At 46.3% G+C, this 531,769-nt stretch overlaps 1 protein-coding gene and 2 long non-coding RNA genes across 3 annotated transcripts; 2 read left to right on the plus strand and 1 right to left on the minus strand.

Moving 5' to 3' along the window:
- Positions 1–30,104: 30,104 nt before the first annotated feature.
- Positions 30,105–307,440, plus strand: LOC310834348. Its single transcript, XR_014559212.1, has 3 exons — positions 30,105–30,449; positions 122,059–122,139; positions 307,200–307,440. It is a non-coding gene; the product is annotated as an uncharacterized lncRNA (long non-coding RNA).
- On the minus strand, positions 212,771–336,292 carry RTN4R (reticulon 4 receptor). The gene is made up of 2 exons (XM_083717395.1): positions 335,618–336,292; positions 212,771–214,893 (listed from the first exon to the last, which is right to left on the minus strand). Exons 1-2 carry the CDS (start codon positions 335,637–335,639, stop codon positions 213,461–213,463), a joined length of 1,455 nt encoding a protein of 484 aa, XP_083573521.1. The 5' UTR covers positions 335,640–336,292; the 3' UTR covers positions 212,771–213,460.
- Positions 336,293–362,023: 25,731 nt separating this feature from the next.
- On the plus strand, positions 362,024–372,838 carry LOC310834324. The gene is made up of 3 exons (XR_014559188.1): positions 362,024–362,819; positions 364,142–364,242; positions 372,702–372,838. It is a non-coding gene; the product is annotated as an uncharacterized lncRNA (long non-coding RNA).
- The last annotated feature ends 158,931 nt before the right edge of the window (positions 372,839–531,769 follow it).

Consider the following 531,769-nt stretch of genomic DNA (forward strand, 5'->3'; position numbering starts at 1 on the left):
TACATTATTTAGCTGCTGCTGTGGTTCATGATTTTCCTTTTTTAGTGATTTAATAAAAAGCAAACAGACATAAATCCATTTTAGAGAGGGGCTTCCCAACACCCCCCTCCCTCCAAAAAGTAATGGAGAGTCACAGGAGTCGGAAGAGGAATTAAAGCAACAATTCACGATCCTGAGCTTTTCTGCCTTTGAGAAACCCAGCAGCTGAATGAAGGCACAGTGAGATTCCTGCAAAGAGAGAATACACTTCTTTCCCTCCCCCACTTTTAAATTTAATAACTTAATTTGATGATTGGTTGCTTCATTTTTATTTTCATTTTTTGCCGCTGAACTGCACGCTTTCTATTAAATGCATAATTCAGGTGTCTCCAGACATGCAAGTCGGGGCTCATTACGTCTCAGTCAAATGAGGTGGAAATAAAACTGAGTTGTTACTTTGGAAGAAGGCGGATTGCTTAATAGATGGGAAGGATCATGCCCCATTCCAGCTTTTCCCCATGAAAGGCTTTGAAACAAACACTAATATGGTGCTGCAAATTTAAGAGGGATGGGGCAGAGGGGGCATTAGAGCAGCAGTGGGAAACATCTGGCTTGGGGGTCTAATCTGGCCTGGTGGTGTTGTTTAGTCATTTAGTCATGTCCGACTCTTTGTGATCCCATGGACCAGAGCACGCCAGGCACTCCTGTCTTCCACTGCCTCCCGCAATTTGGTCAAACTCATGTTGGTAGCTTTGAGAACACTGTCCAACCATCTCGTCCTCTGTCGTCCCCTTCTCCTTGTGCCCTCCATCTTTCCCAACATCAGGGTCTTTTCCAGGGAGTCTTCTCTTCTCATGAGGTGGCCAAAGTCTTGGAGCCTCAGCTTCACGATCTGTCCTTCCAGTGAGCACTCAGGGCTGATTTCCTTAAGAATGGAGAGGTTTTATCTTCTTGCAGTCCATGGGACTCTCAAGAGTTTCCTCCAGCACCATAATTCAAAAGCATCAATTCTTTGGCGATCAGCCTTCTTTATGGTCCAGCTCTCACTTTCATACATCACTACTGGGAAAACCATAGCTTTCACTATACTGTACGGACCTTTGTTGGCAAGGTGATGTCTCTACTTTTAAAGATGCTGTCTAGGTTTGTCATTGCTTTTCTCCCAAGAAGCAGGTGTCTTTTAATTTCGTGGCTGCTGTCACCATCTGCAGTGATCATGGAGCCCAAGAAAGTAAAATCTCTCACTGCCTCCATTTCTTCCCCTTCTATTTGCCAGGAGGTGATGGGACCAGTGGCCATGATCTTCGTTTTTTCGGTAAAGGACCTGGTAAAGGACCTCATTTGCTCCAAAGGGCATTTTTTGCTGGAGGTGCGACAGCATGGATCATTCACTTTGTAACTTCAGGGTTAGCTCAGTTGTCCATAAGTGAACAGGCCAAAGTTACTTTGCTTCGCAACTAGGGATGGGCATGATCCTTAGTGAGGTAGCATGTGCTTTGATTGGCTGTGTAACTGGGGAGGTGCTTTCTGGTGAATGTGAAGTTGAACCTAACTTTGCTCTTAGCAAGGCCTGCCCTAAAAGATAGAACCGCCCACTGTTCCTTTCGCCTCAAGTTATATGCTTTTTTTGGTTCACTTTCCTCAGTAAAATTTTATCAGGTTTTCTTGTCTCCAGATAGTGTTGAAGAGAGTATCGAAGCCTTAAGGGCCAAGGAAAGAGGTTTAGAGGATAATAATAATAATAATAATAATAATAATAATAATAATAATAATTTATTATTTATACCCCACCCATCTGGCTGGGGAAACTCTGGGCAGCTCCCAACAGAATATTAAAAACATGATAAAACATCAAACATTAAAAACTTCCTTAAACAGGGCTGACTTCAGATGTCCTCTAAAAGTCAGATAGTTGTTTATTTCCTTGACATCTGAGGGGAGGGCATTTCATAGGGCGGGCGCCACTACCAAGAAGGCCCTCTGCCTGGTTCCCTGTAACCTCACTTCTCACAGGGAGGGAACTGCCAGAAGGCCTTTGGAGCTGAATTTCAGTGTCTGGGCTGAATGATGGGTCTGGAGACGCTCCTTCAGGTATACTGGGGCCAAGGCCGTTTAGGGCTTCAAAGGTCGGCACCAGCACTTTGAATTGTGCTCGGAAACGTACTGGGAGCCAGTGTAGGTTTTTCAGGACCAGTGTTATATGGTCTCGGTGTTATAAGGCCTGAGGTTCTCTGCCGCTTACATATCAAATGCCTCTTGTGTGGCATAACATCACTTTCCTCCGTCCACTGAAAATTCCCCTGGGTTTTCAAAGAGATTCGAAGTCGTCTCCGAGGTGTGTGGAAGGGGAAGCTTTTAATGTTTAATAGACTATTGTATTTTGATATGCTGTTGAAGGCCGCCCAGAGTGGCTGGGGAAACCCAGCCAGATGGGTGGGGTATAAATAAATTATTATTATTATTATTATTATTATTATTATTATTATTATTATTATACATCTGGAGGCCTGGGATGTGTGCTCTGCTTCTGCTGGGTTCCTTCTGCTCTGATTCTCCGCCCCAGGCCTCCCTCTGATGTTGACAGGAGCCTTAACATGTCCCTCGAGATAGAATCTGCCCCTGACAGATGAAGCCCCACACAAAAAAGCCCTCTGTCATTCACTAGAGAAACCTGCTTTTCACCCTGCATTGAGTTCCTTCTCTTACGAGAGTATAAGGCACGAGAGGGGGAGCTTTAACTATATACTTGGGGATTATTTATACAGAGAGGACACATTATAAAAATAGATAGGCTCCCCACGCCTGGATCACACTGGCTTCGCGCCGGTATCAAGCTAAGTGATAAGGGGTAATGAAACTCGTGTGCTTCCCAATCGGAGGAGATAACCAGCTGCTTGGAGGCTGCCGGCTGCTCCGTTTGTCAGAGGAAGAGGGCAAGGGATGGTTTTTCTGCCTGCCGAATCCAGCCATGTTTCTCCCCATCTCGTCCCTAATCTGATCTCTCTTTGTGGGGGACACAGACAATCGACGACCCACGAGAAGGTGGTGGATTTTGGCCTTCATTTTCTTAAATGTGCTCTAAACTGCATTTGTAGCAGATTTCATCATGCTCTCCGGATGCTGCTGCTGCTGCTGCTGCTGCTGCTGCTGCTTCTTCTTCTTCTTCTTCTTCTTCTTCTTCTTCTTCTTCTTCTTCTTCTTCTTCTTCTTCTTCTTCTTCTTCTTCTTCTTCTTCTTCTTCCACCCTGTTATTGTTCCAGGCTTGCATTCCATGTTAACTTGACTCAGGGTGGACCCTGGGAAATGAACATGACTGATTTAGGCTATGGTTACCAGAGGTCCCCATTTCCCGGGAACAGTCCCCAGATTTTCAAATCTGTCCCCGGAATGTCCCCGGATTTCATTTAATGTCCCTGGAATTATATTTTAAGTGTTGTAGATTTATTAGTAGGGAATGAATGTTGTGTGATTGATTCAACAGCAAAAGACACATCATATGGGGACTTCTGGCGAGGCAAAATGGTGGCTGCCACGGCAGCGAGCAGCTCCTGAAGCCGGCCAGAGCCAACTGCACTACCAGGCTGGCTCCAGGCTGCTGAGACTGCCACTGCCTTTGCCACTGCCGAGGGGGAACTGGGGATGCCCGGCACATCAACCGCTGACTCCCCCATGACCCAAATTGAGCCAGGAACGAGAGCACCCGGCTGACTGCCCAGTGGTGCTCCGGGGCCAGGAAAACCCCAGAACCAACACAGGGAGAAGGAAGAGAGGAGAAGGAGAGGGAGAAGGAAGAGAGAGAAAGAGGAAGGAGAAAAAAGAGGGGAGCCCCAACCTTGCCGTGCCGCTGCCGTCGCTGAGGAGGAAAGGTAGGAAACAGCACCCAAGCCTATTCCACGGCGGCTAGTGCTCCAAATGAGAATGCCCCGGGCCCAGAGGAAGGCTGCGAGACAGAGGAAACCACAGAATAGAATATATTACTTCTTAATTTTTTAAAAAATTACTTTTTAAAATTAATTAATCTTTGGGAAAAAATCTGGTAACCTTAATTTAGGCCCATTCATTCCAATGGATTTACAGTGGTGCCTCGCAAGACGAAATTAATCCATTCCGTGAGGCTCTTCGTATAGCGGTTTTTTCGTCTTGCGAAGCAAGCCCATTGACAGCTTAGCGGATTAGCGCTATTAGCGGTTTAGCGGCTTTTAGCGATCAGCTGTTAAGAGGCTTATCAGCTGATAAGCGGCTTAGCGGCTTAGGAACGGGGGGGGGGAGGGAAAAAACCCCGCAGGACATTTTTGTCTTGCGAAGCAAGCCCATAGGGAAATTCATTTTGCGAAGTGCCTCCAAAACAGAAAACCCTTTCATCTAGCGGGTTTTCCGTCTTGCAAGGCGTTCGTCTTGCGGGGCACTGTATTCTGAATAGAACTGAGGCTGCATACAGTTTGTTCCGTTTCCTGAACTGTTGCTTTTTGCATCCAAGTTAAATAGGGTTGCCATATTCCAGAGAGTGAAAATTCAGACACAAAAGTTGTTGAGCTCCCCTCCCCACCTCCCACCGTCAAAGTTGTTGAGCTATTTCTGCAAAATCTACAAAAAAATCAAAGTTTGACCTGTGTGTTTTTTTTTAAGGAAACTTGCCAAATGATGTTATGCTGTACACCTGGGTTTTCTTGGACATTTTATCAATTTCCGGAAATCCCCCCCCCCCCCCCGATGCTATTTCCAGCGGCTGAATCTTCCACTTCTTAACCTGGATAACTTGTGATGGTGGGATAAGCAGCCTCATATGACCAACATGCTTAAATTTAATTAATGCACGAAGGGGTTAATGTCACAGAGTAAGCTGTCCTTCCAGGCTCAGCTAGCCCACTTCCCCTCACCTTGGGAGGAAAGTAATCAAGCCTGTTTTTGTACCTCCGTCTATTTGAGAAATTCAGCATGTAAAGATGTCTGAGCTGGTTGCTCAAAGCTCAGGCCACATGGCTCTAACAAGCCTTTGTTTGAGTTCCTATCCCAATAAGTGAGGAACTTTCACCACTGTAACTAAGCCAAGTTTTGCTGCCTGCGCAAGCTTTTCTGAATGCTGTATGGAAAAGCACACAAACCTGACCTTTGGAGAGTTGGTAAGTAAATGATTTTTAACTTACCAAGTGTATAGTCTTTTACCTACTTTGGGGGGAAAGGGAAGTTTTGGAAATTTATTATTAATTTTTAATTAAAATAAATAAATGAAGTTTTTGAACTCACAAGGGCATATTTTAAATGTCTAACAGCCTATGTCTCCATGCTTTGCGATTTTATTTTATTTTTTTATAATATTTTTTATTAGTTTTATGAAATACAGAAAAAAGAATAAAGAGCATATTATAAAAGTAGAGAAAGAAAGTTACAAATTTTCTTGTTCTTTTTTCCAAATCTACTGGACTTCCCCGCGTCCTCCCAACCCTGCATTCTCTGTGATACATAACATCAGCAATTTGTTAACTTGTTTCAATACTTGTTGTATCTTTCATTTTATCATGTTACCCAATTTCAAATGTATTATAACCCAAATCATGTACGTTTTCATTTTAACACAATAAAGTTGTTTCATTATTCTATCTCTGACTTCTTGTACCTTAGTTTCCATTTCTTTAGTTTAACATTACTGAAGCTAGAATTTCCTAAAAGGTGCGTTTTTTAACATTCATACAACTTATAATGTTTTTCCAGATAGTCCTTAAATTTTTTCCAGTCCTCCTCGATTGTTTCTTCTCCCAAGTCTCGGATTCTGCCAGTCATTTCGGCCAGTTCCATGTAGTCCATCAACTGCGTTTGCCATTCCTCCAGTGTGGGTAAATCTTGTGACTTCCAATATTTTGCAATCAGAATCCTTGCTGCTGTGGTGGCGTACATAAAAAAAGTTCTATCCTTCTTAAACACCCTCTGGTCCACCATGCCCAAGAGGAAGGCCTCTGGTTTCTTAGGTAAGGTAAATCTAAGTACCTTTTTTAGTTCATTATGAATCATTTCCCAAAAGGCCTTCACCTTCGGGCAGGTCCACCAGAGGTGAAAGAATGTCCCTTCCGCCTCTTTACATTTCCAACATTTATTATCAGACAGGTGATATATCTTAGCAAGCTTGACTGGGGTCATGTACCACCGGTATATCATTTTCATAATGTTTTCCTTCAAGGCACTACATGCCGTAAATTTCATTCCGGTGTTCCATAACCTTTCCCAATCTTCAAACATAATGTTATGCCCTAAGTCCTGCGCCCACTTTATCATTGCGGATTTGACTGTCTCATCCTGAGTATTCCATTTAAGCAGCAGGTTATACATTCTCGAAAGTAGTTTACTTTTTGGTTCTAACAGTTCTGTCTCTAGTTTCGATTTTTCCACCTGGAATCCAACCTTCTTATCTACTTTAAAGACCTCTTGAATTTGTGCATAATGCAACCAATCTCGCACCTTGTTTTTTAGTTTTTCCAAGCTCTGCAACCTCCAATTGTCTCCAATCTTTTCAATAATTTCCCCATATTTAGGCCAATTGGCTTCCATATTAGGTCTCTTACGTGCCTTGGAGTCTTACTCTCCAATAAGTCTTTATATTTTGTCCAGACCATTAAAATTGCTCTCCTGACAATGTGGTTTTTAAACAGTTTGTGCACTTTAACCTTGTCATACCACAAATATGCATGCCACCCAAAAGCACTGTCAAACCCTTCCAGATCTAGGACATCAGTGTTTTCCAGTAAGATCCAATCTTTCAACCAGCAGAAGGCTGCGGATTCATAATATAACCTCAAGTCTGGCAGGGCAAATCCCCCTCTTTCTTTCGCATCAGTTAATATCTTAAACTTTATTCGGGGCTTTTTGCCCTGCCAAACAAACTTAGAGATATCCTTCTGCCACCTTCCAAAACATTCCACCTTGTCCACGATCTGTAGGGTCTGAAACAAAAATAACATTTTTGGCAATACGTTCATCTTTATAGCTGCTATTCGGCCCAACAAGGAAAGTTTCAATCTTGACCACGTTTCCAAATCTCTTTTGATTTCTGACCAACATTTCTCGTAGTTGTCTTTAAACAGATTCAATTTTTTGGAGGTCAGATACACCCCTAGGTATTTTACTTTTTTAACCACATTTAATTCTGTTTCTTTCACGAACTCATCTGTTTCTGTAGTTGTCAAATTTTTTGCTAGAACCTTAGTTTTTTGCTTGTTCAACTTAAATCCCGCCACCCGACCAAAATCCGAAATTAATTCTAACACTCTTTTAGTACTAGAGACTGGCTCCTGCAATGTTAATACCAGGTCATCTGCAAATGCTTTCAATTTATATTGTTTCACTCCGACCTCAATTCCCTGTACCAACCGGTCCTTTCTAATCATGTTCAATAGCACCTCCAGAACTGAAATAAACAATAGGGGGGATAGGGGGCACCCCTGCCGTGTCCCTTTTTCAATTTTAAACTCCTCTGTCACCACATTGTTTACTATCAATTTCGCTTTTTGTTCTGAATATATTGCTTCTATTCCATTTTCAAACCCCCGCCCCACTCCCATCCCTTCCAAATTTTTCTTCATAAACATCCAGGAAATGTTGTCAAAGGCTTTCTCCGCATCAATAAAGATTAGCACCGCTCTAGTGTTAAGCTTTGTTTGTAAAAGTTCCAAAATATCAGTAATGTTTCTTGTGTTGCCAAACAAATGCCTACCAGGGAGAAAGCCAGCCTGGTCCTTATGGATCACTTCATTAAGCACTTTTTTAAACCTACTTGCCAAAATGTCTGCAAAAATTTTGTAATCCACATTTAGGAGTGAGATGGGGCGGTAGTTCTTAAGCTGGGTCTTTTCAGTTTCTAGTTTGGGTATCAATGTGATGAAGGCTTCTTTCCACGTTTCTGGTGCCTTCCTCCCCTCCATAATCTGGTTACAAACCTCCAACAAAGGTTGTATCAAATAGTCCTTCAGAACCTTATAGTATTTGGAGGTAAGTCCATCAGGGCCTGGAGATTTGCCTAATTGGAGGTTCTGAATGGCGCTTTCAATTTCTTGCTGTGTGATATTACTATTCAGGATTGTTCTCATTTGCGATTTTAAATCTCTCTTGGGGTTCTCTCTCCAAAATCCCTAAATTTGGATCTTGGCACCCAGCAATTCTCCTTCTATATTTATCTTTTTCAGCATGAATTGCACCAGACTCACTTGGTTTCCTAAATGGTAACCAATTGAAAGTCCCCAGAGGTGGTTGTTGAGAGGTTCAGAGTTGTGTCACAGCATGATGCGAGCAAATTCCCCTTTAAATGCATGGCTGTAGTTTTTATCGCTGCAATGCAGAAGGAATATGAATGTCCAGCCTCCCTCAGCTGGGCCCAGCAGGTGCTGGAGACAAAAATAAAAAACCCCAAACAAACAGCCTCCATTCCAAATCTCTCTGGATCCTCAGCCATTCTGGTGGCTTTAATGTTGGAGATGGACTTTGAGGCAGGTGCTTTGAGGCTACCCTATTAGCAAAAAGCAGCTGAGAGCCAGCCCAATCATCTCAACTCCTCTACTTACGAATGCTTTGTTTTGCTTTTTTGCAGGTTTCCCAATTAACCATTGTTCAGTGAAGTTGTTTTCCTGATTGCCGATCCTTCCCCCTACCAAAAAGCACACCATGAAATCTTGCAATCCACTTCAATCCACTTAGCTCTTGATCAAATATAAATCTTCTTCCCGAATATAATTAATCCAATTTGGATTAAGGGGGGATTAGCTGTGCTCTTAAGGCCTCTTTTTGATAGCTCACAATTGTTGCCTGCCATGCTCCTGTTGCTCAGCATAAGAGAGACAGAGATACAATAGGCAAATCAGAATTATACCCAAGGCTAAAGCTCTCAAATGTTCTCTTACAGGCACAAGAGCTGAGGATCATATTGGGGAACTGGCAGCTTCTCTTTCAGAGCTGTGTAGCAGGAGCGAATGAAGCGGTAGAGCATATGCTTTGCATGCTGACGGTCCCAGGTTCGAATTTGGCACCTCCAGGTAGGGCTGAAACCCTGAGGAGCTACTGCCAGTATTTGTAGGCAGTACTGAGCTAGATAAGGGACGCGGGTGAAGCTGTGGGTTAAACCACAGAGCCTAGGACTTGCCGATCAAAAGGTTGGCGGTTCGAATCCCCATGACAGGGTGAGCTCCCGTTGCTCGGCCCCTGCTCCTGCCAACCTAGCAGTTCGAAAGCACGTCAAAGTGCAAGTAGATAAATAGGTACCACTCTGGCAGGAAGGTAAACGGCATTTCCGTGCGCTGCTCTGGTTCGCCAGAGGCAGCTTAGTCATGCTGGCCACATGACCCAGAAGCTATACGCCGGCTCCCTTGGCCAATAAACTGAGATGAGCGCCGCAACCCCAGAGTCGGCCACGACTGGACCTAATGGTCAGGGATCCCTTTACCTTACTGAGCTAGATGGACCAATGTTTCATATAACTGAAGATCTGGAAGGGACCCTGAGGATGATCTAGTCCAGCTGTTCTCAATCTGCGAGTCCCCAGATGTTGTCGGACTACAACTCCCATCATCCCTGAGCTCTGGTCTTGCTAGCTAGGGGTGATGGGACTTGTAGTTCAACAACATCTAGTCCAACCCCCTTGCAGTGCAGGAATATGGAGCTGCCCCATATGGGCATCGAACTTGCAACCTTGGTGTCATCAGCACCACCCTCTAACCAACTGAGCTATCCAGCTGCTGTCGACTCAGTATAAGGCAGCTCCTGGTGTTTGTAGCTGTGGGAACAAGCTTTTTAGCCTTATTGGGAACATGCATGGTTTCTCATTAACCAGTCTCCTGACTGGCCTGAGGCTCCTTCTAATTGATTTAGAGTGCAGCTTTAACACTTTACTTTAAAAAGGGGGGAGAGAATTCAATTTACCTACTCCAACGCTAACGTATCCGTCTCGTTTCACATAGATTTTTTAAAAACAAAAACAAAACCAGTGGGTGGTTTTCTGATCCAGCAAAGAAAGATCAAGATTCCCACAAGACAATTGGTTGAAACTCCTCACCTGATAACTTGCAGGGTAGAAAGAACCTTTTCCTTTATTGCAATGCTGCGAGTGTCTGTATCGTCAATGCTATTTTTCTAGAAAAAGAGGTGCCAAAATTCACCATGAACATCTCCCTTGTTCTCTTATAATGGCATGGGAGCCCACCTGAGAGGTTCTGGAACTGAGTTCCGGCGAGTTCCGGCTGAAAAAAGCCCTGTACAGTGGTACCTCGGGTTACAGACACTTCAGGTTACATATGCTTCAGGTTACAGACTCCGCTAACCCAGAAATATTACCTCGGGTTAAGAACTTTGCTTCAGGATGAGAACAGAAATCATGCTCCGGCAGCGCAGCAGCAGCAGCAGGAGGCCCCATTAGCTAAAGTGGTGCTTCAGGTTAAGAACAGACCTCCGGAACGAATTAAGTACTTAACCCAAGGTACCATTGTATATCAGATTGTGTCTGCAGGTGGTAAAGCACCTCACACAGCAATTGACTGACCTGCAACGATTTGGCAGTTCAGCCTCTGTGAGGATAATAATAATAATATAAAAATGATGTATTTCTTATACCCCGCCCATCTGACTGGGTTGCCCTAGCCACTCGGGGCATCTTCCAACAAAATACAGCATCAAACATTAAAAGTTTCCCGAAACAGGGCTGGCTGGACTTGGAATTATAAGGGAGAGTCACATACCCTCCAACATTTCTCCGATGAAACTAGGGACGTCCCATTCCATAATGATAATTTTACTATTTATGCCCAACACATCTTACTGGGTTGCCCCAACCACTCTGGGCAGTTTCCAACATACAGTGGTACCTTGGTTCTCAAATTTAATCTGTTCCAGGAGTCCATTCAACTCCCAAAGTGGTTCAAAAACCAAGGCACAGCTTCCAATTGGCTGCAGGAGCTTTCTGCACTTAATCAGAAGCCACAGAAGCCGTGTCTTGGACATTTGGCTTCCGAAAAATGTTTGCAAACTGGAACAGTCACTTCCGGGTTTGCGGCGTTCAGGAGCCAATTTGTTCGGGAGCCAAGCCGTTCAACTACCAAAGTACCACAGTATATAAAAACATAAGGTAAAGGTAAAGGGACCCCTGACCATTTGGTCCAGTCGTGGACAACTCTGGGGTTGCGGCACTCATCTCGCTTTATTGGCCAAGGGAGCCGGCGTACAGCTTCCGGGTCATGTGGCCAGCATGACAGCCGCTTCTGGCTAACCAGAGCAACAAACAGAAACGCCGTTTACCTTCCCGCCGGAGTGGTACCTATTTATCTACTTGAACTTTGATGTGCTTTCGAACTGCTAGGTTGGCAGGAGCAGGGACTGAGCAACGGGCGCTCACCCCGTCGCCGGGATTCAAACCTCCAACCTTCTGATCAGCAAGTCCTAGGCTCTGTGGTTTAAACCACAGTGCCACCTGCGTCCCTATATAAAAATATAATGAAACATTAAACATTTTTAAAAACTTCCCTATACAGGATTACCTTAAGACTGCTTGGGGGTCAGATAACTCCATACCCTCCAACATTTCTCCAGTGAAAATAGAGATGGCCTAAGGAAAAGCGGGACATTCCAGGATCAAATCAGAAACTGGGACGGCTTCTCTAAATCAGGGACTTCCCTTGAAAGTAGGGAGATTGGAGAGTCTGCAGTCATAAGGGATTGGCTATTTAGAGGAGATAACTGAGAGAAGATTTTTTAGAAAGCAGCTCTGCAAAAGAACAACAAACCCCCAGCATTGGAACAAAGGCCATTTCAGAAAGATATTGCTGATCCTTCTGAATTTCTTCTGAGCTGCATTGAAGTCGGATCAGTCTGGGGCTGCTTTGATTGCTCTGACAGATCCAAGGCTTGATCTGATTACCTCCAGGAAAATCGCCCAACTTGCTAGAAGGCAAAGCAGATCAGATCTTTATTGTTTATATATTTAATTGCCCTAGTCTGCCACCCTTCAAGGTATACATTCTCAGGGCTGCTTACATTCATAAAACAGAACAGGGGGAAAAAATACAGTAGTTTCACAGTATTAAAACAACCGATAAAACTTGCAACTGAACACCAGAGCGAGGAGAAAATATCCGAACGAAGAGAGTGAAAATCCTGTGCTCACCCTTCCATCCCAAACTAGCAGGACTTGCCCTGTGATTCAAAGAAGTGGCTTCTTGTCTGTTGGTGACTTGTGGAGGTCAACTGGTAGCTCATCACTCCTCAGCAGGTGAGATGCATCAGCAGAATATTCAGAGCCCTAGCAGAGTCTTCAGAAAATTCCTGCTCCCGGCAGAACAGCTTTTTCCAGAGTTCCCAGTTAAGGGGGGAAACTCCTCTCCCACACAGTTCAAAGTAATACTATGTTTACTGTCTGCAGATACAATACAAAGCTAAACTCTACTATCTGCTATATACAGTTCTTCGGATCTATAGAGATACATCTTCATCTTTGGCAATCACTCACAGCCGAGTAAGATTGTCTTCCATGAGCATGGTTTTAACAAAACAAAAAAAATTCCTTCCAGTAGCACCTTAAAGACCAACTAAGTCAGTTCTTGGTATGAGCTTTCGTGTGCATGAACACTTCTTCAGATACACTGAAACAGAAGTTTCCAGACCCTTCATGGTTTTAACAGTGAGTCCGTAAGTGGCCATGGAGACCAATTCTGGATCCACAAGTCCTTCCACAGTGGGGACACATGTTTCCGGGCAGGAGTTGATCACAGTGAGGAAGGCCAAGTGTGCCTTCCTCTTAGCACATTTCTCCCTTTGGTCCTGAGTTTGAGCGTCTTCAAAACCCATGACACCTTTGTTAAAGGCTGTTCTCCAATTGGAGCACTTCCAGGCCAGTGTTTCCCAGTTGTCAGTGTTTATACTACCTTTTTTTAAGATTTGCCTTGAGAGAGTCTTTGAACCTCTTTTGTTGACCACCAGCATTACACTTTCTATTTTCTAAGTTTAAAGGCTGTTCTCCAATTGGAGCGCTCGCAGGCCAGTGTTTCCCAGTTGTCGGTGTTTATACTACATTTTTTTAGTATATACTACATTTGTGTTGAGAGAGTATTTAAACATCTTTTGCTGAACACCAGCATTACGCTTTCCATTTTTAAGTTCGAAATAGAATCGTTGCTTTGGAAGACAACAATCAGGCATCCACACAACATGACCAGTCCAACGAAGTTGATGTTGAAGAATCATTGCTTCAACACTGGTGATCTTTGCTTCTTCCAGTACACTGGAATTAGCTCACCTGTCTTCCCAAGTGATGTGTAATATTTTTCGGAGACACCGTTGATGGAATCTTTTGAGGAGTTGGAGATGGTGTTTCTAAGTGGTCCATGTTTCACAAGCATACAGTAAAGTTGGTAGTACAATAGCTTTGTAAACAAGCATCCACTAACACTATAACCATTCTAGCTGTCACTGTTGGGTAACAACCACAGCCTATTCCCCTAACACTCACGGATTCACATTCAGACCCCGACAGCAAACAGGACAGGACGCAGACATAACAGACACAATGAAAGCAATGCCCTAGAGACTATTGCACCCATCCCGACATTCCTGAACCAATGGGAGGGTGAATACACTTGACCTCTTCCCTTTTGCTGTGGTAACCCAATGGACTTGCTCTTTTATCTCTGAATACCCAGACATGGTGTGTGTGTTTCCAACTCAAGACACGAGACCAGACCCTGTGTAATTCAATTCATTGTTCACATTATGCCAACATTGTCTTCCTTCTGGTCCTCCTGCAAGAGCCGCCTCCCACCCGGACCGTAGGACAGTGAAATGTTCATTATGTATTGTTTTTAAACTTAGCTCCAGTTCTCAAAACCAATGAACCATTAGACCGGCGGTTTCAAAACCCTTTGGGGCTACTGCCCCTTAGGTTCCATAAACTCCAGTGCATCACACTCTACCCTATAAAAAAAGCATTATTCAGATTAGCAGAATAGCAGCTTGCATGACTCACTACGGAACAGAATGTGGCATAAAAAAACCAGTAACAATTAATTGCACATTTATTCAAAATCCAAACTATTTCACCAAACTGATGAACTTGATCCAGTGATTCCAGCTTTTCAAAGTTGGATAGTCATTTATATCTCCATTGCCCACTTGCCTCTTAGTGCCCCCCTAGGGAATCACATTTTGGGATCCACTGCCTTAGACCAGGGGTCAGCAAACTTTTTTCAGCAGGGGGACAGTTCACTGTCCCTCAGACTTTGTGGAGGGCCGGACTATATATTTGTTTGGGGATGGGGGAGGAGAACGGATTCCTGTGCCCTACAAATAACCCAGAGATGCATTTTAAATAAAAGGACGCATTCTACTCATGTAAAAACACGCTGATTCCCAGACCATCCGCGGGCTGGATTTAGAAGGCGATTGGGCCGGATCCAGCCCCTGAGCCTTAGTTTGCCTAGCTATGCTTTAGACTGACAAGGTGCTGGGGCTATCTAATGCAAGAGAGAGTGTGTGTCAGGAAGAGAAAGATTTATTTACTTTATCTGCTAACTGACTTCAGATACAGCTTCTAAGCTCACCGAGAGCGGTATTTATCAGCTGGAGAATGGGGGGGGGGGAATATACCAGGACAAATACATGAGCTACCTGTGGCAGATAATAATTCAATGAGCCGGGCAAGCCTACCGAGACTGGCATTTCTCATTTCATTGTTGCCGTGTTTGCAAAGGACTTCGCCCTCCCCTTGTTCCCAGTTAATTTCTCTGTTTGTTGAGATTTAGCCCTTGGTTGCCACACGGAGGAGCAGGCTTGCATTCTCTCTCTCTCTCTCTCTCTCTCTCTCTCTCTCTCTCAAGTGGAGCCAAGCTCAGCGAAAGTGGCATGTGTGAGTTGGGGGGGGGGCACAGCTCTTTTATTAAGAGCCCAAATATTGACTGATGCAGAGAGTGAAGGAGCCAAGCCACCTTCAGAGATTGCAGCACAGTGGTCTGTAGGAAGATGATACAAACACAAGCTCAGCCAATCACAGGGTATAATTTCCCACTCCCTTAACCATTAAAAAAATGCAAAACTTCCTTTTGTGGTTTTTGGCTCTTTAGTCATCGATTGCAATTCCTGTGTGGAAGCCCAGATTCACAAATTTTCTGGAAAGGGAGCAGTCTTCAGATGGTGCTAAACTGATACCCATCTACAATCTTTCTCATCCCGTCCACCCATTTTTTAAAAATATAATTTTTATTTTTTAGTTTTTTCAGTTTTATAGCCTAAATAAATACAATGGAAATACAATACAATACAGATATCTTATTTGATTTCCCTTGCCCCCTTTTGTGGTTCTTTGTGTTAAGCTTTTCTTACTGCAGCTCCTTTTTGATTCCAATTACAGTGGAACCTTGGGTGTCTAACGTACCGTATTTTTCTATGTATAAGTTGCCCCATGTATAAGACGCCTCGTATTTGGGGGGACTCAGATTTAAGAAATTTGCACTATGCACTATCCATGTATAAGATGACTCCCACTTTTTAGCATAATCTTAAAAGAAAAAAACCTGGTCTTATACACGGAAAAGTATGATAATCCGTTCTGGAAGACAAATCGACTTCTAAAACATTCGACAACTGAGGCTCAATTGCCAGTGGGCAAATTCCTTTTAAAAACTGGAGAAACACGTCTCGGAAGTCATTTGACTTCCAAGGCGCGTTCAAAAAGAGAAACATTCACTTCCGGGTTGTTGGCGTTTGGGTTCCGAATTGTTTGGCATCGGAAGCGTTTGACAACCGAGGTTCCACTGTATTATTTACTCCCTCCGTTTTATGAGTTTTAAGTTAATCCTGCTGATGGATTTAACTGTTCACAGTAATTTCCCAAATAAATGACATGCTCCCCATTCTTTGTTAAACGTTGTTTCTTCCTGATTTCTGATTCTTCTAGTAAGTATGGCCATTTCAGCATAGTCCATTCATTTTATCTTTCTCATCCCCTTTAATTATTATTATTATTATTATTATTATTATTATTATTATTATTATTATTATTTGTGATGGGATAGTGAGCTGCTTGTGCGTAAAAGCTTGATCCCTCTGGGGTTTGGCTGGTCATCCAAACCGAGGCACTAACGGAGCCCCCAAAACATGACTCCGTCAGTCGCTGGTAGAATCTGACAGTGGGCGTCTACGGAATTTACGCCAACATAAAAGCTGTTTGACGGACATGCGCCTTCGTGACTCTCTGCGTGACAGTTTCCGGCGAAGGGTGGGAGTTCCTAACGGGGGTCTTGTTACCTCTTCGCTATTCTCACTAGAAGTATCCCAGAGCCTCCCCTCCGCTGTGACTCCTGCACTCCCCCTGCTGGTTCCTTCCTCTGCTGCAGATTCTCTCCTATTCTCCTGGAGCCTGTCCACCACCTGTCCCTCCGATGGCAGTTCCCTGACATCCACCTCCCCCCCAGGGCCCCCTTCACCCCCTCCCGCCTCCTCTCCCACTGGCGGTGAGGGCGGAAAGCCCCTGAAGGAACTCTCCTCGTCGTCCGAGGATTCAAACACTTCTAGCCACGGCGTACCGTCTCTCTCCCCGTCTTCCTCTTCTTTGTCGGAGTCGGCTTCCTCACCCACCCCTGACTCTGGGAACCCTTCAAACTCTCCTTCCTCATCGGTGGTCCCAAAGTGTTCCCTTCTAAATCGTGCCACGGGTTGCGGTTTTCTTGGGAAACGCTGATGAAATGTTTCTATTAAGACCTCGTCATTGACTACCTCTGCTGGTACCCAAGTGTTTTCCGACTCTACTTCCCCCTCCCATTCTACCAGATATTCCACCTGATTCCCCTTCCACCTGGAATCAATGATTCCTGCCACGTTCATGTCGCGCTCTCTCTCTTCTATCACGGGCGTTTGGGTGGCCTCTCTCTCACGCTCCCCCCACTCACGTCCCTCTCGGTACGGCGACAGTAATGACCTGTGAAATACTGGGTGTAATTTCATGTGACTGGGCAGCCTGAGTTTGATTGCTACTGGGTTGACCTGCTGTATGACCTCAAAGGGTCCCAATCTTTTGGGTCTCAATTTCTTACTCCCGCCCTTGAACGGTAGTCCTTGGGTGGATAACCACACCCGGTCTCCGACCCTTATAGTTTCACCTTCCCTCCTATTTCTGTCTGCTTGCTTCTTATATTCTTCCTTGGCTTTCTCTAAATTAAGTTGAAGCTGACGGTGGATCGCTTCCATCTCTTCAAAAAAATATTCCGCCGCCGGCACGCTCCACCTCTCCCCTCCCTCTCCTGGGAATGCCCGGGGGTGACACCCATAATTTGCCAGAAAGGGACTCATCCCTGTGGACACGTTCTCCGCGTTGTTGTAGGCAAATTCTGCTAGAGGTAACTTATCCACCCAATCATTTTCTCTGTCTTTTACATAACACCTCAGGTATTGTTGTAAAATCCCGTTTGCCCTTTCCGCTTGCCCATTTGTTTCTGGGTGCCGGGCAGTTGAGAAATTGAGTTCTACGTGCAGTAAGCTCATAAGTTTCCTCCAGAACCTGGAAGTAAATTGTTTCCCTCTGTCGCTCAAAACCCTCAAGGGGGCGCCATGCAACCTAAAAATATGTTCTACAAACAACTTGGCGGTTTCCTCCGCTGTGACCGCATGTGAACAAGCTATAAAATGACACATCTTGGTTAATAGATCTACCACCACCATGACAGCTGTTTTGCCTTTGGATTTTGGCAAGTCCGTCATAAAATCTATGGATACTGCCTCCCATGGCCTTTCTGGCGTGGGTAAGGGTTGTAATAGCCCCGCTGGCGCCACCCTCTCTCCTTTCGCTCGCTGGCACCTGTCGCAACCCCTGACATATTCCCGTACGTCCTCCCTCACCTTGGGCCACCAAAACTCCCTGGTAACCAACCACATGGTTTTGTGCTGTCCAAAATGTCCCGCTGTGGGGCTGTCATGCAACTGCTTGAGTACTCTGCCCCTCAGTTCCCCATCGGGTATGTACAGTGCCCCTTTGTAATACAACGCCCCGTTCTTTTCTTCAAACCCCCCTGTGTTCTCCTCTGTCCTCCTGAGCTCTCTGAGTTTCTCTTGGGCGTATTCATCGTTCTCAGTACCCTCTATCAGTTCCCTCTGCCCCACCAATGCCGCCCCACACACCCAGCGGTCTTCAGGGATTACATGCCTTGTCTCAGGCGCTCCCTCCCCCTCTAAGTACTCAGGTTTCCTGGAAAGAGCATCCGCCCTCACGTTCTCGGAGCCGGGCACGTAATGAATCTCAAAGTGGAATTTGGAGAACTCCTGGGCCCATCGCACTTGTCTCTGGTTCAGCACTCGGGCTGTTCTCCAGTATTCCAGATTTTTGTGGTCAGTTCGGACTTGAACCTTGTGCTGCGCCCCAATCAGCAAGTGCCGCCATTTCCGGAATGCTTCATGAATGGCGAGCAGTTCTCGGTCGTATACTGTGTAGTTCCTCTCGGATTTGTTCAACTTCCGCGAGAAGAATGCACACGGTCTCCATTCAGACGTATCTTTTCCCGGCTGGAGAAGAACGGCCCCCACCGCTCGGTCTGACGCGTCAGTCTCCACTCTCATTGGTTGTTGTAGATCCACGTGCAAAAGTTGCTCTTCCGACGCAAACGCCTGCTTTAAACGTTCGAACGCCCGCTGCGCTTCTTCCGTCCAAACAGATTTCTTTTTGCTACTAAGACAATCCGTGATGGGCGCTGTTAAATGGGCAAAGTTTTTGATGAACTTCCTATAGAAGTTTCCAAAGCCCAGGAACCTTTGCACGTCCTTCTTGGTCTTTGGTGTTTTCCATTCCAGTACCGCTTGAACCTTGCTGGGATCCATGGCCAATCCCTTGTCAGACAACCGGTACCCCAGGAATTCCACCTCCCTGGTATGAAACTGACACTTCTCCAGTTTCACCCACAGCCGGTTTTCTCGCAGCTTGCTCAGTACCTCTCTTACATCTCGCACATGCTGCTCCTCATTCTCTGAGTACACCAGGACGTCATCTAAGAACGCTACGCAGTTCTTGTAGAGCAGTGGCCCCAGGACGTGATTCATGAATGATTGAAAGCAGGCGGAGCCCGCTTGTAATCCGAAAGGCATAACCCGGTACTCAAAAGCCCCCAAGGGGGTGAACATAGTGGTCTTCCACTCATCCCCCTTTCTCACACGTATCAAGTTATATGCCCCCCTAAGGTCCAGCTTGGTAAAATTTTTCCCTTTTCTCACCCGTGTTAGAATGTCATCAATTCTAGGCATAGGGAAAGTCACTGGTTCTGACACTGCATTTAGGGCCCTGAAATCACATACAAGCCTGGGCTTGCCCGTGTTTTTTTTGTCCACAAAGAACACTGGGCTGCCCCCCACCGCTCGTGACTCTCTGATGAAACCTCGCTTGAGGTTCTTGTCAATGAACTCCCTTAACTCCTGCATCTCACTGTCTGACATTGCATACAGCTTGCCCACTGGCAATTGTGCTCCTGGGAGTAAGTTAATTTGACAGTCAAAGGGTCTGTGCGGGGGCAGTTTATCTGCTTCTTTTTCGCTGAATACGTCAATCAAGTCAGCGTATTGTGGTGGCACCCTCCCCTTGTCCATCACTTCCATCCCTGCTAGAGTGGCCCTGGCCCCTGCCTGAGCCTCTCCCTCCTTGCAGTGTTCTAGGCAATGTGCTGATCCAAAGGAAACCACTCTCTGATGCCAGCCTACTAGCGGATCGTGTAGCGCCAGCCAGCTCATACCCAAGATAATAGGAGCTCCCCCCAAGGTGGCTACGTTAAACGCTATCAGTTCTGTGTGTCTTGCCACCCTCATTATCATTGGTACAGTCTGTTGGCTCACTTCTCCTCCCAACAGCTCCCTCCCATCAATCGTGGTAACCTGCAAAGGCTTACTTAATGGGATAGTCTGTATCTGGTGTTCAGCTGCAAACTCCTTACTCATGAAATTACAGGAACTACCTGAATCCAATAGCGCTTTTATCTTTAGTGGGTGTCCGTTTGCCAGTTCCAGCAACACCTCTATCACAAGCGCTGGTCTTGGAGGTTCCGGCGTGGGCACATTCACTACTCCCTGGCCTGGCTGCTGTGCCCTGATGTTGGCAACCAGGCGTTGGCTTTTACTTGCTCCGTGATTTCTTCTTCCTCCTTCCCCCCAACAGTTCCCGCCATCCCTTGCCATTCCTTCCTTTGCGGACAGACTCTGGCAAAGTGACCTGGCTGTTGGCAGAGATAGCATCTCTTGCCGCTCTTTCCCTCCTTCTTCCGCCCTTCACTGGTGTTTGAAACTGCGCGCGCGCGCGCTGTTCCAAGTTCCATCGGCTCTGCTGGCGGGAAAGGCTGCTCCGGAATCTCTGGAATGCGGAAGTCCTTCCAACGTTCCCCCTTTCCTTCCCGCTTTTCCATAGCTCTAGCCTCCTGGCGTGCTCCTATGGACAGTGCTGATTTAGTCAGCTGATCCATAGACTCCGCCCTAGGCGCCCGGGAAAGTTCATCTTTCACTGCCGGAGAGAGACCTTCTTCAAACAGCATTTGAATAGGTTCACTAGCAAGGTCCCACCCTAGTCTATGAATCAGCATGGTGAACTCAGTCCAGTACTCACGTACAGATCGGCTCCCCTGTTTACACGCCATTAACTGTCTGCGCACCACCCCCTGCTCGATTTCGCTGGAAAACATCAAGTCCATAGCGCGAAAAAACTTCATTGTGTCCTTTAAGATTTCATTATTGGCTGCCATCAGGGGCCGAACCCAGTCCTTCGCCTCTCCCTCTAGATGGCCAATCACGTACGCCACTCTAGAGTTCTCATCGGGGAAGTCATCAAACAGTAGATTGAGAGCATATTGCATCTCTGTCCTAAAGGCTTGATAGTTCCTGGGATCCCCCCCCAAATTTCTGCACCAATCCAGGCACCCGTCTGGCAAGTGGGGTGGTTTTCCCTTTATCCGCATCTTGAGCCCTCCTCTCCTTGAGCCTCGCCGTTTGCAGCGCCAGCTGGACCTCCAACGCCCTGTACCTTTCTTCCAGGCTTGGACCTGCTCCAGCTCCAGCTCCTGCTCCTCCGGTTCCGGCTGGTTCGCTCATGATGCCCTCTGCTTGCACAAGCTGCTTTCAAAGACTGTCAGATTGCTGTGATGGGATAGTGAGCTGCTTGTGCGTAAAAGCTTGATCCCTCTGGGGTTTGGCTGGTCATCCAAACCGAGGCACTAACGGAGCCCCCAAAACATGACTCCGTCAGTCGCTGGTAGAATCTGACAGTGGGCGTCTACGGAATTTACGCCAACATAAAAGCTGTTTGACGGACATGCGCCTTCGTGACTCTCTGCGTGACAGTTTCCGGCGAAGGGTGGGAGTTCCTAACGGGGGTCTTGTTACCTCTTCGCTATTCTCACTAGAAGTATCCCAGAGCCTCCCCTCCGCTGTGACTCCTGCACTCCCCCTGCTGGTTCCTTCCTCTGCTGCAGATTCTCTCCTATTCTCCTGGAGCCTGTCCACCACCTGTCCCTCCGATGGCAGTTCCCTGACATTATTATTTAAACCTCACCCATAGGGACGTGGGTGGCCTTGTGGGTTAAATCACAGAGCCTAGGACATGCTGATCAGAAGGTCAGCAGTTCGAATCCCCATGACGGGTTGAGCTCCCGTTGCCCGGTCCCTGCTCCTGCCAACCTAGCAGTTCGAAAGCACGTTAAAGTGCAAGTAGATAAATAGGTACCACTCTGGTGGGAAGGTAAACGGAGTTTCCATGTGCTGCTCTGCTTTGCCAGAAGCGGCTTAGTCATGCTGGCCACATGACCTGGAAGCTGTACGCCGGCACCCTTGGCCAGTAAATCGAGTCGGCCACGACTGGACCTAATGGTCAGGGGTCCATTTACCTTTACCTTTGCCTCACCCATCTGGCTGGGTTTCCCCAGCCACTCTGGGCGGCTGCCTTTGGCAGGGGTGTGTGGTTTGAGTGGCTGTGTAATTTTTTTTAAAAAAACTCATTTTGTCACACGCCCCCCAAAGTGATGACCCACCGCACCCGCTTCCTCCCACACTGGGGTTCCGCAATTGTGCCATTTCCACGCTCAGCTTCCAATCCCTGAATCCCTTTCATCAGCAGCTGCTATGAAGAGCTCCCCTCCCCCCACACTTTGCATGAGTTTCAGCTGTCACGTAATTATGTACGGTTTTTTTTTTTCATCTGTCACTTTCTCCTTCCAAAGTGACAGAGTGTCAGAGCAGGACGGAGGGGAGCCCTGGCATTCTCACCCACTGCTGGGATTAGCTGCCGATCCGTCTTCCCTCCGAGTCCCTTCCTGCCTCTGAAAAGCAAACCCCAACCCCCCGTGGGGGCGCTTGGCTGGCAACTGGCTTTGACGCAGGATGAGATTGGGAGAGATGTCGATGCGGCAATGACAGATGCCCTGCAGGGACAGATTTGCAGATCCTGTGAGGCCGAGCCAGAGAACAAGGCTGGCGTTTCGGGTGAAGAGACAATCAAAGGCTGGACTGGCATTGCTGCCAAATTCGAGGTCCTGTGGCAGAGAGTCTGTTGCGGAAGTCCCAGAACTGCCAGGACTGGTGATGGGGGGGGGGATGATGACACTTGTCTCTTCCAGGAGGATGAAAGCCTGCTTGTTAGCTTCAGAACAGATAAATGAAAGCCCTTCTTCAAGCGGTGCATAGTTAAACTATGGGAGGCAGTGGTGACCAGCAGCTGAGATAAGGTAAAGAGACCCCTGACTATTAGGTCCAGTCGTGGCCGACTCTGGGGTTGCAGCGCTCATCTCGCTTTATTGGCTGAGGGAGCCGGCGTACAGCTTCCGGGTCATGTGGCCAGCATGACTAAGCCGCTTCTGGCGAACCAGAGCAGCACACGGAAATGCCATTTACCTTCCCGCTGGAGTGGTACCTATTTATCTACTTGCACTTTGACGTGCTTTCGAACTGCTAGGTTGGCAGGAGCAGGGACCGAGCATCAGGAGCTCACCCCATCGCGGGGATTCGAACCACCAACCTTCTGATCAGCAAGTCCTAGGCTCAGTGGTTTAACCCACAGCGCCACCCGCATCCTGTAACTTTAAAAGGGGATTAGACAAATTCATGGAGGAGAGGTCTATCAACGGCTACTAGCCACAGTTGGAGGTAGCAATGCTTCAGAATGCCAGTTGCTGCAGGAGGGGAGTGTGGTCTTGTGTTCGAATCCTGATTGCGGATTTCCCACAGGCATCTGTTAAAATCTTCAGTCACTGGAAAACTAGAAGTAAAATAATAATAATAATAATAATAACATCAAGGTGTATCTTTCATGAAGTTAATGGGTATATTTTGCAAAATTACAAAGGACATGCCCTTTTTCATCTTTTTTTTAAAAAAATCCAAACTAATACTTATTATTTTTACAATCAACCAGTGTATCTTATGAAATAAATAAAATAATAAATGTTATTTTATGAAATAACCAAAATAAAGTTTGTGAAATAAAAAAGAAGAAGAAGAAGGTGGACGTGACCTAACCTGTCCAGGTAACAAATGGAAGAGTCACGCAGCACACCTCTTTTTTTGGACTCCTTCGTTTGACCAGCTTTTAGCTAGGACTGCTCTGTTAGCTCTCAGCTAGCAGAACAGTGGGATTATTCCCCCATATGGGGTAGATCCACATGTACATATTTGTAACTAAGTCTGCCTTCAGGGATTCAACTGTGAACTGATGTAAGTAAACTTCTTTGACTTTGAGAAAACAACAACAACAACAATGCTGTGTGGAAAAAGTCCTTTCTTTTATCTGTGCCAAATCTACCAACTTCAAACTACATCTGGAGGGCCTCAGGTGAGCTACCTATGTCCTAAAGGCTGCTTGTTCATTCCCTCTATCATTTGCCTTGCAGGGAAGAATGAATGGAAGGCTATCCCAGAATGTCTCAAATCAGAGGCAGCCAAATGACGATGGCGACCCTTTCCCAACATCCGACAAGGAGAAAGACGGAATGACCACAAATCCTTGATTAAACACTTATTCCGAAGAATCCGGGAGTCTCCCAAGGCTTCTTTGAGATCCCCGAATGCCTTGCCCTGGGATTTGAGGCTTTCATTCCGATCACATTGGAAGATGTTGTCAAGGTAGCGAGTGGCCTACTTACAGCAATCAAAGACTTCTCAAGATTTGCATCTTGAAACGGCAGCTGGAGAAAAAGAGTGTGTTTGTGTTTGTGAGTGAGAGAAAGCAGATTACATAACGACAGCCGGCTTTTGTTTATTTGCTTAAACTCAACCTTGCGTTGTAGTCAAGAAGAGACACGGGGGCAATTCTGATAATCCATTCCTTTTTAATAACATTCGCAGAGTGCGATGCGGTGGATTGGCACTTTGGAGACTGGCTGACAGCCTGCCTGTGGTGTTTGCTCTGAGGGAGCACTCCAGAGACCTCATCTTCACAAGCCCGCAGGCAGTGGCTAAGTAATTGAATGTCTCTGCACACTGATCCTTCATATATATATATATATATATATATATATATATATGGTGTGTTTATCTGTTCAATATTTCCTAAAAGGCTATATTTACCTGTGCACAACACAACATATTTGCATTTGAAACAAAACAAAAACAAAAACAAACACACATACACAGACACACACACACACACACACACACACACACACACACACACTAGAAAGGGGATGGAATGTGTGGGGAAATGGGTCATTTGGAAAAGTAGGAGAAAACCGTCACTGGCGAATATTTATTTTTTCATTTACTGCATTTCCATCCTGCCTCCCCCCCCCAAAAAAGAATAAAGGCGGTGCCTGTGGTTCTCCCCTCCCTCAGTTAATCCCCACAAATACCCTCCGAGATAGGTTAGGTGAGAGACAGTGACCGCCCCCCCCCCCAAGGTCACGCCGAGTGAGCTTCAAATGGCCGAGTTGGGATTTGAACCCTCAGGTCCTAGTCTGACATTCTAACCACTATACTAGGGGTAGGCAACCTAAGACCCGGGGCTGGATGCGGCCCAATTGCCTTCTAAATCTGACGGTCTGGAAATCAGCGTGTTTTTACACGAGTAGAATGTGTCCTTGTATTTAAAATACATCTTTGGATTATTTGTGGGGCATAGGAATTCATTCATTCCTCCCCCCCAAAAAAATAATCCAGCCCACCACATGGTCTGAGGGAAGGTGGACCGGCCCACAGCTGAAAAAGGTTGCTAACACCTGTGCTATATGATGCTGGCTCTGTTGTGGGCATGTAAGAAGGCGCCATTTTCCGTTCGTCCTCGCGTTCACTGCACACAGCACTGTTTCCATCCCGCTGCAGTTTGCCTTCTTCCCAAAGACCACATTCTTCATCTCGCCGTCTGCTGTGGTAAAGCGACGTGACTTACACCATGGATTCCATATATCATGTAAACTATGTAAGGAACACCCTCATGTCATTCCGTTGCATTTGGTTTATGGCAAAAGAAGCACGGCACAAATACAGGAAAGTGTAGTCAATTAGGTTGCACTGAAAGCAACAAGAATTTGTATTCGCTGGATTGATTTCCGTCCCAGGCAAAACGGAACGCAGTGTCTGCATTGCTATTTATCTTTCCCCTTCAGGTCTCTCTTTCTTGCCATCAGTGCCCCACTGTAGCATCGTGGCAAGTAACTCAATTCCCCCTTAATCTGCCTTGCCAGCTAGGGCTCCGTGCTGCATTATTCTAATGCCTCCGTGTGGCTTGTGAGAGCTCTTCCATTTATTTTCCTGTCTCATGGAGTTCTCTCCCATCCCCCCATAGCTGCCTAATGTTTTATTCGTTTTTGTGGCAGAGCCTTCTGGCTTCTTCACACCTGGCTTCCAATTTTCTCCATTTCAGCAACCCCATACACACACACACACACACACACACACACACACACACCACAATCCTCCTGACAGTGTCCTAGCAAGCATTGCTCTTGCAGAGGCAGATCTCCTCCTGGGGTTCGTTCTGTGATGCTTCACAAGGCGGGAAGAAGCTGTGTTAGGATGCCATGCTACTCCAGGGGAATATTGCAGCTGGGGAAGCATTTATTTGAGATATTTGTATACCGCTGTGTAATAAAAATATACATCAAAGTGGTTTACAACAATAAAACCGTAAAGCCATACTGTGAAAACTGATTTTAAAAGTTTTAAAACATCTATCATCTATCTATCTATCTATCTATCTATCTATCTATCTATCTATCTATCTATCATCTATCTATACACACACACACACATACAGTGTGTTTGTTTGTTAAAAAACTGTTTATGGGTACTCTCATTTTCCTACTCATAGTGAAATACTGCCCCTCAATGAGACTAAACTTAGATTCACAAAATGTTTAGGGGTATACATACCCCTGCTTCCCCCCAGAAAAAAAGCAGTGTGTGTGTGTGCGTGTGTGTACACAGTGGTACCTTGGGAAGCGAACGCGATCCATTCCGGAGCCCCGTTCATATCCTGAATAGAACGTAAGATGCAACTGCACATCTGCGTCTACGCGGGTTGCGTTTCGCCACTTCCACGCATCCGCATGAAGTCATTTTGACCGTCTGCGCTTGCACGAGCGTCGGAACCCGGAAGTAGCACACTCTGTTACTTCCGAGTCGCCGCAGAGCGCAAACCAAAAATACTTATCCTGAAGCATATTTATCCTGAGGTATGACTGCATGTGTATACGTATACATATGTGTGTGCACGCGCGCACACACTCACACACATACACACAGTGCTTTTTTCTTTAAAAGTGTTTAGTGGTACTCTCACTTTGACTTAAGAAAATCACTGGGAAAGGAAATGAAGCCGCCATTGGAGTCACAAAATGTTTAGGGGTATGTGCACTCCTGTGTCCCCCCAGAAAAAAGGACTGCACACACACACACACACACACACACACACACACACACTACCCTATAACTGCAGGTCTCGGATCAGTTCACAGAATAAAATCCAAATATAAAACCACAAAATACATAATCAAAATAAAAATAACCCCCCCAACCCCCCAATCCCATTTTAAAAGGGCACAATTAACCATTGTGGAAAGCTTTATTGCCTGCATTGGCCTGGTGGAATAGGAAAGTTTCCAGACACAGTTTAGAGGTTGACACAGAACGCACTCACTGTATCTCTATTGGCAGAGAGTTCCACAGGACTGGGCCAATGACACCAAAGGCTCGGTTTCTTGCTGCTGTCAAAGGAACCTCGCCAGTGCTATTCTTCTAGAAAAACAGGTGCTGGACTCACCAGGAACGTCTCCCTTGTTGTCTTAGAATGGCAGTTGGTGCCCATCTGAGAGGTGCCAGAGCTGAGCTCCTGTGAAAAAACAGTCCTGAGCTCGGGGAATAGCCAGGGATTCTCCTGCAGATGATCTCAGTGGTGGAGCTGGGATAGAAGGGTTCAGGAGATCCCTGAGGGATCCTGTCTGTCAGGGATTCTTGAGCTGTGATTTCTGAACTGCAGGGGATGCAACTAGATAACCTTTGCATATCCCTTCCAACTCTACAATTCTCTCTCTCTCTCTCTCTCTCTCTCTCTCTCTCTCTCTCTGAATTTAATGGAATTATAAAGTGGAGAGGAGCTAGGAAACTGGAGAGGGGCTTTCAGCACCGCACCAGATGCTATTGTGTTCATTCCATGTTAGCTTTCTTTCTTTTCTTTTCTTTTTACAATAATATTTATTATTTTCCATACATAAACGTAACAGAAGAAAGAGCCAACCATAATAAAGAAAAAAGAATGAAACGGGAAAAGGACATATAACATAAAATACATCAAATCACCACATAAACAAAAACTTAATTAATTAATCAAAATCCATCTTCATAAACATATTACATGACTTCCTCAAATCTCTTCCATCTGAGTTTCTTAGTAATTCTATATAGCAGTTTCCAATATCATTATTTCATAAAACCATATCACAGTCATAGTCCTATTTCCTAACTTTTCTTATCGTACATTTTCTTATTTATTTATTTATTTGTTTGTTTGTTTGTTTGTTTGTTTGTTTGTTTATTTAATCCCAATTTAATCCTAGGCCTAATTGATTCTTTCAAGTGATTACATATCTTTATCATTCCATGTTAGCTTCCTTAGCCAGGGTCAGGTGCCTCCCCCATCCTTGTCTTGCAGTTATCAAAAAAAAGGGCTCCTTTTTCTCCCTGGAGCAAACCCATTTGTTACCGGAGTTTCTGAATGGCAGGCCGTTACCTGCGAAGCATCGCATAATTCCGTGCTCCTATTGACATTGCTCTTTAATTAAAGACCGTGTAAATGCACCGTGTACGTAGCTCCCCATCAGATAGGATTTATGCCCCCCTGAAGGGAGGGATGCTGTGTTAAAGGAGCGGAGACTCGCTCGCGCGCGAGGTGCATTCTAAGTTTTCTCCGCTTCCAACTTCAGGGGGCCAGAGAAGATTTGCAATCTGCTCGGGCTTTGCGTCAATCAAGTTAATGGGAAACCAAGCAAAGCAACAACCCAGAGAGATAAAGAGACCACGTGGAGATCTCTAGACCTGGGCAGTGCTTCAGTGTGACACCAGGTGCTGATAGCAACGGATCTCTAAGGGACTCTACGACTTCTAAGGTCCTCAGCTGGGTGATAAGGCCATCAGTGTCCAATAGTCAAAAGGGCTATGTTCTACTTCCATTGGCAGAGTAGGAGATGTAGTGAAGGCCAGAAACTTGGATAGCTTTAAAAGAGGATAGGACAAAAATCATGGCATACATACAATTGGAACTCCCTGCTGTTGACATCAGCAGGCCCCTTCACTGTACTCTTTTCAGTTCCTGCTAAAACGGAGACATGTGAAGACCCTCCAAGTGCCCCCATTTTCCAGGGACAGTTCCCAGATTTACAGAAGCCATCCTGTTGTAAACTGTTTTCTGATTTGATCCCTGAATGTCCCACTTTTCCTTAGGACGTCCCTATTTCCATCAGAGAAATGTTGGAGGATATACTGTACATGTGTTTCAATCTGGGTTTTAGCTTATCATTGATTCTAGCTTTTATTTTGTTACGGTAAAAAATCTGAGTGCGAGACTGCTCTGCCACTCAGCTCATCGGACTAAGTCCGCGGGTCCCTGCGGAGGAAAATGAGCTCAGCTGGAGACAGGAGCAAGCTGCAGAAGATCCAAGTTTATTGCGCAACAGGTTCAAGACGAGACTGAACAGCGAGAAAGGGGTGACATAAACTTTTGAAACTTCCCTCCATGTCCCAGAATACAGTGCAAAATACATCCCAGTTACATCATGAATACATTAAAGAGAGGTTGGGTTACACAGATTACATCATGAATACATTAAGAAGAGGTTGGGTTACACAGGATTAACATATGGAGGAGGGAGGGGGAATATACAGAGCTGGAGATATGCGCAGATAAGCACATGCTGATGAGAAGACAATGGTCCATGTACTGGCATTTCCTGGAGGAAAGGCTTGGCAGAGTGATTTCACAGGATTAGGGTCTTGACACCTTGCTTGAGGGATTATGGAGGACAGGGGAGGGGTGATGGAGTCCTAGAGAAATTGAGCAAATTGGCACGTTGATTTTCTATGAATTTTATAGATTTTAGTCCCTTTTGACATTGACAATTGGAAATAAATTGATATATTGTAGCGAAGAAGAAGGTGAAGAAGACATGCCCCCCCTTCCATATCAGTTTTAATGTTTCAGATAGTTTTTTTTTTAAAAGCTGTTTTTACTAATATTTTCATTGTTCCATTCTGTTCATAAGCTGAGTTCTTGTTTGGTTTTTAACAATCAAACAGCATATAAATTTTATTAAATATTCCAGTAGTCCTATGTTGTTGTTATGTGCGCTCATGGGTTACATTGCTGGTATTATTAAAAAACCAATCTGGTTTCAATTGAAAGGACAATGTCAGGAGCAGCAGTCAAGCATAGATCAACAATATGTTATAAGGAAAAAAAACCTGTTCTTTTTCCTTTATGGGGTATTCCGGAGCCTGTATTCCTTTATGGGGTATTCCGGAGTCCTTAAGTGGGTTCCCTATCAATAGGAGAAAATAACAGAGGCCAACCAGAGAATATTGAGAAGCAAAGAGGCTAGTAAGCCTGATCTTTATTAAACTGTTACAACAGGGTCCCTACTCACCACACACAGGAGGGAGGAACAACCCAGAACAATTGTGCATAAGCCCTTATATAGACTTCTGAAATTGCCCACCCTGTAGCTCAAGACCACCACCCCAAAACATCATACATACATCACAGAAGGAGGCGGTCTACAGCAGAAATACATCACAGGAGGCGGTCTACAGCAGAAATCTTGTTTGCCAAGATATCTGACAATGGTCACTGACTGCTTTACCTGGGCAGCCTGGGCTTTCTTGTATGATGGTAAATACCTTAGTTCCTGAATCCAGGTCACAGGCTCACCCTATTCATACACAAATATGTCCTTAAGACAGGTAAGCAAAAGACAGTGGAGAGGCTTTCAAATTTCCTTCCTCCTTGCAGAGAAATATTTGAGGTCAATTTAGGATAGTCAAAATGGTTTGGGGAGAGTCAAAATGGTCTCAGGATTGGTCTCCTATTCTATTTCAGACACATAGTTTATATACTTGTGTATGTGTTTGCCATGTACATTTATGAACGTTTATTTTATATTTGGGACCTTAGAATTCTTATAACAAATAAAAAACCACGGTATCAGTAAAGTTAATTCTTTATTCAAAGAAGCTAAAACAGGGCAGGCCTAGTGATCCCAACAACTCTTCCCAGTAGGTCTTGCTCCAACAAGGCTGTTGCGAGGACTGAAGGTCCCACCTTCTCAATACTTCCTAAGACTCCCCCTTTCCAGGGTTTTCCCCAAGCAGTTGCAAACTGTCCTCTTCATTTCTCTGCATGTTCTGGGACACCAGGTTGTGGGGAGGGGAGCTAGTTGCAGCAGGAGGGGAAGACTCCCTGGCTTCTTCAGCAGCCTCCCTCATCTCTGTCTCCTGGCCCCACCTTGCTCCAGCCTCTGCTTCTGCCTCAGAGTCTGAACTGCCCTCTGCCACAGCCTCTACCTGCTCACCTGTCAGGGACCGTGCTGAGGGGGGCTGCACTGAGGAGGAATGGTGGGAGCCATCCCCTCTCCCTGCTCCTGCTCCTGAATTGGAGGACAGTATAGATTTGGAACAATGGTTTGCAGAGGGACATAGTTCAGACGGCAGTAGCTGGGAAATACTGGATGGGGAACAGCTAGGAGAGGAAAAGCTGGAAGAGAGAGGGTTAATAAATTCACAGTCGTTCGACAGCATTCCTCCAAGTTGAGAAGAGCTCAGAAAGTCTCAGGACAGAAAGCACAGAGGGTACAAGCTCAGATTACAAGACATAGGAATGACGTAGAGTGATAGGGACAGAGGAGGTGTAAGCCTTAATTGGGAGCACCGCCATTCTGGACAGACACTTGCTTTTGTCCTTCACTGTGTTTATTAGAGAAACTAACTGGTAAGAATTCCCTTTCATTTGATCTGCTCATTTACGGCCATAAGGGAGGAAGCTGATTCCCCAAAACCTGACATCGCCAAACCTGTAACCTTTTCTGCTTCCGACACCTCCTGCCAGTCTGCTCCTTCTTCTCCTTCCAACTACTCATCGTTGTCCCACCACCAATCCTCTGGCTCTGAGCTTTCTTCCCCTGGGGGTTCCGGGGGGGGGGGAGTTTCCCCAGCTGATGCCTCCCACCACTCCTCTGCATCCAGCCAGCCTATGACGAACAATGCAACCAGGTGTTCAAGTTTTAAAAGAGCTCTTTGGGACCACAAACATAAGGATAAGAGCTTGGATTTCCCCCCTGAACTTCTTTTAAAACTAGGAACATGCTGGGTCTAAGACCAATGAGATTAGGTCATCTCTGTCTGTCTCTCTGCGTGTGACATGACGATGGAGGCCAGACTCACCACTGAAGCCTATTAGCAGATGTCGAAAGAGGCAAGGAGTCTCCAGTGGTTGCCATCTCAGTAATCCTCTCTCTGATTTCAAACATGGGATCAGACACAGGTGAAAAGCAGATGCTCTTAATGCTGATCCTTCTTGGAAGGTAATCAATATGTCTGCCGACAAGGGAAAGAACAGCGTTAGATGTTGCTAACAGTGAGTTTGAGAAGAGTCACGGGGGGATATGGTTTAATGGGCAGAGATCATGGCCCTTTTGCAATTGGATCCCATTGCTGAATTAATAAATATCAGAATAGAATTAAATATGATATTCCTGGAAGGTTGGGAGTATTATTTATCTATCTTGCATTTATATCCCATTTTATTTTCTCTGAAGAGCTCACAGCAGCATACATGGTTCTCCCCCTACTTGCTTAATGCCCACGACGACCCTGTGAGGTAGGTTATGCTGAGAGGCAGTGACTGGCCCAAGCCCACTCAGTGAGCGACATGGCCAAGGGGGGTGGTGGATTTAAACCTAGGTCTCCGGATCCTAGTCCGACACTTTTAACCGCTACATCAAACTGGCTCTCTAGGGTCAGAAAGTGATAGCATCTTAAAAGATGGATAGTAGCAGGAAAAACCCAGTTCAGATTTGAGAAGCCAATTCTCCAAACACAGTGTGTCACAGAATAATGGGGGAACAGGGGGAAATGAAGAGCTTGGCTAATTTGCAGCTGAGCTCACAGGCCCTTTCCAGTTAATGTCCAGTGGATCTGTCTCCACTATCTCCACTGAACACCAGTCGCCGGGAATATCAGGTGAGAAGAGTGCTGCTCTAGTGCTCAGGTGCTGCTTGGGGTCTTCCTGATCCAGAAAGGTCTTCTTATGATCTTATCCTTAATGAAAGAGATGGAATCATTCTCAGGATTCAGGGCAGAGGGGAAAAGAGGGCTTATTTATGCAGTGCATAGCTAAACTACGAGAGCCAGTGTGGTGTAGTGATTAAGAGCAGTGGACTCGTAATCTGGTGAACCGGGTTCGCTTCCCCGCTCCTCCACATGCAGCTGCTGGGTGACCTCGGGCTAGTCACACTTCTCTCAGCCCCACTCACCTCACAGAGTGTTTGTTGTGGGGGAGGAAGGGAAAGGAGAATGTTAGCCGCTTTGAGACTCCTTCGGGTAGTGATAAAGCGGGATATCAAATCCAAAGTCGTCGTCGTCCTCCTCCTCCTCCTCTTCTTCTTCTTCTTCGAAACTTGCTCCCACAGAAAGCAGTGATGGCGACCAAAGGAGCTAACTAATAGGGGTCGCTTTGGCTTCCCCAATACAATATTTGAGTGGCCACCATCTCCCCACCCCCCCAAAAAAAGTTCAAATGGTGTGCATGCACTGCATCATGTGATCGTTTAGGTGGGGTGGGGCTTACTTGGCCCCTCAATATTTTATTCAAGTTGCCACCCCTGATGGCCACTAACCTAAATGGCTTTAAAAGAGGATGAGATAAATTAATGGAGCAAGCGATCAGTGTCTACTAACCATGATGGCTATGCTCTGTCTCCACAGTTAGAGGTGCCCATGCCAGTTGCTGGAAACCAAGGGAGGAGAGCATGCTCCTACGCATGGGTCCGGCTTGTGGGTTTCTCTCGGGCATCTGGTTGGCCAGTTTGAGAACAGGATGCTCAGCTAGTTAGGCGGCCATTGCTCTGCTTGCATCCTGATCATTGGTGAAGGAGACAAAGCGCTGAGCTTTCAAAGAGGCAGAAGTGCAGGTGCCCAGTTTCCACTCGAGAACAAAGCATACTGTAAGTGGCCTAGCCTACCTCAGAGGGTTGTTGTGAGGGCCAAACTGGGGAAGCCTGTGCATGTGTCTAAAAGAAAAAAGAAAGAAAGTTTTGCACTGTGGTCACCTTGGAGCATTATTTTCCTCACAGATCCAGTAAAGGTTCTATTAATTACTTCATTAGCCTAATGGTCTCCAATGCACTTTGGTGACTAAAGGGCCAGGACACTGTAGAAATTCTAATGCTGATGATTGATGCAAATGCCATGTGCTTCCATTACTCCTCGCTGATGCTAATTGTATGCTGGAGGTTGTTTTCCTGCGGTCTCTTCCCCCTGCCATTTACATGCCTCCCTGGATCAGATTTCCTAAGCTCATTGGATGAAAAATGTAGAATTGTAAAGTTGGAAGGGACCCACCCAAAGGGTCATCTGGTCCAACCCCCTGCTATGCAGGAATTACAGCTAAATAATCCCTGACTTGTGGCCATCCAACTTCTGCTTAAAAGCCTCCACTATGACTTTCTGAGGGAGTCCATTCCACTGTTGAACAGCTTAGCCAGAAAGCTCTTCATTTGCTTTGGCACCACCTAATGTTGGCCTCCCAGCCTACCAGTCCCAATGGTCACCACCCATTGGCATAGCTGTCAACTTTCAAATTTGAAAATAAGGGATCAGCTGCCTCAAAAATAAGGGATCAGCAGCGTCACCTGTCCCGGGGACCGTCTACGGGATATCTAACAATCCGGGATAGCAGCGGGAAGGAGTGGGAAACGGCGCTAGAATAAGGGATTTCCCCGTAAAAAAGGGAAGATTGACAGCTATGCCCATTGGACCAATTGTAAGACTCAATATAAGGTTGCTTCTTATGTTCCCATGATTCCAGAAGCCAGTTTGAAAGTTGGCAACTGCTGCTGTTGCTATGTCCGCCCTTGTATTGATGCTGCTAGAGAGTTGGAGAAAGATGATTGGCTGATCCCTGCCCCTCTTGTGATGTCACAATTGCACTGGTGCATGCAAGGATGGAAAAGCAAGGGATTGGTTCACTTGCCTCTGTTGTCATAATCACTGCCTGGGATGGGTAGTTACAGGAGATTTGAGGTGAAGGACTGCTATGCATTGTCTTCTCTTCATCAGGTAACTTATACTACATATATTTGTTCCCTGGTGTGGCATTTGCCCTCCTAGGTGTGTGACATCATACTGGGTCATAAGGAAAAGGTTAACTAAGTGTAAAATGATTAACCAATAGGAACCCAAGGGGAGGAGTTAGAGTTAGAGTTGTTAAGAAATCAGTCTGGAGTTAGAGAAGGGAGAGGGAGGATAAGTCTGTGGGTTGGGCTAGTTTGATGTGAGAGAGTGAGAGAATCTGTTAAGAGGAGTCAGTTAAACAGTTGGGATACTCAGTTAGAAGGTATTAGGAAGGTATAGGCCGGTAAAGAAACTAAGGTTAAGAAACTGACAAGAAAAATTATCTGAAACCATAAACTTGTTAATGCTTATAAAATAAACTTGTTTATTTGGTTTAATGTTAACAACTGTCTGGACTCAGTGTGTACCTGAGAGAAATGAGTTAGTGGCAACGGGGAAGCTATCACAGTGGTGGCACAGGGATCAATAGACCGTCAAACGTCCATGGACACTGTGTGATCGCCACACCTGGACTCAGGGTGTTAATGCTTTAGGTCAGTGTTTTTCAACCACTGTTCCGCAGCACACTAGTGTGCCGCGGGGTGTTGCCTGGTGTGCCGTGGGAAAAATTGAAAAATTCAAAAGATTTAAAAATAAAGTATTTTATAATTTTTCATATTTCTGTTTACTTACTATTTCATAATAAAGTAATTATAAAATACTTTCTTTTTTTTATTTGATTCCTATTTAAGAGAATTACTTTATATATAGTCAATATAGGGACAGAGTTAAATTTTTTAACATTTTCTAATGGTGGTGTGCCTCGTGATTTTTTTTCATGAAACAAATGTGCCTTTGCCCAAAAAAGGTTGAAAAACACTGCTTTAGGTCACCCAATGGTCTTCTGCTGTCATCATCAGCCAACAGAGGTAAGGCCTATCTTAATCAATCACACAATTGGTGGGTTGGGGTATACAGACCAAGAATCTGGTTTGTATCCAATATTGAAATTGTAGCACGGGAAGGATTGTGGAATGTAGATTGGAAATTTACAGTGTGTAATGTGATAAAAGAAAATTATATGAAATGATGTATGGATGGTATCTGACTTCTAGTAAATTAGCAAAAATGTATGTCGAAATCAGCTGGAAATGGAAAAAGAAGGAGGGCACCTTCTTCCACATGTGGTGGACATGTAAGTAGCAAAAGCCTTCTGGGAAATGATTTATGATGAAATGGGGGGAAATGCTAAAAATAACCTTTGTCAAAAAACCAGAAGCTTTTCTTTTAGGTATAATCGGTGAAGAGGTACCCAAAGAACAGAAAATGAACTATTTATGTACACCATAACGGGTACCAGAATAATTTATGCCCAGAGATGGAAAGAAGAAAGAGCTCCAACAAAAGAGGGCTGGCAATTAAAATTGATGGAATATGCTGAAATGGCAGAACTTACCGGAAGAATAAGAAATCAAGAACAGAGACTTTTGAACACAGAACGGGGAAGGTTTATGGATGATTTGAAGATGTAAACAACTTAAAACATTAGCAGGATTGATATAAAAAACGTGCAGGAGGAATAACGTAAAGGGAATCTAAAAGGAAAATTAGTAAACAGGTTTGGATTGGATATGCAGTGGCAAAAGATACAAAATACCAGGTAAGTAACCACAGAAAAGGGGAGAGGGGGTTGAGGAGAATGTGGTATTGTAGATTGATTGTGTAAAGATGTTTTTTGTTTAAATATTGTAAAATGACATTATGTATATATATACACACAGCTGAAGGAGTGTCTCCACCCCCATCATTCTGCCCGGACACTGAGGTCCAGCACCGAGGGCCTTCTGGCGGTTCCTTCACTGCGAGAAGCCAAGTTACAGGGAACCAGGCAGAGGGCCTTCTTGGTGGTGGCACCCGCCCTGTGGAACGCCCTCCCGCCAGATGACGAAGAGAAGAACAACTACCAGAATTTTAGAAGACATCTGAAGGCAGCCCTGTTTAGGGAAGCATTTAATGTTTAACCGACCATTGTACAGTATTTTAATATTTTGTTGGAAGCCGCCCAGAGTGGCTGGAGAAACCCAGCCAGATGGGCAGGGTATAAATTATATATATATATATATATATATGCAGGTTTTGGTGTCCACCCCAACTTTTACACGGGAAGACACCCGAGGACACCAAAACCTGCATTCCTGTACCCGTGAAAATCTACGAAAGCATATATATATATATATATATATATATATATATATATATATATATGCAGGTTTTGGTGTCCTCGGGTGTCTTCCCGTGTAAAAGTTGGGGTGTCTAGGCGACGTTTCGACGAGGTCTCACTCGTCATCTTCAGGCTGGTGCTTTCGGCTTCTTGTTACTGGAACAGAGCGGGATCTCAATGTTTGAGTTCCTATAAATACTGTAGAGGGGGTGTGGTGTCTAGCCTCCAATGTTCTGGGCAGAGAGGAAGTTCCCAGGCTAGTGTGCCTTTTCTTCTTTTGTTCCTTAATTACTTGAGAGATACCTTGAGTGATTTCTTGAGTGATATCCTGAGTACCACTTAGGTGGGTCATTAGGTGTGGATTAGTTGCTAAAGTCTTTGTGTCTTGACCTCTTGAACTTTGTGAAGAGTTTTCCTGAGAAGATGGCTGTATTGCACTTAGTTGTGCTTTGGCTTGGCTTCGTGTATAGGGGCGAGCTGTGGTTTTGTGGCTTGTGTCAGCCAGATCTGTGTAGGGATTGCAGGGGGGTGCAGCATCCGGAGGTGCCACCATGGATTGGCTACTGGATGGTGTCAGTAATTCATCTGTGGAGAGGGTCTGGGTTTGGGTCTGGTGTGGTTGATTGGTGTTGGCGTTCTGTGTGCCTCTGGATCTGGTGTCAGTTTTTGTGGGGAGGGCTAATTTCCAGATGTCTGGCAAGCGGGATGTGTCGTCACGCTTGTTCATGTTGTGAGGGTGTTTCTCTATCTCGATGGCTTCCATGATTATTCTCTTGTGGTGATGTTCCGTGTTAAAGAGCAATTTGGAATCTGCAAAATTAATTTCGTGTCCTGTTTCTTTCATGTGTTGGAAAAGAGAGGAAGTTTTTTCTTCTTTTTTGACGGCATTCTTGTGTTCTGCGATACGTGCATTTATTCGTCTGTTTGTTTGTCCAATGTACGTGGCTGGGCAGACTTTGCAGGGTATTTCATAGATCCCTTGGTTTTCCAACTGGATTTTATCCTTGGGGTTTCTGAGGATATTGGCTATTCTTTGGTTGGTGCAAAAGGCTGTTTTGATATTGTGTTTATGGAGGATTTTGCTAATTTTATCTGTAGTGCCCTTGATATAAGGAAGGAGGGCCATGCCATTGTTTTCTTCTGTGTCTTGGTTTTTGGGGGGTGTTTCCTTTTGGATTAGCTTCGTAATCCTGTTTTGCTGGTATCCATTGGCAATTAACACATTTGAGAGATTCTGTAACTCAGTTGTCAAGTGGTCTTTGTCAGCCAGGCGTTTGGTTCTGGAGATGAGAGTCTTGGCTACGGAGTTTATTTGTGCAGGGTGGTGGTGTGATTGTGCATGTAAGTAGTGGTTGGTGTGTGTTTTTTTCTGGTAGATAGTGTGTCCTAGGGAGCCATCAGGTTTTTTGTAGATTAGGACGTCAAGGAAGGGAAGTTGGTTGTTGGCTTCTATTTCCATAGTGAATTGTATTTTGGGGTGTAAGTTGTTGAGATGTGTGAGGAAGCTATCCAGTTTTTCCTTCCCGTGTGGCCAAATTACAAAGGTGTCGTCAACATATCTGAGCCAAAGTTTGGGTTTGTGTTCTGACTTGTCTAAAGCATTGGTTTCAAAGTGTTCCATGTACAGGTTTGCGATGACCGGTGAGAGGGGTGATCCCATAGGTGCTCCTTCTATCTGTTTGTATCTTTGTCCATTGTGGATGAAGTACGTGTTGGTTAGGCAGTGGTTGGTCAGGTCCAAGATGTATTCGGGGGGATTGTATTTGTTTTGAATAGCTGTCAAGGCTTCATTAATGGGCACTTGTGTGAAGAGAGATACAACATCGAAGCTCACAAGTAGGTCATTAGGATGTAGGTTTTGCTTCTTTATTGTTTCTATGAACTGGAAGGAGTTTGGTACGTGTGAAGAGATGGATTCTGCATAGGGCTGAAGTTGCTTGGCGAGAAATTTAGCAAACCACCCAGAAGCAATTTACACAAAGAAGAACAGAAAGCACTCACCAACCTGAGGAAAGACAACAACATAATCATTCTCCCAGCAGACAAAGGTAATGCCACAGTGGTGATGAACACATCGGACTACCAAGCAAAACTATCAAAGCTACTCCAAGATCCTGCCTACAAACCTATAAAAACAGATCCCACCACCTATCTGGAAAAAACCACCAAATCCAAAATAAAAGCCTCTCCTATCAGTGAAGAAATCCAGCTAAGAATCATCCCCAGAGAAAAATCATCCAGATGCCCCAAACTCTACGGCCTCCCCAAGATACACAAAGAAGGAACACCACTCAGACCAATAGTCAGCTCCATAGGCTCACCTCTACAAAATCTCGCTAAATTTCTCGCCAAGCAACTTCAGCCCTATGCAGAATCCATCTCTTCACACGTACCAAACTCCTTCCAGTTCATAGAAACAATAAAGAAGCAAAACCTACATCCTAATGACCTACTTGTGAGCTTCGATGTTGTATCTCTCTTCACACAAGTGCCCATTAATGAAGCCTTGACAGCTATTCAAAACAAATACAATCCCCCCGAATACATCTTGGACCTGACCAACCACTGCCTAACCAACACGTACTTCATCCACAATGGACAAAGATACAAACAGATAGAAGGAGCACCTATGGGATCACCCCTCTCACCGGTCATCGCAAACCTGTACATGGAACACTTTGAAACCAATGCTTTAGACAAGTCAGAACACAAACCCAAACTTTGGCTCAGATATGTTGACGACACCTTTGTAATTTGGCCACACGGGAAGGAAAAACTGGATAGCTTCCTCACACATCTCAACAACTTACACCCCAAAATACAATTCACTATGGAAATAGAAGCCAACAACCAACTTCCCTTCCTTGACGTCCTAATCTACAAAAAACCTGATGGCTCCCTAGGACACACTATCTACCAGAAAAAAACACACACCAACCGCTACTTACATGCACAATCACACCACCACCCTGCACAAATAAACTCCGTAGCCAAGACTCTCATCTCCAGAACCAAACGCCTGGCTGACAAAGACCACTTGACAACTGAGTTACAGAATCTCTCAAATGTGTTAATTGCCAATGGATACCAGCAAAACAGGATTACGAAGCTAATCCAAAAGGAAACACCCCCCAAAAACCAAGACACAGAAGAAAACAATGGCATGGCCCTCCTTCCTTATATCAAGGGCACTACAGATAAAATTAGCAAAATCCTCCATAAACACAATATCAAAACAGCCTTTTGCACCAACCAAAAAATAGCCAATATCCTCAGAAACCCCAAGGATAAAATCCAGTTGGAAAACCAAGGGATCTATGAAATACCCTGCAAAGTCTGCCCAGCCACGTACATTGGACAAACAAACAGACGAATAAATGCACGTATCGCAGAACACAAGAATGCCGTCAAAAAAGAAGAAAAAACTTCCTCTCTTTTCCAACACATGAAAGAAACAGGACACGAAATTAATTTTGCAGATTCCAAATTGCTCTTTAACACGGAACATCACCACAAGAGAATAATCATGGAAGCCATCGAGATAGAGAAACACCCTCACAACATGAACAAGCGTGACGACACATCCCGCTTGCCAGACATCTGGAAATTAGCCCTCCCCACAAAAACTGACACCAGATCCAGAGGCACACAGAACGCCAACACCAATCAACCACACCAGACCCAAACCCAGACCCTCTCCACAGATGAATTACTGACACCATCCAGTAGCCAATCCATGGTGGCACCTCCGGATGCTGCACCCCCCTGCAATCCCTACACAGATCTGGCTGACACAAGCCACAAAACCACAGCTCGCCCCTATACACGAAGCCAAGCCAAAGCACAACTAAGTGCAATACAGCCATCTTCTCAGGAAAACTCTTCACAAAGTTCAAGAGGTCAAGACACAAAGACTTTAGCAACTAATCCACACCTAATGACCCACCTAAGTGGTACTCAGGATATCACTCAAGAAATCACTCAAGGTATCTCTCAAGTAATTAAGGAACAAAAGAAGAAAAGGCACACTAGCCTGGGAACTTCCTCTCTGCCCAGAACATTGGAGGCTAGACACCACACCCCCTCTACAGTATTTATAGGAACTCAAACATTGAGATCCCGCTCTGTTCCAGTAACAAGAAGCCGAAAGCACCAGCCTGAAGATGACGAGTGAGACCTCGTCGAAACGTCGCCTAGACACCCCAACTTTTACACGGGAAGACACCCGAGGACACCAAAACCTGCATTCCTGTACCCGTGAAAATCTACGAAAGCAAATATATATATATATATATATATATATGGAATCTGGGTTGGATCAAGCTAAGTTCTGCTCAAAGGATGCCTATTTAGAGCACTCCTAGGAGGCTCCCAAGCCTTCTAGAGCACAATATACACACTTCCAGATTTAACGCTAAATACATTACTTCTGGTAAATGAGCCGCCATAGCTATTAGAGGGTCATGAAAATTTGCATCCTGGGCTTTTTAGACTCATCTACCCAAGTACTATCTGAAACCAAAGGGGCGCATGGGTTGCCAGGTGTGATATCCCCCCCCCCCGCTCTCCTACCCAACTAAAGGTGTTCTTCCTCTTTTGTAAATCATCTCTGAAAGAAAAATAAAAACAAAACAGTCATCCTGGTTCCCCTGACCTTTCTCCTGTGCTCAGCAGGGCAGATCAATAAATTTCACAAGTGCTGAGCCAGGGGGAAGGAAAGGCCATAGCCAAGGCTTCCCACTCTAATGAGATGGGTGTCCTTTCGTGTGCCAATGCTGCCCAGAGAATCAGTTTGTTGTTTGTTCTGAGCGCCATACTTGTTAGCATTGGGGAATCGGCTGGATTTGAAGCAGTTTAACCTTTTGAGAGTTTTGACTAGGCTGGGCCTTTGCAGGAGTGGAGACAGGTATATCAAGGTGATGGCGTTCGTATTGATCAGGCAGGAGAGGTGGTTGGTCATTTTTCATCCCAAATGCAATGCACATGGTGCTAATAGGCGTTCTAAAATCTTTATCACAGGCGGTATCTGTCTTGGATTTGAGATGGTTTTGTATATGTTTGCAGCTGTACACTGTTTTTATTGCTGTGATTGTTCTTATTGTAGGTTGTTTTTATGCAGTGCTTTTTTTCTGGGGTTTTCAAAGGTACACAGAACTGGCACTTTTCTTCTTAGAAGAAAAGCACTGGTTAAAAATGTGGCACTTACTGCAACGACAACATGGTGAGTACCGGCATATTTTTTCCTCTCCCTCCCCCCCCCCATTATTATTTTTATTAGTTATCCAAATTATTGCAAATCAAACCAAATCACTTAAATTTAATACAATTTCTTTTTTTAAAAAGCCAGGTTTCCTGCTCCTGTTGCAAACATATGTCAATCATTTCCTCCTGTAGCCGCATCAGGTCTTCTTTAATATCCATTTGATCATTCACTTGTTCTTAGTCCATTCTTACAGCTCAGGCTCATTTTTTTCCTAGAAGGAAAGTACTGATGGTGTGAGCAGGAGCAAAGTTCTGCTTTGAAGCGGGGAGCAGAGTTGGGAGCTAATGTGTGTGCAGGGAGAAGGTTGAGAGTGAAGCAGGGGTGGTTGTTTTTCCCCAGCCAGAGCTCATCAGAACTCAGTTCTGGCAACCTGAGAGGTGGACGCCATTGCCATTATAAGAGAACAAGTGAGGCGTACACGGTGAGTTCCAGCACATCTTTTTTTCCAAAAAATAGCACGGCTTTTATGTATGCAATTGTTTTATCTGCTTCTATAGATGCTGTTGTTTTTGCCCATGGAGTTTTCTTGGCAGGGATACTGGAGTGGCTTGCCGGTTCCTGCTCCAGGTGCATCACGTTTAGTCAAAACTCTCCACTACGACCTGTCCATCTTGGGTGGCCCTGCACGGCATAGCTCATAGCTTCTCTGAGTTATTCAAGCCCCTTCGCCACAACAAGGCAGTGATCCATGAGAAGAGAAGACTCCTTGGAAAAGACCCTGATGTTGGGAAAGATGGAGGGCACAAGGAGAAGTGGATGACAGAGGACAAGATGGTTGGACAGTGTTCTCGAAGCTACTAACATGAGTCTGATCAAGGTCCATGGGGTCACAAAGAGTTGGACACGACTAAACGGCTAAACGACTAAACGACAACAACATAGATGCTGTTACATTGCAAATCACTTTGGGTGACATCAGGTGCTTGGGAGCAGAGAAAGACTCAGCTGCAAAGGAACAAACAGAAGAGTTGACTGTGAGTTGTTCTGTGCAAGAAGGACCCACCGTCAGTGTTGATGGGCACTTAAAGCAAGCCCCATGGAAGTTGTACATTTTCAGATAGGGCTTGAATTTAAGCCACACACACACACACACACACAACTTTTTAAATTAAATTTTCTAATTTACATTTCCAAATATTCATTTAAACAACCTTAAATCAGTGACTTCCCTTCTCCTTTTTCCGTGGTTCATCGTGACTATCAAACGTCCCTGCATATTTTACAAGAACCAAACCATTCAGTATACCATTGTTACATCCATCAAAACCTATTTACACCGATGAATTTGTCTTAATGCTACCAGCCTTTTTAAATGAACACAATTTTCACCCATATATTCAGTAAACATCTTCCAGTCTTCTTTAAACATATGTTCTTCTTCTTTTCTTATTCTATATGTTAAATCTGCAAGTTGCACGTATTCCATCAGTTTAGGTTGCCATTCTTCTTTGGCTGGGACCTCTCCATTTTGGGGCTGATAAGACACGGGCCGCAGTAGTAGTATACATAAATAGTCAAAGCTGACTGTCAGTTGTTCCTTGCAAGCAGGACCCCTCCACTATCAGCGTTGATCAGCACTTAAAGTGAGCCCCATGGAAGTTGTTCATTTTCAGACAGGGTAAGAATTCAAGCCACACTTAAGAACATAAGAAAAGCATGATGGATGAGGCCAATGGCTGATCTAGTCCAGCATTCTGTTCTCAAAGCAGCCACCCAGGTACCTGTGGGAAGCCTGAAAGAGGGACCCAAGCACAAGAGCAACTTTCCTCTCCTGCAGATCCCAGCAGCTGGTACAGTGGTACCTCGGGTTAAGAACTTAATTCGTTCCGGAGGTCCGTACTTAACCTGAAACTGTTCTTAACCTGAAGCACCACTTTAGCTAATGGGGCCTCCTGCTGCCACTGCCACTGCCGCCGGAGCACGATTTCTGTTCTCATCCTGAAGCAAAGTTCTTAACCCGAGGTAATATTTCTGGGTTAGCGGAGTCTGTAACCTGAAGCGTCTGTAACCTGAAGCGTCTGTAACCTGTGGTACCACTGCATTCAAAAGCACTGCTGCCCCCATCTATGGAGGTATCGTATAACCATCACGGCATGCGGCCATTGAGAGCCCTCTCTTCCATGTGGGCTGTTGAAGGCTACTAACCACACATGCCACACCTGCATACAGAACTTTGCACCCCAGCTTTTCAAGGCAGATTTGCCAACAGTAAAAGTTAGATGCATATTATAAATGCACCCTTATCTAGCCCTGATTTATGTCCCTCCCAGTCTATCCCTGATTGTGTTATGATCCTATAAGGATGCACCTTTACATTGATATTTCTTTAAAAAAAATTCATCCTGGGGAAAATATCAGGTCTTTTTGCAGATACGCAGCAATAGACATGGCCTACCCTGCCACAACAAAAGCGCCCCCCCCCCGCATTGCCCTGCATATAATTTCTGCCCAAATCTCAGAGGAACAAGGCAAATCCCTCCTCATAGGCCTCCTCTGATTGCTTTTCATTTCTATGTTGCCCGCGGCTGACAAAATCTATATTCGCTCACTCTGGGATATTGATTTGGTGAAATATGGGGGCTGCCTTTTGCAAAGAAGGGACTTTCAAGACTGGAAGAAGCAGGAGTGGGAAACCCAGAGTTTATGCAACGTTTTGCAATTTGGGCACCATTTAACCTTCTTTTCCGCCTGCATCTAGTAAAGGTTCTATTAAGCCATTAGCCTAATGGCCTCTAATAATAATAATAATAATAATAATAATAATAATAATAATAATAATAATATACCACCCATCTGGGCAGCTCCCAACAGAACACTAAAAACAGAATAAAACTTCATGTGGGAATGTTCAGGGATGCAGGAGAGGATATATTGTGAGATTATATCCTAATCCAACTTGTGCTAACAAGTTCCCAAAATATCAGCAGAGTTTATGACATTTCCCTTTAAGTTCACAATGGTAACGTCTGCACAGGTTCGCTAGAACCTCTATAATAATTACTCTGGTAATTTTCCCTTTGTTCCCTCTTAAAATACAAGACACGACACAGTCTTTATAAAAGTATAAAAGAGTTTACTCACGTTCTGTTCACAATATGATCCCAGAAGGCAGACAGGCTTAAAAAGGTAAAATACACTCAGAATCTATCTTATAGGAAGATAGTCCTGTCCTCTCTTGGCTGAGAGCCAAGAGGGCATGTTGCTCCTTCAGAAGATGAAGATGAGAGAGAGAGAGAGAGAGAGAGAGAGAGAGAGAGAGAGAGAGAGAGAGATGGCTGCCTGCCCTGTGCTTTTATCATTACCTGAACAGGTGAGGCCACACCCACCTCTGGTCACATGCGGAGGAAGTCTGCTTGCTGGACTGACATCCCTCCCCATGTCCTAACATGTACACTCTAGGAATGTGGTCATTGACTGCTCCTGTGTTTTATATCCCACACTTCAAACATTAAAAACTTCCCTAAAGGCACTTGGATGACTAAGAGGCCAAATTGGTGCAAACTCTGCATAGTTTCATTCTTCCATCTGGTGCTAAGTGTATTGCCGACCCTCTTGGACACCAGAGGTTGCCTGAATACATGGTACAGAGGCGAAGGAAAGCTGAGTGTCGTCGGACATGCACTCTGGACTTTAAGAAGGCTGATTTCAAAGAGCTTAAGGAATTACTGGGTAAGATTCCATGGTCAGAAATACTGAAAGAGAAGGGAGTCCACGGTGGATGGGTGTTTCTTAAAGTTGAAATACTGAAGGCACAAACATGATTCCAACAAGAAAGAAAAGTGGGAGGCATCTAAAGAAACTTGCCTGGCTGCATAAGGAGCATGCATATGATCTGAAACTTAAGAAGGGCATGCATAAGAAATGTAATTGGGTGACAGAGAAGGCGGAACTGCAGAACCTCCAAGTGTCCCTATTTTCCAGGGACAGTCACAGATTTACAGAAGCCATCCCGGTTTCTGATTTGTTAGCAGAATGTCCCTCTTTTCCATAGGATGTCCCTATTTGGAGGAGGAGGAGGAGGAGGAGGAGGAGGAGGAGAAGAAGAAGTAGTTATCACTACCCTAAGGAGTCTCAAAGCGGCCAACAATCTCCTTTCCCTTCCTCCCCCCACAACAAACACCCAGTGTATCTGAAGAAGTATGCATGCACACGAAAGCTCATACCAATAACAAACTTACTTGGTCTCTAAGGTGCTACTGGAAGGATTTTTTATTATTTTTTATTTTGTTTCGCCTGTGAGGTGAATGAGGCTGAGAGACTTCAGAGAAGTGTGACGGGCCCAAGGTCACCCAGCAGCTGCATGTGGAGGAGCGGGGAAGCGAACCCAGTTCACCAGATTACAAGTCCATTGCTCTTAATCACTACACCACATTTCTCTCAGAGAAATGTTGGAGGGTATGGAGTTATGTGACCCCCGAGCCAAGGAGATAAGTAACTATATAACCTTTAGAAGACATCTGAAGGCAGCCCTGTATAGGGAAGAGATTTTTTTTATTGTTTAATGTTTTATTATGTTTTAGGATATGTTGGTAGCCACCCAGAGTGGCTGGGGCAGCCCAGTTTAGATGGGTGGGGTATAATAATGAAATTCTTATTCTTATTCTTATTACAGTGGTACCTAGGGTTACAAATGCTTTGGGTTACAAACGCTTCAGGTTACAGACTCCACTAACCCGGAAGTAGTACCTCGCGTTCAGAATTTTACCTCAGGATGAGAAGTCGCGCGGTGACCCAACATGGGTTTCTCTAAAACAAATGGTGCTGGATGAATCTCACTACAGTGGTACCTCGGGTTACAGACACTTCAGGTTACAGACTCCACTAACCCAGAAATAGTACCTCAGGTTAAGAACTTTGCTTCAGGATGAGAACAGAAATCGAGCGATGGTGGCGTGGTGGCAGCAGGAGGCCCCATTATCTAAAGTGGTACCTCAGGTTAAGAACAGTTTCAGGTTAAGAACGGACCTCCAGAATGAATTAAGTGCTTAACCTGAGGTACCACTGTACTTCTTTTTGGATAGAGTTACATGCTTGGTGGATCAGGAGAATGCTGTGATGTAATGTATCCTGATTTCAGTAAGGCTTTTGACAAAATCCCCCATTATATTCTTGTGGGAAAGCTGATAAAATGAGGTCTGGATGAGATAAAGTTGATCAGGTCAGTGGCCCATCTAGCCCAGCTTCCTGTTCTCACAATGGCCAACCAGATGCCTGTGGGAAACCTGTGGGGAACATCCAAGTCGGTGGCCATCCCTTTCTCCTGTGGAAGTGAGTTCCATAGTTTAACTGTGTGCTTCGTGAAGAAGGATTTTCTTTTATCTGTCCCAAATCTTCCAACATTAAGCTTCATTGGATGCCCACTAGTGTAATGTGAGAGAGGGAGGAAAAGCATTTCCCAAGCCACTTTCTCGAAGCCATGCATATCATGGAACCCACCCTGATTTCACACACCAAATCACAGCTTGAGCCTTGTTCCCTTTACAGGTTGTTGAAAATGATACTCAGAGAACGTTAGAAGTGCAAAAGTGGGGATCATTCCGTTTGTAACCTACAAGGTTAAGTCTGTCCTCAGTTTTAGTCAACAACTGAAGAGATGGGATGGAGTTGTTGCTTAACAACAAGGCAGAGTAGCATGGTTTCTGGTGTTGTGTAGTTTTGTGGGAGTTTTCCTCTGTAGAGTTGGTTGAATGCCTCCCTTATATGTACAAGGCCCCAAGGAAGGAAGGAAGGAAGGAAGGAAGGAAGGAAGGAAGGAAGACAAAAAAAAGCCCTATCCGTTCATTTCTTCTCAGATTATACGCTGTGTTTTGTTCCATTTTTCCTCAGTGAAGTGTTATTGGTCCTTTTCTACCTGGACTCCCTCAGCATTATTTAAAGGATTTTGCTAACAGAGAAGAATCCTTTATCTGCTCTTCTGTACCCTGATTCAGAAGACGACAGTGGAGCATTTTAGTATGCTGACTGCCTCCCCTCATGTGAATATAGAAGTGTGCAATTGTGGCCTTGGGGTGGGGGCTGTTTCATCTATATTTTTAAAGCCACATTCATTTCATTTTAACTGCATTTGCTTTAACTTACTTTTCTTCACTGATTTCAATGGAGACCCCTCCTGTCGCTTGGTACCTGAACCTTTGGGGTTTTCGATTCAAAATGGCACAAGACGTAATAGGCTTTGTGCTACTTGCTTGGGGTATCCCATATGCAATATTTCAGGCAGACTGGGAAACACAAACACACACACAAACACAGAAAATGAATGTGCCCACATTTGGTTTTGTTGTTTGTTTTACATTTTTAAAGAAATCGTTTTAATTCATTTAAGAATGAATCCTGCACGTTCCTCTTGTGAAACATTTTCAGATGGCATAACTGATCTGGTTGGGCACGGTCTTTATATTATTATTATTATTATTATTATTATTATTATTATTATTATTAACATTTCTGTCCCATCTTTCCTCTAAGGAGCTCAGGGTGCCATACATGGTTTTCCTCCATTTTATAATCACAGCAAACCTACAAAGCAGGCTAGGCCACAAGACTGTGACTGGCCCAAGGTCATGTTGTGAGCTTCCCACGGCCAAATGGGGATTTGAACCCTGGCCTTTCCTAGTTCAATATTCTAGCCACTATACCACACTCTCTGTAAAGGAATTGCAACTCAAAACAGGTCCAGCAATGTTTACTGTGCCAATAAATTGAGAAAGAAGGTGGGAGAGTGTTCAGACCCCTTCATCTCTGTACCCACGCCCCTTGGTATATAAAAAAGCAAAAAAGCAAAACAAAAACCCCATTTTTATATACATGAAAGTGGCTAATATAAGATCAACAAAGTTATCTGCTTCAATTGCATCTCATTTACTGCTTTGTCCCTTAAATTCCCAGTAGGTCTGTGGAGATCTTCTCCTGTAGTGTAAGCTCAGAAGATCTCTCAGGCCTGCTCTGCAGTTTCTCAGAGGAGTAAGGCCTTCAACATGACTGCCGCTGTTTCGTGGAACAGCCTTCCTGTCAATATGTGACAGGCATCTGCTATCTGCACTGTCTGGAAACAGTGGACGATGTTTTCAATCCAGCAGATTTTCCTGGCTCGATGAATAGGTTTCTACCATGAGCACCTATCCATATTATTCATATATAATATTGTTAGCTATTTTTCTCATGCAGAGTGATGCTGTGGTTTCACCCTCAAAGCCCTATTGATGATGTAGGCTTGACACACGAGACTTTGAAGATGACTCTTTAGTTGCAGGATGGCAACTATTAACAAGCAGTATCATACATATATATGAAGTCCAGTGTGATGCGTTGCACTCTCTTGAGCCCAAGAGAGGTTCTTTTTGCTTATGAAACTCCTTTGAAGCACTCCATGAATTATAGCTTATCTGTCCTCACCAACTCCTCCTGGCAGCATGTTCTTGGAGTCTCCACACAATGTGAAACAGACAGCCAACCTACAACTCCCATACAGGCTCATTTTTAAAGGGAGAACAAATTATTGACACGGCAATGATTCAGCATTTGAGTCAACAACTTCGGCCAAAAGAAAGCTCAACAACTTTTGTTCCCAGATTTTCACTTTTTGAAATATGGCAACCCTGCAATATTATATTACATAGGTTTTCCTTTACCCAGTACAATTTATTCTTTGTAAAATGCATCTTCTAACAAATGCAGTACAAATACAAATATGCTTTCCATGTTATGTCTAACTATTTAAAAGTGGGTTTTTTAAAAAAAGACCTTCTTGTCCATTGCCTTTGAGGGGTGTGGGCCAGGCCCCATCTGCCTCTGCTGCCACCTGTATACCCTCCAACATTTCTCTTATAAAAATAGGGATGTAGCGTCTCCACCCCCATCGTTCTGCCCGGAGACTGAGATCCAGTGCCGATGGCCTTCTGGTGGTTCCCTCACTGCGAGAAGCCAAGTTACAGGGAACCAGGCAGAGGGCCTTCTTGGTGGTGGCGCTCACCCTGTGGAACATTCTCCCACCAGATGTCAAGGAAATAAACAACTATCTGCAAGAACCTTTATTGAACTAACAGAACTGGATAACTGGGGCAAAGCAACTGCTTACATACATTTCTGGAGGCCTAGGCCACTCCCACTCCCAACATGATTGGCTGTCTAAACTTCCAAGCTGCAAATCATAACTCAGAGTTTAAGGGCCAATGGCAGAGGCCCAAATACTGAAATGTTCTGTGATTGGACATCATGTATAGAACCAGAACACAGGGGCTCAGAATCCTTAGTCCAGACTCAAGCTCAGGCAAACACAGATCACTGAATACATAACAGAAGCTGCAGAGGAATTCCTGAGCTAGCGTATGCAAAACAACCTGGTCAAACTAGGACCATTAAGCAAAACAGGGCCATTAAGAGCCATTGGCAATGCAAGAGAACGGTCCTTCCCCCTGGCCCTCAGGTGTGAACAGAGACTGGGGGGTTGGAAGGTTGCCAGGGTGGCTGGATGTGAGGTGAGAGGAAAAGAGGGGGGGGGTTAGCAGGGTGTTCTGGGAAGAAGAAGGACTGGACTCCATCTTGGGCAGGTAGGCTGAGAGAGGTTCCTTGGACTCTAGGGCTGCACTTCTGTGGGGGACAAGCCCTTCTTGAAATGACCATGTACAGAAAGTACAGAAAGAATGAAATTTTTTAAAAGAGTATTTGAAAAATTATTGTAATACTAATAATCTCCTGGCAGAAATCGAATGAGTCTTGTAAAATAAAAAGTATAGATAACAACTCCTTTTTTGATAAGAGCAAAGAAGACAAATGGTAATTTGAAACTGTGTGTAAAACAATAATAGGAACAACGATACAATGAGTCTCATTGGAAGTCAAATTTATTTCCCCCCATTTTTTCTTTATTTTTTATTCCTTCTCTCTTTTACTCCTTCTCTCTTTTCTTTTCTTTTCTTTTCTTCTCTTCTCTCCTTTTCTCTCTTTCTCTTTCTTTCTTCTTTGTTATGTAAAACAGAAAAGGTTTAAAAATATATGGAATGTTGATCCAGTCATTGTGATGTTTTGTAATGCTATGTATTATTAAGGATGGTGGAATGTAGTGAATAGTGAATTGTTGTGTTAGTTATTGTTTGAATGTTAAATAAAGGCTTTTTAAAATAAAGAAAAAGAAATGACCATGCTACAAGATCTGGACTCCCTCCATGCAGACTGATGTTGTAAATAGATAAACCGTATTTCTTAAAGCTATGAGAGTCTCTGCCGTGTCTCAGTTCTCCAAAGGACCGCAAACCCTGGAACCCCCTGAGATCTTGTGATTGCTCGGCAGAGCGTGGGAATGGCACACAGAATTATCCCCAAGTGGGTGCACCTTTGGGGGCAAAGAAAATCTTGGATATCTTTCTCAATCAGTAGATCATGAGACACTTAATCCAGGTCGTGGGTTTGAGCCCCAACATTGGATAAAAGATTCTTGCATTGCAGGGGGTTGGTCTACATGACCCTCGTGGTCCCTTCCAATTCTACGATTCTTAAAAAATCTATTTCGCTGTAGCTTATTGGCTAAAGAAAAAGTGCAAGTTTCAGGGCAGCACACAACTGCCATAACCAAAAATAGCTTTGTTAGATCAATGGTTGGAAAAGCCTCCAGTCCCCATTGTGTCTTGGGTAGTACTGGGCATGGGGACGGATGGCCAGGACTGCAATCAGCCAGAGTACGCGATTGCCGCTCGCAAGTAATGTCACAAGTGGCTAAGTGTTGCCTCTAGGAGAAAACAATGGTGTATGGCTTGGAAAGCTCTCTGTGTGCATCATGGGCAGAGCTGGTAACTGCTTCCCATCTGTTCTGCGACAGATCTAATACCGTTGGGGGCATCTGGGAGATTTTAGTTTTGTTTTCCAGAAACCAAAACAAGACAGATTGGGAAGCATGGAGGGAATATATTTTTATGATTTGTGTGTGTATGTGTGTGTTTAAAGAGAATCATATTCAGCACTGTGCTGTCCAGAAGGTAGTGAACAGTATTCTGGCTCAGCCTATGACCCAAATGACCCCCTTTGGCACTGAGCTCTGATCAGGGTGATGTCTGCCACAATCGCAGTCAGAGAAGAGATAATTGTGGGGTGGGGGAATGGCACATGGGCATGTGATCCTCGTTTTGGACTATTGCGATGGTCAGTGCTTTTTTCTGGGGGTACACAGGGGTATGCATACCCCTAAACGCATACCCTTTCCCTTTCCCTGCCCCCTTCTCAGAACTGCATTGAGTGAGGTGCTTTTATTCAGTTCCTGGGCATCTTAGGTACATAGGAAGCTTTCATGTATGGAACAACATCCGCCCGGATGTTATTGGCCCAGAGATGGAAAGAAGACAAGGTCCTTACCAGAAAGGAATGGCAAACCAAGTTGATGGACTATGCCGAAATGGCAAAACTGACTGGAAAACTCAGCAATCAAGAGGATTTTTTTTTAATAAAAGAATTGGGGGAAAAAATTATAAGTTATTTAGAAGATCACTGTAAGCAGATGGAAACATTGGCAGGATTTTGATATCACTCGTAGTGTAACAATTATCATAGGTAATATGGAAAGTTAAGAGTATGGAAGAATATGCAGTTTTAAGTGTTAAAAATGGGACCCCATGGAGGAGGTGGGGGGAAGTCCCAAGATCCAGAGGAATCTCTGTATATTTGAATTTTTATAACTTTGTATTTGTAAAACCAAATAAAAATGATTTTCAAAAAAAAAAAAAAAAAGGTACATAGGAAGCTGCCTTAAACATGTGCTTGGTCTATCTAGCTCAACATTGCCCACACTGACAGAAGAAGAAGAAGAAGAAGAAGAAGAAGAAGAAGAAGAAGAAGAAGAGTAGTAGTAGTAGTAGTTTGGACTTGATATCCCGCCTTTCACTCCCCTTAAGGAGTCTCAAAGCGGCTAACCATCTCCTTTCCCTTCCTCCCCCACAACAAACACACTCTGTGAGGTGAGTGAGGCTGAGAGACTTCAGAGAAGTGTGACTAGCCCAAGGTCACCCAGCAGCTGCAGGTGGAGGAGCAGAGACGCGAACCCGGTTCACCAGATTACGAGTCCACCGCTCTTAACCACTACACCATGACTGGCAGCATCTCTCCTGGATTTTAAACAGGGTTCTCTCTCTTCCCACTTGGAGATGCTTAAGACTGAACCTGGGACCTTCTGTAGCCCAGGCAAGATGCTCTAGCTGCTAATCTACAATCCTTCCTGTATATTATGGGTCTATTGCAGATCTTGTATATCCACAATTATTTTATTTGCTGCTATTCCTTCTCACCCGCTGCACACGCACAAAGGAAGGTGTCAGGAGTTCATGTTTCTTTATTTGAGTCTGAATTGGATTATTTTCATCCTGAGAAGGAGCTGAGAGAAGAGTCTGTTTTAAAAAAGAAATAATTGGGGGAGGGCAGAGGGAAGGGGGATGTTTTCTGAATTGTAACCGCTATCCGAGTTTGGGAATTGAAGCATTGTGTAAAAAGAAGACGGTGTTTAAACTTCACTTTGAAAGGAAGGTAATTGAAACTAGTGTTGACTGTCATGTTGGTTTCAGATTCAAGGACTGTGACAGAGATCAGAAGAGCCTCCTTTTTTCTGAATGCAAATTGACTTTATTGCAAAGAACTCTTTTAGGCAGAATTTTGATCCCCTTTAGAAATAGCAAGTGCTTTAGTTTAGTGGTTCCTTAGGTTTCCAGTTGATCTCTCATGATTCATTGTTTTTTGAGAAAGATTTCGGGGTCTGTGTGTATGGTTCTAGAGCTGCTACTGGATTTTCTCCTAAAGGTTCCAGCCTCCCAATTTGGGAAATTTCAATACAGTGGTACCTCGGGTTACATACGTTTCAGGTTACACACTCCGCTAACTCAGAAATAGTGCTTCAGGTTAAGAACTTTGCTTCAGGATAAGAACAGAAATTGGGCTCCGGCGGCGCGGCGGCAGCAGGAGGCCCCATTAGCTAAACTGGTGCTTCAGGTTAAGAACAGTTTCAGGTTAAGAATGGACCTCCGGAACGAATTAAGTACTTAACCCGAGGTACCACTGTATAAGCAGAAGAAAATGACATGTGACAGTTACTATCAGTGGCTGCTACCCATGATGGCTCTGCTCTGTTCTCACGGTCGGAGGCAGTGATGCTACTGAATACCAGTTGCTGGAAGCCATCAGAGGGGAGAGGGCTCTTGTGTTTTGAGTTTTGTGCAGACATCTGCTTGACCACTGTAAGGACAGGATGCTGGACCAGATGGGTCACTGGCCTGATCCAGCAGGCTCTTCTTACGCTCTTACAAGTTGATCCTGCAAGAGGGTTCATGGTGCCATCCATCCATGCCCATCCCCAGGACACTCCATTTCTGTCATCCAGTTTACCATTTTAATTTTTTTTTCCAGCTGTCACTCAGCATTCTGTGGCAACTGAGCATGCTCAACCCTCACTAAGCTCCTTTGCTCCCTTTTAAAAAAGTTTTATGTATGCCTAGCATGGACTATGATGTTCTTCTTTGGTGAACATTCATAGCTGGGGTCAGCAAACTTTTTCAGCAGGGGGCCAGTCCCTCAGACCTTATGGGGGACCGGACTATATTTTGAAAAAAAATATATATGAATGAATTCCTATGCCCCACAAATAACCCAGAGATGCATTTTAAATGAAAACACACATTCTGCTCATGTAAAAACACCAGGCAGGTCCCACAAATAACCGAGAGATGCATTTTAAATAAAAGGACACATTCTACTCATTCCTCCTCAGTCCAGCCCTGACTCACGGTGAAGATTTGCCAAATGTGCATTCCTCTTAGCTTGTTTCTGTCTTTTGTCCTCAGTTTGTGCTTCTTCAAAGTGCGTGATGTATTTGGTAGAGGCTATTCTCCAATACTTGCCAACAAAGGTTCGTATAGTAAAAGCTATGGTTTTCCCAGTAGTGAAGTATGGAAGTGAGAGCTGGACCATAAAGAAGGCTGATCACCAAAGAATTGATGCTTTTGAATTATGGTGCTGGAGGAGACTCTTGAGAGTCCCATGGACTGCAAGAAGATCAAACCTCTCCATACTGAAGGAAATCAACCCTGAGTGCTCACTGGAAGGACAGATTGTGAAGCTGAGGCTCCAGTACTTTGGCCACCTCATGAGAAGAGAAGACTCCCTGGAGAAGACCCTGATGTTGGGAAAGATGGAGGGCACAAGGAGAAGGGGGCGACAGAGGACAAGATGGTTGGATAGTGTTTTCAAGGTTACCTGCATGAGTTTGACCAAACTGCGGGAGGCAGTGGAGGACAGAGGTGCCTGGTGTTCTCTGGTCCATGGGGTCACGAAGAGTCGGACACGACTAAACGACTAAACAACAACAACAAATTCTCCAATTGGAGCACTCGCAGGCCAGTGTTTTCCAGTTGTCAGTGTTTATACTACATTTTTGAAAGATTTGCTGTGAGATAGTCTTTAAACCTCTTTGGGTGGAGTATGTATGCTCGTATGGACTAGCATTGGATACCATCCTTTTGCTCCAAGGGAAGGCAAAGCTAACTGGATCAGGCACGTCTATCCTCTGCTAATTTCAATGCACCTACTCCTGAGTATATCTTAGTTGGATAGAACCTAAAGCACAGGTGTATGATCATAGGTATAAAATGCAGAGCAAATGTGGAAGAGGTATGAGGTGAGGAAAGATAATGGCATCTGTATTTCATTTAAAAACTGTAAGATGAAGCAGCTGGGAATGGATCAAGGAGCTGTTTCAAGTTGTTGAAAATGCATGTTCACTCTTGATGCGATGCCTGTCTCTTTTTCTACTTCTAGCCCCCCACCCCGAGTGTAGAAACAGTTGCAGGAGAATTTTTCTCAATATTCCATACGAAAGAAGCAAGATAAATTAGCAGTGGGAAGGTGTCTTGGCTCCCAGCTGCTCAGGAACAAAGACTGGACAAGGAGCTCTTTCCAAAGGCTTTACTGCTTAGATTTACTGCGGTACCTATGCAGATGGTTGGCTTAAGACACTTCAGGCAACACACACTGCTGATCATGAATACAGCTACAACAAAGGCAGGTACCATTTTGTGAAAAATAAAATAAAATCGCAACACTGAGCAGGGGCAAGAAATGGACTCAGATTCCCCAACTGAAATCAGGCAAAGCCTGCTTTAGTGTTTTAACTTTTGTATGTATAAAAGTATGGGTTCTCTTCATTTTACTGTTTTGTCTTTTGTAAACCGCTTTGAGGTTGTTGTTTTTTTTTTTTACAATCAAACGGTCTATAAATGTTATGAGATAATAACTAAACTAGTGCTGACACGGATATTATTGTCCATATACACACCTCTACTAAATACAACCCCCAGATAACCTCCCTGATTTCTCATCTCTTTGAATCCAGGTGCATTTCGGAGGGAATCAAACTAGGCAACTAGGATCTTGAAGGGATCCCAAGGGTCATGTAGTCCAGCCCCCTACAATGCAGCAATGAATCGCAGTTAAAGATTCTCTGGCAGGCGGCCACCAAATCTGTTTAAAAGCCTCCAATGAAGAAGAGTCCACCACCTTTCGAGGTAAAGGTACAGGGACCCCTGACTGTTAGGTCCAGTCGTGAATGACTCTGGGGTTGCTTTACTGGCTGAGGGAGCCCGTGTTTGTCCGCAGACAGTTTTTCCGGGTCATGTGGCCAGCTTGACTAAGCCGCTTCTGGCAAACCAGAGCAGCACACGGAAACACCGTTTACCTTCCCGCTGGAGCGGTATCTCTTTATCTACTTGCACTTTGACGTGCTTTCAAACTGCTAGGTGGGCAGGAGCAGGGACCGAGCAATGGGAGCTCACTCCATCGCAGGGATTCGAACCGCCAACCTTCTGAACGGCAAGCTCTAGGCTCTGTGGTTTAGACCACAGCGCCACCCGCGTCCCTTAACTTTCAAGGTAGTCCATTTCATTATTGAACAACTCTTACCACCAGAAAGTTCTTAATGTTTAGTCAGAATCCATGGGTTTGGGTCCTAAACCCTGGAGCAGCAAAAAACAAGTATGCTCCAGGCTTCCATGCGGCAACCCTTCATATATTTGAATATGGCTACTGTATCACCTATCAGTCACCTCTTCTCCATGCTAAACACAGCCAACTCCCTCAACCATTCCTCACAAGGCTTGGTTTCCAGACACTTGAGCATCTTGCTCACCCTTCTCTACACATGTTCCAGCTTGTTGATATTCTTGTTAAAGTGTGGTTCCCATGGCTGGACACAGGACTCTGACCAAGGCAGAATAGAGTGGTACAGTGCTACCTTGGTTCTCAAATGCCTTGGTACTCAAACAACTTGGAACCCAAACACTGCAAACTGTAAGTGTTCTGGTTTGCGAACTTTTTCGGAAGCTGAACGTGCTCCATTTTGAGTGCCATGCTTCCATTTTGAGTGTCTGAAGTCTGTCTGTTTTTGCTATTTATTTTGCGTTTTTGTTTTTGCGGCTTTTTTGTTTTGTTTTTGTGACTGTGTGGAACCCAGTTCAGCTACTGATTTATTGATTGTGTGACTGCAGTACATTGTTTATTGCTTTCATTTCATGGATCATTGGTTTCGTTAGATAGTAAAATTCATGCTAAATTGCTGTTTTAGTGGTTGTTTTTAAAATTCTGGAATGGATTAATCTGTTTTGCATTACTTTCTATGGGAAAGTGCACCTTGGTTTTGGAATGCTTTGGTTTTGGAACAAACTTCCGGAACGGATTAAGTGTGAGAACCAAAGTACCACTGTACTATTGTTTCCTTTGATATGGCCACTAGATTTTCATCGATGCAGCCTAGAATTGCATTAGCTTTTCTGCTGCTGCATCACACTGCTGACTTGCAGGTTAAGACCCCCTAGATCTCTTTCACAGGTACTGCTGTCCAGCCAGGTGTCCCCCATATTATATTTGTGCACCTGATAATTCCTGCCTAAGTGTAGACCCTTAAAGGGACCCCTGACCATTAGGTCCAGTCGTGACCAACTCTGGGGTTGCAGCGCTCATCTCGCTTTATTGGCTGAGGGAGCCGGCATACAGCTTCTGGGTCATGTGGCCAGCATGACTGAGCCACTTCTGGAGAACCAGAGCAGTGCACGGAAACACCGTTTACCTTCCCACCGGAACGGTACCTATTTATCTTCTTGCACTTTGATGTGCTTTCAAGCTGCTAGGTTGGCAGGAGCAGGCACCGAGCAATGGGAGCTCACCCCGTTGCGGGGATTCGAACCACCGACCTTCTGATTGGCAAGTCCTAGGCTCTGTGGTTTAACCCACAGCACCACCTGCGTCCCTTGTGTAGACCCTTACATTCTATAAAAACAGCAGCCAACTTGTTTACAACTTTTTCTCCTCTTCAAGTCCCAGCAGCTCCCAGTCTTCGCTCTAAGCCTCGATGCCCCTAGCCATCATAAGCTCTCTCTGTCTCCCCAACTGTTTTCCATGTTTGCAACGCACGTGTCCAGTTCCTGGCTCCAGCACGCCCCAGACAGCTCGTGGCTGTGTTCCTGAACTCTGCTGCCTTGCCATCAGCCTGCAGGCACACCGAGTGAATAAATAACTTGCCCCCGTCCTCATTGATCGGCCTGGCAGGATGGGGAATGGAGCGCAAAAGCAGCGCTCGGGTTTCCCATTGATTTTTCCGTGGGATGTGCAGTCCTTGACCTGTCGGCAGTGCGCGGCGGAGAGCTCTCCATTAACAAAGCCCCCCGGATATATTTTTCACCCGCTTCTGCCGTGCATCTTTATTACCCAGAGAGGTTTGTGTTTTACATGATGGCCTGTTAGGCTGGGAATAATTAAACCACAGATGGATGTTTGCTGTTTGTCTCGGAAAGTTGAGTCTTGTAGCTGGAGCACCTGCATATGGATTGCTTGGGGTTTTCAGGAGCGGGGATTAGCTAGTTCTCGAGTGCTTAGCTACAGCTTCTCATTATTGGTATGGAGTGTCTCTGCCTCTGGTTCATTTGTTCCTAGCACCTGGAATCATTGCCTGGGATGTGGAGAAATTTGGTCTGGTTTGCGTTTCAAGGTAAACCTGCCTCATTTGACAGATGCAAGAGTTCCTGGACCAGGAAAGGAGTGGAGGGAGGCACCAGCTGTAGAACCCCCAAAGGAACCCCCAGGGGAAGAAGGTTTAGAGACTGTGGTGGTGGGTGGGATGGTAATGAGTGGTCAGTGGGAGAAGACTGGGGGTGGGCAGCTGTCAGAAGCTGGAGGAGCAACAGGGTTTAGTGAGCAGGAGGAGTCTGTGTCAGAGAGCAGTGCAGACTCTGAGGCTGAAGGACAGGAGGCATCAAGGGGCTGCAGAAGAATCCGGAATTTTCCCCTCCTGTTGTGACCAGCTCCCCTCCCCACTCGTCTCCAAGGGCATACGGAGAAATGAAAAGAGCAGAACAGACCCGTGATTTGTTATTGGCCCAGAGATGGAAAGAAGATGAAGTCCCTACCAGAGAAGAATGGCAGATTAAATTGATGGATTGTGCCGAAATGGCTCAAATGACTGGAAGAATCAGAAATCAGGAAGACCAAAATTTTAATAAGGAATGGGGGAATATATAATATATCTTAAAGACCACTGTAAACAGCTAAAATTGTTAGTAGGTTTGGAATAACACTTGCTGTTTAATGGTGAATTTTGGACACAATGGAGATTTTAATCTGAAAAACCGAAGAGAGAGAGAGCTCAGAACAGAGATTAGTTGTGTGCAGACATAGTCTGAGACCGCATAGAGGAAACCAGGGTGAGGAGGAGCCTTAAAGAAGGGCAGAAAGGACCTTCAGTCCCCACAGTTGTGTCATTGAGGCAAGACCTCCTAGGAAGAGTAGCTGAGACAACTAGGCCCAAGCTGTGGTTTGTTTACTTGACTAAAGATTTGGCTTCACTGGCCTCAGAGATTTATTGCTTTTTGTTGTTGACCTACACCTGACTTAAGCCCTGACAATTGGCAACTTCAAGACTGGATTACTGCAACGTGCTTTATGCAGAGCTTCCTTTGCACTTGCTCTGGAAACTGCAAGTAGTGCAAGGATGCTGCAGAACAATTGATGACAGGAGCGAGGCCTTGTTAGCATATGACACCTGTGCTCAGAGATCTGCACTGGCTACTGATTTGCTACTAGGCTGAGTTCAAGGTGTTGCAATTAGTATATAAAGCCCTTAACAACTTGGGATCAATTTACCTTGCCCCATAAATGCCCACTTGACTGAGGAACTGGTACTGTTGCAGGTGCCATGTCTTCTTCTTCTTCTTATTTTCTTCTTTGGCGATCACTCGTAGCTGAGTAAGATTGTCTTCCATGAACACGGTCTTAACAGTGAGTCCATAAGTGACTGTGGAGGCCAGTTCTGGATCCACTAGTCCTTCCACAGGGGGGGACATAGGTTTCCGGGTGGGAGTTGATCACGGTGAGGGTTTGCCAAACGTGCCTTCCTCTTAGCATGTTTCTCCCTTTCATCCTGAGGTTGAGCATCTTCAAAGTCTATGACATCTTTAGTAAAGGCTGTTCTCCAATTGGAGCACTCGCAGGCCAGTGTTTCCCAGTTGTCGGTGTTTATACTACATTTTTAAAGATTTGCCTTGAGAGAGACTTTGAACCTCTTTTGTTGACCACCAGCGTTACACTTTCCATTTTTTAAGTTTGGAATAGAGTAGTTGTTTTGGAAGACGATAATTAGGCATCCGAACAACATGACCAGTCCAACAAAGTTAATGTTGAAGAATCATCGCTTCAACACTGGAGATCTTTGCTTCTTTCAGTACACTGGCATTAGTTCGCCTGTTGCAGGTGCCATGTATTACCCATTTCACATTTATAAGAAATAAATATTTTAGTGCGGCAACACCCACACTTTAGAACTCCCTACCTGTTGACATCAGGCAGGCACCTTTCCTGTACTCATTTGGGTGCTTGCTAAAAACCTAGTAGGTTCACTTTTAAATGTGAACTGAAATTCCTTCCCATCAGTACAAGCTGTTCCTGTTTTTTGGGGGGGTTATGTCCCAAGGCACTGCTCATGTCAGTGAAAGCGTTTATCATTGAAAAAGCCTGCAGACACCCCGTTCTGCCCCTGTTCTGCATCTACCCCACCCCCGTTGCACCCTTTTAGTGATGTTCCAGTAATGCCTTTATGATGTTTTTGGGTCACATCCAGGTTCCGCACAATGTGCGCATACACTGTTGTGCACATATTGAATGTAAATGGGGGGGGCTGCTTGTACTATTTTCTGAAGCTCCCCAATTCTGAACTTTTGAGGGACCCACTATTCAGTTCTCAGGACAGATAAAAGAAAGGCCTTCTTCATGCTGTGCAGAGTTAAGGTAAAAACGCATGTGGCGCTGTGGTCTAAACCACTGAGCCTCATGGGCTAGCCATTTAGAAGGTCGGCAGTTTGAATCCGTGCGACAGGATGAGCTCCCATTGCTCTGTCCCAGCTCCTGCCAACCTAGCAGCTCAAAAGCACACCAGTGCAAGCAGATAAATAGGTATTGCTGCGACGGGAAGGTAAACGGTGTTTCTGTGCGCTCTGGTTTCCGTCATGGTGTTCCGTTGTGCCAGAAGCGGTTTAGTCCTGCTGGCCACATGGCCCGGAAAGCTGTCTGTGGACAAACACTGGCTCCCTCGGCCTGAAAGTGAGATGAGCACCGCAACCCCATAGTCACCTTTGACTGGACTTAAACATCCAGAAGTCCTTTACCTTTTACCTGCAGAGTTAAACTCTGCAACTCACTCCCACAGGAAGCAGTGAGGACCACCAACTCAGACTGCTTTCAAAGAGGATTGGACCAATTCATGGAGGAGAAGGCTTTTGAAGGCTGCTAGCCATGATGGCTGTGGTCAGAGGCAGTAATGCCTCTGAATCCCAGTTGCTGGAAGCCATAGGAGGGGAGAGAAAGCTCTTGTGCTGAGGTCCTGCTTGTGGGTTTCCCGGAAGAGGTATCTGGTTAGCCACTGTGAGAACAGGATGCTGGACCAGTTCCAGCTGGGCTCTTCTTAACTTTATTACATCCTTGTGCCTTTGTTGTGTTTCCCCCTCCTCTCCCTGCCTTCAAAGAAGGTAGGACAGAACAGCTGTGTTTAGCTGCATGCCTCCTGCAGTTCTCCTGGAGCTCAGCAAATATTAGTGCAGCGAGACACATTCCTTGCATTACAATTTTCTGCTTGCCGAATATGCTCTCCATTTCGCTTCTTTCTTTCTTTCTTTTTTTACTATGATATTTTATTTTTATCGCCCTCCATATGATCTGTTTGTTTGCATTAAGTCGATGCGAAGTTTTCGTAATCTGATTAGGGGCGAGTGGGGCTCGGAGGGAGGCCGTAAAACAGCTGAGCGTGCCGGCGATATTACCTGCGTCTCCTCGGCTCCGGCTGGGGCTAGCTGGGCTCTGTGCCAGATGCATACATCGCGGGGACTTCTTGTTCCCACCAGCAAGAAATCTCATGCCAAGCCCACAAGCCACAAGGAGCTCCAAAGGCATAGACTCGTATTAATTTAATGGCCGTATCTATCAATTTTAGCACCGGTGAATGATGGACTGATTTGTGCCTGATGGGGCTGTTCCTTGGGAAGTTGCATGCCATTAGGTAGTTAAAGCAGATCTGGCCCTGCGGCAGATGCTACAAATCACTCGTTCTACATTTGTGAGAAACCGATCCTTTTTGTACCTTTGGAACTCCCTGCCTATTGAAATCAGGCAGGCACCTTCGCTGTGCTCTCTCCGGTGCCTGATAAAAACATTTCACTTTAGGCAAAGCCCTAGCCAGACATGTAGAGTGCGGGCAGGTATTTTAATCTCTACACAGCACAAAATTGAGTGGTGGAACTTGCTCTCCTAGAAGGCAGAGAGATGGCCACAAACTTTGATGGCTTTAAAAGAGGACGAGACAAATTCCTGGAGGAGGAGACGGTTATTGATGGCTGCTAGCCATGATGGATATGGTCTGCCTCCATATCTGGAGGTAGTAATGAGAGTTTGTGGAAACTGCAGGAGGGGAGAACAATAACAACAACAATAACAACAACAATAAAATTTATTTATACCCCGCCCTCCCCAGCCAGAGCTGGGCTCAGGGTGGCTAACACCAATACAATTTCAGTAAAAACATAATAAGAAAAAATATATATTAAAATGCAGGTTAAAATGCCATTTAAAATGCAGCCTCATTTTAAAAGTCAAAACCATGAAGGGGAGGGAAACATAAGGGTCAGACTGAGTCCAAACCAAAGGCCAGGCGGAACAGCTCTGTCTTGCAGGCCCTGCGGAAAGATGTCAAGTCCCGCAGGGCCCTAGTCTCTTGTGACAGAGCGTTCCACCAAGTTTGGGCCAGTACTGAAAAGGCCTTGGCTCTAGTTGAGACCAACCTAACCACCTTGTGACTTGGAACCTCCAAAATACTGTCATTTGTGGACCTTAAGGTCCTCCACGAGGCATACCAGGAGAGGCGGCCCCGTAGTTACATGGGTCCCAGGCTGCACAGAGCTTTAAAGGTCAAAACCAGCACCTTAAATCTGACTCTGTACTCCACCGGGAGCCAGTGCAGTTGGTAAAGCACTGGATGAATGTGATCCCATGGCAAAGACCCCGTAAGGAGCCTCACCGCGGCATTCTGCACCTGCTGGAGTTTCTGGGTCAGCTTCAAGGGCAGCCCGGCATAGAGCGAGTTACAATAATCAAGCCTGGAGGTGACCATCACATGTTCTTGTTTTTGAGTCCTGCTTGCTCTTTCTTTTGGCGGCATCTGGGTGGCTGCTGTAAGAATAGGATGTTGAGCTAGACAGGCATTGGCCTGATTCATCAGGCTCTCTTGATGTTCTTCCTAGCTTTAGTTGCTTCTGCCTATTGTTGGCTCTGGCCAAGGGTGCCAACTTGAATAAGATATTGTGGGAGGAGGCAGGTAAGCCCCGCCCCCACATAATTGATCACATGACATGGTGTGCACACACCATTTGAATGGCAATACCCATCAACTTGGGGGGGGGGAAGCTCCCTCAAATATTTTATTAGGGGCCCGAAGGGACCTTGGCCCCTAGGAGTTAGCTCTTGTGGCTCTGGCTCCCCATCCTTCTTGCCTCTGCCTTCTACCCCACCAGTCCCAGCGGGCACTGAGCATCACCACTTAAAAATGAGGGTTGAATGAAAATTTCCCTCTATCCCTGTGACTAGCCCACAAGATCTCAGGTCCCCAGTTGTGACTTCTACAAAAATGTAATTAAGGCTATGCCAGACAGGTTCACCCCTCATTTCACTCCACTTAGAAGAACGCCGGCAAGTTGTCGAGGAAATCTACTTTCTCTAATTGGCCAGGAGGCGGGCGGGAATTTAAGTTCTTAGAGGCAGGAGGTAAATAATTAAAATCTGCAACAAAAGCCCACATTTGCTTTACATCTCCTTTGGGGTTTTGCCCATCTCCCCTCAGCTACATGCGTTTGAATTGGCTTAATGGCTCTTAGCGGAACTGAAGCAAAACTCCTGGACTCCACTCAGTGGTGGCTCCCAACCTGTGGAAGGTCCTTCTATCAGATGTCAAGGAAATAAACAACTATCTTACCTTTAGAAGACATCTGAAGGCAGCCCTGTTTAGGGAAGTTTTTAATGTTTGATGTTTTCTTCTGTTTTCAGTCTGTTGGGAGCCACCCACAGTGGCTGGGGTAACCCTGCTGGATGGGTGGGGTATAAATAAATTATTATTACTATTATTATTTCACAGACCCAATCCCCAGTGGTGTAGCGAGCATTGCCAGTGCCCGGGGCTGCACAGTGCAGGTAGGTGGGAGGGAAATGGATGGAGTACACATGCACTTTCAACTTTCAAACGCAGTCGTGCAGAAGATTGCAGCTGCAGAGATAAGAAAAGAAGAGTCGTTCCGTTGTCTGGAGAGGTCACTTCCTGGTTCGCATGGAAATTTTGCGCCCCTAACAATTTTGTGGCAACTTCCCCTCTGTCCCCCATGCCGCTGTCCATCCCCTGGTAATTTTTTCAGATGTGAGAAAGATGACATGGAATGTGTGTGTATGGAATCATTTCGGTTTAGGGGCCTCGGGGGTGTTTGTTTGTGCATATGGGGAAAACATTAGGACCATAGGGAGCTGTCTCCTAGGAAGGAAGGCCCTTGCTCCATCTAGTCAGTATTGCCCACACTGACTGGCAGCAACTCTCCAGGATTTATGGCAGAGGGTGTTCCCAGGCCCAGCTGGAGATCCTGCAGGGGACTGAACCTGGGACCTTCTGCATGCAAAGCATATGCTCTGTCACTGAATGTGGCCCTTCACTTGAACAGGAACCCAGGAATGAACCTAGCACATGAACCTAGGATGCTGCCTCATACTGAGTCAGGCCACTGGTCCACCTAGCTCAGTGTTGTCTACACTGACTGGCAGCTGCTCTCCAAGGTTTCCAGTAGGGGATGCCCTATGTGCAGATGCCAGGGATTGAACCTGCAACCTTCTGCATGCAAAGCAGTTGCTCTGCCACTGAGCCACAGAGCTTCCCTGGTTCTGCCTTTCAACTTGTCGCTCCATGCCTATGAGAAAACCAGCTGCCACGATAGCCGTATGCAATCCTCTCCCCCCCTTTTTAAACCAGAGGGTCATTTTTATTTTATTTTCACCCTCTGAAGTTTTCATTTCCTTAATTGGAAATAGGCAGGTGAAGAACTAAATAACTTGGTTTCACAGTCCCCGGCAATTGCTAAATTGCAGGGGAAGTTAATCTTCAGCGAGATTACTACATATTCACCAAGTAATAAGTTTCCCTCTGAAGCAACAGGGCTTTTTCAGCCTTTATCGTTGGCAATAAATGCGCTATTAGAAGCCAGAAATGATATTGGAGGTTCTTTCCCAGAGGGCTCTCCTGGGGGTATTTTTGAGAGGCAAAATATCCTACAGGCTATTTTTGCAAAATACATAGGGCTGATTTAAAAACATCAGCCGGCCAACTGAAACCTCAGATTCTGAATTTGCAGTAATGGAGATCTAAAGGAGAGTAAGCCAGTGGACGGTCATTGCAGGGTTCACTTTTACAGTAGAGCAGGGGTAGCCATTGGGTGTCCCCCAGATGTTAAAGACTACAACTCCCTTAAGCCTCAGCTAGAACGAACAACATCTTACAGCATCAACAGCATCAACAACAACGACAGCATCTTAAAAAGCAGAGACATCACCTTGCCAACAAAGGTCCATATAGTTAAAGCTATGGTTTTCCCAGTAGTGATGTATGGAAGTGAGAGCCTCCTGCTGCCGCTGCACCGCCGCTGCACAATTTCTGTTCTCATCCTGAAGCAACGTTCTTAACCTGAGGTAATATTTCTGGGTTAGCGGAGTCTGTAACCTGAAGTGAATGTAACCTGAAGCGTATGTAACCCGAGGTACCACTGTACATTAAATAAACGCATGAATATACTTCTTCATTCAGCACATAGTTGAACTATGCAACTCAGTCCTGCAGGAGGCAGTTATAGCCACCAAGCTAAAAAAGGTAAAGGGACCATTAGGTCCAGTCGTGGCCGACTCTGGGGTTGCGGCGCTTTGATGTGCTTTCGAACTGCTAGGTGGGCAAGAGCTGAGACTGAACAATGGGAGCTCACTCCATTGCAGGGATTCGAACCACCAACCTTCTGATTGGCAAGCCACAGCACCACCACTGATCGGCAAGCCACAGCACCACCCGGGTCCCTTATATACTTCCATATTGTCATACTATTATGTTTCTTCTTGTTTATAAATAAAATTGCAAATGTTTATTTAAATCCTGCCAATGACTATGTTTTTTTTGTTTTTTTTTGTTTCTGCAAGTATGATGTAAAGGGTTCCCATTCTTTTTCAAATTCACTACAGAGGTACCTCGGGTTAAGAATTTAATTCGTTCTGGAGGTCTGTTCTTAACCTTAACTGTTCTTAACCTGAAGCACCACTTTAGCTAATGGGGCCTCCCACTGCTGCTGCGCAATTTCTGTTCTCATCCTGAAGCAAAGTTCTTAACCCGAGGTACTATTTCTGGGTTAGCAGAGTCTGTAACCTGAAGCGTTTGTAACCTGAGGTACCACTGTATTGTCTTTTTCACGTAATCTGTCTGTTAACTTTGCCAGCTCTGCATAGTTCATCAGATTCTCTTGCCACTGTTTCTTTGGATGTGAGGGCAATCTGGCTGTGACATCTGCCACTCCATTGATCGTCAGGGTTGAATTGGCTGGTCTGGCTGGTTTGGCGGGTGTCCCCTTCGTCCCTCACCCCTCCATGTGCATCCCTCCCGAAGCTGCGCGCTCGGTGGAAGAGGACGACCATCCCATATAGAAGGAGTGTACCGTTCTTCGGTCAAGGGTATATGATAGCTGCGCTTCCCTGCTAGAACCTTCAAACAAGCCCAACCACCTGTTTTAACACGATTGGCCCTGCTTCAGATGTTACTTTTGTGTTTTTTGTGTGTCAAGAATTCCCTGTGGTCTGGGAAATGATATATAATGAATTGAAAAGGATGTTTAAAATGACGTTTGTAAAAACAACAACAACAACAAAATACCCAGAAGCTTTTCTTTCGGGAATTATAGGGACAGAACTATCTAAACTGTATAGAAACTTATTCATGTATGCGACTACAGTGGCAAGAATGTTCCTTGCCCCAAAATGGACAGAAGCAGAAGCCCCAGCAAAGGCAGAGTGGATACAAAAACGTACGGAATATGCAGAAATGGTGAAATGGGGAAACTTACCGGAAGAATAAGAAATCAAGATAACAAACTTTTTATAAAAGAGTGGAAATGCTCTGTGGAATATTTACAGATAAATTGTAAACAGAAAAGAACATTTGCAGGATTATTGTAATAACCTGCAGTTTTATAAGCGTATGTATTTAAAATAGATGAATAAATGAGCAAATTAAGTTAATTTGGATATGCAGAAGATATTAAAAATAAATATGAGAAACCGCAGGAAGAGGGGGAAGGAATTCAAGTTTTGAAATGTTAAAATGATTGGAAAATTAGTGAAATGTATAAACCTGAAAAGCATATAATTTTATTTTATTTTTAAGAAAAGAATTCACTGTGGTCTCAAAAACTCCTTTCTCCCTTCATGGGACTCCCCCCCCCCCCCCCGCTTCCTAGGTAATGTTGCTGATGGTATTTATTATCAGTTACTTGCATTTTTGTACTCCAGTGCCTCAGAGCGACTCACATAGCAAAAATACAATAACAAAGATATAAAAATCAGGTTTAAGCAGCGGTAAGCAAAGACTGAAATGCTAAAATTGTGCTGGTCAGGACCACACTAGGCTTCAGAGGGCCGCTGTTCCTCCTACTTCTGACACCACTTGCAGGAGCAGTGGTCCAGCAGGCTGATCTTACGTGCTAATAAGGAGCATCTGCTTTGCATGCAGAAGGTTCCATGTTCAAACACCAGCATCTCCAAGTAGGGCTGGGAGAGACCAGACACTCCCAAGTGTCTCAGTTTTCTAGGGACAGTCCTGGATTTACAGAAGCCATCCCAGTTTCTGATTTGATCCCGGAATGTCCCGCTTTACCTTAAAAAGTTTTTTTAAAAAAGGTAAAGTACCCCTGACAGTTAAGTCCAGTCACAGACAACTCTGTGGTTGCGGCGCTCATCTCACTTTACTGGCTGAGGGAGCCAGCATTTGTCCACAGACAGTTTTTCTGGGTCATGTGGCCAGCATGACTAAGCCGCTTCTGGTGAAACCAGAGCAGCGCACAGAAACGCTGTTTACCTTCCCGCCGGAGTCGTACCTATTTATCTACTTGCATTTTTGGTGTGCTTTCGAACTACTAGGTTTGCAGGAGCTGGGACCGGGTAGCAATGGGAGCTCACCCCGTTGCAGGGGTTCGAACCGCTGACCTTCTGATCAGCAAGCCCAATTAGGACATCTGGTGCTGTGGGTTAAACCACAGAGCCTAGAACTTGCCGATCGGAAGGTCGGTGGTTCGAATCCCCGCGATGGGGTGAGCTCCCATTGCTCAGTCCCTGCTCCTGCCAACCTAGGAGTTTGAAAGCACATCAAAGTGCAAGTAGATAAATAGGTACCGCTCTGGCGGGAAGGTAAACGGTGTTTCCGTGTGCTGCTCTGGTTCATCAGAAGTGGCTTAGACATGCTGGCCACATGACCCGGAAGCTGTACGCCGGCTCCCTCGGCCGATAAAGCGAGATGAGCGCCGCAACCCCAGAGTCGGCCACGACTGGACATAACGGTCAGGGGTCCCTTTACCTTTATTTTCATTGGAGAAATGTTGGAGGGTATGAGAGACTCCTCACCTGAAATCCTTAGAGAACCACTGCTAGGCAACACTGTGAGCCAGTGTGGTGTAGTGGTTAAGAGCAGTAGACTCGTAATCTGGTGAACTGGGTTTGTGTCTCCGCTCCTCCACATGCAGCTGCTGGGTGACCTTGGGCTAGTCACACTTCTCTGAAGTCTCTCAGCCCCACTCACCTCACAGAGTGTTTGATGTGGGGGAGAAAGGGAAAGGAGATTGTTAGCCGCTTTGAGACTCCTTCTGGTAGTGATAAAGCGGGATATCAAATCCAAACTCTTCTTCTTCTTCTGAACTGTTTAGATCATTGGCCTGACCCATTTGCTGGAAACTGCAGGAAAGGAAAATGCTTTTGTGTTCGAATCCTGCTTGCAGGTTTCCCATTGGGGCATCTGCTTGGCCACTGTGAGAACAGGACGCTGGATTATGTGGGCAGTTGTTCTGACCCAAGAGGCTCGTCTTACATTCTTATGGACTCCTATCCAACTGTTTTCAACATCTTCTATAGTCTTCCCCAGGTGGAAATCCAACTAGTTCGCCGTTACACCGAACTGCATTTCCATGGCTGGCATTAAGCACATGTTTATAAAAAGCACACTTAGCATAAATGTGCAGGCTGGCCCCGGGTGGATACTTGGTTTGAAGGAGAAGTGTGCCTCCTGTTGACTACTTAGGAGCTCATTGAAAGGCTGAGAGGATCATTTAGCACTTTCCGCATCTCAGACAAAGGCTTAAGAGCCTCGGGGGAATGGGACATCAGTGCTCTTCGGCTGTCTCACGGGAAGAATCCTGACTCTGCAATTTCTCACTGGGGAGACCTGTTTTCAATGGAGGAATTGTGAAATATACTCGGAGTCGAGAGCGGATTTCATGCTCTTTATTCAGCTCATAGTGGTGAGGAGGAATGGAAGTTCCCCCAGAATGTCTGCTTTATATACATTATTTACACAATGGGCCCCACGTGATTGGCTAATTCCGGGATTCACCTGTAGGCCAATCTGGTTGCGGATTCACTTCCACCTGGAGCTGGATTGGGTGGCTCCTGTGGACCAATCAGACTGCTGCATTCTGAATCCTATTGTTCTAGGACCAATCAGACTGCTGCCTTTTGGATCCTATTCAACTCAGTACATAACAGATTGCATGGCGATCGAAAGGGAAACTGTCTTGGAAACCAGGAGTGCTCAGAAAGTGCTTCCTCCAAGGAAACAGAAGGATTAATTAATTTTCTGTTCCATCCTCCATTTGAGGACCACAGGAGTTTTGCAATATCAAAGCACAAAAACGCATAACATAGTAAGAAACAAAAACAACACCCTCCCACCCCCCACAGTTTAAAAAGGCCATAGCATAGATCGTTTAATTAGCCAAAGGCCTGGGAGAAGAAGAATACTTTTGCCTGGCACCTAAAGATATATAGTGAAGGCACCAGGCGAGCCTCCCTGGGGAGAGCATTCCACAAACGGGAAGCCACTGCAGAGAAGGCCCTGTCCTTGTGTTGCCACTATCTGGACCTCTCGCAGAGAAGGCACACAAAGAAAGGCCTCAGATAATGACTGCAGGGTCCGGGTTGGTTCATATGGGGAGAGGTGGTCCTTGAGATACTGTGGTCCTGAGGTATTTAAGGCTTTATAGGTCAAAACCAGCACTTTGAGTTGTGCCTGGAAACTAATTGGCAGCCAGTGCAGTCAGACCAGGAATGGTATTTTATTCTCAAAATATAGGTAACAGACAGATAAGAGAAATGACTTCTCCATGCAGTGTATAAACTATGGAACTCCCCGTCACAAGTGGCAGCAATGGCCACCACCTTGGATGGCTTTAACGGAGGATTAGACAAATTTGTGGAGGAGATGTCTAACAAAGGCAACTAGGCATGGTGGCTCGGCTCTGCTGCCTCAGCTGGAGGCAGCAGTGTTTCTGAATACCAGTTGCTAGAAAGTGCAGAAGGGGAGAGTGCTCTTCTGCTTGAGTCCTGCTTGCTGTTTTCCCACATGCATCTGGTTGGCCACAGTGACCTGGCTCCCTTTCCTCCCCCCCCCCCCCGACAGCCACTGATCACTCCGGGACCATCCAACCCAACTTGCACTAAAAAAAGGTAAAGGTAAAGGACCCCTGGACAGCTAAGTCCAGTCAAAGGCAACTATGGGGTTGCAGTGTTTATCTCACTTTCAGGCCGAGGGAGCCGGTGTTTGCCCACAGACAGCTTTCTGGGTCATGTGGCCAGCAGGACTAAACAGCTTCTGGCGCAACGGAAGACCGTGACGGAAACCAGAGTGCACAGAAATGCCGTTTACCTTCCCGCTGCAGTGGTACCTTTTTATTTTATTTTATTTTTTGAAAATACTAAAAGTGCATTTACTTCCCCTTTTAAACTTCTATTCTGGTTACAATATATTACTATTCTATAAGAATCTATTACAGTGGTACCTCGAGTTAAGTACTTAATTCGTTCCGGAGGTCCGTTCTTAACCTGAAACTGTTCTTAACCTGAAGCACCACTTTAGCTAATGGGGCCTCCTGCTGGTGCTGCGCCACTGGAGCACAATTACTGTTCTCATCCTTGAAGCAAAGTTCGTAACCCGAGGTGCTATTTCTGGGTTAGTGGAGTCTGTAACCTGAAGCGTATGTAACCCGAGGTACCACTGCATATCCTTTGCTGTCCCATATATTATTTTATTTCCCAAATTCAACCTAACCCTCCCCTCCTCCCCACTGCTTCCCTTCACCTGTGTGAGATCTTCCCTTCATAATATTTTTTCTAGTTGCTTTGATAAAATAGAGTAACATGAAAACTGTTAAATTATAATTACTACTTTTGTCCTTACACGCTTAACAATTGCTTATTAAGAGTTCTGCTTTAACACCATATTTCTTCATGTATTCCCCTATGCATTCCCATTCTGTATAGAATTTTTCATTGGAGCAGCCCCTGATTGATGCAGTCACTTTTGCCATCTCGGCGAGTTCACCGATGCAGTGGTACCTATTTATCTACTTGCATGGGCATGCTTTCAAACTGCTAGGTTGGCAGGAGCTGGGACAGAGCAAAGGGAACTCACGCCGTTGCGGGGATTCGAACCGCCAACCTTCTGATCGGCAAGCCAAGAGGCTCAGTGGTTTAGACCACAGCGCCACGCGCATCCCAACTTGCAGTGATCCTTGCCTGTGTGTACCTGATTCATCTGAGACCCAATGCTCTCCAGATCTGAACAACCTGGCTCAGGATTCAAGCCTTGGATGAATCCAGTGCATAGCCCTAGGAAACCGTCCGACAGAGCTACCATTCAGAGGGGTTCTTTCAAAGCCATCCAAGGCCCCTTGCCACCACATCCGTGCTCCTCTGGCTATTGATAGGCATCCATCTCTCCACCCCGTGCAAGAAATGAATGCTGCTGCCAAGGAAGACTTGGTGTTTTATCTGCCAAGTGGATAAAAGCACACATGGAGGCTGCAGGCCACAAAGCCAGGCACAGCACTGAATCGCCAGAAGCTAAACATTTGATGCCTTCTTTTCTTAAGCCACCTACCTGTTTGCACCCATGGTGAGAGAAGATGGATGGAAAGGCTTGGAAATAACGCCAGAGGGGAGGAAAGCCACTTTTATCCCTTTAGAGCGAGAGCCCCTTGTTGTTCTCTTTGGTGAGGACACAAGGGCTGCCTGGAAGAGGCAGGCTGGCAAGCTGTTGCAGATACCATCAATCTGTTGAACTGGTGCTGGGTGCTGTGGCAAAGGCTCACAAAACCACATGGGCTTACACTGGAGCAACAATCCTGGACTCCCAGCTGTCACTCTCATTGAAGAGAAAACCAAAGTGTTCAGTTCTAAATGATTTGCCAAACGTCTGATTTGGGCAGAGAGGAAACAATCTTCCCTGGGATATTATTCAGCCTTGCATGCATTGTTTCCTAAGAGGCATCCAGAAGTAATTTGCAATATAATAAAAACATATCTAAAACGATATCCTGTATATTTGGGGAAAGCCGTTCACACTCTATGCATTTTCTCAAACACCTTTTACAATACACTGCATGATTGTTCCCAAGATCAAGGAAGAAGTTTTTTTAAAAATCTGTTTGGATACAGGAGGGCATTTTGAATCAAGAGGGAGGGCTAGACCATGCAAAACTGCACCGATTTATTGGTTTTCTAGAATTTCCGAGCCGTGCCGGGCTCAAGGCTTCTGGCTGCATATATAAAACCTTTAAAATAAAATACATTCAAACATACACAATTTAAAATAAGAATGGAACACAGAGAAAATCTAGTCCAATCCAAGTTGAACAGGATAAAGAGTTCCATTTGGAAGCCCTGCTAGAAAGGGGGAAAAAATGTTAAGATTCTATGTAAAAAACAAAACCCCACATATCTAATAGCCTTAATCAACCTGGTGTCATCCAGATGTTTTTGTCCTCAACTCCCATAAATTCCAGACAACAGTCCCAGCATCATATGAGTGCTAGTTGGGGCTGATGTAGTTAACGTGATTGATGAAAGTTAATGTGTAACACGAAAGCAGTCACAATCAGCAATGTGTACCATCTGCAATAATTCCTTCAGGACCCAACTGAATGCTTCAGGAAGCAACTCGCCTTGGTTCAGCTGGAGAGGCCCTTTTTGTTTCACTTGTCCCTACCCCCACCCCAATATACTATTTTTAAAAGGGGGAAGCCTTTAGCTTGTGCTGAGTTTTGGCAGAAATGGATAGAATTTGTAGGCTGATTAGTCTCTTCACAGTGAATCAAGCATTTTAGGGACATAAGGGACATCACATTTATCTTAGGGATATACTGTACTTTTCTGTGTATTAGATGAGGGTTTTTTACCCCAAAAGAAAGTAAAAAATGGGGGAGTCGTCTTATACATGGGTAGTGCAGAGGGGGGACGGGCAATTGGTTGCATCTGTGAGCAGGATCTAGCGATTGGGTGGGTGAATGGTGTCTGCTGCAAGGGCTGCTTTAGATAGGCTGCTGCTTTGTCAAATGGGTGGGTTATTAGCAGATGCAGCATTAGCAGATTGGCTGCCGCATCGTCATTTTGGCTTGCGCTGCTTGCGATTGTTAGCGTTTGCCAGTTGGGTGAGTGATATGTGGTTCGGCATTCCCCCCCAAAATTGTTCAACAACCATGGGCATCCCTCCCCCCCAAAAAAGCTCAACAGCTCCATGCCATCTCCCCCCCGTTTTCTTAAATTTGAGCCCCTACAAACATCTTATACATGGGGGCGCCTTATAGATGGGAAAGTACGGTAGCTTGGCTTTCAGCTGAAGCTTGTCTGCAGCATTCCTGCAGTGTTTGGATTGCTGAGGCCTGGGAAAGTGCTTCAGGAATGCCTGGTGCAACTCATGCAGGCACATATAAACCCTGCTTCACCTCTGAGAAACCTCACCTGGACTCGGGATGTGGGATTCATCCAATTACAAAGCACATCCCCAGTGAAAAGGGGCACCCAATATCCACAAACTCTGGATCTCTGAACACCTGTAGCTTTCCAGTCAATCAAAAACCTCTGACTGTCTAGATCTTTATTATTATTATTATTATTATTATTATTATTATTATTATTATTGCTGGGTTCCCATTTAAAATGCCTAAATGAATTCATTCTGGGAGTATCCTGCAACTCATTGCTGTTCCAGATATCTAAAAATAACATTAAATCTTTGAACTGGAAAGCCTTGGGGAAACTGCTTAAGAAGACTGTGAGACAAAACACACCCAGTTAAGATAATGATTCCACTTGTAGGGTTTGTTCTTTACAGATGATGCTTGTAAATTGTGGGTGGTTGACCCCCCCTCACCCCCCAGTTCAGGACCTGACCTAACCCCCCCCCCCCAATATCTTCTGGCCCTCAAGACCTCACTGATTTGAGGGCAGGAGGGAAAGGGGAAAAAAGTAGACATAGCACTGGAGTGGGTGGAGCCCAATACCCTGATAGGGATGGAAAATGCCCCCTTTCTGGTCATTAGACCGATCATTTATTGAGTGTGCAAAAAGTCGCTCCCCAGCTGATTTTCCTGGTTCAGCTGGGTGTGTCTGAAAAGGCTGAGAAAAGAGCAACCAAGTATTCAGTGCTGTTGTGCTCGGATCCTCAACCAGAGCCAGGGCTTTTTCGGCTGTGGCCCCGATCTGGTGGAACACTCTGTCACAAGAGACTAGGGCCCTGCGGGACTTGACATCTTTCCGCAGGGCCTGCAAGACAGAGCTGTTCCACCAGGCCTGTGGCCAAGGCACAGTCTTGGTGATCCTCATAGAACTCTGGCCCAGTGGCTGCCATTTGATTTTGAATTGATTTTAGAATATTGATTTTAGAATGCTGTGTTACTTTTATTGCTGTTAGCTGCTCTGAGTCCGGCTCTGGCTGGGGAAGGCTGGATATAAATAAATTATTATTATTATTATTATTATTATTATTATTATTATTATCATCATCATCATCATCATCATCATCATCATCATCATCCTGATCCTGCTTGCAGGTTTCCCATAGGCATCTGGCTGGCAACTATGAGAACAAAATGTTGGATTGGATGGTCCATTTGCCTGAACCAGCAGCATCTTCTGATGTTCTGGTGTGAACTACTCTTCACTTTTATGTCCCACCTCCTGCTTTGCGGCAATGATCTTCCTGCTGCTCAGATTAATTCAAATGTCCCCCCACCTTATTAAATGGGGTGTGTGTGTGTGTGTGTATTGCTGATGATGTCTGGTTCTTCCAATGTGATCTGTAGCAGGGTTGCAGCACAAAATTGATCCAAACTGAGACTAAGAGGAGCTATTTAGATGCCCATGGCTGAGTTGGTTGAGCAGAAAAGGTTATGCTTTTGACTTGATTGTGAGTCAGAGATGCTACACCTTCTCCTCACCCTCTTTTCTTCTTCTTTTTTTACAAAAAAGCCAGACAGTCAGGCAGGATAAAGGACTACTCTCTTCCTCTTTTCCTCCCCAGGATACACTCACGGTTCTGAATCCCAACTAGGGAAGCAAACTCTGCAGGGATTCTAATTAGAAAGGAGCTTTCGGAAGGGAAACGAAAACGTACAGCTTTGTTTTCCAGCTTCTTATTTGTTTAGACTGTGCCACGGCTCTTTGTGGCTTTGTTCATGCGTCAGCAGAAATATGTATCTAATATCATGAAAAGCATGCTGCCTCTCTACCGTACAGTGGGGGGGGGAGGTGGATATGGCGCCATTTTATTTATTTATTTTTGAGACATCCTTTGGTTCCCTTGGTTTTGCAAAGCGGGCTCCTGGAGTGGCTTGCAAAATGCCATTGATAAAGACTTTGACCTGCAACTTTCCATTGGTGGTGGGTGGGCAAGCAGGTTTGGAACGCGCACAACACAAAAGGAAAAGGGGAGTGGGAGGGAGAAGGAAAAAAGAAATGAAGAAATAGGACCAGAGTTTGCAGGCTCTTGCAGTGATCAGCTGGAATGGGAAATATTGCAGGGAGAGGAGTCAAAGGCTTCCAGCCTTTTAACAGACCCAATGGAGAAGCCCCACAGCTCCATCTCTTGCCTTCTCCTTGTGGGAATGTTATGGGGTGCAGGAGAGGATATATTGACTAATTATATCCTTATCCAACTTGTGCTAACAAGTTCCCAAAATATCAGCAGAGTTTATACACATTCCCCTTTAAGTTTGCAATGGTAACGCTTGCACAGGTTCGCTAGAACCTCTATAATAATTACTCTGGTAATTTCCCCTTTTGTTCCCTCTTAAAATACAAGACACGACACAGTCTTCATAAAAGTATAAAAGAGTTTACTCACGTTCTGTTCACAATGTGATCCCAGAAGGCAGACAGCTTTAAAAAGGTTACATACATTCAGAATATATCTTGTAGGAAGATAGTCCTGTCCTCTCTTGGCTGAGAGCCAAGAGGGCATGTTGCTCCTTCAGAAGATGAAGATGAGAGAGAGATATGGCTGCCTACCCTGTGCTTTTATCATTTACCTGCACAGGTGAGGCCACACCCACCTCTGGTCACATGCGGAGGAAGTCCGTCCCCAGGAAGTTTACCTGCTTGCTGGACAGACATCCCTCCCCATGTTCTAACATGTACACTCTAGGAATGTTGTCATTGACTGCTCCTGTGTTTTACATCCCACACTCCTGTGGACGGATGCAGTGGTTTCCGTGGATGGCAACCTAAGGCTATATCATGGATAATCAAAAAAGGTAACGGTAAAGGACTCCTGGACGGTTAAGTCCAGTCAAAGGTTACTATGGGGTAAGAAGAAGAAGAAGAAGAGTTTGGATTTGATACCCCACTTTATCACTACCCTAAGGAGTCTCAAGGGACGCAGGTGGCGCTGTGGGTTAAACCACAGAGCCTAGGACTTGCCGATCAGAAGGTCGCGGTTTGAATCCCTGCAATGGGGTGAGCTCCCGTTGCTCGGTCCCTGCTTCTGCCAACCTAGCAGTTCGAAAGCACGTCAAAGTGCAAGTAGATAAATAGGTACCACTCTGGCAGGAAGATAAACGGCTTTTCCGTGTGCTGCTCTGGTTCGCCAGAAGCGGCTTAGTCATGCTGGCCACATGACCCGGAAGCTGTACGCTGGCTCCCTCGGCCAGTAAAGCGAGATGAGTGCCGCAACCGCAGAGTTGGTCACAACTGGACCTAATGGTCAGGGGTCCCTTTACCTTTACCTCTTCCTATAGAGTGTGGTCTTTGCTGGTTTTCCTTTGTTTGAGCAGTATTTGGAGTGGGAGACCCTAATTGGTCCAGGAGTTCTCTTTATCTTCTACTTCACAGTGTTGGGAGTTCGCTGTTTGGAGTGGCGTTTTAAGGAGTCTCAAAGCGGCTAACCATCTCCTTTCCCTTCCTCCCCCACAACAAACACTCTGTGAGGTGAGTGGGGCTGAGAGACTTCAGAGAAGTGTGACTAGCCCAAGGTCACCCAGCAGCTGTATGTGGAGGAGCGGGGAAGCGAACCCGGTTCCCCAGATTATGAGTCCACCGCTCTTAACCACTACACCACACTGGCTCATGCTCGAGATGCTGACTGCCTCTCCCTCCAAGCCGCAGCCAATAACGTTAACGAGGAAATCGGGAGGTGGTATTTTCCACCATAAATCAGTGAAAAAATCCACGTACTCGGGAGTAACTGGATTGTGCAGTCGAATATAGCTTTCATTATTTTTTTTTACTGCTCCCTCACCCTTGCCGCCCACCAGTTATCTCATCATTTTATCAGGGTGGATTAATTTGTTACCAGCAAATAACACTCGTATAATGAAAGCAGGTGGGCATTTTGTACTGTCAGATTTAAGCAGATGGCCCTCTCCACTCCCAACATCCCCTACATCTTCGAGGCAGATCATCTTGGGAGGGCGTTGGGAGATCCTGTTGTGCCCCGGTGTATCTGAAGTTGGATTAATATTTCTCTGTAATCTCATTCATTCATTGAAGGAAACGTCTGTCTTCCTCTCTCCTCCCTTCTGCAAACTATCGAAGAACATTAATAAATCCCCCTCGGTTGGCAGTTAATGAAAGTCTTTGTAGCTTAATTTAGCAGCAGCGGGCTGCTGGCTGGAGGTTTTGAAGGTAGCAAGTTCAAATCCAACAGGAGTTGGATTCATATATTAAAAATTCCCCTGATCTCCCATTCGTCACATTAGAACTTCACTTCATTACCTTGATCATCTTCAACCATGCGACGCTTAGGAACATTATTCAAAGTGCAAAAGGGGAGCTGCCACAGAGGCTCGTTCTTTCAATTCTTCGCCTGGAGAACATGCCTTGGACCAGAACAAGCCGGTCAATGTGGCAAAATTGATTTGAAGCGACGCCCCTATCCCCCCCCCCCGCAACATGTTCCTTAACATTTTGGTAATGTGCAAAAAGGTAGAAGTATGGCTTTTGGTGCTGGTTGCTGGTGATTGCAGGTGAGGAGAGTTAATGTTCCCACAGTTGTCAACCAGGTGCCTATTTTGAGAAACCTTCAAGCAGGACTCAAGCACAAGAGCAGTACCCTCGCCTTCAGCACGTGTTCCAGCTTGTCAACATCCTTCCTAAATTGTGGGGCCCAGAATTGAAAAGTTTTCCAGCTGTGGTCTGACCAAAGCAGAATAGAGCAGTGCTGTTACTTCCCTGGATTGGGACACTATACTTCTGCTGATGCAGCCAAGAATAGCGTTAGCTTTTTTTGCTGCTGCATCGCACTGTTGAGTCATGTTGAGCTTAGTGGTCCACTAAGATGCCTAGATCTGTTTCACATGTACTACTAGTAGTTGGATTTTTAAAAAAACACACAACCCCCCCCCCCACACATATAATTTTTCTTAAATTTTCTGTTTTACAATTTAAAATACTTGTTTTACATCCTTAAGACGTGGCTTCCCTTCTTCTCTTTCCATGGTTCATTTTACATATCATAAATCCCTGCATATTTTACAAAAAAACTATACCATTTAGTATTCCATTATTGCATCCATCAAAACTTGTTTACACAGTTGAATTTATCTTCATGTTGCCAGTGTTTTCAGCTGTACACAGTTATTTCCCTTATATTCAATAAATGTTTTCTAATCTTCTTTAAACATATGTTCTTCTTGTTCTCTTATTCTATATGTTAAGTCTGCAAGCTGTGCATATTCTGTCAACTTAAGTTGCCATTCTTCTTTAGTTGGAACCTCGCTTGGTTTCCATTTTGGGGCTAACGAAACACTGGCCACAGTAATAGCATACATAAATAACCTTTTTTGACATCTGGGAAATTCAGTCTGAATTATCCCCAAGAGAAAGGACTCTGGGTTGTTGTTGTTCTTTTTTTTTGGGGGGGGGGATTTCTTTTAAACATTTTTTTCAATTCATTATGAATCATTTCCCAATACTCTTTTACCCTTTTACAAGTCCACCACACATGGAAGAACGTTCCTTCCACCTCTTTGCAGCACTTATCTGATCCAGTCTTATACTTTATTTATCATTTTCAATTTTATAAATCAACACACATCGAACAATCCATATATTATAGTAATTATATATTATATAATTATATATATAGATTATATATTATAGTAACATGACCCTCATGATCTCTTCTGACTCGTTCTATGAATCTAAAAAGCATCTTTAACTTCACTTTCCTTCCCAGACTAGAGGCCAAATTAAACCAAACAAAAACGCCACTCCAAACAGCGAACTCCCAACACTGTGAAGTAGAAGAAAAAGAGGACTCCTGGACCAATTAGGGTCTCCCACTCCAAATAATGCTCAAACAAAGGAAAACCAGCAAAGACCACACTCTATAGGAAGAGGTAAAGGTAAAGGGACCCCTGACCATTAGGTCCAGTCGTGGCCGACTCTGGGGTTGCGGTGCTCATCTCATTTTATTGGCCGAGGGAGCCGGCGTACAGCTTCCGGGTCATGTGGCCAGCATGACTAAGCCACTTCTGGCGAACCAGAGCAGTGCACGGAAATGCCGTTTACCTTCCTGCCAGAGCGGTACCTATTTATCTACTTGCACTTTGTCGTGCTTTCGAACTGCTAGGTTGGCAGGAGCAGGGACCGAGCAACGGGAGCTCACCCCGTCGCGGGGATTTGAACCACCGACCTTCTGGTCGGCAAGTCCTAGGCTCTGTGGTTTAACCCACAGTGCCACCCACGTCCCTCTAGGAATGTCTTCTCTAGGAGCGTCTTCTCTAGGAAGAGAGGATGCTGCAAAGAGGAGGAGGAACAGTTTGGGAAGGAGCCAATTTATAAACTGAGTCATCCCCAACCAGCATTGGCCCAAGCATCCCTGTGCTCCTCTCAGCTCCTCCCTGGTCCAAACCACTTGTGTCGTCTCGCTGGGGGTGCTGGAGTGTGGCAAACTCACCCCCACCCTAGAGTGGGAATGGTCTTCTCTAATTCTGCTCCCAGCCTCCTTCAAATTACCATGAGATCCACCGGCCCAAGGAAGATGTGCTTTCCGAGCCAGAAGTTTATATCTCCGTGCACAAGCGCGGCCACTTTCAGCCAAGTTGGGCTTGTTTGTTTGTTTCTGAGGTTTCACCTCTGTAGTTTACAGGCATGTTCATCTTTGGAAGGAGAAGAATACATAACCGCAGGTGCTTATTGACTGGGGCGCTATTGAGTTACAAATAGACTCAGCCGAGCCTTTGACTGAAGAATATATATAGGGGGAAGGTGCTGAATTATTGATAAGAGCTGCGGTGGAACGGAGGAGTCGGGAATGTAGCCTCCTCGGCAGCTCAGGCACATCAAATGGATCGGCAGAGCCGCAGCTGGTTTTACACACACGCAAGCCAGCCTGGCACCCCCTCCCCTCCCCCACACGCCCCCGGTTGCAAACCGATTCCAGTTTCTGCACGGAGCCTCGCTATTAATTACCGGGAAAGCTGCCATTAAGCAAACCTCAGCCAATCGTTCGTATTAATTAAGTCGGTGCAATCCTCTGCATGAATTTCCACGATAGCTGGAGCAGCAGTGGTGGAAGAGAAGCACCCTTTTGCTGTTTTTGTGGGGTGACGCCCACACATGTTGCATCATGCGCTGCTGCAATGTGCTGTTGCGCTTGATCCGGAAGCTGCGGTTAGTTGCGGAATCCTGCGGCACAGTTGCTGACGGAAAGGAGAGCCTGTCAGCATATGCTCAGAGATCAGCACTGGTTGCCGATTTTCTGCCGGGTCAAATTCAAGGATCCCAGCTGTGAGCCCTGCAGGATCAGGCCAAAGGCCCATCTAGCCCAGTTCTCATGGGGTTACATGTCCTAATAATATAGACTGAGTGCCACAGATTTCTCCTCAGTACTGGAGAAGAGTACCCAGCATAGCTAACCTGCAGAATTTGGGCCGCACAGTGTCATTACAGCTACCAACTTGGATGTTTTTAAAAGTGGATTAGACAAACTCAAGGAGGGCAAGGCCATTAAGGAAAAGATAAAGGACCCCTGGAAGGTTAAGTCCAGTCAAAGGTGACTATGGGGTTGCGGCACTCATCTCACTTTCAGGCTGAGGGAACCGGCGTTTGTCCACAGAGAGCTTTCTGGGTCATGTGGCCAGCATGACTAAACCACTTCTGGTGCAACAGGACACCGTGACAGAAACCAGATCGCACGGAAATGCCGTTTACCTTTCCACCACAGTGGTACCTATTTATCTACTTGCACTGGGGTGCTTTCAAACTGCTAGGTTGGCAGGAGCTGGGACAGAGCAATGGCAGCTCACCCCATTGTGTGGATATGAACCGCCAACCTTCTGATCGGCAAGCCTGAGAGGCTCAGTGGTTTTGACCACAGCGCCACCTGCATCCCTTTGCAAGGCCATTAGTGACTACTAGCCACAATTCTATCTCCACTGTCAGAAGCTGTACGGCTCTAAATACCAGTTGCAGATCCTCCAAGTATCTCTATTTTCCAGGGACAGTCTGGGATTTACAGAAGCTGTCCCGGTTTCTGGTTTGATCCCGGAAAGTCCCACTTTTCCTATTTTCATCAGATATTGGGGGGTCCAGTTATATGACCCTTGAGCCATCTGAAGGCAGCCCTGTATATGGAAGGGGTTTTTTAAAATGTTTAATGCTTTATTAGGTTTTTATATCTGTTGGAATCTGCCCAGAGTGCCTGGAGCAACCTAGTCAGTTAGGCAGGATATTATTAATAGTAGTGGTAGTATTGAATGGGACGCAGGTGGCGCTGTGGGTTAAAGCCTCAGCGCCTAGGACTTGCCGATCAAAAGGTCGGCGGTTCGAATCCCTGCGGCGGGGTGCGCTCCCGCTGCTCGGTCCCAGCGCCTGCCAACCTAGCAGTTCGAAAGCACCTCCGGGTGCAAGTAGATAAATAGGGACCGCTTACCAGCGGGAAGGTAAACGGCGTTTCCGTGTGCGGCTCTGGCTCGCCAGAGCAGCGATGTCACGCTGGCCACGTGACCCGGAAGTGTCTCCGGACAGCGCTGGCCCCTGGCCTCTTAAGTGAGATGGGCGCACAACCCCAGAGTCTGGCAAGACTGGCCCGTACGGGCAGGGGTACCTTTACCTTTACCTTAGTATTGAATAGGGCATCCCTATTTTCGTTGGAGAAATGTTGAAGGGTATGCAGTTGTAGGTGGTGCTGGAGGAGACTCTTGAGAGTCCCATGGACTGCAAGAAGATCAAACCTCTCCATTCTGAAGGAAATCAGCCCTGAGTGCTCACTGGAAGGACAGATCCTGAAGCTGAGGCTCCAATACTTTGGCCACCTCATGAGAAGAGAAGACTCCCTGGAAAAGACCCTGATGTCGGGAAAGATGGAGGGCACAAGGTGTAGGGGACGACAGAGGACAAGATGGTTGGACAGTGTTCTCGAAGCTACCAGCATGAGTCTGACCAAACTGCAGGAGGCAGTGGAAGACAGGAGTGCCTGGCGTGCTCTGGTCCAGGGGGTCACAAAGAGCCGGACACGACTAAATGACTAAACAACAACAACAAGCAGTTGTAGGAGAGAGTGTTCTTGTGCTCAGGTCCTGCTTGAGGGGAATCCCATTGGGGCATCTGGCTGGTCACCATGGGAACAGGATGATGGACCAGATGTGCTGTTGGCCTGATCCAGCAGAGCTCTTATGTTCTTATATTCCTGGAAGTACAGCAGTTCTGGCTTCTGGGTTGTGTTAATGAAAATGGGTTCCAGGAAGGAATAGGAAGCATCTTAAAAACACCTCTGTGTTTAGCAGAAAAAAGAGAAATCTCTCCAGTGGGGGACCTTTTAACAAGGAAAACCGTGGAGTTTGTCGATGCCAGCACCATAAACAAACAAGCAATAAATAGAGAATTGCTTCTGAAATTACTTGGAAGGGCCGAGTATTGAATCTGATCTTTTTTTTTATCGTTTGTGGAATGGGATCCCTGTTTTATGTATCCTTTCCCATTGATGGGATTTGAATGTTTTTTGTGATTCAGTGTGAGGGAGCGGGGGGACAAACCACCACCCATCAGCCATCCATAGCTGTCAACATTTCCCTTTTCTTGCAAGGAACCCTATTCTGAACAAGGGAATTTCCCTTTAAAAAAGGGAAATATTGACAGCTATGCAGCCATCTGACTGCTCTGTGCGAAGGTCTGAGTTTGAAATAGGGATGGCTGAATATAAATCAGAATTCACTTGCTTGATGAAACTTCTCCGAACAAATTAACACCTGAAGAGAGCCCTGCTGGATCAAATCAATGGCCCATTTAGTTCAGCATCCAATGGCGAACCAGATGCCCCCCAGGATTGAAGAAGAAGAAGAAGAGTTTGGATTTGATATCTCGCCTTATCACTACTCAAAGGAGTCTCAAAGCGGCTAACCTTCTCCTTTCCCTCCCTCCCCCACAACAAACACTCTGTGAGGTGAGTGGGGCTGAAAGACTTCAAAGAAGTGTGACTGGCCCAAGGTCACCCAGCAGCTGCAGGTGGAGGAGCGGAGACGCGAACCCGGTTCACCAGATTACCAGACTACCGCTCTTAACCCCTACACCAGACTGGCTCTTTCCTCCTGTGGTTTCCAGCATTGGGGACCTCCAGTTGTGGATGGCAAAGACCCATCAGCTCTCTCCTCCATGAATTTGTCTGATCCTCTTTTCAAGCTATACATTGGTGGTCATCACTGCCTCCTGTGGGAGTAAGTTCCGCAGTTTAAACACGTGCTGCACACCCTGAAAATGATCTCTTTCAGCTTCTGCCTTCTGGAAGAAGGTACAGGGTTATAAAGACTAGGACTAGATGCCTGAGAAACAGTTTCTATCCAAATGCGATTTTGGTTTTAAACACAGTGTAAGGAGTTTCTAGGGAAGCGGGTGGCACTGTGGGTTAAACCACAGAGCTTAGGACTTGCCGATCAGAAGGTCGGCGGTTCGAATCCCCGCGACGGGGTGAGCTCCCATTGCTTGGTCCCAGCTCCTGCCAACCTAGCAGTTCGAAAGCACGTCAAAGTGCAAGTAGATAAATAGGTACCGCTCCAGTGGTAAGGTAAATGGCGTTTCCGTGCGCTGCTCTGGTTTGCCAGATGCAGCTTAGTCATGACCTGGAAGCTGTACGCCGGCTCCCTCGGCCAATAAAGTGAGATGAGCACTGCAACCCCAGAGTCGGTCACAACTGGACCTAATGGTCAGGGGTCCCTTTACCTTTAAGGAGTCTCTATGGGAGTATATTGTATTTAAAAATGGGGTATCAGAGTTTTTAGGGGGTTAACCAGGTTGGGATAGCAGGCTTGTTGGTTTTTGAATGTCTTATGTAGATTTTTCAATTTTGTTGTTGAGTATGGGACAATGACAATAAAGATTATCATATCATATCATCGTATCGTATCGTATTGTATCGTAAGAAGCACTGTCTTTTATCTGTCCTGAATTTTCCAACACTCAGCTTCATTGAATGTCTATGTTTCTAAATCTTGAAAATAGATTAAAATTGTGGGCAGTCCCCCTCCAAGGCTATGTGAGATTCTTTCTGCAACTTCATGCCAGTCACATTTCTTGACATCTCTCGGGATGATGTCACATTAACTCACCTTGCTCCCGATGCATTCTGAGAAATGTGGCTGGTGGAAAGGGGTGCAAGGGTCTCCTCCCCTTCCCACCAGCTATCCTTCCCGGTAAAAATCTATCAAAGGAAGAAGCAGCCCCATCTGGAGAAATTTCATACAAGAGAGAGAGAGCAGAAAATCAGCAACATTTTGCCCCAATGGATAATGTTTCAGTAGAAAATGAGGGAAGTGATTTCAAACCAGCTTTGTTGTTCTGGGGAAGTATGCCTCTGAATTTCATTTGGTGGGGATCACAGGTTGAGCGAGCACAGCTGTGCTGATGTCCAGCTTGCAGGCGTCTCACATCTTGCATCTGGTTGGACAGTGTGAGACTAGGATGCTGGATTAGATGAGCCATGGACCTGATCCAGCAGCCAGGGTCTTGCTATGTTCTTACGTCTTTATTACAAAAAAAAATACTCAATGCATAGGACCAAGGAGCGAAGCAGGACTCTTAGATGTCCTTGATGTTTCATATGTGTGTTAAAACATCCACCCGCACCAGCTGGCACCCTTATAGAGGATGACCCGACTCAAAGAAATCCCCCAATAGGAGAGGAAACCCAGTTTTTCCAACCTGGTGCCCTCCAGATGTGTCAGACTACCACTACCATCAGCCTGAGTGGTTGGGGGGTGATAGGAGCTATAGTTCAAAACATCTGGAGGCCACCAGGTTGGAGGGGAAAGGCTGAGAAAGTGATGGGAAATGAAGAGAGGAAAGATATGATGTGTTCCCCTCCAGCATTTCCCACAGATGAGATACAGTATGTGACACTCTTGCTAGCTTGTAGTGCTCCTGTTCCCAGCCATGGATCACTGCTCGTGCAACCTCCCTCTCTGCTAGAAACTGTTTGCTAAAAGCTATTCTCTGACGGCTCTACATTTCATTCATTAACTCTGCAGCAAGATCTCTGTGCAAGATTTTGGAGGGGTGTGACTACACCCACTGTAGTAGTTTTATTTTTTAAAAAAAATACCTAAGTCTACCATTTTCCATTTGGAAAGTTGCCTTGTTTGTTGTTATTCCTCTGTATCAAAATGACCCAGACCGTTTTTTCAACAGATGCATGTTGTGTGAAGTTGTCCATTGTGAAATTCCAGGCTCTCATTACCTGCTTGTGAGTAGAGGCTCCTGGGCACACAGGAACCTCTACATCAGGCATGGCCAAACCTGGCCCTCCAGCTGTTTGGGGACTACAACTCCCACCATGCCTAGCTAACAGGACCAGTGGTCAGGGATGATGGGAATTGTAGTCTCCAAACAGCTGGAGGGCTAAGTTTGGCCATGCCTGCTCTACATGCTAGCAGGCATTCATGCATTGGGATTTTACTGCAGCCAACTCTATGCCACACATGACATAAAGGAGTAGGAGCACTGGAGGAGAAGGGGGTTAGAGGCACAATCCCACTCTTTCACCAACACAGCAAGGATCTACATGCTCTTCTGTCTTGAGCAACGGCCTCAACAGTACAAAGGCAAGGCTTCAGTGGTACCTTGGACAGCTCCATGCAGGGTTCAAGCTGGAGATTCCATAGCAGTAGAGCTTAGATGTTGCTTCAGCATCAACCACTGAAACTTAGATAGGAGCTGTAGCTCTGTCTTGAGTAGCACCCTGGACAGCTCCATGCAGAATTTGGGAAAGTTGTATTATTTTGGAAGGGGCATGGCTGTGACTATCATGAAGGGTTCTGAATTTGCTGCTACATTTCCTGCTCTCCTGACAAAGAGGTTCATGTTAGCATCTTGTTCTTTATTCTCCTACTCTAAGGTGGTGGTGGTGGTGGTAGGTGGCGAAGCCCCACTGTTCTCACACCTTGCCGTTCTCTCAAATTCAGTGTGCGCAGCAGACCTTGACAATTACAGCAGCTTGTGAGCGTCAAGACAAGACTTTGGGGACTCCTTATTCCCACTCCCCTCCCCTTGATATTGCAGGAGGAGGATGCGTAGATAATATTTGATCACTGAGGAAAACGTGCTCCATTTAATGAAAGGTCGGGCTGGAATAAACTGCCGTAATTTAAAAAGCCCCAGGCTCTTGGAACTTAATGCTGTAGAAGTGATGAGCTACGACGTGGCATGATGTATTTACCATGGCTTCCTAAAGTGGAGTCTTGCTAATAGGAAACCACCTCCTTTTCAGCACTGAAGTTCAAGGCAGTTCAATGCACCTGTTCCAAAAGAGCAATTTGGGGCTGGTGGAGAGTGCTATGCAGCTTGCTTTCAGATACCCCTTTTTTTAGATACCTTACTTTTCTCAAAGAAAGGTGTTTTATTTTAAATAATAATAATAATAATAATAATAATAATAATAATAATAATAATTTATTATTTATACCCTGCCCATCTGGCTGAGTTTCCCCAGCCACTCTGGGCGGCTCCCAGTCAAGTATTAAAAACAATACAGCGTTAAATATAAAAAAACTTCCCTGAACAGGGCTGCCTTCAGATGTCTTTTAAAAATAGGATAGCTACTTATTTCCTTCACATCTGAAGGGAGGGCATTCCACAGGGCGCTGCCACTACCGAGAAGGCCCTCTGCCTGGTTCCCTGTAACCTTACTTCTTGCAACGAGGGAACCACCAGAAGGCCCTCAGCGCTGGACCTCAGTGTCCGGGCAGAATGCTGGGGGTGGAGATGTTTCTTCAGGTATACAGGACCAAGGCCGTTTAGGGTTTTAAAGGTCAGCACCAACACTTTGAATTGTTTTGCTTTTTTGCTACTGCTATGGATGGCAAATAAATCTGACAAGGGCTCATATTTACGGAGCAGGAGTTGACATCACATTTCACACCACTCTGCAAGTTTTCCTTTAAGGAAAGAAAATGCACCCCCAAAATTTAGAAACATTTCACAAACTGCACACCTTTGTGTGCATTTTATCCTAAAATATTCCTTGCAGCTTAAGATGGATTGTGGTACTTTTTGTTTGAGTCAAGAAATGTAACAAAAGCTTTCAGTGAAACCTCACTGAAGACTTTTGGGTGTGTGTGTATGTGACAAAAAAGTGGTATACAGTAATGCAGAGTGAGATAAATAATAGCATGTGTTGAGGATTGTTTTCTGAGAATGAAGTACATATACACAGGATTGCTCCGTTAGTGATGGAAAGAAATTTGTGTTCTTTGAGGTTTTCCAGAAGTTGAGAAGTGCATTTTGCCATGGAATCGCTCCCTTCATCCCACGGCTAGGCAGGAATTTTATAATAAAATTGATGCCAGCTAGTATTTAGGGCTTTCCAGTATTATGGAGCACATGAGCTTGGGCAAAGCACATATGTCTGCCTTTTGCATCCAAAATCCAAGAGAGAGAACAGTCAACTGCCAAATAGCTCTTTTGTATAAAACCCAGATAATGTTTTCTGTTGGTTTATGAATCAAATGGAAGGGGTGCTTTAAAAAACACACACGAACAACCAACGATGTGGCTTGACTAAGACCTCATTCACACCATACTTTTAAATCACCACGATGCCATGGTTACAGCTTCCCCCAAAGAATCCTGGGAAGTGTTGAATCATAGACTTGTAGAATTGGAAGGGGTTAGAAGGGTCATCTGATGAAATTGCTGCAATGAATATTGCCCCATATCTATTATTTCTTGGTTTATATACTACTTAATGCTGTTGTAGTCCAAAATGGCTGTGCTGGCTGGGACTCATGGAAGATGGTAATAATAATAATAATAATAATTATTATTATTATTATTATTATTATTATTATTATTATTATTATTTATTTATTTATACCCCTCCACTCTGGGTGACTTCCAGCAGAATATTAAAATACAGTGGTACCTCGGGTTAAGAACTTAATTTGTTCTGGAGGTCCGTTCTTAACCTGAAGCACCACTTTAGCTAATGGGGCCTGCTGCTACTATGCTGCTACTGCGTGATTTCTGTTCTCATCCTGAAGCAAAGTTCTTAACCCGAGGTACTATTTCTGGGTTAGGGAAGTCTGTAACCTGAAGCGTCTGTAACCCAAGGTACCACTGTACAATGATTCATCAAATATTAAAAGCTTCCCTAAACAGGGCTGTCTTCAGATGTCTTCTAAAAGTCCAATAGTTGTTTCCTTCTTTGACATCTGATGAGAGAGCTTTCCACAGGGTGGGTGCCACTACCGAGAAGGCCCTCTGCCTGGTCCCCTGTAACTTTGCTTCTTACAGTGAAGGAACCGCCAGAAGGCCCTTGGTGCTGGACCTCAGTGTTCGGGCTGGACGATGAGGGTGGAGACGCTCCTTCAGGTATACTGGACCGAGGCCGTTTAGGGCCTTAAAGGTCAGCACCAACACCTTGAATTGTGCCCAGAAACGTACTGGGAGCCAATGTAGGTCTTTCAGGACTGGTGTTATGTGGTCTCGGTGCCCACTCCCAGTCACCAGTCTAGCTGCCAAAACATCTGGAGGGCCCGAGATTGCCAAATCCTTGGAGAAGGAGTCAGTTCCAGGGACCACAAGGGCAAAGTTGTTCCCATGCTCTTGGGTGGGCTCTCATTATTCAAAGAGATGCCAATCCCTTTTTGCTTTTTCAGTCCATGCAGAATTCTGTTTTGGGGTCTTTCCTTTGTTCCTTCCCTCCCTCCCCTCTTACACCCTTCTGGGGAAATATATTAAGGAACTTAATATTATTTGAAAAAGCTGATCACTGGAATATGGCTCCCTTCCCCTGGGTCCCATTGAAGCTGGATTGCTGCATTAGCTTTCCCTTTGCCTGGGCCCAGCTGAACGCCTGCCTTCCTGCTCAACCTGCTCCCTCGCTGCAGCACAATTTCTAGCCCCCACCCCCCAGTTTTTCTGCTTGCTTTATTTAGGCTTCCCTTGAAAGTTTCCTTTCTCCTTCAGAGCTCAGCCACTGCAGCTCTCCAAATAGTGCAGATGCAGACCTGACATCAGGCCAGAACTTGTCCTTTGGCTTTCGTCCGTCCGTTCGTTTTGTGGGCTTAGGGGGTGTCACTTTGGGCGATGCCTTCAGTCTCTGCCAATTCTTAGGTCCTGTGCTCAGGGAAGGTTAGACTCTAATAGAAGATTCTGTAGCTGAACTCGTCAAGACAAGTTTCTTTGTAAGACAATGACCGTAGCTGGCCCCTTAAGTGTCTTCATCAGCATCCCAAAAGAAGCACCCAGGTTGCGAGGGCTGCAGCTAAGTGATGTTGCCCTTTCAGCTAATGGGTGAGCCTTCCCTCCACCCCATCACCAGACCAGTGTGGTGTCTGTCAGCTGAGCTGGAAGCAGACTGGAAGCTGGAGATGCAGAGACATGCTTCCTCTGTGCTGGATCCAAAACAGTGACTGGGGCGAAGCAATATCTTTTGGAGTGTTACGTAAGCTCCAAGTATCTTGATTTCCCAGGTACAGTCCCAGAATTATGAAAGCCATCCCGGCTTCTGATTTGATCCCGGAATGTCCCTATTCCCTATATTTTACAATCAGGATACATGTGTATTCGGGGGGGTGGGGTGGGGGGGGCGCTGCGGTCTAAACCACTGAGCCTCTTGGGCTTGCCAATCAGGAGGTCGGCAGTTTGAATCCCCGTGACAATGTGAGCTCCCATTGCTCGGTCCCTGCTCCTGCCAACCTACCAGTTCAAAAGCACCCCCAAAAGTGCAAGGAGATAAATAGGTACCACTCTGGCAGGAAGGTAAACAGCGTTTCTGTGCGCTGCTCTGGTTTTGGTGTTCCATTCCACCAGAAGCAGCTTAGTCATTCTGGCCACATGACCCGGGAAAACTGTCTGCGGACAAACGCTGGCTCCCTCGGCCTGTAAAGCAATATGAGCGCCGCAACCCCAGAGTTGTTCGCGACTGGACTTAACTGTCAGGAATCCTTTACCTTTACCTTTTTACATGTCTATTCATTTTATGAAATAAATAAATAAAATAAGATAAAGGACACGTGACCTGACACACTTCTGAGGAACTCCCTGCGCCTAGTCTGAAGCGCCCTGCATTCCACGGATACCCAGGATGTGATTTTCTGAACGTGCCACCAGGAGGAGCCCAAGCAGCAGACCAGCCTGGAGAGATGTTCTTACGAACGCCGTTCATTTTTGTTCTTTTGCCTGTCGGTGGGGAAGGTGTGTGTGAGGTGTGTGTGTGTGGAATTTGGACCTTGTAAAGTGTGAGGGCTGAAAACGCAAACACCTGCTTGCCAATCTGTTGCTATTCGGCAACAACCAAAATACTAAACAATGCCTCTGAGCGGAGATGCGTTCCACTCGAAGGCCCCCTTGCTGCTGTCGAGGAGGCAGCCGGCGCACAAATTGGCGAGGGAGAAATGCCTTCCTGAGGATGATAAAGCTCTTTAATATGAGCAAGAAATTCAACTCATTTGTCTTGTCCTCTACAGCTTTTGTTAACGGGCTGGGAAGGCTTCGCTGAAGAGTCACCGGGCAGAGGTCTCTGTTGGGCCAATGGGGCTGATATTTCCCCCATCAGCCTCCCTCAAGCACGTGCCATCCAGATATTTTGGACTACAACTCCCATCAGCCCCATCCAGTTTGGACCACAACTCCCATCAGCCCATAAACATTACCAAAGAAACTATTTTTCCCCCATTTGTGCTCCCCATTTCTGGAATGCTCTCCCCAAGGAGCTTCAGCTGTCGCCTTCATTGAGAGCCAGTGTGGTGCAGTGGTTAAGAGTGGTCATCTCATAATCTGGGGAACTGGATTCACGTCTCCACTCCTCTACATGCAGCTGCTGGGTGACCTTGGGCCAGGCACACTTCTCTGAAGTCTCTCAGCCCCACTCACCTCACAGAGTGTTTGTTGTGGGGGAGGAAGGGAAAGGAGAATGTTAGCCACTTTGGGACTCCTTCGGGTAGTGATAAAGCGGGATATCAAATCCAAACTCTTCTTCTTCTTCATTATACACCTTTAGGCGGCAGGCAAAAATGTTCCTCTTTAACCAGGCCTTTGGCTGATTGACAGCCAATGCCCTTTCAAAATGTGTGTGTGAGGATGCTATTGGGTTGTTTTTGTTTTTATTCTGATTATGGTTTTTTGTGTTTTCATATTGTGACTTTATCCTTTGAACCGCCCTGAGACCTATGGGTACAGGGCGGTATACAAAAGTAGTTGTTATTATTGTTATTATTATTATTAGTAGTAGTAGTATTTTGCTGTCCAAAACTAATGTTACTGAGTATTTTTGATGATACCAGTGTAGCTACATTGTCAAAAGAATTGGCCTTATATATTATCTCGGCAGCTGGAATAGCAATTGCAACTCAACGGAAAACAGCGCAAGATATTACACTGGGTGCTTAGTACCATTCACTCTGGAATATAGCTATAATGGAGAAAATTACACAGAATCTGAGATTTCGACAAAGACTAGAATCTCCAACACTTTCTATATGATTTGGCATTCCTCCATTACACCTACAGCAGAAACATCATTTTCAAGAACAGCTCCTCACCAGCATGGCAAATTGGGAGCTCCACCTGATGACCAAATAACCCTAGTATTCCTTCTTTATGTGAAAACAGCTTTTATGCTCGCTTTTTCCTTTCATGCCTTGGACTTCACTATTTCAACCCATGAGTCACTGTGCTTCTCCTCCGTGCCTATTTTATAGTTTTGCTTTACCTCTTTTAATTTCCGTCTTCTTTTATAAGCATTCTCTCTGTTCTAGAAACATTATAAAATGAAAGAATCTTTATATTTAAAAGCTCCCACTAGCCTTAGAGAGCACGGCCCTTTGAAACTATGTTAGTCTCAACCAGTGGTGAGGGATGATGGGAGTGTAAACCAAGAATTTCCAGGGATGGAAAGAAGATAAAGTCCATACCAGAGAAGAATGGCAGATTAAGTTGATGGATTAAAATGACCGGAAGAATCAGAAATCAGGGAGACCGAAATTTTGATAAGGTATGGGGAAAATTTATAATTCATCTTAAAAACCACTGTAAAGAGCTAAAATCGTTAGTAGGATTGGAATAACACTTGTAGTTTAATGGAGAATTTTGGACATAATAGAGATGTAAATGAACTAGATTATCATAAAAGATGCAGGAGGAAATGATTAAGAATAGGACCCACAAAGGGGAGGAGGGAAGTCCAGGAGATTCTTTGGAATCTTGTTTTTAGGTTGTATGTTGGAGATATCTCTATATCTATATCATCTATATCTATATCTATATCATCTATATCTAATCTAGCTATCATCTATCTATATCTATCTATCTATCTATCTATCTATCTATCTATCTATCTATCATCTATCTATCTATCATCATCTATCATCATCTATCTATCTATCTATCTATCTATCTATCTATCTATCATCTATCTATCTATCTATCATCTATCATCTATCTATCTATCTCTATCTATCAACTATCTATCTATCTATCTATCTGTCTGTCTGTCTGTCTGTCTGTCTGTCTCTCTATCTATCTATCTATCTATCTATCTATCTATCTATCTATCTATCATCTATCTCAAAAAATTCCTTCCAGTAGCACCTTAAAGACCAACTAAGTCAGTTCTTGGTATGAAAGCTCATACCAAGAACTGACTTAGTTGGTCTTTAAGGTGCTACTGGAAGGAATTTTTTTTGTTTTGACTATGGCAGACCAACACGGCTACCTATCTGTAACTGTCATCTATCTATCTATCATCTATCTATCTATCTATCTATCTATCTATCTATCTATCTATCTATCTAGATCTGGACCTTCAACCCCTTTTCCAGCCCCAGGGTTACCACAGCCCAAAATCTGGCCTGTTTTTTACGTCCTTCAACAGACCAACAGGATCACCCTGCCACAGAAAGGACACTATAGATGAAAAAGTTTCAGAAAAGCCAAAATAATCAAAGAGGTGAAGTGATTCCCCTATGAGGAAAGGGTGCAGCTAGTGCCAGATTTACGTATAAGCTAAACAAGCTATAGTTTAGGGCCCCACTCTCTTGGGGGCCCCAAAAAAATTCAAAGGGGAAAAAACCTGGATGTATTTTGATAAAATGCATATTTTGTTATGTGCAAATGGCTTTTTAGATACCTGTTAGGTCCATAAATTACCATATAGCATATTGTTGTTGTTTAGTCGTTTAGTCGTGTCCGACTCTTCGTGACCCCATGGACCAGAGCACGCCAGGCACTCCTGTCTTCCACTGCCTCCCGCAGTTTTGTCAAACTCATGCTGGTAGCTTCGAGAACACTATCCAACCATCTCGTCCTCTGTCGTCCCTTCTCCTTGTGCCCTCCATCTTTCCCAAAATCAGGGTCTTTTCCAGGGAGTCTTCTCTTCTCATGAGGTGGCCAAAGTATTGGAGTCTCAGCTTCAGGATCTGTCCATCCAGTGAGCACTCAGGGCTGATTTCCTTCAGAATGGAGAGGTTTGATCTTCTTGCAGTCCATGGGACTCTCAAGAGTCTCCTCCAGCACCATAATTCAAAAGCATAAATTCTTTGGTGATCAGCCTTCTTTATGGTCCAGTTCTCACTTCCGTACATCACTACTGGGAAAACCATAGCTTTAACCATACAGACCTTTGTTGGCAAGGTGATGTCTCTGCTTTTTAAGATGCTGTCTAAGTTTGTCATTGCTTTTCAGTATCCCTGCCAAGAAAACTTCATGGACAAAGACAACAGGCATATAGCATATATTCAACACAAAAAACAGCAGCAATTTGTTGTTGACAAAGGACAGCTAGACATATAAGGGACCCCATTGCCTTCAGTAGCTTAGGGCCTCATTTTTTTTTATAATAATTTTTATTGGTTTTTTAACAAAAAGACAAACAAAACACAAAACAAAAACATATGAAAAACATTTAAAACATGACTTCCCCATACCTCCCTTTCACTGCATCCTTGTTTTACAACTCTTTAGCAACCCTTCAGTCAATTTCTCTAGTAGTTTTCTTTAAATTTCCTTAATGTTAATGTTTACAGCTGTAATTCTCTATTTCTTACCCCCAGACATCTTATCAGTCCTCAATTTTACAACAATTTTTAAGATATATTTTAAATTTCTTCCAGTCCTCTTCCACTGTCTCTTTCCCCTGGTCACGGATTCTGCCGGTCATCTCTGCCAGTCCCATAAAGTCAATCACCTTTGTCTGCCATTCTTCCAGAGTAGGTAGTTCTTGCATCTTCCAATACTTTGCCAACAGGATCCTTGCTGCTGTGGTCGCATACATAAAAACGTCCTATCCTTCCTTGGCACCAACTGGCCGACCATGCCCAAGAGAAAAGCCTCCGGTTTCTTTATAAATGTCCACTTAAGGACTTTTTAAATTTCATTATAGATCATTTCCCAGGCTTTAATCTTTGGGCAGGTCCACCAAAGATGATAGAAGGTACCTTCAGACTCATTACATTTCCAACATTTATTATTGGGCAAATGGTAGATTTTTGCAAGCTTGACTGGGGTCATGTACCACCTATAGATCATTTTCATTATGTTCTCTTTTAAGGCACTACATGCCGTAAACTTAATGCCGGTGGTCCATAACTGTTCCCAGTCAGCAAACATAATGTCATGACCGATATCCTGTGCCCATTTAATCATAGCTGATTTAACCGTTTCCTTCTGTGTATTCCATTTCAACAGCAAGTTATACATTCTAGATAGATTCTTAGTATTGGGTTCTAGCAGTTCTGTTTCTAACTTTGACCTCTCCTTCTGAAATCCTAATTTCCTGTCCTGCTTAAATGTCTCATTTATCTGATAGTAATGTAACCAATCTCGAACTTTAAACTTTAGCTTCTCATGACTCTGGAGTTTAAACTTTTCACCATCTTGTTCTAGGATTTCACAATATTTTGGCCAGTTAGGTTCCATGTTTAATTTTTTCACCGCCTTGGCTTCCATTGGTGACAGCCACCTAGGGGTTTTACTTTCCAACAAATCTTTATATCGAATCCAGACATTATACAAAGCTTTCCTAATAATATGGTTTTTAAAGCCTTTATGTACCTTTACCTTGTCATACCATAGATATGCATGCCAACCAAAGTTATTATCATACCCTTCTAAGTCCAAAATGTCTGTGTCTTCAAGGAGTAGCCAGTGTTTCAACCAGCAAAAAGCCGCTGATTCATAATAGAGTCTTAAGTCCGGCAGGGCAAAACCCCCTCTATCTCTTGCATCAGTTAAGATCTTACATTTTATTCTGGGCTTTTTGCCCTGCCAGACAAATTTAGATATATCTTTCTGCCACCTCTTGAAGCAATCCATCTTGTCTAAAATCTGTAAGGTCTGAAATAAAAATAACATTCTAGGCAATACGTTCATCTTGATAACAGCAATTCGGCCTAACAAGGAAAGTCTCAGCCTAGACCATATTTCTAGATCTTTCTTAACTTCTGTCCAACATTTTTCATAATTGTCTTTAAATAAGTTCACATTCTTAGATGTTAAATTCACCCCTAGGTATTTCACTTAGGGCCTCATTAAACCTAAATCTGGCCCTGGGTGCAGTGTTTGGGAATTCTTAGTTTAAAGACAAATAAGAGGTGAAATGAGTGAAGCTTATAGAATGATGAATGGCATGGAAACAACGGACAGAGAGAAGCTTTCCTCCCTCTCTTATAACACTAGGACTCATGGACATCCAATGAAGCTGAACATGCAAAGATTCGGGCCAGGCAAACGAAAGTCCTTCTTAATGCAGTGCATAGTTAATCTGTGGAACTCACTGCCACAGGAGGCAGTGAGGGCCACCAACTTGGATGGCTTTATAAGAGGGCCGGACAAATGCATGGAGTAGGCTACTAGCCACAATGGATATGTTCTACCTTCACAGACAGTGGCAGTCAATGCTTCTGAGTTCCAGCCGTTGAAAAACTCAGAAGGGGAGATGGCCTTTGTGTTTGAATCCTGCTTGCTGGTTTCCCACAGGCATCTGGCCGACAACTGTGAGGACAGGATGATGGCCCATTGTTCTTAGGGAGGGTTGTAATCCCTCTAGAATTTATAATGCAAGAGAGAGAGAGAAGAAAGAGACCTGTGGGTGGGGGCAGGTTCCAAGCAGGTTGGTTAATGAATGAGCAGACATGAAATTAATAACGACTCCAAAATACTTGAAATCCTGAGCTGCATTTAAAAACCTGCTGCTCTTGATGAATCATGAGCAGGAAAGGAAAGGGCAATTTAAGGAGGAAGAGCCTTCTCCGTAGGCATGCATAACTGTAGACACGCAGAAGATCCCAAGTTAAATCCGCAGTATCTCCAGTAGGGCTGGGAAAATATTCTCCCTTAAAGCCTGCAGAGCTGATCCCAGCCTGTGCAGGCAATACTGAACTAGATGGAACAATGGTCTCAGAGGAAAACAGCTTCCTAAGCGATACATCATGGCGTTGAAAAGAAAGGAACGCTAGTTCCGCAAGGCACCAGGGGGAAGTTGCTGCCAGCACCCGGTGCAGGGAGGAAGGAGGGAGCCCTCCCTGCCTGCCTGGCCAGAGAAGGAAGGAAAGTGTCAGGGGCCTAGGAGGAATGGTGGGGGCCACCCCCCTTCTCCTGAACCTTCCCAAGAACAGGAGGATAGTATAGATTTAGAACAGTGGTTTGTAGAAGGGCATAGTTCAGAGACTGCAGAGGGGAGAAGCTGGGAAATATTGGGACAGGAACAGCAGGAAGAAGAAACACAGAGGGAGAGGCTGCTGACAGACTCAGTGTCTTTAGACAGCATTCTTGTCCCCGCTTCTCCCAGGACCAGGCGGGCATTAAGAGAAGTAGAACAGAAAGCTCAGAGGCAGAAAGCCCAGATCAGCCGATGCAGGGGTGACGTAGGAGAAGGGAGACACAGCGGGCTGGGCTTTACTCTGAGCAATGCCATCGTTGAATAAGGACTACATTCCTTGCTCTCTCTCTGTGAATACTGAATAAATTACGTGGTAAGGACTCTTCATGTTTATCTTCGTGTTTATTCCCTGAACTTTGACAGAAAGGCTCTAGTCGGCAGGCAAGCCCTGACCTACAATATATTGCTGGGTCAAAATGCCATTGTGATCTGGCCCTCAAACCGGTTCTGGACGATTTATTGACACATCACCCAGGCCTAGAGTGGGCCTTGGATGTATGAACATGACAGGCACATTGAGGCCCAGATGTCCAATATTCACTCGATGTGTCTGCCTGGCTAGAGGGCATCCTTTCCCCAGCACTGCTGCAGGCCAGGCCTGGAAAAGCTGACTGAAGAGCTCTCAGCCCAACACACATGCTGGGACGCGGGTAGTGCTGTGGTCTAAACTACTGAGCCTCTTGGGCTTGCCATTCAGAAGGCTGGCAGTTCGAATCCGCACGGCGGGGTGAGCTCCCTGTTAAGTTGTGGGTAAACATATCAGATGACACAGCGATTCTTCAGACAGCTCTTGTTTATTCACAGGCCAGAACAGAACAGAACAGAACAGAACAGAACAGAACAGAAGGGTTCAGCCAACCTGCTTATATAGAGCTCAACTACAAAGCAACAGCAACAACTTTCTGTAACTATCCAATCACTGAATGTCACTTTCAATTCCTTATTTGCATATGCAGACCTGAGTGAAAACTATCTACAGTATCCCCCTGCTGGCCCAGGGTGAGAACTTCAGTACATAACACTCCCATTGCTCTGTCCCAGCTCCTGCCAACCTAGCAGTTCGAAAGCACACCAGTGCAAGTAGATACCTGCGGTGGGAAGGTAAACAGCATATCCGTGCGCTTTGGTTTCCATCACAGTGTCCCGTTGCGCCAGAAGCTGTTTAGTCATGCTGGCCACATGACCCAGAAAGCTGTCTGTGGCCAAACGCCGGCTCCCTCGGCCTGAAAGCAAGATGAGCACCGCAACCCCATAATCACTTTTGACTGGACTTTTTTTTCCTTTTTTTACTTGAGCCCAGCAGTGCCTCAGGTATCATCTCAATCCTTTATTAAATCCTCTCATCTGTCCAGACTAAATGCCAATTGAACAAATTAAAGAACACCACTGCAGTCAGTCAGTCAACCCTCAACAGCATGAAGTAGGTGAATAAGAGATTACCCCGATCCAATATGGACCTTCCCCCCCAAAAAATCTTACTCAGCCCCCTGTAAAGGATGAGAGGGGTGCCAGAGGAAGAAGAGTGAAGATTGGCATGAAGGGGACTGAAATAACTTTTTCTCTGCCTTTGCCCCATTGGGCAAAATGCCCCACATGTTCCTCAAAGCTCCTCCTCTCTTTTTTTTCAAGGGAGTAGGAATGTGAAAAAATTCACTTTCCCTGAAAAAGGGGAAATTGCAATGCTGTAGGAGACAAATCTCCACCTGACCCCTTCCAGCGCTTTTCCTTTCGTCGTTGTTGCTGCCAAGAGATTGCTTTCAAGTCAGACATCAATTGTGGGCCTTCGTCCTCAGCGTAACTGTGGGCAACCGGCCCTTTGAGAGAGGGTCTCCGGCTCCCTGCAGAGCCCAGGAATCTCTCCTATGATGGGTGGCACCAATTTATAACAACAATGTCGGCCCTTCAATTTGTTCGGGGAAGAGGATGGCTGTGCTGTGCCAGGCATGGCGCCAGAGGAGAAATCTCTTTGAGGACTTTTCCAACACCTGTGCGCTGGGGCCTCCAACCAGCCTCCTTCCGCTACAAAGAGGAAGAAAGGGGCTTCTGATGCCTGATGTTTATCACGGAGCTGGCCCCTGTCCAAAGGGGAATTAGATGTGTTTGTGTGTGTGACAAATGCCTTTGAAATGGCAGCTGGGGGAGATGCAGCAATGAAGGAGGGTGGTGATGCAGGAGGAGGATAATGGATGCAGAGTAGCTTGTTTGAAAAACAAGGGGAGGGGGTGTGCCCTTCTGAAATGGCACACGCAGCAGGCTGGCAAGGATGAGAGAGATCGCCGAGTTGGGAGGAAGCCCACAAGTCGCCTTGGTGACTCAGACCCTTCCTGGCTCCTGGTGGGAACCACTGGCACAGAGCTGCAATTATGCAAAAGTCTAAGTGGACTAAGTGAAAGGAGAGATTCCCCCTGCCTGTGGGGTGGTGGCAGCGGGGACTTAAAAAGAAAAAGGAAATGCCAGGGGGTTGTTTTTGTTATCTTATTGCCTTCCACACATATGGCTCAAAGTGATGGACAAAATGCAATAGAAACTGCTCAAAGCAGCAAGCGGCAGATTTGTGTGTGTGTGTGTGTGTGTGTGTGTGTGCTTTTAAAGAAACAAGTAGATAGCTATGGCAGAGACCCATTCATTCAGCTGGGAAAGCTTGACAGAACCCAAAAAAGAAAAGGAAAAAAGTCTTTGGTTGTTTCTGGAAGGTGCCAACAGGGGGCACCTGTTGTGTCTTGGCAGGCCCCATTCTGCCACCGGAGGCTCCCAGGATCAGCGGTAAGACACCGTTGTGGCCTGCTAGGCAGATGCTGAATAAGCACCCCCTGTATTTTATGTCCCTTGTACATGGTGTGAGGGTGCTGGCTGTAGTCAGTTCTTATGGCATTCTGCTCCCTCTTCCTTCTGCTGCTCCCACATTCCCTTTGTGACATTCAATGTGACAGGCTACTGCACCATGGAGTTCCACTCTTTCTTTCTTTCTTTCTTTCTTTCTTTCTTTCTTTCTTTCTTTTCTCCACACCGAGTGAGCAGTGTTAGTGGTCCACCATTGTAAATAGCTTCATTTGGTTTTATTTGGTTACTTTCAGCGGCTAGGTGTGGGGTTGGGAGAAGGAGTATTCAGTTAGGTGGCATCCTTAGGCAGTGGTTTAGACCACAGCGCCACTCTTGGGATTGCCGATCAGAAGGTCGGTGGTTCGAATCCCGATGACATGGTGAGCTCCTGTTGGTCTGTCCCAGCTCCTGCCAACCTAGCACTTCAAAAGCATGCCACTGCAGGTAGATAAATAGGTACCACTGCAGCGGGAAGGTAAACAGCATTTCCGTGCAATCTGGTTTCCATCACGGTGTTCTGTTGCACCAGAAGTGGTTTCGTCATGCTGGCCACACGACCCGGAAATCTGTCTGTGGACAAACACCAGCTCCCTTGGCCTGAAAGCGAGATAAGCACTGCAACCCTATAGTTACCTTTGACTGGACTTAAACGTCCAGTGGTCCTTTACCTCATCCACCTGGAACTTTGAGACCCTGAGAGGTAATGATGCTGGAAAGGCCTCTATACCTTCAAGGTGAGACCTAGGATAAGGGATAGGAGGTACTTATGCCTTGCCTCCATTTTTTCAGGGAGGGCTGGATCTGCAGGCTTGTTCCTAAGGTTCAGCTTATTCCCACATATTCGGTTTGTTTGGTTTAAACATAGATAAACAACGGAACTCACTCCCACAGGTGGCAGTGAAAGCCACCAACTTAGATGGCTTTAAAATAGGATTAGACAAATACATGGAGTTGGGTATCATTGGCTACTGACCATGAAAGCTTTGCTGTGCTGGCCCATCTGGCCTATCCCACAAGTGTCCAAGAAAACTGGGATATCCCATTTTTTCCTTGCAAGATGACAGCGGCCATTTTGGGTGCTGTGATATCACATGCTGTTGTGCTGTGATTTCACCCCTGGAAAAGCTTTGGGAGGGGGGCACAATCTTGCATCATGCCCAATATGTGCATTTTGGGGCGCTGTGCCCGAAAAAGCACTTTTTTTGGGGGGGGGAAATCACATGAGATCATTGCATCCAAAATGGCCACTGTCCTCTCTCACAAGAAAAAATGGGAAGATGGTGTCCCGGAAAATGACACCCCAATTTTTGCCTTTGATGTGTTGGTGAGCATGAGTTAGACACAGCAATGAAGAAGAAGAGTTTGGATTTGATATCCCGCTTTATCACTACCCGAAGGAGTCTCAAAGCGGCTAACATTCTCCTTTCCCTTCCTCCCCCACAACAAACACTCTGTGAGGTGAGTGAGGCTGAGAGACTTCAGAGAAGTGTGACTGGCCCAAGGTCACCCAGCAGCTGCATGTGGAGGAGCAGGGAAGCGAACCCAGTTCCCCAGATTACGAGTCCACCGCTCTTAACCACTCCACCATGCTGGCTTTCTTGGTAATGCTTCTGAATACGCATTGCTGGAAACCTCAGGAGGGGACAATGCTGTTGTGTTCAGTTCCTGCTTGCAGGTTTTGCAACAGGCATCTTGTTGGCCACTGTGATAACAGGATGTTGGAGTAGACGGGACCCCATTGGCCTGGTCCAAGAGGCTCTTCTAATGTTTTTAAACTGACTGTGTCTGATTCACTATTTGGCCATCAGGTCACAAGGAAGCTATTCCACACAACAGGGGCAGCCACACAGAAGGCCCTGCTCCTCTCAGTAATTGCAGAGCAGGCTGATTGAGATCTCTGGAATTTCCCAGGAGAAACTCTCCCGCTGTCTGAGCATTTAATTCCAAATAAACAGATGGCAGTGAACAGTTCGTGACTAGCACTATCAAAGAGCGTGAGGATGGCTGATAGGATCAGCTCATGTCATTTCCCTGATGTGTGTCCTGAGAACGGATCGATGAGGTTTACCAGACACCTGGGAATCCCTTGTTATCTCAGGATAACAGCCCCGGGATAACAACCTCTGAAGTTTTGATGCTCCGTGCAAGTCAATCAATACTATGAGCAAAGCTTTGGGGAGGCTCACACAACCCTCCCTCCCTGTTCTTTCCCACCTCCTCTTTTTCCTCCTAGGCAACTGAGGGGTGATTGACTACACTGAGAGTAAGGAGCTCCGGGATCTGTTACCTGCATGACATGCATTTAATCTCTTTGCGGTTCGCTCAGCGTGGGTCAGCAGCCTTAATGGGATCCAGCTGCGGCACTTCTAATAATTTCCCTCAGCTGGAGTGCTTCAATGACTATGTTTAAAAACAGAGGGCTGTTTGCCTCCCGCTTCCTTCCTAAAAAAAACCACACCAAAAAACAAATATACTGTAGGGGAACCTAATCGAAGGGTAGAGTCTATATATCACATATATAGCTCTAAATATCAGTCTCTGCTGTTGCTGCTGACTTTCCCAGCTTCTTTGGGCTGGGAGTAGGGAGGGGGCAGGAGAATTTCAATTCCGTTCACCTTTAAAGGCAACGATACCTCATCCACACTTTCTGAAACAATGCAAGGACTGAAACACAGCCCACCTTTGAGATCCGCGCATGTCCCCAGATTTTGCAGCATGGCTCACTGAGCAAGTAATGCAGAGAAAGATCCATAGACTATGGTGGAGTAAACATAAAAGCACACATCTATGTGAAAATAGCATACAAGTGCATTATTATTCAGAGAAAAAGTAAGTAAGATACAACATGATAGAAGTTTATAAAAGGAACAGAAAAGTCTATGTATGCGACAACAGCCGCGTGGGTGTTACTAGCCCAAAGATGGAAAGAAGACAAAGTCCCTAACAGAGAGGAATGGCAAACCAAACTGATGGACTATACCCCAAAACTGGCTGGAAAGCTGAGGAACCAAGATAACAAAAACCTTAAGAAAGAATGGGAAATTTTTAAAATTTATTTAGGAGACCACTATAAGCAGATGAAAAGATTAGCAGGATTTTAATAACACTTGTAATGGAACAATTTACTGTGGACAATATGGGCAGATACAAAATATGGACTATGAAACAATATGCAGTTGAAAATGATGACAATAAGACCCAAGGAGGGGATGGGGGAAAGGCTAGAGATTCAGAGAAATCTCTAAATGTGGATATTTATTTGGTATTATTATAATTTTACACTTGTAAAATCAAATAAAAATTATTCTAAAAAGAATTGAACAGAAGCTTATAAAATTTGCAAGGCATGGAGGGATAGAGAAAAGTTTTTCTCCATCTATAGAAAAGCTAGAATTCATGGATATCCAAGGAAGCAGAATTTTGGAAGTTTCAGGACAGAAACTTCTGTCTGTGTTGTTGTTTGTTGTGTGACATATTTTGTGTTTTCTGTTTATTTTTTTATGTCGTAAACTGCCCTGTATTCTTTGGATGAAGGGCAATATATACAGTGGTACCTCGGGTTAAGAACTTAATTCATTCCGGAGGTCCGTTCTTAACCTGAAACTGTTCTTAACCTGAAGCACCACTTTAGCTAATGGGGCCTCCTGCTGCCGCTGCACCGACGCTGCACGATTTCTGTTCTCATCCTGAAGCAAAGTTCTTAACCCGAGGTAATATTTCTGGGTTAGCGGAGTCTGTAACCTAAAGTGAATGTAACCTGAAGCGTATGTAACCCGAGGTACCACTGTACATTAAATAAATGCATGAATATACTTCTTCATTCAGCAACTCAGTCCTGCAGGAGGCAGTTATAGCCACCAAGCTAGATGGCTTTAAAAGAGGATTAGACAAACTCAGAGAGGAGAGGGCTATCAATCGTTACTAGCCATGATGGTTATGCTCTGCCTCCATGGATAGAGGCCGTAATGCTTCTGAATACCTCATCCTGCCAACTACAGGAAGGCAGCAGGCACTTAAGCATGGTAGTTAAAGGAAAGGACCCCTGAATGGTGTGGGGTGTGGCGTTCATCTCTGCTTTCATGCCAAGGGAGCAGGCGTTTGTCCACAGACAGCTTTCCGGGTCATGTGGCTAGAATGACTCAACACCATGATGAGTGCCAGAGCGCACGGAAACACTGTTTACCTCTCTGCCGCAGCGGTACCTATTTATCTGCTTGCACTGGTGTGCTTTCAAACTGCTAGGTTGGCAGGAGCTGGAACAGAGCAAGGATTGATCACCCAGTCGCAGGGATTCAAACCGCCGACCTTCTGATCTGCAAGCCCAAGAGGCTCAGTGGTTTAGACCACATCGCCACCACTTACAGGTTTCCCACAGACATTTGGATGGCCGCTGTGAGAACAGGATGCTGAATTAGCTGGGCCATTGTCCTGATCCAGCAGGCTCTTTTTATGTAGTAATAATAATAATAATAATAATAATAATAATAATAATAATAATAATTTATTGTTTATACCATGCCCATCTGGCTGGGTTTCCCCAGCCACTCTGGGCGGCTTTCAACAGAGCATTAAAAAATAAAACTTCAAACATTAAAAACTTCCCTAAACAAGGCTGCCTTCAGATGTCTTCTAAAAGTCAGATAGTTGCTTATTTCCTTGACATCTGATGGGAGGGCGTTCCACAGGGTTGGAGCCACTACCAAGAAGGCCCTCTGCCTGGTTCCCTGTAACCTCACTTCTCGCAGGGAGGGAACCACCAGAAGGCCCTCAGAGCTGGACCTCAGTATCCGGGCAGAACGCTGGGGGTGGAGACACTCCTTCGGGTATACTGGGCCGAGGCAGTTCTTATGGAAGCTGGAATGTAAGAGGTCAGGAACAGATTTGGAATATGGAGGTGTAAGAATGGAGCTCACATTCAGGGTGAATGCTGCTTGGTTGCTGGTGGAAATTACTCTAGTAAAATTTGGATTTTCACAGCTTTTTGGATCCCACCCCCGCCTTCAATATTCCACAATTGTAAGACCAGCTGTGCTCACAAATAGCTATCTTTGCTTGGCGATCCCTGGACTCACACTTCTTGCTTCCATGTTGGTACCAAAGACCTCCTTCTGTCGTAAATCGGGTCCTACGCTTCCAGAGGAAATGGGCAATAAAGGGTTTATTTCTTCCCAATAAATGCTTGCTAGGTGATGCCATCAATTATTCACATCCTCGCACGGTGGAGATGTACACTTTAATAAAATGCAGAAAGGTTTTTAATTTTTCAGAGCAATAAAGACAATTGATTTTCTGACTCTCATGATGAATAGATGGATTTTAATGTCTCCCGGTTGAAGTGTTTTGCATTGTTTTAAGTATATATCTCAATACACACAAACAAACAAAACACACACGATTTGAAATATAGAGATTGGCGTCTTAAAGGTGCTCACTTGGAATCAAGCTCCCAGTGGCCCTTACTGTGCGGAATGGGAATAAAATGTGCGGAATGGGGATAAATCCTCTGAATTTGAAATTCTTTTTTTCTTCCCTTTCACAGAGGCCTCAGCATTAGCCCTTCCGTTACACGAATTGTGCCGCCTTAGTCATCTTTATTTGCTCCGTGTTTTCATAAACATTTACAAAATATTAATAATGTACAAAATCTATTTCATATCAATGGTAACGGCGAGGCGCCAGTGTCATAAATATGCAGCATAAGTAACAAGGAGGCCTGCAAGCTTGGAGATGGCATGTTATCTCACTTGCATTTAGAGTATCTATCTACACATGGATAGATTTTATGTCCCAGTAAACTAGGAGAGACAGAATGGACTACCGTGGAAGGAGGTGGACTCTCTTTCATTGGAGCTTTTTAGGCAGAGGATGGATGGCTATCTGTCAGGGAATCTTTACCAGTGTTTCCTTCATTGCAGGAAGTCTGACTATATGACCCTTAGAGTCCCATCACTCCATCCTATGATTGTATGAGATATGCTTACCACAAATTAAGAACTATGATGAATGGGGCTTACTTCCAGGAAGGGGCACATGGCAGGCATAGGCAAACTCGGCCCTCCAGATGTTTTGGGACTACAACTCCCATCGTCCCTAGCTAACAGGACCAGTGGTCAGGGATGATGGGAATTGTAGCCTCAAAACATCTGTAGGGCCGAGTTTGCCTATGCCTGTGCTATGGTCTAAACCACTGAGCCTCTTGGGCCTGCTGATCGGAAGGACGGTGGTTCAAATCCCCGCAACAGGGTGAGCTCTCATTGCTCTGTCCCAGCTCTCAGAGGTGTAGGAAGGGGTGTGTGGTCTGCCCTGGGTGTCATGACTGTGGGGGGTTTGGCCTTACTAAACATCTTCCAAGACAATAATGCCCACTCACACCACAAAGAACTCATAACCCACCTACTTTCAGCAGCCAGAAGCATCATAGCCAGACACTGGAGAGACCTGTCAGGAGTAAGCATGGACCAATGGTACCAAATAGTATGGGAAACAGCCCTACTAGAAAAATTAACCAATAAACTGAAACTGACATGGGGACAAATAGAAGAAGACGCCTTCACCCCGGTATGGCTGCCCTTTATCACATACACAACCCAAGAAGACAATGACAGCAATCCACCAACGGCATTCAAATCAATATGGCTAACCTGATCGAAAACACCCACCCACCCCACTCACACATGAAAATAAAGATCGCCACAGCCAACCACAAACTAACAAGGCCAACCCCAACCTGTCTCACCACCAAAGGAACACAAGTGAACAGCAGAGCACCTGCACAAGCAATGCTGACACCAAACCCTACATATAGTAAGTAAAATAAAAACATCACCACCCAACCCCACCCCCACCCATCTTCCCCCCCCTCCACCTCTTTCCGCCTTTTCTTCCCAATGTCTCAACAAATGAAACTGATTTGTAAAAATGTTACATAGGAAAAAAGATATACAAGAGAGAGACAATGCACACACTTTAGTAAATCAAGAAAATCTTTAATAAAGAAATATTTTTTTAAAAAAAATGATTGAGGGGGGGTGACAAAATGGCAGGCGAGTGGGTGGCATACCTTGCTCCCGGTGGCAGAAGCTCTTCTGTCCCGGCAGCAGAGAGCAGCCCTCCTCAGTCGTGGCAAGGAGCACCAGGCCGCAGCAGGTCTGTTGCTGGGTCATGTCTGACCCGGCTGCAGAGAGCAGAAGCAGAATGAGCAGCAGCTTCCCTGCCCCTCTCCTACCCTGAACTGTGGCACATGGGAGGGCAGCCTCCGCAGCCTGCGCCCCTCGGGAACATGCCCGCCCTGGGCAGTGTGGGCATATGCTCTGCCGCTGCCAGCTCCTGTCAACCTAGCAGTTCCAAAGCACACCAGTGCAAGTAGATAAATAGGTACCACTGCGGCGGGAAGGTAAACGGCATTTCCGTGCACTTTGGTTTCCTTCACGGCGTCCCATTGCGCCAGAAGCGGTTTAGTCCTGCTGGCCACGTGACCCGGAAAGCTGTCTGTGGACAAACGCCGGCTCCCTCGGCCTGAAAGCAAGATGAGCGCTGCAACCCCACAGTCGCCTTTGACTGGGCTTAACCATCCAGGGGTCCTTTCCCTTTTGCTTCCAGGAACGTGTGTACAGAGCTACAGTCTTACAGAAGCAGGAGCCTGTTTTAGATGAGAACCTAGGAATTCCAATTAACATTTGTAAAAAAAAGCCTGAAGCATTTTTGTTAGGGATTGTAGGAAAAGACCTGCCAAGGAAATTGAAGAACATATTCATGTATGCGACAACAGCGTCAAGAGTCTTAATAGCACAAGGATGGAAGAACGCAGAAATCCAGACAAAAGATCTGTGGCAAGGGAAGCTGATGGACTATGTGGAACTGGCGAAACTGACGCATAAATTACGCGACAAGGACAACTGTGATTTTAAAGAAGAATGGGACCCTTTTACAATTTAAAGAAACAACAAAATGACCTGATCTCCTTGGCAGGTTTTGAATAAACAAACACAAATTTATTATTGGTAACACAGAGACAGATTAATTAAGGATCATTACAATTTTATAATATGCAGAGAATAACATGTGCTCAAAAACTAGAGGGAGGAGCTGAGGGAAGTCCGGGAGGGGATGGGAGGGTGGTTCTTCTCAGGGAGGGGGAGGGAAATTTATGGGGTGGGAAATGAGGACGATATGTTTTTGACAAATTGCTGTGCTGAAATGTTTAATAATTTTTTTTAAAAAAATAAAAATAGATGAGAACCTACGAAGAGCCTGGGTGGTCAATGTTATGCCTATCAGTGTGGTTGCTCAAGAGCGATCAGGCAAGATCTCTTCAAAAGCTTTATTATTGGTGCAAAAACCTTTACAATGCAGAACGCCTCTATTCCATGTCTTGCTCACTCACTAGCAGAATCTGAGAGTGGGCGGTCCTTAAACTTTCCCCACCAAAGTAGTTTCTTGACCCCCAGCCTACGCCTCCCCTCTCTGCGCGAAAGCCTACTGCGCAAGGAAGGCTTGGGTAAAGGGGGACCTCCCTCCTCCCCGCTTTGCTCAGGCAAGGTGTCCTGGCACCACCTTGCATCCTCCGAGCCCTGCAGCTCTTCCCCACTAGAGGCGTGGCTTCCTTCCTCCGCTGAGGAAGTGCTGCTTCCCACAATTTTCAGAGGCTCTCTGTAATCCACCTGCCTTTTCCTCTCTCGCCCCTGAGCCGATGGCAGTTCCCTGACAGTCAATCAGGCCAGTGGCCCATCTAGTCCAGCATCCTGTTCTCACACTGACCAACCAGATGTCTACAGAACATGAGCACCATGGCAATCTCCCTTGTTCTCATTCCCAACAACTGATATTCAGAGCCATGCTGCTTTCGGTAGTGGATGTAGAACACATGGTAGCCATAATGACCAGTAGCCATTGAAAAGTTTCTCCACGAGTTTGTCTCATCCCCTTTTAAAGTTGTCAAAAATTGGTGGTGATCCCGATGTCTCCTGGAACCAAATTTAGCTATGCATTGTGTGAAGGAGTTCTTCCTTTTTGGCTGTCCTGAGTCTTCCCGTATTCAGCTTCTTTGGGTAAGTTTAGGGATAGGTTTTGCCAGACAAAGGGATGCAGGGGGGTGGGCAGGTTAACGATAAATCCTTCTTCACAAGGAACTCTGGGAATTGTAGCTCTGTCAGAGGAATAGAAATCTCTTAATGACTCTCAGCACCAGTGCTTTTTTAAAGGAAGAAAAACTGCCGGTACTCTAACCATCCAATTTAGCTATCCAGGCTGATCACCAGGATCAGTAAGTTCCACACTTCTTACATTTGAAAAAAAAAAGGCGTCAGTACTGTGTAACCTTGAGTACCCCAGAAAAAAGCACTGCTTAACCAACTACAACTCACAGAATTCTGTAGAGGAAACCGTAACAGGTTGAAGTGGTATAACTTTGAGGCTGGATTACTGTAATGCAATCTATGTGGGGCTGCCCTTGAGTCTGGTTCGGAAGCTCCAGGTGGTGCAGATTTAGGGGACTAGACTGCTGAAAGGAGGTTCTGGTCAAGAACATACAAGGGAAAGTAAGGTTGGTCTATAACAAAAATGATGTTGTTGTTGTTTAGTCGTTTAGTCGTGTCCCATGGACCAGAGCACCACAGGCACTCCTGTCTTCCACTGCCTCCCGCAGTTTGGTCAAACTCATGCTGGTAGCTTCAAGAACACTGTCCAACCATCTCGTCCTCTGTCGTCCCCTTCTCCTTGTGCCCTCCATCTTTCGCAACATCAGGGTCTTTTCCAGGGAGTCTTCTCTTCTCATGAGGTGGCCAAAGTATTGGCGCCTCAGCTTCAGGATCTGTCCTTCCAGTGAGCGCTCAGGGCTGATTTCCTTCAGAATGGATAGGTTTGATCTTCTTGCAGTCCATGGATACCTCGTGTGAATTGATTTGGGAGGCCTATGACTTGGCCCAAGATAAAAATGATACCCTGTGCGAATTGATTTGGGAAGCTTTGATGGTGATGGAGATTAAGCAGGAAGGGCAGGATAAGGGGATGAGAGGCTACCATATGTGGTGGCAATGTAAAATTATGAAGAAAACCTGGGAAGTGAGACATAAAGATTTGAAGAAAATGTTGACTTTTGTTTTTTAAAAAAATTGAAGCTATGATTCTGGAAGGTACAGGACTTAATGGATTTACCATGTAAAAGATGTTGTTCCTGCATCTGAGAACAGAGGCCAGGCCAAGACCAGCCCATCCCTATAGAAGGAAGAAGTCACCGCCAAAGAAGATGAAGGAGATTGACAAAACAAACTAATGAACTATACTGGAAGCACCAGACAATTTCTGCCCCCCTTCCCCTGAAATAAAAAAATTAAGGTCATATATATACCGACTCTGCTTACTGGTGGTTAATCCTTCCCAGACTTCAAGTGGACGGGCTGAAGCCAGATAGTCAGTTAGGACCAATGCCTAAGCCAATACCGCTCATCACCTGTAACCGATAAAGTTGTGGCCACATTTAGCCCATTAACCTTAAATAATTGTGTCATGCGTCTTTATTTCCACTGGGTGGGGGGCGGGAACTCACCACACAAATTGTTATACATGGAAAAATCAATAAATATTATTTTCAAAAAAAATGTATGTAGGGATGTAGAGTCTGTAGCCTTAATTGGAAGCACCACCATTCCTAGAGGGAGATGTTCATTATCCCTCGCTGTAATTATTAAAGAATTCTAACTCTTAAGAATAATAATAATAAATAATAATTTATTATTTGTACCCTGCTCATCTGGCTGTGTTTCTGTAGCCACTCTGGGCGGCTTCCACAAAGACCAAAAATACACTAATATGTCATACATTAAAAACCTCCCTGAACATGACTGTCTTAAGATGTCTTCTGAATGTCAGGTAGTTGTTTATCTCTTTGACATCTGATGGGAGGGTGTTCCACAGGGCGGGCGCCACTACCGAGAAGGCCCTCTGCCTGGTTCCCTGTAGCTTTGCTTCTCACGATGAGGGAACCGCCAGAAGGCCCTTGGCACTGGACCTCAGCGTCCAGGCAGAACGATGGGGGTGGAGATGCTCCTTCAGATATACTGGACCGAGGCCGTTTAGGGCTTTAAAGGTCAACACCAACACTTTGAATTGTGCTCGGAAACGTACTGGGAGCCAATGTAGGTTTCAAGACTGGTGTTATGTGGTCTCGGCGGCTGTCCCCAGTCACCAGTCTAGCTGCCGCATTCTGGATTAGTTGTAGTTTCCGGGTCACCTTCAAAGGTAGCCCCACGTAGAGCGCATTGCAGTAGTCCAAGCGGGAGATAACTAGAGCATGCACCACTCTGGTGAGACAGTCCGCAGGCAGGTAGGGTCTCAGCCTGCGTACCAGGTGGAGCTGATAAACAGCTGCCCTGGACACAGACTTGACCTGTGCCTCCATGGACAGCTGTGAGTCCAAAATGACTCCCAGGCTGCGTACCTGGTCCTTCAGGGGCACAATTACCCCATTCAGAACCAGGGAGTCATCCACAACCGCCCGCCCCCTGTCCCCCAAAAACAGTACTTCTGTCTTGTCAGGATTCAACCTCAATCCATTAGCCACCAGAGAAGTCTGACAGAGAACCAGGTACACCACCTTGAGCTCCTTGGAGGAAGAAGTGGCCTAAAACATGCAACAAATGAATGAATGGTGTGTGTGTGAGAGTAGCGCTTGATGAACAACCCAACTGGACAGGTCCCTGCCAAGGCATTTCTAAAGGAAGGATTTGTGCCAGCCGCTCCACGTTACCTCCATCCAAAGTGTTGGGGAGTGATATAGAGAAGCAGATTTACTGACATTTAAAGGCTGCCTGAGCTGACGGTCTTGTAGCCGAGGAGCGAAGGGCTGTCAGAGTGGCAAGGCGAAGATATACAGGTTTGCTCTTTCGCCGAGCCTCCGGGGAATGGCCAGCTAATGAACTAGATGATTAAGAACTTCCACCTGTCTCGGGAACAGGGAGCAGCTAGGAAAATATATACCTGGATGGGAGCAGCTAGCTGGGAAGGAGAGAAGCTAAATATTAGTTGGCCCAAGGCTGGCAAACGTCTTCTTTTCCCAGTGCAGAGATAGCAGTGCATTCCGAGCCAGTGAATAGACTCCACTCTCCAATTAGAAGGGTACCAAATTACTCTTGGTGGGGGGGAGAGAACTATATCTTAGATTATAGCTCAGAGGTAGAACATCTTCATATGTCGAAGATCCCTGTGTGAATCAGCATCAGTACCTCCAGGTCCAGACCCCACCTAAAATCCTGGAGAGCCTCAATCCTCTGTGTAGGCAGTATGGGGCTAGATGGACCAATGTCTGACACAGGATAAGGTCGCTGGGGGGGTGTCTGAACCCGTGAAGAAGGTCCTGGGCTCAGTCTCCAACATCTCCCAGTAGGGCTGGGAGACAACCCTGCCTGAAACGCTGGAAAGCTGCTGCCAGTCAGTGTAGACAATACTAAGCTTGGAGGACCAATGGTCTGTCTCTGTGTAAGGCAGCTTCCAATGGGAACCTTACTCACTTCTCCCCTATCTTATTCAGCATCGTTGGGAACATAGGAAGCTGTCTTACACAGTCAGGCTGTTGGTCTGCCTAGCTCAAGATTGTCCACACTGGGGGGGTGAACTTTGGACCTTTTGATTGCAAATAATGTGTTCTGTCACTGAGCACTAGATCAGCTGTTTATGGACTACAAATCCTATCATCCCTGACCATTGGTTCTGCTAGCTAGGGATGATGGGAGCTGTAGTCCAAAAACAGCTAGAGACCCTAGTTTGGGAAACACAGCTCTAAGAAGATCTGGTGCTCAACTGAGGTTGGGTGGAAGCAGTGGCGTAGCGTGGGGGTGCAGGGGGGCCAGCCACACCGGGCGCAACATCTGGGGGTTAGGGTTAGGGGGCGCAAATCCACGGGTTAGGGGGTGCAAATTACTTGCCTTGCCCCGGGTGCTGACAACCCACGCTACGCCACTGGGTGGAAGGAAGAATGAAGAAGGAAGAGAAGGAGAAATATCCTTGTTGGTCTACATTACCCACTCCCAAGACTCCATCTGTGCCCAGAGGAGTCTTAAATGGGCAGTTCTCTGTTATGGAGTCTTGTGCTCTGCTGCTTCTCCACTAGCTGGTTCCTCAGCAGAGTCCTAGTTCACAGGGTGCAGTCTCCAATAGCCTCAGTTCAAGGAATAATGACTCAGAAGCCTCTGATTGACAAGCTGCAGTCTCCATATGGATCTCGGTCCTGGGTCTGGTTCCAGCACACAGACACACAGTTCAGCATCATGACACCCGGCCAATTTGGCCCGCAGGAGTCACTGGAGTTTTCTTGGCACGATGGCAGAGCCAAGTGTGTGCATCAATGGCTTGTGAGCATCAAAGCATTATACATGCTCTCTCGCCCCCCTCTCTCTGTGTGCATGAAATAGCGGTGGCCTAATTTTATATCATGGCTGGCTCTGCACCGTCTTGTAGACTAACCAAATCAATGTCCATTGAGGAACGCCGGACACTTGCTAATATTCTGAGTGGTCTGCAAAGCAGGAGCTAAATTACATTTGTTTTCCAATCTCAAGCTGTCTTGCAGCTTCCTAAAGGCATGATGTCTTTGAAATTGGGCTTCTAAAGTACTTCACAGGCTGGTGGGGGAAGCTAATTTGGGAGTGGGAAGATGAGCCGGTTAATTGATTGGAAATGTCATTGCCTTGTGAAGGTGTCCCCCCCCCTCCCACCGCCCGCCGCATAGAAATTAAGATGAATGCTGTGTATACTTGATGTCGAATGAGGCCATTTAATCTAATACCTAGACATTAGGGCATTGTTTGAGAAAGGAGTCAGAGTCTGTGCATGTGCGTATGTGATATGACACTGAGCCCGAGCTGAATGAAATAACCAAGTTTGAGATGTCAAAATCATTATCCAGGAAGTGTCCTTTCAAGTGCAGCTATTTAAACTGCAGCCAGATAATATCAAGGCTGGGGAGGGGGGAGAGGAATCAAAGGAGGAGCAAAGGATGTCAGTGTTAAGGTCCCTTCATTGGGACAAATGTAAGCTTACACCATGGCTAAGCAACACTGGGTGACCCACCATAATTGCATCCTCTCATTATCCTCAGTAAACAATGTCAGGGGAAGGGAGGGGAGGAAGGAATTTATATAATGAGGTATAAGAGCAAGGTGGGGAGATACACACAGAGGGAGAGAGAAAAGCTGCTACTACTACTACTATTAATTAATTGCCCTTATTCATAATAAAGGGACGCGGGTGGCGCTGTGTTCTAAACCACTGAGCCTAGGGCTTGCCGATCGGAAGGTTGGCGGTTCGAATCCCTGCGACAGGGTGAGCTCCCGTTGCTCGGTCCCTGCTCCTGCCAACCTAGCAGTTCAAAAGCATGTCAAAGTGCAAGTAGATAAATAGGTACTGCTCCAGCGGGAAGGTAAACGGCGTTTCTGTGCGCTGCTCTGGTTTTCCCAGAAGCGGCTTAGTCATGCTGGCCACATGACCCGGAAAAACTGTCTGCGAACAAACATTGTCTCCCTCGGCATGAAAGCAAGATGAGCATTGCAACCCCAGAGTTGTTCGCGACTGGACTTAACTGTCAGAGTCCTTTACCTTTATCTTTATTCCTAATGTTCCAGGGTAGGTTGCGACATTAAAATACAATGCAGTGGTACCTTGGTTCTCAAACTAAATCCGTTCTGGAAGTCCGTTCCAAAACCAAAGTGTTCCAAAACCAAGGCACACTTTCCCGTAGAAAGTAATGCAAAATGGATTAATCCGTTCCAGACTTTTAAAAACAACCCCTAAAACTGCAATTTAACATGAATTTTACTATCTAACGAGACCATTGATCCATGAAATCAAAGCAATAAACAATGTATTGCAGTCACACAATCAATCAGTCAGTAGCTGGACTGGGTTCCACACAGTCACAAAAACAAAACAAAAAAGTCGCAAAAACAAAAACGCAAAATAAGTAGCAAAAACAAACAGACCTCAGCATAACACTCAAAACGGAAGCGTGGCACTCAAAATGGAGCACGTTCGGCTTCTGAAAAAAGTTCACAAACCAGAACACTTACTTCCGGGTTTGCAGTGTTTGGGTTCCAAGTTGCTTGAGTACCAAGGCGTTTGAGAACCAAGGTACCACTCTATCAAAAACAATTGAAAACATCTTAACATAAAAATAAGATGGTCCTAAAAACACACACCTCAAGCATCAAAGGGCTGGGGGAAAGAGGTTCATTCATTGGAAGCTGGAAGGTGCCAGACACACCTCTTTGGGGAGGGAGTTCTACAAGTTTGGGGCTGCCACAGAGAAGGCCCTTTCCTGGGATACCTCAGCCCACAGCCTCTGAGGGTGGAGGAACTACTAAGAGGAACTACCTCTTTTGCCAATATCTGCAGGGGCTTAGCGTGAGAGTGTCAGGCTCCAGAGAATCCAACCCCCCACAGTAGGTTGCCAGGTACGGATAAGACAAGGAAAAGTTATTGCCAACCTCTTTTTATTCAATATTCACAGAGAAAGGCTTAGAAATGCAGCCTCTTGGTATACCTGAAGGAGCGTCTCCACCCCCATTGTTCTGCTCGGATGCTGAGGTCCAGCTCCGAGAGCCTTCTGGCAGTTCCCTCATTGCGAGAAGCAAAGCTACAGGGAACCAGGCAGAAGGTCTTTTCAGTAGTGGCGCCCACCTTGTGGAACACCCTCCCATCAAATGTCAAAGAGATAAACAACTACCTAACATCTGAAGGCAGTCCTGTTCAGGGAAGTTTTTAATGTGTGACATTTTAATGTATTTTTCATCTTTGTTGGAAGCCGCCCATAGTGGCTGGGCAAACCCAGCCAGATGAGCGGGGTACAAATAAATTATTATTATTATTATTATTATTATTATTATTATTATTATTATTATTGGTGTTGCTCCGAGTGAGTCTCATGCATCATCACTACTGGTGCTGAGAAGGGCCCTCTGCCTCTGAGCTCTCTGCTCTCCTACTTTCAAGGCTTGCTGAGTTCTGGGAGAGGGGGTAGTCTGGAATGCTTTCTAAGACACTGTGTCCATCAGCTGTCTCCCTTCTGGTGCTTCTTCTCCCTTCTCTCCAGGGGCGCCGACTTATAAAAAATATTGGGGGGGCCCATACCGGGGTCCTGCCCCGGGAAGTTTTCCAAGAGCCGCTCCTGGCCCGTTGCTGCTGCTGCCGCCCGCCTCGTGGCCCCCTCGCCAGCTGAGTGAGGGAGAGAGACTGAGAAGGAGAGAGATGCGTGGTGGGCAAGGCAAGTGCCCGCCGCGCCTCGCCTCCCACCGCCCCTCCTGCCGGCCGCCCCCTCCCCTCCCTTCCTCCCCGCGCGCGCTCGCTCGCCCTCCTCACCCCAGCTCTTGGCCGTTCGCCCCAGGAACTCGCCGCTGTTGGCGGTTGTAGATGAACCTCCGCCACTCGGCCATAGACTGGCTGAAGGGCTTCTTCTCCTCCTTGGCCATAGCGAGAGAGAGAGAGAGGCTGGAAAGAGAGAGGGAGCTCGGCGGTTCGCGGGCGGCGGTTTTTCCCCTGCCGAAACAACAGCGGCTCCTCAGAACCGCTAAGTAACTCTCCCTCAGGCGCCCGGCGGGAGAGCAGAAGAGAGGAAAAGGAAAGAGGGGCTGGGCCAGTCGCACGCACCGAGCAAAACTACTCGCGCCGCCTCTTTTACTACCATAATTATTTGTTTTAACTCATTACTGAATGTATTTTAAAAGGTAACTATCGTCAAACAAGGAAAATAAAAAATACCAACATAATTTTGTGATTTTACAAAGCATAATATAACTAATAATTTTCTTAAATTATTGGGGGGGCAGAGCCCCCCCAAACGAATTTTTGAGGGAGCTCTGGCCCCCTCAGGCCCCATGGAGTCGGCGCCTATGCTTCTCTCTCATTATTTCCCAGCTCCCCCCCCCCATCTGCCTCTGATCTGTGATCTCCCTCAACCCCCTGTTGTAATTCTGAACTGTCTTCTTCTCTGGAAGGATCAGGCTGGGGAGACGGTTTGCACCATTCCTCCTCTGCCCAGTCCCTGACATTGGGGTGCCAAGGGGCCCATTGCCCTGGGCACAGCGTTTTTGAGGGGGTGCAAACCAGGTGCCCCCATGCAGGTGACCTGAGTGCAGCGCAACCTGGTGATCCTCTCCGCCCACCAAGGGCTGCATCAGCCAGCCGGCCAGCCGGACTCTGCAAAAATAAAGGGGAAGGCTATACAGTGGTACCTCGGGTTAAGAACTTAATTCATTCCGGAGGTCCGTTCTTAACCTGAAACTGTTCTTAACCTGAAGCACCACTTTAGCTAATGGGGCCTCCCGCTGCTGCCGCGTGATTTCTGTTCTCATCCTGAAGCAAAGTTCTTAACCCGAGGTACTATTTCTGGGTTAACGGAGTCTGTAACCTGAAGCATCTGTAACCCGAGGTACCACTGTACCTGCTATTCAGACTGGCTTCCCACCCCCAATGCAATCTTTTCAATCCCCTTCAAAACAATCCATGGGAAAGTAGGATGAGACTGAGATGTCAGCAACCCTTGTGAAGGTCACTGCTCTAACAATGAGCTGAAGACAGCAGCTTTGGCGAAGAGGCAATCCCCCCCCCCCCTCTAACTCAAGTGATGAGCTACGGCTGAATCTTGCATCATCTCACTTTCCCCCTTTATGTCCAATGGATCACAGTGCAGTGATGACTGATGGCTACTGAGGAACAAGCAGCATTTGGAATAGTTTATGGATTTATATGAGGGACGCGGGTGGCGCTGTGGGTAAAACCTCAGTGCCTAGGATCGTCTGGTCGGCGGTTTGAATCCCTGTGGCGGGGTGAGCTTCCATCGTTCGGTCCCAGCTCCTGCCCACCTAGCAGTTCAAAAGCACCCCTAAGTGCAAGTAGATAAATAGGTACCGCTTTATAGCGAGAAGGTAAATGGCGTTTCCGTGTGCTGCACTGGTGCTGGCTCACCAGAGCAGCTTCGTCACACTGGCCACGTGACCCGGAAGTGTCCTCGGACAGCGCTGGCTCCCGGCCTCTTAAGTGAGATGAGCGCACAACCCTAGAGTCGGACACGACTGGCCCGTACGGGCAGGGGTACCTTTACCTATGGATTTATATGAAAAGCTTTCCCTCCCTCCTGCACTCTCTCTCACACAAAAACATATATAATCTCTAAAACGATGGTCGCTATTTGGGCGAGGGGAAAAGAGGGCGGTCCCTGGGCGTGCCTGGCCTTAAGTAGCCCAGGCCGCGCCTCCCCTCGCCCGCCGATTGCAGGCACGCCCAGGGATTCCCCAACTCTCGCGGGGGGCGAGGGAAGCCCCCGCGAATGTGGGAGTGTCCTGCCCACAACACCCTCTCCTCTTCATGCTCGGAAAGGGCTTTGTCATAATAAGAGAACTAATGGTCAAGGATGGAAGAACGATGAAATATATTCAGAGTCGAGAGTGGATTTCATGCTCTTTATTCAGCCCATAGTTGTGAGGAGGAATGAAAGTTTCCCCAAAGTATCTGCTTTATATACATTATTTACACAATGGGCTGCACGTGATTGGCTAATTCCAGAATTCTCCTGTAGGCCAATCAGGTTGTGGATTCACTTCCATCTGGAGCTGGATTGGGTGGCTCCTGCAGACCAATCATACTGCTGCATTGTTCTAGGGCCAATCAGACTGCTGCATTCTGAATCCTATTGTTCTAGGACCAATCAGACTGCTGCATTTTGGATCCTATTCAACTCAGTACATAACAAGGAAACCCCAACTAAAGAAGTATGGCAAGAGAAACTGATGGACTATGCAGAATTGGCAAAACTGGCACATAAACTACGGGACAAGGATAACTGTGATTTTAAAGATGAATGGGAACCTTTTACAAAGTACTTAAAGAAACAACAAAGTGAACTGGACTCCTTGGCAGGCTTTGAATAAACACTCACAAACTTTTTATTGACAAAAATTAGTCATACAAACTAAGGATCTATACAGTTTTGTAACATGCAGAGAATAATATTTGTAGATAAACCAGAGGGAGGAGCTGAGGGAAGTCGGAGGGGGAGGGCGGGTTACTTTATAGGGAGGGAGGGGGAGGGGAAATAGGGGGGGAATTAAGGATGACATGCTTTATGATAAAATGTTTTGTTGAAATTCCTAATAAAAAAATATTAAAATAAAATAAGAGAACTCATGGTGAGTTCCAGCACCTCTTTTTCTAGGGAAATAGCACTAGTTAAACTGGTTAGACAAATTCATTGAGTTTAAGGCTTTGTTGTTGTTGTTTAGTCGTTTAGTCATGTCTGACTCTTCGTGACCCCATGGACCAGAGCACTCCAGGCACTCCTGTCTTCCACTGCCTCCCGCAGTTTGGTCAAACGCATGCTGGTAGCTTCGAGAACACTGTCCAACCATCTCGTCCTCTGTCATCCCCTTCTCCTTGTGCCCCCCATCTTTCCCAACATCAGGGTCTTTTCCAGGGAGTCTTCTCTTCTCATGAGGTGGCCAAAGCATTGGAGCCTCAGCTTCAGGATCTGTCCTTCCAGTGAGCACTCAGGGCTGATTCCCTTCAGAATGGAGAGGTCTTGCAGTTCATGGGACTCTCAAGAGTCTCCTCCAGCACCATAATTCAAAAGCATCAATTCTTCGGCGATCAGCCTTCTTTATGGTCCAGCTCTCACTTCCGTACATCACTACTGGGAAAACCATAGCTTTAACTATATGGACCTTTGTTGGCAAGGTGATGTCTCTGCTTTTTTAGATGCTGTTTAGGTTTGTCATTACTTTTCTCCCAAGAAGCAGGCGTCTTTTAATTTCGTGACTGCTGTCACCGTCTGCAGTGATCACGGAGCTCAAGAAAGTAAAATCTCTCACTGCCTCCATTTCTTCCCCTTCTATGTGCCAGGAGGTGATAGGACCAGTGGCCATGATGGCTATTAGCCACAGGAGCTACATTCTGTCTTCAGTGTCAAAAGGAATATGCCTCTGAGTGCCAGTTTCTGGGAACTGCAGGAGAGGATAGCACGGCTGTTGTGCTTGTGGGCTTCCAATTTGGGGCATAGGGTTGGCCACTGTGAGAACAGGATGCTGACCTATATGTGCCCCCCTTTGGCCTGATCCAGCAGGGCCCCCGGAATGTTCTTAGGGGTTCCATCCAATGCCAGAGACCTGGATAAATTTCTCTCTGTAATTCCTCAAGTCTTCTTGTGTTGGGCTTGATGTTTGTGTTATAAGAAAAAAACTGCTCCTTTCCCCTTATGGGGTATCCAAGAGCCTGTATAGAGTCCTTAAGTGGGTTCGCTATCAGTAGGAGAAAATAGCAGAGGCCAACCAGAGAATATTGAGAAGCAAAGCGGCTAGTAAGCCTGATCTTTATTAAACTGTTGCAATAAGGTCCCCACTCACCACACGCAGGAGGGAGGAGAGAGCCCTGAACAATAGTGTGCAAGCCCTTATATAGACTTTTGAAATTGCCCACCCTGTAGCTTACGACCACCCCCAAAACATCATACATACATCACAGAAGGAGGTGGTCTACAGCAGAAATACATCACAGGAGGCGGTCTACAGCAGAAATCCTGTTGCCAAGATACCTGACAATGGTCCCTGATTGCTTTACCTGGGCAGCCTGGTCTTTCTTGTGTGATGGTGAATACTTTAGTTCCTGAATCCAGGCCACAGGCTCACCCTATTCATGCACAAATATGCCCTTGACAGGATTTGTAAACAAAAAGACAAAGGGAAGGCTTTCCCCATTTCCTCCCTCCTTGCAGAGAAATATATTGAGGTCAACTGGGGAGAGTCAAAATGGTTTCAGGATTGCTCTCCTGTACTATTTCAGACATGTGGTTTATATACTTATGTATGTGTTTGCCTTGTACATTTATGAACATTTGTTTTATACCTGGGACCTTAGAATTCTTATAACATTTGCATTTGCCAGCTTTTTGGTGGCACCTCTGAAATAGACCCTTGAACCTCTGTGTGTGGGGTGCTGAATAGAGAAGAGCTGGTTAATCAGCACCCTTTGAGCCCTCAAACGCCCCTTAATTGGTTTCATGAGGCCTGGGATTCGAGATTGGCTCTGTGGCTTGATCAGAGGAAACAGAGTCTGAGCTAGTGGGTCTGGGTCCAGGTGGTGGATATTAGTGCTCAAGTTTATTTGCTTGGAAAAGATAATTGCATTGCATCGATACCAGCTGGGGAAGAGCAGGCCCAGTTAACATAACAAACATTTGAAACCTGGAACGCCTCCCATAACAGCTTTTTGCGGTTACTTGCAGCACCGAGTGAAGTTGGCAGGGAGTCTTTTGCACCGAGCCATCTCAGGTTGCTTTGGTTGCTTTCTTTCTCTTCCCTCCCTCCCTCCCTCCCCCTCCCCGCACTTTGTGGGATGACTTCATGTCTGGCCCTGAAGCCCGGGATGGTGCCTGACTAATTGCTCAATGGCAGGAAAGGTGGTGGTCAGCTGCCCAGCCGGTAACATGATAAATAGCTGGATGGGGGAGAGTGGAAAACAAGGGAAAAGAGCAAATTTACTGCTTCAGAATGGGGCAGAGTACAGAGAAGTCTTGATTTGCCCAATGAATGGGTTAATAATAATAATAATAATAATAATAATAATAATAATAATAATTTATTTATACCCCGCCACTCTGGGCGGCTTCCAACAAAACACTAAAATACAATAACCTATTAAGCATTAAAAGCTTCCATAAACAGGGCTGCCTTTCTAAAAGTTTGGTAGTTATTTTTCTCTTTGACATCTGGTAGGAGGGCGTTTCAGAGGGCGGGCGCCACTACTGAGAAGGCCCTCTGCCTGGTTCCCTGTAACCTGGCTTCTTGCAGCGAGGGAACCACTAGAAGGCCCTCAGTGCCGGACCTCAGTGTCCAGGCAGAACAATGGAGGTGGAGATGCTTCTCCAGGAATACTGGACCAAGGCCGTTTAGGGCTTTAAAGGTCAGCACCAACACTTTGATTTGTGCTCGGAAACGTACTGGGAGCCAGTGTAGGTCTTTCAAGACTGGTGTTATATGGTCTCAGCGGCCGCTCCCAGTCACCAGTCTAGCTGCTGCATTCTGGATTAATTGTAATTTTCGGGTCACCTTCAAAGGTAGCCCCACATAGAGCGCATTGCAGTAGTCCAAGCGAGAGATAACCAGAGCATGCACCACTCTGGTGAGACAGTCCGCGGGCAGGTAGGGTCTCAGCCATCATACCAGATGGAGCTGATAAACAGCAGCCCTGGACACAGAATTGACCTGCGCCTCCATGGACAGCTGTGAGTCCAGAATGACTCCTAGGCTGCGCACTTGGTCCTTCAGGGGCACAGTTACCCCATTTAGGACCAGGGAGACTTCCATACCTGCCTGCCTCCTATCCCCCCAAAACAGCACTTCTGTCTTGTCAGGATTCAACCTCAATCTGTTAGCTGCCATCCATCCTCCAACCAGTTAAGATTTATTAAGAACATAAAAGGGGCTTGTTGGATCAGGCCGATGGCCAACTGGATTCCTATGGGAAGCCTGCGAGTGGGACATGAGCACAACCACATTCTTTCCGACTGGTATTCAGAGACATTTACTGCCTTTGATAGTGGAGGAAGAACACAGCCATAGACAGGGCTGTAAATCTTAACAGGAGTTCTTCTGTTAGGGGTTAAGGATATATTGCAGCAGGTTGCTGCAGAATCCAGTTTATCTTAAATGCTTGCAGACAAAGAGGGGGAAGCCCTCTCCCCTCGTGTCCCATTTGTGACATGTTTGTATCCAAGAGGCTATATGGAGCAACTGGACATTGGATACTTAGGGGTGAGGGGAACACTCAACTCAGTTTGCATTGACAGGTGAACCTGCTTAGTTCACACTTTGCGGGGGGGGGGGGGATGCACAAGCCAAAACACAACCATTCTTTGAATGGGCACTTCTCCAAGTTCCGCAGTGCAGTTCTCCGGGCAGGTAATGTGTATAAAAAGGCATACACTGGGATAAAGTGTGAATGTGGTGGGGTGGTAGGAGCAAAAATGTGTTATGTTAAGGAACATTGCTCGGCAAAAATATGAGTGCTTGGGGAAAATTGCACTAGAATGAGGATGAATTTTTGTGAGGAATTTGAAAACAACAGTAATCACAAATGGATGTGGAAATGTGACAAAATGAACTTGCAATGTGGGGGATGAGAAATGGAGAGGAAGTGGGGAGGGAGAGAAAGAGAGAATGAAATTGATAGGTTCTGTTTTTCCTAGGGATGCTCGATGGACCTCTGAAACTGACATTCACCTCTCACTGGGAATGCTAGATGGACCTCAGAAACCAACTGATTCACCCCTCCCCAGGGATGCTAGATGGAGCTCTGAAATTGGCAGATTCACCCCTCCCTAGGGATGCTAGATGGAGCTCTGAAATTGACAGATTCACCCCTCCCCAGGGATGCTAGATGGAGCTCTGAAATTGGCAGATTCACCCCTCCCCAGGGATGCTAGATGGAGCTCTGAAATTGACAGATTTACCCCTCCCTAGGGATGCTAGATGGAGCTCTGAAATTGGCAGATTCACCCCTCCCCAGGGATGCTAGATGGAACTCTGAAATTGACAGATTCACCCCTCCCCAGGGATGCTAAATGGAGCTCTGAAATTGGCAGATTCACCCCTCCCCAGGGATGTTAGATGGAACTCTGAAATTGACAGATTCACCCCTCCCCAGGGATGCTAGATGGAGCTCTGAAATTGGCAGATTCACCCCTCCCCAGGGATGCTAGATGGAGCTCTGAAATTGACAGATTTACCCCTCCCTAGGGATGCTAGATGGAGCTCTGAAATTGACAGATTCACCCCTCCCCAGGGATGCTAGATGGAACTCTGAAATTGACAGATTCACCCCTCCCCAGGGATGCTAAATGGAGCTCTGAAATTGGCAGATTCACCCCTCCCCAGGGATGCTAGATGGAACTCTGAAATTGACAGATTCACCCCTCCCCAGGGATGCTAGATGGAGCTCTGAAATTGGCAGATTCACCCTTCCCCAGGGATGCTTGATGGAGCTCTGAAATTGACAGATTTACCCCTCCCTAGGGATGCTAGATGGAGCTCTGAAATTGACAGATTCACCCCTCCCCAGGGATGCTAGATGGAACTCTGAAATTGACAGATTCACCCCTCCCCAGGGATGCTAAATGGAGCTCTGAAATTGGCAGATTCACCCCTCCCCAGGGATGTTAGATGGAACTCTGAAATTGACAGATTCACCCCTCCCCAGGGATGCTAGATGGAGCTCTGAAATTGGCAGATTCACCCCTCCCCAGGGATGCTAGATGGAGCTCTGAAATTGACAGATTTACCCCTCCCTATGGATGCTAGATGGAGCTCTGAAATTGACAGATTCACCCCTCCCCAGGGATGCTAGATGGAACTCTGAAATTGACAGATTCACCCCTCCCCAGGGATGCTAAATGGAGCTCTGAAATTGGCAGATTCACCCCTCCCCAGGGATGCTAGATGGAACTCTGAAATTGACAGATTCACCCCTCCCCAGGGATGCTAGATGGAGCTCTGAAATTGACAGATTCACCCCTCCCCAGGGATGCTAGATGGAGCTCTGAAATTGACAGATTTACCCCTCCCTAGGGATGCTAGATGGAGCTCTGAAATTGACAGATTCACCCCTCCCCAGGGATGCTAGATGGAACTCTGAAATTGACAGATTCACCCCTCCCCAGGGATGCTAAATGGAGCTCTGAAATTGACAGATTCACCCCTCCCCAGGGATGCGAGAGGGAGCTCTGAAATTGACAGATTCACCCCTCCCTAGGGATGCTAGATGGAGCTCTGAAAATAGACAGAGTCACCCCTTTCTAGGGATGCTAGTCAGGGGTCAACAAGCTTTTTCAGCAGGAGGCCAGTCCACTGGCCCTCAGACCTTATGGGGGGCCAGACTACAGGTATATATATATATATATATATATATATATGCAGGTTTTGGTGTCCTCGGGTGTCTTCCCGTGTAAAAGTTGGGGTGTCTAGGCGACGTTTCGACGAGGTCTCACTCGTCATCTTCAGGCTGGTGCTTTCGGCTTCTTGTTACTGGAACAGAGCGGGATCTCAATGTTTGAGTTCCTATAAATACTGTAGAGGGGGTGTGGTGTCTAGCCTCCAATGTTCTGGGCAGAGAGGAAGTTCCCAGGCTAGTGTGCCTTTTCTTCTTTTGTTCCTTAATTACTTGAGAGATACCTTGAGTGATTTCTTGAGTGATATCCTGAGTACCACTTAGGTGGGTCATTAGGTGTGGATTAGTTGCTAAAGTCTTTGTGTCTTGACCTCTTGAACTTTGTGAAGAGTTTTCCTGAGAAGATGGCTGTATTGCACTTAGTTGTGCTTTGGCTTGGCTTCGTGTATAGGGGCGAGCTGTGGTTTTGTGGCTTGTGTCAGCCAGATCTGTGTAGGGATTGCAGGGGGGTGCAGCATCCGGAGGTGCCACCATGGATTGGCTACTGGATGGTGTCAGTAATTCATCTGTGGAGAGGGTCTGGGTTTGGGTCTGGTGTGGTTGATTGGTGTTGGCGTTCTGTGTGCCTCTGGATCTGGTGTCAGTTTTTGTGGGGAGGGCTAATTTCCAGAAGTCTGGCAAGCGGGATGTGTCGTCACGCTTGTTCATGTTGTGAGGGTGTTTCTCTATCTCGATGGCTTCCATGATTATTCTCTTGTGGTGATGTTCCGTGTTAAAGAGCAATTTGGAATCTGCAAAATTAATTTCGTGTCCTGTTTCTTTCATGTGTTGGAAAAGAGAGGAAGTTTTTTCTTCTTTTTTGACGGCATTCTTGTGTTCTGCGATACGTGCATTTATTCGTCTGTTTGTTTGTCCAATGTACGTGGCTGGGCAGACTTTGCAGGGTATTTCATAGATCCCTTGGTTTTCCAACTGGATTTTATCCTTGGGGTTTCTGAGGATATTGGCTATTTTTTGGTTGGTGCAAAAGGCTGTTTTGATATTGTGTTTATGGAGGATTTTGCTAATTTTATCTGTAGTGCCCTTGATATAAGGAAGGAGGGCCATGCCATTGTTTTCTTCTGTGTCTTGGTTTTTGGGGGGTGTTTCCTTTTGGATTAGCTTCGTAATCCTGTTTTGCTGGTATCCATTGGCAATTAACACATTTGAGAGATTCTGTAACTCAGTTGTCAAGTGGTCTTTGTCAGCCAGGCGTTTGGTTCTGGAGATGAGAGTCTTGGCTACGGAGTTTATTTGTGCAGGGTGGTGGTGTGATTGTGCATGTAAGTAGCGGTTGGTGTGTGTTTTTTTCTGGTAGATAGTGTGTCCTAGGGAGCCATCAGGTTTTTTGTAGATTAGGACGTCAAGGAAGGGAAGTTGGTTGTTGGCTTCTATTTCCATAGTGAATTGTATTTTGGGGTGTAAGTTGTTGAGATGTGTGAGGAAGCTATCCAGTTTTTCCTTCCCGTGTGGCCAAATTTGTTCCAGTAACAAGAAGCCGAAAGCACCAGCCTGAAGATGACGAGTGAGACCTCGTCGAAACGTCACCTAGACACCCCAACTTTTACACGGGAAGACACCCGAGGACACCAAAACCTGCATTCCTGTACCCGTGAAAATCTACGAAAGCAAATATATATATATATATATATATATATTGGGGGGGATGAACAAATTCCTATGCCCTACGAATAACCCAGAGATGCATTTTAAATAAAAGGACACATTTTACTCATGTAAAAACACGCTGATTCGACTTCCGGGTTGACGCGATCAGTCTAATGGCGGATTCCCTCCGAGCTCCGGAGGGAATCGGCTCCGCTGAAGATGGGTCTTGCCGCGCCGGCGACGCGGGGACCCTCAGAAACCACAGGTGCTGATACCTGTGGACTTGGTGACTCAGTGGGCACCTTAAGCGCCCTCCTCGACAATCGAAGAGCCTTTTTAAAGGCTGCGGAGAGGGTATGAGGAGTGGCGTGGTGCTGGGAGTAGACCGCTACTTCAGTGGAGCGAAGCCGCAAGCCATTGCCGGAGAGCGTCAACTTTCTTCCCGATATTTGGACTGGAAACAAATACCCCATGAGTAGAAGGAAATTTGGACTTTAAAAGAAATTGATACCTTTAATTTGGAACGAACGGGGGGATGTGCTAAAGGGAAGTCCGCACCCCCCTACATACAGATAATTTGAAGCAAGGAGCGAAAAACTAAGATCGGGAAAAAAACCTCGTGTTCTTTGAGACTGACAAGAGATTCCATTAATTTGTAAGAATAAGCTTTTATTTCTTTTTAAGTTGTGCTGGAGGGAGGAGGTGAATTTTGAAAATTTTGTGCACCCCCCCCCCCGGATCTGGGAGCGTCCCGCATGAACCTAGCGTGAAAGAACAGGAGTTTGACAGCTGTCAATCGAGCTGTCAAACGGTTGGATAAAGATAAGAACTGTATTACTTTATATCTCTCTGGTTTAAAGGTGCTACATTTAACTAGAAGTGGTTGGAAACAAAGTAAATAACAGGGTAAAAGACTGTTGGCAAAGAACTCTGAATAACGGCAATCCCCCTAGGGGGAACCAGTGACATTACAATGGCTGCAGAAGGAAAATTACTAGCAGAAATAGAAAGAGCCTTTTTTCTCGTGGGAACCTTGCAAGAGCAGGCTATGGTTATGGACAAACAACTCACGACCTTGATCTCTAAAACAAGCAATCCTGCTGATGGAAATAAGGATTTGACTCTGAAAGATTCTGCAGCTGAACCAGAAAAGACATCTTTGGAGCTGGTGGAAAAGGAGGTCGGAGGGGGAAAAGTACAGATAAAAAATTTTGAACAGAAATTTAAGCGGTCAGGAAACAAAGAAGAAGCTTTTTGGATTATAAACTATGAAAAGACGAGACAGAGGAGAAAAGCAAAGGAGGAAGTCGCCGGATACTATGGAACATTGGAAGTTAAAAGAGCAAAGAAACATAACTGGGACTTCCTCCTCTTTTCTGGCCTTTATGATTTTGAATTTGGGGGATCTTTTGCAGAACTTTGGCAGCAAGTTTCTTCAATTAGGTTTGAGCTGAGAGAAGATGAACTGACTGCGACAGACATCCCTCGAGATCTGAAGACCAACAAAAAGGACTACCAACAGAATAGACAGAGAGAGACTGAAAGAGACTTAAAGGCCTCTGATGTGAGGAATCCGGGCTAGGAGTTTCATGGGAGGACAGTTATTTGGGAAGGGGCAGATACCTGGGCAGGGAGGGAGGGGGAAAACAGAATCTAGAATTTTTTTATGACTTTGGGGTTTTGTAATTTTGATTTATATTTTAATATAAAAAAGGGGAAATTTATGGTATAAGAACCTTGATCGATCTTAGAAAAAGAATCTAATGTATATAAGAGAATGGGACAATAAAATTGGGCCTAACAAAAAGAATTAAGTTTAAATATAACAAGAATAGGTTAAGGAGAGAAATAAGAACTTGCTGAATTAAATATGGAAATTGGGATGTATGGGGGTGGGTGGGGGGAAGTCAGGGAAAGAGGGTTATGAATTATGAAAGTAAGGATATGAAAGCATTTATGTGTGTTTTTTGTCTGTGTCTTTATAAAATGTGAAAATCCAATAAAAAAATTATTAAAAAAAAAACACGCTGATTCCTGGGCCATCCACGGGCCAGATTTAGAAGGCAATTGGGCCAGATCCGGCCCCCCGGGCCTTAGTTTGCCTACCCATGTGCTAGATGGACCTCTGGATAATCTGCCCATCCCTAGGATGCTAGCCTGCCCTGTTAGCCTGCCCAGCCATGCAAGCTCCTTGCTCCTCCTTCAAGGCGGTTGCTTCAGTGACTTCCTGGCCACCAGGGAACGGAGCAGCAGCCACTTTGTCATACATCAAAAACCGTGTTGCTGATTCCCTGAGAGCTGCCTGCAATTGTTTCCTAAACAGCCAAACAAATGGAGACCCAGAGCCTTCATTATCTATTCATCAGGCACCTCACCTCGCCCCACGCCAGCTGCCTTTCTGAGCCCACATGCTATTTTCCTTTATTGCAAAATACCAAGATGAAATGCTTTCCTCCTGATTGGCCTTAATTCATCCCCAGCCATCGAAGAAAAGCAGCCCGCGAGCGGGGGAATGGTATCCCTACTGCGCACAGTCATCTCGGGCATGTAACACGCTGCTCCATTAGCCTAAATGGGTTAGCAATGTTGTGCTAACAACGCGGTCTCTGCTGGCTCTCGTGAATGCTTATCAGGGCATCTCTGAGCCCCCGGCAGTTTCCTATGCCAGCCTCGAGTGGATGCAGGAACAGAAGAAGGTGAGGCTGGTGCGATGCAGTGCCAAGGATAAGCAGGGACCAGATGTTGGGATTCAGATCTCATCTTTCCACCCACTGACATCTCCAGCTTGGTTGGTCCCCGGGGCACATTCCCTCCTAGGGGTTTAAAATAACAGGCAGCGACTCGCCTCCACTGTCCTGTCCCATTGACAGGCCCGCTGAATGAATTCCCTGGTCTGGGATTCAGTTTCTGGGAGGGAAATTGCTGGAGATAGAACAGGGACTTCATGCGGAAGCTGGAGGTGAAATATTTATTTGTTGGTTTTAAATCTGATCTCTGTTTGCTTGTGCCTGTTTTTTTAGTACTATGACATTGCAAAGCAAAAGGGAGCTAGACATTACCCTGGAAGAATGGTCATGGGAGGACGTCAGATGCTGTGGTCCATCTAGCTCAGAGCTACACTGACTGGCAGCAGCTCTTCAGGGTTTCAGGCAGGGAATCTTTCTCACCTTTACCTGGAGATGCTGGAAATTGAGCTTGGAAACTTCTGCATGCAAAGCAGAGGCTCTAACACTGAGCTCTGACTCCCCCCCCCCCCATGAATTAATTAAGATTCTAGTCCTCATGCTAAAAAAATTCCAAAGTGCTCTGAAAACAAGGGAGAAAAATGGCCATTAGCCATGATGGCTTTCCTTTGCCTCCATGTCTTGAAGCAGTAGTACTTCTGAATCACAGTTGCTGGAAACCACAGCAGGGTAGAGCGCTATTGGTCCTGCTTGTAGGTTTCCTACAGTCATCTGGTTGGCCACTGTGAGAACAGGATGTTGGGCTAGATAGGCCCCCATCCGTCTGTTCCACCAAGTTCTTCTTATGTTCTTATGACTAGGCTTGCCATATGTCAGGACAATTCCTGACATGTCCTGGGTTTGGGATGTAAAAATGGCATCGGGGGAACCCCCCCCCCCCTATTTACAGTAACATATCCAACATACTGTCAGGAGCTCGTCCTACACTCGAGTAGGACCCTGGCAGAGACACATGCCTGACTGGCATGTTCTCTCCCTCCTGGTCGATCGTTCGGAAGCTTCAAAAGCTTTCTTCTGCCCGAACATCACAGCGACCGATGCTAACAGACATCGGCACACTTAGGGATCCGAAGAATGTTCGCAGTTTGCGTAACAGACCTCAGCAACTCAGCATTTTGGCTAATCTACTTTATTTACATATAAACACACATGGAGCACTGCAACATTGCTCCCTCTCTCTCTAGCATCAGACAGCAGAGAGAAAGAACAAAGGACAATAGTCCCACTTCACAGAACACAGTAACACAAACATCCTGTCTCCATCACTTCCCACTCTGTGGAGTCAAAACATATATCGTCATGTGATAGACAACAATCCCATGTCTGCAAACACGAAGCAGGAATTCTAACACATACAACGTAAAAACAAGATTCCAAGGAATCTCTTGGACTTCCCTCCTCCCCTTTGTGGGTCTTATTGTTAATCATTTCCTCCTGCATCTTTTATGATGATCCAAATCTTTTACCTCCCCATTGTGTTCAAAATTCACCATTAAACTACATGTGATATTCCAATCCTACTAACAATTTTATCTGTTTACAATGGTTTTTAAGATAAGTTATAAATTTTCCCCATTCCTTATTTAAATTTTGGTCTTCCTGATTTCTGATTCTTCTGCTCATTTTAGCCATTTTGGCATAATCCATCAACTTGATCTGCCTTTCTTCTCAGGTAGGGACCTTATCTACTTTCCATCTCTGGGCCAATAACATTCGTGCAGCCATGATTACATACATAAAGAGTCTTTTCTGCTCCCTTGGGATTTTGGCACCTAGAATTCCTAAAAGGAAGGCTTGGAGGGGTATAGAAAAGGTTATTTTAAACATTTTTTTCCAACTCTTTATATATCATTTCCCAAAATTCTTTTACTACCTTACATTTCCACCACGTATGATAAAAGGTGGGGGGGATTTTGCTGAATCAGCAAAATGTCAGGGAAAACCCAGATGTATGGCAACATGATGGAAAATGCAGCAAAAACAGCCCCCCAAAGCACAAAAAGCTCAAGAATTTTTGAGGTTTCCTTTAAAAAGCTCAACAATTTGGGGGTCTTCCTAAAAAAAACCTCTCAACAACTTTGCAGGTGTCAGGAATTTTACTTTTTAAATATGGCAACCCTGCTTGCGTGGCAATTCCCGCCCCCTCCCACAGATGGAATAAATAAAGACGCCGGACACAAGAATTTAGGTTAATGGGCGAAAATGGCCACAACTTTATTGATTACAGGTAAGAGCGGTATTGGCTTTAGGCATTGGCCCTATCAGACTATCCAGTATAACCGGGAAGGGTTAAGCACCAACAGGGGGAGCCCCCGATATGCACATCCCTAGGCGCTCCCCAAGGGGTTACCGCTGGGAGCGCGCTTTAGGCCCTAGCCTCCGTAGGTTTCGGACGAGGTGACGCCCCCCGAGTCCTTTAACGAACTACCCTTCAACATTTGGGAGAGGTGATGGCGTTCCTCCCCCCCAACCCATTTGCATAACAATGCCCCTGCCAATGCCTAACCGCCCAAACCAAGGGTGTTGTTACGTTTTGCTACGATGTAGGCAAAAAAACCAAGTGGCTTCCAAAATACAGCCAATTAGCCAAATGGAAAAACTCCTACCAGGCCCCTTGCGGCGACCAGCCGAAGCCCATAGCAAAGTCCAAATGCAAACCTAAAGGGTGGGTGGGTGGGTGGGAAACCGCAGCTGCTGAAAAGGAAGAAAAGGGGCGAGCCAGGGCTGCCCTGACCTTAAATGACCCTCTAGTAAGCCCACCCTCACTGCCAGCCGATTGGCTGGTGCAGTGATAGATGAATATTGATGAACCAGGGAATCCCCGAGCCAGCCCCGCGAGAATGTAGATGGGGCATGAGCCCGCAACACCCCCCTCCTTATGTTGGGAGTGGCTTTATGATGACAGTATGCAGTGCCTTGAGCAATCCATTGATGCATCTACTGTAGCTCCATAAGGTCTACCTAGTTAGATGAATTCATGGAGGATCAAGCTACCAGTCGTGATGGCTGTGCTCTGCTTTTAATCTGTGAGGCAGCAATGCTTCTGAATGCCATTTGCTGGAAACTACTAGAGGGGAGTAGGTGACGCAAGAGGGGAGTCGGGACGTGGGTGGTGCTCTGGGTTAAACCACAGAGCCTAGGACTTGCCGATCAGAAGGTTGGCGGTTCGAATCTCCGCGACAGGGTGAGCTCCCATTGCTTGGTCCCTGCTCCAGCCAACCTAGCAGTTCGAAAGCACGTCAAAGTGCAAGTAGATAAAGAGGGACCGCTCAGGCAGGAAGGTAAACGGCATTTCTGGTTCACCAGAAGTGGCTTAGTCCTGCTGGCCACATGACCCGGAAGCTGTATGCTGGCTCCCTCGGCCAGTAAAGTGAGATGAGCGCCGCAACCCCAGAGTCAGCCATGACTGGACCTAATGGTCAGGGGTCCCTTTACCTTTACCTTACTAGAGGGGAGAGAGAGCTCTTGGGCTCAGGTCCTTCCTTCTGTGCATCTGGGTGGCCATTGTGAGAACAGGATTCTGGACCAGATGAATCTAGCTGGATCCAGCAGGACTGTTCTTAGGTTCTTGTAAAGCCTCTTTTACATCAGAAGGAAACTTCAGAGAAACGGGCAGGCCGATTTCTGGCACAGCACTAACCCAGTGTCCGTTCCGTCATTTGCCTAATGCAAACCTCGGTCATTTACATAAAGAAATGACGGGATTTGATTGGGTTCGAGAGGGGAATGAATAATCCTATCAGTGCAGCAGCCCTTGGGTTATTTATTTTGGTATTAAACCCAATTTGTTTTATGCTATGCTCACATTTCCATTATGCCTGCGATTTTTATGCCTTTTCAGGGCCCAGCTGTAGTTGCCATCTGCACAGCCATAACGGATTGTGCATGTTCTCTGTGCAACATCCTCCACACTGACTACAGAGATGTGGATGCTGTACATTCTCTGCTGATTAGCGTCGGCCTGAGTGGTGGGAAATCTCATGCTCATCTCCTCCATGCATGAGTGGTGAAGAACAAAGGTCAGCTTCCTTACTACAGCCAGCTCATGTTGGCCACCAGAGGCTTGTTTATGTATGCATAATTCCTGCAGGACCAAGTGATGATTTGCTCATGTACCTGGGCCATTATTTACATGAAAGTGGTAAAGGTGCATCTCCAACTCCATCATTCAGCCCGGACACTGAGGTCCAGCTCTGAGGGCCTTCTGGCAGTTCCCTCATTGTGAGAAGTGAAGTTGCAGGGAACCAGGCAGAGGGTCTTCATGGTAGTGGTGCCTGGAACTTCCTCTCATCAGATGTAAAACCGGTAAACAACTATTGGACTGTTAGAAGACATCTGAAGGCAGCCCTGTTCAGGGGAATGTTGGTGGGGAATGTCTCTAGACTGGAGGTGCCTCATCAACAGCAGAGCTAAGGAACCTTTGGCTTTCCAGATGTCACTGAACTACATTTCCCATCAGCCCCAGCAAACATGGCTCAATGGCTAGGGATGATGGGAGTTGTAGTCCAGCAACATCAGGAGGGTCACAAGTTCCCCAGACCTGTCAAAGGTGCTTCTGGCCACTGAAGCTACCTGGGCTTCCAGTGACAGTAACCCCCAAACTGTGAGCCTGCTCCTTCAGCAAGTAGCGCTACGCCATCAAGGCAAGCGATTGACCAATTTCATGGACATGGGAACAACTCACCCTCAGTGCCCCTGCCTTGCCATCATTCAGGATAACAGACCCACCTAGCAGAACTGGCTCTTCAGGTCAGCCTGTGTTGTGTCATCAGATGCCCAGCTTTGACGTTCAGGGACGGTATCGCTCCTTGAGCAGCCATTCCAGAAAAAAAAAGGCTGGTTGAGATTCAGCTTCTTCTTTTCACTCCAGTCTCCTCGCCTTGAGCAGCCGAGAAAGGCTGGCAATAGTTCAGCAAAAGGCCAAGCAGACAAGCTTGCAATTCAGGGACAGAGGCATCGATGCATCTCAGAAATAAAACCAGTTTAAAAAAACCAAGAGCAAGCGGATGCGGCCCCGTCTCCCTGCAGCCCCGGGCTAAGCCGACAACCCCTCCATCTCGAACGGATTTATTTAACATTACACAAAGATCATCCTTCTTCATTATTGATCCCTGCTCTTGCCTGGAAGACGCAGGAACTTGGTTAGTCAGTCGGCACCTGACATGAGGTTGTGCGCTGGCACCAGGTGGGCTTGACAGCTTGATGCCTCCTTGACGCAGCTATAAAGGTGGACGCTGTCTGGTCATGACTTTGCCATCTGCAGGCGCCAGCTCTAAATTGGCCTAATCAGGGTCATGCAGCTCTCTGGCAGAGCATCTGCTTTGCAGGCAGAAGGTCCCTGGTTCAATCCGCACCATCACCCAGTCAGGATGGGAAAGACCTGCCTGGAATCCCAGAGAGCTGTTGCCAGTCAGTGTAGACAATGCCGAGTTAGATAGACCAATGGACTGACTCAGAGTAAGGCAGCTTCCTATGTTCACAAGGGTTTGGCACTGGTAGCTGCTGTATTGCTGAAAAGCTCTGACAAATGTAGGAGCAGAGGTTGTGCTAGACTGAGTTGAGGCCAGTGGTCCACCTAGCTCAGTATCTGTCAGGGACCGTGCTGAGGAGGGCTGCACTGAGGAGGAATGGTGGGAGCTTCCCCCTGCTCCTGCTCCAAATCCTGAATCTTCCCAGGAGCAGGAAGACAATATAGATTTGGAACAGTGGTTTGCAGAGGGGCATAGCTCAGAAGGCAGAAGCTGGGAAATACTGGATGGGGAACAGCTAGGAGAAGAAACACTGGGGAGAGAGGGTTAACAGATCACTGTCTCTGGAAAGCAATCCTCCGCTCTCCCCAAGGTCAAGAAGAGCTCAGAAAGTGGCAGAACAGAAAGCACACCAAGCACAGAGGGTATAAGCTCAGATTACAAGATGTAGAAGTGATGTAGATTAATAGGGACATAAGGGGGGTAATCCTTAATTGGGAGCACTGCCATTCTAGGAGTAGTATTCTTTGTCCTCTCGCTGTGATTATTAAAGTTTCTAACTGGTAAGAAGACTCATTTTCCTTTGTTCTGCTTATCTACTGCCTGGCAGTATCATTCATAGTCACTGGCACCAGCTCACCAGGTTCCACAGTGAGGGACATTATGGGATTCAACCAGGGGTTTCTGCATGCAAATAAGATGATCTACCACTGAGCTAAAGCTCTTCAGTTACTTCAAGGCTTGGAATGGAGAACTCTGTGGGCTTTTTTAGTCTCAGGTGATCCAGTACAAAAAATATATAAAAAAGTAAGATGAGCCCATCTAGTGCAGCATTCAATATAGAATTGGAGAGTTGGAAGGGACTTCAAGGGTCCTCTTGTTCAACCTCCTGCAATGCAGGAATCTCAGCTAAAGAATCCCTGACTTAGGGCCAGCCAACTTCTGCTTGAAAACCACAAATGAAGTAGAGTCCACCATTTTTCAGGATAACCCATTCCACTGTCAAACAGCTCTTTCCCTCGGAAAGTTCTTCCTAATGCTTAGTCGGAAGCTCTTTTCTTCTCATTTAGATCCATTTGTTTGGGTCTGACTGGAACAGCAGAAAACAAGCTTGCTCCATAGTCTATGTGACAATATTTGAAAATGGCTATAATGGCACTCTCGGTCTTCACATTCCAGTACTGACACAGCTAGGAGTAGTAGCTATGGATGCAGTAAGTCTTGATACCCATGAGCCACAGTGGAAATGTGTCCTCTCCTGTCATGACTCCTGGTTGTTTAATGGCAGAATATGACTTTGCAGCTATCAGTTTCACACTAGGTCATGTGTTGCAAAATTCAGAGAAGGATGGAAACCAACAGAAAACTGTCTGGATCCGTGTATTCGTCCAAAGAGTGAGAATCAGGTCAGTTTGCTTTAAAAATGCAGGCCAGATGGCTTCCTTCTGCATCCCTAACCCAGATGTGTGAATGTGATATGACACCTGGCAGGAATTTTCCCCTAAGTACAGACACAGTAGAGTCAGTTCACACATTCAGCTGGTGATAGACATCAAGTCTACTGTTCGTTCTCAAATGGTGAGAAAAATCAAGTGTTGAGCATGAAGGTGTGAATCAGGAACAGATGTCTTCCTGGAGCACTATACGAACTTTGTATTCAGAGTAGCTTTTGGTGGCCAGGCAGAGGATGAAGAAGGGCAAAACTGGGTCAGTCTATTTGGGAACCTTGTGATCTGGGCACCAGAGTTGAAGAAGGACATTGACAACCTGGAACTTGACAGACTCATAAGAACATAAAATGAGCTTGCTGGATCATGCTAGTGGCTCATCTAGTCCAGCATCCTGGTCTCACAGTGGCCAACTAGATGCCTGTGAGGAACCAGTGAGCAGAACATGAGCACATAGGCATTCTTCCCTCCTATGGCTTTCAGCAGAAGAAGACTAGCCTCTGAACATGGAGGCAGAGCATAGCTGTCATGGCTAATAGCCATCAATAGCCCTCCTCCTCTATGAATTTGTCCAATCCTCTTTTAAAGCTATCCAGGTTGGTGGACATCAATACCTCCAGTGGGAACGAATCCCAGAGTTTTACTATGTGCTGTATGAACTATGTGTTTCATGGTTTGGGGTTTGGCCAAAGCTGTTGCACAGCCCTGGTTATTCTCATCTCACTCCCTGGCCCCAAGCCCTGGGAGGGGTCAGAATAGAGATCAAATGCAATAAATAAGAAATGGTTGCAGGAGAAGGGAACGCTTTCATATATTTGAAAAGACTTTGTCACATTCCTTCGCTCTGTTCCGCCTGCTCAATTTTTCTCCAGGCTAAACATGCCCAGGACCTTCAATCTTTCATCAGGTCGTGACTCAGCCGTAATCCAAAGTCTGCAAAAGTCTCTGAAGAGTAACACTCTCACAGACACACACAGAGAGACACCAAGTTCTCTTCAGAGTTCTGTTTGTTTTCCTTATGAGTTTCATGCCTGGTTTATACTTGAATGCTCAACCAAAATAAGTCCATATTTTTTCTAGCTTTCTTTGGCTGCTTCTTCATTGATTTTGTATCTTTTTTCGTTTTACCTCTGAGTTTTCTGCATAGTTACAACTGCTGTCAAAGAGATATAGGACAGGTATAGATTGTCTCCTATGCCTCTCCATACCTCAGCCTTCTACAACAGAAGTGGGGAACCTCAGGCCCGGAAGCCAAATATGCCCCAAGCTTCTCTTTCTGGCCCTCAGGACTCTCCTCAGCTCACACGCTCTCCCCAACCACATCAACTGACAGATAAAAGAGAGTCGTGTAGTTAAGCTATGGAACTCATGCCCACAGGAGGAAGTGATGGCCACCAACTTGGGGCTTTTAAAATAGGATTGGACTAATTTCTGGAGGAGGCTATCAAAAAGGGATGCGGGTGGCACTGTGGGTTAAACCACAGAGCCTAGGACTTGCTGATCGGAAGGTCGGTGGTTTGAATCCCTGCGACAGGGTTTGCTCCTGTTGCTCGGTCCCTGCTCCTGCCAACCTAGCAGTTTGAAAGCATGTCAAAGTGCAAGTAGATAAACAGGTACTGCTCCGGCAGGAAGGTAAACGGCGTTTCCATGCGCTTCTCTGGTTCGCTGGATGCGGCTTAGTCCTGCTGGCCACATGACCCGGAAGTTGTACGCCGGCTCCCTCGGCCAATAAAGCGAGATGAGCGCCGCAACCCCAGAGTCGGCCACGACTGGACCTAATGGTCAGGGGTCCCTTTACCTTTATGATTGCTATGCTCTTCCTCCACCATCTTCAGTAATGCCTCTGAATCTCAGTTGCTGGAAACTTCAGAAGAGGAGAATGCTGTTGTGCTCATGTCCAATTTGCAGCTTTGGCCACTGTGAGAACAGGATGCTGGACTAAATGGGCCGCTGGCCTGATCCTGCAGGCATTTTCTTATGTTCTTGGAGCCATCCAAGTGGGTGGTCGTTACTAAGCTGGCTGCACATTTTCTGCCTGGCTGCCAGGATTGTAAACCTCTTTGATTGATCATTTGTTTTTCAATTTATATAAAATGTTATGAGATGAAAATGAAAGCAAAGGTTGGACAACAGGCCAATCTCTACAGAGAGCCTTCTGCCACCTGCTATGCTGCCCCCTTGCCTAAGTGAGGTCTTCCTTGGAGGCAAAACTTTCACTGGTGGTATTGAGGTGGGTGTTTCTCATGGTAACCTCCATTGCTCCATGCGCCCAGCTGATTTATAAGGTGATCGCAAGGCTGTTTGCCCATCTCTTATGTGTCAAGAGTGCTGGGTTCTTTTAAAGCAGAACCCAGGCGGTGAAGGTCCTGTGTGAGTGTCTGGAGGTGGTTGGAGGATGGATGGCAGCTAACAGATTGAGGTTGAATCCTGACAAGACAGAAGTACTGTTTGGGGGGGACAGGAGGCGAGCGGGTGTGGAGGACTCCCTGGTCCTGAATGGGGTACAGTATATCTGTGCCCCTGAAGGACAAGGTGCACAGCCTGGGAGTCATTTTAGACTCACAGCTGTCCATGGAGGCACAGGTGAATTCTGTGTCCAGGGCAGCTGTTTACCAGCTCCATCTGGTACACAAGCTGAGACCCTATCTGCCCACAGACTGCCTCGCCAGAGTAGTGCATGCTCTGGTTATCTCCTGCTTGGACTACTGCAATGCGCTCTATGTGGGGCTACCTTTGAAGGTGACCTGGAAACTACAACTAATCTAGAATGTGGCATCTAGACTGGTGACTGGGAGTGGCTGCTGAAACCACATAACACCGGTCTTGAAAGACCTACATTGGCTCCCAGTATGTTTCCGAGCACAATTCAAAGTGTTGGTGCTGACCTTTAAAGCCCTAAATGGCCTCAGTCCAGTATATCTGAAAGAGAGTCTCCACCCCCATCGTTTTACTCGGACACTGAGGTTCAGTGCTGAGGGCCTTCTGGCGGTTCCCTCACTGCAAGAAGCCAAATTACAGGGAACCAGCAGAGCACCTCCTCGGTAGTGGCGCCCTCCCTGTGGAACACCCTCCCACCAGATGTCAAAGAGAACAACAAGTATCAAACTTTTAGAAGACATCTGAAGGCAGCCCTGTTTAGGGAAGCTTTTAATGTTTGATGTATTACTGTATTTTAATATTTGGTTGGAAGCCACCCAGAGTGGCAGCGGAAGCCCACCTAGATGGGCGGGGTATAAATAATAAATTATTATTATTATTATTATTATTATTATTATTATTATTATTGCAGAAAAGTTCCAACAATGGGCATAAACAATCTGCATAAAGCTTGCAGATTTAGTCCTTTTGGCCTCCCTGTGTCGACAATTGTATAAAGAAATATGCATACTTCGACTGGGTTGCGAAAGGTCTCTTTGTAGGGCCAAGGTGACTTAATGGTCAGAATATTGGACTAGACCCTGGGAGTTCTGGATTCAATCTCTCTCTCAGTTGTGGAGTTCACCAGAAGACCTTGGTCCACCCACAACCTCCCAGTCTAACCTACCTCACAGGGTTGTTGTGGGCATAAAATGGTCGAGGCAACAATTTTTATGTAGTCTGGGGAAAACTATCAATTACACAAACAACAAGGCATGTGGTGAAACAGTACCTACGGTCTGCAGCACAGTTTGGCACATATTTTTATATATTTTTTCTTTTTTCCTTTTGCTTTTATATAAACTCCTTACCTGCTGCTGATACAATATAGCCTGGCAATGGATGTTACTGTACATTATTATTAAAATTGTGATGGCTTTAGCATGTACACTTTTTGTTGGTGTATCCGCTCACGATTCTCTGTTGTTGTTTCATTTTCCATTTCCCTTTTCTGTGATTGTGTAATTATTGTGTGTTGTATGTTTCCCTGAACTCCTTGGAGGGAAGGTGGAATGTAAACAGAGATGATGATGATGCTATTCTTACCAACATTACTAATAAGGATAATGTTGCAGCTTGCACACTCTCCTCTGAAAAACACCCCTCTTATTGTCCCACACTTCACGCTTCCACAAACATGTGAAAATATTTTCACTTTCTGCTGAATTGCTCAGAGATACTTCCTGAGAGAACTCAAGCTGTTGCCTGGTGGGTTTGTAATCCATCAGCAATTAGAACAGTAGGTGGTAATTATGCAAATACAATGCAGGATTGCCTTCCTACATGCAACAAGGGCTTACAGTGGGAAAGGCTGCAACCTTTGCCCTCCTGGCATACGTACTACCTAGAAAGACCAGGCGTTCTGTAGAGTGAGCTCATTCACAGGTAGAAAAGATGTAGTGGGAGAGGGCAGGGAGGTCGAGGAAGGCAGGGAATGGGCCTGATCGCTCCTCATTAGTTAAAACAATCAGGAAAGTGTCTCCGGTGTGCTTTTAATTAATAATTAACGAGGCAGCTCCTCAAAGTTGAAATATTCATGGCTGGGAGAAAGATTCAGGTTTGTTTAGGGAAAGGACGGCAAGGAGGGAACGTCCCCGCCGCACACTTAACTTGATTACTCGAGCGCTTTTTTGCACTTCCGTTAATACCTGCAAGTTTAATCTCCAAAAGTTGTAAGGGTCTGGCTTTTTTCTTCTTCTTTTCTAAGCATGAGAACTTGGGTAAATGAACTCCATTTGGCACTGAAAAATTCATTGTGGACATTCCGGTTAACATGGCTGTTTGATGTTAATATTTGGTTTTTCTTCTTCCCGCCCTACTCCACCAGGGATCCTGGGCTCTCATTAAATGCTATCTTATCCCATCTCAAGCAGATTAAGACACAAATGGGATTCAGTGTGTCGGTGCTAAGTGGAAAGGTATGGTCTTTTTACGTGGCAAGGATTCAGCCAGTGTGGGTACACAACACAGGATGGCAACCAGGGCCGGATTTAGGTTTGATGAGGCCCTAAGCTACTGAAGGTAATGGGGCCCTTTATACGCCCAGCTGTCCTTTGTCAGCAACAAATTGTCACTGTTTTTTGTGTTGAATATATGCTATATGGTAATTTATGGACCTAATAGGTATCTAAACCTTTATTGGCATCACTTACCTTCCTGCCGGAATAGTACCTATTTATCTACTTGCACTTGACGTGCTTTCAAACTGCTAGGTTGGCAGGAGCTGGGACTGAGCAACAGGAGCTCACTCCATCGAGGGGATTCGAACCGCTGACCTTCTGATCGGCAAGCCCTAGGCTCTGTGGTTTAGACCACAGTGCCACCCGCGTCCCTTCATGAGAACTTAGGTTTGAGTAAAAATGCTTAGGTTTGAAGTGTAAGGCTGCACAGTCTTTCCCCAGTTACCTGGGAGCAAGTTCCATTGAATACAATGGGACTTACTTCTCAGTAGACAGTGTGAGGCTCCATTTACAATAAAGGAAAGCCACTTCTGCCCTGCAGAGGAGGTGGGATTGTGGGCGTCACGGCCCCACCACGCACACGGTGGCTGGAACCCAGCCCCCGTGTGATTGGGAGAATCCCCAGCCGTGTCACCCCCTGGCCAGCCAATCAGCTGGCTTTAGGGGCGTGGCCCGCCCGATTTAAATGCAGGCGCGGCCGGGGATCTCCCTTTTTTCCTGCAAAGCAGCTGTTCCTGCTTCCTAAAAAATTGCTGGCTGCTGAAGCTTTGCAATGAAATAATTTCAAAATTATAGGAAAGGTTTCATATGCCAACTTCACCATTTCCTTCATTTGGAAATGCAATTTTCAGTATAAACAGGACTTTGTTTTGGCATCTACACAAACACCACTTTTAATTGTTCTCCAAGACGTGGAAGGGAGGAGTAAGGGAAAGTGAGACATTCTGGTATCAAATCAGAAACCAGGGCAGGAACCATAATTCTGGGACTGTTCCTAGAAAATAGGGACACTTAGAGGGTATGAGATCAGAGTAACCTGAAAGGCAATGACTGTCAATATGCAAAATTTCCTGTAAAATAAAATAAGGCTGCATTAGTTTTGCTGAGGATGTAGCATTGCTTATCACCTCTCCCCCGCCTGCCCCAGCCTTGCTCCTTTGCAGCCTGAGAATGATCAATGCAAAGTCCAAACCAGAGGAGATGCAGAAGATTCTATCGATTCGGCAAGGAGTCACTCACTACAAATCTTTCAAATTCCAGTGCAGAATAAAGACTAAATATATAACACCGTGGCAATCGAAGTTTTTGAGTAGAAAAATGTTCAACGTGACCTTGTTGGTGTGCAGATCCTTGAGGATCAAACCTGTAGGAATGTAAATTCAGATGTCTGGTTGCAGAATGCATTTATTTATCACATTTATATCCTGCCTTTTCCGCTGAGGAACTCAAGGTGGCGTACATGAATTCTTTTCCTCCTCATTTAATCCCCTGTGAGGTAGGTTAGGCTGAGAGCTGGGACACCGGAGTTCTAGTCCCCACTCTGCCACGAAGCTCACTGGGTGTGACCTTGGGCCAATCGCTGCCTCTGAGACTAGCCTTATGGTCTTCAAACAAAAACATCTTGGAGGTCCTGGGCCACAGAGAGGTTAGGCTGGCCTCAACCAGAGCCAGGGCTTTTTCGGCTGTGGCTCCGATCTGGTGGAACACTCTGTCACAAGACACTAGGGCCCTGTGGGACTTGACATCTTTACGCAGGGCCTGCAAGACAGAGCTGTTCCACCAGGCCTTTGGCCAATGCACAGTCTGGTAATCCTCACAGAACTTCTAGCCCAATGGTTGCCATTAATTTGATTGGAATTAATTTTATAATGAAATGATTTTAGAATGTTTTATCATTTTACTGTTGTTAGCCGCTCTGAGCCCGGCTTCGGCTGGGGAGGGCAGGATATTAATTAAATTTATTATTTTTATTATTAGCCTACCTAACAGGGTGGTTGTAAGGATAAAATGGGGAGTGAAGAGAGAAACATGTATACCACATCTCACTTCTTGCAGGAAAAAGGTGTGGGGGTGTGTGTGATACAGTAAGTAAATAGAAACAAAACAAAAAAAGTGTTTATCCAGAGAAATTTGCGCTAAAATGCTGATGAATTTTCATGAGAACCTGCTTTTAAGAAAAACAGATGGCAAAATGCTGCAAAAATGGGGAGAATTGTATTTAGGATTTGGGGGGGAGTGAAATTCAGAGATCTGAAATGGACGGATGCTTTCCATCCCTATCTGTACCCTTCTACACATTGCAAGGTAAGGTAAAAAGAAGAAGAAGGTAAAAGACCCCTGGGCAGTTAAGTCCAGTCAAAGGTGACTATGGGGTTCTGGCACTCATCTCACTTTCAGGCTGAGGGAGCCGGCGTTTGTCCACAGGCAGCTTTCCGGGTCATGTGGCCAGCAGGACAAAACCCCTTCTGGTGCAACGGGACACCGTGATGGAAACCAGAGCGCACAGAAACGTCGTTTACCTTCCCACTGCAGGTATCTACTTGCACTGGTGTGCTTTCGAACTGCTAGGTTGGCAGGAGCTGGGACAGAGCAATGGGAGTGTTATGTACTGAAGTTCTCACCCTGGGCCAGCAGGGGGATACTGTAGATCATTTTCACTCAGGTCTGCATATGCAAATAAGGAATTGAAAGTGACATTCAGTGATTGGATAGTTACAGAAAGAGTGGTACCTATTTATCTACTTGCATTGGTGTTCTTGCGAACTGCTAGGTTGGCAGGAGCTGGGACACCAGGCAGAACTCCCATCCATCAGTCATTCTTTCCTGGCCTGAGCTGTGCATCTCTCTTAAGATGAGGAGGCCTCTCATCCCAGCATTGTGCAAAACGTTTAGCCCCTCTCCTGGAGATGAGCTGCCTTTTTTCTCAGTGTACCTCCTGCCTCCAATATTTCAGCCAGATAATGCACAAGAAGCACTCTGAACAATTGAAAGCACTATGCAAATGGCAAGACACGCAGTGTGTGAATTTTGCAGAGTTCTCTCCATTTCCATTTTGTATCTTTCCTTCCTGCGTGGTAACAATGTGCATACAAAAGATGGGATCGATGGGACTGCAGGTATAGGATGGCATACAAATACCTTCTGGAGCTTCGTTCTATGCAGCTGCATGTGTGCCTCTGTGCATTCATCAAAACAGACTCCACGCACTGCAACTTAATGCAATTGTACATATGGTCATGGAAGACGTTTTATCAGGTGCACATCAGTACATGAGTGGAGAGATGCAAAAGGTCTAAAACAGGTGTGAGCAAACTTTTTCAGCAGGGGGCTGGTCCACTGTCCCTCAGACCTTGTGGGGGGCCAGACTATATTTTTTGTGGAAAATTGAACGATTTTCGTCCCGCCCACAAAGATGCTTCACTTTACCTGTCCCAGCTGTTGTCCCAACAGCTGCAGTTGGGCATCTCCAGCCAGCCAGGCGCCATGGTAGGGTAGGAGGCTGTGTTGGCCAGTGAAGACAGAAGCAGCAGCCCCCTCGGAGGAGCTGCGAATGGAGGTAGGGGAACTGGGGCGTCGCTGGAGCTTTTACCCACCATCTCCTGCTGCTGCTGCTTCCTGAGAGGCACAGCGGAGAAGAAGACAGAGCCGTCCACCAACCCGCAAACGGCAGCCCCGGCCACCGTAAGGACCTGCCTGAATACCATGGGAGGAATGAAGGAGGCAGGCAGGCGGCAACGAAGAAAGAGCGCAAGGAAGCAGTGAGGAAAAGGGGTGCAGAGAAGAAAGGAAGGGCGGACTGAAGGAGAGGGAGGAGGAGCAGGAGGAAAACGCAGAAGCAGCTGGCAGCCGGTGTCACACGCCACCTTCACAGTGCCGCCTTGCTGAGGCGGGCAGGTGGGTGAGCCGACTCCCGCCATCGATGGTGCCCGGTGTGGGACAAGGTTGATCCATCCCTGAGGAGTAAAGTGCTGCTGTGTGAGGGAGAGAGAGGGAGAGGGAAAGAACACACACTGACGATCCACACAGTGATTCCTGGACCATCCATGGACTGGATCTAGAAGGCAGTTGGGCCTGATCCGGCCCGCGGGACTTAGTTTGCCGACCCATGGTCTAAATGCTCTAAAACATGTATGCTCCCATTCTGGAATTACCCGTTGAAGATTCTCCTAGTTGCACTGGAATTAGGAAGTAGAAAGTAGCACAGAAATTAAAGTGTGTGTTTTAGTGGCGGCATGTACCCGGTGTCCCAGCTCTCATCTGTATAGCTCTCCGTATTGGGTCTGTCGGGCCCAGTCTGCATGCTTTGGGAGACTCATCTGTGTGGGTGAAGCATGCCTAGAAATAATGTCTCTGAATCAAAGGACAATTGCCTTGCATGTGCTCCTGGTACTGGCTTTGAACCGGGGAAGGTTGCAGGGGCTTGGCATATGGCAGTTTCCTTTGTTCCTATATTAGAGTGAGAGACATAGGCTAGCCCAAAGTCACCCAGTGAACTTTATGGCTGAGTGTGGATTTCAACCCTAGTCTCCTGGGCCCTGGTCAAACGCTCTAACCACTACACCATCACTGTTGTTCTTATGAAGTTTCACCACAAACATGCTCTTTAGGAACTGAGGCAGCATAAATCTGGACCTCTAATGAGTCCAGAGGGGAAAGTCAATCGGTGTAAACGAGAGCTTTCCAAACCGTGTGTCATGACACGTTAGTGTATCAGCTGTAGTGTGTAGGTGTGCCGTGCTAATGCTCCCCGCATTCTTCCCACTAGGGCTGGAAAGGGAGTAGGCAGCCCGCCCGTTTGCTAGTAAAATGGAATTACTGTGTCGTGAAATAATGCACGTCTAAAAAGTGTGTACCAACATGAAAAGTTTGGAAAGCTCTGGGGTAGACAGCACTGAGCTAGATGGGCCAATGGGCCTGACTTAGCATATAGAGGATTCCTCTGTTCCTTCAAGACATCACCTTTGGAGATTCCTCCCCTATATATCTAGCAACACTTGAAATGAACAATGGAAATGATTGCTTGAGTCCCACCTGTTCCAAAATGTTCTTGAATCTGGCTATATGCACAGAAGTTGGGAGACCCGTTTAACCACTCTCTTTTTATCAGATCTTCTTCTTCCTCCTCCATCCAGTATATCCTGGGATATATGCCTCTTCTCTCCATCACTTTCTGATGTTTGCTTCCTGCATCCACATAAGCCCTGATCACCCACCCCATAGCACAGGGGTCCATCCCTTTGGTCTTTTCAGATTGCATGGGCTCCCTACTAACACTGCTTTACTCCATCATCCTGAGCTGCCTCTTGCCACATGTCCTTCAGTTGTCCATTTAAAATTCATGGCCTTTCCCACTACATCCATAACTCTCTTTATTATTAGTAACTTTTCTATCTATTCACAATATTCTTAACATTGAGGGTTCCATGGCATGTTGTGTGATTCTTATTTCGTTCATGTTTCTCTGTGTTCAGTTCTTTGCTCCATAACACAACAAAGGTAATATTCACATGTTGATAACTTTAGCTTTCATGTCTAAGAATTTTTTTTAATTTTCATTTTTCTTTATAAAGCTGACTTTTTCAAAGGCCAACCATAATTGTTCTAGTCTTTATTTCTTCTCTTTATTTCCATTGTTTGATTTTCTCTTCCTGGTATGACTTTTTTTTTGTCCTAAACAGATGTATCTTTCATCTTGCTCTATTACTTTACTGTCTAATTATATATCATTCCCCTTGCTAAACATCACCTTAGTCTTTGCTAAATCCATCTTCATTCCTACCTTTCTTGATTCTTTAATTCTTCTAGCATTTCTTGTGGTTTTGGTCGACCCTCAGCTATTGCAATCATACTTACAACGTGAAAAACACAGCAAACCCCGTATCGCATGGAACATTGCTCATAAAGTTTATTAACATTTTGTTGCCTGGTGTCTCATAAAACTCAGAGTGATGAGGCATTAAGAAACAAATGACGGCAATAAGCCCAACAATTTCTTGCTCCATACTGTGTCATTGGATTAGCTTTGCAACAGTGGGAGGGACGGTTTCTTTTAATTTTTTTTAAAAAATTATTCAACAGCATCTAAAATTACTGCTGAGTAATTTATACTCAGCCTCCATTAGAAATCAGTCCACCTGCCCCAGTAAGATTAATTTGTCAGGCGGATTCTGGCCTTTTTCCCTCTTGGTTGTTAACGATTTTCAAGTTGTTGTGGCTCTTTCACGAGTCAATTGATTAACTGGGATTATGTGACCATCAAACAAAATAAGCGAGAGGTGAATTGCTATCTAACAAAGCAGCTGGAAGGGAGGCACAGCTGCTGGCAAAGCAGTTCAGAGGCTGGATGCAGATGCAAAGCAGATCCTTGGCCAGGGTATGGCGAGAGCATGGTGGCAAGGCAGGCAAGTGGGTCCTTCAGCACCATGGAGAGCTCCAAGTGAACCGGCTTGTTCCATCATGTTTTACATGGCTTAGCCATGTAAAATATGAATTTCAGTGGCTTATTATACTCAACTCAAATAGAAGGTGAAGGAAGGACTGTCGCTCATTGGGTGGAGCATCCACTTTGCACACAGAAGGTTCCAGGTTCAGTTCCTGGCTTCTCCAGGTAAGACTGGGAGAATGACCGTTCCCCACATCAAATGGGGGGAGGGCTTTTGCGTGGTACCGCACAGCCCCCCGGATCCCAGTGCAACTCCTGATAGTTCGGGCTGACTTCATCCTCCCCAGGCTGGATACCTGGAGGTCTCCGCCTACCTCAGCCAATTGCCCAATTCCACTAGGGGATTGGCTAGGTAAGGGGAGGGACTGTCCTGCTCACACAACGGAAGGTGAATCTTACCTGCGAAGTGGCAGTTGGCTCCAGAGCTTCTCCCACCCTCCCCTCCCTCAGTTACGTCTTCTTTTGCAGGTTAACCTCTTCTCCGCAGGTACGCAGGTGCTGCTACATCAGGGTCGCTGCTGAAGGGCCGGAAAGGAATTTTCCTGCATTGGCAGGTTTCGCCTTTCCCGTAGCAATACGTCACAAATTTGGCGGTTTCAGGCCTTGGGTGGAATCCTTTAGTCTATCTTCCTAAATGGGTGTGTGTGAAGCTGTGACCCATGCCCCCTTTGCGGCATCAATACAAGGGTTCCCCATTAAAGGGGCCATATGCCGAGAGGTGAAGCTGTGACCCATGTCCCCTTGTCATTGCTCTCTCCTCCAATGGCAGAGAAACAGGGGGCAGGCTCTCTGTTTGAACATATGTTCTCCAGAGCCAGCCCAATCCCCACACATTCTGGATACCCTTAAGTCTCCCAGATCCCCGGCTGGGGACTGGGAAGGATAAACGCCCAATGCCTGACCCAAGGTCTACCTACACCTGAAGCTTAATAAAGTTGTGGCCAATTTTAATCCCATAGCACGTTGTCTTGAGTCATTATTCTGCTCGGGGGTCGCCTGGGGTTGGGGGGGTCCCTGTCTGTCCACGCAAAGACCCCTGCCCCAAACCCTGAAGAGACACTTCTGGTCAGTATAGGTAATACTGAGTTAGGTGGGCCAATGGTCTGACTCTCTATAAAGCAACTTCTTGTGTAAGGTTTATGGCCCTGAAATTTCTTCTCCGGCTTAGAGTTCTATCTGAGCCAAAGAAAACTTTGTTGTTCCTCCCTATCAGTAGCTCTGGGGAAACTCAAATTCCCAGAGCTCTTTACAGCCATAGAAACAAGCCGGACATTGTGAAGAAGGGAAGAGACCTCCTTTCTGCTACTGTCATTGGACGAGCAAGCTAGGCAAACAGCTTAGGTGGAAGGAAGGAGGAAGGTTTAGAGCTCTCCAAATGTTGCTGGAACTTTCATCAGCCCCAGCTGGCATGGGCTGTGATGGGGGATTATGGGAAATGCAGTCCAACAATATTTTTGAGGGGGGCACAAATTTCCCATCTCTGGTTTTGGAGGTAGGTGGGAGGGAAGCAGTTTGGAAGGTCACTAGAGGGCCTAGGGAAGAGATCACATCTCAAAGCATTCCCCATAACATCATCAATACCTATCAGGGGGTTGGACTAGGTGACCCTTTGACCCCTTCCAGCTCTACTTTTCTGCGATTCTATTATCAAGGTTGTGACAACTCCAGTTTGGCTCAGTAAGAGGGTCAAGGATAACTTCAGCTCAAGTCCACGTCCCCCCTGACCTCCGACCCCAATTCCAAACCTCATGGCATGAGTTCACCCCATCACTACTTAAAATTTTGTTGTCAAATATAGGTAAGGGCAGACATATACACTGCTTAATGGCCGAAGTGCCTTCTAAGCAGTTTACAGGTATAAAACCATTTTTTTAAAAACAGCGATGCTCTTAATTAAAATACACAGCAGAATAGTTCTATCAAAACCTTAAAATAAACCCCTGCAATTAAAAAGTGTAATAAAAACAAGCCAATTCAGACAGCAAAGCAATTACTACATAAGAAAAGCCTGCGAGTGACCAGCTTCCTGTTGTCACAGTGGCCAACTAGATGCCCATTATGGGAAACCCGTAAGCAGGATATGAGCAAAAGAGCCCCCCCCCCCCCGTGATTTCCAGCTGCTGGTATTCAGAAAGCTACTTCGGCCCTTCAGAGGAGGTGGAGCCCAGCCTCCACACTATTGGGGGGAATCCCTGGCCACGTCACACCCTGGCCAGCCAATTGGCTGGCTCTGGGGGCGGGGCCGGCCCTATTTAACAGAGGCGCGGCCAGGGATCTCCCTCTCTTGCCGCCTCTTGCTGCTCCGGTTTCCCACCCTCCCGCCCTTTAAGGTTTCGTTCCTTGACCTTGCTATGGACCTTGGTTGGTCACTGTTAAGGGGCCTGGTAGGAATTTTTTCCACTTGGCAAATTGGCACCAACCACTTGGTTTTTCACCTACCTCATAGCAAATCGTCACAACTTTCTTGGTTATTGGCAGTTAGGCATTGGTATTGGTATTGGTATTGTAATGTAGATGGAAGAGGGGAGGAAGCGCCATCACCTTCCCCGCATATTGAAGGGTAGTCTGATAAAGGATTCTGAGGGGTGTGGCCCTGTTCGAAGCCTATGGAGGTGAGGGCCCAAGGCACGCCCCCTATTGGTGACCCTGGGGGAGTTCCTAGTTGATGTACATCAGCAGGACTCCCCCTACTGGTGGTTAACCCTTCCTAGACTTCAAGCAGACAGGCTGAAGCCGGATATAGTTGGTTAGGACCAATGCCTAAGCCAATACCGCTCATCACCTGTAACCAATAAAGTTGTGGCCTTATTTAGCCCATTAACCTTAATAGTTGTGTCACGTGTCTTTATTTCCACGGGGGGGGGGGGGACTCGGCATGCAAACATGACTGCCTCAGACTGTGGAAACAGAGCATAACCATCATGGCTAGTAACCTCTCTTCCACGAATTCATCTAATTGTGCTGATCCCGGGGGAGGCTACCGTGAGGCGTGGTCAGAGTCCGGTCCTGGGTCGAGGGTCTGGAGACTGTCCATCAAGGGTGAAGCGGGGTCCAAAGCAAGAAGCTGGGCGTGGACGGGAATTCTGGAAGAACAGGTCTGGCTGCTGGCAGAAACAGGTTTCCAGTGATGTTGCTCCCGCAACCTGGGACTGGGCTGACTGGCCTTTATTTCCTCTGAGGCCAGGGGTGGTCCCGGCCCACAGGTGACCTGCCTCTCCTGGCCTTAAGGCGAGCACTCCTCCTGAGAGAACTTAGTTCCCTCCGCCTCTCTGCCCTGAGCCGCTGCAGCTCAGGAGAGGCTGGAGGGTTATTGGACCCAGGGGCAGCTTCACCTTCCCCTGACAGGGCTGGGAGAGGCGCACCTGCGGGCAATGGGCCCTCAATCACCTCCGGAGCCAGAGTGGATACATCTGGTGTCTGCTCCTGAGGATCCGGCACAGGTGCAGGCCCTTCAGATTCAAGCCCCTGCTCCGGCTCAGCCGGCCTTGGAGGCGGGGACTCCTGTGCAGGCTGGGACTCCTTAGGTTCAGATTCTGAATCAGATTCCCAGGCCATCACACTAATCCTCTTTAAGTCATCCAAGTTGATGACCGTCTCTGCCTCCTGTGGGAGTGAGTTCCACAGTTTAACTATGTGCTGCATGAAGTGCTCCCCCAGCCCCCGTCCTGAATCTTCCAGGAGACCTCCGGGTATAGTATGGTCTATAAATTCGATAAATAATAATTCCAACATTCAGTTTCACTGGATGTCCACGAGCTCTAGCGTTAGGAGGGACAGAGAACAAATTTTCTCCATCCACTTTCTCCATGTCATGCACAATTTTGTAAAACAGATACAACAGCATTTAAAGCAGGAGGTTCAGGTCGGGAGATCAGGGGAAAGCTTGTCTAAACAGATGCGTCTTTAAGAGCCAGCGGCATGCCAATACTGATTGGCGTCTCTCAAATTTCAGCAGGGAATATTGGTTTCAAAATCAGTTAAAATATAAATGCTATTCCTTTGCCCAAAGCAGTCTTCTTAAGAGCTGGTGCCCTCCAGATGTTTCGAACAGCTGCTAGGAGCTGTTGTAAAAACATCTGGAGGGGACCAGGTTTGGGAAGGCTGTCCTAAAGAATGGGGACGAGTAGAGGGTGCATTGATGATGCCTTGTTAACAGATCCCTAACTTGACTCCCAACTCCTGAGAAGAGGGAATTATTATTAAATTACTTTGTATCTAGTTCAGATGGACCCTAATTTTGATCCCCCAAAACTTTAGTAAAACTCACAGAGTTTCCTTTTCTGAGAGGGAAATATGAAAGTAAACCCCTCACATTGCTGAATCAAGCAGCTGTCTGGTGTTTGTCCAATTGCCCAATTTAATTCAACTTGATTTAAGTTGCCAGTTTGAATCAGGAAGAGGAAAACCTTCAATTTAACCTGTCAATTGTAATCATGTTGTCAATTTGTACACATACCCTTAAGGACATGCTGCTATTGGATGAAGGAACTGTTAAAAGCAAGATGGATAGACTTTTTGCAGTACATACAGGGTTAACTATATGTGTTTATTTTGGCAACGGTGTGCTTCTAAAGATGTCTATTTGCTTTCTTAATACCTATGGCTAAATTTGGGGAAGAAATAGTAAGGAAAAGGATCATCTACACTGCAGGTATGGAATATGTTGGCAGTGGCGTAGCGTGGGTTGTCAGCACCCGGGGCAAGGCAAGTAATTTGCGCCCCCTAACCCGTGGATTTGCGCCCCTTAACCCTAACCCCCAGATGTTGCACCCGCTCGCCACGTTTCTGGCGCGGCCAAAGAGTAGACGGCAATCCACCTGTCTGCCTCTTGCCGCCTACCACTTCAGGAGGGCGTCAGGACGCGAAGCCATCGGAGGCGCCTCTGGTCACTCCCCCTGCAGGGAGAGTCAAGCAGGACCCCGCGCACCCCGCCCCCTAAAGCCTTTCCACGCTCGGTAAGGTTGGCCAGAGCAGCGCCCCCGCTCCACCCCCCCCTCCCCAACGCCGGACACGTTTCCCTTCTCCAAAGAGGCAGCTCCCTGCCACCTTCTTGGCCAGATCTTCGCCCGCCTCCAACATCTGGCATAGCCATGACTCTCTGATCGTACGTCTCTCCACCCCCGCCGCAGGCACGCAGAGTGCGCCGCCCCTGATCCCCAATTTTGGCCTAAGCTGAAAAGGGCACATTGGATCACCCCTTGTCCTGGGGCCCAGCTGAGCCCCTGGGTGCCCCCACTGCCGTCGGCGGGATGAAGCCTTTGGAGAAATTTCCGAAGAAGCAGGGGTCTCACTTGGCAGCCCGGGCTGGCCCCGGGAGTTGTGGGCAGCTGCCTCGCAGGCAAAGCGTCTCCAAGATCCTGCTGCCCGGATTCCTCAAGGAGCCCCCCCGAGGAGCCCCCTGAAGGAGGCACGGACACTGCTGGCGATGGGCGATGGCTGGAGCTGCGGTCCCCCCCCCCCGATTCCTCTCTGCGCTCCCCAACGTCCGGGTGGAGATTCTTCCCTCCCCACCTCTGCGCCCAGCAAAGCGAGGCGCGTGCCCTTGGCCCCCGCCGGGCTTTCCCCAAGCCGACGAAGCGTCCCGGCTTGCTTGCAATCTGAATCTCTCCTGTTTCCTCCGCCAGCCCGCAGCCTCTGCCTCGTCTCCTTCGCCTTTGCCACTCCGTGCGCCCTGCGCGCGCGCGCCCTATTCGCCAGGCTGCTGCTGCCGCTGCAAACGGGAGTGAGCCAGGTAGGGGCAGAGAGCTGCGAGTGCGCCCCCCCAAATGTTACGCCCGGTGAGGCTGGCACCCCCTGCACCCCCCACGCTACGCCACTGTATGTTGGCTCTCAAATTCCAATATGTCCTTCCAGTTGCATCAGATCATGCTTCCTGATGAAACATAGAAATGATTCCCAAGCTCTCTGCCTGTTCCTATACATAAGGAGTGCCTATTTCTGGTTACAAATGGTCTGTCTGGTTCCCTGTCACCTCACCTCTGGTAGGGAGGAAACTGCCAGAAGGCCCTTGGAGGTGGACCTCAGTGTCCGGGCTGAACGATGGGGGTGGAGACGCTCCCTCAGGTATACTGGGCTGAGGCCCGTTTAGGGCTTTAAAGGTCAGCACCAACACTTTGAATTCTGCTCAGAAATGTACTGGGAGCCAATGTAGGTCTTTCAGGACCGGTGTTATATGGTCTCAGCAGCCATATACTGATATATCACAATGCCTGAAATAAGGATGGAGCTCTGTGGAGGCATTGGCTGGCTTCACGGTTTTCCTCACGTTGTGATTTTTGCATAGCGCAAACACACACACACACACACACACACACACACACATCATGATTTGTGATATATTGCCAGCTCAAAAATTATGAACCCAATATAATGATACAGACTTCAATCCAGTTTTGGAAGATATATCGCCCAGCCCTAACACACATGATGGTTCGAAATATATTTCCAGGTCAAAAATTATGAAACTGATACCATGATATGGACTTCAAACCGGTTTTGGACGATATATCGCCCAGCCCTACTTACAACCACTCATTGTCTCTGGCATCACCTGCTGTTGGTTTCTCTGGTTTCTGCCCTACCAGTCCCAAAGAACAACAGCCAACCTTGGGTATGGTAGATTCCTATGTTCCTATTTAAGACACTTACAGAGATGATAAGGAAGATGGGAAGGATAATATAAGCAGGTAGTTCCTTCCCACTTTAGTTTTGATGGTACTTAATCATAGGTTCATTTTGTCCCATTTTTGTGTAGATTTCAGAGAAATAGGATGGAGAATAACAATGCCAGAAAAAATTGTTTGGCGTCTATTTTTTTAAAAAAGACTGGGTGATGTACAAAAGACAGGAAAGAACAGTTGCTTCCTGGGTTTCTCAAGGGCAGGATTAGGTGGCCTCTTGAACTGATCTTCAATACTTATTCACACAGCGCATAGTTAAAGTATGGATTCTACTGTCATGGGAGGGAGGGGCTGACACTAACCTGAATGGCTTTAAAAGGTAAAGGTAAAGGGTAAAGGGACCCCTGACCATTAGGTCCAGTTGTGACTGACTGGGGTTGCAGTGCTCATCTCGGTTTATTGGCTGAGAGAGCCGGCATACAGCTTCTGGGTCATGTGGCCAGCATGACTAGCCACTTCTGGCTAACCAGAGCAGCACACAGAAACGCCATTTACCTTCCTGCCAGAGCAGTACCTATTTATCTACTTGCACTTTGACGTGCTTTTGAACTGCTAGGTTGGCAGGAGCGATTCGAACCGCCAAACTTCTGATCGGCAAGCCCAAGAGGCTCTGTAGTTTAACCCACAGCACCACCCATGTCCCAGTTTTAAAAGAGGATTGGAAAAATTCATGAAGGAGAAGGCTACTAGTCACAAGGGCTCTGCTGCCATGGTTGGAGGCAGTGATGCTTCTGAATGCCAGATTCTAGAAACCACGGGAGGGGAGAATTGCTCTTGTGCTTGGGCCTTGCTTGAAAGTTTCCTACAGGCATCTGGTTGGCCAGTGTGAGAACAGGAAGCTGGACTAGACAGGCCACTGGCTGGATCCAGCAGAGCTCTTCTCATGCTCTTATCAAAATTCTTATGCTCATTTCTAATTTGTGCAGCTGGAAGATGGCAAAGCCAGGCTGAGAAGTCTCACTGGAGCAAAACCGCAGGATTATACAAGCTAGCCATTTTGCTCCGTTCCCTCGGGAGCCGTAGGATTTAAAAGTGCATATAAAAGAAGCTATTCAGAGAGGCAATCCAGAAGAGCGATTATGCAATATGTATATTATACGCCAGTGAAAGTGTGCAGAGCTCCTCCAGACAGCCAAGGCAAGAACAAAAAAATAAAAATAAAAATGCCTGCTTACTTACCTTGAGGCGTCTTTCTCAGAAAAGGGGATGACCTGTATTGCAATGTACAAAGGGATTTTGTCGTGGTCGAGTGGCAGGTTGCAGAGCTGGGAATTCCCCATAGAGAAATTTTGCTTACAATCAAAATAGTCTTAACTTCCTTCAGAGTTCCTAGGGACATAAACATGTATGCATCTTTGTTTGAAGTATTTTAAAGCAACCCCCCCCCCTTTTTAGTTACCTTCTTGCAATCCTGGAATTGCAGACTCGAAGGGTCACCCACTTCAACCCCCTGGATCACGGCTAATCACAAGGCGACATCTACTGCAATGCACTGTGTGTGGGGCTGCCCTTGAAGCCGGTCCAGAAGCTGTGGCTGGTGCAAAATGAGACATCTGGACTGCTGACTGGGCCAGGATGTCACCGGCATGTTACCCCACTGGGCTATTTTCAAGGTGGTGGTTCTGGTGTTGGGACCAGAATACCTGAAAGATCATCCCACCCATCAGATACCCATCAGATCTCTACAATCTGCAGGAGAGGGCCTCCTGTAGATTCTATCTTATCCAGAGCTCCATTCTCAGAGGCTCCTTCCAACTCTGCTATTCTGCAATTCCCAACAACTGGTGCATACTGTCTCCAACAGTAGAGGTAAAACATGCAGTAGCTACTACCTAAGGTTGCCACCTTTGGTTGGGCAAAATATAGGACAGGTTGGGGAAAATAAAGGACCAACGGTGGGGGGTTCCCCATACTCTGCCTCCCACCTCTCTCACCACCCAAGCCCCACTTTCCTCCATGACTCACATAGACGGGCAGGGGCCAGAGATAGATGGCTGGTTCCCATAGGCAGCTTGAGCCACAGATCCAGCCTCTCGCCTATGCTGGCATCAGAAAAGACTCAAGTATGGAAGAAGGAGCAGGGAGGAGGGAGGAGGAGAGTGCAAACTGGGTGTCAGGAATGAGCCAGCTCCTAGCGAAGGTTTGCAGCCAACTGCAGAAAGCAGGCAGGAACAGAGAAGTTTTGATGTTAGTCAGGCAGGGAAGAGCCGACAGCTGAAGACTTCAGCTCTTCCTGGTCTCGATGGGCAGGCTGATAAGGCAGTAGCTGAGAGCAGGCTAGAACACAGCCAAAGCTTGCCGGAAGCACAACCAGGAGTGAGCAAACTCAGAGACAGCCTCTCAGAACAGGAAGAGTTTGGAGCTGATCCACTAAGTCCGAAGAGTCAGCGAATGGGAGGGCTGCTAGATAGGAAGCAAAACAAGAGACGTAAGGGTCATAAGTTCAGTATCTTCTGTCAACGCCGGAAGGATTCTTCAGAAGGGTCATCTTGAGTAATGATGCCGGAGGCTTTATTAGAGCCTTCCGGAGCTATTTGTTTGTTTTTGCAATAAATCCTACTTTTCAATTATCTATGCATACTGCGTTATCAAGCTGGAAACCTGGACTCCTGACATCGGGGTAGCAGAGGGAGCCAAGCGGCTGTGGGCTCACACCATGCTAGACAGTGGCTGAGGAGGAGCATCAGCAAGAGGGAAAGAAGGAGGGGTTGGGGGAGAAAGAGGAGGTTACTCTTTCCCTCTTCTCTCTGTTGCTGCTTGCGCCAGTTGGGCTCCTCATCAGCTGAACCAATAGTGATGCAACTGCCATTTTGGGGCCACCAGAGCTCAAATATGGGTAAAAAGGCATGTTTGAAGTCCAAACAGGACAGAGAACAGTTTCGTACAAAAACGGGGTGATCCCGTTTTCCTAGGGACGAATGGCAACCCTACTAGTACCAGTCAGATGCATTTTCAGTCCTTACAGTTAGGAAATGAAGGTAACAGCCAGCTGGCTAGCTCAGTTGAATGAATGAATGAATGAATGAATGAATGAATGAATGAATGTATCTTTATTTGCATCAGCCACCAGCCATAGCAATAAAACAAACACAATACTGTATACAGAGGATAAAGGTAAAAAGTCAATTATATAGAATACATTTTGGGAGTTTGGGTCAATAGTCAAATAAAGGATCTTATTATAATTGCCCCGGCTAAAAACCTTGCAACCTTTGCTGTCCCCTACTCATCTTGATCTGCCAAGAGAAAGGACACTGTGGCAGTGGTTGGGCGACCCAGAATGGACAATAATAGAAGAGTGGAGGGCAAGATCAGTTGGTTGAGCATCAGACTCTTAAACTCAGGTTTGTGGGTTTGAGCCCCACGTGGGGCAAAAGATTCCTGCAATGCAGGGGGTTGGAGTAGATGACACTTAGGATCTCTTCCAACTTGACAGTTCTATGATCCTCTGTGGTTCATGGCTAGCATCTGGTATTCAGAGATGCACTAAATTTCAACAACAACAAAAAAAGAGAGGCCTTGATTTAGACATTACGCCTGTCATGCCCCAGCCTCTGAATTCACTCTAGGCAAAATTCAGCAGCTGCTCACTCTCACACAATGTGGGACCATTGACACTCTGTTGCCCCCGCTCCCCCCGATATTGTATGTGAAGCTGTGAGGCTTGTGAGCGTCTTTGACAGTGAAGAGCTGAAGGCCCAAATAAAATCTGATCTGATTAGGCTTGAATCAATACAGCTGGTCTGTGTCGCAGCAACGGGCAAAGGGGATGTGGATCCTCTGCTAGGCTGCCACCGCCCTCCCCTTCTTTGCAAGGCTGAGCCGATGCTGAGAGCCGGACCTCACCAATTCATTTGGTGCCATTGCCAGAAGAGAACAATTTAGCCTGTTTGCATGCCTGGCGCACGTACACCCTTATTTCGTCTGAGTTCCCAAAGACCGGCTCCTTGTCTGCCTCGTAAAGGTAAAGGGACCCCTGACCATTAGGTCCAGTCGTGACCGACTCTGGGGTTGCGGCGCTCATCTCACCTTATTGGCCGAGGGAGTCAGCGTACAGCTTCCGGGTCATGTGGCCATCATGACTAAGCCACTTCTGGCGAACCAGAGCAGCGCATGGAAACGCCGTTTACCTTCCCACTGGAGCGGTACCTATTTATCTACTTGCACTTTGACGTGCTTTCTAACTGCTAGGTTGGCAGGAGCAGGGACCGAGCAATGGGAGCTCACCCCATTGTGGGGATTCGAACTGCCGACCTTCTGATCGGCAAGTCCTAGGCTCTGTGGTTTAACCCACAGAGTCTGCCTTGTAGCCTGAAGCTATTCTACTCTCCCTTGATGTTCTCCAGGTGAAAATAGGGGCATCCCAGTTCCCACATGAGAACATAAGGACATAATCAAAGCCTGCAGGATCAGGCCAGTGGCCCATCTGGTTCAGCATCCTGTTCTCACAGTGATGTCTGCATTGCAGAAGGTTAGACTACAGAGCCCTTGTGGCCCGAATATAAGCCGCACCTTTAAAATGCCCCCCCGGGGGGGGGGATAAAAAAAGATAATACAGTGGTACTTCGGCGGTTACATACGCTTCAGGTTACATACGCTTCAGGTTACACTCTGCTAACTCAGAAATAGTGCTTCAGGTTAAGAACTTTGCTTCAGGATGAGAACAGAAATCATGCTCCAGTGGCGCGGCAGCATCAGGAGGCTCCATTGAGAGCCAGTGTGGTGTAGTGGTTAAGAGCGGTGGTCTTGTAATCTGGGGAACCGGGTTCGCGTCTCCGCTCCTCCACATGCAGCTGCTGGGTGACCTTGGGCCAGTCACACTTCTCTGAAGTCTCTCAGCCCCACTCACCTCACAGAGTGTTTGTTGTGGGGGAGGAAGGGAAAGGAGAATGTTAGCCGCTTTGAGACTCCTGAAGGGGAGTGAAAGGCGGGATATCAAATCCAAACTCTTCTTCTTCTTAGCTAAAGTGGTGCGTCAGGTTAAGAACAGTTTCAGGTTAAGAACGGACCTCCGGAACGAATTAAGTATTTAACCCGAGGTATCACTGTACCTGAATATAAGCCGCTCCCTTAAAATTCCACAGGCACTCACACCTCTTCTGTTTTACCATATGTCTGTTTCAGCAGCGATATTGTAAAAAAGCCAAATTTTGTAAGGTCGCGAATTTAACCCGCGCTTTAACTTTTCACGGTCGGAATTTTGAAAAAAAAAAAAAAAAAGTGTGGCTTATATTCGGGCCAATATTGGTAGCAAGGCTTTCTAGACATGTAGACATTCACATATTTTGTTCTCTTTTGACTGTTCATTTTAATTATTTTAATTGTCGTGGGTTTTTAAACAAATATTTCTTATCAACAGCCGAGCTGTTTTTGCTACAATCGCGAGGTATATAAATTTTGTGAAATAAAATAAATAATACTGTCCCTGCGATAATGCTCAAGGAAGGAGCAAAGGTGGAGCCAGTGAGGAATGTGGTCTGGAGAGAAATGGTGGCTGCTGGAGGTTCTGGGGGCCACACAGAGAGGTATGGGGGGCCGTATTTCCTTCCTCTGGTCCTGAGGCCCCCCCCCCAAAAAAAGTCTGGACTCTGTTCTCCACTAGTTTCTGACACTGGACCTGTTAGTAACCTGACCTAGGGATGGATGGATGGATCTACCTATTCCAAGTCTGTGTCAATTTCACGTTTCATTCATCAGTCTGTTCTCTCTCACTTCAACATGAATCCCTCCCCCCTAAAAAAAAAAAATCAATACAAAAATCCATATTTAAATCCATAATTAAACAAACACATTTCACCCCGATGCCCATGTCCCTATATACATTTCATCCTACAATATTCATGTTTTAAATGTGTTTTGGTACTTGTCCAGAGCAGACCCATTGAGATGAATTAACATGGCAAATAAAACATCATGCATTTCAAGGCCTCTGCTCTGAGTAGGGCTAGTATCGGAGGCAGCCCTAAACTTCTAGAGACTTCACGTGTGTGTGTGTGTGTGTGTGTGTGTGTGCATTTGAAGAACATTTAAGATAAAATAAAACAAAGCTTCTGCCAAATCTACCCCAAAGGCAAAATCAGGACAGCTTTTTCTCTCTTCTTCTTTGCCGGGGCTGATAAAACAAAGCAAAACAAAACTTGTCTCTTGAAAACCAAAAATTGAAGTGATTTCCCAAGCGCATCACTCCTAGCAAGGAACAATGGCAGGCAGTTGTGGCTGGCATTAAATCAGCATTCTTCAGAGCCTTCCTGAGTGTTTCACGGTTCCCAAGATGACCACGAAGAAGCTTATATGCTTTGCCTTCTCCTGCCTCCTGGCGAGAGACAACAGCCATCTTTCTCTTCCACCAGCAACCATCTGCTTCCTTCTATTAATGAATGAGGCAGCATCCTTGATGCGTCAGGTGAGCTCAGCATCCCTTGAATCCACAGTGCTTCCCCTCCACCTTTCCTTGTTTTGCCATATGCCTGGAGTATGGCATGAATGAGGAAGCCAGCCAGAGGGGCGGGAGAGAAGGAGAGATAATATCCTATCAAGGAAGTCTTAGAGATTCCATTCACGTATTCCTTTTCTTCCTTTGCCCTCTCCGAACCATATTAGTTGAGAAATATGCTACGCTCTGAGGTTAAGACCACATCCAGACCATAGGTTTAAAGTACTTCGATACCTCTTTATGCACTCATTAAAAAGGTAAAGGTAAAGGACCCCTGTCAGTTAAGTCCAGTCATGAACGACTCTGGGGTTGCGGCACTCATCTCTCTTTACTGGCCAAGGGAGCCGACGTTTTGCCCGCAGACAGTTTTTCTGGGTCATGTGGCCAGCATAACTAAGCTGCTTTTGACGAAACCAGAGCAGAGCACGGAAATGCCATTTACCTTCCCGCCAGAATGGTACGTATTTATCTACTTGCACTTTGACGTGCTTTCGAACTGCGAGGTTGGTAGGAGCTGGGACCGAGCAATGGGAGCTCACCCCATTGTGGGGATTCGAACCACCAACCTTCTGATCAGCAAGCCCTAGGATCTGTGGTTTAGACCACAGCGCCACCCGTGTCCCCATTGCTTCCCCTCAAATATTCCTGGGAACTGTAGTTTTGCCTCCACGGAACTACAATTCCCAGCACCCTTAGACCTTCCCAGGATTCTTTGGAAGAAGTTAAACGTGTTTTAAATGCCTGGTATGACCTCAGAGAGGAAGCGGGGAGTCCATCAAGCTGCACACTGTATGTTGAAAGTGCTACGATACCACTTTAAACAGTTGTGCCTTCCCCCAAAGAATTCTGGGAGCTGTAGTTCATTAAGGGTGCTGAGACACCTCCACTCCTTTCCCAGAATGGTTTATTTATATTGTTATGAGTTGGGGGCTGTATTCCTGAGCCTCCTTCTAATTCCTGGATCCAGCATAGATTCAATTCCTGAAATGGCCAGAGTAGTTTCCTGGTGAGGTAATAGCCCTCTAAGTATGGGTCATTAAGATAACAAAGGAAGTGGCTCTATGTCAGAAAACAAATGGGTCCCCCCCTTCAATTTGCTGGTAGAAAGACAAAGTCCAGAGTTGAGGGAGTTGAGGTATGTGCTTTTTAGTTTCTTTGTATTTTATTTGCTTTAAATTGGGGTAAGTTGCCTTGAGTCCCAATCTGGGGAAAAGATGGGATATTAATAACAATAATATTTCCACATCTGCATATCTGCATATAAATATATCATTTGGAAATCATTGCACACGTCTCCAACCTCTTTCTATTTACTTCTAATGTAATCTCATCTATGTCATTTATTTTGTACAACAGATTGCTTCGTTTGAAGAGTTTGAGAGGTTTTTTTAAAAAAAAACTTCCCACCCTTGTCTGCTCCAAGATTATTATTTTTAAAAGTGTGGATCAACAGAATCAGCCCATTTCGAGGCAGAGCTGATAAAGTGATCAATAATGGGGCAGACACTTTAGAAATGTACCAATAAATCATTGTGCATTGTATTGGGCGGGAAGCCAGAGCGGATATATTCACATCAGGAAAGGGTCAGGGGAATGAATACTTTCTATCCAAAGTCTGGGTGGCTGGGAAAACCCAGCCAGATGGGTGGGGTATAAATAATCAATTATCATTAAATTATTATTATGAGGAATCTGACAAATGCATCTTGTTTGTACAGATGGACAATTACCAGGTGCCATCACTATCTTGTTTTTGACATCCGCTGAAAACTTCAACTTCTTCTTCTTCTTCTTCTTCTTCTTCTTCTTCTTCTTCTTCTTCTTATTATTATTATTATTTTGGGAAGCCTACCTAAGAAGCAGGGTTGTAGCTCAGTGGTAGAGCACACAGAGAGCCTAGGGCTTGCTGATCAGAAGGTCGGTGGTTCGAATCCCCACGACGGGGTGAGCTCCCGTTGCTCAGACCCTGCTCCTGCCAACCTAGCAGTTCGAAAGCACGTCAAAGTACAAGTAGATAAATAGGTACCGCTCCGGTGGGAAGGTAAACGGCGTTTCTGTGCGCTGCTCTGGTTTGCCAGAAGCGGCTTAGTCATGCTGGCCACATGACCCGGAAGCTGTATGCCGGCTCTCTTGGCCAATAAAGTGAGATGAGCGCCGCAACCCCAGAGTCGGTCACGACTGGACCTAATGGTCAGGGGTCCCTTTACCTTTACCTTTACCTAAGAAGCAGGGTTGAAGCTCAGTAGTAGAGCATCTGTCTCGTGTGCAAAAGGTCCCAGGTTTAGTCCCTGCCATTTCCAGGCAGGGCTGAAACCCTGGAGAGGGTACATTGCTAGTCACAGTGTACGAAACACTTTGCTGGATGAACTGTTGCTCTGATTGAGTATGAATACCAGTTGCTGGAAACCACAGAAGTGAAGAACACAGTGGTGTGGGATGGGCGAGGCAGAGGGGTGGCGGCCCCGGGCACAAAATTCTGTGAGGGGCGCAACCAGTCACCCCCACGACAGGCTTCCTTGTGTGGCTGAGCTCCTGTCACTTCCTGCAGTGGGACAAACTGCACCTGGGCCAGGCTTTTGGGGCTGGGGCAGCACCTCCTTCTCCTTGTGACTAGTGAAGGGACGGCCACCCATCATTGTTCCCGGACACTGAGGTCCAGTTCTGAGATCCTTCTGGGGAATCCCTCCCTGCAAGAAGTGAGGTTACAGGGAACCAGGCAGAGGGCCTTCTCGGTGGTGGCGCCCATTAATTTTATTCCTTCCTTCTAATGCAGGGTGCACAGGCATTGTTATGCGACAGGAAGATGACTTGGTGCTTGCAGGCATCACTGGTGCTTCTGGTGGTACTGCACTCTCATTGGCTCCCAGTACATTTCCAAGCACAATTCAAAGTGTTGGTGCTGACCTTTAAAGCCCTAAATGGCCTCAGCCCTGTATACCTGAAGGAGTGCCTCCACCCCCATCGTTCAGCCCAGACACTGAGGTCCAGCTCCAAGGGCCTTCTGGCGGTTCCCTCACTGTGAGAAGCCAAGTTACAGGGAACAAGGCAGAGGGCCTTCTCAGTGGTGGCGCCCGCCCTGTGGAATGCCCTCCCATCAGATGTCAAGGAAAGAAACAACTACAGTGGTACCTCGGGTTAAGTACTTAATTTGTTCTGGATGTTCGTTCTTAACCTGAAACTGTTCTTAACCTGAAGCACCACTTTAGCTAATGGGGCCTCCCGCTGCCGCCGCGACAGCAGAGCACAGTTTGTGTTCTCATCCTGAAGCAAAGTTCTTAACCCGAGGTACTATTTCTGGGTTAGTGGAGTCTATAACCTGAAGCGTATGTAACCCCGAGGTACCACTGTATCTGACTTTTAGAAGACATCTGAAGGCAGCCCTGTTTAGGGAAGACTTTAATGTTTGATGTTTTATTGTGTTTTTAATATCCGGTTGGAAGCCACCCAGAGTGGCTTGGGAGGCTCGGCAGATGGGCAGGGTATAAGTAATAAATTATTATTATTATTATTATTATTATTATTATTATTATTATTACATCATGAGATGTTGGTGCAGGAGAAAAGAACATAAGAGCCTTCTGGGTGAGTCCAGTGACCCATCTATTCCAGTATCCTGTTCTCACAGCTGCCAACCCACAAGCAGGATTCGAACACAAGAGCACTCTCCCCTCCTGCAGTTTCCAGCAACTGGTGTTCAGAAGCATTGCTGCCTCCAGCTGTGGAGGAAAAGCATAGCTATCAGTAGCCTCCTGTTCCTCTGATCCTCTTTTAAAGCCATATAGGCTGGTAGTTACTGAAGAAGATGAAGAAGAGGAGGAGGAGGAGGAGTTTGGATTTGATATCCCGCTTTATCACTACCCGAAGGAGTCTCAAAGCGGCTAACATTCTCCTTTCCCTTCCTCCCCCACAACAAACACTCTGTGAGGTGAGTGGGGCTGAGAGACTTCAGAGAAGTGTGACTGGCCCAAGGTCACCCAGCAGCTGCATGTGGAGGAGTAGGGACGCGAACTCGGTTCCCCAGATTACGAATCTACTGATCTTAACCACTACACCACACTGGCTCTTCTGCTTCCTGTGGGAGTGAGTTCCACAGTTTAACATGCAGCACGGTTAATTGTGAGCGCTGCAACCAAGATCAAAGGCGTAGCCATCTGAACGACTGTTCCACCGTATGGAATCTCAGACCCAATCGTGAATATTGCAGCGAGGCAAAAGGATTTAGCCATGGCAGCATTACGGAGCGTATCAAAAAACAAAATGCCCAATTCCTGTTGTCTTTGAGATAGGGCAGAAACAAGAAGGAACGCCTAGCCAGATGCTCAGATCTCGCAACGACTTCCCCAATTACCGCAGGCCAACCGTCACAAGCCCTGGCAGAAACTACAGAGGGCAACTTCTAAACCAGGCAGGAGGAACGACTCAAGCTGAGGCGACTGTAGGATCAAAACTTCATTTTCCACAGAGATTCGAGCTTGAATCGGCCTTAAGTGAGGCTTTGGGACTGCGCTTTTCTAAGTCGTTTGATGTGTGTTTATTGTGGATTGGGTGCTTATCTCCACTTAGCACACCTAAACCATCTGCACCGAGACACTTGTTCATCAGTGTTCCATGTGTAAAAGTTGAATCGCAGCATTACTCGGGGTTTGCTTCGTGAACTGAGCATGATGAATCCCGGGCAATCGTCTCTAAAGGAACAGCTTGATATGTACAAAATCCAGATCAGCTGCTAGCCAATCTCCATGTTCCAATATGTACTTTGCAATATGATCCCACGTTGGGGGAAAGGAAATCTTCAGGAAGTTGTGGTTGTGCCGTTCTGCAAAATTTATCCCATTCTTTTTTTTCCCCCACCCACGCGGAAGCATTCTCCATCGATTAATAGGAATATAAAATACACCAGAACTTTATGAAAAGAGAGAGAATGTTTTAGAACTTAAGAAGAACCTGCAAGGAAGGCTATGAAAAGAACTATTAGTTAATGATAATTTAAAGTAATAGAGAAATTAAGAAATGCAGAATAAGTGATAAAGAATGGAAAATCTTCAGTTGTTGACGGAAGTCTAAAATATTGTATAAGAAATTATGTTAAATGATTGCTGGAAATAATATGTTAAAATTAATAAAAATGTATAAGAATAATAAGAAGAACCTCCTGAATCAGGCCAGTGACTTACCTGGGCAAGAATCCTGTCCTCACAGAGGTCAACCAGATGCCTGTAGGAGTCCATGGGGTCACGAAGAGTTGGACACGATTAAACAACTAAACAACATCAGGCATTCAAAAACCAACAAGCCAGCTATCCCAGCCTGGTTAACCCCCTAAAAACTCTGATACCCCATAATTAAATACAATATACTCCCACAGAGACTACCTTACACTGCATTTAAAACCAAAATCACATTTGGATAAAAACTGTTTCTCAGGCAGCTAGTCCTCGTCTTTATAACCCTGTACCTTCTTCCAGAAGGCAGAAGCTGAAAGAGATCATTTCTGGGGTGTGTACTATCCTGCACTATCTCTGCAGCTTTCTTATGACACCCAGAAGCATACGTTCAGTCCTGTGGTGCCAGTGGAGGGACATGGCACTGGGAGTGGGATAAGGGGACAATACTTTCCCACGATCAGCTGCGATCTACCAGGATTAACCAGGCGATCTACCTATTGATCGTGATCAAACGGTTGGACATCACTGCTATAGAGGGTTGCCTTCAGACGGCTTGAGGGTCAGATAACTCCATACCTTCCAACATTTCTCCAATGGAAATAGGGACATTCTAAGGAAAAGTGGGACATTCTGGGATCAAATCAGAAACCGGGACTGCTTCAGTAAATCCAGGACTGTCCCTGGAAAATAGGGGCACTTGAAGGGTCCGCTGTGGTGTCATTGAATGGTGTCCTTCAACTGTGATAATGCCTGGGTGGGAGGACAGAGGGTGAGGGCATGGAAACATCCATCTTTTGCCTGGCTGGAATGCAGAACTACTGAACAAAGATCATGCCCCTTGCTCAGCCCACTTTTGCCCCCAGCCGTGCCCATCCCTCGCATGCGGCCCCCAGAAAATTGCCTCTGAGGGGATATGGCCTTTGGGCTGAACGTATTCCACGCTCCTGGCTTCTCTGACTGGCATTGCTTGTTTGGAGGTGACCCTGTGGACTCCTAATCCCCTTCTCCTCCAGCCTCAGCACACCGAGTCCTTTCTCTTTTTTCTAGTAATAGCTCTTCATATAGTCTGGCAGTTTCTCAAAGGCCGCAGTGCATGCCTTGGCATGTCAATGAGTTGCAACTTCTGCAGTCCAGAGAGGACTTTGAAGGGAAAGAAGGGGGAGCTCATGAAAAATCAGCAATCAATGTCTGGCCCAAGGGAGGCAGCTGGAGCTTAGGAAATGCATCACTCAAATATTAACTTTGCTTCCACTCAGGGCAGCGGAGCAGACTTTATCCGATTAGAAGTGAAATCCTTCTTTCTTTCTTTCTTTCCTTCCTTCCTTCCTTCCTTCCTTCCTTCCTTCCTTCCTTCCTTCTTTCTTTCTTTCTTTCTTTCTTTCTTTCTTCCCTTCCTTCCTTCCTTTTTTAATTCATGAAAATCTAAATCCCTCCACACTTCCCCCCCTCATCCCAAATTGTGCTGTCACAAAACCTTTTTTTAATACATTTTAAATTAAATCCACTATAGCAGATAATACTCCTCGTATTACAACAGGTTGAAAGCCGCACAATGTATTATTACAAAACATTACAAAAAAACACACACAAACACCATTTCCGCATAAAACTATTAGGTTGGTTTATATGTACTCTTTTACAATGAGTTAATTTAACCATTGTGCTGTAGATCAGATTTCCCCCCCAAAACCATCCACATATATTAGGAGATATAGTTTTTAGCTTTCATAATCTTTTTCATTAGTTACAAGGTTAAATGCTATTTCTCGGTCATTTTCCGGGATAACGTCTTTCAGAGAGTCAAGTAAATGGAACATTTTTAAAAGAAAAATTGATTTTAAAAGAAAGAAAGGTAGAGACGATGAATTGATGTTACAAAACATTCAAAGCAAATACAGTCTTTCAGTATTGTGCATGGTCCTATCCGGCTGCATAAAAGGAGGGAAAAAAGAGAATTAAAAAGTATAGAGCATTTATTTGTTTATTAAACTTAGTCTCCGCGATGCCTGACCCAAGGCCATGTAACTCAAAGTGACTTATGACAATGAATATATAACATATACATTGAAATCAGCATAAAAAACAAACCATAGCAAGATCTAAAACTTGTTCATATTTTTTAAAAACATCCTACCTACTGAAAGAGGCCACAGAATAATTAAAAACCCAAGGCTCGGTTCATGAATTGGTTTAAACAGAAACAAAGGGGAAACAGGATAGAACAGAATTAACAAATAACATTCAACATCTAAATGCCCTTATCATTGTGCTTAGATTAAGTATGAGTAATAGTCATGTATCTCTTATGTTAACAATGAAACAATACCAAGTGCTGGTATATTGATGAATGTAGAAGGGGGATCCAAAGTGAAGGTAATAATTTATGTTTACATTTAAATTTAGATCAGTCACATTGAGCCAAATGCTGATTGTGGGAGGGGAGGGTTTGTTCGTTTTATGGAATACTGGCATATGTTATTAAATTAAACCAAGCAGGGTAAAGCCATCTTTCGTTGTTTGCCATGTGTCAACTGTAGCTTGTTAATCTCTCAAGGAGGGCTGTTTCCCAAACAGTTTTGTACCAATTGTTTATCGTTGTGCCACAAAGGTCTGGTTATGTTGCATCTCGCCGCTTGCAATAAATGCCTTATTAGTTCTTTATTATGTAAATCCAGATTGCTGTTTTGAAAATATATTTAATCAATCTAATTCTGGTTTGACTTCCCATTGTGGTTTTGTTATTTTGTTAATTCCTCAGGATATTGAATTCCAGAAAGGCTGGATTTCTGCACGTTCCCATCACATGTGGAGATATGTACCAGGTGTAAGGCAATGTGGTGAGGCAACAAGGTGGATCCTTGCCAGCTTCCTAGGGATTACTGTAAGTACCACCTATATATGAGTTTTAGGGTTAATTCTCTGTTATTGCTGAAATAGACTTACTTACTTTTTTAGGGGTCAAAGTCTGCTCCATTGACCTGGGTCAAGCTCATAGTCAAACCGCATCCCCATCACATGAACCCACCGATGCACTGAATATAATTTTATAGATTGTGGATGCTATACTTGGTCCTTCTATGGATACTGCAAGCCTTTCAAATGGGGCTAGTGGTCTTGTGGCTGCCTCATTTGGCAATCGAGTTAGCCAAAATAAAAAAGTGTGGATTTGGTGCAGCGGCAGCAAAAGGCTTTGTAAGTTTCCTGGTTTAGACTATAATTCTTAGTCTGACCGTGGTGTTTTCCTGTTATAAAAGTCGTATAACTGCTACAGACCTTTCACCCTCCATCCAGCAACATCAAATTGTCAAATTGTCAGAAAGTGTTGTGAAATTGTGGGTGGAAGACGTCATTCCCTTTTGAGATGCTGGGCAGTGTGTGGACAGAAATCAAGACCCCCTGCTTGAAATTTCACCTTTCTTAATTGACGGTTTTATTGCATATGCTATATTCTTTGTAAACCACTTAGTGGTGTCATTTGCAAAAAAGCGGTACACAGATTTTGCTTGATTTTTGCTAAAGGCATTTCACAATGGTCCAATCTCAGCCCCCTCCCTGTTTGCAGGATGTGTTTTTACATTGTGATTTTATGTTATGACCTCCCTGAGACCTGTGGGTATAGGGCGGTATGCAAATTTAATAAACAACAGCAGCAGCAGCAACAACAACAGACAGTGATTCCCTCCCACACCATTGGTGGAATCGCCAAAGCATCACTGGCTGTTCATCTCCTTTTGCCCCTCAATGCTCCTAAAGAGAATCAGCTAAAATGGAGGGGGGGAGGGAGGGAAACATCAAAAGGGAGCTTCCCAGCCTCATGCGCTCTTGAAAACCCTGAGCTCAGCAGCTGCGGCAGATGGAAGAGGGAGTTATTAAATATGCATCACAAGGTAGCACTAAGCTGTCCTCTAATTAAACAGGAGTCATTTCCTCCTAGGCTGCCCCCAGAAGCTGGATCTTGCAGCATGATAGATGGCAAACAGAGGGGTTCCCCTTGGGAGCTTCTGAAGGTTACTAAGTCTTGCTTCAGAGGGAGATTCGGCCATTTCCAACTAGGGCTGTTGACACACATACACTGATCTGATGTCATAGAATTGTAGAGCTGGAATGGAGTGTATGGGGTGTTTATGCTCCATCTGGGGTAGGTTGTCCACCTTTGGTCCCCACCCTGCACTCAGCTCTCAGCTGTGAGGCCTCCTAGAAAATGCTAGCATGTGATAGCAGCCACACACCTGGGAATGGCTTTGACTGGCTGGCTAAACCAGGTGAAGGTAGCTGATGGGTCTCAAACCCTTGGTGAGTTAGGGATGTCCCCTGTTTGAGAAGACAGAGTTAGGCGGGTTGAGCAGGCAAGACCAAGAGTGGGTCCAATGGTCAAGAAGGCGGTTTCTGCAAGTGCTGCAGAGGGAAGCGATGGGAAGATGGAGCTCGTCAACCTGGGAAGGTAGAAGAAGAAGAAGAGTTTGCATTTGATATCCCGCTTTATCACTACCCTAAGGAGTCTCAAAGCAGTTAACATTCTCCTTTCCCTTCCACCCCCACAACAAACACTCTGTGAGGTGAGTGAGGCTGAGAGACTTCAGAGAAGTGTGACTAGCCCAAGGTCACCCAGCAGCTGCATGTGGAGGAGCGGGGAAGCGAACCCAGTTCACCAGACTACGAGTCCACCGCTCTTAACCACTACACCACACTAGATGGTAGCCCATCTAGGAGATGGAAAACTCTGATCCTAAACTTCCACTGCCTTGTGGAATATCTTTGGGAGAAGAAAAGGCTAAGGAGTAAACCCTACACAAATCTAGACTGGAGTCCCTAAAACTGTTGGAAGACGTTTTGTACGCCTCTCTCCTGCAACACCTGCAGCTAGCAAGTGCCAAACCTATTACTCTGCTTTCCTTTAGACCACATCAGCAAGACCAAGTCGGGGTGGTCTTGATGTCTGGGCAGCCCAGGACCTCCATACACACAATACAGGGGTGTGGGTGTGTGTCACTCTGGTTCTGCTAATGGAGTGGTTTGACTTCACCCCCCAGAAGTGAATTCCATTGTCTCTCGAGACAGCGAGACAGGAGCTTTCCCCCTTTCCCCCAAAAAAGCTCAACAACTCTGGTCAATCCAGAGTAGTCTCTTGGAAGTTGGACTAGATTACTTAAGAGGTCCCTTCCAACTGTACAATTCTTTGGTTCTATGAAAAACAGCTGTTCTTCAAAATCCGCAACTCTGAATTTTGCAGTGCTGTTCTCCAGTCAATTCATATTCAACAGTTGCAAATTCTAGGGTAAAGGATTCATTAAAAGAAAATGCATTTCAATTTGCTTTCCAAAAGGTTAAGTTATGAAAGCTGGCCTTCATACATTTGTAATTTGTTTTTTTACAAATTCATTCTCTTTCTACCCTTAATTCCATTCAGATTTTTGAATTTAAAGCACAGGGGGAGTTTGAAAATTGGTTGTGGGGCATTAAAAAGAAATTCATTTTCAGGTCTGGTCATAATCCAGCTCTGTGCACACATTTCTCCCGGGTTAATTCCAGAGACCATCAGCCTCTGAAACAGCCTGGACTGTTTCCGCTCTCTTCCTTTCGCAAGCTTTCCCCTTTGCCATCCAAACGCTCTTCTTCCCCTAGTGATCCCTCTCCACCTTTCAAAATCTGCATATTATGCAAATGAAAGAAGCTTTGCCTTTAGATCACCCATGAAAATCTGCCAACTCCAGCACACCTCCAGAGCTTTATGAAAACTGTTTTGGATGCACTGATGCTAAATAATTATTTTTAATCATAAACCAGCGAGATCTGCTTGGAGCTTCAAACTGATGTACTTTTGGTGCCAGGTAAAGATTTGCCTCTCCACCCCACCAAGGCTTTTCAATAGACTGAGATGGAGTTGTTTTGTTACCAAGCTGTTGTCAAACCTTCTTGTGGCTGTTACAGGATGGGGCGTTGGTTGCTTTTAGAGTGGTATCTTGGTTCTCAAATGCCTTGGTACTAAAAACAACTTGGAACCCAAACTCTGCAAACCCAAAAGTAAGTGTTCCAGTTTGTGAACTGTTTTGGGAAGCCAAACGTGCTCTGTTTTGAGTGTTACACTTCCAATTTGAGTGCCACACTTCCGTTTTGAATGTTACGCTGAGGTCTGTCTGGTTTTGCTATTTATTTTGCATTTTTGTGGCTTTTTTGTTTTGCTTTTGTGACTGTGGAACTCAGTTCAGCTACTGACTGATTGTGTGACTGCAGTACATTTTTTATTGCTCTCATTTTATGGATCAATGGTCTTGTTAGATAGTAAAATTCATGTTAAATTGCTGTTTTAGGGGTTGTTTTTAAAGTCTGGAATGGATTAATCCATTTTGCATTACTTTCTATGGGAAAGCGCGCCTTGGTTTTGGAACGCTTTGGTTTTGAAATGGACTTCTGGAACGGATTAAGTTTGAGAACCAAGGTACCACTGTAATGGTTTTTATTAAGTTTCTTAAACATGTTTTAAGTTGCTTAGAGGCCTTTGGATAAAAAGTCACTAAAAAGAGACAGTGTAGTGGATAGCTCAGTTAGTTAGGGTGAAGGAGTGGATGATGATGTTGATGATAAGAAGAAGAAGAATACTTAGATCTGGAAATATTGCAGATGCTCTCAGTATGGAGCCAAGAGGCTTAAGGTTTTAAATATAAAAAATTGGATGTGTGTGTGTGTGTGTGTGTGTGTGTGTGTGTATAAAACTCAAGTCATCAAAACTGGAACGGTTCCCTGATGTCTTGTTTGCCATCTCCCTTTTGGCTGATTCTGCTTTGAATGACAATAAAGTGTTTTGAAGGAACCAGGAATGAAACAGACATTATTTTGCTTCTTCTGTGCTTTTTTTTGGGGGGGGGGTGTTAGGGGAGGGACATTGGAATTAATGCAAACACCTCAGCAGACAATTGTCTGTATAATTCATTGGTCTCTTGCAAGACTTCTGAGCCCTGGAGTCGTTTCTAGGGCACATCATATTTCCACGGGAACGGAATTTTTTCATTTTAAAAGAGAGGCATGACGTTGGAATCCTTGAGCGATTGATCCAGCAGTTAAATGCTAAAGCTTTATTGTGTGGCATGTAAAGAGGACTGGGAAGGATGCAATTTCCCAGCTTTTTTTTCTGGAAGGGGGGAAGACACTTGATTTGTATGACTCTCACCATTTGATTGGGCAATCATAGAATTGTAGAGTTGGAAGGGGACACCCAAGAGTCATCTAGTCCAACCCCCTGCAATGCCGGAATCACTGCCAATTACAAGGTGACTTCTACTGCAATGTGCTCTATGAATGCCATGGCTTCAGGGAAGCCAGTCCCCTCCCTCACGGCTGGCAGCCAGAAATGGGAAAACATGACGTTCTTACCATGGTATTTTATTCAATATTCACAGAGAGAGGCGGATGGTGACACCTCCCAGGTAATGGCGTTGCTCCAAGTCCCACCCCCTCCATCCCTCCTATTCTACATCATCCCTGCATCAGTTAATCTGTGCTTTCTGTCCCTGAGCTTTCTGCTCTACTACTCTCAATGCACGTCAGGTCCTGGGAGAAGGGGGGTGGGTCAGGAATGCTGTCTAAAGACACTGAGTCTGTCAGCTGTCTCTCTCCTGTTGCTGCTTCTTCCAATATTTCCCAGTTTCTCCCCTCTGCAGCCTCCGAACTATGACCTTTGGTGTCATGAATGAGCCAGCTCCCAGTGATGGTTTGCAGCCAGCTCCCAGTGAAGGTTTGCAACCAGCTGAAGAAAGCAGCCAGGAACAGAGAGGGTTAACTGCCAGGCAAGATGAGCATCGGCTAGTGCCAACTCCCCTGCCCCTTGGAATGCCGCTTCATAAGGGAATGGCTGAGAGTGGGCCAGAACCCAGCTCTTGAGACGTGAAAACTGGTGCAAACAGAGAAGGAAGCAGTTTGTCAGAACCGGAAGAGATTGGAGCTGAGCCAGTCACTCCTAAGAGTAGGCTAAGGGGAGGGCTGTTAGACCAGAAACAAAGCAAGAGGCACAAAGTGAAAAAGTTCAATATCTTCTGTAACCGGAAGGTGTCTTCAGAAGGGTCATCTTGACTGATGATGGCGGAGGCTGTGTTAAGATGTCCAGAGCTATCTGTTCATTTTGACAATAAAGCATCTTTTTAAATTAACTATGCTCACTGTATTATCAAGCTGGGAACTGGACTCCTGACATTCTGCAAACCACTGTTATAAATCTGTACTGTCTCCCTCTTCTCGGGAAGAGCAGCAGGAGGGGAGTGTACTCCACCTCAGATCAGTCCCTGACAATGAGGGGCTGCCCTTGTGGTTTGTGCAAAATATCACTGTTTTGTACTGAAGTTCTCACCCTGGGCCAGCAGGGGGATACTGTAGATAGTTATGCAAATGAAGGATCGAAAGTGACGTTCAGTGATTGGGTAGTTTTAGAAAGTTGTTACAGTAACGTGGTACTGGAGCTCTATATAAGCAGGCTGACTGAGCCCTTCAGTTCAGTTCTGTCCTGGCCTGTGAATAAACAAGAGCTGTTTGAAGAAATCACTGTGTTGTCTGATATGTTCACCCACAACTTAACAATCACCTACTTGTTAGCTATTGGTGTACATTCAATGTGCTGGTTCTGGTCTATAAAGCCCCCTGAAGCCTGGGTCCAGGATACCTGAAGGATTATCTCACCCCTTATATATCCAGCCGATCATTGTGTGCTTTGCAGGTGAAGGCCTTTTGCAGTTACCATCTTATCACGAGCTCTGTTCCATATAGAAACTGGGCCTTTAGTATGACACCCTTTGGAATCTCTTTGCACAGTCTCCTTTGTAAGTCTTGGGATCAACTCTTTCTTTTTTCCTTTATTTTAAAGCTCAATATGGGACTAGAATCAACAGCTTCCATTCCTGGATTTCACTCTGTGCTTCATTTCCTGTCCTCTTTCATTCCAGTTCATCTCTGAGAATTTCTAAAATTAATTTTGGAATTGGTTCATCTGCTTATTGCTGCAGCGTCTGAGTTGCTTTCCATAATCCTAATGACATGCAAATACCACAAAGAAGAATAAGAGGGAGAAAAGGTTGTGGAATTGTGATGCGATTGTAGGTGTGATACGGTGGCTTTGGCAGAATGCCTCCAAATAACAGTTTATTTATTTTACAAAATTTGTATACCGCTTACAAAGTTGAAAAACAAATGTCTGAGCAGTTTATAAGGGACAATCTAAACCAGTCATTTCAAAAATACAAATAAAAGCAAACATTTAATGTCCTAAAATCCAACTCTTCTGGACATCAATCATACAAGAAATAGGCCAGTATTAGAAGTCACCCCAGAACTGGCCCTACTAAACATCTTCCAAGACAATAATGCCCACTCACAACACAAAGAGCTCATAGCCCACCTACTCTCAGCAGCTAGAAGCATCATAGCCAGACACTGGAGAGACCTGTCAGGAGTAAGCATGGACCAATGGTATCAAATAGTATGGGAAACAGCTGGATTAGAAAAACTAACCAACAAACTGAAACTGACACGGGGACTAATACAAGATGCCTTCACCCCGGTATGGTTCCCCTTTATCACATACACAACCCAACAAGACAACAACAAGAACCCGCCAACAGCATTCGAATCAATCTGGCTAACCTGATCCAAACACACACACCCCACTCACACACGAAAACAAATTTCACTACAGTCTATCAAAGAAAACCAACCCCCAACCTCTCTCACCACCAAAGAAATATAGTGGCACCTCGGGTTACAAACTTAATTCATTCCAGAGGTCCGTTCTTAACCCGAAACCGTTCTTAACCTGAGGGGCCTCCCACTGCTGCCTCGCCACCACCACACAATTTCCGTTGTCATCCTGGGGCAAAGTTCGCAACCCAGAGCAACTACTTCCGGGTTAGCGGAGTTTGTAGCCCAAAGTGTTTGTAACCCAAAGCGTTTGTAACCCGAGATACCACTGTACAAGTGAATAGCAAAGAGAACCCACACAAGTGATGCTGACACAAAACCCCACACATATGCTATGTAGAATAGAAGCATTGCCACCCAACCCCACCCCACTCACCATTCCCCTCTCCACCTCTTTCCCCCTTTTATTCCTAATGGAACACTATTGTCTCAACAAATGAAGCTGTAGAAAACATAACTTGAAAAAAGAAACATTGCACACACATTTGTAAACCAAGAAATCTTTAATGAAAATGTATTTTTTTTAAAAGCAAACATTAAAAACAAGTTAACATGTGTGTGTGTATTCAGCAATCTTAAAACTACTATACACAATAATCGAGATTCCTGCATTGCAGAGGATTGGACCCAGGTCCCTTCCAACTCTACAATTCTATGATTGCATATGAGTGGGTGGGCTTGCTAAAGGGGTGGGGTGTTTTTAAGCTGCTGCCAAAAGCAACACAGTTCCCTGCCTAATATTAAATGGGCAAGGAGTTCCAACGAACAGGTGGTACCACACTGAAAGATCAATGCATACAGGACTGCACTGTAATTTTCCACAGATGCTATTTGCTTTGTAGAGTTTTGAAGGATACCAATGGATGCAAAGGTGAACCAACACATATAATTTCATAAACTGTGTCCGTGACCACTTTCTGGGATGTTTCCGCCCTTACAACATTTTCACCAAACATATAAGAAATCACATTCGGAATTAGGGGTCAGCTGACAATCAGGCCATCTAATGATCAGTATTATTTGCTGCTCCCAAGTTATAATAAAAGTATGTTGTCCAAAGTGTGGTACTGCCAGAAATGTCTGTTTCCTGCAAACTCCTGAGGAAGGTGACCATGTGAATGAGTGAGGCAGTGGAAGTCATCAAATGGAGCATTATCAAAAGCCAGGAGGGATGCAAGGAGATCTCTGCTTTGTTGCACACAAATAAAAGGGGAAGATGAGATGAGCAGACACAAAATAAGATGGTTAAAAAATAAAAGGTGGGGTAGGAAAAAAAGATAATTCAAGAGAGCAGGGGTGTCCTGCTGGGCAGATTGCCATCTCACCAAAGAAGTCTCAAGACAAACAAAAATATGGGCAACAGGTTATATTTATGAAAACATAATTACTAGAGGACCTGCCAATCAACAGAACAGGAACCGAATTAGCCTGATCAAACAAGCTCAGGCAAGTGAGCTTTAAAATAGGAACATCTAATCACTCCAATTTTCTGAGCCGGTTTCCAGCTGCATGCTGTCGTCATACAGCAAGGTTTGATAAAACTACCCTCACTTGTATGCCCCTTCGGCATATGAACGCCACCCAGCATTCACATGAGGGAAAGGATGGTGTAAGAAAGCCTATGAACAACCTATGATTGATAGAACAGTGCTATTTTTCTAGAAAACTATGTGCCAGAAGTCACTATGAACACCTCCCTTGCTCTCTTATACAGTGGTACCTTGGTTCTCAAACACCTTGGTACTCAAATGCCTTGGTTCTCAAACGCCAAAAACCCGGAAATAAGTGTTCCAGTTTTCAAATGTTTTTCGGAAGCTGAACCTCCAATGCGGCTGTTGGCTATTGTTTCTAGGGCGCCTGCACCAATCAGAAGCTGCGCCTTGGTTTTCAAACATTTCGGAAGTCAAACGGACTTCCAGAACTGATTAAGTTTGGCGCTTTTGTTTTTGCTCTTTATTTTGCACTTTTGTTTTTGAGGCTTTTTTGGTTCATTTGTTTTTGTGACTGGGTGGAACTACTGATTGATTGATTGATTGATTGATTGATTGTGTGACTGTGGAAATGGATAAAAGCCCCTCCATCCAAACAATGACCATCATCAGTGCAGGTAAGGGGGGGGAGTTTTTTTAATGTTTATCATCTACAAAACTGTATTTTTTATTTTATAGTACAGTACATTGATTATTGCTTTCATTTTATGGATCAATCGCTTCGTTCAATAGTAAAATTCATGTTAAATTGCTGTTTGAGTGTTGTTTTTAAAAGTCTGGAATGGATGAATCCATTTTGCATTACTTTCTATAGGAAAGCACGCCTTGGTTTTGGAACGTTTTGGTTTTGGAATGGACTTCCGAAACGGATTAAGTTTGAGAACCAAGGTACCATTGTAATGGCGATGGCAACCACCTGAGAGGTGTCAGAACTAAGTTCCGGCAAGTTCCGGCTGAAAAAAAGCCCCGATTGACACTAAGTTGATGATCGGTGTCTAAACAGCCTTTTTCTAGCAGAATTATTTGGGCAAATGGCTTCCGGCCAACCCTAAAATGTACAAATATAGGATCCTATAAAAATTATAGCTGGTGAGCTCAGAGAAAAATGTGGACTGAATAGGCAACTATAACTCACAGGGACAGGGTCAGCAACTTCACAAAAAATAATGGCGCAACAAGTAGAAATCCGAGACAATGTTACGAATGGGGAACATATGTCAGCATGCCAAAAACCAGTGAAATATTCTGTGCCTTTGCAACGCCGTCTCTTCTCTGTATTTTCTCTCCTGCTACAGAGAGGTGAAGAGGAACATACATTTCTGCATACGGACAGAAGTTTTATGGTGAACAGTAAATTAGTCAGGCTGGTGGGAAAAGAAATGGAAGCTTTCAGGCCCTAAATTAGTTTATAGTTGATGCAAGCTGTAGAGGGAAGATGATAGACATCATTTGCAACAGCAAGTCAATTAAGAATCCGAGGAGGATCGGATCCCGGCATGATAGTTAGTTATTTGAAAGGCACAGAGATAAATAAAAGTATGCACAAAGATTGGGATGCAGATGATGTAAAATCAGAAGGACATATAGGAGGGCAGATCCCAGTTTTTCTGAAGCAAGAGCCCTGAGAAAGCTTGGTCGCATTAGAATCAGAGAATTGTAGAGCTGGAAGATACCCCAAGGTCATCTAGTCCAGCCCCCTGAAATTCAGGAATCACGGCCAAAGAATCCCTGACAGTCCTCCAATGTCCATTTAAAAACCTCCACTGTAGAAGAGTCCACCACCTTCTGAAGTCTGTTCCACTGTCAATTGGCTCTTAATGTCAGGAGGTTTTACCTAACGTTTAGTTGGAATCTCGTTTCTGGCCATTTGAATCCATTGGTTCCAGATATCCTACACTCTAGAACAGCAGAAAACAAGCTAGCTCCATCTTCCATGGAGGCAGATGGAGATCTTGGAAGGCAGCTATCATATCAACTTTCAGTCTTGTCTTCTCCAGGCAAAACAGACCCAACTCCCCAATGAAGATTCTGATGGAGATGATGTAAGATCAGAGGGACATATTGGGTGGCAGATTCCAATTCTGCTCCAGGAAGAGCCCTAAGAAATTTTGGTGACATGAATGTCAGACCTGTGGGTGACAATATCTCTCAGGCTTCGGTGAATCGGCTTGGAGGTCCCAGGCCTCAAGGAGGTTAGACTGGCCTCAACCAGAGCCAGGGCCTTTTCAGCCCTGACCCCAGTCTGGTGGAACGCTCTGTCGCAAGAAACCAGGGCCCTGTGGGACTTGACACAAGGCCTGCAAGGCGGAGCTGTTCTGCCAGACCTTTGTTTGGGGTCTAGTCTGACCCCCCTCTTTCTACAAGACCTTGCATATAAGTGGCCTCTCTAACTCTTCTCACTGGCTCATACAAATAGCTGAGCCTGGTGAGCACTTAATGTTCCCAACCCCTATAGTTATAAATTGTGGGTTGCCATCTGATTTATTCTAATTTATTCTGATTTTAAGCTGTATTTCAGTCGACTGCTGGATTTTATGTTTTAATGTGTTATATACTTTGATGTTAGCCACCCTGAGCCTGGTTTGGCCGGGGAGGGCGGGATATAAATAAATTATTATTATTATTATTATTATTATTATTATTATTATTATTATTATTCCCCCATGGCCGTAAATGAGCAGATAAAATGAAAGGGAATTCTTACCAGTTAGTTTCTTTAATAAACACAGCTACAGACAAAAAAAAAAGCATCTAACCAGAATGGCGGTGCTGCCAATTAAGGTCACCCCCTCCATCCCTATTAATCCACGTCACTCCTACGTCTTGCAATCTGAGATTGTAGCCTCTGTGCTTTCTGTTCTGACACTTTCTGAGCTCTCCTGGACTTTGGGGGAGGGGGGTGGATACATTCCAGAGACTGTGAATCTGTTAACTCCCTCTCTTCTACTGTTTCTTCTCCTAGGTGCTCCCCATCCAGTATTTTCCAGCTTCTGCCTTCTGAACTATGCCCCTCTGCAAACCATTGTTCCAAATATATACTGTCCTCCAGCTCCTGGGAGGTTTCAGGATCAGGAGGAGAGGGGTGGCTCCCATCATTCCTCAGCACGATCCCTGACAATATCTGACTGTAGACCCTGAGTGTTACTTCTTTGGCTTAGGGCTCGTGCTTCCCCTTCCACTGGCACACTGACCTTAGGGTTGCCATACGTCTGGAATTTCCCCAGACATATCCAGAATCCCACATTCGGAAGCAGTTTCTGGGCGGAAATCAGTAAAATGTCCAAGAAAATCCACACGTATGGAAATCCATGTCAGCAGTGTCGTTTTGGGTGATTATAAAAAAAACAACAACAAAAAAACCCCACCTGTTCAAATTTTCTCTGTTTGAAATATGGCAACCCTAGCTGACTTGGAGGGCTGAACTAAAGGAATTAGCCAAACTGACGGGAAGAATTTGGGATCAGGATGATCAGAGATTCCAAGAAAATTAGAACAAATTTATTGTATATTTAAAAGACAGTACAAATTTAAGGACACTAGCAGGACTGAAGTAACTCCTACTTCCTACTGGAGAGCCAGTGTGGTGTAGTGGTTAAGAGCGATAGACTCACAATCTGGGGAACCGGGTTCGCGTCTCCGCTCCTCCACATGCAGCTGCTGGGTGACTTTGGGCCAGTCACACTTCTTTGAAGTCTCTCAGCCCCACTCACCTCACAGTTTGTTGTGGGGGAGGAAGGGAAAGGAGAATGTTAGCCGCTTTGAGACTCCTTCGGGTAGTGATAAAGCGGGATATCAAATCCAAACTCTCTCTCTCTATATATATATATATAATGTAAATGGGGGGGGGAGTGAAAAGATAAAATACATGAATGGACTTGATATGGGATACCAACTGAAGGGAGGGAGGGAAGTCACAAGCTCGGCAGAGCTAAAATGGCTGTGTGTTGATTAAAGTGTTGTATGAAAGACTATGTAAAGAAAACAATAAAAACTTCCTGAAAAAAAGGTTATATTATGAGAACATTCAGTAGAATATCTGGGACTGGCAATGAGGGCAATGGGGTGGCCCAAACAGGACTCTCTGTTTCATATAATATCAGAATCCTGGATTACGCAACAAAGCTGACTGAAAGAGAATTAGGCAAGTTCCTGAAGGATAAGGCTTTCAATGCTACTAGCCACAATGCTTATCCTCTGCTTCCCTGGTCAGAGGCAGTAATGCTTCTGAATTTCACTTGTTCTGGTTTGCCCCCATGAGAACAGGATGCTGGACTAGATGGGCCATGGGCCTGATCCAGCAGGTTCTACTCAAAGAATTCAAGAATCTCAAAGAATTCAAAATTCTTAAAGTCGCAGCGCAGTTCTCCAGCCAAGCAATGTTTACGAAAATGCATATACTATTGTGTGTATTTAAATGCATATATTGAATTGAATTGAATTATTATTTCGGTCACAGACCAGTTCCAGCCCACATACAATATCAAGGAAGTCATAAAACACGATAGGGATACATTTGAATTTGCAATTAGGTATAACAGGGACACTACGGATATAGCAACAGTTAAAAAATATATGAATTAAAACTTAGTCACTAACCTATAACCTAAAATCATCATTTAAGGCCTTAATCATTATGATAGCACAGCTTGTTCCCTAAGTTTTATGGCAATCACACAGAATTTGGCTCCCCTTAACGTGACCTCAGGATCCTTGTCCTCTACCAGGGATTTTAGACAATGCATATATTAGCGAAAATAATGTACAGGTGGGAATGCATTCTATTGAGGGAAATGGCTTTGCAAAAATCTGCAGAACAGGGGAAAATGCACATAAAAACATGCATGGTAGGGGAAATTCGTGCAGATGAATTTTATTCTGGATTTTCTTTTATTTTTTTAAAAAAACAAGCCAGAAAACCAGGATGTGTGAATGGAAATAGAAATGCAGGGAAATGAATTGAAGATTGGAAAGATGATGGACAAATTTTGGCCATCCCCATTTGCAGGTTTCTGGGGTCAATTCGTCAGCGGAAGCTTTCATTCTCGCCCCTTAAGAGGGCAGTTTCCGCAGTTCAAGAATGACAAAGACCCTTAGCTTTATTAAATCCCGTTTTAAACATCTCATTGATGCAATTGAAATTTCAGCAAGATGGATTCCGCCGTCCCCCCCTCCCTACGCACACATCTCTTTTCTGCATGCCTCTAACAAGTTTTGTGTGTGTGTGTGTGTGTGTGTGCTGTTTTCTGCATACCTTTTTAAGCAGAAACCGCAGGGCCTGGCTCTCCCCAGAGAGCAGACCTAGCCAGTTCCTTTCTTTCCCTAACAAGCAGAAGGATGCTATGTTGACTGCAGGCAGTGCATCAGAAATTGTAATTCTGCTCTTCTCCAGCCTACGGGGAATTCTCTTCCCACTCACAGAAAGCCAGGCAAAAGGTGGGGGGGGGGAGAGAAAGAAAAGGGGGGGGGATAGAAGGACCTCCCCACCACCACAGCCCCCGCACTCAAAGCACAGAAAGGCCTGTGGAGACCAGGGAATCGGACGCCTCCAGAATCTGCTGTCCGCCCCCGCCTTTCTCCAGCCTCCCTGGGAGGCGGCGGAACTGCCTTATTCGGTAGCGGCAGAGAGGCGGAATCTTGACACACTTGGAAGAGGCGAGGAAGTTTATTTTGAGGGTTACAGCCAGGGTGTGAAATTTCTAATCGCATTTCCACAGCGGCGCGGGCGAGGACCTCGCTTGGAGTGCTAATTGATTCGGCAGGAGCGGCGTTCCATCACTCCATCTCCAGCCTCCCTCCCCATCTCTCGTGTTCTGCTTAGCCGCACAGAGAGAGCGTGCGGGCCACCCGTAGAAATTCAGAGGCGATAATGCGCACAGATGCGTGGCGGCCTAGGATCCCTGGTTCCCCAAATTGAAAGCAAAAACCAGGTATTTGGACCGGGTCCAGTAGCAGAGGAAAGGGATGGAGATCTGCTCCCAACCATACAAATCCTCAGAGAATTCTCAGAGGTGGAACCAACACCCTTTCTCCCTCTGAGAGTTGCCTAGAAAACTCTAGTGTGTGAGAAAGTTCATTTCATGGCAACCCGGAGAGATTCTGACAATCACTGTTGAGTGGTAAGCATGATAAAGATGTACAAAATTATGCATGATTAATTTGTCTCATTGCTTACAGCCATCTAGGTTGCCAGACATCACTGCCTTCTGTGGGCGCACGTTCTATATAGTTTAACTCTGTGCTGCAGGAAGAAGGACTTTTTAAAATATCTGTTCTGAATCTTCCAGCACAGAAAGAGCCCTGGGAAAATTTGGTGACATGAATGTCAGACCTGTGAGTGACAATATCTGGCTGTAGACCTGGGATTATGTGATCTTCAGCCCAGGGGTCCCGCTTCCCCTTTCACTGGGACATGGGGCTGAGAGGGAGGGGTGAATTAAAAAAAAATTATTCTGTGAACCTTCTGCTGAAAATGGAGGGCAGGGACTTTTCTTTCTCTGTCCCGAATCTTCCAACATTCAGTTTCACTGGATGTCCACAACCGTACAACCTGCATAGAATTTACCAATCCTGGTGGGAAACGATCTTCCAGCAGCTCCGAGTAACCTCTGCGGAGCCCCGGGCTGCAGCCTGAGTGAGACGGCAGCCTCACACCCCGGTGCAGCAAACAGCATTTGTACCCATTAATACAGCGCATTAGGGGAAGCTTCTCCATCTATTTATGAGAACAAAAATCAATCTGGGGCATATTGCAGAGAGACAATGTCTGCCTGCTGTGTGCACAAGGTGGAAAGGCGAGTCACCTGCTCCCTCTAACATGGGCAATCAGGGGAGGAGGACTGGAAGCAATTGCCTGGGCTGCCAAATTAAGATGCTGGGGTTTTGCTGGTGGTGGTGGTGGGGGGGAGAGAACGAAGTAGAAGGAGCCAATTGTGGACTGAGCCTGTCCAAGCTGGGAGGAGATGGCTTGTCATTGCCAAGGCTGCCCATCTATTTTTAATAGGGAAAGGATTGCTCCAAAGATTGAAATGTGAAGGAGCAGCCATCTCTGAAAGCCTCAACTACTGCTTTGTCAATCGCTCCAGTGTGTTTGCAGGATGGGGGAAGAGGCGATTTTCCCAGAGAAGCAAGAGCGAGAAGATGCCTCTGTTGTGGCTTTGTCATAATTTTTATTCCATTAATTCAATATATGCTTTTAATAGGGTAGGGTGGGGGGGCATGGGTGGCGCTGTGGGTTAAACCACAGAGCTTAGGACTTGCCAATCAGAAGGTCGGCGGTTCGAATCCCCGCGACAGGGTGAGCTCCCATTGCTCGGTCCCTGCTCCTGCCCACCTAGCAGTTCAAAAACACGTCAAAGTGCAAGTAGTTAAATAGGTACCACTCCAGCGGGAAGGTAAACGGCGTTTCCGTGCACTGCTCTGGTTCTCCAGAAGCGGCTTAGTCATTCTGGCCACATGACCCTGAAGCTGTACACCGGCTCCCTCGGCCAATAAAGCGAGATGAGTGCCAATGAGTCAGTCACGACTGGACCTAATGGTCAGGGGTCCCTTTACCTTTAGGGTAGGGTAGGGTAGGGGGCATTAGGGATGAGTTCATGCAACTGAGGCAGGGAGTTAGCCTGCAAAGGTTTGGGAACCACTGATATAGCGCTGTCTCTTTTTTTGAGAATTTAAATGCTAGATTAAAAATTATTACTTCATTGAGAAGGGGATTGGAAGAAAAACACTGGGGCCTAATTTGAATAGTAGAGTGCCTGGTATCTGGTGGGCAATCTCATCCTTTATTTCCACACTGTGGCTGCTGACCAAATCACCTGTCAGGAGAGTTATGAGATTCACTTGAGGGTCAGATGCCTTGCCAATCCCAGCAGGTATTTAAGAGGCCTTCACCCTGGCCAGCCCTTCACCTGTTGTAGTGTTGTTCTTAGGGGAAAAAACAGGTCTCCTCCCCCCCAACTGTTATCTAGGGGCAGCAGTGGGAGAACCGGGAAGCAGAGCTCACTCCATTGGCTCTGCTGCAACAGGCCAGACCCATCTGGTCTCCTTTCCCCACAATGGCCATTGGGGGGGACAGCCATTCCATCAGGCCACCTCAGTGGGAGTGATAAGAAGCAGAATTCATTTCATCACCTTGGCTGCAACAGACACATCCTGCCCCTGAACAAGGCCAGCTGGTCATTATGGAAACAACAGTTTAGGAATTGGTGCCTGAGCTTTGATTACTTTCCTCTTCCCTCCGTGTCCCTTTTCCCTCGTGCGTCGTGTGCTTTTAGATTGTAAACCTGCATGTAAGGACTTTCTTGTTTTGATTGTGTGTTAACCACTCTGGGAGCCTTTTTGGCTGAAGAGCAGAGCACAGATGCACTCAATAAATAAACAACACATTGCAGAATGTATCAAAAATGCTCAGAATACCCAGCTAGCAGACAAGTAGATCATTCATGATAGCACAACCATCTGTGAGGGCAGCATTCTTCTCTTTTCCTAGATCCATCTTCTGTTTTCCTCCTCTCTTCCTCCTTCACGTGGGGATGGGAGAGATATATATAAATTTCTTTTGCATTCTACTGAAGTAAATGAGGAGAAATACAGTGGTTGACTCATGACAGGGCCTTTTCAGTGTTGGTTCCCTGTCTGCAGAATGCCCTCCATGGCAAGGTGTCTTTTGCATTACTGACTTCCGGGAGGCAATGAAAAACATCACAGTTTAACCCAGGCATTTGATGGCTGAAGGACACAAAGAAGCCAAGAAGAGACTGCCAGATCCAGCCAATGGCCCATCTAGTCCAGCATCATGTTCTCACAGTGGCCACCCAGATGCACCAATGGGAAACCCTCAAATAGGACCCAAGCACAAGAGCACTCTCCTCTCTTGTGGTATTCAGAAGCATCACTGCTTCTGACTGTGGAGGCAGAGAAAAGGTAAAAGGTAAAGGAAGTGAATTCCAGTCAAAGACGAATATGGGGTTGTGACGCTCATCTTGCTTTCAGGCCGAGGGAGCCGGCATTTGTCCACAGACAGTTTTCTGGGTCATGTGGCCACCAGGACTAAACCGCTTCTTGCACAACGGAACACCGAGATGGAAACCAGAGTGTACGGAAACACCGTTTACCTTCCTGCCACAGCAGTACCTATTTATCTACTTGCACTGGTGTGCTTTCGAACTGCTGGGTTGGCAGGAGCTGGGACAGAGCAACAGGAGCTCACCCTGTCACGGGGATTCGAACTGCCGACCTTCCGATCGGAAGCCCATGAGGCTCAGTGGTCAGCCATTGTGTCTAGTAGCCACTGATAGCCTTAACTTTCATGAGATTGTCAAGTTCTCTTCTTAAGCCATCCAAGTTGGTGGCTTTCACTGCTCCATGTGGCCCCTGCCCCTACCTGCCAAGAATATCCCAATCTAGCGTGGTGTGATGGCCCTGGAATGAAATGTCTGCTGTGCGCTACGGCCTTCTAAGCCCAAATAGAACCTGAGTGCATCTTAGTCTGAGCAGCATTTTAAATGAAAACAAACCCCAGAAATACTCGTCCCTCAGCTTCTGAAATCCTGGAGTGATGGATTGGAATACTCAGCAGCCAAAGTCCTGCCAAAGCAAAGGTTCTCAGGGCAGTATTCACTTCACTCCCCATTACACATGCACTATAAATTTAAGGCTACATTTAACAGTTCAGCTAGCAATGAAAATTATTCCCCAGAAGCAGCAGGGAGAAGCCTGATGGAGACAAGAGCAATGCAGGAACTGTGCATGGTTCAATTTCTCTCTTTTGCCACCCCCTAACCTCCTTCATTATCGGGGGTTAGGGGGGTGGAGGAGACTCTGTATGAATGACACAAGGGGCATTGCATCTTATTTACTAAAGGGTTGGCCAGCATTTCAGAAATAATCTCTCTGCTTTGCTTTCTTTAATTAAGCTAATCCTGTTTAAACAAATCGGCTTGCTTAGGGCTGGGGGAAGTTGGGGGGTGGAAGGGGCTAGGGAGAAAGTGCTAAATGGAGCCGTTCATTTCCGCTCGCCTGCTACTTAGTCACATTAAAAGCCCTCAGCACCACTCTAGCGAAACCCTCTCTGCCATTTAATACTTCATCAGAGCTCCGATGAAGCATGGGAGGGCTTGGTTTCCTTTTCTGACTCTCTGGGAACATAGGAAAATGACTTAACATAAGAATATCAGAAGAGCCCTGATGGATCAGGACAGTGGCTTGCCTAGGCTAGTGTCCTCTACTCACAGTGGCCAAGCAGATGTCCATGAGAGACCCTCAAGAACAGGGGTCAGCAACCTTTTTCAGCAGGGGGCTGGACCACTGTCCCTCAGACTTTGTGGGGGACCAGACTATATTTTTTGGGGGGAAATGAACGAATCCCTATGCCCCACAAATAACCCAGAGGTGCATTTTAAATAAAGGACACATTCTACTCATGTAAAAACATGCTGATTCCCAGACCATGTGTGGGCGATTGGGCTGGATCTGGCCCCCGGGCCTTAGTTTGCCTATCCCTGCTCAAGAAAGCCATTTCCGACCTGGGAGGAGAGGGGGTTGCGGGCAGGATCCCTCCCACATCACACACGCGGGAGCTGGCCCTTGCCCCCGCGTGAACAGGGAATCCCCGGGCGTGTCGGCGACCCGGTCCGCCAATCAGCGGGCCGGGGAGGCGTGGCCTAGCCTATTTAGGCCGGGCGCGCCCGGGGACCGCCCTCTTTGCTCCTTTCCAGCCAAGCGGTTTTCCCATCCCACCCCACCTTTAGGTTTAGCTAGCTTTGACCTTGCTATGGACTTCGGTTGGTCGCTGCAAGGGGCCTGGTAGGAATTTTTCCACTTCGAGCCTTTTGGTTTTTTCACCTACCTCGTAGCAAACGTCACAACTTACGCGGTATTGGCGGTTAGGCATTGGCAGGGGTCAATTGTTATGCGAATGAAGGGGGGGAAGGAAGCGCCATCACCTTCCCCAAAAGGAAAGGCTAGTCCGGTAGAGGACTCCGGTGGGCATTGCCTTGTCCGAAACCTAGGGAGGTAAGGGCCCCCGAGCGGTGACACCCATGGGATCCTAGTTGGCGTACTTCAACAGGACTCCCACAGCTTGTGGATAACCCTTCCCGGTCCCCATGCCGGGTAGTCAATAGGAGCCAATGCCTAAGGCCAATACCTTCCAATTTTGTAATCAATAAAGTTGTGGCCTTTTTATGCCCATTAACCTTAAATACTGTGCCCAGTGTCTCCATTTCACATGGGGGAGGGGACTTGCCACGCAAAGACCTGAGCACAAGAGCCATCTTCCCTCCTGTAGTTTCCAGCAACTGGTATCTATTCTGAGGATGGGCCAGCTAGACCAAGGTAAAAAAGGTAAGGTAAAAGACCCCTGGAGTTAAGTCCAGTCAAAGGTGACTATGGGGTTGTGGTGCTCATCTCGCTTTGAGGCCGAGGGAGCTGGCGTTTGTCCATAGACAGCTTTCCAAGTCGTGTGGCCAGCAGGACTAAACCACTTCTGGCACAACGGAACACTGTGACGGAAACCAGAGTGCACGGAAATGCCGTTTACCTTCCTGCTGCAGCGGTACCTATTTATCTACTTGAAATGGTGTGCTTTTGAACTGCTAGGTTGGCAGGAGCTGGGACAGAACAATGGGAGCTCACCCCGTTGCGGGGATTTGAACCGCCAAACTTCCGATTGTTAAGCCCAAGAGGCTCAGTGGTTTAGACCACAGCGCCACCAATGACCCATCTTGTTCAGCATGCTGCTGGCTAACCAGATGCCTGTGAGAAGCCCACAAGCAGGATGTGGGCACAAGAGCACTCTGCCCACCTGCAGTTCCCAGAAACTGGTATTCAGCGGAAGAACATAGGAGGAAGAACATAACCATCATGCCTAGTACTACTGAGCTATGGCCATTCATGGACAGGAACATTGGAAGCTGAGTTATACAGAGTCAGACCATTTGTCCATCAATATTATTATTATTATTATTATTATTATTATTATTATTATCCTGCCCATCTGGCTGGGTTTTCCCAGCTACTCTGGGCGGCTTACAGCATATCTAAAATGATAATGATAATAATGATGATGATGATGATTATCATCATTTAGCTCAGTATTGTCTACATCAGTGTTTCCCAAACTTGGGTCTCCAGGTGTTTTTGGACTACAATTCCCATCATCCCTGACCACTGGTCCTACTAGCTAGGGATGATGGGAGTTGTAGTCCAAAAACACCTGGAGACCCAAGTTTGGGAAACACTGGTCTACACTGACTACCAACAGCTTTTTTTGTGGGGGGGGGGGGTAGGCAGGGAATACCCCCAGCTTTACGTGGAGATGCCAGGGATTGGCTCTCGGGTAATATTTAGACTTTTCCCACACACTTCCCTGGCATAAGTCTCATTGAACTTGATGAACCTCACTTTCTTTGGGGAACAGAAAGCAAATGTTGTGGACTTCTGGAAATCTGAGCTGGAGATGACGTAGGATGGATCCACAGCAACTTCGTCACCTCAGCGACCTAAGAACTGGGACTTAGGAGCCGAGATGTGGCTATGCCTGAGTGGAAACTGCTGTACTGGAAGATCCATGAAAGGTTATGCTCACAGCAGCGGCATTCAAGGAGAAACGGGGGCGAAGAGACACTTCTAATATTCAGCGCCTGCTCCAGTTCTCGCTAGGATGAAATACAAGCAGTCTGAGAAAAAGCCACCGGGCTGGGGGAAGCCTTGTTATTTATCGGGGCCAATTCTCAATTAGGCTTGTTGTAAGGATGATCTAATCAGATCTGAACCTGACCAGAAGCTGTTGATCATTTGTTGTTTATGATTTCCCCGAGACCTCTGGGCAAGTGTAACTTAATTATTTCTGAATGGAGGCACCGAGGGCCAACGAGACATTTGCTATCCAGGTCGCTATTGCCACTAAATTAGTGCACCGTAATTAAAGCCGCCAACAAAGCATAAAAGCGCAGGCAATGCATGCTTAGCACAGCGGAGATAATCGCTCTCACGGGCACATGGGCTGCAGACCAGGTTTTGCAGACCCTCTGAGAAATTTAAGTCAGCAAGTAGCGGCCTGGAGGGTGATAATTTGGCACTGAAGCATCATGGTCTCAATGACTACTAGGTGTGATGGCTATGTTCTACCTCCACTGTACATAGGAATATAGAATGCTGCCTTATACTGAGTCAGACCATTGGTCCACCTATCTCAGCATTGCCTACACTGACTGGCAGCAACTTTCCAGAGATTCATGATGTCTTTAAAAGTGGATTGGATAAATTTGTGGAGGAAAAGGCTATCAATGGCTACTAACCATGATGGTTATGCTCTGCCTCTATGGTCAGTCCCTGGCAGCCAAAGGAGCAGAGAGTGTTCTTGGGTTCAGATCCTGTTTTTCTCCCAGTCATCTGGTTGGCAACTGTTGAGAATGGGATGTTGGATTGCATGGGCCATGGGCCCGATCCAGAAGATTCTTCTGATGTCTCTATGTCATTTGGACATGGCTAACTTAGTGCAGTAGGGACGTGGGTGGCACTGTGGTCAAAACCACAGAGCCTAGGGCTTGCTGATCAGAAGGTTGGCGGTTCAAATCCCTGCGACAGAGTGAGCTCCCATTGCTCGCTCCCTGCTCCTGCCAACCTAGCAGTTTGAAAGCACGTCAAAGTGCAAGTAGATAAATAGGTACCATTCCAGTGGGAAGGTAAACAGGGTTTCCGTGTGCTGTTCCGGTTCACCAGAAGCAGCTTAGTCATGCTGGCCACATGACCCGGAAGCTGTCTGCAGACAAACACGGGTTTCCTCAGCCAGTAAAGCAAGATGAGTGCTGCAACCCCAGAGTCGTCCGTGACTGAACTTAACAGTCAGGGGTCCCTTTAACTCAGTGCAACTAATTTTAGCAGGCTACTCAGATACAGCCTATTGACTATCAGCAGCTGTCAAGGGGCTGTTAGGAGGGCAGGTTCATCTACAGGGCAGGAAAAGGACTCCTAGAGTGCAATCAGCATTTGTTGACAAAGGTAAAAAAAACAACCCAACATAACAGAGTTCCTCAAAGCTAATCTGGCCTAGTTGAAGATGTTGATGGAACTGGTGTCTGGCCCCTTTCCTTCTCTAGCCCTCTCCCTCTGGACTCTTCCTAAGCAGCTGTAAATTCTGGCGACGGGGAGGGATCCCCCTCTGGGACGGTCTGACCCATTGCTCAGCAACATGCAAGGTTCTTCATGATCTGGGTGTCAGTGGAGGAGGAGAGCTGACCGAAGAGGGGCTGTCCAGCTGCCGGGCAATTGAAGGAGCGTCTGGCTCCTCTCTGTCTGTGCTCACACTGTGACCCTTGGCACCCAGCTCTCTCCTTCTGATCCCCTGTGTTCACTCACTTCTGCTTCTATCACCTCCAGTGAGAGCCAGTGTGGTGTAGTGGTTAAGAGCGGTAGACTCGTAATCTGGGGAACCAGGTTCGATTCCCCACTCCCCCACATGTAGCTGCTGGGTGACCTTGGGCTAGTTATACTTCTCTGAAGTCTCTCAGCCTCACTCACCTCACTGAGTGTTTGTTGTGGGGGAGGAAGGGAAAGGAGAATGTTAGCCGCTTTGAGACTCCTTCGGGTAGTGATAAAGCGGGATATCAAATCCAAATTCTTCTTCTTCTTCTCCCAGCTTGTCCCTTCTGCAGACTGGTCCCTCGTGTCTCACTACCACTGGCCTGGGTCTCCTACCTCTGTGTTATTCTTGGGGGTTCTTGGGCAGGCAGTGTCCACCACTCTTCCTCATCCAGCCAGTCCCTGACATTGGCTCTCTAAAGTTTTTGGCACAGAGCCTTCCCTCCCTCCCCTGCGCCCGACCTGGAGATGTCATTGGAGATTAAACCCAGGACCTTCTGCATCCAAAGCAGATGTTCTGCCACTGAGCCATGGCCCTCCAGTACTCTTTGAGTTGTCCTGCCATTGATTGAGATGGGCTGAGCAAAGCCCTGGGCCCATTCCATCTTTGGGAAATGTGTGAGCTTTAGTCACCTATTGCACTCAGCACCCACCATAATTCAAGAACAGTGCACCTTATCCCTGCAGTGTTTTGGACAGGAAAGACGTTAGCGTAATTTAAACCGACCGTTGCCCCACCTCTGCCCCGCAAATACCAAAATCTCTAATTCGGAGAATAAATTGATGCTTCATAATACGTCCTTGGTACCAATAAAGCAAATAAATACTGCTCCCAAAGACCACATTAACTGCTGGGATTCGTTCTGGCGTGCAGATAAACCCTTTGCAATCAAGCATGGAGAGGCATAATACCCATCCATAACACACTTGGCCTTCCGCACTGTTTTATCTGTGCTGTGATAGATTTCCGCGCCGTGTGCAATTCATCCGGCGCATCTCAGCATTAGCGAGGAAGCTATTTCAGCAGGTATTAGATTAATCACTGCTCATTGGCAGACTGGCTCTGCTGGATGCTTTTCTTGTTTCTCGTGAAACACTGGGTGACTTTTAGAAAGAAACCGAGAACTGTTGGTACAGACCTCCGCCTGCCAATGCCATGACAAGCGCTCCTTTACAAAATGCTCAGCATAGATTCCATTGTGGCAGTCAGCGTGGAAGAACTCAGATGCTGCTCGTAGGAGATGAATGAATTAATGACGGGCTGTAGCTCAGTGGTAAAGCATCTGTTTTGCATGCAGAAGGTCCCAGGTTCAATCCTCAGCAACTCCAGGCAGGACTGAGCACAACTCCTTCCTGAAATCTTGGAGAGCCTCTGCCTCTTGTTGTTGTTGTTGCTGTTTAGTCATGTCCGACTCTTTGTGACCCCATGGACCAGAGCACGCCAGGCACTCCTGTCTTCCACTGCCTCCCGCAGTTTGGTTAAACTCATGCTGGTAGCTTTGAGAACGGAGAGGTTTGATCTTCTTGCAGTCCCTGGGACTCTCAAGAGTCTCCTCCAGCACGATCAGCCTTCTTTATGGTCCAGCTCTCACTTCCATACACCACTACTGGGAAAACCATAGCTTTAATTATACGGACCTTTGTTGGCAAGGTGATGTCTCTGCTTTTTAAGATGCTGTCACTGCCGGTCAGTGCAGGCAATAATGAGTGGCATAGACCAGTGGTCTACTTGGCAGCTTCCTATCTTCCTACTTAGAAAGGGCCATAGGTCAGGGCAATGGTAGGGCAATGACTTTGCATGTAGAAGGCCACAGGTTTGATACCCATCATCTCCAGGTAGGGCTAGGAATGTATCCTGTCTTTCTGTCAGAGGTAGTCAATACCCCGGAATATCAGTTGCCAAGAATCCCAAGTCAAGGGAAGTGATGTTGTGCTCAGGACACAGAAGCTCAGCTGGGTAGATGTAACACAAAGAATAAAGGAATAGGGTGCCTCTGGAAATATGTAGGCTTCCCAGAGGCAGTAATGGCCACTGTGATGGACTGGCTGGGGGAGTTTTTGCAGTCAAACCTAGCTACCCTAACAATGTATATCTATGCTAGTTAGTATGTGAAGGGGTTAAGGGCCACAGAGTTCTAAATTACTAGAGTAGACTCTGAGATGTCACATCCCCTCTTCTCCAAGGAGGGAGAGTGGAAGGGTTGCTTTCTGTCCCCCTCCCCCCCACCCTTCTGTTTGATTCATGTAAGCTGAACAGGCGCATGAGTCTGGAGCTCCATGCCTAGACTAACATATTTTGCAACCAAGAAAACCTTGTGTGTTGCTTTTGCTGTAGCATGAATGAGATTACTGTAAGTAAAGCATTTAAACCTACTAAGTTTTGTGGTCTATTCACTCATGGAAGTCAGTATCGCAGGAGAAGGATGCACCTCAACCATGGAGGGCATTCCACAAACAGGGGACCACCACTGAGAAGGCTCTGTCATGAGTCAACCACCATATTTCATCGTTTACTATTGTAGAATGGGCCATTAGCCTGATCCAGCAGGTTTTTCTGATGTTCTTAGCTTTGCTTTATTTAAAACTGGTTGGAACAGTTATACAGCACAGGCTTTCCATGAGGAAGGTCCCATGGTTGATCCCCGGCGTCTATCCTAGGGATGGGAAAGAGCTTCATTTTTAAACCCTGAAGAGGTGTTGCCAATCATTGCTGTTAATACTGAGCTAGATGGGCCAATGGTGTGAGGCAGCTTCCTCCATTCTTCAAATATTCAAACCAAGCAGGACCTTCACATTTCGCTTTTGGGAAAAATATGTGGCTGTAACTTCAGAGTTCCTAAAAGCTGTGAGACAATCCCCCCCCCCCCCAGCCAATGCATTTCTTTCCCACAAAAGTGCAATTCTATTTTAGACCTGACAGACAAAGATGAATTGATCAGTGAATCATTAGTGAATGCTGGCTTGCCAGTAATCTTTACTCGAACACATTCATTTTGTGCAAACGCAGGACAGTCCGAACAAGTAACATATATACTCAGTGCTTTTAAAAGGCTAATTTCCCAGAGGTAAAATCAATCAAAGGCTTTGCCTGAAGGGTGGGTGGGAGAGGGGGAACCCAGGCAGCGAAAGGTAAACAGCAGCCTGGTGTTGTTTAACAAGGGTTCGGATAGGTGATCGACAGCGACAGCAGCAAAGAAATGAAGATATTTTCCAGCACTGCAAATAGCAGAAAATGAACACACTTTCTTGTGGAAACAGAGAGATTGTAAAGGCAGTTAATAAACAAGCCAATTACATTTTGCAGGTTTGCAGTGATGTCACACCAGCGTGCGGAGGGCCACAGGGGCAGTTGCCCTGGGTGCAAATTTCAACATATAGTGCTGCCTCAATACAGCTGCTCGCTTTCGTCACTGGGCTCCATTGCAAATGGCTTCTCCATGCAAATCAGGAAGTGACCTTTCCAGACAATGGAACAACTCTTCTTTCTTATCTTTGCAGTTATGATCTCCTGGGTGATATGGACATGGTTAAGCAGTTGAATGCACATGCATGGTCTATCTGAAACCAAATGGGGTGCAATGGTTGCTGAATGAATTTTTGTTTTTTTTAGCTCTCTTACCCCACTATATGAAATTCGCACCCACAGGAGGCAGTGATGGCCACCAACCTAAAAGGTAAAGGGACCCCTGACCATTAGGTCCAGTTGCGAGCGACTCTGGGGTTGCGGCGCTCATCTTGCTTTATTGGCCGAGGGAGGCGGCGTACAGCTTCCGGGTCATGTGACCAGCATGACTAAGCCACTTCTGGCGAACCAGAGCAGCACACGGAAATGCTGTTTACCTTCCTGCTGGAGCAGTACCTATTTATCTACTTGCACTTTTGTGCTTTCAAACTGCTAGGTTGGCAGGAGCAGGGACTGAGCAACGGGAGCTCACCCCATCGCAGAGATTTGAACCGCTGACCTTCTGATCGGCAAACCCTAGGCTCTGTGGTTTAACCCACAGTGCTACCCGCGTCCCTAAGGCCACCAACCTAGATGGCTTTAAAAGAGGATTAGACAGATTCATGGAAGAGAGAACCATTGATGGCTACTGGCTCTGCTCTGCTTCAGAACCCCAGTAGGGGAAAGGGTTCTTGTGCTCAAATCTTGCTTGTTGGCTTCCCAAAGGATTTCTGCTTAGAGCCAACAGTTCTCAACCTGTGGGCCCCCAGATGTTGTTGGACTACAACTCCCATCATCCCTGAGCTCTGGCCTTGCTAGCTAGGGGTGATGGGAGTTGTAGTTCAACAACATCTGGGGACCCATAGGTTGAGAAAGGCTGGCTTAGACAATGTGAGAACACAATGCTGGACTAGGTGGGCCATTGGCCTGATCCAGAAGGCTCTTTTGATGTCCTTATGAGCAGCCAAAGTGACTTGCCATTTATTTGCCTGTGCATAAGAAGCATACAATCCCAAGGGGCATATATCTGCCCAGAGGCTGATAATGCTCAGCTATGTATCACCAAATTCAGCAGAGCATATACAATGACTCACCCAGAACTAAGGCGAGAGGCTTGACATTTCTGGCCTGGTTCCTGCTTCTTACTTCTCCAGCACTCAGTGTTGCTGAGTAAGGATTGCTAGCTTCATTTCCTGGGAAAGGGGAAGCCATCACTTCAGGCACTGAGGTGCTTGGTTCCCTGGATGCCCTAATGGCTTGTAAGCAGTGCACACAAAGAGGGTGAAGGGTGCTTGGCAGAAAGGTGGCTATGAAAAAAAAAGAAGGAGCAAATTTTATACAACACTCTGATCCTGAATTTGCACTGCACTGCAGCTTGCAGGAAAATTAAAAACACAGGGGGCACGGGTTGAAGAAGTCACCCCGCAACATGATGAGGACTGTGCTCCCTGATTGGCTGGTGGAGTACTGTGCTCCCTGATTGGCTGGTGGAGCATGCTTGACAATCCTATCATTGCCTTCTCCTCAGCTGGCTCTTGGTTGAAATTCTCATGGCCGGAGGAGAGAACAGGAAGCCCTCATTCCAACAGCATTCAGTGCTGTATCAACAAAGCTTCCACTTAACAACCCAAAATGGATTATTTTCTGCCTGGCACAATTAGCCGCCCTGGCATTCAACTGGTATCCAAAGAGGGATTTGGCCCAGTCACTGGGAAAACCTTCCATTTTCCCATGTTGCTGCCAATGTAACCTAAGCCAAGGCCTCCATTATCCACCCTTCCTGTCCTTTCTTGAGCCAGGCTGTCTCCACCCTCACCACATTGTTGTCCAATGTGGCTTTTACAGGGTGTTGGCAATTCTTACCCTCCTCGCTGCTTGCAACAGGAAACTGTCCTCCAAAATCAGCATTTAGACAAGGCAATGGTTTGCATCAGAGGGAGGCAGATCTTCCTTCCCTTGCAACATGCTGCTAATCATTTGCTTAGTCCGAAGAAAGTCGCACTGGTTTCAGTGGGGTACTTCCTACCAGTTCAGCGTACTTAGGATCATCCCCACCCCACAACTTTATAGATGGGACTGGCAGCAAAAGTCATCCCATAATTGCATCCTGCTAAGGTCTATCTTGCAACAGGTAAGGGGAGGCCCTTTCCCATCATGACAATGAGTTGGGAGAGGCAGCTCCCCTTTGAAATAAATCAAGCAGTAAAGGTTGGATCTTTAGGGGAGATGGGACAGCCAGCCCCCAACTGCCTGACTTCAAACTTAACAACCAGCTCAGAGCAGGTGGTCCTGCTTCCCAGCTTCCTCCTCCTCCTCCTCCTCCTGAGTCTCAGTCTTGCCCCTTACAGAACTCAACAGAGAAGAGGATGGCGAGAAACCTAGACTTAGTTGGCTCTGCCTGTCATTGGCTCTGGCATCATGTACTGTTGGATTCCTTGCAATAATTGTTTGGAAGATTCAGGACGGATAAAAGAAAGTACTTCTTCACACAGTGCATAGTTAAACTAAGAAACTTAGTCCCACAGGGTAAAGGTAAAGGACCTCTGGACGGTTAAGTCCAGTCAAAGACAGCTATGGGGTGCAGCACTCACCTCGCTTTCAGGCCAAGGGAGCTGGTGTTTGTCCACAGACAGCTTTCCAGATCATGTGGCCAGCAGGACTAAACCACTTCTGGCACAACGGAACACAGTGACGGAAACCAGAGCACATGGAAACGCCGTTTACTTTCCCACTGCAGTGGTACCTATTAATCTACTTGCACTGGTGTGCTTTTGAGCTGCTAGGTTGGCAGGAGCTTGGACAGAGCAATGGGAGCTCACCCCGTCACAGGGATTCGAACCGCCAACCTTCTGATCAGCAAGCCCATGAGGCTCAGCGGTTTAGGCCACAGTGCCACCCGCATCCCTTTCTCACATGATGGTCATCAACATGGATGGCTTCAAAAGAGGATTGGACAAATTTTTGGAGAAGGCTAACTGTTGCTACCTCTATCAGAGGAAGTACTATTTCTGAATACAGTGATACATACAGGTTAAGTACTTAATTCATTCCAGAGGTCCGTTCTTAACCTGAAACTGTTCTTAACCTGAAGCACCACTTTAGCTAATGGGGCCTCCTGCTGCTGTCGTGCCGCCGGAGCACGATTTCTGTTCTCATCCTGAAGCAAAGTTCTTAACCCGAGGTAATATTTTTGGGTTAGCAGAGTCTGTAACATGAAGCGTATGTAACCCGAGGTACCACTGTGCTAGATGCTGGGAGCCACAGGAGGGGAAAGTTTTCTTGTGCTCAAATCCTACTTATGGGATTGGTTGGCCACTGGTGGCTACTGAGAGAACAGGATGCAGGGTCCATTGGCTTCATCCAGCAGACTCTTCTTATCTTCTTTTTCACCAGTCTCAATGGTCACCAGCAACTACTGAAGTCGAGCCTGCATTTTGCTAAGTTTTTGTCCTATACTTCATCCAGCAGACTCTTCTTATCTTCTTTTTCACCAGTCTCAATGGTCACCAGCAACTACTGAAGTCGAGCCTGCATTTTGCTAAGTTTTTGTCCAATGACTTTTTTATTCACCCAGCCAATTGCTAGCTCTTAATAGCCTCCCTCTGCCCCAAACTGGCCGGTTTCCCTGCAAATATTTGTATCTTGTTGCATATCAGTGTGTTGTCTGTATGAAAAACATAGCTGTGTGCTCTGAACTGCCTTGGTGTCATCAACGAAGGGCAGCCTAGGGAAGGTGTAAATAAATAATCTGATGTCCAGGACTTGGGCTAAAAATAAATGTAACTAAAAATTGCTTTGTTTCCCCTCTCCTTCCTCCCAGTAACCTCAAGGTGATTTGGTGCCTGATAGGGCAAATTGGAAGTGAAAGAAACTAATTCAGGGATGGCTGCTCAGAACTGGTTTCTTTCTACTTAATGCATTTCACATTGACTGAAACAGGCAGGACCCATATTTCCCTACCAACACCACTTACTACAAAACAGAGGCTCATCCCTAAGAATGTTCATTGTTTGACTGTTACCTATTCCAAAATAGACTGAAGTAAAGATTTCCAATCAGGCAGATGCTCTACCACAGACCTATGGCCATCTATATAAACATGAAGTTAAGAAGTTGCCTTTTGGTCTGTCTAGCTCAGTATTGTTTGCACTGACTGATTGAACCAGAGACCTTCTGCATGCTGTGCAGGAGCTTTCCTTTCCCCTAGGACCAAATAGATATGCTTACTCTGTTCAATGAACATTCCTATTTTCGTCAGAGAAATGTTGGAGGGTATGGAGTTATACGACCCCTGAGCCAAGGAGATAAGTATCTACACAACCTTTAGAAGGAATCTGACTTCCTGAAAAGGGAAGGTTTTCTGAAGGAGCGTCTCCACCTCCATTGTTCAGCCCGGACACTGAGGTCCAGCTCCGAGGGCCTTCTGGCGGTTCCCTCCCTGCAAGAAGTGAGGTTACAGGGAACCAGGCAGAGGGCCTTCTCAGTAGTGGCGCCTGCCCTGTGGAACGCCTTCCCATCAGATGTCAAAGAGAAGAACAACTATCAGACTTTTAGAAGACATCTGAAGGCAGCCCTCTTTAGGGAAGTTTTTAATGTTTGATGTTTGATCGTGTTTTTAATATTCTGTTGGGAGCTGCCCAGAGTGGCTGGGGAAATCCAGCCAGATGGGCAGGGTATAAATATAATAAATTGTTGTTGTTGTTGTTGTTGTTGTTGTTATTTGTTTAATTAGGTTTTTTATATATGCTGAAAGCCACCCAGAGTGGCTGGGACAACCCAGACAGATGAGTGGGGTATAATAATAATAATAATAATAATAATAATAATAATAATAATAATTCATTGGATAAATGTTGGAAGGTATGTGGGTCATCAAAAGGTTTGCTCAGAGTATCCTCATTTAAATGACTGGACCTAAGTTAGCCATGCTCATCTATATCAATTGGTCTGCTCTGAGTATGGATATTAACTCCATTTCTGAAACTCTCTCCCCAATAAACATCTAAATCTTCTATTGATGCTCCCATGGTTTGGAAGATAGATCAAGGCCCAAGGGACCAGAAAGTAGAGCAGACAAGAGTCCCTTAAGGAATCAAGAGCCAGGTGAGGCTGGCAGAGCTGGTGAATTAATGATGTCAGGAACACGGACCTATAAGAAAAGATCTGTTTGTAGGAGAGAAAGCCACTCCCGACCTAAAGAGGGGGTGGGGTTGCGGTCACGCGCCCCACCTACTTCTCGCGGGGCTGGGGCCAGTCCCGTGAGTTGCGGGGATTCCCTTAGCATTAATATTCATCACCCACAGCGTCAGCCAATCAGCTGGCGCTGGGGGAGGGCCCACCAGGGAGCATTTAGGGTCGGGGCAGCCCTGGCTGGCCCCTTTTCTCTCTTACAGCTGCTGCGGTTTCCCACCCACCCTCTAGGTTTGCTTTCTGACTTTGCTATGGGCTTCGGCTGGTCGCCGCAAGGGGCCTGGTAGGAGTTTTTCCATTTGGCTAATTGGCTGTATTTTGAAGCCACTTGGTTTTTTCGCCTACCTCGTAGCAAAACGTCACAACTCCTTGGTTTTGGCGGTTAAGCATTGGCAGGGGGTATTGTTATGCAAATGAAGGCGGGGGGGGGGGAGGAGCGCCATCAGCTTCCCCGAATCTTGAAGGGTAGTTCGTTAAAGGACTCCGGGGGGCGTCGCCTCGTCCGAAACCTACGGAGGCTAGGGCCTAAAGCGCGCTCCCGAGCGGTAACCCCTTGGGGAGCACCTACGGATGTGCATCTCGGGGGCTCCCCCTGTTGGTGCTTAACCCTTCCCAGTTAGTCCAGATAGTCTGTTAGGGCCAATGCCTAAAGCCAATACCGCTCTTACCTGTAATCAATAAAGTTGTGGCCATTTTCGCCCATTAACCTAAATTCTTGTGTCCGGTGTCTTTATTTACTCCATCTGTGGGAGGGGGCAGGTATCGCCACGCAAGTGGTGCTTCTGATGGGACCATGGCCCAAAGCCATCTCCCGCCTCCGCCCACTGTAATGTGGAATATTTAGTTTCACCATCTTAAAAACTCATGTAAACATTGGAGAAAATGGAGTGGAAAGAGTGTTTGTGATCTCTTGTTCATTACTGCGGCTTCCTCCCCCTCCCCAACCCATCTGACTTCAGAAGCCTCCCCTCATTGCTATGCATCAAGAGCTTCTGCCTTCCAGGTAATCTGGTGTTAATTCTGTGCTCTGATGGTGGAGGAAAGAACAGAGTGAGGGAAGAAGAGAGAGAGAGGGGGAGAGAGAGAAGCTCTAATGAACTAGTAAAAATGACTGATGCAGGTTTCCTTGTCAGGCAGCTGAGCGGCTGTTTGTCAAGAAACAACAAAAATGTCACGGGGATTTGTAAGCAATTGTAACCATTACATAAAAAGCACTTTGACTAAAAATCACATCAGATAGCTTCCGCAAGTTGCCACCGCTCTAAGTGTGTTAATATAACCACTGGCTCTGCCTGACATTTCTCCAAACAACTTATAAATATTCTGTGGGAGGGGCTGGCAGTCGCTTCTGGTCTGGAGGGGAATGGCTGGAACGGGCAGAAGGGTTGGGTCTATAGAAGGTGGTGGAGAAGTTTACCCAGCACCACAACATCAGGATCCTCTTCTCCCTGCATGGCAGGCATTGGATTACATGGTCCTCTGGATCCCTTTGTTGTTGTTGTTGTTGTTGTGTTGTCGTTTAGTCGTGTCCGACTCTTCGTGACCCCATGGACCAGAGCATGCTAGGCACTCCTGTCTTCCACTGCCTCCCGCAGTTTGGTCAGACTCATATTGGTAGCTTCGAGAACACTGTCCAACCATCTCATCCTCTGTCTAGTGTGATCTAGTGTGATGAAAGAGGGAGAAATACTTCTCTCCGTCTACTTCCTCCATGCCAAATCTGCAAGAGGCCTCTTCTGTTGTGTGAACAAACCCTTCCCCATTTCCTGCACCGATCGCCAATTATTTCGGTGGCCTCTGTGCTCTTCTCTCATGAAGGAGGGAGAACTCTCTGTGCCCATCAGAAATCGACAAGCCTCATCAGCGCCAGGGGATCTGTTATGCTCTGATGGCCAAGCGGATGAGTTTTTCTGCCCTGGCTGCCAGCACCAAGCTGTGAAGAATTCACTGGCACCTCAGTTTTTAGCATCGTAGGGCCAAGATCCGTTGCAGGACACAGCTGCATCATAACCTCCTGGCTCCTCACCAGGTGGCATGGGCATTGTTTACGCAAGCTCTGCATCTGGCGCTTACTCCTCTGCGATGCAGAGCTGTCTGGGCACAGCTGGTGCATTTATTCAGCTGGCAATCCTTGGACCCTGTTAGCCTTCCCCCTCAACGTGGTGGCAGGGGGCTTCCTGTGCTGAAGCAGCCCAGCTTATATCCAGCACACGTCCAGCTGAGGCATTTGTTGAGAAGCATCCATGTTATCATGGCAAGTAAACCCAGGATTGCTTCTGAATACCAGTTGCTGGAAGCCACGGAAGAGGTTAGTGCCCTAGTGCTTGAATCCTGCAGACATCTGGTTGGCCACTGTGAGAACAGGATGCTGAACTAGCTAGGTCATTGGCCGGATCCATTAATACTACTACTAATAATAATAATTTATATTGCCGAATAATTGATGCTTTTGAATTATTGTGCTGGAGGAGACTCTTGAGAGTCCCATGGACTGCAAGAAGATCAAACCTCTCCATTCTTAAGGAAACCAGCCCTGAGTGCTCACTGGAAGGAAAGATCGTGAAGCTGAGGCTCCAGTACTTTGGCCACCTTGAGAAGAGAAGACTCCCTGGAAAAGACCCTGATGTTGGGGAAGATGGAGGGCACAAGGAGAAGGGGACGGCAGAGGATGAGATGGTTGGACAGTGTTCTCGAAGCTACCAGCATGAGTTTGACCAAATTGCGGGAGGCAGTGGAAGACAGGAGTGCCTGGCGTGCTCTGGTCCATGGGGTCACGAAGAGTCGGACACAACTAAACAACTAAACAACAACAATTATTTATACCCCCCCCCCCATCTAGCTGGGCTTCCCCAGCCACTCTGGGCAGCTTCCAACCAAATATTAAAATACAGTAATACATCACACAATAAAAGCTTCCCTAAACAGGGCTGTCTTCAGATGTCTTCTAAAAGTTTGGTAGTTGTTGTTTGTGACATCTGTTGTTCTTTGACATCTGGTGGGAGGGCATTCCACAGGGTGGGTGCCACTACCGAGAAGGCCTTCTGCCTGGTTCCCTGTAACCTGGCTTCTCGCAGTGAGGGAACTGCCAGAAGGCCCTCGGCTCTGGACCTCAGGGTCCGGGTAGAACGATAGGGGTGGAGACGCTCCTTCAGATATACAGCAAGCTCTTCTTATGTTCTTATGGAAACTGCAGGAGAGGAGAATGCTCATCTAGTACGGCATCCTGTTCTCAGTGGCCAACCAGATGCCCCAATGGAAAGCCCACAAGCTGAACCCAAGCACATGAGTACTCTCCCCCCTGTGGTCTCCAGCAACAGGTATTCAGAAGCATTAATAACATAAGTACAGCCTGCCTAATCATCCCACTGGCTCACCTAGTCTAGCTTCCTGTTCTCACCATGTCTAGGCCAAGAGAATAGGGCAGTTCCTGACACAGTGATCTGACTCCATACAGAGGGACTGGTGGACTGCTGCAGTCAACTCTCTGGAGGGTGAATCATAAGAACATAAGAAGTACATACTGGATCATCCTGGCCCATCTAGTCCAGCATCCTGTCATTACGATGGCCAACCAGATGCATGTAGGAATCCTGGTACAGGATTCAAGCTCAAGGGCAAATCAAATTATCTACTACTGAGCTATCTACTACTGAGCTATTTTCAGCCTTTGTCAAACCCAGCCTGGAGTCCTGTGCCCAGTTCTGGGTAACACAGTTTAAGAGCAATATTGACAAGCTTGAACATGTACAGAGGAGGATGTCCAAAACGGTGAAGCATCTGGAAACCAAGTCTTGTGAGGAACGGTTGAGGGAGCTGGGTATGTTTAGCCTGCAAAGGAGAAGACCGAGAGTTCATATGATAGCCATCTTCAAATATCTGAAGGGCTGGATGATGGAAGATGAAGCAAACTTCGTTTCCTGCTGTAGCAGAGTATAGAACCCAAACCTATGGATTCAAATGACAAGAAGGGAAATTCTGACTCAACAGGAAGAAGTTCCTGATGGTAAGAGCCACTTGACTGGAATCAACCACCTTGGGACCACTGAAGTCTCCCTTACTTGGCTGCTTCTGCAGTGGTGGCAAAGTGAGAGGTGTGCTCTTCCATTTCTGTCACCCGAGGCAGCTGCCTCACCCAGCTTCATGTGTGGGCCAGCTCTGAAATGAGGCAACATTTCAATGGGAGGTGGAAATGTTTTCACATTTTTCTTACATAGTCTCCCCCTCTAACTATCTTAGCGTTTGAGGGAGAGTCCATTCCCTTTCCCACTTTATCTAGAGCAAATTCCCTGCTGTCAATCCACCAGATGTCTCGCCCAGATGGGAAGCAGATGGCCCAAACAGCAGGGGGCGGGGGTGTTCGCATGACCTGCATGGAGGAGCATATGTTGAGGTTGTTCACCTTTGGGCTTGTTGATTGATGATGGACACAAACCACCTTTTGCTTGGAGGACACAAAAGCTCCTGGGAATATATATCAAGCAGACAGGCAAGCAAGCTGGGGTTTGGTGGGAGGTGGACATTAGCAGCTGTTCCTTTTCTGGTTTCAGAATTATGATGGGCCATGGTGCTTCCTGGCAGGTTGCAGAGCCGATATCTGGATTTCCAGAGCGGTGGAGGACATCTCATGGAGAAGGTATCAGAGATGCTTCCAAAGATCTCCTCATACAGATGTCTCCCCGGGTTCTGAATGATCTGGTCCCAAAGTGAAACTGATGCACTCAAAGGCCACCCCTCTTCATTTATTTATTTTTAACTCAATTTCTGAATTTTGTACACTGTGCTGTGGATGCCATAACTTCTGTCCTGGATCTTAAGGAAATACTTTATACCAAAGGAAAGCGAAGGGGCCGTAGCTCAGTGGCAAAGCATCTGCCTTGCATGCAAAAGCCAGTGTAGTGTAGTGTAGTGGTTAGAGTATTGAACTAGGAACTGGGAGACCCAGGTTCAGATAATTTCTGTATCAGTTTTCCTTAAAAAAAAAAATCAGCACAAAAGTCCATATGCAATTTTTTGCACATTTCTCCTAACATACACATTTGAGCACATAATGTTGCCTAATATATGCATGTTTGCAAGTAAATAAGCTCAGACCCCTTGAAAGGACCCAGAGCTCCCAATGGGGTCTGGGTAGAGTGAATGAACATGCCTGTTCCAGCAGGGGAACACAGAGAGAGTCAAAAATGAACAGGTCTGAACCGTCTGCTCACCAGCTGGCAGAGGCACCAGGTTGCCCTCAAGCTTGGAGAGCTGTAGTGTGCATCACACACATATGACATCACACGCGCAGCACTTGCGTGTGATGTCACACGTGTGACACATGTTATGTGATGTCATACGCATCTCCCAACACCGTGAAGGCTGGTGCAGCCTTCTGTGATGTCGTGCTGGGCTCCTCATCGCTCGGGGGCTGGGCCACCTTCAAGTAAATATTGAGGGGGCTGCAGACCACCTAGAGTTGGGGTGCCTGTCTGCTGTTGAGGATTCCATTCTGCTTAGTTGGGCTGTGTGTGTGTGTTCGCTAGGTGGCAAGTGGAAGATCCAGACCTGCTGCCTGCAGGGGTCTGTTGGGCCAAAGCGTTCCCTGCCATTCGACATTAGCCCCTGCCCAATTGATTCAGGGCCAGATCCAGCCTGGATGTTAAGAACACAGGAAGAGCCTGCTGGATCCAGCCAATGGCCTAGCTAGTTCAGCATCCTGTTCTCACAGTGGCCAACCAGATGTCTGTGGGAAATCCACAAGCAGGACTTGAGCACAACTCCTCGCTTCTTCCATACCCTCCAACATTTCTCTAATGAAAATAGGGACATCCTGTTGTTGTTGTTGCTATGATGATGATGGTGATGATGACTATTGCCAGGGGTGATTTGGGGCCCTGGATAGGGTTAGGCTGTGCCCAGCACTAGCACACAACTCTTTTCCTTCCACATCCCTCAAAGTGAACCATCCCTCAGATATATGAGACCAAGTACAGGAGAGGGAAGAAAGGTGCATTTGTGTGCTCTGTGAATGCATGTGAGAATGCATGTGAACCATTATGGGGGGCCAGTACCCACCCAGAGGGCTGGCCAACTCCCCAAGCAACTCCAAAAGAAAGTTAGGCACCACTGCTTTGGGGGAGGTGTTTTGTTATATATCTTTTAACGTTCGAATGTATTAGAGTGTGTGGTTTCCCCTCACTAACTTCTAAGATGGTATGCAGTTCATTCTACTGCCTTGGGACTTCATTACCACATTGCTTCCTCCTTCTGCCTTGTCTGTAGAGCCAGCCTTAAATAGCTTTCTGGGAGCATCACAGATCTGCTGCCTCAGAGTCAGCATTTACCAGTCAGCAACTTCTGCAACTCAGTGAAGGTTGCTAAGAGTTCCCAGACCCACTTCCTAATTAGCAGAGAAGCAGGCGGCTGGAGGAAGTGTTTGCTTATGAATCGCACTCCGCTGGGCTGATGTTCCAGTGGACATCCCATAGCATATTACAAAGAGAGGCAGTGTGGTGTAGTGTTTAGTGGACTGGAAGAAGCAAAGATCACCAGTGTTGAAGTAATGATTCTTCAACATGAACTTTGTTGGACTGGCCATGTTGTGTGGATTCCTGATTACAGTCTTCCAAAGCAACTACAGTGGTACCTCGGGTTACAGACACTTCAGGTTAGAGACTCCGCTAATCCAGAAATAGTACCTTGGGTTAAGAACTTTGCTTCAGGATGAGAACAGAAATCGTGTGGCGGCAGCACGGCGGGAGGCCCCATTAGCTAAAGTGGTACCTCAGGTTAAGAACAGTTTCAGGTTAAAAACGGACCTCCAGAATGAATTAAGTTCTTAACCCGAGGTACCACTGTACTCTATTCTGAATTTATAAATGGTAAGTGCAATGCTGGTGATCAACAAAAGAGGTTCAAAAACTCTCTCAAGGTAAATCTAAACAAATGTAGTATAAACACTGGCAACTGGGAAAACACTGGCCTGCGAGCTCTCCAATTGGAGAACAGCCTTTACCAAAGGTGTCATGGACTTTGAAGATGCTTGAACTCAGGATAAAAGGGAGAAATGTGCTAAGAGGAAGGCACACTTGGCAAACCCTCACCGTGATCAACTCCTGCCCAGAAACCTATGCTCCCACTGTGGAAGGACTTGTGGATTCACAATTGGCCTCCACAGTTACTTACGGACTCACTGTTAAAACTGTGTTTATGGAAGTCAGTGTGGTGTAGTGGTTAAGAACAGTGGATTTGTAATCTGGGGAACCAGGTTCACTTCCCTGCTCCTCCACATGCAGCTGCTGGGTTACCTTGGGCCAGTCACACTTCTCTGAAGTCTCTCAGCCCCACTCACCTCACAGAGTGTTTGTTGTGGGGGAGGAAGAGAAAGGAGATGGTTAGCTGCTTTGAGACTCCTTCGGGTAGTGCTAAAGCGGGATATCAAATCCAAACTCTTCTTCTTCTTCTTCTTACTTGGCTACAAGTGATCGCCAAAGAAGAAAGAAGAAGAAGAGTGTCAGAGTCAGACCTGGGAGATCAGGGTTCAAATAGCCACTCGGCCATGATGCTCACTGGCTGACTTTAGGCCAGTCACTCGCTCCTCATGTAAGCTACCTCACAGGGTTGTTGTAAGGGTTAAACAAGGGGGGGGGGACCATGTACAATACCTTGAGCTCCTTGGAGGAGAGGTGGAAAAACAAACAAACTGGATAGATTATTTCCACCTCACATCCTATGCAGTAAGTCATGTTCAATGCTACTTTACATCTTCTATCTGCATATTTTGGTTCTTCTGAAGCTCACCTAAATATCAGTAGTTTTCCTCTTGAGTAGATGCTTCCAGGAAGCAGAAACAGCCCTGCAAAGGTCAGGAATGAGAGGTGCTGCTTAGGGATAGGAGAGGAATCTGATTTGGTTTCCATTTTAACACACCTTTAACCGATTCATGCTTCCAGAAACTTTCTGATAACAGGAACGTTGCTTACCCTTTGAAATTCACACTTCATTGAATTTTGTGATGTGGTTCTCTGCCCAAAAAAAGTATGCACAATAATGCATATCTCTGGTAAAAAAAAAAATTGCATACATGACATAAAACAGAAATGCATTGTTTCAGGGACAAATGCGGCCCATAATATGATATACTAGAGAAATACTGTTCAGAGATGTCAGAAGCTTCCCCTGCCATAAATCAGAGCAGGGCCTTTGCTGTGGCTGCCCCTGTTCCGTGGAATAGCATTCCTGTTGGGGTACAGAAGGCCCCTTCTGCCAACACTTTCTGCACAAAGTTGAAAACATTTTTGTTTCGATGGGCTTTCCCAGCTGGTTGAAAAGGTCTATGCCATCAGTTTCTACTTTGTATGTAAAAATCAGCAAGTCAACTGTTTTCTGTGTTGTGGATGACTCTTTTTAAGCTGTTTTTTTAAAGGTATAAATCACCTTGAGAGCCATGTGGAGGGCAACAAAAAGGTAAATGGATGTGTATGTGTGTGAGAGAAGAGGGGTGGTGTAGTGGTTAGAACCTAGGGGATCAGGGTTCAAATCCTTGTTTGACCCCAATGCTAAGATACTATCAAGAATGTACAATTTGCTGTTGAAATGGAACACTGAGGAAGAAACAGTAAAATCTGCAATGATAAAATGGGCACAAGATATAGGATATAATATCATGTTTGCTGACTGGGAGAAGTTGTGGACCACCGGGATTAAATTCACGGCATGTAATGCCCTAAGAGAGAATATTATGAAAATGATGTATAGGTGGTACATGACCCCAGTCAAGCTTGCAAAAATATATCACTTGCCCGATAATAAATGTTGGAAATGTAAAGAAATTGAAGGTACATTCTTTCACCTTTGGTGGACGTGCCCAAGGATCAAGGCTTTCTGGGAGATGATCTATAATGAACTGAAGAGGGTACTTAAGTACACTTTCCCCAAGAAACCAGAGGCCTTTCTCCTGGGCATAGTCGGCCAATGGGTGTCAAAGAAGGATAGAACTTTCTTTATGTACGCTACAGCAGCAGCAAGAATACTGATTGCAAAGCATTGGAAGACACAAGACCTACCCACTCTGGAAGAATGGCAGATGCAAGTAATGGACTACATGGAAATGGCAGAAATGACTGGCAGAATCCGAGACCAGGGAGAAGAGTTGGTGGAAGAAGATTGGAGGAAATTTAAAATTTATCTACAGAAACATTGTAAAATTTTTGAATGTTAATGGCATTGAAATGAACTGAAGGGGTTCTAGCAACAAGGTAAAAAATAAGATTGGATTAACAATAGATAAATTAAATTGGATATGAATTTGCTGAACTAACTTTCAAAAGGGATACAAAAAAGGGAGATGTGAGGAAGTCAGGAAAATAAGTGAATCAAAGATGAGGAGTTAAAAAGAGGGATTTTTGTGTTGTTTTTTAGTTAATGTGTTCTTTTTTTCTAAATTAAATCTTTGTACTTTTGTATTCTATAATTCTATATTTTTGTGTATGTGTTTTTTTCTTTTTTCTGTTTCCTGTTACTCTCAAAACTTAATAAAATATCATTTTTAAAAAAAACAAATCCTTGTTTGACAATGCAGCTCATTGTGTGATCCTTGGCCCAGCCACTACCTCTCTCAGAGTTGTTGTGGGGATTAAACGAGGAAGGGCAAGGAACCATGTATGCCATCTTGATCTTGAAGGGGAAAAGGGAATGTAAATGCAATAGTTAGATTCCCAAATGCCGATAGATTTCTCTGATGATTTTTTTAAAAAAAGATAAATAAATAAATCACAAACTGATACAGATGCATGGAGGATGCAAGACTGAAAAAGTGGCAGAAACCAGATCTGACAGCTTCATCGATCTCTGGTTTCCGTACACACTATCACTGTTACCTCTGCCATGAATATAACCAGCGGAGAAGGCAATGACCTAAGAGGAATGTAGTTGTCTGTTGTCTGCATGATGCTCCAATCTAGTTTGGCCTGTTTCCAGTCAGGTGTGTGTGTGTGTGTGTGTGTGTGTGTGTGTTCACAGAAGCAATTTTGCAACATCTCTGCAGCAGCGGAGCTTGGGTCATCCACTCCATAGCTGTGTTGGCTGGAGCTGATGGGAGCTGTAGTCCATCTGGATGGCAGCAGGTTGACTTAGCAGTGGAAATATCCAAGAAACTTTTTAAGAACAGAATAAGTGCCTGCTGAATCAGGTCAAAGAAGGGGCCCATCTAGTCCAGCATCTCATGTCCAGCCCATAGCTGTCAACTTACAGATTTGAAAATAAGGGACCAGCAGCCTCGAAAATAAGGGATCAGCAGCCAAAATAAGGGATTTTCCAAGCACAGGTATGTTCAACTTCTGAGCCCCTCCAAGCCAAAGGCAGAAAGCCCAGCAAGCAGGCAAACGAAGCCTCAAGCAGTGGTTCCCACAGCGCAGCAACCCAGCAAAGGGGATGCAGCAAGGAAAACCACCGTCACTTCTCCGCTGGGAAGCGCTGAGCAAAGGTGAGTCCCCAGGCAACGCAGCCGATTTGATCGGCACAAGGCATGCAAGCTCCACCTCCCAGGCATTCTTAGACTCCTTATTGGGTGAGCAACGCAGCCAAGAAACACAGTTTGAGCCTCCCTCCTCCCTGGCCAGCAGGGAGGGAGGGAGAGGAGCTGCTTCCTTTGAAACCAGGGAAATTTAAGGGACATCATCAATAAGGGACAGCAGCGGGACACTGCGCTGGGATAAGGGAGTTTCCCGCCAAATAAGGGACGGTTGACAGCTATGGTCCAGCCAGATGCTTGTAGGAAAACCCACAAGCACAGGACCTGAACACAAAAGCTCTCTCGTGTGGCTTCCAGAAACGGGCATTCAGAAGCGTCGCTGCCTCCAATATGTTCAGACTCCAAAGGTGATTAGCTCTTCTGCGAAAGCTGCAAATCCTAGCGCGTCAACTCTGCATATTTTGACACGAGAAAATCCCCCAGACCTGCCAAAAGACGTGACTCAGCTACACAACACATGCGTATATAAATATTCAGCAGATAGCACACTGAACACACACCTCTTCCCAATTTCCCCTTTTTCCCCAACAACTCCTGTCAATCCTCAAGGTTTCATTCTTATTTTCTGCTCTCCTGGCTTGGCTTGGGGCCTGGTTTATACATCCTTTTTCTATTCTGGGCTATCTGAAATATGTATGATGCTAGGAGAGACTGCGGGGAGCTTGTGAGAGGAGGGGAACCGTACCATTAATGCAATGGGTTTCGTGCGATGAAATCCTTTGTTGCTGCCTATTAGAGATTGCATAATGGCAAGCTCCATGCCTTATTCATCACCTCCCTTCCAGCTGACAGCCCGCCTCAGGTGGTGACTGCAAGAGCTAAAATCCAAAAAAGGAAGAGCCCAGGATTGACATACGTGAGACATTTGTCTGTTTGCACATCTCTCTGTGTGCAGAGGACACCGTAAAGGGGGCAAAAAAAGAAAAGAAAACCTTTATTTCATATCTTTTTTGTCATTGTTGAACTTGTACACAAGTAAAATAAAATGCATATCTTATATATATATATATATAATTTATATATATACTGCAGTCTCGAGGGGATGAAAAGGGATGCATTCTTTAACAAATGCCCCTGTAAACATGGCGGAATAATGAAGGTGGAAAGATGGTTAAATTGCAGGAATCGGAAACGCAGGAGCAGCAATGAAATCGTTGCGTCACCTCTTTAAATGGTAGGCGGGTACCGGTACTTGCAACATCATTCAAGGACTGTTTCAAATTACAAGTAACACTTTGGAAAACATTTTGAAAATGGCGTATTTGCATCTTTTATTTTTTTTCTATTTTATTTCATTTTTTTCCATAGGTAAATCTTTCTCTCTCTCTTTTTCCTTTTTAACCATCAACTGTGGCTATAGACTCTCGTGGGCAAGTGCAGTTCCAAGGACGAAATAATAATAATAATTAAAAATTAAAACACATAAATTTCAGGAGGAACAAATAAATTATGTACAACGTTTTGTTTTTTATAAAGGCATCCTGTTAACTCGTAGTGTAACCAAGTTTTGTTTTTGTTTTTGTATTTCCCGCCCCTCTGGGCTTAACTTTCTTCTTGTTTGTGGAAGTGATTTTTTTTTAATGGTTTTATTTTTTTTATGCAAAAGTCCTGCGATTAAAGTATCACTCCTCGAGGAAAGGGGTGGGAGGGCAACAAGAGACATGTTACTGTCGTTTCAACAGGACCAGAATAGACTCCACATCAACAGAGAGATCGATAGGCTGGGGATTAGCCGTGAGGTGGTACTTTGCGTGGGCTGAGCCATGCGACAATGTGACCTGGATTTGTTCTTTTTCGAACACCCCTGTCTCTTTTTGGTTGGGACTGTCGAAGGTTCGATGGGGCCTAGGAACTCAGGTTTCAAATTGGTCAGTGGAGGGTCCACTACACTGGGGAAGGTCCCAAAGGGGGAGTCGTTGATCTGTTTGTTGCTGCTGTTTTTTGAGGGGTCCGTCTCCGCCTGGGGCTTAGTTTTGGCGATGTTTTCCTTATCCTTGAGGGGGTTGTTGGAGGAGGCCCGGCTGCTGTGGGAAGACGGGCCTGCCTTGGCTTTGGCTTCATAAATAAAAGACTTATCCATCTCCGGCTGGCAGCATTTCCGCCCGCCATCGTGGGGGCTTAGAGGAGGGTCGGCCGTTGGCAATTTGCCAGTCCTGGTCTTAGTGCTAAAGACGCTCGTTCTGATCTGGTTGAAAGAGTCGACGCATCCCTCCAGGTCAGCGCTCTGCAGCCGTTTGAGGTCCCTCCCTGCCAGGTGAGCAGGCAGGTGGCACTCGAGTTCCGAAGAAGACCCTTTGAACTGCTTGAACCAATCCCAGAGCGACCGGGCTTGGCAGTCGCAAACCCATTGGTTGCCATTCAAGCGGAGATACTGGAGGGAGACCAAGGGAGCCATCGTCTCTCCCGTCAGCACCGTCAGGTTGTTATTAAAAAGGTACAAGGTCATCACTTTGCCCAGGTCGTGGAAAGCCCTGCGGTGGATCACACTGACCCGGTTCTGGTGCAAGAGGAGCCGGTCCAGGTTGATCAACCCCCGGAACACGTTTTCCGACAAACTTTTTATTCTGTTCCCATGCAAAAACAGATAGGTGAGGTTAGCAAGATCCAGAAAGGTGTCGTCCAGGAGGTTCTGCAGGCTGTTGTCCTGAAGGTAGAGATACTGCAGAGAGAATAGCCCCCGGAAGAGCCCCGTGGAGAGCTCCAGGAGGCCACAACGGTCAAGGTGCAAGGTATGGAGGTGGACAAGGCCTTGGAAGGTGGAAGGGTTGATGGACCTCAGGTTGGTGTTGTCGCTGAGGTCCAGCTCCTCCAACTTGTCGAGCCCGTAAAAAGCCCCGGGTTCGATCAGGCTGAGGTTGTTGGAATGGATCCAGAGGATGGACATGTTCCGGCAGGAGGTGAAGCTGGTGGAGCGGATCATGGTGATCTTGTTGCTGTGGAGGAAGATACGCTGAGTCTGGATGGGGATTTCGGTGGGGATGGCTCCAAGTCCTTGCTGTTGGCAGCTGATGGTGATCTTGGGTTCGCTGTAGCATACGCAAGCCCCTGGGCAGGATTCCGCTTCCGATGGGAAGTTCAAGCACAGCACCAAAATTAGCAGTTTGCTTCCTGGAGGGACAGCCATAAGGGAGGGGGGGGAGAAGAAGAGAGAATGATATGCAAATTAGATCATTAGCACCTTCTTTTCCAGCATCCCCTACATTAGCTCAAAATGCACCTTTGGATAATTCATTAACTGCACAACCTTGGCAAACGTGCATGACCTTGATGAAAACATAGGCATTGCTTTTGTTCCACCAGCCTGAGAATCAGCTCAAGGAATGGAAGGAATAAGGCTTAGCAGAGGAGCTCATTGTACCTTTTCCCTTGCCCCCCAGTCCTAGCCGGATTTGGGTCAAAAGTAGATTTGGGGCAGCGGGGAGAAAGAACGATGAGAAAGAAAAGCAGTTCAGGTAGGCCGCATCCACACCATAGCAGTATCATACCGCTTTAAACATTCATGGCTTCCAACAAGGAATCTTGGCAGCTGTAGTTTGTTATGGGTGCTGAGAGACATTAGGAGATCTCCATTCCCCCCACCACTACCAAGAACTATAGTTCTCAGAGCTATTTAACCATCAATCTTTCTTCCCCGGGAACTCTGGAAACCGTAGTTTGGTAAGGTGAGATATAAGTTAACTAAAAGCAGCTAAAAGCACAAACACAGCCAACACGTTTAAAAATAGATTATAACACTAAGAAGTGGACACTCCTGGGAAACATCCCATGACACAACAAAAAGGTCTTCAATTGTTCCTGGAAAGTGCAGATAGTGGCCACCTGTTGTATCTCAACAGCAGTGTTATTCTGTGAAATAGGGGCAGTCACACTGAAGACCCTGCTCCTCTGAGTTACTGCAGAGGGGACTTCTGAGATCTTTGGAACTGACAGGAGGAACTCTCCCACAGACAGCAGTGATCTACTGGGTGCATAAGAGATAAGGTGGCATCTCAACATTAGATTAGTTTACCTGCGAGGTCACCTTACCTCTCACATACCCACTCAGCCACTTCACACCAATACAGGATTCACATGGAAGAACTTGGTCTTTTAGTGTGGCAGTGTCCACACTCTGGAACTCCCTGCCTATTGATATCAGTCACCTTTGTTGCATTCTTTTCAGCACCTGCTAAAACCATTTTTGTTTAGACTAGCCTACCCAGATAACTAGAATATCTCAAATGCTGATGTGTGATTTAATCTTTTCTTTTTGTTTATAGCTGGGTTAATAATAATAATAATAATAATAATAATAATAATAATAATGTTTCAAATTGTTGTTAACTGTTTTATTGTTTTATCCTATTCACTTTGAGGTTTCTTTGTTTGTTTACAATCAAGCAGGGCATAAATTTTATGAAATAGATAGATCCCATTATATGTATTTTACTGGCAAATGCATTGAAAAGTGCGGGTTTACATATAATTATTTTTAAGTGCATATTTTATTTTATGTAGAACTGGCACTGTTGCAGGTGCCATGCTGTATCTATTCTGCATCTATAAGAAATTGATATTTTAGTGTGGCGTCATCCACACTTTGAAACGCCCTGAGTCTTCGCTGTACTCTTTTCAGCCCACGTTAAAAACGTTTTTGTTCAAACAAGCCTACTCAGATTCTAGAACGCTGGAGTGTTTTTAGTTTATTATTGCTTTTATTTTTATTTTATTTTTATTTAAAAAATGCTTCAGTTGTTTTTACTAATAACTTCATTCCTTCCTTCTTTTTGTAAACTGCTTCAGTAAACTGCTGCAATCAGGTGGGATATGAATATTGCGAAACAAACAGACACATTGAATGCAAAAAGTGTCTGCAAAATGTGTACCAAAAGCCTATGGCAGGACGTAATGCAGGGTGCAACAGACTATTGACTGACAGTGAAATTGTAGGTGGGGTAAGGGCACAGCTCAACTCGTGCCCTCCTTTTTGGCAGACAGCTCTGCAGCAGGTGTGACTTTCACCTTGGCTTGGTGTGACCCATATCTCCAGATGCCTGTCCAATTTGTCCAGCTCTCTCTCTCTCTCTCTCTCTCTCTCTCTCTCTCTCTCTCTCTCGTTGCCTCAGCTGACCCGGCTCTCTCAACTCGGTGACTGAGCTGTGACTTTGCATTAAAGCATAATGAGGCATCAGAATGCATGAGAATCCTTCACAAAGGAGGATGACTCTTTTCCCGAAGAAACGCAAGGATGACTCTTTTCCCGAAGTCACGAGAAAGGGGTCCTGAGGCTTGGACTTCCCCAGATGATGCGATGGGCTGCTGGACAATTCCTCCAAATGGAGGGAGTGCAGGTCAAATCTGACAGGGATTCTTGGTGCCTCTTCAAAATGTGGATGGACCAGATTGGCAGAAATAATTCATAATGATGTGGGTTTTTTAATATATATATATATATATATATATATATATATATATATATATATATGATTTCTTGGTTTATTTTCAAGCTACGTTTTTCTACAAATCAGTTTCATTTGCTGTGAGACATTAATGTTACATTAGGAAGAAAAGGGGGAAAGAGGTGGAGGGGGGAATGGTGAGTGGGGTGGGAATGCTTCTATTCTACTTAGTGTATGTGTGGGGTTTTGTGTCAGCGTCACTTGTGTGGGTTCTCTTTACTATTTGCTTGTATTCCTTTAGCAGTGAAAGAGGTTGGGGTTAGTTTAGGGTGTGGTTGTTTGTTTGTGATTGGCTGTGGTGAAATTTGTTTTCATGTGGGAGTAGTGTGTGTGTGTGTGTGTGTGTGTGTGTGTGTGTTTGGATCAGGTTAGCCAGATTGATTCGAATACTGTCAGTGGGTTCTTGTTATTGTCTTGTTGGGCTGTATATGTGATAAAGAGGAACCATACCGGGGTGAAGGCGGCGTCTTCTATTTGTCCCCGTGTCAGTTTCAGTTTGTTGGTTAGTTTTTCTAATAAGGCTGTTTCCCATACTATTTGATACCATTGGTCTATGCTTACTCCTGAAAGGTCTCTTCAGTGTCTGGCTATGATGCTTCTGGCTGCTGAGAGTAGGTGGGCTATGAGCTCTTTGTGTTGTGAGTGGGCATTATTGTCTTGGAAGATGGTTAGTAGGGCCAGTTCTGGGGTAACTTCTAAAACTTGCTCAGTTATTTTGCATATTTCTTGTATGATTGATGTCCAGAAGAGTTGGATTTTAGGACATTCCCACCACATGTGGAGGTATGTGCCTGTGGAGGTGCATCCTCTCCAGCATTTTGATAAGGTTCCTGGACATATTAGTGTTAGTTTCCATGGTGTTAGGATGAGGGCAAATCTTTGTCTAAAATGGTTTGTTTTAATTATGCATTAGGTACTGTGTACTACAAGGGACACGGGTGGAGCTGTAGGTTAAACCACAGAGCCTAGGACTTGCTGATCAGAAGGTTGGCGGTTTGAATCCCTGCAGCAGGGTGAGCTCCCGTTGCTCTGTCCCAGCTCCTGCCAACCTAGCAGTTCAAAAGCACGCCAAAGTGCAAGTAGATAAAGTAGATAAGTAGATAAGTAGGTACCGCTCCGGTGGGAAGGTAAATAGCATTTCCGTGTGTTGCTCTGGTTCGCCAGAAGCAGCTTAGTCATGCTTGCCACCTGACCTGGAAGCTGTATGCTGGCTCCCTCAGCCAATAAAGTGAGATGAGCGCCGCAACCCCAGAGTCAGCCATGACTTGACCTAATGGTCAGGGGTCCCTTTACCTTTACTGTGTACTACAGTTTAGGGGAAGAGTTGAAGATTAGGAGAAGAACCATAGTTCAGTGGCCCTTGGAGTTGGACATCAGTTTCTGGGCTGAACAATGCGGGTGGAGACGCTCCTTCAGGTATACTGGGCTGAGGCCATTTAGGGCTTTCAAGGTCAGCACTAACACTTTGAATTGTGCTCGGAAATGTACTGGGAGCCAATGAGAGCACAGTACCACCAGAAGCACCAGTGATGCCTACAAGCACCAACTCATCTCCCCTTTACCTTTACTGTGTACTACAGTTTAGGGGAAGAGTTGAAGATTAGGAGAAGAACCATAGTTCCGTGATGGAGTGTCTACTTTGTCCCTGGTTCAACCCCCAGTAGCATGACCAGGTAGGGGTGGGAGTATCCCTGGCCTGAAATGTTGGAGAGCTGCTGCCCACCAGTGTACACTAAGGATGCTGCTTGCCTCCAGTTCCCATCATCCCCAGCCAACAAGAGCAATTGCTATAGAAGATGAGAGCTGAGATCCAAGAACTTCTGAAGGGCCACAGGTTCCCTGCCCCTGGTGGAGGCAGTGCTGAGCTGGATCAACTCATTTTCCCCGGCACTACCTGTTGATTCCCCTGAGATGTCCCTTTGCAGAGTAGGACAGACATCATTATCACCTCCATCACTGTGGACTTCTTGCATGAAAGAGAAAATGAACTTGTAATAGCTGGATTTGAAGTTTGAAGAAAAATACTGGTTTATAGAAGATAGAATGGCTGGATCTCTGCTGGACAGTGAGCCGGAAGTCATTTTATTCTTCTTTATCTTCCTCCCCCCTCCCCCGAAAAGCAATGACAAACCTAGACAGCATCTTAAAAAGCAGAGACATCACCTTGCCAACAAAGATCCGTATAGTTAAAGCTATGGTTTTCCCAGTAGTGATGTATGGAGGTGAGAGCTGGACCATAAAGAAGACTGGTCGTCGAAGAATTGATGCTTTTGAATTATGGTGCTGGAGGAGACTCTTGAGAGTCCCATGGGCTGCAAGAAGATCAAACCTCTCCATTCTTAAGGAAATCAGCTCTGAGTGCTCACTGGAAGGACAGATCCTGAAGCTGAGGCTCCAATACTTTGGCCACCTCATGAGAAGAGAAGACTCCCTGGAAAAGACCCTGATGTTGGGAAAGATGAAGGGCACAAGGAGAAGGGGACGCCAGAGGACGAGATGGTTGGACAGTGTTCTCAAAGCTACCAGCATGAGTTTGACTAAACTGCGGGAGGCAGTGGAAGACAGAAGTGCCTGGCGTGCTCTGGTCCATGGGGTCACGAAGAGTCGGACACGACTAAACGAATAAACAACAACAACAAAAATCTCCCCCCCCCTCACACAAACACACTCTTTCTCCTCTCCTCTTTCTTTTCTTTCTCCTCTCCTCTCTGCCCCTCTCCTCTCCCTTTCTTTAGGTTTCCCTTTTTCTTGTCTTTACTCCTTCCTGCCTTTGTTCTAGACTAAGTAGCTGTTAGCATATTGTAAAAAGTCACTTTGCAACGGACATGCATTTTTGCATATCTCTGAATAAGGATCAATAAATAAATTTCCAAAACAAAAAAGACGTCGCCAGTCATCATGATCATTGGCATTCTCATCATCCTCTGCTGCTTTGGTTCCTAGGTGATGATTTCCTCCTTGGTCCATCCTCGGGGATGGTTAAGTGGGTGCCAGGCCAAGCAGGCAGCAGAGCCTATAGCTTACATAGCCCCACAAACCCCATCCACAGGCCAGCTGGCCTGCAAGCATATTGTCTACCCATATATAGCAGGGCTGGGGAACAATTCTCAGCCTCAGGCCCACATCCCCTCCTGGGCCACCATCCAAGGGCAAGAAGCCATAGCCTCCAACATTCTTCTGATGAAAATTGGGACAGTGCAGCACCAAAAGACACAATGTTATCAATAATAATTTATTATTTATCCCCCACCCATTGGGCTGGGTTTCCCCAACCACTCTGGGCGGCTCCCAACAGAATATTAAAAACACAATCAAACATCAAACTTTAAAAACTTCCCTAAACAGGGCTGCCTTCAGATGTCTTCTAAAAGTCAGATAGTTATTTATTTCTTTGACATCTGATGGGAGGGCGTTCCACAGGGCGGGTGCCACTACTGAGAAGGCCCTCTGCCTGATTCCCTGTAACCTCACTTCTCGCAGAGAGGGAACCGCCAGAAGGCCCTTGGAGTTGGACATCAGTTTCTGGGCTGAACAATGCGGGTGGAGACGCTCCTTCAGGTATACTGGGCCGAGACCATTTAGGGCTTTCAAGGTCAGCAAAAACACTTTGAATTGTGCTCGGAAATGTACTGGGAGCCAATGAGAGCACAATACCACCAGAAGCACCAGTGATGCCTACAAGCACCAACTCATCTTCCTATCGCATACCAATGCTTATGCACCCTGCATCAGAAGAAAGGAATAAAATTAATGGTTTCATCCTATTTTACCCACATATCATCCCTGAGTAGGAGAGATGGTGACTGGCCCAAAGTCACCAGAGTCCACTTCAAGGCTCAACAAGGACTGTGCTTTCGTAATCTCTTCCTGACCCACCAAGCCCACTCCTCCTCCTGGATCTCAACCCCAAGCACGCCAACTGTTGCGAGATGGAGTGTGCCAGAGAAATACTCTTGCATGCTATGGAGAGCAGGGCAGAAACCGGGCTATAAATCTCAATCAATAACTTATTATTGCTTGCTAGGTCGATACTATAGATATGGCTTGAATGTTTTATTGGGGGAATGAGAATGGTGCCAGGGGGGTGATAACCATGAAGAAGGGAGATTCTCTCTTTGGGGTAATCAAAAGCTGGAAACCTAAACCGGAACTGCAATCTTGTCATCATAACTCACTTGGTGCACTTAATAAAACTGCCAGAATCCGAAGCATCTATGTGCTTCCATACACTTCCATATCAGATATCAGGGGAGAGCTGGCACCTGCCTGGAACGCATGCCTAATCTGTCCCAGATATTATTAGCTTCTGCACAGCCCCCATGAGGCTCTGGGTTAGGGATTTGCCTGGTGACATCTGCTGGCTGGCTCACCATCTTTTTTTGACACATCACCACCCATCGAATGGGATAAAATAACACAAGGCACATCACGTCCCTGCTGGGAGTGTATCACACTGGGAGGCATCCCTGGGGAAATTAAAGCATTGCAGGCACCGCTCTCTGCCCAGTACTATTTCTTACTGGGTGAGAGAGCCAGCAGAAGGAGATATATATATATATATATATATATGCAGGTTTTGGTGTCCTCGGGTGTCTTCCCGTGTAAAAGTTGGGGTGTCTAGGCGACGTTTCGACGAGGTCTCACTCGTCATCTTCAGGCTGGTGCTTTCGGCTTCTTGTTACTGGAACAGAGCGGGATCTCAATGTTTGAGTTCCTATAAATACTGTAGAGGGGGTGTGGTGTCTAGCCTCCAATGTTCTGGGCAGAGAGGAAGTTCCCAGGCTAGTGTGCCTTTTCTTCTTTTGTTCCTTAATTACTTGAGAGATACCTTGAGTGATTTCTTGAGTGATATCCTGAGTACCACTTAGGTGGGTCATTAGGTGTGGATTAGTTGCTAAAGTCTTTGTGTCTTGACCTCTTGAACTTTGTGAAGAGTTTTCCTGAGAAGATGGCTGTATTGCACTTAGTTGTGCTTTGGCTTGGCTTCGTGTATAGGGGCGAGCTGTGGTTTTGTGGCTTGTGTCAGCCAGATCTGTGTAGGGATTGCAGGGGGGTGCAGCATCCGGAGGTGCCACCATGGATTGGCTACTGGATGGTGTCAGTAATTCATCTGTGGAGAGGGTCTGGGTTTGGGTCTGGTGTGGTTGATTGGTGTTGGCGTTCTGTGTGCCTCTGGATCTGGTGTCAGTTTTTGTGGGGAGGGCTAATTTCCAGATGTCTGGCAAGCGGGATGTGTCGTCACGCTTGTTCATGTTGTGAGGGTGTTTCTCTATCTCGCCCCTATACACGAAGCCAAGCCAAAGCACAACTAAGTGCAATACAGCCATCTTCTCAAGAAAACTCTTCACAAAGTTCAAGAGGTCAAGACACAAAGACTTTAGCAACTAATCCACACCTAATGACCCACCTAAGTGGTACTCAGGATATCACTCAAGAAATCACTCAAGGTATCTCTCAAGTAATTAAGGAACAAAAGAAGAAAAGGCACACTAGCCTGGGAACTTCCTCTCTGCCCAGAACATTGGAGGCTAGACACCACACCCCCTCTACAGTATTTATAGGAACTCAAACATTGAGATCCCGCTCTGTTCCAGTAACAAGAAGCCGAAAGCACCAGCCTGAAGATGACGAGTGAGACCTCGTCGAAACGTCGCCTAGACACCCCAACTTTTACACGGGAAGACACCCGAGGACACCAAAACCTGCATTCCTGTACCCGTGAAAATCTACGAAAGCATATATATATATATATATATATATGAATGAACATTCTGGAGCTAGATGGCTGCTGATCATGTATCAAGTGGGTGAGGTGCAGTAGGGATTTGGAGGTGTTCCACACTTCCTCATACTTCTGCGTTGTGAGGGCAGCAAGTCAGGGGCATAGCGTGGTGAGGGCCATAGCCCTGGGCACCGGTCCAGGGCTGGACTGAGGAGGAATGGTGAGGACTGCCCCAACCTTCTCCTAAACCATCCCGAGAACAGGAGGACAGTATAGATTTAGAACAGTGGTTTGCAGAAGGTCACAGTTCAGAGGCTGCAGAGGGGAGAAGCTGGGAAGAGGAACAGCAGGAACAAGAAACACCAGGGGAGAGGCAGCTGACAAACTCAGTGTCTTTGGAAAGCATTCCTGATCAACTCCCCTTTGCCAGGACCAGGCATGCATTGAGGGTGGTAGAACAGAAAGCTCAGGGGCAGAAAGCGCAGATCAGCCAACGCAGGGGTGACGTAGAATAGGAGAGATGGATGGGGTGAAACTTTACTCATTATCCTACGCCATTATCCTAGGTAGACTGCATTCCTTCATCTCTCTCTGTGCATAGTGAATACATTCCTTGGTAAGAACTGCTTTTTGGTTTGTCTGCTTCTTGGCTGCCACCATGGAAGGGATTGGATTCCCTGAACCCAGTCCCCTCATTGAATGGCTACCCAGACAGTGCTGGAGGGATGCACCCGCCCAGGGCTGTGTCGGCCGGCCGGGCTCCCCCCTGCATGGGTGGGTGGGTGGGCAGGTGGGCAGGCAATGCAGCAGGGTCCTGAGAACCTTCCATGCCCCCCTACCCAGTAGTTGGGGTTGGGCAAACACAGCAGGTTTTGTTTACCCTCCACACCCCTGGTCCTGGTCCTGCCTGGTGTTTGTACACATATGCCCGGGGTACCAGCAAAGGACGCAACGCTTCTGCCCCAAGCTCCACCTGACGCTGCCCATCCGTGGGGCTTCAGCTCAGCCAATTCTATCTATTCTATCTCAAACATGAAAATAAGATGGTCAAGGAAATGGAGAAACTCCCTTATGGAGGTTGCAGCATTCACCCCTACGGAAGTTGCAGCATTTGGAACTTTCTAGTTTAGAGAAAAGGTGGGTGAGAGGCAGCATGGTTGAAATTTATGCAATTATGCATGGCATGGATAAAGCAGAAAGAGAGAATTTTTCCTCCTTTTATGACACTAGGGGCATCCAGTGAAGATTAACATAGATTCAGGCCAGAAAGTCCTTCTACATGCAGTGCAGAGTTAAACTGTGGAACTCTGTCCCACAAGGTGCAATGATGGCCACCAACTTGGATGGTTTTAAACGAGGGTTTGACAAATTATTGAGGCTATTGATGGCTGTTGACCACATTGACTATAATCTGTGTCCATGGTTGGAGGCAGTGACGCTGCTGAATACCAGTTGCTAGAAACCCTGAGAATGGTATGAGTGTGTGTGTGCGCGCTCTTGTGCTCAGGTTCTGCCTGTGGGCTTCCCATTTCATAGAATCATAGAATAGTAGAGTTGGAAGGGACCCTGAGTGTCATCTGCTCCAAAGCCCTGGAATGCAGGAATTTGTCCAACATAGGGTTCAAACCCACGACCCTGAGATTAACAGTCTCATGCTCTACCAATTGAGCTATCCCTAAGGGACAAAACATTACGCCGACAAAGCTGGGGTTTCTGTGCTTGAGTCCTGCTTGCTGGCTTTGGAGCTTCTGTTTCGCCACTCTGAGAACAGGATACTGGACTAGCAAGAATATTATTGGCCCAAAAATGGAAGCAAGAAGAATTACCGACGATTGAAGAATGGAGGATGAAGTTAATGGACTATGCAGAATTAGATAAACTAATAGGAAGAATTCGAAACCGGTGGGACCAGAAATTCACAGAAGACTGGAGTAAATTTACGGACTATTTGAAAAGTATTTGTGAAGATCAGACGACGTTTGTAGCTTTGCAAGAAGTTCTATGAGGAGTATCATTGGAAGTATTGCAAAAATAGATAGGGGGAGGATAATTTGTTAAGAGACTTAAAGGCAGTACAAAGTCAAGAAATGTATAAGTAGATAAAATGGTGGATTATCAGAGGTGCTGATGGAAGTAAAAAAAAAAGATTGTATAAGTGATAAGTTTCGTGGTACATTTTATAATTGATATGTTAAAATCAATAAAAATTATTTATTTTAAAAAAGAGAGAGAGAGGATACTGGACTAGATGGGCCATTAGCCTGAACCAGCAGACTCTTCTTACATTAGTTTGTTTTTACCAACTTTGCCCACGCACAACTCCAGAAAAAAAATGTTTGCAGCGCCCTGCCCACTCCACCTCCTCCAAAAAGGCTCGTGAAATTGGCAAAACGACTCAGCCCTGGCTACACAGACATGGATCCTAAAGAACCCAATCACAAGCCCTTTCAACATCTAACACACACCACCTTCATGCTGCTGAAACTCGACGTTTATTTTCCCCATGGCCTCCGAGGCAAAGTGGAGAGCAGCGGGCCGCAAGTGTTTCAAAGCAAACCGGATCGCCTTTTATCCCTCCCTGCAGAGACAAAGGCAAGAGAAGGCTGTTTGACTCAGCAAAAGTCTTTGAGCTGCCTATGAGCCCCTTTACGTCCAAGGCAGGAGAGAATTCTAATGATTATTGATCCGGCTGCATTATCATACCCCCGAATCAATAGATTCGAGAGGCAAGCAGTTGTTGGGGTGGGGGGAGTGAGGAGAAGGCCAAGCCTTGGCAAGCGGAAGAAAATTGCATTTTGCTTGGGCCTCTGAAAAGAAAAGGAGAAGAAGAAAAAAACCGGAGCATCTATTAGTGGTCTCCAGAGTCTTTTCCTTCTAATTGCCGTGTCTGACAATGTGATCGCGCTGGGACCAGCGGAAAGGCAGATAATGGACCCGCTCTAATTGCTTCCCTGTTCTCTGAGTCATCCAACACTTTGGAGATGGCAAAAGGGTCGTGCCAACGTTTTTGACTGGAGGAGGAAACTAGCTTTTAAGAAGGCCACGGGAGAGGCAAACACCCGATTCAAAGCCCATCTCAGCAAGAGAACAGATGTTATCAGGATGGTCAAGTGCTTGTTTTTCTACAGAGGTGCTTTTGACCTGAGAGACACCCTGAACGTTTTGATCGTGGTTCTGCTGAGAGATGGCCCTTGTTTGAGGGGGGAAAGGGCTTTTACGGATAAGGAGGAATGAGGAAGAGGGCAAAGGGGAGCTGATGGCTAGTCAATAGGAATGGAGAGGGGCGTCTGACAGAGAATATTGAGCTAAGTGGGTTAAACCACAGAGCCTAGGACTTGCCGATCAGAAGGTCGGCGGTTCGAATCCCCGCGACGGGGTGAGCTCCCGTTGCTCAGTCCCTGCTCCTGCCAACCTAGCAGTTTGAAAGCACGTCAAAGTGCAAGTAGATAAATAGGTACCACTCTGGCGGGAAGGTAAACGGCATTTCCGTGCACTGCTCTGGTTCGCCAGAAGCGGCTTAGTCATGCTGGCCACATGACCTGGAAGCTGCTGGCCAATAAAGCGAGATGAGCGCCGCAACCCTAGAGTCGGTCACGACTGGACCTAATGGTCAGGGGTCCCTTTACCCTTTACTTTAAGGCCAGTAAGGCAGTGTCGAGTCAAAGGTAATAGGGCTTTTTTTCAGCCGGAACGCACAGAAATCAGCTCTCAGGTTGGCTCCATTGCCAGTACAGTCATACTTTGGAAGTCAAATGGAATCTGTTCCGGAAGTCCATTCGACTTTCAAAACGTTCAGGAACCAAGGCGCAGCTTCCGATTGGCTGCATGAAGCTCCTGCAGCCAATCGGAAACCGCGGAAGCCACGATGGACATTCGGGTTCCGAAGAACGTTTGCAAACCAGAACACTCATTTTGCAGCGTTCGGGAGCCAAAACGTTTGACTCACAAGGCTTTTGACTTCCGAGGTACGACTGTACAGTGGTACCTCGGGTTACAGATGCTTCACATTACAGACGCTTCAGGTTACAGACTCCGCTAACCCAGAAATAGTACCTCGGGTTAAGAACTTTGCTTCAGGATGAGAACAGAAATCGTGTGGCGGTGGTGCGGTGGCAGCGGGAGGCCCCATTAGCTAAAGTGGTACCTCAGGTTAAGAACAGTTTCAGGTTAAGAACGGACCTCCAGAATGAATTAAGTTCTTAACCCGAGGTACCACTGTATAAGAGAACAAGGGAGGCATTCATGTTGAGTTCCAGCACCTCTTTTTCTAGAAAAATGGCACCAGTAACTCTTACCTGACTTGCATTCAGAGTCATAGATTAGATCCAGTGAGTTAATAAGAACATAGGAAGATCCTGCTGGAAGACAGTGGACCATCTGTTCCAGCATCCTCACAATGAACCAACCAGAAGCCCCAATGGGAAGCCAGCAAACAGGACCCAAGCACAAAAACACTCTCCCCTCCTTTGGCTTCCAGCAACTGGTATTCAGAAACATAGTCTCTGACTGCGGAGGTGGAGCGTAGCCATCGTGGCTAATAGCCATCTATGGCCTTTTCTCTCCTCCAGGTATTTGTCTAATCCTCTTTTGAAGGGATCTGAGTTGGTGGCCCTCACTGCCTCTTGTGGGAGTGAGTTCCAGAGTTTAACTAGACACTTCATGGAGAAGTCCTTTCTTTTGTCTGTTCTGAATCTTCCATGTGAACTTCAATTGGCTGAAGCAGTTGGCAAGGCTGCCATGGAATGATGCAGGAAGGAAGGCAAACTCAACCAAACTTATTGGACTAACAAGGAGGACAGGGAGGGGGGAAAATTGAGATTAATTACACTTTTTGCATATGGATGTTGGAGAAACTGCCAAAATCTTGTCATGCCTGAAGCCTATAATCAAACTGGGGAAAAGGAGACGTCAAAAGAGAACACACTGACTGCCAAATTCATGGGGAAATGGCCACAGCTCAGTGACAGAACATCTGCTTTGCATGCAGAAGGTCTCAGGTCTAGTCTCCAGATAGGGCTGAGAATGGTAGTGAATGAATAAACGAACAAACGAACAAATGAGCAGGGCTGTGAGGATTGACTATGGCACCTTAAAGACTTCCATTTTTTGTGGAAGAATAAGCTTTAGTGAACTACAGTCTATCAGATGCACAAATCATTGTCATCCTGAGCTACGTGTGGTTGGAGCAGGAACAGAGGAAAATGGGAAGATGCCTTTGTTGTTGTTGTTTAGTCGTTTAGTCGTGTCCGACTCTTCATGACCCCATGGACCAGAGCATGCCAGGCACTCCTGTCTTCCACTGCCTCCCGCAGTTTGGTCAAACTCATGCTGGTAGCTTCGAGAACACTGTCCAACCATCTCATCCTCTGTCGTCCCCTTCTCCTTGTGCCCCCCATCTTCCCCAACATCAGGGTCTTTTCCAGGGAGTCTTCTCTTCTCATGAGGTGGCCAAAGTATTGGAGCCTCAGCTTCAGGATCTGTCCTTCCAGTGAGCACTCAGGGCTGATTTCCTTAAGAATGGATAGGTTTGATCTTCTTGCAGTCCATGGGACTCTCAAGAGTCTCCTCCAGCACCATAGTTCAAAAGCATCAATTCTTCAGCGATCAGCCTTCTTTATGGTTCAGCTCTCACTTCCATACATCACTACTGGGAAAACCATAGCTTTTACTATACGGACCTTTGTTGAAGATGCCTTATACTGAGTTAAACCCATGGTCCATCCAGCTCAGTATTGTCCACACGGACTGGCAGCAACTCTTCAAGGTTTCAGGTGTGGAGTCTCTCCCAGCCCTGCCTGGAGATGCCATTTTGGGACCTTCTGCATGCAAGACAGATGCTCTACTACCAGCTATGGTCCTTCACCGTTGGTCCACCTAGCTCAATATTGTTTACACTGACTGTCAGCTGTTCTCCAAGGTTCAGGCAGGGGTCATAGCTGGAGGTGCTGTGAATTGAACAGAGGACACTCTGAGCACAAAGCTCTAATCATTGCACTGTGGCCTCCTTCTTCCCCTAAAAATAATGTAAGGTTCTAGTCTTCATTGTTCTGAATCCTGTGAACTGCCCCGAGACTTACGGGTATACAGAGGTATATAAATTTAATAATAATAATAATAATAATAATAATAATAATAATAATGGACTAAAAAAAGATAGGAACAGGGGAATCTGCCCTGTGCTGTGTCAGCCCATCAGCCCACCTGCACTGACTGGCAGCAGTTCTCCAGGGGTTTGGGTGGAAATACTTTCCAAGCCCTACTTGCAGATGCCCAGGGCCAGATTTAGGTTTGGTGAGGCCCTAAGCTACTGAAGGTAATGAGGTCCTTTATATGTCCAGCTGTCCTTTGTCAACAACCAATTACCACTGTTTTTTGTGTTGAATATATGCTATATGGTAATTTATGGACCTAATAGGTATCTAAAGACATTTGCACATAACAAAATATGCATTTTATCAAAGTAATTGTTGAATTGAAATACATTCCATGCAGAATGTAAGCACCCTATATATAATGAGCAAACCAGTGATATTTTAGGGGGCAGGCGAGAAGGTGGGGCCCATTACTTTCATCATAGGAGCCTACACAACACAAAACACTGTTGCTGTATGTAGGTTTTATTTTATTTGGGTTTTTTTGTCTTATATTTTGGAAATGTACATCCAGGGTTTTTTCTTTTAAATTTTTGTGGGGGCCCCAAGTGATTGGGCCCCATGTTATAGCTTGTTTAAGGTAAAGGGACCCCTGACCATTAGGTCCAGTTGTGACCGACTCTGGGGTTCCAGTGCTCATCTCACTTTATTGGCCAAGGGAGCCGGTGTACAGCTTCCAGGTCATGTGGCCAGCATGACTAAGCCGCTTCTGGCAAACCAGAGCAGCGCATGGAAACGCCGTTTACCTTCCCGCTGCAGTGGTACCTATTTATCTACTTGCACTTTGACGTGCTTTCCAACTGCTAGGTTGGCAGGAGCAGGGACCGAGCAATGGGAGCTCACCCCGTCGCGGGGATTCGAACCGCCGACCTTCTGATCAGCAAGCTCTAGGCTCTGTGGTTTAACCCACAGTGCCACCTGCATCCCATAGCTTGTTTAGCTTATATGTAAATCTAGTACTGCAGATGCCAAATATTGAACCCAAGGCCTTGTTCATGCAGGACAGATGCTCTGTCACTGAGTTTTGTCCCTGCTTTGGGAAAATATGAACTGTGAGATCAGAAAGGAAAGAAAGAAACTGTGAGAAAAGAAAGAATCTGTGAGATCAGAAAGAAAAGAAAGGCAGAAAGGTATACAAACAACACACACATATTCTGCACGAGAAACCAAGGTTTGGCAGTCTGACTATATGACTACCAGTTATAATTCATTTACTTTACTCGTGCTATATAATGGTGCTGTATAAACAACCCCTAAGCATCTCCATTAACCCTTTGCCTTGCTAAGCAGGCATGGGACATACACACACCGCAAGTTTAATCCGGGCTGCTATTGCAGTGCAGAGGAAAGTTATTTGACTGGATCATTGCCTTAATGAGGCTGAAGCAAGAGTTTGCTTAGCCTGATTGTTTAAATCTTTAACAAACCACCCAAATAGGATTATGGGCTTTGTTAATAACCCAGATCCATCATCCTCAAACATTCCGTTAGCAAAACAATAGAAACCAGTGGAATGGATCTAGACTGAAGTTTGAGCAAATATTTTACCATGTTGTTAAAGGGAAATGGGGGAGGGAAAAGGAACAGAAAAACATAATTTTATAGGTGCAGCAGAACCTGGTTGAAAGAGAACAGAATGGACGTCATGTGGTTCTGGGCAACTGCAGATTTCATCAAGGATTTGGCTACAGTTCTATTATCAATTATTGTCTTTGCATCCCACTTTTTTCTCCAAGATTGCATGCGTGGTCCTCTCCCTCTCCCAATTTAATCCCCACAACAACCCTGTGAGGTAGGTTAGGCTGAGAGGCAGTAACTGGCTCCAAAGTTCACCCCGTGAGCTTCATGACCACGTGAGGAATAGAACCTTGGTCTCCCAGATCCTAGTCTGAGCGACTAACCACAACATCACACTATCTCTAAGGATCCTATGTAAGAAAGACAGTGTGACATAGCGGTAAGAGTTCTGGACTAGGACCTGGGAGACACCAGGGTTCAAAACTTCATGTGGTTGTGAAGCTCGCTGGGTGACCTTGGGTCAGTCACTCTCAGCCCAACCTACCTCACAGGGTTGTTGTGAGGACAAAAAGGGGAGAAGGAGAACAATGCATGTCCCCTTGAGCTCCTTGGAAGAAAAGGTGTGATAGAAATTTTAAAAAATGCAATACATAAATAATAAAACTAACCACGACTCAGCAAATCCACTAGAATCAATGGAACTAACTGCATCCATTTCATTCATTTCAATGGGTATACCATACCAACGTTGCCTACAGCACTACGGGACACGGGTGGCACTGTGGTCTAAACCACCGAGCCTCTTGGGCTTTCCTATCAGAAGGTTGTGGTTCGAATCCACGCTACAGGGTGAGCTCCCATTGCTCTGTCCCAGCTCCTGCCAACCTAGCAGTTTGAAAGCATGCCAGTGCAAGTAGATAAATGGGTACCGCTGCAGCAGGAAGGTAAATGGCATTTCCATGCGATCTGGTTTCCATCACGGAGACCTGTTCTGCCAGAAGTGGTTTAGTCATGCTTGACCACATGACCCGGAAAGTTGTCTGTGGACAAATGCTGGCTCCCTTGGCCTGAAAGTGAGGTGAGCACCGGCCACTTCCGGAGGCGGCGCAAAATAGCAATGGCGGTCCTCTTTACCTGGTGAAGAGGGGCTCCGCGAAAAAGGGTCGTCCGCTACGGCAAAGCGGAGACCCGTTAAGAAAAACTGCAGGCAGAGCGAGCTTGCGGCCGTGGGACTCGGCGGGCGCCCAAAGGCCCCCCCGGAAACGAAGAAGGGGCTCCGTAAGGGGCTCCGGAACGCGAAAGGGGGAGCGGCGCTGTGAGTTCATCGCTCTTTTCGTGGATGCAAAGCCGCGCTGCTGCTGCTGATGAGCGCCGACCTTTCTTCTTGAAAACATCAAAATTGGCTGTTACATACCCGTGAGTAAGGGGAGCTAAACATCGGAAATTTTGGGAATTTGGTTGAAATTCGGCTGAAAACGGGAGGCGAGTAACAGGAAGTCCGTCTCCCGACCCTGCTAACCAGATTAAAGCAATTGCGCAGAAGAGTGCTGAAGCGCTGAAAGGGGACTGTCAAAGTAAAACGAGGGTGTATTTGACAGACTTTGTAGTGAAAAGACAAGCAGGAAATTTTTGTAAAGGCTGTGGATTTTATCTTTGGGACCTTCTTCCTAATTTTGAGTTAAGTGGAGTTAAAAGAGACAACCCAGCGATCGGGCTGTCAGTGTGCAAAGGAGAGCTGTCAAACTGCTGATACTGTTATTGGAGCTTAATTGATACATAGATTGAGACATTAACGTTAAAACATTGTTGCTGGGACCTTTCTTGACACCTTGTGGCTTCTTTTTAAGTCAAGGAAAGCCTGTGGAAACTTCCTTTTGTGCTCTGGAACTATCAAAGACTTAACATAGGGAATATAAGAACTTCAATGGCAGACAAGAGTTCTCTCCTTCCTTGAAACTTTGAAATACCCCCACCTAGAGGATTGTGGAGATATAGAGGCCTGGGAACTGTACTTTATTGTGACTCTCTGTGGTTAAATTGTTTACATTCTGGACTTTGTCTAACTTATGAAACAAAAGAAAATTTGACCTTGAACAGAGGCAGGTGTGGAATGAGTGGTACAGGGAGAACAAGAGCAGCTAAAGCTAAAGAGAAAGAAAAGAAACCAGGGCAACTTGTACAAACAACCCTATCTCATCAACGAAGATCATCCGTTCCAACTGTGCTAACAGCACAGGAGGTGGAATTTGAAGAGCCTGCTGCAGAGCCTGCTGCAGAAGATATGGCAACTGGAGGATCTGAAATAGTCCTGAAGCAAATCTTGGAACAACTTGGAATTTTAAATCAAAAAGTGGACAATCAATCATCAAAAATTGACCAAGCTACATCCTCTATCACTAAATTATCTGAGCAAGTTTCCCATCATACCCAGGCAATTGAAAAATTACAAGGGGCAACCACTGAAAATTATAAGCTTGCGGTGGAAGCTTGTCAAAAAGCAGAACAGGCGAACAAAAAGGTTGATGAGATTAGGGGGGAAGTAAGGCCTCTGAAAAGACAGGTAGGGGAACAACAAGCCTACCTGTCATTGGTTGAATTGAAAAGTAAAGAAAATAATCTCAGATTAAGGGCTATCCCAGAATTGGAGGAGGGAAACTTACAGGGATTTTTGACACTTTTGTTCTCCAAATTCTGGGTGACAGAGGAAGATAAGGATTTTAAAATTGTGACTGCCTTTAGACTGGGAAAATTGATAAAGAAGGACAAGTCCAGAGACTGTTTGGTTATTTTGAGATCGAGAGAGGAAAGAGATAAGATACTAGGCCTACATTTTAAAAAACCCTTGGAGATAGAAGGAAAAAAGGCTGAAATTTACAGAGACATACCTAAACACCTTTTGGACCTTAGGACTACTTATACAGATTTGACCAAACTGTTGAGATATAACACAATCCCTTATAGGTGGGAGTTTCCGCAAGGACTATCTTTTACTTACAAAGGAAGGAAAGTAAGAATTAAAACACCGGAGGACCAACAGAAGTTCTTACACGACCACGAGGAGGACCTCCAGAAAGGAGCTGCAGCTTTTTGGCCTCCACCACCACCGGGACCATCTCCAAAGCCTACACCGTCTGGATCTGGACCAACATTACTACCTCCGGGATCGGGGGGAAGCCTAGACACCCCATTGTAGACCCACCATTGTAGACCTACCAATTAGACCAGGATGTCGCTGCAGCTTCTTAGTTGGAATATAAATGGCGGAAATTCTCCGGAAAAAAGAAGAAAAGTATTTCATATATTGAAAAAAGAACATTTGGACATTATTTGCCTGCAAGAAACGCATGTGACAAGGCTCCACAGAAAAGTGTTAATTAATAAAAGACTAGGCCAAGAATTTATCTCTTCGGATAAAGTGAAGAAAAGAGGTGTGGTGATATACGCAAAGGAGAGCCTGTCACCGAAATTCTTATTTAAAGATGAACATGGCAGAATTTTGGTGATTGAAATTCAGACACAAGGAGAAAAATTTCTGATATTAGGAATTTACGCCCCAAATGAAGGAAAATCGGAATTTTTCAAGAAGCTGCATGAGATTATGCTGGACTACTTAGACTATAACAACATCATTATGATGGGTGACATGAATGGGGTTGTGTCTGTAAATATGGATAAGTCGCAAAGTGCTAACAGATGGCAGACTACCTAAAACTTTTTTTGAAATGACTGACAATGTGGACTTGATTGACATATGGAGGGTTAAGAACCCCCTAGGAAAAGAAGGGACTTTCTTTTCTGAAGCTCATCTGACATGGACACGAATCGACCAAATATGGATAACTAGAGGACTGGCACCCAAGACTAGAAAGGTGGAAATCTGCCCAAAAACCTGCTCCGACCATAATGCTTTGAAAATGGAATTGAGACTAAATACAACCGGATCCTTCAGATGGAAAATGAATGACACCTTATTAAGGGACGAGAAAATTGTTAAGAAGGCCCAAAAAACTTTGAAGGACTATTTTGAAATAAATTTAAATACTACTGTGGAAAAAAGAATAATCTGGGACGCAAGTAAAGCAGTCATGAGAGGGTTTCTAATACAACAAAATACGATCAAGAAAAAATTCTGGAATGAAAAGAAGGAGAAGATATTGGAAAAAATAAGAGATGGAGAGAAAAAATTAAGATCTAGGCCAAAGTCGAAGGAGGTGCTGAGAGAAGTGAAATTTTTCCAAGCACAATATTTGAAATTGATAAACCAAGAGGTGGAATGGAAAATTAAACAAATGAAACAAAGATCCTTTGAATCAGCAAATAAGTGTGGGAAACTGCTAGCATGGCAGTTGAAAAAGAGACAAAAACTTAATACTGTTACAAATCTAGAAATTGATGGGAGAATGGTTCAGAAACCCGAGGAAATTAGAAAGTGCTTCCAGAGATATTTCAAAGAACTTTATTCACAAGGGCCACAGAAAGATTCAGAGGTGGACCAATTTCTTAAAACCAATGGATTACAGAAAATACCTCAGGAAATGAGAACAACCCTGAATAGTAACATTACACAGCAAGAAATTGAAAGTGCCATTCAGAACCTACAACTAGGCAAATCTCCAGGCCCCGACGGACTTACCTCCAAATACTATAAGGTTTTGAAAGACTATTTGATACAGCCTTTGTTGGAGGTTTGTAACCAGATTATGGAGGGGAGGAAGGCACCGGAAACGTGGAAAGAAGCCTTCATCACATTGATACCCAAACTAGAAACTGAAAAGACTCAGCTGAAGAACTACCGCCCCATCTCACTCCTAAATGTGGATTACAAAATTTTTGCAGATATTTTGGCAAGTAGGTTTAAAAAAGTGCTTAATGAAGTGATCCATAAAGACCAGGCTGGCTTTCTCCATGGTAGGCATTTGTTTGGCAACACAAGAAACATCATCGATATTTTGGAACTTCTACAAACAAAATTAAACACTAGAGCGGTGTTAATCTTTATTGATGCGGAGAAAGCCTTCGACAATATTTCCTGGATGTTTATGAAGAAAAACTTGGAAGGGATGGGAGTGGGGCGGGGGTTTGAAAATGGAATAGAAGCAATATACTCAGAACAAAAAGCGAAATTGATAGTAAACAATGTGGTGACAGAGGAGTTTAAAATTGAAAAAGGGACACGGCAGGGGTGCCCCCTATCCCCCCTATTGTTTATTTCAGTTCTGGAGGTGCTATTGAACATGATTAGAAAGGACCGGTTGGTACAGGGAATTGAGGTCGGAGTGAAACAATATAAATTGAAAGCATTTGCAGATGACCTGGTATTAACATTGCAGGAGCCTGTCTCTAGTACTAAAAGAGTGTTAGAATTAATTTCGGACTTTGGTCGGGTGGCGGGATTTAAGCTGAACAAACAAAAAACAAAGGTTATAGCAAAAAATTTGACAAGTACAGAAACAGATGAGTTTGTGAAAGAAACAGAATTAAATGTGGTTAAAAAAGTAAAATATCTAGGGGTGTATCTGACCTCTAAAAAATTGAATCTGTTTAAGGACAACTACGAGAAATGTTGGTTAGAAATCAAAAGAGATTTGGAAACATGGTCAAGATTGAAACTTTCCTTGTTGGGCCGAATAGCAGCTATAAAGATGAATGTATTGCCAAAAATGTTATTTTTGTTTCAGACCCTACAGGTCGTGGACAAGGTGGAATGCTTTGGAAAGTGGCAGAGGGATATTTCTAAGTTTGTTTGGCAGGGCAAAAAGCCCCGAATAAAGTTTAAGATATTAACTGATGCGAAAGAAAGAGGGGGATTTGCCCTGCCAGACTTGAGGTTATATTACGAAGCTGCAGCCTTCTGCTGGTTGAAAGATTGGATTTTACTGGAAAACACTGATGTCCTAGATCTGGAAGGGTTTGACAATGCTTTTGGGTGGCATGCATATTTGTGGTATGACAAGGTTAAAGTGCACAAATTGTTTAAAAACCACATTGTCAGGAGAGCAATTTTAATGGTCTGGACAAAATATAAAGACTTATTGGAGAGTAAGACTCCGAGGTGGCTCTCACCGGTGGAGGCCAAGGCACGTAAGAGACCTAATATGGAAGCCAATTGGCCTAAATATGGGAAAATTATTGAAAAGATTGGAGACAATTGGAGGCTGCAGAGCTTGGAAAAACTAAAAAACAAGGTGCGAGATTGGTTGCATTATGCACAAATTCAAGAGGTTTTTAAAGTAGACAAGAAGGTTGGATTCCAGGTGGAAAAATCGAAACTAGAGACAGAATTGTTAGAACCAAAAAGTAAACTACTTTCGAGAATGTATAACCTGTTGCTTAAATGGAATACTCAGGATGAGACAGTCAAATCCGCCATGATAAAATGGGCGCAGGATTTGGGGCATAACATCATGTTCGAAGACTGGGAAAGGTTATGGAACACTGGAATGAAATTTACGGCATGTAGTGCCTTGAAGGAAAACATTATGAAAATGATATACCGGTGGTACATGACCCCAGTCAAGCTTGCTAAGATATATCACCTGTCTGATAATAGATGCTGGAAATGTAAAGAGGCGGAAGGGACATTCTTTCACCTCTGGTGGACATGCCCGAAAGTGAAGGCCTTCTGGGAAATGATTCATAATGAATTAAAAAAGGTACTGAGATTTACCTTACCTAAGAAACCAGAGGCCTTCCTTCTGGGCATGGTGGACCGGAGAGTGTTTAAGAAGGACAGAACTTTTTTTATGTATGCCACTACAGCAGCAAGGATTCTGATTGCAAAATACTGGAAGACACAAGATTTACCCACACTGGAGGAATGGCACACGCAGTTGATGGATTATATGGAACTGGCTGAAATGACTGGCAGAATCCGAGACTGGGGAGAAGAAACATTCAAGGAAGATTGGAGAAAATTTAAAGACTATTTGGAAAAACATTATAAGTTGTATGAATGTTAAAAAATGCACCTTTTAGGAAATTCTATCTTCAGTAATGTTAAATTCAAGAAATGGAAATTAAGGTACAAGGAGTCAGAGATAGAATAATGAAACAACTTTATTGTGTTAAAATGAAAATGTACATGATTTGGGTTATAATACATTTGAAATTGGGCAACATGATAAAAAGGAAGATACAATAAGTATTGAAATAAGTTAACAAATTGCAGACGTTATGTATCACAGAGAATGCAGGGTTGGGAGGATGTGGGGAAGTCCAACAGATTTGGAAAAAAGGGTAAGAAAAATTTGTAACTTTTCTTTTTGGCTTTTATAATACGTTCTTTATTCCTTTTTCTGTACTTTATAAAACTAATAAAAAATATTATAAAAAAAAATGAAAGTGAGGTGAGCACCACAACCCCATAGTCGCCTTTGACTGGACTTAACTGTAGCCCCTGAGACCTACTTAATCAAATCCCAGTGTTTGCATGGAATCTGATTTCGTTCAATTTGATTTAGATAAATTACACCATTCTCGATTTGAATTCATGAAAGATGGCGAATTACTGGAGATGGTGGGTTGACAGCGATGAACATGCACCGCAGTGCAAATTTCTGTGTGTGTAATCAGAGATTCAATTATGCACAACCGCCCCTGAGCTTTAACTCTGCTTGCTAACAGGGACCTCTTTCTGAAGGAAGGAATAATCTGAAGAAATAATGTCTCTGTCCCAAGACGTAGGAAAAGTGCTCCTTTAATTCCGCCTACACCAGTGAAAACAGGCTGACCTTATCAGGCATTTACCCTGATCCACAGGAAAAAACACTGACAACTGGGAAACAATGGCCTCTGAGTGCTCCAGTTAGAAAATAAAGGTAAAGGTAAAGGTACCCCTGCCCGTACGGGCCAGTCTTGACAGACTCTGGGGTTGTGCGCCCATCTCACTCAAGAGGCCAGGGGCCAGCGCTGTCCGGAGACACTTCCGGGTCACGTGGCCAGCGTGACAAAGCTGCACCTGGCGAGCCAGAGCCGCACACGGAAACGCCGTTTACCTTCCCGCTGGTAAGCGGTGCCTATTTATCTACTTGCACCCGGAGGTGCTTTCGAACTGCTAGGTTGGCAGGCGCTGGGACCGAGCAGCGGGAGCGCACCCCGCCGCAGGGTTTCGAACCGCCGACCTTTCAATCGGCAAGTCCTAGGCGATGAGGCTTTAACCCACAGCGCCACCTGCGTCCCTATAGTTAGAAAATAGCCTTTACCAAAAGTGTCATGGGCTTTGAAGACGCTCAAACTCAGAATGAAAGGGAGAAACGAGCTAAGAGGAAGGCACGCTTGGCAAATCTACACCATGATCACCTCCCACCCGGAAACCTATGTCCCCACTGTGGAAGGATGTGTGGATCCAGAACTGGCCTCCACAGTCACTTACAGACTCACTGTTAAAACCGTGTTTACGGAAGACAATCTTACTCAGCTACAAGTGGTCGCCAAAGAAGAAGACACAGGAAGGGATGGCTTGAGAAGAGGAACTCATGGAGAAGACTATTTATGGCTACTGGCCATGATCACCATGTTCTGCCTCCAAGGTCAGAGGCAGCAATGCTTCTGAATACCAGCTGCTAGAAGCCACAGGACGTCCTGCTTGAGTGTTTCCCCAAAGAGGCATCTGATTGGCTCCTCTGAGGATGCTCATCCAGCATCAGGGACATGCCCAGCAGAGAGGAATCTCCAGAGGAAGAGGAATTGGCTGCACTTGAGTCTCCAAGAAGTAGGAGGCAGAGCAAGTGATTAGAGCAGAGGCAGGGGAGGACGGGGTGTATATCTGGCCTTGGGAGGGGTCAGAAGCCAGTCAAGTCAACTGACTCTGATGGTGAAGGATGAGTTGTGGAAGCCTGGACTGCTGTAAGCCTGTTACTGCGAAATAAACCTCAGCTACTTAAACTGCCAGCGTTCCGTGTCTTGTGTGGGAGAAGCGCTAAACCTGACATCCAGGAAGGCTCTTCTTATGCTCAATATGGTATTTAAAGCATTTATGCTTTGAAACGCTATGCCTTCCTAGAACATTTGATTGGATGTGGTGCCATGGTTGACACTGCTAGTTTTGCCCATTAAACTCAACACCTCTTTGGAGAGCTGAATTTATATGCCTAGCTGACAGCTCTGCTTTACGTGGGTCTATGCAGACTATTAATAAGTGACAGCCCACTGTGTAATTCCTTATCAATTAAACCCCACATCAGATCTGACTCCCCCACATCCCCCTTGGTCAATGGAAGCCTAAGCAGATAGTCCCATCTCATCTAGACTGCTCAGAGCACTAGAACATAATGAAAGGGACCTGCGTACATTTTCAAAAGCGGCGTTTGTCGAGGTGTGAATCTTTTCTCTTTCTCTTTTTGTGCTTTCTGTGCATCTTGGTTTCTGAAGTTCAGTTCATCACATTCTGTGCAGTCCTTAGTCCTTGATCTTTGATTGACTGGGTAAGAAGGAGAGCAGAAGGCTGGAAGGCAACCCCTGCTGGGCAAGAAAGATGGCTTGGCCACTGGTCTTTTTAAATACTCAGATACAAGAGTGATGCAAAAACAAACTGTAGAAATTTACCAGCGTTCAATAAACAGCACTGCGCAACCTTAGCAACTGAATAGGAAAAACCCTTGCCCCATTTTCCTGCACACCCTATGCTCTCACTATGAAAGAGTCTTCTCTGAAGGAGCGTCTCCAAACCCCATTGTTCAGCCCAGACACTGAGATCCTGCTCTGAGGGTCTTCTGGCGGTTACCTCAAAGCAAGAAGTAAAGCTACAGGGAACCAGGCAGAGGGCCTTCTTGGCAGTGGTGCCCTCCCGGTGAAACACCCTCCCATCAGATGTCAAACAGATAAACAACTACAGTGGTACCTTGGTTTTCAAACATAATCTGTTCCAGAAGACCGTTCGAGTTCTGAAACGTTTGAAAACCAAAAACTCAAGGCCTCAGCGGAAGCTGTGTGGCATGTTCGACTTCTGAGACGTGTTCAAAAACCGAAGCATTTACTTCTGGGTTTACTGCATTCGAAAACCAAAATGTTCATCAACGGAGACGTTAAAAAACTGAGGTACTACTGTATTTGACTTTTGGGAGACACCTAAAGCAGCCCTGTTCAGGGAAGTTTTAAATAGTTGATGCTTTATTTTGTTTTTAATATTTTGTTGCAAGCTGCCCTGAGTGGCTGGGTCAACCCTGCCAGATGGGCATTATTATTATTATTACTACAGTGGAACCTCAATTTTTGAGTGTCTCAGAGGCCGAACATTTCAGAAGCCGAACGCCAAAAACCCAGAAGTAATCACTTCCATTTTCGACCACACCTCAGAAGTTGAACGGCTTCCACTGCGTGTTTTTCTTTTTTCTCAATGGATTTTGCTGACCACACATTGCTCCTCAGTTTTCGAACGTTTTGGAAGTCAAATGGTCTTCCGGAACGGATTTCGTTTGAAAACCGAGGTTTCACATTATTATTATTATTATTATTATTATTATTATTATTATTATACCATCAAGCTTCTTGAAAAGAAAAGGTGGAATATATAATAAAATAATAATAAACACCCACTGTAACATTGAAAGCTGTCCCTTTCCACTGTCCTCTCTTTTCATTGGGGGGTGGGGGTGGCTTACATTGGGTTAGAAAGCAACCTATTTTCTCATGACTCCTGCCCGCCATGTTAACATTACTGCCTAAGTGCAAAGAGAACTCAGAAATGCTTTTAAACTTTTCCAATTTGGGACCAAGGAGTTCAAAGCAACGTCCACCCTTCCCTTGGTGGTTCTGCAGAGCCTCCCACAAGCAAGATGATGGAACAGTCATGAACTGTCTGCCATACCTTGACAACAAAGCAAACCCTGAAATTAGCACATCCATCTAGCGATGGACTGATGGCTTGAATTAACTCTGCATTTAGGACAGACTGATGTTTTCTCCCTCAAAGTTCACAGGAAGTGATAGGAATATTTAGAGGGAATATTTAGAGGGCTCTCTTTTCCCCACTCTGCTCTTGAAATGTTAGATCATGAATCGTGTGGGTCTTCGCTGAATCCCAAACATCTCGTCTTAGCATTTATTAGAGAGTTATGTAATGGTGTCCTGGTTTCGGTATCCTTTGTGATTTTCTGCTCCGTACCTAGGGACAAATGAATCAGCCTATTTCCATTCTCTGTCAGTTTTTGCATGCAGTCCATCATAAGTCTGTTCTGCCCTGGGTTTTGTGAATTCATTAAAAGAAACGCATGGGGGGAAATGTACATTTAAACTGTTTTCATTTTCTACACATTTTGGGTGCATTCATCCCCTGAAATGTGCATTTTAATATGGTTCACAGTTACATTATTAGATGTAGTACTAGCAACAGCAATGTTTCAATTTATTTATATACCATTCTTCAGCCCAATGACCCCCCTCTAAAGTGGTGAAAAGCATATCAAAGGAATGAAATATATACCGGAGTACAATAAAATGCCCTAAATCAATTTGCAAGCAAAAGCGTATGAGAGAATAAATTGACACACATAGGAAAGCCAAAGGAAAGCTTCACAAACTAAAGGGGTACTTTCACCAAATCTATATCCCACATTCTTCGGGACTAGAAACCTGAACAATGATAAATATCGAAAACAAAAACGCCTATCCCAGTTAGAAGAATGAAGGGTACTCTCACCAGCTCCATTTTAATGATCCAATGCACAATGCATTTTAACATCACACACATACGAAATTTTGGGACTCTGAATTGCAAAATTCAAAGGAGTGTGACTCTGGCTGCATTCTGATCCCACTCCACACAAATTTGGAGCAGGGTCTTCAGAGTAGGTGCCCCTGTCCACACTGTCTGCACTTTCCGTAAATACATTTTTTTTTTTAATTGCATGGACTTTCCCAGCTGGATAAATGGGTATTCTTTTAAAAATTATCTGTTTTTATTCTCTGTGTTGCTTTTGAATGTTTCCACTGAATTTTGTACAAGCTGGTGCCAAACGTATTGTTCTGCTTTCCTTTGGACCACATCAGCGAGGCTTGGGGGGGGGGGAGTCTTGTCTTCTGGGCAGCCCAGGACCTCCATACACACCACCCAGGCTTGTGCCCTGGGGAGGTCACTTTGGTTCTGCTTGTTGTGATATTCCGTTCCACCTTAAGAACAGTCGTGTGGAATTGTTGTATGTCACATGTCTGTTGACACTGCAGCACAGCTTGCTGGGAACTTCCGTTTGTGTATAGCTTGTGTATAGCTTTTGCTTTTAGCTGTCTTGCTTTGGACACAAAGGAGATCAGACATGTTTCCTTTTGTTCTGCTGTATGCTGAATAAGGGATGCAGGTGGCGCTGTGGGTTAAACCACAGAGCCTAGGACTTGCCGATCAGAAGGTTGGCGGTTTGAATCCCCGCAACGGGGTGAGCTCCCGTTGCTCGGTCCCTGCTCCTGCCAACCTAGCAGTTCGGAAGCACGTCAAAGTGCAAGTAGATAAACAGGTACCGCTGCGGCGGGAAGGTAAATGGCATTTCCGTGCGCTGCTCTGGTTTGCCAGAAGTGGCTTAGTCATGCTGGCCACATGACCCGGAAGCTGTACGCTGGCTCCCTCGACCAATAAAGAGAGATGAGCACCGCCACCCCAGAGTCGGTCACGACTAGACCTAATGGTCAGGGGTCCCTTTACCTTTACCTATGCTGAATGAACTGCTTGTAAATATGCTCACTCAGCCTCTCCAGCCACTTCTATTGCGTAGTGTTTACTCTGCTGAGTAGCGTGCCCTAGCTTCCAAAGCTCGGGTCGCAGATGCTGCACCAAGGACTGGAGATCACCTGGCACACCAGCTGGAGCCAGCTGGGGACCAGCCAATTGCCCCCATTTCCTTGGTTGCATGCCAACACTGCTAACCCAGCAGTTTGACTTCACCCCTGGAGGCACACTGCATTGTCTCTCGAAACAGACGGATGCCAACAACTACCTTGAGCCATGTGTGTGGAAGGCGATTAATAAATAACAAGAATAGGTAAAGGTAAAGGGACCCCTGACCATTAGGTCCAGTTGTGACTGACTCTGGGGTTGTGGCGCTCATCTCACTTTATTGGCCGAGGGAGCCAGCGTACAGCTTCCAGGTCATGTGGCCAGCATGACTAAACCACTTCTGGCGAACCAGAGCAGCGCACGGAAACGCCATTTACCTTCCCGCCGGAGTGGTACCTATTTATCTACTTGCACTTTGGCGTGCTTTCGAACTGCTAGGTTGGCAGGAGCAGGGACCGAGCAACAGGAGCTCACCCCGTCGCAAGGACCACCGACCTTCTGATCGGTAAGCCCTAGCCTCTGTGGTTTAACCCACAGCGCCACCCGCGTCCAACAAGAATAATGTAAGTCATAACAATAAAAGAAGAGTCTGTCTGGATCAGGCCAATGGTCCATCTAGTCCAGCAGCCCGTTCTCACAGTGGCCAATGAGATGCCCCAATGGGAAACCTTAAACAGGACTGGTGCATGAAATCACTCTCCTCTCCTGTGGTTTCCAGCAACTGGTATTCACAAGTATTACTGCCTCTGATTCTCTCGTCCAGGACTAGTAAATTGCATCAGTCAATTGCCAAACGACTTTCTCTCCCGTCCCAAGCTGCTTATGTAATGATGCTAAGAGTTGAAGGCGCCTGATGCGTCATCCAGCAACATTATTTTTGGCACTGGTTTGTTTTTGTGTGCTCTCCTACCGATGGCACGGGATCACCAAGCCATCTTCCTTATGCAAGTCATCGCTGATGGGACTCGAGAATCCCACCGAGGAACTAATTACCCAACTTGCCATTCCAGGCACGGACAGAACTGGGAGGGCTGGAGTGGATGTCTTCCCCACGTTCTCCCGGAAGTCTGTTCTCCTGCTGCCATGCAGGGGGATCTGTTTTTAATGAGAGCTAATCAAGAGGCTTCTCCTCACAGAGCCCATCAAAAGCAAACCTGCTTTGCTGGCTGCTGATAAAATCATTAATGGCTCGGCATCATCAAAAGGATGGAATTGGAATCTGTGTGTGTGTGTGGATGTGAAGGACGTGTGCCATCAGCTCTCCTTCTTTAAGAAGTTGGCTGGCAAATACCTGCAGATATTTTGAGGATCCAGCAGTTGCATGGCAAGTTCCCGCCTCCCACCAGAAGAAATAAAGACACGAGACACTAATTAAGGCTAATGGGGAAAAATTGGCCACAACTTTATTGGTTACAGGTGATGAGCGGTATTGGCTTAGGCGTTGGTCATAATCAACTATCCGGCTTCAGACCGTCTGTCTGAGAGGCCGGGAAGGGTTAACACCAGCAGGGGGAGCCCTGCTGATGCACAACAACTAGGCAGTCCCCCCGGGGTCACCGCTCAGGGGCATGCCTTGGGCCCTGGCCTCCATAGGCTTCAGATGTGGCCACACACCCCAGAGCCCTTTACCGGACTACCCTTCGCAACCGGGGGAGGTGATGGCACTCCTCCTCCCCATTCATCTACATAACAATACCCCAACCAATGCCTAACTGCCAAACCTTGGAAGTTGTGACGATTTGCTACGAGGTAGGCGAAAAAACCAAATGGCCGGTGCCAATTTGCCAAGTGGAAAAATTCCTACCAGGCCCCTTAACGGCGACCAACTGAAGTCCATAACAAGGTCAAAGGAGAAACCTAAAGGGAGGGTGGGTGGGAAATTCCCCAACTGATCGGTGGCAAAGAGGAAGCTCCTCTGCCGTGCTTGCCTTAAATGCAGCAAGCCACGCCCCCTGAGCCAGCCAATAGGCTGGCCAGGGGATGACGCGGCAGAGGATTCCCCCTGTACGTGCAGAGCTGGGAGCCAGCCTCCGCGCAGGTCTTGGGGGCGGGAAGCCCGCAACACAACCTCCTCCCTAGGGTCGGAAGTGGCATTCTCACCTCCCAACAGATCTGAATTGTTCTCCATCTCCATAGCTGTGAGAAGCTGGAGGGAGCTCAAAATCTGGAAGGAGGAATTTTGATTGACTGATTGCATTTATAAGCCACCCTTTCCTCCAACAAACTCAAGGCAGTGTACATAGCTGGATGTCCTATGGTTCTGGGCAACTGAAGATTTCATCAATAATTTGTCAAAGGTTCTGATTATTATTTACTAATTGGATTGAAATCCCACTTTTTCTCCCAAGAAGCTCAAGGTCATGTACATAGTTCTGCCCCTCCTCACTTAATCCCCACAAGAACCCTGTGGGGTAGGTTACGCTGAGAAACATTGACTTGCCCCAAGGTCACACCCAGGGAGCTTCATGGCCGAGTGGGAATTTGAACCCTGGTCTCCCAGCTCTTACTGAAATGCTCTATCCAGTGTGCTTTAGTCATTAAATAAAGAGAATAAGAATATAAGATTTTGGCCACATCAGGCCAGCAGCCTAGCATCCCAACCAGGTGTTTTTATGAGAAGTCAGGAGGCAGAAACCTTTCAATCTGAATCAGAGGTTAGGCCTCAATGTTCAGGAATTTTTATCCTAGGCCTCTCCCTTCTTTCTGTCAGACATCAAATATGAAATCTCGTCAGCTGCCAAGGACTAAATGCCTTTGCGTAATCAGCTCTCAAGGACTGTCAAATATTAAAACACCATTAGATGTCAAACATAAAACACTGTCAAACATTAAAATCAAATATCAGAATGCCGCGTGGATATTTGCCACTACTCCAGGCATTCACAAATGACATGGGCAACATATGAAATCAACATTCCTGGAGGGGGGTCTCTAAGGGCATGTGAGGTTCATCTCGGCCATTTCCCAGTGAAATTGACTGCCACCCAAAGTGGTTGGAACTGGCCCTCGCACAGGGCTGGATGTGTTTGCCATAAGAACATGTAAAAACACAGGAAAAGTCCAGCTGGATCAGGCCAAAGGCTCAACTGGTTTGGTAAAGGTAAGGGACCCCTGGACAGTTAAGTCCAGTCAAAGGCGACTATGGGGTTGCTGCACTCATCTCGCTTTCAGGCCAAGGGAGCTGGCGTTTGTCCACAGACAGCTTTCTGGGTCATGTGACCAGCATGACTAAACCGCTTCTGGTGCAACGGGACACCGTGACGGAAGCCAGAGTGCACAAAAATGCCGTTTACCTTCCTACCACAGTGGTACCTATTTATCTACTTGCACTGGTGTGCTTTTGAACTGCTAGGTTGGCAGGAGCTGAGACAGAGCAATGGGAGCTAACCCCGTTGGGGGATCTGAACTACCAACCTTCCAATCAGCAAGCCCAAGAGGCTCAGTGGTTTAGACCACAGTGCCACCCGCATCCCACTGGTTGAGTATCCTGGTCTCACAGCGGCTCAGAAGATACCCCCAAGGGAAGCCTACAAGCAGATTGCAAGTGGCAGAGAAACTCTCCCATACCCTCACACGCATAGGAAACAACTCCTAGGGGCTGTGGGGCATTCGCCCCCCCATAAAATATTTGAGGGGGCTGCCCCCCTTCCAGTGGATGGGCATTGCCATTCAAATGTTATGCATGCACTGCATCATGTGATCAATTGTGTAGGGCAGGGCTTACCTGCCCTCACAATATTTTATTTACGGTAAGTTGGCACCCCTGCCCCAACATTTCTGCAATGAAAATCAGGACACTCCATTCTACACCAGGAAGCATTTGATCTCCCACACCACGCTGACGTCATATGCGCATCCACATCGGTCACCTTGAGCCATTTACAACATCTCTGCCTAACCTACCTCGCAGGATTGTGGTAAAGGAAAAAATGTGTGAGGGAAGGGATCATGTACAACACTTTCAACAGATACATGGCATTAAATAAAATTTTAGCTGCAAGCTGCATTGAGTCAGGGGGGAAAGGCAGGCAATAATCATAATCATAATGGAAACAGAGAGAATGATCAGAAACATACCAGAGAGTCAATCCTATTGAACTCAGTGGGACTTAGTTCTGAGTAAAAAATGCTTAGGATTGCCGTGTAAGGCTGCACAGTCTAGTTACCTGGGAGTAAGCTCCATTGACTACAGTGGGAGAATATGCATGTGTGTAACTAATTCATAAAGAAAACATCAGACCTGTTCACAACAACTGTACATAAAATCAAACAATAAAGACCCTATAAAGAGGGATAAAATCAGAACTCAGCTAACTATTGTGGAAAGATGTGTTCTTTATTGCCTGCATAAGCCTGGTGGAATAGAAAAGTTCTCAATGGCATTTCTGAATGCGTTTTGAGACAGAAGGTGCCTGTTGGATCCATAATGGCAGAGTATTCACATGCCTGGGTTGATAACACTAAAGACTCAGGGAACGAGCAGCAACTCTCCTGCAGGTGATCTCAGTGATCTAGCTGGGATACAGGGGTTCAGGCAACCCCTGAAGTTCCCTAGCCCTAAGTAGTTCAGAGCTTTGTAAATTAATGCAAGGGTCTTGATCCCGGCTCAGTTGTAGATGTGTAGTCAGTGCAGCTGTTTTAACAAGGGTGTCGCAAGGGTGTTTTCAGCCAGATGTCCCCATTAGTAATCTGGCCACTTCCGAACCAGGTCCGAGGGCAACCCCACATAGAGAGTACTTTAGATACTGTGGGGTTGGGGAACCTGCAACCTCCCAGATGTTGCTGAACTGCAACTTCCATCATCTCTGACCATTGGTCTTTACTGACTAGAGCTGACAGGAGTTTGGCCACCTCTGGAGGGCCACAGAGCTCTGCTCTCACATCTTGCTTCAGAAAGTGCTCACTGGCTGGGTTTCCCTGAATGAACTTCTCCCTTGTCCCTCTGGTTAGATAACCTTGCGCTGCTAATGAATTTGAAGAGGGCACTTGTAGAAGCAGGGACATCAGGTCCATTACGATGAAGAGGATAAAGCCTACTCTGCAGCCTGTTATATAACTTAGGCTAATCCCTGGAAGTTTTCAGCTCTTGTTTCCACATGCTCCAGTTGAAATTTGCTATAAAAATGGGGCAAGAAAGAGGACGAGATGATGCAAGAGAATGGAGAAGGATGGCAAAGGACAGGAGATCATTCCCCCCCCCCTTTTTTAAAAATCAAGTTTCAGAGTCATTTATACAGCTTTCACACATAAGACTTAAGAACAAATGAAGAGACTTGTTGGATCAGGCCAGTGACATGTCTAGTCCTGCCACCTATTCCCACAGGGGCCAACCAGATTGCTTAGGAATGATATAGAGGTTGAAAGATACCTGCTGTAACCATTGGCAAAGAAGGAGGGGGAACCTCCCCAGATCCGTTTGGTGTTCAGTGTTGGTGATACGCTGTTTGATGGCTGATTTGGCCTAATCAAAACCCATTCCTGAGGAAGTGTCTCCACCCCCATCGTTCTTCCCGGACATTGAGGTCCAGTGCCGAGGGCCTTCTGGCGGTTCCCTTGCTGTGAAAATCCAAGTTACAGGGAACCAGGCAGAAGGCCTTCTCGGTAGTGGCACCCGCCCTGTGGAACGCCCTCCCACCAGATGTCAAAGAGAAAAACAGCTACCAGACTTTTAGAAGACATCTGAAGGCAGCCCTGTTTAGGGAAGCTTTTAATGTTTAATAGGTTATTGTATTTAAATATTCTGTTGTAAGCTACCCAGAGTGGGGGGGGGGAATAAATAAATTATTATTATTATTATTATTATTATTATTATTATTATTATTATTAGCAAAGGCTCAATGGGAAAGCCCAGAGCTGTAATTTTAGTCCGAACTGCCTATACAATGCAGATTGAAACTCATCCTTAAGAATAAAGGGAGCGAGCCCAGTAGGAAAAAAAACAATAATCTTAGCCAATAGTTGAGTATGGACATCCATGCTATGGTGTCTATGCTCAAAAAAATCTGCCTCCAGCCTCAAAATGGCGTTTGAAGCTAGTCATTGACTGTAATAAGATGACTTGATTTGACAGTGGCCAACCAGATGTCCTGATGGGAAACCCTCAAGCAGGAATTGTCCTCAAGAGCACTCTCCCCTCCTGTGGCTTCCAGCAGCTGGTATTCAGAAGCAACATTGCCTCTGACCATGGAAACACCCTCTCACTGAGCTGGAGCCCTCTCCAAAACTGATGCAGGAGATGCTTTGCCTCTAAGGCATGAGGAGGAGGGGGAATAACTGAGACCTCACTGACTCACCCGTGGGGTTATTAAGGTGCTTAGGACTCCAAACAACAGATGGAAAGCAACAGTTTGAAGAAGGTGAACATACAGTCTAAGATGCCTTGATGGTCAACCAGTAACTAATGATACGCTCAGCCTCCTTCCTGACCATTCTAATTGTCAGAATTCAGGTCATGAAACATATACCTCCTGTACACCAAGGCAAACTGCTCGTGGATGGAATTTGGGTGTCCAAAAGCACCTTTCCTCACATTCTTGAAGTACTGACGGATCTAAGAACATAAAAAGAGCTCCGTTGGATGACATTTTTCACTCCATCTCCCATCAGCTCCAGTCAGCACAGCCAATGACTAGGGATGATGGGAGTTGTGGGTGAATGAGTTCTGGAGGGAAGGTTGACTACAGCTGTATTTTGTGATTTAATACGAATGAAGTGCATTGGCCGAAGCAGCCTTTGTTTAGCTCAGAAGACAAATATTGAAGAGCCAGTGTGGTATAGTGGCTAAGGTGTTGGACTAGGGATCTGGGAGATAAAGGTAAAGTTAAAGGGACCCCTGACCATTAGGTCCAGTCATGGCCAACTCTGGGGTTGCAGCGCTCATCTCGCTTTATTGGACGAGGAAGCCGGCGTACAGCTTCCGGGTCATGTGGCCAGAATGACTAAGCCGCATCTGGCGAACCAGAGCAGCACACGGAAACGCCGTTTACCATCCCGCCGGAGCGGTACCTATTTATCTACTTGCACCATGACATGCTTTCGAACTGCTAGGTTGGTAGGAGCTGGGACCGAGCAATGGGAACTCATGCCGTCGCGGGGATTCGAACCGCCGACTTTCTGATCGGCAAGTCCTAGGCTCTGTGGTTTAAGACCAGGGTTCAAATCCCCACTCAGCCATGAAGCTCAATGGGTGTGACCGTCTCAGTCTAACCGACTTCACAGGGTTGTTGTGAGGATAAAATGGGGGGGGGGCGAGGTCTCTGTACACCTTGAGCTCCTTGGATGAAAGGTAGGATATAAATGTTAAAAAATGAACAAATTAAATAAATAAAAAGAACTAACAAGCATCTTTTTTATTTTCTTTCAAAACTGGTGGTTCCCATCTGGAAGGAGAATGATTATTTGTGTTTTAGGGTCTTTTCCCAAAGCTAGGGGGTTGGATGGTGGTTTGGGGTCCAGTAGAGCCCCACATTTTAATGACTAGAGTTTACCCTTTCTTCCGATCTTTGGTGAGCATACCCAATTTCATGGCCCAACAATATAATTTCACCCCCTCTATGCTTGCGCACACATCACAATTATTCAGGAAATGCAAAAAGCGCAGAGGAGGGTGCTTCTGAAATTAATTACTTTCCAACTCATTTGCTCAAGAGCTACACTGGGAGCCTGTGAAGAATTACAACCTTAATTAGGGAGTAAACGACCCCTAACTCATAACAATGGTCTCCTGGCTTGGGGAGCCATTTGCTAACAATAATGAAATGCATCCAGCTTTATTGCAAAACCCAACAATGGAAGGTGGAGGCTCACAGTACCTTGAAATTAGCTCCGGCATGGGGGTTACGGTGAGCAAAAGAGCTTTTCCCATATCTATCTTGGTTTAAGCCAGTCACTGGACAATACCCATCTGATCTCTGGATGCCCACAATTACAACCAACCTCAGAAGAAACTCGGGCAGCAAAAAATGACCCACTGAAGCTGCCTCTGGTCCACCCAGCTCAGTACTTCCTACACTGACTGACAGCAGCTCTCCAGAGTTTCTGGCAGGAAGTATTTCCCAGCCCTGCCTGGAGATGCTCCTTGGGGATTGGACCTGAGACCTGCATGCAAAACAGATTGTCAGGAACTGGCTGGATGAGGAGGAGAGATGGAAGCCGCCTGGCCAAGAGCCCCCCAGGGAAAGCACAGAGGGAGAGGATTTGGATCCTGGTGGTGGGAAACTGACTACATCCCAGGGGAGGGGAAGAGCTGGGAAGCTCTGGGATCTTGGAGGGTGATGAAGAGGAGGAATCAGGCAGGTTCCCCAGCACAGGGCAGAGATGGGAATCAGACTTAGCAGCTCTACCACACAGCCACCCTGACAGCTTCTCTGCTGGTAGCCTGCAAGCCCCATTCCTAATAATAATAATAATAATAATAATAATAATAATAATAATTATTTATACCCCACCTATCTGACTGGGTTTCCCCAGCCACTCTGGGTGGCTCCCAACAAAATATAAAAAACATGATAAAACATCAGACATTTAGAACATCCTGATACAGGGCTGCCTTTGGATGTCTTCTAAAAGTCAGATACTTGTTTATTTCCTTGACATATGACAGGAGGGAATTCCACAGGCGGGCACCACTACCGAGAAGACCCTCTGCCCAGTTCCCTGTAACCTCACTTCTCATAGGGAGGGAACCGCCAGAAGGCCCTTGGCACTGGACCTCAGTGTTTGGGCAGAACGATGGAGATGCTCCTTCAGGTATACTGGGCCAAAGCTGTTTAGGGCTTTAAAGGTCAGCACCAGAACAAGGCGTCTCCCATGTTTCTGAGCAGAGAGCAAGGCAGACACAGAGAGGGTCCCTTGGGGTTCACCATAGACAGAAGGAGGGGCCTGACACAGAGGGATAGGGAGGGGAGGAGATACAAGCCAGTCTGGGCAACTGCTTCATCTAGACAGGTGCAAGCAACCCTTACAAGTCTCTGTGTGTTCTCTGTTCTCCTTAATAAAGTAACTAATAGTAAGTTAGCTGGTGTTCACACTGTCTTTCTCTTATCTGTGTACAACCTGTTCTCCTTGTTGGTTCCCTGACAGAGATGCTCTGCCACTGAGCTACAGCCCTTCTGCAAGGTTTGTGACCAAAGCCAATGAAACAAGCAGTTGTGACACAGGTGAAGCTTATATAAGCTTACTCAAGGATCTCTTGGGTGGCAACCTGTGTTGGAAGCTACACCACAAAACTATTCAGATGAATCAGTCCCTGCTATGGGGAACTGATGATTTTTAAAACTCGTCCTTGTCCCTTTGGAAGGAATAGGGGACCCTTCTAATTCACCATAAGCACTTAAGAAGAGGGTGCTGGATCAGGCCATCTAGTCCAGCATCCTGTTCTCACAGTGGCCAGCCAGATGCCCATAGAACCCTGCCATCAGGACACAAGCACAAGACCATTTTCTCCTCCTGCGGTTTCCTGCAACTGGCATATTAAGTATTACTGCCTCTGACTATGGAGGCAAAGCTGGGGAGCCAACTTGAATAAAATATTGGGGGAGCAGGTAAGCCCTACCCTGCATAATCACATGACTTGGCACACACACACACACACAATTTGAATGGGAATTCTCCTTAACTTTTTTTGAGGGTGGGGGCACCACCGTCTAATTGCCAGGCTTTGGGGAATCCCACGGTGGCAGTCAAGAAGCAGAGAAACGATAAAAGTTCTTACCATGCAATTTATTCAATAATTCACAGAAAGCAACGAAGGAAAGCAGTCTCCCCTAAATAATGGTGTTGCTTCAAGTAAAGTCCCACCCCCCTATGCCTCCCCTATTCTACGTCACCCCTGCACTGGCTGATCTGTACTTTCTGCCTCTGAGCTCTCTGTTCTACTACTCTCAAGGCTCACCTGGTTCTGGGAAAGGGGGGGTCAGGAATGCTTTTCAAGGACACTGTCAGCTGTCTCTCCCCTGGTGTGTCTTCTTCCTGCTGTTCCTCTCCCAATATTTCCCAGCTTCTCCCCTCTGCAGCCTCTGAACTATGCCCTTCTGCAAACCACTGCTCTAAATTTATACTGTCCTCCTGTTCTTGGGAAGGTTCAGGAGAAAGAGGGGCGGTCCCCACCATTCCTCCTCAGTCCAGATCCTGACACTAATATTTTTTAGGGCAGGGGGCTGAAGGGACCTCAGCCCCTAGGAGATGGCTCCTAAGAGGCAGAGCGAAGACATGGTGGGAGGTAGCATTCTCCTCCAAATTTATCCCATCCTCTTTTAACGCTATCCAAATTCATGGCCATTGTTCTCCTCCAAATTTATCCCATCCTCTTTTAACGCTATCCAAATTTGTAGCCATCGTTTCCTCCTGTGAGAATGGGTCCCATAGTTTTAACTATGAGCTACCACCTGCTGATGTGTCCCTAGCAGGCCAATTCTTGGCCATGCTGACCTCTGACGAATGATAGTGCTCTGTGAAAAAAAGTTGGCCCCAGGCGCCTAGCAATAATGCAGCAAGCTGGTTCGAGCATCATGTACAGCAGGGATGCCCAACAGGTTGATCACAATCTACTGGTGAATCCCTGTGAGGTTTTGGTTGATCGTGGTCGATCGCTGGGCCGCTTGGCCCGGCCTGCCTTCCATTGTTGGAGAATGGAAGATGGAGTTTAAAAACCAAGGCCATTTCTGCCCCCCCCCCCCAGTGATCCTTTGGTGAGTTGCTGTTTCTCCTTGACTCCAAAATAATGTAAAAACGTTGCACACACACACCCCAAAGCTAAGCAACTTATGCCTCCCAAAACGGGGCTTTTCCCCTTCTCCCAAAAAGCACAACAACTTTGACCTGAACCCCAATAAAATGGAGGTAGATGACTGCCAGTTTTTAATTCTGTGAGTAGATCACAATCTCTTGGAAGTTGGCAACCCCTGATGTACAGATATGCACATTTATGCATAGCATCCGCAATCCGAAGAGAGGGAGAACTGCAATTTTTAAACAGAGTGGAAGAGCTGCGTTTCTTAAAACTCCCACACCACACCGTTTCTGATGGAGAGAAACTACGGGCAAGCTTTTTCATTTCACAGTGGGATAAAAAAACAACAGGTCCCCCTTAGGGCAATTGAGATAGCTCTGAGGGCAGGCTGTGACACAGAGGCACTAATTGGCCAACCCTGCTTTATGGGACAGCCACCTGCCTTAGGTGATACTCACCCCTGCCTTACACTAGAGGAGCCCAGAACATCACCTTCCCGGGCTGCACCTCTCTTTCACCCCAGCAGCCTATACAGCCTATTCATTCTTTATTGGGGGGATTAGGAAGGCGTTTGTGGTTTCTTTTACTTTTTTTATTTTGCAGAATTCTCAGCTCCTCTGAGTCTAATTTCCTGCCCTATAAATAATACAGCAGTGATAGCAGCAGGCAGCACTTCAAAGCAGAGGATTCTTTTGGTGCCCCTCACGTGGGGAAGCAGCGATGCCGAAGTTTTCCTCCAATAACGCCTCCACCCCCCCCCCCTTTCTGATGCCACTGGGCTGTTTCTCACCATCATCTGATTAAACGGGCATGTTAGAAGGATGGAAACTGGAGAGGAAAGCATTGCTGAGGCAGGTGAGATTGCACCTTTTGATAACTGCGACTCAGGGGAGCCCAGGGGAATAAGGGCCATTGTCCCTCTCTCCCCCACCCACAATAAACGAAGCATTGCGTATAAAAACACTAGCCTCCAGCAGAATTATTAGATGAGCAAGACAGCATTCCCATGCCCCACAAATATAAAAGTTACTGTCTAGGGACACGTGTGATTCACTGCCTTCACTAGTGTGTTCTTGTATAATAATAATAATAATAATAATAATAATAATAATAATAATAATAATTTTATCTATATCCCACCCTCCCCAGCCAAAGCCGGGCTCAGAGTGGCTAACAACAGTAAAATGATACAACATTCTAAAATCATTTCATTATAAAATCAGGTTAATGGCAACCATTGGGCTAGAGTTCAGTGAGGATTGCCAAAGGAGGGGATCAGGCTGTGCCTTGGCCAAAGGCCTGGTGGAACAGCTCTGTCTTGCAGGCCCTGCAGAAAGATGTCAAGTCCCGCAGGGCCCTAGTCTCTTGTGACAGAGCGTTCCACCAGATTGGAGCCACAGCCGAAAAAGCCCTGGCTCTAGTTGAGGCCAGCCTAACTTCTCTGTGGCCTGGGACCTCCAAGATGTTTTTGTTTGAAGACCGTAAGGTCCTCCGTGGGACATACCAGGAGAGGCGGTCCCGTAGGTACAAGGGTCCTAGGCCGTATAGGGCTTTAAAAGTTAAAACCAGCACCTTAAACCTGATCCTGTACTCCACCGGGAGCCAGTGCTGCTCTTTCCTCTTTCCTGCAGTTCCTTAAATTTATTTTTAATATTTTCTGCATATCCAAATTAACTGAACTTGATCATTTCTACATTATACTTTAAATATATACTCTTAGGAAACTGCAGGTCATTGCAATAACCCTGCCAATGTTCTTTTTGGTTCACAATTTGTTTGTAAATATTCAATAAACCATTTCCGTTCTTTTATAAATAGGTTGTTATCTTGATTTCTTATTCTTCCGGTAAGTTTCATCATTTCTGCATATTCCATAAGTTTTTGTATCCATTCTTCTTTCGCTGAGACTTCTTCTTCTTTCCATTTTTGGGCTAGTAACATTCTTGCCACTGTAGTCGCATACGTGAATAAATTCCTGTACAGTTTGGGTAGTTCTGTCCATATAAGTCCCAAAAGGAACCACATTACTGCCCAGGCTTGTGCCCGGGGAAGGTCACTTTGGTCCTGCTAACACAGCAGTTAGCAGGGCTCCCTATTGTCTCTCGAGACAAACAGATGCCAACAAATCAGTACAGCAGCAACAGTTTAAAACATAAGGAATATTTAACTACAAATCTTCACACGAACACTGTCATCACCAGCTGTTCAGTTCATGTAGACATCGCTACATTCACATTTCTAAACCAACTTTCTCCTGTACTGAGTGTCAGCCTAAGACTGAGCAGCCTAAATCTTATTTATTTATTGCAGTTGTATCCTTCTTTTTTCTCCAGCAAGCTCAAAGTGGTGCACATGGTTCTCCTTTCTCATTTAATCCTCACAACAACCCTGCGAGGTAGATAAGGCTGAGGGGCAGTGATTGGCCCAGAGTCACTCAGTGAGCTTCATGGCTGGTCCGCTCCACCTTCCCTGGCACTCAGTTATACTCACCTCCCTTCCAACAACGTTTGGGCAGATGTTTTCAAAAGACAACAACACTGCACAAAAATCTGCTTTGAAATGGTGCACACTTTGCATGCATTTTGAACAAACTTTTAAATTTATTAATTTATTTTTAGCAATTTAATTCATATCCCACTTTTCTCTCCTTGTTTTTATTTGGATCTAAACCACTGACTTGGATCTATCTGGGAACATGTGCAGAGGGAGGCGACCAAGATGATACAGGGTCTGGAAATGGAGTCTTAAGAGGAATGGTTGATGGAGCTGGGGATGTTGAGTATGAAGAAGCCTGAAAGGTGATATGAGAGCCATCTTCAAATTGGGGTCCATGCAACACTGGTGTTAGAAGTGGGATAGTGTTTCCTGGAAAAGAATGTGTGAACCCTTCCATCCTATGCTCAGGTTGTACCTATGTGCAAATGAAACCATATGTCATTAGGACACCTGAGTCTCTGCTGACCTTCATGCCAAGAAAACTGAACCCTGGGTAAGTGTGGGATCCCCTGAAGTCTCTTGCTCCATGGAGATTAGGGCGTGTGCAGCAGTATCAGATATCATGCTCCAACTCCTTGGCTTCCAGATGTTCACTTCCAAATCTTGGTTGACAATCCTGAGTAGTGTTTGGTGTGTGTGTGGGTGTGTGGGTGTGTAGCTGAGATTGATTTTTGCATGTGTACATTGCTGCAGATTGATTCCATTGTTTGGCAGAAGATGATGGCGAAAGATTAGCAGGCAAGCTTCAAAGGCGGTTGGCACAGTGCATTCTGGGTAAGCGCATTCTAATTAGGCCTCCTCATTTGTCTGCGTCCTCATTGGTATGTGTTTACCCAGAGTGACCTTCAGGAAGCTCAAAGGGGGGAAATGTATACTGCTGATTATGAGTGGCAGGGTTAAGGAAGGCCCCATTATTCTCTGTCTCATTGCAGGAGACGGACATTAGCAGGCACCTTTAGAAAGACGAAATCCCTCATCAATCATGGATTAGGTTTCGGCAGCCTCACTCGGAGTTCTTGCTTGCACTTCCTCTGAGTTTACCGCATTTGAACTCTTGACAAATAAGTACACATGAAGGGGGGTGAGTTTCATTTGGATTGCATAAATCATCAGTTTCGGGTTGCAAAGGCTGTTCTCTTTTTTTTGCTAAATTGATTTTCATGCTTTTCATGCCAAAAATATTGCCATACCAAAGGTCACCAAACTTTTAGGCGGACAGAGAACTCTTCTGCATGATACATTTAAAACAGCATCATGCTGAAGTGTCACGGGGCATGGGGACTATTCTTCCGGGGTCCCAGTGAGTTCAAATACAGCCACATTTACATCATATTTAAAGCACGACTGGAGGGGGTGGGGTTGCTTTCTCGGCGTGTGGGCTGGTGCCTCACTCCGCCTGTCACATGACTCTCTGTTGGAGAGGTTGGAGGATTCTATGACCTCAGAAGGTGGTGGACTCTCATTCAAGATTTTTTTAAACATTGAAATAAAAAAGTTAAGGTCTTATAAAAATAATAAATGTTCATGAATGTACCAATCTAGCACGTACATAGAAATGGGGACCACATGTCTGGCGCAGCACAGGAAGACCACCCTGAAACCATTTTGACTCCCAAACTGACCAAATGTTTTCTCTGCAAGGAGGGAGGGGGTGAGGGAACCTTCCCATTGTCTCAGGAATTGGGTACTCACCATCTCAAAGCAATGGCCAGACTACCAGGAAAAGCAATCAGATAAAGCATTATCAGATAACCTGGCAGACAGGAAAAACAAAATCATTCAAATTTTGTTGTAGACCACCTTATCTGTGATGTAGTTCAAGAACTAAGCTGTTCAAAAACCAAGGTACGGCTGTACATAATAAAACATTAAACATTAAACATTAAAAAAAAATCCCTATACAGTGGTACCTCAGGTTAAGTACTTAATTCGTTCCAGAGGTCCGCTCTTAACCTGAAACTGTTCTTAACCTGAAGCACCACTTTAGCTAATGGGGCCTCCTGCTGCTGCCGCGCCGCCAGAGCACGATTTCTGTTCTCATCCTGAAGCAAAGTTCTTAAACTGAAGCACTATTTCTGGGTTAGTGGATTCTGTAACTGAAGCATATGTAACCTGAAGTGTATGTAACCTGAGGTACCACTGTACAGGATTGCCTTCAGACAATTCGGGAGTCAGATAACTCCATATCCTCTAACATTTCTCCAATGAAAATACAGTGGTACCTCTGGTTGTGAACGGGAACCGTTCTGGAGGTCCAGCTGGATCCTGAGGTTTCCGCAACCCAAGGATCACTGTTCTGCGCATGCGCACACGGTGAAACCCAGTCCAATACTTCCAGGTTTGCCACTTTCGTAACGTGAAGTTTACGTAACCAGAGGGTTATGTAAGCCGAGGTGCTACTGTAGCGACATCTTAAGGAAAAGTGGGGCATTCTGGGATCAAATCAGAAACCAGGACGACATCCCTGGAGAACAGGGGCGCTTGGAGGGTCTGCCATTGCAACCCTGTTTGAGATAGCAATAATGCTTTTTTTCCACTCCCAGATTGGAAATGCAGGCCTGTGGATAACACCTCTAATGGAAATGCAATGTGGGAATCGGCTTTCAACAGAAGCACTCTGAACTACTCGCTGGTTCATGTGCAAAACCATGCTAGCCCCAGTGGTGTGTTTGCATTGCACAGGGTGTGTGTGTGTGAGACAGCTTTCCATTCAGCCTGTCAGAACCTGCTCGCGATGAGGAATGCTAAGGCCTTCAAAGTCCACAGTGTTCCCGTGGCAGGCGTGGGCGGTTGCTTTAAACTTTGGAAGGCTGATGTTTTATTTAAACACAAAGGCCCAGAATTCCAGCTCGTTTCGGAAAAATAAAAAAACCTTTCTGTGCAAAAGATGGCTGTATTCATATCTCTACATCTATCAATGCAGGTACAGATACAGGCTCCATTTCAGACCCTCCAAGTACCCCTATTTTGCAGGGACGCCCCCTGATTTTAGAGAAGCGGTCCCAGTTTCTAATTTGATCCCGGAATGTCCTGCTTTTCCTTAGGATGTCCCTGTTTTCATTGGTGAAATATTGGCGAGTTTGTAATTATCAAACCCCCGAGCTTCTCTGAAGGCAATCCTATATGGGCAAGGTGTGGGTTTTAAAAAAATGTTTAATGATTTATTATGTTTTTATGTATCTTGGAAGCTATCCAGAGTGGTTGGGGCAACCCAGTCAGATGTTTGGGGTATAAATAATCAAATTATCATTATGGAACGGGACGTCCCTATTTCCATCAGGGAAATATTGGAGTGTATGCCACTTGCACTCTTATTAAAGCTCTCTTCAAACAGGCATGGCTTCCCCCCAAGAATTCAGGGGGCTGTAGTATGTCAAGGGTGCTAAGAGGAGTGCATTCCTCTCCCAGAGCTTCAATTCTCAATAGGGCTTTAACAGTCAATTCGCCTTCAGTGAAATCAGGCCATTGTACCTCTGTGCAGCTGCAGAGCATATGCCCGCGCTGCCCAGGGTGGGCACGCTCCCGGAGGGGTGGCGCACAGGGTGCCCTCCAAGGCACGGGATAGATGCTTGGGTGCCAGAGCATTGCACGCGCCCTGCAGCCAGGGCTGAAGCAAGCCACCCATGGCGGGCATTCGGCACGCCGCCTGCCCACGACCCCAAAGCCTCCCCCAAGCTGTCAAAATGAAGGGGGGAGGGGAGAATTCCGCTGACAAAGTGGCACAGCTCCCCCCCCCATTACCCCGATGACTCGCCGGCGAGTCGCCGGCGGGTGGCACACTGAATGTCCCCCCCCTCGGGTATGACACCCAGGGTGGACCACCCCCCTTCCTGCGCCCCTGCCTCTATGAGGGAAATAAAGGGTCTCCTAACCATTCTCGGGATGCGGGCAGCACTGTGGGTTAAACCACAGAGCCTAGGGCTTGCTGATCAGAAGGTCGGCGGTTTGAATCCCCGCGATGGGGTGAGCTCCCATTGCTCGGTCCCTGCTCCTGCCAACTTAGCAGTTGGAAAGCACGTCAAAGTGCAAGTAGATAAATAGGTACCGCTCCAGTGGGAAGGTAAACGGCGTTTCCATGCACTGCTCTGGTTTGCCAGAAGCAGCTTAGTCTGCTGGCCACAAGACCTGGAAGCTGTCTGTGGACAAACGCCGGCTCCCTCAGCCAATAAAGTGAGATGAGTGCCGCAACCCCAGAGTGAGCCACGACTGGACCTAATGGTCAGGGGTCCCTTTACGTTTACCTTTTAACCATTCTCAGCACCTTCAACAGATAAATGGAATGAAAAAAAAATTTAGTTGCAAGCTGCCTTGAGTCCCTGTCAGGGACAAAAGTGGGTAGTAGGAAGAAGAAGAAGAAGAAGAAGAAGAAGAAGAAGAAGAAGAAGAAGAAGAAGAAGAAGAAGAAGAAGAAGAAGAAGAAACTGTGTGAATGTTCAGGAACACAACAGAGAGTAAATCCTATTGAACTCAGTGGGACTTACTTCTGAGTAAACATGCTTAGGGTTGCAGGATAATGCTGCCCAGTCTTTACCCAGTTACCTGGGTGTAAGCTCCGTTGAATACAGTGTGTAAAGGCTTGCAGTGTACAGCTCAGTTTACAATAAAGGAATAAACACTCCATGTGTTTCCTTTAAAAAATAATAATTGCTGGCTGCTGAAGCATTGCAATTAAAGAATTTAAAGTGGGTTGGTTACGTTTTCATTTAAAATTATAGGAAGGGCTTTGTATGTCGGCTTCACCGTTTCCTTCATTTGGCACAGGTATTTTATTTTCAGTATAAACAGGACTCCCTTTTTGCATCTACACACACACACACACACACACACAACACACCAAAGGCTTCTATTTCAAAAAAGGACTGAAAGGGGAGATGTCAGATCTTTGCACCACTTTTCATTGTTCTCCAAGATGTGGAGGGGAGGTGAAAGGACAACCAGGACATTCTGGGATCAAATCAGAAACTGGGATGGCTTCTGTAATTCCAGGACTGTCCCTCAAAAATCGGAACACTTAGAGGGTATGGTCCAGTCATGGTGCTGGGCTGGGCAGAGAGGGTTTCAACCTTTCCACCAGTCCAGTGCTACAATCAAGCTGAAAATTATGCAGATATAGATAAATATATATTACACAAATTCACTTCCTTTTATGTCCCCTCACCACCCACCGCCGGTGATTCTATTAATTCCATCTCCAATGTGTTTTATCTGCAGGAGTGCCGTGAAATCCTCAAGTGCAAACACAGGCTTTTTAATTTCATTTTGGGATCGCGGATGGAAACAAATTTATTAACTAAAGTCAAGTAAACAATGATCCAACCTCTCCTTTGTTATTAGTATTCTCTGTTTCTTTGTGTTCCTCTCCTGGGAGCCTGAACAGAAGGGCTGCAGGAGGGGGAGGGCGGGTAGCAGTTTGTACTTGGGTAGAAAGATGCACCATTCAAGGATGCTTTGAGGAGCCAAGTGGGACTCTTTCATGACAGGTACAAAGATTTTGTTTTTTAAAGGCATCTGCAGTCATCAGTTGGGACGCAGGTGGCGCTGTGGGTTAAAGCCTCAGCGCCTAGGACTTGCCGATCGAAAGGTCGGCGGTTCGAATCCCTGCGGCGGGGTGCGCTCCCGCTGCTCGGTCCCAGCGCCTGCCAACCTAGCAGTTCGAAAGCACCCCCGGGTGCAAGTAGATAAATAGGGACCGCTTACCAGCGGGAAGGTAAACGGCGTTTCCGTGTGCAGCTCTGGCTCGCCAGAGCAGCGATGTCACGCTGGCCACGTGACCCGGAAGTGTCTCCGGACAGCGCTGGCCCCTGGCCTCTTAAGTGAGATGGGCGCACAACCCCAGAGTCTGTCAAGACTGGCCCGTACGGGCAGGGGTACCTTTACCTTTACCTTTTGCAGTCATCAGTTACCGAAAAAGGATAGAAACAATATTTGCAGTCCAGAGTATGTGTTATTAAAAACATAAGAGATGGCTGGATCAGGCCAATGAACCTTCTAGCCCAGCGTCCTGTTCTCACAGTGGCCAACCAGGTGCCCATGGGAAATACTCCAGTGTCAAATATGGGAGTTCCAGTGGCTCACCAATAAGAATTAATGAGCATTTAGTAGATTTATAGTCTTTTCATTACAGTGGTACCTCCAGTTACACACACTTCAGGTTACAGATGCTTCAGGTTACAGACTCCGCTAACCCAGAAATAGTGCTTCAGGTTAGGAACCTTGCTTCAGGATGAGAACAGAAATCGTGCTCTGGCGGCGCGGCCGCAGCTGGACGCCCCATTAGCTAAAGTGGTGCTTCAGGTTAAAAACAGTTTCAGGTTAAGTACGGACCTTCGGAACAAATTAAGTGCTTAACCCGAGGTACCACTGTACAGCATTCTGTTATAAGCACAAACAGGCAACTCTCTGCAAGGATCTTAGTTGCCTACTCTGACTCCTCCTTGCAATTTCCACAGCAAGGAGCACGCCAAACAGAAGTCTACCCCCCACGTTTTCTTTGTTCTCTGACATGCTCAGACCTCCAAGTTCAGGGGGAGGGAGGGGATTCCCACACACACACACACACTTGATTGATGTATCGCCCAGCTGCTCCCTCCCTTCTGGTTGCTTAGCTACTATCTCAAAGCTGGGCAGCTCCTCTCTCAACTGTGCAGCTTCTGTATCTGCCTATCTCCTTGCTTCTGCAAACACTGGAAGCAAAGGGGGACGTGAATATTCCCCCTCCTCTTCTGTTAGGATCCGATCTTCCAGCAAATGCATTCCCCAGTCGTCCAATTCAGACCAGCCCCTGACTTCCAACAGGATTTGAGTGCGTGAACCACCTTCCGCACTCCCACAGTTTCCAGAAACTGCTATTCAGAAACATCGCTGCCTCAACTACACAGAGCAGAGCAGAACCCGAATTACGGATCAAAATTGATTAACTAAAAATAACAATCAAAAACTGTTTTTTGAAGTGCAAACATACAATGCAAGTCTTGTGGCCTGTGGTTAGCTCCAACGTACACCTTTGACCTCAACTGTGAAGGGCCTTCACTCTTTTGCCCTTGAATGCCCAGGATATGGGCCAGCCAGCTTATCTACCAGCCTGAGCAACTTCGTTCTCCAAATCCCCCCCATGCCCAGCTGATGGGTCGTGCCTTCAAATGGCATCGCAGCCTTGGACCATCTCAGGGAGAACTGCTGGTCAGCAAAAGCCTGGCATGGTGAGGAGACCAGCTTCATTCCCAGACCAGAGAAAAGGGGACTGCGTTGCTGACCCCTATTAATAATGCAGTTCCTCAACCCATCACCCACTGCCCAGCAGAGCACCAAAAAAATGCTGATTTGTCACTTGGACATATTTTATTTTTCTTTGCAGTGCAATGGAATATTTCTGCAAAACGTTGAATACACACACACACACGAGCAAATGGTTGAGTCAGCAGGGTGGGGATTTCCTCCAGAAGAATGAAAGAGGTGGAATTTGAAGAAGCAAATAGAGGACAAATCCAGCCCCAAAGACACTCAGGTGCTTCTCCCCCATTGCCATCTAACCTGCATAAATGTCAATGAATTAACATGTGTAAATCAATAATAGTTCCTGCCCCACCCCTTCCCAGCTGGGAAGGGTGCCAGTCACTCTCCCATTTTCTAATTATTGCAATGGCAGACTTTTTAAAGCATTAAAAATGTAAGTGCATAAGAAGAGCCCAGCTGGTTCTAGTCTAGCATCCTGTTTTTACAGTGGCCAGTAAAGAGACAGGATGAGGCAAACTTATCTAGCATGGATTAGTGCTGTGCCAGAATATGTCCTCCATTTTCTTGAAGTTGCCTTCCTCTGTAAAAGGGGTTTCTGCTTTTCCAGACCCAGGGTACTAAAGAAATCCTTTAGGCTATCAGTTGGTGAAAGGTTTCAAGCTTATGTTATCACTGAAAGCGGTAGCTGAGAGTGATGTGTGTTTCCTTCCTTCCTTCCTTCCTTCCTTCCTTCCTTCCTTCCTTCCACACTGCTCCAGAGTTCTGCATCCTGCCCAGCTACCCATGCTTCCGAATGAAAAAAAGCCCCCTGGAGGAGTTAAATCACAATGGGGGTTAATTGAAGTATGGGCACCCAGGGAGGCTGCAGAGAACACTAGTTGTATAATTTGTAGAAAGAAAGGGCTCTCAGAAACACCCATCGGCAAGACCATAGAAGAAGAAAATCCCAATGTCTTTTCCTGGGGGTTAACTGAAATGTGGGCAACTGGGGAGGCTGCAAAGAGGTGATTTGTTTACACCTCCACCGCAGCAGCCAGGACGACTGCAGATTAGGTAAAACTTTTGCCACCAGCTCCCTACTCTGCTTCTGACGCTGCTCTCCTTGAAAGAAAAGGAGAGGTGCCAAACCATCCCTGGAGGACTCTGGCCCCACCCATTCCTGATTGACAGTTGCTGGCCTTGACATCAGAATTCTGGGTGGGGTGGGAAGATTAAATCAGCATCAGCTGCATCAATCAGAATCTCTAGGTTGATGCCAATGATTTGGGGGCTAGGGAGGAGGGTCAGTGTTGAGTTTTTATTGTTATCGGTTAGTTAGTGGGTGGGAGCATTAGGATCATAGAACTGCAGAGTTGGAAGGAACCATGAACGCAATGTAGTCCAACCCCCTGCAATGCAAGAATCTTTTGCCCAATAAGGGGCTGGAACCTTTGACTTGAAGATTAAGAGTCTCATGCTCCACCGACTGAGCTATACGCAGACAAATACAAAATCTTTCCAGGGGGCACCTGTATTACTTTCTCACTGAATTGTTTGTTTACCATTACTTTTTATTATTGTTATGGGGGAGCTGGTGGGGTGTGTTTTTTTTTCGTTTCCCCAATATGTTGCACAAAATATCAATGTGATCTCTCCCAACGGCCCTTCAATGTTATACTGCTATATTCAATTGAAGTTGCTTGGAGAGCCTTTCGGTGGCAGGTGACGGGTAAGTTCAGCAAAGGAATAAACAATAGACTTGTAGACTTGGAAGGAACCCCCAAAGGTCATCCAGTCCAACATTCTGCAATGCAGGAATCACAACTGAAAGAATTCCTGGCAGGTGGCCATCCAACCTCTGTTTGAAAGCCTCTGATGAAGCAAAGTCCACCACTGCCAGGAGTGAGTGTCAGGTCAACAATAATTCACATAGCGTCAGTGAAGTTAACACTTTAGTCAAGGGAACAAGGTTGACTCGGGAGGCCAGGCCTAGTGAGCACAGCAACTTGTCCCAGTAGATCTTTTCCCCCATGGTGCCTCCCACCACTCCTCTGTGTCTAGCCAGGCCATGACAACCACCTTCTAAGGGAGTCCATTCCCCTGCTGGACAGTCTTACTGTCAGAAAGTTCTTCCTAAAATTGAGTCAGAATCTCCTATCTTGCAAATACAGTGGTACCTTGGTTCTCAAACTTAATTTGTTCCGGAAGTCCGTTCGACTCCCGAAACATTCAAAAACCAAGGCCTGGCTTCCTGCAGCCAAACGGAAGCTGCATTGTTCGGCTTCCGAAAAAACATTAAAAAACCAGAACACTTACTTCCGGGCTTTTGGGGTGCGGGACCCAATTTGTTCATCAACTAAGCCATTCAAGAACCAAGGTTCCACTATAAAAGGACACCCAGAAATACCCCGTGGCCACCTCAGATGTAAAGCAGGAACAACAAGAAATGAAAATTTCTGCCCTTCAATCATTCTCAGATTCAATTCCTTTTTGTCAGTAATTGACAGAGAATGGTTGGCTCGGGTGAGGAACAACTGATATTTTTTTTAATTTTTGGCAAAGCACTAGTGTAGATGGTTGTGGTTTCTTTTAAAAAAGAAGACCCCATGGACATGCCCATCAAGAACAATTAATCATTCATGCTAGCTGAATGAAACAGCCATATTTCTAATGATGTACAGGAAGTGGACAGGGAAATGTTATTCTCCCTATTTCATAACACTGGACCTCATGGATATTCAGCCCTGGAAACCACAGGGCAAGGGGCTTATACCCTGGGTTTGTACCCTGCTCCTTGGGGGCATCTTATGCTAGGCTAGATGGCCACTGGGCTAATCAAGTTCTTATGTCCTTATGGCAGGTTTACTATGGGGACAAACAGCAGGAACTGGCTATTGCTCTGATGCCCTGCAAACTTCCCTTGCAATCTTCAAAGGCTTGCCCCTGAGGAAACAGGTTGCCTGACAGGACATTGGTACAATCTAAGAAAGGAATTCTTATTCTAAAAGATTGTAATCTTATGCATGAGTCTCCAAGTCATCTTGAGCTACTGTCAAATCCTCCATTTTCAACATTCTGTTTACACTTCACTTCTTGCAAATAACAAGGCACATTCCCCCCCCCCCCACTGCAATGCCAGTGTTTGCCATTCTGCAGCTCCCCTAGCAATAGCCAGCAAGAGAGAAAGCAGCGGCTGACGCCTGTCCTGTGATACTCAGCACAAATCATTTCGCGGTGCAATCACTCAGCAAGCCCAGGGACAGCCGAGACAGATCAAGGGCTCGGTGCTGATGAACTGGGCTGGCGTTGCACATGCCTGACAAGCTCAGCTTCTGGTGTGGCCGGTGCTTACTCTGAAATAAACAAACGATGGCAAGGAAATAGGCTGCTGAAATGACCTGAAGATTGAAATTGATCTCCCTTGCCCTGTCCGTTGAATAGAAAGAATCAATAGCGCTGGGATGGAGAGCTGACTAGTTTGTTGTTGATGCTTGAAGCATCGGTATATCCGACCTCCGTACTCACAAAGGTAGAAAGAACATAAGAAGAGCTTGCTGGATCAGGCCAGTGGCCCATCTAGTCTAGCCTCCTGTTCTCCCAGAGGCCTGTGGGAAACCCACAAGCAGGATCCCAGCACAAGTGCCCTCTCCCCTCCTGTGGCTTCCAGCAACTGGTATTCAGAAGCATTATGACCGTGGAGGCAGAGCACTGCCACCATGGCTGGTAACCATCAATAGCTTCCTCCTCCACGAATTTGTCTATCCTCTTTTAAAGCCATCCAAATCTGCAGCCATCACAGCCTCCCATTGGGGTGAGTTCCATAGCTTAGCTGGCTGTCATCCATGCTTGCGTTCTTCAGGTGTGCATCTAAAACTGTAAAGCATGAATGAGTACATCCCCTGCTGATAAACACCCGACTCCTAGGTTTATCAATGTTGATGGGAGTAGATGAGGCTCCCTTCAGATTGCTCATTTGGTTGGCATTTCGAAAGGTGCAGAAGGAGCTAGTCCTTTTACAGGCTCTTGAGGTGGGTTAGAAGAATCTTACACAAAAAGGAACTGTCATCTGGTTGGCCCGTGGCTGTGCAGGGGTGGGATCCATATTAGAGCAACATTTTCTTTAGGCCAACCAAAATGTCACAAATGATTCTCTTGCGGCTCAGGGCTGTAGCTCAGTGGTAGAACATCTCCTTAATTCCCAAAGGAAGTGTTTCCATACTTGAAACCCTGGAGAGCTGCTGTCAGTTAGTGTAAACAATATAGTGTAGGTGAACCAATGGTCTAAGTCAGCAGAAGGCTGTCTCCTATGTACCTGGTTGGAAGGATTAACAGAGGACAGTCCTCTGGTTGAAGGTGTCCTCTGGTTGAAGGTCCAAAGATCAGGCACCCTACAAAGATGCCAATCAACTCTTAGTACCTGGACTGCAGACCTGAGCAGGTACCACAGAGTCAGCTAGCCATAACCCTCTCCACTATGGTGACCTGCATTGTATTCCTGTTTCAATCATGGCTGGGGAACTCTGCAGCCTTCCAGATGTTCTGCGGACTGACAACTTCCTGAATGTTGGCTGTGATAAAAAAAGAAAGTGATGGATAGCTCAGTTGGCAGAACAAGAAATTCTAAATTTCAGGGCTGTGGGTTCAAGCTCCATGTTAGGCAAAAGATTCCTGCCTGGCAGCCACTTGGACAAGATGAACATTGTGGTCAGCTTCCAAATCCGTAATTATATGACCCTATGAGTCACAGTCCATCCCGGATTTAAATTGTGGTGTTTCTTTCTACACTTGCATTTATGCATGTGCAATTTTTATACAGTGGTACCTCAGGTTAGGTACTTAATTCATTCTGGAGGTCCGTACTTAACCTGAAACTGTTCTTAACCTGAAGCACCACTTTAGCTAATGGGGCCTCCTGCTGCTGCTGTGCTGCCGGAGCCCGATTTCTGTTCTCATCCTGAAGCAAAGTTCTTAACCTGAAGCACTATTTCTGGGTTAGCAGAGTCTGTAACCTGAAGCGTATGCAACCTTAAGCGTATGTAACCTGAAGTACCACTGTACTGATCTCCACTATCTTTTCATAATAATAAAGAAGCAACCTTGGCTGATGTCCTATCTCTAGAAACCAAAAAATGGTTGTTGACAGTCTCCATCCTTAGGCAAAAGGCACTGCCTTGGTACATTGAAAACAGGACTAAACAGAAACCGGGCAGTTTTCTGTATCAGCAATGGTGCCAATTAATTTTAGGTGGCATGCCAGGTAAAAATAAAAATAATAATTACAAGGTTAATACACCTATAGCAGAAGGAAATATGATTGGGGGCAGGGGCAAAAGTCTGTCAGCTAACTCTGAAGGGTGTAAAATTAGAAGGGATAACTTTTCTCTCCTCTTTGATGATGATTTTCAAAGGCAATTCCTTTTCTCATTAATTGATGGGGAGCAGCTGAACTGGCAGCTATTAAATCACCAGAGCAGGGACTTGTCTATCTGTCATAACACTGGCACTCATGGATCGTCAGTGCAGCTGAATGTTGGAAGACTCAGGACAGGTAAAAGAAAGGAATTCTCAGTGCCGGAACTTGGAGTCTCAAATTCCAGGGGTAGTCTGTGCAACGTCAAAATTTGGCGCTCCTCCACCTCTCATGCTGCATTGTAAATCATGGTTGTGGCACCCCCAGTGGCACACCGAGGCTCTGCACCCAGTGCAACCAAGCTGGTTGCGCTCCCCTAAATCTGCCTGTGGACTTATTCACCCAGTGCATAGTTAAACTATGGAACTTTCTCCCAGAGGGAGCAGCAGTGACTACCAGCTTGGATGGCTTTAAAAGGGGATTGAACAAATTCATGGAGGAGAGGGTTATCGATGGCTGCTACAGCTGGAAGCGGTAATCTTTCTGAATGCCAGTTGCTAAAAAGCAAAGGTGGTGTCAGGAACGTGGTTCACCAGAGCGCAGGGGAAGAGTCAGACTCAGAAATTGAGCTAAGTGTGTGTGAGAGAGAGACTCTGCAGATGAGAGCTGGCTGACAGAGCCGAAGAGGGGCAGTTCGACCCCCCTTCCCGAAGAACACACTGGTAGCTGTCAAGAAGCGGGAGAGTTGGGAGGCAGCCAGAGCATTGCTAGGCAATCAGCAGATAAGCAGAGGACTGTGTCAAGAGTAAGGGGGGAGGGAGGAGGCCAGCCTCTCAGTCCCCGTTCTAGGAGACTGGATAAGATCAGAAGACAGGGGAAGGGCAAGAAGGGAGGGCAGGAATTTGGCATCCTTCCTGCTGTGAAAGGGACAGAAATTCAGGTTTACCAACTATCGTCAATGCGAGCAGGCAAGAAGCTGTGCTCTGGATGTGTGTGTGTGTGGTGGTGGTGTTGTTTTGTAAATAAACATACATAAAACTGCTGGAGAGTCATTACTTCTTTTCGGGGCTTGTTTGCCTACCTCAGATCATTACAGGTGGGGATTTTTTGCTCTTGTGTTCAGATCCTGCTTGTGGACTTTTCATGGGTATCTGGTTGGCCAGTACGAGAACAGGATGCTGGGCAAGAGGAGCCATTGGCCTGATCCAGCAGGCTCTCCCTGTCTTCCTTTATTTAGGAGGCTCTGCAGTTCGGTGCACATTGATGGCAGTGTAAGCAAATGAATAAGAAGCGTGACATGGTTTTAGCGTCCCAAGAGGGTCATGCCCACGTCTTCAGCGATCCTAATAAAAATGAGCCAAGGTCATTCTGCGGTAAGGATGCTGAGGAGGGAGGCTGAAGAGTACTTGGTCCATCAGTTTTAACAGGGTGTGGGGGTGTGGGGGGGGGAGGTACATTTTCCATTTCATGAACCACCAGCTCTCATTTCTCCAGCCCCCCTCCCTTTGCTGCCTGAGCAGGTTTCACACCAGTAATCGCTTATTAGAAAATGTGATGTCCAGCAAAGCAACACGGCTGAGTCACCATCGTCTGGCTGAGCAGTGGCAATGAGCCAGTTAGCATTAAACTCCCTCCTAACACTCCTGAGCCCGCAGTGTGACATGAAGTGGGTGATGGTCATTTCACGCCAAGGCCGGTGGTTCGCATCCAAGCTGCAACATCCTCTTCGCGCTGGCTAAGCGGCTGGAATGTGGCAATTAGGATTTTTCTGTTCCTGAATAGGGACGTCAGGGACTTCTGGTGGAAATGGGAACAGAAATGGCCAAGATCAGCTTATTCATCTCATATTTGGAACAGAAATTAATCCAGCAAGTACGCTGTTTCCAGGAACTCTTCTCGTTGTGAGGCTTTTGTGGGTGAGCTGAGAGTTTGTGTGAAGCTTGGGTGGGAACCACAAGTGGCGGGTTGCACCTGACATTGGGGGGGGGGGGCTGACATCACACCCATGAGGCATGTGACGTCACATATGTTGTACATTGTGCAACCTAAAATTGATTTTTATATACAGTGGTACCTCAGTTTTCGCATGTCTTGGAAGCCGAACGTTTCAATTTTTGAATGCCTAAAACCTGGAAGTAAATACTTCTGTTTTCGAATGTGTTGGACGGCTTCCACTGAGGGTTTTTTGTGTGTTTTTTTGCAATTTTCTCCATTGACTTTGCAGACCGCCCTTTGTGCCCCGGTTGTCAAATGTTTCGGAAGTCAAACGGTTTTCTGGAACGGATTACGTTCGACAACCGAGGTACCACTGTATTAGTAACTTTGTATTGATATTACATTTTTATATGTACAGTAACTGTGTATTTTTGTAATATTTCAAGTTGTTCTCTATTGCTTCCAATTTTTTTGTACTCTGCTACAAGACATTTGTAATATATTAAGCTGTACAGTGGTACCTCAGGTTACAGACACTTCAGGTTACAGATGCTTCAGGTTACAGACTCCGCTAACCTGGAAGTAGTACCTCAGGTTAAGAACTTTGCTTCAGGATGAGAACAGAAATTGTGCGGTGGCAGCACGGTGGCAGCAGGAGGCCCCATTAACTAAAGTGGTACCTCAGGTTAAGAACAGTTTCAGGTTAAGAACGGACCTCCGGAACGAATTACGTTCTTAACCCAAGGTACCACTGTATAGGATTTAAATATAATCATTCAAACAACAATCACTCAAACTGGGGAGGCATCTTCTTGCAAAGGAGCTAAGGAAACTGCTTCATACATTGATCCATAGGAGCCAACTCCTAGGGACTGAGGTTCCTTCGACTGCCCCCCAATAAAATATTTAAGGGTTTCGGGGCCCCCAAAGCTGATTGTCATTGCCATTCAAACGGTGTGTGTGCACTGCATCATGTGACTGATTATGAGGGCCAGGGTCTAATTGCTCCCCCCAATATTTTATTCCAGTTGGCACCCCTGCATTGATCCATCTAGCTACGGATTGTCTACACTAGGAATGGAGGAGCTTCAGAACATGGGTAGGCAAACTAAGTCCCGGGGGCCAAATCTGGCCCAATCGCCTTCTAAATCCGGCCTGCGGACAGTCCGGGAATCAGCATGTTTTTACATGAGTAGAATGTGTCCTTTTATTTAAAATGCATCTCTGGGTAATTTGTGTAGGAATTCGCTCATTTCCCCCCCCCAAAAAAAAACCCTGTATAGTCAGGCCCCCCACAAGGTCTGAGGGACAGTGGACCGGCCCCCTGCTGAAAAAGTTTGCTGACCCCTGCTTTAGACAAATTCATGAACGAGAAGGCTATTTATTGCTACTAATCCTGTGCTTTGCCTCCTAAGTCAGAGGCAACAATGCTTTTGAATACGAGTTGCTGTCTAACCCAAGTATGGGGAAGCTTTAGACAAATTCATGGAGGAGAAGGCTATCAATTGCTACCAGCCATGAACTCTGTGTTCCACCTCCACCGTCAGAGACAGTGATGCTTCTCAATACCAGTTGCTGGAAGCCACAGGAGGGGAGAGGGCTGTTCTGCTTGGGTCCTACTTGAGGGTTTGCCACAGGCATCTGGTTGGCCACCATGAGAACAGGATGCTGGACTAGATGGGCCTCCTTTGCCCTGACCCAGTAGGCTCTAGTTGTGTGTGTGTTTTTTGACCCTCTGGATGTTGCTGAACTCCCATCAGCCCAAGCAAGTGTAGCCAATGACCAGGGATGATGCAAGCTGTAGGTCACCAACATCTGGAGAACCAAAGGTTCCACACAACTGATCTATGCTGGTTGATAGTGGCTCTGCAGGGTTTCAGGCAGGAGACCTCCCCATCACCCCTCCCTGGATTGAACCTGGGACCTTCTACAGGCAAATCGATCCCAGACCACGGAGACCCTGAACATAAGGAATTTGGAAGATACTCCAAAGCTATTTCAGATGAGGTCATGCCACTGTATAGCTTCAAAATAATAGAATCTCAGCCTGCAGAATAGCTTTCTACAGTTACCCTTGAACTTCGTGAGAGCAAGATGCCGGGCTATAAATGGGCCATTGGCCTGATCCAGCCACAGGGGCTCTCCTTGCATGCTTCAATACTTGCTGCCTGCTGTAGAAAACAGCATCCTGCTCCACCCTGCCAGGCCAGCTCCCTCCCAAGCTCGCTGACGGCGCGCATCTGACTGTCGCAATAAATTTGGAGCTCTTAATTATTGATCAGTTAGCATGCAAAGGGAGGATCTCGTGGTGAGCCGGAGGAAGGTGGGAGGCAGCCGTGCCCGTGCGGATCTTTCCTTGGGAGGGAATAAATAAATAAATAAATAAATAAATAAATAAATAAATAAATATTTGGATGGGTGGCCGAACGGCATGAATTTTTGAAGAGACCTTCTTGCGACCGCTCAGGCTATTCTTATGCTAAGCTGCCCGCCTGCCCTGACCCCCTGCCTTCCCTTCTTGGCAGCTATTTCGGGGGGTGGGTTGTCGCTCCAGGGTGAGAAGGGGGAAATTCTCCCAGCGAAAAGAAAGAGGACACACACAAACACGCCATTGGTTGCAAGCTTCTGCCAGCCCGAGCCGCTACACCGCCCGAATCCGCTTGCCGGTTTCCTCAGAGAGCTGGTATGAATATTCACGAGGGAATTTGAATTTCACAGCTTAGCACGGAACAAGTAACCAAAGGAGCATTTCGTTTTGATCAGCGTTTTGCTCTCAAGTTCATTATTGTATGTTTGGAAGCAGATGGGGGTGGGAGTTGTAGCAAAGGCTACTAGATGAGCAGGGGTGCCAACTTGAATAAAATATTGGGGGGGCAGGTAAGCCCTGCCCCACATAATCAATCACATGACACGGTGCATGCACACTCTTTGAAAGGCAGTGCCCATCAACCTGGGGGGGGGCTGCTGGCCCCCTCATATATTTTATTGGGGAGGCTGAAGCCCCCATGGCCCTTAGGATTTGGCTCCTATGGAGATTCTGTGCCCCCTGAAAATTCTCACTGTTTTACCAGGGGGCTGAATTTGTCTTTCTTTGCTCCCATTCATGGGGCCAGAGGTTTTTTTCAGGGGGAATTTCATGGAACTCAGTTCTGGCACCTCAAAGATGGACGCCATTGCCATTCTAAGAGAAAGAGGGAGGCTTTCATGGTGAGCTCCAGCACCTCTTTTTCTGGAAAGATAGCACTGCGCGGGACCCAAAACTCATTGCTTTGCCATAAGAAGGAAGGATTTTATTTTATTTTATTGATTTATTTATATCCCACCTCTACTCCAAGGAACTCACACACTTCTCCCTCCCCCTTCGTATTATCCTCACAACAACCTTGTGAGGTAGGTTAGGCTGTGAGGCAGGGACTGGCCAGTGGGCCTCATATGGCTGAATGGGGATTTGAATCCTTGTCTCCAAGGTCCTAGTCCAGCACTCTAACCACTACACCACACTGGCTATCAATACAGTCAGGTAAAGGAGGAGTGGAGAAACTATGGTCTTCCAGCTGAATATTTGTACTTTTGTCCATTTAGTATTTATTTTTCCTGATTTGAACTATAAAATGGTGGTTTTCTTGTGTCAAAATGAAAGTACCCCTAAACCTTTTTTTTAAGAAAAAAAGCACTGTGTGTGTGTGTGTGTGTGTGTGTGTGTATACACACACACATACATACACACACAAATATTATTATGAAGGCTGTGCATTTATTTAATTGGACAGGAGAATGGATTACCTCAGAAGTTGGTGGATTATCTTGCCAATTAATTTTTATTAATTTTAGAAGGTGGTAGATACTCATTTATTAGAGACTTTTATACAGAGGTTGGGTGACCGGCCATCAGGGAATTTTTAACTATGATTCCTGACTTGCAAGGGGGTTGGACTAAAATACTCTAGTTCTACATTTCTATGATTCCCTGCTCTTTGCATCTTAAAATAAACCATCACTAAAATGGGGGGGGGGGCTGTGAGAAATCTAATGAAGTTGCAGAGGTGAAGCAAGGCTGGGGCGCCATCACTCTGCCCTGGTTTCGGCTGTCGGCCCCTTGTAAAAAGTGACATATGGCTCCCCCGATCCATATACACTGCAAAAAGGAATTTATTTCACTGTAAAAAAGAAATGTTCCAGGAGAATCGGTAAACGGCGTTCCTGGGAACAGCCAGCCTGCAGCCATATAGAGTCGTTTGCACAAACAATTGCTTTCTCCTTTCCCCCCTCCCCAGAAGGCCTCCATTCATCTCTGTTCACCTCCGTGGTCATCCTGGACTCGGAAGAGAGAATCAGAGCTTGAAGAGCTCACCAAATAAGGCTGGAAAAGACTCAGTGCCTTCTGCCAGTCAAGCGGGTCCAAACAGGTTAGATGACCAGACTCACGAGCCAACAGAAGAACACAAGAAGCTGCTATGTTTATTAAATTTATATCCCTTTCTTCCAGGGGCGGCCTCAGGCATTTTGGCACCTGAGGCAACACACCCTGTTGCTACTACCACAATGGGGGCACAGACTTTGAAGGAGCCGCCCTGCCAGGCAGGGAGGAAATCCTTCCTGGGTCTCCCACCCTCCCACCGTACTACAGGACTTTCCATCACACCTCCTTTCAGGAGAAGGCAGTGCAAAGCCCCCCCACACACACACCTACCTCCAGGCAGTGGGAGATCCCCACCCAGCCAGCAGCAAAGCTAGGTGGCAGAACACCTCCCCTCTCACTGGGCAGCAGGGGAGGCATTCTGCAGAGCTTTGCCACCAGGACCTCTCTGTCAAGAGTCCAGGTTCCCAGCTTGATAATACAGTGAGTGTAGGTCATTAAGAAGGAGGATTTATTACAAAAACAAACAGATAGCTCTGGACGGCTCTGACAAAGCCTCCAGCATCATTAGTCAAGATGACCCTTCTGAAGACTCCTTCTGTCGTTGACAGAAGATATGGAACTTATGACTCTTACGTCTCTTGTTTTGCTTCCTATCTAGCAGCCCTCCCATTCGCCAACTCTTTGGTCTTAGTGGATCAGCTCCAACCTCTTCCTGTTCTGAGAGGCTGAGTCTATTCGTGCTTAAGAAAATGCAAGGCAAAAGGTAAGTGTGGATAAGCCCTTAGTCTACACTGACTGGGGGTGGATCACTCCCATTCCTACCTGGAGATGCTGGTGGTTGAACTGGGACCCTTCTGCAAGCACAGCAGATGTCCTTCCACCAGCCTACAGGCCTACCCTGGAAAATAAGTTCAGATTCTCGTCCAAAAAGAGAGAGCTGAGTTAAGCAGCTAGCTGCCTTATACGGAGTTAGACCTACTGAGGTCTATCTAGCTCAGTACTGTTGACATGACTGTCAGTGGCTTTCCGGGGGTTCAAAGAGGAGCCTCTCCAGCCCTATCTGCAAATACAAGGGATTGAATTTGGGACTTTTTTCCAGGCAATCTGAACTACGGATCTCCTTAACTCGTCTCATACAAAGTCAGAACATTGTTTCATCTAGCTAAATATTGTCTACATTAACTTGCAGCAGCTCTCCAGGGTTTGGGATGGGGTCTCTCCTGCCTGGAACTGCTGAGTTTTAAACCCAGGATATTCTGCACAAAAAGAAGGTGCTCTGTCACTGAGCTACCTTCCCAAAAGAGCCAAGGTGTACGAGAGAAGATGAGTCAAGCGGGACTCTCTCCCACCCCCTCCACTTTAAATATGACAAAAACCTCCTTTGTGAGCGGGTGATAAGCCGGGTGTAAGATTGATGTTCTGGTGGGCCCAATGGAGAGGGAGAGAATCTCATTTGCTGGCAAGAAGTCAGAATAAGTGGAGATAAAATGGAGTTTGGATTGTTCAGGCCCATAAATTGCTTTTTCTGATTTTGCACGGAGTGATTCTGGGAACATTCTGCTGTTACTGCATCAGCTACAGTGTGCCGGGTGCTTCATAGTAGAGTAAATGCAAATCTCCTTTCCTCTAGGGCTGATTGAGCTAGGAAGTTACTCATACAGCTGGAACAGATTTGCTCCAGAAATTCCTCTTTTAAAAAAAGTCACCCTCTCTAAATTTTGGACACAGATTCCTCCAAATATTATCTGGAGAGATGGTAATTTGGAGCCTGGATTTTAGACATTGAGATTCAGACTGCAAAATGTTAACGATGTGTTGAGAAATCTCATCCTGGATTGAGTCTGTAGCTAAAACACTTTTTTGTAAATGACCTGTCAGGGTTATCACCTTGCTATCATCATTCTGGGATACAAACCCAGTAACCATTACACATGTGTCTGACCAAGTGAACATGAGTCCATGAAAGCTTGTGCTGCAGAAAATCTATTCATTATCGTCAGCAGTGTAGTGGCAAATTCAGAAGTGCAGTTTCCCTTTATAACAGTCAAAGTCATGCCCCCTCACAGTTGCACCCCTTTGAAGATTATACAGCACTCTGAGACTATAATATAATCTCAGAGTGTTGTATAATCTTCAAAGGGGTGTAACTGCGAGGGGGCATGTCTTTTTACAAATAAAATTAATATACAAACTTAATAATTAGGGATGCATTGCAAGGATCTCAGGTTTTTCTTTTCAGCTAGATCTACCATTTTCTGTGCACCTACGTGGGCAAATGATCTAGAGAGCTTTAATACCTTCTTTTGGAGTGACTGAGACTGTGTTTTCCATGAAGTTCCTTGAAATTGCACACCATTCTCTTGAAATGGAAGCACCTTGTTTTTTCAGGGTTCTTAAATGCTTAGATTTGGAGCATTGTTGTTGTTTAGTCATGTCCGACCGTTCATGACCCCATGGACCAGAGCACGCCAGGCACTCCTGTCTTCCACTACTTCCTGCAGTTTGGTCAAACGCATGCTGGTAGCTTCGAGAACACTGTCCAACCATCTCATCCTCTGTCGTCCCCTTCTCCTTGTGCCCTCCATCTTTCCCAACATCAGGGTCTTTTCCAGGGAGTCTTCTCTTCTCATGTGGTGGCCAAAGTATTGGAGTCTCAGCTTCAGGATCTGTCCTTCCAGTGAGCACTGAGGGCTGATTTCCTTCAGAATTGATAGGTTTGATCTTCTTGCAGTCCATGGGACTCTCAAGAGTCTCCTCCAGCACCAGAATTCAAAAGCATCAATTCTCCGGCGATCAGCCTTCTTTATGTTCCAGCTCTCACTTCCATACATCACTACTGGGAAAACCATAGCTTTAACTATATGGACCTTTGTTGGCAAGGTGATGTCTCTGCTGACACTTGTTGGAGCATATAGTACAAAAATTTCTTAATGTTATTATCCCCATGTGCCTTCTCTGGAGTGACCCTAGGAGCCAATCCTCAGTGGTTAACTCACCACCATTCACTCTGACTGGTTCCAGTCAGCACCGAGGGCAAGAAGATTTCTTCTCTGTGGTTAAAAAGCACCCTTTTCATGTTGGTTGGCCAGGATGCTGGAGACAGAAATAGGAATCCTGCTGCAGAAATAGGAATGAGTCTCTGCCCCTACCAGGGCCGGATCTAGGTTTGATGAGGCTCTAAGCTACTGAAGGTAATGGGGGCCTTTATATGTCCAGTTGTCCTTCATCAACAATAAATTGTCACTGGTTTTTTTGTGTGTTGACTATATGCTATATGGTAATTTATGGACCTAATAGGTATCTAAAGCCCTTTGTACATGTTGCCATGCAACCAGTCCATGCAGAATGTAAAAAGGTAAAGGTACCCCTGACCATTAGGTCCAGTCATGACCGACTCTGGGGTTGTGCGCTCATTTCACTCTAGAGGCCGAGGGAGCTGGCGTTTCTCCGCAGACAGCTTCCGGGTCATGTGGCCAGCATGACAAAGCCGCCTCTGGCGAACCAGAGTAGCGCACGGAAATGCCGTTTACCTTCCCGCCGGTGTGGTACCTATTTATCTACTTGCACTTTGACGTGCTTTCGAACTGCTAGGTTGGCAGGAGCAGGGACCGAGCAACGGGAGCTCACCCCGTCATCCCCAAACCCATCCCCAAACCGCTGACCTTCTGATCGGCAAGTCCTGGGCTCTGTGGTTTAACCCACAGTGCCACCTGCGGCCATGCAGAATGTAGGCACCCTATATATAGAAATGAGCAAACCAGTGATATTTTAGGGAGCAGACTAGCAGGCGGGGCCCATTACTTACATCATAGGGGCCTACACAACACAAAACACTGTTGCCATATGTAGCTTTAATTTTATTTGTTTTTTATCTTATACTTTGGAAATGTACATCCAGTTTTCCCCCTTTATTTTTTGGGGGGCCCCAAGAGAGTGGGGCCCTAAGCTATAGCTTGTTTAGCTTATATGTGAATCCGGCACTGGTCCTTGGCCCCGTGACCCAGGACCACTACAGCACCAGTTGTCTCCACAATGCCGCCAGACACTCTTTGTGCTTTTGACACATTCTAAGTGCTTTAAAAAGCATTTTTTTCCAACCACCCTGAGATCCTAACTGATGTGAAGTGGCTTAAAAAGTCAAATAAATATATAAATCAATACACTTTCCCTTTGCAGTTTAATCCTGGATATATCCAAGAGCTGGTCTTGGTTCATTGCTGGGAAGCTTCTACTCCCTCCCCCCAAACCCCTCCCCCCCTTATATATCAAAATCTGCAACAGCGGCGCTTTGTGTGTTGAGAGCAATAGATTCACAAACATGCTTTGCTTGCCCTTGCCAGCATTGTGTCTTCATTATACATTTCTGATAAACACTGAATGGTGAAAACGAAGAAGAAAATGGGGTCTGAGACAACTGTCTGAGCCTTGGGCTGCAGGTACCTCATGAAACGGTCTCCTGCTGCCAGGGATTAAGGGACTCATTGAGCATGAACCTACATTCCCAAGCCCACTTGGAAAAGAGCAGGTTCAATTCCCTATGTATCTGCCTGGAGCTTTAAAAAAAATAAATTGATATATTTGGCACCCAGACTCACGCAAGCATCATGTGAGGAAAACAACTTTATGCACTACAGAAAGAATAGAACGCCTCTCTGCAGGTCTGCTAGGCAAACTTTCACACAGAAATAAGAAGATAAGGAGAAATTTGCGCTGAAATGTTGACATGTTTTTATGAGGACATGGGGGGTGCGGGTTTAAAAATGAGGAAATGTGGCAAATTGAATTTAAGACTGGGAAAAGGAGAGAGAATGAAAGCAACAGGTTCATTCATCCCTGATCCAGATGGGCTGCCCATTGAAAGGGAAACAGAGAATGGAACCGCAGCTGCCTTCTGAGAGGCATGTGGATGGGCAGATGTAGGCATTGTTGCTCTGCACGGCATTCCGTTCAATGGGGTGCACATTGGATTAGATAAGGAACCATCAGTCCAGTTGCCACTGCAACAGAGAAGGCTCCCCTCTTCCTCCTCACCTCCCCACCCCGTCTTCCCAAGCTGATTGGGGTGAAGAAAACTATGAACACACACAATGGATCAAACGGTGAAAAGTAAGAGTTTTTCATTAACATTTCCACACTCGGCAAATGACAATTTTCAGGAAAGAAGAAGACGCATCTGACGAATCTTTGGCTCATGCTTGTTCACCCAGATTGTCATTTTTACTGAAGGTGTTTGTATAGAAGAGAAAATTAAACTGGGTTGGTGGGTGTGTTGGAGAAAGTGGGGAGGGAGGGAGCATGTGAACATAGCATGAAACATAGGGCATCGTCTTTGGAGTGAAAAACGAAGCATTACAACTATACAAGTTGTCCTTATCAGTTGCCTCAACAACATAAGGTATTTTTAAAAAATAAAATAAAAAAGTTAAAATATTTAGGGTTCTGTTCGACGGAGTCATACTCAAAGTAGACCCAGTGAAAACAAGTTGAAAGTTAAACAGACAACCAGACTGAAGTCATGCAACTAAGAATGATTCAACTTTGCTTCTTTAAGTTCATTGATTGCAAAGGGTATGGATTGAATGGATGCAGCTTTTTCATCGCATTGCACAAATCAAAATGGCATGCAAAGGACTTCCCAAGTTACCTCTCATCCAGGCACTGAACAGAGCCGGACCTGCTTAGCTTCAGCAATCTGGCTAATAACAATAATGTTATTGTTTATATGTTGCTCATCTGACTGGGTTGGCCCAGCCACTCTGGTCCTCTCCCAACAAAATGTTGAAAACAAAACCGAACATCAACCATTAAGAGCTTCCCAAGAGCTTCCGGTGTCTTCTAAAAGTCATATAGTTGTTTATCTGTTTGACATCTGATGGGAGGTTGTTCCACAGGAAGGGTGCCAGTACCAAAAAGGCCCTCTGCCTAGTTCCCCTGTAACTTCACTTCTCAAAGTGAGGGAAGCACCAGACAGCCCTCAGAGCTGGATCTCAGTGTCGGGACAACGGGGGTGGAGACGCTCCTTTAGATATACAGGGCTGAAGCTGTATAGGGCTTTGAAGGTCAGCACCAACACTTTGAATTGTGCTCAAAGTCAATGTAGATCCCCTCACATCATGCTCTGGGACCAGTTGCCTTGAGAACACACTACAGTGGGCCATGACCAGGCACCTTGTCTTCTAAGGCATTCCGTTAAAGTGCTGCCCTTCACCAAAGCAAAACCTAAAGCAAATTCTGAGGTGCCGTTTCAGGAAGCCTTCCCCAACCTTTCTGCTGTTTCGGATTGAAATTCCCAACAGCACCATCCAGCAAGGCCATTTTGGGCTACAGCCCTTATCACGCCTAGCCAACATGCTGACATGTTGGAGCTGAAGTCCAAAACAGCTGCAAGTCCCCAAGTAGGAGGTGGTTGGTCTGTGGCATTTCACGTGGTGCCACGAGACTACCAGTAAGATCAATGGGACTGGGACCAACCACAAGAACATCTAAGCATCACTTGCTTGCCCAAAGTGAGGCACATGCTCTTCTGCTTTCTTCCAGCCTCTTCTCCTTTTTGTCATTCTCACCACCTGAGCCACATAGCTCAACAGAGAGACAGGCAACGATGCTGGGCATTTTTCGGGATGGGGCTGTCCTCCCATGCATTTCGCTATGGCAAGTTAAGAAGGTGCTGCATTAAGAAGCTTTAAGAGCATTAGCATCAATCAGCAGCATTAGCCATGTGGTCAAACCACTAAGATGTTGGTTTGCTGGAGTGAAAAGATAAGCCGACTCTCCACCATGGATCTTTCTCTTATCTGGACTTAAACCATAATCTACTTAAGTCCATTGATCTCAGGAGGTGTATTGCAGGGAGATTCAAGTCTGGGTCCTCACTAGCCAAAGTGCAAAATGTACCCTTACATCCAGGTGGGAAAGGCTGCTGTCTCCCTGAGACAACTTTGGAAGAGCTTTGCTGAAAAGTGCATGATTAAGCACGAGCCAAAAAACACTGTCAGTGGTGCTGAAGAACAGCTCCTTTCCTTGGCAACTACCCAGAACTCCTTGTGAAACTCTGATTCCGTTTCCCAAAGCCCTCCTCTGCCCTTCCTCTCTGCTGCCTTCATTTATCCTCAGTGATATTGTCACAGTTCATGGTGATACCATCAGGCTACCAAATCTGACAAACTGTGTTGCATCTTGTGTCTGTATTTAGAATAATAGAATCATAGCTGGAAGGGTGATCTGGTCCAACCCCCCTGCAATGCAGGAATCACAGCTAAAAAATCCCTGACAGATGGCCACCCTGTTAGGGGCTCGGCCTACACTCAAGTAGGACCCTAGCAGAGACACATTCCCGACTGGCATGTTCCCTCCCTCCTGGTCGATTGTTCGGGAACTTCAAAAGCTTTCTTCAGCCCGAACATCACAGCGACCGATGCTAACAGACATCGGCACACTTAGGGATCCACAGAGTTTGGTCAGTTTTGTAGCAGACCTCAGCAACTCAGCATTTTGGCTAATCTACTTTATTTACATATAAATACACATGGAGCACTGCAACACGGCTCCCTCTCTCTCTAGCATCAGAAAGCAAAAAAGCAAAAGGACAACAGTAACACAAACATCCTGTCTCCATCACGTCCCACTCTGTGGAGTCAAAACATATACCGTCATGTGATAGACAAAAATCCCATGACTGCAATCATGGAGCAGGAATTCTAACACATCCAACCTCTCTTTAGAAACTTCCAATGAAAGAAGGTCCATCACTTTCCAAGGGAGGCTGGTCCACTGTTGAACTGCTCTACAAGTCTATGATTTTATTGATTGCAGGGGTGGCCACGTTCTAAGGGAAGAGCCTTTTGGACTGACCCCACCCACCTAGACTAACCATTGCATCCTATTGGCCAGGGAGGAATATATAAAGTGCTTTCTGTATTATGATGTACCAGTAACACAACTGTTCCAAGATGCTGTAAAAGAAAGACGGACTCGCCCTTCCTTCTATAGTCAAAAGCCTTTAACCAAAGCTTTTGCACTAACTGTCTTAAAAGAAGATATAAATGACACATACAAAGAGCGGGGGGAGCCCTCCTAAACCCTGATCTTCAAAATGAACCAGACCACTATGCTGGAAATTACACCAAAGAGGATTTAATTTGCTTTTTGATCTGCTGCCTGAAAGGCTCGCTCTATCAGAGGAAGTCTCTTCATAATTTATTCACAAGTAAGCGCATTTAAAAGTCTGTCTGAAGTCCTCACAGTAGTGCAGGGTGGGAGAATTATTTTTATTTAAAAGGGGTGGGTGGGTGGGTGGAGGAAGAGACCATAAAGAGATTCATGGTTCAATTTCCCAAAGAATCGGAGATCCACTTAAACCACTGCAGAGATGGCTTTAAGAAATACTTTCCAGGTGTTTCTCATTGGAAACAGATCCCTTTGAGAAGAATCACTCTTCCCAAAGGGAACAGCTATTATAGTTAGCTATGGTTTGTCCTCTGTCAATATCGGTCCCACTGAGTTCAATGATACTCCTAGACAAACAGGGTTAGGATTGCAGCTTCTAGGATGTGCAATCCTAACCAGGTCTACTCTCAAGTAAATACTAGATGTGTCTTTGGCTTGATTTAGGAGGGCTCTTCCTATGATCACAGAAACCCATGAGATTTCACCAAATTCTCTCTCTCCCCTTTGATCATTTTTGAATGCAATTTATTTTCTGATTAACTGATGGTGAATTGTTTAAAAGAAAATGCAGGATAACATTTTCAACACAGCACAGCATTACTTTTTAACTGGAGACACCATGGATTTAAACACAGGACATTATGGATGCAAACCATACTGTTATAGGTTTGCGGGGGTCAGTTTGGATGATACGCATGGATCCCTGTCCAAGCCTATGATCTTGTTTCTGTGAGGTTAGAATCTAATAAGGGGAGACCTGCTGAACCAGACAAGCCAATTCCTTTGTTAAGGTAATAGCCTTGGCTGGCCAGTTAAATACCACAATTTGCATATCTAAAAAGGTTGCCATGGAGACAAATGGGTGGGCCCTTTCCGACCTCACCTGGCTGAATGCCACATCATTCTAGAAAGGAGAAAATAGGTCACGGGATGCTGTGTGTGAGATAGAGTTTTGGCTGATTCATTCCCTCTAACATGTCCAGGAGAAAAACTGGGAGTGCATTTACTGGGCCGCACTCCTGGGTGAGTCAAGTGACCTGTTTGAGAATATTGAACCCCCAAACACACGTTTTGGGTCTCCATGTTCTCACACAAGATCACGATCTTTCACGTTTTTGGGCTTCGTGCTCTCACGGGACTATTTAGGTTTTATCCGGACAATTGAACAGTATGCTGATGCTGGAAGCTGGAGACACAGAAACATGTCTTGCTCTGTGCCAGACCCAAAACTATTGCTTGGGGATCTATGTGATATATAAAAGGATGTCACATAGAGGAGGGAGAAAGGTTGTTTTCTGCTGCTCCAGAGAAGCGGACACGGAGCAATGGATTCAAACTACAAGAAAGAAGATTCCACCTAAACATTAGGAAGAACTTCCTGACAGTAAGAGCTGTTCGACAGTGGAATTTGCTGCCAAGGAGTGTGGTGGAGTCTCCTTCTTTGGAGGTCCTTAAGCAGAGGCTTGACAACCATATATCAGGAGTGCTCTGATGGTGTTTCCTGCTTGGCAGGGGGTTGGACTCGATGGCCCTTGTGGTCTCTTCCAACTCTATGATTCTATGATTCTATGATTCTATCTCCCTTGAAACCCAATGGAGAGGGAATATCTGTTGGAATGGTAATGCGGTGAGCCTCTCCATTCTCTGCTCAGGGTGTATATGTGTGGCAATAAAACCATAAATCCTAAAGACACCACAGTCTCCATTGACCTTCATTCCAATGAAACCAAACCCTGGATAAACCCTGAAGACTCTTGCAGCACAAATATCAGGGTACATGCAGCCATTTGCTCTAATGCTAAGATATGGGCTCACACAAGACGGGGATGGAGTGAGGCATTAAGTTCAACACCCTGCCTCACCTTGTGGTAATTCCTGATGCCCCAAAGGAATTCAAGAGCTTGGGGGACCCCCTCATAAACACACATGCTCAAAACCAGTGCCATAAGGGAGCCTTCCAAATAAAAATGACCCTTCATCCTTTAAGCAGCCTCCAGAACTCTCTCCAGGTCACATGCTCCCTTCATCTTACTGGTCCTGCTTTGGAACATGTGTATTGGTCTGGTTGGAATATTGTTCTTGAACCTGGTCAATATTCTAGCCAGTTTACTTGGGTGCAGGAGGGTACATCAAGCTTACTGTAGAAAGGTAAGCTTTACATTTATTGCTCCACCCAGTTTAGTCTCTGGTCGTGCCACCCACGGGCATGTCACCACCATAAGCTTGCCAAGAAGGGAACATGACCCTTGGGCAGAGAAAGAGACCCACCATCTCTCCTTAGCACATCCATCCTACCCTATCTTGAAGCCCAACTGCTGGAGAAACATTCCTGCAGCATCATCCACCCACACACATTTACATGTCGCGCACTTGGCACAGAAACAGAATCAAACTCTCTGGAAATGCTGTCCCCTAGGCTCACCTCAACATCTCTTTGCCCCTTGGCTCACCCTCTGCTGCCGCCACCTCCACCCCCGCAAGCTATTGCTCTGGCAAAAGCAACCTTTGCAAGCAGATTGATTGAGCCAAGTGATCCTCTAAGCAGGCGCTTTGCCTTGAAGAAGGAACGCAAACTGGCAACGGGACATTTAAGGTTCCTTGTAGCCGAGCACTTCATCTAGTTTATATTTACAGCGTAATGGCTTTTCAGCCTCACTAACTTCCATTTCCAACAAAGAGACTTCTACTGTACTGCCCTCAGCTTAAGTGCTAACTACAGCTTCACGTTAATAAATATTTTAGACCTGGGGAACTTTAAACTGCGGCGGCTCCATGCCAGCTGTCTGCAGCCCCCGACGAGAGGGAGGGAGGGAGGAAAAGGGTTTGAATGTGCAAGAACAAAAGAACATCAAAAGAGTCCTTCATAAGAATAATGGACCATCGAGTCCAGCATCCCATCCTCACAGTGGCAAATGGGGCTGGGGGATATATCAATACATCATCCCAAACTGGTTTGAAGTCAATAGTGTGATATTGGTTTTGTAATTTTTGACCTGGCAATATATTGTGAATCATGGTGTGTGTGTGTGTGTGTGTGTGTGTGTGTGTGTGTGTGTGTGTGTGTGTGTTATCACAATGTGGGGGAAACTGTGAAGGCAGCTAAGGCAGTCCCTGTTAAATCTGCCAGGTCACCTCTCCTCTGCGTACTGGAGAGGACATAACCATGAAGCCAGCCAATGCCTCTACATAGTTCCATCTTTATTTCAGACATTGTGATATATCAGTATATCTGGTTATATGTATATCTGTCAGGGACTGGGCAGAGGAGGAATGATGGAGGCTGCCTCCCAGCCTGACCCTTCCAGAGAAGAAGGAGACAGTTCAGAATTACAACAAGGGTTTGAGGGAGGTCACAGCTCAGAGGAAGATGAGGGGGAGAGTTGGGAAATAATGGGAGAGGAGGAGGAGGCAGAGCTAGAGCAGCTGGCTGACACATTATCACTAGAAAGCATTCCAGACCCACCATCTCCCAGAACCCGGCGAGCCTTAAAAATAGGAGAGCAAAGAGCTCGGAGACAGATGACCCTACTGTTGAGGAAGTGGGAGAGAAGAGGGAATGGAGATTTACTCGGGACAAGGCCATTATTCCAAAAGGCTGCATTCCCAAGCCTCTCTGTGTAAATATTGAATAAAAAGTAGATGATAAGGACTTCTCCTTGTCTTATCCATTCCTGGCAACCTGCCGTGGGGGTTAGAACCTCTATAGCCTGACAATATCACAGTGTTGAAAACCAGATACAATGGTACCTTGGTTCTCAAACGCCTTGGTACTCAAACAACTTGGAACCCAAACACTGCAAACCAAGATGTAAGTGTTCCAGTTTGCGAACTTTTTTCAGAAGCCGAAAGTGATTCATTTTGAGTGTTACACTCCCGTTTTGAGCGCTACACTTCAGTTTTGAGGGTTACTCTGAGGTCTGTCTGTTTTTGCTATTTATTTTGCGTTTTTGTTTTTGCAGCTTTTTTGTTTTGTCTTTGTGACTGTGTGGAATCCAGTTTAGCTGCTCATTGTTTGATTGTGTGACTATAGTACATGGTTTGTTGCTTTCATTTTATGGATCAGTGGTCCTGTTAGATAGTAACATTCATGTTAAATTGCTGTTTTGGGGGTTGTTTTTAAAAGTATGGAACAAGTTAATCCATTTTGCATTACTTTCTATGGGAAAGCCCGCCTTGGTTTTGGAATGCTTTGGTTTTGGAACGGACTTCTGGAACGGATTAAGTTTGAGAACCAAGGTACCACTGTATTGCCTTGTCCTAATGGCCAACCAGAGGCCTGTGGAGGAAGTTCAAGTAGGCTTTGAGCCTTCTCCCATCCTATGGTTTTCAGCAGCATAGTCATTGAAAGCCCATGAATTTGTCCGATCCTTTTTTTAAAAAAAAATAATATTTATTAAAGTTTCAAAAAAGTTACAAAAATAAGAAAAAAGAAGCAAAAAATACAAAATACAGAAAAGTAAAAACAATTAAAAACAAATCAATCTTTCCATGTCTTGTCTTTCATTTACTTGTTTCCCTGACCTCCTCACACCTCCCTTTTTTGTATTCTAGTTCAATTAGTTATTTCAGCAAATCCTTTCCATTTTTGCTTTTATCTTAATAATTAATCTTAATATATTATAACTTTACATTCTCACCTTTTACATACTCCTTTGTAACATTACTGCTAAAACCACATAACTTCATTCCAGCATCCTTCTAACATTCCTTAATTTTACAATGTTTCTGTAGATAGTCTTTAAATTTCTTCCAATCTTCTTCTACCGACTCTTCTCCCTGGTCTCGGATTCTGCCAGTCATTTCCGCCAGTTCCATGTACTCCATCACCTTCATCTGCCATTCTTCCCGGGTGGGTAGATCTTGTGTCTTCCAATACTTTGCAATGAGTATTCTTGCTGCTGTCGTGGCATGTCCGATCCTTTTTTAAAGCCATCCAGTTTGTTGGCCATCACTGCCTGCTGGGGGAGCGAGTTCCGTACATCAACTATGCGTTGCATGAAGAAGGACTTTCTTTTATCTCTCCTGAATCTTGCAATCGTCCAAATGAATGGTTAGGCTACCATGCTGTGTGCGTCAGGTGAAGAGCTGGGGAAGAATATTTGCATTCATTGACAGCATCAGGCCAAGGACTTCTTCCCTTGCAATACACAAGAGCAGGATGAACATATCCACATCGAAGGTGGAGGAAGCCACAAATCCATCAGAGAAGTGGGTTAGCTCCACTTGCCATTGTCTGCCTGGTCTGTGCTGTGGGAAGAATGGGCCTCTCTAAAAGAATATGCTGCCAATGGCATTGTATGGAGAAATTTAAAAAGCCTTGTTTGTAGGGAAATTGTGGGGGGGGGAATGGGGGGAGAGATCCACTTGACTTGAAGAATCGCAAGACAAAAAAACCACCCTCCACTCTCTCAAATAAGTGTCCCCTTCTGTTGCACGTGACATTACCTTGCAAAAGGGATATGCAGAAGAACAGGATTTTCAGATGGCTTTGATTTCCTCGCAAACTGCAAACCCTATTCATTAAGAGGGAAGTTTGGCATTCATTAGAAGGTGCATTAAAAAGCCTTTGTGATCTTGCTAGCCTCAAGAATTAGACCTCAGAGGGCAATAAAAAAAGAAGAGAGAGAATGTTTTTATTGAATATCCTAATAGATACACATGGGTTTCATTTTTATTTTTTTTTACAAAATATATTATTTGCCTCCAAATAATTTGCCTCCAAAGAGGCACGGCGGGGGCGGGGAGATAAAAATGGGTCGCTCCTTTCCACAAGCTGTGTGAGCAAGGAGGGTTCAAACCTTGGAAATTACTAGCAATACAGCTGGCCAATGGAAAGAATAATAGAATCATTGAATTGTAGAGTTGGAAGGGACCCCAAGGGTCATCTAGTCCAGCCCCCTTCAACGCAGGAATCTTTCGTGCATTGTAGGGCTCAAACCCATGACCCTGAGATTAAAAGTCTCATGCTCTAGCAACTGAGCTATTTGTCCAGATAAGAGTGAGAGGTGAGCCTAGGGAGAGACATCAAGAACAGTGAAAGCTGGGAGCATCATTGACTTCCCCATCTTTGCTTAACCCAAAGGTAGGGAACCTGTGGCCCAGCACATCTTGCTAGACCAGAATTCTCATCATCCATAACCACTGGCCACGCTATCTGGGACTGATGGGATTTGGAGTCAATCAGCATGTGGAGAGCTACAGGTTCTTCATCTCTGTCCTAGGTGAATATTGCACATTTAATATGTGATCCCTGATTGGCTGGGACAGGAGTCTAGGACAGGGCTGGAAAACCAGAGCCCTTCACCGATGTTGATGGACTACAACTCCTATCATCCTGGAACATTGTCCAGTCTCTCTGGGTCAGTCTGGAAGACCATAGAATCCGCACTCATGCCTTAACCTGTTCAGGAAAAGCAGAAGGTCAAATGGCCTCACAGGTGCCCCTTCCCCACCCCAGAGCTTTTTCCCTAGAGATTTTTCATGAAGTCATAAGAAGAGCCTGCCTTTCATCAACTCCAACACCATTTGCTCTTGTGTTCCTTCTCTTCTTCCTTACCAGCCCCAATGGACAGCAGCCATCACTGGGATAGGATGAAGACGTTAGTGCAGGGTGCTGCAGCACAATTGCTTATGGGAGTGAGGCCCTGTCAGCATACAACACTGGTGCTTAGAGATATGCACTGGTTCCCGATTTGCTACCAGGCCAAGTTCAAGATGTTACTATTCGTATTAGGGAGAGGGAGGGTGGTGCTGTGGTCTAAACCACTGAGCCTCTTGGGCTTGCCGATCGGAAGGTCGGCAATTCGAATGGGGTGAGCTCCCATTGCTCTGTCCCAGCTCCTGCCAACCTAGCAGTTTGAAAGCACACCAGTGCAAGTAGATAAATAGGTACCGTTGCAGCAGGAAGATAAACAACATTTCCGTGCTCTCTGGCTTCCATCACGGTGTCCCGTTGTGCCAGAAGCGGTTCAGTCATGCTGGCCACATGACCCAGAAAGCTGTCTGAGGACAAACGCCGGCTCCCTCAACCTGAAAGCAAGATGAGCGCCGCCACCCCATAGTCGCCTTTGACTGGATTTAACCATCCAGGGGTCCTTTACCTTTACCTACTACAGTGGTACCTCAGGTTACATACACTTCAGGTTACATATGCTTCAGGTTACAGACTCCGCTAACCCAGAAATAGTACCTCAGGTTAAGAACTTTGCTTCGGGATGAGAACAGAAATCTTGCTCCGGCGGTGCGGCAGCAGCAGGAGGCCCCATTAGCTAAAGTGGTGCTTCAGGTTAAGAACAGTTTCAGGTGAAGAATGGGCCTCCGGAACGAATTAAGTACTTAACCCAAGGCACCACTGTATTAGTACATAAAGGCCTTAACAGCTTGGAACCAGTTTGCCTACAAGATCGCCTTACCCCATATAAACACCCGAACAACTGCTTCAGTCAATGGAACTGGCACCTCCACAGGTTCCACATAGTACCCATTTTGCATTTGTAACTACTCCATCTTTGAGTATGGGAGCAACTACACTTCGGAACTCCCTGCCTATTGATACCAGGCAAGAGCCTTCGCTGTGGTCGTTTGGCACCCGCTAAAAACAGTTTAGAAAGTTGGTGAGAGTTTTAATCAGTTTTTAAGTTTTCAAGTGCCTTAAATTAATGTTGTTAATTTTTTTCTTATTGATAATTTTATCATTTCAGCAAACCACTCTGAGGGGGGCTTTTTTTTTTAATAGCCAAGTGGCATATAGATTGTACAAAATAAAATGAATGAATGAATGAAGAGGCATAGAGCCCTGACATCTCCATGGAAATTCTAGCCAACGCTCTTCTTCATCTTGATTTCCTTCCCTACCGATGTGAGGAAGATTGATCTGCTTGCAAAATTACCCTCATTCTAAGTTCTTGTGCACAATCACACACACACCCCCCACAAGAAAAAAAAAATGACGAAAGGAGACTGCAGAGCTGAGAGAGACCCAGAATGGTATTTTGGGGAGATGGGATTCACGGGAAATTGCGGCATGCCAAAGGTTTAGTGATGAATCAGGAGACATGCAGACAGGAATGGAGATAAAGTTTAAGGTGTGGAGCCCATTTGATTGCTGGGCTTCAAACAGGCAGCAGCTGGCTTCAGAAATGTCTCACCTGGACCAGCGCTTAACAGGGAAATCTTGAGCATGCCGGTTTTACAAATGGGGCATTCAAAGGGTAATTGGACCTCTGCGCTTTTTTTTGAGCCAGCATCCGGATGGAGCAGAAGGAGGACACATCAGGAATAACAAGGAGGCTGATCACTGGGAGATCCACTTTGAGACAGCAATCGAGCAAAAGGCAACATAATGGCAAGACAAGCCCAGCCATCAGCAGAACAAGAGGAAATCAGAGACGGCTGCAGCAGGGCAAGTTTGGCTTTGTGAGACATATTCAGACCAATGGTGTGGATAGACGTTCTGCTCCTGGCACATTGAGAAGAAACCAGATCATCCCCCCTCCAAAAAAAAAAAAGTGGACATTTGTGAAATAATCCAAGCTCCAAATTGGTTCACCCCTACCCGCTCCCTTCAGCCTTGCCTATTTGTGATTAGAAAATCCCAGGAGTTGTCACTCATGTCCTTCTCACCACAGCCACCAGCAGGCTTGAGCTGACATAAATTGGAGCGAGACCAAAGGAAATGAGAAGTGGTTAAGACGAGGCATGTTTCAACAACCGTCCAAAGTGTCACATTTTCAGGGGAAGCTGAACAAGAAGCAGCTCATAATGCATCTGTGACTCACCCACCCAGCGAGGGCTTCATGAATGCCAGATCTTCACCTGAAGTAAACATCTTCCTTGGTTGAGAATGATTGTTGTTTAGTCGTTTAGTCATGTCCAGCTCTTCGTGACCCCATGGACCAGAGCACGCCAGGCACTCCTGTCTTTCACTGCCTCCCGCAGTTTGGTCAAACTCATGCTGGTAGCTTCGAGAACACTGTCCAACCATCTCGTCCTCTGTCGTCCCCTTCTCCTTGTGCCCTCCATCTTCCCAACGTCTTTTCCAGGGAGTCTTCTCTTCTCATGAGGTGGCCAAAGTATTGGAGCCTCAGCTTCAGGATCTGTCCTTCCAGTGAGCACTCAGGGCTGATTTCCTTAAGAATGGATAGGTTTGATCTTCTTGCAGTCCATGGGACTCTCAAGAGTCTCCTCCAGCTCTATACAATCTGGGGTGCTCTGGGGAAAAAGCCCTGGCTTGCTATTGGCAATCGGTGGCCTGTGGCTATCCGGGTTCAAGGCTGTTGCTTTAATTCACATAGCCCTAAACAACATGGGCACAAAGTAACGACGGGTATGCTCTGACTCCACAATTGAAGGCAGTGATGTTTCGTGCTCAGATGTTGCCTGATGTTTTCCCACAGGCCTTTGGTTGGCTGCTGTGAGAGCAGGATGCTGGACGAGACGGGCCATTGGCCTCATCCAGCAGCCTCTTCTTAACATTCTTATACTATATGCTTCTTCTAGGAAGCCAACAAGCAAGACCTAAGTGCAACTGTCTGCAAAACTAGCATTCAGAGGCAATACTGCCTCCATCAGTGAAGGCAGAGCGCAGCCATCATAGCCAGTAGCCACTGATAGCCTTCTCCTTCATGAATCTGTCTAATCCTCTCATAAAGCCATCCAAGTTGATGGCCATTGCTGCCTTTTGTGGGAGCGAGTTCCAACCAGATGCCTCTTCTGGGAAGTCCTGCAAGCAAGAACTGAGTTATAATAACACAGCCACCTCAGAAGTTGAACAGAATCCATTCCAGAAGTCCATTCGACTTCCAAAATGTTCAGAAATGTACCTTCCGATTGGCTGCAGGAAGCTCCTGCAGCCAATCAGAAGCTGAGGAAGCCTCATTGGACATTCAGGTTCCAAAGAATGTTTGCAAACCGGAACACTCATTTCCGTGTTTTCGGCGTTCAGGAGCCAAAACATTCAACTCGCAAGGCGTTCGACTTCCGAGATAATGACTGTAATAATATTTTTTAACATTTATATCCCACCCATCTTGCTGGGTTCCCCCAGCCACAACATATATAAAAACACAACAAAGCACCAAACATTTAAAAAACAAGATATTCTATACAAGCAACAAACAAACCAATACACCAATAGAAACCAATAATTACAACAACAACAGCCAGTTTACAGTTATACCCAAATTAAAATAACCGCCAACCCCAACTAAACATTTAACCAACATCAACAGGACTTTCCCCCTTCTCATTCCCGGCAACCAACTCAATGTTCACATTTCTTTAGATGCTGATATGAGCTGGTAGTGAACTGATCGTCATCTAAATAGAATCAGGTGGGAAAGGATTTCTTAAACCTTTCCCTCCTGCTGCTTCACTCCCCCGAAACTGCTATTTGCATTTGGGGGAAAACAAGAGTTTCTCTCCCAAAGCTTCAGAAGAAGCATGATTCTTAAGGCTGCAATGAGGCGAGGAAAAAATGAAGAAAGTTCCCTTTTTGTACCTTCCATTTCCCCCAATAATCACCATCCCTTCCAGGGGTATAGTATTTACACTTAAAAATAAACAAACAAATCTCATTTGGCTCTGAGTCTACAGCACACAGGCAGCATAGCAAATGGAAGAAAAATCCCATTCATGAGGCATGAGCTCATTTGCCGCTGACAAATAGGTGTGTGTCCCTGAGAAACTGGGTCACCAATGACAGGCGACAGGCCTGCCTTTCGTACCTGAGATGCATGACTCCCTCTGGGGTTTATTTTCGTCCACCCTGCAGTTTCCGTCCAGGAGAGCAGGGAGTTTCGCTGAAGATTATGACCAGTTAAGCAGGGGGAGAGCCTTTGGGTCTTCTTAAGTCACCTCAACATCTGCTAGATTAGCTAGCAAGGTCTTGGGTCTCTTCGATAACCCTCATAATATCACCATAGCTGTGCTAAATTCAGTGCAAGGCTGTCTGGGAAATGTGGGGATTAAGAGAAGAATTCATCAGCAGTGACTTCTCTGTTTCTCGTTTTTCTATTCTAAAGTTCAAGTCATTCCTGCATTTAGTTTGCACCTTAAAATAATAATTAAAAAATCCACACGATAATTCACGTGTGATCAACTCCCGTCCGGAAACCAATGTCCCCACTGTAGAAGGATGTGTGGATCCAGAATTGGCCTCCACAGTCACTTACGGACTCATTGTTAAAACCTTTTTTATGGAAGACAATCTTACTTGGCTACGAGTGATCGCCAAAGGTACATTTTTGCACTTTTGTGCACACCCCCCCTTGTTTGCATATTTTGGGGCTGGTGAGCTGCCTCACAAAATTCAGAGAAGTGTGACTCTTGAAGGACAGTGGCCTTCCTTTTTGGTAGCCAGAATGGCAAATTAGATGGATCCCCTTTAAAATGCAAATGGAAACAATTCCTAGGAGGTGGAATTGGTGTGTGAGAATGAAAGAAGTTCAGCTACTCCCCCCCCCCACTGAACAAACATTTTGCAACTCTTACACACACACACACAATACAGACACTAGGAGCTGCTGCCCATGCTCTGTCTGCTTGCCAACTCTACCCACCCGCCCATCCTTTTGACAACTCCCTTCCCCCACATCTGGCCAGACCTCCTCTATTTACACTTTCCCCATACTTCATAGCTCATCCCATGCCCCATAACCTCTTAATGGAGGGAGGAGGAATTTCAGAGAGCGGTTTTCAGAAGCAACCTCTCTCCCTCTGTTAAGCCTCATGGCGGCTACATTCAACCAAGAGGGCCTAGCACTACACTGAGTGGTCTGGTGACCTTAACAACCAAGAGCATCTTTGTTGTCATCCTGTTGGGCTGGGTATGTAACAAACTGGGGTGAAGGCGTCCTCTTTCGTTTCTCCCCGTGCTAGTTTCAGTTTGTTGGTTAGTTTTTTTCCAGTAGGGCTGCTTCCCATATGGCTTGGTACCAGTGGTCCATGTTCATTCCTGACCCGTCCCTCCAGTGTCTAGTTATACCCATCGATATGGCTAACTTGACCCTAAAACTGGTACACCCTCAAACACGCAAACAAAACTCACTGAAGTCAGGTGAAGGCAACCAAACAGGTCCTGCAATCTCTGTCACTGCCAACAAAAACAAATAAATTAGGGTTGCCATATTTTGAAGAGCTGAAAAGAGGACGCATTTGCCGACTTCTACTTTTAACTATGGATCACTATAATGACTCTACCTGTCATATGTCCTGGAAAAAGAGGACAAATGGCCACCCTAAACATGACTAGAAATAGAACCTACCCACGTGAAACTGACACAAAAACCTTACACATATAATATGTAAAAGAATGAAAGTTTACTAAGGTAAAGGTAAAGGACCCCTGGACAGTTAAGTCCAGTCAAAGGCGACTATGGGGTTGCGGTGCTCATCTCGCTTTCAGGTTGAGGGAGCCAGTGTTTGTCTACAGACAGCTTTCCAAGTCATGTGGCCAGCAGGACTAAACCGCTTCTGGCACAACAGAACACCATGACAAAGACCAGAGCACATGGAAACACCATTTACCTTCCTGCTGCAGCACTATTTATTTATCTACTTGCACTGGCATGCTTTCAAACTGCTAGGTTGGCAGGAGCTGGGACAGAGCGACGGGAGCTCACCCCATTGCGGGGATTCGAACCACCGACCTCCTGATCGGCAAGCCCAAGAAGCTCAGTAGTTTAGACCAAAGCGCCACCCATGTCTTATCTCTCCCCCGCTTCTCCCCCAACCTTACACTGTCTGTAACATCAGTGTCTCGCAGGGCTGCCATCTCAACCTCAGGATTGTGGGTGCCAGCCGCCACAACACAGACATGTGACGCCACAACACAGACATGTGACGTTGCATGTCCATGTTGTGGTGGCCAGCGGCGGTAGCTCCTCTTCCTCCTCCTCTCTTCAGACAGCGAGGCACCCTTTTCCAGGGGGAAGGTCTCAGACTCGGAGGCAGAGAGACTCCACGTCTGAGCCCAACCTCCCAGGAGGATAACGGAACTGAACTGCTTCTCTCTCTGAGGCAGCGCACAGCTGCCTGCTGGCTTGTCTCCTTGATTTTGTGGGTGCCCAGCCCCCACAATGATATTATTGTGGGTGCTGAAGCACCCACAGCCCCCTGGAGTTGACTCCTATGGTGGATTATGTTAAATATGTGAGATGTAATCCACTGGGAGCAGTCAAATATAACATTCCTTGTTTTCCTAGAGGGGACATGCAAGGGAATGCTTGGTCCAGCCAGTCAAAACTTCCTGTTCCTCCTGGCCTGGAGCATCCTTCCTTTGCATGTGACTAGTGGGTGGGCGTGACCTTTCCAGACCTGGTAAAAGGGCAATGCATGCTGCCACTCTCTTTCTTTCCATCTTCCTTTCATCCTATGAACTGCTGGCTGCCAGCCAAGCAGTCCCTCAGGTCATCTCCCTTATGGGGTCAACCTGTTTTTATACTTTTTTTATTTTAAGCCTACAGCCTGCCTTCAGGGATCACACTGTGCTCTGCCTGATCGTGAGTAAACTTTCTTTTCATTGCTTATGAATAAGACTGTGGTGTCTTTATTCTTTTAGGAGGGATTCAAGGGGTCTTACCCAGAAAACATGTGAACACATTTCAATCTGGACAAGCCAGATTGAATTGCATATTGTCTTAAGAAACTCACACGAGTTCGCAACTAGTTTTCTGCTGTGTAAAGGGGAATGTAAACTCTGCTAAGTGAAGGAACTTGCTAGCGCAAGTTAGGAAGGATATTAATAAACAATATTGTTAAGTTGTGGGTAAACATATCAGACAACACAGCGATTCTTCAAACGGCTCTTGTTTATTCACAGGCCAGAACAGAACTGAACTGAAGGGTTCAGCCAGCCTGCCTATATAGAGCTCCAGTACAACGCAACTGTAACCATTTTCTGTAACTATCCAATCACTGAACGTCAATCCCTTATTTGCATATGTGGACTTGAGTGAAAACTATCTGCAGTATCCCCCTGCTGGCCCAGCGTGAGAACTTCAGTACATAACAAATATAATAATAATTTATTGTTTGTACCCTGCCCATCTGGATGGGTTTCCCCAGCCACTCTGGGCAGCTTCCAACAAAGATTAAAAATACATCAAAATGTCACACATTAAAAACTTCCCTCTCCTGCCACCCGGAACATTCACACAGAATATAACCAATTTGTAGAAAGGACTCTATGAACTGAGACGCTTTATGTACTTTTGCAACCCAAGAAAATATGCAATAAAAACAATTCAACAACAACAACCCCATGTGTCTTTAGGTGAAGAGGTAATCTGTACCCTGCGTTTGAGAAAGTGCAAGGTCACTGCACCCACTTTGGGTCACACCCTACAGCAGCATGGTGGTTGTCCAAGAATGAATTTGTCCCTTGGGCTGAAATGATTCAGGTTGTCCACACCTGCTGTACTCCTTGCTCCACAACCACAAGAAGAGCAGAATCCTGAGAACCTCTGCCAAGAGATAAGATGCTGCTGAAGCCTGACCTCCTCCTCATCCTCCTGCTGCCCTGACAGAGCATGTACCTGTCATGGAAGAAGAAGTTTTGGCTCTAGCAAAATCCGCCATACTGATCAAAACGCCCTGGGAATTATGCAGAAAGTAACCTTTTAGTTTATTGCTCCTGTTTCCATTTTGGAAATGTCCTTCAAAATGCCAGGCAGTGATTGGATTGCACCCTCCCCTCCTAAGAATGTGTTTTGTGGGTTTTTTTTAAGGTAGATATAAACTGCAGTCTGAAAGCACACTCCTTTCCAACATCATTTTCTTGGTATTTTTTTAATTATAGCAAATCATTATCATTCATCTGATGCAAGGTTCTGTTTCCTTCTCTGTGTGTGGACATACCCTGCTTTTTATACTGTTTATATTTTTTACACACACACACACACACACACACACACACACACACCACCCTTAGAACAAAGTTCTCAGGGCAACTTACAGTGGGGAAGAAAAAAATGAATTAATATTCAGTGAAGCTCTCTGAATTCTGGAGATTGTCCCAGACACTCTGCAATGGCCCAGATCACAGTCTTCCTATTTCCCCGACTATTTCAGTTGGGCTGGTATAGACATATTAACCTCCCACAATTTAAAAAATAAACTATTTATGATTTTCAATTTTCTGCATTTCACTAATTTTACAACCATTTTAACATTCCAAAACTCGACTTCCTTCCCCCTCTTTCTGGGGTTCCCCCTCTTTCTGTGGTTTTATTACATAATTTCTGCATTTTCCTAATTAACTTTACCTAATCATTTATTCATCTACATTAAATGTATATTCTTATAAAACTGCAGGTTATTACAATAATCCTGCCAAAGTTCTTATCCGTTTGCAGTTTGTTTGTAAATATCCAACAAACCATTTCCATTCTTTTGTAGAAAGTTAGTTATTTTGATTTTTTATTTCTCCGGTAAGTTTTGCCATTTCTGCATGTTCCGTAAGTTCTTGTATCCGTTCCTCTTCCATCGGGACTTCCCCACTTTTCTTTGCTAGTGGGTTGTGTCCCATGTTAACCAGTGCCAGGGGAGGGTGCAATTTTGCTTTTCCAATTTGGACAACAAATTGTGTTGGGGTTTGGATGCAGCAGACATAGGGAGCTGCTTTGTATTGAGCGAGACCATTGGGTCCACCTGACTCAGTGTTTTCCACACCTGGGGTAACCAAGGTGATACCCTCCAGATTTTATTTTATTTTTGCTGTATTTAATAACAACAACAACAACAACAACAACAACAACAACAACAACAACAATAATAATAATAATAATAATAATAATTTACTTATACCCTGCCTCCCCAGCCAGAGCCAGGCTCACGGCAGCTAACACCAGTAAAATTACAATTAAAAAAAAACACAATTTATAATACAGGTTAAAATATAATTTAAAATGCAGCCTCATTTTAATAGTAGCCCATAGATCAAAACCATAAGGGGAGGGAAACATAAGGGTCAGACTGAGTCCAAACCAAAGGCCAGGCGGAACAGCTCTGTCTTGCAGGCCCTGCAGAAAGATGTCAAGTCCCGCAGGGCCCTAGTCTCTTGTGACAGAGCATTCCACCAAGTCGGAGCCAGTACTGAAAAGGCCCTGGCCCTAGTTGAGACCAATCTAACCACCTTGCGACTTGGAACCTCCAAGGTGTTGTCATTTGTGGACCTTAAAGTCCTCCGCGAGGCATACCAGGAGAGGCGGTCCCGTAGGTACGTAGGTCCTAGGCCGCATAGGGCTTTAAAGGTCAAAACCAGCACCTTAAACCTGACCCTGTAAAGCTCCCATCGTCTCTGACCATTGGCGGAGGGGCTTATGGGCACTGTGGTCCAACAAACTCTGGCGAGGCTGGGATTGAAGGGCACTTGGCTGCTGCCTTTGTCTCACACCTCCCTCCCAGTCCCAAGCCAATTTGAGAGGCTGCGGTGATCCAAGGGCCACATTGTGTGTGTGTGTGTTGTCTGCTGACACCAGCAGCGAGGGCTGGGTGCCGACAAACTACTCTGCACTGCTATGTTCTGCCTCTACTGACAGAGGCAGGATGCCCCACATCCCAGTCACTGGGCATCACAGGTGGGCAGAGTGCTGTTGTGCTCAGGTCCAGCTTGCAGACTTCCCACAGGCATCTGGTCGGCCACTGGTGAAGCAGAATGCTTCACTAGATGGGCCTTTGCCTGATCCAGCAAGCTCATCTTACATTACCACATTGGCTACCCATGGTCTACAGCAATGGGACATCCCCAGCACCTACCAGAAGGTGCCAGGATTTGAACACTTCTGCGTGCAAAGCTCATGCCTATCAGGGACCGTGCAGAGGAGGGCTGCACTGAGGAGGAAGGGTGGGAGCTGCCCCGCCCCCTGCTCCTAATCAGGATCTTGAATCTTCCCACTAGCAGGAGGACAGTATAGATTTGGAACAATGGTTTGCAGAGGGGCATAGTTCAGAAGGCAGAAGCTGGGAACTACAGTGGTACCTCGGGTTAAGAACTTAATTCGTTCTGGACTCCGTTCTTAACCTGAAACTGTTCTTAACCTGAGATACCACTTTAGCTAATGGGGCCTCCCGCTGCCGCACTGCTGCTGCGCGATTTCTGTTCTCATCCTGAAGCAAAGTTCTTAACCTGAAGTACTATTTATGGGTTAGCGTAACCTGAAGCGTCTGTAACCCGAGGTACCACTGAACTGGATGGGGAACAGTTAGCAGAAGAAACACTAGAAGAGAGAGGGTTAACAGATTCATAATCTCTAAACAGCATTCTTCCTCCCCCCCCCCCCCATCCCTAAGGACAGGGAGAGCTCAGAGAGTGTTAGAACAGAAAGCACAGAGGGTACAAGCTCATATTACAAGGCGCAGGAGTGACGTACATTCATAGGGATAGAGGAGGGTTAGCCTTAATTGGGAGGACCGCCATTAATTAAGGGTTAGCCTTAATTGGGAGGACCGCCATTCTAGGGTTACAAATTCTTTTGTCTCTAGCTGTGTTTATTAAAGAAACTAACGGTATGACCTTCCTTTCATTTGATCTGCTTATTGACTGACACGGAGAAGGAAGCCGATTCCTGAAGCCTGACAATACCCTCCAACATTTCTCCAATGAAAATAGGGACGTCCCATTCCATCATGATAATTTTACTATTTATACACCACACACATCTGACTGGATTGCCCCAGCCACTCTGGGCAGGTTCCAACATATATAAAAACATAATAAAACATTAAACATTTTTAAAAACTTCCCTCTACAGGATTGCCTTCAGATGGCTCAGGGCTCAGATAACTCCATACCCTCCAACATTTCTTTGATGAAAATAGGGACATCCTAAGGAAAAGGGACGCGGGTGGCGCTGTGGGTTAAACCACAGAACTTGCCGATCAGAAGGTCGGCGGTTCGAATCCCCGTGACGGGGTGAGCTCCCGTTCCTCAGTCCCTGCTCCTGCCAACCTAGGAGTTCAAAAGCACGTCAAAGTGCAAGTAGATAAATAGGTACCGCTCCGGCGGGAAGGTAAACGGCGTTTCCATGCGCTGCTCTGGTTCACCAGAAGTGGCTTAGTCATGCTGGCCACATGACCCGAAAGCTGTACACCGGCTCCCTTGGCCAATAAAGCGAGATGAGCGCTGCAACCCCAGAGTTGTCCGCAACTGGACCTAATGGTCAGGGGTCCCTTTACCTTGAAGGAAAAGTGGGACATTCCGGGATCAAATCAGAAACAGGGATGGCTTCTCTAAATCAGGGACGTCCCTGGAAAATAGGGACACCTGGAGGGTCTAATAAGCTGGTGCTGTACCACTGAAGCATTGTCCTCTGCTTAGGGGCTTAGGAATGTGCCTTATGATCAGCTCAATCCCCTCTCTAGTTCACCATTGTCTATACTGACAGGTAGTTTCTCTCCACTTTCAGACTGGGGACATTCCCAGTCCTACCTGGAGCTGTGACCTTCTACATGCAAAGCAGATGCTCCACCACTGGGCTACGGGTCCTGAGCGTTCTGCACAGCTTTGAACTGCAGCGCCTGCTCCCAGGGGGTGTGGAAAGGGCAGCTGCAAGAGCTCTTCGCAGGATGTCATCGTTCCCATCGGAGGCCAATTAGGAGACCGCTTAAGACCTCCTTAATCTCTTGCCACTCCCTCATAACTGCAGATAAAACCTATTATAAGCCCATCACAAGCCACAGTAGCAATCACCTTAATTAATTAGCACTCAGAGCTGATCTATGCCAGCCTCTGACTGCTGGGTGATATAACCAGAGGTGGGGGGGGGGGGAGTGGCAGCCAGGTGGCTTCTATTATTCTGAAGCCCCGGGCAAATCTTAGAGCTGCCAACTGTGCCACTCTAAGCCACGGACACAGACATGCAAACCAGTCTGATTCCAGGGCTCACTCATTAACCCATTTTATCCCATTTCCATCTTAATTTCTGTGATTTGAATTTAAGTAGATATTTCCCCTCAAAATACACACACACACACACACACACACACACACATATATATATATATATATATATATATATATATATATATATAACATTTATATCCCAACGTTTTTCTCCAAAAAGCTCAGTGACATGTCTTGGTTCACTCTCCTCCTCCTCAATTAATTCTCACAACAAGCCTGTGAGGTAGGTTAGGCTGAGAGGCAATGACTGGCCCAAAGTCGCCCAGTGAGCTTCATGGCTGAGTGGGGATTTGAACCCTGGTCTCTTGGGTTCTAGCCCAACACTCTAACCACTACACCACACTGGCTCTTATTGTCCTACTTTTTGTGGAACCAAGTACCACTTCAGGATGCTTTCATAAGAGGGAAAGGGGGCATCATCCCTCTGAGAATCTACAGAACTTCAACTCCACAATCATTTCTGAGTGCAGATGGATGAATCTCTTAACTATGGTTTCTTTCGGTTGTTCCCGCAATCCTAAACTCAGGAAGAAGAAATACTGAACCACAAGTTTCGTTGGAAAAATTGTAGCAATGCCATGTGCTTTTATTGACTTCTCCTTATTGCTGTTCAAATACAGGTTGGGGTCCACTAAATTCTCTGGTAGCTCAGTTGGTAGAGCATGAGACCCTGAATCTCAGGGTTGTGGGTTTGAGTCCCATATTGGGCAAAAGATTCCCACATTGCAGGGGGTTGGACTAGATGATCCTCAGGGTCCCTTCCAACTCTATAATTCTATGAAATTCTACTTATAGACACATACCTAATTTAGCCATTCCCATTCATTTCAGTGGGTCAACACTTGACTAGCTTATCACGAACATTCAATGAGGCTGAATGTTGGAAGGTTCGGGACAGACAAAGGAAGCACTTCACAGAGAGCCTGGTTAACCTGTGGAACTCACCCCCACTGGACACCAACTAGGATGGCTTTAAAAGAGGATTGGACCAACTTCAAGCTATTGATGGCGACTAGCTATGATCTACATCCCTGATCAGAGGCTATGTGCTTTGTGAAGACAAATCTGGGGGGGGGGGGTTCAATTCAGTGTGGATTTAAATTCAAAACAAGAAAAGTGGGACCCAGCAATTAGGCGTTTGGCAAACAGTAGGCTAAGGTGGATAACATTCTCCACACAACACAGCAGGCAGCAACAAACGCAGCAGCAGGAGCCAGGAAGGGGGGACACCAGGCAATTTCTGCAGCAAATAACGTTTGCTAAACTGAGCTAATGATATGGGTATATCTCAACTTCTCCTGAGTCTCTAGGTAAGCTGATCACCTCCGTGCCTGAGCTTGCCTAGCAGCAAGGGGGAAATAGCTCTGTGCAAAGGCGAGCTGCTCTGGCTGTGTAAGGAAAGGGCATCAAGAGGCAGAATGCTGATGTCGAAGGCTACAGCCAACAGGAATGGGAAGGATTTAAATCTGCATTTAGAAGGAGGAGGAGGAGGAGGAGGAGGAGGAGGGGGAGGAGGAGGAGGTGGGGGAGGAGGAGGAGGAGGAGGAGGAGGAGGAGAAGAAGAAGAAGAAGAAGAAGAAGAAGAAGAAGAAGAAGAAGAAGAGAGTTTGGATTTGATATCCCGCTTTATCACTACCCAAAGGAGTCTCAAAGCGGCTAACATTCTCCTTTCCCTTCCTCCCCCACAACAAACACTCTGTGAGGTGAGTGGGGCAGAGAGACTTCAGAGAAGTGTGACTGGCCCAAGGTCACCCAGCAGCTTCATGTGGAGGAGCGGGAAGCGAACCCGGTTCACCAGATTACGAGACTACCGCTCTTAACCACTACACTACGCTGGCTCAAGAAGAAGAACTTCAAAACATTTTGCAGTTGGGCATCCAAGTTCAATGGCAGATTTTAATGCATAAAGTCGTGTGCATCGTTCCATGGACAAATCCACCCACAGCAGATGTCAGACACGGCCTAGCCATCACCCAATGCAAAACATCCAAAGAATTGCCTTTTGTTTCAGATGGAACATTAAGTCAGTTCCACACAGCTTTGTGGAATAACAATGTCAAGAACGTCAATCAGGTGATTTTCGTTTGGGTCTAACAGTGATAGAAGAGGTGTCAAAAGGTTGGAAAGTCAAGGATATAAAACAGCCTTCTCCAACTGGGTGCCCTCTGGAAGGTTTGGTCCATTTCCCCACTCTTTTTGCCACCGCTGCCAGAATCAAGTGGGGTCTTGGAGCACCAGGAAAACAATTGCTTGTGGGCCAGAACAGGCCCTTTACCTTTGTGTTTGTGGCCCTTAAAGCAAATGAGTCCATTGCTGTATCCTCTGTCTTAAATGCCACAGCCATGACGGCTGTGCTCTGCCCCCATTGGGGGTGATTGGCGTGGTGATCAGTGTCCAGGGGGGCGATTGGCACCCAGAAGGGTGGCGCGGTGATCCGCCATGGGGGGATTTTGTCACAATGGGATGACACCCATTTGCCCCTGCAAATACATGTTGGAAATGGAAGGAATAAGAAGGCATCTTTTATCATATGTGGTGGACATGTACAGTAAGGTAGTAAAAGAATTATGGGAGATGATATAGAATGAACTGGGGGGGGGATGTTCAAAATAACCTTTTCTTTAAAAAAAAAACCAAAGCTTTTCTTTTCAGAATTCTAGGTGCCAAAATTCCAACGGATCAGAAAAGACTATTTATGTATGTGACCACTGCTGCTCAGATGTTACTAGCCCAGAGATGGAAAGAACATAGAGTCGCTACCAGAAAAGAGTGGCAAACTGGAAGAATCAGAAATCAGGAAGACCAAAATGTTAATAAGGAATGGGGGAAATATATAATTTACCTTAAAACCATTGTAAACAGTAGGATTGGAATGACACATGTAGTTTAATGTTGAATTTTGGGTACAATGGAGACACCAATCCAGAGCTTTCCCAACCTCTCCTGATTCAGAGATTAATCCAGATCTAAAAGATTTGAATTAATAAACAAGATGCAGGAGGGAAAGGTTAAGATAAGGACCCACAATGGTTGTTTGATAATTGTTTGTAAATTTTTTAAAATCTGAAAAACTCAATAATTTTGTTTAAAGAAAATGGCACAATCTTGACCCAAATTTGCACTGACCATGATGGCGCTTCTCCTCCAGAAATGGATTCAACTGGGTGTGTGATGAGAGTAGCAGGACAAAGCTGTCCTTCCCATTTTGCCTCAAGTGGCAAAAAGGGATGAGCCGCTCCTGACTGCAAACATGCAGAATTCTCCAATATCCCCAATTTGGCCATGCAGATGTTGAATGCTGAAAGTCAACAGTGTGTGGCTTTGGCGCTGCTGTTCCTCTCCACCTCTCAAAATGATCCTCCAGCAGGCTTTAGACTTGTTTGCATCATGTGGTGGCTTGTTTGTTTTTATCAGACACCAAGCGTCATCTCTCAAATGTCAAATGCTGCCATGTGTTAAATATTGCATGTCCTCGATGCAACGCCATCAAGGGACTAAATGCTTGATGCGCCAGCCCTCCACTGCGGGCAAATATGAAATGCCGTTGCACGTCAGCAACCCCTGCCAAGTATAAATGCCACGAAATCTACTCTGCTACAACCGACTCCATTAAATCTTGCTCTGCTTCTCCAGAACATCTGAATCAGGAGAGGTTGTGAAAGCTCTGGATTGGTGTCTGAATGCAGTGAAGCTCTAGATGTGGGCCAATAAACTGTGCTTGGATCCTGCAAAGATGGAGGCTCTTTGGGTGGGTGATTCCCATGTTTGGGAGACGGGAAAGTTACCTGTTCTGGATGGGGTACCTGAAGGAGCGTCTCCACCCCCATCGTTCATCCTGGACACTGAGATCCAGCACCAAGGGCCTTCTGGCGGTTCCCTCATTGCGAGAAGTGAGGTTACAGGGAACCAGGCAGAGGGCCTTCTCGGTAGTGGCACCCGCCCTGTGGAACGTCCTCCTATCAGATGTGAAGGAAATAAGCAGCTATCTTATCTTTAAAAGACATCTGAAGGCAGCCCAGTATAGGGAAGTTTTTTAAATATTTAATGCTGTATTGTTTTTAACATTCTATTGGGATGTTGTTGTTGTTGTTATTATTATTGGGTTGCACTGCCTCTGAAGGAGCAAGGGCATAGGTTGGAGTGTTCTCCTGCCTTTTACCACCTTCACCTCATTTTCCAGCTACAGCCGTTCCTGCACTAAGATAGCCTGACCACTGTAGCCCATTTATTGTTAACCTCGAGGATGGATTACTGCAATGCGCTCTATGTGGGGCTGCCCTTGGGCCTGATTTGGAAGCTCCAGCTGGTGCAGAATGTGGCAACCAGAAATTTGATGGGGGCATCTTGCTGAGAACCCAGGATACCATTATTAAAACAGCTGCACTGGCTCCCCACCTACTGCTCAGCCAGGTTCAAGTTCCTTGTGTTAATTTACAAACCCCCACATTTATATCCCAGCTTGATCACTGAGATCACCTGCAGAAGCACCATTTGTAATTCCAGAGTTGGTGAGGCTCACTTAACAGCAACAAGAGAGCTTTCGTGTCATCAAGCCCAATATTGCGGACTGCTTTGTGTCAATAGATATTCAGCAGGAACCTTCTGTTTTGATTTTTAAATGCCTGCCGAAAACATTTCTATTCTGCCAAGCCTGTGCAGGCAATTAAGAGTACAGTGGTACCTCGGGTTACATACGCTTCAGGTTACATATGCTTCAGGTTACACACTCCGCTAACCCAGAAATAGTGCTTCAGGTTAAGAAATTTGCTTCAGGATAAGATCAGAAATCGTGCTCCAGGGGTGCAGTGGCAGCAGGAGGCCCCATTAGCTAAAGTGGTGCTTCAGGTTAAGAACTGTTTCAGGTAAAGTACAGACCTCCGGAACGAATTAAGTACTTAACCCGAGGTACCACTGTACATCCTTCCACAATGGTGCATGGATGCCTGTTTTTAACTTTTTTAAATAAGATTTTTCTTGTACTGTTTTTTCTTGTTGTAAACTGACTGTGTATGTATGTGTTTATGACATAGCAGTAACTAATACAGTCATACCTTGGATCCCAAACACCTTGGTACTCAGATGTTTTGGCTCCAGAATGCCGCAAACCTGGAAGTGAGTGTTCCGATTTGCAAACGTTCTTTGGAACCCAAAAGTCCGACAAGGCTTCCACAGCTTCCGATTGGCTGCAGGAGCTTTCTGCAGCCAACTGGAAACCACGCTTTGGTTTCTGAACATTTTGAAGTCGACCGGACTTCCAGAATGGATTCCATTCGACTTCCAAGGTACGACTGTATGTTATTTATTTTCCTTTCTGGTTCTAACCACAGAACCATTCCACACACAAACCTGGTTCGTGGATTTTGAAACCATGAAACCACTAAGAGAGTCTGTGTACTGGTCCAGTAAATGCTTCCGCTGCGCAACCAGCAACAGTTCTCTTTGCAGAGTATTAATTAAGTCCAGTGCAGAGATTCTTGTTGCAGTACAAGCTTCAGAGTCTCAGTAGCAAAGAAATAACAACACAGGGAAGCCTGTCTTTCCAAAGACAGGTTTATTGCAGACAGATAACAGAAACACCTCCGGAGCTTTCAGACATTTTTGCTTCACGCCCCGCAGGCAGAGAAAACAAACACTCTTTATATACTGAGCAACTTAACAACTTAACGAGCTTGACTACTTAAAGTCACATGACATTGCTAACTTGCCAGCGTCTTAGGTTTCACACCCTAACACCCCCTCTCGCTGGCAATACAAAAAACAAAATTACTTCAGACCCATTTCTTCACAAAAGTTTTCATGCCGCTGAAACCCAAGCGGTTTTGTAAAACCATCAGCTTGATTTTCATGACTGGGACAGTAATTTAATTTAACAATTCCTGCTTTTACCGTTTGACAAACATTTTGAAAGCGGATATCCAAATGTTTTGTACGACCTTTAAACTGCCCATTTTGTGCTAACTTAAGACACGGTTGATTATCACCCCATACAGTGATTGGAGTGATGGTATTTTCATACATCTCTTGTGCCAAGCATTTGTAAAATTCTAGATCTCTACATAACTCAGATAAGGCACAGAACTCAGCTTCTGTTGACGACAAAGCAATCAGGTTCTGTTTCTTGGATCTCCACCCAATCAGAGAGTTACCAAATTTTTTTACACAGCCAGACACTGATTTTCTATCCTTTAAATTTCCCCAATCACTATCTGCCCAACAACTAATCTGTGCTTGTCCTTCAGCAGATAATTCAAGGCAAAAATCTTTGGTGTATTGTAAATATCTTAACACTCTTTGAATTCCTTTCCATGCATTTACACTAGGTTTTGAAGCTTCTCTGCTGAGTAAGTTAACAGCGTAAGCAATATCTGGTCTACTCCATTGCGAAAGATGAAGTAAGCTTCCCAGTGCTGACTGAAAGATTTCAGCACGCTTGAATTCAGCACTATCCTTGAACTCATTGTCTTTTACAAAACCCATTTCCATTGGTGTTCTAACACCTGCACACTCTGTCATGCCAAACTTTTTCAACATTTGCAATATCTTGCCTTTTTGATTCAGTAGAAAACTGCCATTTTTGGTCCTATCTATCTGAACACCAAGATAGACCTTTACATCACCAAGATTCTTAACTTTGAAGTGTTTATTTAACTCTTTGGCTAGTTTTTTTACTTGTTCTTGTGTCTTTGAAGTATAAATCAGGTCATCTACATAAACAAGCAAAGATTCTTGAGCATCTCCTGAACCTCTGAAATATAAGCAATTGTCAGCCTTGCTCCTGCTAAAACCAATGCCTACCAAAACGTCATTCAAACACTCATTCCAATTATGAGCAGATTGCTTGAGTCCATAAATAGATTTATGTAGTTTCCATACCTGATTTGATTTACCAACTTTCAACCCTGGCGGTAGCTCCATATAGAGCTCTTCAGCCAAGTCTGAATGAAGATAAGCTGTAGAGACATCAAATTGATTCACTTTGAACCCTTTCTGAGCAGCAACTGCTAATAGTGCCCGTAGGGTTTCACTCCTTGAGGTGGGTGCATAGACTTTGGAATAATGTAACCCCTTTCTTTGCGTAAAACCTCGAGCTACAAGCCTTGCTTTGTACTCTGGTTTCCCCATCGCTGTTGTCTTTATCCTGTACACCCACCTACAACTTACTGCCTTGGTACCTTCTGGCAGTTTGGTGATGGAAAACACACCCAGTTCTTTCATAGAATTCAACTCTTTTTGCATGGCCTCACGCCACCTACTGGCCTCCTCCTGGGGTAATTGCTCAACCTCCTCAAAACTTTCAGGTTCGCAATTTGCCAAACCAGCCCAAACACTAATAGCTTGGTACCTTTCAGGAGGTATACCTTTGTTGGCACGCTTGGAACGCCTTAACAGTTCCTGTGATGTTCCTTCAGTTTCCCCCTCTGACCCAGAATCACTAGTCGTCACCTGTTTGTCACTAGTAGTTGAAGAACTTTCTGATTCTGACTTTACACTCTCTTGCTGTACAGGTGAACTTTTAGAGCTAGAAGATTCTGACTTTACACGTCTCTCTTGCTGTACAGGTGAACTAGAAGAGCTAGAAGATTCTGACTTTACAGACTTGGGTGAACTAAACGATTTCTCACCCTTGTCCTCAGACTCAAATTCCTCAGCCTGTTCTGGAACTAATACCTGCCCTGGGGCCTGAGTTTCATTGTTACTGTTCACCACGTCAAATAGTATGTCAGGATTTCCATGAATTTTATTCCAACCATCCTGTTCACAAAATTCCGCACTTCTGCTGATTGTGATTTTCGTTTGATTGGCTTCTACATTCACAAATCTCCAACCTTTTGTGTTTGCTTGATAACCACAGAAAAGCATTTCTTTAGATCTAGGATCGCCTTTCCTACGTTGTGCCCTAGGCACCAGCACATAAGCACGACATCCAAAAACTCTTAGATGATCAATTTTTGGTTTTTTCCCAAATAGCATGAAGTAAGGAGTGTTGCCTACTGTGCTATTGTACACTCTGTTAAAAGTATAATTCGCATACAGTGCAGCCTCAGCCCAAAACTGCTGTGGAAGTCCAGAATCAAACAGCAAAGCAGCAATGGCTTCCTGTAATGTTCGAAATTTTCTTTCAGCAACTGCATTCTCCTGTGGTGAATAGGGATTGGTAAGTCTATGAACTATACCTTTCCTTTTTAACCACGTCTCCAGCGTGTGGTTCACATATTCCCCACCACGATCTGATTGTATTTTACGCACCCTGGTGTCAAATTTACATTCGACTTCTTCAATCCAATCCATCAGGATGGAAGCTGCTTGCGATTTTTCTTTCAGAAAGAAAACCCAACTAGCCCTTGAAAAATCATCCACCAAAATTTGCATAAATCTCGCACCTCCAAGCGATTTGACTGGCATAGGGCCACACACGTCTGTGTGCACAAGTTCAAAGGGTTTCTTGCTTACTCTGTCAGATCTAGGATAGTTACATGTCTTAACCTTAGCATGTTTACAAGCACAACAATCCAGAAAATTTGGACAGGGTTTAATGTTACACTCCTCAGCTAAATCTGGCATCTTGCTTACATACTTAAAGCATATATGAGCTAACCTTCTGTGTAGTAGATGTGCACAACCTGTATGAGGAGCCTTATTTACACACTTAGCTTGCACTTCACCTGTTGAACATCTACCTGCTGCTAACTGCTCTTCATCCAAAACAAAAAGCCCATCCTCACAGGGAATTTTAACTAGCTCCTTCCCCTGTTTCGAAATGGTGCACACATCATTTTCAAACTCAACCTTAAAACCACTTTTTACCAGGCATGACACACTCAAAAGTCCATTCTTCATTCCTGGAAGAACAAAAACAGGAAGGTTAGTTTGCAAACAATTAACATAAATTGTGCCTTTAAGGCTCATTTCTCGTTTACTATTGTCTGCTATAGTCACAGTTTTTGCAACTGGCAATGTCTTGCAGTTCTTCAAGCTGCCACTAGATGTCGCTGGAACTAAACTGTGACTGGCTCCACTGTCAATTATCCACTTCAAGGTTTGTTGGCTCCTTTTAGGACTCTGTTGTGCTGCCATTGCAGATAGTCCCTTATCAGCACCTGCTCCCCCTCTGGATCGTTGATTCTTGTAGCTCTCACTTCGTCTTCCCCTGTAGCTCCGGAAACTGACCTTGGACTGTTGAAATTCCTGTTGCTTTTCAGGACACTTTGCTATCAAATGAAACCTGCTGCCACATCGAAAACATGACTTGCTGGCAATAGCAGACACTTGTGAGGCTTCCTTACAGCTCTGCCTGCTAGTTCCCCCACGCTCTATGGTGGCTCTATGGTGAATTCGCCTAAGAGCTTCCCAAATTTCAAATGCAGACCTTAAATTTTCCACATGAGGTAATTGGGAATCGTCTATCGATACCATCAACATGCATCTAGCTTTAGTGTCCATTTTATCATGTTCCCTGTTCTGAGCATGTGCAGCAGCCTCTTGCTCTGCTGTGGCATCTGCTGCAACAGCCACAAACGGCTTTCGCCTCTGGACATAGTCAGCCCACACTTCTTTGGCTTCCAACCAGACTTGAGCCCTCTTAGACCACTGCACGTAATTAGCAGAGTTCAACTTTGTAAAGGGAACCTGGAAATTTTCCACTGCCATTCTTGGGGTCTGCTGCTACTCCCTCTGTGTGCCCTTGCTTCTCTTTCCCCTTGGGATTTGTTTTACTCACTTTTCAGACGCCTCCAGCCTCCTCTGAAGCCTTTTAAACTTTTTTCCCTCCGTCTCTTCACTAGCAACCTACCACCGTCCTCTGTTTTTATTAACAAAACAAAAACACAACGGGAGGTCAAGCTAGCCTTTTGCAGCTAATGAAGCTGTAAATCTTCACTTACGCAGCTCTCTCAACTTTCTGCAGCCTCTCAGTTCCTTTAAGAGCTGGATTTACGACCAAGCCGGTCTTCTCTCATCCGAAAGCTGCTTTCACTTTCTCTGCACACAATACAGCTGTAGAAACGAAGAAGGATCCATAACCTAAGAGAGTCTGTGTACTGGTCCAGTAAACGCTTCCACTGCGCAACCAGCAACAGTTCTCTTTGCAGAGTATTAATTAAGTCCAGTGCAGAGATTCTTGTTGCAGTACAAGCTTCAGAGTCTCAGTAGCAAAGAAATAACAACACAGGGAAGCCTGTCTTTCCAAAGACAGGTTTATTGCAGACAGATAACAGAAACACCTCCGGAGCTTTCAGACATTTTTGCTTCACGCCCCGCAGGCAGAGAAAACAAACACTCTTTATATACTGAGCAACTTAACAACTTAACGAGCTTGACTACTTAAAGTCACATGACATTGCTAACTTGCCAGCGTCTTAGGTTTCACACCCTAACAACCACACCATGGTCCTAACGTGAGCAGGGTTATCTGCTTGCAATTTTTGAAAAGGCCTCGGATGGGGTGTGGAATAGGCGCATGGATGGAGACAGGGTTAGGTCTAGCAGCTCAGAGGTTGGAACCCAGCGGATAAGATGTGCACACAATGGGGGGAGGAAATTAACCCTCTCCTGGGCTCAAAAGAGAGCTTGCATGGTGTAATGGGGTTTGGGGTTGCTTGTGCGTAAGGCGCAAACTGCTCCAAGCTGTGTAGTTTGGTTAAAACTTTCCCCTGGCTGGACAGCCAGTACTCCGTGACTGTCTCAATCACTGGCAGAATCCATCAGTGGGCGTTTCCTGAATTTCTTCCAACATAAAAGTTCTTTGACACTAAGTCGCCACCTAGCTTCTCTGCGCGGAAGCTTTCTGCGCAGAATGGGCATCCCAAGGGGAGGTCTTGTGCTCTCCCCGCTGGTCTCACTGGAAGAGTTCTGGAGCCTTCCCTCCGAAGCTCCCTCAGCCTCCCCTTTCTCCCTGGCGTCACGTCTATTTCCTTCCCCAGCGGAAGCTCTCCCTCTCTCCTTGCTGGTTCCCTCTCCAGCGTCATTAGGGAGCCTTACCACCACCCTTGGCTCCGATGGCAGTTCCCTGACACATGGTGTAGAGGTTAGAGCAGCTAGGTGAAACCTGGGCCCATCCTGGTTTTGAACTCCCAGAAGCTCCAGCCAGAAACATCAATGGTCAGGGGTGATGAGAGTTGTAGTCCCAACATCTGGAGGCCAAATATTTCTCCCCACTCCTAGATAAGAAAACCAGATTTAAATCCATGCACAATCCTGAACTAAGGACTGCTTGGTTAGTGTTGCCTCATGGCAGGGCCCTTTCAGTGGTGGCTCCCAATCTGTTGAATGTGCCCCCTGGTGGACACATTCCTGGCCTGTCTCCATCTTTATTCAGGAGGCATTCGGAAACATCCCTGTTTCCCCAGATGCATTTGGCGACTGAGGAATACTGCTCCCGACAAGCTTGAGATGGGAGGGTGTTTCTAATTCTAATTGCTTTTGGAATGTTTCGAGCCTGCTTTGGAATGTTACTTTTTCTTTGGTTTTAGATCATTGCTGCCTTGGGCTCCTTGGAAGGAAGAAAGGGAGGGAGGGAGGGAGGGAGGGAGGGAGGGAGGGAGGGATATAAACCCGATAAAAAAAAAAAAACTAAAAGGAAGCTCCTCCCTGAATGAAAAGCCATCATTGCTGAATAGAGCCCACCTTGAAGACCTGTTGTGAAAATCCCAGAGGGGAAAGGATTCTACCTGGAGCTCCATATGGGAGAGCCAGAATATAAATGTAACCAATAAAAAAGCTGGTTTATTTAGTGAAATACTGAAAAAAGATCAAATATCCATTGGCTGACAAACAATACTCTTGGCTAGCCCCTTCTCCCTCAGCCCCCCTAAAAGGCCATGCTAGGCCTAGGGCCTGGGGCCATTTTTTTGCTGCTTAAAACACAGTAGCAAAGGGTCTCCCTGCATGGCCTTTTGCAGAGGGAGAAGGAGAGAGAGAGAGAGAGAGAAAGCAAAGAGAAGCTTCTCCGGCGAGCAGGAGGGGCAGTTCTGGGTCTAAACCACAGTTACAGGGCTAATGGAGATTTTACAAGGACGCAGAATCAGGGAGTGATGAATTATTGAGGTTGCAGCAGACGGCATCCTCCACAGGGCTTTCCATTAATGCGAGGGGAGGGGATGTCACTTGGACCGCAGCAGAGAAGCAGCTCTGCTGGGGCTCCAGAGTTGAGAATCCTGGGCTTTAGAGGGCATGCACAGTGGGCAAAGTGGAGGGGGGTGATGAGCACCTTCTTTCTGAATTGGAAGGTGCCCACCCCTTGACTGGATTAAGATCCAGACTGCCTGACCCCATCTCCAGATTGAGCACAGCCAGGCCTGACAGCTAAGTGGGGTAATCATGGCGAGAGATGCCCTCCTCTCCCCACATCAGCTGGGCCTTGTCAGGGGTGATGGATGGAGCCAGCCACTAATAAGCCCTCTCCATATTTGTTTCCTCATTTGCAAGCAGTGCCTTGCTGTGGTTTCCCACAATCCATCATTCTTTGCGTGGCCGGGCGCTGTAATAACAATTATTTATGCTCCCACTATTGTCAGAGAGATTAGCGATGAAGGCAGGGAGAGAGAGAAAGAGAGCAGGAGAGGGGAAGGGGCTGCGTTTGATCAGTCGATGTGACCCAACCCTCCTCCGCCTCTTCTTCCTCCATCACCAGCAGCCCATGCACAAAGTAATACCCCAAAAGATTCAGGATGAAAGCACATTCTGGATACTGTGTACAATACAGGGAGCTGGCATGTTGTTGCACTACAACTCCCATTAGCCTCAGCCACTGCCCAGAATTCTTTGCGGGAAACCATGACTGTTTAAATTGGTATTATTCAATTGAATAAAAACCTCCAAGGAAGGAGAGTCCACAACCTCCTGAGGGAGACAGTTCCACTGTTGGACAGCTCTGATGTTTAGCCAGAATCTCCTTCCTTGTAACTTGAAATTGTTGGTTCAAATCCTACCTTCCAGAGCAAGAGAAAACAATCTTGCTCCATCTTTCATGAGACAGCCCTTGAGATAGTTGAAGATGGCTATCACATCTCCTCTCAGTCTCCTCTTTTCCAGACTAAACACACCCAACTCCTTCAACCGTTCATCATAAGGCTTGGTTTCCAAGTCCTTGATCATCTTGGTTGCCCTCTTCTGCACATGTTCCAGCTTGTCAACATCCTTCCCAGAACTGGACACAGACCAGGCCTCACCAAGGCATATATATGCATATACAGTGGACGCTTGGGCTGCGAATGTGATCCGTGCGGGATGCACATTCGCACCCCACAGCATTCGCAACCTGCGTCTGCATGTCTGCGCACGCACGGGTTGAGATTCGGCGCTTCTGCCGAAACCCGGAAGTAACCCGTTCCGGTACTTCCGGGTTTCAGTGGTCCGCAGCCCAAAAAATCACAACCTGAAGCAGCTGTAACCCGAGGTATGACTCTGTGTGTGTGTGTGTGTGTGTGTGTTTCTCCACTCAAGTCTCTGGTTTGAAACATTTCCAGACTTTGACCCTTCCTTGCCTCGGAAAGAATAGAGAGACAATAGTGTATGTGTGTGTGTTTTTTCCTCCCGTTCATTTTCTCTCTTTCAATAAACCCAAGCAAAGGTCTCAGCAGCATTCAATACAAACATCTTCAATGCGATAAACAGCACCAGGAAGGGGAGGGGGGGAACCATACAAAAAAACACAGATGTTTGTATGCAGTGCAAATAGACTCGTTGAGCGGTAAATAAAAGCTCGTGGAGCAACTCCCATCTGACAAGGCGGACGGGGCCGCTCTTGAACAGTTTGGAGGCAGGAGCGACAGGAGTGTTCAGCGCAGATGGGCTAATGTGTCTCCTCTGAAGTGAAAGGGACAGACAGCCCTCTAGTGTAAAGACAGAGGCAGGAGTGTTTTGCCTTGGCTTGGAAAGTGCTGTCACTCAGCAGCAGCAAGGAGGAAGGACAGAAGGCGTGGGGAGGCATCTCTGCAACCAAGCACAGCTATGCCAGACTTGGCTGAGAGATCAAAGGCATGTGTCTTCCTTTACGGTTCCTAATTAATGAGTTACAATTAGGATACTCTCACCCTCTCCCACACACATCTATGTATGTGTCCCAGGGGATGAAGAGGGCTGATACCCAGAAAAGCAAGAGATGCCCTTCCTAGCAAAAAGGGATGTGGGTGGCGCTGTGGACTAAACCACTGAGCCTCTTGGGTTTGCCAATCAGAAGGTTGGCGGTTCGAATCCCCACGATGGAGTGAGCTCCAGTTGCTCTGTCCCAGATTCTGCCAACCTAGCAGTTTGAAAGCATGCCAGTGCAAGTAGATAAATAGGTACCGCTGCAGCAGGAAGGTAAGCGGTGCTTCCGTGCGCTCTGGTTTCTGTCACAGTGTCCTGTTGCGCCAAAAGTGATTTAGTCATGCTGGCCACATGACCCAGAAAACTGTCTCTGGACAAACGCCCTCGGCCTGAAAGCGAGATGCGTGCGCAATCCCATAGTCACCTTTGACTGGACTTAACCATCCAGGGATCCTTTACCTGACCTTCCTAGCCCTTCTAGAGCCCTATATGCACTGCACATTGAAAGCAGCATGGACTTTCAAGGAAGCTGAATGTCAGTGGACTCATAGAACTCGTAGTTAAGCTATGTACCTCACTCCCACAAGCAGCAGAAATGGCCACAAGCTTGGATGGTTTCAGGACTAGACAAACGGACCGAGGACAAGAGTCTCAATGGCTACTAGCCACAAGGGCTATATATGCCAGTTGCTGGGACTCGCAAGCAGGAATAGTGCTCTCACACTTTGTGGTGTGGCATTGGTTACTGCCAGGTGGGGTGAGGCGCCAGGCCAGACACTGACAGAGCGACCCCAACCCCACAAAGCGGAGCCATGTTGAGCCACCTGTCTGGCCATGTGGGGGGAGCCCAGCTGGGCGACATGCCCTTGGCAGGCAGAGAGGAGCAACAAGCCAGACCCTGCTGGGTGTGGGAATGTTCAGGGAGGCAGGAGAGGATATACCGTATTTTTCGCTCCATAAGACGCACCTGACCATAAGACGCAACTAGTTTTTAGAGGAGGAAAGCAAGGGGGGGAAATATTCTGAACGAAACAGTGGATGTATGATTTTTGTAGTTCATGCTGTGGCCACAGACATGTGATTTGACGGTGCGTTTGGGGTAGCCCAAAGCAAAAATCCTGAGAATCCATGTGGATCTGTGCTTTGTAACCAAGTTTTTGCGCCATTGCATGATCTGCTTTTCGCCCCTGGGCAATTTGGCTCCAGGGACCATGCATTCGCTCCATAAGACGCATAGACATTTCCCCTTACTTTTTAGGAAGGAAAAAGTGTGTCTTATGAAGCGAAAAATACGGTATTGTTTAGTTAGCAAGTCCCTTTCCTTAGCAGAGTGCATTCCCCTTTTAAGCACACAGTGGTTAGCTTGATGCAAGCTTGTTTAAGCTTCTCAACACAGTGGTACCTCTGGTTGCGAACAGGATCCGTTCTGGAGGCCCGTTCGCAACATGAAAAGAATGCAACCTGCAGCGGCGCATCTGCGCAGGTTCAATTCGCCGCTTCTGTGCATGCGCATGATGTCATTTTGCGCTTCTGTGCATGCGCGAGCAGCGAAACCCGGAAGTAACCCTTTCTGGTACTTCCAGGTTGCTGTGGGATGTAACCTGAAAGAACGTAACATGAGGCATCTGTAACATGAGGTATGACTGTATAGGATTCCGGGTAGCCCCCTTTTCTCCCCCTTAAAAAATAGACACGACACAATCTTGTGTAAAGTATATGAAAAGAAGTTTACAGTGGTACCTCGGGTTACAGACGCTTCAGGTTACAGACTCCACTAACCCAGAAATAGTACCTCAGGTTAAGAACTTTACTTCAGGATGAGAACAGAAATCGTACTCCGGCGACTGTGTGGTGGCAGCAGGAGGCCCCATTAGCTAAAGTGGTACCTCAGGTTAAGAACAGTTTCAGGTTAAGAATGGACCTCCAGAACAAATTAAGTTCTTAACCCGAGGTACCACTGTACTCACACATTCAGTTCACAGATGGATCCTTGAAGGCAGACTTATGTTACAAAGTATATACATGTGGAACTACCCCATATAGGAGCTAGTCCCAGTGACTGCAGACAGGCAGTCACTGCTGCTCACACAGCAAAAGCAAAATGGAGAAGAGAGAGAGTGGCGCCTGCCTTGCCCCTTTAGGTACCTGGGCAGGTAAGGTCACGCCCACCTCTAGTCACATGCAGAGGAAGTTTGTCCCAGCTCAGAAGGAAACAGGAAATTTTCTACTGACTAGAGCAAACATCCCCTTTCATGTCCACTCTAGGAATGTTGTGTTTGACTGCTATCTATGTGTCACATCCCACACTGAGGTTCACCACACTATGCCCCCTGGCACCCCCCACACTATGCCCCCGCTCACACTGAGGTCTTTCTTGATAAGCCGCACCAACAGGTTAAAGAACAGTTTCTACCCGTGGGCCATGAGGCTGCTGAATGGAAGACAGCAACATTGCAGCTGACGTTGGGGTTGGTGTAACAAGGACTGAGAGATTGTGGGTGGGGTGCTTGTTTAATCTCACTGTAAACAAGTGGTACAGTAACAATAAAGTATTTCTTCTATTTCTTCTTCTATTCTTGCAGGTCTCCCACTGGTTGGCCCCTCTGCAGACACAATACTGGCTTTATGGGTCAGGATCTTCATATGTCCTTATTTTTTTATGTATGCAAACAGTGATAGACAGCAGCGGGTGGCAATAAACAGGGAGCATACGCTCGCTCATCTGCTTGCAAAGCCACATTTGCTAATTCAGTGGGGCACACAGGAATTTCATGATAAAAGACATGTGTATCCATCTGTATCTCAGAAGCATATACCTGTGTGTAAGTATCTCACCTTGCTGAACCAGGGTGACGGTTCACACACAGAGAGAGACGCCCAAACTCTCATTGATTTAACCGTACCATTTATTATACACTGCCTTCTGTCACTCACAATTACAAAAAACACAGAAAGCTAAAGACAAACAAAAGGTAACAGTGAAAAGTAGAATTGGAAGCAATCCTGAACTTAAACAATATAAAAACACAAGTATATTAAAATAAGCACAGCATCACAATATTAAAAGCCCTTTCCTTAAAGAGCAGTCAGTTCCCAAAGGCCTGTTGGAATCAAACAGTCTTTACTGGCTGGCATAAGGACAACAAGGAGGGAGCCGGTCTACCTGCTCTAGGAAGGGAGTTCCAAAGCCTGGGAGCAACCACCAAGAAGCCCCTGTTCCGCGTCCCCACCAAGCATGCCTGTGAGAGTGCTGGGACCAAGAGAGGGGCCTCCCTTGAAGATCTCAGAGCCTGGGCAGGTTTGTAGGGAGGATAGGGTCCTTCAGATAGCCTGGGCCTAAGCTGTGTAGGGCTTGCAGCCAGGAGCCAGTGGAGCTGTTGTAACAAAGGAGTTGGATGTGCCCTATAACCAGCCCCAGTTAACAGACTGACTGCAGCTCTTAGGCCAGTTGACGTTTCTGAACAATCAAACATTGCCCCATGTGGAGCATGTTAAAGGTAAAGGTAGAGGACCCCTGACCATTAAGTCCAGTCGCGAACAACTCTGGGGTTGCGGCGCTCATCTCGCTTTACAGGCTGAGGGAGCCAGTGTTTGTCCACTTCCACAGACAGTTTTTCCGGGTCATGTCTTGTGAAACCAGAGCAGCACATGGAAATGGCATTTACCTTCCCGCCAGAGCAGTACCTATTAATCTACTTGCACTTTCATGTGCTTTCAACCTGCTAGGTTGGCAGGAGCAGGGACCAAGCAACAGGAGCTCATCCCGTTGTGGGGATTCGAACCGCCGACCTTCCGATCGGCAAGACCTAGGCTCAGTGGTTTAGAACACAGTGCCACCCACGTGTTACATGAATGTAACTAAGGCATGTGTCACTGTGGCCAGTGCAGACATCTCCAAGAACAGAGTTAGTTGGCACACTAGCTTTGCCTTCGTACCCTCCAGCATTTCTCTGATGAAAATAGGGACGTCCTATTCAATAATAGTAATAGTAATTGTTGTTGTTGTTTTATTTATACCTCGCCCATCTGACTGGGTTGCCCCAGCCACCATGGGTGGCTTCCAACATATATAAAAACGTAATAAAATATTAAACATTAAATAACTTCCCCATACAGGGCTGCCTTCAGATGTCTTCTAAAAGTTGCATAATTACTAATCTCCTTGGCTCAGGGGTCGCATAACTCCGTACCCTCCAACATTTCTCTGATGAAAATAGGGATGTCCTAAGGAAAAGTGGGACATTCCGGGATCAAATCAGAAACTGGGACGGCATCTGTAAATCCGGGACTGTCCCCGGAAAATAGGGACCCTTTGAGGGTCTGTACCTGTGCAAATGCACTGCTGGTGAGCACAGAAACCTGGGCATCCATGCTCAGGGCTGAATCCAGGAGCATATCCACAGTCTGAACTCTTGGAAAAGCACATAAAACAATATCAATTTGGAGTGTTTCAAAGCAACATACAAATTTAACAGCCCCCCAAAATCAGCTGCCACATAAATGCACAGGGCAGCGTGTCACAGACCTTAAATATCTGACGGGAAATGCGCCGAGTTTAAATGCTTCTCTGCAAATCTGGCTTGCAAAGAAAAACCCTGTTGCTTTGATGTGGGAAAAGCACCTCGCCTCACACGAATCCATCATATTTACTCACTGTTTTAGTGCTAAGTACACAGCTGAACTCCCGGCAAACGTGAAATGGCTCCTGCAAGAGAGCTCAGTCTCCATATGGTTCCACTGTTGCTCTTCAAAGCAACTTCATTATTTCCAATGCAGAACAGCCCCCAAGGCGGGGGAGGCATTGTGTCTCAACTCCTGGACCTAGAGATGCTTGAGCACCTGCTCCCAAAGGGCCTTAAACCTTGACAAGTATGCCAAGCGAGCGCACATTCAGAGTAGCTGTTCTTCACATTCTCCAAGTGAGCATGTCTGTGATGGCCTGGGATTCAGACTCGGAGGCTGAACCTGAGGGATCCCAGCCTGCACAGGATTCCCCGCCTCCAGAACCAGCTGAGCCAGGGCTGGGGCTTGAGCCTGAAGGGTCCTCACCTGTGCTGGATCTTCAGGTGCAGGCATCAGCTGAGGCTGCTCTGGCTTCTGAGGTGATGGAGGGCCCATTGCCTGCAGGTCTGCTTGCACCCTGCCCTGCTCTTCTGCCAGAGTTCCTGACCTCACCCGACTCCCTGCCTTGGACCCAGCTTCAGCTCTGACGGACTGCTTCCATACTGCACCCTCGACCTCGGACTGGACTCGGACCTCGCCGCATGGTTAACACTCGGGACCAGCACAATGTCCAAATTACTGGCCAGATCAGAAGGTAGAGTGGGGTGATCACCTCAGAAGAGCCTGCTGGACCTCAGTGGCCCATCTAGTCCAGCATCCTGTTCCCACAGCGGCCAAAGTGATGCCTCAATGGGAAACTGTGGGATGTGATCCATGAGAGGCAGTCAAGTACAACATTCCTTGTAATGCTAGAGAAGACATGCGAGGGAATGTTTGGCCCAACCAGTCTAAACTTCTTCCTGGCTGGAGCATCCTTCCTTTTGCATGTGACAGAAGGTGGGTGTGACCCAACCTGTCCAGAAAACAAAAAGGACGAGTCACACAGCAACCTTCCTCTTTGTGACTCCCTTCTTCGTTTGACCAGTTTTTAGCTAGGACTGCTCTGCTAGCTCTCAGCTAGCAGAAGCACTGGGATTATTCCCCCATATGGGGTAGATTCACTTGTACATATTTGTAACTAAGTCTGCTTTCAGGAATCCAACTGTGAACTGATATAAGTAAACTTATTTTATTGACTTTGAATAAGATTGTGGCATCTTTACTCTTTTAAAAGGGGTGCAAGGGAACTTACCAGGAATGTACAATTCAATCTGAGACAATTCAACCTTGCCTTGTACTGAATCAGACCATCAGTCCACCTAGCTCAGTACTGTCTGCACTGAATGGCAGCAGCGGCTTTCCAGACAGGGTTGCAGGCAGGGGACCTTCCCAGCTTTACCTGGTCAACCTGGGGCTTTCTGAGCAGTGTTCAAAATGAGCCAGGTGCCAGGCACATTTTGCACCTGGCTTTCGACCACTTGCAACCAAGTGAAGGTGCCTGGGTACCAGGATGGCACCTGACATCTCCACCATCTGGGGATCATTTGATCTGGATCAGTTGTTGTTGTTGTCGTTACACCACCCATCTGGCTAGGTTTCCCCAGCCACTCTGTGCAGCTCCCAACAGAATATTAAAAACACAATAAAACAACATTAGAAACATCCCTAAACAGGGCTGCCTTCAGATGTCTTCTAAAAGTCAGATAGTTGTTTATTTCCTTGACATCTGATGGGAGGGCTTTCCACAGTGTGGGTGCCACTACCGAAAAGGCCCTCTGCCTGGTTCCCTGTAACCTCACTTCTCACAGTGAGGGAACAGCCAGAAGGCCCTCCGAGTTGGACCTCAGTGTCTGGGCAGAACAATGGGGGTGGAGACACTCTTTCAGGTATACTGGGCCAAGGCTATTTAGGACTTTAAAGGTCAGCACCAACACTTTGAATTGTGCTCGGAAACATACTCGGAAATGTATTATTATTATTATTATTATTATTATTATTATTATTATACCGTCCCAGGATCAAGTAACTTTTCTTCAAGTTCTCAAAGCTCTTAACCTAGTTCAAGAGTGCCATCTGAAATAACCAGATGTTTAACTGAGAATCAATCAGTTGAAAAGAGCTGTCTGGCCCCCAAAAAGCAACTAGACATTCCGTTTTGGTGACTTCGACTTTGGTTTAAAGAGCCTTTTGGTGCCTACCTTATTTATCTGCATTTCTAACACTGCTTCTGAGCTGAGCAGCTCTTCCTTGCAACAACTTTTTCAGGCTGGGGGTGAGTGGAGCCATTGCACCAAATTTGCATGACCTGAAGGGAGACAGAGTTGCATAGCCTCACTGCAACCCTTTAAACCAGCCTTGTAGGCAGTTTTGTTGTTGTTTTTTAAGCGGGGGGGGGGGGCTGTTAAAACCAGATTATGCACCTTAAAGAGAAAATTGGAGATTTGATCTTGTTAAGAGAGAGACAAGTATGCAGGGTTAGCAATATCTCTGTTGCAAGAGGCTGCAAGGACAATGCAAATATATGGGGGTGGTGTGTGTTTTTCCCTTTCCCCTTTCCTCTTCTTTTTCAGCTGCACCTCAGAATCAGCAGAAGACAGGAGCTGACTTAATTAGGTGTACTCTCTCCTTTCCCCCTGGACTTGAAATGCTTTCTCTTGCCATCACCTTCATTAAGATCTTCCTCTGGCAGCCAAGCTCTCCCCTTTGATGCTTCTGGCGAAGGGAGGGGGGTATTTATCTAGGAGGTAGGAAGGAACATCAACAGCTCTTGCCTTGGGCCAAAGGAGCTGCCTGGCTGTGGCCGAGGCAGGTGCTGGAGGGTGCATAGAAATATGTTCTCCGAGATGTTCACAGAGCCATTCCCAAGACCACCTCAGGCACTTTGAAGGCTGCAGCCGCCTACGCACCATACACTGAAAGCACATGGCTTCCCCCAGAAAATGCTGGGAGCTGTAGTTTGTTAAGGAGTGCTGGGAATCCCAGCTCCACATGGGGTGAACTACAATTCCCAGAATTCTTTGAGGGACACCGTGCCATTATCAACTTTCAGGAAGAATGTGGAAGCATTCCTCTCTTGCAGGCAAGAATAGTGAAGAATGCTGCTCCTGGGTTTTTAAAAAACTGTAACATGACTGGCCCCCAAATTCACACCCAATGAGCTTCATGGCTGGGTGGGAATTTGATTCCTGGTCTTCCAGGTCCTAGAAGGTAAAGGGACCCCGACCGTTAGGTCCAGTCGTGACCGACTCTGGGGTTGCAGCGCTCATCTCGCTTTATTGGCTGAGGGAGTCGGCGTAGAGCTTCCAGGTCATGTGGCCAGCATGACTAAGCCAATTCTGGCAAACCAGAGCAGCACACGGAAACGCCGTTTACCTTCCCGCCGGAGCGGTACCTATTTATCTACTTGCACTTTGACGTGCTTTCGAACTGCTAGGTTGGCAGGAGCAGGAACCGAGCAACGGGAGCTCACCCTGTCGCGGGGACTCAAACCACCGACCTTCTGATCGGCAAGTCCTAGGCTCTGTGGTTTAACCCACAGAACCCAGACAACAACCCTGCAGGGAAGGTCAGGATGAGAGGCAGCAGCTGAGCCAAGGTCACACCCCAGTCAGCTAAGTATGTATTTGAACCCTGGTTTCTCCCAGGTCCCAGTCTGACACTCTAAACACTACACCGCCACTGGCTCTCGTGACCATTTCACATGACCGTCTAATGAATTTACATAGAATTAATATGCAGGCACAGCCACTCACTTCATTTTAAAATCAGGATTAGGTATATTTACATAGGACCACTCTACCAGCAGTAACTGGTCATGATAGGTAATAAAGCTTTCATGTACAAGAGCAGTATACCTCTGAATTTCAGGTGCAAGGGAACAAACAACAGGGGCAGGCCAGCACTTGCATGCTTTTCTTCTGGGGCTCCCAAATCATCAACTTTGGGAACAGAACACTGGAATGTTCTGCATGGTCTATTCCAGTAGGACATTTTTTTCTGTTCAAAAATGAGAAACAAATCCCTCTGGAATGGGAGCGTTCAAAGGGAGCTGTCCATGGTCAGGTTTTTTGCAGCAGACTTCAGGCTTGATCAGAGATGGAGAAATATGTTTCAGTTCAACATTTAAAACCAAAGAACACAGGACCCAAAATCCTTCAAAATGTGCCCTGATCCAAATTTTGAAATGCAGTCCTCTAAGCCACCAATGTTTACACATACAAAAATAATGCATATGTTGAGTGAAAGTGGGCATAAAAATGAAGATATTTGTGAAAATAACATACAAAAATGCATTATTAGGAAAAATTGGGGACATTAGTCAAAAGAGCGTGCCAAAAAAAAAAAAAGATGGTGATATCCCCATTAAAACACTGAGGATTTTCTTTAAAAAGAAAATGTGCAATTGCTTCATTTATTTTATTTTATGTATATATTTATTTATTGAATTTATATACCGCCCTATACCCGGAGGTCTCAGGGTGGTTCACAGAAAAGATCACAATATCAGAAATGTGGAGAACCAAATGTAAGATTGGCAAAATGAGAGCCTGAGATAAATGAAATAAATAGGACCTTCCACTCCTAGTCTTGACTGATCTCCCTTGTTTCATTTGGCTTTGATACTAGAACTTTGACATCCATCAGCCAAAGTCTGATGCAAAATGATGGTGCTGAGGGTGCAGAGAGCTTCTGTGCCCTCAGAATGAAGAGGCAGATTGCCCTGGAGGCCAGATAAATGTTTCTCAGCTCTGATCTCACACAAATCCACTCAAGATACTCACTTCAATCTTTCTTCATTCTGATAACCTAGTTTAGCAGAGGAAGGAAGCAGGCCATTTGCTGTAGTATATAGGTTGTCGACCTTGAGGCTGGATTACTGCAATGTGCTCTTTGTGGGGCTGCCCTTGGGCTTGGTTCAGAAGCTCCACCTGGTGCAGAATGAGGCAGCTAGACTGCTGGTGGGAACATGTGACACCATTGATAAAAGAGGCAGGTTCAAGGTCCTTGTATTAAGCCCTGAGTGACTTAGGTCCAAGGTACCTCAGGGATCACCTGAGCCCTTATATCCCAGCTCAACCACTGAGATCATCTGCAGGAGCATTGCTGGTCATTCTCAGAGTTTGTGAGGCTCCTTTGACAACAATAAAAGACCAAGTCTTTAGTGTCATGCGGAACTCTCTGCCACTAGAGACTAAGCAGGCACCTTCTGTTCCAACTTTTACATGCCTGCTGAAAATTCTTCTTTTTTACCAGGCAAGGCATACACAGGCAATTAAGAACACACCCTTCCAAAGTGGTTAATTGACGTCTGTTTTTAACTCTTTTTTTGGTAGTTTTTAATGTTTTATTGTGTTTTTACAGTGGTACCTCAGAAGTTGAATGGAATCTGTTCTGGAAGTCCGTTCAACTTCCAAAACGTTCGGAAACCAAGGTGCAGCTTCTGATTGGGTGCAGGCAGCTCCTGCAACCAATCAGAAGCCACAGAAGCCACTTCAGACGTTCAGGTTCCAAATAATGTTTGCAAACCAGAACACTCACTTCCGGGTTTGCGGCATTTGGGAGCCAAAACATTCAACTCGCAAGGCATTCGTGAACCAAGGTATGACTGTATCCTTACACCACAGTATACAAATATTTTCATAAATAAATGCCACTCAAAGTCAAAAACCCTTGCTGATCTATTGCAAACCATGTGTCAACCTACTAGATCTGCAATCCATTGTTTTATTTTCAACATCTGCATGCGACTCTATAACAGGGACGTTCAAATGTGCAGCAAACCCTGGACAGCTGCTGCTTGTCATTCCAAAGCTTATCAAGCTTACCTTAATCCCCAAATGCTGCTTGTTATAGCAGCCATCCCAGACTCAGTGCCCTCCAGATGTTTTGGAGCATGACATGAATCAGCCCCAGTCAGCATGGCCAGTGCTCAGGGATGTTGGGAGTTGTAGTCCAAAACCTGGAGGCTGCCAGGTTTAGGAAGGCTGGGCTCATTCCAGAAGTCCCTGTGTGGTTTCCCCAAGTTACTGCAAACTACAGTGTTCCCAAGCTACAGCATTCCCTCACCGCAAAGCAACAACAACAACTTAAAAATCCTGCTTGCCCTTGCATCTAGTCCAACCTCCTGCAATGCAGGAATCATGTCCCTGAAAGATGGCCGTAAGATTGTTGTGGGAATAGAAAGGGGACCTTGAGAACCTTGTACACTGCCTCAAGCTCTTGGGAAGAAAGATGGGATATAAATGTAATGAAATCAGTAAGGAAAATGCACCATGTAGAGTGGTACCTCTGGACACAAACGGGATCCATTCTGGAGCCCCGTTCGCATCCTGAAGCAAACGCAACCCGCATCTGCACATCTGCGCATATGCAGGTCGCGATTCGGTGCTTCCATGCATGTGCGTGATGTCATTTTGAGTGTCTGCGCATGCGCGAGTGGCGAAACCCGGAAGTAACACACTCCATTACTTCCAGGTCACCACGGAGTCTAACCTGAAAATGCTCAACCTGAAGCACATTTAACCCGAGGTATGACGGATAGGTGTGCCAGGCTTGTATAAGCCTCTAAAGTAAGTTTCCTGGTAATTCCCCTTTTATTCCCTCACAAAAAGATAGACACTACACAGTCTTGCATAAAAGTATAAAAGAGTTTACTCACACACATTCTGTTCACAAATGGATCCCAGAAGGCAGACTTAAGTTATAAAGTATATGCATGTGGAATCTATCCCATAAGGAGATAATTCCTTTGTCCTCTCTTGGCTGGAAGCATCTCAGACAAAGCAGATGTTGCCTCTTCGAGGAATGGAGTCAGAGAGAGATATATGGCTGCCTCTTCTGTGCTATTTTGTTACCTGCACAGGTGAGGCCATGCCCACCTTTGGTCACATGCAGAGGAAGTTTGTCCCAGCCCAAGAGGAAGCAGGAAGTTCTGACTGGCTGGTCCAGACATCCCCTTTTTACGTCCACTCTAGGAATGTTATATTTGACTGCTCTGTATTTCACATCCGACACATATGACCTTTGGTCAGCCACTACATCTGGCTGAGAGCCACTGGGTCCAAGAGGGTGGATCAGGCCAAGTGTCCAAACGCCACTCCTCCAGCAACAAACACAGTCAGTTAAAGCACTTCCGTTCTCCCTTTCAGTCCACAGAGGACGCTCAAGGTGGTTTCACAATGCATAAAACATGAAATGCAACAAAACGCACAGCACCACTCAGGATAATCAGCAATTCTTAAGAGAAAAAGCCAGCAGAGGGATTCAACAAAGGATCAACTTCAGTGTTGGCTGCACTGACCGGCAGTGACACTCTAGGGTTTCAGAGACGAAGTCTCTCCCATCCTGACCTGCATGCAAGGCTGATGCTTCTAACAGTAAGCTATGATCCTTCATGGCTTGGTCAGGTGTGGCACAGTGTTAGAAACTCAGATATAGGTAAAAAGGGTAAAGGGCCCCTGGATGGTTAAGTCCAGTCAAAGGCAACTATGGGGTTGCAGCACTCATCTCACTTTCAGGCCAAGGGAGCCGGCGTTTGTCCACAGACAGCTTTCCGGGTCATGTGGCCAGCGGGACTAAACCGCTTCTGGTACAACGGAACACTGTGACAGAAACCAGAGTGCACGGAAATGCTGTTTACCTTCCTGCCGGAGTGGTACCTATTTATCTACTTGCACTGGTGTGCTTTTAAACAGCTAGGTTGGCAGGAGCAGGGATTAAGCAACAGGAGCTCACCCCGTCGTGGGGATTTGAACCGCTGACCTTCTGATTGGCAAGCCCAAGAAGCTCAGTCATTTAGATCACAGCGCTACCCACTAATCACCAAAATGCACCTTCAACCTGGGCTTTGGTCGCTACAATGCAATGTCTAGGTGTCATTTTTCCACCAACAGGTTTATTATGTTATTATTATTAATTCCATTTCTACACCGCTTTATATTTTAAAGAAAAAAATCTCAAAGTGGTTTACAACACATTAACACGTTGAATAAAACAATCCAGAATAAAACAAATTCAAGCTTAAAGGAAAATATTTCAGATCCTTCTCCTTTTGCTTTCCCCATATTTATTTACCTGCTTATACAGCTGCCTCTTGGCAGAAATACTCTAGGAAAGCAGTGTGGTGTAGTGGTTACAGTGTTGGACTAGGACCTGGGAGTTCAGGGTTCAAATTCCCACTCAGTCATGAAGCTCACTGGGTGACCTTGGGCCAATCACAACCTCACAGGGCCATTGTAGGGATTAACTGAGGAGCGGGGGGGGGGGGGGAAGGTTGAACTATGTAGCCTTTGAAGCAAAAGGTGGGATATAAGTGCAATAAATAAGCTGTTCTGCTTGCCTGCATAAGAAAACTGGAGGGGCCAGCCAGGTGAGATGTCAATCACCAGTGTGGCCTCCAGAGATCTCAACATGGTCACAACTGGACCCATGCCAGTCACAAAACGTGCCTGGCGCCTGGCTAATTTCTAACACTGGTGGGAGAAAGGGCAACTGGCAAAGGGTTTTAATATTTGTATCATTCTGAAAAGTCACTTTGAGTCACTCTTTGCGGAAAAGTTACTGATCATAAGTAATAATACTGCCAATAATACTCTAGTATTATTAGCAGTATTATTACTTATGATCAGTAACTATACTATACTGCTAATAATACTCTAGCAACAATAAAACTATACTATACTGCTAATAATACTCTAGCAACAATAAAACTCTAGCAATACTAATACAGTACTGTACTGCTAATAATACTCTAGCAACATCTGGCAGGCCACTGGTTCCCCATCCTTGGCCTGTAGGTTTTCTTCTCAGTTCCCAATCTCACCAGAGGGGATCTGTAGAAGAATATATTCCTTTAGGAGAAGCCACAGAGTGAACAGATGTTCTGTTTGACAGAGCCTCACATCTGGGGTGTGATCACCATCTTGCAGAATGCATGGCTTGCTGAATGTCAGAAAACCTCTGTAGGCTCCCATCTGAAACTGTAGCTCAGCAGCCAACCTTTTCTCCCCAGTGTTTTTTCCTTTCTTGCTTGCTACTGTATATTTAAAAACAAAAACAAAAACAGCCAATAGAGACTAGACACAAGCCCACACTCTCCAGAGCAGCAGAACATCTGGGCAGGTTGATAGTGCAACCATTCACGAGAACTACCTTTTCTCTCCAAAGAAGTCAGTCTCCCCCCCCCAAAAAAAAAATTCACTTGCAGGAGAAGGGAGGAGGTAGTTGGAATGAAATAGTGGGATATCACCACAGCAGTTATAGCTGATGACCTGAAACAGCGGCTCTCAAACTTTTTGGGTTGCCCTTGGTCCCATGAAATCATGCCCAGTGCCCCCTACTTCACCCCATAAAAACCATTACAGTGGTACCTTGGTTCTCAAACTTAATCCATTCTGGAAGTCTGTTCCAAAACCAAAGCGTTCCAAAACCAAGGCACGCTTTCCCATAGAAAGTAATGCAAAACGGATTAATTCATTCCAGACTTTTAAAAACAGTCCCTAAAAGAGCAATTTAACATGAATTTTACTTTCTAACGAGACCACTGATCCATAAAATGAAAGCAATAAACAATGTACTGCAGTCACACACACAATCAATCAGTCAGTAGCTGAACTGGGTTCCACACAGTCACGAAAACAAAACAAAACGCAAAATAAATAGCAAAAACAGACAGACCTCGGGGTAAAGCTCAAAACAGAAGTGTGGCCCTCAAAACGGAACACGATCAGCTTCCAAAAAAAATTCGCAAACCCGAACACTTACTTTCAGGCCGGGTTTGCAGTGTTTGCGTTCCAGGTTGTTTGAGTACCAAGGCGTTTGAGAACCAAGGTACCACTGTATTCAGAATAGCAGTTTGCACAACCCGCTAAGGGAGATAATAACACAATAAAATTCAAAACAGTAACAATTAATTGCACATTTAATCAAAATCCAATTAAAACGACTTCTTCAACGAAGCCAACAAAATTTATGAACTTGATCCAGCGGTACCAGCTTTTCAAAGTCTGATAGTCGTTTATATCTCCAGCATCCCCCTGCTACCCATTTTCCTCTTAGCACCCCCTAATCCATCACTTCCAGGCGGAAGTAGCCCCCACTTTGGGAACCACTGATCTAAGACGCAGGGGTCTGTTTCAAACCTTGATCATCTTTCCCCTTTGTATTGTCTCTCTCTCTCTCTCTCTCTCTCTCTCTCTCTCTCTCTCTCTCTCTCCTTTCTTTCTCTCTTATTTATTTCCACAGCCCCTTTCCATTAAAATGTTAATTTTGGCTCTGGAAAAGTTAGAGGTAATGAGAGCACAACAGCAGCATCAAAACCAGTTGCAGGAAGCAACAACAGATCAAGTACAGTAGCAAGGGGCCTTCAAGTGCTTATGTATAAGTCACCTCCCCAAAATAACCCATTCCCCACCTGTAAAAAGCATGCTGTGTCGTAAATCTAAACATCCAAATGAAGGAGCTTCACACGCAAACACAGAAAAGAAATCAAATCTGGAGGAAGGGAAAGTACGTAGTATTGCAACAAATCATTCACACTGGATGATCATAAACAGGAGAAAGGCCTGATTCTGCTGGCAGGAATCAATCAGAAGAGTTCAAGGTGTATTTCCCTAAGGAGGGAGTCCCAAAAAGGCAGTGTGATTTAGTGGTTAGAGTGTCGGACTAAGACCTTGGAGACCACAGTTCGCATTCCCATGCAGCCAGTAAGCTCACTAGGTGTGATCTTGGGCAAGTCACTGCCCCTCTCAGCCTAACCTACCTCGAAGGGTTGTTGTGCAGATTAAAAAGAGAAAGAGAGAGAGCCATGTACGCTGCCTCCTTCGACAAAAAGTTAGGAGATAAATGCAATAAATGCTTTTGCACCAGCTATTGAGACAGCTGTGAACCTTTTTGCCCCCCATTACAGTGCATTTTTATTTAACTGCTGTGGTTAATACCACACATTGCTACAGTACACCTGAAATAAAGGCATGACACAGGAGAAAGCACACCTGCAGTAAAACAAAACTTATTTCGTATAATAATTGATTCTGTACTTTTTACTACTTTGTAAATTTTTGTTCTGCTACTAATTGGGGGAAGGCAACAAGGTTCCACCTGGAACTGCCCCCACACAAGGATGTTGTAGCTCCTGCAGGGAACAGAAACCTCTTCGTGCATTTTATTAAACGAATCCTCAGGAGAATGAATTCTGTGCTCTTCTTTCAAGCTCTAGTGGAATATAGGTGTCAGCACAGCCCTGTTTGCGTCTCTGGTTCTCCTTCAGGGGCGATTTAACAAGAGTGCCAACAAGGGCCTTTTAATCCTGTAAAATGAGCCAGTCAGGACAATCTCCCCTCCCCCCCCCCCATTAAATCAACACATATCAAGTACTGCTGGTGGGAACATACAGAAGGGCCTGTGGAACTCTCTGCTTGACGTTAACCCTCTGGCTCCCCCTGTGGTGACTTTTCATCACTGCTTCAAAAACTTTTTGATGTATTCTTTTCTGGGGGGGGGGGGGAGAGATCATTTATATGAGAATTGAATATAACAACAACATTGACCACATTTTCCTGTTCCATTATATATGGAGAGAGGGAGTTTAGTCCAGGGGTTCAAATCCTTGTTCAGCTATGAAACTCACTGGAAGGCCCTGGGTCAGTCCCTGTCTTTCAGCCCAACCAACTTCACAGAGTTGTTGTAGGGATAAAATGAAGAGGAAGAGGACCACCTTGAGCTCCTCGAAGGAATGGTGAGATATAAATGTGATTGGTAAATAAATAGTGTCACGGTTCTTTCTTGGCTTCTGAGCACTGCGAGACCCATCAAAACGAAACTCATGGGCAGCTTGGTAGCTCATGTTCATTTCAGTGGAGCTCGTCTAGGCAAACGTGCCGCAAATGCTGCCTTGTGGTCCCCATTGTGCCACCATTCCAGGCATCCAAAACCTGCCCCCTGTGGCCAGCCGCCGCCTCTCCTCTGGGTTCCGGGCAGTGCTGCCTCTGCAGCCATCTGATCCCCACGGAGCACAGGTATTTGAGCAAACCTGGAACAAGACCTCATCTCCCGATTACATCGGGGGGCATCATTACCCAGTGGAACGAAAGCGACGCCTAACCTACAGAACATGATTTCCTCACTTTGCATGTAATTTCACACACAAAGCCTTAATCCAGTTTAGCGCCTTGATTCCCCCCCCCCCTTTTTTTTAAAAAAAAATGAAGCTGAGCAGAGGAGCAATTAGCTAGTGATGTTTTGAGCCAGCCCTGCTCAACAGTGACACCCCACTCCCTTTTTCCTTCCTCACCCCACCATTTTTCCCAGGACCATCACTGTGGAGATCAGATCTGCAGGGGCTGGAGGAGGGTGAGATGCCATAATCCCCTCTTTTTCCCCCATTCATCCTTTTCCTCCTAACAAAGAGCTTTGGTGCCTTTTGAGGGTGGAGAACATTCCCCACCCCCAAGAAAAGAATAATTCATGCCCCCTGGAAGGTATTGTACATAGGAATCTGCCTTATCCTGAATCAGGTCATTGGTCCAGCTAGCAGTGGCCGCCCAGGATTTCAGACAGGGGATAATCTCAGACCCAACCTGGAGATGCCTTGGGGCCAATTGAACCTTCCATATGCGTAAGAGGCACTCCCACCACTGAGCTACAAACGTAGAAAGCCGCCTTAAACAGAGCTAGGCCATCTAGCTCAGTATTCCCAACACTGACTGGCAGCAGCTCTCCGGGGTTTCAAGCAGGGGACGTTCCTAGCCCTATCTGGAGATGGTGGATATTGGACCTGAGACCTCCTGGGTGCAAAACAGGCAATTCCACCACCAAACACACCTTAAACAGAATCAGATCATAGATCCAACACTGACTGGCAGCAGCTCTCCGGGGTTTCAGACAGGGGGCATTCATTCCCAGTCCTGAGGATTGAACCCAAAACCTGTATGCAAAGCAGGTGTTCTAAGGACCAAATATATATCGTTTTAGTTACGAGATATCCCGGAGGTGACACACACAACCCATTATAAATGCACTCTACCATTAACAGCTCTGTCTAATCAGGTTGCTCTTGCCTAGATGGAATGTCACGTTATCCCTGCGGTGTTCAGACAAGCTCTGGGAAACTTTGGCCAACTCCATGGAGCTTGCAGCGCAGCTTTCTCCTGCCAGGGAAGGAAATGCTGCTAAAATACTTGATGCTCTGGGTGGCGGTGGCAATACTCCTAAAATGGCCATGGGGTCTTTTCCACTAACACCTCCCCATCATAAAGTTCCCCCTTTTCGACACAGGAAAGGAGCGAAAGATTGCCTCCCGCATCCACACGCCGAGGAAATGTACCGCGGGGGGGGGGGGCACGCGGAGGGACCACTGCCCGCCCCCGTCTTTCCACGCTGGCCAGGCAAGAGCGCCTCTGCAGACACCTGCTGGAGCCGCAGACCGTAAGGGCCTCTGGGGGGCGCTCTTGAGAAGCCCATGAAAGATACGGGGCCCGACCTAAACCAAGCCCCTTCAAGCGGGAGAAGGAGGTGGGATCTGAACTGGCAAGCCAGGAACACGGAACTTCTGCATCTCCAAAGCTATTTTTGAGGGGGGTAAAATGCTAACCCTTTCCTCTCTCTCCACCTGGGGGAGTTGTTGTTTCTCTGACAGCCAAGCTGCCCCAAACTGGCGACTAGCAAAAAGAGCTATTTTGGACACACACGCTAAACAGCATTTCCTTTCATTGGAGGCCTTTGACTGCACCCCATGCCATCTATTCCACCTCTCCTCAACCTGCTTTGGGGTCCGAGTTGAAAATGATTGAGATGGAGTTCTTTCTCCCCGACAGACACATTTTCCCCGGCAGACACTCCCCCCTGCAATAGCACAAAAGCCTGGCATGTAGGAGGGAAGACAGAAAGACGATGATAATAATGCCCCGCTCCGCGCGCTCAAATCCAGGCGCAACGCGCCGTCCGGTCTACATTCCTTGTAAACGCGCCAGCGTCGAACTAGATTCTCCTCTACACACAAACACACGTCCAGGGAGGAATTCTGCGCCAAGCGGGGCGGGGGAAGGGGGGGGAGAAGCTAAGGTCCTTCAAGGGCGGGGTAGGTCCCGCGAGCACCCTCCCCCCCGCAAAGAAAAGACACAAACACACCGTCTGTCCTCTCCGGACTTTCAGCAGGCGATGGCAAGTCTCCGTAGCCTGCCTCTTTGAAAAGGGCGCAGTTGGCAAACGCTTCCCCCCGACGCCCTTCGCCTTAAGTTAGACGGCTCCCCCCTCCCTCGAAGTTGGCCCCCGCCGTCCCCCCTCCTTCCCAGAGCTTCCACGGCCCGCGACAGACAAAGTTGCCTCCTCGGAACTTCTCCCTGCGCCGCGCGCAAAGGAAACCCCGACGGCCACACTCTTTCATCTCCCCTCTCCAGCCCATATTTGTGCGTGTCCCCACCTAAAAAAATTTTTTCCCCTTTGTGTCTCTTCCTCCGGGCCGTCACTTACCTTCAGCGATCGCCCTCTTCATTTTAGGGGCTCGGGAAAGGCACGGCTCGGAGGGCAACGGGGGGACGCAGCGGCAAATCCTTCCCAAAAGAAACGCAGCGGAGCCTCATGCAAACTTCCACCCGGGCGCGGGCACGACGACAGGGATGCTGCTGCTGCCTTTACCGGCGACAAGCCCGATGCCCGCCTGGCTCATCGGGCTAGCGAGGCAGAGCGCTCCTGCGGCCGGAGGAGCCAGCATCCAGGCAGAAGGGACTGAGGGAGGAGACGCCCCGCGCGCTGTGGCTCACACCAACGCGCCGGCGGCTGCGACGCAGAAAAAAAGAGGCAGGCGCTGGTTCCACCGAGCGCGTCCGCCCTGCTTTGCCTCGGCTCCGCTTCTGCTGGTCTTGCCCTCCCGGCGTCAGGGTGGGGAGGAGCGGGTAGTTGTTTTTTGTATGGCGAGGCTTTCCCAGCTGGGAAAGGGCGCGCGATCCGGGGCTCGGAGAAGGAGGGACGGCGGCGCTGGCGAGGCTGGTTTCGGCTGCTCCGGCGGGGGGACTGAAAGGTGATGAATGTTTTATGGGATCATGTGGTTTGACGTGAGAGGAATCGGCCTAGATCGGATTTACTGGATGGAGGAGGTAGAGGGAGAGGGAGGAGGGAGGGGCCGCCGCCGCGCGCTCCGGCGAGGGGGGCGCACGCGGAGCGCGTTTGGGAGTCCTGCAGAAAAACGGGGAGCGCTTGGCCGGAGCGGGCTTGGCTGTGGCTAGACGTCGCTCTCCACCACCACCAGGGGCTTGCCTGCGGGGACACGAGGGGGACAGCGGCACCTGGCCCCCACCCACCCACAATACACGCGCGAGATGTATGGGTCCCGGGAGCCTCTCTCCAAAGAGAAATCACTTCGGACTTGTTCGGAGGCGTGTTTGAAGATAGGAGAGTGCGAGGAAGACCCTTCAGGACTATGACAGGGCCCCGTTCGGGCTGGAAAGGGGTTCGGAACTGATGGAAGGTGCGGAGGGGGGGGGGTGACAGAAGAGAAGACTGCAGCAGCGATGTTTCTCCCGGCCCGGGTCTGTCCGCGGCAGCACGCTGGCCTAGGCGACGAGGCTGGCAGCTCATTCCTGGAGGGACGGTGCCACCTATAGGACGCCGAGGAGAGAATCCGGACTGACTGTGCAGGGGGGCGGGGGCGCGTCGGAGTGCGGGCGCACCTCTCCCTTCTGCTTCAGAGAATAGACATCTCATTCTTGCCTGTGAAGCGAGACTCCGTCCTGGGAGGCATTGAGCACACTCCACGCCCACCCGAAGACATTCCCACACCCGCATTTCCCAATGGTTCTTACCCTGGATATCTGACTCTCTCGAATATCGGTTCCTCACACTTCTGGGACAGGGTGACGCATCCCTCATCACCCCCCTCAGCGCTTGACACGCGTGAGACCCATTTTGAGAAGGGGTGGGGGTGGAGTAAACAGAAGGAAATTGGTTGTGTCCTCAGACACACAAACACATACACAGTCCCCCCTCGCGTGCCTTATGCTTGATATTCAAGCTCTAATCCATATTAGTGATTTGTTGGGACAACAAAACCAGCAGCTTGAAATGGAAGTTAATCTAGATTAATCTGCTCTGAAAGGGGACCGGGACTTTCGCTCTTAACTCTCTGTGTCTTAATGTCCTCTTATCGCACCACACTGATTTGAAAGACTACACAGCGAGTTTTTTTTTTACCTGCTCTAATTCACCTCTTGGGAATACAGGAGCTTGAGGCAAAAAGTCCCGACTTAAAGGGGACCTTCCTCTGATACGATGGTGGCTGGTGCCCATTGGTTGTGGTAGGGCAGAAGACAAGGAGCCCAACATTAGGGGGAGCCAGAGAGCATAAGAGACGGGACAAACAACAAAGGTGGGGCCAGTGTCAATAATAGGTGGGGGCAGCTATTTCTAATTTTGTCCCCATCCTCCCCATTGCTGAGTTCTACAAGGGCCACACTGAGCCTGAGGAGGAGGAGGAAGAGGAAGTTGGTGGGCAGTTCTTCCACTCCCCCAAGACTGTAGGCAACTAAGAAGCAGCACTGTAGTGCTGCAGAGTCATGGGAAGTCAAAGCCCTGTGATTATTTTTACAGCAGGATCCCCGTATCCTTTGAGGAAAAGGTTCGCTATAAATGCAGTCAATCAGTTATAAGATATCAATGTGCATAGGGTCACCTCCTGAAGCTTGCATACTCCTGCCCCACAGGGTAAACTTTGGATCACACAAACACCCATGACACCCACCCCCTTTCAGATGCTTTGGCATGCTGCCCAGTCCAAAGGATCTTTTCCATGCAAGCTGCTCTCAAGATCGATGCCCCCATGCCACTGACTGCCAAGACCTGCAAATAAGAAGGTGGGGCCTTTGAAGCCTCCTGCTGCTGGTAGGGATGCCTGGGGTGAGGTGGCTTGGATCACAGCATCAACACTCCAACAGATCTTGCTTCTTCCATTCATCACAGCTTTTGTTCTATCACGGAGCAAACATGTCTCTGTGTCTCCAGCTTCCAGCCTGATTCCAGCTCAGCTCAGTTCACACACACACTGATGGCTATTGTTCTCCAAGAGAGCTAGACGATTGGGATGGTGGGAAGGCTCACCTATTAGCCCAAAGGGCACCATTACGTAGCTGCAGCTCTTGTAACCTGGCTGCTTCTTTGGGGATGCTGATGAGGACACCTTAGTGGCCAGCTAAGGTCACTGCGTCACAAGGAACCTTGTCTATTTCAGCAAGCTCCTCTTGATTCTCAAGCTCACTGGGTATCCAAAGAACTGGAAGACTGACACACACACACACCCCAACCCACAACAATAGCACAAACATAACATGCATTCAAATCCAAGACAGATGCCAGCTGGGATGAATATTTCAGAAGGCTTGTTGAAAGAGGAACGTCTTGAGCAGTTACTGAAATGCCAATAGAAGCAATGCCCACCCCCCAATATGCAGTGGGAGGATGTTTCAGAAAGCAGTTACCACCTTACTAAAAGACTGATTCCAACATCATACAGAGCAGACTTCCTGAGAGGATGATCTCTGCGAGATACTGTCTCCTGCAGAATACAGTGTTCAATTGGGCATATCCTTATTGGGGTGAAATTTAGGTATCCTGGATGATATTGGGCTTTGTACAGCAAACACAACACCTTGAACTTTACCTGGTAGCTATTTGGCAGTCAAGGCAATTGCTTTAGCGACTCCATATGTGTTGGCCATTTTCTGTCCCAGCTGCAGCATCTGGGCAGCCCCCCCCCCCCACTGAATACCAGAAGAGCGTGCTGGATCAGGCCAACAACCATCTAGTTCAGCATCCTGTTCTCATAATGGCCACCCAGATCCCTGCAGGAAATCCAGAAGCAGGATCCCAGCACAAGAGCATTCTCCCTGTCATTTTCAACTGTGGAGGCAGAGGCTTGACATCTTGGCTAGTAGTCATTGATAGTCCTCCAGGAATTTGTCTAATCACCTTGTAAAGCCATCTAGGTTGGTGGCTATTACTGCCTCCTGCAGAGGCAATTTCCATAGCAATTTCTATGCCCTGCATAATAAATAATAATATATTTTGTAGAAGTCCTTCCTTTAATCTGTCCTGAATCTTCCAGCCTTCAGCTTCACTGAAGGTCCAAGTGGGAGATAAACTTAGAGCATAAAGCTCATTATTCTCCACTAAACTAATACATCATTAAAAAGCTCAAATTTTCAATGAACTGATTTTCTTCCCCAACTCACGCTACGTTATCAAAAGAAATTGGTCACGTAAGCAGTGTGTCCCAAACTCTCAGAAGCCACTCATCGATGGAGGGCAGATTAATCTTTTTCCCATCTAAAACTCCAAACCATACAAGCCACAATCAATAAACGAACCATTGTTTCTCAGTCTTCAAGCAAAGCCATACGTCTGACATCGTGAAATAAAAGGACTCTTGGATCTAGCGGCTGTGTATGCCCTGAAATGCTTTTGATTTCATTTACAACAGAAACACTGTTGCTTGTGAGTTGAGAACATGACCGAAATATGTGATATATATATTTGCTCTAAGGGAACGAACATCTCCAGCAATCATCCTTCACCGCGTGTGGATTCTGTTCCACCTGAACGATGCTAAATATCAACTGAGCAGAATTTTCATGGAGGAAAAGGCTATAAATGGCTACTAGCCCTGATGGCTGTGCTCTGCCTCCATGGCCAGAGACAGGAAGGCTCCTGAATCCCAATTACTAGAAGCCACAGGAGGAGAGATGGCTGGTGCTCATGCACCACTTCTGTGTTTCCCAGAAGAGCCATTTGATTGGCCACTGTGAGATCTCAGGATGCTGGACCAGATGGACCACTGGCCTGATCCTGCAGGACGCTTCATATGTTCTCCATTTTAGAAGGGAAAGAAGCTTTCCTAAAAATTCATACACAGGTTGTTCCATGTACGGATGCACATTTTGATATCAAGTACATTCACCTCCTCCTCCATTTAAATCAATTCCCTGATTATCCTGGTGTGCATTTTTGACCATCTCCATGCCATCAAATATTTAATATATCCAGATCAAAACGTATTTGCTTGATCATACAAACAGAAATGGTACTGGGAACAAAATTTTGATGTTCATAACTCATGCCAAACTTTTAAATGCTGAAATATTGTGAGGGATGGTGTGGCCTCGTTCATTTCATTTCATTTCTGAGTCGCTTCCGTGAGGATTGGGGACCAGGAAGCAACTCCAGTCTTTTGTGTTTGACCCGGGCTGTGGAGCCTGGAAGGTCTCAGATAACATCAGGTTGGTGCAGTCTGAGAATGACAGACTGATGGATGGCAGATCACCACACAACCAATTCCACAGAGCTCTTTTTCAGTTTGAAAGAGAGCAAACTTCTCTCTGATCCTGATGAGCTTTGGTGCCGTAATTATAGGCTCATCCCTCCCTAATTCTTAATTATAGTATGGCAGAGCCTTCTGCTTAGAATCAAGAGTCCTGATTGAAGGCTACGTAGCTGCTCTCTTTGGGTAGCACTGTGATGGAGAAAGGTCTCAGAGAGAGGAACAGAAAGGAAGGTTGTGACTTTGCTCCTGCCCAACACATCGAGAGGGAGGTGCTTACTTGAAAGTAGGAAAGAGACCTTTATTTAAGCTGGCTGTTGGTGGCAAGAACATGAGAGGAACCTTCTGGCCCAGACACCCTCAAAATCCCCCCCAATGAGCCTCCCCCCACTGCCATACCTGCCAACTGCTGCTGCTCCTCTGCTTCACTACTGCTGCCACCTGCCTCTTTTCCAATGAGTGCCCTCTCTTGCCCTCTTTTCTGATGACAAATTTCCTTCTTTTGGAGGGAAGAGACATGTTAAACAGCCACCTGCGTCCAGTGATTTGAAGCTAGCTCTCCTTTCCTGGCGTGTGGGGGATGTCATCTCTCTTGACCTGGAAAAAACACCACCAGCTCAGGACCTTGTTGTCCTGGAAAAAACACCACCAGCTCAGGCATTGAACTGGGCTTCCAGAGCCCGCCATCACCAGCTGGAGCCCTTTGTGTGCTGCATCTCATGTCTGCAGTGTGACGGCACATCCGGCGCTCAACCCAGCACCACTTCTTATTTGGATCCAGATAATATTGTGTTTGATGACAACGCTTTGCGTTTAGCTTCCTCCAGCAGATGCACAAGCTGTTCCTGTCGACATGGCAAGAGGGAGGGTTCCGTTTCTCTTTTGGAAGATGGACAAGCTAGCCAAACTGCAGACCCAGACCCAGGGCAAGAAAGGCAAGTGCTGGTGGTGCTGTCAGACCTGTTGGCTGCTATGGTGAAGACATGGAGACCCAAAGACCTTGGTTTCCCAGGAAGGTAAAGGTAAAGGACCCTGGACAGTAAAGTCCAGTCAAAGGCGACTGTGGGATTGCACCACTCATCTGAAGGAGCGTCTCCTCCCCCATCGTTTTGCCCGGACACTGAGGTCCAGCACAAAGGGCTCCCTCACTGTGAGAAGCCAAGTTACAGGGAACCAGGCTATAATGGTTATGGGTGGGTTACTCGTGCGTAAATTGCTCCCCAGTTCAGTTAGATCGTTTGCTTAGCCATGTTTAGGGTTAGAGCTCCCCCTCCGTGACCTGTTAGTCACTTGCAGAATCCGTCAGTGGGCGTCTCTTGAACCTCTTCCAGCATAAGAGCTGTTTGACCCCAAGTCTCCTCCTATGTTCCCTGCACAGAACGCGTCTGCGCAAGTAAGGGGACGGCAAGGGCATGCCTGCGCTCTCTCCGCTGGTTTCGGTTGAAGGGTCTTGGAGCCCTGACACCGATTCCTCCATCTCCCTCTCCTCTCTATTGGTGTCACGCTGAATTCCTTCCCCCCGACTGGTTCCCTCCCCGGCATCGCTCTGGAGCCCTGCCTCCGCTTTTCTCTCTCTTCTCTGACACAGGCAGAGGGCCTTCTCAGTGATGGCGCCCTCCCTGTGGAACACCCTCCCACCAGATGTCAAAGAGAACAACAACTACCAGATTTTTAGAAGACATCTGAAGGCAGCCCTGTTTAGGGAAGCTTTTAATGTTTGATGCATTACTGTGTTTTAATATTTTGTTGGAAGCTGCCCAGAGTGGCTGGGGAAGCCCAGCCAGATGGGCGGGGTATAAATATATTAATATTATTATTATTATTATTATTATTATTATTATTATTATTATTATTATGCTTTCAGGCCGAGGGAGCTGGTGTTGGTCCACAGACAGCTTTCTGGGTCATGTGGCCAGCATGACTAAACCGCTTCTGGCATAACGGCACACCATGATGGAAATCAGAGCATACGGAAATGTCGTTTACCTTCTTGCCACAGCAGTACCTATTGATCTATTTGCACTGGTGTGTTTTCGAACTGCTAGTTTGGCAGGAGCTGGAACAGAGCAACGGGAGCTCACTCTGTTGCGGGGATTCAAACTGCTGACCTTCTGATCACCCAGGCCAAGAGGCTCAGTGGTTTAGACCACAATCATGAGAGTAATGCTGCCAGATGGTTAGTCAAGCTATCAATGGTGATTAGCTAGGATTGCTGTGTTCTGGTTCCACAACTGTAGACAGCAATGCATCTGAATCCCAGTTGCTGGAAACCACAGGAGAGGAGAGCACTCTTGTGTTCCACTCCTGCCTGTGAGTTTCCCATTGAGGCATCTGGTTGGCCCCTGTGAGGATGCTGGACTAGATGTTTGGAAGCTGTGGCTGGATGGTTACGTGGGAGCCGGTTGAAGCTAAATCCTTCGAAGACAGAGGTCCTGTGGGTGGAACGGGACGATATGGGATTGGGGGGGGGCAACTCCCATCTCTTGCGGGGGTGCAATTAGTGCCAGTACTGTCCGTTAAGAGTTTGGGTGTAATCTTTGACACCTCCCTCTCTATGGAGGTGCAGATTGCAGCTATAACTAAGGCAGCATTTTTCCATCTCCGCCAAGCTAAGCAGTTGGCTCCTTACCTCTCTCGCCCTGACCTAGCCACTGTGATCCACGCGACGGTCACCTCCAGACTGGATTATTGTAACGCGCTCTACGTGGGGCTGCCCTTGAGACTGACCCAGAAACTCCAGCGGGTGCAGAATGCTGCAGCGAGACTCCTTATGGGGTCTTCGCTGTGAGATCACATTCACCCGGTGCTATACCAGCTGCCCTGGCTCCTGGTGGAGTACAGGATCAGGTTTAAGGTGCTGGTTTTAACCTTTAAAGCCCTATACGGCCTAGGACCCTCGTACCTACGGGACCGCCTCTCCTGGTATGCCCCTCAGACAAACTTACGGTCTGCAAATAAAAACATCTTGAAGGTCCCAGGCCACAGAGAAGTTAGGCTGGCCTCAACTAGAGCCAGGGCTTTTTCGGCTGTGGCTCCGATCTGGTGGAACACTCTGTCACAAGAGACTAGGGCCCTGCGGGACTTGACATCTTTCCGCAGGGCCTGCAAGACAGAGCTGTTCCACCAGGCCTTTGGCCAGGGCCTGACTCCCTCCCTCGGCAATCTTTGCGGAGCTCTGGCCCAATGGTTGCCAGTGGCTTGATCTGAATTAATTTTATAATGAATGGTTTTAGAGTGATGTTTGTGCTGTACTTTTGTACTGTTTTATTGTTGTTAGCCACCCTGAGCCCGGCTTCGGCTGGGGAGGGTGGGATATAAATAAAATTTATTATTATTATAGGCCATTGGCCTGATCCAGCAGGGATTTTATGAGCAGGATAGGAGACCACCAACAGGCTGGCAAGGTGGTGAAGGGAATAGATCAGCCTTTCCCAACCTGGCACCCTCCAGGCAGGGGCACCATCTAGGGAGGCCGTCCTCAAAGTTCTGTGACATCTGGATGGGCACCTAGGACCCCAACGTCACTGTGGAAGTGCAGCCACAGTGGCTCATAGCAGCTCCTTTTCAACCTCCTGCCATGGAGGGGAAGCAGTCTCTGGCCCATGGCAGCAGCAGGAGGAAGAGGAGGAGGAGGAGGAGGAGGAGGAGGAGGAGGTGGTGTTGCCACAGCTGGCCATGGAATTGAGCTGCTGTGTGATGATGTCATGAGAGCCAGTGTGGTGTAGCGGTTAAGAGCGGTAGACTCGTAATCTGGTGAACCGGGTTCACTTCTCCGCTCCTCCACATGCAGCTGCTGGGTGACCTTGGGCTAGTCACACTTCTCTGAAGTCTCTCAGCCTCACTCACCTCACAGGGTGTTTGTTGTGGGGGAAGAAGGGAAAGGAGAATGTTAGCCGCCTTGAGACTCCTTCAGGGAGTGATAAAACAGGATATCAAATCCAAACTCTTCATCAGGCACACTGTTGTGACATCACATGCAACATCAGCCTCCTCAATCTCCTACCTGTTAGGCAGCAAAGGAATCAACCCCCACAGCAGGTTGCCAGGAACGGATAAGATTGGAATGGAGAGTCTTTACCATCTGCTTTTATTCAATATTTACAGAGACAGGCTCAGGAATGCAGCCTCTTAGAATAATGGCATTGTCCTGAGTAAATCTCCACCCCCCTTCTCTCCCAGTTCCTCATTCGTCATCTCTTCTACGGGTGGCGCTGAGGGCCCTTTGCTTCTGAGCCCTTTGCTCTCCTACTTTTAAGACTCGCCAGGTTCTGAGAGAAGGTGGGTCTGGAAAGCTTTCTAGTGATAACGTGTCAGCCAGCTGCTCCAGCTCTGCTTCCTCCTCCTCTCCCATTATTTCCCAGGTTTCCTCCTCATCTTCCTCTGAGCTGTGATCTCCCTCAACCCCCTGATGTAATTCTGAACTGTCTTCTTCTCTGGAAGGGTCAGGCTGGGGTGGTGGTCTCCACCATTCCTCCTCTGCCCAGTCCCTGACAGGCAGGAGGAGGAGGAAGAAGAAGAGAGGGGTGCTGGCACAGCAGGCCATGGAAATCGAACTGCTGTGTGTTGCCCAGTTATGGCATCATGACATCAGACACGTTATTGTGATGTCACATGCAACATTGGCATCCTCAATCTCCTACCCGGGTCGGCATGCCTGCCTCCAGGTGTTCTGGACCAGCTGTGCTGCCTGGGTCTGATGTTGGGATGAGCAAATCTGTCAATTTCAGCCTCTCTCTGTTTCTCATTATTCCTATCTTAAGTTCAGTTCTCCACATATTCATAGCAGTTTGGCATTGTTCTTTAAAAAGAAAAGATCCCCATGAAAAACCATTGGCATTTTGGTGGGCCTCTGCATATTTTTGCAAAGTAATTCCACAAAGCAATATGCAGCATTGCCTAATAGACACATTTTTTTATTTTTATTTTGCAATTTTCCTAAATATAATGCATTCGTCTGCGTTATCTTCACATGTTTTTATGCACCGTTTTCTCTCGAAAATGCATTTTTGGACACATTGGTTGGCTTTAAATGCAATCGGAATCTAGACATCTGGAACATGGGACGTCCCAAATTTTTATTTTTTTATTTACAATTGGAATACTGTATATAATTGGTGTATTGCTATTATGGTAATTTGGATTGATTTGATTTGATTTGTCATTAATTGGAAGATTGTTATTGAAAATGAATAAAATTTTAACAAACAAAAAAATGCAATCAGAATCAAACTTGTGTATTAAGTAAAGATAATGTACAAAAATGCATCCTATCGGGGGGGGGGGGATAATTTTGCAAAGAAATGTGTCCATTAGGCAATATTGCATATAAACCTGTGTATATATATATTTAATACATTTTTATTAATTTTAACATACAAATTATAAAACATACCACACAAATTATTACAAATACACTTTTTTTGGACTTCCATCAGCACCTCCGATGATCTTCCGTCTTAACCTCTTTTTATGCATTACTTAATTTTATATTGTCTTTACCTCTCTTAACTTATTATCTCCCCTTTTCCATTTTTACAATATTTCCAACAATACTCCTCACAGAACTTCTTGCAAACCTATAAATGTGGTCTGATCATCACAAATACTTTTCAAATAGTTCGTAAATTTACTCCAGTCTTCGGTAAATTTCTGGTCCCGCTGGTTTCGGATCCTTCCTGTTAATTTGTCTAATTCTGCATAGTCCATCAACTTCATCCTCCATTCTTCAATCATTGGCAATTCTTCTTGCTTCCATTTCTGGGCTAATAGTATTCTAGCTGCTGTTACTGCATATAAAAAAAAGCTTACATTCTTTTCTATTTATATCACTTCCCACCATTCCCAATAGAAATGCTTCTGGTTTCTTTGTAAATGTATATTTCAACATTTTTTTCAACTCGTTATATATCATCTCCCAAAAACATTTCACCTTTTTACATTCCCACCACATATGATAGAATGTTCCCTCTTTTTCTTTACATTTCCAAGATTTATCGCTAGATTTATACATTTTCACTAGCTTAACAGGAGTGATATACCATCTATACATCATTTCCATCACAATTTCTTTTAATGCATTACATGCAGTAAACTTTAAACCTTCTTTCCATAATTTCCCCCAATCACTCAGTTGTATATTATATCCAAAATCTTTAGCCCAATGAATCATATTAGGTGACATCATCTGATGAATGCTTATGAGGACTTTTAAAAAACCACAAACCTTTGCCAAAATGTGGTGAATTAAACTTTAGGGTGGAGATATGAGAAGCTCAGAAAAACTGAAATTCACTGAGGCCATATCCATATCAGACATTTAAGGTACAGTGGTACCTCAGGTTACAGACGCTTCAGGTTACAGGCACTTCAGGTTACAGACTCCACTAATCCAGAAATAGTACCTCAGGTTAAGAACTTTGCTTCAGGATGAGAACAGAAATCGCGCGGTGGCAGCAGGTGGCCCCATTAGCTAAAGTGGTGCTTCAGGTTAAGAACAGTTTCAGGTTAAGAACAGACCTACAGAACGAATTAAGTTCTTAACCTGAGTTACCACTGTATTATTGCAGCAGTTTAAACTGGCAGGGCTTCCCCCAAAGAATTCTGGGAACTGTAGTGTGTTAAGGAGTTGTTAAAAGACCCCCCTTTTCTGCTCCCAGTTACAATTCCCAGTGTTTTTGTTGTTTATATCCACCTTTTCCAGTACCGGAACTCAAGGCGGCTTACCCAAATGAAACCAGCATGAAAAGCAAAAATGACGCTGCCGACATCGGATGCCATATGTCCAGATTTCTCTGACATTTTTTTGCCGATTTTCTCCAGGACACTGCTTTCGGATGCAATATTCTGGATATGTCCAGGAAATTCTGGACATATGGCAGCCCTAAATTAGATGACGCTCAGGGTCCCTTCCAACTCTATGATTCTATGAGTCTCTATGAGTCTCTCTGCTGCTGAGCCAGGGCCCTTCCCTGGTTAAGTGTCCTTTGCCAGATTTGAGAGTCCTAGCAGATACCCAACCGTCCCACTTTCTGGAGCCAGCCCTGCTGTGAGTTAACCCACAAAAACGTCAAGGTTTCCCAGAGATTAAACATAGCTAATCTGGTATGGCACATCACAGCTTTTGCCTGGGAAGAGAGAATGGGCCTAACCATAAGCAGCACCTAGCTGGGGAGACGACGACAGCCAGCCCCGAGATATGAATAAGTGCTAATTGAATTCTGAGATCTGGGCAGAGGAGGGGGGCCAGGACCTGCACGCAGAGCGGGGGGCTTCTCTACTCTGAGGCTCAGCCAATGACGGCATCCACCGGAAAGATGCAGATTTTTAATATTATTATTTTTTAAAGCTAGCTTTGGAAGGCAAACAGATTTTTTGGTTGGGAGGTGAAAAGATGTGAGGGCCCAGAAATAGAAGAAAGGGGTAGGCGGAGTGTTGAGTGCCTGCTGTCATCAAAGGAAAGTATAGGGCACTTTTTTGGGGGGGGGGAGAGAGAGAGGGTGGCCAACCTTGCATGCAGATGCGACACAAAGCCCAGCCTGGTGGGACAATCAGAGCATGCTCCTTTGGCCCCAGAAGAGAGGGACGAGGGAAGACACACTGCTTGTGCATCACTGAAGAAAAGGCATTGTGAGATATATATATATATATATATATATATATATATATATATATATATATATATATGTACTGAGCAGAGAGGCACAGGATGTGACTGGATCTACAAAGGAGGCACATGAAAGCTGCAGAGAAGGTACCAAACTGGACTGTGCAAAGTGGGTCCTATAGACAGGCCAGGGTTGAGTTGGAAATGCAGGTATGAAATGCTAAGAGGAAGCCAGGCTTGGGTTTTGCTGAAACTGCACTGTGGTTGTACAGTGGTACCTCGGTTTAAGAACTTTGCTTCAAGATGAGAACAGAAATCACGCGGCGCCAGCAGAAGTCCCCATTAGCTAAAGTGGTGCTTCAGGTTAAGAACAGTTTCAGGTTTAGAATGGACCTCCAGAACGAATTAAGTACGTAACCAGAGGTACCACTGTATATGATGCGTTCCCCCTCCCCCCACCCCCGTGCACCTGCCAGTTCAGCCTGGGCTGTTAGGCAGAATGGGGCAATAGCTTGACAATCTCAGCCAGCCCCTCCTGTAGGGATGTGTATAGATGCTAGGAGGGTGTATATGCTAGGAGGGAGTTTGTGACTTCAGCAAAGTGCATCCCTTTGCAGCTTAAAAGGGAATCTTAGATAGACTGGTTTTAGTCTTTTCATTTAAGTAGTCCAGGATGCTCTAAGGCAGACTGGATTCTCCTGGTATTTCCCCCTTTTCTCCCCCATAAAACAACAACCACACAGACAATCTTGCAAAAAGGTAAAAACTGCATTTACTCCCTTGGAATACTCATTGAAGATGAACAGATACAGCAGCTTTGTTCAGGCAGTCTTAAAATAGTAATTCAGTTACAAAGACATACTTAAGTCAAGCTTAAAATGGAGTTGCAGCTCAGGCTTAGCCATTTGTTTCTTCTCAACAAATTTCTTGGTGATGAGATGAAGTGGTCAGAGTGAGGAGAGGCAAAAAAAGAGGATGTATCCAGGCAGGTAAGAGAATATATATATAGCTATGCCCTCCCCCTGTCAGAGCACAGTTGGAGTGACTCTCAGAGCTCTCTCTAGCAAAGTTACAGGGAAACTCTGTGAGTTTCAGCTCCCATCATGTGCCTATCTAGCAAACATGCTGCTTCTTCTTCTTTGGCAATCGCTCGTAGCTGAGTGAGATTGTCTTCCATAAACACAGTTTTAAAAGTGAGTCTGCAAGTGACTGTGGAGGCCAATTCTGGATCCACACGTCCTTCCACAGTGGGGACATAGGTTTCCGGGTGGGAGTTGATCACAGTGTGCCTTCCTCTTAGCACATTTCTCCCTTGTGTCCCTTGAGTTCGAGTCTTCAAAGCCCATGACACCTTTGGTAAAGGCTGTTCTCCAATTGGAGCGCTCGCAGGCCAGTGTTTCCCAGATGTCAGTGTTTATACTACATTTATTAAGATTTGACTTGAGAGAGTCTTTGAACCTCTTTTGTTGATCACCAGCATTACGCTTTCCATTTTTAAGTTCGGAACAGAGAAGTTGTGCTGGAAGACGATAATCAGGCATCTGCACAACATGACCAGTCCAACAAAGTTGATGTTGAAGAATCATTGCTTCGACACTGGGGATCTTTGCTTCTTCCAGTACACTGGTATTTGTTGGTTTGACTGCACTGTCAATATCCCACACCTCCACCTGACTGCCTTCTTGCTTACAGCCAGGGGACAGCGCTGCTGCACTCAGCTCCCATTGGGGCATCCAGTTACCTGCTGTGAGGACAGGATGCCGGACTAAATGGGCCATTGATGTGGTCCTGCATGTTCTTCTGGCGTTCTTAATGCTTCTGGAAAACACAGGTGGGGAAAGTGCTCCTGTGTTCGAGTCCTGCTTGCTGGCTTCCCATTGGTGCATCTGGGTGGCCACTGGGAGAACAGGATGCTGGACTAGGTGATCCACTGGCCTGATCGTGCATGCTCTTCTTATGTTCCTAGATCCTTCCATTCCTACTCACCAACACCAGCAAATCTGCCCCTGGAAGGCAAAATAGGCCCAGCTCCCACCAACAGAGCCAGCCATTCCAGAAATCCCACTTCCTGCTGGAAAAAAATAATAACTTACATTTGCCTAATGCTTTGTCAAACTGCCCCGGATCTCAGATTGACGCTATCAGGTTTATAAAATGGCATCAGCTTCAGACGGTGAGATATTGACGTGTTGCCTGTATTCATAGCTCCATAAAACTATTTTACAGTGATATAATAACCCTAAATATGGCCTGTATTGGCAAGTGTGGATTTGCAACTGGGGGTGCTTTATCCATGATGAAATACATACCACCACCACCCCATTCCTACCCACCCCCCAGGCATCGATACAGGATTCTTGATGGAGTCAAGTAAACAGCCACTTTCCTTCAATAATCCTCTCTCTGCTGTGGGTCGCAAACACATCAATATAGATCCATTGCCGTCTCTCTAGAATGAGGCATAAATTGGGGGGGGGGCAGTTTTCCCTTGAGAAAGAGAGTTTTCTTATTAGAACAGTGGAAAGCAAGATCTAGGGTGTTTGCTAACAAGTTTCATAATCTGCAAGGCTAATGACAGCTTCACGCCTCCCCCAGAAACCTTTGCAGGGATGATTTGCATCTCTGGGCCAGAAAGGGGGGCTGGAGAAAGGAGAGGGCAATGGTTTTTGTTGTTGCTCATCCTGATCCCGTTGATGTAGTGGAAGGAGGGGCACACCTAGCATATGCTTCAGGGTTGACAGAGGTTCTGAAGAAGAGAGTTACTGGGGTTTGCAAGAGGGAAGTGTGACTTTCTGCTGGGCTCCCTGGTGGATTGGCAGAGCAAAGAAATTCATCTGCCCTTGCTTTGCTGCTCATCAGGGCTAAAAGCCAGATCTAGCATCAGCAGCTGATGATGACCTGCCTAGTCTGCACCCTCTAAAATATTGGTGCTTACCTAGTCTCTCCCCCCCCCAACTCTAAAAATTCATGCTCCTGCTGTTTGGAGGTTAAGAACATAGGAAGAGTCTGATGGGTCAGGCCAAACAGATGCCCCAAAGAGAAGCTCACGAACACGATCTGGGTGCAACAGCAATGCTCTCCCCATTTGTAATAATAATAATAATAATAATAATAATAATAATAATAACAACAACAACAACAACAACAATTTATTATTTATACCCTGTCCATGTGGCTGGGTTCCCCCAGCCATTCTGGGCAGCTTCCAACAAAATATTAAAACACAGTGGTCTGTTAAACATTAAAAGCTTCCCTAAAGAGGGCTGCCTTCAGATGTCATCTAAAAGTCTGGTAGTTGTTCTTCTCTTTGACATCTGGTGGGAGGGCGTTCCACAGGGCGGGTGCCACTACCGAGAAGGCCCTCTGCCTAGTTCCCTGTAACCTCACTTCTTGCAGTGAGGGAACCGCCAGAAGAACCTCAGCGCTGGACCTCAGTGTCCGGGCTGAGTGATGGGGGTGGAGACACTCCTCCAGGTATACTGGGCTGAGGCCGTTTAGGGCTTTAAATGTCAGCACCAACACTTTGAATTGTGCTTGGAAATGTACTGGGAGCCAATGTACTCAGCGGCATTTTCTGCCTCTTAATAGTGGGGGTAGATCATAGTCATCATGGTTAGTAACCATTGATGCAGTCTAGCATCCTCTCCCCTTTTTAAAAAAGGACTAGGCAAATTCATGAAGGACAAAGCTACCAGTGACTACTAGCCAGGATAGCTCTGCGCTGCTTCCACCGTGCTACAATTTCTGGAGCTCCCCAGAGAGAGTGTTTGATTGTTAAGCCACCCTGATAATTGTAGCTCTGTCAGGGGAAATGGGGTGGGCGGGCAATCTCTTAACAACTCTCAGCACCCTCAACAAACTCCAGCTCCCAGGAAAGCTGTGACAGTTTAAAGGGATGCGGGTGGCACTGTGGTCTAAACCACTGAGCCTCTTGGGCTTGCTGATCAGAAGGTTGGCAGTTCGAATCCTCACTATGGGGTGAACTCCCGTTGCTCTGTCCCAGCTCTTGTCAACCTAGCAGTTTGAAAGCATGCCAGTGCAAGTAGGTGCCGTTGTGGCGGGAAGGTAAACGGCATTTCCATGCGCTCTGGTTTCCGTTGCGGTCTCCCATCGCACCAGAAGCGGTTTAATCATGCTGGCCACATGACCCAGAAAACTGTCTGTGGACAAACACCAGCTCCCTTTGACTGGACTTAACAATCCAGGGGTCCTTTACCTTTTTACCTATGACAGTTTAAAGTGGTATAAAACTGCTTTAAATGTACAGTGGTACCTCAAGTTAAGAACTTAATTCATTCTGGAGGTCCGTTCTGAACCTGAAACTGTTCTTAACCTGAAGCACCACTTTACCTAATGGGGCCTCCTGCTGCTGCCGCGCCACTGGAGCACGATTTCTGTTCTCATCCTGAAGCAAAGTTCTTAACCCGAGGTATTGTTTATGGGTTAGCAGAGTCCGTAACCTGAAGCATCTGTAACCTGAGGTACCACTGTATAATAGATGGGACCTACGGATTTTGGAAATTTGAATGAGAGAATTTCGTATTAAACCCCATTTTGCATTAAATTGCTCACTGGATTGAATTTTACTGCTTGTTTGTTGCATTTATATCCCACCTTTTTCTTCACAGAGCTCAAGGTGGCATACATGGTTCCCCCCCTCCTCATTTCATCTCCACAAAAGTCCTCTGAGGTAGGTTGGTCAGAGAGTGAGTGTCCGGCCCAAGGTCACCCAGTGAGCTTCTTGCCTGTGTGGAGATTTGAACCCTGGTCTCCCAGATCGCACTCTAAGCACTACATCCCAGTGACTTTCCTGCAGGGGTGCCAACTTGAATAAAGGATGGGGGGGGAGGTAAGCAACCACCCCACGTAATCAATCACATGACACGACACACACACACCATTTGAATGGCAATGCCCATCAACATTTGGGGGGGGCACTCCCTTCTCTGCTTTTCCACATCTGTACTATAGCTTCAAGATTCCTACTCGCGACTATCTTTTCAGCATGGCTGTAAGCTGTGTTGGCTAAAAAATATTTGTGACGATAAGGCTCGTTTTTCAGGCATGATGGATTCCTGTAAGCTTTGTTGAGTCAACAATAGCGAGAGCTGAAGCCTTTGGAAAAAAAGATTGATACCTGGCAAATAGAAGCTGGAGTGCATTTAATTCTGTTTAGCTATAAGCCTTCATGCACACACATGACCGCGGATCCTCTTTGCAAAGGTCACTGCGATATAGAATGGCCATCATCTGTAACAAAGCTGCTTAACCATTGAAAACTTGTTGCATCCAAAGCAAATGTTTGAAAGAAGAGGAAAGCAGAAAGCGGCATATATGCGTTGGGAGTGGGGTGCGGGGCATGCTCAGATCATGGGATCAGATCCAGCATCCTCTACATGCTAGCAGTAAGAGCCCTTGTACTAGGGAGTGTCAGAGCTGAAAGGTTGAGCAACAAAGGAATCCAGCGCAACAGTTGTACAACAGCTGATTTATTTGGAGCCTATTGTTATGCAGAGTGTGCAAACTGTGCTTTGTGTATTTGGTTAGAGAGCAGACTTTACCTGTTGCAATCACACACAGAGAGGGATGCATGTAGAATAAGAAAATAACAACATTGTTTATTATAGGAAGTAATGTAACTTGGATGGAAAATGTGTTTGGTTCAAAGCCAACTAACTAATCCAGAGAAGAGAAAAGCATTATGTACGCTACAGCAGCAGCAAGAATACTCATTGCAAAGCATTGGAAGACACAAGACCTACCCACCTTGGAAGAATGGCAGATGCAAGTAATGGACTACATGGAATTGGCGGAAATGACTGGCAGAATCAGAGACCAGGGAGAAGAGTTGGTGGAAGAAGACTGGAAGAAATTTAAAATCTATCTACAGAAACACTGTAAAATTATTGAATGTTAATGACGTTGGAATGAAACGAAGTGGTTCTAGTAATAAGGTAAAACAAGAATATGCAAGAGTGGATTGATATTAGATGAAAATTTGAAGTTATAATATGTGAGGTTAAATAATTAAGGGTAAATTAAGAGGGTATGAATTTGCTGAACAAATTTTTAAATGGAATACAAAAAAAGGAGGTGTGAGGAAGTCATGAAAACGAGTAAATGAGTAGTAAGATATCAGAAAGAGGGATTTTTATTTTTTATTTTTATGCTTAATTTTGGTTTTTATATTTTTATTGTATCTTTTTTTACTGTTTTGTAACCCTTTTCTTGTTAACAATTTAATAAATATTATTATAAAAAAAGAGAAAAGCAGCAATGCTTGCTCAGTTGTTCTCAGAGGTTAGAGGCAAGCAGTGGCATAGCATGGAGGGGACAGAGGCAGTTGTCCCAGGCGCAACATTCTTAGGGGTACAAAATTTCAACACATGGTGCTGCTTCAATACAGCTGCACACTTTTGTTGCTGGGCTTTGTTGAAAATGGCTTCTTCATGTGAACCAGGAAGAGACATCTCCAGACAACAGAACGATTCTCCTTTTCTTATCTCAGTAGCTGCGATCTCCCAGGTGACACACACACTGTTAGGAAGTTGAATGCGCACGAATACTCCGTCCGTTTCCCTCCCTCCGCACGGCCTCAGGTGCTGGCAACCCACGCTATGCCACTGGAGCCAAGGCAACCTCTCATCTTGAGGTCTGAGAGAGAAGTGTGAGGAGGAGGAAGTTCTAAGCAGGATGCAACCTAAGGCATATCAGTCTAAACTGTGAAGGGAGGTCACATAGAGGTCCGTTGCATAAAAATCTTCAGTAAAGGACTTGTGTTTTCTCCTGTGCAACAAGGTTCCACCAGGTTCAAGGTTCAACAAGGTTCCACCACGGCAGAAAGTCTGCCATGAAGCGAGAGCTTTGTGGCTCATTGAGTATCTGAACCCTGGACTCCCAGCTGCTTGCCCAATTCCCTAACCATTATGGCTACCAGCTCCCATCAGCCCCAACCAGCACAGCTTTGTGGGACAAGGATTTCTGCCTGGAATCTGAAAGAGCCACTGCCTATTTGTGAAGATGATGCTAGACAAGATGGACCAAGGGGCTTAGCTAGGAGTAACTCAGGGTGAGTGCCTCTGCCTTGCATGCAGAAAGTACCAGGTTCAATCCCCAGCCACTCTGTGGCTCAAACCCTAGAGAGGTGCTGCCAATCAGTGTGGACAGGACTGAGTTAGATGATCCAGTGGTCTGACTCAGTTATAAGGAATCTTTCTGTGATAGGCCAAGGGATGCAACTCAGTAGTAGAGCATCTGCTTTGTATGTAGAAAGTTGCAGGTTCAATCCCCAATGGCACTCCAGGGATGGTTGAGAGCCCTGCTTAAACTCTGCCAAGCCGCTGCCAGTCAGTGTGGACAATATTTAGATGGACCAATAGTTTGACCCAGTATAATGCAGCTTCCCATGCTCCTAATGTACTCAACTCTTCCAACTGTTCATTTGAATACTTTGTCTCCAGATCTCTCATCATTCTGGTGGCTTTTCTCTGGGCACGATCCTGCGACATCCTTCTTTAAATGTGGCGGTCAGAGCTGGCTGAAACAGAGAGAGCAGAGTTTGGCCGCTCCAAAAGCAGGTGAGAGAACGAGGGATAAACAGGTGGAATGACTCTACTCCAGCCAGATCCATGGCAATTCATCTTCATTCCTGCTATTAAGCGGAATGTCACTTCCAATCCACCAGAGCTCACAGCTCAGGTGTCAAAGTCTTTGGAGACATCCAGGTGACACTCCAGAAATTGAGGCACTGCTGTTCCTTCTATCTTCTCAGAGCAGCCGTTTAGTTAGATCAATTTGCAGCTGATATTTGCAAAACATCTCTCCCTCTCCCTCTCCACCCCCCACCCCCGCTCTCTCACTCACACACTTGTTTTCCTAGGAGAAAAGAGTGTCTCCTTCTATGAGAGAAGCAGAATAACTTTTCTGATCAAAGAAAGAACTGATCATTTTGAGGAGGCTTTGCTCCAAACAGGCTCCCTGGCTGGCAAAAATAATAACTTGTCATGCGTCAACTTTTGCAAGATCATTTGGTATGGAAGCTTCAGTAGTGGAGAGACATCCTTCTCAGGCTGGAATCAGAACCATGGGAAAGCTCCACTGGTATTCAAAGACCCCTTTCTGGATCATAGATCATAAAATTGTAGAGTTGGAAGGGACCCTGAGGAACATCTAGTTCAGGAATATGGAGCTATCCCATATACTATCCCATACAATGCAACCTTGGCATTATCAGCAGTGTGTTCTAACCAACTGAGAAGTTTCTGGTGGTTTTATTTACCTCTAAAAAGGAAGCCTCTAGCTCTTTGTCTTATGGAAATTGTGTCAGCATCATCAGAGCATCTGAAGAGCCTGGCTGGATCAGGTCTGTGGCCCCTCTAGTCCAGCATCCTGTTCTCACAGTGGCCAATCAGATGCCCCAATGGGAAGCCCTACAAGCAGGACCCAAGCACAAGAGCACTCTTCACTCCTGAGCTTTCCAGCAACTGGTATTCAGAAGCATCACTGCCTCCAACTACATGGACCATTAGCCTGATCTAGCAGGCTCTTCAAAAGGTTCTGATGCTTAGGCTTGCCAAAAAGCCTCACTTTGCCTCCCGTGGGAAGCTTTCTTCAGGTATCATTGTGACGCCAGTAGGTGGGTGGGAGGGAAGCATTTTCAGAAGCTGTTTTTAGATGCCACTGAGATGCCCACAAGTGCAGCATAATGGCCACAACCTCCTTTTGTCATCTGCCTCCAGCATTTGATATTCTGCCTCTGAAGACAGGAAGTGCCATTTATCAATTGAGTTGGTGCTCATAGCTGTCATTTCTGCCCTCCTCCGCCGTGCATTGGTCTAACTCTGCTTGGAAAGTCATCTCAACCAGATGGCCATGGCAGAAGCAGAGAAGTCCATGTGTAAATTATGGTGGGGAGAGAGGTCTTCTGTTTTTCCAATTGACTGAACTGAGTCACAGGTAGGTGCCTTTTGCTGAGTCAGACTATTTGGTTCATCTAGCTCAGCTGGTTAGAGCGTGGTGCTGAAAATGCCAAGGTTGTGGATTCAATCCCCATATGAGCCAGCTGCATATTCTTGCATTGCAGAGGATTGGATTAGATGACCCTTGGGATCCCTTCAAACTACAGAATTCTATGATTCTCCCTCCAAAGACTGTCAGCATCCCATTCAACCCGTATCCTGGAAAGTCCACACTCCACATGCAGTTTGATGCTTAGCATATCTGGGTAGGGCTGGGAGAGACTCCCTGCCTGAAAACCTGCTGCCAGCCAGTGTAGCCAACACTGAGTTAGATGACCTGGCACAGTATAAGTCAGATTCCTGTGTTCCAAACTTGTGGATCCCCGGTGGATCCTGGAGATATGTCAGCTCTGGCCTCCATGAAAGCCTAGCTATTTCCCCCTTACATTTACAAAATGCCACTTTGATATAAAGACTCGAGCCATTAACCGAATCGATCGAGCTAATTTATAACCACAGAATCTCTGTGCCCGTTCCATGAGATGGCAGTAAATTTAAGGTTTGGGGCTTGGCAATCAATAACCAGGAGAGAAGCGGACCAAAGTTTTGCACCACACCCAAAGGAGAATCAAAGACGCTGCCGTCTTTGGACTGGTGTTAACGCACAGCTGCCAAGCCAAAAATACATCCCCACCCCACCAAAAAAGCACAATGTAAGGCAAATTGAGGGGGAAGATCTGGTCCCTCTGAGCTGCTTGATCAATCGTGACAAAATGAGGTGATGGGATGGACTGGACCAATTCATGCAGCAGGTATGAGAATCCATTTGGCTGTGCTGAAGCAGAGCGTGATAGAAATTGTAGATCTCAGCACAGCATGCCAGGGAAAGAGATGGTGGGAAGTCCAGTTGCGTCAATGGAAGCCCTTCTGGTCATGTAATTATTTTGCTGGATACTGCCAAGCTTGTTAGCCCACATCTGGCTCATCATAAACTCCAGACAACCATTCACCAAGCTGATGCCCTCCAGATGTTTTGGACTTTAACATACCCTCCAACATTTCCCCGATGAAAATAGAGTTGTCCTAAGGAAAAGCGGGACATTCTGAGATCAAATCAAAATCCAGGGCTGCCCCTGGAAAACAGGGACACTTGGAGAGTCTGCTATAATTCCCATCAGCCCCAGTGTCATATACATGATTGCTGACAGGAGTTGCCATATAACACCTTTGCTGAATAAAGTGGTACCTTGGGTTACATATGCTTCAGGTTACATACGCTTCAGGTTACAGACTCCGCTAACCCAGAAATGGTACCTCGGGTTAAGAACTTTGCTTCAGGATGAGAACAGAAATCATGCTCTGGCAGCGTGGCGGCAGCAGGAGGCCCCATTAGCTAAAGTGGTGCTTCAGGTTAAGAACAGTTTCAGGTTAAGAACAGACCTCCAGAACAAATTAAGTTCTTAACCCGAGGTACCACTGTACTTGCTATTTGCTACCAGGCCAAGTTCAAGCTGTTACTATTAGTGTAAAGGTAAAGGTAAAGGTACCCCTGCCGGACAGGGCCAGTCGTGACCGACTCTAGAGTTGCGCGCTCATCTCGCTCAAGAGACCAGGAGCTGGCGCTGCCCGAAGACACTTCTGGGTCACGTGGCCAGCGTGACGAAGCTGCATCTGGTGAGCCAGCACCAGCGCCGCACACGGAAACGCCATTTACCTTCCCCCTATAAAGCGGTCCCTATTTATCTACTTGCACTTAGGGGTGCTTTCGAACTGCTAGGTTGGCAGGAGCTGGGACCGAACAATGGGAGCTCACCCCGCTGCGGGGATTCGAACCACCAACCTTACGATCAGCAAGTCCTAGGCACTGAGGTTTTACCCACAGCGCCACCCGCGTCCCTTTACTATTAGTGTACACAACCCTTAATAATTTGGAAGCAGTTTACCTGTGAAATTGCCTTACCCACTCAATCACTTTGACCGGTGGAAGTGGCACTCTTACAGGTGCCACCTATTACTCCTGCAGTTGTAAGAAACTGGCATTTTAGAGCGATAGCACCCAAACGTTGGAACTCCCTGCCTATTGACATCAGATGGGAGACTTTGCTGCATTCTGGGGATTCGAACCCGAGTCTCTCCCAGGCCCTAGTATGAATAAGAAGGAAGCCATATTTGGACGGTTCTGGTGTGTGTACTGAACAGGTCTGGACATTGCTGCCATCCTTCCCCAGCATGAACCTCATGCCCAGCTGAGAGCAATACCCCAGTTCTGAGAATGATGCTTTGCCAGCCTGCTGGTTCTTCCACTGCTGGCCAGAATCCCAAGCAGGCATCTCGGCTCAGCTCCTCTTTGCCAGGAAAGAGCCTGACAAGTCATCTGTACTTGTTAGAACAGTGCCAGGGAGAGACTTTTTTTAATGGCACTTTCCAGGGGAGAGGCGTAATGAATATATTACCCCAGATGCCAGTTTTATTTCCAGTAGTTAACTGAGCCAGGAGTGAATTATGCCCGCCCAAATACCATTCAAAAGCCATAAAATTGCAGGAAATAACCTTTGTGTTGGAGGCTAATTGAACTAATATTAATTGAAACGGGCTTCCTGATGGGAGCCCCCTGCTCCTCTGCAACTGCACTTTGGGGATTTGCCTGACCCAGAAGGAAGTGGCTAACAGGGCAGGGTTAGCAGGGTCAGAGGAGGAGACCAGAGATGGACAAAGAGCTTCCTCTCCCTCTTCTCAGAATGCCAAGCAACTCTGGAGAGCACAGGAAGCATAAGTTTAGCTAATGCATGGCTCAGAAGGAGAGCTACCATTAGACAGAGAGGCACGGCACAGAGTTAACCTGTGGAACTTGCATCCACTGGATATAGTGTTGGCCACTGACTTGGAGGAGTTTGAAACAGGATTGGAGAATTTTGTGGAGGGCAAAGGCTATCAGTGGCTACTGGCTCCTAGGGCTTTGTTCCACCTCCACTGTCAGAGGCTTCTGAATACCGGTTGCTGGAAACTGCAGGAGGGGAGAGGGCTCCAGGGCCTGGGTCCTGCTTGAAGGTTTCCCACAGGCATCTGGTTGGCCCCTGTGAGAACAGGATTCTGGGCTGGATGGGCCATTAGGCTCTCCTTAGCTTCTGAATGCTTCTGAATACCAGTTGCTGGAAATGGGACAAAGGGAGAGTGCTCTTGGGCTCAGGTCCCACTGGCAGGCTTCCCATAGGGACATCTGGCTGGGCAGCAAGAGAAAGGGTGTTAGGTGATAGATTAGATTAGAAAAGGGTGTTAGATTAGATATATAGATAGAAAGATAGATGATAGATTAGATAGATAGATAGATAGATAGATAGATAGATAGATAGATGATAGATAGATAGATAGATAGATAGATAGATAGATAGATAGATAGATAGATAGATAGATAGAGATAGATAGATAGATAGATATAGATAGATAGATAGATAGATAGATAGATAGATAGATAGATAGATGATAGATAGATAGATGATAGATAGATAGATAGATGATAGATAGATAGATAGATAGATAGATAGATAGATAGATAGATGATAGATAGATAGATAGATAGATAGATAGATAGATAGATGATAGATAGATAGATAGATAGATAGATAGATAGATAGATAGATAGATGATAGATAGATGATAGATAGATGATAGATCAAGTGATCAGGCTTTGAAAGTGATAGAACAGAAAGCACAGAGGCAACAAGCTCAGATTACCCAACCTAGGAGTGACATGGGTTAATGGGGACACAGGGGTGAACCTTAACTGGGAGCAACGCCATTTTTAGAGAGGCATGCATTCCTTTGTCTCTCGCTGTGATAATTAACGAACTTATCTGGTAAGAATGCTCCTTTTGTTTGATCTGCTTATTTACTGCCCCCGGGGGAGGGATCCGATTCCCCAAAGCCTGGCAACAAGTCATTCAAGGACGCATCTCAGCTGGGAAAATCGTTGAAGGAGCATATTTAGCAAGGCCAGTAAAGGATGTGGTGTGGCTAGAAAGGGGATGTCCTGGGAAGAATCCTGAGACAAGGAGAAGTGTAGACAGACACAATTGGCTCCTGGGCCTGAACTTCCTCCACCTGCCAAATTGTCTTTACCCCATATACATTCACTTGACCACTTCGATCTGAGGAACTGGCACTATTCAATGTGCCGCACAGTACTCATTCCACATTTGTAAGAAATCAATTGCTTCATGCGGCAGCACCTACACTTTGGAACTCCCTACCTATTGATATCTGGGCAGGCATCTTCACTGTGGTCTTTTTGGCACCTGCTAAAAACATGTTTGCTTAGACAAGCCTACCCTGATATATAGAATTCTGACATGTGTTTTAATCTGTTTTTAGTTTATTACTGATTTAAATTATTATTATTAATAATAATAATAATAATAATAATAATAATAATAATAATAACTGTTTTTAACAGTGTTCACAGATAATCTTATTGTCCTGTTCTTTTTGCAATCTGCTTTGAGGGTTTTGGTTTTTTAAAAAAACAATTAAGTGGTCACTACAGTGGTATGGTACCTCTGGTTACAGACGCTTCAGGTTACAGACTCCACTAACCCAGAAATAGTACCTCAGGTTAAGAACTTTGCTTCAGGATGAGAACAGAAATCATGCGGCAGCAGAAGGAGGCCCCATTAGCTAAAGTGGTACCTCAGGTTAAGAAAAGTTACAGGTTAAGAACGGACCTCCATAACGAATTAAGTTCTTAACCCGAGGTACCACTGTATATTGTACGATCTATAAACTGATCTATAAACAAACCTTGAAATAGCAGACAGACAGACAGAACCAGGAGCCAGGCTTAAAACCAAAGTGCTGCATTTAAAATTTTACATCGCAGGCAATTTGCACAGTTAGGGGGACCTAACCAGGAGCAGGAGAGAGGGAGAGAGGGAGGGAAGGAGGGAGAGAAGCCTTTTGTGGCTTTGCTCAGAGAACTTGAAAGGGAGGCCGACAAGCCGATGAAATAATGAACTTTATTTGATTTTATTTTCACATTTTGGACCTGGAAGGGGAAAAAAAGAAAAAGCCCAGCGAGACAATGCGGACTTAGAATCAAAGCCAGCTGACCTTCGCTTGATGACCCTGCAGGGGGAAAAATGAGCTCAAAATAAAATGGAGAGAAAGCAGAACCGTCTCCTGGCTTATTGTATTCGTTTCATATTTCCCAGGGGCATCAGCTGAAGCTGTTAACAAGTGGCTCACAAATGAATCCATTCCCCTTTCATCTTTTTTTTTTTTTTTTGTCTCTTTGCCTGTCCCTCCAACCTCAGCGTTAATATAGATTTCCCTGCTGCTAGATCCCCTGCTAGCTCCTCTCTGAGTCAGCCTCTCTGCAAGGACTGTGTCATTTATTTCCTCATTTCCTAGCACTTCTCTCTCTTTTATCCCCTTGCTCTTCCACCACAGCTCCCAGGAGCACTACAATTCCTGAATCTGCACACTCATTTCTGAAACACTCTGCTTTCCTTTCCTTAGCCTAAACTGAATCTCCCCACCAGTTTGTTGGGGGCTCCTTCCTAAAGAGATGAGAATCTGTCCATCGGGGGAAATGGAGCCAGATTCCTGCTAGGCCTTTTCTATTCATCCCCTCCTCGACTCTTGGCTTCCCCCTGTTGGGAGCATAAGACTCAGGACACAGATTGCATTTGCAGGCCACCACCGGTGCCAAGGCAATTCTCGGAAGGACACGGCAATAAAGAGGAAGAAAGGAAAATATCTCATTTGCTCCAAAGTTCCTTCGAAGCCGGGCTCCAGCACACCTCATTTGGCAAGGTGAGAATCTCCCAAATCCTCTTCTGGTCTTTGCTAGCAGCAAAGAATAAAAGTGTGGGGCTTTGCTTTAATAGAGTTTCGTGTTTATGGGATGAGATCAGCCAGGAGCTGTGCCCGGGAATAAATAAGTCCCCAAGGCACAAAAGTCAGCAGCAAAAATCTGCTCTGGGTGGGGAAGGAAGGAGGGAGAGGCGATTCTGTGATAACCTGAAAGTTATCTGCTGAGAAGGAGGCCAACTGTGCTTAAGGGGTTCCAGAACCTACATGGGTTTTCAGGGAATAAACGCACAGAGCAATCATTTCAGTGGATTTTCAGAGACGTAAAATGGAGCCATCTCCCATTATTGATGCTAAAACAGGGGGTGAAGATTCAGAGGCCTGAGGGCCCTTGAGAAGCTTCCCAGGCTATCCCTTCTCATCAGCCAAACATCCCTCCCCTTCACCCTCTCCTTGAGTGTTTAGTCCTGGCTAGAAAGTGCTTGCCTGGTTGGAGGAGAGAGAGGGGTTTGTGGGTGTAAAATTGTACAAAAGTAAAATCTATATCTAATACTCTACCCCCAGAGGTTTCCAAATGTCAGGGACTGGGCAGAGCAGGAATGGTGGAGACCGCCTCCCCAGCCTGACCCTTCCAGAGAAGAAGGAGACCGTTCAGAATTACAACAGGGCTTTGAGGGAGGTCACAGCTCAGAGGCAGTTGAGGGGGAAAGCTGGGAAATAATGGGAGAGGAGGAGGAGGAAGAAGCACCAGAAGGGAGACAGCTGATGGACACAGTGTCTTTAGAAAGCATTCCAGACCCCCCTTCTCCCAGAACTCGGTGAGCCTTGAAAGTAGTAGAGTGAAGGTCTCAGAAGCAAAGGGCCCTCAGCACCACCCGTAGGGGACAAGGTGACAAATGAGGAAGTGGGAGAAAAAGGGGCGGAGAGTCACTCAGGACAACGCCGTTATTCCAAGAAGCTGAATTCCCAAGCCTCTCTCTGTGAATATTGAATAAAAAGCATATGGTAAGGACTTTTCCTTGTCATATCCATTCCTGGAAACCTGCCATGGGGGTTGACTCCTCGGCTGCCTGACACCAAATTTATTTGGCCTACCCCTCCCTTTGGGGAGAGGGCACTCAGCGCACACCCACACCCCAGGAAATCTACCTTCTTTAAGCAAACAAACCAAAAGATGCAGCGACAAATTCTTTTATGTACCTATATTTCTACCTACATCCTACAACATGGTAAAGAAAATGTGGTTGTAAATATGACACCTTGGAGCTTGAAATTGTAAAATTATTTATTGAAGTAAACCATAGTCACATTCACATTACACACAGGGTTTGCCCAAGCACAGGAAAACAATCTCACCTCCAGCGTGACTGCCAGATCCCAGGAAGACATTGTCGCTGTCCCGCAACGGCACCCGACCTGCTGGGAAGTGTCATTACACAACAGATGAAACATGTATGAATGGCTTTTCGAATTTTTCTCCTCTTCTTTCTTTATGCTTCCACTGCCCCCTTATTTTTATTCAATGCCCCTCAATTGCACCAGAGGCTACCACTGTCCTCCTGGATCCTTCCAGCGCCTCCCAGGGGGTGGTATTGCTCACTTTGGGAAACACCGCTCTACCCACTCTTTTCCAATGATGACATGTGGCCCCTGGAATGTTGCTCAGAAGGGAAAGCAGCTACTATACTGAGTTCAAGACATACTCCACTCGACCCTCCTTGGATAATGAGCCCAAAGCTGCAGAGGTTATAAATTCAAGGCTTATTTAAGCACCACAGACAGAGGGCAGAGCCTACAGTACAACAGGTCTTACCTGCTCAGACATCTCCAGCTCTCTACTACAGCAACATTTTCCCTGTGTTGCCTAAGAAGGAACCAGCCAGGCCTGATTGAATGGGGAGCTCTCCAAGGTGCTGATCTGATTTCCTGAAACTATGAGTCTGGGGTGGGAAACCTGTGGCCCTCCAGATGTTACTGTACTACAACTCCTCTGATCATTGGCTGCACTGACTAGGCTGGAGTCCACTGACATCTGGACAACCACAGGTTCAAGCTATAGCGTGGTGATACCTGACTTGGAATTACCTACTGACCCCTTCTAGCTTCCAGCTGCCCCTAAGGAAAGTGCTGGGCACTTTGTGAAATATTTTTTAACTCTGTCCTTTTTTTGGTGTCTATATTTATGCTGCATGGGGGAGGTTTTTGTGGGGTCCCTGAAGCAGCTCAAAGCAGTATGGAACAAAATCAATAAAAAGTTTGAAAACAAATGATTTACTTTAAAAAGATAAAAGGCAGGTACCATAAGAGCAGAAGAGAGAAGAGCCTGCTCCATCACGACAATGGCCCATTTTAACCCAGCTTCCTGCTCTCACAGTGACCACCCAGATCACTCAGACCTTCAAGCAGGAACCAAGCCGAAGACCCCTCTCCCCTCCTGCAATTTCCAGCAACTGGTATTCAGAAGCATTGCTGTCATCAACTGTGGAGGCAGAGCATAGCCACTCTGGCTAGTAGCCGTCAATAGCCCTCTCTTCCATGAATTTGTCTATTCCTTATTTGAAAGCCATCTGCATGGGTGGCTATCTCGGCCTCCTGTGGGAGGGAGTTGCCTACCATGGACTACAATGGTACCTCAGGTTACAGGCGCTTCAGGTTACAGACGCTTCAGGTTACAGACTCCACTAACCCAGAAATAGTACCTTTGCTTCGGGATAAGAACAGAAATCGTGCGCCGGCAGTGAGAGGCCCCATTAGCTTCCTTTTATCTTGCCCAAATCTTCATAAACTTCCTTTTATCTTGCCCAAATCTTCCTACATTCAGTGCCATTGGATGACCACAAGCTTGAGTGTCACCAGAGAGGGACACAAACATTTATCAATCCACAGGCATCGGGTGGAGTAGCTACATCAGAAGCAAGTAGCCAGGGATCCCCTCTGAAGCTCTGGAAGGGCATCAGATGCAACTACAGTGGTACCTTGGGTTACATACGCTTCAGGTTACAGACTCCGCTAACCCAGAAATATTACCTCAGGTTAAGAACTTTGCTTCAGGATGAGAACAGAAATCGTGCAGCGGCGGTGCAACAGCAGGAGGAGGCCCCATTAGCTAAAGTGGTGCTTCAGGTTAAGAACAGTTTCAGGTTAAGAACAGACCTCCGGAACAAATTAAGTGCTTAACCCAAGGTACCACTGTATCTGGGAATTGCCGTCAAATCCGCCTCCCCATCATTTTATTCCTCTCCTCCTTAAGGAGGAACCTTCATCAAGTCAGCACTGGTGCCAAGGGAGGCATAAATAGGATCGCTATCTCCCCCTCATTCATAAAAGACTGGAATCCCTGCCTGTTAACAAGTGCTGTGTAATGAAGGGCAAGCAATGGTGACCTCTTGGAGACTAAATGAGGCCCACTTAGCATCCGCATCACTCCCTGGACGTCCATTCGGATTCTCTATTACCGAACTGACTAGGCCTGACACAGGCTCCTCCGTTCTGCTTCCTATCCAGGGATCGCGTGAGTAGCTTAAGAGCTGAGTTTACCCTCGGAAAGAGTGTTTGCTTATTATCAACAAAGCGCAGCGCTCGAGGTTGCAAATCCCATTTGGGCCACGGGGGCCATAACAAGGCCCAGTTTAAAAGCGGGCCTTTAAGCAGTTTAAAAGCGAGAGAAAATGTAGCTGTGCAAAGCTGATTGAGACTGGCGTCCCGTTTAAAGTGGATTGCCAGCCAATCCCAGCATCAGCCAAGGGGTTCCTGGCCTGATGGCAGACCGGGCCTGGTCAGCAGCCAATTCAGTTTAAATGTGGCAGCGGTCACAGGGAGCCAGAACACAAACAAGGCTTTTAGAAAAATGCTCAGCAGTGCCGTTGTTAAATCAAGCCTTCTACAGATGCAGAGGCATAATCAAGCTAGCCATGTTCTCTTTGAGCAATGGTGAGGAACCTCCAGCCCAGGGGCCAAATGCAGCCCCCAGGCCTCTCGATCTGGCCCTTGTGATTTCCCCCAGGCCATGCCCCCCACTGGCCCTCCATTCCCAGACCCTCCAAGTGTACCTATTTTCCAGGGACAGTCCTGGATTTACAGAAGCCATCCCAGTTTCTGACATGATCCTGGAGTGTCCTGCTTTCCCTTAGGGTGTCCCTGTTTTCACTGGAGAGGGCTTGGAGGGTATGTTGCACCTTACTTTCCCCCCTTTTTTGCCTTAAATGTTTTTGCCCCTCTGAAAGTCACCAATCTAGATGGCTTTAAAAGAGGATTTGATAAATGCATGGAGGAAAGGACTATAGATGGCTCATAGCCTTGATGGTTACTGTCTGCCTCCACAGTTGGAGGCAGCATTGCCCTTGAGTACCAGTTGCTGAAAACCACAGGAGGGGAGAGGGCTCTTGTGCTCAAATCCTGCTTGCATGTTTCCCACAGGTAGTGGGCATCTGATTGGCCACTGTGAGAACGGGATGCTGGACTCCCTTTGGCCTGATACAGCAGGCTCCTATTGTGTTCTTATGATGCTGCTGTTCTCCTATTGTGTGTCAGGCTTCGGGGAACCCGATCCCTCCCACGGTGGCAGCCAAGGAGCAGACAAACAAGAAGAGCTCATACCAAGTCTTTTATTCAGTATTCACAGAGAGAGAGAAAACATAGAAATGCCGTCTCTCTTAGATAAATGGCGTTGCTCTGTGTAAAGTCCCACCCCCTCCATCTCTCCTATTATACGTCATCCCTGCATCAGCTGATCTGTGTTTTCTGCCTCTGAGCTTTCTGTTCTACTACTCTCAATGCATGCCGGGTCCTGGGAAAGGGGGGTGGGTCAGGAATGCTTTGCAAAGACACTGAGTCTGTCAGTTGTCTCTCCTCCTGTGTTTCTTCTTCCTGCTGTTCCTCTCCCAATATTTCCCAGCTTCTCCCCTCTGCAGCCTCTGAACTATGTCCTTCTGCAAACCACTGTTCTAAATCTATACTGTCCTCCTGTTCTCGGGAAGGTTCAGGAAAAGGGGGGGCGGTCCACACCATTCGTCCTAAGTCCAGTCCCTGACATTGTGTTATTATGTTCTCACCTGTAGTCCGAGGTGGTGTGCCTCTGAATTCCTGTTGCTGGGAATCAGAAACAGGGAGAATGCTGCTGCTAAACTCAAGCCCTGTTTGTGGGCCTCCTGTTGTGGCATCTGATTGGCCACCGAGAGAACAGGAGTCTGGACCAGATCAGCTTTTGGCTTGATCCAACCACTGACCTCTTCTTCTTTTTAAAATTGTTTTTTATTGAAGGTTTTCTTGGGTTACAAAAATACACGCATCGTCTCTATTTTCAGATCATAAAGTCCTTTCTACAGATCAGTTATATTCAATGTAAGACTTTATGGTTGTGTACGGTATAGGGTTGGGGGAGAAGAGAGTAGGGGGGTAGTAAACTTTCATTCTTTCATAGTGTATGTGCGAGGTTTTTGTGTCAGCATCATGTGGGTCAGTTCTCTTTCTACTCATTTATTAGCTTTCATTGGCAGTGAGAGAGGTTGAGGGGGTCCAGGGCCTGGGTGGCTGCCTTCAGCTGACTGCACTGAGCTTTGTTTATGTGTGAGAGGGGTTGTCAGGTCAAGATAGCAATATTTATTTGTATGCCGTTGGTGGGTTCTCGTTGTTGTCTTGTGGGGCTGTATGTATAATAAAGAGGAGCCACACTGGGGTGAAGGCATCCTCTTTTATTTGTCCCTATCTTAGTTTCTGTTTATTGCTAAGCTTTTCTAGTCAGGACATTTCCCATACAATTTGGTACCAGTGGTCCATGTTCACGCCTAACAGGTCTTCCCAATGTCTGGCTATGATGCTGCCACTGGGCACTTCTCATGTTCTGAACCTACTGTATTTTTTGCCCCATAAGAGACACACTTTTTTCTTCCTAAAAAGTAAGGGGAAATGTCTGTGTGTCTTATGGAGCGAATGTGTGGTCCCTGGAGCCGAATTGCCCGGGGCAAAAAGCTGATCATGCTTTTTAAAAAAAATAAAAAAGAGGTTGTTTGCTGATCGGGGAGAAAGATAAGGGATGCTAGAGATAAAGGAGGCTGCCTGGGAGTGGGGAGTTAAAGACAGCAAACTTACAAAGCGGGGAAACAGGAAGACTAAAGCAATAAAGAGAGAAATTAGAAGAAAAGGAGGAGCAAAAAACTGCTCCAGCTAAGGAAAAGACACTAAGGCAAACAAGAGGGAAGGGAGTGTTGAAAGGAAACGGCTGATTGGTGGGATCGAAAGAGAGATAAGGGACGCTAGCGGAGACTGCCTGGGAGGGGGGAGGTAAAAGCCCATGGATCCTCAGAATTTTTACATTGGGTCACCCCAAATTCACCATCAGATCACATAGCATGTCCATGGCTACAGCCTGCACCCAAAAAATCACGCACCCACTGTTGCGTGGGGCCACAATGGTGCAAAAATGCCTGGTGCTGAAAGGGGTTTCAGACTTACCTCTTTTTATTCCTTCCTCTGCCCCATGGAAAAATCTCTCACACTGTTCCTTGTTCTTTCCAGATGTTCTTATTTCAAAGCATCCAGGAATCCCAATGCTCCAGATTGTGAAATCTAGGAGCGCCTGATTTCTTTGAGATGACTGACATAGATGGGGGGGGCAGGAATGGTGGTGGATGCCTCTCCTTCCAGATATGCAAACACCTGGATGGGCTCCCTGCCCATTTGCAAGGAGCCTGCCTGATGGTTTCATCTTTTCTTTGCTTTCTATCCATGAAACCAGCTGGCACCTTGTTTTTCCTGTTAATGAGCCTGCACCGGAGGAGGGGGAAAGGGACTTGATCCCTACCAGGTTTTCAAGTCCTCCCCCCCACACACCTCCATTTCTCAAGTAGAGCTGAACTCCTTCTTTGTCCTTGCCTCAGCTTCTAAATCTGGAAATGACTGAAGCTGCAAAGCACTCCCAAAATAAATCTTGTCAAAATCTGAGCTCTGACACCCTCTCCCCACCGCTACCCCACACCAAAGGGTGAGATTTCTCACACCCAAACCAAGACTCAATGTATTAAAAGACAGGTGAGGGTATTTGAGGCTGCCTCAAAACCCCATCCTTTGATCCACGAGCCCTAGATTTGTTTGAGAGCTGACTCCAGTGACTCATGGAGACATACATCATCTGCAAAAGGGAGCGGGTGGCGCTGTGGTCTAAATCACTGAGCCTCTTGGGCTTGCTGATTGGAAGGTTAGCGGTTCAAATCCCTGCAACAGGGTGAGCTCCCATTGCTCTGTCCCAGCTTCTGCCAACCGAGCAGTTCAAAAGCATGCCAGCACAAGTAGATAAATAGGTACCACTGCAGCGGGAAGGTAAACAGCGTTTCCGTGCGCTCTGGTTTCTGTCATGGTGTTCCGTTTTGCCAGAAGTGGGTTAGTCATGCAGGCCACATGACCTGGAAAGCTGTCTGTGAACAAACACTGGCTCCCTCGGTCTGAAAGCAAGATGAGCGCCACACCCCATAGTAGCCTTTGACAAGACTTAACCATCCAGGGGTCCTTTACCTTTGCCTTACATATGCTACATCCTGTGTATCAGGGTAGAGAACCCTTTTCTGCCTGAGGGCTATATCCCCTTGGGTTGGGGGCACATAGCTGCAGTGGTGGGCAGGGCCAGTGGCAAAGTGGCCAGAGCAAGTAATGTGAATTGTACCTTTCTATAATAAGCCAGTTTCTACACACACTTCCGTCTCTGTCCTCCATCCAGACAAGCAAGAGGCAGGAACAGAGTTTAAGGGTGCATTCCACCCAGGCAAAAAACATTCAAGGAAGGTGTGAATCAGGACCAGTGATGGATGTGGACCAGGGAGAGAGGGTCTGGCCATGCAAAATTTATGCAGTCCAGATAGAGAATCCTGGAGGGCCACATTTGACTCCGGGTCTGAGTACCCGTACTCCTGCTGTATGTCCGCTTAGGTGTGGTGTTCTGCAGACCAGTGTCCCCTTGCCCGTATTAGAATTCCTGATCCATGATTGCAGTCATGGGATTTTTGTCTATCACATGACGGTATATGTTTTGACTCCACAGAGTGGGAAGTGATGGAGACAGGATGTTTGTGTTACTGTGTTCCGTGAAGTGGGACTATTGTCTTTTGTTCTTTTTCTCTTTGCTGTCTGATGCTAGAGAGAGAGGGAGCCATGTTGCAGTGCTCCGTGTGTGTTTATATATAAATAAAGTAGATTAGCCAAAATGCTGAGTTGCTGAGGTCTGTTACACAACTGCGCAAATTCTGCAGATCCCTAAGTGTGTCAGTGTCGCTTGGCATCGGTAGCTGTGATGTTCGGGCTGAAGAAAGCTTATGAAGCTCCCAAACGATCGACCAGAATGGAGGGAACATGCCAGTTGGCTGAACTCCTGACAGCCCAGCCCCGGTGCAACCCAACAGAGGATGGCTGCTTGAAAGAGTTTCTGGTTGTCAGGGAGCCAAACAGTCCTCCTCGCTGTCCTCATAGCAATCATCACAGCTTTTGGTGGTTTAGGCAGTGGGTAAGCCTCAGTTTTCTTTGGAGGGCAGGTTGTAGCCTCTGCCTGCCCCTCGAAAGGTAAGGGGTGTCCCATTAAGGGATCCAGGAGGAGATGTTTCTGTCTGGATGCCCAGGCAGGGGCTAAGGCCATAGCACTTCTCAAGGTGGCAATCCTATTTGATGTAAGTCATAGGACCTCCTCACTTCAGGGTTGACCAGAAAAGAAATGCTTCCAAGCTGAATATCAATGGCTATACCCAATGCTCATGCCAAACCTCTAACATCTGTAATAAATAAAGTTGTGGCCTTATTTGATCCAAAGTATTTTGTCCTGTCTCTTTCTTCCCCATAAAGTCAGGGCAGCAGGATGCAACGCCTGGGCATGCAAATGCTTAGCTGCAGGCATCTCCTCCCCAGCCCTGCCTATGCTGAAAATAAAGTCTCAACTACCTCATTAGGTAGGAGTGTCAAATGAATTATCATCATTACTTGTAGAGCACCTACGATCTAAGTGCTGTCCCTGTTATAAAGCAGGAGTAGTCTGAGGATAAATGCCAGGTGTTTTGGATTGCTGCTCCCATCAGCCCCAGCCAGCATGGTCCATGATCATAGCTGATGGGAGTTGTAGTCCAAAATATCTGGAAAGTACAAGGTTAGCTACTACGGCTGCCTCTGCTCATGTTGCTTGCCAATCTTACAAAGTGAAGTGTGACGACTCCCTTACAATTGATATTATATAATAAGCTAAGGCAATCCTCAAGGGTCACGGGTGGCGCTGTGGTCTAAACCACAGAGCCTAGGGCTTGCCAATCAGAAGGTCGGTGGTTCGAATCCTCGCAACAGGGTGAGCTCCCGTTGTTTGGTCCCAGCTCCTGCCCACCTAGCAGTTCGAAAGCACATCAAGTGCAAGTAGATAAATAGGTAGCACTCCGGCAGGAAGGTAAATGGCGTTTCCGTGTGCTGCTCTGGTTCGCCAGAAGCAGCTTAGTCATGCTGTTCACATGACCCAGAAAACTGTTTGCAGACAAACGTTGGCTCCCTCTACCTGTAAAGCGAGATGAACGCACAACCCCAGAGTCATCCATGACTGGACCTAATGGTCAGGGGTATCTTTACCTTTTAAGGCAGTCCTCAGCTCACAATCTAATAGACATGATACAAAAGCATAAAGGCCAACTGAGGGGGTTAAGTTGCTCTCCCCCTTGACATGATGATCATCTTAGGATACAGGGAGTGCAGCCTCCCAGCAACCCTAAGTTGCCTGCTTCTCTCTTAGCCCAACCTAGGGATGCTGGAGATTGAACCGGGGCAGACTCCCTTCTCAATATAAGCAGCCACCTTATGCCAAGTCAGCCCACTGGTCCATTGAGCTCAGTGTGGCCTACACTGACTGGCAGCACTTTCTGGTGTTTCAGGCAGGAGACTCTCCCTCCCCCAACACACCTGGAGATGCTGGGAATGTTTTGCACGGCAGATGTTATGGTCCATTATTTTGACTGGCAGTCTCCGGAGAGAATCCTTTTGAACAGAAACAGAGAGAGCGAGAAATCTCTAGAGGAAAAATGACTGCCAGCATCTCTCCAGGGTTTCACAGAAAGGAGACATTCCCAGACCCACCTAGGATCTTCTCTACCAAAAGTCCATCCGTTTTGTACACTACTTGTGAGGGCCTAGAGCAGCCTAGTGGCATGTATAGGTATGCATATATAGCTGGTCACAGTATGTAAAGTTAAAAAGGCAATGAAAACAAATTTAAGAAAGAAACCACACACAAAAATGATCCTATGAAACGGCAACGCTGAAGCTCAATCATGAACCGGATATGCGGTGATTTGGGGGTACCAAGGAGGAGGATGGCTGCTTTTTCACCTGGGCTTTGATCAGCATCTAAGCTGAGTCACAGTATGGAGGGGAGGGGGAGGAAGGAAGGAGGGCGTTTTTCCCCTGAAAGGGCAGTGACAAAAGAGATCCTGGGAAGGCTTCATCAATACTATTCTCCTTTGAGCTTTTTATTATTTTGCTCAAAAGGCCCTTTCTTCTGAGTACAGAGAGAAAGCCCTTGTGGCAGTGGGGAGAAAGTACGGGAGGGGCGGTAGAGAGAGAGAAAGGAAGAAGGAAATGGAAAACGTCCAGGCCCATCCTCCACATTAGCGAAAAGTCCAAAAGGGATGGATGCCAGTACTAAAGATAACAGCATCCTCATTCTGGGTATGTGACCCCTGGAGTGAAACTGGGCAGCCTCTAATGGCTGGCACCACACTAGAGTTCTGTGACCTTGAAAGGAAGCATTTAACCAGGGCTCACAATCTAATGGGCACCTCTCTGGCCTTAATTGCTTAATTAATACTCTGGGCACAGGCGTTTGGAAGGCGGCAGGTGTGGTGGGGGGAGTCACGCTGCCCGAGCGATGCTCCCGCACATTAGCATTCAACTTGGCTCTCCGCGGCGAGGGAAGAGCGAAGAGGGGTGCCAAAGGAATGCAATTAGTGGGACGTTCGGCCAAATGTTGCTTTTGCATGGAAGCGCCCAATGCCGTCCCGAAAGCGGGGTGCAGCCAAGCGTGCCGGCCTGGCACAGGCCCCAGGCTGGCAAGGTGTCCATGCCAGCCATTGTGGACGGATCAAACGAGATACTCCGGCTGAGTGCGACACTACCACCTCTCCCCTCATCCCCTTCTGGACCCATTTGCTGCTGGTGTATAGCTTCACTGCTGCCTGGAGGGGCTCTTGATGAATGGATGGAGGTTGGGGAGGAGAGGACACCTGCCCCCTTGCCCTCCTCATCTCTGGATCACCTCCCAGTTGGGTCCGTTGAGCCCCGGAATGGGTACCAGCATGGAGTTGTTTGCTTAGAGAGCAAAGAGGAAGCCATCAATCCTAACTACCAGGCTAAGAAAAACATGCCATTGGCTCACAATGAAATTGGCCCAGCCACAGCGGTGGGAAGCTGTGTTTGCAAGCCTCGGAAACAAGGGTGGCTGCTAGCCATGATGACTAGGCTCTGCCTCCATGTTTGTCAGAGGCAGGAATGCTTCTGAATGCCAGTGGATGTGAACTGCAGGTGGGCAAGAGTGCTGTTGAGCTCAGGTTCTGCTTGCTGGTTTCCCATTGGGGCATCTGGTTGGCCACTGTGAGAACAGCATGCTGGGCTAGATGGGCCATTGGTTGGATCCAGCAGGTTCATGTTACATTCTAATGGCAGAACATCTGCCAGTATTTCCTTTAAAAAAATATTTATTTGGTTTTTCAAATTAAAATTTTACAGAGATATATCAAACATAAAAACATGATTCCAAGGAATCTCCTGGTCTTCCATCCTCCTCCCGCATCTTTTATGGTAATCCAAATCCTTTACGTCTCCATTGTGTCCAGAATTCAGCCTTAAACTACAAGTGATATCCCAATCCTACTAACGATTTTAACTGTTTACAATGGTCTTGAAGATAAGTTATAAATTTTCCCCAGGTAGGGCTGACAGAGGATCCTTATCTGAAATCTGAGAAAACCACTGCTAGTAGTAAACAATACAGAGCTGGATGGACCATTGATCTAATGAATACCAGTTGCAAAAAGCCACAGGGGGGGATTCTTCTCCTTGGGTCCTGATTACAGGTTTCCCACAGTCATCAGGTTGGTCACTGTGAGAGCAGGACTCATCTTCCTTCTTATGAGGACAGGGTGCACTGCCTGAAGCCTTTGGATTCTTGCAAGTCCAAACTGGGAAGACTCTTAAGGATCATATCTTGCAAACGTACCAATGGAGCTACCATTGATCCATCTAGATGGGGATTGTCTAAACCAGGTATGGGGAAGCTTTAGACAAATTCATGGAGGAGAAGGCTATCAATTGCTACTAGTCATGAACTCTGTGTTCCACCTCCACTGTCAGAGGCAGTGATGCTTCTGAATACCAGTTGCTGGAAGCCACAGGAGGGGAGAGGGCTGTTCTGCTTGGGTCCTACTTGAGGGTTTGCACAGGCAGCTGGTTGGCCACCATGAAAACAGGATGTTGGACTAGATGGGCCTCCTTTGCCCTGACCCAGTAGGCTCTACCTGTGTGTGTTTTGTGACCCTCTGGATGTTGCCGAACTCCAACTCCTATTAGCCCAAGCAAGTGTAGCCAATGACCAGGGATGATGCAAGCTGTAGGTCACCAACATCTGGAGAACCAAAGGTTCCACACAAAGGTTCCACCAGTTCCACACACCGGTTGACAGTGGCTCTGCAGGGTTTCAGGCAGGGGGCCTCCCCTGTCAGCCCTCCCTGGACTGAACCTGGGACCTTCTACATGGAAATAGATCCGAGACCACAGTGACCCTGAACATAAGGAATTTGGAAGATATTCCAAAGCTATTTCAGATAAGGCCATGCCACTGTATAACTTCAAATAATAGACTCTCAGCCTGCAGAATAGCTTTCTACAGTTATCCAGCAGCACATGAGGCAGTATAGTGTAGTTGTTAGAGTGTCGGTCTAGGACCTGGGAGACCAGCGTTCAAATCCCCAGTCAGCCATGAAGCTTACTGGGTGGGCCAGTCACTGCCTCTCAGCCTAACCTACCTCACAGGGTTGTTGTGGGGTTGAAATGAGGAGGAGGAGAACAACGTACACCACCTAGAAGTCCTTGGAGAAGAAGGTGGGATATAAATGCAATAAATAATATTTGTGATGCCATTCCAATCACTGAGCTATTTGATCCTGGGTGGGACTAACTGGATTTATTAAAAGAGGAAAATATGGCTGGATATTTGTCCAATCTTTTTAAGGGTTTTCCCAACCCAGCCAAAATGTCCAGTTTTCCCACCCTCAGAAAAGGAACTAGTTCTTAATCAATGCAGCCCAAGTCCAAGTATTCCTCCCACATGCATTCTGGGAGATATGCAGATAACTCAGGTAGCTTTTGTGGCCCCATTGGCTGATTGCAAAGAAGGAAGATAGGGGGGAGAATAGGTCAATCCATGCCCGAATGAGGCTCTCATCAGGCATCGCCTTGCAGCAGCCAAGTTGCTGTCTGTCTCCTTTTGAAATGTCTAGGAGCGATTTTGGCTCTCGCTAAGTAAACTGGGTCTTATTCCCACTCCTGGCAAAGAAGCAGCAGCTGCAGCTGCTGTTGAGGAAGGAAACTGCTTCAGACAATGAATAATGGGCTCTGTTTTTCTGGAAAACCTGAAAGTGGAGACTGCCAATCTCAGGAAGTGTCTTCCGGAGAAAGGGGAACCCAGGGCTATTTTTTCCACCCTTGTTTCAAAGCGCCTGAAACAGAGTTGCTCTGTGTAGTGATACCTTTCTAAGGTTTCTTAAAAGGTGCAGCTTAGAGAGCTGGTCAAGCCTAGCTGGAAGGAAGCAGCGGAAGCTGCCATGTGCTCAATCAGTGGTCCATCTAGCTCAATGCTGTCTACACTGACTGGCAGCAGCTTTCAGGTAGGAGACTCTTCCAGCCCTACCTGGAGATGCCAGGGGTTGAAGCTGGGAGCTAAGATTCTAGAACTCATGGTTCTAAATAAAGGGATGATTTAAATGAGGAGCTACTTTATACCACGTCTGACTGTTGGACAATTTAGCTGAGTATTGTCCACAATGACTGGCAGCAGCTCTCCAGGGTTTGAGGCAGGGGTTTCTACCTGGAAAAGCTTGGACACAGTTGTCCAGGTGGGGTCTGATCAAGGCAGAACAGAGAAGAAGAAGAAGAAGAAGAAGAAGAAGAAGAAGAAGAAGAAGAAGAAGAAGAAAGAGTTTGGATTTGATATCCCGCCTTTCACTCCCCTTCAGGAGTCTCAAAGCGGCTAACATTCTCCTTTCCCTTCCTCCCCCACAACAAACACTCTGTGAGGTGAGTGGGGCTGAGAGACTTCAGAGAAGTGGGACTGGCCCAAGGTCACCCAGCAGCTGCAGGTGGAGGAGCGGAGACACGAACCCGGTTCCCCAGATTGCGAGACTACCGCTCTTAACCACAACACCACGCTGGCTCTCTGAGTGGTCCTATGACTTCAATTTCCCTTGATCTGGGCACTATACCTCTGTTGATGCAGCCTAGAATAGCATTAGCTTTTTTCCCTTTTCTGCTAACTCATGTTAAGCCTGTGGTCTGCTAAGACCCCTAGATCCTTTTCTTAGGCCCTGATGTCAAGCCAAGTGTCCCCCACCCTATATTTGTGCATCTGATTACTCCTGCCTATTCCAAGTAATCCCTAGTTCACTAAAACCTACACTTCCTTTGTCCCTTCAGCTGGGCTGGCCAACTTTCTCAGTGGCAGCCCCTAAATGGTTAGATCCCACCGAAGTGTGTCTGGCATCACTGCATGGCTTCCATCACATTTATTTGTCTATTGCATTATGTCCCACCTGTTCTCCAAGGAGCTCAACAGTGGCGCGCAGTGAAATTTTTGTAGGGGAACGGGGCCAGAGGTGCCAGCTTGGGAGGACAGGGGGGAGGACATCACACATGTGGCACCATGACGTCATGCTCATGAATATCGTGCCTCCCTCACTAAGCAGGGCATTGTGAAAATATTGTAGATACTAGGAGAGGATATATTGATTTAATAGTATTCTACCTAACTCACAGGGACACGGGTGGCGCTGTGGGTTAAACCACAGAGCCTAGGACTTGCCAATCAGAAGGTTGGTGGTTTGAATCCCCGTGACGGGGTGAGCTCCCGTTGCTCGGTCCCAGCTCCTGCCAACCTAGCAGTTCGAAAGCACGTCAAAGTGCAAGTAGATAAATAGGTACCGCTCCAGCGGGAAGGTAAACTGTGTTTCCATGCGCTGCTCTGGTTCACCAGAAGTGGCTTACTCATGCTGGCCACATGACCCGGAAGCTGGCCGGCTCCCTCGGCCAATAAAGTGAGATGAGCGCCGCAACCCCAGAGTCAGTCACGACTGGACTTAATGGTCAGGGGTCCCTTTACCTTTACCTAACTCATGCTTGTGAGTCAGCAGCAGAGTGACATTCCCCAATATATAACAGGAAGCTAGTTGGTAGATTCATTTGAATCTCTTGATGTAAGCAATCCAATCTGGCTTTGTTCAAAGTGGGTTTTGTTCCTGGTAAGTCCCCTTTTTATCTCTCCTAAAAAAGAATAAGGACACAAGAAGCTTCTTTTAAAAGTAACAAGAAGTTTACTCACATTCAGTTCACAGTTGGATCCCTGAAGGCAGGCTTTAGCTTGCAGTTACAGACAGTGTAGCTTATATCCTTGTAAGGATGGGCCCATGTGTTGCTGGCATAGAGCCAGCAGTGCAGTCCAAGAGAAGAAAGGGCATCAAAAGAGGGAAGGTGGCTGCGTGACTAGACCTTTTGTGGGGTCTCCAAGGGTCACACCCACCTACCTGGTCATATGCAGGGGGAGGATGCTCCAGACCAGGTATAACAGGAAGTTCAACTGGCTGGATCAACATCCCCCTGTCTGTGTCCACTCTAGGCAAACAGGAAGTGTTGCACTTGACTGCTTGTGTTACATCCCACAGGCAGAAGCTTCCCGGGCTATGGGAAGGAAGTGCCAGGCCTCTGACAGAATGTTGGAGCCCTCCTGCCTCCTTTCCAAAGCCAGACCAGCTTTGGGAAATTGGCAGAAGGGCTCTTGGACCACATCGGAGCATTGTGCCTCCATCCCCAAGCAGAAGCTTCCTGGGCTTTGAGAAGGAGGTGTCACGGTCTGGGTTACAGGCAGTTGGAGTCCTGGCTTGGTACGTCGGGACCGGGGTAGAGATTGGGAAGCAGGAATCAGCAGTCCAGGGGTCAGGAAGCCAAGAGTCCATGAATCAGGAAACCAGGAGTCAGGAAGTCAAGGGTCAGGAAGCCAAGGGTCCAGGAGTCAGGAAGCCAAAGCACAGCTAGGTGAGTAGCATGTTGCTGTGGCAAAGAGCCAGTGAGAATTGCTGGTCTTATACAATCTACCCACCCCCAGCCCTTGCCACCAGGTGCTCCAAGTCTTCTGTGAAGTCTCACCTGTGCAGCCACGCCTTGCCCTTCCAGGCCAAACTCAGGAAGGCCCCAGTCCTGCGAGGCCCTACCAGTCACAGTGCCTGGCTCCTGCACACACTCCTGACAATGGGCACCAGGCTTTCATACTCTAAGACTCTAATTGATCGGGAACATTTAGGGGACTAGCCTAGTCCACTGACCGCATGCCACTGAGCTCAAGATGTGTGGCATACTTAGCAATTGCTCTGCACTCTTTCAATGGGTGGTTAAATTTAACCAGCTCCTCCATTACAAAGCACGGCTGAGTGAATGAAGCTGGTTGCTGCCAGGCAGTGAGGGGGCTTGGGGAACAAATGCGGGGGAGGGCGCGTGGGCGGGGGAATTACCCAGATAATAGATCAGTTGTGTATAAAATAGTTGCTATGAAATTAGTTCTAATTGGCTTCAACTGCTCCATTAATTGGACCGGAGTGTTCATTATCTGTACTCCTAGCACTTGGCTTAGAGCCCTTAAAGCTCCCTGAGCAGCTTCATGTCATGAATGGGGGTCTCTCTGGATTCAGCCAGTGCTACAAACAAGCAATCAATCAATCAATCAATCAATCAATCTATAGTGACTCCTCCCCTTCACTTTAACAGAGCTCTGTTATTGACCCAAAAGAATGATGTCCAACATGCTTTCTTTGTTGCCCCCGATCTGGATGGCATGAGAGGAGATGTGAGGTCCCTCGCTGCTCTGGTATGTTTGCAGGTAAACATGCTGGCATCAGTGGAGTTCTCCTGAATGCAATTCACCAATTCAGTCAGAAGCTGCGCATCAGAAACTCTTGCGCCATCATCAATTTGTCAGCCCCCTTCATCCCAGAGTGAAACCTTGTTTCTCACTGGGAAGGACAGGAGTGAGACCCTCTCAGTGTATATAACACCTGTGCTCAGAGAGTTGCAGCGGTTGCGAATTTGCTATTGGGCAAATTGTTGTTGCTATTAGTATATGAAGCCCTTAACAACTTGGGACCAGTTGACCTGTGAGATCAACTTACTCCACATATGCCTGTCAGGAGCTCATCCTACACTAGAGTAGGACCCTGGCAGAGACACATGCCTGACTGGCATGTTCTCTCCCTCCTGGTCGATCGTTCAGGAGCTTCAAAAGCTTTCTTCAGCCCAAACATCACAGCGACCAATGCCAACAGACACCGGCACACTTAGGAATCTGCAGTCTTCGCAGCTTGCATAACAACCTCAGCAACTCAGCATTTTGGCTAATCTACTTTATTTACATATAAACACACATGGAGCACTGCAACATGGCTCCCTCTCTCTCTAGCATCAGACAGTAAAGAGAAAAAACAAAGGATAATAGCCCCACTTCATGGAACACAGTAACACAAACACCCTGTCTCCATCACTTCCCACTTTGTGGAGTCAAAACATATACCGTCATGTGATAGACAAAAATCCCATGGCTGCAATCATGGAGCAGGAATTCTAACAATGCCCTCTTGACCACTTCAGTCTGCAAAATGACCATTCTCACAGGTACCACGTAAGACTTTGGCTTCCCCACAACTGTCATTACTGAATATGTGGGTGGGCAGTATGAAACCTTGTCACACTGAAGAGCTTTTGACATGGGTGTTGCAGCTAGGATTTATATAGGCCAGCAATGAAAAACCTTGAAAAATATGCTATTCTCTGTGTGGCATAAGAACTTATGGACTTTGCCTGTTGTGGGGAAAATTACACATAAACTGTCACCAGGGGGATGGAGGATTAATAATATTAATAATAATAATAATAATAATAATAATAATAATAATAATAATAATAATAATAATTTATTTATACCCCGTCCATCTGGCTGGGTTTTCCCAGCCACTCCAGAACCCTTTTGTGTCATCTGGTGAGATTTTATTTCCTAAGCTCTGGATTTAAGACAATCCAACATTCACCATCCATCCCAGGTATGGGATGTCTTAATTAATATTGGTGGGTCACCATTTCTTTCTCTTATTGTTTTGCATATAGTATGGCGTAATACTCTGATACTACACTTTGTGGCTGTTAGTAATGGTAAAATAAATAAAGAACCAGACATTACAGCAGGGATAGAGAGCCTGTGTCCCCCACCTGGATGTTGTTTGGCGACCAGCCCTATTGGCCACTGAAATGCCAAAGTCTGTGTCATAGATGATGCAAGGGACAATGCTGAAAGCTGAGCAATGAATCTGAGCATTGGCTTCCTCCAGGAGGAAAGTGATGGTTGTCAGAACCTCAGAGACCTGATCACTGAATTAGGTTTGAAGGGGGAGGAGGAGAGTGATTCACTGGTGGATCTGATTGCACTGAGCTAGGGGGATGCAGAGCCATCTTTGAAGTGACTTTTGGAGGGCCGGGTCCTGCATCAAAGCATTCCTGATGATTCACATTAGCTTCCAGAATAACACACATCATCTCTCCTCATTGCGGAGCAGGTGGGAGTTGATCAAAGAGACATTCTTTGAGAAGACAAAATTAAATCTCGTTAATGGGGAGGTCAAGCAGTATGGAAAGTTTCAATTTTGACTGCCCGTCAACATGCAAACATTTTCCCTCAACCAACCGAGCCACTGTATTTGTTTCTTGGTGGGTTGAAGGAGAAAGAGAGCTGCTCTTGGGAGGCAAAGTCCAGCCTGGGCCAAGATGGAATAGACCCTTTCAGGTTCCCCTTCAATCCTCTCAGATCTTTCATCCGAATAGGAACATCCAAGTGCAGACAAGAGCCACTGGCGACCTCAGGATGTGGGGAGAGCTTGAGAAATGGTGTGAATCCCGCGTGAGGTCTATTCATCCTTCCTTGGAAATTCCTGAGGAAGAAGGAATCCCCAAACAGGTTTCAGTATGCCTCTCGGGGAGAGGAGATGGGTTAAGTCATGAAATGACCTCATTGCCGCAAAGCCCTAAACTTGGCAAAAGAGCTGAGCTCCCGACATTTTTTGTGCATTCCTCTGCTCGGGTATTTGTGAACAGATTATCACTGATTGGATTTGTCTGTTTAAATTTTCCAGGTTGATGGTTCTTAGCAAAACAAGCCCATGAGGAAACAACCCAATAGGCATCACAAATACAAACCAGCTAACCAAGCTTCAAATAGAGACGCGACTGATAAATGGATTGTTCACACACATCGGGTTGCATTTCCCTGCAATTCAGGGTATTACGACCCAGAGGGACAACGGAAGTCATATACAATTTGATCTTCAGTCTTTTTCTTTTTTTTCAGAAAGAAAGGTGGGGGAACTCCACTCTCTTTGTTTTTGGCCTCCTGTGGCTGCTTCCTGAGAAAAGAATCTATATGTCTATATTTATATCTACAGGCATCTAATGTCCAAATCAAGGGAAGTAATAGCACCACTCTGTTCTGCCTTGGTCAGACCACGCTTGGAATACTATGTCCAGTTCTGGGCACCGCAGTTTAAGAAGGATATTGACAAGCTGGGACATGTGTAGAAGTGGGTCACCAAGATATTCCAGAGTCAAACAGCTCTTACCATTAGAAAGTTCTTCCTAATGTTTAGTTGGAACATCCTTGCTTGTCATTTGAATCCATTGGTTCAGGTCCTGCCCTCCAGAAAAACAATCTTGCTCCACCTTCCATGTGACAGCCCTTCAGCTCTTGGATGATGGCTGCTATATCACCTCTCAGTCTTCTCTTCCCTGGGCATAACACACCCAACTCCCTCACTCTGCTCCCCGTTGCCTGCCTGCTTATTTACACCCAGTCCAGGGGGTGGTCCTGTCTGTCAACTTTGTCCTTGTCCTCCTTCCTCTCAGTGTTGCCCTTGTAAAACTCACCAGGGGGAAGGAGAATGGGGAGAAACCCAGAAGGAGTAGGTTCTGCTTAACATTGGCTCTGGTGCCACATACATGGGCCTGGCATACTCATGAGGCAGGATAGGACAGCTGCCTCGGTCAGCAGAATCCACAGAGGCAGCAGATCTGGCCTTCAAGGTGTGCTGGGCTCAGGGATAACCCTTGAAACGCAGTCCAGGACCAGTCCAGAATCTGGAGGTTCCGCTAGGAGTCAGTCCAACAGGGCCAACGAAGGAAACCAGGCAAGGACAGGTTCAGGATCTCAGGCAGGATCTGACCTACAGCAATGTTGCTCCCGCAACCTGGGGCGGGGTCCGTCAGCCTTCTATCTTTGTTGGGGTAACGGCCAGTCCTGATCCCCCGGCAACTCACCTCCCTGTTTCACCCGAAGGCAAGCACTCCTCCTGCGAGTACTCAGGTCTCTCCTTCTGTCAGACCTTAGTCTCTGCAGCTCAGGAGACGTCGGTGGGTTACTAGACCCACGGGCCACCTCAGCCTCCCCTGACCCAACTGGTAGTGGAGCAGCTGTAAGTGATGGCCCAGCTGAAGGCAACGAGTCAGGCCCCTGACTCGGCCCAGCTGGTGCTTGTTGCAGGGGAACCTGTGCAGACTGGGACTCTTCAGGATCAGGCCCCAGACTTGGTTCAGATGATGCCTGAGGCAAAGGATCCGGTGCAGACTGAGTCTCCTCTGGTTCTGAGTCTGAGCCTGAGTCCCAGGCCATCACACAAGGAATGCATCTCCTGCTGCTGCTGTGATGCTAGCTACAGCTGCTGTGATGCTCCTTGGAAGCTGGATCTGCCACACCTTAGCTGCCTCCCCTGTGCCACCTCTACAGCTGCCTCGTGGTGAATAGGAGACACTGTTGGTCTCCTCCCACCCTTGCTCCCATTGTAGATCTTTATTTCCCACTTGTTCCTGATGTAGCTCTTCACTCACCACTTTTCTCCCAGTGGGACGGGAGGAGGCACCATTTTATGCTTTGCCTCAGGTACCAAAATGTATTGGGCTGGCCCAGCACCTTCTGTTCGCTCCTTACCTTCCACCCTACTAGCTCCAGTGGGCACCAGCCAGCACTGAGAAGTGTGAGGGGAACCAACAGCATAGGTGGCATTCTGCCACCATCCATGGCTTTTCTGCTAACCTAGCCCAAGTTGTAACATTTGCCTCCAAGCCTAAGCATTGGATACATGATAATTTCAGTGCAGCCGGTCACAGAAAACATCTGGAATCCCTGTTGAGAAGCAGGTTGTGCCCCTATGCCAGCTTCATTTTGCAGATCGCCGCAGCGATGGGCACTTTATTTTTATCTTTGTTTTTCCATAGCCCTCTGGGAATAATTGGTGACAACTCTGTCCTTCTGCAGATCAATACGCCAACTCTCCCCTTGAAAGAGAGCAAGCTGAGTGCCGAGTTTGGCTCTCTTCTGGCAAATGAAAAGGCAGGAGAGGGGATTTGCTCAACGTGCAAAAGTGTCAGGGCAATTTGTCACAGGCCACAGGAGTGAAATGGATAGGGAGAGAGACGCTTGATCTAGTCAACTCAAGTCAATGCCTGCAAAGCCATCTCCAGCAGGGCTTTCCCGACAGAAGGGGGTGTTGAAAAATCAAGGGGGTGCGAGGAAAGGATATAGCATTTGGGTTTGGTTTGCTGAGATGGGAACATAGGCGCCATCTCCCCAGGGTCATGGGTGCCCAAGCTCCCACAAAATCTTAAATGAAGGGGCTGGGCCCCACAAAGCGCAGCAGCAACCATGCCTACATGCCTTTCAGCATGTCCGCAAGACATCACCATGCCTCACTATGTACACGAGTGACTTCAGCCCGCCACAGGAGCATGGTGACAGCACACACACACACCAGGGGGCGTGATGACATCATGTGCACCCTGCAGCATCCACACATCCCCAGTGATGGCACATGGCCCCGGGCACCCACAGTTGCAGGGTCAAGCCAGAACTGCTTGTTGGGAACAATTGAGTGGTGCATGATAAAGCACAGAGTGGAACCTCAGATCTTATCTCCCATGAATTTGCATCAGGCCAATGGCCCATGTAACCCAGCATCCTGATCCCACAGTGGCCATTCAGATGCCTGTGGGAAACCTGCAAGTGGTTTGCAGGAGAAACCTCCTGTGGTTTCTAGCACATGGTTTTCAGAAGTATATCTCCACATTATGCATCATTTTATATGCCTCTATCTTGTCTCTTCCTACTCAACTTTTCTCTATCCCCAAATGTCATAACCTTTCCTCATAGAGGAGCTGCTGATGGGTTTTCTGTAGGAACCTGCTGTTCAAGATCTGCAGACCAAAGTAGGAATTTCTTGATGGAATGGTTGAATCTGTCAATTTCAGGCTCTCTCGGTTTCTTATCTTTTCCATTCTTAAATACAGTTCTGCATCAGTTTGCAAACTTTTTTTTATATAAGCCATCATGACTGTTACCCAAACATACACATTTTCCTGTATATGATTATTATGCTTTGCCTCCATTGTTGGAGGCAGAAAAACTTCTGGGAACTGCAGAAGGGGAGAAGAGTCTTGTGCTCAGATCCTGCTTGTGGGGTTTCCATCGGAACATCTGGTTGGCCACTGTGAGACTGGGATGCTGGACTAGATCGGCCACTGGCCTGATCCAACAAGCTCTTCTTATATTTGTACACCAATCTGGTGTAATCTCACCAATCTCAGTCTCAGTGTTGGCCCTTGTGGAACTCATCAGGGAGGAGGAAGGGGTCAAAACAAGAATTAGTTGGTGAGGCACTGCTCCATTGTGTGGGAATGTTTAGGAAGGTAAAGGTAAAGGGACCCCTGACCATTAGGTCCGGTCGTGGCCGACTCTGGGGTTGCGGCACTTATTTCGCTTTACTGCCCAAGGGAGCCGGCGTATAGCTTCTGGGTCATGTGGCCAGCATGACTAAGCCACTTCTGATGAACCAGAGCAGTGCATGGAAATGCCATTTACCTTCCCACTGGAGTGGTACTTATTTATCTACTTGCACTTTGATGTGCTTTTGAACTGCTAGGTTGGCAGGAGCAGGGACCGAGCAATAGGAGCTCACCCCTTTGTGGGGATTTGAACTGCTGACCTTCTGATCAGCAAGCCCTAGGCTCTGTGGTTTAACCCACAGTACCACCTGAGTCCCTTTTAGGAAGGTAAAGGTAAAGGGACCCCTGACCGTTAGGTCCAGTCGTAACCGACTCGGGTTGCGGCGCTCATCTCGCTTTATTGGCCGTGGGAGCCGGTGTACAACTTCCGGGTCATGTGGCCAGCATGACTAAGCTGCTTCTGGCGAACCAGAGCAGAGCACGGAAACGCCGTTTACCTTCCCGCTGGAGCGGTACCTATTTATCTATTTGCGCTTTGATGTGCTTTCAAACTGCTAGGTTGGCAGGAGCAGGGGCCGAGCAATGGGAGCTCACCCCGTCACACGGATTTGAACCACCGACCTTCTGATCAGCAAGCCCTGGGCTTTGTGGTTTAACCCACAGCACCACCTGCATCCCTTTTAGGAAGGTAGGTGAGGATATATTGTTTTGGTATGATCCCTCCTCACTCATGTTAGTGAGCAAACAGCAGAGCACATTCCCTTGCAGCTTGTAGGAAACTGTTGATGAACTGGTTCCAGTCTTTCTATTAAGCGATTCAGGATGCTTTTGTGCAAACTGGATTCTTCCTGGTAATTTCCCCTTTATTTCCCCTCTTAAAATAATAATAACACAACAGTCTTCTTCAGAAGAAGAAAGTTTTACTCACATTCAATTCACGGTAGTAATCTGAAGGCAGGCTTCATCTTGTGGTCCCAGTTACATTTGCAGGGTAAAACATGTAGAGAAAAGAGGTCTGACCTAAATCTCAGGCTTATAACATGTGGGCTCCATCCTTTTGTAAAGCATGAGCCATGTGCTGGTTAAGAGCCAGGAGCTGAAGAGATCCAGAAGGAGAAAATGGAGAAAAGGGGAAGATGGCTGCATGCCCTGCCTTTTTATTTGGGTTAGCTAGGGTCATGCACATCTACCTGATCCCACTAAGAGGGAAGTGGCTCCCAACCGGCATGACAGGAAGTCCTCCCCACATCACCCTGCGTGTCCATTCTAGGGAAACAGGGAATATTGTACTTGACTGCTCTAGCAATACATCCCACACATTGGCCCTAACTGATTAGCCTCCACTGACTGGTATACAGTGGTACCTTGGTTCTCAAACTTAATCCGTTCTGGAAGCCTGTTCCAAAACCAAAGCGTTCCAAAACCAAAGCGTGCTTTCCCATAGAAAGTAATGCAAAACGGATCAATCCATTCCAGACTCTTAAAAACAACCCCTATAACAGCAATTTAACATGAATTTTACTAACGCATAGGTAGGCAAACTAAGGCCTGGGGGCCGGATCCAGCCCAATTGCCTTCCAAATCCTCAGTGTAACATTAAAAATGGAGCAGGTTCGGCTTCCAGAAAAAGTTCACAAACCGGAACACTTACTTCCAGGTTTGCAGTGTTTGAGTTCCAAGTTGTTTGAGTACCAAGTCACCACTGTATTAGATTCTGCTTTAACGGATCACATTGCACTGAAGAGGTGTGCCGCATTGCTCACAGCTGCATGTTCTTACGGAAGCTCACCAGCATATTAAACCAACATTTGCTTAGCTGTATCAGTGTCAGTATTCCGACCCGCAAGCTTTGTCTTTCCGAGTACCTGATGCTCAAAGCTTTCATTTCTTGAGCAGCGGTAGAGGAAGACGCACAGGACAGCGAACAGAGGAGGCTCCTGCTGCGAGGAAAATAGAGCAATATGTGGTTGCTGGCATTTGTGTTGCAGTGTAGAAGCTGAAATGGATGCACAGGCATGACACTCGGCACCTGTCACATATCTGCAGGCATGAAACTACGCAAATAACCCTCCTCATCTGAGCATCGCACAATGGATCGCCTTCACCAGAATGGTGGGCATATGGAACGGAATCTGAAATGCCAAGCATCATATATGCCAGCCGGGGCGGGCATGGGTGGGTGGGATTCGGCTCAGTTTGCATTTTAATGCAAAGTCTAGCTAATTTTTGCAGTTCTGGAAACAATAGGAAAGCAGGAATGTGTATCTCCTTTGAAGTCTGACACTGCTCTGGACTCTGCGATGCAGTTCTCCAGGTGAATAAAGGTAAAGGTAAAGAGACCCCTGACCCATTAGATCCAGTTGTGGCCGACTCTGGGGTTGCGGCGCTCATCTCGCTTTATTGGCCGAGGGAGCCGGCGTACAGCTTCTGGGTCATGTGGCCAGCATAAATAAGCCGCTTCTGGAGAACCAGAGCAGCGCACGGAAACGCCGTTTACCTTCCCGCCGGAGTGGTACCTATTTATCTACTTGCACTTTGATGTGCTTTCAAACTGCTAGGTTGGCAGGAGCAGGGACTGAGCAACGGGAGCTTACCCTGTTGCGGGGATTCGAACCGCTAACCTTCTGATTGGGAAGCCCTAGGCTCTGTGGTTTAACCCACAGCGCCACCCACGTCCCTTCTCTGGGTGAATAATGTGTACCAACTAATAATACTAATACTAATAATACTACTACTAATAATAATAATAATAATAATAATAATAATAATAATAATTTATTTATACCCCGCCCATCTGGCTGGGTTTCCCCAGCCACTCTGGGCAGCTTCCAACTGAATATTAAAAACAGCATCAGACATTGAAAACTTCCCTAAACAGGGAAATAAGAGTTTGTAGATGTGCATATATAAGTGAAAATAGCATACAAAAATGGATTATCTCATGGAAAAAATGCTGGCAAAAATGAGGCAAAATTGCTTACATTAGGACTTAAGAAGAGCTTGCTGGATCAGGCCCATCTAGTCCAGCATCCCATCAGCCGCTTTCTATGAAGCAGCTCCTCTACGAGGAAAGGTTACGACATTTGGGAATAGTTAACCTAGAGAAAAGGGATGCGGGTGGCGCTGTGGGTTAAACCACAGAGCCTAGGACTTGCCAATCAGAAGGTTGGTGGTTCGAATCCCCGCGACGGGGTGAGCTCCCATTGCTCGGTCCCTGCTCCTCCCAACCTAGCAGTTCGAAAGCACATCAAAGTGCAAGTAGATAAATACACCGGCAGGAAGGTAAACGGCGTTTCCATGTGCTGCTCTGGTTCGCCAGAAGCGGCTTAGTCTTGCTGGCCACATGACCCGGAAGCTGTACACCGGCTCCCTCGGCCAATAAAGTGAGATGAGCGCCACAACCCCAGAGTTGGTCACAACTGGAAACATTGAGAAACCTAGAGAAACATTGAGTAAAAGACATGGTAAAAATGATCTGTAATGTGAAGATGTCTGTTAGGGAAAAGTTTTTCTCCCTCTCTCATTGTGCTAGAACTTGTGGACGTCCAATGAAGCTGAATGTTGGAAGATTTAAGACAGATTAAAAGGAAGGGCCTTTTCATGCAAAACAAGGTTAAACTATGGAACTGGAGGAGGCACTGAAGGCCACCAACTGGGTGGCTTGGAGTGAGGATTAAACATAATCATGGAGGAGAGGGCCATTGATGGCTGCTGACCAAGAGGGCTGTGCTCTGCCTTCACAGTTGAAAACAGCAAAACCTCTGAAAACCAGTTGCTAGAAACCTGTTCTCACAGTGACCAATCAGATGCCCCAAGCAGGACTTGAGCATAACAGCATGTCAGGGATTGGCTGGATGAGGAGGAGCGGTGGAAGCCACCTGACCAAGAGCCTCGCCCCCCCCCCATGAAAGTACAGAGGGAGAGGACTTGGATCCTGGTGATGGGGAAATGGCCACACCCCAAAGGAGGGGGGAAGCTGGGAAGTGCTGGAGGCTGGGAGCTTGAAGGATGATGAAGAGGAAGAAACAGGCAGGTGCCACAGCACAAGGTGAAGACAGAACTCAGACCTGGCAGCTCCACCACAGAGCATAGCTGTCAACTTTTCCCTTTTCTTGCGAGGAATCCTATTCGGAATAAGGGAATTTCCCTTAAAATAAGGGAACAGCTGACAGCTATGCCACAGAGTATGATTACCAGATTTTTTTTCCAAGGAATCCGGGGACACTTTCTTTTTCTCTTTCCTTTTTCTATTTTTGAATCCCATGCTTTATTATTTTAGGAAAGGGTTGACCAGAGTTCTTGACCTTTTGGGGGGGGGACCCCAAAGTTGGCGGGCCCGCATCTCGACACAAGGCAGGCGGAGAAGCCCATCTACAAACACACAAATGCAAAAAAAAAAAAAAAAGAGGTGGGGGGTGGAAAGAGATTGAGTAAAGGCGCTTGCTGGTCTTGGGAAAACACGCATTAAAACACACACACAAGGCAGCTGAGCGGCTCAGAGCCCATTGAAGCACCGCAGGCTCTTCTGTTATGGGCGGCTCTGCGTGAGTTTGGGGTGAGCATTGAGGAAAGAAGCTCTCTGGCTTGTGCCTCAGTTTAAATAGCCCCCCCTCCCCACCAGCCAGCGGATTGGCTGGCTGGAACTATGACATGGCCGGGACCTCTAGTGCTGCCCACTGCTATGGTGCCCACCCTGTTGCCTCACCGGAAGTCCCCAGGCATAAATCCGGGGACATTAATTAAAATCCGGGGACATTCCAGGGACAGATTTTGTCTGGGGACAGATTGGTGAATCTGGGGACTGTCCCTGGGAACCAGGGACGTCTGGTAACCCTACCACAGAGCCACCCTGACAGCATCTCTGCTGACAGTCTGCAAGCCTTTCCCTTCCCCGAATGAGGCTTCTATTGCATGCTGCTGAGCAGAGAGCCAGGCAGACACAGAGAGGGTCCCTTGGGGCTCACCGTAGACAGAGGGAGGGGCCTGACACAGAGGGATAGGAAGTGGAGAGGGAATTTCAAGCCAGCCCAGGCAACCACTTCATCTAGACAGGAGCAACCCTGAGAAGTCTCTGTGTGTTCTCTGTTCTGATTCCTTCAAAAAGGAAATAACTGTAGGTTTCCAAGTGTTTCACTCTCTGTGAACATCCTGTTCTCCTTGTCGGCTTCCTGACACAGCACTACTCCCAGAAAATGCTACTCACTGCCTCTGACAGTGGAGGTAGAACATTGTCATCATGGCTAGCAGTTATGGATCCAGTCCTGCACCCTGTTCTGCTCAAAACAGGATCAGACAAATTTGTGAAGAAGGATAACACTCTCAATGGCTACTAGCCATGATGGCTAGGCTCTGCTCACATGGTTGGAGACAGCACTGCCTCTGAATCCTACTTGCTGGAAACCGCAGGAAGGGAGAGTGCTGGGGTCCTGGTCGTGCATGTTCCACAATGGGCATCATCTGTTTGGCAACTGTGAGAAAAGGATGCTGGACCAGATAAACCATTGGCTTGAACCAGCAGCATATTCTTAGGTCCTTATGGTCATCTTCCATCCATGCAACCTGGTTCAATGACACTTCCCAACCAGAAAAGGCACTCACAGAGGGTGCAACTGGCTTCTGCAACTGTTTAGGGTTGACATAAAGGTAAAGGGACCCCTGACCATTAGGTCCAGACTCTGGGGTTGCGGCGCTCATCTCGCTTTATTTGCCCTAGGAGAAAATGCTACTGCTGCATAAAGGCAAAATTCACATTTGTTGCTCTGTCCACTTTTACCTCTGGCCCTGCCCACAACTCACACTCAGCTTTGGAAGGTTGCCCAGAATGTGTCCAGAATGGAATGTGTCCCTTGGGCTCAAAAATGTCTCCTAGCCCCAATGCATACCCTCCAACATTCTGTGATGAAAATAGAGATGACCTATTCAATAATAATAATAATAATAATAATAATACCCCACCCATCTGATTGGGTTGCCCCAGCCACTCTGGGCTGGTTCCACCACATATAAAAACATAATAAAATATTAAACATTTAAAAACTTCCCTATACAGGGTACCTTCAGATGGCTGGTCAGTTGGATAACTCCATACCCTCAACATGAAAATAGGGACATCCTAAGGAAAAGCTACAGTTAGAACGGGATACGGAGCAACTGATTGGTTCAAAATTGGGAAAGGAATACAACAAGGCTGTATATTGTCTCCCTGCTTATTTAACTTATATGCAGAATTCATCATGCGCAAGGCTGGACTGGATGAATCCCAAGCCGGAATTAAGGTTGCCGGAAGAAATATCAACAACCTCAGATATGCAGATGACACAACTTTGATGGCAGAAAGTGAGGAGGAATTAAAGAACCTCTTAATGAGGGTGAAAGAGGAGAGCACAAAATAAGGTCTGATGTTCAACATAAACAAACAAACAAACAAAACTCCTGGCAAATAAAAGGGGGAAGAAATGGAGGCAGTGAGAGATTTTACTTTCTTGGGCTCCATGATCACTGCAGATGGTGACAGAAGTCACGAAATTAAAAGACGCCTGCTTCTTGGGAGAAAAGCGATGACAAACCTAGACAGCATCTTAAAAAGCAGAGACATCACCTTGCCGACAAAGGTCCGTATAGTAAAAGCTATGGTTTTCCCAGTAGTGATGTGTGGAAGTGAGAGCTGAACCATAAAGAAGGCTGAAGAATTGATGCTTTTGAGTTATGGTGCTGGAGGAGACTCTTGAGAGTCCCATGGACTGCAAGAAGATCAAACCTATCCATTCTTAAAGAAATCAGCCCTGAGTGCTCACTGGAAGGACAGATTGTGAAGCTGAGGCTCCAATACTTTGGCCACCTCATGAGAAGAAAAGACTCCCTGGAGAAGACCCTGATGTTGGGAAAGATGGAGGGCACAAGGAGAAGGGGACGACAGAGGACGAGATGGTTGGATAGTGTTCTCAAAGCTACCAGCATGAGTTTGACCAAAGTGCGGGAGGCAGTGGAAGACAGGAGTGCCTGGCGTGCTCTGGTCCAGGGGGTCATGAAGATTTGGACACAACTAAATGACTCAATGACTAAACGACTAAACAACAACAACAACAAGCAAAAGCAGGACATTCTAGGATTAAATCAGAAACTGCGACAGCTTCTGTAAATCCAGGACTGTTCCTGGAAAATAGGGGCACTTGGGGGGGCTGCTAATGTACATTAACCCCTTTTGAATTTGGAGCTCTTTGCAGCCACCGATTTCCTTGTTCTGCACCTGACTTTGCATGGCATCAAGTGCTAGGCAGATGCCTGATATCACATGGTGACAGTTTGGTTTGCTAAAGAGCCTTTTGGGCCAAATGGAAAGGTTAGGCACGACTCATTAGGCAAACGGGTCAGAGTCTCCCCCTGCTTCTCTGCAGAATCTGACCTACAGTGCAGCATGAAAATGCATGGAGACTGATCTTTGTCTTGATTTGGATCAGCTTAAGAACATAGGAAGAGGCTGCTGGATCAGGTCAAGGGCTCATCAAGTCCAGCATCCTGTTCTCACAGTGGTCACCTAGGAAGTCCTAAGGCAGAAGCCCAGAACAAGTGCTCCCTCCCCTCCTGTGATTTCCAGCAACTGGTATTCAGAAATATTGCTGCCTTGGACTGGGTTCTAGTCTTCCCTTCAAGGTTCTAGTCCTCTTCAAAAAAAAACAACAACTGTTCAAATGATAAATCAACACTCTTCACCATTGGATTTCTGCTTAGGGTTCAATGCACCAGGATGTTTTAATTAACTGTCGCTCACTCCTCCGGAGGGCCAGATCATGTGCTTTCCTGCCAGCTCGAGGCTTTTGGTGATGCAGTATTGGGCCAGGAGTACTTAAGAAGCCCTTTAAATCTTCTGTGTTTCACTGCTTCGATGTTAATTACAACCCAGGCTTTTAAATAAAGGCCTCTGGCCTATTTTCCATAGAAATCACTCAGAATACATATTAGGCAACTATGGAATAAGGGGGGGAAATGGTAACAGTAGAATAAAATGAAATCCAAAGAGAATCAGAAATCCTTGACATTTACTAAGTGAAAATGGTTCCTTTTTGCCCTCCTGAGTGGTTTAAAAGTCCTTCCTAGGGAGGAGAAACCTGTTGATAAATGGCAAAAATATGTTCTTTCTATTGTTTGGGAAGGAAGGTTAATGTGCAGAGGAAAGGGATTGTCGCTGCCTATGTTCCCTCTCTTTCTGGCTACAGCGAGTGCTCAGAGCAGCAGTCACTAGGAGGCTCTGTACACAGCCCTCACCTCCCATCAAACAGGACCCCTAAGATTTCTATTCAACTAGTACAGGTGCAGGGAACTAGATGTTGCCAAACCACAACTCCCATCAGACCCAGCAAGCATGGTCAAGGGCCAGAGAGGATAGGAGTTGCCGTTCAGCAACATCTGGAGGACCAAGCATTCCCCACGACTGAGCTAGGGTTTTGGTGCTGCAACCTGTACCACTGAATATATGAAGAGCCACTGAGAAGCCCAGCAGCAATCCTCTAGCAGGAGCTGAGCACAAGAGCACATTCCCCTCCTGTCGATTCCAGCAACTGTAGGGTTGCCATATTTCAAAAAGTGAAAATGGGGCACAAAAGTACGTTGTTGAGCTTTTTGGGCTGCCATATGTCTGGATTTCACGGACATGTCAGCAATTTCCACTCGGACACAGCTTCCAACTGCAGCAATCCAGCTATGTCTGGTTAATTCTGGATGTATGTCAACCCTAAGGGACGCGGGTGGCGCTGTGGGTTAAACCACAGAGCCTAGGGCTTGCCGATCAGAAGGTTGGCGGTTCAAATCCCCGTGATGGGGTGAGCTCCAGTTGCTCGGTCCCTGCTCCTGCCAACCTAGCAGTTCGAAAGCACGTCAAAGTGCAAGTAGATAAATAGGTACCACTCCGGTGGTAAGGTAAATGGCGTTTCCGTGCGCTGCTCTGGTTTGCCAGATGCAGCTTAGTCATGACCCGGAAGCTGTACGCCGGCTCCCTCAGCCAATAAAGCGAGATGAGCGCCACAACCCCAGAGTCAGCCACGACTGGACCTAATGATCAGGGGGCCCTTTACCTTTACCTTTATGTGATGGCTATGTTTGAGCACTGGCATACTGTAATGTAACAAACCACTGTTTAAGAAGGATATCGATGAACTGGAATGCATGCAGAGGAGGGTGACCAAGATGATCTGGAAAACAAGCCTTATGAGGAACGGTTGATGGTCCTAGTCTGACCTCTAACGACCATACCAGGCTCTCCAGTTTGAAGACATATCCCAGCCAGGCAAAGACCTTCAAGCAGAGTGCAAAGCAGAGCCAAAGGAGGGTGTGGTCTGGGGAGAGTGGCTTGGGGGAGAGCACCAAGGACCCACCTTGCCCTCAGGCCTGAGGTTGCCCAGGGTAGTCTCAGGGATGTAGCTTCATTTTGCTCCCAGAGTTCTCTGCCTCCTTCCCTGCTGCTCCTGCTGTCCCAGGATTAATCAGGGCTATTGCCTCACCCCGCAGCTGCCATTCCTCCCCTACCAACAGCACCATCCCCCTCCCCACCTTCTTTGCCATCCTCCCTTCCTGCAATCATTAATTCTGATCTGCATCTGCCGGTCACATTGATCCTGACCTTTCTTTGTTGGGGGCTCCCTGCCAACATCAAGGAGGAGCTGCCCCAATTAAGACCAGGAAAAAGCAGCGTGAGGGGCAGGTGCTGGTGGCGTCCTGGCGCCTGGCACCTGCTGAGCTCAGGGCTTCAGATGAGCTCACCTGGATGCCAATGGATGCACATGTCCTCACCCCCTCGCTTGCTGCAGAGCAGTGCGTGTCTTTGGGGGAGGCTACAGTGGAGATTGGGCTACCAAAGTGGACAAAATGCAAAAACCAAAGTGAGAAGTGGCTCTGAGCTGCTAGGAAGAGGATCTGATGTTAGAACTTGCTGGCAACAGAGAATGTGAAATGATCATTTTTTTCATGGAAATAGGCCAGATTTGCATTGGGTTTGGCCCAGGCAGATTTATTTATTTATTGTTTTGTTTATTTTTTTCTTATCTTTTACTTTTTTTCCTTGTCTTTTTTTCTTTTTTTAGAAAAACACCTTTGTGTGACCAGGCAGCAACAGCCCCAGCCCCCAGGGATCATAAGGAAGGAATAAAGACTCTGACAACATTATATGGAATTAAAATTAGACCACAACTTTATTAAAATTCCGAACATAGGAAGACCTTGGCTTAGGCCTTGAGCGTGTACCCCTCCCAGCCCCCCAGCCAGGGGGGAACTGGGGCTCATCAGGGTAAAAGGCGGTGGGCTTTCCTTCATTGGAGGTTTTTAAACAGAGTTTGGATGGCCATCTGACAGGGGTTGGACTAAATAACCCTTGGGGACCCTTCAAATTGTACACTCCTATGATTCTGTGGTTCTGCTCATAGGCTGGTTATCACAGCCTGACTCCAGCTGCTGATCTCATGCCTTTGGCATCTGAGCACAGGCAACTACTCAGGTTGGAGGGTCCCAACAGACACCTCAGCTTGGAAATGCAAACCTTGGAGCTGTCTCTTTTCCCTGTTTCTTCTTTCCGCATTCATTGACGCTTCAATACATTTGGCATCTCTGTGAAATTGTACTTTGCCAACTGCCTTGAGAGCTCAGCTGGGGCCATAAGATACATTATACATTTAATTTAACTAATAATAATAACAATATTAATAACACAGAGACACCTGCACACCGTGAGAGCCTTCCAAATTGCTGATTGGAATAGGGTCCCAGGGATTCAGCTGGAGTCTCGTTCAGCATAAGGCCTGCGGATCATGAGGTCTCATTCATGGATGAATGAAATTCGCTGGAAGTCTTCTAGTGAGAAAGAAGGGGCAATGTTTTTCAGGAATATGTTGAGCTCAGGCAAGGGCTCTGTGGGTGGCCAGTCATTCATGGATCACCCATCTGTAGCCAGGACAGCTAAGGATCCGATTAGACACACAAGCTTTGGGTTCCCCTGAGCGATTAGCCTAGCCTGCTCAATACAGCTAACACAACTTGGCTAGCAAATACACACACACTTTCCGCTAAGTCAGTCCTGAGCTTGGCCCATGTAGGGATGCGGGTGGCGCTGTGGGTTAAACCACAGAGCCTAGGACTTGCCAATCAGAAGGTTGGCGGTTCGAATCCCTGTGATGGGGTGAGCTCCCATTGCTCTTTCCCTGCTCCTGCCAACCTAGCAGTTTGAAAGCACGTCAAAGTGCAAGTAGATAAATAGGTACCGCTCCAGCGGGAAGGTAAATGGCGTTTCCGTGCGCTGCTCTGGTTCACCAGAAGCGGCTTAGTCATGCTGGCCACATGACCCGGAAGCTGTACGCCAGCTCCCTCAGCCAATAAAGCGAGATGAGCGCAGCAACCCCAGAGTCGGCCACAACTGGATCTAATGGTCAGGGGTTCCTTTACCTTTACTTTTAGGCCAGTGTCAGGAGATGCTGAAATTCCTCTCTTTCTGCCCCATGTGGCAGGTGACTGAACTGCAGGCAGTGGAGAACTTTCCAGATTAGCTCCGCCCTCTCAGGCTTTTGGATCCTCCTAGGTTGGGCGGAGTATAATTAAATGACTTCCTTTCATAAAAGTGGTGCTTCAGGTAAAGAACAGTTTCAGGTTAAGAACGGACCTCCAAAACGAATTAAGTACTTAACCTGAGGTACCACTGTACTAGGATTTATGGATGATTATAACTGAGGTTCTACGCTATGATACCTTTGGTAAAGGCTGTTCTCCAACTGGAGTCTAGTATTTGTACATGTGTGTGTTTTAACACAAGGGCTGAATGCATGAGTTGAAGTAATTCGGAAGCTGCCTTATACTGAGTCAGACCAGACATGCCAGCGGTCAATGGGGCCTGAAGCAAAACTGGACAGAGTAACAGATGTGAATTCTACCTTTTTGCACAATGGGCTATTCTCCACACAGACACCTCTCTCTCCTCTATTGGGGCAAGCAAGAGGCATGATCAGAGGTGTTCAAGCTGGAACGTGTTTGACCAAGACGATCAAGAACCTAGAAAACAAGGCTTATGAAGAGCTGTTGAAGGAGCCTGGAAAAGAGGAGACCGAGAGGAAATAATGCTAGACATCTTCAAATATCTCAAGGGCTGTCGCATGGAAGATGGAGCAGGTTTGTTTTCTGTTGCTCCAGAGGGTAGGACATGAATTACAAGAAAGGAGATTCTGACTAAAGATCAAGAAGAACTTTCTGACAGGAAGAGCTGTTCGACAGTAGAATGGTCTCCCTTGAGGGGTTCTAGATTCTCCTTTCTTGGAGATTTTTAAGCAGAAGTTGGATGGCCATCTGTCATGGATGCTTTAGCTGAGATTCCTGCATTGCAGGAGCCTGGACTAGATGACACTTGGAAACCCTTCCAACTCTACAGTTCTACGATTCTATGACACATCATGATCAGGCAAAAACACTCAAGAAGGTTGCAAAATAAGGCTAATGAGGGGTGTGGCTGGGGAGAGGGGCTGTGGCCTGGGGACAGCCCTGAGGGACAGATGGAGAGGTCCCTCCCTCCTCTTTCTATACAGTGCATAATGATTTGGGAGGGGGTAGAAGAAGGAACTGAATGAATGCTGAAGGGGATTTGACTTCTCACCTTGGCAGCCTTCCTCACTGGAAAGTTTTTTTTCCTAGGTGCCGAAAGGATGGCTGCAGGAGCCAGAGTGACACCCAGTTACCAAATTGCTAAAGTCTCAGTTCCATGCTTCACACAGCTTGTAAAGAAGGAGGGTGTGATTTTTCACACCATTAGCAGAAACATCTTAGCACCACATGTTCAAATGGCTGTGTACATAGAGCTTGCCTGGAAGACCTCGCACTTCCATTGAGGGTGGATTTGAAAACTGGAGAGGGTGAGAACCTCTTGGAGACTAAGGGAAATGTTGTGCATCAGCCAACCAAACGGTTATTAGCTGTGCACCCCAGGTTTTCACAGTTGAATTTATTTTTATCTTTACTGTCTCTGGGCCCTAAAGCTTAGGTAAATGAAGGACATTCCTGCAGTAATGCATGTAGACTCTAGTTTTCTAGAATCCCTTGTCCCCCCTACTGTGTTCTACAGAGGCAATAGACTAAGGAGGAGAAAGCTGACAGGCAGGGTCACACTTTGGACTGGTTGTAACCATAGCATCCTTTTCTAAATGCTCACCAACCAACTGACATCTGTTCTAGGACCTTTCCTGATATCAATGTCAAGCTCACCGATCTTTAGTTACCTGGGTCTTCTTTTTCCCCCTTTTTGAAGATGGAGACAACATTTGCCCACCTCCAGTCTTCAGGGATCTCGCCTGTTCTCCAGGAATTCACAAAGATTATATCTTTTCTTTTCTTTTTTTCCAAAAATGTTATTAATTTTCCAAATTTATAACAAACATATCAACAAATATAAAAAGAAAACATCAAAAAACAAACAAACATAGATCTTGACTGTAATGATTCCTCTTTTGTTAACATTGTTGGGTGACTTCCTTGAATCCCCCTGGCTGAGTTTCCATTTATATCATTGTAGCAGTTTTCCAAAACTATTTTCACATAAAATTTACTTAGTCAATTAACATCTTTCTTTCTTTTCATTTTAACTTTAAACATATTATTCTATAACATCCCATATTTAAATCCTAGGCCAATCTGATACTTGCAAGTAATTCTATTTAGGTTATCTTAGCATATTTAGCTAAATAGTCTTTAAATTTCTTCCATTCCTCCTGGTACTCCTCCTCCTTCTGGTCACGGACTCTTCCGGTCAGGTCGGCTAGCTCCCAAAAGTCCATCATCTTCATCTGCCATTCCTCCACTGTTGGTACATCTTGTAATTTCCAATTTTTGGCCAACAAAAGGAATTCACAAAGATTATAGACAGAGGCTCTGAGATTCCATGCACAAGTTCATTTAGTACCCTTTGATGCTGTTCACCACACCCTGTACCTTCGAATTCCTTAAAACTAGCTAGGCATTCTCTTACCTCCTCTTTTCCTATCTTGGGCTTCTTGCATTGTTTATTCTGTTATCACCAGTTTGGACACTGCTTTCCTTTTGGGTGAAGACAGCGGCAAAGTAGGTGTTGAGCAGTTCTGCCTTCTCTCTGTCAATAGCATTTCTCCATCTTCTTGCTTGCTACTTGCTTTTTCTTCCTCTTTCTTTAAACATAGGTAAAGAAACTTTTTAAATGTTATTTTTATCCTCTCCCGCAAGACCGAGTTCATTCAAAATAATTATTTTGTTCATTTTAAATCTGGATGTTTTGTTTTTTTTATTTTGTTGTAATTGGAAACTTTTAATAAATATTATTTAAAAAAAAACAAAATAATTATTTTGTTAAGGTAATGGCTGACCAGTTAAGCACTACTATTTACATATCCAAAGTGTTTGCTCTGTTGCCATAGAGACAAATGGGTGGGGCACCACAGTCTCCATTAACATTCATTCTGATGATTCAGATGGGACACGGGTGGCGCTGTGGGTAAAACCTCAGCGCCTAGGACTTGCCGATCACATGGTCGGCGGTTTGAATCCCCGCGGTGGGGTGCGCTCCCGTTGTTCAGTCCCCAGCGCCTGCCAATCTAGCAGTTCGAAAGCACCCCCGGGTGCAAGTAGATAAATAGGGACCGCTTACCAGCGGGAAGGTAAACGGCGTTCCGTGTGCTGCGCTGGCTTGCCAGATGCAGCTTGTCACGCTGGCCACGTGACCCGGAGGTGTCTGCGGATAGCGCTGGCTCCCGGCCTATAGAGTGATATGAGCGCACAACCCTAGAGTCTGGCAAGACTGGCCCATACGGGCAGGGGTACCTTTACCTTTTACCTGATGATTCAGAACCCTGGGTAAACACAGAGTCTCTTGCTAGTCAGACATTGGGCTGCATTCAACAGTAAAAAACCTTGATCAACCCCCACCCTTTCCTTGTCATCTTTAAAGGTAAAGGGACCCCTGACCATCAGGTCCAGTCGTGGCCGACTCTGGGGTTGCGGCGCTCATCTCGCTTTATTGGCTGAGGGAGCAGGCGTACAGCTTCTGGGTCATGTGGCCAGCATGACTAAGCCACTTCTGGTGAACCAGAGCAGCGCATGGAAACACCGTTTACTTCCCGCCGGAGTGGTGCTTTCGTGCTTTCGAACTGCTAGGTTGGCAGGAGCAGGGATCGAGCAACGGGAGCTCACCCCGTCATGGGGATTCGAACCGCCGACCTTCTGATTCGCTAGTCCTAGGCTCTGTGTTTTAACCCACAATGCCACCCACATCCCTTTGTCATCTTTAAAGGTAAAGGTACCCCTGCCCGTACGGGCCAGTCTTGACAGACTCTAGGGTTGTGCGCCCATCTCACTTAAGAGGCCTGGGGCCAGCGCTGTCCGGAGACATTTCCGGGTCACGTGGCCAGCGTGACAAAGCTGCACCTGGCGAGCCAGCACAGCACACGGAAACACCGTTTACCTTCCCGCCAGTAAGCAGTCCCTATTTATCTACTTGCACCCAGGGGTGCTTTCGAACTGCTAGGTTGGCAGGCGCTGGGACCGAGCAGCGGGAGCGCACCCCGCCGCGGGGATTCGAACCGCCAACCTTTCAATCGGCAAGCCCTAGGCGCTGAGGCTTTTACCCACAGCACCACCCGCGTCCTATTGTCATCTTTACCACCCCAAAACCCCCCCCCTATTTTTTGCTTTTCTGTGGAGTGACGAGAAGCAAAAGGCAAGAGTATCGCACATGTTATTTCCTAGCTCTTTGTCGGAAGCTCTGTCACTCACAGACACCACAGCCTCCAACACTCTGCATCAAGTAATTGTCTTATGATAACAGGTGCGACCTGAATTATACTGATTTGGAGAACAACTTCATTTCCCCTCTGAGTTTAGTGGGATGGTGGAGGACACAGCGCTAACCTGAGAGAAGGTGTAAAGAATCATTAAGATGTGATCATGTTGTGGCTGTCCGGATATACTCCGACTTCATTTAGAGAAAGCCTATCAGACTGAAGCAAGCCCTTACAGCTTTTTGAGCGGTGAGCTGGCTCGGCTAATGGGAATGAGAGAAGAGAGTGTCATCCAAAACACAGGGCAACTGTGAGAAGTGAGCTGATGTCTCCAAAACACAATCAAGGAATACCTTCTGTCCCTCCATGAGAACAGAAGAATCTGTTCTGCTGGATCAATGGTCCAGCTAGTCCAGCTGCTGAACAATGACCCAACTATTGCAGTATCCTATCCTCAAAGTGGCCAGCTAGATACCTGTGGGAAACCTGAAAGCACAAGAGCACTGTCCCCTTCTGAGGTTTCCAGCATCTGGTATTCAGAGGCATTGCTGCTTCCATCTGTGGAGGCAGACCATAGCCATCATGGTTGGTAGCCATTGATACCCCTCTCCTCCATAAATTCCTCCAATCTTCTTTAAAAGCCATATAGGTTGATGACCATCTCTGCCTCCTGTGGGAGTGAGTTCCACAGTTGTGCTGCATGAAGAAGTACTTTATCTGTCCTGAATCTTCCAACATTTGGCTTTGATGGATGTCTACAAGTTCTAGTGTTATGGGGCGACGGGACTTTTCTCCATCTACTTTCTCCATGTCACACATCGTTTTAGAAGCTTCTGGTTTGCACTTAGGCCAGAGAGGCAGACCCTGAGGGTGGTCCAGATGTTTCTGGACAACAGCCTGCATCACTTTTAACTCTTGGCCATGCTGGCTGAGCCTGATGAGAATTGTAATATAACAACATCTGGAGGGCCAGCAGGCTCCCTACCTGTCAGGGCCTGAGCCGAGGAGGAATGGTGGAGACCGCCTCCCCAGCCTGACCTTTCCAGAGAAGAGGTAGACAGTTCAGAATTACAGCAGGGGTTTGACGGAGGTCACAGCTCAGAGGCAGATGTGGAGGGAAGTTGGGAAATAATGGGAAAGGAGGAAGAAGAAGCACTGGGGGTGGGGACAGCTGATGGACACAGTGTCTTTAGAAAGCATTCCAGACCCCCCCTCCCAGAACCCGGTGAGCACTGACAGTAGGAGAGCAGTTGGCTCAGAGGCAGAGGGCCCTTCTCAGCACCCGTAATGATGGTGCATGAGACTCACTCGGAGCAACACCATTATTCCAGGAGGCTGCATTTCTAAGCCTCTCTCTGTGAATATTGAATAAAAAGTGGATAGTAAGAAACATTCCTTGTCTCTGTGCTTTCCTGGGGCCAATGACGGAGCTTCATGCTCTGGCACCGGGGGCGGAGAGCAGGCGGGGGTGGGGCGTGCCATCCGCAGGAGCAGGGCTTGCGTCCTGGGGGCAGGGTGCGCTGCCTGCGGGTGTGGGGTGCCCAGCACGGGGGGGTTGCCACAATTGCACCCTTGGGATCATGCTGCTGGGGGCGGTGCGCTCCCCCCCCCCCGCCACACTCCTCTTCCTCCACCAGTGCCTGAGGCAAGTGGCTGTGGCAAGTGGCATCCGCCTGACACTACCAGGGATTAACCCTTGCCTGAATGCAGCATTCCCCAGCCTGATGCCCTCCTGATGTTTTGGTGGGAACAAGAGCAGCCTGTTGGGAACAAGTGCTTTTTTTGAAATGAGAAGCCCCCCACATCCCCAAGTAGGGTTGGGGATGTGACACCCTGAAGAGCTGCTGCCAGACAGTGTAGACAGTACTGATCTAAATGGACCAATGGTCTGACTTGGTATAAGGCTGATTCCCACGTTCTCCTCCTGAACCAGAGAATAGCTATTGGAGTGGAAGGGGAATGTGCTCAGAATGCAGACTCAAGCCAGGAGCGTGACAAATTCATATTCCAAAACTGGTGTGCACAAGGTTCGGCACATTCCTCAATCCATGTTAATATATGTGAAATATTTGCCTCCTCCAAATGCTCCATAAAAATGCTGAATATGTGTGTTGCAATAAAAGTAACAGGAACCTAACAGCCATGGGAAGAGAACCTTGTGGTTGGCAGAAGACCTCAGGAGGATTCTCTCAGCATTCTCGTCACCATTTGTCTGAGCGGCTGACCTGCCAGCATCGGAGAGGTGCCGGAACAGGAAGATCCCCCAGGCATTAAGTGAGATCAAAGAGCTTTGCGCTAATGCTCGATGCAGCTGATGTGCTAATCTCGTTATCTAATCCAACCGATCCCTCCCTAATCTATTTGTATTAAGGCAGAAGGTGGGGATGGAGCAAGCTCAAGCTGGGCCTCCGTTGCTGTTTTTAACTGCCCTCTGGGAGCAACCAAGTGAGAACATCTGAAAAGAGCATCCCTGTTCAGAAACTCCGGAGGATAGATGCAAATGGTAGGCATTGTTTGTCATTAGTCGATGGCAGCCGTCCTTCCTGGCAAGGCTTGGGATGGGCTGAGCTGCAGCAGCCACACTCCACCCCATTTCAGTTTAGCTGGCACTCAGTCATAGATCCGTTCTGTCCCATTTGGTGAGGAGTTTGTTGAACAAATGGGCCAGAATTTGGCATTTCAATGATATGCAATTTGCACACATTTTTTCTGTAAAACCTGCAATTTCCAATGTGTTTCCCTATTGCTACATAGAATCATAGAAGTGTAGAGTTGGGTGGGGGAGCCTCAAAGCACATCTAGTCCAACCTCCTGCAATGCAAGAAGCTCAGCTAAAGAATCCCTAACAGATGGCTACCCAAACTCTGTTTAAAAACCTCCAGTGAGGGAGAATCCATCACTTTCTGAGGGAGTCCTTCTGCTATCGAACATCTCCTACACTCAGAATGTTCTGCCTAATGTTTACTCTGAGTCTCCTTTGTTGTCATTTGAATGCGTTGATTCAGGTCCTACCCGCTGGAGCAGCTGAAAACAAGCTTGTTCCATCTTCCATATGACAATGCTTCAGATATTTGAAGACAGCTTTCTTATTACCTCTCAGTCCTCTCCCTTCCATACTAAAATATACTGTACCCAGATCTCTTAATCCAGAACACTGATCAGCTTGGTTGCCCTCCTTCGCATCCATTCCAGCTGGCCCTTATCACTTTTAAACTGTGGTGCCCAGAACTGGACCGAGGACTCCAGGTGAGGTCTGACCAAGGTAGTGCTGTTACTTCCCTTGAACATGCATACATTGTATGCACTTTTTATGTAAAATATTCATTGCTCTATAATGACAAAGTGTGTTCCAAACCCGGCAACAAACAAAATTCGAAAGAAAGTCTCAAGTGCTGTGAGAAAAGTGGGAGTCCTTTGGGCAGGAGAAGATGACTTCCTGCAGGAAGCACTAATGTCCACCAACTTGGATGGCTCTGAAAGTTGTTGCTGTTGCTGGCATCTGTTTTTCTCAAGGCGGAATGTCCTTCCAGGGGTGAAGTCAAACTGCTGTATTAGCAGGACCAAAGTGACTTCCCCAGGGTGCAAGACTGGCCAGTGTGTATTGTGGTCCTGGGCTGCCCAGATAACAACACCCCCCTCTTTGGCCTCCAAAGGAAAGCAGAGCAATACATTCGGCACCAGCTTGGCTGCAAGAATTGCCAGAAGGAGGCATACAAGACACCATCCAACTGTCTTAGGGACTCCACTCTGGATTTATATAGGATTTACTCCTTAGCCTTTTCTTCTTCTGGAGATATCCTGCAAGGCAGCAGGGTTTTAGGATCAGAGTTTTCCTTCTCCTAAATGGGCTACCTTCCCAGGTGGATGCGCCCCATCTGCTCCTCACTTCTTGGACAAATTCGTGGAAGGGAAGGCTATCAATAGCTACTAGCGACAATGGCTCTGCTCTGCCTCTGCAGCTGGAGGCAGCAATTCTCCTGAATACCAGTTGCTGAAAACCACAGGAGGGGAGAGTTGCTCTTGTGCTCGAATCCTGCTTACGGGTTTCTTAGAAATGTCATCTGGTTGGCCATAGTAAGAACATGATGCTCCACTGCCCTGATCCAGCAGCCTCTTCTGGGATGACTTTTTGAAAAATTTGAGGACCAGCTTCATCATAGCCCTAATTTTTGCTAAAACTTAGGACAGAATTCTTGGTACAAGGCTCACTGTCACTACCATCACCAGGTAAATACGGAGGAATGGGAAGAGGCAGTTGTGGGCTGGCCTCTAAGGGATGTGGGAGGCTCTCAGGAGAGGGTTGGGAGAAGACACTTGGGTCTTGTCATGCCTCAAACATCATAATGGGTCCAGAAATAATGCACCTTACTTTTTTCTGAAGTGTGTAGAAATATTTTGTCTGAGCTAAGGCCAGAGCAGATGAGATGGAGCGGGGCTCACCCATCATTAATAACTGGGCCTCATTCACCCAATGGGAGAAAATGCATTCAACAGGTGGCAGGTGTCAAGACACTGAGCTTTGATTGGCAGGCTCCCCCACTTGGTTAATGAACATTGTCTCATTCACGGCACTTAAGTGGGCTGCCAGCTGACAGTTTTAATCCTCAGTAAGTCCTCCACATGCTCGCCTTTGTCTTCTTCAGCCTTCAAAAATGTATCCGCGTGGAAATCTATTTTTATAGGTGCCGAAAGCAGGGGCCTCGCTCTGCGGATTGCAGCTTCCCAAGAGAGCCCTGTGTGACTAACTCCCAAGGGATGCAAACTCTCTCCTGCCCTCATTGAGCCAGAGAGGGATGAGTCACTGCAAACTCTCAAAAAGAGATCTAAGGAAATCTAATGCAGGACATTGTGGGGGTGGGAGAGGGGGATGTTTGCCAATGAAGGCAGGAAGTGGAGAATCCACCGATATTTTGGAAAGCTCCCTGTCCTTCAAGAACCATGAAAAATAACAGCAAAAATACTGGGAATGAGCTAGAGAGAACCTAGACAAAAATAGAATATGTATCTTATTCTAGGTTCTGGTCATCTTTTTTTCTCTGTCCACCAGGGGCCTTCAAAAAGACTTCCATCCAGCTCTCTGTCCAACTAATGGACAAATCCATCCATCTTTATTTGACACAGCTCAGATACTGTATGTCTGGAGACACGGTGGGAGAAATGGTAGGGGTCTGCAGACCCACCAAATGCTGCCAGACTACAGCTCCACTATGCAGGCATTAGCAAGTGGTGGTGGAGGGTGTTTTTCTGAAAAACAGCTAAGCACAGCAGCAGGCATGATTATTTTGCACCTGGTAAGTTGGCAACCCTCCTTGCCTCCCTATCCAGGCAGGCACTGATCGAGACCACCAGCAGCAGGACTGTCTTGAACGTTTTTGCACCCTTCCCATTCCATGTAGGGTTTCCTCCTCTTCTTTTTAAACCAGGCCCTACACTTCTGCTCTTAATATTATTCATTCATTCATTCATTCATTCATTCATTCATTCATTCATTCATTGCCTTTATCTCCCACCTCTTTCCCCAAGGAGCTCTAGGTAGCACACAACTTTCTCTCCCCCTCATTTAATCCCCACAACAACCCTGTAAGGTAGGCTTAGGCTGAGAGGTAGTGACGGCCTGCTCTCTCCCAGTTCCAATCTGAACACTATAACCACCACCCCACACCATCTATCATTGACTTGTCTTATCTCCACATCGTATTATCAGTGCCAGATTACCAAAGAGGCAGAGTAGGCCCTGGCCCATGGGTCCCACACCTTTTAGGGGCCCCACAACAATGGATCAAAATAAGATTCGTTTGATCTTGAAACTGGTTTATTAAAATTGTTGGTTGGTAAAATCAATGAGATAATTTGTGAGGAGGGGTCCCAAAATTTCAACCGCTTTGGGACCTCTGCAGGGTTTAATCCAGCACTGCACACGATGCTTCACTCTGTGATTTCCATGCATCGGTGAGCATTATGTGCACAGGAGCACTCCCGGCGGTTCTTTTCCTCATCAGCTGGCAAACCCAGCTGACAAAGGGGTCTTGCTGGTCGCATTCTGGCTTTGTTCCGCTCTTTGAAAAATGAAAAGTGTGTCTCAATTTCCATTTTATCCTCCCCATCTCCCTCCCCCACCGTTGGTTTCATTGGTGTAGCAGGAAATCCTCCGCTCCGACCGCGAGACTATTCCCCAGATAATCCCTACAATCGCAGCTAAACAAACCTCCTCTTCAGCAATCTGTGGAGAGACACTCTCCTATATAAAAACCCAGCCTTCAGAGGATGAAAACTCCTTTGGTCTTCATTCCCAGGAACACGAGAGGGATCACAATTTCTACCGCAGACCTCGGTTCAGACTTTTAATTAGCAACTCAAACATGTGTTCTCGGCTCTTTTAAGCTGCGCTGGGGAGGCTCAGATGAAGCTTTCTCTGTTCCTCGCTGGCGTCGCTGCATGACATGAAGGGGGAGAGATGACTTGGTGATTCAGCAGCGCTTTCAGAAGAGATTGCCCTTCCACCGCTTGATCCAGCAGCTTTGGCTGGGCCAGAGAGGAAGGGTGATGCACACCAAGGACAGAAAGGGGCCAAGGCTTTGGGAAAGGGGGAGCTGTTTCCAATCCCTTCCCAGCTTCATTCCATTTCTGAGTCAGATATATGTAGTGGGAAGCGTCTGGAAAACAAGATTAGGTCCATCATCTAGGACAACATTCTGTTCTCACAGTGGTTCAAGCAGATGCCTCTGGAAAGCTCATAAATGCACAGAGGAATCCTGTTACCTAATCCTTAGTATTGTATCCTCCTAACTGGTGGTGGGCTTCAGGGCACTAGGAAAACAATAAAGTAGATCCCACAAGCCAGAAGTCGGTACATCCCTGTGCTAAACCATCTTGAAAAGAGAGAGTTTAAGTCTTAAAGGAATTAAGAGAAATCTCAAGGGAGCAGAAAAGACTATTTATGTAGGCGACCACGGCTGCACAGACGTTATTGACTAAGAGATGGAAAGAAGATAAAGTCCCTACCAAAGAAGAATGGCAGGTCAAGTTGATGGATTATGCCGAAATGGCTAAAATGACCGGAAGAATCAGAACTCAGGAAGACCAGAATTTTAATAAGGAATGGGGGAAATGTATAACTTATCTTCAAGACCATTGTTAAACAGTTAAACTCGTTAGTAGGATTGGAATATCTCTTATAGTTTAAGGCTGAATTCTGGACACAATGGAGATGTAAAGGATTTGGATTACCATAAAAGATGCGGGAGGAAGTTATTAATAATAGGACCCACAAAAGGGAGGGTGGAAGTCCAGGAGATTCCTTGGTATCTTGTTTTTTTGATTTGCGTTTGATGTATCTCTGTACAATTTTAATTTGAAAAACCAAATACGTAAATAAATTTTATAAGAGTTTTATGTATGGAGGGGTACCAAGGTAATAAGATAAATAATTCAATAAGCTTCTACCTGCACTTTGACCAGCGTTACTGTGACTCCAGTCATAGCACCATGGGTTTACAAGAGCTTTAAATGAGGATTGGACAAATTTGTGGAGGACAAGGCTATCCATGGCCACTAGCCACAATGGCTATGTTCTGCCTCTATTGTCAGAGACAGTAATGTTTCTGAATACCAGTTGCCTTAGGAGAGGAGAGCACTTTTGTGTTCAGGTCTTGTTAACGAGCTTCCCTCAGGTATCTGGTTGGCTGCTGTGAGAACCCGGTGCTTGCCTAGATGGACCATTGGTCTTCTTATGTTCTTAACAGGTGGCTAGGGCTGATGGGAGTTGTAGTTCAAAGCATCTGGAGGGGACTAGATACTTCACTGTGATTCGTTTCTCCTCAATGCATGATGCAAGTTAATCAGCAACACATTTCGTTGCAGCCGGGCAGAAATACATATCAATCTGAACAAAACATGTTTACTAGGAAGAAATGGGAAAACAATTTGTCATATTCAGCTGACATTTTGAAATGACACTATGGTTTTTTTGTTTTGGGACTATTTTGGACTGTTTTTTGGTTTAAAAATACGCAAATAGGGCATTGTAAGGCAAAACGTTTCCTTGAAGTAATAATATAATATTCAATCACCAAACATTATTTCTTTTTTCTAAAGAAAAAGGCACGAATTGCTTAATTTGATTTTCTTCACCACAAACCTTCTACACAACAGAGCAGGGGTAGGCAACCTAAGCGGCCCATGGGGGTCATTTAACCAGCCCACCAGCCATCCCATCCCCAAACCGAATTGCCTGCTTGGTGAGTCCCCACACGCAGCGCAGAGCGGGGACTTGCTTCCGTGGTGCCAGAAATCGTATCTGCACATGCACAGATGCCGAAAATCATGTCTGCGCAGATGCAGACACCGGAAATCGTGGGTGCGCACACTCATGTGCGCTCACACACACGTGCTATCCAGCCCACAGAGGGATCTCTGCTGGTATGAACCAGCCCAGGTGAGGTAAACCTTGCTGACCCCTGCAACAGAGGCTACACCTTCACGTCTTCTCTGAGAAATCCACTTGGATTGTTCGATTCAGGATTCCAGAGGAATGCAGTCTTTGCCCTTCCCAGTTTGAACTGATCTTATCTTTTAGACCAAGATAATAATAATAATAATAATAATAATAATAATAATAATAATAATAATAATTTATTATTTGTACCCCACCCATCTGGCTGGGTTTCCCCAGCCACTCTGGGCGGCTTCCAACAAAGATGGAAAAATACACTAAAATGTCACATATTAAAAACTTCCCTGAACAGGGCTGCCTTCAGATGCCTTCTGAATGTCAGGTAGTTGTTTATCTCTTTGACATCTGATGGGAGGGCGTTCCACAGGGCGGGCACCACTACCAAGAAGGCCCTCTGCCTGGTTCCCTGTAACCTGGCCTCTCGCAGTGAGGGAACCGCCAGAAGGCCCTCGGAGCTGAACCTCCGTGTCCGGGCAAAACGATGGGGGAGGAGACACTCCTTCAGATATACTGGACCGAGGCCGTTTAGGGCTTTAAAGGTCAGCACCAACACTTTGAATTGTGCTCGGAAACGTACTGGCAGCCAATGTAGGTCTTTCAAGACCGGTGTTATATCGTCTCGGCAGCCGCTCCCAGTCACCAGTCTAGCTGCCGCATTCTGGATTAGTTGTAGTTTCCGGGTCACCTTCAAAGGTAGCCCCACATAGAGCGCATTGTAGTAGTCCAAGTGGGAGATAACCAGAGCATGCACCACTCTGGCGAGGCAGTCCGCAGGCAGATAGGGTCTCAGCCTACGTACCAGATGGAGCTGGTAAACAGCTGCCCTGGATACAGATTTGACCTGTGCCTCCATGGACAGCTGTGAGTCCAAAATGACTCCCAGGCTGTGCACCTGGTCCTTCAGGGGCACAGTTACCCCATTCAGGACCAGGGAATCCTCCACACCTGCCCGCCTCCTGTCCCCCCAAAACAGTACTTCTGTCTTGTCAGGATTCAACCTCAATCTGTTAGCCGCCATCCATCCTTCAACCACCTCCAGATACTCACACAGGACCTTCACCGCCTTCACTGGTTCTGATTTAAAAGAGAGGTAGAGCTGGGTATCATCCGCATACTGATGAACACCCAGCCCAAACCTCCTGATGATCTCTCCCAGTGGCTGCATGTAAATGTTGAAAAGCATGGGGGAGAGGACAGAACCCTGAGGCACCCCACAAGTGAGAGCTCAGGGGTCTGAACACTCATCCCCCCCCCACCACCACTTTCTGAACACGACCCAGGAGGAAGGAGCAGAACCACTGTATGACAGTGCCCCCAGCTCCCAGCCCCTCTAGACGGTCCAGAAGGATGTTATGGTCGATGGTATCAAACGCCACTGAGAGATCCAGCAGAACTAGGAAACAGCTCTCACCTTTGTCCCTAGCCCGTCAGAGATCATCAACCAGTGCGACCAAGGCAGTTTCAGTCCCATGATGAGGCCTGAATCCCGACTGGAAGGGATCCAAATGGTCCGCTTCTCCCAGGCGTGCCTGGAGTTGTTCAGCAACCCCTCGCTCAATCACCTTGCCCAAGAATGGAAGATTTGAGACTGGGCGATAGTTGGCCATCATGGCCACATCCACAGATGGTTTTTTAAGAAGCGGTTTAAAAACCGCCTCTTTCAGTGGGTCTGGGAAGGCTCCCTCACAGAGGGAAGCATTCACCACCCCACGAAGCCCATCGCCCAGTCCTTCCCGGCTAGCTTTTATAAGCCAGGATGGGCAAGGATCCAGGAGACCGGTGGTTGGCTTCACTCACCCAAGCAGCCTGTCCACATCCTTGGAGGTAACAGATTGGAATTGATCCCACTCAACTTGACTAGACAGAACTCTAGCACTCTTCCGCCCCGGCCCTGCTCCCACGGTGGAGTCTACTTCTTCCCGATTCTGAATGATTTTATCTGCAAATTAGGATTAAGATGCAAATTAGGACTTAGTTACTCACCAGCTTTCACACATTCCAAATGTTCCACTGCAATTCTTGGCTCAGAAAAGATACAAAAATTCCTTTTGAAATAGGCACCACACACACACACAATTTAAATGTGCTTTTTCATTAATAAAGAAATGGGACAGAAACAACTTATGGGTGAACACATGCAAAAGTCACAAACAGTGGTACAGTTGTACCTTGGTTCTCAAACAGAATGCATTCTGGGAGTCCATTCAACTCCCGGTACTGTTTGGAAACTAAAGTGTGGCTTCTGATTGGCTGAAGGAGCGTCCTGCAGCCAACCGGAAGCTGTGGAAGCTGTGCCGGACATTTGGCTTCTGAAAATCATTCGAAAACCAGAACACTCACTTCCTGTTTTTTATCGTTCAGGAGCCGAAACGTACAAGTTCCAAGGCATTCGGCAACCAAGGTACGACTGTATTTAAATAATAAAAGTCTATTGACCCAAGCACAAGAGCACTCTCCTCGCCTGTGGTTTGCTGAAACTGGGATTCAGAAACATTGTTGTCTCCAACCACAGAGGCAGAGCACAGGCCTCATGCCTAGCAGCAATCAATAATCCTCTCCTCCACATATTTGTCTAAACCAGTTTTAAAACCATCCAAGTTGGTGGCCATTACTGCCTCCTGTGGAAGTGAGTTCCATAATTTAACTGTGTGAAGAAGGTGGTGGTGACAGCTGCAATATTATTATGGATGCCCATTCATTTCACTTTTGAATTATGGTGCTGCAGGAGACTCTTGAGAGTCCCATGGACTGCAAGAAGATCAAACCGATCCATTCTTAAGGAAACCAGCCCTGAGGGCTCACTGGAAGGACAGATCCTGAAGCTGAGGCTCCAATACTTTGGCCACCTCATGAGAAGAGAAGACTCCCTGGAAAAGACCCTGATGCTGGGAAAGATGGAGGGCCCAAGGAGAAGGGGACGACAGAGGATGAGATGGTTGGACAGTGTTCTCAAAGCTACCAGCATGAGTCTGACCAAACTGTGGGAGGCAGTCAGGGGCGCCGACTTATAAAAAATATTGGGGGGCCCATACCGGGGTCCTCGCCACAAGATCCTGGCTGCGGGGCGCAATTCGGGAGGGCTCGGCTGGCCGGGCCCAGGCCCGCGGGGCTCCTCCGCGCTCCCCTCCCCCGGCCGGGTGGCGCCTGCAAACGCTGCGGGTTCCGCTGCACCTCCGTCTCTCTTTCCACTGGTAGCGAGAGCGGGTGGGAGGAGGCCACCCGGGAGCCGGAACCGGGCACCAAATAAGGAGAGCGGGGCGGGCCTGGATCCTGGCCTTGTTTGGCGCTTCCCCTCGGCCGGCGGCCCAGCCAAACCCACGGCGGCGGCGAGGCGATGCCCGCGCAGGGGGGCGCCCACCCCTCGGCCCCCGCCCGGCGCTGCCGCCCCAGCACCTGCCCGCTCCTCCCAAGGGGCCTCCTCTCCCTCCCGCCTCTTCGCAGCAGTAATATAATTTTCTTAAATTATTGGGGGGCAGAGCCCCCCCAAACGAATTTTTGAGGGGGCTCGGGCCCCCTCAGGCCCCATGGAGTCGGCGCCTATGGAGGCAGTGGAAGACAGGAGTGCCTGGCGTGCTCTGGTCCATGGGGTCACAAAGAGTCGGACACGACTAAATGACTAAACAACAATTCATTTCACAAATGTACTCAGAGAATTCTAGTCTGGAGCTCTGCATGCATGTCATTACCTGAAATGGCTTGTGATATTTCCCATTCAAAATCAGGAAAGAAGAGTTCTGAATGATGGCTGTGCGCTGCATGCATAATTGTGAATCATGTTCCACAGTCAAAAGCACAGGGACAAGTATAAATTGTGAAGGATTCCAGAGGGGGTAGCCCTATTCTTCTGTTGCTGCAGGGGGGGGGGGGGAAATAACTGTGTAACTTGTGCCACCGTAAAGGCTAACAGATTTATTACAGCAGGCGCTTCTGGTGCAATAAATCGGCTGGTCTTTAATGTTCCACAATGTTCTTCTGTTGTTGTTGTTGTTTCTTGTGTAAACTGAGTAATAGATAAAAAATGGATCTTAGAATCATAGAACTGTAGAGTTGAAAGGGACCCTGAGAATCATCTAGTCCAACCCCCTGCAATGCAGGAGTAACAACTAAAGTATACCTGACAAGTGGCCATCCAAACTCCGTTTAAAAACCTCAGACTAAGGGGAATCTCTTAGCGTGCTCTGCTGCCTGGTGTGCTCTGGTCCATGGGATCACGAAGAGTCGGACACAACTAAACAATTAAACAACAACAACAAGGGAAATCCACCAGCTTCTACTTTTTATTTTATACATTTTCTTTGATTTTTGAAATTAAAACTTACATTCATAATCAAAAATATAAACAAAGGTTTGCCTGAATCTTTGGAGTTCCCTCCACGGGTTCCGTTACTAATCCTTTTCCACTGCATATTTTAAGTCACTCCCATTTTTAACTCTCCATTGTGTCCCTAATTCATGTTACATTACAAGTGTCATTAAAGTCTCGCTGAAAAGTTTGATTGTTTACAGTGGTCTCGAAGGTATACTATAAATTTTCCCCATCCTTTATTGAAATTTTAGTCTTCCTGGTTTCTGATTTTCCTGGGCATTTTTGCCATCCCTGCATAGTCCATTAGCTTGGTCTGCCATTCAGAATCCACCACCTTCTGAGGGAGTCAATTTGGCTGAAATCTGAAGATGTGTCCATGCATACGAAAGCTTATACCCAGAACAAACTTAGTTGGTCTCTAAGGTGCTACTGGACAATTTTTTAATTTATTTTGACTGCGTCAGACCAACACAGCTACCTATTTGAATCCATTTCCCTGTTAGACAGCCCTCACCGTCAGAAAGTTCTTCCTGCTTGAATCATACCCAAATCTCTCAACTGTTCCTCATAAGGCTTGGCTTCCAGACCGTTGGTTATCTTGGTCACCGTCCTCTGCATACAATCAAGTTTGTCAATATCTTTCTTTAATAATAATAATAATAATAATAATAATAATAATAATAATAATAATAATTTATTTGTACCCCGCCCATCTGGTTGGGTTTCCCCAGCCACTCTGGGCGGCTTCCAACAAAGATAAAAAGATACACTGAAATGTCACATATTAAAAACTTCCCTGAACAGGGCTGCCTTCAGATGTCTTCTGAATGTCAGGTAGATGTTTATCTATGTGGGCATTCCACAGGGCGGGCACCACTACCGAGAAGGCCCTCTGCCTGGTTCCCTGTAACTTGGCCTCTCGCAGTGAGGGAACCGCCAGAAGGCCCTCGGAGCTGGGCCTCAGTGTCCGGGCAGAACGATGGGGGAGGAGACGCTCCTTCAGATATACTGGACCGAGGCCATTTAGGGCTTTAAAGGTCAGCACCAACACTTTGAATTGTGCTCGGAAACGTACTGGGAGCCAATGTAGGTCTTTCAAGACCGATGTTATATGGTCTCGGCGGCCGCTCCCAGTCACCAGTCTAGCTGCCGCATTCTGGATTAGTTGTAGTTTCCGGGTCACCTTCAAAGGTAGCCCCACGTAGAGCGCATTGCAGTAGTCCAAGGGGGAGATTACCAGTGCATGTACCACTGTGGTGAGACAGTCTGCAGGCAGATAGGGTCTCAGCCTACGTACCAGATGTGCTCAGACCTGGACAGGTGGGGTCTGTCCAAGGATGGTAAATAATGGTTGAAAGGAAGGCATTTTGAGTACTTTTGCAACAAGATAGGGCAAGAAGCTTCATCCCCTCCCGATCAGTAAAATTATCACACAGCCTCCTTTCCTACACACCAACACACAGACATCCAGGTCACCCTGAGAGGCAGCAGAAAGTCAAGGGATCTCAACATGCAACTAGTTAGGGCCCAGCCTCATTTGGGCTGCACCTCCCCCTGCTACAATTCACCAGCCAGAAAATACAAGCATTGGGTTATTATCTGGATTTCTGCCTGTGCCCATGTGCTTAGACTGAATAAATGGCAATTAAGCGCAGTGCCGACATCGTTCTGTTTGTCTCTGATCTTGCAAATGTTCAAGTCAATAGCCGTCCACCTGATTAAAAAATATTGCACTTGCGTCCTTGCATAGCTAATTATGATTATGGGGAGTTGCTAGCTTTTTCTCTCCCCTCCCCCTCTGCCAGGTGGCTCAGTATACAAGCATTGTGCCATTGGATGGAGAAACTTGTATGAATCACAGTTGCATAGGAGAACAGACAATTCATGAAGGATACGGCTAGCATTGGCTACTGGCTGCAATGGCTATGCTCTGCATCTACAAAAAGAAGCAGCAAAGCTTCTGAATGCAGGGGAGGAGAGTGCCCTTGTGCTCAGGTCCTGCTTGCCAGTTTCATGCAGGAATATGGGTGGCCACCATTAGAACAGGTTGTCATTGGTCTGATCCAGCAGGGCTCTTATTATGTACTTGGTATTTCGCTTCCTGGATGTCATGTTTCATTTGTGAAAGGAAAAGCAGACAAAGTAAATGTGGACAGGTGTCTAGTCCTCATGAAATTGTGCTCGGAAGCAGGTGAGTGATATCTTGTGAATTATCAGAAATGCTTATCCCAATGAACTTATTATTATTACAGGAAAAAATGCTTTTATTTTTACTGAATGAGGTTCCCAGTACTAGAGACAGAACAGGAGGAGTAAGGAAAATGTTGTGTGAGGGAAAACACTGGAGGTGTTTTAAGCTTTTATGCAATCAGCAGCACTGGTGGTTGACTACCCAAGCCTTGGGGGCAAAGGAAAGAGTATCCATAACCCAGCACGACCCCAGGGCACATAGCTCAGTATGGTAGATCATCGATTTTGCATGCAGGAGATTCCTCTGATGGCCTGGGACTCGGGCTCGGACTCTGAACCAGAGGAGTCTCAGTCCGCACCAGATCCTTTGTCTCAGGTGGCATCTGAACCAAGTCTGGGGCCTGATTCTGAAGAGCCCCAGTCTGCACAGGTTCCCCTGCAACAAGCATCAGCTGAGCCGAGTCAGGGGCCTGAGCCTGCCCTGGCTCCAAATGTGGGGATTACCTTGTTGCCTTCAGCTGGGCCATCACTTACAGCTGCTCCACTACCAGTTGGCTTAGGAGAGGCTGAGGCGGCCTCTGGGTCTAGTAACCCACCGACATCTCCCGAGCTGCAGAGACTAAGCTCTGAGAGAATGAGAGACCTGAGTACTCGCAGGAGGAGTGCTCGCCTTCGGGTGAGGCAGGGAGGTGAGTCACTGAGGGATCAGGACCAGCCATTACCCTGACAAAGATAAAAGGCTGTTGGACCCCGCCCCAGGTTATGGGAGCAACATTGCTGTTTGTTAGAACCTGCCTGAGACCCTGTGCCTGACCTTGCCTGGTGTCCTGCCTCATATCCTGCCTCGGCCCTTTTGGACTGATTCCTCATGGAACCCTTGTATTCGGGACCAGACCTGGACCGCGTTGCTCAGGTTACTCCTGGGCCCAGCACAGTTCCAGGTTGAATTCCTCGCATCTTCAGGTAGGGTCAGAGAAGATTCCCTGCCTGAAACCCTGCAGAACCACATTGGCAGTCAAAATAGGCAGCTAGATGGACCAGTAGCCCGGTCCAGTATTAACAACATGCCTAAGCTATAGCCCTGTATAAGCTTTAGTCTGAGATTCTCTGTTGCCAAAGTGATGGCCGGAGAACTGGGTCGCCTTTCTGGAGCCCCTCAGCCAATGATGGCAGGCAGGAGAAACATCCAATCAGGAGAGAGTGATAATGATAAAGGTAGAATTCAACAGTTTAACTAGCAGATAGGGCCTGGCTAGGGAAGTAGCTACTGTAGGTGTGCCTAGGGGTCTGTGAGGCAGCCTGTTTAATTGCCTTGGGGCAAAGGACTTAATGGGCTAGTGGAGTTTTACAGGCAGAGTAAAAGTGGACAGCCATTCTAGAAGGGAGGAAATAGTTTTAAGAGAATCAGTTCTGTTGCACAGAATTATGAGTAGAGCTTTTGTTTAAACCTGAAATGGCACTTCTAACAAAAAATAAGTACTGTGCATTTAATGGTGAAACTGTCAAGCTTTATCCTTCATTGAGTGTTTGTTGATAAAAATACAATTTTCATTTCCATCATGCCTCAGCTTTAATGTATTCTTAGTTCAGTGAGTAAGTTGTCACAGGAACCCCAATATGAAGAGTCACTGCTGCAGGTTTATACTATATATTGCCATATTCCACCTCCTTCCCCTTATGGCGGTGGATGTATTTGCCAAAACCTCCTCCCCTGCAAGAAATAGGGTTGCCATATTTTGAAGAGCAAAAAAGAGGACACCATGACGGCCATTCAAGGCAAATAAATGCAATTTGTCTCAAATTTTACCCCTGGAAAAGAGGATGTGTCCTGGAAAAAGAGGACACTTGGCAACCCTACGCAGGGGTAATGCAAATAACCACATGGGAAGACTTGCCCTATAGGGGAGAATGGGAGAATGGGCTATTTAATCCCCCTCCACACCATCCTCTCCCCTCTTCTGATTGAGATGCCCACCCTGAGCAGGATTTGGGGGAGGGGTTTGACACTAATGGATCTGTTTCATATTTTTTTCACCTACTTCACAATGTTGGATGTTGTCTGTGTGACCAGAGTGGTGTTTGTTGGAATTGCCACAACTAATATCAGAGCCAGAGTGGCATTTGGGCTTGTCAGATGCATCGGGGTGCAGTGGCGTAGCGTGGGGGGTGCAGGGGGGGCCAGCCGCACCGGGCACAACATCTGGGGGGTGCGCGCTCGCGCTCGCAGCTCTCTGCCCCTACTAAAATCCACAGGTTAGGGGGCGCAAATTACTTGCCTTGCCCCGGGTGCTGACAACCCACGCTACGCCACTTTTGGGGTGAATGCTGACCCACTGGGCCACAGTGTGCATGTCTGGTTCATATACCCAAGAAGCACAATGAGGGGGGAGGCATTTCCTCAGGACTTGCTGTGTGATCACAGCATATGACTGCCAGCTGACACAGGAGATGGGAGAGTTGAAATTATCTCATCAATCCACCTCATCTCCTGGACCTCATTGGTTTTGGTTCATTTGGTCAAACTATTCAGATTGTGGATTCCATTATATTTTAATAAATACAACCCGTTGCCCATCTTTCTTGTATTGAGTCGTCTTGGATGTGTTGACCATTAGACTTTGAAAAACTGCTATCACTGGATCAAGTTCATCATTTTGGTGGAGTTAATTAAGCTGGACACTTTTTACTGGATTTTAAATAAATGTGCAATTAATGGACACTGTTTGGAATTTTATTGTGCTATTATTCTCTTTCTTAGTGGGTTCTGCAAACCGCAGTTCTGAACAATGCTTTTGTAGGGAGGGTGGGTAGAGCAGGGAACATGGAGTAGGGGACGGTTTATGGAACCAAAAGAGGAGTGGCCCAAAAAAACTTTGGGAACCACTGGTCTAGGGTTTTCTATTCATGAAGCAATATTTGTTTTTGAGTTTTATTTATTTATTAATGTTCTTACGTTATATTGGTAAACATTATCATATTACACCACAAGGCTTATTATAATATAATTTTCAGCATGTATACAAAGTTTATATGCCTAAAGAAAACAAACCAGGACAAAAAACTATTCCAAAATCATATTTGCACCAACACTTTGGACTTCCTGCCTATCCCGTTGTATATTTCTTTTTTACAAACGAATGTACTCTTATTATTGTATATTTCTTTACATTTTATCTAATACATTCCTATATCAATATGTACCCTTGGTCTTATTTCTCAATTCGGTCTCTCTCCAACGTCAATCGAATGCTAGCATAGATAGTGAACCTTTACTGTATTTTTGAACATATATCTTATATCTATCCCACTTCTCCATAAATTTTTGTATCAAAACAAAAATCAAAACATGAAGCAATATTTGAGTCTGCTCCCCAGTGATTCTCCAGCCCGGCTTCCACTTAGAGCTGTCCAGGGTCCTGTTTTGAACTGCAAGTCTTGCTGGAACCATGATGCTGTTCTGACCACACTTCCTTTTGTGCTGTGGTTTCTAGGCAGAGATCCATGATTTGTGGGCACTGGTCTGAGTGGGCTGTGGGCTTTTCGGTGTGCCGCTTGTGGGATATTTACAAACAGTCAAACCAACGGTGCATGTTTGCTAGATAGGCACATGAAAGGAGCTGAAGCTCACAGAGTTTTCCTGTAACTTTGCTAGAGAGAACTCTGGGAAAAACACTCCCACTCTGCTCTGACAGGGGGAGAGCATAGCTATATATATTCTCTTACCTGCCTGGACACATCCTCTGTTTTGCCTCTCTTCACTCTGACCTCTTCCACCTCATCACCAAGCCAGAAACGTAAGAAACAAATTGCTAAGCCTGAGCTGCAGCTCAGACTCCATTTTAAGCTAGACCTAAGTATGCCTTTGTAACTGAATTACCATATTTATTATTAAGATTGGATTGTAACTGGATTGAATTTGGAAGCAGAATTAAAGGGAACTATTAAACCTTGAAATCTAGCACACGGGGGGGGGAGGGGACCTAAATTGTGTAATTGGTTATATGATTGATTGGTATTTGAATTAGTATTGTAATTTGGTATTGATATAAGGAGGCTTACATTGGATTTTTGTAATTGAAAACTATATATAGTTTAAGACTGCCTGCACAAAGCTGCTGTATCTGATACTCTTCAACAAGTATTCCAAGTGAGTAAATTTTGCTTTTAGCTTTTACAAGACTGTTTGGGTGACTGTTGTTTTAAGGCGGAGAAAAGAGGGAAATACCAGGAGAATCCAGTTTGCCTTGAAGCATCCCAGATTACTTAAACAAAAAGGCTAAAACTAGCCACTCTATGCTTCCCTTTTAAGCTGGGATGACACTGTGCTGAACTTACAAACTTACAAACATGAGGAAGGAAGAATAATATCTAATAAATATATCTTCTCCTAGCATCTATACATATCCCTACACCACTTTCCCTGGGAAACCACGCTGTTTAATCAGAACAAACGTCAATCGGGTATTCCTATGGATTGATGCTTGTTCTGATTCAGCAGTAAGCAGTGGGGTTTCCCAGCGAATGCGGCAGAATCAAAACAGCCTGCCTGGACCTATGCCTATCAATGATTTCTGTGCCTAGAAACCATGACACAAATGGAGGTGTGGGTGAGTCCTTGGTGGAATGGAATGCTAAGGAACATGGCTGGCCTTGTAGCTCCTGGACACCTCCATTGGGCAATGAGCCAATATGATGTAGTCCAGGGGTCAGCAAACTTTTTCAGCTGTGGGCCAGTCCACCCTCCCTCAGACCATGTGGTGGGCTGGACTATATTGAGGGGGGGTGAACAAATTCCTATACCCCACAAATAACCCAGAGATGCATTTTAAATGAAAGCACACATTCTACTCATGTAAAAACACACTGATTCCCAAACCGTCTGCTGGCTGTGTCAGGAGTTTGGCCTACACTCGAGTAGGACCCTAGCAGAGACACATTCCCGACTGGCATGTTCCCTCCCTCCTGGTCGATTGTTCGGGAACTTCAAAAGCTTTCTTCAGCCCAAACATCACAGCGACTGATGCTAACAGACATCGGCACACTTAGGGATCCACAGAGTTTGGTCAGTTGTGTAGCAGACCTCAGCAACTCAGCATTTTGGCTACTATACTTTATTTACATATAAACACAGACGGAGCACTGCAGCATGGCTCCCTCTCTCTCTAGCATCAGACAGCAAAGAGAAAAAGGACAAAGGACAAAAGTCCCACTTCACGGAACACAGTAACACAAACATCCTGTTTCTGTCACTTCCCACTCTGTGAAGTCAAAACATACACCATCATGTGATAGACAAAAATCCCATGACTGCAGTCATAGGTCAGGAATTCTAACAGGCTGGATTTAGAAGGCGATTGGGCTGCATCCAGCCCCTGGGTCTTAGGTTGCCTACGCCTGATGTAGTCATTAGAGCATCAGACTAGGATCACAGTTCAAATCCTCACTCATCCACAAAGCTCCCTGGGTGACCTTGGGCCAGCCATTGTCTCTAAGCCTTAACCGACTTCACAGGGTTATTGTGATGATAAAATGGGGGCAGGGAGAGCTCCTTGGAGCAGAGGTTGGCTATAACTGTAATAGAAAATAAAGTGGTTGTGTATATGAGGAGGATAGAAGTGAATCCCTCCTCCCATATGAGGGTTCCGATGAAGACTTGAGAAATTCAAGGCTCTGGAATTTGTATTCCCAATCAATCATCTGGCAACCCCGTAGGAAATGCTCATCTGGTAAATTCTTCATGTTTGTGAAAAGCAGCAGTAAATCCTGCTCAGAGCAAACTTTTAATTCTCCTGCCAGCTGAGCTGGGCTGATCTTGCCTTTCAGCCAAGTTTTCCTGCGTTCAGCAGCAAGTGCTCAGATTGGTCTTCTGGGCCCACAGAGGGAAAACCTTCTGAAGGACTTCATCTGTACTTGGTGGGGTGTCGGGAGGAATCTGGTGGCTTTGTAGCAAGCAGTGTGTGTGTGTGTGTGTGTGTGTGTGTGAGAGAGAGAGAGAGAGAGAGAGAGAGAGAGAGAGAGAGAGATGCATATTTCCAGCACTATTTTCATTATATTTTACAGAATAGCAAATGTAAGCACACCCAAAAAAATTCAACATATAAAGCATCTATCATATTCAAAATCAAAATCTCTCTCTCCCTAATTATGGCTGTGTAATTCCATCCACATAGATTTACATCAAAACTGCAATAAATCACTTTAAACAGATACATAAATAAGTATCTTAGGTTTTTTTCCATGAGATCTGTGTGACTATGATACATATTAATCGTTTATTATATCAGCAGCAAAAAAGGGGGAGTCAAATAATTCCAAATTAACATTTTTTCCCCATTTAGCTGACAAAAGGGAATCAGGCCTTTTCAAACGACTCTTTCCTCCCTGTCTTCCACCGTTTATTGTCATTAACTATGCAAGATTTACCTTCTTGAACCTTTCTCCTTCAGTGGGATTTTAAGCAGATTGACATGTTAAAGCGAGTAACATTCTGTCTTCTCTTTTAAAAAAATCCAGCTGAATGAGTATCATTTTGTAATATATATTTTTGAGACTAATATGAGATGAAAAGCCTTTATCTCTATAGCAAGGGTGGGGGAACTAGGGCTGAATGTGGTCAACCAGAGCTCTCTATAAGGCCCCTTAAATGTATGGAAATTTTACCTTTGTACAGTAGGTTAGTTTCCACACCCCTCGATCCTCATCCATGGGGTCAAGAGGTATGATGAGAGTTCAAGGGCATATCCCAGCCAGGCAAACATAATGAAGGGGGGTATGAAGCAAGGTCTGTGAGGGTTGTGGGCTGAAGAGAGGAAGTGTGGCCCAGAAAGTGTTCCAAGGGCCAGTCAGAGAGGCTCCAAGGGCTATATCTGCTCACCGGGTTGAGGTTCCTCACTCCCTGACATAAGGGGAGCATGAGTGCAATCCACACTTGCCCTGCCATTGCATCCCCTGATATCCCCCTCATTCACACATGATTTCTAACAATCCATAATCAATGTTTTAGCAGGCAACCTACAAGAGGACTGCTTATTGCATATCTTCTCCCCCTGTGCATGGAGGGCAATGGGACCAGGCAGTGGAGGTGGTAGTAGGAACTTAAGAACAAAAGATGATCCTGCTGGTTGTGACCAATGGCCCATCTAGTCCAGCATCCTGTTCTCACAATGGCCAACCAGGGGCTCCAATGGGAAGCCCATAAGCAGGACCTGAACACAAAATCAGCTTCCTCCCCACTTGTGGTTCCCAGCCACTGGCATTCAGAGGCAGGCTGCCTCCAATCATCTGGTCCAACCCCCTGAAATGCAGGAATCTCAGCTAAAGCATCCATGGCAGGTGGCCATCCAACTTCTGCTTAAAAACCTCCAAGGAAGGAGAGTCCACAACCTCCCAAGGGAGACCGTTCCACTGTCGAACAGCTCTTACTCTCAGAAGGTTCTTCCTGATGTTTAGTCAGAATCTCCTTTCTCTGAACTTGGATCCATTGGTTCCAGTCCTACCCAGCAGGAGAAAACAAACTTGCTCCATCTTCCATGTGACAACCGTTGAGATATTTGAAGGTGGTAGAACATAGCCATGCTGGAGAGTTTGTGACGTCTTAGCATAGAGAAAAGGCAAGTAAGAGGTGTCAGATAGAAGTTGTGGACATCCAATGAAGCAGACCATTGGGAGATTCAGGACAGATAACAGGAAGTCCTTCTCCATCTAGCACAGAGCCTAAACTATGGAACTTAGTCCCACAGAAGCCGCTGATGGCCACCAACTTGGATGGCTTTAAAAGAAGACTGGGGAAATTCATTGAGGATTTGGCCACTGTGAGAACAAGATGCTGGACTAGATGGGCCATTGGCCTGATCCAGCAGGCTCTATATTCTTATGCTAGTAGTTCAGCCACCAAGTACATGAGGGAAGAGCTTTCTGGATCCTCTGTACATGCCATAATAAATTTTCAAGTACAATCAAATATGTAATCGCGGTGTGAGAACTTACAGCTTGAATAAGACTCTGTTTTATATTCTGAACCAGGTAACTAGCAAGTTCAGCACTTGGAAGTCACTTCATGTCCTGAGAGATGGCATCTCATTGCCTCTTGCACTCAGCCAACATCTCCTTGAACACTGGTTTTGCCCTGATTCTCTCAGCCTTGTCGACCGCACAGTCCCTCACACTTCAAGAGAAAAGGCTCCTCTTGACAATGCACCTCAGCAGCTAGGAGAAGCCAATTATCCAAAGAGACAAACTGCCCAGAGATAATTGGGAGTGTGGGGTTTTTAACTGATAAGAGTGTCAGCCAAGCTCATGCAGATGCTTTTAGATGTGTCTTGCCACATCACCAGAACAACTCATGTTTAGCAGGTACATTAACATGTCAAATCCAGACAGGTCCCAAAGCACCAGAACCAAATTAGAAGCTGTGGAATGTCCAACTCCCTCAATAGACACTCTGAGCTGAAATAGTTTGCTCAACCTTATGAGTTTATCTCGGCACCAAACCACAAGATGTGGACTGAGATTACTGGCAGCCAAATATTACACATGCACAGCAACTGTAACAGGGAAATCAAGAGGTGAAACTCAAATGTTGAGTGTACTTGGCCCACATACATTGATATTATTATTATTATTATTATTATCATTATCATTATCATTATTATCATTATCATTATCATTATCATCATCATCATTATCATTGTTAATTTAAAAACTTGTCCTAAATTTGGGGAGGAAGGGGAAGAGTATGGCGACTGTCTCAGGCAGCAGCAGTAGTATAGTGGCAAGTTCAGAAGTGTGGGGTTCCTGCATGATAATCACAGCTATACCCCTTGTAAGATTATACCATAATATTTTAATTATGGTGGTACCTTGGTTTAAGAACAGCTTAGCTTATGAACAACTTGGATTAAGAATGCTGCAAATCTGGAAGTAGGTGTTTCGGTTTGTGAACTTGGCCTTGGAAGCAGAACATGTTCCGCTTCCCGTTGAGTGTGTTCCATTTGTAAATTGAGTCCCCTGCTGCTATGGGAAAGCACGCCTTACTTTAAGAACCCTTTGGTTTAAGAACGGACTTCCAGAACGAATTAAGTTCGTAAACCAAGGTACCACTGTATACAATAATAATAATTAGGGATGCATTTCAGCAATCAATGCAGATCTCCATGTGTTGCCTTTTGGCCAGATCTACTATTTCTTGTGCATGTTCACAGGCAAATGATTTGGAGAGCTGCAATACCTACTTTCAGAGAGGCTAACGTTCTGTTTTTCCATTGTAGGTAACAGAACTTGCACCCCATTCCCTTGATGTTTTCAGCATTCCTAAATGCTTAGCTTTGGCACACACAGAACAACTCCTAATTGTTCCTCCCATATACCTTCCCCAGACTGACCCTAAGAGCCAATCCTCAGTGGCTTTCACTCTGTTGGCTCCATTCAGCACAAAGAGCACAAGTACTTCTCAGCAGCTAAAAGGTTCCCTTTCCATGCTTCCTGGGTGGATCCTAGGACACTGGAGACAGGTACCCTGCTGCAGCAATAGTAATGGGTCTTCAGCAACTCCCCTCCTGTGACTCCAGGCCATTGCAGATGTTAGAGGTGCCATGCTAACATAAGAACAGGAGCAGAGCCTGCCGAATCAGGCCAATAACCCATCTAGTCCAGCATCTGTCAGGCTTCAGGGAATTGGCTTCCTCCCCCCATGACAGTAGATAAGCAGAACAAAAGAAAATGAGTCTTCTTACCATTAGAAACTTTAATAATCACAGCAAGAGAACAAAGAACACATCACTTAGAAATGGCGGTGCTCCCAGTTAAGTTCCTTCCCCTTTCTGTCCCTATTAAACCACATCACTCCTACACCTTGTAATCTGAGCTTGGAGCCACTGGGTTTTCTGTTCTGACACTTTCTGAGCTTTCCGGGACTTTGGGGAAGGGAGGTGGATACTGTCCAGAGTCTGTGAATCTGTTAGTTCTCTCTCTTCCAGTGTTTCTTCTCCTAGCTGTTCCCCATCCAGTATTTCCCAACTTCTGCCTTCTGAACTATGCCCCTCTGCAAACCACTGTTCCAAATCTATACTGTCCCTCTGCTCCTGGGAAAATTCAGAATCAGAGGGAGGGAGTGGCTCCCACCATTCTTCCTCAGTGCAGCCCTCCTCAGCAACGGTCCCTAACAGCATCCTGTTCTCACAGTGGCCAACCAGATGCCTCTTCTGGGAAACTAGCCAGCAGGATTTGAGCACAAGGGCACTCTCCCCTCCTGTGGCTTCCAGCAACTGGTATTCAGAAGCATTGCACCCTCTAATTGCAGAGGCAGAGCACAGCCATAATGGCCAGCAGCTATCGATAGTCCTCTCCTCCATGCTCCAGCAGGTACCCTTACATTCATTGCCCTGCCCACTTTTACCTCTAGCCCCAATCACTACTATTAGCATGTGGGCCACAGAATGTTGCCAAGCAGGGAATGTAGCCACCAGGCTGAGAAAGGTTCCCCAACGCCACCTTTGAGGAAGGATCTGTTCAAGTTAAACTTATAGGATTTATTCATAGCTCACCACCTGACTGTAGTACAGACTTTCATTCAATTTATTCAGTTCTGTGTCTTCTTTTAATCAAATTGCTGCATCTCGCTTTATCATTTTACCCAATTTCATGGAGTAAAGGTGTTGATCCTGGGGTGTTTTTTTTCCCCTTCCCCATGCCTGTTGTGGCTGTTCCCTGGGAGATGAAATGGCATCATCAGAAATAATAACAGCTGTTGACAGCGGCTGGGCATCTTCACCAATATTAACTGTGTGGCTGCTGGTGTAGCAACCTGCATTGTAAACTCACTCACGCTCAGTATGATAAAATGTTTGTATTGTCGAATTTAATAGCTAAGGAGCTGTTGTTCTTTTCTTAACTGAGCATATGTTTATTTTATGATGTATTTGCAAATAAATTAAGAAGTCTTCTGCTATCATTTGTAAATACAACATATGGAAAGAGCTGACATGGAGGAATAAATCAGGAAGATGGAACTATGGAGCAGGAAGGGGTCATTGCTCAGTGGGTAGAGCATCTGCATTGCATGCAGAAAGTCCCAGGTTCAATCACCCGGGCAGGGCTGGGAGAGACTTCCTGCCTCAAACCCTGGAGAGCTGCTGCCAGTCAGTGTCAACAATATTGAGCTATATGGACCCAATTTTCTGACACAATAGAAGGCAGCTATTAACAACAACAACAACAACACAAAAATATATTATTTGTACCCTGCCCATCTGGCAGGGTTTCCTCAGCCATTCTGGGTGGCTCCCAACAGAATATTAAAAACACAATAAAACATCAACCATTAAAAACTTCCCTAAACAGGGCTGCCTTCAGATGTCTTCTAAAAGTCAGATAGTTGTTTATTTCCTTCACATTTGATGGCAGGGCATTCCACAGGGCGGGCGCCACTCCCAGGAAGGCCCTCTGCCTGGTTCCTTGTAGCTTTGCTTCTCGCAGGTATACTGCGGCGAGGACATTTAGGGCTTTAAAGGTCAGCACCAACACTTTGAATTGTGCTCGGAAACATACTGGGAGCCAATGTAGCTCTCTCAGGACCAGTGTTATATGGTCTCGGCAGCCAGTCCCAGTCACCAGTCTAGTTGCCACATGATCTCCTACCCTTGACTTTCATTTTCAAGTTTCAAGCTAATTTCTTTATGTCACTTGATCTTAGCCAAAAGGCTGAGAAGCGATTCTTTATGTCAATGTCCCTGAACACACAAGCCACGGAAATTGCTCAGCAAATAATATACAGCGGTACCTCGGGTTACATACGCTTCAGGTTACAGACTCCGCTAACCCAGAAATAGTGCTTCAGGTTAAGAACTTTGCTTCAGGATGAGAACAGAAATCATCCTCCGGTGGCACGGCAGCAGCAGGAGGCCCCATTAGCTAAAGTGATGCTTCAGGTTAAGAACAGTTTCAGGTTAAGTACGGACCTCCAGAACGAATTAAGTACTTAACCCGAGGTACCACTGTAATTGTTGCACTGCTTAGCTAATTGTGAGAGAAGGGCCCCTGTTTTGCATACAGAAGGTCCCAGGACAGCAGACCCTTGTCTGAAGCTGTGGAGAGCTGCCACCACTCAATGCAGACAATACTGAGATAGATGGAACGATGGTCTTGATGCAATATACTGTAGTGAAGTCTCTAGCTCTGTGGTCGTGCATCTGCTTGGATACAGAAAGTCCCAGGTTCAACCTCAGCATCACCAGGTAGGGCTGGGGAATATCCCCTCCTTGAAACCCTGGAGAGCAGCTGCCAGTCAGTGTAGACAATGCTGAGCTAGATGGACCAGTGATCTGACTCAGTATAAGGCAGCTTTCTTTGTTTAAAAGTGCATGCTGTGTGCACAGTATGCCCTCTCCCAAGGATTGGACCTTGGGGTTACTGTATCCACAGTCCCCAAAAAGTTAACCTCTACCACTATAAGGTGAGATCAGTTTTATGTCGCCTTAACTGCCAGGGCTTCCCCTAAAGCATTTTGGGAACTGCAGTTTTGACAAAGGTGCTGACAATTGTAGAGTCCTCTGCCCCCACTTTGCCCACTTGCAAACTGATAACTGCCTTTAGGTAAACATCCATCAGTCCACAAGCAGTTGATAAAATTCACAATCCCTTTTCCCAACACCTCTAGACCCCACCCTCCTCCTCCCCCAGCACAAACCCTGCCCCACACTAGCGCAAAAAGAGGCTGAGGAATGATGAGAATTTTGCATTGATTGCCATTTTATTAGCATATAAACCCCTAGACTCTAGGAACATATAGATTTGGATGTTTTGTACAATCAAAAGGAGAACTTGTCTCCTAGGAAATAACACTATTTCATTATTTTTGTAAACGACCTTGGTCAGGGGAGTTTGAATGGCAGGAAATATGCTCTGATTTCTCTCTCACACTCTCTGTCGTTTGGCCTTGTGAAGAACTTGCTGGGAAGTTCCCACAAAAGGGAAGCTCACGGAAGGTTTTTCCACAAGACAACTGAGCATCCTTTTATGGGGGGGGGGGCTCAGCAGCTCATTCCATCCCCTTTTCATTTCAGTTGTAGGTCCATTCCATCCTGTCACATGACAGTAGGTTCCCGTTCCATTCTGCCGTACACATTTTGTGCACACTTTGTACACAAAATGCACTTTTCAATGCATTTATCCATAAAAAATGCATTTTTGATGCACTGTTTATTCTGCGTGTGGTGTGTGGGTGTGTTGCACACTGGAAATGCTTTGCAAAATCAAGTCCACAAACAGGTTTGGGAGCATTGGTCCAGATGAGGTCCCCCCCCCCACACACAAACATTCCAAAGGAGTGAGCAAGCTTTCAGATTTCTTTGCAAAATATTGACCAATCTTTCAGGTTCTCTAGAATACTTCCTCAAGGTAGAGCAACTGGTGATGGCTGCTTCATGAGCGGCAGAAGGAAGGGGATCCGCCCTGTTCTGCTGGGGGCCTGGATCCCTTGGAGTAGGTTGGAATAAATATCAACCGATTCCATTTCAGGCAAGGCAATTCAGCACTCTGGACAGCTCCCAGCTGGCCCTGATAAGTGAGTTTGGGAAGACCTAAAGAGGCTGATCTTTCAAGGACTCTGTGTTGATTACTTCTGCGTGGTGGTGGAACAGGGTGAGGTGGCAGGGAAATCATCTTCAGATCCCAAGAATGATACATCCTCAGACCTGGTGAACATAGAGTGGGATGCTAAGGATTCCCCTTGGAGTGGATCTACTGGTGAATTATCATCCTCAGGTTGAACCCTAAAGCAGGAGACATGAAAGCTATGGTGGCAGTCAGCAGCAATACTCCAAGCAGGTACAGGTAGCTGAATACTGCCATTTTTATTTCCCACTATGCTCTGACATGATGCTATGTTGGGGTTATTATGGGAAATTAAAGGGTCCTGCTTGGAGCATGGGGCCAGGCAAGAGTCCTGCTAGCTGATTGGGGCCCTGGCAGATGCCCAAGGCAGCCATTCTTAAACCTCAGGCCTTGTTATACCCCACATGCTTTCACTGGGAACACAACCAGGGCAGTAGGCATCTCCGACCGCCATCACAGCATCCACTTTCCCTGAAGTTCACTCCTCCATCTTATTGAAGATTTAATCATATATTTTATTTATGACCTGAATCAATTCCACACATAAATAATCATTTGTTCCCAAAATTACTCATTTACAATTTCAATGCCTTTGAAATTCACATATATCCATTTTCAATCTTTACTATTAAGTTATCCATAATATTAATTGTCCTTCTTTCTTACCTCTTGCCCTCGAATAATTTGAGGAGCTCTGCATCTAATTGACTCACAATAAATACTCCAGTTATTTCTTAATTGCTCATTAATGTAATCCAATTCATTATGCCTAATACAAGGCCTTACTTCTTATTCTTAAAAAAAAATGAAATCCAAACAATGAATTTTAATACGTTTTCCTCCTCTCTCACTATTCTTCATCCAGTTAACTTTACAAATTTAATTAGAGTCCAACACTTAATTTCCCAATCCATCACTTGTTCTACCTCTCCTTGGGCTACTAAAATTTTTGCTGCTATCAGTAAATAATATTATAATTCCTTCTCTGAGTCTGATCTAATTCCTTCCACATACCCCCAATAAAATTCAGCATCGAACAGAACCTCCATCTTCAACCAAGCATTTTTGATACGACATTCTACGGAATATGCACCATGTCAGCTTTTTGATGTTTGCAACACTAACCTTCTGCATTACCTGCTGGATAAATCTGTTTAAGCTGCCATGGAGTGTTCCCCTTTCCATGAGACCTGGCAGTGTGGAAGCTTTAAGTGGACCCTAAAAGGTTGCAAGGGACACGGGTGGCACTGTGGGTTAAACCACAGATCCTAGGGCTTGCCGATCAGAAGGTCGGCGATTCAAATCCCCGTGACGGGGTGAGCTCCCGTTGTTCGGTCCCTGCTCCTGCCAACCTAGCAGTTCGAAAGCACGTCAAAGTGCAAGTACATAAATAGGTACCACTCCAGCGGGAAGGTAAACGGCGTTTCCGTGTGCTGCTCTGGTTCGCCAGAAGCGGCTTAGTCGTGCTGGCCACATGACCCAGAAGCTGTATGCCGGCTCCCTCAGCCAATAAAGCAAGATGAGCGCCGCAACCCCAGAGTCGGTCACGACTGGACCTAATGGTCAGGGGTCCCTTTACCTTTACCTTTAAAAGGTTGCAGAGTGTCCTGGGCTCCAATACCCATGGGAATTGTCTATTCCCAAGGCTCCTAAGGCTTCACTAGGTCAGAGACTCCTAAAACTGTCCCCAGTCCTCATTGTCACACTGCATGCTTTCAATGCTCTTCCAATGCTTCACACAATGACCTTAATGTTCTTGTAGGGGGAATGGGAGCAGGGAAGGAATTCCTTCAAGGAACAGGCATTTACAGCTAGACATCTGCTTCAAATGAAACTGAAGGCTTCAGGTCCCCAACTGCAGAAATTAATCAAATGTTGAATTTCACCATCTACACTTGTGTTGTGGTGGTGCGGGAAAGCTCTGCTTCAAATCTTGCTTCAGGCTACAGCCCTATGCACACATACCTGATGGTAAATCCCACTGATCACAGTGGTCTTCCTTCAGTGTAAACGGGGGCATTGTCACTCTGCCAACTGCGAACCTCCCACAAGCAAGCCGGCTTTCTCTCAGTCTCCCAGGCGCAGTTTGGGGAGGGTAATGGCAGCCCGCGTTGCATAGTTATTGCAAGGTTATTGCACAGTGGCAGAATATGGGAAGTGCTTTGGACACCCTCAAGCACCGTAGCAATGTCAAAGACTTATTATTCCTCCTTTGGTAGGAAAGGCAGGATATAAATTATTTTTATTATTCACACTGTATGTTTTGAATGCAACCCTGGGCTTCTGCAGAGGGTAAGAACTTAAGAAGAGGCAATGGCCCATCTAGTCCAGCATCCTGTTCTCACAGCAGCCACCCAGATACCTGTGGGAAGCCCACAAGCAGCACCTCTCCCTTCCTGTGGTTTCCAGAAACTGGTATTCAGAAGAATTACAGGGGCAGTGCAGGGCCATGACTGGTGACTGGGAGTGGCCGCCGAGACCATATAACACCGGTCCTGAAAGACGTACATTGGCTCCCAGTACGTTCCTGAGCACAATTCAAAGTGTTGTGCTGACCTTTAAAGCCCTAAATGGCCTCGGTCCAGTATACCTGAGAAACATCTCCACCCCCATTGTTCAGCCCGGACATTGAGGTCCAGCTCCAAGGGCCTACTGACAGTTCCCTTACTGTGAGAAGCAAGGTTACAGGGAACCAGGCAGAGGGCCTTCTCGGTGGTGGCGCCCTCCCTGTGGAATGCCCTCCCACCAGATGTCAAGGAAATAAACAACTATCTGACTTTTAGAAGACATCTGAAGGGAGCCCTGTATAGGGAAGTTTTTAATGTTTGCTGTTTTATCGCTTTTTTATTCTGTTGGGAGCCTCTTGGAGTGATTGGGGAAACCCAGCCAGATGAGCAGGGTATAAATAATAATTTTTTATTACTATTATGGCCAGTAGCAAGGAGGGGTGATAATTCTGCACTGAGGAGGGGATCCCTACGGAAAAGGAGCCCTTGACTCCACCTCGCTCCCTCCCTCCCCTCTCCAAGTGAGTAAGCATGCCTTTATTAATTAAAGGCTTGCTTGAGGATGATAAATGCTTCGCCTTTATTGTAAAACAGGCATCAATTTTTAATCAGCACCAATTAGCAGCAGATTTTGGAGCAGGATTCTCCGTTTCCCACTCCCTCTCTGCAGCCTGTCAGGATGGTTTTTAAGTGGATGTGTTCAGATGACATCATAGAGCAGGGGCAGGGAACCCTTTTCGTCAGTCTTCAGGGAGCCATGCGCCAATGGTGAATGGGGCCAAGAGCAAACTGAGGGAAGCCACAGTGTGACACTAACCATTGTACCACAGGTTGCATCCCAGCCTGCAAAAGCCAGAAATCTTACACATGTATTTCTCCACTCAGGCAATCAAGAGGCATTAGCAGAGTCCAAGGATGCATCCCAGTGAGGCAAATGCATTCGTAGAGGTTCTTCAAAGAGAATGTCCAAGTACCTGTAAGTACAAAGCTGTTCCATTGTGTGCCCATCTATTTTGACATCTGTGTATTGATGAGTGATGGCCAAATATCATATACAGTAGTACCTTGTTTCTCGAACTTAATCCATTCCTGGAGTCCGTTCGACTCCCGAAACCATTTTAAAACCAAGGCACAGATTCCAATTGGCTGAAGGAGCTTCCTTCACTGAAGTGGAAGCTGCATTGGACATTCAGCTTCTGAAAAATGTTTGCAAACAGGAACACTTACTTCTGGGTTTGTGGCATTCAGGAGCCAATTTGCTCGACAACTAAGCTGTTTGAGAACCAAGGTACCACTGTACTTGGATTAGTTTATCCTGGTCAACGCCACCCTATTGACAGCATCAGCTGCTCCCTCTTGTCCTTCACCTCAGGCAGCAAAATGTCTTCTTCTCTCTGCCTGTCAAGCAGATGCTGTCACACATGCTAAACTGAGGCACATCGTTCATATACCACAGGGAGCCCAATAACCTACAGGTGGGAGAATCGGCCACCTTTGGACCCATTTCACAGAAGTGGTGTGGTCGATGGGGTGGGGTGGGGGAAAAGAGATGTGATGAGCGAGAAACAGGGTGCAAGAAAGAGGGGGAATGGGTGGTCAAGATGGAGATAGAAAGGGGGTGCAAGAAAGAGATAGAGAAATAGGGTGTGTGCACACAGCACACACACAAAGAGACACACACAAACACCTCATACCTTCCTCCCTTATCAAGCAATTCTCCATCCCGCTGACTCCTCGAAATTATCCAAGGTGGATTTCTTGAGGATCCCACCTGCACTGTTTGAAATCATGCAGTAGGGGGCGCCCCAGAGCAGGCCTCTGCTGCCTATATCGCCACAGTCAGTGATGTGGCCCATGTAAATTCTGATTAGCTTTATTTAAGAAGAACATTTAAAGGCATGCTCTGTCAGTGAAAGCTCTCCCCTCCTCCTCCTCCTCCTCCTCCTCTTCCCCACCCTCCCCAATTCATTTACCAGTCTCCACAGTGGCTGTTCCCTCATCAGCAGCACGTCTAGGCTCTAATGGATGAACTGTACCCAGCTCAGAAAGCCCCAAACACTACTTATAGCCACGAAATTAATTGCTTGCCTCCTGGCTGCCTATATGTTGTTATATGAATGTTTTTATTCTCAGAGTCCCCCCGAAGGCCTGTATAAGTATTCCGCTCATAAATACAATTATAGTCTAGCTCTTGTTAGAAGGAGCCATATATTATGGGATGCCCGTAGTCTCATCGCTGCACTCCCAGAGTCATAGCATGCTTCCATAAATCAAAGGTAGGGGGGAACAAGGTCACCTTTAAGATAAACCCAATTTGTGGGGTGGGGAGGAAAGAGGGGGGGTTAATGGAAATGATCGTTTGGCTCCTCAAGGAAGCCATTTTTGGTTTGGTGCCAATGGAACACAGGAAGCAACTGTGAGGTCATTTCTCCATCTAGTTCAGTATTGTTTGCACTGACTGGCAGGGGTTTCTCTGGGGTTTCAGAAGAGACCATTCCCAGCCTTACTGCATGCAAGACAGATGCTCTGCCACTGAATTATGGCCCCACACTTCTGCTAGAAACCTGCCTTATACAGAGTCAGACCATTAGTTCATCTAACTCAGGGGTCAGCAAACTTTTTCAGGAGGGGGCCGGTCCACGGTCCCTCAGACCTTTTGGGGGGACTGGACCCATCCTCTCCCAAAAGCACCCCCTCCCAAAAGGACCTCCCTCTCCAGAAAGCACCCCCCAAAGGACCCCCCCCATTGCCACTCACACCAATGACGACACCTCTTCGGCAGCGTTGTCATTGTCCTCTGCCTCCGCGCCGCCACCACTTCCTCCTGCTCGGCTCTTGGCTATACACAGCCGTCTCAGAGGGAAGGAAGGGGCATTGCCCAGAGGCGTCCGCGACTTTGGATTGGCTGCGTGCCAGCATCCCAGAGGTCAGTCCCCATGCGGCGAGGCTTCCACACCGTATCGGTTTTGCAGTATCGGTTTAGCGCTGGGACTGACCAAGCGGGCAGTAGGGTCCGCAGGCCTGATTTACGAGCCTGGTGGGCTGCATCCTGCCCACGCACCATAGTTTGCTGACCCCTGATCTAACTCAATCTGAAGCCGTGCCAGTGTTGACACCCGTCCAGAGGCGTCCACGGCTTCGGATTGGCTGCAGAAGCTTCCTGCAGCCAATCTGAAGCCGTGCCAGAGTCCCAGAAGTCAGTCCCCATGCGGCGAAGCCTCCGCGCCGTATCGGTTTAGCGCTGGGACTGACCGAGTGGGCTGCAGGGTCCACAGGCTGGATTTACGACCCCGGTGGGCTGCATCCGACCCACACACCATAGTTTGCCGACTCCTGATGTAACTCAATATTATCTGCACTCACTGGCAACAGCTCTCCGTGACTTCAGGCATGGCCCTTTCCTAAGGGCTGCAGGTTGGGGAACAGGACATTCAGGAGGGAATATGGGAAACTGTCTTATATGTAGGCAAACCACTGGTCCATCAAGCCCAGTATTGTCTGCACTGACTGACAGTGGTGTGCAATGTTGCCAGTTTCTACAAACAGGCAAAATAATAGATGGGGGAGGTAGCCCCCCGACAGCTCCAAAAATATACAGATTCTCCCCCACCACCATCTTTGCATTCAGTCCATGGGCCTTGCAGTTTCTCCAGAATCACTCAATTGATTTATAACCCAATAATCCACCCCCTTTGTTAGGCCAGCCATACAGCCATTCATCATTCTCTGTGCAACAATAGTGGATTGTTACTTTTCACCCCACCCCACCCCTGTCAAATCCATTAGTACATGAGTTGAAAGGATTATGGGATGGGCAGGGCTAGATTTAGATGAAGAGAGGCCCTAGGCTACTCCACTTGTGAGGCCCCTCCCTCCCCATCACCCACCCTCACAACTAGAAGAAAATGAAAGAGTGTTATAAACAAAATTGAGTGAAGCCAAGGATGATGACGGGTATTTAAAATTCTGCAATTCACAATTTCTCCTCTAAAGGACGTAAGATATTATTGTTACATACCAAGGTGCTTTTAAATAACGCATAAAATTAACACTGAAAAACTTTTGCAATAACTGAACTTTGTAAACCTTTTGTGGAATAAGCATTCTTTTTTAGGAAAATGAAGTTTTTAATGTTATTCTTAAAAAACCCAAAAGCCTGGCCAGGGCGAAGGCCTCTTAAATACCTGCTGGGATTGACAAGGCATCTGACCCTCACCTGAATCTCATAACTCTCCTGACAGGTGATTTGGTCTGCAGCTACAGTGTGGAAATAAAGAAGGAGATTGCCCACCAGATACCAGACACTCTACTATTCAAATTAGGCCCCAGTGTTTTTGTTACAATCCCCTTCTCAATTAAGTAATCAATTTTAATCTAGAATTTAGATTTTCAAAACTTTCTTATTTGTTCATTCGAGCAAGCAAACTACTGCTCTCGCTTCATTACAAACAGTATTTCTACCTGCAACACACCTGAGCAAACCTGCTCCTCTTCCTTTCACAGATATTTTGTTTCCATTTGCAACTGTAGCTGCCTCTGATTAGTTATCATTTAAATGATGGGCGTAATTTCTACAATTCAGCATCACCAAAGAGTTGGGAAAAAACAGCCACAAGCATCAGAGCGACTTCCTGGGCAATTGCAGAGTTTCTCCCCCATCCACATTCCCTTGACCAGCCTTTCTCAAGCTCTTTTGGACTACAACTCCCATCAGCCCCAGCCACCAGGGCCAATAATCAGGGGAAATGGGAGTTTCAGTCCATCAACATCTGCAGGACAACAGGTTCTCAATTCCTGAGCTGATTTGTTGCTGGGATTCTTGCAAACAATGCAGAGCTTGGTGGACCTGGATCTGTTCTGATCCAGATCAGGAGGAGACATCACTCCATGATGGAGCATCTGAATGTCTGCTGCCGAAACCCCTGAAGAGCCACTGGCAGTCGGTGTAGATGTTGCAGGATGAAGTCAGCATACAGCAGCTTCCATTCACATTTTATTGTGATTCTACCTAATCTGTATTTCCTGAAACAATATATGAATGGAAACAGCCATCCTTCGAAATTCAGAATTCTCCAAAATTTGCAATGCAGTTCTCCAAAATGTATGGTGTTATGGGTTTGGGGGTCAGTCTGGATGGCATCCAGCGATCCCTTCCAAACCTATGATCCTGTGTGTGAGATGTTAAAAGCTTTAAGAGGGAACCTGCAGAAGCAGTCCACTTACTTTGTAAGATAATGGCCTCAGCTGGCCAGTCAAGTGCTGCCATTTAAATATCCAAAAAAGTTGCCATGTTGCCATAGAGACAAATGAATGGGCCTTTAACCACCTGAGCTGGCTGGATGCCACCTCATCCTGGGAAAGAGAATAATAAGCTGAGGAGTTAGTTTTGGTGTGAGAGTTTTGGCTGAAGTTTCAAGGTTTGTCTTGCCCTATAGTAAAGGTAAAGGGACCCCTGACCATTAGGTCCAGTCGTGACCGACTCTGGGGTTGCAGCGCTCATCTCGCTTTATTGGCCGAGGGAGCCAGCATACAGCTTCCAGGTCATGTGGCCAGCATGACTAAGCCGCTTCTGGCAAACCAGAGCAGTGCACAGAAACACTATTTACCATCCCGCTGGAGCGGTACCTATTTATCTACTTGCACTTTGATGTGCTTTTGAACTGCTAGCTTGGCAGGAGCAGGGACCGAGCAACGGGAGTTCACCCCGTTGTGAGGATTAAAACCTCCAGCCTTCCAATCAGCAAGTCCTAGGCTCTGTGGTTTAACCCACAGCACCACCCGCATCCCTTGTCTTGCCCTATGCTGGACCCCAAATTACGGCTTGGGGATTTCCCTGAAAACCTAATGAGGAGGCAAGGTCTGTTGTGGTGTAAATGCTTTGAGCTCCTCTAGGCTCAGGTTGCATAGATGAGTGAATAAAACCAGACATCCTAAAGACACCACAGTCTCCACTAACTTTCATCAGGAAACTGTTTCCTGGGTAACCCCAGGAACTTCTGGAGTCTCTCGCCCCATGGAGATTGAAGTGCATGCAACAGAGAGATCCAGTGTGGTGTGGTGGTTAGAGATTTAGACTAAGACTTGGAAGACCAGGGTTCAAATCCCCAGTTGGTCATGAAGCTCATTGGGTGTGACCTTGGGCCAGTCACTTCCTCCCAGCCTAACCCACCTTGAAGGGTTGTTCTGAGGATGAAACAAGGATAGGAAGACCCAATGTACAGCACCTTGAGCTCCTTGGTGGAAAAGGTGGGATAGAAAAGCAATAAAACAACAACAATCTATTTGGGCATACCAAAATGTCTTAAATTGTGGGGAATGGCTTGCAAGAATGTGCACATGAGGCCAAATTGCCTACTAAAAATGTGTATATAAGGAGACATGTCCACTAAACTGCAGGTGAATTTTCATGAATCAGAAGAGAGTCCAAAACCAGCTCCTTGTACAAAGAGGACAGAGGCATCGCTGAGTTCTAGAGGTCACCTTCCATCTTGGGTGGAGCAGTTGCTTCAGAAGGTCTCCCTGGATGGGGGATTCCTAATCTCAGCTTTTCCATATCCTGGATGAGAGCAAGGAATCTTACTCCTGGGCCCCAACACTGGGTTATTTTCTGCTCATTTGGATTTTTCCTATGGAGGGGTGCTGCCCACAGAGCCCAGTTGTTGATAAAGGACGAGCTTATCAGTCACAACTGATAAGTCATCTGATCTGTTATCGTTTTTTTATTCGGGCGCCCACATCATTCAGCTGTGTGGGTGCCAAACAGCTTTGCCAGGCAACTTCAGAGAGAGAGGAGCGCCTGCATTTGCATATGCTTAGTTCCCTGTCCTTGATGTCTTTTGTTTGTTACCTTCATCTCTTCTGATGTATCAGGACGTTGTTCTGTCTCCCGACGTGCTTCATGTCGGAGACGGAAGCTTGTTGCTATCTCTGCTCTGCATGCTGAAATGATTGTCCAAACAAACAGAATGGGAGAAGGTTGAGAATGCTCTAGGAATTCAAGCTGTGCAAAATCCATGTTGGATCAGCCCAACTCAGCCTTATACTGAATGTAGCCCTTAGTCCCTCAAGTTCAGCCTTGTCTACACTGGCTGGTGTAGGGTTTCAGACAGGGGTCTATCTTAAGCCCAGACCATCCAAGTGTCCCTATTTTCCAGGAACAGTCCCGGATTTACAGAAGTCATCCTGGTTTCTGATGTGATACCAGAATGTCCCACTTTTCCTTGGGACATCCCTATTTCCATCATGGAAATGTTGGAGGGTATGTTAAGGTAAAGGTAAAGGGACCCCTGACCATTAGGTCCAGTCGTGGTTGCAGCACTCATCTCACTTTATTGGCCGAGGGAGCCGGCGTACAGCTTCCAGGTCATGTGGCCAGCTTGACTAAGCCACTTCTAGAGAACCAGAGCAGCGCACGGAAACACTGTTTACCTTCCCGCCGGAGCGGTACCTATTTATCTACTTGCACTTTGATGTGCTTTTGAACTGCTAGATAGGCAGGAGCTGGGACTGAGCAACGGGAGCTCACCCCATTGCGGGGATTCGAACTGCCGACCTTCTGATCAGCAATTCCTAGGCTCTGTGGTTTAACCCACAGCGCCACCCGCGTCCCAGTGAGGTATGGTCCCAGAGGGTATGGTAAAGGTAAAGGTAAAGGTACCCCTGCCCGTACGGGCCAGTCTTGACAGACTCTGTGGTTGTGCGCCCATCTCACTTAAGAGGCCAGGGGCCAGCGCTGTCCGGAGACACTTCCGGGTCACGTGGCCAGCGTGACATCGCTGCTCTGGCGAGCCAGAGCCGCACACGGAAACGCCGTTTACCTTCCCGCTGGTAAGCGGTCCCTATTTATCTACTTGCACCCGGAGGTGCTTTCGAACTGCTAGGTTGGCAGGCGCTGGGACCGAGCAGCGGGAGCGCACCCCGCCGCAGGGATTCGAACCGCCGACCTTTCGATCGGCAAGTCCTAGGCGCTGAGGCTTTAACCCACAGCGCCACCTGCATCCCAAGAGGGTATGGTAGGACATCCCTATTTTCATCGGAGGGTATGGAGTTATGCGACCCCCAAGCCAAGAAGATAAGTGACTATACAACTTTGAAAAGATATCTGAAGGGAAGTTTTTAATGTTTAATGTTTTATTATGTTTTTATATGTGTTGGAAGCCACCCAGAGTGGCTGGGGCAACCCAGTCAGACAGGAGGAGCATGTTGTTGTTGTTGTGGTTGTTGTTGTTGTGGTTGTTGTTGTTGTTGTTATCAGCAGCAGCATCCTTATGGAATTGGGCGTCCCCATTTTCATCAGAGAAATGTTGGAGGGTATGTAAGCCTTCCTTGTAGAGGCCGGGGGCTGAACCTTCTGCATGCAAATCAGATGCTCTACCTTTGAGATCTGCCTATTGAATTTGGGGCAATCTGAGTCAGATCTAGCCTATCTAGCTCAGAGAGACCTACGTTGACTGTCAGCAGCTCTCCCGCATTTCAGACAAGGGACATTTCCAGCCGTACCTGGAGATGTTGAAAATTGAACCTCAGTCCTTCTGCATGCAAGGCAGGTGCTCTTCAGTTGAGCTCCAGCCCTTCACCTAAAAATAAATTAATATTCTAGTCTCTCTGTGTGAGTGTGTTTAATAGAGTTGAGTTAAATAGGAAGCTGTCTTATACTATCCATCCAGCTCAGTGCTGTTTATGCTGACAAACTATGGCTGTTCAGGATTTCATAGACTCATAGAAGTGTAGAGTTGGAAGGGACCCTGAGGTTCATCTAGTCCAACCCCCTGCAATGCAGAAATATGAAACTGCCCCATACAGAGATCGAACCTGCAACCTTGGCGTTATCAGCACCACACTATAACCAACTGAGCTATCCACTATTGCAAAAGTTATTTGGTGTTGGGGAGTCTTTTCCCAGCCCTGCTTGGAGCTGCCCTGCTTTGAACCCAAGACCTACATGCAAAGCAGATACTCTACCATGAAGCTACAGTCCCTTCTCTCAAACCCCTGACCATACACCAAATCAGGATTCCTCATCTTCCGTGGGTCTATTTCTGTGTAAGTTGTTTGCAGCAAAAGAGCTACTGCAACCCCGGAAAGGCATTATGTCTTAAGGGGAAGGAAGAAAGGAAAAGTGGGAGATGGATCACAGGAAAACTTTTGTGGAACAAAACCCATTTTTTTCCACCAGCATGGGCTCTCTAAACTAGACCTAGGGTGCTCAGGATGTTCTGGACTCATCCAGCAGCTTCGGCAATTAGGTCTATCCCACCTATAGAGCTCCGAATTGGACAAGCAGCATCATGGCTGCCAGTCGCTTCGATGGGCACAAGCTCTTTTAATTAGCAGCAGCTCCTCACTGATAATTACTTTTGGGAACTGCTCCAGGCGACCACAGCAGCGCAGTCCTTGGAGAGCGAATCGTGCCTCCTCCTCCTTCTCATTTGCAGCCATGCTAAGCAACAGCACTCTGGCTGATCATAACACATCCTCACTGGAATAACTCCACCCAGAAAAGAATGTGTCCCTTCCCTCTTCTCCAGTCCTAAGATCCGGTACATTTTCCCATTCAGAGACAGAGTCCTATCAACCGTGCTCCCAGTTTTCTTGTATTACATGCAGGGCCAAATTTAGGTTTGATGAGGCCCTAAGCTACTGAAGGTAATGGGGCTCTTTATAAGTCCAGCTGTCCTTTGTCATCAACAAATTGTCACTGTTTTGTTGTTTGAATATATGCTATATGGTAATTTATGGACCTAATAGGTATCTAAAGCCCTTTGCACATGTTGCCATGCAGCCAGTCCATGCAGAATGTAGGCACCCTATATATAAAGGCAAAGGGACCCCTAACCATTAGGACCAGTTGCAAACGACTATGGGGTTGTGGCGCTCATCTCACTTACTGGCCAAGGGAGCCGGTGTACAGCTTCCGGGTCATGTGACCAGCATGACTAAGCCGCTTCTGGCAAACCAGAGCAGTACACGGAAACACGATTTACCTTCCTGCTGGAGCAGCACCTGTTTATCTACTTGCACTTTGACATGCTTTCGAACTGCTAGGTTGGCAGGAGCAGGGACCGAGCAACGGGAGCTCACCCCATCGTGGGGATTCGAACTGCCGACCTTCTGATCAGCAAGTCCTAGGCTCTGTGATTTAGACCAGTCCATGCAGAAGGTAGACACCCTATATATAGAAATGAGCAAACCAATGATATTTTAGGGAGCAGGTTAGCAGCCCATTACTTACATCATAGGAGCCTACACAGCACAAAACACTCTTGCTATATGTGGGTTTTATTTTATTTGTTTTTTTTATTTTGTATTTTAGAAATGTACATCCAGGTTTTTTTCCTTTACATTTTTTTTTGGGGGGGGGGGCAATAGAGTGGGGCCCTAAGCTGTAGCTTGTTTAACTTATACGTAAATCCGGCACTGCTTACATGACTTCAGCAGCCAATTATCCCTGGTGGGAAAACCATAGCTCAATGCTAGAGCACAGCTGTATGAAAATAAAAGGTCCCAGGTTTCAAAATCTATCAGCCTCATCATAGCCCAAAGGATATCAGGGTTAGGAATGAACAAATCCATCCCTTTCAGTTTTTCCTTGTGGTTTTCCCCCGTCTTAATATCAACTCCACATTTCTGTGTTATATTGTATTTCTTTAAAAAGTAGAGACCCTTTTTGGACTATCTGAGGAAATGTTATAGTCAGATGAAATTGCAGGCAGGACTGGAAATTTAAGAAAAGGAATGGGAATGATAAATGAATGTAATGTAGGATAAGCGTTACAGAAAAAAGCATTAGAGTTTAAGGCAGAAGATAAAGGATTTGAACAAAAACATCGTGGAAGTAAGGATGGGAGCTCAAAACGTTAAGGGGATATTGTACTGAAATGGAATTAAATTTGTTAAATTGTATGAAAATCAATAAAAAAAATATTATGGGGCTGGGGAAGTCAGCAGGGGGAGGGGGTTTCATTTCCCTACATATTCCTCCTCATGTGCAGAGGACATAGATGGAGAAGGTTGTCAGTGTTTAGCAGCCATGATGGCTTTGCTCTTCCTCCACAGTAAGGGGCAGTAATGCTTCTGAATACCAATTGCTGGAAACCAGATGAGGGGAGACTGCTCCTGTGCTCAGGTCCCACTTGAGAACTTCCCATTGGGACATCTGGTTGGCCACTGTGAGAACAGGATGCTGGAATAGATGGACCATGAAGTTGCATCATCCTCTTTTAAAGCCATCCAAGTTGGCCACCATTACTGCCTTCCGTGCAAGCAAGTTCCCTATTTAGCTCTGCACTGCATCTCCCAACATTCAGCTTTTTTGGATGCCAATGGGCTCTAGTGTTTTAGGTGAAAACAGTGCATAATGGTATAGATGTCTACTCTTACTAGCCTTTTCTCTAAGCTGAAATTTGCTGTGCCTGATTGGAGCTGTGCTACCGATTAATTGGACAGTACAGTGGTACCTCGGGTTACAGAAGCTTCAGGTTACAGACTCCGCTAACCCAGAAATAGTACCCTCGGGTTAAGAACTTTGCTTCAGGATGAGAACAGAAATCGTGTGGTGGCGGCACAGCAGCAGCGGGAGGCCCCATTAGCTAAAGTGGTACCTCAGGTTAAGAACAGTTTCAGGTTAAGAACGGACCTCCAGAACAAATTAAGTTCTTAACCCAAGGTACCACTGTACCCGATTGGGGAAAGCCAGTCAAGAATCTCATGTTGCCAGTCAGCCGTACAGAGAAAACTCCGATGTTTCCCAGTCCTTAGGAAAACATCCAGAGATGGCAAAAGCTGGTCTGCGGCTATTGGATCCCTGCTGAGACTTCAGCCATTGGGAAGCCTGCGTGTTGGGCAGCAACACCTCCCGCATATCGAATGCATATTAGCTGAATGTGCAAATAGAGAGCCTAATAAATAGAGCAAGATCAGCTTGCGCAGGTGATGAGGGATGGCATACAGAACACAAATAATCACCTTGGAACAGAATGTCTAATCAGTTCAGTGTGGAATGAGACCCGAAGGGAGCGGAGGACGTATGGGTCCCAGCCGAGGTGCTTACTTTATGGTGGAACACAGATGGAAAGTGACAGTCAGTTACTTTCAAAATAGCTCTCTACAAAATTTCTGGAGAATCACAGAACAAGTCAATTTGGAGGGCACCCCAAGGGTTGTCTAGTCCAACCCCCTGCAATGCTAGAATCAAAGCTAAAGAATCCCTGGCGGCTGCAATAGGAATAGGTAAAGGTAAAGGGACCCCTGACCATTAGGTCCAGTCGCGGACAACTCTGGGGTTGAAAGGCACTCTTTGCCATCCTATGCTGCCCTGGCCTTGGGTCCTTTAGGGTGCGCTTTAGCACTGGCAGGCAAACTGGGGTGAATGCCAACCTAGCAGGGCCACTGCATGCTTGTCAGCCCCTAAGGTTTGCTTAATCTTCATGCCCAGCAGTGGGGAGGAAGCTGATCCCTCCCACCTTAATAAATTTCTCTGTCTAGACTGCATTTGGCTAATTATGCTTATTTGGTTGTCTGCAGATCCTCCGTGTTTTTATGTTTTAAAAAAATAAGAACCTTTTCCACCACAGTTATGGTTTCTTGAGTCTTCTTGAAAGGTGGGCTGGCAATTGGTATCCTCACTTGAAATAAGAAATTGGTATCCCCTTCTGCTTCTCTGGGGGTCTCCCTGCTGCTTGGGAAATAGCTGTAACCTCAATCAGCGAGTCTGTGTGGTGCTCCTGGAAGAGTGGCTCGGGGTCAGACCTTCTGTGCATACTAGCTGAGGAGAGGAAGGAGAAAAAAATCATGACAAAGCAAAAAGTATCCTGAATCCCACGGGGTCTCTAGACAGGCTCATTAGCAACACAGAGTCATTGCCTCCCTCCCTCCTTCTCTGTGTTTCCAGGTCATAGTTCCCCCACTGCTCTTTTTCACTTGTGCAAATTAAAACCCCTTTGAACATGAGCACTCCATGCTACTGGGGTTTCTAGCTGAGAGGGAAATGACAGGATAGTGGAGCGACAGCAGAGGACTCTGCCGCATGACCGCTGGCATTTCCAGCTAAGCCGAGGGCGGAGGGCTTGAATGCAGGAAAGAATATCCAAGCTGGAGAAACGGCCAGGGTATGGGAAAAAACAGCTCAAGATTAAAACATGCCCGTGAATCATCCGAGACCTTGCACTGCAGGAAGTGGAGCTTTTAAGGCTCTTTTTGCTTTGAAATGTTGTTTCACAGTTCAGATGGCTCTGCCATGCATTACAAATGGTAACTCACATGCCTCCTGGACCATGCCCCATTCTTGGTGTCTGGCCAATCCTCTCGTACCCTAGACTGTGCTGGAGACTCACTCAGGTCAAGTGATTTGGCTGTTCTAGGTTGTATGAGGAGAGTGCTGAGCTGATCTCTGCTCATGAGGTGACCCTGGAGATCCCATATTGAAGACACAGAGCATAGAAAGCTGCCAATTGCTGAGTTGGGCCATTGGTCTGTCTGGTTCAATGTTGTCCACACTGACTAGCAGTGGCTCTTCAGGGTTTCAGGCAGAGAGACTTTCCTGGTATAAGAAATAAATTATTATTACTATTATTATTATTATTATTATTATTATTATTTGGAGACGCCATCAGAATTTGAACTCTGGTTCCATTTGCATGTAAAACAGGTTTGGTACCACAGAACTATGGTAGAGAGAATAGGTTGGCTAATTGGTATGTTAAATATTGGTTTACTTACAAACTCTCCAAAGATCAGAAAAGTTGCACAGGCAGTAAAACTTAGCTTAGTTACAAAGTGGTGAAAGTTCCTAGGAACTCAAGAGTGGCTAGTGAGCATCATGCAGTTGAGCTGGAGCAACCACCTCAAACCAGCTTCCTATGTTCCAGAGGAGACTGCTTCAATTTAGCAGCTTTACTAACAGCAGCAGTTTTCATTCCCTGCAGTGAAACTGCACTGTGCCTGGAGTGCATTCAACCCACCACCGCTTCCTCGAAAATTAAATACAAAAACACACACAGCTCTAATATTTTAAAAAAAGCTAGTTAATGGGACTATCCAGAGAGAATTCTGGGTATGCGATTGTACCAAAGTTGACCCTTCTGTCCTTGAAACGTAGGACTTGTTCTTAAGCATGAGCAGGAGATCGTGGAAGACCAGACCTTGCAGAAGGACCTTTGTAGCCAGATGGCTCATTGATGGAACTCCTGGGCTTCAAAAGCCCTACTTTGTTGCTGTCAGAGATCAGATCGGCTGCATTTTCGAAGGCACAGGAAGCCTGCATCTTCAAGACATTATTTAAAATTCAGTCCATCTCAAATATCCCTAACGATGCTCCCCACAATATATCTTAATTTGATGTCAGTCATAAAAGTTCAGCTTTTTAGCATTGGTGGCAGCAGGCCAAGGGCCCCCCTCCCAATATGCAGATGAATCCCCCCCCCTCCATGTCATTTCATATCCTTTGGCTGTTAAGGTGTCACTTTTGCCATATAGTTAATAAATTGGGCCTTTTTACGGCTCCGAGGTTGATAAGCATGCACCTAATTTCCATGTATGTTGCAATCTATATGTTGCTAGGGGTTTTAACAAGCTGTTGTCCATAGCAACGGCGACAAAGCAATCATAAATTCAGGAAGCATTCGGGAAGATCGACAATGGTTTTTTAAAAATCATTTTATAACAATACAGGAGCCATTAATCACTCCAGTGGTTTGCCCCGTGCTTGGCACGATTGTTTCAAATGCCCCCAGAGAGGGGAGGAGGGGAGGAGGGGAGGAGGAGAAAAAATTTACAGCACAGCATCCCTTCCTGAAATTCCTGCAGAATATCAGAATCTGGGTGTTCTGGGAAGCTCCCCTTCCCCCTTAAACTTTGATTTCTTCCAAACTCCACCTGATTTCAATAGTGATTCTCAGTTACACAAGATGTGGGTTGGTGGCATTCTGCCAAAATATTGTTGTGGAATTCCTCCCTCTGCAGAGGTGAGTCTGGCACCTTCATTACAGAGGTGCTGAAGATGTACCTCTTTACTCGGGCTTTTGACACTTGAGATGTATATTTTTAGACTCCACTGTATTTCTGTACAGTGGTACCTTGGTTCTCGAACTTAATCCATTCTGGGAGTCCGCTCGACTCCTGAAACGGTTCTAAAACCAAGGTGCAGCTTCCGATTGGCTGCAGGAGCTTCCTGCACCTCATCAGAAGCCACAGAAGATGTGTCAGATGTTCGGCTTCTGAAAAACGTTCATAAACCGGAACACTCACTTTTGGGTTTGCGGTGTTTGGGAGCCAATTTGTTCGGGAGCCAAGCCATTTGACTACCAAGGTACTACTGTAATTCTAAGTTGTTTTAAACTGTTTTGATATTGTGTTTTCACTGCTGTAACCAGCCTTGGGACCTTGAGGCGAGGAGCAGGTAATAAATTGCAGCAGCAGCAACAACAATAATTATGTCCTGGACTGAAGACAGCTCCCCACCCCTGGCTTAGGGATTCTGCAAACAGGATGAAAGTTCCATCTGATGCAGAACACTCTGCTGGCTACCCAGGAGAAACAGAATTTGATCCCTGACACTTCCAGTAAGTCCAGGGATCCAGACTCTTCAAATGAGGACCTGGGATCTGCCACCACCCCATCGCCTCTGCAGCCACCCAAGGACCCCTCATTCATCTCAATGCTCCCAGCAGAAAAGACAGAGGTTGTGTTTGTGCCCCTGCCAAGGAAGGTGGGAAGGAGAATTAGCTTTCCTGAAAAGGAAACTTTGACACATTCCTAATTATAAAAGCTACCTACAGCCTGCGAAAACCCAGCACTGGTCTGAATTCCTATCCATCTCCCTGCACCACGTTAAGCAAAGTGTATCGTTTCAGTTTTAATTGGTTTCTCCCCAACATTGTGGCATTGTGAAAGGCGACAGTGGCAGGGATTACATTGCGATCTGACAGCAGTCGAGTGGCAGGCTATCCTGGAGGAGAGGAAAGGGAAACTCAGAGGTCAAAATCAGAATGGTAATGAGGATTCCGTTATTTCATAAACTGCCGGTATCTTCCCTGCTCCCTCCTCCAACCAAGGGTTGATCTTCTGCTGTCACTGGTTCATTAACGCAAAGGCTGGTCTGTACCCTGTATCCACAGGATGACGCAACAAGTGTTGCAAGAGGCTTCTTATGAGAGGCCTCCATCTGTCACTGAGATGCAACTCCACTGGCAGTTGGCCTTGGTGTAGCTCATTATTTTGGCTCCTCGCAGCCAACTGCACTGTGGCAGAGTCACCTTGCAGCTAAGATGCAGGAAGGAGCTTGTCGTGCTGATCAATAGTGCAATAGCTTGCCAAAAGAGGGCTCTTGGCACAATGCCTCCTGGGGGAAACAAGGTAAAGAAGGGAGGAGGACAGCCACAAGGGTTCCCGAGCCAGGAGGAGGAGCACAAAGCCAAGAGTGGAGAGTTGTGACGGCCCACTACCCCTAGCAGTCAAGCCAATGGAGACTAATAATGCTCCTCGGAGAGGTAAGAGCAGCAGCAGGAAGGTCAGCGATAATGAAAGACTCCTTTTGCACATCTGGTGTGCAGACTATACACCAATTAAACATCAGGCCATTCAATGCATGTCTGACATTTCCAGTCTTGAGTTCCTGGTTAACATTCATAAGAACAGAAGAAAGAGCTGTCCAGAGTGCTGAAACCAGCAGCTGGTTGTGGCTCCTTTGTTACTGTGTCCCGTGAGTTCCGTCTACAGGCAGATATAGCTGGGTGGAAGAAGAGCCTTAACAGCATGAGAAGAGCTGCAGGATCAGGCCAGTTGCCCATCCAGTCCAGCATCCTGTTCGCACACTGGCCAACCATATGCACTTGTGAAACCCACAAGCTGGACCCCAGCATAACAGCACTCTGTGGTTTCCAGTAGTTGGTATGTAAAGGCATTACTGCCTCTGACCGTGGAGAGAATAAACACTGTGGCTAGTAGCAACTGATAGCCTTTACCTCCATGAATTTGCCCAATCCTCATTTGAAGCCATCTGAGTTAGTGGTCATCACTTCCTCCTGTGGGAGTGAGTTCCATAGTTTAACTCTGTGTGCTGCATGAAGAAGTCCTTTCTTTCATCTGTCTTGAATCTTCCAACCTTCAGCTTCATTAAATGGCCATAGGTTCTAGTGTTTTAATTGTTGTAACCCACCCTGGGACCTTATGATGAAGGTCAGGTATTATTATTATTATTATTATTATTATTATTATTATTAAGCACTTCAATAGATGATTCTTTAATACTACTGGCAACATCTACAACTGGTTCACAAAGAGCTACACATTTTTCTTTCTTCCCATTACCTGCTTCTGCACCTTTCTGTATTTTATTTTGTTTTCTGGAAAATTGAGCAGCATGATTCTCTAGGCTACAATTTCAGCTTCCCCCCTAGTCAAATGTTGCAGCCTAATTGCTCTACTAGGAAATATCCATCCGTTCCTGGTTCTGGATCCCAATTTCCCTCTGAGAGGCCCTGAACCCAGTTGAAAAGCATGACAGCATCAAACTAAACTGGATGTTGCCCTCAGTGCCTCATGTACTCATACCCTTTCAGAAAAGGGGGGAGTGGAAGAGATCCTCTACATTTTTTGCAAAAAATTATGGGGGATTACAGATGAGTTTTTCAACATTTCAATGCCCAGAAGCGAAGTCACTGCTTTGTTCTTGTGTGTTTGGTGAACTGCCCTCTAACTTATTCTGAAATACTATGGCTAGCTTGAAATGTAGTGATTCCTATGGGGCAGTAAAGATAAACTCCATTTACTAAAGAGTGCAGTAATTCACATCTAATACCTGTAATTGAACAACGCAGGGTTGTTTCGGGGTTTTGGATAATTGATTTGCCTAGTAATTACTATTAACAAGTAATTCAATTGCTCAGTGTAAAAATAATGCCAAGTGACTAATTTACTTAGTGTACAATTTCTCCACATTAAAGCTAAACTCCGGATGGGTCAGGCACTAATTTGCTCCATGTGTGTGCAGTACAGACGCTTTCAAAATTCAAACCTTTTGGAATCCTCATAAGAACTGACCTGACCCACCTCTTGGGCTGATGTGCAGATCTGAACAAGGTCAGGTTCAAGTCCTGCTTGTGGGCTTCCCATTGGGGCACCTGGTTGGCCACTGCAAGAATCAGATGCTGGACTAGATGGGCCATTGGCCTGATCCAGCAGGCTCACCTTGCGTTCTTATTTTGTGCAGATCAAAATGCTGCAATGCAATCCTTGGCACAAATATAAAAACATCAAAAGAGCCTGGATCGGGCCCAGTGTGGCCAACCAGATGCTGGTCCAGAGGGTAGAACTCAAAATTGCAAGAAAGGAGATTGTGATTTAACATTAGGGGGAACTTTCTGGCAGTAGGAGTTGCCACGTCTTGCTTTAAATAGTGCAGGCCATGCCCCCAGAGCTAGCCGATTGGCTGGCCAGGAGCTAACACAGCCGGGAATCCCCCCAATCATGCGGGGGCTGTCCAGCCGCCGTGCGCCTGGTGGGGCCATGATGCCCGCAATGCCACCTCCTCTGAAGGGCGGAAGTGGCTTTGTGATTCCTGCATTCCTGCAAGGTCCAAGCCTACAATTCTATGGTTCTATGGCAATGGGAAGCTTGCAAGCAGAACCTGAGGGCCCTGCCCTATGCTTGAAGTAGTTTTGGTGGAATGCAACCTTGAACTCTGATCATGTTCAGGATGGAGTATAAAGAGAGATGCATGAATTCATTAGAAACTAACCTCTTGTGCAAAGGGGAGGGGGAATACATTTCTTGCTCCACCCACTTTAGGCTCTGGGCCTGACCCACCACCAGCATGTGAGTCCCCAGAAGGCATTGTGGTCCTTGGGAGTGCCCTACTGCTCTAGGACAAGGTGGCCTAATTTCACATGACCTTTTGCCTAATTAAAATAGTTCAGCTCTCAGTTCAGATCTCAGGTAAGAAGGGGTTGTCCTTCCCCACACTCTTGCAGCCTACTCAACATCCTACTCAACAGGGAGAAATTATTATTATTATTTGTTGTTGTTGTTATTGTTATTGTTATTATATTTATATCCCGCCCTCTCCAGCCCAAGCCAGGCTCAGAGCAGCTAACATTATATAGGTAAGATAATGCATAAAAACTAGTGATCAATAAATTAAGATACATCCCACAATTAATTAAAACAAATTAAAATTAAAACTGGACAAGTGTCAATCTTCAGGTTAAAATTGAAGTCGCGGGTGGCACTGTGGGTTAAACCACAGAGCCTAGGACTTGCCGATCAGAAGGTCGGTGGTTCGAATCCCCGTGACGGGGTGAGCTTCCATTGCTTAGTCCCTGCTCCTGCCAACCTAGCAGTTCGAAAGCACATCAAAGTCAAGTAGATAAATAGGTACTACTCCAGTGGGAAGGTAAACGGCGTTTCCGTGCGCTGCTCTGGTTTGCCAGAAGTGGCTTAGTCATGCTGGCCACATGACCCGGAAGCTGTATGCCGGCTCCCTCGGCCAATAAAGCGAGATGATTGCCGCAACCCCACAGTCGGTCATGACTGGACCTAATGGTCAGGGGTCCCTTTACCTTTACCAACTGTTACCACTAGGAAATGGAGGGGGGGAGATGGAGAGAATATCCTGGTGTCCTTGACCCACCCACTACCAGTCCCAGACACATTAGTCCTGAGGTAATGAGGTCCTTGGCTATGGAGGGTGGGGAGATTTGGTATGAGTTACATTTTAATGCAAACCTGTCTGATTTGCACTTCCCAAAAGCAATGCAGGAACCCAAACGTGGCTTATCCTTCAAAATCGGCATTTCTCTAAATTTTGCAGTACCGCTTGCTCATCTTAAAAAGCATAGGAGAGGGAGCGGATGTTAGAGATAAGTGTATATAAAATTCATCTATATGAAGCTGCATCATATTAAGGGGAAATTGCCTGCCAAAATGTGTCTATATTAGACCAAATGGCATTAAAAAGCTGTGTAGTAAGAGAAATGAAAGCTCAAATGCTGACCAATTCTCATGAGGCCTTTTTAATTTTATTTTTAAAAAATTGCCAACTTAGGCAGGGATGTTGCAAACTGAATTTAAGATTAGAAAATGTGAAACTGAGACAAACCAAAATTGACAGATTAATCCATCCCTTGCCTTGGCAGACAAAATGTTGTTCACCCCTGTCCTAAGGCAAGTGATATCCAGAGGTACATTGTATTGGAAGCTGGCGGTACCGTTTCACTCCCACAACTAATCACCGTTGATTAGTTGATTAGCCTTATCCATTGTTAATCTACTTAATCTCCTTTTAAAGCAGTCTGTGCCTGTGGCTGTTATTACGATCTTTTGGAAGCAAATTCCTTGAGTTCATTCCATGCTTCAATTGCAGCAGACGATCTCTCCACACACTTGCTCCTTTGGGTTTCTATATGGCAATTAAAAATTGCACCAAAATCGGGGGTGGAATATTAATTCTTGAAATGGGCCACCCTAGGTGGCATGCAAATCTATGCAAATTACATCCCCGCCGCATGCAAATGAAGTGACCTTCGTCGGAATCCTCGGCTCAGGGGATGGGAGTTGACGTGTGCTTTAGGAAATTCCCAGGAAGTTGCTTTGCCAATCAAGCTCGCTTTCTGAGAATAAAAGCTGAAAGGTGCCCCCCAAGGAATTGCAGTGTTAGAAATTCATTGCAAAGAACCTGCTTTTCTCCTGTCAAACATTTCCTCCTACACGGGAGCTCCCAGCCTGCCTGATGCTGCCAGATTTATTTATTTATTTGTTTTGCGGCGCGGGGCTGGCGCGAGCGGACTCCACAATGAGAATACTCTAAGCAAGAAAAGAAAGGGACCGTTCATTAAGTACCAAGAATGAAAACTAATTAAAGAAACGAAGCCGAGCTTGCAGCATTCCTGGCAGGATCAGGAGAGGCAGAATGGATGTCCCCATGTCAATTATCAGCAATTGCACGGAGCAGGGAGATAATGGGCCTGAAAACTGTTCACCTGCTAAGTGAGCCCGACAGAGAAAGGCGGGCATGTTTCCTGTTTTCGCGTCGGGAGGAAAAGCCATGCATTTGCTTGCGTGGAAACAAACAGAGCGTCTCAATCCAATCTATGAATATCAAATTAAGTTTGATAGCTCACCCCTTTCCCATTGGCCCCAGAGGGTCAGATGAAATGTCTAGTGTACAGATCAAGGGAAGCCACAATACTGCTGTGTTCTGCCTTGCTTAGACTCCATCTGGAATTCCTGTGTCCTGGAAACCAAGCCTTGTGAGGAATAGCTGAGGGTGTTCAGTATACCTGGAGGAGAAGATTGAGAGGTTACCTAATAGCCATCTTCCAATATCTGAAGAACTGCCACATGGCAGATGGATAGGACTGCAATACATCCAGTCATCAGCGGGATTTAAAAGGCGGAATTGATGTGGGGGGGGGGGGGCAAGCCAATCGCTAAATCACTTTTGGTTTCTTTTGCGTACTTTTGCTCAAAAACCTTGGGACTACAGATGGGAAGGCCTGGAAAAAAACAGAAAAATGGAGGGGCGCCAGGTTTCCCCCCATTTTTTTTTCTAAAGCCGGTTTTTCCCAGAAAAATTGAAAAAAACAGTTTGCTATACTGTAGTTTGAATATTCCACACATATTTTTTTTTCAATTTTTCAAGAAAAAAACAGCTTTGGAGAAAAAACGGCAGGGGTGGGGACCACCTGGTTTTCCCCAATTTTTCTGGGTTTTTTCCCAGGCCTTCCCATCTCTACTTGGGACTTTGGGGGGTTTCCTTAAAAAAGCTCAACCACTTTCCTGGTTTTTACTTTCTGAAATACTTTCTAGCAGCGCTACAGATAGAGGAAGCTTGTTTTCTGCTGCTTCACACCCAAACCAATGGATTCAAATGACAAGAAGGGGGATTTTGATTAAACATTAGGAAGAACTTCCTTAGTGTAGGACATGTTTGATAGTGGAATAGACAACCTCAGAATGTGGTTCTGTGATTCTATTATCTTCCTGACCCCTGGAGTTCTGCTGGCAGACACAAGCATCCTAGGGGCAAACAGAGGAACTCCTGGATATCCAATGAAGCTTAATGTTGAAAGTTTCAGGACAGATAAAGGGAAGGACTTCTTCACTCCATGCCTAGTTTGAATTATGGTGCCGGAGGAGACTCTTGAAAGTCCCATGGACTGCAAGAAGATCAAACCTTTCCATTCTTAAGGAAATCAGCCCTGAGTGCTCACTGGATGGACAGATCCTGAAGCTGAGGCTCCAATACTTTGGCCACCTCATGAGAAGATTCCCTGGAAAAGACCCTGATGTTGGGAAAGATGGAGGGCACAAGGAGAAGGGGACAACAGAGGACGAGATGGTTGGACAGTATTCTCGAAGCTACCAGCATGGGTTTGACCAAACTGCGGGAGGCAGTGGAAGACAGAGGTGCCTGACGTGCTCGACACGACTAAACGACTAAACAACAACAAAAGTTTATGAGACTCATTCCTACAGAAGACAGTGATGGCCACCAACTTAAAGGTAAAGGGACCCCTGACCATTAGGTCCATTCGTGGCCAACTCTGGGGTTGCAGCGCTCATCTCACTTTATTGGCCGAGGGAGCCGGCGTACAGCTTCTGGGTCATGTGGCCAGCATGACTAAGCTGCTTCTGGCGAACCAGAGCAGCACACAGAAACGCCGTTTACCTTCCCGCCAGAGTGGTACCTATTTATCTACTTGCACTTTGACGTGCTTTCGAATTGCTAAGTTGGCAGGTGCAGGGACCAAGCAACGGGAGCTCACCCCATCATGGGAATTCAAACTGCCGACCTTCTGATCGGCAAGTCCTAGGCTCTGTGGTTTGACCCACAGTGCCACCCATGTCCCTGGCCACCAACTTAGATGGCTTTAAAAGAGGATTGAACAAGTTCATGGAGGAGAAGACTACCCACGGCTATGAACCCTGATGGATATGTTATACCACCACTCCAGGAGGCAGTAATGCTTATGAGTACCAGTTGCTGGGACCACAGGAAGGAAGAGAGCTCCTGTGCTCAGGTCCTGCTTCTAGGCTTCTCACAGGAGCATCTGGGAGTCCACTGGGAGAACAGGATGCTGTATTGGATAAGTCATTGGCCCATAGCTGTCAATGTTTCCCCCTTTTTAAGGGAAATTCCCTTATTCCGAGTAGGATTCCTCACAAGAAAAGGGAAAAGTTGACAGCTATGCATTGGCCTGGTCCAGCAGGCTCCTCTGATGTTCTTATCACCATCTCAGCTTTGAGTCTTGGGGGACATGTGCTCTTTGCAGAACAAGCCTCCCCAGACTTGTGGAATGTAGGTGTATGGCAGGCATCCCCAACCTTCCCCAGCCTTCCAGATGTTTTGGACTACAATTCCCATCATTCCCTGACCACTGGTCCTGTTAGCTAGGGATCATGAGAGTTGTACGCCAAAACATCTGGAGGGCCGCAGGTTGGGGATGCCTGGTGTATGGTTTCATCTGATTTTAGTTTATTGCTGATTTAATCCTTTGATTGTTTCAAAGAGTTGTTTTTACTGAGAAATTTATTGCTTTTTTGCACTTAATTTATTTATTATTAATGTTTGAAATACATATATGAAATCTTTACATATTGATACACATACATCATATTCGTAAATTCACATTTTCACATTTCATTATGTGCCAACATTTATCCATTTCTTATTTCTTGCCCTGTGTCTTCCCTCTGATACCTTACATCTCCAACACAGATTTGATGTTAGTTTATAAATTTTAGCCAGTTTTACAGGGGTTAAATACCACCTGTAAAACACCTTCATAATGTTTTCTTTGATAGTAATGCATGCGGTGAAATTAATATCTGATTTCCAAAGTTTTTCCCAATGATCTAACTGCTGTAATCTCTTTGTAAACTGCTCTGTGGCTTGCTTCCCCTCCCACCCACCCCCCCCCAAAAAAACATGTGGTATATAAATTTTATGAAATCACATCAATAAATAATGCCTCTTTAAACATATGGCATGGATGTGGCCTCCAATAATTTGAGATAAATTGCTCGTCAGTGTGTCGTTCCACCTTTCTCCTGCCTCTGCAGTCCACCCTGCCCGACCTGTTGCTATTGATTCTACCCCTCGCTCTGAGAGGGTGGGCCAAAGCCAGAAATTGCCCGTTGCCTCTTGGACTACAGAACCTCTTCCTGAAGAGCTCCAGGCTAGATATCTAATTAATGTTGAACGAGAGGCTCTGAGCTGACAGAGTTGGACGGCATCCCTCTTCACTTACTGCATTTACAATGCACCTCTGTTTCTCGTACGGGGTTTGGATCACGCCGCTGCAGCAGGAGCGGTATTGTATGTCTCCTTCACCCATCGCTAGAAACACACACTGGGCCCTTTTGTGTTGATGCAAGGAACCGGCAAAGGATGGGGGGTTTTTTTGAACTGCAGATGGTAATTAAACACAATAATCTCCAAACCTCTCTACACCCCCCTCCCCGGCGGGCCAGATCCTTTTATTGTGGAAACTGTGTGTTTGAAACAGCCCTTGTTTTGAAAGACAATTGAGTTTTTCAATTAATAACTGCAGGGCCCTGGAAGCTGGAGCTATTCCATGTGCTCTGAAGCATCCACTCAGACTGCTTGCCACTCCAAAGGAGGGGTGTGGAATGGATGAAGCTTCCAGGAGATTCAGGCTGCCTTCCAGAACTTTCATTACAATATCAACTAGGCTTGTTACTATTATCACTATCAACTCGTGAGCAAAATGCCCATCATTGTGGCAGGGACTATGTGTGTTTCATAACATTGGAACTGGTGGGCATCCAATGCAGCTGAATGTTGGAAGATTCAGCACAGAGAAAAGAAAGGACCTTTCATGCAGTGCAGAGTTAAACTGTGGAACTCACTCCCTCAGGAGGCAAGGAACTATATGGCTTTAAAAGAGGATTGGACAAATTCGAGGAGAGGAAGACTGGTGACTACTAGCTATGGTGGCAATGCATTGTCTCTACAGCTGTGTTGCTTCTGAATACCAATTTTGGGAAATCAAAATCAGAGAGAGCTGCTGTTTCTGAGCACAATTCAGAGTGTTGGTGCTGACCTTTAAAGCCCTAAACGGCCTTGGCCCAATATACCTGAAGGAGCGTCTCCACCCCCATCGTTCTGCCTGGGCACTGAGGTCCAGCTCCCAGGGCCTTCTGGTGGTTCCCTCTCTGTGAGAAGCCAAGTTACAGGGAACCAGGCAGAGGGCCTTCTCGGTAGTGGCGCCGTCCCTGTGGAATGCCCTCCCACCAGATGTCAAAGAGATAAACAACTACCAGACTTTTAGAAGACATCTGAAGGCAGCCCTGTTTAGGGAAGCTTTTAATATTTAATAGACTATTGTATTTTAATATTCTGTTGGAAGCTGCCCAGAGTGGCTGGGAAAACCCATCCAGATGGGCAGGGTATAAATAATAAGTTATTGTTGTTGTTGTTATTGTTATTGTTATTGACTTCGTAGAAGAGGCATGTCACAGAAGACCACAAGAAGGTCCCATCTAGGCCAGCATCCTGTTCTCACAATGGCCAACCAGATACCTGTGGGAAACCCAAGCACAAGAGTCCTCTTCTCTGGTGTGGTTTCCAGCAACTTGTTTTCAGAAGCATCGCTGCCTCCAACTGTGACAGCAGAGCCTAGCTATAATGGTTGGCAGAGCCTGCAAGTGTCCCCATTTTCCAGGGACAGTCTCGGATTTACAGAAGCCATCCCGGTTGTGATTTGATCCCAGAATGTCCCACCTTTCCTTAGGACACCCCTATTTTCATCAGAGAAATGTTGGAGGGTATGAAGTTATGTGACACCCCCGAGCCAAGGAGTGAAGTAATTATGCAAACTTTAGAAGACATCTGATGACAGCTCAGTATAGGGAAGGTTTTTTTTAAAAAAAATGTTTAATGTTTTATTATGTTTCTATATATGTTGGTTGCCTAGAGTGGCCGGGGCAACCCAGTCAGATGGGCAGGGTATAAATAATAAAATGATGGTGATGATGGAATAGGACGTCCCTATTTTAATCAGAGAAATGTTGGAGGGTATGGACTGGCAGCCATTCATAGCCTTCTCCTGCGTGAATTAGTCCAATCTTCTTTTGAAGCCATCCAAATTGGTGACCATTGCTAGCGGCAATCTTCTGGTTGGCATGCTTGCCAAGAGAAGTAGTGCTAGAAAAATGCAACCTGTGCTGCTGTTAGAAGTAGTATGACTCATGCAACACGTTGGCGCTTAATATGCACAAAACAGTAATTATACATTCTTTATCAACCTTCTGAGAAAAATACAAAACATTAAACAAAGCACAGAGACTTGCGAACTACCCAACCTAAGATGAACTTACAGGGGCGCCGACTTATAACAAATATTGGGGGGGCGGGGGCCCATACCGACTTATAAAAAATATCGGGGGGGCCCAAGACCTCCAAACCGCTGCTGCTGGGGGAACGAAAGGGGCGAGCCCCGGGCTGCCCCGACCTTAAGTGAACCTGTGAGGGCCCGCCCTTTGCGGCAGCCGATTGGCTGCCGCCGTGGGCGGTGAATATTAATGAGCTAGGGGGAATCCCTGCTTCTCGCGGGGCTGACGCCAGCCCCGCGAGATTGTTGATGGGTCGAGAGCCCGCAACCCCACCCCCTCTCTAGATCGGGAGCGGCTTTGTTTTAACTCATTACTGAATGTATTTTAAAAGGTAACTATTGTCAAACAAGGAAAATAAAAAATACCAACATAATTTTGTGATTTTACAAAGCATAATATAACTAATAATTTTCTTAAATTATTGGGGGGGCAGAGCCCCCCCAAATGAATTTTTGAGGGGGCTCGGGCCCCCTCAGGCCCCATGGAGTCGGCGCCTATGTGAACTTATAATGTCTGGTTTCAATAGATTTTTCAAATGCTTAACTCAGTCTTTTAGATAAGTTCATGAAGATACCAACAAAAGGTAATGTCAGGGAACTGCCATCGGTTCAGGAGGGAGAGAGGAAAAGCCGGATGGATTACAGAGAGCCCCCAAAGATTGTGGAAAGCAGCTCCTCCTCAGCGGGGGAGAGTAACCACGCCTCCAGTGGAGAGGAGCTGCAGGGCTTGGAGGAGGCGAGGCAGTGCCAGGACACCTTGCCTGGGCAAAGCGGGGAGGGGAGAGGCCCTCCGTTACCCACGCCCTCCCTGCGCAGTAAGGTTTCGCGCCGAGAGGGGAGGCGCAGACTGGGTGTCAAGAAATTACTTTGCTGGGGAAAGTTTAAGCCCCGCCCACTCACGGATTCTGCCAGTGAATGAGCCAGCCACAGGAGAGTGGCGCTCTAGACAGATAAAATTTATTTTGCATCAAAAGCAAGGCTTCACAGCCGAGCAGGGAGGTATTTGCCTGCTTGCTCTTGAGCAACCCCTTGGAACCCTTACAGGTAAGCTCAGTGTTATTAACAATACCGAGAGATCCTAGTAGAGTTGTAGATAGATGTTAATGGAGTTGTAGACGACAGGGTGCCAGCGTTTTGCAGCTGTTTCGCCCTGGCAGTCCAAGTAATCAAAAGGCTTACTTACATATATTGGCTAAGCAAATCAGTCTCTTAAGCTTAAGCCAAGATTGAATATCAATATACGTATCAAGACTTTGAGATTAGCCCACAGAAGAAGCCCGGAAAACTACCTTGGGAGTGTGCTACCTGCAAGCCCCAGTAAAAGGGCCCATCAGGGGTGAACAGCGGCCTCTTGATTACTTGATTATATTAATCGCCAACGTGCTGCCAAGGGAAGTAGGGCTTTTACTTTTTGAAATGTGACAACCCTATGAGAACAGAATGCTGGTCTAGGCAGCCCTGTGGCCTGATCCAGCAAAGAGACTCTGCAGTGTTCTTATGAGTTGCACATTCATCAGGAATAGGCAGGGCACCCAGCTCCAGGACATGTGCTGCTCTCAGGAATGTGAAACAGAGCGAGTCTGAAAGCATCCCAAACTAGGTTGCTCAGTGTCCCCTAGTAAAAGGATAACCTCCCCGTGAAACATACACGGGCACCCATTATAAACACCCAAAGCAAGGCAGAGGCACAAGCGATAAAGAGCCCAGGGATCATAAAAAGGCGTCCCAGACAAGCTTGATTGCTTTTTTAGAACAAATAAAATACAATCTCGTAATTATAATGAGCGGATGAAGGTGACTCAGTAGCTGTAATCTATTTGGATTTTATTTCGGGCTTTGGAAATAAGTGCCTCATGAAACCATACAAGAAGGGGAAGGGGAATTAATTTCAAAGGCCTGGGAGGGGGAAAGCATGGCTTGGAAAGATATGCAGCCTAGCTCAGAGTCCTGATTTGTAGGGGCCGTGCTCAATTTCTGAAATGTTTGTTTTTCACAAGGAGCAGGGACCGTTTTGGAGGATGTGGTGCTTCCTTCAGAAAAACAAGTGCTACCCAAAATTCACTTTAGTAGGATCATGCCAAATGCACATTAAGGCCACGTTTGCACCATACATTTAAAGTGTTTCGATACTGCTTGAAATGGTCATGGCTGCCTCCAAAGAATTCTGGGACCTGTAGTCTGTAGTGTAAAGGGTCTGAGAGTTGTTAGGACACACGCACACACACCAGTCCCTTCCCAGACTACAAATCCCAGAGTTCCCTGGGAAGAATAATTGGTTGCTAGACCACTCTAGGAATTGTAACTCTGGGAGAGGAACAGGTAGATCTTAAACATTAGTCTAGGGCCTCGTTCATATCACAAATTTAAAGCACTGTGATACCGCCTTACAAGCAATCATGGCTTCCATCAAAGAAGTCCATTAGCTGTGGTTTGTTAAGGGTTGTTAGCCACAAAATTAAAAGACGCCTGCTTCTTGGGAGAAAAGCAATGACAAACCTAGACAGCACCTTAAAAAGCAGAGACATCACCTTGCCAACAAAGGTCCGTATACTTAAAGCTATGGTTTTCCCATTAGTGATGTATGGAAGTGAGAGCTGGACCATAAAGAAGGCTGATCGCCGAAGAATTGATGCTTTTGAATTATCTTGAGAGTCCCATGGACTGCAAGAAGATCAAACCTCTCCATTCTGAAGGAAATCAGCCCTGAGTGCTCACTGGAAGGACAGATCATGAAGCTGAGGCTCCGATACTTTGGCTACCTCATGAGAAGAGAAGACTCCCTGGGAAAGACCCTGATGTTGGGAAAGATGGAGGGCACAAGGAGAAGGGGAAGACAGAGGACGAGGTGGTTGGACAGTGTTCTTGAAGCTAACAGCATGAGTTTGACCAAACTGTGGAAGGTAGTGGAAGACAGGAGTGCCTGGCATGCTCTGGTCCGTGGCGTCACGAAGAGTCGGACACGACTAAACGACTAAACAACAACAAAAATGGTTGTTAGAAGACCCCCTTATAAGTCAACCTATCCCCACCTAAGATTGACCCCTAATACTCACCTGCTTGCCCACCACTCCTCCCCAGGGCCAACCTACCTGACTCTTCTTCTTGGGGTGTAGGAAATATTTCCCCACACACACCACAGTGGGAGTGGGATTGTCTGGTGGAGAAAGGAGCCTTCTAGGACTTGGCCAACTCTTCCATTCAGAGCACAGGGAAATGCTTGAGCTTGGGAGGACAGTGTGTGTGTGTGTGTGTGTGTGTGTGTGTGTGTGTGTGTGAGCTCCCACAACCAGCTCATTGAAAGAAGACACTCCTGTTATCTGACAGCTCTCATCAGATACAAAGTGATGCAAATGTGTTGCTTTAAAGTGACAACCTCATTGCTTTTGCATCAAGTGCAGGGGGGCAGCATCGCCCATTCTGTGGACTGAGCCAACACAGGCTGGGCAGAAGTTACATGGCTCCTTAAAATAAATAAAAACACTGGCCTTCCTTTATCTTTATTAACAACCGGGAGTTTTGCAACTGCTCCGATGAACTGTCATGAGTACTACTAAATTTGAATGTGTTGTGGATGTTAATGGGGGCACACAGAAATGCATGGAGAAGCATGGGAAGCATGGGGGGGCAGCTTCACTCTACATTTAAAGTTGTATCATACCATTTTAAACAGTCATGGTTGCCCCAAAAGCCTCCTGGTAACTCTAGTCTGTTGAGGGTACTGAGAGTTGCTGGGAGACAACCCTGCTTCCCTCACAGAGCTACTATACCCAGAGTTCCCTGGGAAGTGGGTATTGACTGAAAAGCACTCTGGGAATTGTAGTGCTGTGAGGGAAATGAGGGAATCTCCTAAGAACTCTCAGCACCCTTAACAACATACCCCCCCCCAACATTTCTCCAATGAAAATAGGGATGTCCAATTCTATTGTTGTTGTTGTTGTTGTTTGCTGCCCATTAAAACTTAAAAAACTTCTCTATACAGGATCGCCTTCAGATGTGTTCTGAAGATTGTATAGTTACTTATCTCCTTAGCTCGGGGGGTTGCATAACTCCATTTGTTGTTGTTTAGTCGTTTAGTCGTGTCCGACTCTTCGTGACCCCATGGACCAGAGCACGCCAGGCACTCCTGTCTTCCACTGCCTCCTGCAGTTTGGTCAAACTCATGTTGGTAGCTTCGAGAACACTATCCAACCATCTCGTCCACTGTCATCCCCTTCTCCTTGTGCCCTCCATCTTTCCCAACATCAGGGTCTTTTCCACGGAGTCTTCTCTTCTCATGAGGTGGCCAAAGTATTGGAGCCCCAGCTTCACAATCTGTCCTTCCAATGAGCACTCAGGGCTGATCTCCTTAAGAATGGATACGTTTGATCTTCTTGCAGTCCATGGAACTCTCAAGAGTCTCCTCCATTCTCTGATGAAAATAGGGACATCCTAAAGAAAAGTGGGACATTCTGGGATCAAATCAGAAACCAGGACGGCTTCTGTAAATCCAGGACTGTCCCTGGAAAATAAGGACACTTGGAGGGTCTGTAACAAGTTACAATTCCCAGGAGTCTTTGGGGGAAGCTATGACTGCTTAAAGTGTTATGATGCTGCATTAGATAAACATGGAGCAGATGGGAGCCTTGCTTCACAACACTGCCTGGACCTTTGACCCACTTCCGAAAACTGGAACCAGCCCAGTTTATATTTAAATCACTATATTTTTGAAAAGTGACCTCTTTGCTCCTCAATTAGAACTCGGCAGAAGCCTGCAATTAGTGTGTCTGAGAAGAACTTCAACAAAACAACAAAAATTCAGCTCAGGGCAAGAGGAGATCTGGAGAGACCAGAAGTCCTGAGAGCCCGTCCACCCAAAACCTGGTACTTTCTGTTGACTCCAAACACACATTTGCCCCAGATTATTGGCAGTGGCATGGCCTTCAGCGATGGCACCATGGGAGGCGATGGCCTCCTTTCCAGGGCTTTTCACACTTGTTCCAGTTGCTAGGGAAACTGTCTCTTTTTTCTTTTTCTCTCTCTCTCTCTTTGACTTGAAGAGGTTCAAATGGAGAGAAGAGTTGTGCAGCGCTTGCCAGCAGGATGACAGATGATGAAAAATGGTTTTGCAAGCTCTTCTGGGAACGTGCCCATTCCACAGCGAGAGAGAAGCAAGGCAAAAGGAGCCGGTCTCAGAAAATTCAGGAGCAGGCCAATTTGCCAATGTATTTGGCTTGGCCAACCAAAATTGGATGACCCAATGATTCGTGAAGCAGAGGGGTATCAGTGGCTATTAAGCACAGTGGCTATGCCTCTGAGTACCATTTGCTGGAAACCACAGGAGGGGATTGTGTCCTTGTGTCCTGACCCAGCAGACTCCTCTTATGCTCTTATTTCGATTTCGGAGGCAACCATGCACATTTATCCACTCGATAAGCATTTGCACACAAAGCTGCACATACAAAACACAGGCACGTGCTCTCACAAGCATGGGACTCGGTTGCAAAGACTCCTCTGTGTGGGCTTCAGATTTTAATATAGAGTCTCGGAGCTCTTTGCCTTCCCCCAGCGGCACAGATTTCCAAGGGCACATTTCCTTTCACGAGGCTGGTTTCCTTGAGTGGAGAAAGCGTTGGCAGTTTCAAGTGTTTTTTCTGAAAAACCTGTTTGGTTACAAATTAAAGCATGGGGGAGCAAGCAGACACCTGGACAAGTCTGCAAAGCACCAGCAGACTGCACACACACACACATCCACCACCCCACAAGCAAACAGCATGCAGCTTTTTTAAGTCGCATCATTCCAGTCCTCTGCAAAAAAAACCCAACCCACCAACTTCTGTCTCCTGAGCTGCCTGCATTCTAGCTGCTGAAAACAGTTCCACTCCTGCTCCCATAAGTACATAAGAAGAAGCTACCTTTGCAGGTGACCCGGAAACTACAACTAATCCAGAATGCGGCAGCTAGACTAGTGACTGGAAACAGCTGCTGAGACCACATAACACCGGTCTTGAAAGACCTACATTGGCTCCCAGTGTGTTTCTGAGCACAATTCAAAGTGTTGGTGCTGACGTTTAAAGCCCTAAATGGCCTCGGCCCAGTATACCTGAAGGAGCATCTCTACCCCCATTGTTCAGCCCACACAGTGGTGTCCAGCTTCAAGGGCCTTCTGGAGGTTCCCTCCCTGTGAGAAGTGAAGTTACAGGAAACCAGGCAGAGGGCCTTCTCAGTAGTGGCGCCCACCCTGTAGAACACCCTCCCATCAGATGTCAAAGAAATAAACAATTATTTGACATTTAGAAGACATCTGAAGGCAGCCCTGTTTAGGCAAGTTTTTAATGACTGATGTTTTAATGTATTTTTAATCTTTTGTTGGAAGCTGTCCAGAGTGGCTGGGGAAACCCAGCCAGATGGGCAGGGTTTCCCCAGCCACTCTGGACAGCTTCCAACAAAAGATTAAAAATACATTATACCCCAGCCAGATGGGCAGGGTATAATTTATTATTATTATTATTATTATTATTATTATTATTATTATTATTATGCTGATGACCCATCTTGTCCAGCATCCTGTTTTCACAGTGACCAACCAGATGGGGAACCCATCTGAAGGACCCAAGCAGAAGAGCACTCTCCCCTTCTGTGATATCCAGCAACTGGCATTCATTCCTCTAACTGTGGAGGCCAAGCATAGCCATCCACCATGCCTAGCCATCATTGATGGTCTTCTCCTCCATGCATCTGTCCATTTGTAAACCGCTTTGATTATTTTTTAATGAAATAGTGGTCTATACATATTTCAATAAAAGCAAATAAATAAATCCTCTTTTTAAGCCATCCAAGTTGGCAGTTATCTCTGCCTCCTGTGGAATGAGTTCCATGGTTTAACTATGTGCTATTCAGATACTGGCAGTCTTGCTTGTCAAAACCTGGCATGGAATCTGTAGTCATTGAGAGCCTATTTCTCCAGAAATCTGTCCAGTCTTCGCTTAAAGCAGGCATGTCTAAAGTCTGGCCTAGGGGCCACTTGTGGCCCCCAGACTGGTTTCAAACAGGCCCCCAGGAAATTTCAAAAAAGCAATCTCTTACGGCCCCCGAGCACCTGCCCACCAAAGCCAGTTACTTTTGAGGGCTCGTCACGAGCTCTCCATTAGGGAGTCCTCAGCTGCATCACCCCTTGGGTCGACCAATCTGATCAGCCGGGGGGGGTGGCTAAATAAATAAGTACTACAGTACACGTTCGGGACATTGATGCTGCAGCGATGGCAGTGGCGGTGGCAGAGGGGCGGCCGTCGCCTTGATCCAATGCCAGATTTATGTATAGGCTAAGTAGGCTGAAGCCTAGGGCCTCTAAATCTAGGGGGCCTCATCAGCCTGCCCTCTCTTCAGTCCCGCAGTCTCCCCTCTCCCAAAATTGTAAATCCAAGACTTCATGCAAGGGCAGGACAACTCAGGCCCAGCAACCATGAGACTCAGGGCTAGCCAATGGGGCCCAGTTTGAAGCAGTGGGGCGCAACTTGAATTTGTTTACCTAAGAGCCACCAATAGGGAGCTCTAGAATCTGGCAGCTAACCAACTGGGTACTACCAAACAGTGACCCCCATTGCTGAAAGCAGGTAACCAGCAGGGAACGCTTCAGTTCAGCCTTTGCACTGTTGACTGAACACCCCCTGCTGTGCAGATAATGGAGAAAGCTCATAAATTGTATCCCTTCTGGCATTCTGGCCAACTCTATTACGCTGGTGTAAGCCCTGATGCACTAGAAGCCCAGAATAGCAGCAAATAAAATCCTCTCATACATCAGCGACTGATAAGACTTGTCAGCTAGTGAAAAGGCCCTGCTCCATGTAGCTCCTGCCCTGTCATTTGATAGGGTGCCCACTTGCCCTCCTTTTTGATATGGAATGCTCTCTATTGGAGTTTCTAGTTCCAGTACAAAGATCATAAGAAGGGAGAGCAGGGACTTTGAAGTTCCCAACAGCTGTTAATCAAGCAAGCAAGCACACAGGTCACCTTTGGCATAGTCAGGACACCTATGTCCTGGCCAGACCTGCACCCAATCTTGTTTTGGACAATCTTGTTTTTCCCCAGTAACCAAAATTATATTATCAACATATACAAGCAGAAAAGTTGTTTTCCTTCATTTGCAAGGAATCGTACAAAACAAAGTGGCACTAAAAAAGAAAGTTCCAGGGTGACAACAGAAAGCAAACTAAAAATGCTTTTGCATTCATCAAAACTATCCAGCAATATCAAGTTATAGGAAAACTGGTGCTATTAACAGTAATTATTTTAGTTGGTTAATTGGTTCGGCAACTTCCATGCACATGACGTGTGGTGCTAATTATTTCCCCCATGAGTTAAATGATAACTAATTAGAGGCAGCTACAAGAGAGCTATGAGATTCAGGTGACGGTCAGGTGCCTTGTCAATCCCAGCAGATATGTAAGATGACGACACAGCCTACCCAGGCCTAGTAGTTATTTTCACTTACAAATCCTCATTGGATGTCCTGAGTCCCAGATAAGCAGGTGAGCTGTGCCCAATAGCTGGAAGCTACTAGCAACCAAATACTTCTAGCTGAAGCATGGAAAAACTAGAGGCAGGTTTCATTAAGTAACCCAGAAGTTGGTTTTTCTCCAGGTTTGTCCTTTTAGAGCAAGGGCAGGAACCATCAGGCTCGCAGGATAACCCAGTTATCCTTCTTCCCATGACAATGCCACCCAGCTGTTCTTCATCCAGTTGGGATCCAGTTTTTGTTACCAGTTTTCCTTGGATATGAAATACGTATTTTGCTTAAGTACATCACATCAATGGAGAGCACACCAGTGCCTGGTTTGAATGCTCAGTGTACAAAAGACACTGTTTTGCATCTCATTCAGGGATGTGCTGTGATGATCACTGGCAGAGGACTTCAATCAGAAAGCACATCAATTAATCTGGGTTTATCGACTAGCCTGCTTTGAGTTGCTGCTCTTTCATTCTTGTCTTCCCCCCCCTCCCTTTTTTGTCTGCCATGTTAGATCTTGCTTTATTTTCGAAGAAGAAGAAGAAGAATTTCAGTTTTACCCCAGATTTCCCCCAATGAGTTTGGGACAGCCTATGTTCTCCTATGCTTTTATCTTTACGACACTCAAGCCCAAGAGCACTCTCCCCTCCTGTGGTTTCCAGCAACTGGTCTTTAGAAGTATTACTGACCATGGAGGCGGAGCATAGACATTGTGGCTAGTAGCCATTGATAGCTTTCTCCTCCATGAATTTGTCCAATTCTCTTTTAAAGCCATTCAGGTTTGTGGCCACCACCGCCTCCTGAAGGATAGAGTTCCACTTTTTAACTACGCACTGCAGAAATTAGAACCTGCCAAATTCAAATTCAATGAATTTTTTCCAATTTTACGTAGAGTTCAGCACATTTTCAGTTCATGGGAAAAGGACCCCCACTGATGATCTTAACACAAGGGGGTCTGTGGCGAAAGAAGGGGTCTTTTGGAAATTTGAGGCCTGAGCTGTTTAGGATAATAATAATAATAATAATAATAATAATAATAATAATAATACTACAGTGGTTCCTCGAATTACAGACGCTTCAGGTTACAGACTCCACTAACCCAGAAATAGTACCTCGGGTTAAGAACTTTGCTTCAGGATGAGAACAGAAACCGTGCGGCGGTGGCGCGGCAGCAGTGGGAGGCCCCATTAGCTAAAGTGGTGCTTCAGGTTAAGAACAGTTTCAGGTTAAGAACAGACCTCCAGAATGAATTAGGTTCTTAACCCAAGGTACCACTGTAACAACAACAACGTTTGTTTGTTTGTTTGTTTGTTTGTTTGTTTGTTTGTTTGTTTGTATGCCATCTATCTGACTGGGTTGCCCCAGCCACTCTGGGCAGCTTCCAACAAATTAAAACACAGCAAGACAGCAGACATTAAAAGCCTCCCTATATGTGTTAAACACTAACATGAGGCTCTTCAATTGGACCTCAAAATGAACAGGCAGCCAAAGTGGTTGTTTTAAAACAGGGCTTAAAGGTAAAGGGACCCCCTGACTGTTAGGTCCAGTCACGGACAACTCTGGGGTTGTGGCGCTCATCTTGCTTTACTGGCCGAGGGAGCCGACGTTTGTCTGCAGACAGTTTTCCAGGTCATGTGGCCAGCATGACTAAGCCGCTTCTGGTGAACCAGAGCAGCGCACGGAAACCCGTTTACCTTCCCACCAGAGCGGTACCTATTTATCTACTTGCACTTTGACGTGCTTTCAAACTGCTAGGTTTGCAGGAGCAGGGACCGAGCAATGGGAGCTCGCCCCGTCGCGGGGATTCAAACCACCGACCTTCTAATCGGCATGTCCTAGGCTCTGTGGTTTAGACAGGGTTTATGTAACCACTAAATGGAACCCAGGCCTAGAAGCTGTCTGCTGTATTTTGGACCAGTTGATTCTTCCAAGTCAAGAGCAGCCCCACAGGGAGTGTGTCTGCCATGTTGCATAAACAAAGCTGCTAGATGACAAACTTTTTAAAAATGTTTGACACTTTTCTTGTGTCTATTCTCCCTTGACTGTCTTACATGTTTGTCCCATTCATTGACAGCATCAGGAGTAATTATACCATTTCCACCTCCTTCCCCTCCCCCTAAAAAAAATGCTCACAAAACAGCAAACAAATGAAAACGCAGGTACAACAAAAACAACCGTAAACATCTTAAACAGATTTCATTACAATAACATTTAAATCCACATTAGCAAGCTGGCAAGAAGCTTACAATTAAATGTCCTCAATAAATGGGGACTTTCATAAACAGGAATGATCACATGCAAAAATATCCATTTAGCTGAACGTATGCTTTGCTATGATCGGTTGAAGGGAAATGCATTAATATCAAGATGAAGCAATTTAAATCAATCACATTTAGATTCTTTCAAAGCATCAGCATATTCTTGAAAAGACAGAGGTGCATGAAAACAATTGTGCTTTTGGAGACTGCACCCATATGTCATAAGATCATAGAACTGGAGAGTTGGAAGGGAACCCTATGGTCATCTAGTCCAACCCTCTGCAATGCAGGCATCACTGCTAAGGAATCCCTGACACATGGCCATCCAACCTCTGTTTAAAAACGTCCAATGGACAAAGTCTACTACTTTCCAAAGTAGTCCACTATTTCACCTTTGAACAGCTCTGACCATCAGAAAGTTCTTTACTCAGAGTTTACTCAGGTTTCTTTTCTTGTTATTTGATTCCACTGGTTCAGGCCCTACTCTCTGGAGCAGCGTAGGGACATGGGTGGCGCTGTGGTCTAAACCACTGAGCCTCTTGGACTCACCGATCAGAAGGTTGGCAGTTCGAATCCCCACGATGGGGTGAACTCCCATTGCTCTGTGCCAACTCCTGCCAACCTAGCAGTTCAAAAGCACACCAGTGCAAGTAGATAAATAGGTACAGCTGTGGCAGGAAGGTAAACGGTGTTTCCTTGCATTCTGGTTTCCGTCACAGTGTTTCGTTGCACCAGAAGCAGCTTAGTCATGCTGGTTACATGACCCAGAAAGCTGTCTGTGGACAAATGCCGGCTCCCTCGGCCTGAAAGTGAAATGAGTACTGCAACCCCATAGTCGCCTTTGACTGGACTTAACCATCCAGTTGCTCGTTTATAGCGCATTCAAATTGCTGTTTCTTTACTAATGTAGCGGAGTCCTCTGTCTTCTGGCCTTTAAAAATTCTAAGGTTATCCATCTTAACCTAGTATTTGGATCAGCCAGTGATACGTGTTGTAGGTGTAACACTTCAAATATGTCATATATTCTCACAAAGGTGCACCTGATTCTCTCCGACAACCAGATGCCAACGGCTTTGATGGCTTTAACAGATGACTAGACAAATTCATTGAGTGAGGACAAAAGTTATCAATGGTTACTAGCTACGATAACTATGCTCTGCTTCCATGGCTGGAGGCAGTAACGCTTCTGAATAATAATAATAATAATAATAATAATAATAATAATAATAATAATTTATTATTTATACCCCGCCCATCTGGCTGGGTTTCCCCAGCCACTTGGGGTGGCTTCCAACAAAACACTAAAATACAGTAACCTATTAAACATTAAAAGTTTCCCTAAACAGGGCTGCCTTCAGATGTCTTCTAAAAGTTTGGTAGTTATTTTTCTCTTTGACATCTGGTGGGAGGGCGTCCCACAGGGCGGACGCCACTACCGAGAAGGCCCTCTGCCTGGTTCCCTGTAACTTGGCTTCTTGCAGTGAGGGAACCACCAGAAGGCCGTCGGCGCTGGACCTCAGTGTCCGGCCAGAACGATGGAGGTGAAGACGCTCCTTCAGGTATACTGGACCGAGGCCATTTAGGGCTTTAAAGGTCAGCACCAACACTTTGAATTGTGCTCGGAAACGTACTGGGAGCCAATGTAGGTCTTTCAAGACCGGTGTTATATGGTCTCAGCGGCCCTTCCTAGTCACCAGTCTAGCTGCCGCATTCTGGATTAGTTGTAGTTTCCAGGTCACCTTCAAAGGTAGCCCCACATAGAGCGCATTGCAGTAGTCCAAGTGGGAGATAACTAGAGCATGCACCACTCTGGCGAGATAGTCCGTGGGCAGGTAGGGTCTCAACCTGTGTACCAGATGGAGCTGATAAACAGCTGCCCTGGACACAGACTTGACCTGTGCCTCCATGGACAGCTGTGAGTCCAGAATGACTCCCAGGCTGCGCACCTGGTCCTTCAGCAAACGGAATCCCAGTTTGCTGGAAGCCACAGGAGAGGAGAGTGCTGTTGTGCTCAGGTCCTGCTTGAGGTTTTCCCACAGGCATCTGGCTAGTGACTCCCAAACCAGGATGCTGGCCTAGATGGGCCATTGGCTGGATCCAGCAGGCTCTCCTGAGGTTCTTATGAATGCAGCCCTCAGGCTGAAAAAGGTTCCTCACCCCAGCTGGCTGACACTTCTATCTTGCCACTGTTCAAAACATGAGGAAGTACTTTTGTTCCAGCCCAGGAAGGTGAATTTTATTCTCTTATTCTGAACACTACCATAAGCCTCTCTGCCACCTCTTAGCCAACTGAACAAGGCTCTTTTGTCTTCAGAGCCACCTGAGATGAACTGTTCTTGGAGAGAACTCATTGAATCAGCTTCGCGTTGGGCCTGTTCCAACATGACAAGTTTTGCATCTCCAACCAGCTTGTGTTATTATTTTTCAATTTTGCAAACAGACTCCATCAACCTGTGTCGTGTTTGTCTCCCATTAGGAGGGTTTGCCGATGACTCACAGAGCACGATGCCTCTAAGTCACTCCTTTCAGCTTTCTCATACGGTGGCTCACCGCCCAGGAGATGGCGGCTTTCCAGGATTATTGGCTCGGCAATTTGCAGAAGCGGTTCCTACGAGCAACAGAACTAATGAATAAATCAATAGAGTTCGGCAAGGAATGAATTAGCCGGTGACTGAAAAAGCAAGGGTTGACTTGGTGGGGCCCAATCATCACCTGTTTTTGAGTGATGATCCTGGGCTTCCAGGTCAGAAGGTCTACGAGTTGCTGCAGGAAGGGAGAGTGCTATTGTTTTCCAGTGGGACATCTGATTGGCCAGGATGCTGTTCTAGATGAGCCATTGGCTTGATCCAGTAGGCTCTTCTTATGTTCTTAAGCATGCCACTAAACTTTGTCCAGAGCAAAAAATTGAATTTAGAGGCCAGGGAAGCCATCAGAGGAATTTAAAGGGAAGCAGGTGAGACACAAATAAATAAGACCAGCAAAAGATGCTAGTTATGAAGGATTGTCAGGTGTGCGTGCAGGAGCCAGGCCCTGTGACCAATAGGACTTTGCAGTACTGGGGCCTTCCTAAGTTTGTTCTGAAGAGGCAAGGTGAGGCTGATTGGTAACTCACAGCACCTGGGGGCAAGAGCTGGGAAGGGATATAAGGTCAGCTTTTCCCTTCGGCTCCTTGCCACAGCAACACGTCCCCTGCCTTGCTTCTTGATCCTCGGGCCCCTGACTTTGTGACTCCTTGCTTCCTGACCCTCGGACCCCTGACTTCATGACTCCTTGCTCCTTGATCCTTGGACCTCTGACTTTGTGACTCCTTGCTCCTTGATCCTCAGACCCTTGATTTTGTGACTCCTTGCTTCTTGATCCTCGGACCCCTGACTTCGTGACTCCTTGCTCCATGATCCTGGGACCCCTGACTTTGTGACTCCTTGCTCCTTGATCCTCGGACCCTTGAATTTGTGACTCCTTGCTTCTTGATCCTCGGACCCCTGACTTCGTGACTCCTTGCTTCCTGACCCTCGGACCCTTGGCTTCTTGACTCCCAGCTTTCTGACCCTTGGACTCCTGGCTTCCTGACTCCTGGCTCCTGGACCCTCATTCCTGCTCCTACCCTGCCATCTTGCCCCCGGTCCTGATGTCCCCTGCCAGGACTTCGATCGCCCGTGAACTGGGCCATGACAAGGGTGCACATCAGATTCAGATGAACCCCAAACGCCAAACGAAAGTGAGTTGCTTCAGAAAGATCTGAAGCAAAGCAGGATCTTTCAAGAGACCCCAGCTGATTTGGGAGCTATCAGGGTGGTTTTAGACTCTTTGAAGATTAGGACATTGGGAGGGGAGACATGGCAAAGATGCACCTTTGTGGAAAGGGATTTTCACAGTTTAGGGGCTGCCACTGAGAAAATTACCTCTTTCCTGTGCCAACGTTTCCCTGCACTTCTGAGGGTTGTGGAACTGCCAATAGAGCCTCCTCTACCTATCTTAACATTCAGTGGGGATGGAAGGGGTTTTTGCAGATGTTCAGGGCCCAAGTCATTCAGGGCTTTCAAACACTAATGTAAGCACCTTGAATTTAGCATAGGAATGCACGTAATAAGAATCTATTTCATGAATTATAATGAACCAAGCACATAAACAAGCAAATAACCCCCTTCCCAGGAACAACAATAACCCAAACTCTGTCTATACACCACTTGCGGTCTTGGACAGTGCAGGCCGGTCCGCAAGGGCAAATGAGATACTGCCCCACCAAATTCAGTCTGCTTTGCCTACACACATATAACCTCCGGTTATAAAACCTCCAGTGCTGACTGAGCCAAGGGGGCAGGTTCATCATCATATCCCTGGTCAACTTTCTCCTCTGGATTTTTGAAAATTCAGTACCTTAGACTTGTGGGCACCTTCGGATCACTTTGATTTCGTCAGCTGTCAAACATCTGAACTGCCAAATGCACTCATGAATCGCTAAGCACTGCAGCATGCGAGGTATCAAATAAAGCCAAACTGGAATCGCTGCAGCATCCTGACTCTGAAAACACTGTCAGATATGAAATACGATTGCACGAAAGCTGTCAAACACATTAATATCATACAATTCCAGCAGCCAAATATTTTCAAATACCAAGTGCTGAAATCAAATAAAGATGAATATCAAATAGTAGAAGCAAACATCCTTGGGTGGAGTGGGTTCCCCGGGGGTCAGATACCACTATCAAATATTCAGCAGACATTCAGAGCGTATCCAGTAAATGTTTGAGACTGACATTGCCAGGGGAGAATTTGGAGAGCCATAGTGCATTTCTGCTGTAATGGCAATGCATGGCTTTGCATTGCCAGGAACTGAAATCTTCATTGGGCCTCCATGAAGTCACTTTGCCAACAGTATGTCAAGGTTTCTGTGAGTTTGGATGTACCTGAGACTGGAAGCATTAAGACCCCAGATCCATCTTTCTGTATGCAGAAAAGGGCAACCAAAAGGTGATGGAGTGACTCCCCTCTGAAGGAAGGCCAAAATGGTGCTGGCATAGTTCAGTTGGTAGAGCATGACACTCAGGGTTGTGATTTCGAGCCCCATGTTGGGCAAAAGATTCCTGCATTGTAGGGGTTGGACTAAATGACCCTCATGGTCTCTTCCAACTCTGCAATTCTATTATTCTATGAACATGATGGAAGTGTATGAAATTAGGCAGGGCATGGAGAAAGTAGATAGAGGAAAGCTCTTTTCTTCCTCTCTCCTAACACTGGTGGACATCCAATGAAGATGAATGTTGGAAGATTCAGGAAATAATAATAATAATAATAATAATAATAATAATAATAATAATAATACCCCTCCCATTTGGCTGGGATTTTCCAGCCACTCTGGGTGGCTCCCAACAGAATATTAATAATAAAAGCGATAAAAGATCAAACATTAAAAACTTCCCTAAACAGGACTGCCTTTAGATGTCTTCTAAAAGTCAAATAGCTGTTTATTTCCTTGACATTTGATGGGAGGCGTTCCACAGGGAGGGTGCCACTACCGAGAAGGCCCTCTGCCTGGTTCCCTGTAACCTCGCTTCTCACAGTGAGGGACCTCCGTGTCCGGGCTGAACAATGGGGGTGGAGACGCTCCTGCAGGTATAAGATAAAGGAAATCATCATCACCATCATTTTATTATCTGTACCCCACCCATCTAGCCCAGGGAAGCTTAGACCATGACATATTTCTCAATCCATGAGGACAGAATCATAGAATTACCGAGTTGGACGGGACCCCAAGGGTCATGTAGTCGAACCCCCCATAATACAGGAACCACAGCTGAGGAATCCCTGACAGATGGTCATCCAAACTCTGTTAAAAAACTTCCAATGAGGGAGAGTCCACCATCTTCCAAGGTCATCCATTGCTCTGTCCAACAGCTCTTGCCATCAGTACAATACCGTATTTTTCGCTCTATAAGACGCACCAGACCACAAGACGCACCTAGTTTTTGGAGGAAGAAAACAAGAAAAAAAATATTCTGAATCTCAGAAGCCAGAACAGCAAGAGGGCTCACTGCGCAGTGAAAGCAGCAATCTCTCTTGCTGTTCTGGCTTCTGGGATAGCTGCACAGCCTGCATTCGCTCCATAAGACGCGCACACATTTCCCCTTACTTTTTAGGAGGGAAAAAGTGAGTCTTATAGAGCAAAAAATACAGTATTTAGTGGGAATCTCCTTTCTTGCAATTTGAATCCGTTGGAAATGTTACACTCTAAGGGGCATCATCAGGCCAATTCAGGCTCCTCCTTCCACTACCTCACCCCAATTATACTTTTAAAAACTGAAACTCAACTTTCTACGACTCCTGGAGATTTTTGACCATCAGGTCAATCTCCATGGGCTGCTGGCGGGGGTGGTGAATGAAGGCCATTGAAAATGTTGTCCCTTCCTAACACTTTGCACTTATGCATACCTCAGGGTGCATGTGAGCATGCTCAAACGCTTCCCTCTTGCATCTCAGTGGCCTTCTTTCATCTCCATCCTTGTCGGCATGCATCCCCTGAGTTTGCCATTAGCAGGAATGCCGTTGATGACCACCCGTTGGATTTCATGCACAGATAATAAATTACTTTTCTGCAAGCGGCCCCCTTCCGCCTTTTGTATGATTTCTCAGCTGATTAAACCCTCACAGCTGTTAATCTGATGAGTTGTCAGCAAAGAGGGGGAGGTGTGTTGACTGTGAGCTCTGCTCTATGTAATGATTTCAAGAAAAGCTGGAAATAGCAGTTTGAGAACAGGAGGACTGTCCCTGGAAACAGCCTGCCCCACGTACAACAACAACAACAACCTTTTTCTTTGAGTCTGAGTCTTAGGTATTGCCAGTAGAGGCTGGCCCATTAGGGCAAATGGGGCACTGCCCCACCAACCAACCCCACCATCATGGACTGGTTGGACACAGAGGAAGGGTGAGGGAAACCAGCTGGAGAAACACCAAAGGAAGAAGACTCAGAGCCCACGGAGTGGTGGTGGGACACCGATGAGTAGCCAGAGGGAAAAGACTGGGAAAGGGAGGTGTCAGAAGCAGAAGAGGTAATAGGACTTAGTGAACTGGGAGTCTGGGGCAGAGAGACTTCTGGAATCAGAGGCAGAAGATGAAGCAGAAGAGCGGAAGGAAGGAGGCCAAGAGGCAGACATGAGTGAGGCTGGTGGAAGGTCATGGGTGTCTCCCGCTCCTGCGGTGATAAGTTCCCCTCCCACCTTGTCCAACAGAACCAGAAGAGGCATGAAGAGGGTGGATGAGATGTTAACTGTATGCAGGTGCAGTCTCTGGTTGCTTAGGAGAAGCCCTGGAGAGGAAGGGACTTAGATGGCTATGAGGAGGCAGGGACTTTCAGTCTCAGCATGGACTGCAAGGCGATCAAACCTCTCCATTCTGAAGGAAATCAGCCCTGAGTGCTCACTGGAAGGATAGATCCTGAAGCTCCAATACTTTGGCCACCTCATGAGAAGAGAAGACTCCCTGGAAAAGACCCTGATGTTGGGAAAGACTGGGGACACAAGGAGAAGGGGACGACAGAGGATGAGATGGTTGGACAGTGTTCTCGAAGCTACCAACATGAGTCTGACCAAACTGCAGGAGGCAGTGGAAGACAGGAGTGTCTGGCATGCTCTGGTCCATGGGGTCACAAAGAGTTGGACACGACTAAACAACTAAACAACAAAACAAAGACCTGCTCTGCTCATCAGGCCTGGCACTCAACCAAGTCTGTGGAGATCATGTTTTTTTCTAATAAAGAGTTAACTCCAACTATGAATTGTGTAATTACTGACCTGCATGCTTCTGTAACACCCACCGGGCTACCTTCCTACTCGTAAGTCCAGGGGATGGCACTACCTATCAGGTTTCTCCTCCTCCTGCTTCTTAGTGTCCCTGTCCCTGTTGTCCCGAACTCAGCAGGGAAGAGTTTGTGCATAAAACTAGTGAGTCAGCTCCACTTGTCATTGGCTTTGGCTCCACCTACGGTTGGCCTCCTGCTTTGCACCCCAACTGCTACCACTGGCCATTCCATCTCAGTGTTGGCTTAGTCCCTTTCTCCATATTGCATCTGGAGGTGAAAGCAAGCAGGTACAATCTGCATCAGCAGGGATTCCCAAACTGTGATCCATGAGCTTCATTCCGGTGGTCTGTGGCATATCTGTTATTAAAATTCATATTTAATTAAGATTTTAAATTAAGAACATCAGCACATTGTCCAGCAACCTGTTCTCACAGTGGCAAATCAGATGCCCATAGGAAACCCACAAACAGGACCTCAGCACCAAAACATTCCCCTCTATGCCCACTTGACCACTTTGATCTGTGCAACTGACCACATATTACCTGTTCCACATTTGTAAGCACTCAATCTTTTAGTACACTATGGAACTCCCTGCCTATTGATATCAGGCAGGCCCTTTCACTCTACACATCTTGGTACCTGCGGAAAACATTCTTGCTTAGGCAAAGCTGAGCCAGACTTGTAGAACGTTGGCATGTGTTTTAACCTGTTTTTAGTCTCTTGTCATTTAAACTTCTTGAATGTCTTAAATCATTGTTAATTCTTCTTATTGATAATTTTATTGTTTTATCATTTTGTAACCCACTCTGTTGTTTTAACAAGGAAGCAGTGTATAATTTTATGAAATAAATAAGTTACTGCACCTCCCCCCCCCCCATCAGCAGGAAGACTTAGCTGGAGGTGTTTTGATTTGTCTGACCACTTAAAAATTACATACCCTCCAACATTTCTCTGATGGAAATAGGGACTTCTCATTCCATAATGATAAGTTTACTATTTATACCCCACACATTTGACTGGGCTGCCCAAGCCACTCTGGGCAGCTTCCAACATACCGTATTTTTTGCTCTATAACACGCACCCGACCATAACACGCACGTAGTTTTTAGAGGAGGAAAATCTGTAGGCATGCCACCCGTAGGCATTCCCTCCATAACACGCACAGACATTTCCCCTTACTTTTTAGGAGGAAAAAAGTGAGTGTTATGGTGCAAAAAATACGGTATATATTTTTCAATTAGAAAAAAAACCCTTCCCTATAGAGGATTGCCTTCAGAAGGCTTGAGGGTTGGATAACTCCATACCCTCTAACATTTCTCCAATGAAAATAGGGACATCCTCGGGGGAAAATGGGACATTCTGGAATCAAATCAGAAACCAGGACAGCTTCTCTAAATCAGGAACACCCCTAGAAAATAGGGGCACTCGGAGGGTCTGAAAATAATGGCAAATGAAATTTAATTAGAGATACATTGAGTGGATTGGGGACAGGCCATCCACCATGCAGAAACACACCCCACATCTTGCCCTAGATCAGTCCTAGGCTAATGTGATGCTTTCATGCTCCAATATGCAAAAGGCCAAAGGGTTGGCCTTTCTTTAGAAATCCACCCCAAATGTTCTCCTTCATCATACAACTTGTGGTAGATTTGCCAAGTTTGAAATGGCAACAGAGGAGACCAAAGGCATTCCCATTTCTTTCTCTGCTCCTCCAGAACTCGAACAGCCAGCTGGGGACAAGGCCTATTCCACAAACCACCTGACCCAAATCTTGAGAAGCAGCCACTGGAAAAAGTGCAGATCTCTTGATATTTCTATAGGAAAGACTGTCAGTCTCGAGCCTAGTGAAGGGAATCTACTGCTTTAACACTCTGACATGAGCCTGCTCAAACTCCTTCATGGTCCTCTGCTTTTGAATAAGAGAATAAAAGGTGCATGGATGGGTTAAAAAAGAAGAGGAACAGGGCTACGTAGACCAACCCACAAACATTCAGGATACAAACATCAAGACTAGATTAATGGCTGATGTAATTTTGCCAAGTAGCCTGTTTGGTAGTTTTCCTGGTGTCATGCTGGTGTTGAATTAGTGGGTTTTTCTCAACAATTTTCACTGCTTGCTTGGGGGCAGAGCTTGTCATAAAGCATTATCCTTTTTGTTTATAGACCCAGTTTGTGAAGGACAACAAATTTGGTGGTGGCATGGTGTGGGCTATTGACCTGGATGACTTCAGTGGCTCATTCTGTGGTGAAGGACCTTACCCTCTCATAAATGAGCTGAAGAACCTACTTGCAGGCAAAGTTTGTGGTGACCCAGGAAGCACCATAATACCATCAACCACTCCTGAGCCTATTACTACTCCGGGGCCTACAACCACACCTGATCCAGATGCTCCCACCACTCCTCCTGGAACAGAATTTTGTGCAAACAAAGCTGATGGCATGTATGTTAATCCAGTCGATCCCAATAAATTCTACATTTGTGCTGGAACCGCAACATTCCCCATGTCTTGTGCAGCTGGGCTGGTCTTTGATGAAAGTTGTAAGTGTTGCAACTGGCCACTGAATTAAGGACTCTCAGATGCAAGGTGCTAACAACAACCACCTCTTCTTACAATGCCTGTAGCACCTCCCTTTCCCTTCATATGGAGCAATAAAATTTATTCATGGGAAAAAGAAAAAAAAAAGAAGAGGAACAGAGTGCTGGGCTCCATCCTTAGGCTCTCCACTAGAGAAGGTCTCACAGGTTCAGTCCTTGGCATCCCTAAAGGGCTGGTGCCTAGGGGACCATAAGAACGTAAGACTAGATCAGGACAATGGTTCCGGATATGGGATATCGTCTAACTGTGCCATTGGGTTGAATAGGATCCAAAATGCAGCAGTCTGATTTGTCCTAGAACAATAGGATTCAGAATGCTGCAGTTTGATTGGCCCTAGAACAATAGGATCCAGAATGCAGCAGTCTGATTGGTCCACAGGAGCCGCCCAGTCCAGCTCCAGGTGGAAGTGAATCCACAACCTGATTGGCCTACAAGTGAATCCTGAAATTAGCCAATCATGTGGGGCCTATTGTGTAAATAATGTATATAAAGCAGACATTCTGGGGAAACTTCCATTCCTCCTCACCACTATGAGCTGAATAAAGAGCATGAAATCCACTCTTGACTCCAATTATATTTCAGGAAGGGACCCCAAGTTTCATCTAGTCAAACCCTACCTGGAGATGCCAGAATTAGGGTTGCCATGTGACCTCTTTTCCCAGGACACGTCCTCTTTTTCAGGGGTAAAAAAAATCTGTCCGTGTGGATTTTTTTAATTTGCCAAAATGTCTCTGGCTATACTTTCCAGATGAGACAAAGACATAAACACTGGTTGAAGACTTGCTTCCTCTTCACTGCTCCTGCCCCCCTCAAGCAATATATTGCAGCTTTTATAGCCTACATATAGTAGAGGTATTTAAAATGAGAGTCGTCATAGTGCCCTCTCTTTTGCTCTTCAAAATATGGCCACTCTAACGTTCTGCATGCACGGCAGATGCTCTTCCACTGTAGTCAACTCTTAACACTGATGGTCACCAACTTGCATGGCTTTAAAAGAGGATAGACAAGTTTAAGGAGGAGAGGGCTATTGATGACCACTGGCCATAATAGCTATGCTCTGCCTTCATGGCTGGAGACAACAATGCTTCCAAAAACCAGTTCTTAGAGGCCACAGGAAGGGAGAGTGCTGCTCTTGTATTTGAGCCCCGTGTATAGACTTCACACAAGCATCTGGTTGGTCATTCTAAAGCACAGGTTGCTGGTCTAGATGGGCCATTGGCCTGATCCAGCAAAGTTCTTCTTATGTTCTTAATGTCAGGATGGTGTCTCCCCCCAAAACACGACTCAACTCCGGTAAAAACAAAAAAAAATCCTTCCAGTAGCACCTTAAAGACCAACTAAGTTAGTTCTTGGTATGAGCTTTCGTGTGCATGCATGCACACGAAAGCTCATACCAAGAACTAACTTTGTTGGTCTTTAAGGTGCTACTGGAAGGAATTTTTTTTGTTTTGACTATGGCAGACCAACACGGCTACCTATCCTCAACTCCGGTAGTTAATTATTCCCGATTTATTGGTCAATTTACAAACACTCCAGTGGAGCGAAGTTCCATCAGTCCTCACTCAAGTATCCAGTTGCTGAAACTGGGTCCCTCCTCTTCCAACCCCAACAAGGAAGCCCCCACCTTCTCTTTCTCCCCTTCCCGCGTTTTCCGGCTAGCCTAGTTAGAGTTTTGGGTGATTCTTCTCCCCCTATTTCTCCTTCTTCTTCCTTTGTTTTCTCTGTGTCCAGAGATCTCTGCTGCTCTCTGCTTTCCCCCCCTCTCCTCGGAATTTCTCCCTGCTTATCCTCTTCTCCCTCTTTGTTTGCATTTTCACTTCCTGTCAGAGAAGTGGCTGTTCTGACACTTAACTTGGGTGGCTTTTAAAAGGTATTAGACAATGGAAGGAAGAAACTACCCCGACCACAGAAGACTGGCAAACCAAGTTGATGGACTATGCCGAAATGGCAAAATTCGCTGCGAAGCTCAGAAATCAAGAAGAGAAGAACTTTAATAAGGAATTGGAAATATTCATAATTTACTTACGAGACCACTGTAAGCAGGTTAAAACATTAGCAGGATTTTGACCACACTTGTAAAGTAATGGAAAATATGGATAATATAGAAGGATTAAAACTCTGGATAAGTATTAAGTAGTTTGTAAAAAGTTCCCATTCTTCTTTAAAGTCACAGTCGTCCTTGTCTCACAGTTTGTATGTCAATTTCGCCAATTCTGCATAATCCATCAATTTCTCTTGCCACTGTTCTTTTGTCGGGATTTCCTCATTCTTCCATCCTTGCGGAATTAAGACTCTTGCCGCCGTTGTTGCATACATAAATAATACTTAAATAAATACTTTTAAAAACCCCAAAATGAATTGGACTCTTTGGCAGGTTTTGAATAAACATACACAAATTTATTGATTGTTAACATAATAGACAGATAATTTAAGGATCTTTACAATTTTACAAAATGCAGAGAATAACATGTGTTGAAAAATCAGAGAGAGGAGCTGAGGGAATTCTTGGGGGAGGGGGAGGGTTCTTCTTGGGTAGGGGGGAGGCAAAAATGAGAGGGATGAAGATGATATGTTTTGAGAATTTGTTATGTTGAAATTCTTAATAAAAATTATTTTTAAAATTTTTTTGGATAAGTATTGATATGCAGTTGTAAATAATAACATTGGGATCCATGGAAGGGGTGGGGGGCGTCAGGACAGTAAGGTAATCTTGCAATTTGGATTTGGAACTGTTTTTTGTTGTATGTTTATGTATATTTTTTCTTTTTCTTTTTTCAAATTGAACAAATATAATATGTACAAAAATTAAAATAAAAAAGTATTAGACAGGAGATGGAGGGGCTATTCATAGCTACTACCTCTGATGACTACATTTTACTCCCACTGTCAGAAGCAATAATACTTCTGAATAACAGTGACTTGAAAGTCCCACTCACCTTCAGATATGGAGCAGCAGTTGCAATGTAGCACACCTCACTGCAGTTGCTGGGCTCCTCTTCCCGGTGCTTTAATGGCTGGAAGGAGACGTCCTTTCCCAGCAGCCGTGGGGTCTGAATTGGAGCTTCCTGCCCATTGCAGGCTGCCTTGGAGGTGGGGCCTTGGGGAAAAGCTAATGGGGCTCCTATTGCTCACATGTCTCTGGGCATAAATTAGGCACGGCTCCTAGCCTGGTTACACCATCAACATTCTGCTCTCCCACCCTCCCTTTGTTTACATGGTTGCACTCACCCATTGGCAATTGGTGGGGCTTGCAATTCAACTTTGCCATTGAAATATACTCGGAGTCGAGAGTGGATTTCATGCTCTTTATTCAGCTCATAGTGGTGAGGAGGAATGGTAGTTCCCCCAGAATGTCTGCTTTATATACCGGTACATTATTTACACAGTGGGCCCCACGTGATTGGCAAATTATGGGATTCACCTGTAGGCCAATCAGGTTGTGGATTCACTTCCACCTGGAGTTGGATTGGGTGGTGCCTGTCCTGTGGACCAATCAGACTGCTGCATTCTGAGTCCTATTGTTCTAGGACCAATCAGACTGCTGCATTCCGAATCCTATTGTTCTAGGACCAGTCAGACTGCTGCCTTTTGGATCCTATTCAACTCAGTACATAACAGCTATGGACATTTCAGTCACTGCTTTCAGGGCCAGGAAGGAATTTCTCCTCCAGACAGATTGTCCCTGTCTGCAGGTTTTTGCCTTCCTCATAGCAATCGTCACAACTTTGGGGGATAAGGCAGGGAAGGAGCCGTATTCCCGGATGGAGCTGGTAAACCTCTTCCTTCCCCCTCCAAGGAAATGGAGTATCCCTATAAAGGGGACATATGTCTGTCCATAAGCCCAGATGGGGGCTGAGGGCCATAGCCCTTCCCAAGGTGGTGATCCTGATGGGTTGCTCCTATCCGATGTATGTCACAGGGCAATCCTATCCCAGGATCAGCCCCCAAGGGTGATCAGCCAACAAGCAGGTTGCTTGATTTGGATACCCAATGCCTGAGCCAAAATCCCACTTACACCTGCAATCAAAAGAAGAAGAGGAGGAGGAGGAGGAGGAGGAGGAGGAGGAGGAGTTTGGATTTGATATCCCTCTTTATCACTACCTTAAGGAGTCTCAAAGCGGCTAACCTTCTCCTTTCCCTTCCTCACCCACAACAAACACTCTGTGAGGTGAGTGGGGCTGAGAGACTTCAAAAAAGTGTGACTGGCCCAAGGTCACCCTGCAGCTGCATGTGGAGGAGCGGAGACATGAACCTGGTTCCCCAGATCTCTCGTTGTGGCCTGTTTTGATCCCAATAATAATGTTCTGAGGTTAACATACTCCTGCTCACATGGCAACAGGTGTAGCGGACGCACTGTGCACTGTGCAACTGTGGTAGCAGAGAGGGCTGTTGCACTCAGGTCCTGCCTGTGTGCTCTCCATTGGGACATCTGTGAGTGCAGGATACCGGAGTAGATGAGCCATTGGCCTGATCCAGCAAACAGGCTCTTAAGAGCTTAAGTTGCTTGGCTGCGGAAGGCAACTTTTCATAGCACTCGCTTTTCTGATACATCCTCTGAAATGGCCCCTGCTCTCCGTGAAAAACAAAACAGGAAAAAGATTGGCACAGCCCCTACAAATCATGACGGGCTCAGCTAGGCTACATATCTCTCCAAGCCATGCAGCTGCTTTCCCCCTCCTGGTAGTTGAAAATTAATTCCCCTTCCCCCTCTCATATGGTTCCATGGGGCACTTACTCCAAATGCCTGAAATCAAACCCAAATGGATTACAGCTACTGAGTCATGTTCATCCACTCCCAGATATTCCTTGTGAACTTGTCATTGGACTTCTGGCCGGCCACTGCAAGATCAGGATACTGGGCAATTCTAGGAATAGATGGGCCACTGGCCTGATCTGGCTGACTCTCTGTATGATGTTGCCAGAGGTGGGAGAAATATTTCCAGTTTCACTAATTATTATTATTTATACCTCGCCCTCCCCAGTCAAAGCCAGGCTCAGGGCAGCTAGCAGCAATAAAGTTACAATAAAAACATAATGGGTGGGGGAACCAATTTAAAATACAGGTTAAAATGCAATTTAAAATGCAGCCTCATTTTAAAAGTAGCCCATAGGTCAAAACTGTAAGGGGAGGGAAACATAAGGGTCAGACTGAGTCCAAATCAAAGGCCAGGCGGAACAGCTCTGTCTTGCAGGCCCTGCGGAAAAATGTCAAGTCCCGCAAGGCCCTAGTCTCTTGTGACAGAGTGTTCCACCAAGTCAGGGCCAGTACTGAAAAGGCCCTGGCCCTAGTTGAGACTAATCTAACCACCTTGCGACTTGGGACCTCCAAAGTGTTGTCATTTGTGGACCTTAAGGTCCTCTGTGGGGCATACCAGGAGAGGCGGTCCCGCAGATACATGGGTCTTAGGCCGCATAGGGCTTTAGAGGTCAAAACCAGCACCTTAAATCTGACTCTGTACTCCACCGGGAGCCAGTGCAGTTGGTAAAGCACAGGATGAATGTGATCCCGCGGCAAGGACCCTGTAAGGAGCCTCACTGCGGCATTCTGCACCCGCTGGAGTTTCTGGGTCAGCTTCAAGGGCAGCTCCATGTAGAGCGAGTTACAATAATCAAGCCTGGAGGTGACTGTCGCATGGATCACTGTGGCCAGATCAGGGCAAGAAAGGTAAGGGAGATGGATACGGCGGAGATGGGAAAATGCCACCTTTGACTTCCGGAGGCGGCGCGAACGGCAATGGCTGCCCTCTTCTAACTGCGAAGAGGGAGCTCCGCAGAAACGGGTCGTCCGCTACGGCGAAGCGGAGACCCACACCGGAAAAACCACAGGCAGCAAGAGCCTGTGGCCGTGGGACTCGGCGGGCGCCAGAAGCGCCCCCCGAAATGGAGAGGGGACCCCGTAAGGGATCTCCGAACGTGGAGGGGGTATCGCGGCGCTGTGAGTCGATCGCTATTCCTGCGGAGTGAAGCCGCATAGCCGCTGTCGGTGAGCGCTGACCTTTCTTCCTGGAAAATACCAAAATTTGAAAAGTAACAACCCGTGAGTAAGGAAAGACTATAAGAAATTGGAAATAAATTGTTTTAAATTCGGCCGAAAGCAGGAGATGTAAACAGGAAGTCCGTCTTCCGCTTTTACTTCAGATCTAAAGCAAAAGACTTTGATGTTTGGAGCCTTTGGAGAGACGCTAAAAACAACTAATCTGCGCATCCAATGAAGCTGTTTGTATGCTAAATAAGGATTTAACTTCTTTTAAGTGACTTATCTGTTTTATGGACTGTGTTTTACCTCTTCTTTTGGAATTTACAAATTTATTTAGAGAAGCCCAGGCAGAGGATCTGCCTGAAAGATAGAACTGTCAGAGTGCAGAATTGGACACTTTGTAATTCTGGCTTTGCTATAATCTGAGCTTTTGTGGATTTGCTATATTGAAACATCTTTTCTGGCACTAGTTAGAGACATTGTTATGCTTTTGTTTTAAACCAACTCTGCTAACTGCAAGAAAAATTGAAGGTCCCTTTTGGAACTTAATTGGACGGCTGAAACTAACTGATTTACAATTTGGCTTTTTCCCTCAAGACATATTCGAACTCCCTCTAGAGGCCTTTGGATTTACAGCTGTATGTGGCTTTGCTTTCTCTTTCCTTTCCTCCTATTTGACTGTATATGCTCTGGGCTGCTAGACTCTCATGGGAACAACTTAGTTTGACCTTGACTTGCTGATAAAATTGGAATGAGTGGCAGTGGAAGAACAAGAGCAGCCAAAGCGAAAGCTAAACAAACAACTTTAAACTTAACTTCACAGCCGCGTAGATCATCTGTATCTACTGTTTTATGGGAAGAGGAGGTTGGAATTGTGCAACCACTGACGGAAGATATGGCTGCAGGAGCATCTGGTTCAGTATTAGAGAAAATCCTGGAAAAACTGGAAGCTTTGGATAAGAAAGCAGATGAACAAACGGCCAAGATTGAACAAAACACAGCCAGTGTAAATAAATTAATGGAACAAGTTGCATCGAACACTCAAGCAATTGGAAGTCTATCTGAGACCACTGCAGAAAACCGCAAATTGGCTGAGGAAGCCAACCAAAAAGTTGAAGAACTAGAACAAGAGGTAAGATCACTCCACAAATTGGTTGGTGAACAGCAGGCGTATTTGTCTATGATTGAATTGCGGAATCGGGAGAACAACTTGAGGTTAAGGTCAGTGCCAGAACTGGAACAAGGGAATTTAATTGAGTTCCTGACAAAAGAATTTTCCAAGTTTTGGCCTTTGGAGGAGGAAAAGGACTTTAAAATTGTGACTGCTTTTAGACTTGGAAAATCTGTAAGGAAAGACAGGCCCAGAGACTGTTTGGTTATTTTGAGATCTAAGGAGGAAAGAGACAAGATCTTAGGCCTACACTACGGAAAGTCACTGGACATTTCGGACAAAAGAGTTGAAATTTACAAAGATATTCCTAAACAACTCTTGGATCTTAGATCCACCTACATTGAGTTAGTAAAACTGCTGAGGAGCAACTCAATTGTTTTTAGGTGGGAATTTCCCCAAGGATTATCTTTCACATTCAGAGGGAAGAAGGTTAAAATTAAAACAGCCGAGGACAAAGATAAATTTTTGAGTGTCTACGGAGAGGACCTTCAGAAAGGGATTGAAAGATTTTCAGGGTCTGGACCAGCACCTACACCTACATCTACACCTTTGGGGTCTGAGGACCAGGACAAAAAGACACCACCAGGAGAGGAATAACAGATTTGTCCAGGATGTCTCTGCAACTTCTGAGCTGGAATATTAATGGCGCCAATTCCCCGGAAAAAAGGAGAAGAATATTTCACGTATTGAAAAAAGAACAATTGGACATTATTTGCCTGCAGGAAACACATGTGACTAGGCTCCACAGAAAAGTGTTAATAAACAAAAGATTAGGCCAAGAATTTATCTCTTCAGACCGAGTTAAGAAAAGAGGAGTGGTGATATATGCAAAAGAGAGCCTGTCACTGAAATTTTTATTTAAAGATGAGCAAGGAAGAATTTTGGCAATTGAGATACAAAATCAAGGAGAAAATTTTTTGATATTAGGAATTTACGCACCAAATGAGGGGAAATCGGAATTTTATAAGAAGCTGCATGAGATAATGCTGGACTATCTGAATTATGACAACATCATTTTGATGGGAGATATGAATGGGGTGCCATCAACCAACATGGATAAGTCATATAGCCAAAATGTGACAAAAGATGGCAGACTACCTAAAACATTTTTTGAACTGACTGACAATATGGACTTGATTGACATGTGGAGAACAAAGAACCCCCTGGGAAGAGAAGGAAGATTCTTTTCTGAAGCCCAACTGACATGGACAAGAATCGACCAAATATGGATATCTAGAGGTCTGGCACCCAAGACAAAAAAAGTGGAAACTGCCCAAAGACCTGCTCCGACCATAACGCCGTAAAGATGGATATGAGACGAATTCCAACCGGCTCCTTCAGATGGAAGATGAATGACAATTTGTTTAGAGACCAGGAGATTACCAAAAAGGCCCAAAAAGTTTTGAAGGACTATTTCGAGATAAATTTGAACACTACGGTGGAAAAAAGAACTGTCTGGGACGCAAGTAAAGCGGTCATGAGGGGGTTTCTGATACAACAGAACACCATAAAGAAAAGAGCACGAAATGAGAAAAAAGATAAGATTTTGGAGAAAATTAAAGAATGTGAGAAGAAGCTAAGATCGAAACCGAAGTCAAAAGAGATTTTGAAGGAAATTAAATTCTATCAAGCACAATACTCCAAATTGATAAATCAGGAGGTGGAGTGGAAAGTTAAGTTAATGAAACAAAGATCATTTGATTCGGCAAATAAATGTGCAAAACTGCTAGCATGGCAGTTGAAAAAGAGACAAAAATTAAACACAATCACCAACCTAGAGATTGAAGGAAGAAATGTTCAGAACCCTGTGGAGATAAGGAAGTGCTTCCAGAGATATTTTAAACAACTATACACTCAAGGGCCGCAAAATGAGGCTGAGATAGAACAATTTTTGATAAAAAATGGACTACCAAGATTGTCTCAAGAAAATAGATCAATCCTGAATTGTAAAATATCACGTCTAGAGTTTGAAGTTGCCATTCAGAATATGCAATTGGGCAAGTCTCCAGGACCAGATGGGCTTACCTCCAAATATTATAAGGTACTGAAAGACTACTTGATACATCCATTAATGGAGGTTTGCAACGAGATTTTGGAGGGGAAGAAAGCACCGGAAACGTGGAAAGAAGCTTTCATCACATTGATACCCAAATCAGAACTGGAAAAGACACAACTTAAGAACTACCGCCCCATTTCCCTTTTAAATGTGGATTACAAAATTTTTGCAGACATTTTAGCAAATAGATTTTAAAAAGTTTTAAGTGAAGTGATTCATGGAGATCAGGCAGGCTTTCTCCCAGGAAGACATTTGTTTGCTAACACAAGGAATATTATTGATATTTTGGAACTTTTGCAAACAAATATTAATACAAGAGCAGTGTTAATATTTATAGATGTGGAGAAGGCCTTTGACAATATTTCATGGAAATTTATGAAGAAAAATTTGGAAGGGATGGGAGTGGGACGGGGATTTGAAAATGGGATAGATGCAATCTATTCAGAACAAAAGGCTAAATTAATAGTTAACAATGTGGTGACAGAAGAATTTAAGATTGAAAAAGGAACACGACAAGGTTGCCCTATTTCCCCTCTGCTATTCATTTCGGTCCTGGAGGTGCTCTTGAACATGATTAGAGGGGACCGGTTGGTGGAAGGAATTCAGGTTGGAGCGAAACAGTACAAACTTAAGGCTTTAGCAGATGACCTAGTTTTGACCTTACAGGAGCCAGAATCTAGCACGAAAAGGGCATTACAATTGATTCAAGACTTTGGTCGGGTGGCGGGTTTCAAATTAAACAAACAAAAAACTAAGGTATTGGAAAAGAACTTGACAGTTTCAGAGTCAGAAAGGTTTCAGAAAGAGACAGAGTTAAACGTGGTTAAAAAGGTAAAATACCTAGGGGTGAACATAACAGCAAAAAATTTGAATTTATTTAAGGACAACTATGAAAAGTGTTGGATAGAAATTAAGAGAGATTTAGAAAGTTGGTCAAGACTGAAACTTTCCTTGCTGGGTCGAATTGCTGCTATAAAAATGAATGTATTGCCAAGGATGCTGTTTTTATTTCAAACTTTACAGATTGTGGACAAAATGGAGTGTTTCGGGAGGTGGCAAAAATACATTTCTAAATTTGTCTGGCAGGGCAAAAAGCCCAGAATTAAGTTTAAAATACTAACTGACGCCAAAGAAAGAGGGGGGTTCGCCCTGCCAGACCTAAAGTTGTACTATGAATCAGCAGCTTTCTGCTGGTTGAAAGATTGGCTGCTTCTTGAAAACACTGATGTCTTAGATTTGGAAGGATTTAATAATGCTTTTGGATGGCATGCATATCTGTGGTATGACAAGGTTAAGATTCACAAGAATTTCAAGAACCATATTGTAAGGAAAGCAGTGTTTAATGTCTGGACAAAATATAAAGACTTATTAGAAAACAAGACCCCAAGGTGGTTATCACCTATGGAAGCTAAAGCTGTGAAAAGACCCAATATGGAGGTCAAATGGCCGAAATATTGGGAAATATTAGAGAGAGATGGAGACAATTGGAGATTGCAGAGTTTGGAGAAACTAAAAGACAAAGTGCGAGATTGGCTACATTACGCTCAGATTAAAGAGGTTTTTAAATTGGATAAAAAGTTAGGATTCCAGGTGGAAAAATCGAAATTGGAAACAGAATTGTTAGAACCTAAGACCAAGGTACTTTCAAGAATGTATAACTTGTTGCTGAGGTGGAATACACAGGATGAAACGGTTAAATCAGCTATGATAAAGTGGGCACAGGACATTGGTTATAATATTATGTTTGCTTACTGGGAAAAGTTATGGACCACCGGTATGAAGTTTACGGCATGTAATGCCTTAAAAGAAAATATTATGAAAATGATATATAGGTGGTACATGACCCCAGTCAAGCTAGCAAAAATATATCACCTGTCAGACAATAAGTGTTGGGAATGTAAGGAAACTGAAGGAACGTTCTTTCACCTCTGGTGGACTTGCCCTAGAGTTAAGGCCTTCTGGGAAATGATATATAATGAGCTGAAAAAGGTATTTAAGTATACCTTCCCTAAGAAACCAGAGGCCTTCCTTTTGGGGATTGTTGGCCAGAGGGTGTTAAAGAATGATAGAACATTTTTTATGTATGCAACAACAGCAGCAAGGATACTCGTCGCTAAACATTGGAAAACTCAAGATTTGCCCACACTGGAAGAATGGCAGATGCAACTGATGGACTACATGGAGTTAGCAGAAATGACTGGCAGAATTCGAGACCTGGGAGAGGAAGCAGTGGAAGAGGACTGGAAGAAATTTAAGGACTATTTACAAAAGCACTGTAAACTGTACGAGAGTTGAGAAGGATGAGAGATTTGAAAACAACTGGGCACCATAAAATTTGGTGAAAAGATTGTGAGAATGAGTGAATTTTATGAGAAAAATAGATTTTGAATAAACATTGTGGTAAGATTAGAGATTTAAGATTTAGATAAAACTATTCAAAGTTAGGGACAAAATATTGGAAAAATGTACAATAAGAATGGAAACAAGGTGATAATTTGCTGGTTAAGGTTTTATAAATTTGGAAAGTAGGAGTGTGAGACGTGAGGGAGTCCAATAATGAACAGAAGGAATACTGTTTGTACTCTGTTATGCTATTTTCCCCCCTTTTTTATCTTTTTTTTCTTTCTTTCTATTGTAACAAAAAATCCTTAATAAAAAAATTTTTAAAAAAAGAAAAAGAAAATGCCACCTTTGCTGTGGCTGCAACCTGCGCCTCCATGGAAAGGGAGGCATCGAAGGTTACACGCAAACTCTCCATATTGTGCTCTCCATAGCACAATAATGTGCTACTCCTGAGATGGAAGTTCTCAGCAGAAAGCTTTCAGTTCAAATTGGGGGGGGGCGCATAAAGAGGGATGGGAGTTTCCCATCAAATTTCAGAAGAGGGTGACATTTGCTTAGCTGCAAACAGCAGCGGATTTGGGGCTCTCAAAGTTCAGCCGCACTCTGTACGACGCTGACATTTGGTGGGTGTCTCCCCCACCTCTCTCATTCCATTCTGCAGTGCTGTTGTGCCCCCCCCCCCTGGAGTGTAGTGCCCATTGGGATTGCCCCGGGCACAATACCCTAAAACTGCCTCTGCTGGGAAGCCAAATAGAAAAACTCCCTGCCACCAGAGACCCTACAGCAGGACTATCTCACCTCCCATCTCTAGAAGGTCCCATCAGAGGAATGATATGGCATGTCACATAGATTTACTTCAGAGGGTTGGGGGGGTTCCCCACCCTTCCTAACTCTTCAATCCTCTTTGGGGGATGGACAGCAACTTTATATAAAATGTTTGTGATGCTTTGTGATATTATATTTCTCGTCCGTTTCCTGAATTATTCTGAATCTGAGGATTCCAACTCATCTGAAGAGCTGATGTGCTACATATGAGGTTGCTTTAGACCACATTAGATGGCTGGTCCATCTAGGTGAGCGATGGAGAAACCTATATCTGTAGGTAGAGATCCCCCAGCACCGTCCCTAAGCCAGGCATGTCCCACAGGTAGATGTACTGGTAGATCAGTGGACACCTGTGGTAGATCACTGGTAGAACACTAGCTCCCCCCAAAGAAGCTCAACAACTTCAACCTGAACCCCCCAAAATAGGGCTTGCATCCTCCCTAAGAAAAGCTGAACAACTTGGACCTGAACCCCCCAAAAGGGCTCTGCCAGATCACTGCCAGTTTTTAACTCTATGAGTAGATTGCAGTCTCTTGGGAGTTGGCCACCCCTGCCCTAAGTCTATCTGCTGCTTTATTCTAGCCCAGGACTCCCCCCTGCAACATGCATTAGATCTTCAAGGTCTCAGATAGAGGCTTTATCCATTGTCACCACCTGGGATCCTTGTAGATGGTGATTTATTTATTCATTACAATTATATGTATCTGGCGTTTCCATAATGCACCACTGTTTCGTCACCTCTTACTCAGCTTTTCTCTAAACGGGAAAAACCGCCCCAGATTTTGTAACCTTTCCTCACAACGGAAGTTGCTTAATGTACCGCTTCCAAGCGGTGCATCTAAGCTAAGCAGTGTACAAAATCCAAGACAGGTTGAAATGCAAATCTCAGTTATATACGGATGTATGAGCTCCACGCCTTAAGTTCTAGTGAATCAGGCAATGGCGCAGAGGGGGTGGATAGGATGGCATGCTGGGTTGCTCTGCTGTCAATCTGCCATTTACCTCTCCATATGGATAGCAGGGGTGGGTGTTCACACATGCCCAAACGCGGGGATCTCATTTTAGAGCTGGAGGGAGCTAAGCTGTGAACTTTCAAAGAGGCCATCCCACCCAACTCCAGGTGGGCCGTGGGTGGCAAATCATAGCTGGGACAGAGAAAGTTTAATTGTGAATGATGCGAAGGGGGCAGAACAACAGGTAATATATATTCTTGATGGAGGTGGGGAATGTATTCTCAGCCTAAGGGCTGCATTCCCTTTGGAATAGGGTTGTCATACGTCCCGATGTCTGGGATTCAAATGGTGAAATAAGCGTCCTGGGGGAATATAAAAAAAATGGCAAAATGCCCAGGTTTTTTTCCAATAGAACCAGGAAGTGTGTGAGCATCACTCTTAGACTTTTCAGGGCAATCCCCCCCCCAAAAAAAGCTCAATAACTTTTGTGTCTAGATTTTTACTTCTTGAAATATGGCAACCCTACTTTTGGGCAACCCTTTGTAGGCCAACTGGCAATGGTGGGTGGAGCAACAACATACCCTGCCAGCATCCTACCTTGGGCAGCTCACAGCAGCTTCTGGAGGGCAGGGGAGGAGAGGGGGAGGCTGCAGACACCCAGGCCTGGCACTGCATGACTTGCAATGCTGGAGTGAATATGCTGCTGTCCAGAGCCGGATTAAGGTTTGATGAAGCCCTTAGCTACTGAAGGTAATGGGGCCCTTTCTATGTCCAGCTGTCCTTTGTCAACAACAAATTGTCGCTGTTTTTTGTGTTGAATATATGCTATATGGTAATTTATGTACCCAATAGGTATCTAAATCCATTTGCACATGTTGCCATCTGTAATGGTTGTGAGGGGTTACTTGTGCGTAAATTGCCTTCAGTTTAGTTAGTTTGCTTGCCCAACCATGCTTAGGGTCAGAGCTCGCCCTCCGTGACCTGTTAGTCACTTGCAGAATCCGAGAGTGGGCGTCTCTTGAACCTCTTCCAGCATAAAAGCTGTTTGACCCCGAGTCTCCTCCTATGTTCCCTGCGCGGAACGCGTCTGCGCAAGTAAGGGGAAGGCAGGGGCGTCCCAGGGCTCTCTCCACTGGCTTCGGGTGAAGGGTCTTGGAGCCCTGTCACCAATTCCTCCATCTCCCTCTCTTCTCTATGGGTGTTACGCTGAAATCCTTCCCCCCTGCTAGTCCCCTCTCCGGCATCGCTCGGGAGCCCTGCCTCCGTTTCTTGCTCTGATGGCAGTTCCCTGACACCATCCAACCAGTCCATGCAGAATGTAGGCACCCTATATAGAGAAATGAACAAACCAGTGATATTTTAGGGAGCAGGCGGAGCCCCTTACTTACATCATAGGAGCCTACACAACACAAAACACTGTTGCTGCATGTAGGTTTTATGTTATTTGTTCTTTTATCTTATATTTTGGAAATGTACATCCAGTGTGTTTTTTTCTTTATTTTTTTTGGGGGGGGGCAAGAGAGTGGGGCCCTAAACTATAGCTTGTTTAGCTTATACGTAAATCCGGCACTGCTGCTGTCCCAGACGGGGATCAAACTTGCAACCTTGGCATTATAAGCACCATGCTCTAATCTACTGAGCTATCCAGATAGAGCAATAAGAGGGACTCCTTTTTCAAAAGTGTGTGTGAAAGGTATGATTATTTATTTTGACACCTTTTACCGGGGGGGGGGGGGATTCCATGCAAAAATGAGCGTCTTCTGAGATTTGCACACCAAAACACTGGTGATTTTTATTATTATTATTGCCAGGCCTCTTAAAAAGAGGGGGATGCAGAGATGCAAAGAACTAAAGAGGGGGGAAAACAAGTAACTCAAATGAAAACTGATGGGTTCATCCATCCATTATCCTCCCCCCTCCCCCCCACCTTGCTCCCCACCCCTGCTTCCTGGTGCACACTTTATTAAAAAATGATGGTTGGTACAAAAAAAAAGGAGAAAAAAATTTAAAACCCTAAGCAGGTGGAGGGTTAATTAAATTAAAGGCCTTTCTAAAGAGGAGGCAATTAGAGTATTGATCACAAGAAGTGCCAAGTTAATTGGGCATGTGACACATTGACATTTCTTCAGGATCAATAAAGCCCACAACACCTTCAAAGAGATCTTCCTCATGCACCACAGAAACCACAGTGGGGTCAAACGCACAATAAATCCCTGGAGCTGATTATAGCTCCTGGCTTCTTTCATGTTTTCTCAATGCCGGAAAACTGCCTGATTGAGGGGGGGGGGTGGCAGTTTCTTTCTCACCTGCCTCTCCATCTCCCTTTCCTGAATGTGGCGTTCATAGAAGTCTTTGATGGGTCCGATCAAGTCCTCTTTGGGGCTTTTTTCAATAGAGGGAAAATCTCATCAGCTTCTGTCAACGAGGCTCTCTGTTCTCGGGGCCTTAGAATTCTTCTTTTAATCAAATACAAGTCAATTAGCAACACACCAGCAACCACGGGTTGGATCTGACTGCAACCCTACTCAGAGTAGGCTGATTGGGAACATTATTAATGATGTTTTATTTGCTTTTCGGCCCAAGGGAACCACGCCCATTCATTTCAGTGGGTCTACTCTGAATAGGACGGATGTTCCGCATAACCCTAGATCTCTATGCCTTCTGTTTGAACACCGGGGATTGGGCCCGCAACTCACACCAGGCAAAGAACCTCACTGGAGAAAGTGATCAAAGAGATGCCTTTCATATTTCTTCTTTTGTTTTATCTGATACTTTAAAGAGAAGCATTTTTTATTAAAAAAAAAATAGTTGTAATGAAATGAAATCTGTTTGTCCTGAAAATGTCTGAAAGGAGAAGCAAGTCACTTAAATTTGGCAGGGAGTTGAAAGGGAACCAAGAGCCAATTCGGATGTTCAAAAGAACACAGGTTTTGAAATCCCAGATCACTCAAGCTTTGGGATTTCCTGTGTTGAGTGGAGATGTGCAGGTCTTGTCCTGGGTGTAACTGACTGCTTCCAAGTTCATCTCTCAAATGCAGACTTCCCACGGACCTTGCTTCAGGTGTGCTGTGACCTGGCCTCAGAGCTCTTGGACACGTCTGGCCATGGGGCATCCCTTAGGAATGCACACCTAGGACTATGCCCGGCATCATCAACACTAGAAGGAGAGCATAGGTGTATCACAGCTAGTCTAGCACTGAAATATTTCTAAAAATGAAAATTCGGACACAAATGTTGATGAGCTTTTTTGACCAAAGTTGTTGAAATTTGCCAATTTGTCTCTCCTCAATTAAGCATCATATAAATCTTGCTAAATAAAAGGAAAGGAAAGGTACAGGGACCCCTGACCGTTAAGTCCAGTCGCGGACGACTCTGGGATTGCGGCGCTCATCTCACTCTATAGGCCGAGGGAGCCGGCATTTGTCCACAGACAGCTTCTGGGTCATGTGGCCAGCATGACTAAGCCGCTTCTGGTGAACCAGAGCAGCGCACAGAAACACCATTTACCTTCCCGCCGGAGCAGTACTTATTTATCTACTTGCACTTTGATGTGCTTTATAACTGCTAGGTTGGCAGGAGCTGGGACTGAACAACAAGAGCTCACTCCACCGCAGTGATGCGAACCACTGACCTTCTGATCGGCAAGCCCAAGGCTCAGTGGTTTAGACCACAGCACCACTGCTTTCATGATCATTTCATGCTGCATTTCTCTAGTTTTTTCTGCCCATTTCTCTTACTTTTGATTGTAGTTTTGATTGTCATTGTATTTTACCCATTTTTCAAAAAATTAAAAAAAATAAACATTGAACTACCTAGCTAATTAAGCCGTGCACATTAATGCAAAAATAAATGCACAAGCAAATAAGCATGGCAAATTCTGGAGATGCACAACTTTTAACACTAGAAATGTATATTTTTAGGACCCACTTTCTGTGATTTTAAGCAGGTTTAAAACTGTTTAAGTGGATTAAAACTGTTGTTAAAATTGTGTTTTAACTGTTGTAACCCGCCCAGGTGAAGGGCAGGTAATTAATAATCATAACCATAAGGATCAGAATTTTTAAAAATCTGCAAACTGCCTGGCTAATTAGATGGTGCGCATAAACGCCAGAAACAAACGAGCAAGCAAATAAATGAGCAGACAATAAACATGGTTCCCTCTACTTGTGCTGCAAAGGCCACTAGGTAACTCAGGGAGAGCGTGGGCCAGAAAGTGGAATCAATCATTACAAAAGGAGCTTCCATGACAAAACTATTAAAGCTTTTCTTTTTATTGCCTGTTGTGGCTGTCAGGACAGTTGAAACCTCTGCGAGTTATTTCCCTCTGTAGCCCAATAGTTATTAAGATGCCCATTACATTGTTTCCTGAAGAAGCAATCTCAGGCGCACGCAGGGGCGGCAGGCGGCGATCGCACCTCCGTCGCAGTTAAGGCAGCTGATTGCCAAAGGAGAAAAGCCATCTGACCAAGATTTCACGCAGCTCAGACCAGGCAATGACTCCGAACTCGTTTTAATGCACGTTATTGCTCATTGTATTGCCGTTAGGCCTCCGGGGGACATCGGCAGGGGCATGTGCGTGTGTCTGTGTGTTTATCCTGCAAATGGAGAAGGCACACTTCATAAATCCGATGCACAAACAATATGTAAATTCTTCCCATAAACAATTAATCACAAATGCGCCAGGCTGGTAATGTACGTACATTTAGGATCCTGCATGTCTTGGCAGCAGGGAGCTCTTGGGGGCAGGGAAGGAGAGCCAAGGTGAGGCAACCTGCTTACAGCTGCAGGGAAGTGTGTGGTACACTATAGTGGTTAGAGCAGCAGGAAGGAATCTCAGGCCTCACACTGAACGTCTCCCAGTACGTTTCTGAGCACAATTCAAAGTGTTGGTGCTGACCTTTAAAGCCGTAAACGGCCACGGTCCAGTATATCTGAAGGAGCGTCTCCACCCCCATTGTTCTACCCAGACACTGAGGTCCAGCTCCGAGGGCCTTATGGCGGTTCCCTCACTGCGAGAAGCCAGGTTACAGGGAACCAGGCAAAAGGCCTTCTCGGCAGTGGCGCCCTCCCTGTGGCACACCCTCCCACCAGATATCAAAGAGAACAACAACTACCAGACTTTAAAAGACATCTGAAGGCAGCCCTGTTTAGGGAAGCTTTTAATGTTTGATGTATTACAGTATTTTAATATTTCGAGTGGTTTCAAGTGCCAAGCTAAGATTAGGTTCAACCCTTGACTCGGCTAAGAACCTCATTGGGTGATTCTTGGGACATTGCAGCGTCTCAGCCTAACCCACCTCACAGGGCTGTTGTGAGGACAAAATGGGGAGGAAGAAAACTATATACAGTGGTACCTTAGGTTAAGTACTTAATTCATTCCGGAAGTCTTTCCTTAACCTGAAACTGTTCTTAACCTGAAGCACCACTTAGGTAATGGGGCCTCCCACTGCCGCCACGCCGCCGCAGCACAATTTCTGTTCTCATCCTGAAGCAAAGTTCTTAACCCGAGGTACTATTTCTGGGTTAGCAGAGTGTGTAACCTGAAGCATATGTAACCTGAAACGTATGTAACCTGAGGTACCACTGTATGCTGCCTTGACCTCCTTAGTGAAAAAGCTACAATACAGTCATACCTTGGGTTAAATATGCTTCAGGTTGAGTGTTTTCAGGTTACACTCCGTGGCGACTCAGAAGTAACGGAACATGCTACTTCCGGGTTTCGCTGCTCGCGCATGTGCAGATGCTCAAAATGACATCACACGCATGCACAGAAGCGGCAAATCATGACCTGCGCACACGCAGACACGGGTTGCATTCGCTTCGGGATGCGAACGGGGCTCTGGAACAGATCCCATTTGCATCCAGAGGTACCACTGTAAATGAAAAATTCCAGCCAGGCACAAACATTCAGAGAGGGTACAACGTCAAATTGGTGAGGTGTCTTGCCTATGGAGAATTCCAAGGGCCAGATAGAGGCCTTCATCTGGCCCTTGGGAACCAAGCTTCCTCACCCCTGCACTAACTTGGCGACATTCCCTCCATGCCATCTTTCTCCTGCAATCTGCCCATTCCACATCTCCTCTGATAAAGTAATTCTTTTTTCCCTTTTCTTTTTTTTAAACCGTGTGTCTATGGAAGGAGAAAAATACGGCACAATTACACATTTTTATGATGCACCTTTCACGGCTTATCGCAAAGCTGGGCACATAAAAAAATGAATTGCATAAATTTTAAGGACGTTTAATACACGCACAGTTAAAATCGTGCAGCAACAGCCATAGGAAACAGGTGTGTGCTTGGAGAGAGATTTAAACCCCCAACGTGAGATGTGCTCAGGAGATGGTGGGCTGGGACATGGGTTCGTGGTCAGAGTACGGGTTCCACGCTCACCTTTCAGGAGCCAATTATTCCTCATGCAAAATGTAAGCCTCCAGATACCCTTAATAATTGTAACCACATTTATTTATTTTGTTTTATTCCTATAGCACTCTTCATCCGAGGATCACAGGGCAGTTAACAATATAGAAACACAAAAATATGATGGCAAAATTCCAAGGGAGCCGAAAAGACTATTTATGTAGACGACCACGGCTCCGCGGACATTATTGGCCCAGAGATGGAAAGAAGATAAAGTCCTGTCAGGGAACTGCCATCAGTGCCGGAGGGAGAGAGCAAAAGCCAGAGGGATTCCAGAGAGCGTCCAGGGATTGGGAGAAGCAGCCCATCTTCTGGGGAAGAGAATCAGCGTAGCACCAGTGGAGAAGGGGGGCAGGTGGGGAAGCGGTGAGGCGGCCCCATGACTCCTTGCCTGGGACCAGCGGGGAGAGTAGGGGTCCTCCGTTGCCCACGCCCTCCTTGCGCAGAAGGCTTTCGTGCAGAGAGAGTAGGAGGAGACTAGGCGTCAAATAGCTTCTTAGCTGGAAGAAGTTTAAGAAACGCCCACTGACGGATTCTGCCAGCGATTGAGCCAGCCACGGGTGAGTGGCTGTCCGGACAGAAAAGGTTCACTTAGGCAACCCAGCCAGGTGTTTGCACCCAGCCGGGGAGATAAGCACCGGCTTACACACGAGCAACCCCTAGAACCATTACAAGTCCCTACCAGGGAGAAGAAAGGCAGATCAAGTTGATGGATTATGCCGAAATGGCTAAAATGACCAGGAGAATCAGAAATCAGGAAGACCAGAATGGGGGGAATTTTATAACTTATCTTGAAGTCCATTGTAAACAGTTAAAATTGTTAGTAGGATTTGAATATCACTTGTGCAGTGGTACTTAATTCGTTCCGGAGGTCCGTTCTTAACCTGAAACTGTTCTTAACCCGAGGTACCACTTTAGCTAATGGGGCCTCCTGCTGCTGGAGCGCCACAACTGTGTGATTTCTGTTCTCATCCTGAAGCAAAGTTCTTAACCCGAGGTACTATTTCTGGCTTAGCGGAGTCTGTAACCTGAAGCATCTGTAACCTGAAGCGTCTGTAACCTGAGGTACCACTGTAGTTTGATGGTGAATTCTGGACCCAACAGAGATGTAAAAGATTTGAATCATCATAAAAGGAAAGGATTAATAAAAGGACCCACAAAGGGAAGGATGGAAGTCCAGGCAATTCCTTGGAATCTTGTTTTTATGATCTATGTTCGATATATGACTGTAAAATTTTAATCTGAAAAGCCAAATAAACAAATTTTTAAAAAGAGAAGAAACACAAAAATACATCTAGCTACATGTAGGTAGCTGTGTTGGTCTGCCATAGTTGAAACAAACAAACAAAAATTCATTCCAGTAGCACCTTTAAAAGGTAAAGGGACCCCTGGCTATTTGGTCCAGTCATGGCCAACTCTGGGGTTGCGGCACTCATCTCACTTTATTGGCTGAGGGAGCTGGCATACAGCTTCCGGGTCATGTTGCCAGCATGACTAAGCTGCTTCTGGCGAACCAGAGCAGCGCACAGAAACACCGTTTACCTTCCCGCTGGAGCGGTACCTATTTTTCCACATGCACTTTCACGTGCTTTCAAACTGCTAGGTTGGCAGGAGCAGGGACCGAGCAACGGGAGCTCACCCCATCGCAGGGATTCGAACCACCGACCTTCTGATTGGCAAGTCCTAGGCTCTGTGGTTTAACCCACAGCACCACCCATAGCACCTTAGAGACCAACTAAGTTTGTTATTGGTATGAGCTTTTGTGTACATGCACATTTCTTCAGATATGAAAATATCTAAGGTGCTACTGGAAGGATTTTTTTAATTATTATTTTTTTGTTACAAAAATACATAACATCCTAGAAAGAAGTGACAAGTGGGGCGCCGCAGGGTTCTGTCTTGGGCCCGTTGATGTTCAATGCCTTTATAAAAGACTTGGATGGAGGTACTGAGCTGATGCTCATCAGTTTTGCAGATGACACCAAACAGAGAGGAGTAGCCAGTGCTGCTGAAGACGGGATCAGGAATCGAAATGAACATAACAGGTTGGAGAACAGAGTCCAAACTAACAAAATAAATTTCAATAGGGACAAATGTAAGGTTCGGCAGAAAGAACCAGCTGCACAAATATACCGTAAGTTGGGGGACACCTGGCTTACCAGTAAGCAGTACATGTGAAAAGGATCTCTGGGTCTTAGAGGACCACAAACTTAACATGAGTCAACAGTATGATGCAGCAGCAAAGAAAAGCTAATGCTGTCCTAGGCTACATCAACAGAAGTTTAGTGTCAAAGTCAAGTGAAGTCATAGTACTGCTCTATTCTGCCTTGGTTTACCACACCTGGTGTCCTGGGTCCAGTTCTGGGCACCACAATCTGAGAAGGATATTGACAAGCTGGAACGTATGCAGAGGAGGGTGACCAAGATGATAAAGGGTATAGGACTGCTACAAATACCTGTTGGAAATGTAAAGAAAAAGAAGGCACCTTTATGATATGTGGTGGACGTGTAAGAGAACAAAAGCATTCATTTAAAAAAATGTTTAAAATAACATTTGTGGAAAAACCAGAAGCTTTTTTATTAGGAATTATAGGTGCAGAAATACTAAAGGAGAAGAAAAGGTTATTTATGTGTGCGATGACAGCTGCGTGGATACTTTTAGCCCAGAGATGGAAGGAAGAAAAAGTCCCTACCAAAGAAGAATGGTTGAAAAGGAGGGAAGTCTAAGGGTTCATGGTAACTCTATATTTTATTTTGGATTATCACTTGTGTCTGAATGTAAATTCTGTTTGTAAAACCAAATATTAAAAACTTATGGAAAAAAGAGTCAACAGCCTTATAAGGAAGGGTTGAGGGAGCTGGGTATGTTTAGCCTGGTAAAGAGGACACTAAGAGGTGATATAATAGCCATCTTCAAACATCTCAAGGGCCGTCAAATGGAAGATGGAGCAAGCTTGTTTTCTCCTAGGACTTGAACCAATGGCTTCAAGGTAAAGGACCCCTGGATGGTCAAGTCCAGTCAAAGGCGACTATTGGGTGTGGTACTCATCTCGCTTCAGGCCAAGGGAGTCCGCGTTTGTCCACAGACAGCTTTCTGGGTCTGCAAGTTACAATAAATGGCTTCAAGTTACAAGAAAAGGGATTCCAACTGCACATCAGGAACAACCTTCCACCTGTTCAGCTGTGGAACAGGTGGTGGGTTCTCCTTCTTTAGAGGTTTTTCAGCAACAGTTGGGTGGTCATCGGTCTTGTATGATGTAGCTGAGATTCCTGCATTGTAGGCAGTTGGAGTTGGTGACCCTCGGGGTCCCTTCCAATGCTACAATTCTCTTTCCTAATTGATCAACAGCCTGGAGCAATGTCTAAAAGATTCCGAAGCTTTTTCTTCCTCCTAGCATTCCTTATACAAAGGAAAGGAAAACCTGGCCACTAGCCCAGTGGTGTAGTTGATGCATTCACAGTAAGGGTAATAATATACAGCCATCCTCCTTTTCTGTTTCCTGACTCATTGGAAACCTCCAGACAGAAATCCCTCTGACCGAAAGCAGGCCCCGGGCAAAGAGGCGTGGGCGGATGAGCTAAGAGAGTCCCCCAACTTCAGGCCCTGAGGCACACTCTGCCGAAACACTGATCTGGAGAGTCCCAGGTGAGGAAGGGCCTGGGGCAGGTGCCAGGGCTTGAGTCGCATGCTGCGTGGGGAGGCCGCTCATCTAGACATCGAGGGACACCTGGGTGCTCCCGCTTCAAAAGGCAGCAGCAGAGATGAATGGAAACCTCAGGTGTTACCTCGCAGGCTGCTCTGTGACAATGAATTAAACATGGGGGAAGTGTGTGACGAAGTCTGAAGGAGGTTGCCTCTCCACAATTAGAGGCATCGAATTATATGCCTTTCTCGGGGAGGTGGGGGAGAAGAAAGGCTGTCTCTAGTTCGTGAAAACTTTGCAATTGCTTTCTCGTGCGAGGCCAGGGGTCACCAGCCCCTCCAGGTGCCAGTGTGTGAAAGATCTTGGGAAATATACCCTCAAAAATCCGCAATGAACCCAAGAGACGACCGTCTTGCTCTGATCCTGTTTGAGAACATAAGAAGAGCCTCCTGGATCAGGCCAAAGGGGGCCCATCTAACTCTTAGAATTCCTGCTCCATGATTGTAGTCATGGGGTTTTTGTCTATCACATGACGGTGTATGTTTTGACTCCACAGAGTGGGAATTGACGTAGACAGGATATTTGTGTTACTGTGTTCCGTGAAGTGGGACTATTGTCCTTTGTTCTTTTTCTCTTTGCTGTCTGATGCTAGAGAGAGGGGGAGCCATGTTGCAGTGCTCCGTGTGTGTTTATATGTAAATAAAGTAGATTAGCCAAAATGCTGAGTTGCTGGGGTTCTGTTACGCAACTGCACAAACTCTGCAGATCCCTAAGTGTTCCGGTGTCGGTTGGCATTGATTGCTGTGATGTTCGGGCTGAAGAAAGCCTTTGAAGCTCCGAAACGAACAACCAAGAGGGAGAGAACATGCCAGTTGGGCATGTGTCTCTGCCAGGGTCCTACTCGAGTGTAGGCCGTACTCCTGACACTAACCTAGCATCCTGTTCTCATAGTGGCTAACCAGATGCCCATCGGAAACCTGCAAGCAGGATTCAAGCACAAGAGCTGTCTCCCCTCCAGCGGTTTCCAGCAACTGGTATTCAAAAGCATTGCTGCCTCCAGCAGTGGAGGCAGAGCATAACCACCATGCCTAGTTGCCATTGATAGCCTTCTCCCCCATGGATCTGTCTAATCCTCTTAAAGGCAACCAGGTTAGTGGCCATGACTGCCTCCTGCGATGGCAAGTTGCCTAGCTATGTGCTGCACGAAGAAGCTCTTTCTTTTATCTCTCCTGAATCTTCCAACATTCCGCTTCGTCAGATGTCCAAAAATAATGTTGATACAACAATGGCCACAGTGGTGAGCACTGAGCCATTATTTCTGCCCTGACAGGAGAAATTCAGCCTCTGCCTTTAAAGAGGGAGAGGAGGGAAAAAATATTTACATTTTTTCCTCCCATGGAGCTGCTTGTTACTAATATAACTCTATTGAGTATGAGTTGCTGACAGGTCCATCTGTCACAACCAGCAGACAAAGATTCTCCAAGAAACCGAGAGTTTAAAAAGAAAAGGGGAAATCAGCAATCAGAAAGCTGGAAATAAACCACGGCGTTTTAGCAAGGAATAGATTCAAAGCAACCTCACCAGTTCCTCAGCTATCTCTGCTATTGGGTCAATTCGGACAGTGGCCTAGGATGGACGTTCTCAAGGTTGTTGTTGTTTAGTTGTTTAGTCGTGTCCGACTCCTTGTGACTCCATGGACCAGAGCACACCAGGCACTTCTGTCTTCCATTGCCTCCCACAGTTTGGTCAAATCTCAAGTTAGCAGAGGGCAATGGTTTTCATTACACGTCCTTTCCTGATATCTCCTTGCTGTACATGCTTGCTTTCGTGCTGAAAGGAGACAATACGAAAACCCACCCCTGCAAAGCATCACTTGACACTGTGGTCATCAAGGGATGGATGCATGTGCTGCACGGATGACCAATTAGAAATGTAATTCATAATAATAATAATAATAATAATAATAATAATAATAATAATAATTTATTTATACCCCGCCCATCTGGCCGGGCTTCCCCAGCCACTCTGGATGGCTTCCAACAAAATATCAAAATACCGTAATACATCAAACATTAAAAGCTTCCCTAAACAGGGCTGCCTTCAGATGTCTTCTAAAAGTCTGGTAGTTATTGTTCTCTTTGACATCTGGTGGGAGGGCGTTCCACAGGGTGGGCGCCACTACTGAGAAGGCCCTCTGCCTGGTTCCCTGTAACTTGGCTTCTCTCAGTGAGGGAACCACCAGAAGGCCCTCAGCGCTGGACCTCAGTGTCCAGGTAGAACAATGGGGGTGGAGACGCTCCTTCAGATATACTGGACCGTGGCCATTTAGGGCTTTAAAGGTCAGCACCAACACTTTGAATTGTGCTCGGAAACGTACTGGGAGCCATAAACTGGAGGCAAAGAACCTTTTATAGCCTGAGGGCCGTGGTGCTAGTCAAAACTGCTGACGAGGAGCTCTCCGTGGTGGTAGGCCAAACTAAGAGCTCTCCGTGGTGCTGGGATTACTGACCTGCCTTACTGCCTTGGGCTCCTTAATCAGACCAGAACAGAATGCCTGGTCTGCAAGACTCCCAGGGCATGTGCTGCGACTTGTACTATATCAATCCATTTTCTTTAGCATTCATTCCTTGTCAAGTTTATTAATAACCTTGAAGCACCACCAAGAATATATAACTGCAAGCAATTAAACATTTCAGACGCACCATAAAAAAATGCCTGGCCCATCAGCAGTCCAGAAAATAGACAGCAGCACGAGGACCTCAGAAAGAACCGAGAGAGACCACACTGGTAGCTGCCCAGGCAATAAGACCAAGCCTGAAATATTGTGGACGATTCTGATCATCACATCACGAAAGAAAAAAGAAGGGAGATTGTAGAGTTAGAAAAGGTGCAGAGCAGGGCAACCCAAATGTTCCCCCTTAATGGTTTTTCTGGTGTCCTGAAAATCGTTTTCTGGGAACTGCGGGTGGAGACAGCTGCTGTGGGTTGTCCGGGGGGGGGAGCCAGGATGCCAGCCTAGATAGGCCTTTGGTCCTATCCAGCTTCAGGGCTATCCTGCAGGGCTCTTCTAATGTTCTCGCACTCACTTTGATTGACGTAGCTAAGCGGCTCAGTGAGGGGAGCATCAAAGCCAATCCGGAACCCTCACCCCCATCACGGTTAATCTTTTGACCATTTTTGAAACAAACCCATCTTTTTTCCCCAGTCAGCCACGAATAAATAATGATTTTGCAAAGTAAAAGTATGCGAGACATGAAAAACCGGAACATCGGGCCAGCTCCACAGACACCTGAAGCTCACCCTTCCTCCCAATTTGGGGTGGGGAGGAGTGAGAGGAGAGGCGTTTTATCATCTGCACTCTACCTGTCAGAAAGGAAGAGTCTCGCTGCTCCCAGGGAGCAAACTTGGACCGCAACCCAGCGCCTAACAGGCTTGGAGGCTTCCACGCCCGTTGGAAAGACAAATCCTCAGATAAATCAGGGAAGGATGCAAATGGCTAAACAAAGAGGAGAGCAAACAGCACATCAATAATTCACACTCTTCCACCCCCACCCCCCATGTGTGCCATTTGGGGGGGGGAGCTTTTCCAGGGGATGGGAGCAATGGCATCTAAACACCTATAAAACCAGACACCAGAGGAATGAGCAAGTGGGGGGTCTGCGAGGGATGATTTATGGGGGATTCGTTTGCTGCGTGTGGCTTTCTCATCACCAGCAGGAAGCTGAGGCAGCTCCCCGAGGGAAGGGAGTGGGGCTTTTTAAGGGTGGGATTGGAGAGGGCAGGGAGGGGGGTTGCAGACAGTGCAAAAGCTGCTTCTCCGTCTCTCCTAGCACTAGAAGTCATGGACATCCAGAGGAGCTGGAAGATTCAGGACAGAGAAAAGAAAGGATTTCTTCATGCAGCACAGAGTTGAACTGTGGAACTCACTGCCACAGGATGCAGTGATGGCCACCAACTTGGGTGGCTTTAAAAGAGGACTGGACAGATTCATTGAGGATATCAGTGCCTACTAGCCATGAAGGCTCTGCCTTCTGCTCTCAGGATTCTTCTGTGACTGTTTAAAAGTGGTATCACGGCACTTTAAATGTGTGGTGTGAATGTGGCCTTGAACAACTGTGGCAAATTGGGATTAGGGGGACTATCAAATGAATCAACCAATTTACAGGTGGAATGAACACCTGCATTCGGCTCCAGTGCAGGACAGAATAATAATAGTAGTAGTAGTAGTAATAAACCATAGGCAGTCCCTGGCAAAGAAGGTCCACTGGACAGTATGTAACATAGGAACATAATAGGCTGTTGGGTCAGGTGCCTCTCTCAGAGGTTTTCAACCATTTTGAGTCCATGGCTCTCTTGACCAACTGCATTCTTTCTGCAGCATCACTGTGGGGCTCAGGAGCCCAGTTATGTCACCCCTTGCCTGCAGAGCTGGAAGCTGGCAGCCCTGCTTCAAACCCTTGTGGAGTGCTCCCTCAGCCTCCTCTCCCCTCTCCTTGGGAGTCCTCTGGGTATCTGCTGCTGCTGCCCCTGGTCTCTGAGCTGTCCACCCTGTCCGAAAGAGAGGGGTGCCTCCTCACACTGCCCCACAGGGGCCTGGGAAGAGGATGCCCCCTGCCTTAGTGGCCCAACAGAGACTGGCCAAAGGTGAATGTGAGGCCAACACCTTACCTTGAGAGATAGCAGTGGCAGCTTCTGGGCCTGCATGGGCACTTCAGCACTGGGCACTCAGCTCCCAGGCAGGCCTTGCACAAAATAGGCCAGTGCAACACCTGCCTGCCTGGCCTCCCACTTGTCTGTCCATTCACAACAGCGAGGGCTAGTGGACTGGCTGGCCAGCCTCCCTTGTCTGCTTGCTTGCTTACTCCAAGGCTGCCTCAGCTCCTGGCAAGCAGCACCCCTTAGCCAGCCCTAAAGGCACTATTCACTTCACCTGCGGAGCTTGTAGCCAGGGCTGCTGCAACAAACAGCTGTGCAAGCCTTTGGGAAGCAGAGACCTGAGAGAGCATCAGAGATGGGAGGGAAGGAAAGAGGGACAGAGGCCAGTGTTGCCCACGGCACCCCGACCATCATTCAAGGAATCCCAGGGTGCCACGGCACACTGGTTGAAAACCACTGGCCTATCTGGTCCAACAACCTGCTTTCACAGTAGCCAAGCCGATGCCTGAAGCAGGATTCGAACACAAGAGTGCTCTCCCCTCCTGTGGCTTCCAGCAACTGAGATTCAGAAGCACTTCTGTCTCCAAACATGGAGGCAGAGCATATCCATCGTGGCTAGTAGCCATTGGTGTGGGGTTTTTTGAGGGGGGGTGGGTTATGCATTTTTATTAGTTTTTTAACATATTAATTCCAACATGCATACAACATAACCTCTCATCTTATATAATATTTTTGGACTTCCATCAACACCTCTGATGATTTTCCGTTCTTTATCACTTATTATGCATTTCTTAATTTCATATTACCTTTAATTATCCTTAACTAATAATTCTCCTCATTATCTTTTTTGCAATATTTCAAATAATACACCTTACAAAACTTCTTGCAAATCTACTAGCATAATTTGTTCATCACAATTGCTTTTCAAATAGGCCGTAAATTTACTCCAGTCTTCTGAGAATCTCTGGTCCCACAGGTTTCAAATCCTTCCTGTTAGTTTGTCTAATTCTCCATAGTCCATCAATTTCATCCTCCATTCTTCTTTCATCAGTAGTTCTTCTTGCGTCCATTTTTGTGCCAATAATCTTCTTGCTGCCGTCACTGCATATAAAAACAACCTACAATCCATTCTATTTATATCATCTCCTACAATGCCAAGTAAAAATGCTTCTGGTTTCTTAATAAATGTATATTTCAACATCTTTTTCATCTCATTATATATCGTTTCCCAGAAGTTTTTCACTTTTTTACATTCCCACCACATATGATAAAATGTTCCTTCTTTTTCCTTACATTTCCAACATTTAGGCTAGTAGCCATTAATAGCCCTCCCCTTCATGAATTTGTCCAATCCTCGAAGTCATCCAAATTGGTGGCCTCCTATGGGATCACGATCCATAGCTGAACTGTGTCCTGCAAGAGTTCTTATCCTACTCTCACCGTGGCCAACCAGATGCCCCAATGGGGAACCAGCAAGCAGGATCTCAACACAAGAGCACTCTCCCTTCTTGAGGTTCCCAGCAAATGGGATTCAGAAGCCTTGCTGCCTCCAGCTATTGTGGCAGAGCACAGCTATCCTGCTGTAGCAGCTTCACCTTGTTACCTGGGCCAGTAAATGTTCTTGGCTCCATTGAGCCATTCAGCCTTGGCTCGAGATGGCAGCTGCTGCCTCCTCCTCCTCCTCCTTCTCACCCTCCTTCCTTGGGTTTCATGCCCCAGGAATTAGCTCTGCCTTCCCAAGCAACTTCTGCAACCGCGCCCCTTTGCGATAGGGTTTTCTGTGCTACACTTTTCTTTCTGAAAGAAACATTTCCAGCAATCTCCTTGATTAGTTTTAATCCATGTATTGACTTCTTCTTAAATCCTCCTCTTTGCCTCTGAAGAGTTGCAGAAGCTGTTGTCTTCTAAACAACGCCAATTACACTGCAAGGAGGGTATCTGTTGGCATCACAGCGACCCCATCTGGAAGAAACAAGCAAAAAAGAAGCCTCTGAGAACCTCACCCAGGACAGCTTTTATACTTCTGGCAAAAGGAAAAGAGAATCGTCCAGGCCACTAGGTCCTGCTCTGCCCCTGCCCCTGCCAGCAAATGAATTCTCCATCAATTAGTGAGAAAAGCAATTGCATTTGATAAATATTAGCCAGCGAGTGGGGGATTTGGGAATATGGTCGTGGGTGTGATGCAGGGGAAGTTGTTACCCTTTCCTTACTTTTGAGGAGGCAGTGTTGGTGAGTAAGGTATGTGGAGGTATATTCTCCCTGCTGTCCTTCACCCATGACACACAACAGCGTTTCCATTCTACTGCAATCCATCTTCTGCCAAAAACTACATTATTCATCTCACTGTCTGCTGTGGCAAAATTACTTAACATGACCAATTTATGTCATTGATTAATGATGAAGGTGTATGGGTTAGGGCCCTTGAATGAGTTGGGATGAATTAGTAGTAGTAGTAGTAGTAGTATGCATTTTCTATTTTACATAAACAAATGAATTAAATACATAAACATATAATCCCTTTTGACTTCCCTTCACCCCATTGTGGATCTTAATGAAATGATTTCCCCCTCTGCATCTCTTTCATAACTCTATTTTTATAAATCCTTTGTCAACCCACAGTTCAATTTTTTACTACAGGTTTTCTGTCAATCCTACCAATGTACATAATTGTTTACAAGAGCTTTTCAAATAAATCATAAACTTTCCCCATATTTTATTAAGGACCTTCTCTTCCTGGTTTTGAATTCTTCTAGTAAGTTTTGCCATCTCGGCATAGTTCATCAATTTTGTCTGCCACTCTTCTTTGGGCGGAGTTGTATCATCTTTCCATTTCTGGGCTAACAGAATTTATGGGATGAATTCTTGAGGTGTGGAATGGCAGCTCCCACCAACCATAAGCCATCCCCTTCTCCATGAAAATACACATACACACATATAACACCAGAAATCCCTCCCTACTTTCTCTCAATCTGATATCAAAGCAAAGATTTCTGGCCACCACAAATCTAACGTGAAGCAGATAAGGTACCCACTTTTGCCACAAACACTAACAAAGCCATTCACACGGCTGCAGAATCATAGGATTGTAGAATCAGAAGGATCCTCTGAGGTCTTCTAGTTCAACCCTGATCAAAGGATCAGCAGCGCAGGTTGCAACACACTCGATGTTGTTCATTGGAGGTGTTTAAACAGAGGTGGGATAGCCATCTCTCATGGATTATTTAGCTGTGATTCCTGCACTGCAGGGGGTTGGACTAGATGACCACTTGGGGTCTACTATTTTATGAATCTAACACATAAAGCATGCAGTCCTGAAGGGACCTGTGACAGCTCCCCATCCGTACTTCAGAAGAAGAATACTGGAGAATCTGTTGGTTTACCCCTCCTAGCATAAAGAGCAGGGGAGCAGGAGCGGGCAGCAGACATGAATTCCAAACCAGCAAGTCACAGACAGAGCAGAAACATTTGATTTATTCCCAGCTCCTCAGCTAAAACCCTTTTTATTGCTTCATTATCAAGCTACCCACATTCTCCTTCGCTCAGAGAAAGTGCGATGGTGCAGCTGGAAGCAGCAGCTGCCTGAACCTAACAGAGGGGCGGGAGACAGGGAACAAAAGCTGGAAGAGGTGGAGGAGAGCTCAGCTCCCTCCAGTGCTCCCAGACAGCTCAGTTCAGCCACCTTTCCTCCAACTCATGCCCCAATCATGATTGGGAGGCAGAAAGGCTGGTCTGTATGGGACCCCACAAGAGAGACTCCAGATGGAGGGGGCTGAAGGACGCCCACCCAGCCAAGCAGCCAGATGGCTAAGAGTGGGAGATTCCACATACTCTTCTTCACACACACACACCCCAAACAAAGATCATGTAATATTCTAAAGAAACCAGGTTAGGTGATCTTTGCATGACCAGATCTTTCGGAAGGCAGTAGGGAGGCAGCCGCTGCTGCTATTATTTTGGAAAGGATGTAAGAATAGCCATGCTGGATGACAGACCGAGCTCCTTTTATTCCATTCCGATTGCAGTGTTTACAACTGGGAAACTAAGGCTGTGAATGTCGTGTCTGAGCCTGCTTTAAGACGCTGAGGACTCTGGCTCAGAAGCACTAATGGAGCCACCACCTCTGTGACTTCAACAGAGCAGGTGGTGCCCCTTTAAAGGAAGAGGCTCCTCTCACAGAAGCAGGCGTTAGCTACCAAGATAGACCTGCAGCTCCTATTTAAGGCTCAGCCCGAGGATGACTGGTGCTGAAGCAACATGTGAGCTCTGCTTGTGTGCTGGCTCCCCCACTGTGCCCTACAGGGAGCTCTCCGGGGTGCTGAAATGGAGTTACAGCTCTTATTTAAGGCTCAGTCTGTCATACAGTGCCTGGATGCAGAGGAGTGGTGAGAGGCATCAGCTGGGGAACCCCCTTAGGAAGAAGGATCAGAGCCAGGGGATTGGTGGCGGGACAATTGTGAGTGGCCAGAGAGAGAAGAGGGGGAAGCCTGTGAGGATGAGGTGTCAGAAGCAGAAGAGGTAACAGGGTTTAGTGAGCAGTTCTAGGCTGAAGTGGAGGCTGGAGAAGACGGTGACCCAGAGGTAGTGTTGAGACAGACTGCTGAAGAATCCAGGGAGTCTCCTCCTGCTGCTGCAACCAGCTCCCCTTCCCACTTGTCTACTAGAACACACAGAGAAATGAAAAGAACAGAACAGAGATTGGTTGTGCGCAGACATACTTTGGGAAAGACCCTGGAGAGGAGGATCCCTAGAGAGCGAAGGGAAGGTGACTGCCTCGTTGAAGCAAGACCTACTGGGAAGTGTTACTGAGATCACTAGGCCTGCGTTGTTTTAGCTTCTTTGAATAAAGAGTTAACTTCACTGACACCGTGTTTTTTCATTGCTGGCCAACGCTTGACTCTGGCTCCTGACACAGCCTGAGGATGACTGGTGCTGAAACAACATTTGAGCTCTGTGCTTATGAAGTCTTCAGCCTGAGCCCTGTGTGGAACTGTCCAGGGCACTGTTAAAGCCTTGCCTCAAAACAGAACAGCAGGTCTTGCTGAAACATTGTATCCCAAGATCTCCCGACCTGACTGGAGCATGGCTGTGTGTGTGGCTGAGAGGGGAGATGAGCCCAGGTCTCCCCACCCTAAACCCAACAATGCAGCCATGAGGAACAGCAGCATTGAGCCATTAATAGCCCTTTTGTAGCAACTGGGGAAGCACTTTGCTTCCTGGGCCATTGGGTTTTCCAGGGCAGATGATGCTCCTGGCAGCATTGGCACAGATCAATGCTATCTCTGCAAATCCCACTTCTCTCTCCCCTCCCTCCCTTTCCTCCCCCCTCTTCATCTTTTTTTTTTTTTTTTTTTGTTCTTATTCCTCTCCTCCTTCCCCCAACCTCCTTTTGTTTTTTTTTTCTAATTCTCTTTCATCTTTGTTGCTGACAGAGGAAGAAATTCAGAGTGGCTCACAGTCTCAGCCTCTGGCTGTGGTTAGATTTGCAGGGAAAGTACCATCGCCACCATTGACAAGGGAGGGGAGGGCAATTGAAAGCAGCATGGGAGGAAGGTCAAGGGTCAGGGCTGGGAAGATCTGCAAGAATCAAGATTGGATGGGCTTGTATATCATTAGGATGACCTTCCCTGGAGCGACTCCCCTATGAGAAGAGGCTGCAACATTTGGGACTTTTTAGTACAGAGAAAAGGCAAATAAAAAGCAACACAACAGAAGTTTATAAAATGATACACGGCATGGAGAAAGAGGATAGGGATAAGTTTTTCTCCTTCTCTTATAACACTAGGATTTGGGGGGGTATCCCAAACAGCTGAATGGCAGAGGACAACAAAGGACTTCTTTGCACAGCACCTGGTTGCATCCACAGAAGTGCATCTGACACCTTCATTTTCCAGCTTCCAGAAAGTGCTGAAGAACCACCTCTTTACCCTGGCTTTTGACACTAGAGGTGTATATTTTAGGACCCACCTTATTTTTGTGATTGCAAGTTATTTTACTGTTGTTAATATTGTGCTTTAATGTTGTAAACCACCCTGGGACCTTAAGGCGAAGGGCAATCAATCAATCAATCAAAATAAAATGTGGGACTCATGGCCACAAGAGGCCGTGGCAACCACCAACCAGACTTGGGAAGCACAGAATAGAATCACAGAAGGGGTCACAATAGTGCTCTAGTCCAATGCCCTGCAATGCAGAAATCATTCGCCCAAATCCACAACCCTGAGATTAAGGGTCTCATGCTCTAATGACGGAGCTATCCCAGGCTTTAAAAGAAGATGAGGCAAAGGAAAACAAAGCTATCAACAGCTATAGGTAAATGGACCCCTGACCCTTAGGTCCAGTCGTGGCCAACTCTGGGGTTGTGACGCTCATCTCGCTTTATTGGCCGAGGGAGCCAGCGTACAGCTTCCGGGTCATGTGGCCAGCAGGACTAAGCCGCTTCTGGCGAACCAGAGCAGCGCACGGAAACGCTGTTTACCTTCCCACCAGAGTGGTACCTATTTATCTACTTGCACTTTGACATGCTTTCGAACTGCTAGGTTGGCAGGAGCAGGGACTGAGCAATGGGAGCTCACCCCGTCGTGGGGATTTGAACCACTGACCTTCTGATCAGCAAGTCCTAGGCTCTGTAGTTTAACCCACAGCGCCACCCGCGTCCCTATCAACAGCTATAGCTACCACCTATTGTTCTACCCACCAAGATTGGAGGCAGTAATGGTTTACCTGTGGTGCAGTGGATCAGTGGGTCTGGCTGTTAACCAGACAGTTGGTGGTTTGAGCCCACCCAGAGACAGCCATGGGCAGAATTCTGGTATTGGGGGGGGTGGACTAGATGACTCTTGGGGTCCCTTCCAACTCTACTGTTCTAGGCTTCTATGCTTCTAAATGCTAGCTGCTAGAGGGAAGAGTGCTCTTGTGTGGGACTAGTATAGAACAGCACCCTGAACTGCAGTCCTCCTCTACTGAGTACAGTGGTACCTCGGGTTACAGACACTTCAGGTTACAGACTCCACTAACCCAGAAATAGTACCTCGGGTTAAGAACTTTGCTTCAGGATGAGAACAGAAATTGTGCTCCAGTGGCGCGGCGGCAGCAGGAGGCCCCATTAGCTAAAGTGGTGCTTCAGGTTAAGAACAGTTTCAGGTTAAGAACGGACCTCCGGAACGAATTAAGTTCTTAACCCGAGGTACCACTGTACACACAGAGATCTGGTGGAGAGAGAGGTTATTACTGACACCCCTCATCAGATCAAGCAGGAGGGGGGATTTCTATCCCTATCAGGAAGCTGGGCTGAGCAGAGAGGTTTAAGCCATCATGGCACAAGAAGACAGAATCAGCAATGGTCACGACAGGGGGCTTGTTATTTAATATTTTTGCTGCAGCTGCAAAGGCATAGAAAATTTACTGGTGGTCCATAGCTGGTCTGCAGGCCAGCAACTAACCTTCCCAGGTTTATACTTACACCCAAGGAGTCTCCATCTGTCTCCTTGTGTTTCCCTACACTGTAACGTGCTGGAGATGTTTAGATGCCCCTGTTCCCATTCATCTCTTTTGTGCGCAGGGTTTATATATTTACAGCTTTAACTCTAGTACAACAACAATCTTCTCTATCTTTTTCTCCCTGGGATTATACTTGTCAGTCCATCTTTCACAGAAACCCATTCCCTCCCCTCCTCCCTCCCTGCCTCCCCGTCTTTCCTGACTGCCTGCAATACCAGCCATTGCAAATTTATGTGTTGGTAATAACGGAATATCACACCAAGCAAACAGAAAAGTGAAATTTCTCTCCATGGGGCTTTTGGGTTTTTTCCTCTGACTCACCTAGGTAGTGATGGATTGCCCAAAGCTATGGAGTGCTGGTCTAGGGCATTCCAGGCCTTTTTGCATTAGCACAGGGACACAGCCAAACAACAGTGTCATTATTGCTATATTATTATTATTATTTTGCTTGTTTGTTAATTTTGTACACCACCCTTCATCCGAAGATCACAACATAAAAATACAAAATGAGAACACAGGTCATGTGCATACCTCATTCCTCACATATTTCTTTTGCCAAAAAAAATGCAAACTAAAACAAAACCCAGTTCTAGGGAGAGGGGGTTCTTTTTACTTTTGCATGGAGTGCAAATGGCAATGTCGCCTTTTAATGCCTCCCCCAAGCCACTTGTTTTCCACACACACACAGAGGAAAGGAAATGGTTGCAGGACCCATATATAATACTAATAATAATTAATAATAATAATTTTATTATTTATACCCCACCCATCTGGGGTGGCTTACAGCATATATAACACATAAGAAAACATCAAACATTTAAAACTTCCCAATACAGGGCTGCCTTCAGATGTCTTCTAAAAGTCAGATAGTTGTTAATTTCCTTGATATCTGACAGGAGGGTGTTCCACATGGAGGGAGCCACTACCGAGAAGGCCCTCTGCCTGGTTTCCTGTAACCTCACTTCTCGCAGGGAGGGAACCACCAGAAGACCCTCAGAGGAGGACCTCAGTGTCCAAAGTTGAATGATGGGGGTGGAGATGCTCCTTCAGGTATACTGGGCCCAAAACCACATGGAGATGTTGCAGTCAGAGAGTCATAGAACTGTAGAGTTGGAAGGGACCCAAAGGGGCATTTAGTCCAAGCCCTTGCAATGCAAGAATCACAGCTAAGTTGCACAAGGCATAGGGAAAGTGCTTGGAGAAAACTTTCCTTCCTCTCCCATAACACTAGAACTCGGGGACATCCAAAGAAGCTGAATATTGGGAGATCCAGGACAGCGGGGGTGGGGGGAGTTCTACACACAGTGCGTAGTTAAACTACGAAACTCCCTCCTACAGAAGGCAGTGATGGCCAAAGAGGATTTGACAAATACATGGAGGAAAAGACCATCAATGGATGCTAACCACAATGGCCCTGCTCTGCTTTCATGGTCAGAGGCAGTAATGCTTCTGCATGCCAGTGGCTAGAAACTGCAGGAGGAGAGACTGTTCTTGTGCTCAGATCCTGCTTCCTGGTTTCCCATTGCAGCATCTGATAGGCCACTGTGAGAACAGGATCAGTGCTGGATTTATGTATAAGATAAACAAGCTATAGCTTAGGGCCCCACTCTCTTGCCCCCCCCCCAAAAAAAAGCCTGCCCTGGCTCCAGATGCGGGGATGAACTCGTTGCCTTCAGCTGGGCAATCACTTACAGTTGCTCCACTACCGGTTGGGTCAGGAGAGGTTGAGGCGGCCCCTGGGTCTAGTAACCCACCGACATCTCCTGAGCTGCAGAGACTAAGGTCTGAGAGAAAGAGAGACCTTAGTACTCGCAGGAGGAGGGCTCGCCTTCTGGCGAGACAGGAAGGTGAGTCACCGGGGGATCAGGTCCAGCCATTACACTGACAAAGATAAAAGGCTGTCAGGTTACGGGAGCAACATTGCTGTTTGCCAGAACCTGCCTGAGATCCTGTGCCTGACTTTGATTGGTTTCCTGCCTCATGTCCTACCTTGGCCCTCTCAGACTGACTCCTCACAGAACCCTTGGATTTGGGACCGGACCGCATTGCTCAGGTTACCCCCGGGCCCAGCACAGGCAGGATTCCTGCATTGGAGGGGGTTGGACTAGATGACCCCCAGTCCCTTCCAACTCTACAATTCTGTGGCTTCCACGTGCAGGAAGGGTGGAAGAGCAGTGACATTTTCCAGTGATGTCTGTTTTTTGTGCTACAACACAATGCGAATGAAATTGAGAGCAACATGGTGGTATATTGGTCAAAAAGCCACTGTTTCATAACACAACCGGTACTTCAGAATAGAAGAAACATTAGAAAATAGATCAGAAGTGGTAGCAATGTAATCAAGAAAACTAATGCAATATTGCCTGTGTCTGAATGCACCCCTGGTGAGCATTATGCTCCAAAGATGAGGGGGGGCAAGCCCCAAACCATTGTGTGAAGGATGCAGATCATTTATGGTTATTTTCATTCATGAATCACTTCCTGGGAAGCAACTTGATGCAATTTCGTGATGCAGTAATAACATATCTTAAACAATTGCATGGATAGAAACAATTACAACTGTTGCTTATAAACCATTTCAAAGTCAATGCCTGCTAGAATAGAAAACCACCATCGGAAGGCTTGTTGGAAGAGGAAAGATGCTATGTTAGGATGTGCAGATTTTATGCAAATCTATACCCTGTTTTGTCCTCTTTCTTCTTTTGGTGGTGCGTAATTGGATATTCAAACCCTAAACCACAAAGGGCTTTTGAAGATAAACACCAGGAGTTTGATCTGTGTCCAGAAACTGAGCAGGACCCAGTGTGGTTGTCTAAGTGCCAGCTAAATGTTCTGTTACTTAGTCAGCTATGCCGGATTATAAAATCATAAAATTATTGAATTGGAAGGGACCGAAAGGTCATCTTGACCAACCCCCTGCAGTGCAGGGATCACAGTTAAAGAATCCCTGACAGATGACCATCCAACCTCTGCTTAAAAACCTTCAGTGAAGAAGAATCTGCCATCTTCCAAGGGGGTCCATTCCACTGTCAAACAGGTACTGCCACCAGAAAGTTCATCTTAACATTGAGTCACAATCTCCTTTCTTGTAACTTGAATCAGTTCACATGGATCCTCCCCTCTGGAGCAGCATAAAATGAGCTCACTCCATCTTCCATGTGACAACCCTCTAGATATTTGAAGATGGCTCTCATTTTACTTCTCAGTCTTCTTTTCTCCAGGCTAAGCATACCTAAGTCCTTCAACCATTCCTCATCAGGCTCATCTCAGACTAGCTGTAGTTTCTAACCATCTACAAGGGGGGCGGTCCTGCTCCACTGCGGTAAAAAGATAAAGGTAAAGGGACCCCTGACCATTAGGTCCAGTCACAGACGACTCTGGGGTTGCGGCGCTCATCTCGCTTTACTGGCCGAGGGAGCCAGCATACAGCTTCTGGGTCATGTGGCCAGCATGACTAAGCCGCTTCTGATGAACCAGAGCAGCGCACGGAAACAGCTTTTACCTTCCCACCAGAGCGGTACCTATTTATCTATTTGCACTTTGACGTGCTTTCAAACTGCTAGGTTGGCAGGAGCAGGGACCAAGCAACGGGAGCTCACCCCGTTGCGGGGATTCAAACTACCGACCTTCTGATCGGCAACTCCTGGGTTCTGTGGGTACAGTCGCCTAATCAGGCCCCTCCTATCAGCTGGCAGTAACAATTGTTCTGGCTGCATCAGAGGGAGAGGAGCGGAGCAGGGCTGCTCCATCAGCTCATCGGAATGACTAGCAACTCTCAGCTCTGCTGATGCATTTCCCTTTTTTCTTCTAGCAATCCATAAATTAGGCAGACTATCCACAAGCTCCAATGGGATCCTGGGCCTTGGGGGCATTCTGTACCTGAGAAAAGCTGTCCTGCATGCATTTCCCGGAGTACAAAATCTGGTTTTATCCATCCTGTTTTCTTCCCCCGGGAGCAGAGCTAGGGGCTGGTTGAACGGCATGTGCTTGACAGGTTTATACACACCGTGTGGGGCATCCTTGTCCCATTTCACTGTCTGGCTGGCACAGGAAGTGACAGGCCTTAGAGTAAAGAGAGTCAACTGCGTCTGCTGTCATTACTCTGCCCTGTCACTTCCTTCCCAGGAAGAAGAAGTGAAGGGTGATGTGCAGCGGGAAGCAATAGAGAGCATCATAGGACCATCAGAAGCTGCCTCATACTGTCAGGGCATTGATCCATCTAGCTCAGGGTTGCCTACACTGACTGGCAGCAGCTTCCCAAGGTTTCAGGCAAGGAGCCTCTCCCAACTCTGCCTGAAGATGCCTGGAACCTTCTGCATGCCATGTCAACTGTTCCTCATAAGGGTTAGTTTCCACACCCTTTATCATCTTGGTCATCCTCCTCTGCACATGTTCCAGCCTGTTAATATCTTCAATGTCCAGGTGTGGTCTGACCAAGGTAGAATAGTGTGGCTCTATGACTTCCCTTGATCTGGACACTCTACTTCTATTGTCGCAGCCTAAAACACCATTGGTTTTTCTTCTACTGCTGCTTCACACTGCTGACTCATGTTCAGCTTGTGGTCCACTAAGACCCCCTAGATCCTTTTTACATGTGCTACTCACAAGCCAGATGTCCCCGTCTTGTGCTTGTGCAGCTGGTTCTTCCTACCTAAGTGTAAGGTAATGGTAAAGGGACCCCTGACCATTAGGCCCAGTCGTGGCCGACTCTGGGGTTGCGGCGCTCATCTCTCTTTATTGCCCGAGGGAGCTGGCGTACAGCTTACGGGTCATGTGGCCAGCATGACTAAGCCACTTCTGGAGAACCAGGGCAGCGCATGGAAACGCTGTTTACCTTCCCGCCAGAGTGGTACCTATTTATCTAATTGCACTTTGATGTGCTTTCGAACTGCTAGGTTAGCAGGAGCAGGGACCGAGGAACGGGAGCTCACCCCGTCGTGGGGATTCGAACCGCTGACCTTCTGATCAGCAAGTCCTAGGCTCTGTGGTTTAACCCACAGGGCCACCTAACATTTGTCCCTATTGAACCTAACATTTGTCCCTATTGAAATGTAATTCAAATTGAAATAACATTGAAATGTAATTGAAATTGAAATAAAATTGAAATAACATTTGTCCCTATTGAAATGTAGAATCTAACATTTGTCCCTATTGAAATTCATTCTGTTGGTTCGGGACCAGTTCTCCAATCTGTTGTCGTTTTGAATCCCGATTCTGTCTTCTGCAGCATTTGCTATCTCTTCCAGTTTGGTGTCTTCCCCAGATTTGATCAATTCCTTTGTCCAAGTCATTTATAAAGATGATGTACAACAACCGCTCTGGACAGAACCCTGCGGCATCCCCCTTGCCACTTTTCCCCAGGATGATGAGGAACTATTAGTGAGCACTCTTTGGGTTCGTTCAGTCAAAGAGCTACAAATCCACCTAACAGTTACCTCATCCAGCCCATGTTTTGCCAGTGTCTCTGCAAGAACATCACAGGGGACTTTGTCAAAAGCCTTACTGAAATCAAGATAGGAACACAGGAAGTTACATACGTACATACGTACATACATAATTTTATTTGGGTGCCACCTTTCCACAGTTCAAAACATGCTCAATGTGGCTTCCAACATGGAAAAAATACATGCCTACAACATAACAAATGCAGTCATAAACAATAAAACATTTTTAAAATATACAACCAAGCTGAACAATTTCCACAACGAGATCTATGATAAAGATACAAAAAACCTGCAGCAACAACTCCTTCAGCAAAAACATCCAATCAACACCCCAGCCCAAAGTTGCCTTTTACAGTGTCAGATGATCGATCCAGCTAGCTCAGTGTTGGTCCAACGAGCTCAGCTGGGCCTCCCACCTGTCAATTTGTTTGTTTGCTTATTTAATATATTTACATGGAGACCATCTTGGCTGTGAGTCCTGGAAGACCTGCTCCCTGCCTTGCAGGCCTTTTCCTCCTGGCCTGGGAGGGTCTAGCCATGGCTGACTCCTGGCCATGACTAACAACACATCACAACACATTTAGAACCAGCAATTAGCAAAAACGTGCAAAACATGTACAAATACCTGCTGGAAATGTAAAGAAAAAGAAGGTACCTTTTATCATATGTGGTGGTCTTGCCAGGTAAAAAAGACTTTCTGGGAAATGATATATAATGAATTGGAAATAAAAAATAAAAAACAGAAGCCTTTCTATTAGGAATTATAGGTACCGATATTCCAAAGGAACAGAAAATACTCTTTATGTATGCGACAATAGCAGCATGGATGCTACTAGCCCAAAGATAGAAAGAAGAAAGAGTCCCTGCCAGAGAGGAATGGTAAACTAAGCTGTTAGACTATGCTGAAATGGCAAAATGACTGGGAAACTCAGAAACCAAGAAGACAAGAAATTCAAGGAAGAATGGGGAAAGTTTATAATTTATTTAGGAGACCACTGTAAGCAGATGGAAACATTAGCAGGATTTTAATCTCACTTGCAATGTAACAAATACTATGGACAATATGGATGGATACAAAACATAGATTACGAAATAATATGCAGTCGGAAAAGTTGACAGTAGGACCCATGGAGGGGATGAGGGGAAGTTTCAAGATTCAGAGGAATATCTTTTTACAGATATGTATAAAGAAGGGACATCACCTTGCCAACAAAGGTCCGTATAGTTAAAGCTGTGGTTTTCCCAGTGGTGATGTATGGAAGTGAGAGCTGGACCATAAAGAAGGCTGATCACTGAAGAATTTATGCTTTTGAATTATGGAGGAGACTCCTGAGAGTCCCATGGACTGCAAGAAGATCAAACCTATCCATTCTGAAGGAAATCAGCCCTGAGTGCTCACTGGAAGGACAGATCCTGAAGCTGAGGCTCCAATACTTTGGCCACCTCATGAGAAGAGAAGACTCCCTGGAAAAGACCCTGATGTTGGGAAATATTGAGGGCACAAGGAGAAGGGGATGACAGAGGACGAGATGGTTGGATAGTGTTCTCGAAGCTACCAGCATGAGTTTGACCAATCTGTGGAAGACAGGCGTGCCTGGCGTGCTCTGGTCCATGGGGTCACGAAGAGTCAGACACGACTAAATGACTAAACAACAAAATTCGGTATTGTAACTAATTTACATTTGTAAAATCAAATGACAAATGATTTTTTAAAAAAAAATAGAACCACCAATTAAAATCCAGTTTGCCCAGACAGCAGCCCAGTCATCAACATCGCCTGCATTTTAGTTTCTAAATACCTTTATGAACAGGAAAGTCTTAGCCTGCCGGTGGAAGGATTTCAAGGATGGAGCCTGTCTAGCCTATCTTGGGAGGGAATTTCATTATCTGGAAACAGCCACAGAGAAGGCTTTCTCTCATGCCATAATGTTGATGGGACTGAGAGGAGGTGTTCTCCCAAGGATCTTGGGACAAGGATCTTGGACAGTTTTATATCGGAAGGTTTGGTCTTTCAGGCCACCTGAGTCTGGTGTCCCAATGAGGTAAACACCAGAACTTTCGTACCTCCATGTGCAGCACAGCTGGAGTTAAAGTAGTGCGTTGGAACCTCCTTTGTGTGAAGAGCAAAGCATTTGAACTGTTTGCTTTCAATCTATTATTTGGAAATCATCTTCCTCGCAAAGGCAGCTCTTCTTTCTCCTCCCGAACGGTGTGCAAATCGTTCCTGATTACTCTAACATCTGTTGTTATTCTTAAGCACCCACCAAACAACAATGCTCCAATTTAAACTGGAAGCCTCTTTCCCACTTAGGTACCAACCACACTCTGTTGTTGCTTTTTCCAGCCTATTTAGTGGAAAGGGTTGGAGCAGAGCGCTAAAACTTAGGGATGCGTATAAATTGGGTTGGTACCAGATGAAAACAAGCACAGCCAGTTCTTGTTTGGGCCCCGACTCCAAAGCACCATGCTAGTCTTATTGACACTCCTTTGGCTTCAGAAAAAGGCAGCTCAAATGAGCGAGGGGGTGGAGCGACTCGCGTATGAAGAACGGTTGCAGCATTTGGGGCTTTTTGGTTTGGAGAAAAGGTGGTGGAAGTTTGCAGAATGAGCCATGGCATGGAGAAAGTGGAGAGAGGAAAGGTTTTCCCCCCTCTCTCTTATCACTGGAACTCGTGGACATCCAATAAGGTTGGAAAATTCAGGGCAGATAAAAGAGAAAGGTGTCAGGTGTATGTGCAGGAGCCAGGCCCTGTGACCAATAGGACTTTGCAGGACTGGGGCTTTCCTAAGTTTGTTCTGAAGAGGCACAGATGAGGCCAATTGGTAACTAACTCGCAGCATCTGGTGGCAAGGCTGGGAAGGGATATAAGGTCAGCTTTTCCCTTTGGCTCTTTGCCATAGCAACACGCTTCCTGCCTTGCTGCATTTAGGCTTCTTGCTTCCTGATCCTTGAACCTTGGCTTTTTGACTCCCTGCTTCTTGATCCTCAGACCCTTGGCTTCTTGACTCCTTGATCCTTGATCCTCAGACCCCTGACTTTGTGACTTTTTGCTTCTTGATCCTCGGACCCCTGACTTCTTGGCTCTTTGCTTCTTGATCCTCGGACCCCTGACTTTGTGACTCCTTGCTTCTTGATCCTCGGACCCCTGACTTTGTGACTCCCTGCTTCCTGACCCTCAGACTCTTGGCTTCCTGACTCCTGGCTTCTGGACCCCCGTTCCTGCTCCCACCCCACCATCTTGCCCCCGGTCCTGACGTCCTCTGCTGGGACTTTGATCACCCGTGAACTGGACCGTGACAAAAAGACCTGTTCACACAACACATAAACCATGGAACTCACTGCCCCAGGAGCAGTGATGGTCACCAACCTAGGTAGTTTTAAAAAGAGGATTAAACTGATTCAAAGAGGAGAGAGCTATTTGATGGCTATAAGCCATGATGGCTATGTTCTGCCTCCACATCTGGAGGCAAGCAATGTTTCTGAATACTCATTTCTGGAAACCAGAGGAGAGGAGATGGCTATTGTCCTCTCCTCCTGTTTGCAGGTTTTCCACAGGAATCCGGTTGAAAGGGGTGCCAACTATAGAGGACAGAAGGGGCTCCAGCCTCCACAATATTTCTGGGCAGGGGGCTGAGTCCGTCCCCCACAATACTGAGGAGATAGCCATCCCTCGCTGACCCCAGGTGAGCGCTGGCCCACCGAGTGGGGGCAGGATGGGTCACGTGATGCCGAGCCCCCTCAATGTGGGGGGGGGCCAAGTCAACGCCCGTGCTGATTGGCCTCTGTGAGAACAAGATGCTAGACTAGATGGGTCCTTGGCCTGATCCAGCAGGCTCTTCTTATGTTCTTATATTATTATGCTTCCCTGGAAATTCCCCCTAATGTGGAGAACCAATCCCTACTAGGCACAGACGACAGGGGGCGACAGAGGATGAGATGGTTGGACAGTGTTATCGCAGCTACAAACATGAGTCTGACTAAACTGCCAGAGGCAGTGGAAGACAGGAGTGCCTGGTGTGCTCTGGTCCATGGGGTCACGAAGAGTCGGACACGACGAAACGACTAAACAACAAAAACTAGGCACAGAAAGGGAAGCGGGTGGCACTGTGGGTTAAACCACAGAGCCTAGGGCTTGCCGATCAGAAGGTCGGCGGTTCAAATCCCCGCGATGGGGTGAGCTCCCATTGCTCGGTCCCTGCTCCTGCCAACCTAGCAGTTCGAAAGCACCTCAAAGTGCAAGTAGATAAATAGGTACCACTCCAGTGGGAAGGTAAACGGCATTTCCGTGTGCTGCTCTGGTTAGTCATGCTGGCCACATGATCCGGAAGCTGTACGCTGGCTCCCTCAACCAATAAAGCGAGATGAGCGCCGCAACCCCAGAGTCGACCACGACTGGACCTAATGGTCAGGGGTCCCTTTACTAGGCACAGACAGGAACACTAACTATTATATTAGGATATATGAATGTCTTAGAAATGAGAATATAGAGAGTGTGTAATGAGCTTTAGGAACTCAGCTATTGTATTTCCTCTTGTTGCCTGCTCCAAGGCCTAAGAACTTCAGCTCACCAGAAGATGGGACAGAGGACATCCTCTTGCTTCCTACTCCATCCTATGAACACATTAACCATTCTCCTGTAGAAATTCGGTAGATGTTTTATACTGATCCATGAAACTGGTCTATGTAGCTCAGTATTGTCCAGATGAAAGAATGGGCAGCCAAGATCCATAACGACAGGAACAAAGGAAGACCGATGGTCCATCCAGCTCAGTATTATCTGCCTTGACTTGCAGCAATGGCTCTCCAGGGTTTCAGGCAGGAATCTTTCCTAGCCCTATCTGCAGAGGATTGGACCTGGGACCATCTGCATGCAAAGCAGATGCTAATGAGATAAAGCCCTTGGAGTTTTTCTGCTACTCTCTTTGACCTGTTCTCCTTCCCCCTTTCTCTGTGGCTTGGGCAGCAGAAATACCGTATTTTTCACTCTATAAGACGCACCAGACCACAAGACGCACCTAGTTTTTGGAGGAGGAAAACAAGAAAAAAAATATTCTGAATCTCAGACGCCAGAACAGCAAGAGGGATCGCTGCACAGTGAAAGCAGTAATCCCTCTTGCTGTTCTGGCTTCTGGGATAGCTGCGCAGCCTGCATTTGCTCCATAAGACGCACACACATTTCCCCTTACTTTTTAGGAGGGAAAAAGTGAGTCTTATAGAGCAAAAAATACGGTAACTATGGCCATATTTGTACCCCGCATGGAGACCTTTTGTGATCAAGGGGTTTCTAAGTCTTCTGTGTAAATAAATAGCAGCAGCAGCAACAAGCTGGGTGTGATAGCATGTACAGATGTGAGAAACCAGCTATCCTATTTTCACATACCTAGATTTGAGGGGAGAGTTCTAGATCAGAAGCTTGGAATCTGCTGGTGTTTCAGATTTCAAGCTTGAGGGGTGTGTGTGTGTGTGTGTACATTCTGCTCCAGATTCTATCCTTTGAATGATAGGATCTCATTGTGCCAATGAAATTTGCCTGGTCTATTATTATTATTATTATTATTATTATTATTATTATTATTATTATACGAAGTCAGCAGAATGGACACGACACCATTGGGCAAAGTCCCTGCTCAGAGCACGTCAAACCAGGATGACGAGGCATCAAGGTGATGTCAAACATTGTCTGCTTCTGGAGGCCAGCTGTCAGACATGGTCAGCCCTGGACGCACAGCCCCTGAGTGCTTGTAAAATGCCTGTCACCCATCAGCACCTATCCAGTGTCAGTTGCTCTTTGCAAAATATTGGCTTTTCAGATGTCAACACCAAAGACTAAATGCTTGTCAAATATTCAGGGACTGGCCAGTGAATATTCACCACTCCTCTTCTCCCAGACCGTTTGCAAATTAAACAAGCTATGGCCTTTTATACTATTGTGGGGTATTGCTTTTGTTTGTTACTATGATTTTTTTTTCCACTAGTGATGTATGGAAGTGAGAGCTGGACCATAAAGAAGGCTGATCACCAAAGAATTGATGCTTTTAAATTATGGTGCTGGAGGAGACTCTTGAGAGTCCCATGGACTGCAAGAAGATCAAACCTATCCATTCTTAAGGAAATCAACCCTGAGTGCTCACTGGAAGGACAGATCCTGAAGCTGAGGCTCCAATACTTTGGCCACCTCATGAGAAGAGAAGACTCCCTGGAGAAGACCCTGATGTTGGGAAAGATGGAGGGCACAAGGAGAAGGGGATGACAGAGGACGAGATGGTTGAACAGTGTTCTTGAAGCTACCAGAATGAGTTTGACTAAATAGCGGGAGGCAGTGGAAGACAGGAGTGCCTGGCATGCTCTGGTCCATGGGGTCATGAAGAGTCGGACACGACTAAACGACTAAACAAAAACATGATTATTTTGAAGACAGGAGTGCCTGGCATGCTCTGGTCCATGGGGTCATGAAGAGTCGGGCATGACTAAACAACTACTAAACAACAACAACAACAAAATTATTCTTTTGTGCGTGGGTTTTTATATTGTATATCGCCCTTTGATCCTCAGACGAAGGGCAGCATAGAAATTTAATAAATAAAATAATAAGCAGGTGTGTTGCTCTGTCACTGAGCTATGGCCTGACACTGCACGGAACCAAACCATAGCTCAGTATTGCCTTGAATGCCAGGACAGCAGCATCATGTGCTTACGGCTGTCCGGACACCTGTTTAAAGGAATAAAAAAACTGGCCGCCTCACTCTCAGTCTAATTAGCAGTGCATTAATCCGGTCATAATGGGTGGCTCATCGCCAAGCTGTACATGCCATAAACAGGCGCTCAGTGCTTGGGAAACAAGGCGCTCGTCCTGTAATTGCATCAACCGCGTTCATTTGGTGCCTCATTTTATTATTAAAGCAAAGTGGCAACACATGTAAAGCTAAATGAGGTGCCATCCAGAAACCCGGAATCAGCCGCAGCGGCTGCCGTCAACAGCTGCTCAGAGGACAGTTAACCTTCAGGAGAGACCAGCTTCCCTCCATAGGCTCTGCCAGGCAAGCAGTTATCCCCCGCCTGCCTCGCCCCAAAATGATTCCCCCAGCAAAGCAAAAATAATAAGGCAATGGGAAGTACTGCTTTACAAAGCAGGGCGTGCAGGTTCCCCCATGCTTGCCGAAAATCAGGCTTCTGGGCATTTACAGTGCCTAGGCAAGCATGGTGGATCTAAAACTCCCTTCTAGAGTAGCTTTAAAAATCCTCGTCTTTTATCGGTAAGTACAAATCCATTGGTAGGTAGGACACGGGTGGCACTGTGGGTTAAACCACAGAGCCTAGGACTTGATGATCAGAAGGTCGGCGGTTCGAATCCCCGTGACGGGGTGAGCTCCCGTTGCTCGGTCCCTGCTCCTGCCAACCTAGCAGTTCAAAAGCACGTCAAAGTGCAAGTAGATAAATAGGTACCGCTCTGGCGGGAAGGTAAACGGCGTTTCCGTGCGCTGCTCTGGTTCGCCAGAAGTGGCTTAGTCATGCTGGCCACATGACCCAGAAGCTGTACACTGGCTCCCTCGGCCAGTAAAGCGAGATGAGCACCGCAACCCCAGAGTCGGCCACGACTGGACCTAATGGTCAGGGGTCCCTTTACCTTTACCTTTTACAAATCCATCAGATCTGCAATGAAATGTTGCAGTGTAGCTTCCCAACTAAGAGGAGTGCTCAAATAGGAGCATTCCCTGACTGGGTCTCAGACAGCCGTTCTCTCCAAGCACAGCATTCTTAGAGTTGCCATGTTTCAAAAAGTAAAAACCAGGACACCCTGAAAGGTTTTTTTGTTTTTTAAGGAAACCACCAAATGATTGAAAACCCGAAAGTTGTTGAGCTTTTTCAGGCAAACTCCCAACTTGTTCAGCTCCCCCCCACCCCGGACGTATGGCCATTTTGGCCCTGCTGAGCATGTCCAAGGTTTGGAGAACCTTGGAGTTTCCTGAGCAGCACTCAAGACCAGAGTCACCTAGTCCAGGCCCCTGCAGTGCAGGAATCACAGCTGAAGAATCCCAGACAGCTGGCCATCCAACCTCTGTTTAAAAACCTCCAAAGAGGAAGAGTTCATCACCTTCCAAAGCACAGTGGTATCTCGGGTTAAGAACTTAATTCGTTCTGGAGATCTGTTCTTAACCTGAAACTGTTCTTAACCTGAAGCAACACTTTAGCTAATGGGGCCTCCTGCTGCCGCTGTGCCGCCGCTGCACAACTTCTGTTCTCATCCTGAAGCAAAGTCCTTAACCTGAGGTAATATTTCTGGGTCAGCGGAGTCTGTAACCTGAAGCGTATGTAACCCAAGGTACCACTGTAGTCTGTTCTACTATCAAGTGGCTCTTGCTGTCAGAAAGTTGATTCGAATCCATTGGTTCAGGACCTACCCCAGGCATCCCCAAACTTGGCGCTCCAGCTGTTTAGGGACTACAAATCCCATCATCCCTAGCCAACAGGACCAGTGGTCAAGGATGATGGGAACTGTAGTCCCAAAACAGCTGGAGGGCTGAGTTTGGGGGTGCCTGGCCTACCCTCTGGAGAAGCAGAAAACAAGCTTGCTCGATCTTCCATGTGGCAGTCCTTCAAAAACTGGAAGGTGGCTTTCATATCACCTTTCAATCTTCTCTCCTCCAGGCTAAACATGCCCAAGTCCATCACAAGGCTCGGTTTCTAGACCCTTGGTCTCCCTCCTCTGCACACATTCCAGCTTGTCAATATCCTTCTTAAGCTGCGGTGCCCAGAACTGGACACTGGATGGACTGGGGGTCTGACTAGGGCAGCAGAGAGCAGGACTATTGCTTCCCTTGATCAGTAAATCCTCGTTCAGCATCTATGCCATTCCTCTCCCTGTTTGGATGAACTTTCCTAAGCTGTACATCTTCATTGCAGCCCTTTCGCTACCTCCTCTTTGTCAATGGAAAAGGGAAAAGCCATCTCTTGCTCTTGGAGCTGTGGGTTCTGCTGTTCTACTGCAGATGAGATTGCGGGGTGGGGGGGGGGCGGGAGAGGAAGAAGACTGCATAGAAAGGGAAGACTCCCTCCCTATCCTTTGTTAATGAGCTCAGGGTCCCTTCTTCCCCTGCTGCAGACACGGCTATCCCTTTGCGGTCTCTCTTAGAGAGAAAGAGGCTGTCTCAGAGTTGTGCAATACTGCCCCCTACTGGCACCACTTGGCCCTTACAACTTTCCTTTTCCTTTAGTTTTGGGCTACCTCGACACACATTCCTTCCTGTGTTTTTTTATACCTCTAATAGTTTTCCACCTTTCCAAGTCTGATATCCAGCTTTGACTCCAGCCTGCAGGAAGGAGAACTCACTGCAGAACTCACTCTGAGAGACATGGTGATGATGATTTACTGATTACCCACCCTTTGATCTAAGGTCCCAGGGCGGGTTACAACAATGAAAACACAGTATTAAAAACTGTTTAAAACAACCAGCAACTGGGAAAATAAGATGAGAGGCTGGGTACTCTCATTCCATCAGTTGCCTTTCACCTGGCCATTGCAAGAATGATCACTTTAAGAACTGGTGCCCGTGTTTACATTTTTCCTCTTCCCTCCCTGTCCCATTTCCCTTTTGTTCTGTGTCTTTTCGATTGTAGGTTGCCTTGTCTTAATTGGTTGTAATCTAATATGCTCCAGAGAGACTGGTTCCCACTCTCAGATGAAAGACTCAAACTCTTGGGCGGGGGGAGCCCAAAGGTTTTATTTAAGAAGTCAGTGCACAATCCCAAGATGCAAGCTCTCTAACATAAACTATGGAACACACTCCCATGGGAAGCCATGGGAGAAAGGCTCCAAATGACTCCTAGCCACAATGGCTATACTCTGCCTCTACAGTCAGAGTCAGTAGGGCTTCTGATTCCCAGATTATGGAAGCCACGGGGGGGAGGGTGTTGTGCTGTTGTGCAGGAACCCTACTTGTGAGATGGCCACTGTGAGGACAGGATGCTGAACTAGATGGGCCTGATCCACTGACCTGATGCCGTTCTTCCTGATCTCCTTGATGTGGGCTCTCCCAGACATACCAACTGCACACCATACCTTCAGATGCTTCTGCTACTCTTAAGTTTAGCAAACTTCATCATCATCATAATCATCATGGAAAAGGCAAGAGCAACATAGCTGCCAGCTTTTCCCTTTTTTAAAGGGAAATTCCCTTATTCTGAATAGGATTCCTCGCAAGAAAAGGGAAAAGTTGACAGCTATGAAGAGCGAAGTGATAAGATATGGGCAGATATGGATTGGGACAGAAAGCCCTCAAAGCAGTGAGTGAGACTTGATGGGGGCTTTTCTGGAGGAGTAGATGACCAGCACTAGACAAGAGAGGTAAAGGTAAAAGGTAAAGGACCCCTGGATGGTTAAGTCCAGTCAAAGGAGACTATGGGGTTGTGGCGCTCATCTTGCTTTCAGGCCGAGGGAGCCAGCGTTTGTCCACAGACAGCTTTGCGGATCATGTGGCCAGCATGGCTAAACCGCTTCTGGAGCAATGGGACACCGTGACGGACACCAGAGTGCACAGAAATTCTGTTTACCTTCCCATCACAGCGGTACCTACTAATCTACTTCCACTGGT

The sequence above is a fragment of the Podarcis gaigeae genome, assembly GCF_964106915.1.
Source record: "Podarcis gaigeae genome assembly, chromosome: 16".
NCBI classification, from domain to species: Eukaryota; Metazoa; Chordata; class Lepidosauria; order Squamata; family Lacertidae; genus Podarcis; species Podarcis gaigeae.

What these genes read in the sequence shown, in the direction of transcription:
- RTN4R (XM_083717395.1), bottom strand. Translation starts at nt 335,639, where the DNA reads ATGAAGAGGGCGATCGCTGAAG. An exon ending in GAAGAGGGCGATCGCTGAAG is followed by an intron (nt 214,894 to 335,617) that starts GTAAGTGACGGC and finishes CTGTCCCTCCAG; the next exon opens with GAAGCAAACTGCTAATTTTG.